Genomic DNA, 551,218 nt, shown 5'->3' on the forward strand with positions numbered 1-551,218 from the left:
TCTTTTTGCTTAAGAAATCCAGAAATGGAATAATTTCCACTGTAAACACCCCTTTCAGGGCTTTGGGAATACTTCCTGCCCAGTCCCCATTGCACTTGACTCATCTCTTTAAATCAGTGTACCAGGTATAGGCTTCCTGTGGGCGAGAATAACTCACAAGATCAGCAAATGCAACATTAATCCCATTCTAGATTAAAAGGAATTTAAGCAGGTGTTCATCTACGCCAAAAAGCAATTTAAAGTAATCTTCCAGCTCTGGCAGGAGAAACAAAAAAGAAGTAGATGAATCTCAGGAAGAAAATAAATACAGCTTAGCAGGCAGTGGTTTACACTGATAGCACATTGATAGCACAAGAAGCCTTTTGCATCTGGGTGAATTGCTAAAACAATGAACCAGCCTTCCTTCCCACGTGTCCTCACCTGAGTCCACTTACAACAGGACTTTCAGTCCCCATGCACACTGCTAATGTCAGCTCCCACTGCATGAGCAACAGCTTCTGTCACTATTGCCTTCCTGATTCTGACAACCTTCACTTTTACATTCACAACTCTTGCCAACATTAGTTGGGTGCATTAAGCTCGCAGTGTAGATTTGCAATTTCTTCTTTTGCTGAACTAGCTTAAAAATACCATTTTCCTCCTATTTTAATTCCTAATAGCTACAGAACATTGCTACAATCTGTTGCATGTCAGTGCAGCATTTGCAAAACGAGCGAGCACAGTCTCAGAAAATTAAGTCCCCTACTTGCTCATAAGGGAGAAAAAGCTGGCAGGAGAGAAAGTTCATGTTGCAAATGAGTACTTCACAGTGCATATCTAAAACTTCTCCCTCTTGAACATAACAAGAGACCTCCCCTTTGGATCACAGGATGCCTTCTCACTGAGTCCCATCCCCACTGGAAAGCTTGAAGTCCAGGGGGTTATATCATAAAACCCCCCGAAATTCTTACACATCACTGAGCATCCATGATCTCAAGAAAACGTTCCTCAGGCAAAACCTTTCGTCTGTCTGAACTCCTGCTTAGGAGAACTACACCTTGGAACAGAGCAGAGACCTACTGCTGTCCCACAAAGGGCTGCACAAAAACCATCAGCATGGACCAGAGCCCAGGCAGCAGTGCTTTAGAGAACATAAAGCATCTTCTATTCCATGCATAACGCTCCCCATCATGCTGGAAACCCCTGAGCTATCCAGCAGTGCTTACACCCCATCTGATGTGACTGTGTCACAAGAGCTGCTGATCTCCATCCAACTGAGACTACAAAGTTATGGGTAACTGCAGCAGAGAAACAAAGACTGAATGACCCACTCTTCAGGACCTTTAACTAATTTTTGTTATCGGTACCTCCAGATAAGAGGTAGAACAGTACAAAGAAGAGAACTCTTTTCCACTGTTCCTGTGTTGGTAAATTTGATTCCTCACAGCTGTCAAATAGATGGATATCTTTCCCCAGGATCAAAATTTATGTGTGCTGGTAAACCAGCCTCTGTCACCACCACGATTCAAGCAAATCCCAAGAAAGGGGAGCAGCATATGCTTTTCCATTTCTCAGATTTCTGAAAGGGCTGTCTTACAATACATAACATTTAATCCTGTCTGAACTAGCTTTTACTCAGAAGTAAAACATACTATGAAAGAGGCAAAAAATTTGATCCAAGGAGCAATTTCATTTAAGGCAGAGCGTGACAGCTTTGCAGTAGTTTACCTGATAGACTGCTGTGGTTCTCAAGCCACAGAAAATCATTTGCCTCCCTCAGACTTAATCTGAGAGAAATAGACTGCTTGCAAAAAGCTCCCATTTCATCTCATCTCATCTCACACTCCTACTAGAAAACATGTCCAAGAATGACCTTAAGGGGGCCAATCCAAGTGTAAAACGAAGGCAATCTCATCTGTCCAAACACTGCCTTAAGTTGTGACATCCTAAAGCCACTAAATCCACTGGGTAATGCATTCCCACTTACCTTTCAGGATTGTTTAATCTTTCAGGCGCCTAAATTTAAAGGTGCTTCATTACATTACAAATTATTTCCCTGTCACATAATTTCAGTTGCCTCCTGCTGCTCATTAGTGCTCCTCTATGAGTAGTAGTATTTCTCTATCACCTGCAGTTCTGCTGTGATTTATTTTAGGCTTTTGAATCCTTCCTATGTCCTTCAGAGTAGCCAGGATGAGAGCACGATGGTAACAGCACTCAGCTTTTAAATTATAGTCTCTGGCAAAATATACTCACTCAGGAAACCAAACACACAGATGCTTGGTTCTACTTTGCATGAAGACTACTAAACCATTAGATGCTTGTCCTCCAAAGAGGGAAAATCAGGAAGGATGCCAAATGGATGAAGATACCTAATTCTCCCTACACATTTCTCCTAAACTTAACCACAGAAACAGATGCTCATCTTAAGCAGACTTGATCATTCCTGGAAGATTGAAGAAACTGCCTCTCCACCAGCTGCAACACAGAACTTGCATAGCTGTGTAAGGAAACTGGACTTTTTGGGTGAGGCTAAAAGTTCTTGAAGGGACAGGGTGTCATCTCAGCCTTGAGCAGCAATTTGCCTGCGTTGGAATAAGGCTGGTACCAAAAGCTATAGGACGAGGATGAAAGAGAAAAATGGATCAGCATGTGGAGACACTGTGTTTGACAATGAGATTCCCCTCAGCAGAAAAGAAGTGGGGGGAGAAAGGAGACTGTATTTTGTGAGGTGTAGGAATAAACTTAGAAAACACAAACATTTTAAGCCAGAAAGCCTTGGGCATTTCCAAGCATGGTAACTGATCTACTGACCCATGGTATGAGAGCTAACTGATCTACTGACCCATGGTATGTCACAAGAGCTAACACATAGAAACTTTGTACTGCCCATACTTACAAAAATTCAATTCCCAGGAGCATCACATAATGCCTGTGATCAGTAATTAGTTCATGTTGGGGAGGATTGCTCAGATCAAAGAATATGATGGAAGTGCACAGATTGCTAAATCAGTAACAAAGTGTTATGTTACACTGCAGGGTAGAAAGTTTCACAGAGAAAGGCGCTGTAAAAGGGGGTAATGAAAAAGAAAAAGAAAAGAAGAAAAGGGAACTTTTCAATAGTATAAGACAGTCTCCATAAGCTCAAATGGGAATAGAGACATTCAAGACTCTTAAAAAAATAATCAGCAGCAAAACAAATGACCAGTGCCACAAGACCACCCCCCGTGACACTGGCAGCTGGTGTTTATAGTGTTCCTGATGTGCTTAAAGCCTTCCTGATGGTTTCTCTAAGTGTGTTTATTTCAATGACAGAAGAGAAATGAAGGGAATAAATACAGGTAGCATAGAATTAATAGAGCAAGGACTTCCTTTTCTTTCTTGTAGATTTTTGTGAGTGAAGATAAATTAAGTTATGCCTCTAAATTTTACAATTTTTGTCCATTCCCACCCAAAAGACTTAATGACAGGGAAGGACAAAAGAAAGACAAAGACAAAGAACATTATTTCAGTGGCAGAAAATTATCAACCACATACAATTCAGAGCAAAGGACTTCCACTGGACAAGCAGTTGGTGTCAGTGGACAAGCAGGGTAGAAATTTATTCTAGTCAGGTTGCTTTCTTTATCTTAGATGATGCAGCTGCCTGACACTACTGATGATTTCAGTAAAGGTTAACATCTTTGTTAACCCATAACAATCACAGGTAAATTCCAGAATCAATCTCTGAATCTCTAGAGATCGTTCTAGACGTGTTTCCAAATCATTTGGACAAATGAAGACTGGCATTAAGCTTAAGTCACATTAATTTGAAACAGCAACCCACAACTGAACTGCAGACAGACCCAAATCCAAAAGCTGTGATGCAATAATCAATAGATTGAGCTCCAGATTTTCATTCATATCTCACATTTCTTGGAAAACTCTGAATGCAGGAAGACAATCTAGGGACTGGGGTATCTGCTCTACTTTCAAGCAAGCATGAATGACTCAGAACCAGGTAAGGGAATGTTTGTGCTTGCAGAATTGCCTTGGGCCTGTCCAGAATGTTTCTCTAGTGCCTGTCCTCTTTCCTCAGCTACCTGGTCATTGTTATGATAAGTACAGATTTTCTTGACTATTTTCCCAGTTCCTCTTTTGGGAGAATTTCCTTACTGTGGATTTTCCCTCTCTGAGCAACACTGCTCACACTGGGTGAATTTAGGGGATGTTACAGAGCCTGGCACAGACACATGGAGCAACATGCAGCAGTCCAAAGCTGTTTGGAGGAAGAACAACTGCATGAACACTGAGCTGAGAAGAGAGAAAACCAGCTATATGCATTAAAACATGAAGGCTCTTGTGACGAGATCCTCGTGTTTCCTAGAAATTACTGCAATTAATTTTGCACAGGCTGTAAGGATGAAGGGATGGTGCTTTAACTGAAGCCTGGAAGGAAGACAGGAGCCAGGGGAACAGATTTGTTCTGGAGTCCTAAACATTTCTTGGTGACCTTGGTATCATCACATGTTTCCAAGACATAGCAGGACATAGCTGTAAATGCCAATATTAAAAGTCTTAAGACTTAAGCTAATAGAAATTTGTGAAAACTAAGATTTCCTGTTGTTTTGACGCTCATGGAACAGATGAGTAATTAATAAATATGAAGCTACTATTGTTCCCAGTGGAATCAATGCAGGATTTCCACCAGATTGGACACAAATAATCCCTTTTTTTTTTAAATCTAGTAGGAAGTCTTGTGTGTACAGGATATACCCATGTACTATGTCAGCAATGAGTGTAGCTCTCATTTGCACCAGGAAAAGCTCACTGAGTCACAAACCCAGCCTCATATGACTGTCTGACATTTGTCAGACAAAAGCAATTTATGAGGTCTCAGTATCACGACAGTTGCAAGACTGCGTTCTGACACGGGCCACAAGTGGCACTTAAATAAGTAATTCCTCTGCACAGAGGAACATTTGTCTCTGTGAGCACACAGGGCTATGCCAGCCCCAATTTCAGCTGGTAAAACAGATTTTCTAATGGCAGACATAACTCTAACCTCCTGCACATGAACAAAATTAATTGATCATTTCTGTTAGCAGAGCTTTGTACTCCTTGAGCCTAACTTTCCAGTCACAGCATGTGGAGCCACACTGGATTTACTCTGGTGTTCTGGAGTGCAGACTGCAGGGCTCCTCCTGTCCCTCAGGGATTGTTAGTGAGCAGCAGCTCTGCTTGGCTCCCTGCTGTCTTTGTTAATAACACTTCTAATGATTTGTGTTTGCATCTATTTTTGTATCTCTTAACACACTTGCAAGATACTCAAGGCTGCTTTGGAAAGAGCCCAAGCTCAGGAATGGGGTGTATTTAAAATAGATGAACCCCTGGTTGCTGTAGATATAGCATTGGTATTCATTCAGTTTGCAGGAGTTTTTTTGTCCCTTTCCAAAGTCAGAGGCAGCCTGTGGTGTGCCCAGTCCTCAGAGCACTCTAATAGAGAAGCTCCATCCCTTCCTTTCGCAGGATCTCCAGTTCTCCATTGAACAACTTGTTCTCCACAAGAGCATCACAAATACTAGAGCATGCAGGGAAAAAAGGAAAGGTCATTCTAGAGCTGCAGGGTAAATTAATACAACTATTTGATCTTAAGTTCCCTTTGGCCTGACAACACTTCCCTCATCACTTAGTGAACAGCTCAAAATGTCCATACCTGGAAGATGTTTGAGATACAGTTTATTTAGACTGTGGAAAACACAGGGAAAAACTCTCATCATAAAATCTCCTCTGACAGCTCCTTGAAAGTCAGCCAGTGACCATAACAAATCCCTTCTCCTGCTCTCAGCTAGGATATTATTCTCCTCTGACTGGGTGCTTGGTGGCTGTGAGCCACATGCTGGGGTCCCTCAGGCCTGATGGATATGAAATTCTCAGGATCGTGATGAAAGCCCCAGCATCTACTTCCCACAGTAGCACCCCCATGCAAAGCAACTCACCTCAAAACCCTGGCAATGAGGCTACCACTATCAGCCAGAAAGCCCAGCTCAAGCCTGGCCAGCACTGAGACAAGGCTCTTTCACACACAGGTTCTCTGGCCTGCATATCAAGGAACAGACAGCTACACAACAACTACACTCTACTCTTTGCAAGACTGGAGGAAGTCAGAGGCCAGATTCCTCTGGTTTTAAGGGCTACAAGAGCGTGGAAGGCCCAGCCGTCTGCAGGATGTCCTTGTTGCCACCTGGGCCAGCACCACCTACTCTTTCACCAGACACCCAGGAGATGCAGCTATCTCAGCTTCCCTGGTGCCTGCCCTTGACACAGCAGGATTATTTGTCTTCAGCCTTACAGTGCATCCTGGAGCACTTTTCCAGAGAGAAGTCTGGGCTAGGATGTGCTCCCAGCCCTGTGTGTCAAAATACTGGTGCTATACTGGTGTGCCAGGGGAGTTCCATGGACTGAAACACCACTTTCAATTCAGGTTGGGTTTGTTTGTTGTTTTTTTTTTTAAAAAACATTTTTTTGTCTCAACTGCAGAAAAATAACTTTATATACATATATACATAGCAGTTCTGTGAGCTGTTTTCACACTGAGAAGCGAAATGAACATTTTAAAAGATCAAATCTGAGCAAATCTGAGTATTCTTAGTACACACAAATATCACTGCTTTTTATAAACGATAACTTTAATTTCATTAAAAAAAAAAATATAATTCAGCTCTGGGCTGTATTTCCTTGCGTAGGTCCCAGCATACCTTTCCATGGATGCCTGCCTTTCCTGGTTGAAGCTCTCCAGCACAGCCTCCTGTCTCCTGAGCCAGAGTGAAGCCTGCAGCAGGCGGGTGCTCAGCATGAGATGATTTGCGCGGCTGTCACGCACCACTTGGGGAGTGAGCCACAGCCTCAGCACAGTGACCTTGCCACCAACTTGCTTGTTTAGAAAAGTTTGGGAATGTCACAACTTCTTACACGGTGGTATCCTTAATCTCCTCGGGAGGCAGTCATAACTTCTGCCTGAGGCGCCCCAGAATTTCCACGAGCACTGGCAGTGCAAAATTAATGATGTGGTTCAGTCTAGGAGGGGTGGCATTCTAATAGTGGGTAGAGGAAGCCTTACATACTGCTAATCTTGGAGGAGTAAATGAACTAGCTCACATTTGTCACAGGTTTTGAGATATTCCAAGGACATGTTCCATAAAAGTCAACCTGTTATCATGCATTCCTGACAAAATATTGTTTTAATTAATCTCTGTCTTTGATTTTCTGTTTGGGCTACTCTCACAATGGCCTTTTGCTTGCTTTTACTGTAGGTAGTGTGGGCTCACCCACACTATTTCCAGAACCTGTAGAGAATTATGTCACTGCAAGTCATTGATTGTGTTCCAACTTGGATTCTGTTTTGTGCAGGGTCTAATTAATCCATATTCATACCATAAGGATTTTTCATCTGACTGTGGTTTGATCAGCCAGCAGAGAAATCTAGAGTCCATAAAAATTACATCAGATCTTTCCACAAGAAAGTGCAGCTCTCCAATAGCTTTGTGTCCAGGCAGTACAGGGTCTAGGCTATCATGAACTATTTTGATGGAAATAAATGTCACCATTTAAAAAAAAACAACAAAAATAAAAATCCAAAGCAAAAACCCCAAACCAAACCAAACCAAAAAAACCCCTTCAAAAAGCCAGATTAGTTCACATATTTCAGAAACATATCTAAACTTTGTGTTTAAACAAAAATAGTCCTACCTGCTTAATCAAAAAAAGTCAGAAGATTTTTTGTATGAAATGCACTCAGAAGACAAACCAAAAGATAAGCAAAGAAAATAAAGGAATAAGAAGATAAGCAAAGAAAACCTGCTATTAAAGATGAGAGAATTTACATGGGTTGTCTAAGTTTTTGTGGTTTCAAACCCAGTTATTAGAAAAATAAAATAATGTAACCTAGGAAGAAGATTCTGCATTTCCCTCATTTAGTTTACCCAACTTTTTTGTTGTGCTAATTTGTATTCTAATCAATTAAACTATTGAATAACGCGTTTGTCAGGTGGTATTCAAATGGCATAAAGTAGTTCAAGGTTTCTCTTGTAATCTAGATTCCTAGCAGGAATTTTTTGGCAAAACCGCAGCTTCAAAATGCACAGTAAGACACAGACTATCCTCTCATGGAAAGGTCCTGTATACGTGTCACACTTACATTTTGTATCAGGATTAATGCCTTTAATATTTTCCCCGTTTTCTCTGCCGAATCCCATCTGCAGGGACAATTACTGTGGGGTTTTTTTTCCACCTAGACACGCTCAAGTTTTGTTCCCATTTCAGCCACTGAATTCTGTGCAGCCCAACAAAGCCACGTTTGGCCTCTCGGCGCCGAGGAACGAAGAGGCATTTTCACACCAAGCTGCGATTAGCTCTCCAGGGACACAGTTTTCGTTGCCTTCCAAGTCTTGTTGGAATTCTTCCAATTCGTTGCCCTCCCTCTTCCTCTTTACCTCAGGGCTTTTCGGACAATAAACGCGTGTGTGTTTAAGCTACACCTTTTCTTACACCTTCTGCTTTTAAGGGCGCACAGGGCATGCATGATCTCCCACCACTTCTGCATTCCCCCATATGGAGTTCTTTCCCCGGTTCCAGCGGGGGAGCGGGACAGCGCTTTGCCCCGTCTCTGGCTGCCCAGGCGGGACGAGGCGAGGGGCGCACGGCCCCGGGCTCCTGCGGCTCGGGCAGCGCTCGGAGGGGCTCGGGAATGAGCCGGGATGCAGGCGGGATCCAGCCCCGCCAGGGGCGGGCGGAGGGCGGGGAGGGGTCGGCGCAGGCGGGGCCGCGCCCGGCGGCGGGAGCGCGCTCGGCGGCGGGAGCTGCGATCCCGCCGGGACACGGCCATGGAGCCCTCGCCCAAAGACGGCGAGAGCGCGGCGGCCGCGGAGCCCGGCCGGGGCGGCACGGCCCCTTCCAGCGGGGTGGTGGTGCAGGTCCGGGAGAAGAAGGGCCCCCTGCGCGCCGCCATCCCCTACATGCCCTTCCCCGTGGCCGTCATCTGCCTCTTCCTCAACACCTTCGTGCCGGGGCTGGGTAAGGATGCTGCGGGAGGGAGCGAGGGAAAGCGGCGGGGCTCGGGGTTCCTCTCCCCACCTGCGGCTGCTTCGCCCCGGCGGGGGCGCCCGGACCCAGCCGCCGCCGAGGCAACTTTCCCCGACGGCACCGCGGGGAGGGATGGAGGAACGGAGGGGGGCGGGAGCCCCTCCGCAAAGTTTGGCGTCGGGGGCCGGGGCAGCGCCCTGCGGGGTCGCCAGGGATCCACAGGGTGCAGCGAGCGAGGGTCGCGTTCCCCTGGGATGGCAGCGGAGACCGGGGCTGGGACACCCGCCTGCCCCGCTCGGCCGGGCACGGCCCGTCCCCAGCCCCGGGGACGGAGCATCCCCCGCTCCTTCCCACCCCTCCGCTCTCTCCGGGCGGGGATCGTGCGGTGTCCAAGGGATTCAGCTGTTCGGGCTCTCCCGAACTGTATTTCAGTCACGGTGCATCACTCGCTAGCTTTCAGAGACGAGCTTTCAGAGCCCATCGTCCCGGGTTTTCTAAGGAGACCCATGGAAAAGGTCAGAACCGTTGTCCAGAGAGACTGGAGATTCACCATCTCTCAGCATAAAGTCTCTAGTGTGCTCAGGTCCCTATGATGTGGCTGCACCCTTTCCTTTTCCTCCACTTGAATTAGGAACCGCTTACTGCAAGAGGAGCTTAGAGTTTGAACACTACAAAAGCCCCTGGAATACCAAGCTAAATACAACGTTCTAGCTGAAAGCAGAATAACCACATAAATAAAAAACCAAACCCAAACAAAATAATCCATATCTCACTAATGCATACCTCAGGTCTCTCATAGTCCCTTTCTGGCTGCTGTTTCTGCTACTGTGGCCACCACACAAGCCTTCCTTGTGATATGGGAGTATCCTTCACCTAGCCCTGCTTTTAATGAGCTACTGCCTGCCTTCAATTGCTTCATATGCTTTAGGTGGCTTAATTCTTTAACAAATCCGAAATTCTTAAAGTTCTGATTAAAGTACTACCCAAGTGTGGGTGGGACAGTGTGTGCAACACGTTGAAGCCATTTCTATTCCAGCATGCTTGCTCTGAACCTCTGAGTTTTCCTGTGGAATGAATGTGTGCTTCCAGATGCAATCTGTTGCGCTCGGGTGTGTTGTTTGCATATCCCTTGTGTGCAGCCACCTGAAGAACCTTGAGTGATGAATCAAACTCCGGAGTTGAGCTCTGTCATGGGGCTTTAGGTTTCCTGAGGCTTAGTTTCCCACTTTGGAGACAGAAGTTCAAAACCAGTTTTCAATGTGAGTGTTTTCTGTTGGTATTGAAGACACCGCATCTTCACTGTAGATATATAAGGATAAAGCTTCTCTTACCACGCCCTTTTCCTTATCCAAATTATCTGACACTTCACAGAGCACACTAGAAAACACCTCAGTGTTCTCCCTTCATCCCAGTAGGAGAGATCCCCATAAGCCATCCTCATGCTGAAATTGGCTTGATGTGTGGTTCTCTGCGCGGAGTTCTTCTCTGGGTGCTGCTGTGGGTCTGTGGGGGTAGCCAGTGCTGTGCCTTCCCTTGTACAGAAGGTGCCTGAGGAAGGACAGCAGACAGCGCTTCCTGAACGCTGGGAGTGTTCAGGGCTCCCAGTCTGTGCTGGTTGAAAGCTCGGGAGTTGAATCCGGACTATGCAGCCGTGTTGGTTGTGCAACCACTGACAGCTGGACCAGCATGGAATGGTTTTTAATTCTATTTTTAATTCTATTTGCTTTTTTTATAACAGGTGAAGGGCTTCTTTTAAATTTTTTGGCCCTTTGATGCACTGGTTTCAGTGGTACGATCCGGCTGGTTGTGCCACTGCTTGTCCTGGTACCCTGTTGCAAAAGTAGCAAACCAAGCAAACTACAAATGTAAAGGAATCCTTCCCTGTGGCATCCCCACAGCCTCGAAAAATGCAGTGTTTTGGAGATGCATCCCAAGCTCAGTATGCAAAGCATGACATTTAGTTTGTATATAAATGAATGATTCTGTTAATGAAGCTGCTAATATCACATGCATTTTGAGAGAAAACTTAGTCTGAGATGACACACCTGACAAGAATACAGCTATTTACAATCTCAGCCATATCCTGTCATGTATCACATAGCCCACACATGAGGGGAAACAGGAGGATTACGAATCCACTGGCAGGAATGTTCAAGGTAAAAAGAGATTTTGTGTCATTTGTGCACTTCAGCCATCTCAATGAGCTGAGCAACGCTTGTAAAATAGAGAAGATTTGCAGTGGTGTGAAGCATTCACATCAAGGATGTTGTTCCCTGCGAAGTAAATGGCAAAATTCCCACCAATTCTTGTAGTCCAGATTGATAACATGTTAAAATGCTCTTTCACAAGCTCACTGTTATATTTCTGCCTGCTTAGTTGGAGAGTGTGACTGCATTTAGGTGTTAATGGAAGTCCTCTATTTCTCAGTCCCTAAATTCATCCTTCATCTCTTTTGCATGTAGTTGTCATTTGTGTGTAGACTCGGCAGTGCAATTGCAAAGAAGGGTCAGAGACCACCAGAGCAGACAAGCAAATGGGCAACATTGAATAAATCAAGTTTTTCCCTGCTTGGAGACTGGTGCATTGTGGTTTTCATTAGTGCCCTGTGCCTCAGAGCAGTGATATCCAAATAGAAATTACACTCTGATGCTAGCTTCCAAATCCTTGGGCATTCTCTCACCATCTGAAAACCTCTATTTTTCAGTTAAATTATCTTTCCTCTGATATGGAAGACGCCTGTAAGGGTGAAATATAAGAATTTTAAATATCTGGTTTATTTTTCCTTGGTGCTTTTTATGTTTTGCAGTAGTACTCTATTTGGACAGGAGAGGTAACACTTTCTTTTTGTTTACAGTCAGTTTATTATTTTCAGTTGGTTAATTTTCAGCGTTTTATGTAATAACCTAGAACTGCAGGTTTTAAGATGCATTGTAAACTGGGTTTTAACTACTCATTCCACGCATGTTACAAAAGATGTAGTTCATAGGAATTTTTTCATACCAGGGGATATGTTAACTTTCGCCTTGCCAAAACTTAAAATCCAGATCAAATGCAGTGTAAAAAAATCTTGATTAGCCCACTACTTTAATCCGTTTTGCCGAACAGCCTTGAAACGACACATTCCTTCCGTTGGCTGTGACAGCCGCGACCACTTGGAAATGTCCTGGATCAGTTTTCCATGGTCCAGTGCCGTCTTTCTCACGTGTGTCTCTCGGGGCTGTAGGGCTGAGCTGGAATGAAGGTGTCCCAAGCTCAAAGAGTGGGCAGGAAGAAGAGGGAGGAGTCCCAGTGCCGTGGCCAGCAGCGCTGCGGCTCCGGAGCTCTGCTCTGCCTGGGGGTTTGTGGAGCATCCCTGGGGCATGAGGGCCGGATGAGCCATGAGCTCCGGGGAGCTCCGGGGAGCTCAGGGGAGCTCAGGGGAGCGGGGACGCGGCTCCAGCGGAGGGAGAGGCTGTGGGGCTGGGCAGGAGCGAGCGGAGCCCCCGGCCCGCAGCGCTGCAGATGGGAGAGCGCTGGCCGAGCCCTTGGGCTGGCAGACTGTGTTCTCCCGGAGCTGCCGTGTGCCAGTCAGCGTGGGAGAGGATCCGGCTCCTTGTCACTCCCGGAGCTGATACATGGGAATCTTGCCCTCCTTCCTCTCTGCTCTTCCTTCTCTCGACATCACGTGTGTGGGAGGGGGTAAACGAAGGAGGGGGGATCTAAGGGAAATGTGAGAAGTGAGTGAAATTATCTGAAAGTCTGAGATACTCTCCGAGATTAATCCCTCCTGTCGGGAAGGGGGTGGACTTTTGGACCACAGCCTGCGTTGTACGTGCATGCTGCTTTTGTGCAGGGAGTAATTGAAATACGTAGCATAAAATGATGTTAGTGCGGGATAGGAGAGCAGCCACCGCTGTGCCACGAAATAGCCCGTGGAGGAAGGAGTTCAGCAGTGACAGCCTCTCCCAGCAGCTGCAGAAAGGAGGGGTGGCTCCCAGCCCACTGAACTTCTCTCTTCCACGGTTCCACAGTGCAGAGCTCCTGTTCCTGGGTGTGTCAGCTCCGGATCACGAGTCTTCTGCCATCTGTTTATTCAGTCTTGAGAGAGTTCAAGCACTGCACCTTCAGCTGTGTGAATGTGGCTTTAATATCTGATTTATAGAAGCCAAGAATCTTCTCATTATAAGGCAAGGCTCTCCTGAGCAGAATGAGCTCTCCAAAGAGCTGAATAGAAGTACAGGACACAACACTCAAGAAAGTTGAAGGGATAAGATCTGCACAAAATTGCCAGTACCTATTTTATTTTTTTTTGGTTGAAATGGTAAATAGATGCCTCAAGCAAACATCCGTTGCCTTTATTATTGAAACAAAGAATTTAAAGGAAAAAACACATTTTCTTACCTATGGTAGAGCAAACAGTGCAAAAAAGAAATTTGGGGTTTCACACATATGTGCTTTAAAATCTCCAGCTCCCTTTGGTATTTATGATCCTTTAATCTCTTTTTATTTTTTATTTTTCCTTTTTAGCATGCAAACCAACGAATCTGTGTGATTTATAAGCTCATTTGTGGAAAACAAAGGGTTTCTAGAGTGTTTGTGGGAATTTGTGTTTGTGAACTTTACTGCTGCAGTTTTTTAGCTAACATTGCCTTTCAGCCTGTGATGCTGGTAGTGTGCAGAAACAAGCTGTTTCTTCATGGGAGCATAATTAAACAAAGCCAACCTATTGCCAGTAGGCTTCACTCTGACAGGGGTTGTATTTTCCACTGAAAAGGTCAAGAAGTTCTTTATGGTGATTTGTGCTTGTGCAGGGTGGGAAATGAGACCTGCAATAAAATGCGTGCATCCCGGTTTTACTGCTCCATTACTGGTACCAGTGCTATCAGCTATAGATTATCCTCACAGTGAGGTAAAGTTGGGCACAAGAACAGCTGAATCTGAGGCTTCTGCACCTGCAGGTCTTTGCTCTTTTCAGTATGTAGAAGGCCATTGAACTCCTCATTTATTTTCTTTTTATAACACAGATTTAAGTGAGAAATCTAATTGTATCATAACTTACCTGGCAGATGGTATTGAACAGTCATTCCACAGTCTTACCACCACTGTGTAGTCTGGAATATTTTTGTTCCATGAAGTGTCTGGACCACTTAGAATGATGATCAATCCTGGAAAACTCACAAGAGGTTCACAGGTAATTAGTGATCTGAATAAATGCTGAAGTGTTTCAACTTTGTAGCTCCTTGATAGAGACAACTCAACCTAGTGCATCTGGTCAGAAATAAAAAGAAATAAAAAGGTGTTTTATCTGCTGAGGGACCTGATGTGGCCCCTCAGTTTAATCCAGTGTTGAATGGCACACTTTGCTGTATTTTAGGCAGAAAGTGCTTTCTGCTTTGCCTGTACTCTCCTGAATACTTCATATATTGCTCTTTCCGTTCCTGAGTTCTTTCCTTGAATTTGTCTGCCCAGCCATGATGGTCACATATGTATGTGCTGTCATACTCATCCTCCTCCCATGCCATTCCTTGCAGTTATGGGCACACATGGCAAAAGCTCTCCGGTGCCTTGTTTGTGACCACAGCTTTAAGTCACAGTCTAAATATTTAGAACTGTTTCTGTCCTTTGGTTAGTTTTTGCTCCTCACTTGCTACAGTTGGTAGAAGTCAGCTGTTGAGCTCTACTTGCATTTAAAATGACTTTTTGGTTCCTTTCACTGTCAAGCTGTGCACTAAGCCATTGCTGCAGCCTTTGAATTGCTGTCCATGCCAGGCCAGCTAAAATGCAAACAAGTTTCTCTGCCTCCCTCATGCCTTCTGTTTTCACCAAAATAGAAGACAAAATAAATGGCCAGGGACGTTTTTGTTCAGTGGTTTTTGTTCAGTGCTGTTGTTGAAGCAGCTCTCTGGAGGTATTCATTACTTAATGAACACACAAGGAGACAGGGTTTGCTCAGCATCTTGTAATCTTGTTTGTCATTTAATGCAGTTTGCACAGACGTACTTGAAGATTAAAAGTGAAGGTGGGAGCAGACAGCAGAGAAGAGGTGTTAAATGGCCAAGTAAACCAGCTGAATTTTAAGGTGGATAGAATAAGCTGTTCCAGATGAAGAGTGTGATGTGGAGAGGAACAGAGAAGGAGTCCAGAAGGAGAAAAGTACAACAAAGTACAGGAGAAAAGAATCTTTGCAAAGGTTCAGTGAGAAGGCAAAAGAACTGAAATTTCTTGCAGCAAGGGAGAAAATGAGCGAAAGGATTTGAAGATAAAAGTAACTTGAATGAGAAGAGTGCTTTTGACAGGTGAATTTTTCCTAGTCTGGATAGCAGGAAGGGAGCGAATTTTCTCCTGCTCTGAATCAGTGGGTGTTGGAGAGATTTACAAAGCCTGATAAAACACCATTGCCTGCAGCACCTCACTGCCATTTAATCTCCCCACCATGAAAAGAACTTTGAGAGTTTCTGAACTGTTCAGGATCATAAAGAGAGGATCAGGAAGCAGAAGCCAGGTTCCTCAGGCTCTTCTTTACCCATGAAACTGTGTGCAGGACCCTGAATACAAATATACCTGCAGCTGGCAGTGTCTGCCACAAAGGTGAATTTTAGTGTGTTCTGTTTTGAATTTTGTGGAGAAACAAATGATTGGAAGATAAGGGATTCTAAAATAGTCCTAAGGTTTGTGATAAGGTAAAATCAGTCTGACATATAACATCCTTTCTTTCAAGTCTTAGGACTTGCCTTCACTGTAGAACTTCACAACTTTAAAGTGACACGGTGGCAGCACCACAGTGGATGAACACAAAGGTGGGTGTAGCCCTCTGCAAAGATGCTGGTCAAAGACAAAACAGAATAGATGATTTCATTTGGAAGGGACCTACAATTATCATCTTGTCCAGCTGCCTGCCCAGTTCAGGGCTGACTAAGTTGGAGCATATTATTACAGCCATTGTTCAAATGGCTTTTAAACACTGACAGGCTTAGGGCCCAGCCTCACACCAGAAAGAAAAGTTTGTGTCATTGACCTTGCTTTAGGGACTGCAGGAACGTGAAACCTGTCTTTTCCTTGTTCTGTTGAAGATAAGGAGTTTTTTCATTAAGGGAAGAAGTTAATCCCTCTTCCCCTTCCCAGGGTTTTTGAGCATTTATGTTATCTAGGGAGGCCCAAAATGAAAATGCTGTAAGAACTTGAGGAAAGAAAATCACATGCCATTCTATCTAGTTATTTTTCACTTGTTGATTTTTGATGTTATAAACTTAGGTTTCATTCTGTGTAGAGTCAAGGAGAAAATAAATGGGCAGAACGCGAATATTTGATTTAAAATGTTAATTTCCACAGTTTGTTCTCTCTCCATCTTACCACTTAGAAGCTGCTCTCAACCCTCCTTCCTTCAGCAATGCAGACTTTGGAATAAAGGCAGTTCAAACTCAGTGTTTCCATTCCAAAGGAGTTACAGACCAAGCAATTTTTCTCTAACTACTTGACAGCTCCTCAAAAGGCCTAGCAATGCCACCCCGAATCACACAATATTTGGTGTTTCTTAAGAACCTTGTCCCCTGAGGCTCTTGATTAGATGAGAATCTTTGCTTGCAGGAAAGGAAAAAATGCAACTCTTATGGCTGTGGAGCAGGACTTGAAGATAATGATCCTGTCTCAAAAGTGAAAAAAAAAAAAAAAAGGAGGTTGTGGGAAGAAAGAATGAATTGCCTTTTTTTTTAATTCTCAGTTTTGGAGAATCTGAGTCATGATTTTTCAGCACTGGGAAATGGTAATATTATACTGAACTTTTAAATTTAAAAAAGAGGATACATTACTAACTAATTTACAATGCTTCCATATTAGACAAAACCATGGACATCCACGTCTTTGAGCATAGCATCATGAAATACAGTAAATATAAATTAGGTAGTTGATGAAAACTGATGGGCAATATACTAACTTAAATTAAAAATCTCAGTATAAACATACCCAAAGGATATGCCTGGAGTGGATCATGGTCAAATCTTGTTAGAGGAAATGATGAATACAATCAATAGAGGAGCTCTTGGAAACATAATCACATTCTCTTCAGGGGTTCATCCTTTACTACCTTTCCAACTTCAGAAATAATGCTTATACAAGGAATTGTGCAGGGGACCAAGGTCATCTTTGGGAACGTGAATTTAAACGTGACAGATCATTATCCAGCCTCTCACCAGGTTGTTGTTTATCTGGGCTGAATTCTCAGCTGGCCACAAGCACTGGTGAATATTCACACAAAACTTAATGCGTTGAGATTGAGGATAATAATTTTGTTTTAGTTAAAACACAAAAAAGTTTGTAAAGAATGCGAAAGGGCTAAATGATCAAATTAATCTTGTGGTTGTGTTGGGGAGAAAAATTCAAGTGGACCAAATAAGAATGCTGTTTTAAAAAAGTGTGTATTTTTACTAAGTGTTAGTGTTAATAAACCTTTGAAGAACTGAGATTTACTGTAGACTAAAAAATAGACTATAATGAGCCACAAGTTCACTACATTTAAAACTTCAGTAATTTCGTGAAGTATGAATCATGATGTTTTTGTGAAAATATTTTACCTGAAATAAGCTTAATGATCACATTAGTATGACACTGTCCAGCTGAAACAGTTTCAAATATGTATTTATTTGCATCCATACCTATTACATATGCCACTATGGTGAAATGAGATCATGGCATTAAAGGAAAGCCTCCTGTAGGCAGAAAACCATTTGTTGTATCTGTTTAAGAGCATTCATAAAAGAATGGATTTTAGATTTCATAAATTTGTTTTGTTAATCTGCTATTTTTAAAATACTTGCAAGACCTCTTCTGTTGCCATGACAATTTGATTTCCATAAACATCATATTTTGGATGTGACTATCCAACATTGTATTTGCTATGCTGTGTGGAGAAAGGAGATGGCAACTTGGCACCACAGAAATGACAATGCAGAGAGGCCCAGAGAGTCAGACCTCTCGCTGGGAGTGGTCAGGACAAGGTCATTATAGTAAGAAAAAATAAAGATCGTGGATCAAGTTATATATATTTATATTCCCTGTAAATTAGATTTTTTTTTTTTCATGGTTTTTTTTCAGTCTTCCTGTGAACACTGTTTTGGAGTGAGAAAACTTCAAGTTTCCACTGAAAATTGGTTCCAAGAACCAATGTTAAGACTAAATTCTGGCTGAAAGTAGAGCTGGACCTTTTTGGGTCTAAACACACAAAGCAGCTGTAAGGACATACAACTCTCATTGCCCTGCAACACACTCTGGAATTGCTGTCTTAGTGGAAGGGCTTCACAAAGGATTTAGGACGGTGAGAAAGCTCAAAGATTGAGACATTTGTGAGGTGTAGCCACAGGAAAACCTCTCCTGGCTGGGGGATCAGCATGACTTCCCCATATTCTCCTTCTGTCTTTTTGAAATGAGTGAAACAAATCAGATCCCTTTCAAAACTTATTTGCACCAGACTAGTTACTGAGTAATCCACTGAAAGACTTGGAACATTTTTTCCAATGTAGTTAGAAAATTTGATGAGTGTGGATTCTCTGGATTGGGCCATTAAATTACCTCTCTTGATCTGTTTGATTGTGAAAGCATTGCCAAATCTTCCTATCTGCAGTACAAATCTGATAATGCTTTTTTTGCTGCATGTCTTTCTGCTTTAGCTCTGCATCTGACAAACTGATCAATGCTGGGGAAGTTTTAGCAAATGTTTTACAAAACAAGAACTAAACTTTTTTAAAAACAATATTTTAGACTCATCATCATGGGATTTTTTTTTTTTTTCCCTCCTACTGAAATTTCATTGTGGCTGCAGAGAGCTGGTGGGATGGTTTCTTGTCTCGTGTAAAAGAGCACTGGGCTTGCAGGCACTGTCTGTTGAGGGTATAAAAACAGTCTCTTGTTTTCTCTTTTAAAAGTCAGAATGCAATTTTATACATTGACTTGCATCTGAGTACTTATTTCACTCAGTCCCCCACACATCCCACAAAAACGTTGTGGAAATGGAGTCTCCTAACACCCCTTTGGAGCTGACTTCCTGAGGTAATCTACCTTGGTTCTTGTTTTCTTGGCCAGCTGTAGGTGGGGAGCTGATTTTTGTGCCTGGAGAGCCAACCCCCTACATCACGCATTGCTGCAAAATGTCTGTCTGTCTTTACACCCACACTGTAGAGGTGTGGACAGCTGCACACATGCAGGGCAGAGCTTGAGCCAAGCCATGGGTGTGGAGAGCAGAATGGAGTGGCTCTGGGCTCAGCCAGTCGGTGGCACCAGCCCATCCTGACCCAAACAACGCCTTACGCACAACAGTGCCAATGAGCAAACGCTCATTTCCATCAGAGCTAAGCCTCAGGATTTCCACTTTGGGTGGCAAATTCAAGGCAGTGCAGTTCAAAGCAGGATTTTTCTCCTTGTGCTGTGTGCAGCTGATGCTTAGAAGAAGCCTGTGGTGGAGCTGGGAATGGATTTTAGACCAAGCAGAAGTTCCTGGGAGCCACTCTTGCTCCGGAGTTACACAGGGAACCCTTCTTTTACTGAGCCTGTGATGATTAAATGGTAACAGTCCACCCTTAGTTGCACTGACACAAAGAATAAAAGATTTTTGTTCTATGTATTAACTAAAACACGGTGTTTTTGGTACAATATGGGTGTGTCTGTGTTCTGGTCTCACATCAGTGCTTTCAATCCACCCGATGTTCTTTCAGTGCTCATTTAGTGCCAAGGCAGAACTGCACAGAGAGGGTGTCCCCTTCCCAGTTGCTCTGTAGTTCCCAGGTCACACTGCTTGGAACACCAACCCATCATATGAACCAGTGCAAAACAGATACAAAATGTTCCCACTGCAAGCTTACCTCCTTTGTCAGAACTGAGAACCCACAACTTAGAGAGCAATGTGGTGTTGAGCCTCTAGAACTATTTTGTCTCATCCCTGCTTGCCTCTTTTGCTCTAGTAACATTGACCTGGCCCCTTGAGGTTGCTTCTGTCAATCAGTATTATTTACTGTAAAGAAGAATTGCAGAGCTGAGCTCTTTGCCCTTCAAACCAGGGAAGGCTTTTCCCAAGTTGAAGTACCAAGCTGGATACTCACTGAGAATTGTATTTCCCAAATTAGCCACAGCCAAAGATAAAAATCTGGTTTATGCTGCATCATAAAACTTAATCTGCTTTCTCCCTTACAAATGTGGGTTTGTTTTAAATATTTATGACACTTCATCACACACTAGTAAATGTTCTTCACTATGTTTTGTAAAAGGAACGATACCTATATGGCATGATTACTTACTCCAGTGACTGTGATTTTTAAGTCTTTCCTGAGAAGTTCACTATTTACTGGTGTGAGAAGTGCCAAGTATGTAGCCAAGCAGTGTTTGCATAGAATCATAGCATCATTTAGGCTGAAAAAGACCTTTAAGATCATCGAGTCCAATCATTAACCCATCACAGCCAGCCCTAAACAACATCCCGAAGTGCCACATAAACACGGCATTATTATTTCAGTAGCACTCTGAGGTGCAGACTACACTCAAGCCCTATTATGATCCAGAAAGGGAAGGTTATGATATGAAGGAGGAGTTATGTCATACACTTAAGACTTTCTGTCTTGGAGAGTGAGTTTCTCTGAGTGGAGAATTCAGGGGAAATATCCAGATTTTCCAGGAAGTCAGTGGCAAAACTGGCGAGAGAATCTACACGGACTTCTTGCAATTCAGCGCCTCAAATAATGCAGCCACACTTTAGTTTCCATTGACCTCTTCCAGGAATACTGTTATTAATGAATACTACTCCCATCACTCTTGGATTCTGTGTTCATTGAGAAGAGAGGTGTTTGTGCCATGCATTAATGAAAACACAGTAAAAAGGTAGGATGGACAAAGCAGTTTTTAGTTTGGATGTGCTGGTTACTCCCTCACATATTTCTGTGATTTGCCTTATGCCTGTGAGAGGCACAAACTCTCTTGCACACATAGGAGGGGCTTCAGCATGTTTTAGTTGGTATATGGCAAAAAAGAAAACCCACACCAAAGCCCGAAGCCAGGCAAGCACAGATGCATCCCGGACTTGCCATTTGCAAGAGCACTGATTTATACTGTGCTTTGTAGCTCAGTATTAACCAATATTTGCAGTAAGCAGGCTCTGTGTTCCTTCTTGGTTGCATGGCAAGGGTGTGCAAAATGGGGCCTTACTGTGACCTTTAAATAATACTGTTTTAAAATATATTATTTATGCAACTATGTGGGTGACCATAGCACTGTATAGACAATGGAAAAAGAAAAGGTCCTCTCCCAGAAGATTGTGATAGAAATGTAACCCCAAGAGTCAGATCCAAGTTAAAAGAAGTCCTAATAAAAACATGCAATACAGTGTAATGAAAAGAAAAACATTTCTTTGTGTTGTATGTTTAAAGACAGAGTTTTAAAGGCACAGTTGGGACTTGTTTCTTAGCAACAGGGCTCATCTGAGCCCTGCAAATGCTGTCATGTTGGAAAAAGATAGCCTCCAGAAGAAAAGCAATATGAAAAGAGCTAGGAACATCAAATTTAGATGTCTTCCTGCTGCTGCAGGAGCATTTCATCAGCCTTGCAAAGCCTCCAGGCAACAACAAGGTCATTTTGATCAACTGTAATGATCAGAACAAAGACCTCCTCTTTATCAACAGGGACGAGCAGTAAAAATATTATTTAAAAATAGGTGCATTGGTATTACCATAAACCACAGTTTAGGTCCTGCCTTCCTCCTATATCCATAGTAACAGGGCTGTTTTCTGCACTGAGGGCACAGGAGTCCTGCAGAACAAGGTCCTGGCTCTGTTGTGCCTCACACTGTCAGTACCAGAAGTTTCAGAGGAGGATCTGTAACCTACAGAGTGAAATCCTACTGGCCTGTAGGAAGAGCTCCTCCTAAAGGAGTTGATGAGCTGGATGATACACCAAAGCAGGAGAGTTTTTATTAGTATTATTTAATCAAAATAAATTAATGGCAAACATATTTATTGGGCAGATTAGATGGGGTTCATGTAACCTGTGCACCTGAGTTGGTTGCCTTTATAATGTGTGGGGAGGAATTAGGTACTACCAGCATGTGACTCATCTCTTTAAATTGGGTTAAGTGAATCACACCCTCTGGGGGCCTCCATCTCTTTTTATTTTTAATTTTTTTTTGCCTCCAAAGCGTAAGTGGCTCAGATCAAGACACCTCCCTTGCAGATATCCAAAGTTAGGTCAGATGAAAGCTACCCATTATCTGGTTCACAGAATAAGGCATTTGCTTCAATAGTTTCAAAACATTTCGGGCATTGCCCACACATCTTTCTGGATCTCATTTTGTCCTTACAAGAACTGAAGTAGTTCTGACCTCCATGCTGTCTCCTCATGCATACACATCTGCTGTGTCTCATGGAATTTGTGCATTTTTGAAGCTCAGACCTGAACTCTCTTTCTTGTGAGTGCTCAACATAAAACCATACAATTTCTATAATTTCCTTCATTACAGAGTGCAGCTCTTTAATAGCTCTTCTCCCAAGTGTGTGATATTGAGAGGGAGGGAGGGAGGGGGAGACATCTGTGAGAACATCCCAGAGAGATGTGCATGGAGAGCCCATGCTGGAACAGGTACTCCTGGCAGGAACTGCAGCCTGTGGAGAGCTCGTGCTAGGGCAGATGTACCCCAGAGGACAGCAGCCTGTGGAACAATTGGCACCAGAACAGGGGAAAAGCATCAAGAGGAAGGAGTGGCAGAGGGAAACTTCTACAAACTGACCATTAATCCTCTATCACTCCCCATCCGTCCTGCACTGTTCACAGTGGGGCAGAGGAAGAGAAATCAGGAATGAAAGAGTGAAGTTGAATCTGGGAGTGGAGTGAAAATTAAGAGGCAAGGGTCATGTTTTATTTATCACTATCCAAACCTATTTTCATTTGCAATAAATTGATTTTCCCCAAGTCCAGCCTGTTTCACATTTGACAATAATTGGCAAGTGATCCTGCTGTTCTTTATCTTGACCCACAAACTTTATTAGACTTGTTTTTCCCTCTGCCCTTTGGAAGGGGAGTGTGAGTGGCTGGGTGAGTGTGTGTCAGCCAGCCATGGGCAGCTCAGCACATCACCAATTTCTGTCCTGCTCTTCCATAGCTTCCCTCCTTAGCACAGCCTGAAAGTCCTGAGGGCTTTGCTGACCGTGGAACACTTCTCTCAGCACTGCTCATGGTGATAATTAGATCTCTTCCTTGAGGGATATGCTGGTTGCTCACAGTATTTCTTTCCTTCATCTCAGGGGTAGAAAACATGAGAGAGGCCCTTGCATGCTCTGTATCAGTAGCATTGAGAGCTCCTAAATTTACCAGTGGGGCTGACAGGTGAGCCCAGAGGACTCTTGAGAACTGGCTGCTGCCTCTCCTCACTTCACCCCAGCCAGCCAGGATGGTGCCTGGTCATAATCCCTAGTTGTGATGACTGATGTAGAAAGGTTTCCCTTCTCACTCTTCTGGAACACTGACATATCCATCTGAGACTTGATTGTGGCAATTCTACAAACAGCATCTGTCCCTTGATCTTGGCTGCAGGTGACAGCACCTCACATCACAAAAAAACAGAGAAAACCATTTACGAAAAACTCAGTGCAAAGCCATGGTTAAAGCCAAGTTCAACTTTAGGAGAGCTCTGGAAAGACTTTGCACTGAACCTGCTGTGACACAGATTATGTGTTCCCTTCTGTTGACTCTGATATAGGTTTATAACCTATACTAAGAAGAGATTAATTGCCTGGCCACTAATCCTCTTCCGTCTATTAAGTTCTAATATAGCTGCACACCATAGACACTCAATGGGACACTATTGGATCAGTTCTGCTTTCCTCAGGTCATAAAAATCCTGATTAAATGTCATTAGCATTGCTTAAGCAGGAAGAAATATGACAGCATAGGAAAGACATTTCAGATGAACATTCTATAATATTCTGTAACACTTATTTTCTCATCCATACTTGTAATCCTAATCTATATATTTTATAGCCAAACCCATGGAGGGCAGCAAGGCTCAACTAGGAAAGCCAGATTTTGATTGAGCAACCCAATGGCTCTTTCACTATGGCCTGAGGCATGCTATAGCCTGGAATTCCTTGATTTCAGTAGGAATTTGGTTCCTACGTGTTTTCAAAGGTCCATGCTCTTTCTCTGCCTTCCTTCTATCATTCTTCAACAGAAGCAAGAGAACATGGCCATGTGTAATTACACAGACATACACTGGGGTATCATTAGTACTTATGAGATGCTAAAATAAAGAGAACTAGATGAAGTGCTGCTCTTGATCTGTATGGACATTATGAGAGAAGAGACAGTATGCTTAAAACACATTAAGTAGAAAAATAGATGCAGTTACTTGTGTATGTTAAAAACGTTTTTTGAAGGATTATAAATAGTTAAGGGCCAGACGTTTGAGAAGGGTAAGAATTATGTTTGTGCTCTCTCCCTGCTGAGCAGTTTGGCTCAGCTGTTAATTTTCACTAACAGGAAAACAAAAAGTACTTTTCCAATAGACTTGCATTGCCTTAATCCCAGATCTAGAAATGGGATGTTTCACATGGATCCCATGGATGGTGCAGACTGTGTCTGCCTTGTATGATTTGTCACTTGTCTGGGAATGATGAGACTGAACTCCCACAGCACCACACAGGTTCTGCTTTGTGCAGCCAGCCAATACATCAGCAAATGCACCTGTACCTTCTCCAGATACCCATTTCTTCCTCCAGGTATTCTAAGATTCAGGGAATTTCCTACACCACAAGTGGTACTTGCACCCCTGTACTGTTCTATTCTTTGACCTTTTTTCTCTATGTATTTTGATCAGTATTAGTTCAATGAGTACTAAGGGGAATTAATCACCATTTTCACTCCATCCAGTCCTCTTCCCACCCCGAATCTGGTCTTGCTTTCTGTCAGATGTGACAGTTCAGAAGAGCACAGAGCAAATTGCAAAGGTGAATGCAAAGATTCCTAAAATGTACTGTGGCTGCCTCTAGTTTCTTGCTGGGAAGCACAGTAGGAACTTCCAGGGGAGCACTGCAGCCTCGAGCTCCCTGTGGTTTGTGACCCTTTAGGAATGACACATGTAGGCTGCTTTGTTCCACCTACACCCCAGGCCCACCCATGACCCCGATTTTGCCCAGTCACAAGCACCCAGTGCTTTTACTGTGTGCTGAAGTTCCTTTTCTACATGAGGAACATTTTTTGTGTGAGAGCTAATGGGGTCTGCATAACATTTAGCAACTTCTCATTCAGGAGTTAGATCTGTGCATTTTGAACTTAAACTTCCCTTCTCCCCTGCTGTCCCATGAACCAACTTGTCATAGATTTCCCGACAAGGAGCTGCTGTAGGACAGTGGTTCCATTTGTAGTGCACAGTGTAAGGATCATTAAGGATGTGAGACCCTACAGCAAACACTTCTGCTTAGAGTATTGCACTGTCTTAACTCCTTCCCTGTGTCTGAGACAGAGAGGTGTGGTTTGCTGTGGATGTCTGATGTCCCAGAGTGGCAGTGGTGCTGCTCCAATCCATCTCCAAGAAAAGAAGTAAGACGTAGCTGCTCTGTGATGTGGTCTTAGTGCATCAGTATTTTTGGATTTTTCATAGAACAGACACTTTTCTCTGAAAAATATTAATTGTAAAATTTAAGATAATTTTTCATGAGTGCATCTGGTTAAACAAATGCTTCTTTGAATGACAATAGCAGGCCTCTGCTATCAGATTGTTCTATGTAGCACAGCTAAAAATACATGCTTATTTTTTTTCCATTGCAGGCACAATAAAAGATGGCAGAATAGCTCTGATGTGTCAAATTGTTGCTTTTGTACAGTACTGTACTAGAAATCTCATTTTGTAAAATGTGAGGGAAGAAAAAGTGCTATGTTTTTAATCACTAAAATTAAAAGAAAAATGAATTATTTTAGCTAGAAACGTGGGGTAATTTAATGCTCAAGTGTAGGAAGTTATAATGACTGTAGAAGTACACTTCAGACACCTGTAGGGATTAGCAGAGTAAGGAATCCCTAAGTAGGAGGGGAACATTGAGGTGCATGGCAGCACATCAATGGTCCATGCTTTCAGAGCACACAGGTGCCCATGCTTTGAGGAGGGGTGTGGGAAGGAGCATTATTACTGCATTTTGGGCAGGAGAAAGTATCACTGCCTGTCTTTTTGGTAGCTAGAACTGCAGGTACCTACATGTGCAAGAAAAGCATTTGACCTATAAATAAAAATCAAAATGGCACAATAATTTAACAATATTTTAACTGTTAACAATAGTTTAACTGATGCAGCCTTTATAGATTCCTAATAGAGATTGGGACATTAGTTAACTGCAGAAATAAATCGTTACAGCAAGTTACCTTGTGTCACACAGGATCTAGAACAAATCCCTAATTCAAGGTAGGGCATTTGTGTTGCAGGATGACTGTAAATGAAAACAGTAATAGGTTTTCACCAGCTCTGAAAGCAAAGTCTTAGGGGGAAGAGCATTTGATGTGGCACGTGAAAGGGAACTCTGGCTGGAGAGTAGGAAGGAAAAAAGATTCAATTTTTTAGAGAGGGGGAAAAGAAATAGAAGTTGGAGTGACCTGAGTGCACAGGAAAAGGAGAGGGAGGAATTAAATACATAATTATCCTTATTTTCTATTTCCTTGCAAGCCAGATTGATGGAAAGGTGGTTGGTAGTGTCACCAGTAAGAAGCATTCACTGTGCAAAGAAATTGAGTTTGACTTTGCCATCTTCATTAAGAGGAGATGATGTCCAAGCAGAGACCAGGAGGACTGGGCAGGATATGGGAGAAGTGTCCTCAAGAAATGCTGAAGTTGAGTCACTGGCAAAGTGGAGACAGCACACGAAGGCTTGTGTGCAGTTGAAGTTGAAAGAGGGCATGGTACGGAGGGAGCAGGAAATGGGGAAGGGAATTGCAGAGCCCGAGTCAGTGCCTCTGTGAAACAGGAAAAGAAGGATGGCAACGAAGAGCGAGAGATGCTGAGGACGTGGTAGGAGACAGAAGTGAGGCAGATGGCAAAGAGCAGAGAGCCCTAGTGCAGGCCTGAGCTAGGAACCAGAAACGTGGAACACAGGTCCTGACACTCATCCAGACTCTTTGCAGACCTTGGTGAGAATTGTTCCAGCAGAGAGGACAGAAACCTCATTTGTGAAAGAGGGGAAACTTAGGTAATGTTGCAACATTAACAAGACAAAGTGAGGGAGGAAGGAAGTTGGTTAGGGGAGCTGGAGCTGTGAACAAGTGAAGCTGCATGACTGACACAACTCTGCTGAGGTAGGAGACTTGCCAAAAACCTTTTTCTGTAGTGGGGTAAAGTGTCAATCTCCCCTTGGTTTCAGCTGTACAGTCCCATAAAATGAATTCATGTTGTGGTGTGAATGCTGATACAGTGAATCCAGGTGGGATAATGAGCTCAAACCACAGCTGGCCATCAGAAGCTGGAGAGTCTCCCAGCTGTACAGCTTCTGGGCACAAGGCAAGCCCAAAGGTCACCAGGCACCTGTTGGGCCCGCTCTGCTGAGGAGCAAGGAGAGTAACACCATCTCCTGAGCAGAGCCTGGTCCTCAGGCAGCTCAACAGACTTGCTAAAAAGTTAGGAAAGTACACATATGAACATAGAATCAAATTTCTACAATTTCTAATTCTGCTTTAGGATGTATCCATGCTATCCATGTTAGCCATGTTTGAATTTTTCAACCTCATACCAAGCAGCAGGCATATCCTGTTTGCCATGGCCTGTGACTTATTTAAAAGTACTGTCTTTCTGCAGTCTGCACTTCAGAATTGCTGCCAAGATCAGGTTAAACGTGGTGAGCCAAATGAGTCCCCGGTGTAACTCAGGCAGTCAGTGGATTTATGTCAGGGATGAATCTGGGTCCAATATAGATGTATTTTTTGGCAGAATACGTGAAACAACAGAGGAATGAATAAAGTTTAGATGGATGGTCCCTCAGTTGTGCCTGGCCTTCTTGATAGAAGTGTTTTTCTACTATGCCCACTCCTTTCCAAGGAAATGCATTCCTCTGCTTTCCCTGCTGCTTGCTCCGGAGTCCTGAACTGGGGGAGCTGTGCAAGGTGCAAAGGGAAGCCTTGGTGAGTGGGAGGTTATGAAACTTTTTGAGCTGCTCCAGGGAGCCATGGGCTCTTGAGAGACACAGTACACAGTTCCCAAGAAAATATGGGAGGAGTAGCAGCTTTGGGGATATTCAAGAACATCAGAAAGAGCTCTTTGGCCCAGGGAGACTCTTGTGGGGTACAAACACTGCCTACCCCTTGAAGCCTGGCCCTGGCTGTCACACAAATGGCAAATGTGAATTCCCTTTCTTTTGCAGGACTTGTACTCTCCAAAAAACATCCTTGCTTAGAAAACACAATGGAAAATTGACCCTAGTGAATTCCATTTAGCCAAACTGGAGGATGTACAGAAGCAGAGAAACAACATTTGTTTAGACTGTGAAGTCTTGCATTGCAATATCAGTGTCAGGTGTTATGGTGGGTCTGCTGCCCCCAGTGTGACTTCTGGGAAGGACGTTTAAAAGTCTGAATCTCAGCTGCACCTTTTGACAGTGAGAGAAGTGCTTCCAGCATGGGAGTGCTTAACCATGTTACCATTGTGCCCAACCTCACTGTAACCTGTTCCACATCAGAATTAAAAAATAAGAAGAGGCAGGATGAAACCATGTCAATTTCAAGTATTGAATTCAATTGTCAATTTCTGTATAACCATTTTTTATGGTACATCTCACTCCATATAAATCTCCTCTAGCCTCTGAAAAATGAGGTCCTTGAGTCATTGTACAGTAGAGGTATTACTTTTTGTATTTTACTCAAAATCATTATGTACTCTATTGTGATGTTGGGAGCTCAGTTCTTTGTGACAGCTACCAAAAAATACACATTAATTTTTATCTAGTGCTGACCAGTAGCTAGCAGGCAGATACTGCAAAGTATTTGGTAAAGGGAAAATCTGTACTTGGACAGAAATACATGTAAACCGAGTGCTATTTCCTGCAAACTGGGAACACAAGAACTCCAAGTGATTTGAGGAAGAGGGAATTCAGATGAGAAGACCGTGTTTATAAAATCTCACAAGCACATTTGTGGGTCTGTGCCTCTGCAGTCCTTGTTGGACACATCCAGATGGCCAAGCAGCATTAACTGTTTGTGGATAACCTGGCATTTGAACACGGATACTCACCTATGTTTGTGACCTCCTCAGCTAAGCTTGGTATTTCCTTTGGCTTTTCTCTCATACAGGACTAGTACCTGCAGAAATAATAATTTTATCCAAGTAGATATTTCTTCTAAAGAAGGACCATACTTCTGCACAAAGCAGTATTTCCCTTCAGTACAAAAACATTTCCCCTCAGAGGCTGCCTGAGCTGTTTGACAGGAGAATGCACAGCTCAGGGGAGATACTTGAAGTTCACCTGTTTTGGTGTGATCAGCAACTCACAATCAAGTTTTCTGATTGCTGTGAGAGTAATTGCACTTGACATTTTTGAACCAGAGCAGCTTTTCAAAAATCAAATGAGAAATCATGAAGAGTCCTGTGTTCAAGGGCTGTCAGACATGTGGTGGCAGAAGGACACAGCTCTGGGAAAAAAAACAGAGAGATCAGCTACGCTTTGTGTGGAATAGTTAAAGTTACTGAAATACCACAGAATAGCTGGGAGTGGAAGAAGCTTCTGGAGGTCACTCAGTCCTTCCTCCAAGCAGGTTAAAGTTGAGCAGGTTACTCAGGTTCTCCTCCACAGCATCACAGGATACCTGCTGATGCTGACACATGCATAATATCCACATTTTCTCCATCCTAATCAGAAATCTTTATTTTAGAAAACTGTTCTGTCTGGGCTGGATTAATTTGTCTTGGCTGGTGCTCATATTCACAGAATCTGTAAAGTCAGGGGTCACTCCAGCCCGCACTATTTATGGAGCCTGCGCTGGGGTGATGTCAGGCACAAGGTACCATAGCTCATTTCTCCACTGCCAGAAGAGACTTGCTTTTGTTGGCCTGCATGGAGCCCTTCCAAGGGGAGCCAAAATGGCTGTGGAAGACTCCAGAGCTTGTCCACAGGAGCAAGACTCATGTGGAGGCTCACTCTGGCTCTGTGCTTCACCTGTAGAATTACAACACCCTCACCAAGGAGGCCGTGGGTTGCTGCAGCTCAGCTCTGTGTGGATCCTTGTCCTCCTCATCCCACACTGCTCTTCTGCAGAATCCATCATGTTCCAATCTCCTGATCAGGGATGGCAATGTGGGAAGTTCCCATCAAAAGGGATGCAAAAGCTGCATGTATTGTTGAAAATGCTCCCTAATGGTTTTGCTGAATAGGATAAAACATCTTGATATTCTCAGTCAAGTAAACTACCATGAAATGAGATTTTTGTTTGTTAAGTGTCTGAATCACCTGAAGGTACCAAAGGCAAACTTGTAGTGTAAAGCACCATCTCCTAAATATATTTGATCCTATGTATGTCTTCAAAACAGCAACGTCTTTAATAGGTAAAATGCTTTACCTTTCATCTAAGAATAGTGGTTTTATGAAAAGTGTCCTTTAAAAGCAAGACCTGGTCGCTATTTGACTAATAGTAGCACAGAACTGAACATCAAGGATATAGCCCCATCAGGCTAGACAGTAAATTTCCTGACAGACTCTCTAAATTAACACCTTAATAATGTTACTTTGGCATTATAAGAATAAAGTTACAGCATCAGAATTACTTAGCAAGCAGCTGTAAATCTAGGATGGAGTTCTGGTCTCACAAATCATATTCCAGACTCCTGAGTACAGCACCACACCACTTAGCTACAGAGTGCAATTCTCTTCTGTCCTGTTTGTCCCTGCTTGAGACACTTCGGCTCATAAAATGTGTGCACTTTTTCTGAATTAAGAAAAAAAAGATGAAAAGGTGTTTTTTTTTAGTCTCCTGCATACTTATCTGCAGATCACTGCAGATCTCTGAACATTTATGTCAGTTTTGTTTTACATTCCTCTAGTCCTTAAAAGATAGCTTGTACTTTGAGATGATTTTGGAGGCTGATGCACTTTATTACACTGCCATTTCTGCTGCCTTGCTCAGTAGAATAACCTCTAATTGCTCTGCATACCCATCTAACTTTCTAATAAGATTAATTCTGTCTTGTGTCTTGGTAGTCCCTAATTAACATAATTTGTCTTCACAGTTAAGGGCTCCAGGGTATTGCAGCAAGCTCAGAGTCGCTGCTCAGTGAATCTTAGAAGTAGTTAATCCGTCCTTCCATGAGCAGAGCAGAATCTCCTAGGGAGCTTCAAAGGGCTAAATTCGTTGCAAATCATTGATGAGAGAGGCAGAGGAGGCAGAGCAGCTGCAGACCTCGCCTGGAGGTCTCGCCTGGAGCTGTGGCTGCCAGGCTGGATCATCCAGGCAGGGCTGGAGGGAGAGAGCCCTGAGCTGCCCCTGGCCTGCTGCTTTCCTTCTGCTCATTTAGAGCTCCCCAAGATGGGTGCTAATGGCACTTAATTAACCTGTGTGAGGGCAGAGGCAGGGAGATGAGTGAGCATTTGATGTGGCTTCACCCAGCAGCCCTTAAACTCATGTGGGAGCTGGAAGGTCATGCATGCACTCCTCCTGCTCTGTGCCTGACAAGAAAAAGCTTTCTGTGGCACAGACAATTAAGAATAAACCTCAGTTTATCACTGTATAATTGACAAGAGCCTGAGTGAATGCTCATAAGAATCTATAGCCTTTTCTTCATTATGCTTCTGCTGTTACACAGCTTTTACTTCCAGCATCCTTTAGAAACTGGACATATCAGGAAGCCAGAAAGCTTTTCTTGCAGGAGGTTTCATGGTCTCTCTGAAATGAGGAGGGCTCTCCCCAGATATTGTGCTGTTGAGGCTTCCAGGTTGGTCAAGTTTGGGTGAAAAGCCAGATTCAAATTATTTCTGTATCAACAGCACAAAACAGAACGGCTTGAGGTTTGTTTCCAGATGTACATCAGGAAAACAGAAAAAATAATTTCTGTCAATAGGATCAGAGTCTTAAAGAGAGCCTTAAAAATAAGAGATGGTTTAGTGGATGATTATTTCTGGCTGCCTGGTTCCTCTCTCATTTAAGTCCCAGGCTCCTGCAGTGGGTGAGTGCAGAGCAGCCTGGGACTAGGAGAGCCATGGCAGAGCATCCACACCTGTGCTCCCAGCTGCTGGCAGGAGGAGAAGGGAGCACAAGGTGGGATAAGCACCTGGTTTAATAACAGACAATATAAATACAGAAAGTTCTGCATGGCAAGAGACAATAGAGAGAAACCAGCAGCAGAGCTGATTCCATAAAAAAAGAGCTTTTAAATTGCTGATAAAATTACAGAGCAGCAGGAATGAATCCACTTAGGTCAGATGAACTCTCAGCAAAGTGCCCTGTGCTGTAAACAGTGCTCATGCCTTTTGTTCTCCCTTATGTTTGTTATAATTGGAAGCCAATTGCATTATTTCTCTGAATGCTGGCATACTTAATAAGGATGCAAATTAATTAAAATTCTCCCTCTATTCCATTAGTAAAGAAAAAAAGCAAGCACCGAGCAGGAGCAAGGCCTCAGTTGTTTTCACAGCAGTGCCCCTGGCTGGCAGCAGAACCAGTGGCAGGTCTTTCAGCCTCCCTGGCTCTTCACTCCCTGTCTGACATGCAGATGGGCTGTCATGCACTTCTGATGTATTTTGATGAGTTTACCTCCAGCAATGCCTGTTCCTTGGCTATAGGTATTACTTGCTACAACTTTCCCATTTCCTATGTCTAGGTGTCCACGTAGCAATGTTTCCCCCCAGGTCTGGGAAGTTACATGTTCTCTGCAGTGGCTCATACTATTGTAAAGCACAGTGCCAAATGCCATTGGTGGTTCTGGGACCACATCATTTATCCAAGGGGAGGGAAAAAAAACCCAAAAACATTCTAGGAATCAAGCAGGTGCAACTTGCAAAGATAATTCAGCAAGTCCTGGCAGAATTCTGAGGTCTGCTCCACCACCGTGGATTATCCAGTGGGACCTTGCATTTACTGCTCAGCAGAAATTCTCCAGTCTCAAATACTTCAAGCACACCCTTATTTTATGCATCAAGTCAACAGAATTAAACCATAGGACTGGACTGGAAAACTTCACCCAAGGATTGTGGAATGTCTGGCAGTGGAACAAGCTGTACTTCAATCTCACTATTTATGGGTGGCTACTTTTAAGCGTTCAAAACATTGCAGTGCTGCAGAGTAAAAATAATTTTGATGGGTCCGTGTATAATTAAAGCTTTAGTAAGTCACTTCACCTCCATGCAGGCCCCCCTTCCATGTAATTTAAGATTTTGCTGTGTATTTTTAACCTTGGAAGTCTGTGAAAGTTTGTTGCAGTCAAGTTTTGAAGTTTTCATTAAAAAACTTGGCATTTTTAGAAGAGTTAACTTTTTCTAGAGCATTAAATACAAGGAAAAATCTCATTTTTGATGCAAAGGCACTGCTGTCGTACTTGCACGTGGGCTGTCTTCTGTAGAAGCTACACAAACACTGTCAAGTGTGTTTTGACCGCATGACACAAACCTCCTAATAACAAACAGATGCAGAGCTCAGTGCTGGAGCTACCCAGGTGCTGAGACAGCTGGGATCAGCCATGGGCACACAGTGCTTTAGGATGTTTTCCACATGTGTTGGGGAACCAGAGAGCTACTCCCATCCACAGCCTGCCTTCTGCAGGCTTAGGAGCTGGAACAAACCCTGTGGAGACGAGGATTGCAGGTGCCAGCTCTCCCTTGTCAAGTGACTGTATATTTTTGTCTACAGCGAGGCCAAGGGAATGGGGGGAGCCAGAATTCCCTCTGGATGTCCTTCAGACATGGGAGGGGAAAATAAAAACAATGTGCTGGCAGAAGCTAAACAAAACATTTTTAATAGCAGGCCATGGAGGAAAAATTCATGAGCTACTCTCCATGGCAACATCTAGGTTCTGTCACGTTTGCTGCCTCCACTCTCTCCTCCTTCCCTTTCTCCTCTCCTTCAGCTCCTGCTGTTCCTGCCCAAGTCCTGCCCACAGGACCTGGCATTTGCAGGCGATGGCTTTGGCACCAAGGTGTCATCCATATCCCCTCCTGGCAGATCTGAATCTGTGGGATTTAGGTTGTTAGTTCTAAGAAGGACCAAGTAAGCCTTCTGTTTCCTAAGCTGTCCACTGCTCCTGCTCTTCTTACCCCTCAAACTGCTAGAACTGCCTACCCACTCCAGCCCCCTTGCACTGTATTTGCAGGGGCAGACTTCAGTCTGTATGGATGCCGGAAAAGGGAAAAAAAGCTTGCCCATGGCTGTTTAATTAAGCTTTATCCTAAAACCTGAACTTTTAAGACATTAGTCTAAAACATGTTTATTTCTAGGAAAAAACCCCAAACCAGGTAATTGCACTCAGTCCTGACTTACTTCCGTGGCTGAAATGAACTACAAGTGGAAAGATGCAGGGGATGCCCTGACAGGTGGCATGTGGGGGACACCTGAGCCTCGCTGGTGCTGCAGCACTGTGTTGCAGTCTTGCCACCTCTACGTGCTTCATATTTCATAGCATCACAGAATTGTTAAGGTTGGAAAAGACCTTTAAGGTCATCAAGTCCAACCACCCACTTGCCATGAGAAACAAGTCCAGCAGCCAAGAACAAGTGAGGAACTGCAGTGTCAGTGACAGCCTCCATACTCTGCACTAAGCTCTGGCCCAGCCCATGGGAGCAGCACCATGAGTTCCTCAGCTCTCCTAAACTGCTCACTGGGAGAAGGCCACAGACTGTCCAGCTGGATGCTGTGCTCCAGGAGTGCAGCTGTAACCCTGTGGACCAATTTTCATCTATTTCTATGAATAGAAAGTGGCTTGGTGTCTTCCATTGCTTGCTTGGAGTGCCTCTGAGGAAACTGGTAGGAATTTGCCCCCTGGCAGAGGAGCACAGCTGGCCACGGAGCCAGGTACTCACAAAAGGTCAGTTCCCTCAAGAGGACACCCTGCAGCCTGCACATCTCTATTTTTGCTGCCAGCCAAAGAGGTTCACTGATTACCCTCTGCAATCACAGCTCTCTGAGGGAGCCATGGGAAGAAGGGCATAGTGGAGACCTTGACAAGAGCCCTGCACTCACAAGCTGCCACAACCACAGAGGATGACACAGGCGTACCTCTAATGTTTTCCTGAACCAGCCTTTTCTGTTCAGAGAGCTTCAATAAGCTTAGAGAGAAAGAGCTCTTATCTCAGGGGGTTTAGGTGACACACCTGCACTGCAGGTTCTCTCTCACGCAGCCCAAGCCCCACTGAAATCCAGCCAGGTGGAGACTGGGGACACTGTTGAGGATTCACACTGTCCAGAATGCTTCTAGGGTATTTTACTTTGCATCTGTTTCCTCAAGCAATAAGACAAACAATTGTCTGCTTTAGGAAGCTTTAGCAGATCATCATCCTGGGCATTAATGTTTTGCAACTCCATTTCATAACCCTGTTAATAGTGTCCTTTCCACAGCCCAGCTCTACCCTCCTAAGCAGAGGAGGAAATGGTGCTGAGCATCAGCAGATAGTGCCTTACCCCTTCCTTAAGAAAGGTTTAGTGGTTTCCCTCATTGTTACCCAAAGGGCTACAGCTGGCATTGGATTGATGCCAAGAGTGAGAGACCTCCATGCCTGAAACGATTCTTTACAGCTCTACCTAGAGTATAAAAACAAGTTCATGACACTGGGGAGCCCAGGATGTCTTGACCAATAGATACCATATTCACTGCTATAGCAAGGCAAGGAGTGCAATCCTTATAACCATTCTTGCACAGCTTTTTCTGACTCACACAAGCAAGAGCCAGCACATCTCATGAGCTTTCAGCACATCCACAACATCTGCCTCACGTACCTGCCACCACTGTTTAATGACAGCTAATAATCATTTTACTTCGGGAAATTGAAAGACACGCACCAGACATGTCCCCACACAGAGAGCTCCCCTGACACAATACATGGGGACAGCTCATCCCCACAAAACACACACTTGTTAATTACATCCCCCCGTGATGATCCAACAGCCCTGCTCCCACAGACACCTCCGATTTTGTTCCCATCTTTGCCTGTACCTGCCCCCAGCTGTGTGCTTCCTGCAGCTTTGCTCCAGCTCCTCAGTTGTGACATGGGCCTGCTTTTCCTCTCTGGAGCAGGAAAGGAGGCACCATAATACTGCCTTATTTACTCCCAGCACCACAGGGGAATGTCTTAAATGATCTCCAGGCTTTCAGGAAGAGGAAAAAATACTCCCCACCCCCCTCCCTGGCTCTCAGGCTTTTGTAGGGTAGGGATCATCATCATCATAGAATCACCATCATCATCCCCACATGTGGTCCCTGATTGCAGTAATTTGGGTTTCTGCTGTTCCTCCACCTGTACCAGTTCATCAGATGTGATTTACTTGCAGCAAAGATGCTTTCTTCTGGGAAGCCTCGGGTACCTGGCAGTCAGTGGGAAGTCCACTCAGCTGTCTGCATGCTCAAGTTACTTGCACTTACACTGTGGTCATCAGTGTCCCGTGTCCCTCTGGCTCCAGCCAGGCTCCTACTTCTGACCTTCCTGGGAAGCTGCCATCACAGCTGGTCCTCCACATGAAACATGCCAAGCTCTGTGTCTGACTAAAGCTCTCGCAGGAGTGCCCAAGATAGACTTTCTTGTAAAAACAGGAGAGGAAAAACTTCTCTCCTACAGCTTAAGGTATTCCATAACAAGTTCCCTTCTGCACTCGGATAACACAGAGCAGACTGTTCAGGACAGGCCATGGTCTTGATTTCATGGCTTTTTCCACCCTGCATGAGTGACTCAAACAATAGAAGACCAGGAGAGATCACTCTAGGGTGTTAGGTTTTGCTTTAAAAGAAAAAACCCCAAGCTATCCCTCTCATAGTATTTTGCTGTACTCTGTGAGGCCAGGAACCAGCAGGTGATGCTCTTGGGAAGGCCGTGGCTGCAGAGGTAACAGCAGACACCAGAGAGGAGACTTTATCCTGCATGACAATGGACCAGAGAGGAGAGAAAGGGCAAACCCCCTTCGTTTTCCCCTTCATTTTATTGTGTTGTTCTGCAGACAACACATCCCCCTCGTGTCCAATGGGTTAAACTCCTGGAAACAAACATCATTCTATATTTACTGGTGTAATCTAAAAATACTCTGATTGTGCTGACAGCCAAAGCGAGCAGAGGCTCCCAGGGGCTCTTTTTCTACCCTGGTACCATGTGGGTGCCCCAGCTGGCTGACACTGCCCCAAGTGAGAAGAGTCTGAAGAGCGAGATCAGTGTCACACCCCTTCACAGCCTCGCTGCACATGATGCCTCCACCCTCTGCCTCCCAGCTGCTCCAGAAGAGCAATCCTCAGCTCCCACCCATCCCTCTGCCCAGCCCCTGGCACTTGCTGGCTTTGGGTGCAGCAGGGGCTGTGCAGTTCAGCCAGGTGATTGCAAGGGGCTGAACAAACAGAGTCATGAAAAAAAGGACAGGACATCTTCATCAACTCCCCTGTGTCCCCAAAGAGGCTGCATCAGTTCATGATTTAGAATAATCCCAGATTTCATTGCAGTTTGAATGTTTTCCATTGGGAAGACAGAGGAAATGCTTACTATAATTTCCTTATGTTATACTGGTATAGCTGCGTGGGTGTTCAGTTTATAGCTGTTTGTGGAGTTGTTGGCTTGCTGGTTGCACTCACAACCTGAGACCTCTTTGGACTGATGATTTATTGGGCCAATATCAACCCAGGAGCTGGCATTCCAGGTTTAGGATTTCTGGGCTGTAGGGATTCAAGTGTCTGAATGCCTGGTCAGGGAGGGAAATGGTTCCATGCCCCAGCTCTGAGGCAGCCAGGTGGTATCAGCAGATTTCTTCTCCTCCTCCTCTCCATCTCTCTGATTCCAGATGCAAATAGTTCCATATTTAGCAGTGTGTAACCACAATGGCTTCCTCAGGGGAAAACATCTACTTTGGCAAAAGTATTTAAGACTCTTACTCCTGCTTCATGTTCTCAAGCATATGTGGAATAGAGGAAAAATGCTTCCATCCTATGCCTGCTGGCATGGCTAAAGTCACGTATTCAAAAATGCCAGCAAGCTCCCAAATCCAAAGGTTGGCTAATAATAAGTAATAAAGAAAATGCACTGACATTGGAAAAATGAATTGGTTCCCTCTGAAGAGGAATCAGAAGCCAAGGTTCATGAGATTTTAATCCCAGTTTCTGTATCGATTCCCAGTCCAGAGGAGGACACTTCAATGCTTTGTTAGCTTTATTCCTTTCTGAATGGGACTAGACTTTAGCTTAGTTACTGTGGTATTCAGGGCATTGTTTAATTCAGCAGCTTGCTCTAATGATGTAAATATTCTAAAAGCTCCAGTGGAAGGATCTGAAGCTGTAGTTTAAGAATTATTGCTCATTTATGACCTATCTTTGTAACACATCTTGGAAGAGTTAAAGGTAAGGTAAGAGGGGAAGATTTTCATTTTAAAAAGAGACAGGCATTTCCATTTGGCAAGATTTTGCATCCTGATGGGAAAACATAAACACCCAGTGCCTGATCTTGCCTCAATCCATATTTAATCTCAGAAAGTGCTGTGGTATAATTTTGAAGACAACACTTTCAGGAAACATGAGGGAAATATTCCAGGCTTCGTTCTGCTTTGAAAAATCTATAAAGGAAAAAAAGGTGGATGAAGCAGGGCAGAGGTGTCACATAATCCCACACAGGGGACACAAGAGACAGAAGTGGAAGACAGTGCCACAGACCTAAAGACAACTATGGGGAGATTTACACAACATCCTTTGGGATTATAATGACTTTCCCTTTCCTCTCTGCAGACCCTTTTGTTTTTGTGCATAAGGGGATGAAACCCTGCCTGTGAAAGCCAGAGGAGGAAGCCCAGGGGTGGCTCTCATGCAGAAGATGCTGCCCTTGTCCCTGGCAGTGATGCTCTGCTGTAGGGCTGTCTTCCCCCTGCCCCAGCAGCCTCTGTGCCTGCTCCGTGCCCAGCTCTGGCAGGTGCCACAGGGAGGGGGTGGGAATAAGAAATCGGATCCAGCCAGTGGCAGGAAGATGAGTGAGGTTTTAGGAGCTGGTGGAATGTTAGGAAGACGCTGGAGTTGTAGCTTGCAGAGGGTGGCAGGATTAAAAATAGGCTGTAGCCAGCCTTCCCCAGCATTTTGGCATCTCAACTGCCTGTTATCCTTGTGACCCACTGAGGAAGAGGCAGCAAAGAAAGAGATTCTCTTTTCCACCACCTCGGCAGTGCAGGACAAAATGATATTTTGCTTCTAACCAGATGGTTCTGCTCTCTTGGTCTGATAAGATTTACTACAAGGGTGTAAACTAAATGTTTAGTCCCTGTCTTCAGTCAAACCAAGGGACTCCCACTTTCCCCTGAGTTCAACAAGGCACTCATGTACTGAAGAATGCTCATTCATTTACATCTTACAGGCTGTTCACAGGCTTCCACCCTTTAAGAGGAAAAAAGGCAGTTTTTGTAAACAACCATCATTTTAATTCAAGATATTGATAAAAGAAGGCATTCCATAGAACTGTGTTATCCAATACAAATAACATTGCACCTCGGTACTTACCTTAGCAAGGCTGTATTTGTTTTAGAAAAACCCAAAGACAATTCATAATGCTAAGAGGCGTTGAAATCCATACTTTGATAAGGTGCCTGAACCTCCTGGCCAACAGATTATATTTTATAGGAGCCAGGAACTGCTTCTTCTGCTCCTTACCCATAGTGTGTATTTCTTCATGATGACTGTGGACAGACAAGGCTTCCCTGAGCTGTGAGTTTCAGCCAGCCATGAGCACCACACATCAGCTAAAAGGAAAAAATCTGCCTTGTCTAAGAGTGTAAGTTTAGGAAGAATCTTTGTGAAAGGCTGCTGAGGTGTAGGTTTTTTCCCCAGCTTTAACTTTCATACATCAACAAGATCCTTCATCTGAAACGTTTTAGGAAGTTTGAAGTGTAGTTGCAAGATTTGTAAGTTGGTCTCAAGCAGAGCCAAGGGCTGCCACACCATGTCCCCTGGCTCCAGCACTTTAAGAAGTTTAGCTACTTCTGCTTGGTTAGAACATGCCCTCAGGAAGCAGCTTGTGACTGAGGAAGGCATCGTGCAAAAATGCAGTGCCACTCCATTTTTTTGGGGTCTGCTTCTTCTAGAGCAGTATTTGTGCATAATAACAACCATTAGAGATTTCTAGAGCCAGTCCTGCCCTTACTCTGGGTTTGGTTTTCCTTTTGAGAGCTGCTGTGTAGCAAGTGTTTGTCCCCAAGAGAGAGTCACCAGGCAGAACAAAGGTATTTCCATAGATACACAGCACTCCCTTGTAGTACAGAAGTGGTTTCTGCTGGGTGGGGAAGGAGCCAAAACCCAAGGAGTGCTTTTCCCACCCTGGTCTTCAAGTGTAGGTGCTATGAGGGGAGCAGGTCAAAAAGGGGTGATCTGGCAGGAGGCCGTGGCTCTCAGTGGGCGTTGTGCTGCTTCTCTGTCCCAGGAACGTTCGTGTCGGCGTTCACCGTGCTCTGCGGGGCCCGCACCGACCTCCCTGACCGGCACATGTGCTGCGTCTTCTGGCTGAACATCGCTGCTGCCCTCATCCAGATCCTGACAGCCATCGTCATGGTGGGCTGGATCATGAGTATATTTTGGGGCATGGACATGGTCATTCTTGCAAGTAAGTACACCGCACGCACCCCTCCTGACTTCTCCTCTCCGTGGCGAGGTTACTGGGTCCCAGATAATGTCCCTGCAGGCCACTGGGCTGCACTGTAGGGAGGAAGAGCCACAGGATGGGCTCTGCAAGTCCATGAGAAACACGGTAGGCAGAGGAATTGGTAGGAGGCAGTAGGAATGGGCCCTGTGGCATATCTGGGAAAGTCTCCCATCCCACCACATGGGTCAGGAACTTCCCGTTATGAAATGAAATGAAATGAAATGAAATGTGCAGTAAGGGGGAACACTGTGCACTCTGCTGTCTGGAGCCCCTTCTGCTCCATCCTCTGCTGGTCACATCCATTTGAACAAGAAAGCCTTTTCTCTCTTGTGACTCCAGCTAACAAATGAGTAAGTGAGACCTTTCTGTTAGGTTGGTTCTGCTCCCAGGGCCAGTTGTCCCCAGAAAATCCCTGGGGACTCTCCTGGACCCTCCCCTTTCTCCCCAGGATACATTTGCCCATTGTTTTGGAGGTTATTTCCATGTTTCAGACCAAGTTCTTAAGCTGAGCCAGAAGCGTTTAGCTGCTCCTAGAATGATGTCCCATACACCCTTTGAGTTGACTAAAACATTAGTCTAAGGAAAGAAGAATCCTTTTTAAAATGTACATAATTTAAGTCACCAGTTAGTAGATACTACCAATCCAGAACACAGGTTCTGTAACTTTCATCTGGTAGAGGCTTTCACTGGTGTAGAAGTTGTGTCATATCTCCTGTGTCCTGGTGCAGAGGATTGAGGTGACAGCCTCATCTCACCTCCAAAGCCAGGAGCAACACAGGCATTTGCAAGACCCCACTCCTTTCCAGACAGCTCCACTTTGTCATTTCTGCTGATGACACCTGTGGCTGCATGACAGAGAGGGAGAGAGGATCTCAGGAAGTTGCCAGGGACCTGCCTAAGGACAAGATGGATGAAACTGGAGGAAAAAAAAAAAAAAGGCAGGAAACCAGTGTACATTTTCAGCTGCCAAACCCAGGGGCTAAACCCTCTCGCCAAACCACCTGCTAATTTCTGAGCCAGCTTCAGTTAAGACATCTCCCATGCAGAGCAAACAATGGATATTAAAAACCTGAACATGTACAAAGCAAAAGCTTTCCTCAGGATGAAGGCAGTACTGCTCTTTGCTTTACCCTGCAAACCACCTACCACGTTTCCTTCCAGATGTACCTGCAGAGCAGGTTCCTTCTGAGGCTAAATTGTGAATTGGTGTACATGTGTGATGTGTCTTTAAGAACCTGCCAGATTTGTGTGTAATGTCAAAAGCGCATGTTCATAACCATAAACCCTTCTGCTCTTCCTCTGCGGGGCAGCCCCTGTGTGCGGGTCGCTGTCTGGCAGGACCCCATTCTGGGTGTGGGGAGAGTCAGGAAAGCATCTGTCCCTATAAAGAACCACCACTGAAACTGTGACTTGCCTTGCTCCAAAGCCCTGCTTTCTAGCTAGAGGGCTTGGTGCTTAGGAGGGTCTTACTGGGAGGGTCTTCTCCAGTTTCGCTGTTAGGGAAAACCATACAGCTTGGAAGTATCTCCTGAACACTCTTTTCCACATCTGGCTGGATTCCACCAGTTTGGGAGGCAGGAGATGAATGAGCAGCATGTGGTGGGAATGCTCAGGTCAAGGGGTGCCCAAGCTCAGCAGCAGTGTTTCATCCCTCTGGTGGTAGTAGAGAATGGTGAGAGGAGTCAACATGTCCTTTGTTTCACCAGAAGCATCTGACAAGCTGCAGCCCTTGGCAGTTTCTTGCCATCTCATTAAATAGCTGCTTTTAAGTTTACTTGCCATGCAGAGAAAGTAGTGGCTAAATGCAGCATCTCTGGGTTGATGGAGATGAAAAGAAAAGAAAAAACTTAATTGAAACAAAGAACAAAGTGATTGGTTGCTCTTACCTGGATCAAATAGCCCTGTCAGACCCAAAGTGGTTGCTCCTTGTTAACATAGTTTTAAAAACCCACAAAACAACTTAAGAAGGAAACCATGTTTCAAATGCAAGAAATAAGACACTTCTTTTAAGAGCACTGCCAGTTTGCTTTGGCTGGGTTTTGTTTGCATGCAAACCATTGGATGCACTGGACAGGAACTGTACACCACTGCAGCTTGAATCTGTGTGCTGATGTGAAATAGTTAAAAAAGTGTAAAACTACTGCCCACCTCTAGTTCCCTTGCCTTGAAATGGTCAATCCCATGTGCCCCTGTGAGGGTGCCAGGCTATTTGGATGGGCTAGAGGCAGGACACAGCAAGTTCTGTCTAAGCTGGTGAGGGCTAGCAATGAGGAGGAGGAAGCAGCTGAGGGTCAGGAACTCCGCTCAGGCTTTCCCTAAGGGATAATCACCTTGCTCCCTGGATCTGCCTCTCTGTTAGCTGGTAGAGACTTGGGAGGGAGTTAGAACCACAGAATCATAATATCACTGATGTTGGGAAAATCCACCAAAATCATTGAGTCCAAGTGTTAAGCCATCACCATTGTGCCCACCACTGAACCCCGTTCCCCAAGTGCCGCATCCACATGTCTTGAACAGGAGGCTCCTTGCAGCTTTTCATCTTCTAGTGCTATTTCCCAGGCATGGAAGCGGGGAGTCTGGTCTGAGGATAATGGCATACTGTCTTTAATGAAGGGAAAAAGAAGAATTATAGGCCAATCAGGTATACTTCAGTTCCTGGAAGAAGTAATCAAGTAAGTGACTCACATGCATTTAGAAAATAAAAAACACCCCCACAAAGTCACCGTGGGTTTGTCCAGAGCGAGCTGTGTCAGACTGGCTTGATTCCCTTTGGTGGCAGAGGAATTAATTTTGTGTGAGGTGGCAGCAGTCAGCCATCCCTCCTAACCTTCAGATGCTGACCCCGTCTCACACAGCGCTCCTACCAGCAAGCCAGGGGAACGTGGCCTGCGTGAAAATGTGCTTGAGAACTTTCCTCTAAATGGATTCTCCTGACCTGGGAAGAGATAAAGAGAGGTATGTTGAAAGGTCCCTCCTGAATCCAGCTCTGCTCAGTAGCTTCATTTGTGGCTTGAGGATGGACTGGAGAAGAGGCTCTCCAGCCGCACACCGGCGCTGGCTGCGGGGGCAGCAGGCACAGGATCCAGGCCAGTCGAAGAAATGGTCTGGAAACAGTAAGTGCTACTCAGTAAGGACAAGCCCAAGACTCTACAGAAGGATTACTCAACTGCATAAATACACTCTAGGGAACAACTTGTTTTTCAGGGAAGGACTGCAGTGAGTCACAAGCTGCACAGGGGGGACATTGTTGCAGAGGGAACAAACACCACACAGGCAGGTGGGAGCAAAGCTTGTAGGGCTTTCGCTGATCCCATAACCTTTCTCTGCATGCATAAAGCTGTGGTGAGGCTTGTGGCCAGCTTTGGAGGCTGTACTTCAAGTGGAAAACCTGGAGAGAGTCCAGAGAACCATAAGACAGTAGGCATGTTGATGATGAAGGTGTTCAGTGGCTAGCAAATGTAAGAGTGCAGCAGTTCAGCCTAAGACAGATTTAAATAACACCAGGAAGGACCTGTGTGGAAATTAGAAGACATTTTTCCTCCAGTAAGGTCAAAATGCTGCAGAAGTGGCATGGCAGGATCTGCTCCCTCTGTCTCTGGAGGACTCCAAGAGTGGGTAGACCCATGTCTGTCAGGGACAAAGTGGGACACAGCAAGAGACAGACTGACCTGGGGGTCCTGTCCAACCCCCCATCTCCTCTAGGGTGCCCTTTAGTGGGATAATGTTCCAGAAGGAAGATAAATGGAATGCAGTTTTGCCATCACACTTAATTAGTTTTGGCAGCACCACAGCACAGGGTGTTTTCTCTGCTAGTTTAAACAAACTTCCAGCTGGCCCCATTGGACACCAGAGATATCTTCTTTAAGCAGCCATACGGTTTTGGGAACTGTCCTCTGCTGTACCTGCTGCCCGAAGGCAAAGGTAGAGTTACAAGGGAGCCCCTAATTCTTCTGTCAGAAAATGTCTGGGCAGCGCTGCTGCACTGTGCTCTCCTCGAACCCCTTGCCAACTCTGCAGGGACAATGTGCAGAGCTGAGGCAAACCAGAGCTAATTAGCTGGCCAAAGCCAACTGGAAAACAAGCCTCCTAAGGCTTTCCAGGCAAAGCTCCCTCAGCTCCAAGCACACCTTGTCCCCAGCCCCCATCTTCATTAGCCCCACTGTGCAGAATGAACACAGCAGAACGGCCTTTTCAGGAAGTCCCTGCCTGCTCAGAGCCAGGTATAAGAGGTTGTGTGCCATTTCTTGACAGAAGCGCCAGAGAAATTACATAGTAATGTCACACTGACATCAGTGTAATGTCAGTAATGTCACACTGACGTGGCACAGGGGATGCAAGTCTGGGACTGTTTGTCCAGGCATTGTTTTGCCTCTGCTAAATGCAGCTAAGAAGTCAAACCTGGTTTCTGAAGGAAGCCATCCCTCAGCTTTTCAGCCTGAATGAACGATGTGCTTGGCTGCACCACTGCTCTTGGGTTCACTGGATGGGGACTCTCGGGGCTAATTGCCAGCCAGTAGTGAGAACTCACCTGCAATCATGCCATCCTTGTCACTGCTTTGCTAATTACTCTGTTCAGACCCTGCCAGAAGCAGCAGCAGATAAGATTGCACAGTCGCTGGATGCTCCAGCTCCGAGGGAAAGCATCACTGAGCCTCTCTGCTCTTCAGGGCCCCTTCTAGGGAAGGTAACACAGCTCTCCTGGGAAGAAAAGGGGAGCAGGAGGCCCAAACCAACCAGTAGCCCTTCATGGGGTGAAGAAAATTCCAAGGACAAATTGCCTGCTTAGACCTATTATACTTGTAAAAAAAAAATCTAAAAAGACCTGTCCCCCAAACTAGGTCTGAGGAAAGTAGTTAAAATACCTTTTTTTGCAGTTTCCTACCAAATGCAGCAAGTTTTTAAAACATTGTAGGAATGTTAAATAGCATCAGTGTTTGCAGCACCCAGACAGGCTGAGGCATGCTATGGCCGTGGGCACAAGCAAACTGAGCAGGAAACCTGCCAAAAACTCTTCAGGTGTAGTTTTCTCAACTCTGGGACTGTGAATGGTATGCCATGAGGCCTTTGGTACAGTGTGATGTCTTGTTTGATGCCTTCCTTCAGTGGCTCCCCTTCAGTCAAACCCATGAAATGCCAATGGCACAGAGGAGAGAGTTTCAGAGTGCATTGCTCAGAGGCGTTAGTCCATCCAGCCTGTCTGGCTTAGGGCTGGAAAAGCAGATGAGGATTCCCCTGTCGGCTTCAAACAAGAGAAATGATGATCCACTTCAGTGGATCATCAAATGAAATAATCCACTTCAAGTACAAGGATTTTAAGTAATGTTTAGCCCTGGTGTGAATGTCTGATGGTAGAGCAGCTGTTCTCTGTTTACTCTGCAGCCTCAATTTGTTCATTCTCTTCTGGTTCTCCGTGTGTTTCAGATATATCATCTACAGTTACATTTCTCCCTCTCTCTTTCTTTCATGTTCCTTTGCCTCCTTTTGTTCACCATCAAAGTCTCACAAGGTAAGTTTGTTTCTGTTCTTCCTCCTCCTCCTCACACTCCGAGGCAGTTTCCCATGGAGAGCAGCGAGCATCAGTCGGGGCAGGACATCTGCAATTTGCTTTGGCCAGTGCTACCCACTCCCAGCCCAAGTCCAGCCATGTGCCTTTACATGTGTGTGTCCAGTTGTCTCCGTGTCTGTCCTGTGGCTGCACAGCCCCAGGGATGCTGAAAATCTTCACACAGCGTTGAAATGCCCCTGGGGATGCCCCAAGGGCACCCTTGGAGCAGAGCAGGAACCTGTTTCAGCATTGAGAGCATCCTGAAGCCACCCTCTGCATGAACTGAGCCCCAGAAGGACAGCCTGTGCACAGACCGGGTTCTTTTTGACTCAGTCTTACATGCAGTGGTTTACAGGAGAAGACAAATTTCAAGTAAGCTGGATTAAATCAGTGACTTTGTGTGCAGGCCCACTTAATCCTGAACCCAGAGCTGTCTGTTCTACAGACTTGCACCTCAATTTTATTGCAGGCATATTAATTTAAAGCTGCTTCATACAGAACAGCTATTCCTAAGCAAGAAATGCATGAACTATTTTCACATATAAACTATTTGATAAGTCTGAAGTATTGTAATAAACAAGTTTAGCATAGTTCAGGTCATTTTTTGGCTTATAGTCATGTAAAGAGACAGGCTTGGCCACTGTAACTTCCTTCCAGCCTGTTTCAACAGTGATAGCCAGACTGAAAGGGTTTCTCAATCTCAATAAAAGGCATGGCTGTACAAGTAAGTTACTCTCACTTTAGCTAAAGATTTAAGGCATGCCCCACCTTTCTGGTCCATAAGGCTGTTTGTGTGTTTTTTAAACTCTGCTCCGTAAACAAATTAAACCAAAGCTGTAGAGAAGCCCAAATTGCAAGTTTCCAGTCATCTCACCTTGCCTTCAGAGCTGACTCACACTTAAAACATAAATGCATGTGAAATCATCATTTTGCCACCTAGAAAAAGCTGTGAAAGAGATGGGAGTCTTTATGTTCAGCTGCACACAACAGGCAAAAATTCAGTGAAGTGTCATTATTCTGTCCCTTGTGCTTGTTTAACAGCAGGAGGTCCAGGCTGCCAAACCTGGGCAAAGGTGTGCATTTTTTCCAAGGTAAAGCAAAGTTAATTTGCTGGACTCAATTCTTAGTTCAGCAAAAAGTCCCTTAAAGATAGGGGTTCTGGCACCTGCTGGTATTTTGTGTTCAGTTTTTGTAAGGGATTTACAAAAGCCTAACATAAGGGTTAGAAAGAAATATTACAAAGCATAAATGGAAAAGTGTTTGAAAAGTTAAGCATTCTTCTGAGATATGAAACTTCAGACTCCTTTGAAATTCAAAATATAAAAATGACAGGCTACTTATATTATTTAAGCTAAGAAAAAAAAACCAATCCTCCAGATTTAAAAAAAGTTTTTTAGTTAAAAGATCTTCACTGTAGCAGTCACTGCAAGTAAGGACAGTTTGCTTCTCTAATAAGGAGATTTTTTGCATTAATACAGTCAGAATAACAAGGCCAGCTTCTCTTGAAAGGAAAGTGGGAAAAGCTTCATGGCACAGTCATTGCAACCACTTAGGAAAGCATTAAAAAAATCCAGTATTTTTCTCATCATCCTGTACTAGCACAGGAGCTGCAGGTGCTCTTCTATTGCCCTTCCCTGCTCTAGCCCCCCAGGGGATGAAGCTGTTTTGTATGGGATTTGCAGCCTGCCCTCAACCACTGTGTGCAGCACAGTAAATAATCTGGGACCGCCAAGGAGCTGTGACAAGCAGCAGGACAAGCTGCTTGAGCCCTTGCAACATCCACGTGGCTGCAACACAGTGGGGACCCCAAGGGCTTTGCTGTCTTGGTTGGGAAGTGCATCAAACCTCATGGCCACAGGAAGAGGAAAGAGCATGAAGGAGCAGGGATCCAGGCAGTTAACTTGGTTTTGCTGCTGAAAAGATCGGTTTTCTCCAGGCCCACTGGATGGCTGCTGTGCCCTAATGAAAGCACCTGTCATTCTCCTGGGCTGGAGCAAAGCAAGTGCAGAACCAGGCAGTGGGAATATCATTAGAGGCATCCCAAGGTCTGTGTTTGACATGTCAGCCTGTGATTCAAGGCATTCCCCTTCTCCTCCAAGAGGCGTTTATTCACCTGTGCAAACTGCAGTGCAAATTGGTTGCTGCTGGGGAGCACTGTCAGCAAAAGCCAGCGTGGGAACAAAAAAGATGGATAGAGGAAAGCAACCTGGCAGTGCTCTGGGAGGATGAGGTTCAAAACACAAGTAGATCCCAAGATGTGTGTCAGATGCGCGACCTACCAGGGCAGCGCTTGGGAACAGCCGTGCCTTTGGAGCGGGATACAAGGGCATCCATTTCCCCTGCACTGCAGAAAAACACACTCCATGAAAACTTTAGGTTATTGGGCTGGAATTGGCGACCACTGGTACCTGCTGTGCCTTTACAATCTCTTCAAGCAGAGGTGCCTGTGCCAGGCTGGGGGCAGGCGGGTGCCGCAGCAGCAGGGCTGGCTGCCAGCATCCACACGGCTCTGCCCAGGAGGGTGGCCAAAGCAGGGCAGGCTGGCTGCCCTGGGCAGCCTGGCCACGAGGGGGAATGCGGCAATCCCCCTGTTTTCCCATGTGGATTTTGCCGCTCCTGGTAAACCAGGTTTGTGGCTTGCTTGAACCTCACCGAGGGTGCTCATTTGGAATTAACTCTAATCATGTTCCCTTCCCCTCCCTCCTCACAGGCTACAAGGAACAGGGGATCCCACAGCAGCTGTAGTAGCTGGGACAAGTATGGTCAGAGAAACACGGCGAGAGATTTCCTTTGGCAGCCGTGGGCCACGGACCTTTTCATTACCCTTTGTCTCTCTTCTTCTCCCTTTTGTTTTGTCTCCTTGTGTCTGCCCGGTTCACCTGCCCGTCCAGCGGAGCGGAGATGCAGAGCGGCCGGCGCAGACTTGCACTGATGCCCCTGAGCAGCGGAGATGAGGCAAGCACGGCTTTGCTTGGGACTGGTCCCGGCCAGCACGCGGTGAGCGGCCGACGAGGAGGATGAGGGTGCCAGGACAAGGAAACACCCTTGGTGAAGGTGGCACCTGGGCAGGCAGCTGAACCAAGGGAGGCAGAGATGCTGCTTTCCCTCTGCTCCCAGGGGGATGTTGCTGAAGATGTTTTGCCTCCTTTTTATGCTCGCTGTTAAAGGACGCTGGCTGTGAACATCAAATGCCAAGGAGCTATTCATAGATATTTGTACAGGATGTAAAAGCAAACCAGTGGTACTCTTTTCCCACCCCGAGATTCCATCCGTGACTGCTTTGCAGTAGTGGAGGGTGCAGCCCAGCCCCTTCTGCTGTCTGTGTATATGTGATGTTCACTGAAGCTGTGTCCCCACAGATGTCTTGAGAAACGTGCTTGCTGTAAATCGTATTGTACCGCTGAAGTGACTGGGGCCACTCCCTGCTTCCATCCGCTGCCACCATGCAAAGACCAGAGCTCCCAGCAGCCCAGGGACACTTTTCCTAGCACAGGACTGGTGTCCTGCAGCACCTCGCCTCTAGGGCAGCGAGTACAGCTTCGTGCTGCCAAAAGCCTCTCATATAAAACAATACTGGGGGAGCCAAAGAACAAGACTTTTCCTGCCCCTGAAAGGGACTTGCTGGCAGTGTCTCCATGCTTTGGAAACAGATCCCCTCAGAGCACAACGAGTGCCCCTGGCTGAAGCAGCGTCCCAGCTCTGCTTCCCCAGGTAAGTATCCAAAACTCCAGGATCGCAACCCAGTACGAGACAGGGAGCTGCTGTGGCTGGAAGGCCTGTGGCCAAATGGGGTGGGGCTGTGATTTCATGGCTTGTACATGATGTGCAGAGTTGCAGTGGCCATCCAGGTGGAGTGATCCCTCTGATTGCAGCAGGGCAAGAGGAGCTTGGCTTGGCATCAGCGCCTGGATGCTTTTCCACTCCAAAAAGATGGCAGGAGGAGCCCTGCTGAAGAAAGGCAAAGCCAGGCTGCTCACACACAGAGAGGGCCCTTCCAGCCAGAGGGGTTTCACACAAACCTGCTGCCAAAACTCGGAGCCACCCAAGTGTGGCAGAGCTGAGACCCGCCCCCAGCTCACTGCTCCTGTCAGGAGGCAGATGCTGAGAAAGGGATGGCAGCAAACCCCACTGCCCTGCAAGTGTCCAGCCTCTCCTGTATGATGGTCTGCTTTTAACAAAGTTTTTTATTTTTCATGCAGAACAGATCGTATCAGCTAAAACACCTCCTGTTGTAAAGAGAGCTGGGGTGTCAAAAAGCAGCGAGTGCCCCTGAGCTGCCCCCCGAGGGTGGAGGAGAGCCCTGTGCTGGGCAGGGCACCTATTGGTGATCCCACAGACAGCTGCTGGGGTAGGAAGCTCCTCTGGTACTTTGATGCAAACCTCTGGCTTAGCCTCCTCACAGCCCCTGCTGTTCTCCTGGTGGTTGGATGCTGTCTGGATTTAATGCAACACCTCTCTTCCCAGAAAGTTTCCTCCCCATCCAATGCCCGCATGGCACTGTGAACCCACAGCCTGTGGAAAGCAGGCATCAGTACCTCCTTGTTCTCACAGTTCAGGAGGTCCTTCTTCAGGGTTAAGGACAAAGCAGCACCCACAGTCCCAACTAACCTGTGGTGGGACAGGACCCCTCCAAACTACATCCATTTATCCAATGCAGGCATCAGAAGGGATGACAAACTTTTTTCACTTCACCTTTCCATGGCTGTGCACTATAAAAAGCTTTGGGCTGCCTGAACAGGAGAAAGGGGCAGAGAGTCAGGAGCCTTGAGAGCACCAGCTTTCATTGTGAATATGCTAGCCTCAAGCATTTCCCCTGATCTCAGCAGTCTTATATCTATATAATATATACATATAAACAAGGAGGGAAATTTATAATACAAACAATTAATTGTATGTTTTACCAAGCTAGACTTCAGGTAGGGCAGTGTATTTGTACAGCTTGCACTGTACAGTAAGGGAAAATGACAGGTCTCCAAAGCAAACCCACGGCAGAAGCGTAGGAATAACTCAGGCTGCATTTCTCTTGCCTCACACCCTAAACTGTTGCTTGTACTGCCATGCTGGACAGACAGAAACAGGTATTTAGTTACTACCCTGTATCCAAACAGGGATGCTGAGCTCCACTTTTTGGGCTACTGCATAGAAAGTGAAGATCATGACATGGTGCAGATGGGAAAACTTTGTCATTTTAGAGGAAAAGGGATGAAAACCCATCAGTTTTTAGAGCACAGGCAGCAGAAGAGCAAAGGTGTCCTTGGAAGACAAGTACCAGCTGGTGCTTCTTGTTAGCCCAGGGCTGGAAGTGCTCAAGAGGAAAAGCAGCAGAGTTACCCTGCCAGAATGCCAGGCTGCAGCAAGCCACAGTTACCTTGCTCTGCCAGGGAGAGGCTTGCAGGACAGCAGCAGCTGGAGAAAACCAATCAGGCAGGTCAGTGGTGAGCCAGGGGATGAGCTCCTCAAGATTACCACTGCTGCAGCGATGGCCAAAAGGATTTCTGCTCACAACATCCAACAGTTTCAAGCGTCTTTGTCCATTTCTACCAAAGGGACTGGTTCAGGGAGTGGCCTGTGCTGTGGCATCTGCAGCTCTGTGGCTTGCTGGGCTGTAGAGGTGTTACAGAACTGAGCTTTAGCATTTCCTGTGAGACAGACCATGTCTGCTCCTCCATTTCCCAACCTGGGAAAATAAGGGGTAAATAGGATCCTAACCAGTAGCAAACAGGAAATCTGTAGCACATCCACAAAACACAAGCTGCTGGCTGCCATCAGTGAGAACTCTTTTTTGAGATCTATAACTAGCCCTGAAGCCACCCAAACCACTTGCCTGCTCAGCTGCAGCAAGTGCAATGACAAAGAGCAATGGTTACCCCTCACCTTTGCCAAAACAGAATGGCTGGGTCGGGTGCAAACACCAAACACTGCCTAAACATCAAGTTGGTTGTGCTGTGGTGTCAGGACAGGTGTGCAGGAGCCCCTGCAGACATGGATAACAGGCCATGGATAAAAGGAACCAGGGAAAACCTCTGGGTACAGAAGCTCTGAAACAGGAGCAGCAAGCATGGCTTAAGAATAACTGGTGCCTGTGAAGTTGGGTTCACCTTTAGAAGGTGGATTTAAACGTGTAGTGGACAGGCAGCACAGGAAGCCTCAGGCTGGGGAGGATAAAATAAGCTGACATTTTCACTGGGCCTAAACTGCCAAAAGTCACATCTCCTGTGGCATCAGATGTCAGATCAGCAGCAGATGCCCCATCCCAGAGACCCAGCATCTGCACAAAAGATCCCGTGGGAACAAAAAAGGACAGAATAAGCTCCTCATCAGCATTACCAGGGCTTTGCTGGTCTTTTTGGACCATATTTGGTGCTGTCTGTCTCTGTGATCTAGTAAGGATGGGAGAATTTGATTGGCTGGGAAAGGATTGAATGGAAATGCTGCTCTCCTTGGGATGGCTGCAGGCCTTTGTTAGCATCACATTGGTTAGGCCTGGGTGCTGTCTGCATTAATTGCATGATGGAGTTTGGTACTGCAGTGCAGCAGGATTTATATTTTACTTTCAGGTTTTCTTCTGTAAATTTTTTTCTTATCTTTGACCTTTTTATTGCATTGGTGAAGCCAAGAGAACACTCAATGCACCACTTCAGAGGCTCTGAAATCTGTCAAATGACACCCAGGACAAAAAGCCTTATTTTTGCCTACTGTGGTAATTTGCTTAATTGATTTTAATTAGAAGCAGACAGTTTCCCACTCTCTGCTTTAGGGAAGGAAGCACTTTATAGATTGGCCTTGCTACCAGGGAGCAAGGAGCAAATTGCATTTTCCCCAAGGCTGTCCCGTGGTAGTAATAACAATGATAAATCCCTCTGATTTTTCCAATAGCCCTGCATAAAACCAGCACTGCCAAGCTCCCCCCGGCCCAGGTGTGAGCAGCAGCCTGCTCTCAGGCAATGGTGAGCCCCTCACCTTGGCTTCAGGTCTCCCCATGGCAAGTAGTGGGCAGTTGTGGGGAGACTGAGCCCAGGGCAGGGCTGTGGTCACCAGGGGGTTCTGCTCATCCATCTTTAGTATCACACCCTCCACTGTGACTTGGTTTTCCTCTTCTCACAAGAGGTCAGAGTTCTGCTGGCAGCATCTGGAGGGGCATGTCTGGTGCCCACAATCCAGGCACTGACAAGAAGAGCCACGCTGTGAAGTAGGAATGAAAATTTGGAGCTTTCCCCTATCAACAATTACTTTCTTTCTCTTTAGGGTAAAATTAACCACCCAGCGCTTTCACACCTCTTTCCGAAGCATTTCAGAGGGGATGACACCTCCATGGGACTGGACAACTCGCTTCCCTCCCGTGGGAGTTGTGCTGTAGCTGCTGCTGTGAACCAGCCCTGCCTCCTCACCAGCACAGCCCAAGGGCACAGCCCGAGCCCTTCCTCTGGTCCAACGTGCATGGCCCCCAGCTATCCCACCACCATCACCTGCTTTGTAAATGTACATGTTTGACATGTGAGTTTTACAGCTAAAGAGTGATAGTGGGTAACGAAGAATAAACGCAGTTGCTTCACCCCCATCTGCCAGCAAAACAGAACTTTCTGCTGCTCCTCTCTGATTGTGAAAACCAGGTTTCTTGAAAAAAAAAAAACAAAACTAAAAGAAAACCAAAAACCAAAACAAAAAAAGGGCTTTAATGAAATAGTTTCTTGGTACTTGAACCCAGCCAGGCTGAACAACTGATTTACTACTCATTGGAAAGCAATTCTAGGTAGGAACCAACCCAAATGTGTAGCCAGTCAAAAACCAGCTTCATTCTGGGTCAGCCCAACCATTGCAGTGCAGGGCACAGTACCATTTTTCCAAGTTCATTGGTGTTGCCAAATCCATATTTACCATGGAGAAGGTGCTTTGGCAGGTGACCCCCACCCCCCCAGCCTTTTGCCTGGTTGTCCATCCTTGCTGCAGGGGCTTGGCATCGCTCTCAGCCATGGCACTCAGCCAGGAAGGTCAGTGGGGCTCTGTACTGGGAGCAGCTCTGGCACATGCACCCATGGGGTCAGAAGTGTTAGATGTGAGAGGGGACTCCCTCTGTGCCACATCCCGTGCTTCCCAAGACACAAAGCTGCATGTTCCTCCCCATGTGCATTGACTGGCACACATTTTATTAAAGTTCTGCTGGAAATTGCCCCTTAAGTCTTGCTATGAGTGTTGTGCTGAGCTCTGTGGACAGGAAGCTGAAGCTCACAGTCCCAGTATTCTTCAGAGGACCATTTTATTCCTTGCCTCCTGCTTGTTCTGGGCTGACCGTGCAGTTCACACACATACAAACACTCCAACCAGGGTGCATTTTATTGCTACCCAGCCCAAACTGCAAGATACTACCAAGAGTTCCTTGACATCTAAACCCCAGGTACAAGCAGAGCCTGGCTAGATCTGACATTCCTCCAGGAAAAAGCAAGGTTTTCTCCCACATGCTTGCTAACCATGGTGTGGAAACACAGCCCTGTATTTTCCAGCTGACTTTGTTTCACGCTCGCACACACGATGAACTTTGAAGCAGTGCTGCAATTTATTTCCCAAACTGGCACTCAGCATTCCCATTCCCCTGTAGGAGCAGCATGGTGCAAAACCCCAGGTCACCATCTGAACCAGGGTTAATTACAGTGAATCCCACCAGAGCTCATGCTACCCACAACCCATCCTTCCTCCTCTTGTCATCTGTATAAATAACTAAGGCTAAAAGTCAAGTCCTGCTTCTCTTGCACCCACCCAACTAGCCAGAGGGAAGCAACAATGCCCTGTCCCCATTGCTGGAATGGTGCAGTGGGAAGTGAAGGTTTTGTTCAGGCTCTAAGAATGGCAAAGGCCAGAGTAGCTCAATCCATTTCCCAGCTCTGAGAATGCTTTCAACAGGCAGGTGAAAAGGAATGGCACATTTTGGCCTGGGATCAAAACAGGGGCTCACCTCTACCAGCATTGCCTGGAGCTGATGGCACTGCTTGCCCAGACACCCAGCAAAAGATCCCACCCTGACCCACACCCCTCCTTCACCCACCACACACTGACACAGGCACTGTTCCCGAGGCTGGGAGGGGAATGGCTGGCTCAAATCTGTGTTCTCCTTGGTTTTGGCCATGCATGGGTACATCAGACTTTCCACCCTAGGAAGGAGGGAGCAGGGGCCTGCCCACCTGTGCCATTTGCACCTTGCTGGTGAGCCCGCCTTTCATTTTTGTACTGGAGCCCAAACTGAGGGGTTGCAGAGGACCATTTGTATGCCTGTTTATATCACTGAGTATTGGATTGTGACTTCTTGTGTTTTGATACTGTGGATGTTTTTTTTTAAAGTTAAATATATTCTATTGCTGGACAGCTGGAGCGAAATGCAGAGTCTCTTTATGTCACCTGGAGAAACCCCATCATCCCTGATTCCAAATGGGTTCTTGTTCATCTCCCACCAGCAAGGTGATGGAGAGCATCCAGCAGACGCCAGCTCACACCCACATCCCCTAAGAAGGCAGGGGCCAGGGCATGGCTTCCATAAAGAATTCATGACCAGAACCTTTCAGAGGAGCAGAAGGCTGGTGAGGAGCCTTACCTGAACCTCTGGAATGGAGACAAGGGAGGGGGAAAAACCATCGTGTGTTCCCTTATGCACACACCTACCAGCAATCCTTCTTGACTGGGTTTCGTTTGCAATTTTAACATTTTAATGTGACTCCAGGTGCATTATCCCTGTTCCCAGTGAGAGAACAGCCCACGTGCTGTCAGGAGCTTGGCCACAGACACCTGAGCAGAGCTGAACAGGTGGCAGAGCCTTCCCATGAAAAGCAGCTCTGCTGCAAGGGCCAGCAGCCTGTCAAAACACCTGCACATTTCAGCCATCCACACTCCGTGCTCTTCCTGTGAAGTATAATGCCACAAAACACCACTGCTCTGCTCCCTCCCCAAGGCCACTGGGGGTAGGAAAATACATGGGAGATCCCAACTGGACCGGGGTGGGGGGGGGGGGGCAAACTCAGAGTTGGTGCAAGACCAGCAAGAAGGGTCTTCTCACACCCCATGGCTTTGAGGGGTCTGGGAGGTGAGGCAGAAGCTCCTTTCACTTGCCCTACATTTCTGTTCAGGCTTCAGCCCTCAGCAGAGGAAGCACTTTGGGATGAAAGCTGATATACAGTAGTATGATACTATTAATACACCCGTGCAGACACACCAGCACGTGGCAAACCCACTGGAGAGATCTGGGATAATTATCTCAAAGAGATTTCTTTAACACCCTGATAATGGAACCATTTCAGAAGGGGAGGAGGAAAATTAGCAATAAACCACACAAAAGCAAAGTCCAAAACTGGAGCTTGGCGAAGACACAAGAGAAACAGGGAAAAACCTCCATGCCACATTTCTGGGCACCCACCTCCTCCATACCATGGCCCAAGGGGAGGCCCACAGCCACCACACACATCTCACCCTGATTTCAGGGGTCAGCTGGCTCACCCCCAGCGCAGGTGCCCTCAGAGCACAGCTTGGCCCTTGCTGTCACTCCTTTGTGCACCTGCTCTGTGCAGCACAGCAGTGGTGGGTCCAGGGAAACTCCCTTTCCAGCAACCACCACACAACAGGGCCAATTCCCACCCTCTCCACCTGCAGCCTCCCCAAACCCACTCACCTCCCTACAGCTGCCATACACCTCTGGCATAGATCCAATCCTACAGCAGCTCTTGCTGGGAGCCCCATAGGGCTGCAGCCACAGCACCAATACCACTCCCAGGGTGATGGGGAGCAGCTGTGACTTCCTGCATGATCCAGAGCAATTGGAGTAACCAGGTGTGTTTTGCATCAGGCCATCCGGGGGAGTTTGGGCTGTTGGCTGCTGTTACAATGGTGGGACAAAAGTGGCTTGTGCAGGAGGGCTGGGGTCAGTCCTGGCTTGCAGCTCACCCCAAAAGGGAGCCAGGCTGTGCCCACCAGCAGTTCTCACTCCTGGCCATGCAAAGGCATTGAAATACACCCCCTGGATATTGGATCATTTAGAAATACACACTTAGAAAAGCATAATTTCAACTGTATTCTGTTCAAACTAGCCTGAACAACCATTAAAAAAAAAAAAAATCCAAGCAGAGGAGGGTTATTTCAAGGTGTGCATGTACTATCTCTAAATCTCAAAGTTATGCAGTCCAAATCCACATTCAGATCCACATGCAACTATGAGAAGGTAGCACCTGATCCTAGGAGATAATATTACAATTCCAGGCTATTTCAGAGCTCATTTCCATGGGAAAACTGCAGCCCTGTGGAAGAGGATGTGAGCTGCAAGACTGGCAGGACTGTATGCTTATGTCTAGGGCACATAAAGCATTGTGCTGCCAGAGATGTGAAGGGAGGTTGCAAGTTTTTAAGAGACAGGTCTTGCTTCCAAGCCAGCCAGATGAATGCCAAATTCCAGGCTTGAATTCTGCTGGCAGACATAAGGCCCACATGCTGCTGAGCAGCCAGGGCAGCAGAGGGATTAGGAGCCACTGTCCCTGTAGAGACAATGTGTGAGTGCCCTGGCATGCTCAGAGTGCTTCAACCTGCCCTGCTGGAACCTCTGCCCACCAAAGCAGCCACTGTCACTGCCTGTCCCACCAAAACAACCACTGTCACTGTCCCACCCCTGACCAAAGGATACAATGGGTTCAAAGGACAGGATGGCACCAACCTGCCCTGGGGATGCTCCCTGGGCAGCAGCACTTTGGGCTGTACCATGCTGGCACACAAGTGCTCAAGAGACATCCTCTGTGATCCTTAATGATCCCCCTGTAAACCACAGGGCCTGTGAGCCTTCCTGCAAAGCCATTTCCCATGGGAAAAGCAGCTGGGCACGTGCAGAATGTGGCAGTCACATCGGGGCACGTTTGAAATGCCTGCTTGGGGCTGATGAATGGTGGGAGGAAGCATGTGGCACCTCGTAGAGCCCACCCACGGGTCCTGCCTTCTCCCCTCACTGTTCTGGAGGCATAAAAACAGATGAAGCATGAATTAGCACCAGAAAAAGATACCACGCTGCCAGTGGGAAATATTTTTTAGCCACAGATGCTTTTCAAAGGGGGAAACATATCTGTAGCATCTCTATCTTGCTACTACAGACTCCTGCTGCTTTTTCTTCTCCCATTCCCTTGTCTGAGCCAAACCCCAGTGCTGCAAGAAAAGCAGATCTGTCTGTGTGTGTGCTGGGGGGTGTGTGGGTGTGTGGGTGTGTGTGTATGTCCCTGCAGAACTTCTGGGGTTCCTGCCACGGAAAGCAGCATGAAAACCATCTTGGAGCAAAAGCCCCTTCTGACACAGAGGTTAGTCACTAGAAATTAAAGTATTTGATTTTGTTTCCTGGCCAAGTGTTTGAGTAAATACTTTTGCGCTTCTATTTCTCTTTGTGCTCCTTTGTCCTGGTAGTTTCAAGTCTTAGATTTCTACATTAGGAAAAGTGTGTTTGAGCACCCTGGCACCAGGCAGTGTGGAGAGGGGGGAGCTAGCCCCAGGTCTTCCAGGTCTGGCATTGCTAATACACACCAAATAAATGGTAGGAGGCACAAAACCCCAGCAAACAGAAAGCACCAGCCCCGAGAAGGCAGTGCAGCAGTGCCAGAAGTGGGATGAGCTGCTGAGGCCCCAGCATTTTCCAGTTTTCTCCAGAGCTGTCCCATATGGGACTCACTCAGCAGCCTCCCCTGTGGGCTTTCTCTTGGATGTGACAGCAGCAGCAGCTCTCCTGAGCTCTCTGGCTGTTCCAGGGTGGAAACACAGTTTCTTAGTTCCTTAGCAGGAACTACTAAGACAGGTGCCCTAAGGGTGGGAAGAGAACGCCTGACTGTCTAAAAGCAACAGCAGCCCCCGGGGCATCCCCCGGAGCAGTGAATTCCCATATAAAGCCTTCTTTGCTGGAGGCATCACTCGTGGTGGGTCAGGCACTGGAGGTGCAGGAATGGCAGAGCTGTGTCCAGTCCCCCACTCTGGCAGGATAAAGTGTGCATGGCAGGTCATCCCTGGGACCCCTGGGACTGCAGGAGCAGCCTGTGACCACTTCCATGGACTTCAAACTACATGGCAAAAGATGAACCAAACCAGCTGACACTACAGCAGGGCCCTGCCCACTTCTCCCATTTCCCAGGGGTTTCTAAATTTTCATTTTTTACACTTCACAATAACAAAGAACAAATTTGTATTTTTTTTTAAGGGCAGGGAGTAAGCGAAACAAACGCTCAAATGAGAGTGTGAGTGGGAAAGCTGAACCCCAGGGGACAGGGGCTGGGGCTGCCGGGAGGGCTCCAACCCTGGAATGGCACAGGGAGGAAAGACGTGTTGCCCCCAGCCTGTCACCCCCAGAACCACCCAGAAAGGAGATGTGGGCAGCATGAATCCTTCACCCCTGCCCTGCTCAGGCTGGCTCCGGGATGGCGCTGGAGAGGGCGTTTATTAAGGACCTCTCCCGGGGGCACATCGCCATCTCCCGGCCCTCGGGGGAAGCGCCGGGAGCCCGCATCCACCCCACGCGGGACACGGCGTGGTCGGCCGGCAGTCGGGTCTGGTTCTTAAGGTACGAGAAAAGGGGAGCAGAAAGGGGAGCACAGAAAGGGGAGCACAGAAAGGGGAGCACAGCCCTTGTGGGGCTGAGACCAAACGCGAGCTCGTGCCACTGAAGCCTGGAGGGTGCCCCTGCAGCATCCCCCCCAAAACATCTCCAGGCAGGACCCTGGAGGTGTCAGGCACACCCACGACAAAGTGGCTGAGGGGAAAGGCCTTCCCAGGCTGATAGCACCCTCCACACCCAGATGCTGCTTGGCCACACTGTCACCGCTGCCATGGTGTCCCCGTGCTCCCCCAGCCATGCATCCCCTGCAGCAGCACACGGGCAGGAGCTTTTCCACCGTGGCAACCTCCTCACTCTTGCTTCCCCCAGCCACACTGGGCAGGAGGACATGGGGACCCTGGGGCTGTTGCCAGGTTTCAGGCTGGGGGCAGCTCTGCATCATCCGTGGCAGGGGTAAAATCCCTCCCAAGGCGCTTCCCAGAGATCCCCAAAACCCCACCAGCTTGTGCTGGGAACAAAGCTGAGCACACTGTTCGACCCCTGTCAACCACCACACCCACACCCTGCACTTTCACACGCTGGAATGCCCAGCTGGCCCCCAGCACCCCCTGATTTATGGGGGGCTCATTCTGTCAAGTAGTGCCTAATCAGACAATGCTGAAGGAAAGGAGCTGCCCCTCCCTACCTACAGCCTGGGCAGACTACCTTACACCCCCTTACACCTTACACCCCCTGGCACTGCTGGAGGTGCTGGGAGGCTCTGTTCTGTGAGAGCAGAGACCTCAGCAAGGTTTAAAGTTTTCTTGGTTGCATTAATACAAGTCCTGGCCTCTCTTCCCTGTATTGACTTTATGAATAATTTAGTTTATTAATGCATAAGGTGGCAGGGAGCTCTGGGCTTTGCTCTGGGGTAAAGCCAGGTGGGGGGGCTAAGCCAGGCTCTTGCTGTGGCTTGTGCCAATGGGGACCTGCCCCTTCCAACCCTCTGCATAAACCTTAGGGTCAGCAGATGCCAGCACTCAGTCACACGGGTTTTCTTCTCCTGATTTACTCCCTTTTCCTCTTGAAAGTAATAGAATGAATGTGTCTTTACAGATCATGTAAATCTGCTTGTAGATAGGGCCAGGGACTTATAGGTAGGTAAGTAATGGGAGAAACTATCAGTTCTAGAAAATGTTAGCAATTGACAAAGACTGCTGTTCAGCCAAGGCTGTGTTAAATTCCTGAACGAAGAGAAGAACAAAGCCTGAATAGAATTATGAATATTGTTTTGTTATATATAAAATTATATATAAAAAAGCGGGGGGGATGTGCATATTACAGACATACAGTAGGCCTATTGGGAAGTCTGTACCTTCCAAGTACTTCAGCCAATGGGAAAGGAAGAGGGAGTTGTGGCCAGGAAATAAAAGATAAAAAGGAGGCTGCATCCTCCAACAATTTGAAAGACCTCAGGGGAAATGCCCCATTGCCTTTCCCTTTAGTCAAATAAAGTTACAGGACTCCTCTCTCTCCTTTCTGGACTAAACCTCTGGCACTGTGAATTTTACTGCACACTCTCCACCACAATGTCATGGTGTTTCCTCAGCTCTCAAGAGAGGTTCTCACAGAACATAGTTCTTCACCCTCTATTTTTGCATTTCAGGGTGCAGCTGGGTAAGTTTTGGAGGCTTTTGTTTTACTCTGAAGGTAGGAAGAAGAGTCACATACCAGAGAGACCCCAAAAACTGGACCTATAAGTAAAACAAGGCCTGTCAGTTCTGCTGGAGTGAGCTCAGCAGTCAGTCAGGAAATGTGTTTGCTTTCCCACAGCCCAGGAGAGACCGCTGGTGCACAGGCAGCAGCCCCACATCCAGTGTCCTGCCAGCACTGCCTCTGACCAAGAGGCTTCTGGTCTTCAAATTCCACACTGCAGGGTTTTTCCTGCAGTTTGTTTTAGAGGAGCCATGGTGAGCCAGGTCTGGTCCCCGGGCCGGGCTGCTCCTGAGGGTCTGGGCACTAAATTTGTCTTTCCTATGGGGCAGCCCACCACCTCTGTGCCAGAACAGCTCCTGCTGTCCTGTGCTTGCACAACCAACCAGGAGGGAATGGAGCTGCCTCCAGACAGCTTCACAACCTGATTTGCAGAATCCTTCACTGCAGAAACAGTCTGGGGGTTTTTGTGGCCTTTGCTCCAAAGCACTCCCTCTGGCCCTGCCCATAGTGCAGCTGAGAGGGAGAGGAGCAGGGGGAGTGTTTGGCTGTGCCAAGCAGCTCTGATTCTCCTGGGTGCTTTGGTATTCTCCAGTGCAGAAATCACAGGGTGGCACTAAGAAACGGCTCAGTGGGAGCCAAAAACATTCCAAAAAAATTGGAGCTGCCATCAGTGGCCTTCCCTGCAGAAGGGGGATGGAGGAATTCAGACCTCTCTGAAGGGTAGCTCCCACTGAGCCTGGGCCTCTCACAGCCCAAGTTCTGCTCTCCCCCTGCCCTGCTCCCTGCAGAGCCACTTCCTGTTTGTTGGGATCTGCTCCCAGCGCAGGGCCCTTCCCTACTCTTGCTTTTATGCAGCACTGCTGGAGGCTGATTCCCCCCAGTCATGGAAGTGAAAAGCTGTTCCAAGGCTGCCACAAGCTGCACAGGGCAGACACTGACAGCACACCAGGGGAATGCTTCCCATATGCCTTTATTTGCAATGTTACAGGACTTTTTTACAGGCACTGTGCGTTGGTGTTCCAGACTGGTTTGGATTTTTTTCTGTATTACCCAATGACCGAGAGGTGTGGTGGGAGCAGGGAAAATCCCTCACAGCAACCGTTCCAGCTTCCAGGAAAGCATAAGACATCTGAGAGCAACAATCTGCTTCTTCTGAAGCCACAAAGCAAGGAATCTGGTTTATAAACAGGCTTAAAAAATAACGTACATGTATAAGAGCAGCTCAAAGCTAAAGTACAGCGGTAAGTGGTACATAGCTACGCATATCTGTTCATACCCTTTCTCCAAAGATGGAAAAGGCATGGCTTAAAAACTAAAAACACAGTTTAAAAAAAAAAAAAAAGATTCCATGCATTAAATTTTAGTGTTTTGTGCAATTAAAATGGGATGAAAATAAATATAACTTAAAAAAAACCCCAACCTTTTCCATGACACTAATGGAACAGAGGCAAAGTCTATAAGGCACTTCTACATGGGCTATTCTAGAAAGCCTGGCAAGGAGCTAAAACAGTGCAACCGTTTACAATGGCATCTGATGAGCAAAAGACACCTGTCTGGTGAGATATGAACTGAGTGAAACCTTAGGAAACTTCAGTCCTTGGGAAAGAGGCTTGGCTGCAGATGGCTTGGTGGCCACCTCCTCCTCCTCATTGCTGCAAGGGAGGTCTCCCCCATCAAGGGTGCCAGGGTACCCATCAAACTATGGCAGAGGGGCTCTGGAGCCCTGCTCCTGGGGAGTGAGACAGGACAGTGGGTTTGGGGATGGATGGAGCAGGTGAGGGATGCGTGGCTGCCAAGCTCCTGCAGCATCTCCTGCACTGCACGTTCCTCGACGTGAGGGCTCTCGGTCTGCCACAGCCTGCCCTCCCCGGCAGCCTCTCCACGGATGACCTTTAGCGCACCAGCCCTGCCGCCACTCGGTTCAAATGTTCCAGGAAGTTCAAAACCAGCCTCCACCCTAAACAGGGAACTGGGTGTTTTCGCAGGAGCGGGAGCCCAGGGGCCGTCACACAGCTCCCGCAGGCTGGGCAGCAGCACAGCCACAGGCAGCTCTGTGGAAAAAGGGAAAGGCACGGGAATGCCTGACCCCAGCCCTGTTTGCCAAAGGTGTCTAACCCGGGAGCTGCCTTGCTGCTGTAGCCCTTCACCTCATGCAGATGGAAGTTACGGAGATGCTCCAGGCGGGAGGGTCACCCTGGGCTAGGTGTGAGCGTTGGTGGCACTACACATGTGCTCAGCTGCTGACAAAAAAGGCTGATCAACCTGGATGGCTACTTCAGGCTTCACAGTAGTCCTTTATAAGCTGTTTTTCCCAGCTAGGGAGGATTGGAGACCCCAGCTAAGGTAGGCTGGAAGCAGTTCCTAGCAGAGGAGCTGGGGCTCTAGAGAGGAGCCCAAAGTTTTGCTCAGCAGGGCACCCAAGCATGGGGGACATGGGTGGGAAGCACCTGGCCATGGCAAATACCTGTGCCTGACTACATGGCTCTGCAGCAGGAGGGAAACCCTTGCCCTGCAGTGCCACTCAAAAATTACTGAGCAACCTCTACAAGATGTCTTGAGCACAAATTAAACCCCAAATCTGCCCTTCTAGCAGCTCTGAAGGACTTGGCACAGCCAGCTCTCTGGGCTGAAAGGTGCTGGCAGAGACAATAAGGGGCTCCCACTGCAGTGTCCTTCACCATCTCCACACCTTGCTCACACTCTCTGACTTCCAGAGGGTACCGGGCACAGTCATGGAGTGTTTTCAGGACAACCCTGATGCAGGAAGAGGCTCCTTCCTCCACCAGCCCTCTTAACATCAGGCTGAGCGAGAGACAAAAGCACGACAGGCGAAGCATGCACTTGCCTAAGCAACCCCTCTGGGCTGCCAGCTCCCACTGACTCTGCAAAGCCAAGGTTTCAAGTTCAGCTTTGTTCTGGCAGGTTAGCTCTCTATTTACAAGGGGAGGTGGGGGGGGGGGGGGCAGGGAACAACCAAGACAACCTAAAAAACCCTCACAACAAAAACACATTAAATAGGGAGAGTATAGCTTTCAAACGGGGAGGGCGAGGGCTGGAAAGTGTCTTGTAGTGCAGTTCAGAAGAGTCAGTCGGGGGCAGGTTGGGGGTAGTGGCAGAATCGGATGCGCGGCTTTAATGCAAGTCTTCGCTCTGAGACAACTCTGTCAGGATCTGAATGAGGTTGTCCAGCCCCCAGAGGTAGCCATCCTCTCTGTTCCCTTCCACCCAGGGCACGTTGTGCTGGAGAACTTGTCCCTCTGGCAGTGGGGTGGTTTTCCCAAAGTCAATCATCCAGACTTTGGCTTGCTCCTGCTTGTCGTGAATGAAGAGGAGAGAGCTCCCAATTACCTGTGGAGAGGTGAGACCTATTAGTGGTGCTCCTGTTGCTCATTTTCAGCCCTCTTTGGGGCTCTTAGAGACCTTATCTCAGGCTGCATTTCCAGGAGATGCTGCAGCAATTTTGCATGAGGAAAAGCAAGCTCTGGGTACTGCTGGTTGTGTTTGCACATGCAAATGGGGTATTTGGACAAGCTGATTTACTCATACAAATCCCAGGTCTTGACACAAGGAGAGAATCAGAAAAACACAGGCGTGAAAGATAAAGATGTCATTTTGGAAAATGAGCCAAGGTCCCTTAGCAACGAATGAGATGAACTGTCTCAGCCTTCAGATGGAGATTTTTTCAAGGCTGGTTCTTTGTGATCTGCCTGTGCTCTTCACACTCACCAATCCTGCAGACACCACCAGAGGGATGGGGACACTCCAAGTAAAAGTAACCTGCTGTCTCCTACCTCAAACACTATCCCATTACACCCAGACTGCCTCTAGAATATCCTCCTGGCATGCACAGCACTCTGGGGGTGCAAGGTACAGAGCTGCATGTTCATGAAATTCCTTTTCCCTGAGTTCACTTGACTGCATCTGCTTTGAAGGGCTCTTTCATATCCTTTGAGATATGATGGGCATTTGGGAAAATCCTGCAGAAAGTAGTAGCCTGGGCAAGCCCGGGGAAGCCAACAGGTGCATTTGGGCTCTGACAGAAGTCTCAAGGCCCGCTGCAGTGGGATGAGACCCCACAAGCCCGATGGTCACCACACACAAAGCAGAGAGATGCTCAGCAGCTCAGCATCCTGACCCATCCTGGCTCACAGTCTCAGCCAGCCTGACAACAAACAGCAGCTCTGCTGTGGCTTCTCAGTGCTTAGGAAATGTGCAGCAGTATCAAGCCAGTCATCATTGTGCTCTTCTGCTTAATCTCCTCCTCCAGTCAGATTTTAGCAGGGGCTTCTATAGAAAAGCACCAATGGGTGTGTTTCAGAGCTGTCCCAAAAGAAAACTGCTTTCCAAATTCTCTCTGATGTGCCTGAATTGGTGAATTATGAACTCTCTTGCCCCTGTGTGACAAATAGGCACCTTGGTGACCAGAGTGCAAGAGCTGTAGCAGAGGTGATGCAGAGCACTGAGAGCCATGAGTGCCCTTTAGCATGTGTAGGTACATGGAAGAGAATCCAGCTGGTGTCAGCCCTCCAAAACAGCAGCACTAAATGTTAGTGGGGACGCCCACATCTGTGCTATCAGCAGGGCTTAGCCTGAGGTTTGCCTTTAGACAGGGGTTTTGAACAGGATGCATGTTTGCAAAAGCTGTTAAGAATTTACATTTTTCAGGAGATTTTTTCCTTCAGTGTGTTGGGAAAACATCCAAGGTCCAGAGATGCGTATTATTTCTGAGAAATGCTTATCTTCAGCTCTCCTCCTGCTAACCTCTTATGGTCCTCTCTTGGCCAGGACAGAGCATTCTAATTTTAAGGAAAAACCTTTTGCTGACATTCTTCATTTGTGTGTCCTGGACTGCCCAATTCCCCTGCAGCTCCTTGGAGGAGCCCTGCTCAGCAAGGGCCCCATGGAGGGACACAGAGCTTGGCAGACCTTCTGCTGTGCTTCATTTCAAAGCAGGATGGAAAGTCAAAGCTGCTGCTTTTTAATTTTTAAGAAGTGGAAACTCCTTTCAAACCCTCTTTGAAAGGCTGCCTTGTTTCTACGTTTTCAAATGAAACCCTGGCACTTGGTTTCAGGGAGAATTTTGTTTCCTGTGTTGAACTGCCCTGAAACCCTGAGTTTTGACATTTCCTTTCCAACTGCCTTCCAGGCACTGCCACCAGGAGGCATGGCCCCATCTGCCTTTCGCTCCTGGCAGGACCCGTGTGTGGCTGGGGCTGAGGTGGCTCATGTGGCTCTGGATGAGGGGCAGTGGACTCTTGGAGCTGTGGCTCCTGAATCCTGGGAGTCAAAGGTTCCTATCAGGCTCTTTTTTTCCTACACCACACATGACAAGGGCATGCACTCTCATGTTTTGTTAAGTAGATGCAATAGCAAAATTATTGCATTAAATTGTGGAGCATTTCAGTTCCTGAAATGGCCAAAAAAGATAGTGTTCCCTCCTTGTTTTCCTATCAGTACTAAATCTTCACTATAGAAAATGCTGGTATTGTGGACACATATTTCTGTATGAAATTCCTTCAAAGGGAAGAGTTTGTACTGGGGTACCCCAACCAGCTCAGGAAAGGCATGTTTGGGGTATCTGCAGTTTATGGCTGTGTTGAAGCCTTGGTTTGATCATGTGGAGCACCTGTCAGCCAAATGATACCTGACATACATTCAAACAGACATTTCTCCTGAGAAAACCCCTGTGCTTTTACACTAGGGAATTTTCCCTGTCATGAACAGCCTGAGTTCCTTCTAGGTCACTTGTAATCTGTTTGAACATTGGCTTCCAGTAGATTGGAGCACATGTCAGATGCATAAACATTGTATGTTATCATCTATATTTGCACATTAAGTATTAAATACACATATGAATATACAGATATAAGAATAAAACAGCCCCTGACTTTGACTTCTCTCCCTGGACAAGCTGAGATTGAACAGTTTGTCTCTCCAGGCAGATCTATCTAAACAGCAGTATTACCTCATGGCACTTGAAGAACGGGGATGTCTCCAGGGTAGCGCGGATACCCTTCAACCGGTTAAGGTAACTGTTCTGGAATTACAAAAAAAACCACAAATCCAAGCCATCAGTGTTGCAGGAAACCTACATAAAAACCACTGCATTGGGGCAGACAGGAAAGTCACCCCTGCACCCAGTATCCTCCCACAGACCTTTCCCTTTGGAGAGTGTCCCCTGCATCCTTTTTATGATCCACTTAACCTTTTGGCTTCTGTAGCACCCTGTGAGCTCCTGTGTCTTTCAAAACTCAGCAGAAACATTTGCTTTTGCTGAACTGGTGCTTTCTGCAGAGTCTCCCTGCTGCATCCATGGTGGGAACACCTAATTCAGCAGCTGCTACTTTTTCCTCTCCCCTGCACTCTCTTAATAGATCAACTCTTCACTTCATCTGTCTTTTTAGCACTCAGTCACACATCACAAGACACTTCTGCAACTCTGTTATCAGCATTTTTGCAAAGCTGGTCCTGTAGGTGGAAGGGCTTTCACAATGGCCAGCACACAGGTCGAGACCCACAAGCCTGTTCAAGGATCCCTGCAAATTGCTGGAAGGCACTGAAGATTCCCGGGGAGCTCCACTGATTTTGGGGTTTATATAGAAGAATTAAGCACAGGAACACACACAGAGCAAGTATCTGGGCACTGTACACACTTGCAAGGGGAGAGGTGGGGATTGCTATATAAAAATGCACTGACCAAGGAGCCCCATCCAGAGCTGTGGCATGATGTGTGCTCCACGTTCTTAGGGGGTAAAATGCACCAAGGCAAGTTCATCTTCAGATCCAGGAATAATCCCTGGGTAACTCTTGTGAAAGCAAGTGTGCCAGTTTGAAGGAGACAGTGCCAAGGGTGACTCCAGCTGGAGTCTTGCATTTGGAGACTTTATACAGTGCAGCTTATTATGGGAGTGCTTTGTCAAATAGATTATTTGACACAGTTGGTGTAAATTGTTTACAGCTAGATCTCTTATTCTCCTGGCAACTTAGGGAAGCTTGGGGAATGCTGAGTGTGGCTTGTCCATGTGAAGTGTGCCTGGCACACTTCACCCTTCTGTGAGACTGGGCACAGGCAGCCTGCCCTGCCAGGATGGGAGCCCCCATCACTCATACTGGGGTACAGAGAGGCCTCGGGGTGACCACCAGCCCAGGGAGGAGGGACAGAGAGCATGGCTGCGACTCCTCAGTGGGTTTTGGGGCCTAATCCTGGAGATCCTCAGCAGACTCAGACTCATGTCAAGCAGTGCTGCTGCAGCCAAGTCCCCTCCCAGCTCTCCACTGCTTTCCCCTCACCCTGTACCAGGATGGTGTTTCTCTTCATCATTTCTCATGCTTTTTAACAGATTGCTCAGGCTTCAGCCCTGCAGGCCAGGGACCTGATGAGGTGAGACCAGGCTCCCCAGGAAATGCCCTCTCCAGGCAGTGTCCCCAGCATCTCCCACTCACCAAAACGTTCCTGTTTCCTCTGGTGAACTCGCTGAAGGCCTCCATGACCTGTTCCTTTGTCCGTGTCTTCTTGAAGTCCCGGTTCACAGTGCCGTCCTCTTTCTTGAAAAGAAGGGACAAGAGTGAGTTGGATGGGGAGGAAGGGAGCTGGGGCAGGAGTAGTGTTTCTGCAGCCATGCGTGTTGCCAAGTAGGATGTAGCATTTTTGGCAGCTGAAGGATCTGTTTGTGGAGCAGGGGTGAGCAGAGGCAGCAGGTCTCTGCTTGCACATCCCAAGTTATCCCACAGCCCCGATCCATTGTTCTCTACTGCAAATGGAACTCTCCATCATCAAATACTTGCCAAGGTCACCGGCAATGTGGACAAACTCTCCTCACAGACCTGGTGTTTGCTGCTAACAGGGGCTGGAGACTACCTGTTTCTGGTGTTTCTGTGCCCAAATGGCTTCCTATGGCTGCTGTGGCTGAGAATGGCACTGACACCAGCCCTGGACCGTCTCCCTGGCTTGGGGACAGCAGAGCATGATCATGATGGGGAAAAAATTGAGTATGGATGGAAACAACATCTCAGGAGCAGGAACGAAACCGCTCTGTGAGAAATCCTCCATGGACCATTGCAGCAAGGAGCAAGCCCCATGGCTCTCTGGCCTCACTGGTCCTTTGATAGTCCATGGATCACAAGCCCTTCAAGGCAGCAGCCTGGCACCGAGATGCAGCCTTGTGCTCTCCTCCTCCTTTCCCCCATCCTTGGCCTGCCATGGGGATGGCATGGCTTGTCCACTGCAGCGATGACACTCAGCCCTGGCCCAGAGGCTCCTGTCTGAACTTCTGGAAAGCTTTGTAGGTCTCTCCCCATTTCCCTGGACCTTCTGGGGCTCTGATTTTTACATCAACTCGTTTCACTGTCCAGAGGGGCTGTAACACAGGCAGGCAGATCTCACTTCCTGGATACGGGGACTATTTTAAACCACACTTGCTTGTGCCCACAGCTCCATTGCAGGGCTCCATCCCACTGCTCCAGACAGCTCGTTTGCACACAATAGAGCAAAAGGACAGGGGCCAAAAGACATCCTGTGGGCTGGGGAAGATGAAGGATGAAGGGGCAGAGCAGAGGCTGCAGGGGAAAGAAGGAACAATGACATCACCTGCCCTGGAGGTTAGAGACCCATCAGGGAAGTGCCCCAGCACAGGGCAATGTGCATCCTCCTGGAGAGGGGGCCTGCTGTGGGCATGGTGGCCAGTCCAGTTTGGGGGAAGACTGAATGCCCAAGGTGAGCCTGCCATCAAACCAACATCTGAAGTGCAGTTTGGGATGCATCACACAGCACATTTCAGCTTCCAGCTTGTGTTTTGTGTAAACATTAACAAAGGTGGTAACAAAAGCAATGTACAAAAGAAAACTCCAGGAAAAACTTCGTTTGTGTCAATTGCAATGACTGCACCCAGCTTCAAATCACCCTGGACTCAGCCTGACCATTGTTCCACAGGGTGCAAAAGCGATGCTCAGGCCTGGCAGAGTGTGCATTGGCAGAGGACAGGGACAACCTTTTCACTGGAGACTCCATGCTGCTGATAGACCGTGCAGAGCTGGGATCTCTGCTTTCAGCTGTGACCTTGCTGGGGATGCTCTGGGGGCACATGTGTGATGTATAGGGGAAGAGCACTTTGCTGCCATATGCCCCTCATCTGAGCCCTGACGTGGCAGCTCAGAAATGAACCCACCCTCTCCCAGGGGGACGATCGATATCAATCTGGAGAAGGGCCACAGCACTAATTTCACATGTAAAGAGCACAACCTTCCACAAAGTATCCAAGAAAGGACATGGACTTCTAAGCACTCCTAAAAATAAACAAAATTCACAGATGGCCTTTCAGATAAGGCAATCTCAGCTTCAGGAAAGCCAAGCAGCCTATCCATAGTGCTGCTCCCAGCATTACCCGACTCCTGCAGTTTCCTTGCCCAGCCAGAGGTTGCTGCCATGAGGCTGACAGCTGCCATGACATTCACAGGTGTCCGAGCCCCGAGGGGGCTGCCTTCCACAAAGCAGAAATGTGAGGGGGGCTGATAAGGTCTATCACAGCCTCCGCCCCACCAGCGATTCCAGCTTGCGCTGGCGTCACTGGGGCAGGGCTCGGGTCAGCCAGCACTCCAGCACTGCCTCTGGCCTTGGATGGGGCTTGTGAGCTGCCTGGCTTGGCAAAGTTAGGTGGAGGCTTTCCAGTTTTGGGACCCTGCAAACATTCCAGCCCTGGGAAATGCCATCCCACCGTGGCCTTGCTGCAGGCAATGGTGAGTAACACTCGGACCAGAGCAGCAGCTCAGGGGTGTCACTTCTTACAATGAGCCCCAGCAAGTTTCAACTGGGCCACCAGGGATCACTTGTGTTACTTTCAGCATGGAAATTTTATTAATAGCTACTGTTTCCAACAGGTTCAAGCTATTCCAGAAAGTCAGATGAATGTCATTATCTCCTTTTGCGAAGGAAAATTTCCATTTTAAAAAGGAAGAACTGGATCCTCAAGGCCACCTGGGAAACGGAGAGCCCAGTCAGGAAAGGGCTGTTATCCTCATGGCCAACCCTGAGCTGCCAGGCTGTGCTATCCAAAAGTCTTCCACCGTTCCTCTCCTTCCTATGACTCCTTTCCATATGTCCAGGGTCAAATCCTGTCCTTCCCTTGCACTTCTCAGTACTCTCCTCTAGCAGCCCCCATCCATGGGCAAGGGGCAGGGCAGATTCACTGCTGCTCTTCACAGGGAAACATCCACAGCAAGAAATAAAACATGGGAAGACAGCCAGGGCACCGAAGGCACTTTCCCTAACACAGAAACTCAATCCCAGAAACAGGGAGAACAACAGGGATACAGCACAGCATGACCAGCCCTGTTGGAAAAAATGCCAGCCATGAAACAGCATGAGCTGCTAATGCTTTAGCTTAAGGGAAAATAACACAGAAGCTGAGGGATTTAAGGAGAATTACAGTAATTAGAGCCTTGATCAAATTAGTCAGCCCCCTAGCAGCAGCAACAGCAGGAATACTGCTGGAGGCCAGCACTTCTCAACATTTTTCAATTAAAGGGCTGCTTCACCTCTTTGAAAAAAAAATCCACTGCTCAGATCAGGCAGCTACTCATTTATGGTTGGCTACACAGAGGTGAAAATCTCATAACTCCTTTATGGCTTTTATTTCCCTCCATGGTGTTTTCTGCCTCCCTAGGGATATGATTTCTTTGGGTTTTTTTTTTACATTTTTAATTTCAAGCGCTTCACATATGACCTGCCCCTTAAACATGCCCAGACTGAGAAGCACCACTGGAGGCCAAGGATATATCATTTTGGATATAAATAGACAGACATTTCTAATCACATCAAGAAAGCAGGAAGAAGAAGCAGTGCATGGGAGCTTTAGTCCCAACTGGTCCCCCTTTTTTACACAGCCTCAGTTTTATACAAAGCAGAACATCAGCAACGGGATCTAGGCATGGGCTTGTTCAGAGCTGGAGCAGCTCACAGTGTGCTTATGGGCATGTACAGCAGGAAAGGGTCTTTGGGAGACCTGAAGAGATCAGGGAAGTGCCCTGACCCAATGTAGGCACTGCAGAAAGCTGTTGTGGGGAGCACAACCATCAGCATCCTAGGCAAAGACACGGGATGGTCAGGGCCACCTCGTATTGCTTGCCAGGAATCTTTTGAAAGGTCTCAGCCCAAGAGCTGCTCCTGAGGTTTCTGAGAGCATTTGAATTAGAGGTAAATGCACTGTGTCCTGTTGAATGAAGAAGGTGCAACATGCACAGAGCAAGAGACAACTCCCTTCTGTGGGTGGTTAGAAGGGTGTTAGAAGTAGCAGCTCAGAGTGACCCACTCCCGGTGACCTTTTAAACCCATCATCCAACTCCTGCATTTGTTTGCTGGTGAGGTGAAGGGAAACACTGACACGGAAATCTACAAAATCTGTATGAGGGCTTTATCAGGGAACAGCTTAACTTGTTTTAATTCTATCATTTTGACACCTCTATCTTCAGGCAGGACATTAGGCTACAGAGACCTAGATAGGCACTCTGGGAGAATTCTGCTCTTCTCTTCAGAGAAGAGAAAAATAATCTGTGATCAAGGAAAGAAACTCTTCCAAACAAGACACATGCAGATACTGAGCCATTGTTTCCACTAAGAGCAAGTGACTGATCTGAGCTACTGTCTGGGCCCTCAGCAGGAACCCAAGCCTGAATTACTAAAAACACAACTTGACAGAGTTCCCCATGGCTGCCAAGCCAACACCATGCCCAGGCATGCAATGAAACCCTTGGCTCAAGTGTGATATTACCTTTAATTCACACTGGCTGCTATCAAAAGGCATAGGCCATTGCTAATGTTCGTGCAAGCTGTATCACTAATATTCTGTGGTTGCAGACCTAACTCTGTTCAAGGGCCATCCCAGACAGCTTTCTTGCTGCAAAGTCTCCTTGGAGAAAATCTCCTGGGCTGGCTCATCTACTGGGGACACAGAAGCATCCCAGCTGGTGTCTCCAGAAATGTGAGCACTGCTCTGAGCAACAGCAGTCAGCAGGTTACATGTGCATGCTGATGCTGACAGAAAGTGCACCTGTGTGTCCCATTGTCCCATTTCATAGGGCTCAGTTGCTGAATCTTCCTGGACAGGCTTGTAAGCACATCCTCCTTACAGGCTAAGCTCACAGCTCCGACCGCAGATCGGCACACGTTCAAGCTGGGATTTGGATTAGTGGCTCAGCCCAGTGGCAGAGCAGAACTGAAAGCAAACAACTAATTTGAGTATTCAAGTTGGAGGATGGCACTTTGTATTTTGCAGGGAGGGAGAAATCAACCAAGCAGCTGATGTAATGAGATTATGTCTAAAACTGTCCTTTTGCATGGATGCCCTGAGCTCAGCTGCATTCTCAGAAGAGCAGCAGTGCCCTGGGTGAAGTGCCTGTGTGGTGGTTTGGCCGCAGGGGCTGGGGATGTGCAGATGTGACCCACTCTCACCACCAGCCTGCTGCTTGTGTACCTCTGTGAGTTTGGCTAGTGAGCACTCCCAGCAGATGATCCCCTGCTCAGCACAGGTGGCCAGACTCACCTTTATCCCCTCGATCCTGAAGCCCAGCGTGGCGGTGGAGCTGATGGTCTCCCTCCACTGCATGTAGCGGGGCTTGGTCACTGCCCGCAGCACATTCTCCTCCTCAGTGGGGGCATCGGGGTCCACCTCAATCATCTTCTGGTACATGTCCTTCCTCAGGCTCGGCTTCTTCCGGGCCTTTATCAACTCCTCCTCCAAGTACGTTCTGCAGAGAGTGAGAGTGGATGAGCAGGGCTACCACATGAGGTCCCTTATACACACACACAGCCCTTGCCCCAGAAATCAGGCTGATCCAGGACAGCTGACCCCTAAGGAGTAGTGCAGCACAGGAAATAATGGAGCAAGCCTCTTTGTGGCTGAATTGATCCTGATTTAATTATCACTCCATCATCAACACCCAGTATTTTTTCAGTTCATCAAGGAACCACAACCAGTCTGGCAATAACATGGGAAGTAATTTCTCACAGGTGCTCATGGCCTTGCTGCTGCCACCCTGGCAGCCTCCTCGTGCCATCCCTTGTCCTGAGGGGCCCATACCCCAATGTTCAGGAAACCTAAGCTCTCACCTGAGCTAAGCATGGCTTTCAAGATATGCCCATGAAACTGTGCACATGCTCTGGGAACCAGAATTCAAGGCAAGAGGGACATTACTGTGTCCCATCCTTCAGCATTAGCTGCTGCTCCCTTTGTGGGTCAGCCAAAGCTGCTCCCATGCCTCTCCTGTGCTTTTCCATCCCTTCTGGGGATGCACCATGAGGGCTCTGCCTCACCAGATGCTAAACGGGGTGTTTTCACACAGGGCTGTTCCACTGATGGTGATTTTGCCCAGCAGAAGTCTGCTTCAAGTGGACTTCTTAGCAAAAGCTTTTCCTACAAGATGAAGCACAGGAAGGGATACAACCTTGGCCAGGTGCTGACCACCACCCCAGGTCCACAGGGTGCAGCCAGGATGGGGAAATGGGAGAAGGAAGATGGAAGGTGCAGAGAGTGTGCAAAGACCTTGGTATTATCCATACTTCAGAGAAGCATCCCTCTGTGCCAGAGCACAGTGGTGGAAAAGTTCTGCACTCTGGCACGCATAAAACCATCATCCACAAAGTAATACTTCCTGCAGCAATAATAAACCACCACAGAATTCCTCTTGCAGCTCCCAAATCAACCCTGGCTCAGCCTGGAAAGTGTCCAGGCCCTCCTCAAACAACCTACCAAGTCGGGTGAGATGTCCCAGCAAAACAACACAGGAATGACCTTATCTGTCCCTGTTCTACACCTCCCACTAGCCATGCCCAGGTCTGCAGGGGGACAGTGCCCTCTGCCCTTGTCCCCTGTGCCAAAATCCCAGCAGCAAACGTGTGGTTCGCCTCCAGAACCAAGCAAAACAAACTGGGAGGATGCTGAGTGGTCTATGTGAACAGTGTTCCTGTGTCCCACAAGGCAAACCTTTGCTTAGGGCAGACATCCCCAGGCCATCAGCGCCTTTGAAAAATACTGTGGGTAAAATGAAAGTCTTTGGCTGAGATCACCAAACCCATGATTTTGATGGAGATGGAACAAAACAGCAGAATAAAGCAGCAGCGTGCTCAAAATGCTGGTCACAGTGCTCAGAAAGCTAGAATTTCTTCTTATGAATGACAGCTCACCAACGTCTGTGGCTTGGTCCTCCTCATTGCCTCAGGCTTGTGCCAAGGCTTAAGAAAGACAAACTTTTGTTTAGGAGTGATTGGAGTAGGCTGCCACATCCCAAAGCCAGGTTGGCATGAAAAAACCAAACCTGTATCTGCCTGACAGCAAGCTGCTGGCTCAGGTTTAACAGCCCCGAGGTTTAGATTATTTGCTCAGCCATGGGGATGCCCCATTCCACAGCATTAATTCCATTCATCCTCTCACCAGCTCCTCCCACAGCACCATCTTATTCCAGGATGACAATGCTCAGCACGTTTTCCCCTTGCCTGAGCTCCAAAACCCCAGGTACATAAATCACTTGACATGTGATCTGTGCACGGGAGGCTTTCTTCCTCCCAGAGGCAGCCACAGGAGCACCTGGGCAGCGTGTCCAGCAGCTTTTCTTCTGGTGGCTGCTGTCAGGGTCCAGAGGGAGTCCTGTCTCCTTCCCACAGCAGCATGTGTGTGCCAGCCAGGGCCACACAGCTGTGCCGGGCCCTCTGCCCTTCTCTCCACCCCTCCGGTGGAAAGTATTCCCCGCCTCTTCCCTGCCGACAGCCCGGCACGCCAGTTCGAGTTTCACATCGGGATTCAGGAGGGGAAAAAAAGATTCCTCCCTCCCACAGAAACCATCAGCTTTTCCAGCAGCGCAAGCGTCTCCACCATGTCTGGGCTGCGCCTTTGCCAGCGAGGGGGATCTCAACCCTTCGTGCCACCAGCCTGCTGCACACCCAGGGCAGAGGGGTGGCCTGAGGCTGCTCCAAAAGTGGCAGTCACCTGGGGTCACCAGCCCTGCTCACATCTGCTCTGGGACACCTTTGTCAGCTGTGGCACAGCTCACTCAAAAACTGCTGCTGGCCAAGTGGCTGTAGCCTGGGATCCTGATGGATCTGGAGAGATGGTTCTCAAGGAGGACACGGGCAATATTGCTCATCTGTTAGGAAATATTTCAAGGGCTTTGCATGAAAGGCACTGAACTACTTAGCATACGCATTTTATCCCTCCAGTGCGCATCGGAGGAAAGGCTGAGCAGAGGGAAAATTTCTTGCTCACTGAAGTTGTGCCTTTCAAGCGTCTTTATTTCACCCCTCTGGCACCCTGGGCAGGATCTCCTACCCCCCATCCTTTGGCTGTGTCGTCCCATGGCAGAGAGAACCTTTGAGTAGCTACTGTGCCATTCCCACGTACCCAAACCCAAGCAGAGTGCTCTCCCCTCCGCCACACCAAACCTTTCCCAGCATGCAGGACAAACAACAAGCAGAGAAGGAAGGAGCCTGGTGTATCCTTTCCATATCCAGGTTTGCCTATGGCTCTCTCATGGTATTTGCTGAGCTTTACCTGAAGACAGGTGAGCCTGGTATTCTTAATTGTGTGTTTCAGGCAGTTTTACCTAGGAGATGTATTTACTTTTGAGTATCCCATCTTAAACTCAGAAAACACTCACCCCAGTGCCACTCACCTGACCCCCATTTTGCAGTCCATAACACAGGGGGAGTCAAACTCAGCCAGCAGATCTTCCATCTGGTTGTATCGCTCCCCATCCTTGACTACATCTCCGTGGTAGGCAGGGACATAGGGCTTCAGGACATCGTTCATGAGGCGGTCGAGGCACCGCTGCTCCGATTCACAGTGCTTCTTCAGTATCCTGCCATTGGCTGCTGCCTTGAAACTACCTGAGGGTGACAAGGGACAATGTGGCTTTGCATGGAGGGGGGATGATGCTGTGCCTTCAAAAACAGGAAGGGAAGCACCTCCATTTACACCTGCACCCAAAGGAGTCCCTGCAGCCAGGGACTGAAAAGCTCAGGTTGCCAGAGGTTTATGACCAGCACTGTCACACCCCAAAGAGGGCAGAGACCTGTCCTGCAGCACCCAACACATTTGCTTCACGCCCTCTGTGCACTTCTTGGTAAGTTCACATCTTTGTGTCTGTGTCATGTGTGGGGCAACTTTGTGCTGGGCAGCATCACCTGCTTTGCAGTGGCTCAGGAGGTGGGCCTGGCTCTCACCCAGAGCACCCAGCTCTCTTCTGCCTGAGGAAAAAGCAGCAATAATACCTGCTGGCCCAGGGAGATTGAAAGCCCAGAGCCCAGACCTCCACACTACCCTCACTAACATTTAGGTAAGTCACTCTGCTGGGCTAGAGACTGAGAGCTGCAAGCTGTGACATTCATGCAGCAGCCTAAAGAAATTCAGGCCAACAAAGCTCATTAACCTGCGATAACCAAGGGCCCTGCCACCACTCTGTCCCTCCCCATGCTCCGTACCTGCGTGTCCCGCTAGCTGGATCCAAGGGTATTTCTTCTTGAAAGACATCACAAACGGGGACCAGTGCACCATATTCTTGATCTTCCTCCATGACTTGCTCTAAAGGAAAAAAAAATCATGAAGGTAAATGCGGTGTTTTAAGCCTTTACTGTCTGTAAAGTCACTTCAGGCAGCATGCAGCTGTTTTGGACAGGGAAAGAGGCACCACAGCCAGCGCAGGATGGAAGCAAACAGAAAATCTGCTCTTTTCCCATTGTGCTGTGCCAAGCTGGAGCCGCTGGGCCTCAACTCTACATTCAAAAATCACGAGTAACTTCACTAAAGTGGATGGTGTTACAGCATTGTTCCAGTTGGCTGCTCCTGCTGCAGAGCGCCCAGCCAGCCGCACTGCCTCGTCCCCGCTCCCTGCATCCCTCTGCGGGAGCAGCAGGGACATTAACCCATCCCTAAGCACCGCATTAGATCACAGCAGATGGAGTGGGAAGGCAACCCAGGACTGCCATCCAGCCACAAAACCGAGCTGCAGGTCCTGAGGGGAACAAGAGCACAGGCACACAGCGGCTCCCTGCCTGGCTTTTGTTCCCCCTGAAAGGCAGCTGCTGTGTCCATTAAGCTGGCAACCCTCGTGCACTGATCCGCTCGCTCTGGCCCATCTGTAACTACAGTTCAGAGAACAATTCCCTTCTGACATGTTGTGTTTCTCACCAGATAGATTGCACAAAATTATTTACATGACTCTAACGAAGGCTTCACTGGACGTACGAAAGCCTCCCTCAATGGCTCCTTCCTGTGAGTTTTTCCCTGGATTGTTCTAGCTAACACACCACCAGTAAAAGGCAGGGGATGACCTCTTATCTTGGCCCCAGAAGGTGACGGCACAAACATATTATGTGAACGATATACAACGGCAACAATGGAAAAATGCCTTCTTGTGGGAGCTGGGACAAACAGTGTAGTCCTTGGCTGCTCCAAGCTTCTGGGTTCAGCTGGAAGCCAGCAGATAAATTATCCTCATTTGCTCCGCTCTGAAGGCATGGGAGGGAGCCTTCCAGAAAGCCCAAGTAATCTCTTCCTCATGTTTGGAGAACTGGCCCCTGTTCCAGTAATGCTTCACAGACAGGCAGGGAAGAGCCAGCAGCCCCAACTTGCAGTTTGGATGCTTGCTGGGGGTGAACTCAGAGCACAGGAATCCGTGCTGGGAACTGCTGACATGTTTAAATGGCGAACAAGAAGGCAGACAAAGATGTTAGTGTGTAAAGCGTGGAAATCACACTGGGTTATCCCTGTGCCATGCACCAGCCCACTGGGGAGCAGGGAGATGCAGGGGCTGCCCAAGTGGTGGGCAGGACAGGGGTGGAAGAGAGGAAGAAAAAAGGTCCTTCCCCACCTCTCAGCCTGGGAGGAGCAGGGCAGCCCTTCCCTGGAAGGCTGCCCGTGGCCGTGGCCAGGAGCATCCTGGTGCAGCCTGGCACTGGTACAGTCTTGCAGAAGTTTGGCAGGAGCTGCCCAAGCGTGGGGTGACACCGGGCATCCCCTTCTCCCAGGCTCCTCCACTCTGTGGGCTCGCTCTGCCGCCCGCCTTGCTTGCTTTGGCAGGGGGTTGGGCAGTTCCCTACCTGACAGGAGGATGAATGTTTTTATTTCCACACAGAGTGCCAGAACTTGTGTGTTTTAGCTGTTCTTTGTTCTCCTTTTGGCAGAGAGTGAAGGGGAAGCGGGGGGGTGTCCCCTCCTTTTGTTTTTAAAATAGTAACATCAAGTCCCGGCTGATGTCATGAAAAAAGGGGGAAAAAAAGTCTCTGGGGGAGTTTGGACTCTCAATGAGTGTGACCCACCTCCTCTAAAAGAAGGAGTCCTCCCCTCACTTGCAGCACAGCATAGTAAGTCACTCGGTCCCAGGAAACATGCCAAGGCAATGTGTCTTCCCAAGCCAAGATTTTGTTTTTTGGTGGTTAGAGCTTTATAGTTAAAACCCTGAGGTACTTCAAGGTACAGGCAGAATGAAGGCAAACACTCCCTAAAGCAGGGCAGGCCACTCTGGCTTCCCCCTGCCAGGGCTTTCCCAGGAGTGATGCTCTCCATTCCAGCACTGCTCCCAGTGCAGGGTAATGACCCTGAGTCCCCTGGAGACACAAAACACAGCAACAACAACAACAACCCTTCTGCTGATCTGAACGGAACACAGAGCCAGTCACTCAGCACAGCCACCCACTCAGCACAGCCACCCGAGGAACAGGTAGCACATCCTCACCCTCTTTATGCCAGAGGGAAACATTTTCATCCAGGCCTCACCTGGTTTCAGGCACACCTTTAGCCAGGTATTTCCAACCCAAGTTTTAAAGACATGTGTAATGGCTTTTTTTTTATTGTGAAGCTTGAGGCAGCTTCATCCATTTCCAGCCACTCCCAGCCTGCTGGAAATTGACTGCAAGGTCAGCTGTCACTGCCGCAGGGGTGACCCACAATTCTGATTCACAGAGCCCCTTTCCCCCAGCTTCACAGGGCCAACCACTGGACACTAACAGGGGAGAAGAGGGATTGTTGTCTCTCTGATTCCTTCAGGAGTCTGGATTGTTGTTTTACACCTGAGCCCCCTCCCAGTGTAATAAGGAAAAGTTTGCTTCATCAAAAGGATGTTGCTCTGTCGTGGGAGTGCTCAAAAGGTTGAGTTTTGCAAGGCACAGCTCCCCTGCTAAACCAGCAGCTGCATGACTACATCTGATCTCTGGGACAGGCTGCAGAAGGGGACCATGGATTAACAACACTGGTCAATGCCCCCAGGGATCCTGCCACTCCCTTTGACTGAAGATAGCAAAATTCTCCCTAGGTAGAGTGTTGCTCCAAAAAGTCAGTCTTTGTACTTTCCATTGAGCCCCAAGAGAGATGGGAGGTGGCTTTTAACCATCAGCAGGGTCCTTCACCCTGACAAGAGGTCTCTGTTTATTCAGACACTGATGGGCATTCAGAGATCTCAAAGGCCATGGTTTGGGATCCCGGTCATGCCAACCCTCATGTCAGGCTCTTCAGCCAGCCACGGAAAACCATGAGGTTCACACCACTCCAGTCTCACTCCACAACCACACTCAAGAAACAGCCCCTCTGCTGCCTCCTGCCTGGTGCTATTAATAGACAAAGGGAGTATTAAGGCTATTTACAGTAAAGAAATCTTCTTTCACACTGCCTGTTGGGAACTGTAAGGTCATCACCTCCAGGCTTGTCTGTAGCTTTTGGTTTACATGTCAAGGAGTTATTTGCTCACACATCCAGGAGCACAGTCACAGCTGTAGGTGCATGCAGGTGTTACCTGTGGTAACTCCTCCGACTCAGACCAAAAGGATTTTTCACCATACTGGAAGAAATCGTTCTGCGGTTGGCATTACCAAATGATGCAGGTGAAGGGCAGATATCTGCTCTTCTTATTTGCCTGCAAGGAGGTGAGCTCACAGGTGGTAATTTCAAAAGGTGAGCACATTTCCAAGCCTTTTGCATGATCAAAGCCTGCACCTGATGTGGCACCCTGGCACCCAGCTCTCCCCCAGATCCAGCCCTGTGGTTGCTCTGCCTCCCAGAAAACTCAGGAAGCTGTGTGGACTGACTGCACTCTTGCATAGGCAGCAAGAGCACAGAGCCTGAATAAGTAGGGAATATGCACGAGGCGTCTGATGCAATTCGACACTTTTTATTTAAAACCTGGTTCAGCATCAGCAAATGCCAACTGATTAGCTGTTAAGTAAATTATTTAGTGACTCTGGAAATATATTTAGCAAGGAATGGCACTGTTTTCCTTAATAGTCTGCCACATGGAAAAGAGGCTCAGCAACTGCAGAACCAACTCTAAAAAAGAACTTTTCAGGGTTTCTGCAGGACTCTGCTTCTGCCCTCTTACAGCTTTTGCTTACTGCACAGAGCAGTGCCCCAAGACAGGGGTGGGATACAGGCCAGAGGAGTTAATCCCTCCCAGTGAGCACCCACAATTGGTCAAGGGGAGAGAGTGCTGGGAAAACAATTTTATCTGCTGTATGTTTAACTTTACTTATCTGAAGCTTAAAGCAAACTCTAGGCTTTCCCCATCTGTCAATAGATCTTCGTATGGAAAGAACAACACAGGAGGATTTAGTGCCAGTGCAGAAGGTCAGAGGATATATTGTGTTTAATTAGATTAAACAAAAAGTGACTGATGAGCTCAGTGCTCGCTGTACATTTTCTCTATTGCATATTTATTCCTTTAATGTCTGCTCAAAGGAGATGTGCCTTTCTCAGTCTGCCTGTTGCCTCCCTTTCCCAGCACAGACACTGGTGGAATTTGCCTGGTGTTATTCCCCATGCATGGAGCCAGCAGGGTGCTCTTCCCTTTCCATACATTCTGCCAGAGATAGGCAGTAACTGCTTTAATTTGCTGAAATTATGCTTTCCTATGGTTTTATGGGACCAAACATTCCTGAGGCTTTGGGTCAACAGGAGAACCCCAGGTGTGTTGGACCCAGGTCATGTGTGATCACAGACCTAATATGGTTGGTACCATCACGATGCCTCAGGCGAGCCCCTCGCAGATAAAGGTCAGTGGGAGATTGACACAGGGGAAGATGTCACCATCATCTTTGCCAATATTTGGCCTCCATCAGGGCCCACCACAGCTGTGGAATCTGCCATTGCTGGCCTCAGGGGGAACACACAGAGCTGTTTGAGTAGCAGACCTCTGTTAGTCAAAAATCCTGAGGGTCGGACAGCCATGATTCGGCCATACATCTCTGCTGCACCACTTAACCTGTGTGGGAGGGGTGTTCTGTTTGCACAGGGACTCTGTGGGGATGGATTTTTAATGGGGGCCACTGTGTTAAAGGGTGTAAAATATCCCACACTTGCCCTAAAATTCTTACTACTTGACCTGTGTGGGTACCACAGCGATCCCTAGAGAAAGAGAAACTTCACGCCCTTAAATCCCTAGTAAAAGAACAACTAGCTCAAGGGCACAGAGAACCATCCATGAGCCCTTGGGACACCCCTCTATTTGTTATAAAAGAGAAGTCTCGTAAATGGAGGTTGCTCCATGACCTGAGAAAAATCAATTCACTCGTGGAAAGCATGGGTGCTTTGCAACCTGGTATGACATCTCTTACAATGATTCCTGCCACCTGGGATATTCTGGTTGTGAACCTAAAAGATTGGGGTTTTACTATTCCTTTACACCCAGATGATACCCCGAAGCTAGGTTTCACAGTGCCATCCATTAATAATTCTGCACCAGTTGAACATTATCAATGGAAAGTTTTACCACAAGGAATGAAAACCAGCTTCACAATTTGCCAATGGTACATTGCTCAGGCCTTATCATCAGTAAGAGAACAATTTCCAGGGGTGTACTGTTACCACTACATGTATGATTTCTTAATTGCAACCCCAACTAAAAAAGACCTTTCACAGATCTGGCCAAGACTGATGCAAGCATTAAAAACATTTGGGCTGCAAGCAGCACTGGAAAAAGTGCAGCAGTAACCACCCTGAAAGTACCTTGGACTCAAAATGATGGATCAGACCATACAGCCACAAACAATTTGACTTTCAAAAATTCAAACTTTAAACAATGCACAAAAACTTTTGGTTACCATAAACTCAGACCCTATCTAGGACTGGCCACCTCACAATTGGTACCCTTATTTAACATCCTAAGAGGTGATCTAAATTCTCACAGAAAAATTAACCCCAGAGACAAAAGCCACTCTTGAAATAGTAGAGCAGGCTATCACAAACAGACAAGTCCACCAGATATGCCAAGAGGTGTGCATTACTGTATTTATTTTTGTAATTGCTTTTCATCCTACCAGAATTAGTGGACAGTGGGATACTCAGTGGCCTGACCCATTGCAGATTTTAGAACGGGTATCCTACCTCACCAACCTAAAAAGACAGCCCCTACCATCTTTGAGTAATTGCAGAATTAATCATCAAATGCCATCAGAGATGCTTACAATTAAGTGCAAGAGATCCTTATAAAATTATTATAACTGTGCCACAGAAACAATTAGTTACCATCTATCAAGCCACGGATTACTGCAATTGGGTGGGACCACTGCACTATTCCTAAAACCACTGAATAGCTGCACATCCCTAAAAGGTGATGCAGTGTTTAGTGATGGTTCTGGCAAAACAGGAAAAGCCACTGTAACGTGGAGAGAGGAAAATGAATGGCAAACATTGGAAAGTTTTTAGAGTGTATCACCACAGCTGGTGGAGCTACATGCTGTAGCTATGGCTTTTCAACGTTTTCCCCATATTCCTTTAAATATTGTAACTGACTCTGCCTACGTTGCTGACATGACACAGAGATTAGACCTAGCCCTGGTTAAAAGAAATTGACAATGCACCATTATTTGACCTTCTAAGAATGTTGTGACATACCATCCACGCCAGAACTTACCCTTATTTCATCTTACATCTTAGAAGTCACACAAATTTACCAGGTTTCATCACAGAGGGTAATGCTCGTGCAGATTGCCTAGCTAGCCCTGCTTGGACAGCACCACAGCCAGATATGCTCGCATGAGCAAAAGCATCACATGCCTTCTTCCATCAAGGTGCTCAAGCCCTACAGAGGCTATTTCTGCTGTCAAACACAGAGGCTTGTAATATAGTTTACAGCTGTGCTGACTGCCAGGGTCACACTGCAAATGGGAGTTAATCCCCATGGTCTGAGAGCTTTACAAATTTGGCAAACTGATGTCACACACATCCCTGAATTTGGACGTCTAAAATATGTGCATGTCTCAATTGACACCTTCCCCTCAGCCATGTGGGCTACAGTACACACAGGGGAAAGGAGTGGGGATACCATCACATTGGCAATCAACCTTTGCTGCTTTAGGTATCCCCCATACCATCAGAACAGACAATGGCCCTGCATACATTTCACACAGCACAAGACAATTCCTACAGCTCTGGGGCTTGTCACACCACACTGGTGTTCCCCACTCAGCAACATGACAGGCTAGCGTGGAACATACACATGGCACTTTAAAATGGATACGTGATAAACAGAGAGGGGGAATGTCTGGTGAGATCCCACAGAGTAGAGTGGCTAAAGCTATATATATCCTGAATCATTTAACAATACTAGAAAATTCCCAGAATCCAGTAGTTTTAAATCATTTTTTATCACTGCAATCATCCAGTGATGTCCAATCTCCTAAATCCAAGGTAATGGTACAAGATATTATCACCAATAAATGGGAATGTCTGTGGGATCTCATTACTCGGGGATGTGGGTACATTTGCGTGTCCATGGACACTGGAATGTGATGGGTACCTGTCAGGTGTGTTCACCCTGCTCCACGTCCTGCTCGGGACCAGAAGCAACACCTTCCTGATGGCCCCCAGCAGATGTCATGGAGCAGTGGTTTAAACAACCTGCTACATGGGGATCTGGGACAATTTATTCAAGGATTTTTTTTCTATTTAAGGACATGAATCACAAACCTGAACTAAGACAAATTGTTTCTCCTGTTAGTTGGTTTTCTCACTGTTCTAAAGCTGAAGTGTTTCTTGTTCATAGAGTTAAGTTGTAAAATGGTAACTTTTAAGTAATGACCTTGTGTTGTGCTATTTTGAGGATTTGTATTGCTGGTAATCCTGTTTGACAGCTCCTGGGTATGACTGTTATATCTCCAATGATACAACAGATACAACATTGGCTGGGAGGGGCTGTGCTTGCCAAGTTGGGTGGAAAGCCTCATTTGAGCTTTTTAAAGCCTAGGTCGAGGTTTTTTATTTGTTTCATCATGACTGTTCCATATATTGTGCCATATTTGTCATCCTCTCTGCAACAGCCCTGAATGACAGACACTGCTTTTGTATTTAAAAACAAAAAGGGGGAACTGTGGCGGCTAACAGTTACATAACTCGGCCGGTCGGGCTGTTGGGGAGCAGGTAAAGCCGTTGGGGACACGGGCAGCCATGGCCAGGGGGACAACTAATCCAGCCAACCGGGACTGACCGCGCGGAATTCCAAACCTGTGCAAGGAGAGCAGCACTCAACAAGAGCTGGCTGTTGTCACATGAACCTCGGTGTGTTCAATCATGTGAGCGTCTCCAATATCAGCAATAGAGCTGGACCTGTATTTTAGTGCTTTTTATTAACTAGAGCATGCATGGTTAGAGGCAAGATTACACAGCTGGGCCAGGGGATGGAAAAGAGCTGGAGCAGCATTAAAGTAATGACATTCCCAATTGTGAAAAGAACTTCAGCTCCTTTCTCCCAGGAAAATTATGAAACATCCTAGGATCAGAACAGGTGTAGGAAAACTATGAGGAGACAGCAGTGTCACCAATGCCCACTGCTTCCCCAGGCTTCATTGGAGTTGCTGCAGCCCAGGGACTCACATAAGTGACACCCTAGCTTTCCCCTCCCTCTGGAGAAAGCCCTGTTCCTTGGGGCTTCACTTCCAGCTCTTCCAAGAAGTGATATGAAGGTGTGACATTGCAGGCCTCAAGATGTTTCACTCACAAGTAGAAGGATCGCGTGGCCAGAGCCTTTCTGGTTTAAAAAACCTAGGCAACTAAAGCTGAGAAGGGCAGACTTTGCACCACAGAGCCCTCCTCTTCAATAACTAAATGAGTGGGGGGAGCTTTTGCCTGCAGAGTTGACTGCATGCCAGCCTGCTCCACAGCCATGCATTTACAGCCAAGGAAAAAGAGGCCATTTCGTTTTCCATGTTTAAAAGAATGAATGTGTTTTCTTTTGCTCTTTAAAAAGTCGTTAAGGTTTCCCTAGTGATGATTGTTTCCCTTGACTGGGAAAAACCTTGTCACTCCAGCCGTGGCAGGGAAGCCAGCTTTGTTCATTGTGCTGGACGCTGGGCGCAGAGGGCAGTGGGGCAGAGCTGGCAGGTACCACAGAATGCCTCCTCCTCCTCCTGGTGTGTCCTGGCATGGCAGTGACCAAAATGCAGGATGCTGGGTGAAAAACCTGTGATGTGATGATGCAGAGCTGGGGTTATGCTCTGCTTGGCTTTGCCATCTCTCAGCTCCTGGCTGCCTCTGTCCTGGCAACAAGAGAAGGATCCCAGTGACTGCTTCAGCATGCACCAGGCTGTGACCACTGACCCTGATGCTGGCAGCAAGGGACTGTCCATATTTTGAATCATCTTCCTCCTACAAACTCCTCTCATCCTTGCTGATGCTTCTGTACTGCACAGCAGCTGAATAGCCTTGTTTTGGCCAGAGGAGCAGCTGGAAATGGGATAGGGGAGCTTTGGATCAGTGGGCATTTTTTGATTTAGTCACAAAAGGCATAATACAAAAATTTCAGCAGCTCCCCAAAACCTGGCAGAAGCAATGCCAGTTCCACATCCCGCAGATGTCACTGAGCAAAGATAGGGAGGCCCAACATCAGACTTCACTGAAGTTAATAAAAGGAAATACGGTGTGATGACTGACAGGCATTTCTGGGTGCCTAGAAATTCTAGTGCAAAACCCCAAGCCTCATTAGATAAATTATTTTGATGGCTGCAGTATAGATGCTCCAGTTGGGGTGTAGTTGCTTCTGTTGGGATGCAGCAGCTTCTGCTACTTTCCAAGTATTCCATCTCATTTAGAGTGAGAAAAAAAATCCTAATATGTGCACTCTTTCACTTCAAACATTTTGTTTTTTCAGAATAGCCTCATTTTAGCCAGGAAGGATTTTGCCTTTGACAAGAGAGAAACCACTCCCCTCTGGTTTTGTAAGGAATACCCTTTTCACCAGTGGGATCAGGGAGTTGTCCCACCAAGACCAAGGATCTGGGGTAGAGGATCATAGAGATAAAGCTACTTCTTCTCTGCTGTCTGCAGAGATCAGCATGCATGATAGAGGAGCCTCAGTAAAAACGCATGAAAGGCAGGAACATCTGCTTGGATCATGGAAAAAATATTCCAGTGTATTGGAAAAATCCAGGAGCTTGTTGCAGGCTCCCTCTTCCTGCTTGTGATGAAGGCAAAGAGAATTAGAAACAGCAAAGGCAGATGAGTGAGCAGCAGTCCTTCAGCTTGACCTCCCCTATGACAATGGAAGGAAACAGAGCGGCTGTGGGAGCCAGGAGCACAGGAGTCACCCATCGCCTGGAAGGACACTTGGAACCTCCTCACCCACAAAGCATGAGCAGAGTAGGAGTCACATCAACACCACGCTCAGGGGAAACAGCTACAGAGAGGACAGGTGGTGTTAGACCTCTCTGTCCAGTCTGGCAAAGAAGGAAAGAAGACAAAAAAGCCTAAGTGAGAGCAAAGGTGAAGCCTGCATTGGAGCTCAGAGTAGCTGAGCCTCAGAGCTACTGTTGTCTCCACAAGGCATTTCTTCTGGTGGAGAGCCTTTACTGAAGCAAAGCTGAACACCTCCTAATGCAGATCAGCCACAACTGACCCTCCCATAAAGCCAGTGGAATTATTAATTGCCAGCATCAGATATGTTCAGCCTACTTTCCTGAGTGGGAACTGATCCAGATCTCTGCAAATGTATTTGTTACTCATTATGTACACACCAGTAAGGTTTGTTAAGCAATTTTCATCTTGGAAAAGGTAAGTGAGTAATTCTGAAATAGCTAATCACTTTTGGTGGAGTGCTACTTAGGCTGTACCATGCTTCTTCCTCAGAAAGCAGTTAGCCTTTAAAAGTTATCAGACTATAAAAATCCTTACTGGTAGTCAAAGTGGGCCTTGGTGAACTGATTTGTGAGAAGAGACCCAGAGCACTGCAGCTCATTGGTGCAACATGCTGGATCACAGAGCTGCAGGCAGCCAGATCAGGCGTCCAGCTGAGAAATGGGATGTGCTGCCCAAAGATCTGACCCTGTATCCCTCTATCAGGGAACTTGTCATCGGCTTTGATGGAAACTGCTCCCTTTCCATCTGGAGATTGTGTCTGATCCTCTTCCCAGTTCCAGTGTATTCACCATCATCTTTCTGGTTCCAAACATTATTTCAGCTCATCGGCTGCTGCAGCAGCACAACACATGCTGGGGACATGGGCTCCTGTGCCTGTGCTGGCTCTAGCACTTCTCACTGTCATGCTGCCAGCAGGGAAGGATCCCTGCAGCCTTCCCAACCCTGGCACTGTGAATCCTGAACTGCTTTTAGTTTCCACATGCTGAGACCAGGAGGTGTGCCCTTCTTGACAGCAAACAACTGCATCAGTCCCTGGTTCCTTGATTTGAAGACCAGCTCAGCTCCCTACAGGCTGCAACTTAGGATACGGAGGAGACTCGGCTCCTAAAAGTGACAACAGAGTGTCCTGGAGCGCAGTGGTTTGGAAAGGCACAGCCTTCCTGCAAGAAACAACCTGAATATAAAACCTGTGCTTGTACATGTCAGGGATCCGGGATGGGAGCTATAGGCTTTGCTATATCCTCCCAAGGGATGAGCCAAACCCCAGAGTCCTTTGGGAAAGAGGGGTGTCAGCACAGGGCATGTTGGGAACACAGGTAGTCAGACCAGCAGGAGATCGTAAAGGTCACAGTCATTTCCAATCTGGCTGATTTAAACTGGTAGATGGAGTTAATCATAGGACAGGGGCTGTCAAACACTCTCTTCTACAATTCGAAGGTAAGTTTTTAGAGATTTAAACCAGGATGACATATTTACAGTTTGCCTGGAAGCACTTGGGTCAGAAACACCAAATGCAGGTGTAACCTCAATGACTGGAACAAAGCATTACTTTGTTCTTAATATTTGATTTTTTGAGTTTGATTGCTTTCTGTCATATCCAGGAGGCGACCCAGAAATCTTGGTACTGGACTAGTCTGCTTTCTGACAAGGGCCATGACATGAGCTGAAATGCCCAGAGCTCATGTCCCCAAAGAAGGGGGGTGGACAGGGATCTGCTCCCGCCACAAGGCTCAGAGCAGGCACACACTGTGGTGTGATGATACCACATCACTCATCCTTTCAATCTGGTGTTACCAGGCAGGGTGGACACAGGCCAGACAGGGCTGCCACTGACTCCCAGTGCTGCTGTAACTATGTGAAGCATTTCCTCTGGCACAGCACAGAGGGCATTGATATAGATTCTGTACATGTAACACTCCAGGAGCATAATGCCCATATGCACGCATGATATACAAGCAAGGTTAACAATGCCAAGTCACGCGGTGTCAGTGAAGCCATCTGCATGAGAAGCTGGATGAGAAAGGCCTGGCCTTCTCAACTCAGCCATACATCATTTGCTGCTGCTGAAACCTCCAGAACTTCACAGTGGTTTTGGACACAAAAACTTTCCATTGCTGTTCCCTTGCTGTGCCCACTCATGGAGTTAGATCCCTGTTCTTCTGCTGTTTGACCATAACTGCACTTCACTTTGTGGGGTGTGTGCATGAGAAATGCATCTCTTTCCCATAAGCATTTCCAAGTGAAATGTTCAGATGCTTTTAAAGTGCCTTCCATGAAGTGGGAAGGCACAGCTGGAAGGGGGGAAAAGAAAGGGCCAAGCTCTGGCTGCAGAAATTTGTTTAGAACAGAAATTTTTTAAAATTAGTCATTAGCTCTGAACATCCTCACATTTACTGGATATAGGAAGTGTAAAAAGATGATTTAGAAGAGCAGTTATAAGTTTCATAAACATGACTAAACTCTAAAACTAAATGTTCAACAGGCGTGACCTTTTAATTCCCCTTTAAATCAGTTTAGCACTTTCATTTGTGTTTGGAGTCTTTCATGTTTGGATAGCACTTTGGTGATTTAAAGCACTATTTAGGAGTTTTATTGTCTCTCCTGCTTTGGAGCTGGGACCGCAAATCCTCTGCTAAGTGGCTGGAGGAGTTTCTGCTTGCACAGGAGCTGCTGGGAGCACCAGCCTGCCTCAGCTGTGGCTCCCCAGCACTACCAACACATCACCACGGGATGGTCACCTTGTCCTAGACAGCTCCTAAATATAATCAGAAACCAGCAGAAGCTCCTCCAGGAATAGAAGTGCAGTTTGAGCCTCCTTGGTCTTGGATCCTTACAGAAGGAGCACAGTAGAAAGACATTGGCTTTGGGAAACCTCTTTGCCCAGACAGAGGCGTTGCAAGCAGCCAGAAAGCCACAGGCATACGCAACACAGCACCTTCCTTGCAGCTGCAGACCTGATGTATATGCACCACGCAGTGCCCAAAGCACCTTCCCAGGAGACTTAGCACAGCATCTCGGAGCGTTTGGTCTTTAAAGAGCACTAAGAGCTATTAAAAAAGTGGCCTAAACTTGGAGGCAAAGAGAGATTTGCTACAGGCACTGTGCACCCACGCACAGTCTCTCCGTGTGCTGCAGGTAAGGGCAGGGCAGCTCAGCTTTTCAGCTCTGCACTAGTCCTGGCACCAGAGCTGGTGGGCACACACAAGACTTCTCTCCATCAGAATGAGAGAGACACAAGCTCATTCATCATTGCCTGCTTCCAAGCCCACCTTGTGGGTGCCCTGAGACTTCCTCCTCCACCAGCTTTTCAGTCACACTGATCTGAATGGATATGGGAAGCACAAACCATGCACTTTAGAAGCAGCTGCTTGTGGGGACTCCTTCCTCACTGGACACATCAGCCACAGGCTGTACTGGAGCCAGGGTCTTCCAGGAGCATGGCAAGACCAGCTAATTCCAGGGCTTCAAACATGAACCATCTCACATGCTCAGCTGCTCATTCCTAGTTCTCTGCACAGCAGCCACAGGCTGAGAACAGGGACTATATCTGCATTTACTTCAGCTAGATTATCCCACTCCCTATGCATACAGATCCAAACCCAGCTGCACTCATGCTCTGCCAGGCAGGGTGCTCCTCACTGCCATACCCAGGAGCGGGCCCACCCAGCCTGGCGAGGACTGAGGGTGGCACCAGCTCAGCAGAGACAGAGCACCGGCTGTGAGCAGCCAGTACGCAGTGTAGGACCTTGGAGTCCAGGATGGAGGGAGGAATTCATATTAACAGCAGACCTCAGCTGCCCACTGGCCCACTGCAAGAAGGGCTGGCAGTGAGCAGACCTCACACAGAACCAGCAGTAATTTTGTCCTCGGCTTCATTTTTGGAGTTAGAGCCCTACGTGCACCCCTTCACCATTTTAGTTATGAGTCATCGAAAAGTGTCAGCTGCAGCTCCACAGCTTGACTCCTGCAGGGCCAGGTACATACCTCTGCTCCCAAAGCCAACGTCCTGCCACGCCTGCCTGCTGGGAGAGCATCTGAGGAGCCGGCTGGGCAGCCCTGTGCTGCGGGAAGGCCAGCGCGGCGCTGGGGGAAGAAGCTGTCACGGCAGCAGGCAAGGAGGTTTCTTCCTACACCGCTTCTTCCACGCTGCCTCTGAAGCTTCTGTGCAGAGCTGGCAAGCCCTGCTGCACCCCGGCACTCCCCTGAGCCCTTAGGGAAAGGAACGGGATCCTCAGAGACACGGAGAGAGTTACCCAACCCTACATCCTGGTGCGGCACGCGGGGTTGGATTTTCCAACCCAACCATGCGCTGACACGCAGAGGTGGGGCGGGGGAAGAAAAAGAGGATTTCACTGTTAACTCCTAAGAAATTGAGGAAAAAGCTTATCACTCCTGTATAACTGGCCACAATCTCCTGGGAGCTGGTACGTGCCATGCGGCTGAGGGAACACCAGGGTTTTGGTGGAAAGAGAAATGCAGGGGCCAGCAGAGAAATTTGCTGCTTTGGTGCATGTTCACAGCCTTACACAGGGTGCTGGGGAGGAAAAGGTTTCTCTAATTCAAAAGGGAAATGCTCATCTGAAACAGGAAAATGGAACTTTCTTTTGAGCATTAATAGCACAAAAACCCCTCTGCAATGGCTGTGTGTTGAATCCCTGGGTGTGCAGCAGGGAGAAAATGCTTGGGGAAAAACACCCTGCCCCTGCCAGGCAGGCTCACTCAGGACACCAGGGAAGCCCTGGGGGCTGATGCTGGCACAGGCACAAACGGGGACATGCTGAGGTTTTGGGGGGAAACCCTGCTCAGTCAGGGCAATAGCAGAGTTGTCGAGAGCCCTACGTGGGAGTCCCGGATGTGGGAAGAAAGGGTCTAGGTTCTGCAGCAATGCCGACAACATGCTGACCATAAACAGCATCACCCAAGGATCACCCAGGCAATTCGGGTTCATAAAGACAGATCCAAAGATCTGATGGCTTTTTTGCAGAAAAAAAAAGTGAAATTGTTTCTAAACTAAATATTTCTCTTGAAAGACGCTGTTTTAAGGTGAGTGGAATGACACAGTGTGACATCCTTTAAAGAAGTAGAGATCATAGGTTTCATATTAAAACTCAGATAGTCTTTCTTGGAACAGCACTGTTATGGTTGAAGAGAATTCTCGTGAATTTTCTGGTCCAAAAAAGGAGACAAAGATGAAAGGTAGTTATCTCTAGCCCTATAATAGTGAGGGCACTTGCAGAGGCAATACAATGAATGCATTATAAACATGGGTGTAGCACAGGCAGAGTTTAGCTCATTGTGTCCTAGCGTTTCTAAATATATTTTGTCTTGAGGGAAGAGCAAGGGAGAAGAGAAATGAATATAGGGAAGACGCCCAGTCTTCTGAACTACTGGGTTTTCCATCAAGGCACAAGCCCACGATCTCTGAGGCTGCATCTGTGGGTAGCAGCCGGTTGCTGAAGTCCTCCTGCTGCAGGCAACTATGTTTAGCTTCTCTTAGAAGGTGAAGGAAGCAGAAGAGAAGGAAAAAAATCTTAGTCATCTTCTCCCCTCAGACATTTTGCTGTTCATTTACTTCAGCAGCACATGAAGCACTTAGTCATTCTGTCTCTGACAGGCTTTTTCTATTTTTATTTCTCAAATCAAAATAAAAAGAGAAAAAGTAGGTTCCTTCCCAAATATACAGCTAGTGGAGGAGGCTGGGGGTGTGAGCAGAGAGTGACCAGGACTTCACCCCACAGCTCAGTGGCTTCTGCAGACACCTAGACGAGTGTTTGCAGAGTGGAGGAGGAGAGAGGGCAGGCACTGCTGCTTCCTCTCACTCAGTGACAGCTCGATAAGCTGCTTCAGCAAGCCAAGGTGCCAAGCATCCTCTGCAGCTATCTGCTTTGTGCCCCTACAAGCAGTTCACACCAGCCCTCACAGTAAAATCAGTCTTCTAACCCACTACTCACGCTCCAGGTGTTTTCCTGCAGCAAGGATACCTTGCAAACTAAACCACACATCCAGCTTGGATGTCCTCCATTGTCCAACTCAGAAATAGTGTCAGAGCAGCACAGCCTTTGGGGTTGATTTTAGTAAGCCAGCTGCCACAGCTCCTGCATTAAAGTCCTTAAGGATATAAACTTTTGTCAAAACTGGCTTTGTCCAACAGTGTTGTAGAACACAGGAAAACTGGTGCCCTTCCTGACTCCTCTCATCCTCAGGAGCACAGAGGGTCCTTGACACTGTCCCTTCCTCCAGTGAGCCTTTCGCCTGTGAAATGAAGGCACCAACACCAAGGTGCACACTGGTGCTGAGATGCAGCCTCAAAAGGGAAAGCTAGAACAGAAGCAAGAAACAAAGTATCTCTGAATGCAAGTGCAATCTAGAGCTGGGCATTTGGTTTCTCTCCTGTGCACAGCATCCTGAAGGGTCAGAGGACAGGGAGGCAATCCCCAAAACTCCCATCATTTCTTCCCCCATCAGAAGCAAACCCGCTGGTATGGCAGTGACCCAGTGCACTTTACAACTGACTCAGGATGGGGTTTTTGGAGGGCTCAGAAGGCACACAGATGGCTCACAGCTTCCTGTTGCTTCAGCTTTACAATAAAGCAACATAAATAGATCTTCATTCTTTGTTGACATTTGATGCTGTACAGCAAAACAGGCATTGTTAGCCTAAAAATAGGAAACGCTGTGGCAGCTTTGAAGAAATTCAGCGTTTTTCCTGTACTGATGCAAACACAGTGGCCGAGTGCCAGATGCCTCTGTCCTGCTTTGAAGAACGATGAAATTCTTCACAGCACTCATAAATCACCGCTTTGTTAGTACCCGGCAAGCTCCAGTGACACCAGCAAACCCTGGTATTTCCTTCTCCCTCGCAAGGGAGGGGGGGGATGCTTAATGCTACATTTCATCCCCGGTGGAGATGGACAGCCTCGTGCGCCTATTGCCGAGTGGAGCGCAGGCGGAGGTTGCCAAGGCAGCTGCTGACGCACAGCCGGGCCCCACTTCTACATTTTTCCATTACATGGTGTTGAAGCTTGCAGAGCAGGAGGTAGCTTTCCTGAGTGAGCAACTGAGAGATCAGTGAGATGGCAGGGCTCTGCACACAACCGTGTGCTACTTACACCACGGTTAAAAGAAGGAGTGCGCGATGCAGCCAGAAACTGCCTCGTTCGGAACAAATGAGTGCACGTTTTCAGATCTGGCTTGAAAAAAGGGCACACCTACTACTACACCTCTCAGTGTGAGTATAGAAAAGTCAAGGCTCCAAGCAGAGTGAGGTGTGGTGGAGAAGCAAAAATTCCTGGTGGCTTTCCCTGTGGAGCACAGGGGTGACTCCTAGGGGAGGATGGGCTGACACAGTCCTCACTCCAGCATGTTACACAGGTACCTGGGCATGCTGGGACCAGGACAATGTGGCTGTACTAGCACAGGCACTGCTGCCAGTCTCTTCACTGGGTCCCACTCACAGGGATGCCCATTTCACTGTGCCATGATCCCCAGAGTGATTTAATGGGGCTGAGCCAGCCCTACTAATGCTTGGGATGGGCCTCTGCCTTCCAGCACGGGGAGCAGCAGCACAGCCTAACCAGCCACAAGAGCAGCTGCTTGCCACACACACGGTCTCTCTCAGCTCCACAGTTTGGTGGCTCTCAGGGTCAGGTCTCTCTAGATGTTCATCTTAGTTCACGTGCTGATTTTAACCCTCCTCTCCCACTGCTGGGTGTCAACAACCACAGGGATGGTCCTTCAATCAACAGCTTGGGGCAGCAGCCTGCCCAGCTTCTGCACAAAGCCAGAGCTATGTGACACCTCTGGTCACAGCTTATCTACCTCCCACACAGCTGGAAGCTGCAGGCCAGGCTTGTGAAATATTAAATGCCACCAAACACAACAACTTATGCAGTTTTTAACCACCTCAGAGCCTCAGAGATGGGGAAAATCAAGCCATTTTTGGGCATACCTATTTCAAGTAGAACTCAAAGATTTTGGGGGATGGAGTATGCTTGCTAGAAGTTCAGCTGTTAAAAAGTTTTATACATGGTGTAAATTCATCATGACAATTCAGGATCAATATTTTAGGGTCAGTGTTGCCTCATTGGTTCAGTTATTTTCCTGTGTTCACAAATCTGTTTGTGCTTCCCTGGTGTGGGCAGAAGTAGCAATCTCCGCATTCCTTGCAGGGATCTCCTGCCCTGTGCAAGTACTGGGAGGCTGCAGCTGCCTCACAAAGCCACCCCTCTCAGCAGTGTGCTGGCTCACAGTGTGACAATCCCATCTGTGAAGTCAGGGACAAGCGCTAAGGTGTAAAACTAAAGTATCCATTCAGTGGTACTGAATCATGGCTTGGGAAACATCCCTTATCTGAAGGAAAAAAAAAAAGGAAAAAAGCCCTATGTGTTTCCAAGCTCTTAAATTGTTCCTGCTGTTGATTAGGGATAGAAGGAAGCTACAGAAAGGCAGTCTCAACCACAAGGGTGACCACTAGAAGTTCCCCATATCTCCCCTGTAGATTTTTCATATGAAAAACAAGTCCAGCTCTCTACAGAGAAGCACTGAGACCTTCACAGTCTCAGAACAAAGGGCACCATGATCAAATTGAAATCAAAAGTTACTTTTTGGAGCTTGTTGCTTTTTGGTGACCTTGCTGAGCTCCACTGCTTGGCTCCACTGTTTGGAGCCACTGTTTGGCCTATGGAGAACAAAACCTTATTTTTTACTGCTAAGTCACAACTGTGCAACAGTGTACAGCTGCCAGGGCTTCTCAGGGAGGTAACTGGCCTTACAGGATCCCTGGCCTTACATGGAATGACAAGAAGAGATTTGCAGAAAATGAGCTGTACTGCTTTGCAAATGTACTATCCCTGGCACATGGCAATCTACTAATAAAAGCAGTATTTGCATTTTTTTCATAAAACCAATTTGGATTCCCTACTCCTTCACCTGTGCAAACACCAAGACTCTCTGCGTGAAAAACATGTTGGAAAGCTACTGATGAAAAAGTGGCATTCGTGATGCTACTGCTTCAGGAACTACTGAAAATGTTCCATGTGCTCCCTCTTAGAGCAGACAAAGTGTTTCAAACCATGGTCACCACAAGCCATTTGAGTCCCAGTTACAGCCTTGCCACTGGGGGAGGCTCACACCTCCAGTGCACACTGGTACTACATGCCTAGGATGGCACAGCTACCTAGGGACACATCCCAGGACACCACCAGGGAGAAGGATCCATTTCTCCTGAGCTGGCATCTCCAAAATATCCAAGAAAACTGCTGCCAGCACTCTTCCTGCACATGGGCCCTGGGCAAGGGGCGTGATTGCCACCCCGGGGCTCAGTATTGACTGTATGTCAGCACTTGCGCAGCTCTGCACAGGAGCTATGCAAATGTTGTGGCTAAATCTTCTCCATTCCTAATCACAGATGCAATTGTCTATGCAAAGCTGGTGTGCCCAGGTAGTGACTGCCTGGGCCCTTTGCCTCAGCCTGCTCACCCCTGCACGAGGGGAAGGCAGGGACCCCCAATACTCATGATCCAGCTTATGAGGGTGGATGTAAAAATCTCACAAGACCTAAATCTGTTAGTGGTGTTGTCCAGACAGTGGTACTGTGGATGCAGAGGAAGAATAAAAAATCCATAAATAAAAGTATTTAATCTTGGCTAACACATGCCTATTGGAACAGCAGCACAGGTCTATCCCTCTTACATAGTCACCAGCACAAGTAGGCATGGCACAAGTAGAGGGAAGGTGTCCTATTTTACTTAGATTATAAACAACTGTAAGCTGTAAGGGCATTACAGTTTGTGGTTCTGTAATGGAAAAGTTTATATGCTGGAAACAGTGTCTTGTTAATGAGCTAAGGTATTTTTAGTATTTTTAATAGCCACAGGGTGTTTGAGATATTAACAAAAAACGTGTTGATGAGGTGACTATTTGTGTCACCTGCTGATGTGCCAGACAAGAACAAAGTGTTCTTAAGTCAATGACTGGCACATCCCAGAGTGGCTAGATGAGGGGAGGGTAGAAGAAGAGATTTTTGTCTTCTGTATAGAGAGGTAGTTTAAAAAAGGATCATTGAAAGCATTTGGAAAGTTTTAGCTGTGGCAAGCAACTAACAGAGACTCTTTTGGAAGATGCAGGTCCCATTAAGAGGTTATTAGTTTGAGTTTTGAGCAGCTCCAAAGGAAAGGAGCAAAAACACTCACAGAAGTGAGGATCTGGACAAAATCAGTCGTGTTTCAGCTGCACAGTAATCAGTGCTGGGACTGGCAGCAGAGCTCACTGTAAGGGCTCTTGGTTTCAAGAGGAAAGTTTCAGATGCAGGGGGATGGGTAATGCTCATGTGGGGCACCATCCTTTGCTCCTCAGCACTGTTGCTTCCTTGGATGAGGAAGAGGACAATATAAAAAATTATCCACTCCAAGAGTCTGGTGTCAAGAGCTGGATTTTGTGAGTCAGTCCCGGTCTTGTTGAGTCTCCCAGTCCCATTGGAAATTATGAAAAAAACCCACCCTCTCTTCAGACAAGCCTGCCCTTTGTGCACTGGAGATCCTGTTCCGGTGGCGTGGGGCCCTTCACCACTCCTGTGCTGCTCTGGGCCATGACGGGAAGGCTGTGATTTGGGAGAACCACCCTGACCCAGCTGGGCACAGGAGAGCAGCTCATGAATTGAAGGCATATGGTAAATTCACCCTGGATGAGTTTCCCTTTACAGAGCCCTGTTTGAGCAACTTTCTGGAGCCAGCTTTTAAAGCCTGCAACTTTTAAAGCACCCAGGAGCATTGCCTGACTGTAATTTAACCTTGTGATAAGTTCAACCCATGTAAATGAAAGCCATAGGGGCAACTTGTGCCTTTCAGCCTTGCGAGAGAGCAGCCACACCAGCCAAGCGTCCCATGTCAGCTGAGCATCCCATGCTGAGGAGCCATCATTAACACCTGAGTCAGGGGAAGGAGGACAGAAAGAAATGGAATATAAAGCCCAAATTCAGGGTTGGACCTTTGCCCCTTGGGTAGCTGTGTGCTTTGAGAAAGCTGAGAGCTGCACACATTGATTGAGAGTTGATACCAGAGCTGTGATTACTCAAATTAAGATGGCACTTCAAACCCCAGGATTGGTCCCACCATGCACTATGCTATATCATCTAGACATATGTGACCAAAGGCATTTTCCTTCCTGACCCATTCCCACTCCACATACACAGTGCTTGCTGTCCCCCCCCTCCCCATTTTCTGCTGGACAGACAAAAGAAACTTGGCCAGTACCTTACTGTGGCCATCTCTTGCAATGGAGAGAGCCAAGGAAGAGCCAGATGCTCACTATATCCTGGAGCCCCATGCCCCAGGGCAGCCCTACACAGACAGGGTGTGATGCTGATGGTGTGCCTGGAAGCCAGCTCTGTCCCTGGTCCAGTGCTGTACTATCACTTTGCCACACTCCTTCCTTCCTTGGCAAGACAGTCCAGAACTAAACTTTTCCATTGAGACGGGTAAACAAAGACTTTGCTTTTTCCCCCGTAACAAAGTTTAGCCCAGGAAGTCACATGAACACAGCTGCATCCAGCATGTATATCCAAAATGTCTCAAGCTGCTGGCAGAGTATGGATGTACAAAACCTGACACAGGACAAAGCCCTGCCCTGGAAATGCACTTCCACCAATGCGTGGAATTGCACCAGAAACATCCTGTCCTTCCACACAAAGGTCAAATCTGACCCCTGGCCAGAGTGGATTCCCCTGCCACATGCCATGTATCAGGGAGGACACATTGTCGCTAAGACTCTTGGAGCCAGCTCTATGTCCTGGCTTTCCCACAACTTCCCCACAGCCCTCAAAGCCTCCCCCTGAATTGCTGTGATGTGTTGTCCCAGTGCACAAAAGGCACCCTTGACAGGACACTGAAATTCGGGTACAGGAATTTTGCTGCTGGAGGAGCCCGGCTGCCCCAGCCAGCCTGGGGACAGAGGCTGGAAAACTACCCCACAAAATATCTGTGCTCTGGAGTATGGAGAAACTATGAGCAATTTGCCTTAGGAGCAGCAAAAACACAGGGATTTGCTGATAGTAATTTACTGCTATTAGAGCAATAAATCCATTCAACTGTCAGCCAAAATGCCAGAGAAAAAGAATGTGAGTTTAGGGAAAACAGGGGGAAAAAAAGTGTGATCAGTTGAAAATATTTTCCAGCAATTTTAAGAGGCAGTTCTGAGCCCAGCAACAATCAGTCAGAAAACCTACTACATCTGAACCCTTGCCAGGCTACCCCTGTGGCTATTGTGCTTCACCTGGATTTCCTCACCCTGCACAGAGGCTTACAAACTCCAAAACACTGGGAATTTCATCTGAAGCCCTTGAAGGAGACAGCAAATGCAGACTGTGCCCTTTCCCCTTCCCAAGGAGGAAGGCAGGCTAGGAGGTTCAAGGGCAGCACGAGGTGTTTACAGTCTGCCGAACTGGAGTTGTCCCAAGCCTGCATTTTGCTCACTGAAAAATCATTTCCATTGATGCTATTTTACTGCATCCCCACTTGTGCCACTTCTCTTACCTCTCTTCCTTCTTTGGTGAGCTTTTCTGGATGTTTTCCGATGGAGGACATTGTCCTAGTAACCTCAAACTGAGTTGTGGGGAAAATGCAAGGGAAATCGGCCAGGTGAGTAGATATGTGGTGGCTCAGCTCCTCTTAAAGCTGAATCCCTGCTGCTGCCTCCAAAGGTGCCTTCAGCACAGGCTGCTGACAGCAGACAGGATCCAACATGTTATGATCCTTTTGCTGCTCAGCAGGACACTTCCAGTCCCTATACTGGGGCTGCCCATCTGCAGGCAAGGAACTCTGCTTGTTCACCGTAAAAGCATAAACACGGAGGTGTTTGACTGGAAAACTGCTAGTAATCCCATTTCCCAGGAATCTGGGGGCCGTTGCCTCAGCTGGAGTCCCCCACCTCATATTTCAATATGCCATGGCAGCCTGGTGGGAGCCACTGACAGCCAATTCCAGCATTCCCACTCAATGGTTCGCTCCCTACGGAAATGAGCTGTCGGGTCTGCACAACTGGGATGACAGCTTCCAGTTGTACTGTGCTCTCAGCTTGCAGCCCATTCCCAGTGGATGGGCAGGATCCTCAGCCCAGGTACTTTCCCCAGGTCCAGCAGGCAAGCTGTTCTGTTCTGATCCCTCCAGCTGATTTTGGCAGCTGTGAATGGAGCAGGTCGCTCAGTGGGTCAGTGCTTGCTCTCTTGACTGGGGAAGATGGATCACCACAGTGCAGGGCTATCAAACTGCTCCTTCATGCCAAGTACTCCCAGCTCACGCTCAGAGACACAGAGATCCCATGTTGACATCTGCCAGACCAGCAGAGTAATCATATCACTAGAAGGGCAGTGGCCCCTCTCCCTGTGGAAGAGAGCAACTTTCCAGGGCCAGCAGGATGTCCTTGATTGGGGCTGAGCAGAAACTCAGTTGCAGCAATGAGGCTGCGAGGCAGGAGGAGGGCAGGAGCCCAGGGCCCTGGCACTGGTGCCCAGAACACAGGGTTGCTGTGGGACAGACAGTCTTGCTGGAGCACAGGGCTCACTCTGGGACTCATCTTCAAGATGATGTAGAGCCAAATGTTTTGTGGGACAGACTCATGATGAGTTTCTTGGTATGGGACTGAGTTGGACTACCATGATCTATCACCACTTTCTGAATTCAAGGCCAGGCTGTGCTATCTGACCACAGTCATACTGGGGCAGGGTGGAAACTGAAAGCCATGATGATGACCCAGCTGAGGGGAAAGGAGGAATCAGCTCGATGTGTTGTGATTTCCGCTCAGCCCTGTTGATTCCTGCAGTTACTGAAGTGGCATTGTTTGTTGATGTAACAGGGACTGACTCAGTGGGAACAAACCCCGAGGGAAAGGTCCTTCTGAAATATTTGTCCCTATTATTTACTCTATGGCTTAATCAGACATCTCTACAGAAAAATCAGCAATAACCTCACCTTGTAATTTACTGAAAATGAGGTCACTGGCACTGATTCACTTACAAGGGGCTTTGTAAGAAACAAAATGCTACAAGAAGAAAATGAGCCCACATCTTCCACATCCCAGGACTGCCACCACCTAAAGCACACGTTTTGAATGCCTGAGTCTGAAAACACATTTGTTTTCTTGTCCTGGGGCACACCTTCCCCAGTTGCGTATGGCAAACGGAGATATGAGAACATGCATTTTTGATACAGCTGCATGAAAAGCCAGGTGGTGATGAATTGCATATCCACGCCACACATCATCAAGATGTTCTATCAAACACAAAGCCCTTACAAGGAAATGACAAAATTTGGCTTAATTCTTCCACTCTGGTGCAAAGCTTCATTTGAACTTTAAGCTTATCTTTGCAATGTTGAGCATGAACATCTGCAATTTCTATGGGATCTAGAGGAAACCTCACAAGAGCAATTTAGCAGACAGCCATTTAGCATAACCACATTTCTAAACTACAAAGCGACCATATTAAATCAGGTTCCTTTCAACACACACACAGAGAAGAAGAACAGGAAAGGCAGAGGCCCAACAGCTCTAGTTTGAGACTCGTGTTTCATGCAAGTGACGTTTTTCCAAAACATAAGCAGTAGGTAAAAAGCCTACCCCTAGATTGATTCAACTCTACCATTACTTTAAAATAGCAGTGCAAAACAACCCACCCTTAAATCAGTCATGAGCAAGTAGAAGGTCACTGGCTTGCTTGGAAAGTCCTTGTCTCTCCAGTCCCAGTCCCTCAATGCCACTCAGCCAGTTACCAAATGCAGGCTTGTAGAGCCCTGGGTCTGGCAATAAAGAATGTTCTCAAGGAAAGTGGTTGGGCTGGCAGCTGAGATATCAGCAGATAAATGCACAGAAAAGAAAGCTACAGTTTCCCAGAGGAGCAGCTCTTTAATGCCTTTTCCACCTGACAAGTTTCCCCTATTGTGCAGTTTCCTTGTGGTTTGTCTTAGATTTTTTGAAAAGATACTGGGAGTTTACATACTGAGGAATTGTCATCCCCGAGAAGAGTAACACACGAGCATGAAAGCCTTTGAATCAGGTTTTTCAGATTCACTCAAGTACTTCTCTCCACAGTTCATTACACACAGTGAGTAGCTTCAAAAGTTTAGGCACCTACACAGTGCCCTCATGCTGCTACAATGGCACTGTGTAGATTCCTAAACTCATCGAGTGTCCACTGATCCTCTCCGGGCTGTAGGACGCAAACAAGGCTGCAGGGACCTATAGGAACCCAAACCTCCACCCCTGCCCCTAAGTGAAGAGGAGGGCACGTGGACAGGACTGTGAGCCAGCCACAGCTGCTGCAGCCCATGTGGAAGGAGGCAATCCTGATTTGCCAGGTGCCTGCTGATCCCTGCCACCTCCCTCTGCCCCATTTTGCTCTGGCAGAGCAGCCCACGCGCAGGATTCCTTCGCAGCTGAGACAGCTGCTACAGCTGGCACAGAGACCCTGGACCTAAGGGGTGGGGATGTGCAGGGCCACTCATTCAACAAAACCCAGAGGCGGATTTTTGATCTGTGTTTCTGGGTGGTGCCCCACAAGAAACAGGGAAGGCGTTGCAAAGTTATTTTAATCTGGTAAACCTTGTCCCTAACCTGATCTCATTAATCAATTCCTCTCAGAGAGAGGCAGTAATTTCAATGGTATGCTGCCCAACTCCCTCCTCCTCCACTCCTGAGTGATCCAAAGGTGCTTTACATACCACAGCACCTGTGCCCAGATCAACAGGCAGAGCATCTGCCTTCTGCTCTCCACTCTCCTCCTCCACCACTAAATCTGGTATTTCACACCCTATACCCTCACACTTGTAGGTCCAAGCAGCAAACTCTTCAGTTTTAGCCTGATTCATCCTTTTTGCATCATTTCTCCCCAGACTTGCCCATTAAAGCTGAGGCCCCTTGTGCAACAGGACACAGAGCTACATCACCAGCAACAGCCCCTCCATTTCAGAGGCTATGGCAGCCGTTCCTCCCAGCAAGTTACTCGTGTTTTCCTAGGAAATGTGGCAAGCACTAATCCCTTTGTTTTCCTATTACTTCTGAAGAAAAGATTGCACTCAGCATGTCACCCCCAGATCTCCCTGATGATGTGGGACTTTCATTTCTTCACCCCCATGGGACGCAGATCCATGGACTCTGTCATGCCAGAGTGGAGTGGAGGGGTGGGCAGGGAGAACACAGCCCTTCCCAGCGAGCAGTGGCATCAGCTTGTGAAACATGCCAGGGTGTTTCTGATGGGCTGCCCTGCACAGCACACACTGAGTGCTCGGGAATTGAGCGGTGACTGAGATGAGGCAAATTCCCCTTGTCACTGCCAGCACTTGTGGGGGTGGCCATGGCAAGCCAAACAAGCAGCGCCAGGTACCAGGACAGCACAAGCAACAAAGGGCCTGTGTGCTCCAGCACAGTGTGGTGAGGGATGAGGGAAAAGGGTGGGATGTGAGGAAGAGGAAGAGGGAAGGCAGAGTAGCCCTTGCCTGCTGGGCTGCAGAGCTGAGCACTGCTCTGCTTCTTCCCTACCACTTAACCCCAAAAATCCCCATACTGCCAAAACAGCTTCTTACATCAGTTCATTAGCTCTCAGTTGTCCTTGAGAGCAAAAAATCTCTCTGCAGCTCAAGCCAGTAAAATCTAAGTTGCGGGGTGACGGGGCTGTGGGACACTGTTCTGAGAATGCAAGGGGGCTAGGCAAAAAGAACCTCAAATCTAAAGTCTAATAGTATTTGATAGAGACACCACAGCTTGCATTCAGAGACTGCTCAAATATTCCGTTGTGATGGAAGGCCTTTTATCATATGTCAAATCAAGTAAATTACTTTCCTCCTTATTCATTAAAACATTCTCTGCACTTGCCTATAGCCAGTGGCCCACAATTTGCCTGATACAAAACACTGCCCTGACACAGGAATAAGCATCCACAAGTCCCTCATTTCCAGAGACTGAAGGCACTTGACACCCCTGAAACCAGACCTCTGTCCTCCCCCATCACTCTGCTATGCACCCACTTCATCCATGACTGTTCCCGTCTCTCTGCCACAGAAAATCAGCCGTGCCTCGAACTTTCCAAGCACCTGTCACTCCTCCCTGTCTGTCCCCACAATCCTACCTGTGACAGGAATTCCCACAACAGTCCATCATCGTTGGCTTGCCGTGGGCACCCCTGCATCGCAATCCTGCGGGAAAGGCTCTTCCGTGCACACGCTGGCAGCCCGAGACTCAGAGAGCTCCGGGAGAGGCAGTGCCCAAAACACTAAGTGCTCTCCTGCCTCATGTTTCACTCCTCAGGCTCTGACGACAGGTCTCTGCTGTGCCCAGGAGCCTTTATAATTCGCACGTGGTGATTCCTTAAGCTAGAGGCAGTTTTCCCAGAGGTTTCCCGGATCTCCTGTGCAAGGCTATTGCCATAAATCAATTAGATTGCTTAGTCACCTCTGTTTGTCCAGTCAGTGCCAAGGCAGACCTGCTATTTCACAGCATGTACTGTACTGTAAGGAGCCAGTTCCTGTAAATTAGATGCACCACTGCAAACTGAATCGCATATTGTTTTCTACATCGTCTTGTTTTCTGTTGGCCTGGAAGAAACATACTTTACAGCCATAAATAAGACAGAGAACAAAAAAGAGTTAGAGAGCCATGTTAAAGGCTGCATGACAGAGGGCCATGTGTGCCTGGGAGACTGCGGTGTTACTGCAAGGGCTGAGGAGTGAGGAAACAAGAGGTCTGAAAAGCGCTCAGTGCTCCAGCAGGCACTGGATATGCTCACTGAAGCCAGAGTTTTTCCCTGAGGGCCACTGAAGTGTGGAGGGCCAAGACCCTTTATGCTGTGTTTACGAGCATGAAGCACTGTCTGAACCAAAAGCTGCACTTCAGCCTTGCCAGCCTCAAAATGGGATACAAACTAGGGGTATCCAAGTAAGTGGGTGCTTAAGGTAAGGCTGACCTCTCTGCCAAGCCTTCCTCATTTCTAAAATGGAGCACTCAAGGATGTCTGTGACATGATTATTCCCACATAGATGTGAACCCTGGAAGCAAGGCAGCATTTGCTGTCCCCAGCCAGGGGGCTGCACCCCATAGCTCCTAACAAAGAGCTCCCATGCCTGCCCATGGCACAGCCACAAATGTGCTCACAAAACCCTGTGAGGAGACCCTGGTGGGTGTCATTTCAACAAAAGTACAGAGAGGTCCAAATCAACTAGCAGAAATTGCTGGAAAGCTCTATTTTCATTGTCACTCGCTCTGCTCCTCCACAGGGGCTCCCAGAAAGGAGAGGAGCTTCTCCATTGCTTGCAGTCACCCTGGGGCCATACCCACCTCTTCACTTATCTGGACAAAAAAATTGTGTTCAGCTCTTTTCTGTTGGAAAGATTTGTATTTCAGCTCTCCTTACCATATTGATTATACAATCCAACTTTTGACTTGTGTGATGTATTAAATACAAAATATTTAAAAATCTGGAAAGCCTGTGGCAGAGGAGGAGAAATAATCAGGAAAGCCTGTGTACTAATGGTGAGATAATGTTTAAAGTAAACAGGAATTGGGGCCTATTTGTGGTACATCCTGTGGTACAATAAAAGAGATGAAAAGATGATGTCTATTACCACCAAGACCTTATAGTATAATGTGCAACTCCTAATAAAACTTTCTGCATTTCAGAAGCAGATTGTCTAAATATTGAGAGAGGCAAGTCACTGATGATGGCTGCAGGCAGAAGTGACTGACAAAAGCAGCCAAATTGCTTCCACCAAAGGAGTTTCATAAGAAGGTTGTAGAGCCCTCAGAAGCCTGCCCAGAAAGTCAATGCTGCCAGTCTCTCTCTGGATTTGGTGCCTGGATTTAATGCCATTGGCTTGCCAGGAAAAGAAGGCAATGAGAGTAATTAAGGAAAAATAGAGAAAGGAAAAGCACAACAAGAATTAGTACAATGCTCAGGAAAAAAATCCAAATCCAGGGAGGAAATGTTAGGTCCCTGGTAGCAGCAACCACAGTCAGCAGCCAAAACCCAACACATCTGTCCCTGGGTCAATTTCTTTTTTTTTGGCATCATGATGGAATAGGGGCATTGGGAGGCTGGAATGCCCATCCCTTCTGGTGACAGTGCAGCAGGTGAAGCTGGGCCAGATCAGATTCACACTGTGGCTCTTCTTAGCAGAGCCCCAGTTCCACCACAGGTGCTGCCTGGCTGCTCCCGTCCCCAGCTCCCAAGGCAGGGTTGTGTCCCAGCTGTGTCCCTTGCTCCCCCAGCAGGGCCCAAAGGTCATAGCCAGGCTGCCACAACAACTACTGAAGCTGCCACAGGAACAGGGACCACAGCACAGGGAGAAGGCTACAGAAGCTCAGTCATATCCTCCAAAGGATGAAGCTGTTCCCACCCCAGGCTGCCTTCAATGCACTGCACATTTGTAGACACCTGACTTCCCCTACCCAGATGTTTGATGAAAACTTGATGAAAATGTCATCAGGCTGTAATGCCAGCTTTGGGAACAAAGTGTCCAGAAAACCTTGGCAGAGACTTCTTGCTGATAACAGAGAAACCCGAGGGCAGATGCTCACGGTGCAGGACGTCCCTTGCTAAGGGAGGTACTGTAGGTCCAGCCTAGCAGCCTGAACTTCCCCGGACAGGTGCCTGCAACAGAGCATCCCTGTGGCCCCAGCATGCCATCCTTCCCCAGGCTGTGGTGAGACATGAAGCAGAAGTGGGCACTGGTCTGAAATGAAGTGACAGTGCAGGACACACTGCCTCGCTCCAGGGTTTGTAACAAATGCCACTCACGCCTCTGCTCTTGACCACCCCTCTTAATGAGCAGGCTCTTTGTGACAGGTTTTATTGTGAGAGTCACAGAGCTGCCGTGGGTTTAAAGATTCACCAATTCTTTCTCATTCCCCACACCGCATAAACAGCATGTTTCTATTCTGACTTCAACTATTACAGCAACTAGAGATGTTTGTGATTCCTGTGAAACTAAAATAAAAGCAACCTTTATACTGGACAAAATTATGAAGGACTTCTTTTTAACAGTCCTTTTTATTGAAAAAACTCCACTTAAATTTCAGTGAGAGCATTGCTTTCCAGTAAGAATGGAGGCAGAATTGAAAGAAGTTTTGGAGTTGGGTCCAACTCCTGTATTTACAGGGTGTAAGTACAACCGAGGCACTTGTCATAGCATGAGTGGATGCACTCACATCCCAGAGCAGGAGCTGAGAGGGGAGGATGTCACTTCTGGTCGCTCAGATCCAAGACCTCCTGTCCCCATCCACACCCTGCACCACAGCACAAAGGACATGTAAACCCCTCCTCAAATCCTGTCCTTCACCCCACACAAAAAACCCACATCTTTAGCTCTGAAGGTCCAAGCCCTGGCAGTGGCCACTGCATGTGCAGATGTGCTGCCTGTGTGTGCATGTGTGCTGTGGCATATGTGTCAGCAAGTTATTCCTGCCATCCCTGTGGCTGAAGCACACTGAGCAGGTGTGTGGCAAAAGCAACACCATGTCAAGGAACCCCATAACAGAACGTGAGGTCTCTGGGTTCTGGGTGTGTATCCCTGGGTGTGCACACTTGTGCTCCTGCTCCTGCTCAAGCCACTTGCAATTAACCTCCCAAGGTCTCTTCCACCTGCATGTTACTGCACCTCAGGACAGATGAAAGGGGTTGCAAGAGAAGTTCCTGAAGAGGAAACGCGTAGGCCCTTGTTTGAGGGTAGAAAAAAGAGATGTTTTTATCAGTGCTAACCTGCTCACCTTGGCAACCCGCCACTAGAAGAAGGAAACATACTGCTTCTCTCTTCTTTTATGATAGGTTAAGGACTCCCCTCAGCATGAGGCCGTGTATGTCTCTGTGGTCATGCACCCCTGTAGCATCTGTTTTTATGTCTGACCTCACCTGTCTGCCCCTTCAGCAGGTACTTTGGGAGGTGGGCCTTGAAAAAGAAGACCAAGCACTAACCAAATTATGGATTATTAACATTCACAGAGCTAATCATTGAAAGGAGTTGTACAGACCCCTGACTGTAAGGGATGAAACTCCCACAGGATTAGCTATGCTGCTTCTTTGCAGAGCAGAGCCTGGGGGTGCCTAACCCAGCAGCAAACAGCCAGGCATCGGAGACAATCTCTATTGTCCTGTGGTGGCTGTGTGCAGGCAGTGGAGCCTGGCTGGGAGTTGGCAGAGCTCCCAGCCTGATGGGATGGTAAAAAGAGCCATTCCTATCACTTAGAGGAAAAAAACCCAGCGCAGGAGGAGCGAGGAATTTCTCTGGAAATTCTGCCACAGACCAAAACTCCAAGACTCTCAGCTGGCAGAGTCAGGGGTCTCACCTGTAAGAACATGTTCTGCTGGACCAAGGAGGAAAAAGTCAACCACTTGCCTGAACAGAGAAGAGGCAGAGCCCAAGAACAGGAAGAGCATCCCTTCCCATGGGGCCATGTAGCCTAACGTCACACAACACACAGCAGCATCCAACAGGGACTGCCTGGACTACCCAAATCCACAAAACATGCTAAGGAACAACAGTGAACACACAAGTCTCAGAAGGCAGGTGGTGCAGTCCCAGTAAAGCCTTCCCCAGTAAATAATGATGCATATTGGTCCCCAAGATGCCTTGGGACTGCAAGCTGGCTGTTCTCTCCAGCCCATCAGCTCCCTGTTGTGGTGCTGGTGCATCAGTTTCTCCCTTCAAAGTGTCTCATGCACCAACACATGCCAACCACCCAGCTGTACCTGTAAATCCTGCTTTTTCCAGGCCCACCACATCAACCACACAGGCTGTGGATGGGAAGCCGGGGAACAGGTACAGCACTTCAGCTGCACAGCTCCTGTGTGAAGAAATATGATGGACCAGCCTGAAAGCCCTGATGATGTTCCTCAGGCCTATCCCAAACAACATCCTTCTCTCGGTCCTGAGACCTTCCTGGCAGCCAGGTCCAGCTGAATTTCATAAAGACTCCACAGCAGTCCCTGGGTCTGCTGGTGATGCTCCAGGACAGTTTCCCTCCTGACACAGAGCAGGATTGAAGCCCCTGTGCTGAAAGGGCAACATGCAGACATACACAAACCACCTGTGCACCAGAGCTGCTCACTCTCTGAGCAAGGCTCATGTAGTCTGCAGAAACCTGGGCAAGCCCTATGGTCCTAAACACTTCACTCCTTGCTTAAACAAATAGAATCTAAAACCACCTACTCCGGAAAGGGTACCTTCTTCCCCTCCCTAGATAAAAAATTCAGCTGCGTACCTTAAACCAAGTATCCTATTGCCTTGTTTTTCCACATTTCTCTTCATTTTCTGTTACAATAAAGCATCTCAAGCAGCACTACCCCTCAGACTAAAACTGCAGGAAAAGGGTGGGGCTTAGAGCTCAAACTGTGTAACCTTTCTACTTGTGTAACCTTTTGAGGTGGCAGCCAGATCCTCAGCTGGTGTGAGAGCTGGGCTGAAGCTAAGACAGCTTGGAGACTTCGCAGCAGGAGATGTTGCCTACCAAGTCCATCAGCGCAAGATGCTCAGGGACACCTTCCAAGGAACAGCCACTTGGGATCACTGCAAGCTTTGTATGGTGTGTGCTGGGAGTTTGCACCAACTCTGGGGAAAAAACCGCACCCTTTTGGGTCCCGCTCCTGCGGTGCCCAAGACTGACATTGGGCTAGTGCAATTCCATGTGATGGACCTGGGGCTCATAATTTGTGATGTGAGGTCTAAGGAGCTACAAAACCTAAGGCTTTCACTGTCTCAGGTGCTGCATTTAATAGGAAACTGGGAAAATGCTGTTACTTGGAGTTCCAGCTATGAGGGCAGCAGAGCCTGCACAGCCCAGATCACAGCAAGTGTATTCCAGGTGCTTGCTTTCAGCTGTGCCGCTGTTTCACAGGAAGAGGAACCCACGTGAGGAGCTGCCCTCTCATTTGGAGCACACCTCAGAAAGCTGTGGGCCTTTGCCATGGACCAGGGAGTGACTCTGCAGCCCCCTCTCCATTGCAGACAGCCCCAGCCCATTGGCCATGGAGGCTGCACTGCAAAAATCCATCCTGTTCCTTCCAATGCCCAGCTTATGGTCACTGCTGGAATCCCACATGTGGCTGCTTATCCCAGCCTACAAAGCTGCAAACAGGTGCTGGGGTGGCAGGGCTGCAGGTGGCCCTTTCTCCCCTTGGCACAGGTGGGCTCAGAGTCCCACAGCAGGGAGTTCACTAGAGTGGCTCTGCATGGAGCCCACTAATTTCTTCTCCAAGTCTGTGTGAATATCCTCACAATTTCATCTCACAAAGTGCATGGCAATTTACCAGACAGGGTAGAGTAGAAAGGAATGAATGAAAGAGGTTTCGCAATGATGTTAGAAATTTCACTTGAAACCCATTTGTTTTCAGGCTACATAATTCCATATATAAACTTTGTCAATCTCCTTACTCAGTTTTCTTCAACAAGGCTTTTTCACTTTCAGCCTGAGGGGCAACAGAAGAAGGCAAGAAGTAATGTTTCACACTGGCTTCTAAACAAAATAATCTGGAAACTATTGCAATAATGTGAAACTGACTTACTTGGTTTCTCCTGATCCCCTCTGAACAGGTTTAAAGAATTATTGGAGTGATTATTGGGGTGAGACAACATGTTTCAATAGCTAACATGAATGTGGAAATAGAAATGTGCTGCTGCTCTGGGCATGGCGAGCAAGTTGTCTCAAGGCACACACCTACCCTTAGAAACCTTTTCGTTCTGAGACCCCAGGCCACAGAAGAAAATGAAAGCAGAGAGAAGGGGGAGGGAGCTTTTACAAAATTAATAGCACAAAAATAAGACTTTGTAACCCACCTGCTGCTAAGAATGAACTCTGCACCTTGCTAGTAGTGGTTCTAACAAATACGTGTATTTTCTTGACTTGTAAGATTAAGAGCCTCCCTGGAAAACCACTCAGGGGGCATAAATGTTGAGAATATGTGACTTGGGGATCCAAGCTGCTCTAAGTGCTTTTGCAGGCAGAGGAAATGCGCAGCACAAGAATGAGCAGCCTCCAGTAAAGGACTAAGTGAAAGAAGAGTTCAATTACGACTAATCAGACCCAAGAGCTAAAAGCATTTGCCCAACATCACCCTCATTACATTAAAACTCTGTTCTCTTCTACAGTGAAGACTGTTAAATTAGCTCAGGTCATACCAGAGACTCACGGCTTCCATGACCCTGCTGCTACTTCTTGGTGCAGAGAGAGACATTCCCAGCTTTTCCTACAAATAACCTTGAGCTACTCAGTCAAACTGTGTCATCCTCTTGTTGCCCATCCTTTGGGGACATTTTCTGCCAAGGATGTGCCTGTGCATGTTAATTGCACAGAGAGTTTTAAAGATGAGGCAGGGGACCTGCAGACCTAGTTTTGGAGATAAGGACATTGCAGGGACTGGAACAAGGAAGAAGAACAGGGCTGCAGGGAAGTGGCTGGGGCAGCCAGAGGACATCTCCAATACTGACAGGCTCCAGATCAATCCCTGAGGGATCCCATTAAATAACTGCATCTGCCTGGGCTTCTCTTGGCACATCTCATGAGTGTCCCCACAGAGATGTGGTTATTCTTTTCCAACCAGTCCTCTCACCAGGGGAAAGAAATTGTCTGTCCTTCAGAACAGCTGGCAAGGTGTCATGGGGCAAATTGGCACCACTGGGGACTGGGGCATCTCTTCCCTGTCACACTGGTGCCTCCCGGTGTGAGTTAAAGCAAAGTAACCCCCATACCTACGGCAGAGGCAGCCAGGAAAGCTGAGATAAAACGAGAAAGCCCCTTCCACAGCAAAGTGGAGAGTGATGGGGTCAGCAGCAGCACTCCCTGAAAATGCAACACATCCCCCTGCTCTTCCTTGAGGCTCTTAGGAATGATTTATAATAAAAACTGCAGACACCTGAGGAACTACAGCCTGCTCCAGCATCACAGCTCAATTTTTCAGTGTTTGAAGTGCAGAAGACATTTGCAAAGAAGATGTGAGACATCAACATCGCAGCCAGGTTTGTACTGGTGTCCACAAGTGCAGCTTATGCGCACAAGCCCTGAAACTGGGCACACACCTCCTGCGTGCACATATGCATGGAGGAGACATGAACAAACCCAGCTAGATACCATGAGATTATTTGTATTCATTTACTGTAACATTTTGTCCTCTGGACTGAAATTCATTTCACCTATTTTTAGACATGTTCAATGTAGAGGACTACATCTATCCTAGTTAACTCCTTTTACAGTCACAGGGCTGCTCAGCCTCTGCTCCTCTCATGCTGTGCAGGCAGGTCACATACAGTGTGTTCTGCAGGGGCCTGTTTCTCCACACAAAGGGAGGCTGGCTCAGATCTAGCTATTTGCCACAAATCCCACCCCAGCCATCCATCATTAAGTACTTTTAAAGTCTTGTTATCCAAGATCTCCTCTCTCCCCCACCGGCTTTCCATGTCAGCCTTGCATGAAGCTTTCTTCCACTACTTTTTCACAATGCAACTTTTCACATTATTTTTCCCCCCACTTTTCTCCTTTTCCATCTCCTGATCAGATTTTGCACTCAGTTTCTCCCAAACCTCCCATTCTGCCTTCACCCCATAGCACCCATAGCACCCATAGCACCCACCTCTCCTACTCTTCAGCCACCACCCAGAACCCAACAAAGTTGGACACAACTCCAAGTAAAAGCGGCACCATCAACCTCTGCCCTCATCCTCATGGACACTGCTCCACCACAGCTCTGCCACCCCTGCACCCCACCTTGGAGCACCCACGCACTTCCCCTCACCCCCATGCCCACCACCAGTGTGCCCCTGGGGCTGTCCCCACGTGCCCCCACTCACCCCATGGGCTCACCCCACACAGCTCCACGCTGCCATCCCCGCTCTGCCCGGCCTCCCCCAGGCGCCGCTTCACTCTGTGCACAGTGGGACGCCGCAAGGACGCGTATGATTCACACGTGGCTAGAGCAGATTCCCAGATGGCTTCATCGCTTCCCTTGTATTCTCTTTAGTCTTCCTGGCCCCCGTGGTCATTTCCCTTTTCCACCTGCCTTTCCCCTTCCTGCGTGCCTTATCTCTCTCTCCTGGCCCTGCTCTCCCACGTCGCGCCGCTCCCGCCCCACCACTGCCCCATCCCACTGGCCGTGGGCACCCCCACGCGCCCCTCGCTCCCTGCACTCACGGCATGGTCTCCACTCTGCAGCTCGCACCAGCCTTTGCCTGGCTGCAACCTGAGTGTCGCAAGAGGAGGACAGCTGAAAAGACAATCAGCGAAAAACCAGGGAGAGTCTGCAGCTCAACTTGACAGAATCCTGGAGGAAAATAGTGTCAGAAAGGAGTCGTGCTCTAGTTCCAACTGGAGCACGTGACAGGACCGAAAACCCTTTGTATGCCTCTGTGAGATCAACTAAAGGCAAAAAAAAAGGTGATGCGATGGCAGAGGAGAGAGGTGAAATGCAGGACCAAGGGGAGGAAAGAGAAAAAGGAGAAAAGTAAACAGGAAAAACCAGGTAGATTCTTAGAGCCATTTCACATGTTTTTTTGAAAGTTGCACTTCCTTTGAAATATCTGCGCTGGAGATATTTTCAACCCAGCTCCACTTCCCTTGAAAGATTCATTTGGCATGCATTCAGTTTCAGATGAACTTGCAAAACATGAAAGAAGCTGCAAGTGTCACTAAAATGTAGGATCAGCCTCAATTTTGAGATTGACAGCTGTACATCTTCCTGCTTGATAGCAAAATGTTGTCTCTTATCCTCTCCCTTGCTCCTCACCTACTCTGACCTCTCCATGCCCAGCTCCCAATAAAAGCAAGTTTACTTTTCCTCCAAATAGCATGGTAGGCATCTCAAAATTACGTAGGATCCTGATCAAATTATCTCTTAACTCATCTGGAATCTGATCCAAGGACACCAAGGGAAAGCTTTCTGCTTCACCCTGGGTGCACATCATGTACATCATCAAAAAGAAATGTTCTGTTTGCTTACAGAAAGAGCAGTAGTAGACTTAAGTCCCCTTGGCATGAGCAACAGCCCTGACCTAGGAAGAGAAACTGCAGTAATTTCAAAATTGTTGACTGCAGTTTCACAGAGTGTACTCAAACCGCTTTTTCCATTGATCTGATGACCCTGGTTACTCAAACAGCTCCTCAGCCTACTTCCTGTTCTGCTGGAGAGCTCAGCAGCCTTGCTAAGAATCAGAGGGAAAAAAATACCAAAATCTAACTTTATTCTAAGGTCATCAGAAATAGCTGTGGTGGATGGTTCCTATTTTTGCTCCAAAAATGTATTTATAACTTTACTGCCATCAGCGGGCACAGCAATGTGACCTGTCCTGCTCCCTGAGATACCAGTTCAGCATAGTTGGTGAGCTGAGCCAAACAGGTCCACATCTCTGAGCACAGGGGAAACTCGGTCCTTGTGCCACATTTTGTGGCTGGTCTCCCCTTGCTGTGATTTCAGATCCCTTGAAGGAGGCAGATGGGAGGGGGATTTTGCAATGTGGACAGCTCTCCATGATCAAGACATTAATACAAACAATACACTTAACCCAGCCATCTGTGGTTCGTGTTATTCTTACTCTGGATCAAATTTATCCATTGTGCAAGCCCATCAGACTCAACAGAAATACAACAGAGTTGATTTGGCCCAATCTGATTCCATTCTTGCAGCTAAAATGAAGCGACATTTTAGAGTGCTGAATCTTCTCCATAAAGGTGACAGGGAAATGTAGTTCAAGTTTGATGACCCTGGTTCCTGCAGTAGCAAAAGAAGACAGCAAGGGACCAGCAGACAGCAGCAAATAAGCTCTTTCCAGTGAGATCAGCTGGAGCTGCCACTGCAAAATCTGCCACTGAACCTGCACCTGGAGTTTCCCGTGCTTTTCCAAAAACCACAGGGTATTTTTTAGATTTGTGGTGAAATCTGTGGCTTATCATCACCCAATATGAAAATTGAAGTGTTTTAGGGGTTTAAAGGGATTAGCAGGTATTTTCCAAAGTATTCTGTCTTTGGAGAATTTATTCCCCAAAGTTTGTACACTCGCTGAGACATTAAGTACCATCATATTGTTAGTGTTTCCTGTGCCAGAGCTTGTTTCTCAAACTCCCACTAGCTTCAATAAACACTGACACCAAGAAATAACATTCAGTATGTGTGTTGCAATGTGTGCTGTGTTGTAGCTAGCTGTCTAAAACTGACTTGCAATTTAATTGCCAAGCAAGTAACTTCATTGTACAGTATATGGAAAATGTTGCTGCTATGCAAGCCTCCGTTTTCTGACAATAGCCAGTAAAGCTGCTTTCCTCCCTCAATTTTATATCCTGGAAATATTCTGTTTGCTATGCCATCAGTAGTTCTAGCTAGCTCTCCAAAAGCGACTGCTCTCCAGAAGACCATCTGCATGTTGTATGCAACCTTCAGCACTGTCCTCCCGGTGTGATTTCACTGAAGTCAGATGGAGCACCTGCAGATGGAGCACCTGGGAGCAGCCCACCAGCTGGAATGTGATACACACAACGTCCAGGCTTTGCTCTGAGGATTAATTCCCTTTAAACATGGGAAGCTCTAAGAGCATGCTAAAAAGAATATACTTGCTTTCTTCCCTGTGGGGGAGCAAAGACACATACCCATCAGCTGGAAAGGGGAAAAATGCAGCATCTTAATCCAAGAGGCAAACTGGGGAACATGTCAGTGTATCTGATGAAAGTAAATTGAAATCCAAATACCATTAGAGCTGCTCAAGAATGCTTGGCATCACTTCACACAGTGCCCCTGCACCATTCAATGACAACGTGGTTTGGGATGGTTCAACAAACCTGCCTGGTATTTTCTGAGACCTGTCACAGCCTAAGGTTCCTTGTTGAAAGATGTATACAGCCTTCCACAGATCGTCCAAATGCAGCTGCTCAGTTTGAAAGTTGCTGCCTCCTCACTTTACCGTAATCAAAGCTGTACTCCCATCTCCTGGCAGCTGCTTATGTCAAAGACCTGTGAATCACTTCTACGAGTAGAAAAAGTAATTAGTTTTCAAATTGTATTTTATATAAACTATCAACAGGGAAGGAGCGTGGGCCCTCTTGTGCAGTTTGTACGGTCCTTGCTTTTCAGTGACCGTCTGTATCTCTTCCTGAACCCGTGCCTCTGGATTCAGCTGGGAGAGAGAGAACTTTGAGTTTTGGTGGGGATGCAAGAGTCAAACGCCACCTGCTCTCCCAGGCCCCATGACATGCATACAAACAGGAAGGCAGATTTTGCTTTAGTTGTGTATAGGCTTTTTGTTTCAGCTGGGGCGGGGAGGGAGTACTGGCGTTCCCCGATTGTTCCAGGAAAGCCGAATCGGCTTACACACTCTGCCCTCCTGGCCTTTCTTTCCATTCAGCCCCATTCTCTACCCAGAGAAACAGCTCTTTCAACAGTCCCTTTGCCCACTCCTGTCGTTTTAATGTGAGCTCTGCCTTGTTCTCACGGCACCAAGCTCTTGCAGTCATCAGGTGGCTGAGACTCTGAGTTTTCATTTTTTTTAGGAAATGTACATTTCTAGGCTTCTGCCTTGCAGAGAAGAGATTGAAAAATTGTCCTGAATGTGACTTCTAGGCATAGAAACCAGCAAAACAATCAAATAAGCCCAGGACTTCCGAAACACCTGAAACTTTTGGTAGTTTTTAAGGCAATCCTCATGGTTTTCTGTAAGAGCTTGAGCTGGCAGTGTTTGAACAGTAAATGCATGACTGAGAGAACTGCATCACTGGTGCATGCATTGGCCTTGATTCCTCATCCTGCTACAGGCATTGATATCTGCCCTCCCCACTGCTGGGGCACCCTGAGCCACCACAGAAAGTATCAGAGCCATCCCAGCAAGGAGCACAACCTGCTCTGATGCTCAGCCACTGCCAGCCCTTCTCCCCTATCATAAAAACATCTGTATCCTGTCCACACTATGAGATCCATTTTCCAGTAACACTCAAATTATAGTGGGCCAGAAAAATGCTTACAAATCTGCCTGTTTCAAGTGAAACCCAGGATTTCCCCATGAATGGAAAAGGTCTTTCCTATGGCCCCTGCCCTAAAGGAGCTGATGTTAAGAAGTTCGCCATCCCACGCTGTAGCATCTATTCTCTCCCTCTTTTGTGCCTGAACCCTCCCAACATACGAAGAAGAGAGGCTCAGGAGACAATGAAGGGACATCTCAGCAAAGGAGGCTCCACTCAGTCACCAAGGGATGAGGAAATGGTACAGTGTGTCTCAACCAGGCAGAAAACACAGCAGGAAACAGTAAACTCAACTATGGCTCATCATACAGAAAACACATGCGTTCCTTCCCCTCTGCTCAGGGAAACTCTGCGGCACGTTTTGGCGACAGCAAAGTGATTACCAGCTATTTGCTCATTTTCCTTTAATGAATCAGTTGAATGAGACCAGTGTGAGTGTCGGGGGAGTGAAAGTCTGTCATTCAGCTGTCTGTGAACTCCAGCTTCTCTGAAGATTTTTAGATCAGATTTCAGGGCCTCAGGAGTTCAGGTTATTTTTCTAAATGACACTGCATCTTCCGGGGAAGATGCCAGTTATCTACAAAACCTACAGCTCTTATTAATTTGATACCACAGGTTTCGGTCTGAATCACAGCAATGTGTGGTTGACCTCAGAATAAACAAAAGTACTTGCTCCATGGCATTAGTATTAAGGGTTGGCCAGCATGGGAGCTGGATTTATTTTTTAACACCAGAGCTCAATCAAAAAACTAGGGGAGAGATGTTCACATTGGGCTGGACGCAGCTAAGATCATGGGGCTGTGAAAGGAAAACTCCATAACGTCTCATCTGGAGCCAAAGCAAAAGGAGGTGTTTCATTTTGGGTTACAAAAGTCCTAAAAAACCTTTTCTCTTCTCTTCTTTCAATGTGTTTTAGTGGTGAGGTCAACTTTTAAGTGAAAAATGCCACTTTGCATCAAATCTACATTTCAAATACTTGCAAAACATAAACAAACCATCCCCAAAATGAAACAGTTCATTCTGGAAGTGTCAGAATGACACGCACTGCTATTTTTAACATCCCTCCTTCTTCCCCCACCTCTGTATTTTTTTTTCTAGGCCAGAACTATTCAGAAAATGTGTTTGAATTTGTGAATCATTTTGACTCCCCCTCTCCCCTGACATTTGCTGGAAAATCTATTCTCTGCCAAAAAACTGTTCTTCCAGATCCAGCCAGTTCCTAAAATCTCCTGTCCTGCCAGAGCTTGTCTGGACGGGTCTGAGGCTCTGACTGCCCTGGGAACACAGCACAGATGGTCCAGAGGAAGAGCAGGCCAGGAGGGCAAACCTCAGCCTCTGTCCATGCAGTGATGGGCTCTGAAAAAGCTCTGAGCCACCCTCTCTTGAGACTGAACAGGGAGCTGGGCTCCAACAGAGGCCACCACACAGAAGGAATTCCTCATCAGGCTGTGGCTTCCAGATATGAGGGGAGTGCTTAGTTTTGGTTCTCTTGGAAAAATCTTGCATTCAAAGACAGGCCACTGAAGGTTAAGTGTATGTACCATAGTGGCTTGGAGCTGTCTCCTATCAAGGTTACAGAAGATTTCACTTTGGATTCAGTCAAGACATGAAAGCTCTGAGGCATGCAAGACAATGTAGAGGTTTGATTCTTCGTAGCCTGGCGATTCATAGAACAATTTCTGCCTTTGCAGTGCAAGTGTAAATGTTACCTTTCCCGTTTCTGAGTGTTTTGCTCCTACCCTGGAAGTTTTAGCAAGTGGAAAACTTGGATCTCTGTCAGTCCTCACATCCAACTTATCTGTAAGTCTTGCAGAGCTTTTCAGGATAGCATCTCTAACAGAGTCTCTCCAGCCTACCCACCCAACTGAAGTTCACCTTCTGGTCTCCCCATTTCTCATCTCAATAGCCTTTGCTCTGCAAAGATCCATCAAACGCATTGTGGAAAGATTGCTTTTTGAATCTGTCATTTGGCCCTTCTGTGGCTCTCAGCCTCCCTACCTTGATTCCTTCTCCTGAGGTGCATCTCTAAGCTCCTTGGCTTTTCTTCCAAGACTGTGATTTATTCTATTCCCATCATTTCTTATTTCAGCGCTGAAAGGTCAACTCCTGCGTATGCTCAAGCATGAGATCAGCCTATATTAAACAGGCTCCTCTGAGCTTTCTGCCTTCTGGGAAGGTTTCCCATCCACAAGAACAAACCTGAAATCTGGAACTGCTTCCTGAGCCACCCAAATGCTCCAAAACCAAATACCAGTATTGGTTGGGATGTACGATACAAGGAAGACAATAACAGACTAGGTGGCATCGTGCTACCTCTGCATTTCCCTCTCATTACCAGCCCAGCATCTGGTCAATATTTTGGTCACTTGTGACCACCTGGACTCCTCTGCTGCTTTCCTTGGCTCAGAAAAGCCATTCCAGCAACACAGGGTAACATGAGAAAACAGAGACCTGAGGAGAGAGGCCAAGTCTTTTCTCTTCAAGATGAGACATAGATGAGGGGCTGCTAATGGAGGAGCTGAGCTACAGTCCTGGCTTCAGACCATTTGTTTTAATCTGCTGAGCAAGGTGACTTCCATGAGAGCCAGACAACATCAGTTGTTCCCTCCCCTCAGACAGTATGGTTCAGTTTGGAGCTGCTTTTCTAGAAGCTCATCTTGAATGTATGAACTTTACACAATTTTTTTGTCAGCGATTGTACAACTTGCTCAAAAGCTGTGACACGCACTGTTTGTGTGTGAAGGTGGGAATGTGACATCCAGCACTGCGATTCTGTTTGCTTTGCAAAAAGATCAAGGTTAGTTCCCACTCCACTAAAAGCAGGAAGGGAAGCACAGGATTTGTCAAGCAGAGATAAACTGAATTGAGAACATTTTATACACAAATTCCTAGGAGAAGGTTAAAACAATGGAGCTGGGAGAGTACACTTGTCAAGGTTTTTTCAAACAATCCTTTTTCACATATTCTTTTAAAATACAACAGTAATTCAGGTGGATAGAGATAAGCCACCATTCTAAAATCCTTTTCCTTTGTTTCCTTTCTGGCAGCCCTGGTCTCCACCCCAGCAAGACATTCCTCCCACAAACCCCAGGGTGGAGGGCTGTCAGCTCTAGGTAAATATGGCTCCAAGGAGAGAGATAATAATTAACGCCCTCTTTCTGAAGCTGCTTTGGCAATTACAATTCCAAGGGCCTCCTACTCCTGTGACCAGATGCCTCACTTCCAAGGTGTATCTATTAATGGCAGACCAAGAGTACTCGGGGCTGCTGCCCAGGAGTGCAGCTGTGTGCCAGTCCCTGGCAAGGGCACCATGACATGCTGGGACTCAAAGGCCAAAGCAGCAACGCCCATCTCTTCTCCTCCCACTTGGAGGCACTGCCCATCCCTTCTTCTGCCATAACAAGCACCTACCTGGGCTGTGCACACTTGCTGTTATCCCACACTCCATCTACAACAGCCCCCAGAGGTGGGAATACCACCCCAGGGCTACTCATGGTCATTTTGTGCGGGTACCCAGAGCAGTACAAGGTACGAGGTGATGCTGGACCGGCCTCAGTGCAGCTAAGATGATTCTGTACAGGCATGGATAAAAGAAGAAGAATTTGGCTCCTTTTCAGAGTTCAAAGAAATATTTGAGCCTATGGGCACTGATTCAGGCTCATCTCTAATTATATCCCAAGTTCAGCCTTTTAAACCAGTTCTTTAGTCCTCAGTAAGGGTCACTTTGCAGTTGTTATTACAGTTTCTTGCCAATCTGTTGTTGGATTTTCCACTTGACATTATTAAGGGATTAAGTTGTTTGTCTCATAATCTTTTTATCTGTCCTGTTCATTTTCCTAAAAACAGACTTTAGCCAGACCAGAAAAGATAGGAGTTAAAGAAAGAAGCCCAACATTTTCAAGATATAATCATGGTTTTGGATTTGCCATTGTTACTGTTTAAATTTATTACTTTGGATATGTAAACTTTGCTGACTCCTTTAATCTGGAATGTATTAAAGAAAGCATTAGGCATTACAACAAATCATTGGATTACACTGCCCCGATTCAGCTACAGCTGTGGAAGAAATATATAACAGGAGATCCCGTGGAGTTATACATTTCAGACTGAGTTCATCAATTGCCATAGAGAAGACAAAAACAAATGTAGCTGAGCCTGGAAAGAATGTTGCTAAAATTGGAGAAACATTTAATGTGAGTAGCCTAGGGGTGCAATAACTTTGCCTGTAACTTAACAAAACCCACCCACATAAAACATACCAAGAGAGATTACAGATTGGATTCTCTGATCTGTAGTCTGCCAAGAAAGCAAACCTGACTTTTTTCCCTTTCCTGCAGATGCAGGTTTAAACAGTCCCTGCAGAGTGTTAAATATATATTACCAACAATAGCAATAATATTACATTTGGACACATTTCTAATTCTCTGACTGGCTGCTCTGTACCTTGCTCGCAGTGGGAGGAGACCCCTGGATAACTAATGGAGCTTGCAGCTGCCAGCAGAGCAATTCCTATGGTCCACATGGTGAGAAGGAGCCTGCTCACCTCCCCCTCACTCCCACCCCTTCTTGGAGCCCCGGTCTTCTCTCTTTTGAGGGGTACGCCTGGGCTTGTACTTAAGTACCCCTTTAATGAAAATGCTTTGAATGCCTTTAGCTCAATGGGATAAAAGCTATTCCTACGCCATCCTAAAATGCAGGACTGCACCCAACAAGGCTCAGTGGTGAGCTGAAGGCCAGCCTTGGCTCCTGCCCTTCTCCTGAGTGGCAGGGAGCAGAGATTGTTTAGCAAGAAACGAGAGAAAAACACCCAACCCTAAAACGCAGTTTCCAAAAAGCCTCCCTGCAGAACTTTCCATTTATAAACCTCCTGTCTCCAAAGGCTCTGAGGCACTGTACCTGTGAACGGGCAAACCCCCCAGAGGGACTGCATCCCTGGTTCATTAATTAAACTTAAGGTTGGATTTACCACAGGATGTAACTGGATACATGCAGGAGTGAGCACGGCAAAAAACGATCAAGGACCAAACCTGCAGCATGCTCCTGCTGGCTTCAGCGGAGCTACAACTGCTTTTATCAGCGTTTTATCTGACCCTATCAAAAGGAGCAAATTGTTTAGCAAAGGAAGAGGGCTCTTTGATTCTATCTTGCTGCAGATAAATTGCCCAAGCAAGGGCAAAGGGACAGGAAGCGAAGGGGGAGGAGAAGGAGCTGATGCTGAAGGTAGGTGCTGCCATTGCTTAGCCTTTGCTAAACAGCCCCTTCTGCAAATACTGATGGGGTGGGAGGAAAGAGTTGTGCCATCTCCCTGCCACAGCCACTCGACCAAAATGTTGTGCGGCTTACCCCTGGTGTTGATATACTGGTCCTCATTCCAGCTGAAGGGAGTTTTGTGACAGTGAAGACTGCAAGACCCATGAAACCTCCTTCTGCTTTGGAGTACAGGATAGAGTACAGGAACTCTATTGTCCAAAATCCCAAGTACAAGACTTAGAGTCAAGGATGGAAACCCTGGGAAAAACATCAATTCAGAGAGGTCCACACGCAGCAACCCCAGATGCCAACATCTCTGCAAATCAAGTGTGTGAAGCAAACAGTGAAGAGACAACCTGATTCTGTCCTTTGAATCTAACTTTTTTAAATGTCTGTTGGCATGTCCCTACAGAGCACATCTATGTCTTTCACAGAGACAAGGGATGCTTTACTATTACTTAAAACCACAGCACTGCAGAATGCTAATGAAGTTCCCGTTGTGTAGGACTGATCAGATAATACACTGTATTGCTTACAAGAAGTAGTTGTAAGTGCTAAGCACTTGTTGTTTTACCTCCTAGTTCTCCTTCCAAAAGCAATCCTTGTGTTTTGGAGCAGCAATAAATCCTGTATCTGAAACAGAAAGAATTAAATTCCTTCTACTCGCTGTCCCTTTTCCCATGTCATTAATGAAAAGAACATTCTTTACTATAAAACAAAGAAATATCACTTCTTTCTTTTCATGGCTGAAATGCATGAAAAGACTGAAGTAAATATTGAGAGAGGGAAGAGTCTAACGTGGGTCTTAGCAGCTTGCAGCAGCTCCTGACTCCAATATTACCTGTCTCTGAGAGATTAAGGTCAGAAACCACTCTGTAAATGCAGCCCGTGGCTGACAGCAGCGATGGGGATCTCTACAGGCACACAGCTGTGACAGCAGCTCTGGGCTGAACTCCCACTGTGCCTGGGAAAGAAGGAGCTGCAGCCTACATTTTCCAAAGGCTTTTCCGAGTGCATTCACAGTGCACGTACCCAGACTAAAACTTGCAGCTGGAGACCCCAAACTTCTGAACGTACCTGCACCAATTCATGCTGAAAGACACTGCTGGATGATAATCCTGTTACAGAGAATGCTGAATTTTGCTGCCTAAACACTGATTTTAAAGACAATCACAGGCACTTGCTTTTGAGGCTGGTAGACCTCAGACTGAATCAGTTTTCTGAACTCCTTGGAGCCATTGTGCAGGTTATGGATGATCTGGGTTTTTATGTGTAGGAATAAAAATGAAATTCCAATAAATTTTATAGAAGACATTCAGAAACAGATTCCTCTGTCTTAAAGCAAACTCTTGGGCTAGTTGTGAGCGTCCCACTAGAGTAAGAGAGAAGAAAGCTACGTTAGGAAAACCTTAGGAAGACTGAGGAGACTCCTCAGTAAGGCTAAGCAAGATGAATGCCATAAAAGGGCCACTTCAAGTGACACAGCAAGTGTGGAAGCCAGCATTCCCCAAAAAGTCACATTTAAGAAAAGGGATTAGGCTGCAAAGTTACTCAGTGATTTGAAAATGTTAACATTTAGTTTTCACTGTCTGTTAAACATTAACATATCTTTCTTAGAAAGCTTGGCTGGAAGAAAGCAGGTCAAATTTACTGCAGAAATTTACCTACTGGTATAAACAAAATAATCTCTAACCATTACAGAAGACTAATCTTAGCTGAAGTGATATTTAATATCACACATAGATGTCATTATTTCTGTAGTGAGCTGGAACAGAATTACATGTAAAGAAAACATTAGCTCAGCAGTGGCTTTTAGCCATCGTATGGCATGTGAGAGCTCAGTGCTGCACTAATATTTTCTTCACATGCAAATCTGTCCTAACACATTATAGAAATAAGATGGAAAACATGAGACAGGTGTTGACTGCACTTGGGGTTTTGTCATTGAAACTCTCTAAAAAGGGGAAGACAAAACTCTGAAGTTTCCACTTCCAAGAAATTCACCCAGTTTTCCATCCAAAGGATGGAAAAGCTCCTGATATCCTCCAATCCCCACCAGAAGAGGTGGAAATCTGGCCCTTCCCAGTGCTGGGGACCCTAAAGATAATGGGTCTAATGTTTGTTCTTCCTGCACCTCAGAAATATAGGGGCGGGGTTATTTTACTACTTTCATGGATGCTTTCAGCATGAATTTTTTTTTGAGAAACAAAATATGCAAGAGACAGCAGCTGTGCTAGCAAGCAAGTCCCTTTATGAAAAGGATCTGCTATGTGCCATGTAATTCCTGCCCTGTCAATCATGGAGAATGTGTGCAGAGAAGAAACCCTTCCCAATGAGCTTAAAAGTGCTGATGAAAACAGACTTGAAGTAGCACCATATGTCTCTCATTGGGTTATGGCAGAATCTTCACTTAGCCTCTGTGGGTGGAAGCCCATAGAAAAGCTGCTTATTCCCTGAGAGGGTCACATGAGTAGGTAGAGGATAAGCTATGGAATAGGGAGTGATGCTTTGTGAAGTCCCTGAAGTGCAAAGCCTCCATTCACAAAGAGCCTGAAGCTCTGCCCAGTCCACCGAGCACTGGGATGTCCTTATCTCATCCCAGCAGGTAGAACACACCATGCTGTCAGGTCTGCTTAGCTTGGTGTTCTGAAATGGGAAACACAGAGCTGTCGACCTTATTCCCCTCTCCCCCCTAATCTTCCCACAGCAGGGAGACTCCATCCTTTGGCAGTTTACCAGGTGTGCTAAGCATCTTCCCTTTCAGAAAATGAAAGAACAGTCTCTCTTCTGAGTAAGCAGGAAGGGCCCTAATACACCAGACTATATTGATACTAAATCAGAGATACCACTCACAAGCTCGTAAGATTAGGAGCTTATAAGACAAACACAGTGGGAGTAAGGAGTAAAACACATAAACACAGTTGGCATAAAGATATATATTCACAGGGCTTGCATGTATCACCATAGCCATGTGGTCATGGTTTCTGTTACACAAAGACTTCCTGATCACAGCGACAGCTTGGAAAGGGAACGAAAGCATATTTAATTTGATTGATTTTTATAGGAACAAATCAGGACTCCTGTTGTCAGCTTATGCCTTGGAACATCTCAAAGAGAAATAAGCAAAGGTCCCAGAGGCCCTTGGCTGACACTAACTGTATCTAAACTTGGCTCCTTTCAGGACTGTATTAACAGCCATTGTGAGTCAAACAAATAAATCAATTAAAGGAATGCCTGTCATCAGCGCTGCCATTAGCTTTTCCCAAAAGTTCTTTCCATTTCGAACAGGTTAATGTAAGTCTCTTAGTCTGAGAAATCTACTTGGCCTGCTGAAAGGAGCAGAAGTTTCACAGTGTACCAAGTCCCTTGATTTACTATTCTACTGTACATCCTTGCATTTCCACAGCGGCTGTGGGAAAGCCAGGAAGAGGAACACTGCAATGTCTTGCACTGTTTTTCCAGGAAGGGGTTCTTTTCCCCCCTGACATGTCATTTTTCTATAGTACGTGCTTGCTTGCACAATTTCTGCCTTTCCCCACACTTGTCTGTTGCTTTGTCTCCAGTTGTGGAGAAGTTGACACACTAGGGAATCTAAGTCAATGACAAGGACTCACTAATGACCAGCTTAGGAATATCTTTTGCTTAAGGGGTACAGCCAGTTTCCAAGAGTTGGACAAGTCTCCTGCAGAGTACATCCTGGTTATCAGCAATCCCTTGGGAAGACCCAATAGAGCCCCCAGAATAGCAAAACTAATACACTGCTGTTTTTCCAGTCAATAAGTCAGTGGGAGTCACAGCTAGAATGTATCTTATTTTAGGTGTCTCCTCAGGAGACTGGGCGGCCATTTCAGGCTGCCTGTGCCACTCAGAACCTGGGGCAAAGGTTCTGGGGCAAACCTTCTCACTTCACTACACACCCAACCTGTGTGATCAGCCATGAGGGGAGAAATGCTCCCCCTCAGCATGAGACAGTGATGGAGGCAGGTGCCTTCCAACAGTCACTGCATTCTCCTGACTCAGGTGGTTGGTGAGCAGAGGCATCAGTTCCTTCCCCAAACTGCCCATGTTGGTCACAGGAGGTGTGCAGAGAGGGCTCCCCTGTGGCATTTCCAAACCACAGCGTCCCCATCCCAACACGCTTTCTGGACAGCCCGTCCCTCCCACACAGCCCGAGAAGTGCAGTCGCTCAAGTGTCTCTGAAACCTTGCAAGCATCAATAAACAAGCATGGGGTTTCTCCAGCAGCAGCCCACAGCCTGGGGAAAGCCACAGCTGCAGAAGCCCTTACGTAGAAGTTTACTCAGACCTTAAGTGGATTTGCAATTAAACAGCAAAACATCACGTTGCTTACTGTCACTGCACTTCACAAGTCTGCAACCACCATGTCAGGGCCACTGTTCCCCAGTGCTGTGAGCCCACTGAGCACCAGGGCACTCCAGGGACAGGGAAAACTCTGAGCAAACTGTTTCATAAACAGAGGCAAAGCCTGTCTCAGTCACAGAGCTGCTCCAGGTCACGGTGTTCAAAAATGTGGCCACAATAACTCCCTCCCTTTCACTTGGCAACATCATATTCTTACTGGCCAATTTTCAGGTCTGAACACAAACGAAGTTTCCTACCTGGAGTACAAATGGAGGACGAGTCCATGCCAGCCGGAGGGATCTGCCTGTTTCCCCGGGATGTCAGGAGGAACGACAATGGACAGCCGGACATCCCTAACAGATTTGCTAAGCCACACAGCCTCCAAAAAGGAAGGGCAGGAGCAGGCCTGCTGTTTATCAAATCTGTAAACATGGTATGTGAGATGTGCAGCACAGACTGTATCTGCGGCAAGAACTGCTTTCCTGCCACTCGTCATTACCTCTCCTCCAGGTACAACAGCCTCTCCTGTGCCAGCAGCACCCACTGCAGACAGGCAGGGCTCTCTGCCTGCCCTGCGTTTATCTAAACCCAGAGGAACCTTGTTGGTTTCTCTTGGCCAAGGTCTCCCAGGATTTGACTAAAAGCAGGAGTTGTAGAGAGAGCTTCTCACACATTCTCCCTCATTACACAACTCATTTTCAGACCATGTGCTCTGTTGAAAGGAAATAGTAAGTTCATGAAAACAAATGAGTGTGCAACCTGACACTGCTTCAGTAGCTGCCTTCTGCTGTCATTATGAATTTACAAGACATTGCCAACCAGTACACAAAGCTGGGTATTATATATACAAAATCAATTTTGAATTACTGGGCATCCGCACATAATCCTGCTGAGAAGTTGACCATAACCTGCCAAAGTCAGTGATCAGCCCTGCATGGGACCTGTGGAGCCCTGTGGAAAGTATCATTGTAAATTAGCCTCGCTGCTCCTGCTGAGACTCCAGCGCTGAAACACAAAATCAAGTGCACCTCCTTAGGCTGCCTGACACATTTTGGATCAGATCTTCATCTCTTTTAGCCTGAGTAGTCCCATGAAGCCCAGCAGTTACTCTGATCTTAGACCTGATCTGAGTTTGCTCTCATACAGACCTTTTAGCAATACAAATGAGCCTTGCCTGTTCACTGCTGAGCCACCAGCCTAGCTGAGCTCACTGGAGACCACGGGAGGTTGTGCAGAGTCAGCTTGAGGCTCCAGGAAGCTTTCTACAGGAGCATCAGGCATGCTTTTGCCCATCAATGAACTGTTTTCTGCAGCAAATCAGCGGGATCTGGCACTAGGAACGGTCATTAGCACAGAGAATGAAGCAGAGATTACTACAGCTCATGCACATAAAACCAGCAGAATTTAATCAGCAGAGGGATTGTAGCAGCTCCCAAAGGGAACAAGCTGATTCATCAGTTGAGAGCCCCAAAATACAAAACTGTCTGCAAACACGATGAACTACAGATTCATAACTGCATTAACTGATTTTACTCAGCTGCTGCTCCATCCTGGACAGAACAGAGCCTGGATTCTTGGAATAAGACAAAAGGAGTACAAAAGAAAAGATACTTATTTCAGCCTGCTGAGTATTTTACAAACCACAGTCTCATTCTTCCAAGTTTGATGCCTTCACTTAGATGTTTCCCTGCAGTAGTTTTCCTCATGTCATTGAGTTTAGCAGGAGTTTCACTACCATGTGTCTATAGGAAGTTGAACGTAGTGCAACACATCATTGAAAGCTGATGGGCCTTTATTAAACTCTTTAAATTGATGAGCCACTGGGTTGTCCTGCATGTTTCAAGGTTTGTCAGTGTGAGGCTACGGTGTTGGGCTCAAATCAATCTAATGTTTCAGAGATGGATGACAGCAAAGACCATGTGCTGGTTGGAGAACCTCGTGATGGGTGCCCTGCACTGGGTTAAAGTGGTTCAAAGCCCTCTGGATAACTGGTGTGACAGCTCAGGGAAAAGCACGCCCTGTGTGATGCACTCAGACATGCAATGAACTCCCCTAGTGACACAACAAAACCCATGACTGTCTCATGCCTTTGGAGAATGCCTCAGAGCTCTCCTCTCTGAGATCTTTCTTCTCTAAGGATAACAAAACACTTGATTTCTCTTGCCTAAAGCCTCACAACCAGCTCCACAGCACAGATCCTGAAACAAATGAACTTAATATAAATACCTAATAAAAATACGCTTACCTAAAATATAAGATACCCCACAAGCAAGAAGTTTTATTCAAAAGGGGAATTACCAGAAATTCTGGAGCATTTTGCTTCTGTGTGAAAGACACAGAGACATTGTGGTGATGGGCATCACTGTAAACCTGAACAGACAGTTAGCCCACACAGTTTCAACTCCAGGGAGGAAATAAATTCTCCCTCAGGCTCACGTAAACCATGGGAAACCTCCAGCACCCAGGGAAGCTGTGCTGAGGAAAAACTGAAGCTCGTAACCACATGTCAGCAGAAGACTGCAGTCCATGGATGTATTTTAAGCATGCTGGCAGGCAGCTTTGCAGCACCAAGGAAGCTCTGCAAGGACTGTGCACAGTGAATCAGGTACCACTACTCTCTCATGTGAGGATTTTTCAACTAAGAACCTCCCTTCTAAGTCTGAAAGCTTTTCAGTGAGGGAAAGCAAGCACCACTGAGCAAGTGTAAAGTTTCTCTGCAGAACTCTGCTGCACCAGACCTCTGCTCTCCTGCTGCAGCTCTGCCTTGGAGCAGGGATGCTGCTACCCTTCACCCCACCTCCCCAGGGCTGGCACACAGGACTCACCACTCGGGGCTTCTGCTGGTCCAGGGTCTGCAGGAAGGCCGGGGTCTGGTCCAGGGTGCGCTCGGGGTCACTGGAGATGTCCTCCTCAGACTCCTCCCAGGATGAGGAGAAGCCAGTGGAAGATGCTGAGGATGATGAGAGCTTCCGGACAGGCAGGCTGCCAGGGGGCAGGGTGCCCACCTCCTCCTCCGGGCCCCCCAGGTCTGTGACAATGACGGCAGGGATGCTTCCACCGATGGCTGGGCGCTGGCCCTTAAGTCCTGTGGGGGCCACCACCACCTCCTCTTGCCGTGGTGCAAGCCCTGACTGCTCCAGGGGGCTGCTGCTCTCTGCCAGCTCCACCATCATCACTGGCCTCCTGGAGGGCTCTGCAGTGCTCACACAAACCTGCACCCCACCAGCATCGGGGGCCTCGCTTTCCCCGTAGGCTCGCGGCCGGGGTCCAGTTCCAAGTCCTGCCACAGGCGCCGTGGGGCTGGCCGGACGGGGCCGGGCTAGCCGGGGGCTCCGGGGTGGCTGGGCAGCAGAGCTGTGTGCCTGGATGTGCGCCTCGAAGAGCCCCACTTTCTGGTTCACCTGCACGTTGTGCAGCTCCCGTTGAAGCTGCCGTGCCATGGGGGGCCCTGGCTGTCCCTCTTCGCCTCGGCTGCCCCGCCGCCCCCCGGGGCTGGCTGGCTGCCGCAGGGGCTCCTCAGGTGGTGGGAAAAGGAAAGCGGGGCCACAGCGTGGGGAGCGGGGCGGCACCGGGGCCGCGCTGAAAACAGGGAGCGAGCGGCAGCTGCCGGGCGTCTCCGGACCCCTGGGCAGCACTTGTCCGGGAGGAGGCGGCGTCTTGCTCCTGCCGCTTGTCACCTCGCTGTTGCTATTCATCATCACCAAGCTATTGAGCGCATAGCAGTACACGGCCATAGTAGTCAGCCGGGGAGCACAGGGAGGCCGTCGCCACTGCCGCCTCGGCACTCAGGTTCTGCGGGGCTGCCCAGGGTCTCTCCACGACGGGACCAGCAGCATCGCCAGCAGGAAAAACGGGAGCTGGGCTGGCCCTGGCCCGCACCTCCATAAAATGGGACAGCTGGGGAGAGAGAAGCAGTGAGAGTAGTTCTGTGCCCTCCCTTAGCTCACCATCCAGCTGGGCACACAGCGTGCCAGACTCTTCCCACCTGCATGCATCCCCAGTGCGCCGCTCTTGGGGACACCGTCCAGCCTGGTCATCAGAAGGATCTGAGTGAAGGGGAAGTCAGGTTTGGGGCTGTTTTCCCTCTCCCCTGCCTTCCCTGCCCCCTCTCCAGGTTGCCTGTCGACACACTGCAGCAGCAGTGTTTGAGAGGACACACAGCCAGCAGCCATTCCCGCAACAGAGTAAGAGAATTGCAGTCAACTGGTGTGAACTGAAAGTTGGCAACTTTCAAGTGTTTGCCCCAAAACCTGACATTTTCTAAAGGAAAATAAAAACTCCAAACAACTTACAGTTGTTACACTCAAGTCTGTCACCTAGAGCAAGACCAAGTCTCAGGAATGGATTTCTGTTGTATGATACACAGGGAGACTCTCTGCTTGCACAGCTGTGTATGGCATAGGGCCACATCTCAAGTTAGCCCTCTAACTTACCATGTGCAACAAAACGGATTTGCAGATCTTCATGAATGCCCTGGCTAAATGTGCCACTCCTGTGCACATCTGCTGTCTGGGATGTCGAACACTGCAACCGCCTCCAAGTCACAGCCCGGACCCCACATGCAGAGAAGTGCAGTGCTGTTTGTTTTGGCGAGTGTGTAGCTGTGTACGTGTGTGAGAGAGGCTCTGCAGCTTGTAGGTGGCTCTCTGTGACACTGTGCACTTCAGCTTGCCTTCCATCATCTTCTGTTTGCTCCATGTGCACTGGAGTTGCAGTCCCCATCCCATGCCAGGGCATGGGAGCTCCTGAGAACTGTGTCTGCACAAACACACTGCCCACATGAGAGTACAAACTTGTTTACACACAGTGCGCTAACTCTGGCTATGGGTGTACATGCCTCTGGAAGCACTCGCGTGTGATGCTATCAGCGGTATCCCTGTGCGTCCCCCTGTGAGGCTCCTGGCAGGTAAATGCCCACAAGTCTAAGCGCAGTCCCAACTCACGGTGCGACCAAAGAGCTTCCCATCCCTCCAGGCATTGCTTGGAGGCAGTGTGAGGCTCAACGGAGCCCAGGCAGCGCGGGCAGCCACTCTTTGCAGGCATCCTAGCCACAGCAATGCTCCCAGCACCGCGGCTCGAGTACGAAAGCGAGCATCGGCACAAGGTGCTCGGCCAGACTTCGGGCGTGGGACAGCCCGCCCGGCCCCGGCGCAGCACCCTGCCCCTCTGCCCGCCCCCGGCTCGCCCCTTCCTCCCCGCGGGGCCGGGCTGGCCCCGCACCGCCGCCGGCGCGGCTGCCGGGGATCCCCCACGGAGGGGCGGCCGCGACCCCCCCGCACCGCCGCTTACCTGGGCTTGGGATCCGCGCCCGTCCTCAGTGCGCGCCGCCCGGCTGCGCCCGCCGGCGGCCGCGGGGCGCTGCCGAAACCATCGCCCCGGGGCTGCCGGGACTCCCGCTCCCTCCGCGGCTCCGAGCGCCTCTCCTGCCCCGGGGCGGACCGGCCGAGCCGGGCTCTGCCCCTCCTCTGCCCGGGCGGCCAAGGCTGCGCGGGAGGTTCCGCGCTCCGGGAGGCTCCGCGCTCCGGGCAGCTCCGCGCCGCGGCCCCGGCGCCCGCTCCCGGTGCGGCTGGAAAGGCGGAGAGAGCAGGAGGAGGAGGAGAGGGAGAGGAGCGGCGAGGAGGAGGAGGAGAGCGGAGGGAGGGGGTAGGAGAGCAGGAAGGAAGTTGTGAGCCTGTCTGGGGTTGAACTCAGCGGAACAAGTTTTTTTTTTTTTCTCTTCTCGCTCGGCTCGGGCTGGAGGGAAACACTGAAAAAAAAAAAGTTTCCATTGTTAACTAAAAAAAAAACCAACTAACAAAACAAAAAAAAACCAAAACACCGTCGCCGTGCTTTGGTTGCTGAGCTGTGGGTTCAAGACACACGAGGCATTTTCCACCCGCGGTAGCGGCGTGCGGTGCGGGGCCCGGCAGAGCCCCCGGTCAGCCCGGGCACCGCCCGCTCGGGGGGGGCATCCCCCGCCTCGCCTCCGCATCCCGGCCTCCCAGCGCCGCCGGCCGCTCCAGCCCTCCCCGCGGCACAGCGCTCAAGGCAAAGGGTGGTGCCGGCAGCGCCAGCAACGCGGAGTTAAAGGCCACCCAGCTCCCCACGCACCCGGCTCGAAGGCACCGACTAACCCAGCGATTTCCCCCGGTATCCCCCTTCCCCTGGCACCACGGCTCAGTCCTGCTGCTTCTCAGCGTGTTGGTCGTTCACATGAGCCCAAGGCTGGCTCAAAGCCCTCCCTGCCAGGTTGGGTGGCTTTGGGTCAGCACATCCCAAGGGAGGTCGGATGACCCCCACACCTCTCTAGAGGGTCGATGGCATTTTGACTTGCTGTGATGATGCTCCAGGTTTAGGCAGGGCTGCTGCCAACTCGTTCAGGACACTCTATCCTTTTTGATTCATGGAGGGACACAGCACTTTCTCAGCACCTGCAGCCCCCAGGCTTGGATCCTGCTTGGCAGGAGAAGCAGGCTCTTGGCTGTGATACAGCCTGCCTTCTGTATCAAGGTAACTCATTGGAAATAGTTGTCTGTACGTCAGCACTTTAGGAGAGCAGGCTCTCCAATTCACTCTCAAAGCAGTAGTCAAGGTCAAACCCAGATGACAGTTTTGGGGTTGGTCTGGACTGGCCAAAGGAAAAAAAAGAAAAAAAAGAAAAAAAAGAAAAAGAAAAAAGAACAGCAATTTGCCTCTGCTAGGATTTCACAGCTAGGAATTTCCCCCAGAGAGGGAAATTGATGTCACAGCAGATCAGCTTTTCTGTAATTAAGACATAACCTCTAGAGCATAAATGGGGGCAGAGAGGTCTCCGAATTGGCAGAAGGTGTGGGCTACCAATCCCACAGAGGACAGACAGAAACACCCAAACTGAGCTTATGTTTGTTTTTCCAGTAAGAGAAACGCTATTTTGAATTCAGTGCAGGAAAAGAAATTTATAGACTCTTTCCACTCCAATTTGTTTCCTCACAGTCTGTGCTTAGTTGGGAACTAGTCTTCGTGAAATAAAGTATGAGATCAATCTCCCTGAGAAAAGTGACCCTGCTTAGTATAATGGCACTATTCATGGCATGAGCTTACCCCTGTGTGCAAATATCTGCAGATTCTGGTCATCTGTTGCTCACATTCTCTCATGTCTGCATACATGTTGAAAAGTAGGAACATTTGAAGGAAAGAATAAATCCAAGAATACAGGCAGATAAACAGGTATGTTCTTTTTTAGAACAGCTGTACTATGCTATGCTGGTAGCATCTGCAAATACTTGGAAGCATTACTGCACATCTGTGTGTGGATGTTTTGACCATTCTTTGGGCTTGTTGAAGAATATTTACACTACTGTAACCACAATGTGTGCTTAAAGTCCCACCCTTTCTTAAAGTCCCACAGATTCAAACACCATCAAAAATTCATCCTATCAGAACAGGATAAAGGAGTGGTGAATTCACTATGGCATATTTACAGATACAAAACTCCCTCAAGGGAGACCTGGCTTTAAAATGTGGCAGTAACTTTATCAAACAACAGAGCTGGAGCTGTTCTGTGGGCATTATATACAATGACAAGTTCTATTTATAAAGCAAGGGGCTAATAAAAGTGAAAAGAGGAAAAGAAAGTCTAGGGATAAGTCTTTGACTGTTCAGAACCGGTAGGTACATGAGGGAAATAATTGCTTCCAGACCAGAGCCAGGCAGCAGTCCACATTGTGTAGTGAGGAAAGAGCAGACAGCTTTCAGCACACTTGTTTCTAATCAAGTGGAAACCAAGTGTTTGAGGTTAGCCTAAATGGAAAACACAAACCATACAGGTTGCTAGTCCAATCCAGGGACAAGGATGGAAGCAGGAAAAGAGAAAAGTTGCTTTCACAGACACAGACCCTGGGCATGACTACTGCTGTAGTTACTTGATGTTGCTGAGGAACCTTCTCCATGGCTTTGGCAGTGTTGCCTTAGGTGCTCCACAAAGAGAACAAAAAGATCGTTCCACTCTGACTCTCAGTGTACGTTCTTCAAGTAAAACTGCAGTGTTGGGTGTTAAAAGATCTTGCTTCTCCTTAAGCTACGTTCTTCATTTAAATTTATGTTTCCTGCTTCCAAAGAAAATCATTACAGTGCTTAAGGATACTGAAACAAGCTGGGTTAGGGCAAACAGTTGATCCAGCCAACTTTTGTCTTGTCCTTATCCAGGGGAGTGGAGCCATTAAAATGAACAGGATCTTCCACTTAGGAAGGGCGCATATCTACTGTAAAATAAACTGAAATAAAGTGAGGACAGACACTTAGAGAAGGGCATGGAGCTGTCCTAACTGTGTGACATCTCCCACTGACAGAGTGGCTACAGGTGTTTAGGGAAAGAAATACCACAGCTGTCAAAGTTAATGGTCTCCCAACACCTCTGTGAATGTGAAGGGAGACACGTTAATTATCATGTTTTATGGAGAATTAGCTGTCCCAAATGTGCTCACTGTGCCCCATGAGCAGCATGGGTGGCTCAGCTGGGCTATGGCTGCTGATCACTGCAGGGAGGTGGCTTTTTATCAGAGTGATGGGACAGCCCTGCCATGTGGGATCCTGTGGAAGGAAGAGGAGGTTTGGCTACCAGTGGGAGAAGGAGCCCCTGTGCCCCACTGGAGCCAGATGAGAGGGCTTTTGGGCAGGAGGGGGGGATGAGCTGCACAGGAAGCAATTGCTGGATAGCAAACACGGACAATACAGCCAAGGTTGTTTTACTTCTTTCAGCCTTTAGCTAATGTTTTGCTTTGAGTGTTGTCCAAAGCTGCTCCCAGGCACAGCCCTTCAAGGCCTGAGGAGCCCTGGCAGATCAGTACTGTGCTGGTGACCCTCTCAAGCAAAGGTGGAACTGTGCTTTGCTATTTTATACACCCTCTCCCCATGGAGTTGAGGTCCTGGTCCACATGTACTGAAATGAAGAACTTCTTCTCCAATCCAAACCACAGAAATAGACAAAAAAGCCAAATCCAAAACACCTACTGAATTAGAATCCTGTACTGCAGAAATACCTTCTTCTGTGGAGAGGGGAGAATACTTGTATAGTAGATAATGGTCATTGTAATCATTTGAATCCTTGAAGACACAAAATGAATATGGTGTAGGCTGCATTATAAAGCTAGAACAGGACAGAATGGACCACAAACTACTTAGCATCAATCCAGTTGTAAAAACAAAACAGAAAAAATCATAATAATTTAATCAAAAAACAACTACAATCCTCAAGTACCCTCCTCCTTCCATTCTTCCTTTATTATAAGATTCATTTTTTAAATTATTACTCCCTTTCATGTTTTGGACCAGTTGGGCAAGGCAGCCTTCCCTGTGTTTCAAAGATGAGTTGTCTAAACTGTCACTGTTCGTCCCATCCAACATCAGAAGAACCATCAGCACCCTTGCAGTGGAAGTCAGTATCTGACAGCATTTCCTCACCAGTGAGTTGAATCTTAGACTTATGTAAAATACAGAAATAAATAGATAAATGCAGACTAATTCTACAGTCAACAGATTGGCTTTGTGTTCATGCCAGCATGACAGAGAATAAATCTGGCTAATATTTTACAAGAAAAGAGCCACAGAAGACACAAGTGAAAACACACCGCTGAATTATGTCCTGAGAATTGTCTCTGTTCAGGCAGGTGGCTGACACAGGCACAGCACACATCTGCCCTGTCTGGGCTGGCAGAGGAAACAGAGGCCTGAGAAAAGGCCTCTGGATGCTTATCTTGCACCAGCCCTTTTGCCTTCCTTCAGTGGTAAAACAGGTCAGAAAGAAGCTGGTTTTCCCAGCTCAGTGACCTCTGAGCTGGGTTATCCAGTCATTATCTCCCTTCCCGCTATCCCACGAAAATACACATAATGGCAGAATTAAGCAGTCACTGGTTAATATTCTTTGTGTTAGCTCCTGTTCAGGGAGCAAGAACACAGGGCTCTGCAAAGACACCTGTAGCAAGTCACTGTGATTTAGGGCAGTCTGTGTACTGCACCAACATCTGCCTGAGCATGTAAGTCCTCCCAGAGCACAAAGGAACCAGTTTTGTTCCCTGGGAGCCTCCTCCACGCATTCCTGGCTGCACCTCGCCCTGTGCTGCACCAAGACCTACAGCTCGGCACAGCCAGGAAACGCAGCCAAAGATCTCGGTGATCCGTTCTGGGCTCTGTCCCTGCTGTGCTGTGGGGCCTGAGCAACGAGCTGCAGAACAGGCAGGATGGACTGAGACATCCTGTGTCTTCTGGGGACCTTGTGTCTGTGACCTGCCTGAAGACTAATACACACCTGGGGGTCTTGAAGGAAGGGATACGTAAGTTGCACGCAGCCATGCCCAGCACACATATGCAGAGCTTCAGTGCTGAGCTAAGAACATCAGTTTGCCTCACAGGCTTCAGCATTTGCAGCTAGACTTTGGAGAACTGTTACAGAGTTCAAGAGATTGAGATGTATGCATGGAAAATATTATGCATAGTGCATTACTCTAAGAAGGAGTTATGTGCACAAAGTATAGGCAAGAATGTTTAGGAACTCTTGAACAAGCACAGGATATGACATTTCCTCTTGATGCAGTGCATATATAGCCGTGGTACCTTTTCTTCAGCTGTTAAACTCCCCAGGGTGAAGATGTGAAGGTCTGATGTGAAAACCTGGTTTTATGTCTGGGTATGGCCAGCAGTTTCCGTGCCACCCTTCCTGTTTTTCTGGATTCCAGGGAAGAGCCCAGCTTTGCAGTTGGTGTGTGCCACAGCTGTGGTCCTCTGTGCTGCAGCAGGGCTTTACATAGGCACTTTGGCTCACAGTTGCTATTTGCAGGTAATAGGAATATAAACATGTGCATGTTTGGGAACTAAACCATGATTCAGCATAAATGTTTCCTTTTTTTTGCACAGACCAAACTACAGGCAGTAGAAGCACATCCAATAAGTATTGTCAAGTTCTACTGATATTCAGTAAAACTAAAACCATAAAGGGAAATTATTCCTCACTGGGGCTTGAGGCTTCTGAAAGTTGTACCCAGGTGTGTTGCTGAGGAAATAAAACAATTAGAGCTCAAATGGTACTTCATTATCTGAAGAAGTTTTTCCTATTCATGGGCCACAGTTATTCCACTAGACTGTGACCACACAGCCATAATTGAGCAGCTTTGCATTTATCTGAGATAGCTATGATCACAGCAGGAAAAAGACAAGCTGTTTTCCAAGTGAGCAGTGTGTGTCACATAGACTTTTTTGGAATCAGCAGTATATGAAGGGATTGTGAGATTCCTCTTTTAGGGATGAGATGAGCATGGAGTCACAAGAACTGCTGTCCAAGTTTCCACTCTGCAATGAGTGATATCTGTGTTTTGAAGAACTGCAAGAGAGAGGGCATGAAGACATGATCAATAATTTTAAAGTTTGTGCTGAGCTGTAGCCATTTCATTTAAAATAAAGCATTTTTGTTTTCTCCAGGAATCTATTTTTGCTTGCAGTACAATTATTTTAAGGATTTACCATAATATTGTTATGAGGGACAGATGTTTATCTTTGTTCCTATGCCTTTGAAAGGAAAAAAAGCTGAACTTTGAATGAGTGCAGCACCGTTAAATAAACTAGCAGGTCTAGGTTGATTCTTTAATATCTTAATATATATTTGATTCTTTAAATATCTAAAACAATAGAGTTAGGAAAATATTCCTAAATGATGTTGCCAGACAGAAGAGTATTATCTGTGCTGTTTTCTGTATGCAGCACTGTTCATTGCTATGCAACAAATCACAAAGGTCAGCAGACCCTGACCCTGAAAAGCAGCTGTGTTATAGCAGTCACTGGAAAACACCAGTCCTTGCACATAAAATTGCTTCAAGCAAGAACATCTTTCCCAGAAAGACTGAGATCTGCATGCTGGCTCATGTTTTTCTTCTGAACAGCAGGAGGTAAGTAAAGCCCTTACGGAAAGAACAGCATACATGTCCATCTAGGATATTATCAGAACTGTCACAAGTTTCTATACATACATCCATACACACAAATATGCCCAGGCATAATATGGGGGCATTAATAGCACCAAGAGCATCTCCAGCTGCAACTAACATTAGTCAGAGCCTTATCTCTTTGCTGCCCCTTGCCCCAGCTCTGGAGATAACCACTCTTGGAGCACTCTGGAGACAACAGACTCCTGGAGCTGTGAACTGCTCCCTGAGCTGCCTCCCCAGCTCTGGATTTGAGCAGCAAATTGAGCAATGCAGCATAGTCTCCCATGCTGTGCTCCTACCTCCTCTGGCTGGTGTGCCCAGGACAAGCCTCTCTCTTGTGCTGTCCTTCCTCCTTCCTCAGGTATTTCCAGGCTGCTACTGGATCAGCAGAATTATTTATCGCTGAGAGGAGCCTTGTCTAAGGTTAAGTCACTACTGCAGAGTTCCAGGTCATTGGCATTTCCCACTCCACTGTCATGAGCTCTCTAATACCAGGCAACACTACAGCTTGATTTTTCACCTCTGTGTAAAATTTACCTCTGTTTAAATTGAGACATTTAAACACATGTTTAGATGCCTGAGTAAGAAGACAGGTGTCTAGAGCTGAGATGCTCCCTCATACCACCATGAAGTTTGCCACTCTTCACAACTCTCTGTGCTCCAAGGGAGGGGTTCCCAATCCTTCTTTTCCTTTGCAAAGCCTGAAAGATAGTTCATGGTCTGGCTGCTTGAAATTAGGACACTAAGACACACTACAGCTGAGGAAGATGAAGAACTGGCCCAGAGTGGGGATATTGACCATCCACTTCCTATCTTGCTGAATGGGGGTCGATGAGTTAGACCACAGCATTAATGGTTCCTAAATGTTACCAAAATGTATTTTCTCCCCACTTCCTGCTGGATGGGGGCTGATACCACAGAGTTCCAGCTGGCTGTTCTTTTCTTCCCAGGAGAATTCACATATTTGCTTAAGTAACTTAATGAGATGCAAAAGCGAGTAGAGAAGTGGAGAGATGTGGGGCCTGCAGGTCCTCAGCAGAAATGCTGTTTACTTCCCGCTTGTCCACTCCTTTTCCATCCTTTGCTTTCCTCCTTTCTGGGCACAGCTATAGGGCCTGTAGCCCTTGATGTCTGAACCAGATTCTCCCATAATCCTTGACAGCAGCATTCCAGGCATTAGGTAGGACTTCAGGCTGTCCTGAGGCAGGCAGAGCCAGCAGAAGATGGAGCTGCCGAGGGGTATGGCAGAGAGGCTCAACTCCTCCCTGGTGGGGGGCTCCCATGGCTCCTTACAGTTGGGCCTGCACCCACACTTTGGCCACTCTGCCCATGGGCTTCTGCTGTTGGAGAAGCGCCAAAACTTGTCCGGTGAGTGGGACAGAACGACACCCAACTGGACAGAAAGATTATGGAAATGGGAGAACCAGGAAAGCTGGTGAGGCTCTGCTGGCTCCAGTGGCAGCTTTACCCTCAGAGACAGTGGCTTCTTTGATGTCTCTTCACCCTTTATGGACACAGCCTGTACCCCCAGCTGGAGGCACCGAAAAAGCTGGCAGCTGTCATGGTCTTCTCTCCACTGGGAACAGACTGAAACTGTTTTTCTTCACGGCTGTTTTATGAGGAGCGGGAAGAGAGCACCCAGACACAGCACTAGGATTAACTTTACAAATGTGTCTCCCTTTGACAAAATGTTTGAGCTTTGCCAGTTCCTTTACATTCTCTCCCACTGGCTGAGGACAGCCTTGTCCTGAATAGGAAAACAGGAACAGTGCAAGAGCACAGATGTCTGACATCTTCCTGTCTTCTGGCTCAGAGAGAGGGAGATTAATAAAAGCTGCCAGAGAAATGCCTTGGAATAACCCTTTTTGCTAGGAGACACAGTATCCTGGAAACACCCATCATTTGGCAGAGATACTCAATTCCTTGGCTACACAAGCAAATTTCTCTAACTCTTCTCAAGATAATTTTTGGACTGGATTGCAAGTGTTTTATGTTAAAACAAAAACAAACAAACAAACAAAACTGTGACAAAAAAGCCCCAACCACTTTGTTTCTTTCTGTTTTACATATGTGGCATTTCTTAAAAGGAACAAAATGTTGAAACAATGAAATATTTTCCTTTTTTACAGCCCTATCTTTCATTAAGAGACAGTTTGCTTAACATCTCTTCTTCCCTGCTAAGATGATGGATGGGGCTGAACAAGACTTACAGGATCCAGTGAGGTGCCATTTGCGTCACCAGCAGTAGTGGTCATCAGGGAATGAGCTACCATTTCAATTGTTTCAAAGAGAGACGAAGAGGAAAATGGAGCAGGCTGAGATTTATTACAGTGGATGGAACAGACTTTGAAGTTAGACAAATGGAAATCTGGATTATTTGCAGGAACAGATCCTGTGTGAAGCTGTTAGGCAGGGCCCCGGTTTTGGAGGAAACATCTCATGAGTGTACTCAGACTTAAACCTCCAAGAACGACAGCTGGAGGCTGAAGGCTGCCTTCGCAATCTAGAAAGTGGTGCATCAGTGATGAAGCAGAGAATGGAGTTCATCATCAGTGCCATGTTCAACAAGCTGGGCCCAGTTCTCCCCTGGATGTTATTCCATTACAGTTGCTGGAGGAATACTGGAAGGGACTTCAGAATAACAGATGAAACTCTGGTCTTCTACAAATCAGCTTCCATTTTGCTGCAGAAGGCTTTCCTTTGTACACTCGAGACCACCAGAGAGGAGGACATGAACTCTAACAACTAACAAAAGGCCAGCCATCAGATTTATTGCCTAAACAGTGATCTCAGCCGCAGAGATTTTTACATGGCCTCTTACACTTCCCAATTCCTAACCTGAAAGCCCTGAAGTATCTGCACTGTCACATTCCCATCTTCTCTCAGGGTAATCAACCTGGATGGAAAGTGACAAGTATACACAAGTTCTGTGAACTCTTAGGAACACTTCTGAAAGCTGAGCTAAGGAGAATGAGAGACAAGATGCCCATGTTATTGGAAGCAGTAAGTGCCCTAGGAAGCCTCCCTGAAATTCTTGAGACACACACCAGCAACTCCTCTGCTCATCCTCACTGAAACTTCTAAATGGTCAGTGTTTTAATGTTCCCTCCATGCAATTTTCTCAACTTCAGTCCATCAAGCTCATGAACAGTTCTGCTCATGGAGAAGCCTGTAGTAATTCCCTGGAAGCAAAAAGACTGAATCTGATAGGAGTGCAATCAGACCATGAGGATTTAGTAGCAAATTTTACAGGGAAAGAGAGAATTGTGGGTTGAAGCTGTTCTAAAAGTGTTTGACCAAACACTTGGTAAATTCTCTCCTTCTGTTGCTTTTTGAACACTGTTATTTGTCTCAGTAGTTAGCTTCACACTCTTTCATCAGTCCATCTTTCACTCCAAGCTAATTTCTTCACAAGATTAACCGGCAGCTGGAGGCACGTGATATCATGGACTTTGGCATTAGATTGTCAACAAATATTACATTTCTCTCTCTCTCTCTGTTTTTTTGGTTTTTTTGGGGTTTTTTTGGGTTTTTTTTTTGTTTTTTTTGTTTTTTTGTTTTTTTTTTTTAACTAAACAGCTGCAGTGATGGCTTTGCTGGTTGGTGGCCAGCTGAGTCTCTCCACAGAAATGTAACACTCCTTGCTTCAGTTTTCCCATATTTCCATATTTTCCCATATTCCCAACTTGTTTGCTCTCTGACGGAAAACTTGACTTCCATGGCAAGACACTTAGTAGCGCCTACAGTGGCAATGCAAGAAAAATATATTGCAAGGACCAGGGGAGTCCTTATAGCCCCGACAAAACAAGGGTTCATCCCTTTTCCTTTAGAGGGGAAGTAGTGCTGGGACAGCTTCCCTGTCCTAAGGTAATTGAACACATAGATTTTACTTTCAAATGGAAGATGGATGGAAGGAGGTTGGAGTCCTTCAGATGTAAACTGTCAATATGAACACACATTTCAATTGCATTTACAAGGAAATAAAATGTATCTTAGGTTTTGGAAATCCAGAAAAAGGATGATGATCCTTGCAGGAAGAGTGCAGGGCAATTTTCTGTTGATGAAATTTGCCTGGCAGTTGTTAAGAAATGTCATTCACCAGGTTTACCAGAGATAGATAATGCCTGAAGTCAGTACTGCACTTCATTCTCTGTTAAAAATCTGATTCATGATACTCATCTTTTTCTCCCTCAAAACGATACTCTCCCACTCTTAATGCTGAAATGATTCCCAGAGGGGTCTTTTTTTTCCTCAGGCTTGGGGTGAATGGTACCATTTGCCTGGTACAGTAAGTTGTAAAAAGGGAAGGTTGGGCCTTAAATTACCTAAAAACTTCAGGGGTTTTGTCAAGTTCTGTCTCAAAGTACTGGTTCAAAAAGCCCACACCTGGTCTAGCCTCTCAGTGATATATTCTGTCTTTGGGAAGGTAGTCTTGATGCATCAGTTTTGGAGTAGTTTACATTTTTATTTTCAAAGTGTGCATAACACACTTGTGAGCATAAATGTTGATGAGTTTTGGTTAATTTAGTTTAATTGAGACACTAGCTATATTGCAGGCAAATGGATCTGGAATAGCTGCTAGAGCACACAGTTTTGCAAATCATTACAGAAGGGTGAGATTACAGTCAAATATTTTATGTTAATATGCTTAAGCACTTAAAATTATGGAATCTTTTTCATCAATAAGTGCAAAATTATTGCAGCAATTCTGAATATCAGCAGGGTTTGAAAGCTTTTAATTAATTTTGTATACATTTGAAATAATCAGAATAATTTCAGAATAATAAACCAGATCAATCTCTGGGAAGACTCACATAAAGTGGATTACATCCCACCTGAAATAAGTTTTGGTTCTTTCTCTGTCACATAGATAATCTATTAAAAATCCCCAAAGGGCTAACAATTATAGCTGGAAACACAAATTATACTCTGCATACATTACCCTGTTGTGTTCAAAGAAAAATACCTACTGATTTGAATAGGCTACAGATCAGGTCTTATACTGTACACCTAAATTAGAAATTCATCTGTCTCTGGGACAGAAACTTATTGAGTTCTCTCTTACAGAATTCAGTTCAAAATCCCTTCTGTTTCTGAGGAAGTATTTTTTTCCACATTTCCTATTTTCACTTGTACTATTCAAAGATCAAAAGCAAGGATTTACATACAAGGTGCTAAATAATCGGCTGAATTCAAATCAGTTTCCACTGGGTAGATATAATTTTTTCCATCCACATTTAAGGTAAGCACACTGGACCAGCCTTTCTTTCAACAAGCTCATGCAATGTAAACAGGATGAAAAAATAGGTAACTCTGCAGATGGAAGTGATCTGAGCATTTGGCAGCGAGGAGGCCAGTCCTGCCCATGGCACAGTCAGAAAATGGAGGGCAAGAGCAGTGACAGTGATGTCCAACACAGTGCAGGGAAGCAGCAGCAGAGAAAGCAATAAGGGTTTTCTTGCCCACAAGCCCAAGCCAGAACCACCCTGGGGTCTTGGGACTGTATTGATGGCCTTGGCTCTTGTATTTAGAGAGAAGGGATAAATATAAATATATATAATACATATATATATAATACATAAATAGCTAAAAATAGGTAAAGCCTTCTTCCTCATTCCTGTTTTCTCATGTTTTCATTTGCATTATGAACTTCAGTGAAGTCAACACACTGGGTAGCTTACTTGTACTTGTTGTATGAGTGGCTGTTCTTTGGCACAGTTACTGTATGAGCTCTTGTAGTAATTTATCTGCAGCTGTCTTGGCTCAGCTTGGCCCGGCCACAGTGTCTCAGCCTGCATGGAGAACCCTTGTTTTTCATATCCTCTCTCTGCAGGTGAACAGCAAAGTTCAGACAATTTGCTCTGTGTGTCTATCTGGACCAGGCTTCCATAGTGCTCAGGCAGCTCAAGGAGACCCTTCTTGCTCTGCCCATAATATTCCAGTACTTCTTGGGCTCACATTCATTGTCCTCACACTGCTGTTAGTGTTTCATAAAACTCATGGAGTCAGACCCAAATGCTGAAGGGAAGAGAATTACTGACTCCTACAGGCATTGAATCAAATTTTTGCTTGACTGAAAGACATGCAGTTTTTCAGAGAAGGTTGAATTGAAAAGCTCAGTGGAGCATAACTGGTTTTGCTGTTTGGGTTCTTGAAGAGTAAATATCAAATAAAAGCATATGAAACCAACCCAAGAAAGGGCTGGAATGAGTAGCTCCTGTCTATTTAATTTTGAAAATGTATTTAGGCAACCCTTTCTTTACAGTTAAACCTGTGGAGCATCCACTGAGACACTGATGAAAGTTAAGAGCATCACCTCAGTACCTGAACCAGTGCTAATGAAACCACAGAGCTGGGTTACTCTATAGAAGAAATGGAGAGATGTAGAAAACAGATTTCTGTTTTCCTTTAGCATTATTTCTTTTAGCTGGAGAACCCACAGGTAAATAGAGAAGGCCAGGAGGTGCCAGTCAGGGTGCCACATGGAGAAGGAGAAGCCATGCCTAGAGGAGAAGCAGCCCCACAAACACAGCAATGCTGCTCAAAGCTCTGTGCCCAGGCAGTGAAGCAGGAGTTTCACCTCAAGGACAACACATCTACAAACATTTCTGCATGGGTGAAAGGTGCCCAGCTGAAAAAGTTCAAGTTTGGGGCACTGCTGCTCTTAACACTTTCCCTCTTCTCCCTGGGGGACCAACTCCCAAAGGCAATTGGATGCAGCACTGACCTTTAAGGACTTATGAAATGCAAACACAGCTTTATTTACTTCCTGACCCTTGGCTCGAAACATCTGCAGCTTTATAAATTAAAAGCAACCACTGTGATTTAGCAACTTCTTCTGCCTCTGCTTCATTTTTCCAAAAGACAGAGGCCATGCTGTGATATGACCACGGGTGTTGTGGTGACATTTAAGAACTATCAGTTGGGCTCCCCAGGCAGCTGGCACCATTGCTTTTTATCTTGCATCTTGTCTAGCAGGACAAAGCCTGGCTGCTCAGGTAAAGTGCCACAGCTGGAGATTCTAGTCAAACAGAGAAAACAGATTGAAAATGGAGCTTTCTTCCTCAGAAACATCTTGTGTTTCTCCTTCAGACAAAACAGTTGAGTTGGCAGTCTCAGCTTCTCTTGTCCCTCCAGTATGTGATAGAAAAGCTGCTGCTGCTGCTCCCTTTGAATCTCTACTAGAAGAAAAAGCTGATCAACTTTTGCCAGATCAACTGCAGGCCATGAGCATAGGTGCTAATTTTTTTGAGGAGAGCTCTTGGAAGAGTTTTTTTTCAAATCCCTCTTCTTCATGAAGAAACTCTGGAAATTGTTGGAAGCAATTGGTTCCAGTCAATTTGGTGGGGTGATGCTGGGAAACTGCATAGTGGTTGCTGAAGGATTCTTCAAAAATAAAGTGCTGGGAAGGGGAGGACTTCTGCAAATATTTGAAACTGAGTCCATGCAAATGTTCATTTGTCAACCTAATAATGGATTCAGCAAAATAGAAAGGGATTCTCCAGTATCTGCCTCATCTGACAAACTTCAAGCACTAGCAGCAGCAGGTTGTGCTTTTGGCAAGGTAAATCAGTTCCTTTGCACATGGAAGAACTCTCAGGATGTCTGGTAGGACAGATGTAGGTACATATACAATAAGCCTTTACAAGGTAGGAGATGAGGATGGTAGGGAATGTCCTGATTTTGTTTCTCAGGTTATTTTCAGCAAATCTTGACACAGTATTTCTTAGCAGGAGAAATACTGAAAAAATAGGTTTTGGTTATTTCTGATTACTTTAAGCCCAGGAAGTGGAAAGATTGTGTCATCATATTGTACATATCGTATTGTGCTTTTTTTGTATTTGATCCATATCTTGCTGTACCAAAAATTTATATTTTCTTGTGGCATCTGCTGAATGCTGACAAGATAGATACTACCATCATGTTGGTACCTACAAATTCATTCCTCATTGAAGTGGCTGAAAACAACTAATATTTGTGTTTCTAACATAATTTTTCATGCTTTGGAAAATTCAACACTTCTCTGCTCCCAGATTACAAAAGCACAAGGAGGGTTATGACTTAACAGAACTGTGTTGTAACATTTTATTCAGCCTCAACTTTAGATTTAAAATGCCCCTATGAGGCCTTTTTAATCTCTGCCTTTGTCTTCTTTTGAATCAAATTTTTAGTTATCATAGCTTTGTCTTTCTTGGTTTGGAAATGATGACAACTAACTTGTCTCCTCTTCATTTTTTTGGTACTTTTCTATTATGACCCCTATTTCAAGAGAGATGACATCACCTGCCATGAACCTGTAAGTTGTGTAAAAAACAGCACCTGATGCTCTCTCACCAGACCCAGGTTTGAAGGAAGGCTGCCTGAAGAGAAGTCCAGACATGCAGCCTGTGGTAGGAGCAGGTTCTGTGGAGGAGAATGATCCCTTATCACCATGACTCCACAGACAGACTCTGGTTGGTGTCCAACTCCATCTGATACTTCACCACACAATAACTCCTTACTAGTTTGCTTGTCCTGTTTCTCCAGTTTCTACACCCCGAGGGGCTGCTTTCAGGGAGATGAGCTGGTTTGTCCCAGCCCAGGATAGCCAAAGGCCCCAGGTACCAGCAGTGTGCTCAGCAAAACCCAGAAAACGGGCAGCAAGTGGATAATCAAGGAGCTGCACCAGCAGCAAAGGCCATTCCCATAGAACACATCACTCATATTTCCTGGTGAGTCAACCCTCCTTCCTCCCATCAGGTCAGACTAAGGGAGAGTGCAAGGAACAGGTTTGGGGTTTTCCTGTCTATCCTACATTACATGGGGATGTAATGACATCATTGCAGCTGGCAAAGCTGCACAGTCGTCCAACAGGAGTCACACACCGTCCTTCCTGTCTCATGGTGAGTGGATATGCTTTTATGGCACACTGGATATGACGCAGTCCAGCGCTCAGTGACTGCTGAATGCTCAACAATGGCACCAATCAGAGACTCCGGGATTTGCCAGAACAAGTGCTGTTCAGGAAGGAATTCCCTTTCCACTCCTTCCCTCCCTTTGTTCCCCTTAACGCTTCTTCTTGCTTTTCTCCCCATCTTTCCTTCTTCCCTTCTCTCCCTCCTCTTTCTCTCCCTCCTGGAGAACAGCTCCTACCATTGTTGAGTACCATGTAATATTGCTGGCCATCAGGAAACTTTGGAAACCAAGGGAAACAGAGACCTTGTGACAAAACTCAAGTGAACAATTGCATCAAGGGTACTCAGCTCTTGGCAGCATGAGCACCATGGTGAGTTCAGCATCCAGCAGGACAGACCATGAATTAAGGTAACAAGAGGACAAGGAAGCACAGAAGAACATTAGGAAAAGATGAAGAAAGATACATTGCTTTCTGGAATGAGATGGGCAAGGCAACCCTGCAGGTATTTGTTTAGAATTCTATGTTGCACCATGATCCATATTCAAAAGTTTGATGTGTTTTCTCAGAACATCTGACATAAATTGCACTGCAGACTTCTGAAAACATCTTAGTTTTTAAGGCAGCAGAGTTAAAAGTTTCTGTATTATCAATTCTTTGTCCTATCTGCCTTTCTTTCTCTTTTTAGCTCTTCCTTCTCCAGCGGTAAGGACTGGTCAGCTCATATGGTGGTTAGAGTCAATTTGACAATTTGCAGACACTAATGAAGGTGTTTGGGTTCATTGCTGTTTATGTTTGAGTAGCTATTCTTTATGATTTAGTTTTTCTTCCATGAGTCAACATATGCTTGTTTCAGACTTCACAAGAACTGTTTTACAGCAAAAGGCCTCCCATCACTGTAAGTCCTTCTATAAAGGTACACAGGAGGCTGGTATCATTTATGTGCTGTTTCCACACTTTATAGATTTCAATGGGAGACTATATCCTGTTTATAGAAATCAATCGAATAGTTCAAATAAACCACAAACAGTAATAAGAGATGCTGACAAATGACTTCTTTTGGCACATGTTTAAAATGATTTGCTGTCTGTCAACTTTGCAGTATAGCTTGGCTGAACCAAAAATTATGTTAACATAGAAAGGAACTATTTCAGCAAAGTTCCTTCAGAAAGGAACTATGTCAGAAATGTATTGACTTTACAACAAGATCAAAATAGATCACAACATTAGACAGAGTTCCTCCCTTTGACTAAATCTGGTGGATGTAAAACAGCTTTGAGAAGATGGTTCTGTGAGAAATGAGAGATGTGGGTCACATCCTTTCAGATGTGGGTTTTACACTGCCTACATGACTGCTTTGTTTGCAGAAGAGGTGGCCACTACCATCAGCTATTTTATAATGTTAATCTACTATGTAAGTTTGTTTTTTTTTTATTATTCACTATAAGAAGGAAGGATTTCATTTTGGGTTGAGTAAAGTATGTTCCACAAACCAGAGCAACATTTTACAGTTTTCCTTGTGAATGCAAATACAACCCATATATCTCTACTATGGATCAGTTCAAACCAATTTCAGTCCAATTCTGATTTATTTGGCTCCAAACTCAAAATTTATTCAAATTAGCCTATGAGTCAGAACCTCATAAACATAAGTGAAAAGCATGTGTATATAAAATGCAGGCGTCTCTCTCCCCAAGAGTTTATTCTCCAAGTCAGGTGTCAGAAAAGTTCTTATCTCTATGAATATTTAGTAAATCTGTGCAGCAATTGGGAAGCCAGCCTGGACTATGAGTGTTCTAAATCAGTGCCCAAGCCAGAAGCTCTTCTTTCCCTGCTGCTCAAATTTCCAAATTCCACTACCTTTCTGCAGCGAAGCTACTCTGGTTCTGGTGGTTCAAGGCTCTCAGAAAGCCCTGGAATGCACAAGGTAGCTCTTCAGAAGCCATTAGATAGATTAACTCAGCACTGGGATTAGAGTCAAACAGAGGTCCTGTGTTCAGACAGAACCTCTACAGTAGGAACAAGTTCATCTTTTCAAGGTCTAGGAGCACCCCTCTGCCATCACCTACTGCGTACATCTGCTGTGGCACTGGTTGTTTTAACTGCAGCTTGGGATCTGAGGGCTAGACTTGATTCAGCACTCAGAAGGAATCTTCCCTGAATAAGCAGAGTAGGCGTTGAATTTATAGGAAGTGTCACAGTGGCTGTCTGAGACAAGAAATTACTTTAAGAGGTGAAACGTTTTAACGGGTTTCTAATATAGCTGTGCTGGGAGGAAGAAGTAAATGAATCTCAAGTTGTTATGGAACCTCCTGTATACGTGTTGCAATAAACAGGGGTGTGAAAAGCTCTGAGAAAGACACAGGAGACAGAAATTCAGATTAGGGAGAAAAGCAGAGGTGGGTGAGAAATGATCTAAGTGTTGGCATTGTGTGCAGTACAGTGGGCATTGCTCATCTCCATGAACAGCATAGTACTTTGCTACCCCCCTCCCTCCCTGGAGGGGCTGCCGCGAGACACTTCTCACTCGAGTGGATTATTATCTTTCCCGTGCAGATGGGAAAACCAAGGCAGAGAAAGGTCAAGACCAACATTTTATAAACTGATTTTTGATGGCTTGATCTCTTCATGTCTAAAAGGAAAACTATCTTGTTTCCTTAGTGAAAGCCATGACTTTCATGAACCTCATGACCTTCATGAACCTCATGACTTGCACAAGTGTAGAATATTGCCTGCTCAGCACATATAAAAACAAGGTCCAAGGTGTCTCAGATTCAGTATTTGAGATGACTACATGGGACATGTTGGTCTCTTAAATGCTAATTATAGCTCATACAGAAAGATACCACATTAATGTTTCCTTTTCTAATACAGTGAAGGAATCCTTTGTTTGTTTGTTTGTTTTAAAATAATATATCTGATTTGGATGTTATTCATCACAGCTTTTGTATTCACATTGGAATACAAGCTGTCCACAAATAACATGTAGGTATCTATGGAGTTGCACTTGCTTTTTTCTGACATTTGTCTGAGTAAACTCATCTGACTTCATGGGGTAGATGAGGAAACTGCATCTTCTCTACATACCATGAAGAACTGTAATTTTTTCTTTTGGACAGGGGTATTGCAGCTCCCCTGACAGCACTACACCCACCCTCTGTCTTGCTGAGTTTTACACTGCCTTCAGTGACAGCACAGATGCTGGAGTTGAGCTGCTTGGTGACTGTCAGGCAATGTGTCCACAGAATGGTAGCATTCTTTTAGCAAGGATTTCAAGCACAGAAAAGCTCCTGACTGAATCAAGAGGAAACCAAGCTGACTGCCTGACACAGGTCTAGATTTTCTCAGGGCCACTTTGCAGTTGGAAATGTCAGGGAATTCAGACTGCATCAGTGAGCACCAATCCAAATTCTGGTGCCACACCTCCCTTTGCTCAGGTGATCACTTTGGCTCTACCACAGTACATTCTCTTTTCTGCTGTGTTCCCAGCTTCCATATATTAGGCCCACACTGTTTCTATTTGTGCAAATATCCAGTTCCTCATATGGCTTTAGGAAAAAAACAATACACCTCCACACATACCACAGACACTTTGGAAAACCTGTAGCTTGCATTCAAATGAATGAATTTGTTACTTTTCAATAATAACAATTGCTATAATAACAATTATATTGTTATTTGTTATTTTTGTTATTTTTATTTATTTTCAATGTCCTCTCCTCTGTAACTATTTATTGAATAATGACTTTTGGACAGGCTAACTTCACCTTGACAACATCAGATCTCTGTGACGTTCTTTCATTTCTCTATCCTTGACTATTCAATGTCATTTTGTGAGCTGTTAAATAGCAGCTATACATATATATAAATATAATGATCTCCAGGATCTTCACAGGCTTTAGGAGACAAACACAGACAGGAGTAGATAATAGAGTTTATCCTGCCCCAACAACCAACTCTGGCTGTTTGTGAAAGCTGCAGCATGACTGTGTTTCATGAAGACAGTTTTTGACCAAGGATGAGTGTTTCCCATACTGCCTGCAAAGTTTTGTTGCCCTGGAAACATGTATTATTGTTATGTGGAAACATCTGTGAGATGCATGGGAACACCAAGGTGATTTGGATGAAATACGACAATGGAATGGCAATAAAGGTGTGCTTAACTGTGCTTACAAAAAGTTACAGATGAGAAGTATTATTCATCAGCAAAGTGCAATAGTGTGCAGAATTTTAAAATAATTCACTTCTGAAGTTTTTCTTTAAGCAATTGATTTCTTTAAGCTTGTCAGTTGTGGAAAAAAGGAGGGAAGTTATAAAGAAGAAGATAAGGAGGTACTAGTTACTGTTATTTCCTTAATTTGAGTTCTATGCTCGAATGCCTTTGATATATAAAATAAATACTTTGTTTTGTCCTTCAACTTACAGTTCCATTGTACAAGAGGAAAAAAAAAGCTTGAAGGTTTTGAAAAGCCACAGTTTAACTGTGGTTTAACTGTAGGTTTGCCTTTAACATGCTTTATTTGATCAGTAGAAAATCCCTGTATAAACTCTCTTATTTAATTTATCTTAGTATGTAACAAACTCTTCAGTTACTGCATAATTGAGAATCAAACTAGCTTGATCCAGTTTAACTAGGTCCATTCAAAACCTAATTTAGGGCTTGATTAAATGGTGCTAATGTAAAGTTAAATAAACTAAATGCCAGTAAAAGCTATTTTAGGAATTGCCACTCTTGCTGAAGGGTAAGGAGTTTAAAACAAACTCATTTAATTTACTTTAAAAGTTACTAAGATAAACTATTCTAAGTGCTTCTGTGTAGAAAAACTTGCAGAGCTATAACAATGGACTCTAGAAAACTGCTGCTTAACATGAGCACGATTGAAGCACAGAAGCAAAATTCAACTAAACCTTGCACCTTTTATAAACAAAAATCAAAATATAACACTTTTCCCCTTGCCCCTTAGGGGAGTGAAAAAACAATTTTGCCTACATTTTCTCAGTTTTCTTGCCATTGCTGCTACAGTTGTAGCTCTAGCAGTGGGAACACTGGTCGTGATACAACTGTGGCAGCAGAAACAAGCTGGGCTCAGAGTCCTGATGAGTGATGTGGAATCCAGCAAATAATGTGGCTTCAAATGAGTCGTTCTTGTAAGTGCCAGGAGTTTCACAGCACCAGTCATCTCACAGATACATTCTCCATAGAGGACTATATGAGCAGAGAATGTATTTTGCAGGGATCTGATTACACTAAAGTTTCCCATATTCCATCTCTGGTTTATCCCAGAGAATCCCGGGACTGGAGCTGCAGATGTCGGAGCTCATCCCACTCCCGAGGAGAGGGATGTATGCGGCAGAGCTCTGTCCCCTAGTGGGCACAGCGAGACGCTCCTTCACAGCTTGTGTAAGGGGAATTTCCTTCCAGTGAAACTGGGAAGGATTTACTTGAATATGAATGTATAATTCACATTTCTTACTCGTGTCCCACTCACCATGGCCACCAACAGCCCCAAATCAATTATCCAGTTCATCTGAGTAGTTACAGGGAACTTAATGAGGAGCTTTTGTTCTCTTTTCAGTTTTTTTCTTTTCCATGTGCTTTTTTAAAAGATGTTAGACATTTGCTTTCCTTTTTCCCAGGACAGACCTCATTTCAGTTGAAGTCATTGTCTTCAAAGAGAGCAGAGCAATGTGAGCTCACAGTTTTCCAAGCCACATGAAGAGGTCTGCTGATTGCTCAGAGCTTGGGATTGTCTGAAGGATTTGTCTCAAGATCTGAAAAGCCAAAGAGATACCAACAACTTTAAAGGCATAATGCTGCTTGTCAGACTGGTGCATTTGTCTCCTAAAGGGAAATTTCATCCTTTAGTAAAACTGTACATGACTTGTACAGTACTCTACTTGTAGGAGGCAGGAGAAGCTGTCTGAGAAAAACAGTGGTCCGAAGGACACCGTGGCAGCAGGAGCTCTGCTCCCAAGCAGGCACTGGACACTCCCACTGGGGCTTCTGCTCGATGGACCTGTGTTACCGCTGAAGATGAATAGATCACGCGGACACAGGTCGAGGTGTGGTGAAAGAAGGAGCAGAGTTTATTTTTCCTCACAGGATTTATAGGCTTCTTACCATGGCCAGGGATTGGATGGTCAGGATAACACTTTCTCACTGCACTGGCCACGAGAGATGCCTATCACAAGACATGTAACAGAAGGAATGTACACATATCTATGTTTACAGTTACTGTCCTGGGAAAGTCTTTAGAAAACAATGTCAGCAAGCTCAGAAGCTGAGTTTTCAGGGCGACAGACCTGTGCCTGTGCCTTGGTGGACCAAGGACCTGTGCCTGAAAGCAAGATTTGGTGGCATTCCATCGACTTGGATGCATCACTGACTGCTTTGTGACTGCACACTTCACCAGATTTAAATCCTGTTCCCTTCCCACCACTTTGGCCTTCCCTGTTTTGAGAGACTCTCATATTTAGCTCAACTCTATATCTTTTAGGAAGAAGCCATCTACACAGTTCCTGTGCTGCTGCGGACCTGGAAAGAATGGACTACAAGGTGATCTCAGGTCTGTGCAACACCATGGGGAATTTGTATTGAGTGAACATTCAGAACAAATCTTATGAGTGTCCCCTAAGCATGAAGTTGAGTTTCCAAGGGTTAGACCAATAGCCCTACAGTCTAGGGTACTTTGGATCTGTACTTAGCTCTGTTTTAGACAGAAGGATATACCATACTCTTCAGTACTGGGGCTTAAATCTGAACTGTCTGGTTACATCTGAGGCATCAGTGATACACCAATGTGGGAGCACTCTTAAGAATCCACACAGGAGTGTGACACCAATACACAATTCCTGCCCACAGGTGGCACCCCATCATGAACCCTGGCTGCTCGCTAAACCCTCTCATGAATGAGATCTCCTACAGCTATGGGGAAAATATTTGCTTTGGTATTCAGTAATGACCTTTCCTTGAGGGACTACAGATCTACAGAGTGGAATAAACTGAGCAAGACTGCTGGGAAGTACTGTCTATTCCAGAACAAAACTCCAGTGTGCTGGGCCTGACCCTATTCATATCTTCTGTGCAAGCACAAGAGGTTTTAATGTTATTTTGACAGATGGTGTCATGTCTGTTTCCATTCAAAAGCCAAGGGAGCATCTCTGTTTGGATTTGTGTCAGTAGTCCTATTTCCGGGTATTATTTACATGTCCTGAAATAAAACAGTCACAATTCCTTGGATATATTTGGAGGACTGCAAGAGTTTATGACCAAAACCTCTGTGAGATTTCCTACTGTAAACATCTCAGTAGCAAAATGTGATACATTGGGGCAATCCCAGAGAATGTGCCCGTGTACTTCAGAACAACCACCACCCTGGCGAGAGACACTGACCTCCCAAGTCATGAAGCTGTGAAGCAGCTGAGCATGCGATTTCCCTGGCAATGAGCACTCTCTGCATTATCTGTGGGAGATCCTTTAAGGAAACGATCTGTTAAAAAAAAGAAAAAAAGAAAAAAAAAGAAAAAAGCAGAAATACTTTTGATGTCCATATGATACAGAGCAAGGCTTTGCTCAAAGAGCCTGTTAACTTGCTCTCAGGTCAGATGCTTCTCATGTGATGCAGCTAGGAAAAAACATGTGAAAAGGCATTCTGACTGAAAGCTGCATGGAAGTAACACTCCTGGATGGAGTGTATTTGTCTTTCTATTGCCCACTTTAGGTTACAGAAGAGGAGCACTGAGCTAAGATAGATTTTTGCCTCATGCTATGAAGGAGGCAGGCAGGATACACATTCTAAGAAAGACGGCTGAGTTTCACATACCCATGCTCTTGTGCTTCCATGAAGGTTGAAGTACATGAATTCTTTTCCTAAAACCCTTTGCTAGGTTGCACAAGACCTACACCTCTTTGCATTTGTCCATGAGGGGGAGAGCAAAAAGGGAGGATCTAGTGAGAATGGGGAAAGAAGCAAGGAATTTGTTTATCTCTAAATTTAGTCCCGAGTAGGTACCTGTGAGCCCTTCATGCAGCAGAGCAGCACTTTTGAGAGACACAAAAAGCTGCAAGTTTAGCTTCTAAAGCTGATAATAAAGGGCAACTGGGCTTGTAAAACCAGTTCCCATCCCTCCAACCCCTAGAAGAGGGAGCCTAAGAACAATTTCCCTATCTCCTGCTGCCAGTGAGGCGAAGAGCAGCACAGTTCAGACTGTCAATGCTTTGGCTTTGAAGTCATAAAAATGTTTTAAAACAGATAAATATATTTACTATTATCCCAAATTTTTGTCAAATACTTATGCTCCATGTAAAAATGAAGGGGAGTAAAATGACTATCAGGAAAACAGTTGCCTGAGTGCAGCCAAAATTATTCCTTCCCCTAATGCTAAAATTAACAAAGCAGCAGATCATAAAATGTATGAAGGATTCAATTAATCAGAAAAATTCCCATAAAAAAAAATCTCCAGCTGGATAAAGTATCTCGTGAAAAGAACTCAAGAGTTCAGCACAAAGACCAAAGGTAGACACAGCCTTTGAGGGAAACCTGTTAGAAAGAACTCTGATAGTGAAGAGCTCTTGGCTAGTGAAGAACACAGCCAAGCACAGAGTTTATCAGTTTTTTCAGACTGACTTTACCTTGGCAAAGCCCAGCTGGCCATGCTGGGATAGGCAGCTCTCCGGGGCTCTGAAGAATTTTCCATTTAACTTAGTTCTGTGTGCAGTGCTCAAAATAAGAATTATGGTACAAGGAAGGTGTATCACTTGTCACTGATGTTGTGCAGGAAATTTGAGGAAAAGAATGTGATGGCAAATTTAAGATTTGGAATCTGCAAAAGACTCCATTTTGTCCAATGATTTATAGTGGGGCAGTTCACATATTTGTACCTTGTGTCTCCTTCATTACCATCTTACTCTTCATTCCTTTTGTATAGCAAATCATCATGGGTGGCATGGAGCAAAGAGGAATGTGAATCTCTGCTGTAAATACTCCCTGTGTCTGTGCCTGAGGTGCTTCCTGAAATGACAACAGCAGCAGAGGGAAATTGCTGTGACTCCAGTTCATGTCTCTGCCCCCACAGATGATGAGCAAGTGCTACAGAGCTGCCAGAATCTTAATTTCACTTGACTGCTGCTTGAAAAAGCAATGGGAACAGAGGCAGGAGTGGTTTGTGTGCATATTGAAGAGCAATTTAATCTCTCTACTGAATTATCTTACTGTCATGCTTTAAAAAAAAATATTATTTGTTAGGGGTTTTTTTTGTGGTTTTTTTTTGTGTTTGTTTGTTTTTTAAACAAAACCGCTTACAGTCTGAAAATACATACTCCCCATACCCATTGCAAATAGGGTGAAATTGTAATTTTCCTTATTCAGTCCTCTGATCTATAAACTAAGCAGGGGTCAGACAATTCCAGCAGAACTATTACTTGGCCATTTCCTCTGTTTTTTCGGTTTGCTCCTTTATATTTTTCTCCTTTTATTTATTATCCTTTTATTTCCATCAGGATCTGCATGTTTGCATATAATTTTATTTACTGAAGGGATAAGTTGATAAACATTTAAGCCTTCCAATACTTGAAAGGAGTCTACAAGAAAGACAGAAATGGGCTTTTTACAAGAGCATTTAGCGACAAGGGGGAACGGATTCAGACTGTAATAGAGTACGTTTCTATTATTATAAGGAGGATTATTAGGAGGAAGTTCCGTACCGTGAGGGTGGCGAGGCGCTAGCACAGGTTGCCCAGAGAAGCTGTGGATGCCCCATCCCTGGAAGTGTTTAAGGACATGTTGGGCGGGGTTTTGAGCAACCTGGTTTAGTGAAAGGCTCCAAGCCATGCAAGGGGTAGCTACTGGATGACCTTCACGGCCACTTCCAACTCCAGCCATTCCGGGACTCCGCGTGACTCGAAGCTCGGGCACCGCCCGCCCCCGCCCCACCATGGCGGCCCCGCCGCCTCACAGGCAGCCACCAGCCACCGGGCCACAGCCGCCTTCCTATTGGCCGAGCCTCTTCCCATTCTTCTCTTCTATTGGATGAGAGTGGTCCGTAGGCGGGGACACCCGCTGAACGACGGCTGCGGTGGCGAATGGGCGGGCGCGGCCGTCCCTCCCGGCCGGCGCTGGGGCTGGAGCCAATGGGAGCGGCGGGGGGCGCGTGCGGTGCCGGGAGCAGGTAAACAGCGGGGCGGCCGGGGCGCGGCACCGGCATGCGGGACGGGGATCCGGGACTGGCACCCGGGACTGGCACCTTCTGCCGCCGGGATGCTGCGGGCTCTGGATGGGACGGGAGGGGCCTGGCCAGCCGCCGGCGTTCGCGCGGGGTCTCGGGGTCGCCGCGCTCCCAGAGCTGTGTCTCTATGTGTGTATATACCTACATATGTATGTTCTTACATAGGTGCATATTATATGTAAAAACCCCCACGTATTTCCATGGGTGTTCGTGTATGTACCTGTGTTAAAATATCTGTATACCTATTTCTCCTGGGCGGTGGCGGCGTATCCCGGCTTTGGTTTGGAAGCGCCTCCGGCACACCTTCAGAGGCAGACGGATTTTTTAAGCGTTCAAAAGGGCAAATGGAGAGCAAGAACATCTGCATGGGAGCAAGGTCTCCTCTGGCCTCCTGCAAAACCTCTGCCTGGCGGGGTGGGGCTTGTCTTGGTGTTTTTTCCCCCTTTTGTTTAATGTTTGTTGTCTCCGGGCGGGCTGGCCGTGCAGTTGGATGCTCAGGGAAGCAGACCCAGCCCTGCTGTGTCCCCTGCGGGGCCCAGGGGAAAGCAGCCACTCGGCCAGGACACAGGAACTCAGCCCCAGCACAGGTGTCCTTGGGTGTCCCCGAAGTGTCACCTCCCGCGCCTGCTGGCTCGGATGTCCTCAGCAGTATTGGGACCGATGCGTGCTGCTGCTCCCGCATGTGAAGTGTGAGCCGAGCTTTGAGGTTTTACTTGTGAGTAGTTCTGCAGGGCTGTGATGCCTTTGTGCTGTGACAAGGAGTTGGCTGATAAGAGTACTTGGGCTCGGTACTGGCAAAATAATCCTTCTGACCCTTTGAGGGAGGATTTGATTTCAGCTCTGCCAGCAGAATCGCCCTTTGGGTCTACATCTTATGCCTTTCTTGTGGGACAAGAGAAAGCACTGGTAGTTCAGCCAAAATGTAGAAAGAAAGCTACAAATCTTTACAACTTCCCATAGCATCTTGTGTTTTGTTATTTTTGTGTTCTGGGGCTGAAAGTGAGTGGTATGTGCACACTGAGATGGTGTGTTCCAAGTCCCCTGTCATTTTAGCAGCATGCCCATTCTGACTTTATTTATTGACAAGAACCTGGGAATCTTTCCTACTAATTTTGGCCTCAACACTTCTGATTTCTTAAAAGTTTATTTCCTTCTCTTCATATTTACCAACAGCAGTGGTTGCTGCAGCCAAAACTTAGGAGAACATCAGGGTCTCAGTATCGTCCCAAAGCTTTCTCTTCATCTAAATATAGCAAAGAAAATTCATTTATCTTCATCTGATTGCTATCAAAGAGAACAAATATGGATAAGAATGAATTTTAACTCTCAAGTGGGTAATTAAGTATTTTGCCAGGCTACAGCAGCTATTCTGTGCTGTATATTGTAGTGGTATGATTTGTGATGGATGAAATGCAAAGCAAAGGATTTAGATTGTTTGCAGCATGAAAATAAAAGGCAAACTGAGGCTAGATCTTAATGGTAGTGAACTGGCCCAGTTTAATCAAAATCCATAAAGCTGGTTTTTCGCAGTTGGGGAAAGAGGGCTCTTGCATGAAGGACATCTAGAAAGAGAATTGGTGACCCCTGCTTCCCTTCAGCATTCACAAGACTGCTGTAAAGCAGGAATAATTGTATTCCCACCTCAGCTCCTCTAAGAAGCACTTGCTACTGGCCTAGTTTTTGTCCCCTTTCATTTTTGCCGTACAGTTTTGAGGGTGGGGTCATTTTGCTCTTAAGCATTGTATGATTTTTTTAAATGGGATCTGATGGTTTGAGAGGTAGAGAGGAGAACCTTGTCTGAAGTAACTTAGCGCTTCAGTTTGATAATGGATTAGCATGCTGTTTAATGTACTTGATCACACTCTAAAGCTTTCCGTGAATACAGATACAGCTTACATTTATCTCAGTGCTCCATGTTTCCCATTCCTGAGCTGTCCTTCCCCCTTTTTCAGCTTAGCCTAGTCAATATGCATAGATGTATTTGCTGTCATGAGCATGAGTAGGAAAGAAAGCTCCCTTGCTTTCCATTATGGTGTATGCAGCATCCTTTTGGCAGGCCCTTCTCCTTAGTTTGAGTAGTGAAACGAGACCAGAAAACAGCGTGGCTTTGTAACACCCCTGTCGTAGGTGCCTGGTGCTCTGTGGCTCCCTTTTTGTTTGTCAAGCAAGTTCCTGGCTTTCTGTTCTTTCCCTCTGCTCAGCCCAAAGGGTGCTGAGCAGAGCTGTCATGGTGGGCACGTGTGTGAGAGTGACCAGGCTGGTCCTTCCTCCCCTGGAGGACAGATTGCTCAAACCACAGCTCTCTCTGGCAGCCAGCAGAGCCTTGGTGCCAGTTCAAAGTGCACCTCTGATGATTAAATAGGGGCATTAGACAAAATCCCTGCTGGATGGGAGTAGAGGTGGTGGGGCAGAGGGAGAGAGCCAGTGTTCCTGCCCCTGTAAACCATATGTTCAAGGCTCCTGCTTAGGTAAGAGCCATAAAGCCACACAGCCAAGGGTTTTGCAGACCTGAGGTGAGGGTGGGCTGCTTGTCTGGCAGCGAGCAGAGGGCTTGTCACCTTAGGACTCAATCCTACTGGAAGGGGGATGCACAGTGCTCTGAATTCCTGGTGTGGGCACTGCCACTGGGGCTGCTCCCATACCCACTCTCTGGGCCAGCCCTGCTGGGACATGGCTCTGTGACAGCAAAGGGAAGCTGGTACCTCATTGTCTTGTCAAAAGCAGGACACAGCTGATGAGCACCTGGTGTTGGCACCAGAGAGTTGGAGGGTGTTGAGACAACCCCTTGCGCAGGACAGTTTAGATGAATCTAAGGCAGCTGTGTCTTCGATGTCTGCCATAGGAGCTCCTGTAAAGTCTTGGATTCGTTGGGACATGTTTGTGTCAGCCCTCACTGAACCATGGCTGTGTAAACAAGGGACAGTGAAGCTGTGTTCAGGTCTGAATCTGCTTGCTGGCCAGAAGTATCATGGCACCTTTGTATGTCCATATACTTGTTGGGGGAGCATAGGAGAAAATGTCCTTAAAATTGGCTGTATTTCAACACGAGTCTATTTCTTCCCATGTAACTGTGAAGGTTAGTAATTGGCACAGTGGTTTTTCTGTTGGTTTAACTCCTCCCGTGGGCATAACTAGGGTATTGAAAGTAGGCTAACTGGCTGTCCCTTCAAAGTCCTCTGTAGAATTTCTCTCTTTATGTAGCAAAAATGATTTCTTGAATGATGTGAGAAAAAGTTCTTCAGTATTTTCAATGGGTTGTTGAAACCTAAATATTGGTCCGAAACCATCAGTGAATAAAGCTTTATTTAATTCCTCCCTGGTCTCTCACATGAGCAGAAGTTTTTGAGAGTTATTTTGCCACAGGTCCTGTGGAACGCATAACTTACCCTGTTCCTTATCCAGAAGTATGTCATGATAGAATGACTTTATGTATCTGACTTCCTTAAAGACCTAAATCCTATAACTGGAGCAGAGTCTAGTGTCCCAGCTGTAAATTGGGAGCCCTCATGTGCTCAATCAAAAGAGTGTGTTAAGCATCCAGAGAGGAGACCTTGGTCTCTGTAAGAAATAAGCACACAAGTGTTAAGCAGCTCACCCAGTAAGAACATGGGATTACTATGAAGCTGACAGGCCTGAAGTGAGGGTTAGCCCTGCTTCTGTTTCCCGGAACTGTACCACTTTTATCACCAAAGGAGGAACAAAATTATATGAAAAAGCAAGAGAAGCCAGGGGAGAAGCAAATGTCTGAAAAATGTTTCACTTGGGTGGATTGAGTTGATGTTCTAAAATTTCTTGAAGGTGCAGATGTGTTGAGGAGGCTGTGAAAGAAAGGGGGGGGGTCTCCTACTCCTCCCTTTTTCCTTCCTTCAAAGTGAATTTCAGTTTCTTTAGTGAGAAGCAAGAATATCTCACAGATCTTCAAAGTATCCACTCTGACGTCAGGGTGTGCTGGTTGGGCTGTGAATATATGATTCAGATTTAAGTGACTGTGTCCAAATCACGTGGCTTCTTCAGCTTCCTCTTCTATTTCCTGAGACATAGGAGCTTGGGTAAGATTGTAGAGGAGAGTTGTTCTGGTAGATATAACTGCTTACAATGCATTAGAGGTATTCTTTTGCTTGTGGACAAGTGGCTGAGTATCAGAAAGTGGTTATTTACTTGCCTTGTTAAGCTGACTTAATAATGCTAAAAAGAATTTTCCTATTAGTTGCATTTATAACTTCCTGAAATACTGATTTTAAAGCTGTTCTGCAGTACTCAGGGCAGTGCACCTTCTCCCTCTGGTGTCTAGAAAGAAGAGTTGTTCCTTTCCTTTCTGAACTCTGTCACTGCTTTGCCTGCTTTTCTGCATAGCAGTAGGTGAAAAGAGGCCAAGCATTTCTAACCCCCACATTTATTCTCCATGTATTTTCCCATCCGAGTAGCTTTGCTTTTAATCACAAGACAACATAAGGAAGAACCCACAAGTGGCTCTCCTAAGGAGACAGGTCTTTCTCTTGCTATGCAAACCTCTTCATCGGCAAAGAGAAGCACTGCTAATAAAATTCATCTGGTTAATAAACAGTTATAAGACAGCGTGTAGCTCCTGATTAGTGGCTTATGTAAAGCTGAGGCTCCAGGTTACTAAGAAACTTCTGCTCCTTGCTGATGCTTGCGGGAGTGTTGTGTAAGAGCTGAGCTCTCTGAGCTTTCTGACAGGCAGCCAGTGTGTGAGGTGAAACTGTGTCTGGCCCTTGCCAAACAAACACTGAGCGCTGAGAAACCTCCTTTGTGGAAGGTAAGGTGTACTGATGGGAGAGGGGAAATACAGGCAGCAAGTGAATGCTGTGGTAAAGAAAAATTAAGTTTCTTTAGTGCTGCATTTTGTTGATATCTGTGCCTGCAGCAGTCCCAGTGACTTCAACTGAGCAGATTGTCATGCCTGGGTGAGGGCAGGATAAATCTGCTGTTGGGAGAAGATGGAGCTACATGGTGTGCTCGAGCCTCCCTGCTAAAATCTGCTGAATCCTCTTCAGACTTTCAGTTATTTGCAGTGTGGTGTTGACTGTTTTCTTCCCCTCTGCTCTGCTTGTCCCCACAGCCTTGAGTAGTGCTTGGCTGTGTCCTCCTGAGTGCTCTCTTGGAAAGCAACGATGATCACGTTCATGAACAATTCGGACAGCGAGGAGGAGCCCTGCAATGAGAGAACATCCCTGATGTCTGCAGAGAGCCCTCCAGTACCCTCCTACCAGGATGGCCTGCAAGCTTCGGAAGCAGGGGAAGCACAGGCACATAGGGTAGGTGTGTGGCCCTCATGGGGAGCAAGGATATGGGGTGTGGTGGCAGAAGTAGTCCTGCTACCCCTCAGTCCCACCTACCAGACTGGATTCTAGGATTGGCTTTGGTTAGTGTTGTTTTCCTGGTGTCACTCTCAGTCAGCAGCAGTACTGCCTGTTACCACTTCCTCCACTCTGACTTTTTCCCCATTTTTATCTCCATGTATACTCCTCCCTTTTCCTTCCTTTTGGTAAAGATACAGGCTTTTAGTCAGGGCCTTATGCTTTTAGTCAGGACTGTTACAGGATATCCTTTTTAGCCTTCTTGTTTTGCCAGATACCCTTTGTCTGCTCTGGTCAGATGCAGCTAATGTTAGAACAGAATCTAGTCCAGCTGCCAGAAAAGCAGCAGGATAAAGCAAGCAGTGTTTTTGGGAGAGGAGGAACATGTCAAGCGTATGTCAACGCAGATAAATTTTTTTTCTATCTAGTTCTGGGCATCTTGCCCTTCATGTGTCTATCTATATATTTGCATTTAAAGAGGTCCTTAGATACTCATGGAATTGGTTTAAAAACTCTATTGCAGCATGTTTGCAATGGAATTTAATGGAATTTCTAATTGTATTGTTCAGTTGGTACCTTTCTATTAGAACTCACTTGCTATGCTGTGGTGACTTACAGCAGCCTCGTGAGGTATGATGAAGAAAAGAAGCATCTTACACATTTGCTTTATTTTCAGAAGAGGCGAGCAGGCAACAGCCGTGGCCCGAACAATATCGCTGGTGGAGAAGTGTATGGCTCGGGTATTCCAGTGAGGGAAAGCGCCCTGGAAAATGAAGAGGAGGAACTGACTCTGAAATATGGAGCAAAGCATGTAATCATGCTCTTTGTGCCTGTCACCCTTTGTATGATTGTTGTCGTCGCCACCATAAAGTCAGTGCGCTTCTATACGGAGAAAAACGGGCAGCTGTAAGTGGGGTCTGCAAACAGCCTGAGTATGTGGGACCCCTGCTCCACACACACGCTCTGTGCATGCAGAGTGCTTCCTTAGCAGGCTGGGAGAACCTTTACACCAGTAAAGGTGGCTGTAGAGACATACAGAGAGCTTGCTAAAGTAGGCTATGTTCACCTGTGAAAGTTTTTCCCATACCTGCATTGGACTGGTCTGTTAGCACTGTCATTTAGGGTTCCCTGAGTGAGGCCTGTGAGCAGCATAATAACGAAGCTGCTTCATTCTGCAGCATAAAAGGCCCAGGCTGAACTCCTAGGCTGTTCACTCATTAGCTGGCAGCAATCAGGGAATAGCATGTTCATTTGGATGAGTGTCTCATTTCCTGGTGATATTTCTGGTTCCTAAAGACTCATGGTGTGGATACCCAATTCCATCCAGCTCCTGCTGACAGGGCTTGGCTCCTGGGGCCTGGCTCCTGGGGCTCTAACTGTGCTTCACATATGGGGTGGAGAAAGGGGGACTGTGGTCCCTTGAACTGAATCAAAGGAAACAAAACTGGGGGAAGGGCTGTAGGGTGGCAAGAAGGGATAAGAGTCCAAGACTCTCCTACCAAGTGTGGAAAGAAAGGGTGTCCCCCATTTCAGAACAGCACCTGGGAAGCATCCTTGTAATTATCATGGAGAGGTTCCAGAACATGCAATAAAAATTCATGGCTTGCAGAGCACTTACTAAAATAAAGTGATTTATACTCTAGGTCTTTTTGCTTAGAGCTCTGCCAGCCACAGCTGCTCTGTAAGAATGTGCTTTTGATAGAGACCACTAATCTTTAGTTGATAATTAACTTGAGCCTAGCCCCTTCAGAGGCTACATCTCATGTTTGCTGTCCTTGGCAGTCCTACCTCCTTTTCTTTCCCACACACAGAGAGGTCTGGTTTTATCTGGGACAGATGGTTAGATAATATCTATGCTTTATATGGCTTTTGCTTTATCCTGCAGGATCTACACCCCTTTCAGTGAGGACACCCCTTCTGTGGGCCAGCGTCTCTTGAACTCGGTGTTGAACACCATCGTAATGATCAGTGTCATCATTGTAATGACTGTGTTCCTAGTGCTGCTCTATAAATATCGCTGCTACAAGGTAAAGTATTCATGCCAGAGCCTTTTCCACCTCTGTGCTGTGAGCCTGGGATCAAATGGGCCTTGCATGGAAGTGAGAAACACAGGCACTGCACTGGCTTATCCTCATCTTGGGAACAGCAGAAGTCTTTGTCAGTAATGATGGAGCTGTGGCTCTGAATAGGCTTTGCCATTATTTTGTCACTAATGGCAGGCCCTTAAAAACAAGGACTGCTACTTTGTGTTAGTCAGGTCTGAGTTTTCGGCATCTGATCCAAATGTTTTGCCATTTGTACTTATAGACTAAGTTGTATCATTAATTGTGAATGCCTTCTATTAAGACATTTCAGATGAGCTTTGTGGAAACTGGTATTATTCCTGCCTGTGGAAGCTCTGGTAGAAGAGCACAAGGCTTGAAGAGAAAGGCACATTCAGGTTCTAAGGTGCTCAGGGAGTTCTTATATGTGCATTTGAGCTCTGTCCATTCCTGCTTTTTAATCTTGTCCCAAAGACAGAGTTTATTTTACAGCCTTGGGCAAACCCCTCCTCCTTCCTAGCAAACAAAGAATGTGCTCACCTGTATGAGCTAGCAGCCAATACGGATACCCATGAAAATGCTCAGGCCAAAAAAACTAACTAAAATCCTAAGAGACAGAATACAACATGAAAGTGGGAGAACTGAGGGGAAGTGGCTGTCCTTCCTCCTTCCCTGACCTGATAGGGAAAGCAGGGTCTTTGGACCCTGGAAGAAGAGTGCAGAAGGAGACTACTGGGCTGCAGTTCTGTGACCTGTGCAGGGGTTACAGCCCCTATCATCATTTTTTCTTCTTGTCCTTGATAGTTCATCCATGGCTGGCTGATCCTATCCTCCTTGATGCTGCTCTTCCTCTTTACCTACATCTACCTCGGGTAAGTGTGAATGGTGCAAGTAACCTGGCAGCTCAGGGCTCCTTCACCTCTTTGCTGAGAATTCCCACTTTGAACAAGAAAAGGAATGTCTTCCCTTCTCCAAATGGACATTTAAGTGTTGTTAGAAGAAGATAGTTTTCTTTTTTAAAAAGTGGAAAAGAAGATCTTTAATAGTCAAAGCTCAATTTTATAAAAATTGTTGGGAAGTGATAATGGTGAGCATGAAATGAACAGGCTGAATCGTATGGTACAGAGGCCCTGGATTGAGAAGCAGGTGAAAAGGCACTTTATGTGCTGAGTTACTTCTCTGACTATTTTTTTTTTTCTTAGACAACATTATTTCAAGCTCATTCCCTTAGCTCCCAGCTCAGGTGAAAGGAAACTTCTAACTTGTGGGTGACATTTGTTAAGACATTTTCATTTTTAACTGTGAGCATATTGTACCTGGTGGGATGACACTGACAGGATTTCTTTGCTGTAGACAGTCATGTAGCCACAGGCCTATGCTCATTTAAGACTTGAAATCCTGCCTGCTCAAATCCTTGGAACTGCTGTTGAACTGAGGACTAAGGCAGCGTGGTGCAGATCTGTAAAAGAGCACATCCATCTCGGGCAGGAGGAACAGAGCACAGAGCAGCAAGTAGCCAAAGGGCAGGTTCCCCTTTCATGATGAGAGTTGCTCTTTTCTGCTTCCTTCTGGTGTATTTGGGGGCTTTCTTGTTTAACTACAGCCAGTGGGATGCTTTGCATGTCACTTGCTTTCACTGCTTTAATAAATTTTCTTGTGGTATTCCAGTGAAGTATTGAAGACGTACAACGTGGCCATGGATTATCCCACTCTGTTCATAGTCATCTGGAATTTTGGAGCTGTTGGAATGATTTGCATCCACTGGAAAGGTCCCTTACAGCTCCAGCAAGCTTATCTCATTATGATCAGTGCTCTAATGGCTTTGGTGTTCATTAAGTATCTACCTGAGTGGTCAGCATGGGTGATTCTAGGTGCAATCTCCATCTATGGTAAGTCTGGGTTGTGGCTCTACAAGGTGTGGTTCCTGGAGAGGTTACTCTGAGGCAATCTCAGGACTCTGTATGTCCTTCAAAAAAACAACTTTATGGTGCTAAAAGCTTTAGAAAGTGCCAGATGGGCAATTAATTTGACTCCCTGCCTTGTCTCTTGCTAATTGTGTAGGTAGTGTACCTCAACTAGGTCGTTCAAAGTGGATCACCAAGTCAGGGAAGGACTGAATCTCACCTAACTACATGGTAGGGGTGGTTGGATTTTTATCAGTAGCAAACCTGACAGTCTTGCAGGTTTTGTTTATTGTTATCAAGAGATCATGGATTTTGGTATAAATTTCAAGTGAACCTGCAGAACACGAGGGAAGAGATCTGATGGAGGAGAGAGGGTAGGCAAAGAGGTACTGGACTAAAGGCCTTCATTCATGTGAAACACAGAGCCAGCCTATGTAGTGATGGATTGTGGAATGTGAACAAAGCACCCCCACTCCTCCTCTGATTAAATTTAACATCTCAGTGAAATGCTGCCATCTACTTTCTAAGAACTTACGTGGTATTCTCAAGGGGCTTTTTATAGGATTAGCACAGTGAAAACTCTTATTATTACATTAAGGCTTGGAGATGATATTTTTAGTGAGCAACACTTTAAGGGACTAGAACAGCTAGAGTTATGCAAAGTGGTGAAAAGTGTCATTCAGGAAATCATCTGGTTTATATGGATAATGTAAATTTGAGGGGAGAATATTTTCTTCAAGGAAAAGAATGTAAAATATGCATGGCAATTCAAGATGAGATTGGTCCTTTTCTTTCTGCAGATCTGATGGCTGTTCTCTGTCCCAAGGGGCCACTGAGAATGCTGGTAGAAACTGCTCAGGAGAGAAATGAGCCCATTTTTCCTGCATTAATATATTCCTGTGAGTAAGATTATAATGTTGATGTTTTTAGCCAGATGAAACTCTAGTAACCTATTTCTGTGTCAAAGCAAAGAACACTATGTTAGCTACTTTCTTGCCTTAAGAATGGTGCACAGTTGTGTTCTGGAACAGACCATTTGTAGATGGCCTTGGTTATCAGTTACAATGTTGCTAACTCTGATTAGCCAAAGGGAGCTCACATTTGTCTTGTGAAGCTGAATTGTTGAGAAACAGATTTATCCTTTCATGAATATAGTGCATAATATGCCTCTTTTTTCTGCACACAAAATGCTCTGTGAGGTGAGCAGCAGAGTTTGCCAAGTTTTGTGATGAGGTGGTGCTCACTCAATACATTTATTTATTATGTGTATGCTTTACAGACACACTTTAAACATATGGTGAGGTTCCATGCCTCCTGCAGCTCCCTCTTACCCTCTGTACTGTACAGATGGCAGTGCTTAGAATATATTTGCTTTATTGTTCATTGTTTGGCTCCTCACTTTGTAAAGGGCTCCATTCAAGTACTGCTCTGCAAACAGAAACAGTCATCTCCTCCCTGGCTTTCTTGGGCTGTTTAACTACCACGGTGTCTGGTGTCCTCGTCCAGGGGTATCGATGTGCTTAAGATTATTGGAAGGCAGGAGACTCAATACTCATGGGACCTGAACTCAAGTGCTTCATGGACCTCACTGACTCTTTCATTACATCACTTGGAAGATGAAGGGTTATTCCCAAATGTTTGGTGCTAAGCTGAGGATGCCCACAACCTGACTGATTTTTTTTTCTTCAAGCATTTAATGTTACATAAATGCTTTTATGTGTTAAGCAGAGCCTCAGTTGTCCTCAGGTGCCTTCCCTTTTACTGGAGATTCTGTTAGACTGACCTGAGACAATCTAGATGAAGTCTCTCATGTGCTTTAGTTAACAAACAAGAGTTTCCCTAAAGGAGAATGCAGTTCAGCAAATAATACTGGACAAAAAGTTCTTGTGAAGAATGTCAGTGTCTCCATTGCAAGACCACATTCTGTGGCTCCCTCTAGATGCAAAAGCATCACCTTGGCTGAGCTCATAGTGGAAAAGCAGGCACTGTGTTTGGCTTATTTTGTTTAGTTTGTAAACTTCTGTAAAATCAGGAGACTGATGCAGACTTAAATGAAAAGCTGATTTGAGTTCCTGTCTGCTGATTTTTGAATGGTTTGTATTACTTTTTAATTTGGGGATCCCAAGAATAAACCCCCAAACATCAGTTGCTGTTGGAATCAAAACAGAAATATGCAATATTTTGACAGGATGGAACCACAACAGGCAGAGAGAAAACCTTGCATTCTGCCAGCTCCTGTGATCCCTTACCTTTAGCAGAACATGAGTATGCAGTGTTAGTTAGCTTGTATTTCCATCATTCCTTGGGAAATTGTTTTCTTCGAGAAGAGCCAGAAATCAGGAAGAAAACAAAGGAGTTGAGGACCCTATTCCTGAAATTTTGCTTTCTTTAATCCACAGAGAAGATTATATTGACTCTTAGCTGCTTGTGCTCTGGGACTTTCTTAAAAATGGAATGGATGCATTGGTTGGCTTTCTCCCACCTTGCTGTCTCAGTGCCTAGGGAAGCCAACTGAGTATTTTAGAAGTATTTACAGGGGTAAGGGTTTGTATTTCTAGGGACAGCTGAATACTTATTTCCTCTAAGCTATCGTGGCCAATGTTTTATGCAGCCGATTACTTTTTTTCTTCCAGCTGCTATGATGTGGACAGTTGGAATGGCAAAGCCAGACACAGCAGCAAGAGGACCAAGTCAGCAGACATGGGATGCAGGTTTGTTTGCATGTCCCTCTCCCATACAGAGCACTGTCCCACAGAAATAATGAATTTGTGTGAGACTGAACATAAACATAAACCCCCAAATCCTGATGGATGACTTTTATTTTTTCAGTGTTGTTACTTGCAGAACTCAGTGATGTTCATAAACCTCCTGTTAGGACTGGCAGCAAAAATGAACAGACAGTGTAGGAGGCTCCAGTATTCAGGCCACTTTTATTTTAAAAAGACCCTAACAAACAACACATCAAACAGAAGTGTTGTTCAACTCACATCTTTGGTGTATTGAAGTCAAAGCTGAAAGGGGGCTACTGGGGGATTATATTTTTCCATACTGGGGATGGTAAATTACAACATAGGCTCCTAAATATATTTGTGTTCAGACCAGTGCCATGGAGTACCCCTCTGTTAGTGCAATATGGCTCACCCTGCTAAAGAAAATAAATGTCTTTACCTTGGGTAAATCCTAACCTACCAGTAGCTTTTGTGATTCAAGTTTACATTGTAGCTGGTTCTGCAGTAATTAGTGTGCCTTCGCTTTTGTCTTCTTGAGATGCAAATTAAACTGCAGTTTTAAGGTGATTGAATAAAATCTTACTTGTGGTTTTGGGAGGATTTCCTGTCTAGTCCTGTTGCACTTCAAGACGACAGTACCTTTGAATGTTAAAGCAGCAAATGTGTGCAAAGGTTTGAACATGCTGCCTATTCCAGGATGATGCAGCTGACATACCAAGAAACGACAGGGACACAATCTTGCTGTGAAATGGGGCACAGAGCAGGCACAGACTATGTGCTGAGGGGTACAGAATGCTCTGTGTCCCAGAACACAGTCTGCTTGCACCTGCAGCAGCAGCAACCTGTCAAACTGACATGGACTGAAGAGTTTGTAGGAGCTTCTGAAAAATAGGAACTGTCAGATGGAGGCATATATCACAGACTGGCTGCTTCTGAAAGTACTGCCAAAGGTTCTGTCAGATGTGCTTTAACAGAGGGTGGAAAAGAGTCAAATTTGTGGACAATGAAATGTGTCTGCTTTCTACATGTCAACAGTCAGCTCCAATGTCAGTTTGACTCAGGACTTCTCTCATAAACGGCAGTCCTCTTAGTCATCCATTTTTGTTATATGGCTGGTTAGGGAATACCTGAGCAGCTCCACCCCAAATGTATAACACTGTGGGAATGCGTATTAACTTCAGTGGCTTTTCCTTGTCATTCTGGCCTGTGTAAAGCAACATTAGGTCTGTGTACGTGCTCACTTGTTAAAGCCACTGAGCTCCTGAGTGGCTGCCAGAGAAGCTGTGAACATTTACCCTTCTGACTCTTCCAAACAATAACACACGTTTCCTTCAAGGCCACTAAATGTCTGCTTCAACTGGTCCTGATGGTTGCACCTCCATGAGACAAAGGGCTTACCCACAGCAGGGCAGCTTTACAGGACTGTGGATTTCATGGGCCAAAACATGTTATAAACATAGCTGTCTCTTGTTTATTTGTTAATAAACATAGCTGTTTATTTATTTATGTTTATTTGTTAATAAACATAGCTGTTTCTTGTTCATTTGTTTCTTGTTTTTTTGTAATCCACTCTTGGCCTGTTTTTGTGGAACCAAGCTGAGGATGGGAGAGAACACCTCAGGAGCCCTTCACATGCAGAGTCTCAGATGTCAGAGACAAGAAGTCCTGTTCCAGCCCGCCCTGTCACTTCTTCAGAGGAGCTTGAGGAGGAGGAAAGTAAGGGAAGCTTTATACCTTGTTTTCAATGTAGTCAGAGCCTGACATTTTTGCTCTTTTTGGTTAACACTCTGTTACCCAGTTTGGTGTAATCACAGTTAATTTGAATAGTTGTGCTCACTGAGCAATGAAGATCGTGAGTCTGACTGTGTATTACCTCTTGCTGCTGCAGAATCTGTTCTGGGATTGTGGTTCCAGTGACACCTGTTGGCTACATGTACAATTTAAACAGTCCCTTCTTCCCCTTGGCTCCTGTTCCTTTCTGTCCTTGTGCTTCCTCAGCTGGTTCATTTGTAAAGCAGCCCAGGGAAGCACCTCAGAGAATGAGGGAGAACAAAAGCAATTAGTGGGAAGAGGGGCTGGAAATCTCAGCCTCCTCAGAAATGTGTGGGTCCAGGTTAGTAGCCAGGACTAGGTACCTTTACCTGCTCCCCAGGGGACAAGAATTTGTTTAAGAGGAAGCAAAACAGGAGGCTGAGAATTAACATGTCTTCTTTTTCCACTTCTTTCAGGGGGTGTGAAGCTGGGCCTTGGAGACTTCATATTTTACAGTGTGCTTGTTGGGAAAGCAGCTGCCACAGCTAGTGGAGACTGGAATACCACACTGGCCTGCTTTGTAGCCATTCTCATAGTAAGTGAGCAGCTTTTAGAAGTCCTGTCACACCCTGTTCAGCCCAGAAGTGTTGTCAGAAGTACCAGCAGCTGAGCACTACTAAATTAGTCCAAGTAACCTGCTAGGTATTTAGGAATACGCTGCCTCTAGGCTTTAAACAGCCACTGCAGCAGAATGATCCAGACTAATCAGAGCAGAGCCAAGCATGGATCTGGTGGGGGTGAAACAGCCCCAGGGAACTGCTGGTATGTTTGTTTCAGACACAAGAGTCAATATTAGGAACTCCACACTGATTAGCAAGTGTAGTTGAAACGGCTAACTCTGTTATGCTAGAGAGCTGATAGATAAGAAGATGAAGACCTATCTTATTCTACTATTTGAGCTGGAAAAAATGAGAAGGAAGGAGATTTAAATCCATGGAAATTATCAATAAATTTGCAGTCTAGAAACACTGATTAAAAAAAGAGAATTTAAAAAATCCTATCTGTTGATCTTTAGCTACTGCATATTTTTGGAGCCCAGTGTCTTTGAAGAAAGAATGGCTCTGATGAGAGAAGGAATTAATATTTAAAGACACTTAACCATACTATCTATCCAGAATATACAACAGCTTCTTCCCATGCTACAAAAAGCAGGTCTTGGCCTGCTATCCAGATAAAACCAGAACTCACCCATTGTTATAAGGAATCCAGCCAAAAGAACAGCAGTGGATATTTGGTTTCAGTTTGGTTTTTTTTTCCTTCTTTTTTTTTTTCTTTCTTTTTTTACCCTAACGGACCTTGTAAACTGGGAGTATAAGTATTAGATTATGTGGAACTCCTATCTGTGCAGTTCACCAGGATTTAAGTGCTTTTGTCTGTTGGATCAGTACTTCATTCATAATGGCACAGAACAAGGAGTAAAATATTGTGTAAAGAAGTTTACCTCTCAGCGTCAGCTGTACCTCTGCATTTGCTGTTTATACCAGTTTCTCAGCAGACAGCTGTGCTCAAGACTGCTGAGGAAAATCTTAGCCAACTTGTGTGAAAGATGAAGCTGAGGGCAAATGCATATTCAGCTGCTGGTAATTCAGGCAGTCTGCAGCGCTCTACAGTGCATTTAGACAATTATCTGTATGTTGGCTCATTGATGACAGATGTATTTCTGGTTGTCTTATTATTATGTCCTTGTGTTTTTTATTCTCTTCTCTCTGACAGGGTTTATGCCTAACACTTTTACTACTGGCTGTTTTTAAGAAAGCACTGCCTGCTCTTCCTATTTCCATCACCTTTGGCTTGATCTTCTACTTCTCGACAGACAACCTTGTGCGACCGTTCATGGACACCCTGGCCTCCCACCAGCTGTATATTTAGAAGAAGTGGGAGTTAGAGGATTCTTTTTCAAGCTTTTCTGTGAAGTATGGTACAATGTTTGGAATAGGTCATAAAGTTTTTACACTTAGTGCCATATATTTGTAAGGAAAACACTAATTCTGTGACGTGCTGTGTACTAAAAATCTAATAGTTACACGTTAAACTGAGATTTTTCACAGGACTCTTGGCGAAAAGCCTGGCTCCTTGCTGATGTCAGAGTGTTACTTTTATTTTATTTGATGTGCACAGTGGCTGTTGTGAGCACAGAAACCTGTATGTGGCATGGAACACTGGAGAGGTGAGGGGTCTGATCTTCCGGGAGCTACATAAGGTGTTTTAGTCCTGGAACTGCAGTCAACTTTAACCATATTCTAGAATTTTTAAGTCTTCACACGTTTGAAGTGTTGTGCAAACATGAGGTGCAAGTGATTGGAAAAGCACAGCTGGCAGCAGGCACAGAGCAGTGTGTGAGCATTAGAGAAGTGAGGCTGAACTTCCTGTGTTGGCTGCTGTGCACACACCACCTGTTGAAATTGCCCCATAGGCCTTTTTATTCTGACCTGAGCTGCAGATAGTGAGCCATGAGGGATCGAGACAGGATGTCAGTGGTGGGATGTCTGAACATCAGGCTCCTGGCTCTGAGCACATCCCCCACTGCAGCCAGCAGCTGATGAAGGCAGGACTGCCCCTTCCAGCGCATCAGATCCTCAGTGTGTGGAAACAGATACTGCTCTCTCCTCCCAGTGTTTTACTTTTTAGGAAATATTTTTCTGGGTTCATACTGCAATCCTGAAATGACCCTAAGGTGGAAATGACTGAACAACTCCAGTAAATCAGACCTGTAACTTACTGTGTGTGTTTCTGGTCTCATTTCTGTGCATTATTGTAACTACTCCAAAGGAGGATTTACCTTCCCTTTATTAAGAGGTCCTCTCTTACACTGACTGAGACTTGGTTTACCTAGGTTTTTGTACTGTTTAAAGATTATTTTTTTAATTACAAATTTTAAAATAGCTATTTAGTGTCAAAGGGACTCTTTTGGAAATATCCAGTCATAGTTTGTATCAAAATATTGGGGTGCAAACTTTAATCTGTTGTTACATTACTTTTAGGAATAGCTGTACACCCTCAAGTGAGTTCATTAAGAAATCACAGTGCTTGACATCAGTAAAAAAATACATAGGACAGACTGAACCTTTATGTTTTGTCCACCATTGAAAATAATTTTATTTCTACTCTGAGTCAGTTTTTCAATAGTTGCCAAAGTTATGTGATTTTTTTTTCTTTTCTTTTTACTTGTGTCTGTTACTCAAACAAGTTCAGTTTTCTTTAACAGCTGATCAGTGTCAGTAAATGTAACATTATGTGAGATTTCATGACTAATGCAATGTCATTGAGAGACACAGAATTTAATTTCTGGAAATAGTTTTTAGCTAAGGCTTTGAATGACACAATTTTTATGTAGTGCTTTTTCCAGTAGACCTGTTCAAGCTTCTCTGCTTTGATATTTAACAAGGACATCACACAGGTGATTCAGACTAATTTTTAAAAAGTGCATAAGGATTTTTACAAGGGGTGTATGTGGGTGTGTGTGTGTCTCAGTCTGGACAAGTCAATAACTCTTGCTCTTTGTTAGTTTTCCGTCCTCATTTCTCACATTTGCAATGTTTGGACTTAACAACTGCAGACAGAGTTAACTATTACTAAAAGTATTTCCTTTGGAAATGTAAATCAGTAGAGCTTTGTTTGCTGATTTTTAAGGTTTATGTGAGAGTTGCTTTTTCTATTTGTTTGTTTGTGTTTGTTCTTTTTAATGAAAACAGTTAGTGGGCCAAATTGGACGAGAATCCCTGGGAAACATGCTTTTACTTTTTGCATTGCATGGTGTAGAGAGGATGTGAATTATTTGTATATACTGAAAGAAAAATCCTGCTTGGCTTATCAGGGTTGTAGCATATTGTTAGAAACTATTTCTATGAAAGCAGAGTTGATACTTGAAGGAAACTGAGAGGGGTACCTTCACATATTGAAGGATCACCACTGGTTTTCTGCAGATACCTGCTCGCCAAAGACTGGCCTTCCACTGACCTATTCTGCAGAACTTACAAGAACTGTAATTTAAAAGGTAACTGAGCAACAGATTCTGGCAGTGCAACAGAATGTATTATCCTGGTGAGTGACAGGAGTATATAATGGATATACTGGAGTGGTTATAATTGTGTAAAAGTTCGTATGTATTTACTACAAATATATATTTGTGTTTGTGTGTGCATATACACACAGACAAAGAAATTTTAAAGTTACGTTGAGTGATTTCTCATCTCTTTGAATGTTTTCACTTGTGCATAAAGTGAACTTTTGTTTGTGATGTTAACATTGTGCAGCATGGCTTAAGATGTGAAATGCAGAGGGCAGGATTTATCCTACTCATAGCTGGCTGCTACATGAGATACTGTCTCAGTGACCTGGCAACTTAAATCAGCAAAGCATTTGTCTGCCTAATGTGCTCATTCACCGGTGTCAACTTGCTGCATGCTCCGAAGAAATCCTGCTGTTCCCCCTGATGTGCATCCCTGAAACAGCACAGCTGCCAAGTACACTGAGGTGACACCTTTCTTGATGCTGCTGTCACTCAGTATCTGAAGTCCTAGGAGGTGCAATGTGTTGGTATTTTCCTGTGTGATCCCAGTCACACTCACCCTCCTCTCCAGTCTGAAATGAGAGTTTCACTGCATCTAGTCTCAGATGTAGCTTGGGCATACATCAGCCTTTAAGATCTAAGACTGAAGCCAAGTCCATGAACAAAAACGTAGTGGTGAGCCTGCCTAATGCAACCCCCCAATGAAACTTGTGGTGGGAAGTCTGGGGTTGTTTCAAGTGTCTGCTTAAAGGTTGTTTTAAGTGTTGCTTGTGTGTTAAAGACTGGAGATGAGCCCTGTCCTCATAGGATGCACAAGAAGCATCACAGTCATAATGAAAAAAAACAGAAACAGGATAGTCCTTGCAGAAGCACACAGCTTTCATTTCATTTTCATTCATAAAACCTGACATCACGCTCTTTGTTCTTGCCTTTATAGGTACTTTAGTTAATCCCACTGTGTTTGCTTTCCTCTTCCTCGTAACTCGGACTGGGTTTGGTTTAAACTGAATATATAGTTATTTTTCTTTATTGTTTCCCTCAGTCCCTGAGCTCTGTTTCTGCTTTAGAGATGCTCCTTGGCAGCCACGGGAGGGCAGTAGGTCTATGTGGAGAAGTACCAGCCATTTTAAAGTACTCTGCCATGTGCCCCTTGTTTTTCAGAGAGGCTGAAGGCCCTGCAATCTCCTTCGTGGCAGGAAAAAAAATAAAGGCAGGCACCCCACACCGCAGCACAGCTGTGGTTTCGGCCCAGCATAGGAAAGACTTCCAGTGAGAACAAGCTCATGCTGAACCAAAATTCATTTAATACCAGCTGTTTTCAGTGTGATGCCATGTTCAGCACTGCAGTCCTGGGTGAGATGCTGCTGTTACGTTGCACACTCAATTTTGTTTGGGTTCTCTCTCCCTTTTTTTTAATGAATCATCCAGACCTAGTGTGATTCCTCAAAGCCTCAAGCATAAGTAAGGAGCTCCTCCAGCATTGCTAAATTAAATTTATTACAGAAATAAAGATTTCTTCTGAGCATCTTCAAGAAGGAAAAGAATAATTATACTTACTGATTTGTCATTCCTCCTCTCACTTCCAGTCTCCTATCCCAGTAGGTCTTGCTAATCTGGGGGGAAAAAAGAGCACACAGCTGTCATTCCAGCTCTTGGAACTGAAAAATCTAGGGACAAGCTAGATAATATTGGGTGGGACTTTGAGCAACATGGTCTAATGGAAGGTGTCCCTGCCCATCGCAGTGGGGTTGGTACTAGATGGTTTTTAAGGTCCCCTCCAACCCAAACCATTCTATGATTCTCTGTTGTTTGGGTCCTCAGGAGGACCAGAAGATATCTTACTTTCTTGAACTCAGTTGTTTTGTAAGAAAGCAATCTGGAGAGATGTGGTATCTTTGCCAGAAATTCTTCTACAACACTGTTTGTATGCCCCCAACACACATTGTATTTCTCAATGAATTTATCCTTTCTTCCTTTGTCCTCAGGTAAAGTGATGTGAGCTGTTCCCATTCTACAAGTGGGAAACAAAGCAAAAGAGAAAATCATGGAATCATAGAATGGTTTGGGTGAAAGGGACCTTAAAATCATCTAGTTCCAACCCCCTCATACGGGTAGGGACACCTTCTACTAGACCAGGTTGCTTTATCCAGCCTGGCCTTGAACACTTCGAGGGATGGATATCCGCAACTTCTCTGGGCAACCTGTGCCAGTGTCTCACCAACCTCACAGTAAAGAATTTCTTCCTAGTACCTGATCTAAACTTACCCTCTTTCAGTTGGAAGTCATTCCCCCTTGTCCTATCACTATATGCCCTGTTAAAAAGTGCCTCTCCCTGTTTCTTTCGTGCTCCTCTCGGGTACCGGAAGGCCACGTGACCATGTTGAGTTTGAGCTTGGATACATAAGGAAGACCTGTCCCCATCAGCTCATAGCATCAAACACCATCACACAAGTTACTGTTACTTCTTGTTTACAAATTGCTTTGCTGCAGGTTAGCTGTTACCCACCTTTTGCCACTCTAAATGCAAGATGCCTGTCCTGAGCACTGAAGGAGTTAGGCAAGTACGAACTGTTATCTTCATTGTGCAACACATTTGATGGGTGCCCGAGAGCACAATTTGGGAGGTGTCAGTGCTCAGCACTATTTGTGGCTCAGTATCGAAAAGATATAAATAAACAAAGACTATGAAGTGGAACTAGCTAAATTTCTTGATATAGAAACCTGAGACAGGTACAGGGCCAAGTCGATGGAGTGGAAGTTTTCCAAAACTGGGAACTGTTTGAGCCCTATCAATGCAGCCTGAGGTAAGCTCCCACAGCCAACTCGGGATTAGATCTGTGCAGAAATAAATGCCAGGAAGCCTGGCACTCCTGAACTTGCCTTGCAGAAGGGGGTGGAGTAGGAAAAGCATTAGGCTATTTTCTCCTGGGTCATTGGTTTCTATGGTTTCAAGAAGACCTTGCTCATGCAGATATAAAATATGAGTTAACTCCACAGCTAACTTGAATTTAAGCAGATCAGGAACAATGTATAAAGTGAAAATGTGGAAAACTGATCCAGCCTATTTAACTTATGCCATGCCACCTTCAACCTTAATAGAAGCTTAATACAAGCATTTAAAATTCTCCCTGACTTCACAGAGCTGCATCTGTGTATGAAAGAATATGAGCCTTCCTTGACAACCAGTGTGAGATGAGCAAGATCCCTAGAACTAAAGGTAGGATTCAGGATTATTTTAAAAGCTACCTATCCTGTGTACCAACAGTTAGTAGCAATACAATGCCAGTAGCATTAACAGAACTGTTCTAAACAGGAAAGTCATCCCTTCATCAAGCCAGAAAACACATGCTCTCTCTTTAAGCCCCTACCAAATACAGTCTTTGTGATATTCTGGAAAGTTCAGATTTGAGCTATTTTTGTTCTCCAGCTATTATACTAATACTCTTCCTGAGTAGTGTTCTGTTAAAATTTCAAGACGCATGAAAACTTTAACTTCTTTAATATGGAAAAGAATCCCCCTGATTTCTGCCCCTGTGATTTGGGTGGGCAAGCAAGAATGAAATGGCAAATGCACTAAACGAGGACTTAAACAGGATAGGAAAATGAGGGCATTCAACATGAAAAGGGTTAAGGCACCTTCTCTGCTACTCTCGTGTGCACATGTTGCCTAACACTGTCATGAAATAGGAGCACTGCTGCAGAACAGTAGGAACATCTGTATTTCAGGGAAGGAGTAACATTTCCTATGCTGGGAAAGCAGACCACCAGCTAAACTGAAGCCACAGTTGCTACAGTGCTTTGAGCGGATGGTGCAGAGTGTAGTCACTGTCCAGGCTGTATCCTTAGATACTGTATGTGGTGGGACTGCTGAAGGAAAGGGTCATCTTTGTGCTCACACCTTGGGCTCCTCCAGGCTAGAAATCTCACAACTGTCTGGGAGTTGATGGGGGAATGAACCTGCAGTGCTGGTTGTCAGCACTGCTGTGCCTGAAGGCAAACTCTTCTCACTGCACAAACTCACACTAGCACAGAGCAGGTTGAAGTGACTCTGCTGTGCTTCCACTGAGGCTTTCCAAACACTTCTTTAGGCATCAGGAGCACAACAGAGCAGAATAATGCCATTAACCTTTCATTACAGATAGGAGTTGAATAATTTGCTCAGGGTCAAAGGAAGGGCTTAACCTGGATGTCTGAAGCGTCTCTCAATCAGTCACTCCTACCAGAGGCTTGTTAATTGCTGGTGTCTCCCTCTTAGTTGCACTCTGGTACGTGTCAGTCAGGATGTTCTGCCACCAGTCAGTTGGTCGCTCTCTGTCCAGGTATGCAGACACAGATGTAGATAGCAGAGGTTAGATTATGCAGTCCTGCTCAAATGGCCTCTGGAATTGGACTGATAGCCACAGCAAAGCAGGAAAAGGGTCAGTCAGCACCCACAGGTAGCAATGATCCTGCCTTCCCATACTGGTTTTGGTTTTTGAAGCCACATCCCTGCAGACTAACTGCTAGAAGTAAATTGTCATGACAATCTGTGAATCATCATCTGGCAAGTGGATGGAGTGTATGAGTTTGTCCATTTGCCACACAGGCATTCAGAAACACCCTGCAGCTTTCCACGTCTCTGTCCCACACCTTGCTGTGTTTAGAACAGTGAGGCAGGAAGCCAGGAAGCCAGAACAAGTACTGGCTTTCAGGGCAGTGAAAAAAAACAGTGTCTTGGGGATGATTCCAGGCTAGGGCAAGGTGGCTCACTGCTCTCTAGCTCTGTGAGACATGGCAATGCCGTGCCAAAAGCCAGGGCAATGGCTGAGTTTGGCAGCACACTTTGCCATTAACCAGCAGAACTATGATGACTAGTGTTGATTCTTAGTTCCAGTAAAGTGTTCAGAAATAACCCTGTTTCTCTCATGTTCACTGGCTCCAGCCTGCCTTCCCATTTAGAACAACTCTGCCCAAACTGTTCAGATAACCCTTCTGTCCTTGGCAAAAGGCTTTTCAGAGCGGCTAAATGCAGGCAAAGGACTTGTTTCTGTTTGCCTAGCTTCAAAATTAATTTGCTGTGTTTGCCCAGGGGGTGAATGGCTTTGCCAGTTATCATCTGTAAAGTGAATCCTGGCTGGAAGCTACAAAGAACTGAGCCTTTCTACCTTGTCCATGAAGGATCGATTGAGGTACATGTAAATAATCAGGTGCCAAGGGAAGAGAGCAAAACAACCAAACTATGCAAGCAAATGTAATTTACAATAAGCAGAAACAACTGATCTGTTTAGTCCAGACAAAGAAGAATTACAGACTAAATAATGTTTAGCTGAGTCCAACAGAGAAACAGAAATGCCATATTCTTGAGGCACACAGACGCTAATCAGGCTACTGCACTCTTCATCTCATTCAAAATGGCTTTGCTCAACACCCATAAAAAAACCACTGTTGTGCAACACAATTTGAACTGGCAAGTATAATATTGTATATGTTTTACTATATAAATTGTTAATGTGGCAGGGGCAATGGTGCCTGTCCCTGCCCCGCACTGTTCCACACACTACCCAAAGACAAGGACCCTCTCTTTCATTTAGTGCTTGTATCTGCACCTCTTCACCTGGAACTGTCCTTCTCTTAACATACTCCACCCCCACAGGCTCGTCTCCAATTTCCAAAGCACCCAGGATCCACTGGACACCCACATGGTGAAGTTTGGAGGTGTGGGTGGTGTGAGGCACAGCCACACCTGGTGTGGTGGTGTTTCCATGGTGTGCTGCACAGCCCTTTCTGACAGCCTCCTGTCACTGAGGAAAATGGAGTAGCTTAGGCTTGTTGTGGCTTGTTACCACCTCACCCTGACAGTAGCACCTAGTTTTGTTTTCTTTCATCATCCTTCCCCAAAGCAGTCCCTTTCTGGGTGATATGGAAAGGAAGGAGGTGTGAGCAGGGGCACACAGAGGCAAGGCAAAACATAGGGGGCAAAGGGAAGGTTTTTGTGTCTTTACCCTTCTTTTTTTTTTTCAATTAGGGGCCAATACAGCCCTTCAGCAGTCCCCTCTCCTCCACAGAACCTGACAGCCACCTCTGCTCATCTCCACCCAGCCATGGGTCTCAGAGCCCTCCAGCAGCCCCACTGGCATTCTCTGCCCTCTCCAGCTGTGCAGAGCAAGGGTGCTCACTGAAAGCTCCAGAAGGAAAACAGGGGTGGGAATAATGAAATTTCTCTGTGGTGACCAGTAACATGACCTGAGGGAATGACATAAAGTTGTGTCAGGGGGGCTTTAGGTTAGATACTAGGAAAAGGTTCTTCAGCCAGAGGGTGGTTGGGCACTGAAACAGGCTCCCCAGCAAAGTGATCACAGCACCAAGCCTGACAAAATCCAAGAGCTGTTTGTCAATGCTCTCAGGCACATGGTGTAATTCCTGTGGTGTGCTGTGCAGGCCCAGAAGTTGGACTCAGTAATTCTTGTGGGTCCCTTCCAACTCAGCATGTTCTGTGATTCTAGGAAATATCGGTCCTGCTCCCTGCACTGTATCTTCCTCTTGGACATAAAATATTCACTTGAGGTCTGCCACACCACCCACACTTCTGACAGCACTAAATCATCTTAAAATTAAAGTGACAACTGAAATGGCATCTTGTCTCTGTCCCTTTGCAGTAAGTGGAAAGACAAAAAGGAAGGACAAGTGCAATGAATGGCAGAATGCTTTGGGATGAAAAGACACAGTTCAGAAACCGCAGTTCAGAGCAGTACTAAGCTTAACAAAAATAGCTCATCATTTGTATCCTAAGATGATACTGGATGTGCATCTACCATTGACTGAGTCAGCGAGATCCCATTTCTCTAAAAGCTCTTGCTCTCATTCTTGGCCATAAAGCCACATAAATAACATATGGTACATACAGCATCATTGACACCTGCCAAAGCTTTGAAATACTTACAAGCTAACTACTAAAGCCAAGCCACCTGTCCAGTGACTTCCACTTGAGTTGTTCCATTTCATAATCCCTATATTATTATGTTGATGGAACACCATAAATCTACATAGTCAGAGAAGACATTCCATCTGCCCTGAAGAAATTACCCTCTGGAGAAGATGAGTGAACTCACAGCAAAACCCCTCAATAGGTAGCTCATCTGAGCCTCAGAAGTTGCTTGGAGAAGGAGGACTGAGGGAAACACTACCAGAGCAGCTTTTGCTTTGTGGTTAGCTGTATGAACATGAGAGAAGGATGGTGACATATATTAGGGATTCCTAGAATCATCAAGGTTGGAAAAGACCTCCAAGTTCATCGAGTTCAACCATACGTGTTTCGGTTAGAGAAACAGCTTGGGCCTGTCCTATGCAAGAGAAATTCTCAGTGTTCTCTGAGCAGCCTAGATACTTGTAAAACTAATTACATGACCAATCACAGCTTAATTGAGGCTCCATTAACTTTTTTTTCTGCAGGTCAGTAGTCTGCCTACTAATTTTCTGTTGCAATGGAGCCCTTCTTACTGCAGGGCCCAAAGATCCTTCCAGGCACTGGTTCTCTAATGTTTTCTGTTTGTAAAAGTTTAGCCCTTCTGGCTCATTCCTCTCTGTGTTCCTCTCCGGGGACATTGTGTTGGGTCCCACTTTGTACCAGGCTTTGAGGAAGTCAGCTTTCACCAGGTGCTTCAGTCAGCATCAGCACTGGCAGAGGTTTATTTGGGTGTTCCCTGGCTCACAGTAAGTGGTGAGCTGATTTCTGGTGAGAAAACAGACTCCTCTCAGAACTAACAATTAACAGGGAAAGGAAGAAAATCCCACCCAAGGGATTTTCCTGCTGGAAGTCACAGCCAGGGAGCCTTGGGCTCACCCTTCCCAGCACCCTTCTTGCTGCTCCTACCCCAGGCCTGCAGCAGAGCTGCACCATTAAGACCTTTATTACATAAATATCAACAAGCAGTATCAGATGGGGATAGGATGGCACAGCTAAAGCATCTGCTGTGGAGTCAGGACTTCCAGCTGCTACGTGAGGCTCTCCCACTGACCTGCAAAATTAGGATATTTTGAGAATTAAATAATCTTGAACAAACCATTTTAACATTATTAGGAAGAAGCTTCTGGGGGACTCCCACACTAGTTAAATTGTAACTATTTGTTATAATTTAAATTTATTATAATTTTTGTTATATATGAGGATAGATCACTGTAGTATTTATAGCTTTATAATAATATTACTATAATCAAGCTTATAATGATTTTATTTTAATAAAAGACTGATTTATATAGCCCTCATAGTTTTAAGTTTCTTGCTCTAAATGCTCACAGAAATGTTTCTAGATAAGGCAGTGTTTATGTTGAGATTTGACTAATTAGAACACTACCAAACAAGCTACAAGAAGTAAATGATAGCTGTATTGCCAAAAATGGGTTTTAGCTGATTTATTAATAACATTCACTTCTTGCTCTTATAGCTAATCAAGAGACTCCTCGAAGTCTATGAACTTAGTTTTTCACAGGACTGATTTGGCTTGCTCTGAAAATTCAGCCCGGCACTGCACAAACCTCCAAAAGAGTGCAGGTATATAGCTCAAAAATTATGTGAGATTTAGACAGTTGATGCAAAACCTTTTAACATCTAACAACCTCATTCTGCTGTCACATCCCACTGGAGGCACAAAAGCATGAATGGATATCAATGTTTAGGTATTTACAAAGAAGTTTCATAGAATCATAGAATGGTTTGGGTCGGAAGGGACATCAAAATTTGACTAGTTCCAACCCTCTGCCGTGGGCAGGGACACCTTCCACTAGACCAGGTTGCTCAGAGGCCCATCCAACCTGGCCTTAAACACTGCCAGGGATGGGGCAGCCACAGCTTCTCTGGGCAACCTGTGCTAGTGCCTCCCCACCTTCACAGTGAAGAATTTATTTTTAATATCTATCCTAAGTCTGCTCTCTTTTAGTTTGAATCCATCCCCCATTCTCCTGTCCCTAATGGCCCTTGTAAAAAGGGCCTCTCTTATAGGGACTGGATTTCTTCCCTCTACCCTGCTTGGAAGGGCTTTATATGATAATGTTTGCACAGCACATTCAGCAGATCAGTTTCTACACAAACCTTGCACAGATTCAGTGCCTGGATGAAGTTGCTGTTTCACCTACACTGCTTTGATGAAGTGCACAAAACCAGAATGGGACAGCCTGGGCTGCCAATCCCCAAAGGATTCCTGTCCACGTCTCCTGCCACTGGACAAGGCATAGTTAGCACAAAGCCTGATTGCATATTTGCCTGGGATTTGGATGGGATTGGAGGAGGACTCCATTCTCATTTCCTCTTGCTGAACTTCCCCATTAAATAATATGAGTAAGGCTGAAGAGAGAAGACAAGAGTATGCATAATGATTAGGGTCTCAGTGTGCAGGTTGGGTGCTGTTAAGTCTTCACAAGCAGAGAAGGGAACCTGAATTTGAACACCCCAAAGCCCAGAGGAACAGTCAACAAGGCTGTTAACTAAACACTGATACCCTTCCTGAAGAAAAGGAATGATGCCTTTTCTATTTTCCAAATGCAACACCCTGCCCCCTCCTTTTTTCACTATTGCCATTTTTCTTCAGTTTACAGGGAGATCTGCTATGAAACAGCTCTCCCAGCACTTCACATACATCATGTTTAACTTTTTATTCAGGATTGTAAACAAAGTAGGCAACCATCCCCACAAAAAATTAGGCTCTGGATTCTGAATTGAGTCCTGGGTGTCCTGTCCCTATTCCCCCTAAGAACTGAAAAGTAACAAAGAGGGACATACACTATTTTTTCCCAGCAGCTTCAGTCCACCTTTTAGTCCTACCTCTTTGCACTCCAAATTAGGTGGGAATACAGACACTTCTCTCTTCTTTAAGTACAGAAAGAGCTATCCATGAGCTCAACTTCAATGGGTCTTTTAAGGCTGCAGAAAGTCTGGCAGGAGAAGGTGTGATGCAAATTGAAGAGCAGTGGCAGAAATATCCAATGGTTTACCACCTGTGAATAAAGGGAACGAGTCAGGCCTGTCTTTGAGAGATGGGGAGAGCCTCCCCCTGTGCTTCTTCTGCCTCCATCTTAAACTATGGCAGCCTGCTCATGCAGAAACCTCCAGTTCTCCGTGCTCAGCACAGTGAGTAAGATGTTTCACAATTAATGCCAAGCTGATGCAAGCAAAGTGATGTTACACAGAAACTGAGCACTGACATCCAAATTCAATACAGGAACAGATAAAAGGGTGTCGTTAGAAAAGACATCCAAAACTTACCTTTTTCCAGATGAGGGCATATATGATCTTTCCTTTATTAGAAATAGTATGAACCTAACCACAAATAGAACAATTAATTTGTGTGCATTTCCACAGGTATGGGTATTGAAATGAAGAAAACTAGGCATTTTTTTGATGTAACTTTTCAAGGCTAGTAACTTATTGCAGTCATGTTTTTGCTTCATCTACATATTGAGTCTCTGTCCCCTTATCAAACATCAAAAGATCATGTTTGCCCTTTCAATTTCAGATATATTTTGTCTACACACAGCCTGTGTGTTAAGCATTTTATTCAATAATGCGCCTTTCCCAGGGAACTGTTTCTTTTTTCACCTTTCAAATTCAGCCTTTCTAGTCCTGACTGGGGCTGGCTTCTTATTTGATAATGTTTGGGTGATGAGTTTTCCTAAATTGATTTGTAGCTGTCTGTTCAGTGCCTTACAGAGACCTCCTCATGGCTTACATGGGAAGCTGAGAGGGGCTTGGGGGAGATGCAAATATTTTAATTTAAAAAAAAAAAACCAAGAAAAAATATGTGTAATACTTGAACAATATTTGGTATGATCATATACACCAGCCAAACAATCTTTGGTCTGAGCAGCTGGAGATAATAATTGTCTCTCTCTGCAGAGGAGGGCAACAATAGCAGGTTGGCAGTAATATTCACAGGTTTTGTACAGTTAAACCCCTCTACACACTTACAGTAGACCATTTATCCATTTTCCTTCTTCACAAATCAACAGCATCTGCATCTCCTACTGACTTAGATATAGGTCCTCTGGTATGGATTTAAGTGCTCAATTCAAGTTACTAGTTAGCTGAAAAAGTTGGCCAAAGCAAGCAATTGACAACAGTGAAATTAAAGCTCAGGGCTGTTTGTTGGTCACTCCTGCAAGTTATATTACAACTAGAGAAGGATTAAGATTCCTGTTTGGTTTAGGAAGGATTGAATGATTTAATCTCCAAACCTCATCTGAATGTACTCCTGCACTGATGCAGCCATGTGGCAAATGCACCATAACGATTGTATTGTTATTTTTCAGACGGGAAAGTTGCTGACAGAGGCGGGCTCTTACCAGAGCATCCAGACAAGCAGGGAGCTGGCTGTTGCTGTGAGCCCCTTGCAGACGCCACATCCCTGAGATGGACCTGTAGGGAGCAAGGCACTGTATTTATTTCCAACGTGCATACGAGCATTTCCCAACAAAGTGAATAATTCCCCATGCCTGCGTGAGACGATGCTTTGAAAAAACCACACAGGCAGCCACAAACAAAGGATTCCCGGACACGGAGCTCCTCGAATTGGGAGTCGGTCCCTTCGCCTGGCATTTCCCTGGAGTCTGCCAGGCGCGGGGCTCCAGCCCATCTCCTCACGCACATTAATGGGGACGGTGGGACAGCCTGAGCAGCGACACCCCAGCCTCCCCGAGCCCACCTCAGCTGTGGGATGCGAGCGTTTCCCACCGCAGGACCACGCTCCCCCGCCCCACCAGCCGGGACGGCGGTGAGACGCCGCCACCTCCGACTGACACCGCGACCGGGTCAGTCCTCGTTGGCTGCAGAAGCCCAGCCCGGGGGGAGCCAGCCCAGCGCCGACAGACGGCGGCCACCGCCGCCGCCCCGCTCGCAGCACACGCTCCTCACGCCTCGCCCCGCTCCCCGCGGCCCCCCCCGCCCGCCGCCGCACGGACCTCACGGGCCTCACGTCCCCCTGCAGCCGCCGCGCGCGCCGCGCCGGGCCCGCCCCGCATTGGCCGGAGCCCCGCCCGAGCCCGCCGCCCATTGGCGGAGGCGCGGGGCGCACGGGCTACGCCAATGGGAGCGCGGCGGGGGCGGGGCGCGCGGCCGGGCCGCGGCCGGGGGCGGCGGCGGTAAACAGGCGTGCGGGCCCGGGCCGCGGCCGCTGAGCGGAGCGAAACGGAGCCGAGCCGGTGCCCGCTGGGCTGTGCCGGGCCAGGGTATGGGGAGCGACCGCGGCGGCGGGGAGGGCGGGCCGGCCGGCGGCGGGGTGGAGGCAGCGGAGCACCCGGCAGTGGTCGTGCCCCCGGCAGTGGTCGTGCCCCCGGCAGTGGTGGTGCCCCTGGCTGTGGTAGTACCCCTGGCTGTGGTAGTACCCCTGGCTGTGGGAGTGCCCCGGCGGTGGGAGTTCGTCCGTTGCGATGCGGGGGAGCGGTGCGGGAAGGGATGCGGGTGATGGCGGCGGAGGCGCTGCCGCAGGGAGGACGCCCATGCCCGGCGCGGCGCCTCGGGCCGGGGGTCGCTCCCCCGGGGCGCGTTCTCCGTGGGGGGGACGTGTGCGGGGTCCGGCGGTCGATGGCGGCTGCGGGGCAGCGGGGCTGCACTCGGGCAGGAGGCGCCCGGGGCTGCGGCCTTCCCGTGCCCTTGGCCGCGTCCCGTCGGGGTGAGAGCGGGGCCAGCCGGGTCCCGCCTCCTGCCCGAGCGCAGCCCCGCGCTCGGCAGCGCCGGGCTGGGAGCGGGACTGGCGCCTCAGCGCACCCGGGCAGGTGCGCGGGCTGAGCGAGGAGTGCAGCCGAAGGGTGACCAGGGAAAAGGGTGGAATCCGCCGTTCGCCTTGCCCAAGGACACCACGGCAACCTGGTGCTGTGCTGCTTTTCAGGCTGCTCCCGCTTGGGACCTCGCTCCTCTCTGTGGCTGGCTCCGTGCGTCTGGCTTGGAGATGGATGTAAAATAAAGCTGTTGGGTGGTTCTTAAGCTTTGCTTGTGGCTTAAATGGGGGTAAAAAAACCCCACCCTGTGAGTCCCCTGCCTCTGGTAAAATGCCTGAGGAAATAATCTTTCTTTTTATAGGCAAAGAGCCTTGTACAGTCTTTGTAACAATGTGAATAGGAACTGATGGGGAGATACTTAGTTTTAAACAGACAAGGAACAAGCTACCTATAAACACTATAAATATGAAAGTTTGGTTTGTATAATGTTGTTTTCATGGTTACTGACCATTTTGATTTCTGTAGGACTGTGTCATAAGAAATAACACTATTTCCAGTAGCCCAATAAGGTTGTGTTCCATGCAGCAGGAATGTAGGTGGGGAGTTTCTCTGTATTCCCCTCCATGCAATGAAAATCCAAACTTTGTTGTCGGTGTTACAAAAGGAAATTAAAGCTTTTCTTACAGTAACTGAAAGTTTCGTTTTCCTAAAAAGAATTAATTTAACGATTTCTGATGTTTTTCAGAGTTGCTTGTCTGTAAATTAGATTGTTTTACTAGACTTGGGTGTATTAATTGAGAACATACAAAATAAGTCTTAGCTCTGGGTGCTGAAGGATAGTGGCCAAAGTCAATAGTAGCTCAACAAAATATTTCAGAAGGGACCAAGAAATTGTTCTTTATACAGAGTGAATGCTAATTGGTGTCTAAGGGTGTATTGGTAGTTTAGCATTTCTCTGTCATGGGATGAGAACATTCATATGTTATCAGAAGGAGTTTAGCTGCAGCTCACAGGAACTGCAGCTAGCAAGAGCTAGCAAGAACCTTATTGCTCTTAGACCAGGAGAGTTCTTTTTGTATTTTGTAGAGTTTTTGTTTCATTGCTGTTAATTAGCAGTGACCTTGGTAACCTTGAATAAGATACACTTAGAAGAAGCAATGTTATGTTGTGCAGGCTTATTGGAGATGGGGAAGAAAATGGGTGGCCTGCTGTGCTTTGACAGTGTCTCCCTTTTAATGATGAATTAGTGAGATCAGTAGAAGAAAAGGCCAGATGTGGAGAATTGCCTCACACCTTTACTGTCCGAGAGCTGATCACCTTGTCTCGTTCCTGCCAAGGGGAATTCTGTGCTGTGCAGTGCAGGTCTGGTTAATTCATTTGTGATAGTTAACACAAGTTAATAATAGCTCAGTGCATCCATGCAGCAAGAACAGAACTTCTTTTGGCTTCTAGTCTTCCAGTAGGCCTTTTAAAGGCAAGTGGTGGTCTGTTCTTTTACACCGTTTGTCAGGCTGTATTATTGTTCTGGAAACTGAGAGGGAGCAAGGGACAGGAGCTGAATTCCTGCTTCTTGATTTTTAATGTTAAGGCAAGTTGATTGCTTATGGAGTTGAGGTTTTATTTTGTTAGGTAGAGCTTGGTGTTTTTTTCCTGCCTGCATGTGTTTTTTCTTCACTGTTTTAACCAGGGTGCAAGGCATGGCGTGTCTTATGATCTGTCATCTTGTGTGTCAGTGTGCGTGGTATAAAGTGTTTGATCCAGGTGGCTTGCCAAATGCATCTCAGGACTTAGCTTGGTGCATGAATAAGCATTTTTCTTTTTCCTTAAATCTGTCCCGCTGGGTGAACAGTCCAGCCTCTAGGATGGAGGTAGTGAGTCGGAAGCAGTATTTAGGAATCATATCTCCAGTGTGATGTAGGTCTTCTTATCTTCTTCCTCTAAAACTGCTAAAGAAAGAAGTCTGGAAGAGGAGGTTTTTTGCCCTAAGGAGCTGTATATTCTGCAACAGAGCAGCTTTAGGAGAGGAGTAGCTTCTCTTTCAGCTTGTTTTATGAAAGTGCTGAAAGTGCTGCCTTGTGCTATGAGTACCTGCTTTCCTTCAGGACATGAGGAAGAAAATTAGTTATTTGCAGGTGGAGCTAAAATGCAAGCTGGCAGTGAAGCACAGTAGTTGCAGGGCGTGGGTTCAATCTCTGTCTGCTTTCTCATCCAGCAGTGAAAGCTCGTTTTATAGGCATGGTCCTATCTTCACATTCAATTTTTTATCTTTAGCTACTCAGTTTTTTTAGATGCCACTTGTTTTGCTCCTCTCACCTCTCTTTCCCCCTTACAATAGATGGCAAAATTAAATCAATCTGAGCTGGTGACAGAGACCCAAGAAACAACAGGATAAATGAGTTTTGCCTTTTCTTTGCACAGTTGTGTTTCTGCACTGCATTTTAATGGCATTTTAATGGCTTTTGTGTTTTGTCAGTTAGTAGAGGTGTAGAGCTAAATAAAGCATGTTCAGTTCCCAGCTATCCAGTCTCTGAAATATTTTGTGTGCTTCTCGCAGCATAGAAAATGACATTACTTGCTCTGAAAACCCTAGCTGTCAGTCTGTGGAGCTGGCTTTTAGAAATTTCAAATTTTAATGTCTGCTTAAGCAGGTCTGCATGCTTGTCCACAGTTTAAAAACAGGTGTTTTTTTCTGGAAGCTGCATGAGATTTTCTCTTTTTTCTTAAATAAAGCCTCTGTAGATTCTGTATGTGGAGACGCTGGGAAGGATGATCTGTTCATGGTCTGTATGGTCCTAGAGCTGTTTTGTGATGTCCAGGTGATAAGTTCCACTTACAAAGTTCTCCTACTGTGTTTGTTTTGCCTCGGTAGATTGTCCTGGTTTTTGGTGTAGATTAGATCTTTATGTGGCCCCTTTCATTGCTATTCATGCCTCCTTTTTAACTAGTTGCGTGCCTTGTTTTATTTCTGGGTCTGCTGAACAAGTGAACTACAGAAGGGCTTGGAGTATTCTGAAATGTCACAGCTCTCCTGCTGTCTGGATTGTGCCATTTGGAAGGATAAATTCCTCATCATATTTTGATATTCATCAACAGAGTAGTTTGGATTAGGGAAGATATGGAAGGGAGAATGACTGGGCAGGAAACTGCAGGTGGATTGAGTGTTTTCTTTAGAGAACTGTTCTGAAATCAGTAAGCCTGATAAAATTTTACATTGCACAGCAAAGCTTTGTGGAGCATGGCCTTTCAGAATTTACTCTGGGAGTCTGGGGTTTTTAAAAGGCAGCTGTATAAACTGCAAAAAACTTTGTTTTTTCTGGTTTGGAAAGGCAATGTATTTATATTGTGCAGAATGTGATGTCATAAAGTCTATACATAGAGAGCATAAAGAGTTGTAGATTACAGATTCTGTATCAGGTCTGAGAGCTTGCAGGTTAGGCTTAGCTGTATATAGAAATATAGAGCTCCTTGCTCTCTCTTGCCCTAGTGTCCAAAGTACCTTCGTGTGGGGAGCAAGAGCTGACAGAAATAACTTGTCTGTGGCAGGGCTGCCATGCAGGAGCTGTAGGTTCTGATAGACCATGTTCCTCTGCAGCACAGAAATCAGTTTGTCTTCTAGAAGTAGTCTTTTTTTTTTTGCCCTGGTCTTCTTTTTCAGGGAGGATTTGGCACAGCCAGAAAAATGAAAGCTCCCACAGCCAGGGCACTGGTATGTCAGGGGGTTATGAATAGACTAGGATGTGTTATAAGTTGCTAAATTGGGACCTAAGCCCAGCTTCCAGGGCAAGGTTGGATGCCATGAGGTCTATACAGACATGAATGCCTCCAGGATCAATAGTGGGATCAGTGGCTGTGCTGTTTGCCTGCTGCTCACAGTGGTGACAGAGGGATTGTTCTCGGCACAGGGGGGTGTGTTTGCCATCCAGGCAGACCTGTGGGGGTACCATTTACAGACTTGATAACAGCGACTTGGGGTGTGGTGTGCAAGGGTCTGTCCTGGTGTACACAAAGGGTGATAAGCAAAATACCCTCTTACACCTGAGGAAGAACAGGTGTACAGCACGATTACAGGTTGTGTCTAGTTCTTAGAAAGGTTCTGTCTAGAAGCCACTGCCAGTGTGGCAGTTAATGGTGACTGTTGGCAAGATATTGTTTAGGTGGTCAGAAAACCAGCTCTAAATCCTTGTCTTTGATTTATAGAGGTAGGTGTATAGAGGACTCTTAGTGTGTGCTGTAAGGATCAGTGTACTATGGAGAACATTGGGATTCTGGTCCCAGCCCCATGCCAGACAGGCAGTGTAAATTTGGGTAGATCACCTATTCTCTTCCCGCTAAAGTAGACAACTGTGCTATCAGTCCCCTTTCCTGAGCTTTTTGAGAGTTATGAGTGAAGAGGGGTGTGTGTTTAAATACAAGAGGAAGAACTACTACTTTTCTCAAGACTTTTGCTTTAAGTAGTGGTGTATCTGAGTATAAAGGAATCTGCACTTGTTTATGAGGCATAGTACTTTATTGGTTTCCAGTTCCTAAACTGGACTTGGTATGCTTTTGGAAAGTCAAAACTTCTAATAAAAACAATTGTAGCATAACAGCGTATGCAAAAAGAAAAATTAGCTGCAAGTTGATAACCTCCTTCATTTATACTTTATATTCAAATTCAGAGTACAAGACCAGTGGGGAGTTCTGTTGATTCCTGAGCAGAACTGTGCATCAGAGGGAGCTGAGCTTTGGTGGTCTCTTCTGCTCTAACTGCTGAAGTGACTGAGAGAATAGAGCTGCTCTGCAGACTTGGGAAAGGTGTTTGTAGTGTTCAGAGTCTATTTGAAGCTCAGTGTTTGGGTTTGATCAGTGAAGGGCTTTAGTGTAACCTTTTTATAAATACTGCTAGGTAGAGTTATTCCATATGGATGTGGGGGATTTTTCTTCTCAAGTAATGCTGTGTTACCATTGATGGGGTGACTTGGCACTAGTGAACTGTGCTTTTGTGTAAACTTTTCATAAACCTAAATAAAGGTTTAATTTTGTAGTAGTTCTTTTTCTTAAGTACATGCTTCAAATATTGTATCTGCCAGAATCTCATATTAATCTGTGTGCTTGGAGGTCATGCTTTGTTTTGGTTTTAGTATACTGTTGTCCTTGTTGCTGAGTGAATGATCTACATGCATGGGAAGTGACATTAATCCAGAGTTTATCAGAATTATTCATGTGATTGAAGTTACACTTAAGGCTTTTGAGCAATGCAGAGGATGCAGTGCAATGCACTTATAAGCATAGCCCACTGTATAAACAGAAGCGAAAACCTTTTTTTTTTTTCTTGTCCTCTTATTCCTTCTCCCATTCCTCTTGGTAACAGAGGTAATACAAAGATTGTGTATTGAGTATAGATTGAAATCCATCCCCATGGCCAAAAACATTTTGCCTTGCAAATGAGAGAAATGTTTTTTGGTTTTGTTTCGTTTTTTTTTTTAATTTTTTTTTTTATTATGGGCCCTCAGCTGCAGACTTAATTCTCAGGAGCAGACACAGATCACATTCCTGGGGAAAAGTGAGCGAGCAGAGACCATTAAGTCACAGCAAGTGAGCTGGATCTACCTCAGTGTAACAGCAAACAGCATGTGCCCAGGACAGGATTTATTAGTGTATTGTGTCAAGGCATATCAGAAGTGACCTGTAATGAGACCTGCGCTCTCTTAATTGTGGGAAATCTTAATCGTGGCTAAATTATTTCTAGATCTTTGTAGATTATTTCCATCTGTGGGTATAAGGATACTGTGTTAACTCCAGGCATGTGGGCTGTGGCTGTGCTATTGCATGTCCCCAGACATTGTCCAGAAAGAAGTAAACAGGACTGTTGGTCCAGAGCATTCACTTTGCACAGATGTATCTGTGCCTAAAATAAAGCAGGCTGTGCTTACTTTTAAAGTGTCCAGGCATTCTTTTCGCTCTTATGTGTGTCAAGCCATTTATGGGGAAAATTGGGTTTTGAACTAGCTGTCATTTGCCAAAAATGAGTTCTAAGCCTTCTGAATTTCGGTGGAAAGGGGCATTTGTCTGCCAAGTGGCCCATTTTTATCAGTGTGTGTACTGCTATTGTAGTGATTAGGGAGCAAACCAGTTCCGCTTGCCCTTCAAAGGTGTTTGTTTTAAATGGCATTGGCAAACTGCTTTGTGGAAGGGTGGATGTAAAGCAGCTTTCAGAGACTTGATGAATTCAGCTTAAGGGGGGCTTGAGTGCAAGCCACGGGGCAGGGTCAAATGTAGGGGTCCTTACTTCTGTTACAGGTCACATCTTTAAAGACATTTCTTTTGGAGATGCGATGTATAGGAGTTACAGGGAAGGGAAGAATGAAGGATAGGCAAAGTGGTTTTTCAGTTTGATATAAATGATGATGACAACTTCTTCCTTTTAAAATGCTGGTTTTGTGCCCTGCATGGTTAAAATTTGGGTCAGCTGCAACCCAAGGAATACAGCTAATGAAAATACATCTAGGCAGGGACCTGGCAATCTGCTATCAAAGGAACTGGTGGGGAGGTGTGTGATGGAACTGAAAAAGGCCATGAATGAAAGGATCACATGAAAGGGTTGGTATGGCAACAAACATAAAAAGAAATGGAAAAAGTCTGTAAAAGAACAGTTACAGAGCAGCTTAATGAATAATAGTTATATTGAACTTAGTCTACTGTTGGCTCATGGCCATGGAACAATGTCCTGAGTATCTGGCCTTCTGCATCTTGCTTGTGGTGTTTATTATTTTTATTTCAGTATACTCTTGCCACACTTGCTCTGATGGTGTGGGTGGTTATAACACTGAAACCAGGGCTTTAGTCCTTGTTTAGATACCACTAAGATAACAGTGATTGTAATAAAGGATAATGGAGAGAGGGAAGATGTAGAGGCCACTTTCTCTTCCTGATATGTGATATCTAATTATCTGCCTTACTACCTGTCCAAGTGAATATTATTTTATTTTCATTTATTTAGAATAGAAGTTGAAGATAAAGAAGGCAGTTAAAACTGCAGACCTGAGAGGGGGAATATGGGCTGCTGTAAAACTGCTTTGGTTTTGTGTGGGGGATTTTCTGATTTTTTTCCTTTGGCTAGTTATTTTGTGTTATGTTGTTTTATTTTTTAAATTATTCAGCAGTTTTTGGGTGTATAACAAAGTGTTGATAATAGAGGTAGTTCCCGTAAACTGAAAGAGGCTGTGTTGTCATGCACAGAAAACTTTCAGATATGTTTCTGCTGTTTGTATGATTAGAAATCTTGTATTTATCTTGGTCCATGCTATATACATGTGTTTGTATAGATGCATGTGCATATGTATATCTGAGTAAGGCTTTTCACTGTACAAGTATCTGGAACAAAGTTCATGGAGTATGAAGCTGGTTTGTGTGTCTGTAGGAACACATGGAAAAGAAAGGGAATGAATGGAAGAATGTGTTTTTAAAGCAGGACAAATATGTGATTTCTTCATTTGCTTGTAGTGAGGCTCTTGTTTTCTGTTATTGGCCTCTGATGAGTGTCTCACTACTCTTGCTTAAACCTTCAGTCCAATAATCTGGAATGTTGAAAAGGGGAGGAAACTTGGCAGTCAGTGACTCTAGAGAGTGGTGGGTTGTGAGGCTGAGGATTGTTGCACACAGGAGGATCCCAGGAATTGGTTTAGTTTTGCTGTTGCAAGAGGACTCTGAATCAGGTGGCATCTAACCCGTAGAAGCTCCTCTGCCCACCGTGTGGACCTTGCCTGGTGTCTGAGGATGGCTTGGCTCCAGCTTCCTCATTCTGGAAGGTGTGGGGGTTTTCCAAGGGTTCATTCAACTGTGAGAAGCTTACTAAGCCGAATCTCTGACCCTGCCTATTTTTGGAAAAGGGCTCATGATCAACACTTGTCAGCCCTCTTTAGTCCAGGTTAGAGGCACTCTGACAGCTTCTGTAGAACACCACTGACTTGTCCATGCTCTGTGCTAGCAGCGCCCCACTTTGCCAGTGCTAGATAAAGGATCCTCAGGGAGAAAGTCGAGTGTGATACAGACTTTGTACACTTGGGATAACTCCATTTGGAACCACTCCCTAAATCTCCTCCTGATAGAACTTTCTTATACTGTATTTATTGATTTAGTAGGGTATGAATAGAACTTATCTTGGGGGGAAAAAGTATTTTACCTCCTGTCTGTGCTGGGTATTAACACAAGTGTAGTTGTTGGGTACAGTACCAGCCTTCTCAGAAGAGTTTGCTTCCCATGTCAGTTTTTCTCTTGTCCTTGCTTGTGCTTATTGCTTTTTCATTGAAGAAGAGGCAATTTTCCTAATGCTTGGCTAATTTTTTTTTTTTATGTAGTCTTTTACCTTCTTGATTTTCTAGCATATATTTATTTAGAATAGCTTGTCCTTTGGCAGCACTGCATAGGAGCATGTTGCTGATGCTTCTGGGCTAACAAATCACTTACCTGGTACCAAGGTGGTTATAGCTGCTGTGCAGAGCAAGTGGGGCTGATAACATAGAAGTCAGAGAGATATTGGTAAGAATTCACCCTGTGCAGTGTCTTGTAGCCAAATCTGTGCAGGGCAATAGATCCTCTTTGCTTGTGGATATATTTAGCAGTGGAAGGTTGAATGAGTGTTGTGCGATGTGTGTTTTCTACTTGTGGTTGCATTAGCTTCCCTGATATTTTGTTTGGAGATTTATTACTTTTAAAAAAAACATATTTAGCATATCATAACTGCCACTTTGTGACAAGGTCTTCGGCTGTTTTTGGGTGAAAGGAGTGTATAGATTTATTACTGTTGATTGGTAAGAATACGTGTTAAAAGTGGATTTTGGTTTTTTTTTTTGTGTGTGTGTGTTGTCCAAATCTGTATTGGCTTACCTTTTGTTGCCCTTCTTGGGATGGAGGAAATGAACTTTTTGAACTCAAACTTTCCTTGCTGCTAATACTTGTGATCACAAAAACACTTATTTCTTAATAGTGGCAACCTTTGAATGGTTTCATTTCAGCTGGGACAGTACTGGGTTGTTGGCTGCTTTCTTTGCCTGGCTCTGAACTGCAGGGATAGCCTGCAAATAAATGCTTTGAGTGAGGTCCATGTGGAAATTTCCAGTGTGAAGATGTAGGGGTAGGAAAACACTTCCTGTTGACAGTGTAGATTTCCTACCTGACAGGCAACTTTTGAGTTTAGAAGTGCATTATGCGATGTTAAAACAGATCATAGTGGTTAAATTCAGAGAGGTACAGGAGTAACATTTTTTAGAGGTCTGGAACATATGGATAGGTCTTCTAATGAGAACCACAGAATAAATCACCCAGGTGTGCTTGGTTTTTATTTTTACAGCTAACCTGTTAAGGCCAGATTCATTTTAAGCACTTGACTCTTGACTGTCCTGTTAACAGTGTACGTAGAACTTGTAAGTGTAACACTTTCTGGCTGCAGTGCTTGTTCCTGATTTTGTTCACTGATAAAGCAGTGGTTGAACAAATATCTCAGTAAACGGGCTTTATCCTCCATTTGCATAATAATGTCTCTCCGAAGTTCAGCTGTAGTAATCTGTGCATTTCCTGTGTGATTGCAGCAAAATTGTGTGCTCAGACAGAAATATAGCTTTAGCAGTCAATTTTTCTCTTTCACAGTCTGTTCTTCTTCATGACTAGTACAGCGGACAAGGCTTGTGCTTCCTGAGAAGGTAACTGGATCCAGTTGCTTGTGGGCTGCAGCTGGGTGTAATGCCATGTGTGCTCTTGACTCAGGACCACTTGTACCACACCAGTGTATTAACATTTAGTTCAGTATATGTGCATGTTGACAGGTTATCTTCTAAGAATGGGTTAATACCTGTGTAGCTACCTAGGAAATAACTTAAATTTGTGGCCTTTGACTAGTGCTCTGTGCCTATTGAAGCCAGAACATTTTTTTTTCTCCAAATCATTACAGACACTGCTGTATGGACAAGGTTGGACCTTAGTCGACATCTTGTTCCAACTGCATGCCTCTTTGTCGGTAAAGATGGGAACATGTGCAACTGAGGCAGTCCTGGAACTGTGACTCTATGCTTTAAAGGGTGTAGCAGATGAGTGAAATAAGCAGGTGAAAATCTCCCCTGCAAAATGGTTTTGCACCCCAGCCACTGGATTTCTATTACATGGACCACAGTGATGTAGGAGCGCCAGTATCCTGAGTCTGAGCCTGGTTCTAGGCTGAGCCAAAGGAGTTAATGGAAATTACTCATCGTAATCAACGTCTTTGTCAACAAAGACACACTTTGTTCTGCATCCTGCAGTGCCCAGTTTGTATTTGAAGATATTGAAATGGCACAGGCTGTTGCAAATCTGAGATGGACCCCCTTGAAAAGGAAGGGGGGCTGAGTCAAATATTCACTGTAGTGCAGCATGTTGCAAATGCTGTGGTAGGTAGATGTTGTGAGCATGCTTAAATTTCCAACTAAAAGTAGCAGAATGAGTTACAAGCTGGGGATGGAACAGACGATGGAGCAGACTAAGGAGAGGGGACAAAACTTAATCATTGGTGTGGGAGTGAAGAAATTCGGCTGTCAAATGAGCAGGCACAGCTCCAGGGCAGGAATGGAATATGACAGTGAACTTGATCAGTGCTATCAGGACCTGAGAACATATTCCAAGGCCCCATAATAATTAAAGGTCAAATGCTAATGTTTTTAATCTATTTCTAACATCTGGGATGAATCAAGACAGTCTTTGCTGTGTTTACTGACATTTACCTGTCTTTGCTTGCCCTGGTCAATTTGGTAACTTGGATATTTGTATGGAGTCCTGGAAAGTTATCCTAGTTGTGAGAACAGGGAGAGTTCTCTTTTCCTGCTAAGATCAGCTAACTAGGCCCTCAGGCTGGCCTGGGTGCTATCTGTGCTGCAGTCAAGTTACCATGGTGGCTGCTTGCCAAAGCAGGAAGAGATGTGCTGGGAATATGCTGTCAGCTCTTAGGGGATGTGAAACCTGTTGCAAACTTGTTCTTGACATATTTTCTCCCTGTTCCCTCTCCCTTATTATCTTTCAGCGCAGAAAGACATCAGACATGGCGGGTGATGCCATCATGGTCATGAGGGGCTTGACCAAGCTCAGTAAAGCCATCCTGGAAACCCAAGCAGGACAGCTTCGGCAGGTGCTCCTCGGGGGAGATGCAGTCACCATTGCAAAGACTCTCCAGGCCACTGCTGAGGAGCAGTTCAGTTCTGCTTTGGGGAAGGTGCAGGTAAGCAAAGCTCTTTGTGCATGGTCTAGTCTGAGGTTTTGCTTTTTCTACAGGTACTCTTTTGGTTTTGTTGTGTGAGTGTCTGGGAACTCGCATCTTGAATGAGAGCCCAGTTCTGAAGTGCGGGATTGATAATAATAGTAACGTCGAAATGCTCTGGAATTCTTTGCAATCTGTGGTGTGTGGAAGGTGCTTGGACAGGAATGGGAGTGGAATGTTAATGTTTCCATTACTGTGTGTTTAAGACATGCTGAATAAGAAGAGTGCTCTGTTCATTTCATCTTGTCAAAGATCAAGCTCTTGTTAAGATTGGTCAGCAGCTTTGTTATTTAGAGTCTCCTTTAAACTTCAGGCATTGATTTACCTCTTTTAGAGTGCGTTGGATTTATCTCAGTGCTGCTTCCTTCCTTGGCAGAATTGGTGCACAAGATATTTTTTCAGTGTCTCAGGATCAGGTGTTTGCATGTTCATTACTTAGAGCCCAGGCTGGATTTTCAGAACTGGCTTTCAAATGAGGAACATAAGGAAAGCCAGACAGCAGCTTCTCTCATCAGAGATGGGGATAGATTTATAAGAGCTTCGTGTTTGCTGTGCTGCCATCTTTTGAAAGCAAGGGGCTTATCTGTGGCAGTTCTCTCTCACGATCCTTTAGAAAGAGTGTGTAGCTAAGATTGTTTTTGAAGCAGAAACTAATGAATGAGATTTTGATGATTTTTATGCAGTGAGCTTCGACTATCGTGGCACTAGTCTGTCACTTCAGTCCTAGAATCTGGGCCTGTGTTTTCTGGTTTTATTTAAGCTTGCAGTAGAACTAACTTGTGTGTTTATGGGAATTGTGCTTTGTCTTGTCATTGCACCCAAGAGGAGAGAGACGATATTCTTCTGTTTCTGTACATGTTTCTTTGCACAAGAGAAGCCCAGTGAGCACAACAGCAGAACATTTGTCCTGCAATCTGTAAGTGGGTTGCAAGAGAAGTTGCTGCCAAAGCAGGACTCAGTAAGAAATCTAAACACAACATTTTCTGTCTTGAAGAGAGGAAGATCTTTTACATTAAGTGTCAGGATTTTAGCTGTCTGGCATGTTTCTAAAAATTTAAGTATGGAAGTAAGGAGGCCTTCTTGCTTGGTCAGTACTGTGGGCCACAGTCCCCATCTGTAAACATTTCTCCTCTCCTCCCCTGCTGTGATGTTGAGGTTCAGAATAGCATGAGACCTGCTGAATAACAGGAAAGACCATGTTCTGTTTTTTTCTCTAAGGAAGGGAAATTTAATTAGTGTTTAGGAAAGAGCCTGAAATATGCTGCCTTCTTGCCTGACCACAGCAGGATTTAAAATCCTGTTGATAGCCTGTAATAATCATCAGTTATTTTATGGTATTGCCACTGCTGAGATAGGTAACTAGAATATGTCAGGGAATAAATGAACAGGAGATAATGCTCTGCTGTTGATTTTTATTTATGTATTTATTTTTGACTGAAAAGTGTTAAGAAATATCTGGACTTTGTGGGGCAGCTTTTGCAAGGTTAGGACCAAAAAGAGAAAAGTGTCAGGAGAAGCTTGCCTGGAGTGTTGCTGTGCCCAATGCTGTTATCCTTGCTCCAGGCACAGAATTTTATTTATTTTGGGATGACAACACATAGTTTAGCGGTTGAATAATGGAATGTGTTTTTCAGTTGGTAGTGTCATGGCTGTGAAAGGCTGAGCTTACTCTGCCTGTAAGTAGGTATGTGGTATTGCTTCAGGTGACTATGGGCTTGGAAGTACTCACGTTGTGTGACTGAAAACAGGAGGGGAGGAGGGAAAACAATCTTATTCTTATGTGATAGTGCAGCTCCCATCACCTGTTGTTTCTGAGCAGTGCATTGCTTCTAGTGAACTCCATATTTAGTGACCCTTTCCGGCAGTGTATGTAAAAACAAGGTGTTTCCAGTTATGGATATTGGAGAAACTTAAAGAATTTGTCCTATCATTGGAGTTAAAAGGTGATTAAAAGGTGCCAGGGATTCCAGGCATCCTCAGCATCTCTTTCTTTCTTGTCTCTTACTATGAATGTCTGCAGTGCCAGAATCTCTAAGTCTCTATAATTCCTTACTGTGGAGACATGACACCTAGCTGCATGCTCGTCTCTGAGGACCACAGGTGGGTAGGGAGCAAGATTTAAGATCTTTAACTAAAATATTTCAATTATTGTTTGCAGGAACTAGGCAAACAGCAGGAGAACTTTACTGACTTTGCTGAGGATTTTGGGAAAGACTATGACTTCTCAGCCCGAGAACCATCAGATGCTCCAATGGACTTCTCCACTGCCCCTGGCAAGCCTCAGGAACACAGCGCTGAAGGCCCTGCTTACTCCTACACAACAAATGGACCTTTTAGAAATGTTGATGAGACTGGAGATTCTGGCATGGGTCAGAAGCCTTTCCCTCCCAAAATGGATGCAAGGTTGTTTGGAGGCATTAGGGACCCTGGAAATCCTTTTGCTACTGCCTTTGGACAAAACAGAGCTTTTCACCAAGACCATTCCTCTGTTGGTGGATTGACAGCTGAAGATATTGATAAAGCCAGACAGGCCAAAACAGGTTCAGGGCAGAAACCCTACAAACAGATGGTATGTTGTTTTAATTAAGGATTCTCAGTGCTGTGGTTTCTATTCTGGATTGTCCTTACTCACCTTGTTCTGTTCCTCTCATTTCTTCCTCTTCTGCTATTCCCATTTTGGGAGGCAAAACAGGGAAGTGTCAGTGCTCATTAACCCTGTGATATTTGTTCTGTCAACAGCTTTTCAGTCTCTCTTTCCACACTTGCTCCTTCTTGGTCAGGTAATCTGATGTGAAAGGATGTTAAAAAGGTATACACAGGCTTAGAATTGGACTAAAGCTTCTCACAGTGGAGACTGTGGCTTCCTGTGTGGCATTTTGCAGTTGTAGAGGTGGAGGCAGTGTTGCTCTGAGCATAAGTAGATTGGAAACTAACATGGCTCACAATTGCTGCTTTACTGCTTCATGCACTTGAGTGAGAGTGCAGAACCCACAGCAGAACTCACAAGTGCAGATACTTGTCATCTGCTCTGACCTTGTGCGTCTTTCCCCACATCCAGTATCAGATGCCACTGTGGGCTCACTCGCTCAGGATATTTGATGAAACTGTATACTTGGCTACTCCCACTGTTGTGCGTGGAGGAACTGTCTGCAGTCCTGTGACTCTGATGACCCTCCATGAGTTCTATTTCCATGCATAGAAGGGAGTTTGGGTTAGCATTGTACAGCTTCTCCAAGTTCAAAATACGAGGGCTTCTGTGTTGAAAGTGAAAATGGGGTTTCCAGATGTGGTTATCAGCTCTTCTGTCTTTCCTACCCTCTTGTCCTCTCCTCTGCTCAGTGTGTTTCAGTTTATGATGTGTCCATTCTGCACAGTATTCCCTTGAAAAATCTCCCAATAGATACAAGGCTTGGGTTCGAGGGAAGCTTTCTGCAGTATGGACTTGTTCAGGTGCTCTAGCTTGTGCTCTGATTTTGCAGGTGTCTGACCATGTGCCCAGTTAATTTGTGGATTTCTTGTTTTGTTTTTCCCCTCTCTCCCCACCGCAGCTCAGTGAGCGGGCCCGGGAGAGGAAGGTTCCTGTCACCAGGATTGGCCGACTCGCCAACTTCGGAGGTCAGTTTGCACTCCCATGTTTGCCATGGCGCTTGGTTAATGGCTGGCTGTGACAGGGCTCCTGCTCTGCAGCATTGGGTGGTTCCATCTGCCAGTTCAGCTGGCTAATAGGAAAGTGCTTTCCCACAGACAGCTTGGTTAGCTCAGAGCTTGATTTGGGCTTTTTCATCTCTCTTAAGAGTTTGAGGCAGACAATTTGGGGGTGCATAGTAGAGCTGCCCATCTTCATGGTGACACACACCATGTGGGCTGTGCTGTTTTCATGGGAGACTGAGGTACAGGTTGTTCCCTAGCTTATTCTCCTGTCCTGCACATGTGATTGGACTTTGAGGAAACTCTCCCGGTCCTTACAGTTTGCTGTTAATGTCAGGCAGAGACAGCTGGAGCAGCTGTTATTTTAAGTAATCTTTTCCCAACCTTACCTGTGCTACTTCTCTGAACACTATTTAAATATAAAACATATCCTTCTGGTATCCCTTTTTGAGCATGGAGAGATAATAGTCAAGGTTTGATTTACTTGGTCTACAAGCAGTGGCTGTTTTCTCCCAGAAAGGATGGAAATTCTGAGCTTGTAAAATCAAGCTAGCTGAAACGTAAATTAATTTTACATGCAGAATGGGACTTACTATATCAAAAAGCAGCTAAATAGCTTAAGTAATATTGACAGATGATGCATATTAAATGTCTTGTATCTAAAGTCATCAAATAATTTAACATATTCCTGAGGAAAAAGGGATCACAGTATTGCAGGTGGGGAGATGAACACAGCTAGTGCTATGTAGGTAATCATTGGATGAGGGCTCTCTCTTGCTGTGGTTGGGTTTTTTTGAGACTATTTTGAGATGATAGTGGCCTGTCTAAGTTGAGAACAGTCTCTTGTGTGGCTCTTGTGATTCTCTTCCACAAAATTTGATAGAGAAGCACATGTACAAAGTCGACATCCTTGTGTTACAGATCCCAGAAGAAAAATAACCTCTCAAATGTAATTCAGATCAACTATTATATAAAAAAATTCTTTCTCTGTGTGTCCTTTTGTCAGACTAATATGCACACTAGGAGGAGGTGGGGCAGGGGCTCATCCTATGCAGTGCAGGAATAAACAGCATGTGAATTTTGTGATAAGTTTTTCATGCTTGTTAGATCTCTTTAACACTGTAGTCTATTGCAGGCACTCTGACTTCACAGCATGCTTAGTATTCCTTTAGGGGAAGCAGGGTTCATGATCTGTTTTTTGGAGTAACAAGACATTACTTTAAAACTCACTTGACTATGTTCTTAAGCTCTAGTAGCACACAGGTCTCCATTCTAATCTAGCCTTGAACGTTATGAGAAGTATCACAGCACTTTTGGCTGTCACCTTTTGAGTTCATCTGCTGCTGCCTGCTGACAGCTGGTGGATGTGGAGTGGCAGATGACCAAATTTTCTGTGAACTTTGGGTTCCGGTGCTGTTGCTTTATGCTCCAGCTTTTGGCACCCAAGGCTGTTGTGTGAGGGAAGGCTAACTCATGCTTCCAGGGGAAGTATAACCTGTCTTCTCCTAACCTCAAGGTAAAAACCAAAACAAACAGTGCCATTAGACCAAAACCACAAAGGGAGAGTAGGAAAGAAAGAGATAGTTTATAAGCAGCATCTCCAGACATCTGTGTGTCATTTATTTTTTTTTGGTCTTGATCCTCTCCTCTAGTTGTCTACTTTATATTATTAAAATGGCTGGCAAGACAGAGTGCTTGCTTTTAGAGGGCTTCTGGGGGAAAATTCTTCAGCAGAAATTGCTCAGATTTTCTGGTCTCTGCAATCTCTTGTTAGCATTCTTTGCTTATCTTTCCCTCTGAATTTTAATTTGCAACAGCAAAGATAAGCAGTACTGTCAGTGCAGTGGCTTAGCAAACAACAGATGTGGTCTATAGGTAGTTTATTTCAGTTAAAGATATCTACTGGTAATATTTTGGGACTTCTTACAAGGGCCTGTGGTAACAGGATGAGACATAATGGCTTTAAACTGACAGAGGATAGGCTCAGATTAGTAGTTAGGAAGAAATCCTTTATCCAGAGGGTGGCAAGGCACTGGCACAGCCTGCCCGGAGAAGCTGGGGATGCCTCATTTCTGGAAGTGTTCAAGGCAAGGTTGAATAGGGGAGGATGAAGAAATATTGCAGAAGAAATTATTTCCTGCTCTACTGCCCGGCTTTTTACATTGCCTCAAAAATAATTAAGGGCAGGAGGCTGCTCTGTATCTATGAGGGAATATAGCTTAAAGCAAGTAAACTTTTGGTGCAGGAATTTTCTTGTGTATTTTGGGATGCCATCTCCATTTGAAGACCCCAAGAAATCATTCTGGGAAATAAAATGGTTGAGGTAGATTCTTCTCCTACAATCTCCACACCAGTCAAACTAGCATTTGATTCTTTCTTATTTTAACTCTTTTTTGGGGTTTGTTTGGGTTTTTTTTGTTTTTTTTTTTTTTTAATAAAACCCACTTTCCCCCTTTATTTCTGTATTAGAACAGATTGGATAAGATGGAGTGATGTTGAGTAGGTCAAAAACAGAGTTCGTATAACTATTCCTGGGGTCCAGACAGCTGAATCCCCATGCTATTGGCATGATCCCATTCCTCCTTCTGTCTTTGCATGTTTTCTTTTGTCCCCTCCAGTGTTATAGGGAGTGTTCAGCTGTGTCTCAGCTGTGATGTCAGGACACGCTGGTGGGTGATGGACAAATTAGTAACAGGAGGCAAAAATACTTGGACTGCTGAGTTTGCCTGGCTTCTGTGGCCAAAGAACATTTTACTGGAAAGATTGATGTTTTCCAACACTTGCATGTAATGCTGAGCTAATATTGCTCTGTGATCAGCACAAGATCCTCTATTCAACTTCTTAGTCATCTTTATGTATTTTTGTATGCTTCTTGAAGCAGCCGGAGTCACTGCTAGTAGAGGTATTTATAATACTAAGTAGCATCCTTGATTTTTATTTATTTGTTCTTCCCAGGATTGTAATTGGCAAAACAGATTTTTTCCTGCAGTTTTTTTGTTCCATGCTTGTTTTGTAGCTGATAGTTCATCAGTTCCATCTACTCAGTTCTTGTTCTTTTTTTTATTTCCATTCTCCCTTCCTTGCCTTATTTGACTTTTCTAAGCTGTTTCTGTCTCCCTTAATCATATTCCTGGTTTCTAAGTTTATTATTTCAATGATTTAATAAGGTTTTTGTGCAATAAAGAAAATTCAGGAAGCTTGTGAAGCCTAGATTTAATGTGATTTTAACAATTTTGAAAGCAAAAAAAGCAAAAACCTAGTGTGTTGAGGTATGTTAGTAAAGTACATACAGGCCTGACGGCTGCAGGACTCAGATTGTCATGTGAGTGGCAAGTGAGTGTATTGGGTTTGCTTTTCAAGGGTTTGGTGGTAGCTTCTGTGACAATCTGCCAAAAACTTCCCCCATATCCATCTCCAAGATGGCTCCAAGCCAAGGCCGTCAGTGACGGTGGCTGCACCTCTGGGATAAGAGTTAATGGGAAAAAGCCTGCACAATTGCAGCTGGAGAGGGGAGTGAGAGAAACAGCCCTGCAGACACCAAGGTGAGGGAAGAAGGAGGTGGAGAAGGTGCTCCAGATGCTGGAGCTGAGGTTCTCTGGCAGCCTGTGGTAAAGGCCATGGTGAGGCAGCTGTGCCCCTGCAGCTCACAGAGGGCCACAATGGAGCAGAGTTCCACCTGCAGGCCTTGGAGGAGCCCACAGTAGAAGAGATGGATGCTTGAAGAAAGCTGTGTGAAGTCCATACTGGAACAGGTTTGCTGGCAGGACCTGTGACCCGGCTGTGGGCCCGTGCTGGAGCAGCTTGTTCCTGAAGGGTTGCACCTTGTGGGAGGGACTGTGCTGGGGAAGTGTGTGAAGAACTGCAGTCCATGGAAAGGACTCATATTGGAGAAGTTTATGGAGAACTGCTGTGGGAGCAACCCCACACTGGAGCAGGGGAAGAGTGCTCCTTCCTCTCCCTCAGGAGGAAGGAGCAGCAGAAACAATGTGTGGTGGACTGACTGTTACAACAATCCCCATCCCCCTGTGTTGCTGGGGAAGGGAAAGAGGGAGAGAATTCAGGAGTAAAGTTAAACTCAGGAAAAAGGGAGGAGTAGGAGGATTGTCTTACATGGTTTAGTATTAATTTCTCATTATCCTACTCTGATTTGATTGGTAATAAATTGAACTAATTTCCCAAGGTCGAATCTGTTTTGCCTGTGATGGTGATTGCTGAGTGATCTCCCTGTTCTTATGTTGACCCATGAGCCTTTCATTATATTTTTCACTGCCCTGTTCAGCTGAGGAGCCTTCAGGGTGTGCTGTGTGGCAATTGTGGTGTTTTACGTGACCAAAACCAGGGCACAGGCTGCTCCAGGGGAGGGTCCTGCTTGTGCTTGTCCTTTCCCTGTGCTTGGCAGGCTGATCAGAGTGATAACAGCCCATTCAGCTCCTGTTTGTTCTGTTATGTCAGTGCTGAGCAAGAGGTTTCTTCCTGAACAAAACTGGTTCCAGATCATCTCGATAGGCTTGGCTTGAAGTGTACCAGATGCTGCAGATGCCTGGAAAATATTCTAAGAGCCACTCTGCTGGTATAGAACCAAGTGGCATTTTCCAGGGCTGAAATAATCTGCATGAAGTGCAAAATGCAGGAGAATGACTTTATATAGGTACTTAAGGATATTAGTTTTTCAAGGTGCTGAACAATGACTGAGAACTGTCCCAAAATGATTGATCTTGGAGGAAATACACATCTTGCAGACAAGGAAAGTGAAGAACATCAGGAGTGACCTGTGCAAGTAGATTAGGGGCTCAGAGGAGGACAGTGCTTTTGTAGCGCTGCAGGTTCTTTGGAAGGGTGACTTGTTCCTTGTAACAGATGAGCAGCAGCAGCTAAGACCCATATAGCTGCTTACTCATTTCCTCTCACTGCAGGAAGGAATAGGAAAGAGCAAAAAGGAGAAAACTTGGGAGCTGAGATAAAGAGTTTGAGAGGAAGCAAAGAAAGCTCCATGTTCAAGCAAAGCAGCTAGAAGAGTTCATTCACGACTCCCTACTGGCAGACAGATGTCCAGGTATTTCCTGGGAAGCAGGACCTCAGCATCTGTAGTGGTTACTTGGGAGGGCAAACACTTTAACCCCAAACATCCACCCTTACATTCTCTTTTTTTGCAAGCTTGACTAGCAGGAAACATTGTGATTATAGTTTGAAGATGCTTGAAGCCTTTGCTTAAACTTCAGATGTTTAAAGCTTAGCAGCTGTTTAACCATGGACTTGTTTTTGCCCTACTTTAGTTTATTTGAAACCGTTGTTGACTGGCAATTGGAATTTATTTTTTTGGAAACTGGATAGTGGAGCAGTGAGGAAACTGTAAGAGCACCTATTGAAAAAGCAGCTCTTTCTCTGGTGCAGTCTACCGTGTTAGTGCAGATGCTCAGCTGTGCACATCCATGAAAGGGAAGGTGCAAAACACATTTATTTGTAGTCTGATCTTGCCCACACTGATGAAAACCCAAGCTGCTTTTAAACAAGCTGTAACCTCCCCAGCTTTATTCTGGAAGACAGAGTAGAATCTGGTTCCTAGTCTTTCATTTACCTTAGAAGTGGTTTGTGTCTTAATGATGAAGAGATTAGAAACTTCAGATATACTTTATTTTATGTCCAGGCTGTAGGTCTGGTAGTTTTTAATTTTAGACATTGAACATAGAGCCTTTAGAAGACAATGCGATGTTTTTAATTTGAAACCAATTACTGCCAGTCAGTTAAGTCTAGCTCTGGTAATAACCAAGCTGATTTATGGTGGGGAGCATTGTTTGGTGAAAGTGGGATCAAGGCCAACAGAAATGTTCTGTGTGTGGTGTTTAGTCTAGAAAATCACATCTTGTTGAGATACGTCTTTATTGGCTTCCTGTGTGACTCTTGGTACTGCCTTGCTCCAAGTTACTGTCTTGCATGTGGGATCTGATTGGAAATGATCGTGTATCAGCATTTTAGTAGGTGTTTATGCTGTGTTTGAAAAGCTTTTTTGCTTGTTTTCTGCTAAGCCTAGGGGTATTTTTCTCACTTTGTTTAGCTAATAATATCTCTGGATTTCTGGTGCCAAACTCTTGCTCCTTGGTGGTGCATGGTTTGGCACAATTGAAGGGTCTGCGCAAGTTAGTAACTAACATCAGACTTCAGTGCTACAACTCCATAGAAAAGCTTGCAGAAAATATAGAAAAACTAAAAAAATCCAAAACCAAACTAAACCCCAAACAAAAGCCATCCCACAAAACCCCCTGTAAAACCAACCAAAAACCCAAACCCCAGCCACCTTGTAATGTCACAGATGCCTCCTGTGCTTCACCTTCTGCAGGATTTTCTGGTCCCAGTGCATGTAGTCTGTAAGACTGAAAGTGGAGCTATTTGTGAAGCAGGAAAACTTTACAAGACTGAAATTGTACTGGGAGAGGGGAGCTTGTAATTGACTGATGGGAGAGAGGAAGAAGTTCAGTGCAGGTTGAGGATCACCTAGTTTGTGGCCAGGCTTTCTCACTTGAGTCTACAAAACTTGTGTATGTGGTTCTTCCTGCACACGTGCAAAATGCCATGTGCTGGACAGCTCTGCTTCCTTCATTGTGCTGACTTTGTTCCCTGGTTGTTTTACCTGGGAAGCTTTCCAGTAGTGCCTTGGGGAGGGCTTAGGGTGCTTGGAAGGCAGGTGCACCCAGTACTGTCAGCAGTGTGAGAGTACGGCACAGCAGGATGCACCACTGTTGAGGAGATGTGGGGCAGCACCATCTGTTCTGCCTGCCATATCATTTATTATCCAGAAAAATAAATATTTGGATATTGGGAAGGCAGTGAGACCTTTGGTAGTATGGATTGCTGCATGATTAGATCTGTGCCTCATTTAATCTTCGGTGCCTTTGCTCTGGTTAGCGGAGGCAGATAACACTGCTTTTGTAGTTGTAGCTTAACCTGTGGCTGTGAAATAGCACCCTGGAATTACTGCTTGCTAGAGTGATAATGAATGTGGAGTGCTGAGGTTTTGTCTCCTCGTCTTGCTGTTGCTGTATGGGATTACTCCCCAGCTCCTTGGGACTGCAGGTTGCAACACTGCTGGTGTAAGGTGAGCCTCAGGGAAAAACGTGTTTCTGTTCATCACAGTAAATGAGCACATGGAAGGAAGAGGCAGCTAATGACCACAATTAAACCTAATGCTTAGGCAGCAGGGTTGCAAAACTTTACATTCTGTTGGCAGTGGCTTCATCCTAAATACGGTTTTTCCTCCTGCTGTTGTGGCATGGTGGGGAGTGAGAGGGATTCTGTTCCTTCTTGAGAATTGTACTTTGAGAACCATATTTGTGAGAGTTTTGGCTTCTTTTTTTACTTTTTTTTTTTTTTTTTTTTTTAAACTCCATGATTTCAGTATACAGCAGGAGATTAGCCAGAGTACAAAGCTCTGAGTAACACTTGTGACATGTTTTATAAAAGCCAGATGTCCCAGACTGGCCTAGTCTGTGATTCCTGGCTGGCATGCTGGGCTGAAGAAGTACAGGAGAAAACTCTTCAGTGTTGAGTGAAGATGACTCCATTGCAAAAGCCAGGATGTTCTGATAGAGTGGTTGTGCATTTGGATCTATGGCTTAAAGTGAAGTACCAAAAATGCTTCTGTATGTGGCTTGGAAGGTTTTTTTCATTCTGACTTGAGTATTTTTCTTCTTATTTTAAAGGGCTAGCTGTTGGTCTTGGCATCGGGGCGCTGGCTGAAGTGGCGAAGAAGAGCCTTAGACCTGAGGAACGTGGTGGTAAGCCCTTTCAATGTCTTTCCATTTTCTTTTTTCCTCCTCTGTATTTCATCCCCAGACACAGTTCAGCTGCATTTGCAAGATTTGTATTCTTTTTGAAGGCTGGGTAGTGAGACCGAATAACAGGGGATATAGGTAGTTCTTTTATTTTCAATATTATTCTTCGTTTCTTGGCTCTTCTCCTATCTCAGTGCACCACACCCTCACTACATAGACAGAGGCCAGAGGAATATACCAGAAAATGTGTTTGTGCCAGTACAATTTGTACAGCTTTATTTGCCCATAGCCAACCCTGAGGTTGAATACTACCCCTATGCCCATTCTTGGACTGTCTTGACTTAACAATTCTTTTTAAACTCTTCAGTGAAACCATGCAGTTCTGTCAGTACAGAAACTTTAGATGAGCCTGTGCGTCTGAAAGTTTTGTTAGTGGTTGCAATTAAAGGATGTTGTGTTTGAAATTAAAGGATGTTCTGCCTAGAAGGAACTTGGAGGATGGCTGCTCCCTTATAAGAGAGACAAAGCGCTTTATGCTCCTATTAAATGGGAATTATTTATTTCCAATATCTGTCTTTTGTTGACTTCTAAAGGACTCTCACAACATGCAGAAGGCTGTGCTGTCCAAATTGGCCTGATCCTCTTTCCAGCTTATTTGAAGTTGGTGGTAAAATGTTCCTAAGTTGTACTTGATCATGTCATGGTGGCTTTCTTCTAAGCATATGTGTTGGTAAAATATTGTGGAGGGTGTGTGGGTGAATGGTTTAGGGCATAGAAAATTCAGGTGTTCTTCTCCACAAAACATGAGATTACTCTAAAGTTTATGGTTCCATTCACTTGTTTGTTATCCAGGAAAAGCTTTGGTGTGAAATACTGCAAAATGTCAAGGTCTGTTACAGTTCCTGCAGGCTGTTTTGTCTCAGCTGGTCTCTCTGGTTTGACTGGTATGATTGTGTGTTTAGGTTACTTCCAGTGACTGGAGGGAGCTGATGAAAGGTTGAAGTACTTGTACCTGGAAGTAAAAATGGAAGTCAAATTGTTCCTGGTTCAGAAGCATTACTTTCAGATAATACTTGTAATTCTACTCTGGCTTGTAGTCTGCTACAAAGCCAGTTTCTGTGTTCACCTTGGTCATCTTTGGGTGTGGAAGAAGGATGGAAATTGAACCTCTGTTTCAGGAGGTACTGGAGTGGATGAAAAATGAAGAAATTTGGAGTGGGGAAAACCACTAAAAAAACAAAGCAACTGAACAAAAAAATCCCAACTGAAAGAATTTCCCAAACCATAAAACAACACTTCAGGATATGAAACACATTCAATTTAGTGGGAGGAAGGGGTTGTGGAGGACCCAGGACTCTGCTTGTATTTAGAATACCAAGATGCAAATATTAACAGCTGGGTAATACAGAGCAGTCCAGCAGAGAAAAAGCATCCTTGGCAAAGAGTTCTTGTTTCTCTCTAAGACCTGAGATGTTTGAGGATGGATGGGTTTCCTTTGCTTTGATTTAAAAACATGCACTCAGGCAAACACAGCTCTTCCTGTAGAGTCCTTAAAGGCTTTTTGCTTTCAGCACTTGGGATGTTTGACAGGCTGTTGATACCTGTTGGAAGCTGATGATTTGTGTTGCTTTTAAGAGAGACAGAATTGCACAACTGTTGGTATTTTTCTGCCTGCCAGAGTATTTTCTAGTTGGGCACACCCCAAGTGAAAACATGAGCTTGCAGAGCTATGAAGTTTGAGGGAATAACATGAGCTTTGTTCCTCTCTCTTAGAGCATGAAAAGGATTGCTTTTATTTTTTTTTTTTTATTTATTTAGAGGGCAGAAGACACTTTCTCTTTGCAATAAAGCGTTTGCACCTCTAGACTTTAATCTTCTTGATGGGGAAACTACTATCTTGCTCTGTCAGAAGCCTGCTTTAGAGTCTTGAATCCTGCTTTGGGAAGAGTGATTTTCTTGAACAAACCTTGGTTAAAAAATAAGGCAGTGAGAACAGTCAACTTCAGTTCTAGGCAGGGAATTAGAAAATGACCTGGCTTTTATTTTTAGGTGTTTGTTTGTCTTTCCTTGTTGCTTCCCCTCTTGCTGTCAAGTGTGCTTAGATAAGATCTTGGAGCAGTGGTTGTGCTGTAAAGGAGAGTAATATTTATAGTGGAACTGAGAATGCCAAGAGCAGTAAGTGTGGAGGTGAGGCAAAAGTGAAAAACTTGCAGCTTTTGTACTCTTCTGGAGCTTCTCAGGCCAAAGACACAGGAAGACTTGCAGGTGACTCAGCTACAGCCTCTAGCTAGTGTCCTTGCATATGTTTTCCACAGTATTTTAGAGTGGTGGGGTAAGGCTCCAGGAATGAGAGCTCTGTCCATGGGCTCTGCTCCTGCAGAGGACAGGTACACAGTGGGAGTCCAAGATTCCATTTTCTTACTGTTTTTCTGACATTACCAGCCTGAGCTGTTCCTGGGGGAAATCTCATTACAGAAGTACCTCTACATTTCTTTTAAAAATACCTCTGCATCCCTTTCCTGATTTCAGCTTGAGGCATTTATTCCCAAGTTTTATGGCTGCCAGCATCATGAGTTTGAGCTGAGACCTGTCTCTTGAGAATTACATATTGTCCTGTTCCTGGGAAGTTGCTGGAGGATGTAGTTTCTCTCCCTATTGCTGCAATATTAATAGTAACTTCTTGGCACTTGAGACTTAAACAAGTGGGATGTGTGTGTATGCCCAAAGGCATGCCGAAGAATTTCACTCTCTTGCTGGCATCCAGGAGTAATGAGGAAGGGCTTTCTCTTGGTTGCCCTCCTCTTACCTAGTTAGTACAAACTAAAGTGTCTTCACACCTTTAAAATGGAATTGGAAACATGGGTCCTTTAGTCCCAACCCCTTAGCCAGATACTTCTGAGCTACACATGATCCTGATAGCATAGCTTGTGCTTCTTCTTTCCATTGCTGTTATCAGAGGCACTGCAAATTCCTACTCTCCTGCATGTTCTGATCTGTTTTTTCCTGCTTGGCTTCCCCTTCCTTGTTTAGTAGCCACAGGACCTGTCTCTCCCTACTTTGGATTCTCTCTGTTTCCATAAACAATTCACTTCTTCAGGGACTTAGCCTAGAACAAATATGTCTGGTGCAAGAGTTGGTGAATTTCTTCCTTTTCCATCCAAGCCTGATGTCCTGGACATAAATTCATTCTGCTGCCAAATTCTTGTAAGTGGGTGCAGGGTGTTGGGGTTTTTTTTGTTTTGGTTTGGTTTTTTTTGTGGTTTTTGTGTTGGTTTTTTTTTGTGTTTTTTAAGTGCTTAAGACCCTAATGCTTCCACCTTTAAGTGGTTTGGCTTATCTTATTTTGTTAAAAAGAGGATGACTGACTTGATTTCCAGTTTGAATTTTCCTGGTAGACTGATAACCTCCTCTGTCACTGGTGACCTTGATGGCAGCCTCAGTATTTAAAGTGTGTATGTAAATACAGAATAAGGCCCACACAGGGTGGGAATGGGAAAATAGAATAAGTTCCCAGGAATTAAAATGTGAGTGCCCAAATAAACAGCTGCTGATACAAGTATAGATACTCTGGGTTCAAGGACAACTTTGTCACTTATTAATGGTCTGTCCTGGCCAGTTCTTCAGGCACTGCACAAATGCCAGGCTGGACAGAGCCCTGACAGGCTGGCACTTGGCCTGGATTTGAACAGAGGGATTTTCTTATGAAGGGCAATAATGCAATATCCTTGGGTTGTCCGTCTCAAGTGCTTAGGCCATGTTCTTGAGTATTCCCATGGCCCAAAGTTTTTGTGGCAGATGGTCCTACAACAGATACAAATTCCAGTCACTAGTTCTCCATTTGCGACTGGCAAAGAAGGTGGAAAAGGAGTGATGCAGCAGTGAGTTGCACACAGGTTTGGAAATGAAAAAAAATACAAGTGGGTCAAGCACTAGTGAGAGTGTCTGCCTGCTGCCTGTTCTGTGGAAGAACTCACAGGCCCAGGCACTGTAGCTTCAGGAGCCTTAATTTCTGAGGTATCCATGTTGCCATGGCTCATATGTGACTTCTATTTGCCTATTTTACTTTCTCTGGTGAAATAGGTGAAATCTATTTGTGAACTGAAGATGGGGAGGAAATAATGTGAGGCACCAAAAGGTGCCAGCCATCTTTGGGTAAAATGTTAACTCACTGAAAATTGGTTTATTTTTTTCATGAACTTGTGGTGGGTTTTATCCCCACTCCCTTTTCACCCAGCCTTGGAAGCCTGTGTCTGTTTTCTCTCTGTTTGCCATTGACACAGTACTGCTTTTCACTCTTGCTTCCAGGTCACCTTCTTGTTCATGCATACTTGTAGCAAAGTACATAAGCAAGAGCTGCTCCCGTGCTGTTGGGCTGTCTGGTGATCAGGTATTGCCCCTGGAGGCTTGACTTCAGTGAGAAGCTGGCCAGAAGAGGATTTGGGACTGCCTGTGTTTGACTCTTTTTCTAATAAGAGTTAAAATTGTCGGAGCTCACTGGCTTCTGGATGTGGCTTTAATCATTAACTAACCCCTTTATTCTGCTGCTGACTCAAAGGAGGATGTTTTTGTGTGCAGCGGTGTGAAGGAATATACAGCTTTGATTCAGTATTTTCACTAGGTCTTGTGTGTCATCTCATACAGGGATTTGCCTCATCATTGCTAAGGACACAACTTTCCTGATAGGACACTTGAGAGACAGCATTTCAGTTGTGGAAAGCCAGATCTTTCTTCCCTGGGTAGCTCTATCTGTTCAGTCTCTAAGTCTCCTTACTACATCCATTATCCAGAGAAAAATGTGCTCTAAGGATTGCAATGTGCTGGAAATAGTGAATTCTCAACCTGTCCTGCTTTTCCATATCTTGCTCTGAAGAGCAGGATGGCTTCATGTGTACTCCTGGTGTTTTTATCCCTGTTTTCATGTACATTCTTCACTTAGGACACTTAGAGAGAGATGTCCCAGATGCAGTGCCATCTTGCTGCTATCCCACAGAACAAATGAAAGAGTGGGGATGAAGGGCAGCAGAGCAGCCTGTACCTGACACATCTGTGCTCTGCCTGTGGGGAGTTCTGTGGAATCATTTCTGCAGGGAAGGTCTGTAAGCAATCCAGCTGCTTGCAGGAACTGAAGGGTATCTGTCAGATCAGTAACATGCTTGGCACCTCAAGAAAATGGTACCTAATTGTGGGAGCAACCAGAGTTTAGACAGCGGCTACTTCAGTCTGTCTCTGTTATTTCTTCTGTTCCCTAGGTAGTCTGAGTCCCTCTGTGTACCTTCCTGAGAGCTACCAGGAGATGGAGAGGATCTCTGGCTATTCTAGTCAGCACACGACACACCAGTAATTTTCATCTGCTGGCTGAGATCTCCTGGGCTGTTTTCATCTGCTGTGGCCTTTTTGGGCGCTGCCTATTGTTTATAGGGGCTTTAGCTGTTCTGTCCTCTGTTCCTCTAAAGTAGTCAAAAAAAGATGTAGCTGCAAGATCAACATATTAGCTGTGAGCTCTGCAGCCTGGCTGCAAGGCCTGACCTTCTTCCTCCTTGGCTCTCTGTCAGCAGGAGCTGATCTACAGCCCCAGCAGAGAGGTGGGTGGGTGTCTGCCTGCCCCCTCTGTCCCTGCTCTACTGGGCATTGCCCTGGAAGGTAGTTCTGGCTTGCTTCTCCCAAAGGGACCACAAACTAGAATCAGGGCCTGCTTCCCCTCTCCCTTAATAAAAAAAAAAAAATATATATATATATATATAAAGTGGAGGGGAAGTGCTTCTTATGCCATACAATCCCTCTGTTGCAAACTTGGAACTGGCACTGGTGTGTACATGGCTGCATGACCTCTCTGAGCCTGTCAGACATGAGGCTTTACACATGCTTGGGGACAGGAACGTTTGTTTGAATGTGTATAGTTTAGTCTTGTTCTGTGCAAGTTTCCACATTAAGAGGTTGGAAGAGTTGTTGGTCTGTGCCAGTGTGCTTCCAAGGCTTTTGAGGATTCCCCCTTGCTGTGGCTCACTCCCCCTGCCCTTCTGAGGGTATGGCTATGCTGCAGCCCATGGTGTGGGACTCAAGACACCTTTGCACAGTGTATTAGGCTGTGCTGGCTGGCACAGTGAGTTCAAGCACCACCATCTACCCAGGATCCCAGACAGTTTGCAGAGCAGTACAGACATTCTTGGAGGCTGTGACTTGCTGCTCCTGGCCCTCAAGCCAACAATGTCAAAGTTGTCTCAAGGCACATGTACAACTTCAGTCCATGCCCCTGGGTTGCAGTGAAGGCACTTGGTGTAGTCATAGTTTGATTTCCCGTAGGGAAGGGCAAATCTCCTGTTGAATGTGGGCTAATACAGTGGAGTGGGCTTGCCAAGATCAAGGTGTTCTTCATTCATTACTCTCTCTCGTTGCCCTCAGGGAAGAAAGCAGTGATGGATTCTAGTCCGTTCCTGTCAGAGGCCAATGCAGAAAGGATTGTGAGGACCTTGTGCAAGGTCCGGGGAGCAGCACTGAAGCTGGGACAGATGCTAAGCATCCAAGGTAAGTGGTAGCACAGGTCCTCAGCTGTCCTTTGTACTGCCAGGTGTGACAGAGGGTCAGCTGTCTGCAATCAGGCAGTGTCAAGTGAATGTGGAGACTCAGAACAAATGGCTTTCTCCTGTGAGAGCAGTCATGGAAGTGTTTGAGTTCCATCTAAGCCCAGCATGAAAGAAATAGATGCATGCACTTATACACCACCACACTCTCAATGTCCTTATCATGTATAACTGAAATTGGTTGACAGTAGGGTGACACTGTGAATTTTAGTGTCTGTGTTACAAGCAATTGTTAAGAAGCAGAGCTGTATTACACTCTGATTGCAGGTGTCCTGCTAGAAAGAAGAAGGGTGACAGCAAGAACGTGATCCTGTTCTTTGTTCACCAAAAATGGTCAAGGTTATATCCACAATATTCTCCCATTATAGAAACCTGTTTGTGGTTTATGTGCTCTGTGGGCACTGAAGCTTTACTGGAAAGGCCAGTAGAGTTGATAATCTTAACAGGTACAAAACACTTGTTTCCATCCTGAGATGACTTCAAACTGCTATTTAACCCATTGAGCTCTGAGGCCAATGACCACAGATGAAGGCAATGAGTGACATCAGTTTCTGCACTGTCTGAACTGTTAGGTTACCCCTGGGAGATGGCAGGTGTGCTCAGTTCAAACCTTATCTGGATCTTTCCACTTTGCCTTCCTGCCCAGCCAGATAGAGACGGAAAGAACCTGCCAAAAACAGCTGTAAGACTTGTCTGGAAATAGCTTTCAATATGTTTCTGAAACTGAGTAAGTGTCTGAGTGTTTGAAGTACTCACTTTACTTGGCTTGTGCTTCTGCTTGAATTTTTGTAGGTATTAGCTGATGAGACTGGATCTAGTAGAGTATTAAATGCTTTGGGCTCACCAACAAAACAAGATCAGTTCACTGTCCCAGACAGCCCTGATTGGCATTTCATTTGCTAATTAATTGGTTTAGCTAGGTGCCAGGCTGATGGCCACCTGGCAGAGCTTAGTGGGAGGCATTGGCTGCTGTGTTAAAGGCTTCCACCCACATGCTGTTTTCTCACCCTCTAGAAACTGCCAGGTGCCACTGATGGCTCACAGTGCAGATCCAGGAGGAGCTCCTGTGCTCCTTGCCTTCCAGTACCTCTGGTATGTGGGCTGAGTGAGCCATGCCTGGAAATCCTCTCTGCAGTTAACCTCATCTACTATAGGTGGGATTAATTTCAGATTCTTGGGACACCACTGAGTTGTGCCTCCTGTGTGCCCAAGCCTGGTCACAGCTGCCATAGGCCTGGATATGAGTGCAGTGGAGGGAGCTGTGAAAGGCTGGCTCTGAGGAGCAGAAATGCTCTGGATTTTTATAACTTGCCTGCTGTCTTCTAATGTTACGGGTGCTCTGGCAGGAGTGTCAAATACTTGAGATTGACTTCACTCTGCTGTCAGGAGCAGGCCTTCAGCAACTTTGGTGGTTGTACCCAGCCCTCATTTGAACTCTTGCTATAAGTGTGTGGACTCTGCTGTGCCTGCAAGAATGCAGGCCCATGGTGACCTTGCTGGGGGACAGCTGTGGTGAAATAAATCACACCATCAACAATGCAGAGTCTGTTTCTTGGGGTGGCCGTTTGGACAGGAGGGTTTCATGCAGGTCCTGCCACTTTGTGGGCTTCTCTATGGCCTGGAGAGTTTGAATTCACTGCTTCTGTCAGGAGGTCTGGGTGCTAACCAGGGGCAGGGGCTCCCTGTACCTGAGCACAAGTCACAAAGCAGTGTCCTTAAAATCCCTGATGTCTGTTGTGTTCCCCTGATGTGGGAGTCAGTGCATTTGTTAGGGATGCACACTCCTAAAGGTCATGCACAGAAAAGATGCCAAAGGCCCCCAGTCATCCTCTGTTCTGGGAGATGTTGGAGAGGCAGCTGCATTTGCCAGCTCAGAGTGCCCTACCTTGGCTCCTGCTTAATTTTGTTCCAGTAAGGCCTCACCAGTTGACCACAAAGACGTAAAACCTTATTCATCAGCATGTGGTAAACATGGCTTTGGCAGAGTTGCTTCCATGGCAAGACTGATTTTTGACATTGCTGCTGAGTTTCTGTACAGTCAGCCTGGACTTGCAGGTTTCTTGGCTATTTGACGTCGTGCTCATGAACAAAGAGTGGGGGTAGTCAAGCACCTCAGCTTAGGATGGATGCCCTCTCAGACTAGGGGCTGAAACCCATTGAGAGGTTTATGGATGTCAGCAGTAAGCAGAATAAAGGAAGTAAAATAAGAATAAAGTAAGCAGAATAAATAATCCCAAATGCCTGTTGCAGATGCTGATGCTTTGACAGAAACAGCTTCCAGGAGCAGGAGTCACTCTTAGTGAGATCCATTCTCCTTCTGCCCAGTCACCTTTGGCAGTGCAGGTGACACATTGCAGCATGATGGTTAATACCTTCCCATAACCCTGAGAATATTTTTTAGAGTGTTCAGAGGCTTGGCAGTGATACACCATCAGTGACAGAGCAGGTGTTTCTTTCAGTGTTTGCAGTGCATACGCAAATGCAATGTCTCACCTTCTTGCGGGTTTGTAACGTCACAGCAGGAGTTCTACTCACTGGGCCTGCAAAGCCTGCTCCTCTCAGCTTCCAGTGATGGAATGGGAGCTTCTCTTAAAAACTCCTGTTGGTTCTGCAGTGGGGTTTTGTTAGTACTTTTAAATGCTGCTGTGGCTTCAGTGGGAATTTTTAAACAATGCTGAGTGTTAATGTCACATCTCTGCATTATTTATCTTTTTCTATCCATTTCATTCCACCCTTCTTCCCAGAACAGTCCTCTTAAGGTCACTGTTTTTCTTTTTTCCTGAGATAGACATAAGGTGGTTCATGCATATGTATTTGGAGAGGAACAATAAATATTTGCTTGAATATCACAATTGCAGGTGCAGGTTCAGTTCTCAGGATCAAGGCCTGTAGCGTCGGCTTTTCCAGCATTGGGAGAGCAGGAGATAAATCTGATTCCTTTATAATAATTTATGAAATGAAAAGTTGGCCAGCAGTAGTAGTTTTTCTGAGTTGTTGTACAAGCCTTTGCTCAAGAAGAGGACTAATCTTTCAAGATGCCCCAGCCCCTCCTCTTATGAGTATAAATATTTGCTTGCTAAATCCTTATGACATAAAAGTTTTGGCTCAGCTGTGTTCACTTCTGCCCACTTGTAGTTGCTCTGCCTTTGGGCAGTTGTTTACTGTAGCAGATGCTGAATCCTGATTTCTTCAAGAGTTCAGTAGTTGTGTAAGTGGTGCTTTACCATTGCACAGTGTCCTAGAGGAGCTGCTGCCCCTTACAATGAACTGGATAAAACCATATTGGGAACCTTGGAGCACTGGGATGGCTCTCCAGGGGACCCTTCTGTGACCTGTGTTTCCACAGGGCAGTGGCCTTTTCTAAACTGGATGTTGTACTGCTGCCAGCCAGAAGATGGGCTGGTGTGTGACAGAGGCAGAGCACTCTGCTCCTAGGTCTGTGCAGCCTGTCACCACACCTAAAGAACTAAAGAATTACTTCTAAAACCTTCACTGGGGTGTGCCTGGAGCAGGACAGTCTGACTTGCCGGGATGCAGGAGCATGTTTCTTTGTGTGTTGAAGAATGACACTGACTGCTGTGTGCTTTCCCTTGGCAGATGATGCCTTCATCAACCCCCATCTCCAGAGGATTTTTGAGCGTGTACGTCAAAGTGCTGACTTCATGCCAATAAAGCAGATGATGGTGAGGAATGTTCCTGAGTGGTTATCAGAGAAAGGGACAATGGACAGAAAAAATGTCACCTGTGACATGCCCTAGTAAGGGAGGTGGATGGGGATTTTAAAGAATATTTCAGTGATGTTACATCTTTTCAGCTGTGGGTAACATGTGATTCCTTCTCTCAATTATGTGCTGTCTTTTCTCTAAAAAAAAAAATAGAAGAGGGGGAAAAAAATGAGGGAGTTTTTCATGTCCTGAGATTAATGTTGATGGAGCAGGATGCTGCTGCACACAAATTTGGTTATAGGGTGTTGGTGAGCATAGCCACCTCTTGTGTTTTCTCTTTCTCGTGGGTCTTAAGCTGGTGTCTAGATATGTCTACATCCCATTTTAGAAACAGACTTACAAGCCTTACTCTGCTGGAAAATTAACAGCAGCTTTGTCCTTACCATTTTGGTTAACTTGCCATCAAGAAGACTCAGAATGAAGTGAACTAAGTTTGCTTTCCCCAGTGTTCTCTGTAAATTAACGTGTAAAGGATGATGCAAAAGGAACAGCCAGCATTACTTCTTCTGAAAGACACTAAGCAGAGCTAGAACTTAAATGCAGCAGTCTGGCAGGGTAGCAAAAAAGATGCTAAAGCAGGCTGTGATGTTTAATTATCAATATTGCCTTTAAGAGAGTTATGCCTGGATTGCTTCTGTTCAGCTTGGCAGCATGATGAAAGAGAAGAAATAGCTAATTCATTTTCTTGCTCATTTTCTGGAAAATAGCAAGTGGCACCCAAAAGGGGATATTTGTATTGCCAAGGCAGTGGTGTTTGTGTTCAAGATTTCTGTCTTTTAAGGCAGAGCCCCACAGAGATCTGACCAGCACCTGTTCTGTACTGGGGCAGCATTGCTGGCTGGACCACTCCTTGCCTCGGTGTGTAATCACAAGGCACAAAGGATGATCTAGAAAGCAGGTTTTAGTCCCTTAGAGGATCATGATTTCCAAGACTGAAAGTCTTAAATCTTTGCTTCCCATACGCCAATCCTTTCTATTTATTTGTAGAAAACTCTGAGCAATGATCTTGGCCCCAACTGGAGGGATAAACTGGAGTCGTTTGAAGAACGTCCCTTTGCTGCTGCTTCAATTGGTCAGGTTCATCTGGCACGCTTGAAAAATGGGAAAGAAGTTGCCATGAAAATCCAGGTGGGCTTTACAGACCAACTATGTCTTGTTTGTGCTCATAGAAGGGTGGGGGAGCTACATGTGTACTGCTAAACAAATAAGAAATATTTTAATGCAAGTGAAGATATGATATATTACCTAGTGCAAACTGAGTGGAAAAGACAGGAAAGGTTTTGCAGCTGGGGCCAGTCTGAGTCCAGATGAGCAGGATACATCCCACAGATATTTCACTGCAGTATGGGATAATGGTGCTGAGAGACTGCATGTACATTTAGGGCTGTATGGGAGGGTCCCATCTGCTCCATAGGTCAGTCTGCTTTCTGGCATGTGCACAAGCCCCAGGCCCCTTTCTGGGTGTCAGCAACCTCAGATGGCTGTTTCCAACAAAACTAACCTCTGGAGCTAAAGGTCCTTGTACACCATGGTTTATAACCCCAGGGAGTGAGGTCGCTTGCTGTGTGAGCAGTATCCCAGGCAAAGCTGCTCAACTCATTGGTGGGTTTTTGTAGGATGGGGAGACTTTAGAAATAGTATCAATGGTGTCGATGTCTTCTCAAGCCATTAGTGTCTCAAGTGCTCTCTGAAGTCAGGCCAAGGTAACAGCAGCAGAAACTCAACCCTCTGGCATCAGCACACATTCTCCTCAGTAGTGCAGGTTCCTTCCCTTCCTGACAGACGAGGTGAGAACAGGAGGAGATGCCTTTGCCCGGACTGGGCTGGGGCCTCGCCCCTTGCCCTACTGCTGAGAATGACACACTGGGGCTTCCAGGGGTGTGTGCTCTCAGCTGTGGGAGAGAAATGACTGACTGCTGTGGCTGTTGTGAGATTTGTGTGTCTGAGAACCCATCATGTGTTGGAAGAATTCCCATCAGAGGATCTGAACAAGCCATTCTGATTTCAAGGAGCTGCATCTTAGCCTTTCTTTCTGTCCCCTGGTTTAGATGCTGGGCTTTGAATAAGCTTTTAGAGGAGGGATGTGTGGCTCAGGAATGCCCTGGCTCATTGCCAGGCCATAGGTAGCTGTGATGTGGGGGCAGTGGATGCTGAGCAGGGTGTTTTTATCATGCCCTATACAACCAGGTCAGGTAATCTCAACACTGCCCTCTCCCATTCTGTCCCACAGTACCCCGGAGTCGCCCAGAGCATCAACAGTGATGTCAACAACCTGATGGCTGTCCTCAGCATGAGCAATATTCTCCCTGAAGGTAAAAAGACAGAGACGCTGACAGAGCCTGGTGCAGGTTGAGTTCTGCCAACCCCTTTCAAGCAGTGCATTTCATGTGTCCCTCCAAAGACCAGGGAAAGGGACTTAAGGATACTAAGTCTGCCCAGGAGAAGATTTCCTGCAGAAAGCAGGAGAGGGAGCAGATGTGGGCAGAGGGTGCAGGGCCAGCTTGGGGAACCATGCTGTGTTCCCCTGTTCTGCTGCAGAGCTGCTGCAGCCTCTGCTGGGCATGTGCCTGCTCCGGTGCCCACTTGGTGGGGTAGGAAGTGCATCTGTGTGTTTTCTGCCCAGATGTATTCCCCAATCTGCCAGAGTAACCTGTGCTTCTCTCTGTGTGCTCTCTATATAGAGACAGACCCACAGGGATTCTTAGCAAAGTATAAACTGCCTGGGAATGCTCACTTTTGATAGCTTTCTAGGCTTGGAGTGTGAGCAGTATTCAGGTGAGGTAGTCTTGCTTTGTTCTGCTACTTTCTGGTACATTTGGCAGAACTCATTCTTCTCCATGTTTCCTTGTAGCCCTCCATGCCTGCCATTCTGTGCTCTTCCCAGACGTTCTCTTTTCTTTCCAATCAGAGTCAGTGGAGAACTGTCAGAACTTGCTCAGTGTCCCAGCACATGGACAAGTCCCTTTTTCCACAGGGAATGCAGGACTTAAAAGTCCTGTTTTGAAATACCTGCCTGCAGCAGCTGTAAATATTAGTGGGACTTTACAAATGCTGCTCTAAAATCATGCTGGGTGCTGACAAAATCTGGGACTGTTCTCTCTGGTGGCTGGGCAGGGCCCTGCAGAGGTTGCTACAGTCCCAGCTGTGTCTGGCCCAAGAAGTAGATTGGTTTTCCAGCTTCAAGACTTAAGACAACTGGGCTTGGCATCTCAGGCCCTGGCTACGTGCTGCTGCTGCAGTGCACTGTATTAGTCATGCTGACTGTTTCTACTTGGCAGTGCCTGCTGCCACTTGGAGGCAGATAAGGTTTGGAGCCTGGTTTTGCTGCTTTTGTGCAGTGTTTGGGTGCTTGTCTTTGGTGTGTGTCCCTGCACAGCCATGCCAATAGCAGAAATGGACAGCTTGGGCTGTGGGGTGGGAGATGGGAGAGGACAGAGCTCTGCTGCATAGAGCAGTGGTGTGGATATACCTTGACTTAGGAGCAGCTGTGTAGCTTGGGCTTGGGATTACTGCATAACCTGCATGGCTCTCTGAGGCCTCCTGGACTCCTCAGCTCAGAGTTGGCTGGAGAGCAGACTGCTCCTCAGCTGCAGCTCTGGGAAGCTTAGCCTGAGGAGATCCCTTTTTCTAAGCCTGCTCTCTCCTGTGGTATTTGACTTTCAGGTTTGTTCCCGGAGCACTTGATTGAAGTCGTGAGCAGAGAGCTGGCCCTGGAGTGTGACTATCTGAGAGAAGCTGCCTGTGCAAGGAAATTCCAGTATGTTTCCACCGTTGCCTTCAGCCCCTTTTCTCTGTTTGTGTGAGAGGCAGGAGAGGTTGCTTAACTTCAGGAATGGTGTGGAGCCGACTGCTGTGCCATGCCATGTGGCACAGGGGAAGCCTGCATGGTTATGGCCTGAGCTGTCCCCCAGAATCACTGCCTTGTCTCAGCTGGGCATGGCTTCAGCCAGCTGAAATGTGATCACCTAAACTCCCTCCTCCTGTGCAAGTCCTCTGTCTGTTCTGCTACACATGAAAGTGCTGCAGTAACTCCTGAGGCTGGGTTGCAGTGCTCTTCTGTGTGGTCTTATCTCAGCCTGTTGTTAATTTCTCCAATCCTTCAGCTCAGGAGGTTTTCAGTTCAGCTCTCTTAAAGGAGTTGCCTGCTCCCTTGGCTTGCCATAGCATCCAGATTATTTTTAAATGATGGCTGGATGCTTTTCCTGTCCTGCAGAACTGCCCCTGTGGCACTGCTCCCATTGGCAAAGTAATTCTTCTATCTGTGTGTAATCTGACTCTAAAGCCAGGTGGAGTGAGCAGAAGACCCAGTGCCCCTTGATGCACTGGCCTGGAGCTTTCTTAGTATCACTGCTCTGGCAGGAGATGTGACTTCAGGAGCTGGCAGCAGCTGTAAGTCACTGGCAGGGTTTCTGCTGACTTAATCCCTACTGTAATTCCTGAGGAAAACATATCCTGGCAGCCTCAGCCAGGGTGTGGGTAGAGGCTGGTGAAGGGCTGTGTGAAGTGTTGCTGATGGGTCCGTCTGCTCTCAGGGCTCCTAAACCTTTTCCTCTCCTTCCTCCGTCCTTAGGGAGCTGCTGAAAGACCACCCCTTCTTTTATGTCCCAAGAGTAATAGATGAGCTGTGCAGCAAGCACGTGCTGACCACAGAGCTGGTGTCTGGCTTTCCCTTGGATCAAGCTGAAGGGCTGAGCCAGGAGATTCGAAATGAGGTAAAACTTGGGAGTTTGTGCTTCTGCCGTTGCACAGAGCCCTGTGCTCAGCCTGCCCATGACTGCCAGACTGGGGCATGCTTTGTGGCACAGCAAACCTTGAGCAGGGCTGGAGTCAGGGACTGTCTGGAGCCTCTAGGAAGACCCCTTTAGGGAAGGTAGCAGTGACACTGGAGTCTCTCCTGGCTTGTTTGGGCCTTGCAGGTACCAGCATATCTGCAGAGAGGGGTTGGAGGGGGTGAATGGCAAGGGCAGCTGAAAGGGAGGTAGTCTTGCTGGTTGATGCCATTTCTGAGGACCTTACATTTGGGAGGGACTGTCAGCAAGGGAAAAGGGGTCTTAAGCAGCTGCTCCTCTGGGCAGGACTGCAGAATTATCCCAGTGCAAGCAGTTGGGTATCATTCTTGTGGGACTGACCTGTGCTGCACAGGGCTGCTGGAAAAGTACCTGTCAGTAAACAAGAGCAGGGATGTGGGGATAGGTGGGTGTTGGTCCTGAATATAGCCATGGATTGGAGTGCTGTGGTGGGACAAGCATCTGTTCTAGTAGCAGAAATAACTGTCCTGGTATCCTGGTATTTGGATGTGTGTGTGTTTCTTGGTGTGAGCTGTCAGCTGTTAGCAGGTCACTGGGGAAGAGAGCAGAGTCTGTTCCTCTAGATAAACACAGTGAGGTGTCACATTAGATTTGAAGCTGTGCCAGAGCTGTCAGCCTATTCTTAGGGACTGTCCCCAGCAGTGAGATGCTCTATCACCAGGACTCATTTTAAAAGGCTGTGAGCTGGAGTGTTGCTGCAGGACCAGCCCTTCTTTCCTGTAAGCCACTGGCCTGCCTAACCCTCTGCCTTCTGACCCAAATGGCAATGACCTGTAGTAGGGTCAAGCTTGCATTTGGTGCCCTCTTCCTTCTACCTTGGATATGATGTTTCACTCAGCTTTGCAGAAGCTGGAGAGGGGCAGAGTGAGGCTGGCAGTTCTGCTGACCAGGCTCCAGCTTAGCAATTCTCACAGAAAAGCTCTGCTGGAGTATGTAATTCAGCGGGGGGGTCTTGAAGGACTACTGCTCTTGCTTCTCTGTGCCTGTTGGTCCCCAGGTGTGGCTCTGCTGCTTCTCCCTCAAGCTGGGTCTGTTCTGAGTCCACAGAAGGAGTACATGGTGGGTCTGTGTATCATGCAAGATTCCCATTCTTGCAGCCACCCAGTATGTAGTCAATTGTGGAAAGTTAAAAGGCAGGACCAGAATGCAGTTGAATGAGCACTGGAGCATCTGTGCCATCTGCTAAGGATGCCCCATGGCAGGTGTGGGCTGGGAGTTGCTTCAGCTCTGCAGGAGTTTGGCAGCTTAGAGCAGATGATTCCTGCTGATATGGTGATCTGTTCCCTGTTTGCTGATGCCTGCTCTAAGTTACAGGTGTGAGTAGGGCTTGCTGCCCTCCTGACTTGTTTCTTGTCTCTCCATGTTTTTCAAGATCTGTCACAACATCCTGGTGCTGTGTCTGCGGGAGCTGTTTGAGTTCCGGTACATGCAGACTGACCCCAACTGGTCAAACTTCTTCTATGACCCACAGCTGCACAAGGTAAGCCCAAGCAGCCAGTGTTCTACCTATACAAACATTGGTTTTCACCAGCTTTTGATTATTCCCCACTCAGAGAGTTTAATGAGCCCTTACTGAGAGTCTCTCAGATCCGTGTCCTCGAGGCATGGACAGATAGCACAGGGAAACACCTCTCTTTGCCACTTGCCCTCACTAGGGCTTGGTAGGAAAGCAGGGCTGCTGTAACCCTGGCCCTTGATCAGTCACAGCTACCTCCTTACCTATGTCAGGATCTATTTTGAAGGTGGTCAGTGGGAAGCTGCAGCTGGGAGTGCTCTACCAGGACACACCTGAGCCCAGGACTCCTCAGTTAGACACTCTTGTGCTGTGCTTAAGATAAGGGTAGCAATTCCTGATTATTGGTTTGGCTACTTGTTTGTACTCTGTAGGGAAGATGAAACTGCTTTTTATTCCTGTGGTTTGTACTGCAAAGTGCTGGGAAAAGGTTCAGTGCTGCTCTGTCCCTGCACGTGAAGCCTGAGTGGAGCTGTCTGCAGAGCATGTGTGGCAGTGTGGGCACTGGGCATGGGCCATTCCTCCTCAGCCCTGTACTGGTGCAGCTGTTGGGGCTGTGGACTGGGAATAAAGGATTCAGGGGCAGTTGAGATGCAGAGGAGAGCTGTGAAAGCCAGCTGAGGTTCCTGAAGAAATCAGGAGCATTCTTAAGATCAGGTTCTACCAGAATGGTTGACTCTGTAATGGACAACTTTGTCCATTTCCAGGTGGCCCTGCTGGACTTTGGAGCAACGCGAGGGTTTGATGAGAAGTTCACAGATGTCTACATAGAGGTGAGGACTTGCACTGTGTCCTAGAGAGCTGCAGTTGATTTTGCAAATACTCTTAGCTGTTAACACTTTGTACTCGAATACACTTCGGGTGTGGAGGGAAGCAGGGTTGGAGGCAAGAGAGTGACCTCGTTTCCTGTTGCATCCCTTGCCATGGCTGTCTGCACACGTGCTGCAAGCTGCTGGCTCTCTGAGTTGGGATGTTCACAAAGGTGAACTGCAGTGATGCTTGCTGGGGGGCTTGGACAACAGGGTGTATCAGAGCACTCACAAGTCTGTGATTTTTATAGGAGGATATGCAGGAATTGCTTGTTCCCCACCTCTTCCTGAGATTTTTAGCTTTTCCACAGATAGATAAATTGATGTGAAGTCAGACGTGCTTCCTTTGTGATCACCATGTTCCGCACGTGGTAACTGAGCTGCCAGGGCCAGCAGCTGCCACCTAAAGCTGCTCACAGTCAGCTCTATTTCTTTGGGGGAGGGGCTAACTATTTGTGAAGGTTTTTTTTTGCTGTCCCTTACATTCTCTGGGCCATGTGTAGCCCTGTTGGAAGAGCTGGATCTTCTAGCCAGTAGCTTTTAACCTGCCCAGCATGCAGAGAGGGCAGAGGCCAAGGGAGTGAGCAGATGGGTGGTGTTGTGTGCTCCTGTGGCCTGTGCAGCAGTCCTGTGCTCAAAATGTTGTTCAGTTATCTCTTGGATTTCCTGAAAGTATTCCTCCTACTCAGGTAATCAAGGCAGCTGCTGACATGGACAGAGAGAGAGTACTGAAGAAGTCCATTGAAATGAAATTCCTCACTGGCTATGAAATCAAGGTATGGAGCAGAAGGGTCTGATTTTGGTGTTGGCTGCAGATAAGGTGGTTGCAGGTCTGTGAACCTCCCCAGATTTCCTGATATGGTGAAAGTGTCAGTCCAAAAGCCCTTTTGATAAGCATGAGGGAGGAGAGTAAAAAAGGTTTTCGCTTTTGTTCTCACTTCCTTTTGGGAGCAGGAAAAGTACCACTGTCCTTCTTTTACTCCCTCTACAAGACCCTGCAGGTGATAACAATTCCTGAAGTTTCATCATGAAGATGGTTTTCTGGAAGGTTTAGTTGCTCAAAACTGCATGAACTAAATGTTCCTCAGTCTTGCTGAGGTTCCCTTTGTCATGGACAGGGCTGTTTCTCCTAAGCTGCTTCTGTTAGCACTAGCATTTCTTTTTCTCCTTGGTGATTGCCATAGCTAGTGGTGTTACTTATCCTTCTTTCCTTTTGGGCAGGAAATGGAAGACGCCCACTTAAATGCTGTGCTCATCCTGGGAGAGGCTTTTGCATCTGAGGAGCCTTTTGATTTTGGCAACCAAAGCACCACTGAAAAGATCCATGGTTTAATCCCAATCATGCTGAAACATCGGCTCGTCCCCCCGCCAGAGGAGACTTACTCTCTTCATCGGAAGATGGGCGGCTCTTTCCTCATCTGCACCAAGCTGAAGGCCAAAATTCCCTGCAAAAACATGTTCCAAGAGGCATATAGCAAATACTGGAGCAGTAGGGGCAAGAAGCCAGAGGAGTAGTAAGAATGAACTTGTCATCTTCTGAGGGCCCGGTTCAGCTGAGCCTTGCAGCGAGCGTTCTAAGCCACCCCTGCGTTGCTCCCCAGCTCTCCATCCTCTTGAGATGCAGCAGCCCCATGCCCTGGAAACCAGGTGTGCATTCCACGAGGACAAAGCTGCTCTTTCCTGCTGTGTCTATCCTGCATCGACTGCCAGCACAGCCCGCAGCTTGCAGGAAACTGAGTTCTGTGCTGCTTCAAGGCACCAGCTGACTACCTTAAATACATTTGTAACATTCTGAGAGGGTTTTATAACAAGCAGGGGAAGGAGGACGACAGCAGAATTTAATATTGAAGCCTATTTGTAATTGTCCACAAAGTGTTTTTTAAAAACCTTCCCTCTTTCAAGCTGAGGTGGAATTCAAGTAGTTTTCATACTGTGAATTTATAGATTGAAATACCAAGGTGTTCCCTACCACAGACACATCCAGCACCTCCCCCACGTTTTAGTAAGTCAAGTGGTAGCAGTCTGAGAACCCTCCTGGATTCTGCTGACGTTGATTTAATGCAAGGGGCGTGTGTGCAAGTAGAAGTTTTATGCTTTCTGCCTCTTTTTGGCTTGCAAGCTAAACATAGGAAATATTTTTAAAGTCTGAGAATTGAGTACCAGTTTCTTTTAAACACACACATACACACTCTCACAACTCAGTTCTGGGAGTCAAACGTGTAATCAGCAGAGCTATATCTGAGCACAAATAGTGGGATTCTGCACTGTCTCGTAGGTATCAGCTTTCCTGAGGGTAAGTTAGATAAGCTACAGCTCTGACACCAACTGCTTGATGCACTCCTGACTAAGACCCTCTTCTGTGTGTTTCCCTGTAAGGCAGAACTTGCAGCAAGGCAATCAAATGTCCTGCCTCTGGTGAGCAGCTCCAGCCCCAGCTGAAATGTCACACAAAACCAGACGCACAGTTTTTATCTCTTGGAGTCGAGCTAGGAAATTGACTTTTGTAGGTTTTTGTACAAAGCCTGTACCTGTACGACTTCCTGATGTTAATAAACAAGTGCTTGTGCGGTGGGCCTGCTGCCTGTGGCTGTGTCATCTTCTGGTGTGGGAATGGATGCTAAAAGGAGCAGTGTCCTGTTCTGGGGGATAAACAGCAGCTGAGCAGAAGCAGCAGCTCCCAGGTCTCTTGTTGCAGTTGTTTGCTCAAGGAATTGTTACTAGCCTTGCCTGGCCATCCACCTGTGGCCTGTTCATGCCACGAAAATCCCCGGTAATCTTCTTGCTTTTTAATCTTCCTTTGTTTTAATCACTCTGTTAGCAGTCTCCTGAACACAGGTCTCTTTGCCTTCCCTCCACCTGTGAAGGAGAGGCTGTTGGTGTTCAGGCTGACCTGGTGCTCATAAGGCAGGAGTCCTGGTCTGGCAAGTGCTAGATATTTATTTACCTGCAGGCTCAGCTGGTCCTACTCAGTTAAGAGGAATGCCCAGGTTGTCTGATCTTACACTGCAGCATGTGTGAAATCCTGGCAGCTGACACTTTGGAGGGAAAGAACAGGTAAGTGAATAAATCTCTCCCCCTCTCTCAGGAGGGACCTCTGAGAAATAGGAAAACAGGTTATGGTATTATCTTTATTCCAAAGCCAGGAACGTATAAGCCACTTCATTTAATACTTTGTTGAGTAAGATGCAGTGCAGTTTAATTCAAAATACTGGTCAGATTATCCTTAATCTCTGGAGAAGAGTTAACTGCTGTTCAGTGAAGTAATAGTTTTGCATCAAACCGTACAAATTTACAGTAACTTTCCTTGTTTTGAGTTCTGATAGATGTTGTTTAGTTTTTCTCCTTTGGATCTAGACCTTGCAGCTGTAAAAACAGCAGAGCTGTTTGAGCTGTTAAATGCTTTATGTTAAAGTTGAAAAAGCAAAGTATAAAAAGCTGACAAGGAAATTAGATTATGTGTGCTTCAGAGCAGATTTTCTGAAACTGAAGATTCAAGGCCAACATGTTCAGAGAACTTGCAAAGGCAGCAGAGTAAGCTGGAGCATTACAGTTCACTTTTCCAGTAAGCACTTGTTCATGTGAGCCCTGATCTTGTGTATACTATGCTGGGGTAAGAGTGTTCGACTCCTGGCAAACATTCCCCTTCCTGAGAGAGTTTAGGAATGACGTCCAGCTGAACAGTGCAGTTGTTTTGCAATTGCAGGAGGGTAGCAACTTGCAGAAGCTGAGATGTTGCTTTATTAGGAGAGCTAATTAGAGCTCTCAGTCCATAATTCTCCTGGCCTTTTGTGTAGGCTGTGAAAGCATTAATAATGGCTGTAGCTTTGTCCAGGGAGTTTTGTGACAGGAGGAATTGCATGTCAGAGGAACAGCCGTGTAGAAAACGTGAGCTAGAAACTCTGGCTTCAAGTCAGAAGTTGTGACATTGTACAGTGAGCAGAAACACTTGGTCTGTGCCAGCCACTGCATTTGCTTGAATTACACTTACAGGGTTGAGGATGTGACTGTCTCTATGCTGCAGGAAGCTTCTGTGGTCTAGAAAAACCTCTTGTGAAAACATTTCTTCTTTGTACAGGGCAAGCTGGACATTAAAGCTGCCTCTCTAATGACAGTGATTTTCCATTCTAAAGGATCAAGATTCAGGCTTGGTAGCAGTGGTTTTCCTACCTTCTTTCTTTAGTCAGCCTGGCTGCTGCATCAAAATGGCAAATGAATGCTGAGGAGCTGAACAGGAGGTGAACATGCTGTTCAGATTCTGTTTTTCTAATGCCCAAGTCTCAGACACTACAGGGCCCATTTCCCAAGACCTTCACAGCTGTGATGTACAACTGGACCCCTGGGAAATCAGAAATAAAGCCCTGATTGAAAAGGCAGAGCACAGGAACCAGGGTATGTCCCAAAGCTACAGCAGCTGCCTCAATGGGATGAGCCATGGGCTTAAATCCACATGAACTGAAGGGCTGAGAAAGTAAACATTTTGACTGAAGGAGAGGGACAGGAGTAAGGCAGCCTAAAGCCGTGCAGGAAGTGGGAATCACGGTGCCTGTTCCTGGAGGAGATTGCTGGTAACCTTTGGTGATGGAAGATGCCCTGGCTGACACTGTGGGGTGAGTAACAGTCCAGTCCTGTATTCCTGCTGCAGGGCATTGACTGAAGCAGGTACCAAAGCCAGAATTTACCCCAGAGTCACTAAGGTTGGAAAAGACCTCTAAGATCATCAAAACCGACCCTGACCCCAGCATCACCTTGTTCACCATTAAATCATGCCCTTAAGGCATATCCACACATGCTTTGACCACTTCCAGGGATGGTGATTCCACCACTTCCCTGGGCAGCCTGTTCCCATATTTCCCATGCCTTCCTGTGAAGAAATTTTTCTTAATATCTAATCTAAACTTCCCCAGGTCCAGTGAGGCCATTTACAACATTACACCAACAGGGGAATGAATGAAGAACATGTACCAACAGTCTCTGGTAGGGGAAAAATTCCAGGCTGACTTTTGTGGAATGGGTGGATGACAGGAAAGGGTCAGGGCACATGCAAAACTTCACAGGTATTCTGTGAGGTGCATGAAGATCAATGTGATGTTGGTAGCTCAGAACTAACTAACTAACAATCCAGCCTCCAACACTAGGACAGCTGAAAAATTTGATGTATAACTACAAATGAAGGAGGAACATGAAAAACACTGACTAGAACCACATAACTACCTCTTTCTTTGGTCATCATAGTACAGCTGACCTAAGAAAAAGGTCAGGGACACTGTAGTTCAATACAGCAAAGCATCCAGTGACTTTGACTGTACTTTCAAAAGGATCTGGTTATTTTTTAAAAGCTCTTAAAGGGAAATCGATTTTATCACGTACTCCTTTTCTTCCCCCTGTGCACTTGTGCAGGTGTGTTAGAACCAGCATGTTGTATCTTCAAGAGTACCATCATTCCCCTTTCCATTTCCTCCTCAATGCTTAATGTGGGGAGGTGGGAAAAAAAGACAGAACAGCTGCATTTCTAACAGTTCCCTGTTTTATTGCAGTACATCAAAGTAGGTTAATATTAAGTGTGTTACCAACATAAAATATTGGTGGTAAGTCATTTTTACATTGTTGACTGTTCCACCTTAAATATTTCTGTGCAAAAGAATCTACATCATTGTTCTGTAGCAGAGAATCTCTTACAATGTCCCCTACAACATTGAGGGCATTAAACAAAAGAGTGAGAAGAGGCAAAAAGCAGAATCTTTCCCCCACACGCACACTTGTCAGCTTTTATACTCTAAAACAAAAAAGTGATTACATCTATGCCATGCAAAACTGTACAATAATATTACAATGAAAAACCTAAAAAACATATTTTAAAAATAAATGATATGAAACTGTCATACATAAAAAGGCAGGTATAGCAACACTGGTTTGTTTGTGGATTTCTTCCCTGTAGATGTGACTGTCTTAAATGGAGAATGAAAATAGGTTGTACTGAGCTGTGGCTGGAATGAGAGGAGTTGGAATTCAGACTGGAAAGCCTGCAGCAGAGCGGCCTCTGGGGGTGTTTATCAAATAAACTGCGAACACCAAGTGCACAGAATGGTGCACTTTGTGTTAGTGCAGAAAAGCTGTCCCATTTCCTCCATGGAACAGACTTGTATTAACAAAAGATCCCACAGCAGGAACTGCTATGTGCCACTTTGATTCTCAGACTAAGGCTCAGGAGCTGTGGGTACCTGCACTGCAGTAAGTTTTACCCTTAATGCATTCATTTAGAATTGAACAGCATTCATAAAATAGAAAAGAAACCCTTTTTCCACCCAAGAGCGTGTTTGTCCTGTCATTCAGGGTCTGGCCATGCAATACGACACAGGGCCAGAATCTACTTCTGTGTTAATAATCCAACTGTTCTGTTTGGAGAGACTGACACACTGTGAACCAGTTAAACTACATTTCTATAAATCAACTATGCTTTTTGGACTTTTTTGTTATGGCAAGACCCTTAAATTCCCTCTGCCATATACCTGAGAATAACACACCAGGGTTGTAACTTACCAGAATCAAATCAAAGAGAGAACATTCCTGACTGAGTTTTGAAACTCATTTAAGTGGGCAAAATGCACATTCATAACAAGCCACAGCAATTAATGGAGGGGAAAAGAATCAACTGCTTCACCACAGTCTCAGGAATGTTTTTTTGAAACCACCAGCTGTCTTCTACAGGCCAAAGGCAAGAGAGAAGAGAGTACTGTAACCCTGCTTTTGGGTTTATGAAATGTGGGAGGAAGCCACATACCTGTGTGTGCACACGTGCAGGGGAAAGCTATTTACCCAACTTATTCCATCCTATAACCTGGAATCCTTAGTAGCTGCCTGAATCTGTTCAGATCCTTGTTGCCATCAAAAGAGAGAGAGAAAAAAAAAAGGCAAAACCCCAACAAACCCATCTGTTCAAGCACTGTCAAAAATGCAAACAAACACCTTCAGTCTCAGCCAAAAGGAAAAAAACCAGCTAGATACACATCCTGTGTACAGAGAACATGTGCCACAGTCAGGAAGTCAGGGGGAGATTTTAAGCTCCCAGAACAAAATGCAGCCCTCGACCTGTGAAGTTGAAGCAGTGCTACAGTGCAAAGGAGCAAACATCAAACCTCAGGAGACAACTGCTTTGGAGATACCAGTCAAGAGTCTTACAGTTCAAATGACCAAGTTAATTTTCCTATCCCAATGAGTCTTTAGAAAACTCAGCTGCAGTATGCATACCAACAAAAAGAGATGAGTGTGGTTTCAAATTGAGTCTATAACCAAATGGTCCCCAAATACATGAAACTATTTAAGTCCTAGGACAATTTTTCTCTTTTCAAATAAATGATGTGGTCATTTGCTTTTCAACTGAGAGAACAGTTGCTGTTTCTCTTCTGAACAGACACATATAAAAATGCACAGGACCAAACTAATGATTAAATAAATCCTAGAGAAGACTGCTGAGCCTTGGACATTGTAGTGTACAAACAGCGTGGGCCTGTGGAGCTCTTCATCCTCTGAGCTTAGTGTTGTAACACAGCTGACCTATGCTCTGCCTGAAAATGTCAGGGGTTGGTTTCAATAGATTGCAGGCACTGGAACGGAGTAAACACAGGGGTTTACTCAATTTAATTGTTTGCTGTGAGGTGGCTCTTTGGGTTCCATTTTCAGATAGAGCTTTAGCACAACTGCGGAAAAAAAAAGTCCATGAAAAATGATCCTGTGACCCTCTCTCAGGGGACTGCCATGCAGGCTGCTCTGTCTTTAATGACTACTGTTTAAATGCCTTCTCTCAACATCAAAATAAGATTATTATTTAAATACAACATACAGTAAATACAAAACTAGTCTGCAAAGGCTTTGAAAAGTGTGTGGACATGCTTCACCAAAACAAGGGAATTATGGGGAAAAAGCAGTGGCTATACTTGAAGCAATATGCAGCCTTTGAAAAGAAGCTGATGTGAAATTTCCATAATGCCAATAACACCCTGCCTATCTGTCCCTCAGAAATACAGAAACTTTTCTGGGAGGAATTACTTTCCGATGCTTTGCTATTTGCTAAAGCTTTTAATTTCAAATGCCAGGCTTGCAAAAGTAGTAGGTTTGAAGTGAAAACAAACAACACAACCAGCTTGCTACTCTGAAAAACAGGAGAGAGACAGGCTTTTGATATGATGGTTTCTACAACAATTTCTTGAATTCCTGTCCCAAAATAACACTGACTGAGCTTAAACTTGGATAAGCCTCTTGATTCAGAGTGAAAGAGAAATCTTACCTAGGAGACCCAGCATGATTAAATGGATTAGATGGTCTATGTGTTGTTCCCTATGTCACATTTAGATCATACCTGGAAATTACTGTACATGGTTTGAACTTACCTACAACTTCTGTTAGGGAAGACAGAAACTGCAAAACTCCAAACAGCCCTGTGTGGGTGAAACTCTACATAACTGCTGACTGCAAGAATACAGAATGGTTTAATGAGAGCCATAACAAGTTTCTGCAACCCACAGACCCCGATATTCTAAATACAAAAAGCCCTTATGTGTTTGAGTATGGTCACAGAATGAAGTAAGCAACTATACTACTGGGAAGAGAGGCTCATCCCAGATGAAAAGCACAATCTGCCTTGCTAACTAAAGAGAAGAGACATCTTCCTCTCACCATACATCTATGTATCAGTTTTTCATTCATTCTGTTAACTGGGTGACCACTTCAGCTTTTTATTTATTTTTCCAACTTCAGCAGGCTCTGCCTTCCACTGCAATACATCCTGCCCTCCAACCTGCCCTGCTTTGGGAACCAAACAGCAGGTAGCACATAGAAATAACTGCAAATTGCACAACCCACAGCACAGGTAGGGGGCAGAGGAAAACCAACCTTGCCAGTGCAGCAGTTGTGGGTCACCAGGCATCTTTGACTACCACAGTGTGAACAGTGTGAGGTCAGTCTTCAAGGTTCTGTGTTGCTACAGTGACAGCAAAGCCAGCCAGGGCCAGCTTTGGGCTAAGGGCACTCGTTTGGCTGATGAGTATTAGCAACCAGTATTTGGTAATGACAGTAAGAGTTTGCTGCTTAGGGATGGTCAAGGTGATGTCGAAGACTGCTCCCTTCTGAGTTAAACCTGCTCAAAGGCTGACCCAGGGAAACAGTTTTCCTGCTGAATCCAGCTGCACTGAACATCCTTGCTGCCTGAAGGACCTCTCCTGTAGCTGCCTCAAGGCTCCAGCTCACAGGTGGCACGCACGGAACCAGGGCAGCCGCCGTGGCTGCTGGGACAGGGCCTTGCTGCCAATTGTTGTTATTCAAAAGGATGGGGACTATGAGGAAAGTAGGAATTACAGCTTCAGTTCTGCTACGGCCAGAAGGAGAGAAGTGTTGTGAGAGCACTGCAGGGGCTGTCCCGGCAGTGCAGCGAGTGCTGCGCACACGGAATCTCTGTCCTGTGGGAGGTTTTAGCCAGCCCTCCGAGTCTGTAAATCACCGAGCATGAAAACAGGGACAACACAAATCTTAAATTAAAGGCTCTCTTAAATAAGCATCCATCTTCTGCTGCATACACAATGCTTTTTTTCTTTGAATATATACATACGTATTTTACTCTAACATCTGCGTATTTATTTAAACTCTGTACTGTAGTAAAATATGCATCATTTTAATCAATAAGGATTTGCTGGCGACAATCAGATTGACATTCAAACGTGGTGGCTGAAAGCTTTTATGTGCCTCTGACATACTGATCATTCCCCACGGAGGGGAAGGGGTCTCTGTGCTACTTTTGTACAGTACAATGAGCTATTGTATGAAAACAAAATCCCTCTGAATTTTCTCTTGTTGATACTGGTCTGGTCTACTTACGCTACCTTTTGGGAAGTGGGATAAATATGTCTTTAAAAATGAAGCAGCTGTAACCACAAAAATGAAACCAATACTAGTACAAATCTACAGCATCTGATATTTACCAACACCCTAGCTTTGCTCATTTGCTGCTGTCAGATCTGGGGAGGTGAGGCAATGCTGAACGGTGCTGAAGGTGACCAGCTTTTACCTTCCTCTGTACCCCACTCCCAGATCCTTTTCAGACAAGGAATGGGGAGGGTTAGGAGGATGAAGGTGAGAACTGGAGCAAGTGAAGGGGACAGCCATGGGGACAGCAAGCTGATGTGATGCCAAATCTGAATGCTGAAGCAGTTCATGAGTCCCAACTCACGTGGTCAGAGCTCTCCAGGGAGAGGCTCTTGGTCTTGTGAGGAGAAACCGGGCTGGGAGGGCTGCTGAGGTTGGAGCTGTTTGATGCCGTCGAGTGTCTTGGAGAGTCAGAGTCCTGCAGCTCCGAGACACACAAGAACACCAGTAAGTAACAGGATAGCAAGTTTGGGGGTGACTGAGGGTATCTCAGCAACCATGGCTGGATTCAAAGGCCTCTGAGGATTTTGCTCGAGTCTAAAATACTTAGGGATCTTTCTTGCTCGCAATTTGCAAGGAGACCTGAGATTAAGTGGTCAGATCACTCTACTTTCAGCAAGCGTAAGTGATACTGACATAAGGACATTAGGACACAGCACCAGTGGGATTCTGGCAGTCTGTGTGTTGCCAAGGGCTGCTTGGCCAGCAGAGTGTGCAGCTTCACTATGAAGCCTGTAAAACTACAACGGCTCCTGCCTTTACACATACTGTGATTGACATGCTCTTGCACTAAAATGAGAAATCTTTGTGGCTTTGTCACAGCTCCCTCTTCTATGTCAGCCCCAGGGTATCAATTCAAATATCCTATTGAGTTACTTGGATCTTCCAGAGTACAGGAGAATGCAACTCTGAGCCTGAATTTGGGCAGACAGCTACCCTTTCAGCTTCCACTGGCAGGATATATTCAGTACCATGAAAAGCCTGTGTGAGCTCTCATTTTCACACTCCTTGGTAAGAAAAAGGGTTGGGGAAGTTTTGCAGGCCAGCTTCAGACTGAACCCTTCCACATAAAACATTCTTAGCTGGAGGGACTGAGTTTAGCACTGGGCAGGATTTCAGTCCTATCATAACAACAGTCTAGACTGCACAGAATAGAAATTATTAAATCCAGTTCTTGCACTAAATGAAATTATAGAGGTAAACTAAATTACCTTGTTAACTTCTGACTACAAAGTGTCTCCTGTGAAATGGCTGCTAAGATAGCTTATGAGTTTTTGCACATAAAGGTCAAAAGGAATATCAGCACTTCAAGCTGTGATATGTCACTATCAAGCTGCTACTTTACTGGGCTGGTATTTGGGAGAGCCTTGCTACCCACACATCTCCAGGCAAGGAATGCAGAGAGCTTTTTCTGTATCTTGAATACCCGGACCAGAGCTGACACTTCGACCAAAGTCTTTTGTAGCTTGAAATACAGGAAATCTATCTCGACTGTCAACAACTCCCAAACTTGCAGCCAACCCCACGACAGGACTGAACTGCCTTATCTTTATCATCACCCTTAATGTTTCTCCTCCTCCTGCAGTCACTCACCTCTCGCTCGTAGTCCCTTGTGGGTGCATCACTGCCTTGGTCCAGGCCCCCGGAGGACAGGGACCCGTCTGAGGGCGATGCCATGGGCTGGCGCTTTGCTCCGTAGCTCCCTCCCGAGAATTCCCTCCGCAAAGCGCTGCCGTTCTGTGCAGAAGATCCTACAACAGAGGAATTAAACTGTGTTAGGGACCCCACTCAACACACTAGGAACTTGTTTAGCTGTTTCTCTGGCCAGTTCTGCTTTCCTGCAGCGTGTCCCAAGCTCATGGCTTGCAGCTATGAAGGCTTTCCTATTGTCTGTCCAGTCCCTCCCTTGGCATGTCTGTGTAAGAACACTTTACTGTCACCGTGTTCCTGACAAAGGTGGCTGCTGTAGAAACAGCTGTGGTGGCTGCCTGATTCCAGTGGCCTCTTTCAATGCAATGCCACTCTTCCATTCCAGCAGCCAGTTCTCTACTGCTTTACCTTTACACTAGTGGCAAGAGAGGCATCAAAAGCTACACACAGCTCAGCAACCAAATTAATAACCAGGGAGCTTGTGAACAACTGATTTGAAACACTTGAGCAGGAGCAAAGCAGCCCCAGGGCTAATAATGTAATCTGGATGCTAACATAAATTTTAAAAAACTGACAAATTACAAATGTGGGACTCTCAAAAGCACCATCTGCTTATTCACTTGCTCCTTTGAAAGCAAGACTAAAATACTCTGCTGGCCTTCAGCAGCAACACAGTCAGCCATCACTTCAGAAAATCCTTATCCAGCATGGACAGAAGCCACTGCAGGCAGCCCTTTCCCTAAAACACTTGTGCCCAGCCCCCAAGCAACACAGCTGTTTCCTTACGTGCTGCTAGCCCACTGCTTGCGCTCATGGATCGTCCTGGCTCCGTGCGGGATTTCGTGATCGACGGGATGCTGACGGAGCCACTGAACACTGTCCGGCTCTCCTGGGGCCGAAGGTTCTGAAATGCACACACACACGACATGTTCACTTATCCACCGCTGGCTCAACCTTGCAATTCTGTGTTGTAAGGCCCCAAAACACATTAAACTCCTGACCTTACCAGAGCTGAGTATCTGGGCAGCAAGTCAGCAAAAATTGCAAAATAATATTCCGCAGTTTAGTGCAGAGACTGGCAGCACACGCAACGCGGCAGTGAAGTGCTGAATTACATGGACATATGCAGGCAACTGAAAGAATTCATGGAATAATTCCAGAATTTCCCTGAAAGGATGGTTTGCAAGCCTAATTAAGCTGTATATATATCCAAGTTACACTGCATAATGCCTTCTTCCTGAACACAAGTTTCCAAGAATCTCATTAAAATTTCTCTTTAATGCCATCTTTTGTGACGTGATTGTATAAATTAATACAATATCCAGGTTAATCGCTAATGCTTGCAGAGTTATGAATAGAGAGTAGATCAATCTCTATCAAATTCCAGACGTTCTAACAGCATCCCTCCAAACCTACACTAGCTGAGCCGAAGTGAGAAGCAGCCTCCTGTTTCCAGCCTGCACAAAGAGGAGGATCAGAGCACATGCCACTGTATTTTCTGCATATTTTGATTATTGCTCCTGTTTTTAATCCTGAGAGTTCCAGTGTGATTTTCTAAATTAATCAGTTACTGGACTGAAGTGGTCCTTTACTGAGAGGATAAACCACAATTTCTCTACTTGGATATGGAAGCTCCTCAAACATTGTCTTTAAAAGAAAGTAAAAGAGTATTTTGAAGTGAGCTCTGGGAGATTTTATTTCTGCTTCTGTTAACCTACAGCTGACCTTAGGGGAGAAGACTTCTCAGATTATTTAGTCCCTCTCTCTGTGTATGACCTGGCTTCCTAGCCCAGAGGGACTCACCCATGTCTGTCATTTCAGCTCTGGCTAAATATGAGACCTCGTCCTGCTCATCAACAGTGTGACTTGCACTATTAAGTCAGTACCATTAACTGGAATTAAGTTCAGGGAACCTTCATCGATGTGCAATGTGAAAGAACTGCAGGTAGCTCTAAGAATTTCTTCCTTTACCTTTACAGCCCCCCCCCCTGCAATAACTCTTTGTTTCTTCTTATTTATGTTTAATTATTTCCCCATCCTCACACTGAGATGAAGTAGCCCATATATAAAACAATAGTTGCAATCACAGTGCATCTTTAAACTAGGGTGTTAAAAAAATTTCAGACCAGAACAAAGATTCCACCACCACAAGGATATTCTCAGAGAACCTTGGTACAACCCATGTCTCCATCTGTATTTTAAAATGGCTAATTTAACTGAGGCTTTGTAAGGAACAGATTTTATACAGGTCAGACTTCATTAGATAAATTTTACCATCCTGCTGCCAAATCCAGTCTTACAATGATCCTTGGAATCATTGCTCTAACTGACCCCTTTGATCTTACAGTCAACCCTTGGCTTTTCATTCTCCCAGGGTGCCAGAAATGGCTGATTTTTAATGTGCAGCAAATAAGAATTGAAATCTCTCATCTGTTCCTACATCTCTCACAAACACCAGCAAAACAGAATCAGAGACCTTACCAATGAAAAAGCTCTTTTTACTTCTCCCTTCTTCCACTGCTGCACCGAGGATTTACACCTAAAGGCTTAAAACAGTCTCTTAAATTATTTGTGGGATTATATTGCTGTCTTTCTTAGCTTCCCCTATTCTTTTTGTTGTTTTTAAATGTGAATAACCAACCTACTTTGTAGTTCAAAACACTGAGCTCCTGCTTTTTCCCCATGCAATAAACTGAGATGCAGAGTTTGAGCATCCTGGCTGTACCTAAACCCTGGAGGGCTGCTCCCCTGACGATGCACAAAGGAACTGAGGGGCTGAGGGATGAGTTACTGCTGTGTTTGAAGGAAGAAAGGAAAGCCAAGTGCAGCACCACGTGTGCACTGGGGTTAGTACACTGGAGTTCCAAGGCTGGCATAAACCTACAGTGGTTCCTTTTGCAAAGAGAACAATTATGTTTAATGATAAGGTGATTAACCTCCTTCACAGTGACTGAGCAGACAACATACAGGCATCAGGGGAAGGAGGGAATGGTTGGGTGCACAAAAAAAGACTCATTTGTTTTAACAGTGTGTTCTAAAGATGATTATTTTTCATGATCTCAGTTTGCAACGTCCATGTAATTCCTCGTAGAAAGTCTCTCCACAAAGCAAATCTTTCATTGTTCTTTGTTCTAAAAATAAAATAAGCACATGCCAGGGATGCTGGCATTTTGGACCAAACCTCCTGGAAGTGTGTGCACATGATGCAGGGAGGGGATTCAAAGGAAAATAAACGGCACTTATTAGCGGTAGTTACAAAGCAGCACAATGCAGCAGGTTAAAAACACAGGAAACAAAAGGAAACCTGAGCTTGCTTTACTTAGAGAGACAAAACCCCCTCATTTCGAGCAACAATTCAAATCTTAGCAGGAAAATTCATCCCCACTGCTGGACCAAATGGAGAAAGATGAAAGAAGTGGGGGCAAAAGCAGCAGCAGAGAAGCTGCTGCTGAGCAAAGTGAATCACTGTGAAATAGAATGAGTCCCAGATTAGTTTGGTGCATCCCATTCCAGCTGGAGAGTGGAGCTGTGGGTTATGTAGGTGCAATCACTACCAGTGTTACAGAGCCTCAGCTCCTGCTCCAGTTGCTCCCTGGGCACCTTCTCCAGCACTGAGATGAGGGACAGGGTCTGACTGGACAGGTACAGCACCCACAGGAACTGCTCAGCCTCTGTTCCTCTGTCCATTGTGCTGCTTGTTCTTGTTTTGGGGTTTGTTTTTGTTTTAAAGTAATGCTCTGTTCATCACACTATAAAACTCAGTTTTCAACTCTTCCATGAAATAACACGACACACTCTAAAAGCCTACTTTAACAGGTCATTTTTCATCTCCCCTATGGATTCCACACTGTCCTGGTTCCAATAGCCAATCCTACCTGGGACCATAGCACCCTTCTTACACTAAAATCTCCAAACACATAGGGAGGATGCACAGACACGAAACCAAACTCACAGCCTGGCTTTCCATACAACTTCCAGCACCGCTACCCTCAAGCCACAAAGCAGACACACACTGTTCCTCACACAAGACTAAACCTATAGTGCTCTAAGGAGATAATGGGACAGGATCTTGACACTCCAGATTCTCCACTTCACTTTTTTGCCTTCCAATTTATGCTAGGATGAAGGATGCTCCTAAAGAAAAAGTTGAGTTATTGTCTGAAGCACCAGGGGTCGTTCCTTACTGATCCCAGGGAGACTACTCACATGAGAAAGGGAAAGTAGAGGGAGGGTCACAGTCCGGTGATACATCACTGCATATTAAACACAGACAATTTTATAGTACAGTTGGATTAAAATAACCCTGTTAAAACCAGAACTGAAATACAGCTTCAGTGACCCTACAATGACCCTCTAGGAGAAAAACAGCTTTCAATTTAACTTAACAGTATTTTCTTTTTCTTTTTTTTGCATTTCAGCAGAGCATTCCTCTTGTGTATTAAATGGCTGTGACAACTGGGACCTCATGGGCGGTGACACATGACCATGCATGTAACAAGTCAAAGCTCAGCAAATAGGTTTTGGAGCGATATGGAGGAGATTTCTTTTTCTCCTGCATGTTTAAATTCTGTCTAGTGTTGGATGCAGGTATGTTTCCAAAACCTTCCCAGTGACAGGGCTCCAGCACAGCAGCCCAGAGGCACTTGAAGCAGCCTGGCAGTGAAGGTTTGCCAGAAACCAAGAGCAATGTTCCCATGATGGCAATGGGCATGGCCTGGACCCACACAAATCTTGAGCAAACAACAGCATCACACACATCTACCTACAGGTTATTCCTGACTTATCTGTGCCAGGCAGAGCTGCAGGCCCCACCTGTGCACCTGCTTCACTTTGGTTTGTATATCTGTAGCACACAACAACCCCCAGGGAGGCAGACCTGGATGCACAAGGCAAGAAAAAAAGGGAAGACCACTTCCATCCCTCCAATTTACATTGCAACTGGAAGGATGCCTACAGAACAGTATCCTACCTCAGCCTCTCCTAAAGCTACCAGGGTTAAGAGGATCTATATCAGCAAGTTGCCATCATCTTTAATTTTTATCCTGTTTCTACATGTTCTAACTCCAGTTATTTACTTTAACCTAGAAACTGAGGCACTACCTGTGTCTGTGTCTCTCCATCTGTGTACAGTACTGTGCACAAAGTCTCACATTCCACAGGAATTCATCATAAACAAACAGCTTGAAAGCTTGGGCTAACACAGACAGATCCAGAACCTCTTCCTAATTCAACCTGGTATGCAGCACTCTGCTGGAGGATGAACACTGTGGAACAGAGAACTTACTCAAAATTACCTCATCTTTCCTGGTTATTAAAAATATTATTCCCACAGCAAAAGGTTCAGCCCAAACTTTTCTTTTTTTCCAAGGCCATGAAGTGTCTTTTGGCATGTCAGAGCTGTGGGAAGACCCCAGCTGACAGCAGAAAGTAAATTGTGTGGGACAAAGGAAAGTGGAGGGGTGAAGGAACAGCTTACAAGGGGTTTTCTCCCACGTTAATAGCCAGGCAAAAGGAAAACCACACAGTGTTAGTAGAGTGAACACCTGACTCAGCCGTTCATACCCTGAGTGTGACAAAGTCTGGAGTACCGAGGACAGAGCGTGGAGGCGGGGAAAATGCAGGGTTTATGGAATCGTAAGAGAGGAATTTTTCAGCTGAATTAACAGTCATGTGGTAGATGTGCTCAAAGTTGCTCGGAGAGGAGATCAGACGGGAGTGATGATGAGGGAACTGATAAGGGGAACGCTGCTATCAAAGACAACAGAGAGAGAAAGCAATGAAGGATGGTTGTACAGGTTACACCGGCACCAGCAGTTCCACAAGAGCAGCGAAACACGGAGCAGGGACAGCAGACAGCAAACCCTGCTGGCTGTCAGCACACAGCGTCTGACACTGCCACCCCCAATCCTCTGAGCACCTTCCTGACACAGAGTCTGATGGGCCTGCTGCCCTTGCTGCTGCTAAAACATTAGAAACAAATAAAACTTTTAACTCATTGGGAATCGATTCTAATATTTATTATTTTTTTGATATTTCAAAGAGCACCACAGTTGTAAAAGGTGCTTTACAGACAGTTGAGAAGCATCAGTTCCCTGCCTTGAGGAGCTTACAATCTAAAATAGACATAACACAAACAAAGGAAGGTGAACACAGGTGAGGTGGTGTGGGGAGAAGAAAAGATGAGCATACACAGCAGTTAGAGATCGTTAAGATATTTCCTTCTGTTATTCATGCATTTTAGCAGTTCCATTAAAATCATCACCCGTACAACAAACACAGAGCATTTCCAACAGGAGGGAACAGTGTTTCGACAGGGTGGGGTCACAGGCTGTGTGGGAAGGTGAAGGGGTTAGTGTCAGACCACTGGGACAAGTCTCTCTCTGCAGACAGGTGACCAAGGCCCACGTCCTGCTCCACACTGGCTTAATCCCGACAGTGCTGAGGGGACCGGGCACTGCCATCCCTGCACTGCAGAGGATTAGGCCCTTCCTCAGCACATAAAGTGTGAAAGCATTGGGAAATTCAAATGTTTTTAATAGGTGAGCTGAGCAGCGTGCTCCCAAAAGTGTGACATAAAGAAGGAGAGGAGAGAAATAACCCTGCAAATTAAACAGGAACGGTTTCTAACTCATCTCTATGGAAAGTGCTGACACAAGCGCTCGTATAATTTAAAGTCATCTAAATCCAGATTTAATGGAAGAGATTTTCAAGGCTCGGTTTCCCTCCCTGTGCCATCTGTATACGCTCAGTCAGCCTGCAGCAGGCTGGTTTCCTATGGACACCAGCAAATCTTTCCTCCTTTCTAAGTTCCTCTTTCCCTCATGCAATTGATTTCATCTCCTTAAAACAGGTATTTCTGAGTAGCATTAGAAATGTTAGGACTTAAAATATAAAATATGGTAAAAATATAGCTTACCCCTCCACTAAACCTAAGGCACTACTTTTTGTATGTGGAACATATTAAAGTCTGGAAGAACATTAAGTCACATCCCAATACATATTATATCAAACATTATTGTTACTGTTCTCTTCATTTCAGCTGGTAAAATCCAACTTTTTTTTTTTTTAAACACACGGTTATTATGAGGCTTTGCCTGTTAACCAAAACATCAATTACCACATTATGGCATATAAGACATAATATCCATTAAATCGTTCTTAGTAACTTTAGCAGCATCTAAATATCAGTACAAGAAGCCACCATTATAAAATGGTCCAGGACAGCAGACTTTGCTGAGTTCTCTGCTCACAGCAGAGAACTGCCAGCAAAGCCAGCTACATTCCTAAAAGCCAATAAGGGAGATATGTCAGTGTCTAAAACCACAAGCTAAAAAGCAGAGAGTAGGCCAGCTGCAGCTCATGAAAATATTTAGCCAGCATTCATGAATGTGAGAAAGCCACGATATGGCAACATTTTAAAAATGATACTCCATGGAACTTTCTCCATAGACTCCATCATTAGATGCATGCATGGGGTTCCCATTTTCTTTAAAGAATACCAAATATAGATAAGTATTCATTTACTCTAAAAGTTTCTCAATTGAAACAAGCAAAGCTTCACACATCATCATCTAGAATGGAAGTAGAATGGCTCATGTAAATGAGGTCAAACTGAAGCATAATGTTCAAATATAATGGCAGTCAAGACCAGCTTTTGTATATAAAAATACTTAAGCATGCAAAATATGAAAGCAAAATCAATCCTGTACATCTGATGTACACAGAGAGGTGGTCTGTGCTGCAGTAAGTGCAGTTCCAGATTTCAGATCTTCACTACAAAGGAGCATCCACGATAAAGTGGCTTCAAGGGACAAGAGGGCAGAAGGGAGGCCAGACTGTACGGCCAGGTTAATTGGTGACAGGCTGCTAGGGAAGAAAAACATGTAAACAAATAAGTTTGGGGATACACTAACAGGAACGATTCTAAATTGTACAAAACAAGACAATGACCCAGATCCACAGCAATAAAACACAAATTTGTACTGATTACTGCTCTGCTAATAGGAAACAACAGCTTCTGATTCCTGTTGTGTTGCAGCCCACAGAGTTGTGTGCCAAAGCCAGACTGCAAGTGCCCACCACGAAGAAAAGAAGGATGCAAATTTACAGTTCCCTGAAACCCCCTAAATCTGATCTCTCTCGAAGCCTTGGGCATGGTCCTGCCCAAACACCAGGGCTCTACTGAAGTCAAGGGTGTCTGTTCATGGAGAGAACAACGTGGGACTAGGCCATGAGACTGCAGCTTCCCACAAACAGATCAGTGTCTGGTGCACATCAAGAAAACACTGGATAACAACACAGAGAAATCATCTTTCCCCTTCATGTGGCTGCACCAGCAAGGGCAAAAAACCAGCTAGATATCTTCTACACAAACAGGCGCCTGATTTGACACATCCAATAATGCAAAAGAGTTTAAAACGCTCCCTTTCTTCTGGGTACAACACAAACTAAACTCTCTACAGCTGTTCTTTTAAAAGACATCATCTGGTGGGCAGAGACCAAGCAGGCTCTGCACCCACCAGGCCAGGCTTAGGGCAACACAAGTGCAGGGTCCCCTCCTGCCCACAGACACAGCCCAGCCCACCCATCAAGGGCCATCACTACCAATTCTAACTCTGCTTCTCTCAGTTCTTGGCATTTCCCCTAAAAAAGGCAGTGGGGCTGAAGAGGTTAGTTTTATTCTGATTCACATTGCATCTATGAAGTGAATACGTGTATATTAATGAATAAATATAAATACGAACATATACATGAAATTCTTATAGTTGTTTTATAAAGCTCATCCATCTGTGCTAGATAAAAGCTGGGCTGAGATGGCTGTTTAGCTTGTGACAATCTAATTTAAAACAGAGATTAAAATATCTATTCTCTATTAAAACCTATTTATACCTAAAGACCCTTTTGTCCATATAGCACTATACTGACTTCAGTGAAAGCTCATGCTGGGTGAAAAATTTTCTGTTCATAGGTCCAGCCAAATTTGAAGGTGCTCAATTAAACCAGAAGAACTCCAAATTAAAAGCCCCACTCCACTCTTTCATAAACTTTCTGCATTCCATTACCCCATAAAAAAAGAAGCTGTATTACCTAAAATAGCTGGTGCAAGAGAATTTGAGAAGACTATTAGCCTTGCACTGCTTTCTAACCCCAGTTTGAGCCCCAGAAATGTATTTTACCATTCACTTCCACAAACAAGAACAGGCATTCCCAAAGTAAAATGCTGCAATCTTTCCCAAAGTTTGTTAAAAATTAATACTTTCTCTTCTGAACCATACTAATCCATTAAAAAATACAAAGAAGATGTTCCAGCTGCAGAATCAGGACACACACTTAGCAGCACAGAAATACCCCAGCTTTTCACCTGTTGGGAATAAGGTATGTAACTGGTGAAATAATTCCATGTCCTGGAAAAGGAACCACCATACAGATAAACTGTACACAGGCTTGGATGATTATTCTTTACCTTGTGTACTGATTCCTCAGGAAACATCCTGTTTCCATGCCCTCTTCTGATTCTAAATTTCTTTCAATAAAACATTAGACTCTATACATAACCTCAAATAAGAGCCCACACAACTCCTTTTCTTCTATTTTTGTGCCTGAGAAACAAAGTTCTTACTCTGGAATGGATTAAATGAAAATTCAGTCCAGGCAAATACCTTACAGGAAGCTGTTGGAAAAGAAAAAGCTGCCTGGACTGAAGTAGCTCTTGACAGAACATTTATTTCCTAATTTCAAGTTACATTTTCAAATTCACACACTTTCAAGTCCCGTGCTTGATGCAATTCTGTACCAATTAAGTTAAGAATACCAGTACAACATGACATTGCGAGGAAGTGATGGAAACAAGCACAACAAATTTGCTTTGTCTTGCAGTGACATCTCCCAGCATTAAATTGATACTTACTTGCAAAAAGGAGGTTTTAATAATAACTTTTTATAAAGAAGCTGCAGCAGTGGAACAAGTGCAGGAATCAACTGTGTATTTTACACATTTTCTAATTCCTCTCATCACTTTTAAGTGTGGAAAGTGACTCATGAATTTTTTTCAAAGCATCACATAGATTGGTAATAGCACAGTACCAGTCCTAAGTTGAAACAGGACCTGTGAGCTAATACAAGGTAAATGCATTTAGAGTGGATTCAAAGCTGAAAGACAGTGAGAGATGACATAAAAAAAATCCCCTTCTATAGATAGAATCATTCTTTGTTTTACACTTGTCAGATGTGGGGCTTGATTAAGAGTCCGTGCAGCTTCTGATAGCCATGAACTTTCAACTCTTGATGGTGTGATACAGGATGACTCCTGCTCTACCCACAGAGGTGGCAGATTATGTTCTCTGCTTGAGGAGAGCCACAAATATTTTAAAGAACTTACCAGAAATGGAGAAATTAAGAAAGGCTCTGATCTACACCCTGCCCTGAAGCAAAAGATCATTCTCTGTCTAACATGAGACACGTGCAATCTTGTATCCAGGTAAGAGACACATACCTACCAACATCTCTTGGATTTGTCATGTGTTTTCTAGAAACAGTTCCTTCATTATGTGTTCATTTATAAAAATGATTCACACATACAGTAATGTTTTTTTCTCATTACACCAAATATATTTGTTATTGAGAGGCTTCTCAGTGTGTGTCTAATACGAGCTTTAAAGTAAATCAAAGTACAGACTTTACAGCCAAGTGTAACATAAAAGTACCATTTGCTTCAAAAGTGAGGTAAAACAAGTATCCTATGACCAGAGATTAGGCTCCTAAACCAGTGCAACTACATGCTGCACTTTATTTTCCGGTCTTATTTTTGTTTCCTTTGCACTTTCCAGCATCAGAAAATCCCAATTTCAGCATCTACTTCCCGCTTTCTGCACAAACTCCTAGCAATAACAATGATCATTTTAGACAGCAGTTCTGTGCTAATGCCTGAGTCCTATGCTGGAACAAACTTCATCTATTTTTATCATAACAGCTCATCTTTCTTACAGTGCTAATTTGCATCATCTGAATCACATTTGTGCCACTGTGAATGTGCTTAGAAAACAATACAGAACACAAACACACAAAAGATGCTCAAGGTAGCTTGAAGCAGGCAGTATGGTACTTCCTTATGAGCAAAGAATTAATTAGTCTTTAGCTCATCACCGATTTCAGTAACTTCCAAGTGATTATTTCCTACGTGAGGTTTTACGGAAATGAACACGTGCTATTACACATTTTCTTTTTCCATTTTTCAACTTAAAAGGTTTGTTTTTATGCAAGAAGTTCTCTTTCATTGAGAGTACTTAATTTGGAGAGAACAGGAAAAATAACATGTTTGGCTTGGAAAGAAATTTGAGCAATACACATTATTGAATAGCTACAGGAAAACAGGCTGTAAAGAAATAGGCTAAGTTGGTGCTAAAGATGGGAGGAGAAAAAAGGAATTGAACTACAGTTCACAGAGAAGGGAATTTCTCTTTCCATACCCACAAAGAGCACAGGCTCAAATCATGTAAATTTTTGCCCTTCATAGGGGTCACAAAAATTATCAACACTGCAAGGTCAACCTGTCTTAAAACTCCAGAGGCATATTAGGCACTCCTCCTCCTCCACTCAATGCCTGCCATACTCCTTGCTTAATTTTCATTACATACAGTACAGCAGTTTTAGTTTTAGTCTTTAGCTTGTCACACTGTTCCTGATAGGAAATATGTCACTGATTATACATTAAAACTGCACTTGTTTTTCTCCCACTTATCTGCAGCCTCTGCAGCAGTCAGTCACTCTCACATGTCCTTTTGTACTTACCATTGGGAGGTCTTTGAGAATCTGTATGCCATCTCCTGGACCCATATGTGCTATGTGGTTAAAATTAGTTGGGTTAGAAATTAACTTATTTCTCATTTCTGGATCGCGTAGCATCTCCCTGGAAGAGAAGATACTTTGTTTAGGTATTTCCTTCGAGGTGAGGATGGGCATTTATAAAACATGTACAACTTTGATTATCAGCGATTTTAAAATGGAAATTAACCAGTCTTTTGCAACCTAAACAATTCCATGAGTCCATGACTCTATTTAACCATGTTAACAGTGATAAGCCCCTACTGTCAGTACTGGTGTGGAGAAGGTTCCAGCTTGGAGAGGGCAAGGGGCCAGGATAAAAGAATGCTGTTCACAGCCTAACAGCCCATGGCCAGTATTTACTAATATTCACAGAATGAGCTGATAAAATGCTCTGTAAGATGAGTAAAAGCCAAACTTATTGTGATATATTACTAAGTGGAGATGAAAATGAAGTATAAAATATGAAAATAGAATTAAAATAATACTGCAGTACCTTTCTCAGTCTGTAGTCAGAATTAAAAGCTCTTCAAAATGGCAAGGATGCATTTCAGAACTCAGAATAAATAGAATTTTAGAGACCAAATGTCAATCAACTCAGAAAAGGCAAGAACAAGAAATGGAATTTTATCTCCACTGCATACAGTTGTTACTTTCCTTAGAGCCAAAAAGAAAGACAAACTGGGAGCCAAACAGTGGTGCAAGATCTTTGAAATATGAAATACTCAGCTCTTGGGGTGTGGCTTAGTACAGTAGCAGGTCACTTCTAGTGAGTGTCAGCAAATGGTCAATAACATCCTCTGCGAACACTGCGAGTAGTGCAGACCTGTTTTTGCTGCCATTTAGGAAAATATTTGTAACCTGTTAAACACTCCCATTACAAATGTATCCTGAAGTCCTATGTCCCCTGAAGAGGTGAGTTTTGTGAGCTTTAGAGAAACTTTATGTAGTTAAATCTATAAATCAAAGAAACAGATGTCCTGAAATACTGCTGAGAGGAGAATCTCCTTCAGAAAGAAAAGCAGAACCAGAGTCTGAGAGTAATTAATTCATATGCATAGTTAGCAAAGTAATCTCCTTTTGCAAAGTGTTTATTGGAGAACTTTATATATACACAGTGTATGTGCACACCTATGCACCTGCATACAGTATGTGGAGGCATGCATTCCAAATTACAGCTGTTTGACATCATTAAACTGAACTAATTGTGCATCCGGTGCATATCCATATCCAAACCGGTGTTAACACAAGTTGAACATTGAGGATTAACAGGGTAGAGAAGAGACAGGAACACCGGAATGGGCATTCCAGAAAGCCACACGTGAAGCACCGCCCTGGCATCAGTCAGTGTCCGTCAGGGCCTACAGGCATGGACAGAAGACAAGTACAGGTGGAATACCGACCTCCTCTGCTGCATCCTCTCCTCCTCGGGCACGCGGAAGGAGTAGCGCCGCTTGTTGTTGATGTTCCGAACCATCTGCTTCCGGCTGTTGTCTGATGTCTCGGGCACCACCAGTTCATCCCCTTCTGAAATCAGCACAAAGATGGGGATGCAGTGGGGCACTTCCTTAGGTGTTCATGGAATTTGTGTTTCAATGCTCTTTCTACCTCTGCTCTGCCAGTGTTGGACACCACCCCTTTCCCATCAAACCTGAACAGACATTTGTTGGTTATGAGTTTCCTTGGCCAATATCTACTACTCTGTTATGTAGCAACAGACTTAACCGCACTTCGCACACACAAGCTGTCACACCTGTGTGCTCAAAACACCAGTGATGCATTCTTTGAAATAAACATTTCGGTGGGCAGGAAGGGAATCTGAGTCTTGTCTCAAAATTCCCTTGGCAGTTCTCACTGAAAATCACTGGAACAGTTTTGTTCTGCCAACTGTCTGGAAACTGAATGCAAGATTCTCATTCATTCATTCCCTTCTCCAAAGAGAATACTGCTTTTGAAATGTTTGAAGATTGCTGTATTTTGATGCAACTGTGGGAAAAGGGAAGATTTTTTTCCACGTGTGTACATCTGGAAAGAGATCTTAAATAAAGACATGAAAAGGAAAACAGTGATAATCACACTACAGCTGTGTGACTTTGAATGAATGTTGCAACTGCTTTGTCTTGTTTTCTATATATGGAGACTAAAGTGACACTTAATAAGCTACTGCCCACTGACAAAACAGCTTTTGTATGGCACTCAAATCTCTTCTTTCCTTAAGATCAACTCTAATGTTCAGTATTACACTTGAAAATTCTCTAAACATACTTCTGGTGTATTTCTCCTCTCTACCACTGTCACTCCTTTTGTACTAATTTGCTGGCAATTTAAATAAGCACTGAAACAGTGCCAGCAGCAATACATTTTTCTAGTGTTTATTTCCACTGCTTTCAGAAAGTTGTTAACAGAAATTTATAGCTTTTTGTTAGAGCATCTCCCCTCTCCACCTAGGAGGTTAAACCAAAGTTTAAGGAAATTCCTCAGGAGTCTGCTTATGAAATGGGCTTGAAAAAGTAAAAAAAGTCAGAAAGACTCATAACAAAAATAGATTTTTGAAGCTAAAATTGTGGCACACAGTCATAGCTGGCCCTAATAGTAAGTTATGAATACACCATATTACTTTAAAATGCTTGGGAATAATTTGTTTGGGTTAAAGTATTAATAGTATAATTTTTTATAAATTTATACTAAAATATTTATAAATAAATAATTTATAGTATTGATTTTAATCTAGGGCTGCCAAAATTACTATTTAAGTCTTCAATTGTGCAGGCTTTTTTTAGTTTAGCATTCTGGCAGGCAGTCCCACATTTGGTGGGAGCATCCAGTTGTTCTAGTTTCTAGTTCCAGTCTTCATTCATGTCTTCATTGAATATTCAAAAGGAAAAAAAAAGGTTCAGAGAGGAGACACCACTGCAATCACTGTGGAATCCATAAGCTTTGGCTTTTTCCCAGGTTAACAAGCACACAGACATTTAAGAGATCCCTTTCTGCAATGCACAGATGCAGACAAAGAAAAATGCTCCTTCTAAACAAAAATGTGCATGATGGAAATTGGCTTCTCTTTGCTTACCTGCCATTTTGTTTTTGAAATATATTAATCTGACTGTCTCCAGGCCTAAAAGGTTTAGTGATCCTTCTGTATTCAAGGGTCGTACCTGAAACAAGGAAAAACAGTCCTTGTAATACTCTGAAGAATAAGAATTCCAAGTCATTAAAGCCACAGAGAAGAGTTCAAAATAATTTTAAACTATTTTTTTTTTGAGGATGAGTACTGAGGAGGCTGCCTAAAATTCCACTTCAAGACACACGCTTGTGTGTTGAGGCTGGCATTCCTCCCAGCATTTGAATGAATACTTGTGTTAGAAGTCTACTTCATATATCAACTCAATTTTTTCTATTAGATGTACAAAGCAATAAGCTGAGCCTTTACTTTGTGTTAGTACCATGTCACAAAAATGCTCTGCAGCTTGATATGAGCACACACAGACTGCTAAAACCTACTGGTATTTGTGATCTCCAATATAAAAATGAAAGAAGCATTCCACACTCTGTAAATTGTGTTAGAAACAGACTCTTCATAATAAATGGCAACTTTTGAGACTCCCAAGTGTAGTAATTTTGTTTGCTGAAAGTAGCTTCATCCATTAAAAGGGAAGTCTTGAGCCAACTATTAATCTAAGTACTAAATCACATTCTACTGCGTAGGAAAAAAAATATGCTCCAACTGCTTAATAACTCAAAGTTTGGACACCCAAAAGAACTTTCCCATAAAAGTCCAGATTGGTCTCTCCTTAAGATGGTTAATAGCTGAGCACCTTGATCTTTGCATTAAGTATCCTCACAGCACTGCCAGAGAATATCCTGGTCTGCATCTGATGTGTGGGAAATTCCAGAGACTGAATGATCAACACAAGACCACAGGGGCATTGTCCTGCAGCTCTGTGTCCTTGGAATACCAGTAAAGGAATTGTGCTGACCCTGACACAAAGCTGAAGTCAGCCTAAACCACAGGGGGAAAAAAATTGACTTTCCTCTTTTCTTTGCAAATGCATGTGAGCAAACACCTTTTAAATACCAAGGAAGTGTCAGTTTTCAGAAACATCTTCCTTTTGATAAGAGATCCAAACCTGACATCATCCTGATTTCGGTCTTTCTACTGGTTGAAACAAAATGTTCTAACCCTGTCTACAATATGCTTGAGCAGCAAGATATAGATTTTTGAAGGCCTGTTTAATTATCTTAACATCCACCATCCTCTGGTAATAACACTGACACAATCAGTCCCAATGAAGCCATACGTAATTAATACCAATTAATTCCTCTCATTTCTACAATAGTATCAGTAAATCTAACACAGTCATATGCTCCAGACTGACCATTCATCTAAAACAGTGCAACCACATGAAAAGCACATTTTGTATCTTCTATTTCCAACAAAAATGCAGGAGTTTCTTTGCAGTAGCTCTTCTTTTAATTCAATTATGTTTCTACAAGCAGTTTTAATGATGGCTCCTAAAGCAGTATTGAGTCTGGACATATTCCTTGGCCCATACTGAAACGGGAAGTTACCTTTTTGAGAGGAATAGTTTGAATCCACTCCATGGAGTTCACATCGAAGATATCAATTGCATTTTCACTGTACACAGAGAGGTATGGTGCATTGTAACCTGGGAGGGAATGATGAGGTATTGTGTCATGCGCTTTTAGACTCGGCCCAGAAGAGACAATTTCTTACACTTTAACCATATTTATTTAAGAAAACAAAACCAGTGCTCCACAATCCAACAACAAGCTTTGAAAAATGTGATTTAACTCAAAAATTATCAAGAAATTTATGCTGAAGGCAAACCAGCACCACCCAAAAACTTAGAGACTCAACGACTTTTCTTTAAACTTTGTTGAAAACCTAACTACTTTCTGAATTGTAGGACATTAAGGTTTACTCTGCCAAATACTGATGCATTTCAAAGGTCTCCCCCTAAAAGCCCTATTTTTAATAAGAGCTCACATATTGTAAATGATGTGGCAGGAAAATACACTCCTCTATTTAATAACTGTCGCTTTGAATGAACTGAGCTCTGAGGTTTTGGACTACACAAGATCACTTGGAACTAAGCACCATGACACAGTCATAAAAGTCATGCTTCCTTAACTTGAATTCTCTCTTCTCATTTTCTGGATCGTAAAGCAAAATCTTCTGCTACTTATCTGGCACATTTCCCCAGGATGAAATTTGTTTCACTGGGACCACTTCTAAAGAGAATTCAGTATTTCCATGTCGGCAACAAGACTACCATAGACTGCCAAGACTAACAACAGCATCCAAGTTGTGTTTAAATGTAAAAGCTTTTGCTATAAAATACACCTCCATTCTGAATTGGAGTCACATCAAATAACTTCATTTCAGGCAACCAAAAAAGTGTCACAAATAACAAGTATAGAGGAACTATGGGTGAAAAATACACATTTTTTTCAATCTATCACATAACCTTCTGTTTTGATTAATCCACTGTCTGAGTCCACTGTAATAATCAATTGTGTAAAAGTGCTTGAAATCCAGAAGTGGCAAACACCCTGTAAATGTTGCTCCCTCCATATTCAGCAGGGCCTTCACTGAAACAAGGTGAAATACTCCATCCCCTCTACAGTGTAACTGGACTGCTGCCAGAGTGAGGTAAGAAGGCAGACTATTCTAAAAATCAACACAGAACTGGGCTCATTCACTACTCTGAGTGAAGATTTGGCTACACTTTATCTGCATTCAGAAAGACTTTAAAAAGAAGACAGACATTCAGGTTTGGTTTTTTTTCCCCTTGAACCTGTCACAGAGATAAAGCCCCAGCTTTGAAATAAGGCACAATAAATGCTTAACAGACCATGGTGGAAATGAAAATTACAGTATCCTTAAGCTTTTGAAATATATTTTTTATATTGCCTGCTATGCACTGTATTTTGGAAGGGAAGAGAGACAGAAGGGAAACTCAGAAACTTATTTTTTTAAAAAGCAGAGAGGATATGTATAAGAAGGTTGTTGACAAAAACTGCAGAGGAAGTAAGAATGAACAAATAAATAAAGAAGAGACAAAGACAGGGTTTTTTTTGACAGTTCCTAGCAAGTAGGAACAAATACCCTTAGAGAAAAGCAAGCCAAACTACCAGATCCTGATGACTCTCAGCATGAAGAAAGCTGGAACTACAATGCTGAGCCAAAGTACAGTAACATTCCAACATTTAAATAACAACAGTCCAGTGCTGGTGGTAGCAAATACATAAAGTTCCCCATAGCGTCTGTTGAACCTGAAGCTTTTGGCTGTTTTAGAGCTAGAAATCCTGACTCATGATTCCTCTTTGTGTTCCAGCAAGCATAGGTCAGTGCCAGAGCTATTGAAACTAGCATAAATGAGGATTAAACCCTCTGACTAGATTAAAAACGGAGACAGGGGCCGAGAGCATTCACTAACCCGTCAGGTAATCAGCCCTGAACTTCACCTCCTGAGGATATCAATACAAGCAGAGATCACTTTATAGACAGCACCACAGACACAGACACACATGCACACACACAGAGAGCACAACTCACAGCAAGAAGATGGAGTTGCGGGCCACATCAACTCTTGTTGCCTGGATCTTCGGCCCTGGCAGTCGACGTAAACCCCGACGCTGCTAAAACACAGCAGGTATTCTTTATTTGAGATCTCGACTGCACAGATGGCATCAGTTGGCTGCTGTGAGATAAATGAGAGCGTGTGGTCGTCTGGATGGAGCAGGCTGTACGGGCTGCCCTCTCCATGAAGGGGGTATTTTAAGAAACCTGACTGGTAGCCTACACAGAGACGGTCACTGAAGATCGACATCCACTGGACATTCCCCTGCACCTGGATCTCCTTGATCTTTTTGTGGCGAGTCTTACTCTGATTTAGTTCATAACAGAGCACCTGTCTTTTCATGGCTACGCACAGGCAGGTGAGAGCTCCGTGGCGCACGTGTCCAGAAACTATTGACTGGCAGCCTTTGGTCTCTGCCAGCTTATAGAAGTCAGTCTCCCTTCCATCCAGGGCAGCCATGGGGAAGAGCCGCACGTGACGGTTCCGTCCTGAGATTACTGCAATGAGCTGCTCGCTCGGGATAAGCTCAATCTGATGAACCTTCTTATTGTCACCAACACGGATAATCTCTGCAGCAAAAATCAAAACAACCCCCCCACAAATTCAAGTCAGTTACAGCGAAGTGTGAATCGATTATAACGTATAGCTGTAAAGATGAACTAGGAAGAAACCAAATAAATCCCCTTTATTGCTTCCCTGCAATATTAAAAAATACAGCATTAAAACTAGTATTTTAATAACACCAGATGTGGCAATTGTGCATAAACCATTGGCTTTTCATCAGAAATGGGAGGAGCAGATCTGATGCAGTAAGAACAACTGTACTATTCCCAGTGCTCATTTCAAAACCAGTTTATAGCAAAAAACTAATGAATAAAGGAAAAGCCTCAGAGCTGAAACATACAATTAAACATGTCATTTGTTGAATTAACTTGGACAATCTGTTATTACATTTTGCAGTAATGCACAGAAGTTTTCATTTCCAGTACCAAGGAGGAGATTACACAAAGGATTTAGTCACGATTCTTGCTGAGGTGCACAGCAGGAAATGCAAATGAGGAAGGTTCCTACTGAATACACAAAGGAAGTGTTTCACTGTGAGAGTAATTTGCAACAGGCAGTCCATAGAGATCATGGAACCTGTGTCCTTGGGGATTTTCAACACCCAACTGGATAAAGCCCTGAACAACCTGGTCTGAAATCACTATCGAGCCAGTTTCCAATGGGGAAAAAACTTCAGCTGCATTTCAAAGGCTGTATTTCTGTTATTGGAAAGGATACCCAAACCAGAAAGCACACACAACACCTTCCAGTCTCTCACGAAATTGTCCAGCTCAAAATGTAGTAAATCATGAAAAATTAAACCAGAAGATATTGAATAAGAAAAAGATGTTTTAGTATCAGGGAAATTATTACCAGTTCCTAGTTTCTTACCGTCTTTGGTGACATGCACAACAAACAACCCTTCTTCATTCCCCAGAGCTATTCTTTCATGGTCTATGACATTAAGGAAAAAAAATAAGAAGGTTAGTTTTCTTTGGAAGTACTTTATGAATTACTTAAACAATAGTGATAATTCTCATTAACAGAGACAGTTTTTATAATATATTGACATAATTGTATATAAAGACAAACCTAACATATTCATGTATTAAAAAAAAAGGCAACCTCCCAATCTTCCAAATTTCTGAAAAAAGAAGTCTTTTCCCATTTCTCATGTTAGTTAAAGTACCAGCTAGAAATGTAATTTTTAACAAATTGTTTGGAGAACTTAAGTCTAACACCAGCTTTGAAGTAAGTATATTATTATATTGAAATAATTTAAATAATCAGAGTTTAACATATTTTATGCAGTAGTATTTAAAATTACTAAATTCAATCTCTCATCTTACATTTTCTCTGCAGTCACATCAGCAGATTTTAAAGTGAGTGATTTTCACCTACTCTATAGTGCTAATTTTGCCCAATTATGGAATTATGTTTACACAGAAAAAAAAGAGAAATGTCCAACTCTCAGTCAAAATTATTCATGATTATAAATATTGGTGAATAATTACGAATATGGGTGAATAGAGGGTATACTCTTAAAAGATCTGACAGAAGTGCTGGGTACTAACTTGCACTTTTCTCTTAGGCTCATACCCATTTCCATATGGGATAAAACCATTACTATTCAGTAGATACCATCTAACACATTTTTTTCCTAATAAATCATGCTTTTACCATACCCATTTTTCTTAGAGTTTTCTTCTTAATAACTTCATACCTATGATTGCTGCTGACTGTGTTGTTTTGATGAGGGGCAAGGTGCTGTCATAAGCTTCTTTGGGAACATAGACTGAGCGGTCTTTGAGTTTATTCTTCTTCAAGATCCTATGCAACTCATTCAGCACACCCACCCACTTGCTTTTTTCATTCTCACCGTCTGCTAGAATCAGGATTGAACACTTGTTACTGGATGCAGAGAGCTGGGAGGCTGTAACCTGCAGAAAAATTAAGTAATAAGTAATTTTAAGCAATAAGTGATAAATAATTTCCTCATGATCATTTTTGCAAGGGAATCAGATGCCTGTAAGTGCCCTTTTAATTAGCTGTCTGAATTAAGGAACTAAAAAATTCTCTACAGTTAACAGAAAACATTCTTATCTTAATCAAGAACCCACAGCAGAACAACTGATGCATCTCAAAGAACAGGGAGAATGTCGGCTTTATTTTAAATGCATTTGTGTTTATTTTATACTTCACGAATGTCTGCTCTAAATAAAGTAGTCGATTGTTTCTCACAGCAATTTTATAATAAAAAAACATTTTTTATAAAGCTTTCTGTATTTTTAAAAGCTATAGATTTCATTAATAATTTGATGCAACAGGAATGCTTTTTATTGAAAGAATGCTCTGTGAACCTTTTCATGCATTTGATACAGCTATTATAGATAAAATGGAAAGCCCCTTTTGTGGGTTTTATCTCCTCTCAGCACACTGAGTGATGAACAGTCTAAAAACTGGAAAAACAAGGACTGAAATACAAAGGCACAGTAAAGAAATGATAGCAGAATTAGTAAGGCATCAAGGAGATTTCACTGAGGTCAAAGCTTTAATAGAATATCTAATAAAAATAAGAGCATTAGAATAAGCCAACAATGGCAAAATCCTGATTCTAGATACTAGACATAAACTTTGATGAGCATTTTGCACTAAATTTCTATACTGACTAGCTGGTGAATGAGTTTCCAGATATCCAATGCATTTGTAAAAACAAAAAGTAAATAAAAAAAAAGACTTCAGGAATAAACTGAGAAGCAGAGAGCAACTTGAGGAAATGAAAATGTACAAAGACATGATGAACAGAAGAACTTCAAATGACTAAGAGGAAGTAAATACAACTTATTGTGAAGATTAAAAAATACAACCCACACGGAGTTGAACGCTTGTCTGGTTGTACCAGTGCTATTGTTAGCACAGAAATGATATATGTACAGATCCCTATGCACTGCTGCCATGGATACCACATGGACAAGAACTTGCCAAGGAAATAAAATACTGGCAAGCTCTCACTGAATGCACACCACACATCATCTGTGAAACCCTGCACGACTGGGTTAGTGGGGTCAGGATGTAATACTTACCCTAAAGATACAGGGGATATCTTTCCGATTTGCATGGATGACATCTGAGGCCAAGACAGAACTCACTGAGAATTCTTCATCCCTTATGGAGACCATAAACATAATTGGAAAAGAGTTAATGAACAAAATCTGTATGTTTGGATTTTGCTTTTCCAATAACCTTGCTTAGTGAAGGACATAACAAGTCAGCACTGAGATTTGATTTTTAATATTATCCTTTTATCTGTATCTGCAGATAAAATGCACAAATGCAATGTTGCATAATTAATTCCTGGTTAATGTTGATGGAGATAAATCTATTCAGATATTCTGTAACTGTTTTTAATCTGTATAAATTAAACCCTTTAAAGAAAAATGTCCAACTTAAAACTAAGTGGAACAAAGAACACCTCTCCAACTTTCATAAAAATCCAAACTCACCTAGAAACTATAATCTACAGCAATTTGGGACTTCCTGGATGAACTAACTTGGATCAGAGATGAGCTTTACTTAGTTGCTATGTTAGATATTCTCAGCCTTCAGTGAGGCTGGCAATAGTTCAGTAATACTGAAGACAGTGGGAACAAACTATTCAGCCCTTCTCAAGCAAAAATTGTAACACATTTACCCTATAATGAAGTCTTATGTCTTTCAAAACTCTATTCAACCCCAAAATGATGTTATTTTTAATTCTTTATTCATCCCAGATCTTCCACACAGCTGAATAGATGCTCTCTGCACATGATGTCATAATGGAAGTTTAAATATCCACATAGGAACAAACAAGTGTAGTTCAGGCTAACTCCAAATAACTGCTAACTGCTGTTTTATTTTATCCCAGAAAATTAGTGGCTTTCAACATGGATTACAGGGTTTCATAAAAGCGCTGGAGATTGCTTACTGATTTGACAAAAAGGAAAAGAAGAACAAAACCTCCCAGTGCCTCTGCAAAGCTCCCACCAGCAGCAAACAGCTTACCTCATGTCTATGACCTGACTCACTACCACGCTGGGCTGAGATGCTTTTCCTTCTGCTACATCATACAGGAAGAGTTTAAAATCACAGATCACTGCCAGCGCTCTCTGCCAACCTTTCTTTACTCCAGCTGGCTTCGGGACCTTTAGAAAGATAAATTCTGATCAACTCTTTGTAAATTTAGATGCAATGAAAAAGTCAAACAGCACAAAAATCAGTTTACTCATCTAGGCTGAAAAGTTTTAATAAAGTGATGATGCTAAGCAACATAAGCAAAAGCCCAGGAGCAGTAAGACCAACAAACACAGACACACAGACAATATATTATTTAATAAATTAATAGCATCACAAATTCTTTTTTCTCATTTCACAAATTCATTCTGTATTTATGTATACATCATTCAGAGCTGTATTAACAAATACAGAGAAAGAAACCCATCTCTAGTTAGTCACAGAATTATGGCCAAAACTGTGTTGAGTAAATATTTTAATATTTCTGTGCAAATATCCACACCAGTGACCATACTTTCTGCATAGTACTAGTAGAAAGACTCAAAAACTCCCAGGGCCTGGAAGATGATCTGATCTCTAAACTATTCAAGACCAACCCAAAGCACATTGACCAACAGAGATGGATAGAGGATTGCTGCTGACAATACTAAGAGTTGCTCTGTGAAAATTTAAGTCTTAGTTTCCAAACTGCTACCCTAAGATGTAACTGAATCTATCCCCCTGATATTCAAAGTGATATCAGCTCTGGAAAACAACGAATTTAATGTAAAGGCCCCAAATGCAGCTACTTCATACTTACTCGGACATGTCCTTCATAAGCTGTTCCTATGCCTTTCTGTGGATCTATCCCCAAAGGTCCCTTTGTCTGCTCAGGAGGGATTGGACATACTGCAGGAGCCTTGTCTGCACAGGTGACGTGGCAAGAGAATCCACACACTTGTGAGAAGGAGAAGAAACAAAAAGATTTGATGGTTATTTCTTGTGCAATGAAAAAGTTTTGATAATGATGATGAGATTTACAAAGAAATCCCTTTTCTTTTTTTGACCAGCATCTCAGTAATCTCACTGAATTTTGCTACAGACAGAAATAAAAGTCTGCACACAGCAATAGTTAATATTTTTATCTGCTCTAAATCCCGAATTTCTGTTTTTCAGATAGTTTATGGATACACCTGGTTTCATCTACATAAGAAAGAGCCTAAGATAATCTCTATGATGTCCTCTAGGCCCAACTCTACTAGTAAGCAAAAAGCTGAAACATCCTTTTAATAGCAAGCATCATCCTGTGTACATACAAACAAGAGTAATTGCCATGCAGTACCAGTTTTGCTTTTTTAAGTTTTGCCCTGCAACAAAAAGCAAAGCTGCTGTCAGTATACTTGACCACTCATATGGCCCCCTATTGCCACTTTGAGTAAACTGAACTAAGCTCTTCTACCACCAACTGGAATAAAAGTGTCCCCAGATAACTGGGCAATCTGTTACGTATGTTCAAAGTGCTTGGCTTCTACAGTTACAAGACTGAAGCATGAGAATATTCAAAATATAAGCAGAAGACTCCTGCATCACCACGCTAAATTTCCTGTGCCATTTGCATCTGTAAGAACTTCACCTTTGTTTGTGCTCTCCCAAGTGCTTACCTTCACAAGTACAGCCTTGTCGTATCAGACCAATCATCAGGGATGTGCACTGATTGCATTTTGTTGGTGTGTTAAACGATTTCACTACAAACTGGTGAGCTTTAGGCTGTGAAATGAGCAGACAAGGATGTTACCACCTCTAACACTTCTCAAGTTCAGTTACTTCTTCCACAGACAACAGTGTATAAGTGTATTTAATAAGGCAACTTGTTTGTGTTTGCTGAAATGAGACCTGAGTGAAAAACAATTCCCTATCACAGTGCTCATTGTTGATAATTTAAAGCATCCTCTGTAAACAAAGCCAAAGTCATGAAACCCTGTCTCAGAACATGAGTTTGCTTCCACTGCAGATAGGAAAGCTGAAAAAATTATTCTGTTACATTTTACAAGTTAAATGTGTAGGCCACGTGTGCTCAGTGGGCACCTGACTGTCAGCCCAGGTCAACCCACAACAGTATTTTCTAAGCTGCAAATTCAGTGCTCCTCTGTCAGGAGTATTGCCTTAGTTAAAAGAAAAATAACAGACTTTTTCAAAATTTTAAATTTTATGCCAGAAAACCTTGACAGAGCGCCCTTTTATGGTGCTCAGCAGAGGCAATTCAGAACACCCAATCTAAAGGCGAGGCTGAAATTGACAGATGAAGTTGATTTTTAAAGGTTTCTCTTCCTGTTATTCCTTGGGAACACAAAGTAGATGAGTAAGTGGTTTCATTCTCTCCCTCTCCTCAAAGATGGCTGATTCTGCTATATAAAGGCTAAATGCCTACAGAATGTGGCAGGATGAGTCACTGATGGCCTTATATAAAATCCAGGAAGCTGCTTTGCTTTTTTATAAAAACTCCCAGTGAATTAACTACTGGGTAGAAAGGCCAGAGCATAGGGTGAGTGCAGAGACTGTCCAAAAAAACCCTGATCATGTACGTGATCTCAAACAAGACAATTTTACAGACTACTCTGGAGAGTAGGTATGTTAACATTTTACTCACTTTCCTGTTTTTCAGAGTGTCAGATATCACAGCTAAGGGCTCAAACTTATCCATATTTAATGACAGCTTTACTGTTACAACGGCAGCTTTCTGTCTACAGAATGTTCTGTTTTGAGACTTGCAAGGAAACAACACCCAGCTTTAAACACTGATGAAATCAAAAAGTAAGAAGGTTCTTTAGGGGACATAATAAATTATAAAGCAAGCCATTACTTACTGAGAAAAATGTTTGCAAAAATTAAATTATGTGCACAGTAAAATCTGTTTCACGTGATTCCAAGTGCACTTACACTATTTAAAAAATTAATCTACTAAGATGCTGCCAACAGAACACTGTCTGATCAAACTTTTTAGCCTTCCTTCAAACAAATGAGTCTTCTGCTAATTTACAATCTATCAAAGCAGAGAAACACATTTATTAGAATGGTTTACTTCTTTCATTATCAGTTGCAGGAAAACTGTCCTTTTAAATTATACAGCAGATTCCTAAACTATCAAGTCACTTTCAAAACTTTCACAAGAAAATTTTTCTTCATTAGCTTGTATTTATTCTTTATTTGCTTGAACAGACATAATCCACTGGGAATTAGCATACACTGACTTACTCAGCAACAGCAAAATTATTTCAAGAACTGATGGAAAATCAGTGTTTCCACAGGTAAAAGCCAAAAGACAGAAAAATTGGAAATCTCTTTCTGTAGTGCTCACTCTACATGGCTTAAAAACAGGCAAATCTGTGGTTTCATTTTTAGAGTTACTCATTGTCTTTTCTCAAGAATATGCATCTAATTAGCATACAGACATGCTAATCTGAGACTTTCTTGTATGCAAAGTACAGAGACACAGACACATGTTGGTCAGACACAGGTCAGAAAACACTCTCTTCCTAGGATGGCACCTTCCTTTCCTCACATTCTGTCTCATTTACCTCTTTTTAATGTCCAAAATACTGTTTTTCCTACAATCAAATGCCTGTGAAATTCCTAGTGCAGCTTGTCACACCCCATAATGTAAGAACAAAGGGTTTTAAATTTTAGAGAGCAACCAGCTTGCACATAAACATCCCTTCTACGCAGTTCTGGTAAGATCAGTGTGATAACCAGCTCTCCTGAAGCTGTAGATGAGGAGTGACATGTTCCTCTCACTACACAAAAAGTGTGAATGCTTGACAAGGTACCTTTGGTGCAGAGAGTCCCGAGCCAATATATGCTGTCCTCATGGTTGGTGTGTGAATTGAACGGGGAGGATGATCTGCAACCTGAACAGAGTCCCCAGAGGATCAATCAGACATCAAGAACACACTTTCAAAGAAAGACTGGATAAAGGAAGGAGAATATGTTGTCCCACACACCCCATTCCCCAGCATCCATGAAGCCAAACTGATTGATGCAGGATTCAGAAAAACAAATCTTATCTCTCAGCAAGATTCATCTCCTAAATGTCAAAACCAACTTCACATCAAACATTTGATTAGATATTTTCTAATATAAAATAACCACAAAATTATTTCTTTTAACAGGGAAAGAGGATAAATTATTATAGTTGCAGTCTGGCTAGCATTTTGTAATAACAAGACTTCCAGCAGAGCTTCAAAGTGTGTTTTTACAAACTACACTATAACATAATCTTTGTGATGACTTTGCTTAAATATTTATGGCTGAGGATACGTTATCAAGAGACTATAACTAATAATTGATTCATAGTTCCCATCCCTATTCAATTAGCCATATGTGAAAATAAATACAATGCTCCCCAAGACACAGTTCACCACTAGTGCAGAAGGGTATTACAAAGCCCTAAACAGTCTTGTTGAAGAAGAATGAGCTTCACCCTAAACAAAAGATGTGAAGTAGTCATCTTTTTACAAGCAAAACTGTTCCTCCTAAAAAAAAAAAAAGAAAAAAAAAAGACAAATATCTTTCAACACTGAAGTACCTCAATTGGTTCAATTTCACTGGCTGTAGAAGGAGACCTTGATCTTGAATGGATGTGAGACTTGCTATCTTCATCCCGTGATGGAGTATTAGACAATGTAAAATTCTCAACTGAATCAATCTAGAAGAACAATTCAAGAGGAAAAAAACAAACAAAAAAAACAAAACAAAACAAAAAAAAACAACCAAAGAAATAAATCAAAGACATCATTAAAAAAGAATTCTCAACTCTTACCAAAATAGAGATATGGGAGCAGTAAAATTCCTAAGAGAGAACTGAGAGAATAAAAATTCAGTTTTAAGCAACTTCCTAATTAAATGCAGCAAAATGGAATGAAATTGTTGCATGTAAACACGCCAAGGCTTCTGCTGAGAGGTGAGCACATGCATAAGAGCTGCTAGTTCAGGGCACTAGTAACCACTCAAAGGCACTTGTAATTCAGCATTTTTCAAGGGTGGATATTTTCTAAATCCTGCTGGGTTTTGTTCACTGGTAACAGGGATTTGTTAGAAGTGAATTTCCACATAGGCCATGTAATTCCTGGAAACATATTCAGGAGAAAACCAAGAGAAGTGGCAGAGTAGTGTATATCCTGATAACTGTATTCACAGAGAACTGAGGGGGTACTGCATCCCATCTGAACTACAGAAACATCCTTACCAGGAACACAGTTTCTTCTGGGGAATATTTTCCTAGTCCTTGATATACAGAATGAAACTTAAGCCCACCACAGAGCTACACTGAGCAAGACACATAGGTACAAACAGGTATCTTAAGTAACAAATCATCTTTTGTTAGTACAGCTGAAAAAATCAGAGAAGGTAGGTTTCTTCCTTGAAAACAAGACTCCTCCACAAAGTTTTCTAAGTAAAATTATATCAGAAAGGGGGGAAAAAAAAAAAAGTGAAAATGCTTTTCCCACTAATAATAAAAGCTGCAGGCCTGCAGAAGGCTCCATGGCATGCTTTGATTTTCTGGAGCAAAGCTATCATCAGTTCTCCATTGCCAAGGATTTGCCTAGCTTGCAGACAAACTAAAATATGCAGCCATGTTTACAGAAAGCATTTGAACATTCCAGTGTTTCTCATCTCATTTGCCACTGACAATACTAAGAACTCCACAAAGTTTACTGCTTTTTGGGAATCAATTATATTGCCAAGCCAATTTTATACATGCACATACAGTCCTGTTCTTCCAGGAGCCCAGTCACAGTAGCGAACAGGTGCAGTTGCTAGTTTTATACATATTTTTTTTTTTTAAATAGTGAATTAAGTTTGATGGCTTCTAGTTTTACCATCCCTTCCAAAAAAATTATCTGGTGGGGAATGGTCATTAGTTTAATCATCTTAGGCATATTAACATGCCTGCAAGCATTTCTGAAATGAAAATGGGAAATTCTCACACTGGGATACACCTGTTTACCACACAAAGACCATGTGTTTCAAGCATTGAGGCAAAAAGTAGCAGTAAAGCAAACATTTTGTGCTCAGATTCATCAGAAGCAAATAATAATTGAGAGCTTTACCCAGTAGTAGAAACACTGATGCCTGAAGTAGTGAATCCTCAAAAGCAACATGTTTCAATTATTTTAAACTTCTTTTTAATCCAGTCTAAACATGTGATAACTTGGAGTCCACCCAAAGACTGTTTAACCTTGAACAATTCTACCTCCTCCTTAAAAATGTTACTAAAAAATAAGCCCAACAAGTAACTAGAGGCAATTTTTTTCATAGCAAGAAACAGACACTCCTTTTCTCCTACAAGTTAAACTCAGAGATCTAATCTACCATTTCATAAATGTTTCCAGACACTCCAAGGGCTTTCCCTTTCAAAGCAGCATCTGCATACCAAAGAATATTCATGGTGTCTATGAAAAAATGTAGTACAAGCCTGATATCAGTGATGGAACCTTTCTGGAATGTGCTACAAAGCCCTTGTGGTTGAAGACAGCTGCTGAAACAGTAACAAATGCACTTTCACTTTACTTACAAACATAAAAAGCCCACAAAACACACAGAACCTGATCCACCATTGCAGAAGGGAATGTAATCACCACCTTCAGTGCAGAAACAAGGGCCTTAACCTGTACTGCTGCAGTGATCTTGGCTTCCTGGCTTTAATAAGAACTAAGTACAAAAACAACCTGACTCTACTACAGCCAACAGTTTATGAAGACCAAGTTAGCACCTTTCAAACCGGTTTTAAACTAATCCACTGGACTACCCAAAGCAGATATTATTATTTCCTACTGAACTGTAACAGCTTTGCTGTCTTCCACAGGGCTGTGCAGGTCTGAGCCAAAGCTGGCCAGTGCACAAACACATCTGGAGCAGAGAGAACTTCTGAACTGGAGGCACCACCAACAAAAGCAACCAGGAACTCAGCAGTGTGCATTGAACTGCATGGGTAAGGACATCATTAGAGCTGTTGGGCATTACTGCTTATTTACTGAACATTCAACATAAATGCTTTGTATTCTTACTTATCCCTTCCATCATATCTATATAAAAGAAACGAAAGTGGCAGTATGAGATTAAAATGGTCATAGCGTAACTGGCAGGAATTCATCTTCACCAAGTCTGCTTTGATAACACGTGCAAACACGATTTTAAAAACCCACCTTGATTTTTTGAAACACCATAGACTTTTCCAGCTTAACCAGCTACAACACAACCATCTCTGTTTTCTTTGTATGATTTTTTTCTATCTTCCTTGACGCTCCATTTACTCAATTCCCCACTTCATGTCTATTTATCTTTGTACTGTGGTATTTTCTATAATTTGCTGTGATGTGCCTCCCAAATGCCAAACTTTGACCTTCTAATGGGCAATTCCCATGACTTAATACATGCCCTCTGCTTAGGGCAAGGAAACAAACAGGCCCTCATTTGATGTTTGCTCATCTTCCCAACCTGCATCTGCCTGATCAGCTTCCACATAGAACTTTCACATTAAAATGAGAAAGTACCCAAAACATCTTCTCCAGTTTCAGAGATATTCTGCTCACAGTGTTAACTGAAATGAGAAAGCACCCAAAGCATCTTCTCCAGTTGCTGTGATATTCTGCTCGTAGGATTGCCAAATGAAATAGTCCCAAAGCTTTGAGCCCATGGCTGTAAAACAACAAAAAGCACAGCAGCAGCAGCAGCAAACAGCAGCAGCGGCAGCACAAGACATGCAGTGAGGTAGATACACAATCCATACATTAAACATAGGCATGGACACAACAGGCAAAAAATAAAGGGCTACATAGAGTAAGACAGCCTCTTACACGTCTGCCTTTGTTAGCTGGAATACAGGAAGGAGAGCGCTTTAACAAAGAAAGGAGGAGAATATGTTACAAAACCAAACAGTGACACATACATCACCTCAGAATTCCTCACTGTATCTCCAGAGGTAGTGTTTAGACACACACAAACATGTTCACTGTTACAAGTATTTTAAAAACCAGATCCTCTGGGCCACCAAGAAGGAAGAAACATTAAAAAAAAAGGAACAGCTATTCCAGGTCCGTAGTCTTACACTGGACAATAGCAGTGAAACTACAGACTACACTGCGTCATTAATTTGCAGTTGGCATCTCTGTGCTTTGAACAAGATAAATGAAGTCATCTATTGGAGGCACAGTATGTCCAATTTAAAGAATCATTATGAACCAGATTTACTCAATTATGAACGTGCAGGTAAAGTCAAGGCTCTCACCACACACTACTATGACTTATTCTGTTCAATAATAAGAATTCAGAACACTATTTATTCTGTGGCTACTTACAGAGCTCAGATTTGTTTAGTCTAGCCAAAGCCCATGGGGACTGCTTGTGAGGACAGACTGCAGAAGGACTTAAGAAATCTATTTCTAATTTCTAATGTGCTAGCAACAGGGCAAAAAATAGTATTTCTGAGCATGTGGGAAACATAATTTTGTCAAGGGAAAATGGGATTCCATTTTATTATCAAATAATCACAAATGCATCCTGAAATAAAATTAATTAATTGCTTCTCGCAGCTAGGGAGATACACAAAGATCCACCTGGCAAAGAAACAAAACCCAACACTTCCACTGTCAGACACTTGTAGTGAACACAGGAGACTTAACACCTAAACAGTGTTACTGAGACAGCCTGCGACACACAGGAGAAACAGCAGCAAGGGTTTAGTCTCTTAGAGTCACTGGGGGTGACTTCCCTCCCCACCAAGACTGGAGTTCAGGGACTGCAAACACATTCCCACTCCCCTGTGTCAGAGGACATACAAGGATTGTTTCTGAACTGTGGGCTGCCACAGCTATGAGGATTCAGGCACCAGTTCTGCCAACCTGACCCAGCATGTTTTTGAGGCAGGAACCAACAGCGAGTGCTACTCATCTGAGTAGTGAGTTACCACTTTCTCCTCAGCATCTGCAGGCTACAGAGGCAGCAGGACATCTATTTTTATTTCTCTCCAGCAGAAATTGCAAAACTACTGTTTTCCTCATCGGAAAAATTAGAATAAACTCCAGTCATTCAGACAGTGCTAAAAATAGTTACGTTATTTGGATGACAGACACACAAGACATACCCACCCTAGTGCTGTGTGCACGTCTGTGTGCCAAACAGACTTCAGAGATTCTGCAAGGAATGCTTTACAAATGCATCTGCACATTATTTTACATGCTCTCTGTCCTCCCTTAATGAAGCAGAGTCTGAAGAAACAATCCAGACCATAAGAAATATTTACTTGGGGTTCCTGATTACAAAAGAGGCTTTCCTGAACCCCATGCAATATTGCAGCACTGCATGAGCCCGAGGACTTCCAGTTCTTCCTTGGTCTTAATACAACGAACACAATGAACCCTCACACTTCCCAGGTTTGACTGAGAAGTTAATTCTTCTGGAGATGCTGCAAGAAACACTGCCCTTCAAGGTAACTGCTGCCAATGAGAGTCATTGGGAAGGGAATGGAGGTCACATCCAGTGGGCAGGGAGTTTTAATACCTGTATTTTAATTTAAGTTCATTTAATATATTGATACTAAACCAACTGAATGAGCTAAATCATAAATAACCATTCGTTTAGATAATTCAGACGATAAATTATGCTATGAATGAATCAAGTGATTGTCCAATAAATCAGAGATGCAGAACTGACTTTCACAGCACAACTAAATGATATTACTTTTCATCTACTAACACAGATAACAGCTTTATCTCTCTTTCTAACAGAGACAGAATGTGTTGTATTTCTCTGCAAGTTGCTCTTTCATTTGAGCAGTCAACTCTTCCTTTTCTGCAGTTTTGTCAGCTGAGAGAGAATTCTGCTTTGGTGTTAGAGACATAAGCCCCTGGCTGGCCCAGCCCAGAGATGTACTTTTGCCCAGTGCAACTCAGAAAAAAACATTCCTGTTGGACTCAAACTGAAGATGGAACAGGGGAATTTTAAATCCATGTGCAGGAAGTGAACTACATGCAACAATATAAATATTAATATCTGAAATTTTACCCAAGACTAAAAGGTCTTGGTATCTGCAAAGATCTGATCTGGGTGGACCAATCAAGAAGAATTGCTATTAAAGGATGTATGCCAGCAGTTGAAAATTACTCACTTGCATAAAGAAAAAAAAAATTTTGTCAAAGTGCTTGTGGAAAAAAATGCTGCCTTCTTAAAAAAGCAAACAAACAAACAAACAAAAAACCAAGAAAAAATAAGCAACAATAACTATAGAATAAAGCACTGAAGTCCTTCAAAATTAACTAGACAGCAACTAGACAGGAAAATATCCATGTCCTAAGCTTTGCCTTGCAAAATAGAACATTATCAGTAACTGCCACATATGTCCTTTATTTCTCTTTGAATATGTTTTAGGCAGGGGAGTGTCTTAGATAGTTTAAAAGACAAATTTCTGTTCAAGAACCAGCTGATACAAACTGAATGTTCTTAATACTCAGGTAACATAGAACATGTTATCTTTACTCCAGATAAAGAATATAAATATTATTCTATTTTTTTGTGGATTTACATGACAGGAAACTACCTTTTTTTTTTTTCCTTCTTTTTTTTTTTTTTTTTGGTTGTTTTTTTTGTTGGTTTTTTTTGTTGGTTTTTTTTTTTTGTTGGTGTGTGCGTAAGAAAATTCCAACAGCTCCATCAAGCCAGAAACTTTCTATATGCTATACAAAAAGCAGGTAAATGTCTTCTACTATAACATCACAGATTAAGCTTCACATTTTGTCTGGGGTATAAACCTGATTTACAGAGAAAAAGCATACAGAAGAAATGCATTTTTTCAGAGTATGCAAAAGGAAATGAAAGCAGCTGAAAAAGCCCATATAACTCATCCTCCTTGCTACACCCTTCACAGCAGACAATTCTCAAACAATATTAATTTTATCTAATTTCAATGCCAATAGGATTACACTATGTTAAACACATGTACAGATATGTGTGAATGTATGTATAATATGTATAAACACATCTACGAGCACAGACAGACACACACACAGAATTATTCCTACAGAGCTGTAATGGATGGAGCTCTATACACTTGGATTTTGAAAATTTTATTAATAATTACTTTCACGGGCCTACTACTTCAGTTTGGAAAAAATATAATGCAGTCAATTTTCAGCTTTTAACTCAATTCCCTTAGTATGCAATTAGCTAGTGGGAATATTTAAACAAGTCCTGACAGAAAACCTGCATCTCAAATGGCAATAAAAAGTAGTAAGTTCACTTCAGTCATAATGAAAATGACTTCTCACAATGAAGGCTACAAAAGAGAAAACATTTTATTTGAGCAAACAGAAATGAACTGTATGCAAGGGAAATATTTTAAGAGAAGTGATTAGAAAACTTATGTAAACAACTCAAGATAAAGGAATAAGACGAAGCAAAAGAATTAAATACATAAATGTGCTGATGATTTTTGAACTGTTTTTCACAGGCCATATCAATAGAAAAGGCCTAAAAGCAGCTTTTCCCCTTTAAAAAAACTGTTTGCAATTAAGAATTCTTTACCTGCATCCAAAGAAAAGCATTTATTTCAAAACAAAACACCTATCTATAAAAATAGGTGTAAGTGTGCTATTACAGAAATACTTTGTTCTCCACTGCACTTGTAAATTTTTTAAGTTGACTGCATTAATGTTTGAATATTCCAAATCAATCAACTGATCTGTTATTGAGGGATTTACTGGGTTGAAAGTCAGACTTACGTCATCCATAAAATCAATCAATGAGGATGAAGAGGAAGAAAAGGAATCCTATTTTAATGAAAACAGCAGTAAAAAAAGAGAGAGAGAGAAAGAAAAGGATGAAGAAAACTGTTCAATATAAATAAAAGTTCAAAAATAAAGAACTGTAAATAACGAATGGCAGTAATAGTTACCTCAGTAAGTTTTCATTAATTGCCTTTCATGGACAGTTAATTAATGTACTATCTGTAAAGAAACCAGTGTTTTTCCAGTATTTGCTCAATAAAGTATTATTGCTATACTCTCAACAGGATTCTTATACTGAAAGTAATTTATAAGGTAAATTATTACATAGGAAATTTAAAAATTATGTTAATTGTGAGGACTTCAAGAGGGAACAATGAATTAGTGAATACATAATGAAAAGAAGAGAATTTTGGGACATCACTAACAGCAGGGATTATGCTCCTTCAATGTGATGGTCCTGTATTTGCATCAGGAAAAAAATGGGCAAACTTTAGATTAACGTCTAACTGTAAAGGTGGTGCCTTGTATCCTATTAATTCAGTTTGACCAATATTTCAACTCAGCTGTTCTTTTAAAAGAAAGATGATGATTTGCTTACTGTTGATTAGAAAAGAAGATAATAAATGTATAGCATTTTTAAAATTCTTTCCTGCCAGGCTTTATACCTATTCTGGTTTTTTGTCTAGAAGTGACAAAGGTATTAAACACATTAATTTTTAAAATAAAAGGATCTGTGGAATGGAGATGAATAGCAATTATCTGGATTTTACAGATTTTTGTAAAATGAACAGATGATGAAAACAACCTAAGAAACAGTACCAATGACTTCATGGGATACAATCAAGGATGATTTAGTATTTTCTTGTTTTTACCAAACCACTACCTGCATTACTTAGCACTTTTCTGAATACAAAGAAAAGCCATTTGAACAACTATGCTTTTCATATTCACTGCAAAATCAGGCAAATTTCTTCATTCAAAGTTTGAGAGAGAATTCACTGTGATTACAAGCATTCAAGAGAAGACAGCCAGCACAGTAAATGATAATTCTCAGGTATTATTATACACAAATATCATTGGTGCAATACAATTAAAATACAGGAGCAAACTCTCAACAAATATGCACAGAACCTGCACACAATAGCAGTTCCATTGAACAGAATTAGAATAGCTGTGCACTTACTTCAAATTGATCCAGAGCAGAGGTAGGCGCATTCAAAAATGCCAAGAAAGAATTCTGTGAGTCTTGGTGCTTTACACCTAGAAAACAGCAGCAGGTTTTTAAGCTACAGAAAAAAATGACCTTCTCATGGAGGACCTTTGCCTTGCTGAATCACAGTTTTGAGTGTCCACCTGAAACACCTACATGTTTTGAAATAAGCTGCACATTTGTTTTCCAGAGTAAAAGACTTTTTAATGGACAAGCACATGTTTAATCAACCTTTCCCAAGTTAGGATGTGTGTGGTGTGAGCTCCATGTGGAAACACACTCTGAGTCTGTGTCTGTTATGCAGAGGGCACTGGTTTCTAAGGTGCTCCTGTCCATTTGCACCACATACTAATGCAGCAGGTGCCACCCCTGCTCTGGTGACATGTGGGACCCCCACTGTGGCAGTACAGCTGGAGCCAACAAAAACAGGGCATTTCCAAACAAGGTGGGTTCCTTGAGCCATGCTCTGTGCCTGCCTGCCACCTCTCCCTGCTGAGTGCCTGGCAGTAACACAATCCTGGGTGAAGCTTCAGATGTTCCTGTCACACCACACCACTTAAGTGATTCTCAGCAGTGAGCAGAGAGGGAACACTGCATCCTCCGGAGTTGCAGAGGCTGGCACACATTGGCTCTAACTTGCTCCACCTGGTATGGTTTTATTTCTTCTTCTTTTCTAATTCAAGTTGCTGTGGGTGTCTATACTTCACAGATGTGTACGAACTCTGTTCTTCTCCATGCTATAAACACATTATATGGACATACACATATGTATCTATTATGACCAGAGTCTGCAGGACTGTGTGCATCTCAAAACAATAATGCTATCAGAAGTTACCTATTTCTTTTCAAAAATGTCAGTCTTGCTCTAATTAGCCGTATCACTCTATATGTTCTAGATATAACCCAGAGTGAATGAAGTTACAAAGAACCCTTTCCTCTTTAAAATATAAATACACTGAAATCACAGTAAAATGCTAAAACCAGTTTTCAAATTACCGACAACTTTATGAAATACTCTCAGCAGTCTTTTCCCCAGCTGTCTAAATTTCTGGAATATATTTATAAACAGGAAAGGATTAGGTGCTAAGCCAAACAATCCCTTCCTAGAAATCAATTTCCACACACTGGAAGTTACTCTGTCACTGTACCTTGACTACATTTGAATATTCTATACAGTTCGTAATTCAAACAGCAAAATATTTTTTCTTTTAAGAGAAAACCAAATCAAAGAGATAACGATTTAGATTAAGGTCTATTTCTATCAAACTATTTGAATAATTGCAGTAGAATATTAGTAATACAATTCTGTTAAGATACATGACTAATGTTTCCTTGAACAGTAGTTTTTTTTGCTTGCTTGTTTTCAGCAAAGAGTAAATGTTTATTTCACCAAAACAATAAAGTTTTAAACGCTGGAAAAAATATTGTGAAGTATGAATTATAAGTTCATAACATTATTTAACACAAAGGAAAATTTCAGAAGTAACCATACATAATATTTAAGTAAGTTCAAGAACATATAAATGAAAGCTAAACATGACAAAGTATTTTTGTCTCCAGGGAGATGTTATCAAGAGCTTCTCTCCAAGCACTTGGGGGAAGCACAATCCTGGTATCAGTGCTAAGCATTAAAATGAGGGAGTATCAAGTCCCTAAGTCTTATTTGCTAACTGGCAGCGTTTTTTGTTCTGTATAAGTTTGTTCTGTATAAGTTTGAATTATTGTTACCAGTCAATCAGCACTGGGAGGCCTATACACAGGAGATTAATGTAAACTATAACATTTATTGACTGACCGGCCATTAAATTGGAAAAGCTGAACAATATTTGACATTTCAATGCAGAAATTGTTGCCAGGGTATTCAAATTCTGGAGTTCACATAGTTCCCTACAGAAAATTAGGTAATTCCATTTGGCCTGAAAAACATTTCTTCCCACGTGACTCATAAGATACAAATATTAGAGCTACTACAAAAACTGCAAAGAATCAGCCAAAACTTTAATCAATGCTTAATTAATTTCTTTTCATTGCAGAGTTACCAAAAAAGCCTCTTCTCCCAGCAACAATGCAAAACAGTGTTGGACAGAAGCAAAAGTAATCCCAGAACATACTCCTAATACCACAGCAAAGCGCTCATGACCACTCTGCTCGCTATGTGGCTGCAAAGCCTATCAGTGAAGTTATCCCAGAAACAAACATATGCTATGAATTCCTCTGCAGCTGTTTACTCTCTGTGTACACAGGCCCAAAACACTCAGAGATGAACAACACTGTGATCAGTACTGATGTCTAAATACCTTCACCCATCATAAAGGAGAAAAGGTTAGAAATACATCTATACTCTCTGGCAGTAAATCAGCATACACAGGCTAAATAAAAACAATGCAGTCTCAGCTCAAACAATACCTCATTGGTTCAAAGGGACCAACAAAACTGAGGCATATTACAAGTATTAGAAGTGCAAATGCAACTACTGTGGGTACATCTTGACACCCAAGTGTTGTGCTCACATGTTGGTATCATATTTTAATTTCAAGGTGACACTTGATTGATAAGATGCACCCACCAATGTGACACACTATTTACTTGGATATCAGTTGCCATACCCTTTTCGGATCTAAGCTCTTCTGTCTCCTTTTTCAGCCTTTCGATGTCTGCCAAAAGCTCCATGTTCTTCTTCTCAGATTCTTGCAATTTACTTCAAAAGAACACAAAAAATATATGTAAGCATTGAGAACCCAAGATACAAGTCACTCTTGTTCCTGATGTCTTCAAATACCAGAATAAATCTACTAGGACCTGTTTAGTTTACATAAGAAAAACCATTTATCTATTAAATAGGTTCATGCTTTTCATGTTTCTAATTTCTAAGTAATTGCGTGAGCTTGCATCCTGTGAATGAAATAAAAGACTGCATTAACAGTACTTTAAAAGTACTTTAAAAAGTACTGTTTTTCATTAAAATTTATTTGTTGATTAAGTACCTGTGATACTAATAGATTCAGTTGAACTACTTTTTTCTCAGTTCCTTTACAGTTGGTTGTTTCAGTGCTTTCTGACTCACAGCTCAGAAGTAACTCCTCTGCAATTTGAGCACATTTCTCATTCCTGCCTGTCAAAGTAAACACTGGTTCTCCTGTTCTTATAGGATTTCCAATGCTGCCTGTCATCACATTACCTGGCCTGAAAGACATTCAGGGTAGGTGAACCAGATGTTCCCATTTTACAGGTAACATACTTAAATCTCAGCTCTGTCCTACTGCTTTCGTAAAGCTACAAAACACACCAGTGCTCTGAGCTGGACACCTGGAAATGGAATGACTTCCTACCAACCCCTGTTTCAGGCATTCACACAACTCAGAATAAATTCTGTTGTGGGGGTGGTGAGGCAGAAGTGAGAAAGAGAGAGATCTGAGGAAGGAATAGAAGAATTCATGGTAGTCCATTAACCATGATTACTTCTTACTGTGCAAATCAGTACACAATAATTGATTTTAGTCAGCTAACCCAGTCTCTATCAGCAGAAAAGAATATATTCTAAGACACAAATCCAAACTATGGATTTGGATTTGTTGTCACAACTAGAAGAGATCATATTATTAAAGAGAATGTGTCCCCTCTGAAAGTCTTCAAGATTTCAACTTTCCCCAGTAAGTGTTCAAACAATGAAGAGATGTCGTGTTTTTTTCTCATCTCGGTGTATGAAACTGGCATATCATTCGTGATCAGATTTCCACAGACAAGGTAGATAAAACAAGGATTTGATGACATTTCCTGGGAGGTATCAAAGTAAATTTGCATTAGAACAATTGAGTCTTACCACTCTGTAGAGATACAGGAAGCTTTGACTTTGTTCAGCTCATCTTGAATAGCCTGTTTGGCTCGGATTTCAGCATCAAGAGCAGACTGGAGCTCCAGCCTTGCAGACATATCCAGCTTTGCAAAGCGTCGCATCTTCCAAGGCATGTCCTAGGAAAGGATCAAAAAAGGGAATAGAAAGAGGAAAGGAAGCTCAACATGAGGAATGCAACTGACTTTAACAACTACATCTCTCAGTCTATTATATCCTTATTGTAAGACTTCATTATTTCCAAAATAATCTAAAATTAAAGAGTAGTGTTAGTAGTAGTATACAAATTTTATGCTTTATGCTGATCTCAATAGCAAAGCAATTTTGTGAAATCTGGTTTTGATATGCCTCAATTCAGATGACAGCTATGAAGGACATCCACACTTCACAAGTGAAAGACTTGGTTTTCATAAAAGCATGATTTCCTTCAACAAATTCATATATGACTACAAAGTAGCTACTTCAACTATAACATAGATAAAATCACATTATAAAGATACCGGTGTTTAATTATTTGATAAACAGTAAATTTGGTATTCAGTTATTCAGAAGATCTAGGAAAGTTTAACTTTCAATTAACACAGACTCTGCAGATGGGTTATTGGTGCAGCTGAAACTGTCAAATCAGTGGTTTTTTCTTAAAAAAACCCCTTCTGACGTATGGAAGTAAAGTCTTACTGTAGCTCTTGCACCCAAACTGGAGTTCCTCAGGGCTTCCAGCTCTTCTGTCATTTTAGAGGCCAAGGCTTGAAGATAACCTCGAGCGTCTTTTTCATCGCTTACCCTACGTGATTACATAAGAAAAAATAAAGTGTTTTAATCAAAGAACCTAAAGAAAAAACAGAAGTCCCTTCAACAAGCCAACAACCAGAAACAGCTAAATACAGAATACAAAAAGAGTCATAAAACATAAGGATAAAAACAACACAACAAAAGCCCAAACAGAAAACCACACAGAAGTGTTTTCACACTATCAGCTACCTGAAATTGAGACTGTGAGAAAGAAATCTTTCAACGTATTTTTAGGGAGCAAATTAAGACAAAATTGACAACCAATAATTAACAATTCAATTGTCCAGATAATACTGGAACTCATGGTTAACTTTACTGTACCAATTGACTATGAGAACTAGTAGTTAAACAGTGATGTTACTTCAAGAAGTGCTAATTAAAAAGGGAGAGTCTACTTTTAATGTTATTAAACAGCATAAGCCAGAAGAGGCTCTCTCATCCACCAAGCTTGTTTTCTATCCAGACATGTTTTCTGGGTGAAAAGACAACAAGGAGACATGCCTGTTTTTCACATTCTTTGATCATCAGTTACAAAGAAAGAACAACAACTTTCTGTGATTAATCAGAACAGAAGGTTCTTTCTTTACTTTGCCTCAGGTGTTAACATAGAAAAGAAAGTTGCTAAAAAAATTAACTCACTGAAACTAAGTAACTCATGAAAACCCTAAAACAAACAAACAGAAAAATACCCCAACACCATCCCTCCCACATCATTTCCTGACATGTCTGGCTCTAAACATGTTCATTTTGCCCACAGAAGAGCAATCTAAGTTCTGCAACACCAGGCCTTATGCAAGTTCCTAAGCTGCCTCAGAGAGCAGCAGGGTAATGCCACAGTCTGATCACAGTTAAGACTATCAACTCCAAACACTGAAATGTTTAGGATGTGCTCTAAGTACTGAATCTCAAATAGCTGTAAATAAAATATAGGAAAGTGGGAAAATATCTTTTCTAATTCATGAGAATTAACTTATCCTTGCTTCCCCATCTTTAAAAGTAACTCTAAACCTGAGTCTGTTGCTCTGGAGATGAGAGCTCTCCAGATGGTTGATTTTGTTTCGCAGTGACCTTCCAGCAGGAAGTGATTCCCCCTTCGTACCTGTAAGGCAATGTAAGTTTTTCTGGTTGATACTACGGGGTTCATAGACAAACAGAACATTGCTGCAAATTTACCATTAATTATAAAACTTTCAAGACAGATTTATAGATAGTTGCCAGGAGGCAAGGAAGACGGGGAGCACATACTCTGAACTGTCATGGGCAAGGGAGGAACTGAAGACCTTTCCAACAGTGGCCTCAGGGCAAGATCACACCCTGAAAGCCACGGGCTAAATATCTGCAGATTGTGGTGACTTTTGGCTGTGCAGTTTAAGGTTTATTTAAGGAAGACAGACTACTGTAATACAGAGGACCCAAAAGCAAAATTAGCAACCATTTTCCACAAATCTCACACCCAACATGAAAATGCAAATGATTATTGGGCTTTCTCATCTTTGTCTGCTGTTTATAATTTAGTTCAAGAGGTGGGGAGGAATCCAGGGAAACCCTGCACGTCCTGACTATTAAAGTCACTGAGAGTTTTTACGCTAATGAGTCACTGTTTTTCCCAAGGTACATCAGAACTCAATGGAAGCAGCATACCAACTTTTTTTGCTGTAACATGCTGGATGACACATTTTGACAACAGGATAATCTGAGCCTACACAAACCACTTAGGCTGTAACAGTGAGCAAAAGATATAAAAAGTAGCTAAAGATGCTTTTTAGAGATGGTGGGTGCATAATTAAATACACTGTAGAGGGAAAAAAAGCTTAAGCAGGAATAAAAAGAATGTGAGGCTCTCTAGGTGAGAGCAAGTTCTCCTGATGTATGAGGAGGAAAAGAGATTTAGGAATCAGCTTTTAATTTTCTCTATTTTTAATGACACATAAAATCTTTGCAGAAAAAAATGGGCCGAATTTCTATGTCCAACTTTATGATGCCACACAGATTCTTCACGATGGAAGGTGAGGAAACACTTCAGTTCATGGTTCATGGTGAACAGAACCCTCAGGTTCCAAATGCTGAAAAGCTGCACATGCAAAAACCTCAGAGAGATGTTCCACAGACAAGCAGAAATCTACAAAATTAAAATATAAAGTAAATATTTACAAATAACTGTACTGAGGTCAAGGGTACTGCTCAAGCTCTGGAAGACAGCAAATAAAAGCAGTACAATTTGGAACTGAGGTGGTTTTATTGTCCACTAGATGGCAAAATTCTCTCAATAATGACATATGTTATTAAACATTATGTGGACCCAAGAGCCCTTGGTGCTTTTTTGTTACTGTTTTGCTGGGGTTGTTCCATTTGGTTGGCTTTAAAAATCTAAAATTGAACAAAAAAAGAGCAGGAACGGCAAATTAACTCTTGCTAATGTTGCTCTCCTTGTCCTCATTTTGACAGAGAGCCCTGACAAGCACACCAAGAGACCTAAGAAAGTTCTTCAGGTTCCACCTACTCACTTCTTTCTTTATTGAAAATTTGAATTAACTGTTCTGTTTTCAATATAATTGCCCTTCAAAGCTTAGCTCCTTAATGCAAAGAATCCAGAAGAGCAATATGGTACAAATTCCTGTAAAATTAAATTTAACTTTTTGGTTGGAGACATCCAACATCATGACAACCTCCACATAACCACAGGCTGCTATCTGTATCGTGTTGTCAGGATGCTCAGGAAGTCAGACTGTGCCTTCCAGCTGGACCCAAAGGACTAAATACAAAATGGACCCAAAGGACTAAAGAATTTTGCTCAACAGAAGTGGTCAGCAGTGGGGTCTTACACCAAGCTTTGTTTAACCTGATTTAAAAACCCCAAGGAAGTCTGAGAGTCATGATTCCCCTAGTCTCTCAATGCTTTTAAATTTCTGTTGTTAAACGAGTATGCTCAAAGTTTTCAACTTCATTTTTAATTTTTCCCCTGGTATCTCAAATAAAATCTGTTTTTAAAAAATATTTCTCTAAAAATTTTTAACACTTCCCTCTGCTCCCAAGCCCTGAAATTTCACCCTGTCCTCCAGAATTTCTATTTTAGAGATAATTAACTTTTGACTATTCTTACCTCAAACACAGCACATCTCAGAATTTTACATGTTTTGAGTTTCTTACCAGTTGAGCATGCATAGAATTTCTGCTGTATTTTGTTCAGAATTTGTATGTGCTTTTTTTTTCTGAGGGCAAACAGATTTTAAAAGAACCAAAAAAACCCCTACCCAAATTTCAGTGCTTTTTCAGGTTTGATTTAGTTTGGGAGTGTTGGGAGGGGGTAGCTGGTACTTGTTTTTTTTTTTTCTTTTGGTGGCGGTTTTGTGTTGGTGGTTTGTGTTTTCAATGAACTTAATTAAGGTAAAACCAACAATAGTACAAAAAAATCTAACTGATAAGGAAAAAATGAACTAAATTTTGTGGCAAACAACCACGACAGCTTCTGGGCAGCTGAATCTATGCTTAACATCCAGTCTATAGGTAGAACAGGTAGGATTCAGCCCATCCACATAAACATACTCAACAACACAGAATTATCCATTTGACATGAGTTGTGCAGGCTTCCATTTCAACCTGTGGTGAGAAAAACAGACTTCTAGAGTACTAATCATGGGATTTATTGAGTTGTAGGACTTCCACAACTAGGTTAGATTAATCTCTCCCAAGTCAAGATTCTTGCCAAGTACGCTGGGAATCACCACCAAGATTTCCAGTGACCTCCTTTCTGCACAGCACAGAAATACGGTACCACAGCTATTTAAAATATTCCTTTTTAAAGTGACTGCATTAACCTCCAATGCAATTAATCTCTTTCCCATCTCCCAGAGGAAAATTTATAGCTGACTATAAAAGCCTCAATATTTCTTACTCTTGTCAAGGAATGATGAGTGACTTGGCTAATATAAACTCGTCAATATAATAACTCCATTAAGGCTGAATGATCCGTGAGGGTCTGCTGAGTCCACAATAGAATCTGCAGTGAAAGTTTGATTTGATTGTTTATATTAAAGTATTGCCTTGTTTATGGTGTCTTGAGATAACAACAGCAAGATTAAAAGGTTTTCATACATTATCCCTAAAGATGCAATAAAACAGAGTAAGAAAGCAGGTAAAGGCTAAAGAGAACGTGGTAAGATGTCAAAATTACTCACAGGTTGTAAAACCTGGGAGAAACAGAAATTTAAAAGGGCCCCTGGAACCATGAAGAAAGGGACAAATTTTAACTATTCAAAGTGTGAATTCAAAGTAATTTCTTGAGAGGCATCCTTTAGATGGCAAAGCACTTAAAAGAATTTAGGGACCTCTTGGGCTTGTGTTACTCCAAACAGGGCTAAAACAAGTCCCTTGAACTACTACAGGGCACTGAGCAAACTGTTTACAAAACCAGTAACTAATTCCATCTACTGTCTCCTGTCCTTCCTGGCTCATGATACAAAAATGTCATTTTTTAGGAGGTGGAAATAATGCACCCAAAATACATATCTCACTGTAATATTGTGTGAGAAATCTGTTAAATTTTCAAGAAGGAGCCCACAAATTCTCCCCTACTTTCCTAGCTCCAAGGCATTCCATTGTCACACTGAAGATGTGGACAGATACAGACTTCAATTGCATGTTCTTCTGAGTAAAACACAGGCTTGTGACTGATTAAATAAGACCAGTTTTCCTCAAAATTATTGTGGTTTTTTATTTTAAAATATTTATCATTATAATAGATACTTAAACACTTTATATAGCACCCATGTTCCCCAGAGAAGAGCCTAGTTTCAGTATGCAGTGCTGAATTCTAAGAACAGCAAATGGACATGACCAGATTATCTGGGTAACACATGGAAAAATCTAAACATAAGGAAAAAATGTGACCTAAGATAAGGCCTCACATAGCTGAAAGAAATTTAACATAAGCAGAGAAAAGGATGGAGGGAAAATTGAGATGTGTTTATTGGTGAAAAACTGGAACCAAGCCAGACTTTTTAAATTCCATTAATGTTTGCCCTCAGTACTTCTATTTTTCCCTTTACACATAATTCTTTAATTTTTAGTTCTGTACTATTTAGAAGACACTATATTACCATAAGAGACCAGAAAATGGTGACTGTTATTCAGAAAGTTCAGTCTTGCCTGTTCCTGATCTTTTTTCACTAAGTATCTTCAGAGATAAAAAGAAACTCAAGCCCAAACTCTTTTATCCTTTACGGTGACATCCCTATCAGGAAAAATGCTTTATCATTTGTCTGAACCACATCAGTAATACATCTTAAAATATTAAACACTCTCATGAAAGGAGAAGGTACATTCTTAATGGCTGTTGGTACATTTTTACGTTGTGTTGAGTGCAACAATCCACAATTAATTCTGATTTGTCTTTTCCTATAACTGCCAAGTCACATAAGAGTTTTCATACATAAATCTGAAAAATTGTGTTTGATTACCTTGGTGCAATATGACAGATAAGCACTACCTTAAAGCAATAAGGAATGTGAAATTATAGACTTGACTCACTTGTTACCTTGGTTTTTTTTTTCTGAATAAACATTTCTAAGTTGGCTAGAAATTAAAAGTTGTTTAAATTACCAGTTAAATATATATCTTTTTTAACTTTTGTGACTCAGGTTGTCCACTACTATCACCATTATGAGAGACAAAATTTAAAAGGAACACACAGAAAGTGGACCCTTTAAATTTTTTAGCTTCTGCTTCACATACAATGCCCTGAGACAAACTGGACTTCATAACAAAGATCAGCATTACATACATTTATGCAACAAACATTGTTTAAAGTACATTGGAAACCCAGAGGATAGCCCTTATGCCTTGTTATGTATTCACATGGCACTCTTCAAAAGCCATAATTCTCTATATCTGGACAACAAAATTGAACTAACACTACAGCAATACCAAAATAGGTTTCTCTAAAACAATGTTTCCCATTTTTTGCCTGGACACAACAAATTAGATTTTTTCACTAACACGAGATCGGAAAAACAGGGGGTGGGAATAATCAACCAGTAACAGAAAAATACTAGTATATCATGATGAAGTCTTCCTGGAAGAGGATGATCTGTAAAATAAAATGTCTGAATGCCAATTCATTTTGTGGATGTGAAACACTTCAATGGAGCATTAAAGGTAAGTGGAGATAAACAGCAATGAAGTGGAAAAATAAGCACAGAAAAACTTAGAATGCACAATCTTTTTCTCTTAATAGTTTCAACCTTTTTTCTTCTCTTTAATTTACTAGAATTGGACAGAAGACTAGAAAGATAACATCACTATTTAGCAAAAGTACCATTACAAACATCACTTGACTGGCTTTGTGGTAGTCTCAAATACTCTCCTTGTAAAAAAAATCACATAAAAGTTGCACTGTATTTATTTCATTCTGCCACATGCCAAGCAGATGAAGGAAATGAATGCCGGGACACAAACACTCAGCCACTACTTTTCCCAGGCTTGTTCCCTCTTGGAGGTGTGAGCTCAGCACATGATTCCTTTCAGCATTCTTCCACAGCCACGAGCCACACCCAATGGCCATGATTCTTCTGCACTTTGAAAAGCTCTATTTAGTGAGACACTTTCACTCTTAAAGAGGAACACAATTTTCTGGATTTGTATATTATTAAAATCTCAGCCAAAACCCCAGCAGAATCCCAGACGGGTGTGAGGTTTCACCTCAGCACTTCAAGTGCAATGTGCAAAGACAAAAACTCAGCACCAGCCCCACCACACACTGAGGGGTTTCCATCATGCCATGAGAGCAGAGCACTCACCACTGGATGATCTCAGTGATCTGGGCCTCCCAGTGAGCCACGGACTCCTTCTTATCAGCCAGGTCTCTCATCTCTTCCTCCAGCTGCCGATTATTCATACTCAGCCTCTCAAACATGGTGGTGAGCTGAAGGAGAATTTAAACAACTCATTAGAAGTATAAACTGCTGTGATTCCATCACTGTGCAGACTCAAAACCACATGTTCCCCTCTCCCACACCTTGCATCTGCTTTAGAAATTGGTACTGGCCATCACAATGAACACCATGTAATGATAAAAGCCAGAATCGCTTCTTACATATAACCTTAGCTGTACTGAAAATTCACTTTTAAGGACTTGAACAACATTTTTACTCTATCAATTTAATGTGCTTTCTGAGAATTAGTCTCCAAATACCTCTAAAACTCCTAGAGGGTTTCTGCTTTGCCCCATATAGGCGTGGAATATTCTGTATAGAAAAATCTACACCAGAAGAGCAAAGCAAAGGCATAAAAATTGTTATGGCTCAGATAAGACTGCTGAACCTCTCCCTTGTTTAGTAACCATGGAGAAAGAGAGAGACTGAACAGATACAGGCATGAGACAGTCCTGAGATTCTCCAGGTGTCTCACATTCCTTTATTTTTCATTTGACTGACTTGTAGACAGGGAAATTGAAATTAAATGCACATCTCTAAGTACATTATGTTATACCTAGCAATTAACCTCTCTCATTCAAATTGCTGCCATTCATAGAGGCACATTCTGCAAGACAAAAGCCACAGCTAACCCAAGCTGGTAATGGGAACTAAACCTTCATTATGTTAAGTAATTATTCAGAAAATCAAATTGGAATCAGAGACCTGACAGACTTTATAGGAAGGACTGCTTAGGAGAATGAAATCTCAGGTGAAAGCTTATTTTAGTATGAAATATATTAACAATTCAAAATGATAAAAGAATGGCCAATTTAAAATCTGTTTTTCTTTTTACTCCAAATATGAATAACTCCACACCCTATTTATCATTTAAATGGGCTTATACTTTAAATATGCCTACTTATTATATGTCATTTGACAAGAAAAATACAAAGGTAATGGGTGAAGAGAAAGAGAGCAGAAAAACTATCAAAGTGACTAGGCTCTTTCTTATTTTTCTTGGACTAAGCCTACCTATAGGCATATATATTGTCTGTCTTATACCGGTATGAAAATACACTGTAATTTGAGCAAAGACATGCAAACATGCTTACTTTGAAGAACATTGTACTTTCATCATATTTTTAGAAAATCTAATGCATTACAAAAGGAATAGACAAGTTTAGCAAGGCTTGGATAATGCACAACGAACTTGAGTAACCTGTCAAAATGAACAATAAAGAGACAATCCAAATGCACGAATCAGAATAATTTCTTGCTCAACACACTTCAGTTAATATGCCTTATCATTTGTATTTTTTTAGTATCTCAAAGTAACACTTAATCTCAAAGGGTAGGAGGGGCCCTGGTATTTCAAACAATTGACATGTAAATGTACTCTAAGTAATCACATCATTAACTATGTATTTTCATATTTGGGTCATACAATGAAATAATCCTTTTTTGTTGGCCTACTGTGCTGTCTAGAATTAATCTTACCAAAATATAAAACCATCTAATTCCATTCCCTCACATAATATGCATATATATATATACACACACATACATTCTCAATTTCTTCTTTCAGTTAAGAGTTAGTAATAACCAGTGCAGCTCCATATTGTCCAATCTGTACATAGAATACAACAGTTGTAAACTCAAGGCTCAACTAATCACCACTTACCTTATCAAGTTCATTTGTAAGTTTTTTGTTTTCCTCTGTCAGCAGAATCTTTTCTCGTTCATACTTTTGTTTGAACTCTGTTTCAAATTCCTCTCTTTCACTTTGGCTGAGAAATAAAGTGAAGCAGAATTAGAAAGTTTTCTATTCTAACCCACCCCGTTATTCATTTAAACACAAAGAGATCAATGCACACACATGTTGAAGGCAAGTACTACACTGATAATAGCACAGCCTATTAAAATTAAGCAGTTTAATTATACCACCATCTTAGGGCTGCAAGCCAGCCTGTTGAATTTTACAGTTATTACAGAATCCATCAATACAAAATTAACAGAGCTCCACCAAGCCAATGTTTATCAACCCACTTATTCTTCAGATGTATCCTTTAAACAATGAGCAGCTGTAATCCTGCAGACCAAAGTATGTTTCGACATTGTAAAATGCTCAGGGCACATTCTCAGCTCACATGAACATTATTTTAACATTATTCCCAGTTTCACACAGAATGACAGGCAAAAAATGACCACATATGAAACCAGAGCATACAGAAGCTAAATTAGACCACCTGGGGCTGGGTCTCTGATGAGAGAAGCTTATATGGGCTAGTCTTTGGGCAATTTAGAACAGCCCAGAAGTCATATCTGAACTGCTAATTCAGGTGTCATATACTCACTATGAGCAAAAAGTGGATGGATGACTTACACATTCCTAATATCACCAGATTCTACAGCAAGTTTGGACCTTTCTTTCTGAGAAAGTCTCACAGTAGCTGTTTCCCCCAAACCTTCCCTTCTCCCATGGATGTCATTCAGTAAATGAGAACCCCTGTCTGATTCTGCTTAATATCAACTCTGATGTTGCACAATAAATGTGAGGACCTGAAAACAAATAAAGCTGCAGGCCCTCTGCCAAAAAACCCATGGAATTTCCTTCAAGTGGTGCACAGCAATGTTTTAGATGTGTAACTCCCACCTTGTATCTGCTGTTTTCAGATTCACTAGCCTTGCATCTTGTATCACCCTTTTACCAATTATTCAGGTCACTGGCACAAAGTTCATCCATAGGTTGATAGAACTATACTATAAATGCCACAGATACAGAAAATAATCACTCAGCAAATACCACTGTCCAGTCTAAAAAGACTTGAAAAAGTCCCCAGCATTAAAGGTTAACTCTGTAAAAATAATATCCAGGGGAAACCTTGTCTTGAGTACTGAATTTTTTTTTCTAGATACTGACCAGAATTTCACACAATGCAAATATAAATTACATTCTTGCCACTTTTTCTGAGATGCAGAACTATTGCAGCTCTGCCTAACTGAGAGAACATCCTCCAAAGATGAGAAATGTCAGTGGTTACAGTGAACCCAGTTAAGAGCAATGCTGGTTTGAATTTCCTACTCTTAATTTGAAATTAAGTGCTTCAAACACTCTTTGAAATCTAGTACAACATGTTAGACTCATGGTGGAAGTCTATGTTGCCAAGCGTCCTTTGAAACATAACACCTCATCCTAGTAAAGTTACATACTATCGCACTGTTTAAATGCCAAGTTTGAAATTCACCACCACTCCTTTTCTATATCAACAGATTCCATGCACATGATGAAGAGCGCAGGGAAAAGGCAGGAAGAGATTAAAGCATTGGCTGTCATAGGAATTAATAACAGGTCCTGCTTCTGCTTTCAAGGTGTAGATACAAAGCTAATTTTGGAGGCAGAAGACCAAACTAACTTTTAATAAGTTTCTTTTATGCAGCTTTCATGATTTTGTTTAGGATTTTTTTCCTGTAGTTGTCTTAAATTTACTCCTTTAATGCTTTAGGGCTCAAAGCAGCCATAAATGGCGGTGGATTAAGGACACTATGGATTAGTGAAAGAGCCCGACATATTTGTAATTTTCTATATTTTACATTCTTAACTCGGCTGGTGATTGTCATTATCCCAGTAAGTCAGACTGCTACAGTATAATAGAGAAACGAAGATAAATTTGAAACAGAGGAGAACGTGGGTATAATCCATCACACCCAAACAGCGACTCAGCAAACAACAGAAATGTGACAGACACCATAGGTGTACCTTGGACAGGCAGCAAGATCAAAATAATGCTTTTGCTTTGAAGCCTGGCATACTCCTCTCCCATCAAACTTCTTCTCTCATCTAACATTTAGTTATGTGTCTCCTCCTCAACTTAAGAAAATATACAGGACCCAGCTTTCTTTTTATCAGTAAAACTGCAGCAAACCACATGCAAGCAATGTGAAATACTGCTTTATGGTATCACTTTGTCACTCCAGCTCTTCACTGCATCTGTACAAAGTGGCCAAATATTTTATCTTACTGCTTTGAAACCAAGAAAAATAGATTTGAAACAAACACCAGTCCCCAAGCTTCTTTATATCACACAATTTAAAACCAGCAAATGCTGTTCTATAACACTCTCTGCTTTATAAATCCATCATGAAATGATGGGCCTAAAAAAAGTTTCTACAAGTGTGATTTATTTTACACAGTTTCTTATATCTTCTTCTGAAATATTTCCTAATGACAATTCAAAGAAATGGAATCTCGTGCTACACGGATCACTGGCCTGATACTGTGTTCCTCTGCTTCCAACTTTAATAGCATGCAGTTTATGAGACTTCAGCAAAGCATAATCATTTTGCACAGGTAAGTAATCTCTCCCTTAAAGACTTATGCTTTTGAAACTTGCAAAAGTTGCAAAGCTTAAAATTGAAAGAAACAAAAATATCTATTTAAAAAATACAAAACAGAAACTACAAATGCGCAAGCTACACAAAAATCTACACAGAGATTTTGTCAAAGCTCTTACTGATCCTTGCTTAGAATAACCTATGGAATTCACTCATCTTACACAGTAATACAACCACATCCTCTTACCAAGATCTTTTTTAATATGCACTGAAGATTATTTTTAGACTACTAAAATATTTTTGCCAAACTGTATAAGCACACTTCAACTCCACGCCCACCCCAAGCCTATTGTTGAAATAATTCCACTTATTTCAACACAAAGCCTCCAGGTGCTTCCTTTTCAGTGCTTACATTCAACACCTCTCTACTGGAAGACTCACAAAAAGCTTTTCATGCCAGACTACAAAAGCTACAAAACCAATATGGATAGGCAGAAACACAAAAATCTATGTTCTTTTAAGGAAAACTACCAAATATTGAATGGCAACAGCAATTCCTCCATTCCTTATGCTTAAGCTTCCCTTCTAAATTGGAGAAGTCAAACCATAGCGTAACTGGAACAGTGAACTTGTGCCTTTCTGTAGAGTCCTAATGCTTGCATGAGATTTTGCAGATTTATTTAACAAAAGACAGATAAAATTAGGCCTTCATCACTAATCATGTGTTTGGACAACTGACTTAGCATGATGCTGCAGCCCTCGCCATGAGGAGCCAAGCACTGGATACTGATCATGTGACACACTTCTGCTCACGCTTTAAAATGCTCTTACACAACTCTCACACACTTTAAACATATGGTTATGACAGCACCCACTGTAGATTTGTACTTAGTTATTTTTTTATTTATAGAGACCAGTCTGAAAGAGAGTTTATGAACTAGCTGGAATGGACATCTAGTTAGAATGCCTGCAGCTGGTACAATATTAGAATTGGGAAAGGAGTTGTTGATCTGGTCGCTGCTTGGAGGTATGATCCTTACAAACAGTTTAACTCTGCAGAAAGAGGCATTCATGATTCTTTACTGAATATTCCTCCTGAGACACTGCTGGTCTCAAAGGAGTGTCACACCATCACCTTTATATTTTACAAGGCAGAATGGCCTTTTGTGCATTTGAAAGTCAGTAAAGTCAGTAAGTCAAGACCATTTAGTTGTGTCACAATGAAAACATGCTGTGGAGGCAAGTTTTACCTCTCCACCTAGAACAAAGCAGCAGACTCCTGTGCTGTTAGTAGGTCCAGCCTATGAATAGCTGCATGCTAGGAGGAAACAGCTCATGTACTGCATTCTAGGCTGTATGATCTATGTCCCCTTCTGAATACAATTTACCAGACAAACAGCATTTCCACCTCTATTTGCATAAACTTTTTTGAAAAAATTGTATTTAATTTGCTACTTATATTTAAAGGTCTTGCTATAATTTGGCTAAGCTCTCAGCAGGGACTTCTCCATGGTTTCTCTCATCTCCCATCTCGCTACAGTGAAAAGACTCATCTATATTAGTGTCTGTGAAGAATTCTGAACTTTTTATGAATGAACACAAGCATGTTTAGTTTATAACTTATTCCCACTACTACACCATCCAACAGAAAAACTTGATTTTATTGATGAATGCCTCAAGGAGCAAGCTCAAGGCCAGTTATAAACTCCACCATGCGGCAGAGAAAAAAGCAGGTCTGACAAATTACCATGTCAGAAGAGATAAAGCAGCTTACGCCCACAGTAGTCTGCTGACTGATGTTAACACTGGATGGAACCCAGCATGGATTTGCTTCAGATCACATTAAGTGACTGTTCCTGTGCTGGCAGAAATGTAAACAATACTTGATCTCTAACACATTAGTTTTGCATCAAAAGATGAAAATACCAAATAAAAGAAAAATGTCAGAAAACTGTTTTAAAGTGCAACGTAAGTTTCAAAGGTCAACTTACCCCAAGCTGCAAGTCTGTAACTCAAGTTACATACCTTGGAATGATCACCCAATAAAACAGTTCTGGTGCAAAATTAACTGTTTCAGTACAAGCACGTGGAGTTTTTTATTCTGATCTGTTTCTAATGGTGACTGTTTTCAACCCTGGTATCAGATCAGCCAAAATGCAGCAGTCTGCATTACACTTAAGGAAGTGACAGTGTGCTTGGAACAATACTAGGAGACTTCAAAGAGTTAAAAAAAAAGGTAAATTTCATACAATACTCACTTTTCTCTTCTGGTTTTCTCTAACTTGTCTTTCAAAACCATGATCTCCTTCTTGAGGGCAAGCTGCTGGCTCTCTGCATCCCGCAGTTCTTTCTTCAGACTTTTTATTTCATTTGCATGCATCATTTCACGTTTAGATAGCTCCTCTTCATAGAAAACACTCTTCTTTTCCAGGTCTGCCTTTAATTTAGTGATCTCTTGCTGGTGTTCTATACTGCTTACCCCAGGTGAACGACCAACCTGTTTTTGCTAAAATAAACAGCCCCAAATTAACACTCAAGAATGCTGAAGATGATGCTTAATAACAACTCAATATTCCAAAGTCTTTGTTTAGAAATACCCATTAGAGCCTTGAGTTAAACAAATCTATCTCTTTTTTTTCAAAATTTGTTAAGAGCATAAATCTGAATGACATTATTATTTTGTTATTTAAGCACAGTAGTAGTTTTGAAGCCACTGAAAATTTGGTCATCACTTTAAATGCCTCTGGTCACATTCTGACTCTCCTTAAATGCAGTCAGAAAGCAACCACAGAATTAAAGACTTTGATGCTTCCACTCACACAGCTGACAGCAACAAGTTCAAGTGACTTTCAGAAATGCAGAATAAGGACTAGAATATACAGTTAATATATTCTGAAGGACAAATAATTTCTGGAAAAGCTATACTAAGATAAGCAGAGGCTTAACTGAAGGCTAAAGTCTAGCTACAGAAACACTATATGGATTGTGTGAGTCAGGAGGGAAACCTGACCTATTTTACTTAAACTGACCATTTATAGCACAGTGGATTAATAGGAAAAACAAGCTTTAAACAATAAGAGTAATTACTTCACTTTTCGCAGTTTCATAGCTCTCTTAGTGAGGTCTTCTGGCATTTCAATAGTCTTTACACACTGCTTCAGGATACATACACATTTGCACCAAATGCTGCACTCACTAAACTCAATGTCCTGCCATAACATAGAGGAGGAGCAAGATCAGGTTCAAAATGAGATAGTGGCATGACATGCACTGAAATCCAAGTATGGAAATAACTTTTTAATGTCAACATATGGACAACTGGGTTTGGAATTTCTTCTGGTTTTTAAAATATGTAATTAAAGGTATTCTAAGGAAAGGAAATCCATACAAACACTGTATTGAGAAAGTGCAGGTAACTGGAAAACCTATTTCGTTATGGTGACTGTGTCACACCTTCCAAAGGATTGAAGGTATTTTGTTAATTACAACTCAAATCTTACCATGAGATGTTAAAAACCTCTCAGTCACCCTTAATTTGGCATGGCTTTGGGTAATTTTCTTTTGCTGATGTATGAAGAGGCTTTAAGAGCTAAATGTCATTGTAGAACATTCCAACGAGCTGAATTTGTACCATGACAAATTCTCTGAGAAAGCTGGGCCTTGCTGTTTGTGTCAGCAAAAAACTGCAAAACCCCCTACATGTACGAGCCAGAGATGTGCTGCTACTGCACTGTTTTCTCTAACTCATCAAAACAACCATCTGTTTTGATCTAAGAGTAAAATCCTGCCCTTAGGATGCAGAATGATAAACTGGAGAAGGAAGATGCCATCCTAACAGAAGATGTTTTAGAGAAAGATTTTTTTTAAAAAAGCAAGTATAGGAATTTTCTTTCATGCACAGGCACTTAACTATGGAACTTGTTTGTTACTGCCCAACATCCTGAATTGTTCACACATACAGGGTCACGTAGCACAGATAAAGTTTAGGCTTTGCAACATCCTCTATCAGGTACATAAAATGTTTTAGTGGAATTGCACGTTTTTCACCACAATGAAAAGATACTATTGCAACCACAAGAGAGATGGTGCAGTAGAAGAGAAAGCCAAATGGTATTGAACAATGGCTTAGAGAACAAGAGAGATATAGTAAACAGAGAATACATTTTTAATTGATGTAAGCACATATTCCATATAGATGTTTTCATACATGCCTATTTCAAATGGACAAATGGTGCAACTGAGACATAATGCATCTCCTGGCACACTGACAGCTGCTGTTTAATGCACCCCTCTTGGCTAACAGGGCACGCTGCTGACTAACACTGAGTCTGATTTTACTGAAAATCTGAGTACACAATATCCACAGGATCCCTCTGTCCAAACACTTCACTGACAAGTGTGCAGAGCTCCAGCAGGTCAGTGCTGCAGCACTTGGCTGGACAGAAGGCACACTGCTTTCTTCCCAACAGGCTCTGCCTCATCCATGAACTCTCTGACCTTATCCTTTACCACAACCTCTACTCCTTTCCTGAGGAAGCTGCACCCACTCCTCTGTACATCCCCAGATGATCTGAATGAGAGTGACAGTGACACAGTGGGCTGCCTGTAATAAGGGGGTTCACATCTTGGCCAGCAGCTCTCTTCTCATTTAAGTTCCTTCAGATCTCCCTCAGGTGACTTCACGTCTGACTCACCTGCCAGCTGTCCTGCTTCCTGCAACCATCCCAGACACATCCAGCTCATCTGCTCAGCCTGCTGCAAAGAACACACTGTGTGGCAATCTCCCCTCCTTCAGCAGTGAAGTCTGACACACCGAGGACTTGTGGAGCATTTTTTGCCACAGCTCTATTAGCTCAGAGATTGCCTTTTTCATTTCCAAGCAGCCTCATGAGTTTCCTGTGGTTTTCTACTTTGGATTTAAAGAATTCTCCACAATCACACTGGGCATCCTCTGCAGAATGCTTCCTAAATTCTCTTTATTTAGCTCTCAACATGCTGTTTACACTTAACCTTCCATCTTTTATGGTCCTTCCTATTCTTCTCATTAGGAGAAACCTTCCTTTCTTCTTTAAATATTTACTTTTGTGTAGGAGAGCTCCCTGAATTTAACTAAGGAGCCATGGAGAGCTTTTACTGAATGGACAGCACAGTATCACAACAACCACATGTGATCCAAAGTGTGCTTACTGAATTGTAAAATATTACCAGGAAAGCTAAAATTCCCTTTTCCTCTTCTGACAAACTTGCCCTGCTGTTATAAATCAGTGTATCGTTTATTTTCAACAGATCTCCCATAAATTCTTCTCGCCTTTTAAAGTGTCATACAAACTCTTTGCTGATGGGGAAGATTCATGGAAGCAGAAGAAACACATGTTAATTTTCAGATAACAATCTGAATTCACAGCAGTAGAAACTTTATTAATCCAAACTTCATATTGAATGGATTTCCTTATTTTCTTTCAGCAAAGGAAGGACAAACAGAAGAATGTTTGTGAAAAACCACCAAGTTTTCTGTGCCATAACTTAATGTTGATGAACATCCCAGTGAGTTCTAATGAAAAAAGACTTGGCTGTTCATTTAAATTAAGGCCAGATTAGGACTAATCTCACATTTTGTCCAAAAAGTTTAGAATGACCCTACTGCATGAAACATTTGGAACAGGATTTTGCTGTAAATGAACAGCAATCCGCATAAGTAAATTTAAAACTTTCTATTCAATTTTTGAGAAAGCCTAACTTCTCTAGAGCACTGTATAAAAAAAATCACAGAATAAAATAGCAGTTAGCATTCTTGGCTGCCTTAAATTTCTTCTTTTAAAATCACATGCACATGTGAGCAATCTCATCAAGGTAAACAAAGCCTTCATGCTCAATACTGTTCTTGGGCAAAAGTGCCTCATCTTGTGGCTGAGAGGCAGAATGTGCTAAAACTGTTCTTTTATGGGTACATCAGTTGACATCTATTGTGCAGGAAACATGAGGAACAACACAGCAGACAGAACACCTAAACCTTCACCTATATCTTCAAATATTCAACCATCCTATGCTAAGGAAAAAAAAAACCTTTTAACAGGTGAAGTTAAACAAGGTATTAATGGAAGCAATGCGGTAAGACATGGTTGATTATTAAGAAATAGCACATCAGGCAAACGTTCATTTTTCTGGGCAATAACGCAATGCATGCCTGCGTTAACATTCAGCACCAACTGAAGTGACAGACTGACAAAACCCTTTTGTCCTACATCTGAAAGCAATCAAACAGATCCAAGTCCTAGTTGACTAGTAAGTTTGCAGGTGTTAATATCAAAACAGACTAACCTTTAGCCCTTCTACTTCACTTTCCAACTGTTTAGAGTACTGTTCACTCCTCTCTCGCAATTTCCTGTCTTTGGATGCCTCAGCAGCTGCAGCTTCAGCTTGGACTTCCAGCTACAAAAGTACATACGTTTTTAATAGATAGGATTCGGTATTTTTTTTTTTCCAAAATCTATTGATGGTTTTCAATAAGAGAGAAATCTCCAGCACCAAACAGAACACTTCAAAGTCTTAGAAAAAAAAATTGGTACTGCTTGAAACAACAGACAAAAGGTTAAAGATTTACACATTTAAAAATATTACTCAGAAAACCTTACATATAACTTATTTCATAGAGTCTAAACAGTCTTCTCACCACTTACTTCTTTTTTAAGTCTCTCTGTTCTGCGTAACTCTTGCCTTAAACTTTCTACTTTTTGCATCACCACTTCCATTTCTTCCTCCTTATCTCGGAGCTGGCGGGCAAGCTTTTGTTTTTGAGAGTGCAAGTCTGTCAGCCGCTCGTTCATCTCTGAGAATTCCTGCATTGCCAATTTCCGCTGGCTGTGTGCATCTTTCAGCTCTTTGGCTTGGGATTTTAATCTGTCACTAGACTCTGCCAGTTCCTACAGTTTGAAAAAAGAATTAAGTAATAAACCTAGAAAGCTACAAGGCCAATTCTATTTTTGGATGTGCATCTAACACCTTCTCCAGAGTGAACAGAAACTACATATTCTTTTTTATTTCATGAATGCATCTACAATACAGATTGTATGCCTCTAAAAATAAGGAAAGAGGCCTGTTTTACACTACTAGAGTTAGTAAAACTCCATAAATGCAAACCAAGCAGGAATCTACTCCATTATTACAGGTAAACACAATAGTTTTCAAGCACTTGCATTACAGTATAAAAATACCTTGCTTTCTTAATGCAAAAATGTCATTAATGTTTTTTAAAAGTTACTTAAATAAATTACAAGAATCTCAAGTGCTAAATGATTAAAATTTAACTCTGCTCTACAAAAATTTTTACTCAAGAAGCTTTTGAAAACTGGTCCGCAATGGCAAATATGATTTCCATACACTGTATCTTAATATCAAATATCAGAGAAAGTTTCAGGCAACAAAACACTGCAGTGAATAAAAGCAATATATGACAACTATTTTTTTCAAAAAAACAGCATGAAATAACACTGCTAGTGCAGAGATAACTCCACACGACAATACCTTCACAAAGCTTGCTGTGCCCTAGATTTGTGCCACCACACTACCAATTAGGGACCACAACAGTTTAAATAGTTCAATAATGTTCAATCAAAACAGAGCAATAAAAACAAGCAAGGAAAAGCAAATTTCAGGATAAAAAAAAGACCAACAGGAAGATTAAATATTTGGCAGTGCTGACATCCATGTAAATCTAAAAACATTTCTAAGGTTCTTAAAAAAGAGGTCCTAATTTCTATGAGTTGGCTTATAAAAGAGATGGTCTTTCTGGGACAAACTGGCAGCTTTCAAAATTTTAAGAACCTTAAGGGTCAGAAGAAACAGTGTTAAACATGGCTAGCACATCAATTTTAGCGTGGACTCTAAAATACCGGGCCAATATAATCACGATGAAAAACAGGTTATATGTATTTCACACCTGATTGCAGGTTGATTTAATAATGAATACAAAAAAGAGCCATGAAAGGCACTATGTTATAAATAAGAAAACAAAGGATAGGGGAGATAGAGAAGAAGAAATAAAACCCAGTATTCTTTAACTGTAGTTGTTTTGAATTACTTTTCAATCTTCATACTTGGGCAATTTTTCACATCTCCTTTCTGGAAACACTTCTGTGACACAGCCTTAATACCATATTCTTCACATTTTTTCACTGTTAAAAGTCTCACTCATACTTCAGATCAAATTGTCTGGAATAGTTCTTCTCTACTCCGTCTTCTAACCCCTATCATTATCACCTAAATGTGAAGCTATAAAACCTTTTTTGCAGCCACCATGCAATTTGGATTATGGAGCTGTTCACTATCTGGAAGCAATCACTTAGGGACCACCCAGCAGTCATACAGACAACGTGTTAAATAATGTCCTTTTCTTCAACAAAAAAAAAAGGCAGAAAGCTAAGTAGGTCATGCTACACACTTGTTATCTGCTCATTAGTTTTACACTTGAAAGTTATTACAAGCAAAATGAACAAAAAATAAAACAGTCTTGAGGGTTTAGAACAGCTGCTGACAAAACAATTTTACCTTATTAAGATCTTCTCTCTCCTGCTTCAGCGTTCTGACTTGCTTCTCAAAAGCCTTTATTTGTCTGGAGGCATCATCCAATTCCCGCCTTGCAGTGCTGGCCTCCTCGAGTTGCTGTTCTAGCTGACCAGATTCTAGAAAAAGCAGGAGAACTCTAAATAGTCTAAGGGAAAAAATCATAATTCCAGAATACCATAGCCTAGCTGCTTGAAGCCCCTTCAATATTTTTTCTGGTTTCCATTTAATCACAAAATAAGGCAATTCTTATCTGGTTTAGAATAGGGAACAGGTTCTTTCAGCTGCCATTATCTGCTTTTAAGGGAACAGGATGAAAGGTCACAGCTTTCTGGAACACAATACAAAAATGCTAACAACTTGTCTTTTCACATTATAACAACCATGCTCTATACATAATTTTGTAATGTATGCTTTAACATGACTTACACATTTGACTTTTATGTGCTGTGATGTAATATATAATACACCTTTTATTACACTGTAATTATAAACAGTCTCCCTCCTCCTCCTAATTTCCCCCCAAAAGAAACAGTAAAAATAATGGGTCACTCAAGAGCTGGCAAGTGTTCTCCTGTCAATACTCTTAAAATTATCTTCAGCTGATTTTACTTATTTTTAGTGTGAAAACCACTTGTTTTTATGTGATCTACTTTATTACTACTATAAATAAAGGAGAACTATTGCAGCCAGCTTTTTACCAAGTCAGTTATACAGAAACAGTATATTTCTATGGCACACTTAAATAAATACCCTGAAATTCTACAAGAAAAGCTGAAATTCATAAAATACGGCAACTGAAATTTTCTAGCTAGTGAGTGGAGTTTTTTTTTGCCTCATAGTCTTTACTTAAAAACAAGACTTTAAAGCAAGATATATAGGGAGTCAAGTTAATTCCAGGTTCTATGAAATCACTGGACACATTGTCTTTTATTTCAGTTGTGGGCAGGTCTTCAGACCACTTGTATTTACTCAAAGAACAGGAACCCATCTATACTCTTAATAATAGCCTTTAACGACATTTTCATAAATGTAAGCCTAAGAGACTGGCTCTTGGAGAAATCAAATATAAAAACACATACATTTTTAAAAGGTTTAATTTCTGAAACGCAAGAATTTTATAAGGAAATTAATACCATTAGCTTATACCCAGAAAAATATTCACTACTGTTTTAATTCACTGACTCTTGTTTAAAATTTAAAAGAATGCACTTAAATAAGAGATGTAGCTCAAAGCCAGAAATTATTAACTGCCTTCCTTATGTAGTCTACTCTGAAGTCACCAGTGAAAAGAAAGCTTATATATGGCTCTGCTGAGCCAAGATAAATCTCTCTTCTGTGCATGAACTACTTTGTTCCATGGCTCTGTTTTCTTCTTGCATTGCTGCCCTTTACATATTTGGCAATATTAAAGATTCCTCAAAGTTTTCTCCTATGTAACTTAGCGAAAAAAATTATAACTTTGACCTCAAAAATTGAAAGCATATGCTAGCTTGTCATTTCCTGGAAAACCAGATAGACAAGAAAAATGCATTTCTCTAAGCCTTCCCAGTGACACTCCTGAATTTGACACAATTTTGAGTTCATTCTTTATTACATGTTAAAGCAGGTGTTTACTCTTACAGCTTCAACTTCAAAACAGGTTGAAGAATGTAACAAAGAGCTAGGTGTGACATATGTGTTGTAAATGGTAATTTTCCATTTAATTACCCTAGTTTTAACTAACATTTTGGATAATATATGCAAACACTCACTGTAATATATTATTACACTACCTTTAGTTGCCCAAGAGATGAGCCCAAAGCATAAAAAGTTCAGCTCTGCACCTGAACTGAACCTTCTTAAAGTTCATCAGATCTAGTAGGAAAATACTTCTTTCAAAGGCTATCCAGAAAACCTGGAACTAGCTCCCCTAAGTTTGGAAGCATTCAGATGTAGCCATCACTTGGTTTTGTTTCTGTATTCTGTCATTAATATAGTTCTAAAATCTGTTTCAAAACCCCCATAAAACCAAGTGAAATAGAACATTCTCATTTTATTTTATCAAATTTGCTTGTATTAGCTACAGCTTAAGGCACAAATGAGTGTTTTCTAATAAATGGCTGGATTCAAGTATATACTGGCAAGGTTGTGTGGTGACTGGGTTAGACAACTCTACATCTTCCTCATTTGATCCCATTACTCACTTCCAAAAGAAACTCCAGAAGTACACATTCTGTCTAGGAATAAATACACAAATATGTATGTGGTGTGAAGCATAAAATTACTATAGGAAAAACCTCTCAGTATTGACCACTTTCACCAGATTTCTGACTTATTTTCAATTTGAAAAGGCATAGCAGATGTGTTGAGGAATGTTTTCACACATTTACTATTTTTTTTTCATTACCAAAGGAAGCAACACTTTCAGCAATCAACTTACTTCCAGCTCAATAGTAAAGAATAAAATATAATTTAAAGCTGATTCTGATGTTTTTCTGTGAATGACTGGTCTCATTCAAAAGCTGTTCTTGCAAATTCTGTTTTTCAGTGGTCCCAAAGACTCAAAACCTGATCAAAGGATTGTTGCAGAGAAGGGGTTTCTGATCATGTTGTCTTTATCCTCATTACAGCAGCAAGAGGAGGAACATTTGGCTGGAGCAACAATTTCACAAAACCCTTTGTCCTGATATAGTACCAACATGGCATCACTCAAACCAGAGTGATCCTCCCTGAGCTAGCTAAGCCATGTTCCTATCCAAAAATAATGCCTATGGTACAATACAAAACTGCTGCATCACACCAGAGCAGCTGTCCAACTGTGTATCTGTAAGAGGCTTTTTTCAGACTACACAATTTTAACAGGCTGTAATCTATGTGCTGCACTCTGCAGTTCACACATAGCTGTTCCTGCCCCGTGAGGCAGCTGCAGAGTCTAAACACATCAACTCAAGTGTCTGCAAGTTAAGTTCAGGTTACTCTTTCAGTGCATGTTGCTGCTGGCATTCCTGACACTTTCAGGAACTGAATGAAGTCTTGTCACAAATACAAACCAGAACAAATGTTTTTTGTAGTTTCCTCCAACTTTTCTGGCTGTTTATTTTTCCCTTTCCTCCAGCAAGATATGGACATGTAATAAAGATGTATCTACCACTACTTGTGACTGATTTTTTCACACAAAATGCAGATATTTTCCTATTTCTCTAAGATTAATTAGGTTTTTCTCCCTGTTTCTTTGGTTCTAGAACTGATACCTAACAGTCTCTTGTTAATTTTCCTGAATAAAAAAAATCTTGCTGTGCTTTCTTTCTTCCTTTTTTTGAGATGTCTCTGCTCTCAAGATCAGAGTATTTTAAAGACAGCATTATGGAGATGGATAGCAGCAGTCCTGTGCTATGAACCACCGTGACAGAAAATTCCCTTTAACTTAATTCAAAATATCAAATCAAGAATACTGAATACTAGGCTTTAAAGCAGGCTAAAAAGGTATTAGCTAAACAGACAGCAAATCAGCTCACTCATAGCTATATTCAATATAGTGATGCAATATAAGTCCACCCTCTCAAAGTTCTTAAAACATGAATTGCCCAGAATCTGAGAAAGTAAGACTTGAAAAAGAAGGATCTTTCCCTAAATGTCTCCACCTTCCTCTGTAAAACACAGGTAAGTAGATCTTTGTTTTTGACAAGTTTTAGAGTCCTGATGAAGGGCAGCATAACATCAATTAAAAAAATTAACCTTTTTAGCGGCACAGATTTCAAAAGCACTTTTCAAACTTGAAGTACTGAGGCACTTGACAGCCATAACTTTATTTTTCATAAAATCTTCAAGATCTCTCAGACACAAAGAAAATAAATGTTCAGGTTTGAAAGGAATGACAGCTCATTGACAGCAGAGCTGAAAGGTGATTCTTCCTCTCATCTCCCTTTCCTCATATGCTTCTACTGCCGACCTTGTGCTGATTTATCTGATCACAGGTTGATTAAATTCTCTCTATCTAACTGCATTTTCCTTGTTTAATTGAATTAATTAAAGTCACGAGAGAGTGCAGGGAATGCACAGATTGAGAATGGGTCATTCAGCTGTAGGCAGGACTTTTTTTGGTGGCAGTTTTCTCTGGTGACTTCTGCTGCTGGAAGTGCAGCCTCATGGCCCATTGTATCCTCTCTCATGCACTACTACTTGCCACTTGGAAAACTCGAATTTGGAGAAAATGTTCAGGTACAGTGGAAGCATGAGGGGTAAAATGAAATTTAAAAATTGACTGGAAAACTCTTTTACAAAACCAAGGAAAACTAGAAATTGGAGAGAGAAAAAACCAAACTTGACAAAATACAGTTTCCTGTTACAGTTTTTACATTAGTATTTGTAACATACCTGTTACCTGTTTCTTCAACTTTTCAATTTCTTCTTTCAAACTTTTAATTTCTAAATCTTTGCTTGCTGTTATTGGGCCATCCACTGTTGAATACTGCAGAGCCTGCACTGTCTGGGTGGACTCTAGAAAAAGATGGAAGAGAGAGGAAAGAAAAACATGTCTGACATCTGAGAAAATCAAAGAGATACTACTGATAAATTAAGACATGCCAAAAGATTCTGCATAGGGCATTCTACAATTTATAAGTTCAAACTATTAAGTGCCAGTTTTTCTGTAACTGTCTGTTGCACTGTATTAGGAATGGCAAAGTGATGACACACAGACTCTCTAGCTTGGTTGCACAAGAGAGCAAGTTTTATTCCTCCAGATCTTCTTTTATAGACAGTTCCGAGAAGGTCCAGAAAGGTAAAACTCTCGTTGGTCATGAAACCAACACATCACCATCACTGGACAGTTAGTAACATCCCTTGACTGTTTCTTGCAAGTAAACAACAAAGATCCAAACAACACCTGCAAAGGTTGTTTTCCCTCTGCAAGGACTGTTTGGATTCCTCCTTATGATTTCTCAGGCCAGAGTGAGAAAGTTGTGTGACCTAGTTTCACACAGGCTCAAGCTAATGCCTGAAGCCTAAAAATCTCTTATTTGACCATTGTCAGTTCCCACAATTGTCAGCTGGACAAACTAAGTTCTTGTACATTTTAAGAATGAAATGTTTATGCCATAGTGACTAAGATACAGTGAGAACAGAGTCAGCGTAAGAAGTTGCATACATGGTGTATTTCAGGCATAAAGAGTAACAAAAATTTAATTTGTCAACAGAAATAATGAAGAGAATTCTTTTTGGCTAGAAGGCATTCCAGGAGGTAAATATAATTTTTTTTTTTTCCCACAATATAAACAGTGCCTTACAAAACTGCAGGCTAACCTAAGTTTTAGAAGTGATGGAATGATTTTTTTTAATGACAATACCTTGCAGTTTTCTGCTAAGTTCAAGCTTTTCCTGTTCTAGACGTCTTATTCTCCTCTCATAAGCTTCTGTTGCTAAACTATCCTCCAAAGTTCTTTGAATGCTGGCATCGAGGTCCATGGAGGGTGGTCCAGCTGTCAGTCTTAGACAGCTGCGGTCTGAAAGCACACTGGGGGGAAAAAATAAATAGTATTGGATTTTACAACAGCCTGGTTTAAAATACTGCTATAAAAACATCAGTCAATAAACAGTTTGTTTAAGTTGTTAATTACTATGCCCTTTATTATAACATTAAAGAATACCTTGTTAGTATGTGCTCACTGGAAATTGAAATAATTTTTGCCTAGCATGCCTGATCTCCTGAATGCATTTTTTGTTACACAGGAGTGCATGAACTCCTGATTAAAAATCATTATGGACAGTCTATGTTAGCCAGATAGCAAAAAGCACCAGCCTAGACAGTAAGATTACAGTAATAGTTCATTTGAGAATAGTTAATCAAGTATTACAAATGCTTTCAAGACAACAATCACTAAAAATGGTGTGAAATTATCCCATAACAACTAGAGTATGGACATGCCAGAAATGCTGTGGCTACTCATGTACACATGCTACTACTTATGCAAATAATTCTTTTGAAGTCTAGGACATTCTAGGACATAGTCACATTCCCAACAGAAACATAGGTCTAGTTTTTCAATGGTTGAAAACATCCTTTCTTTCCTTATTTTCATGAATAAGGAGCATATAAGGGATTTCCCTGTTTAGTTTAGCAATGGAAATGAGTGAAATAAATTCTACATTAACACCAGATATCAATTAAAGTAATTTTAAAAAAAAATCTATTCAGACTTAGAGAAGTGTCAAAGGGCTAGAAATAAAACTGGTATTAATGTCTAATAAACTAAGTTCTGCCAGGTTCCACACATCTAGTCTTAACTTTGTCATGTGCAGTTAATTTTATACATTCTCTAATAACAACCTTTCTCATCAAAACTCCCCTGAGTACACGTTCTGACCTTTACATGTATGTAAATTTTACCTGCAGATAGCTCATTCTTTTGAACAGACAGCATTTTAGATTATGGTAATTTCCTCGATAAACCACATTCTTTGATATCTGTTCAATATATTTCAAAGACAGAAAGTTAGGATACTGTGTAACTAGCCTACAGACAATTTTGGAACTCTTAACTTACCAGCTACTTGTATATGTGAAACCCACAAATGGTAAATGATGGCCAGAAAATGCAGTGTGGGATGGTGGAGGCATTGTTTCCTAGAAAAATAATAGGACAGTTGAGTAAGCAGTATCCTACTGGATTTAAAAAAAACAGATTTTCCAGTTTAACCATATGAGAAGTGTTAGTGACAGTATCATATGAACTATATTCACTGTCATCCTTATTTACAGCCCAAATATGAAACAGCATCAACTGAATCTACTTATAATAGCATTTAACATATACAAAAACAGAGCATGCTGTCATAAAAATGCTTTTCTAATTAAATAGGCTATTGTTGGACGAAAGCAGAATATTACACATAGGAGATGCCAATTTACTCCTTTTTTCCAATAAGCTCTTAGCACAAAGAGCAACACCATTTATTCCCTGCTATACTCCTCTCTGCTATTCAGTCAGTAGGGCTTCCTGCCTGTAGAATAACCAGCCCACTTCTGAGTGGGCCATCTCTATTTGAAGAGAACAATCAGCAGGCATTTACTAGAAAGAAGTAATAAAACAGAGTGTTCTAATCCCATTAGTGCTTTGACCATTCCTTCACTCTTTGCTCCTCCTTCTTGCCAGACAAAGAACTACAAACCAAGACAAATCTTTGAGTTTCTCTTGAGGCTAAAGTAACCCTGTTGTTATTTTACTTGGTCTATTTGAAGATCTAATATTCTTAAATGTTCTGTTAAATGCTTCCTGTTTAACCCCAAGATGAAAGGTTTATGTTGCTCTACTAGAAATGGACACAACAGTCACCAAAAGAAAACCCTCAAGAAGATGATTATTGCGCTGCAAGTGATAAAAGATTCCAAATTGTCAGAAAAGGTATGTAAGGATTTCTTTCTAAACCCAAACAAAAATGAGGAAAGGAACCAATTGCACATTTCTTTCATGTGAAACTCAGCATGAAAGGACGAGGAGCAAAACTACATTCAAAAGAAATCCAAAATTAGCTTTCCAGTGGTGGTGTCAGCTATATTACATCATAACCTTGTCCTCTTAGCTGACAAAAACCTTCATGTTATAAAAGAGTTCCAAAATAACACTAATGATATTGCTAGATTGTGTAAATTCATGAAGTTGAGCATTTTGGAAACTAAGGACAAAACCAAATTACTAAACCTGCACTAAATCATACTAAAAATATCAATTATTACAAATTACTAAGTAAAATTTTCCTTCTCCTTTACATTTTGCTTTCATCTTTCATAGATTCAAATTTCAAAACTGTCTTTAAAGATAACTTAAAAAATATCAAATCCTTAATTGCATGATTTTAACAGCCCACATGACAATTCTCAGGTATCACACAGGTTACTTTTCTAAAATATTGTATCTGTTGCTAATAAGGTAAGATTCTGTAAAACAATTTGTTTTGAAGAGATCAAGATATGTATCTCCTGCTGCTTGTGTGAATTTAACTGTACAACCATGCTGAGAAAATGATAACTGAATCTATCAACAAGGCTACTAAACCAAACAGTTAAAAGCTAAACCCCAGCACAACTTAGGCTGCCTGAACACCATAGTTTTACCCTTTATGCTTGTGTGTACGGTCAACATACTTTTTAAATTGCATTGTTATGCATATAATTTTTCCATGGGACTATGGTCTCATTCAAAGTTCAGGAAGAATAACAATCATGGCCTTTCAACACTGTCTTTTATCTTCAGCATTGGGTTTTCCTCATTTGCTCTATGCAATTCAAATCTTGCCAAGAATTTAAAAAAAAAAAAAAAAATGTCTCATGGGCTTATCTGTAGTGCTGACTTCTATAAAAGCAGTGTGAGTATGTGTAACTTTGTCAAAAGATATGTATGAAATATGGAGGACAAAAATACCTCCACATTATATAGAAGGAATTTGAGGCAAAGCAATATGAAATACAATGTCCACTGGTCAGAGCAAAAATGTAAAATATTCTCAGTCATGCAATGCCTTAGGCTAGTTTTTTCAGCAGTTCTGAGATACTAGGTGTGAAAAGAAATGGCATGAAAATAACATCCTTAAATTCAAACAGAACAAAACCTTCAGATGTTTCAAATTAGGAAACTGAAAAAGAAGCTCTAGAAACCAGCATTCATCTCTAACAGTTCAGGGGCATTGCTTTTCACTCCCAAATGTCTAAAGCAAATTAAGAATTGGACTCGGTTTTCTCAGCTGAGAGTCCAGTAACTCAGCAGAGAAGCATTCTTTCTTCACCTGCAGGTCCCTGTTTCTTCACAACGGTAAAGCATTCACACTGCCCAGGCATAGTTTGAGAGCCTCAGGTGGGAGACTGGGCTCTAAAAAGTGGGAGTGGTGGAATGGACAACACTAAAATGTGTGAACAACCTCCAAAAGGTATTTCAGCTTCACAAACAAAGACCTGCCACATACAGCATCCACTCCAGCTATTCCATCCTTATAGCTGTTGCTGGACAAAATAATATGCAAACAGGTATCTGAAGACTGTATAAGCAAGTTTAAAGATAAAAATACTTCAGTTGTGAAGGAAGGTGGACATATCAGATGTAAGCGAGGAAACAAAACTTTAAAAATGCAAGTCATTCTATGCAGCTACACTGATTTGCTTAATTTGCCCATAAAGAAAAGGGCTCTGATATTTAATCAGAGATCACAGAATCATTTAGATTGGAAAAAAACCTTCAAAATCATTGAGTCATCAATCAAGTCCATCACTAAATGACTTTCCTAAGGACCATGTCTACATGTGTTTTAAAAACCTTCAGTGACATCTGACTCCACCACTTTCCTGGACAACACTTTTGGTAAAGAAATTCTTCTCAGTACCCAAACTAAAGCTCCCCTGGCTCAACTTGAGGCCATTTCCTCTTGTCCTGTGGCTTATTACTTGGGAGAAGAGACTGACACCCATAAAGTGTTTTAGCCCAAGTGTTTTCCATGTTTTAATGTGCAGCTGGAGAAAAGGGAATGCACATAGTGATCATCCTGTCATTCATATATATGTCATATATCAATTCATGTTGCCTCTTATCTGCAGGTCCAGAAAACTTAGGAAACTGAGATGCACATGCAGTTCAGAAAACAAAAGCAAAAATGGTCAAAATGCTTTACCTCACATGTAAACAGCAGATTTCTGCATCTTTCAACAGACACACACAACAAACACACCCAAGGATATTATTTCCAAGGAGAGAAACAAGGCAGTCCTCCAATGCTAAGACACCTATTATCTGTTAAAGCTCCTTTTCAAAAGCATAGAAACAGAAAGTCTGGTAAAATCAATACTTGCAGAGCATTTTAAGCAAAAATTAAAAAAAAAAATCAGGCTCCTTAAGAAATTACTGTAATATTTCTCATATGTTTCCCAAAACTCAAGTGGGAGAAAAGGCTAGAAAAACTTTAGTGGAAATGAATTGAATGGAATCCAACACCAGTATAAGCAATTAGAGTAGAGAAATAAAATACAATTAAATGCAAAATGCAATCTTATCCTAAGTCTTAACAATGCTCTGCTAGAAACAGTCATGCAGACTATCTGTATGGAAATGTATTATTCTTTATAAGACATGGACACTAAACTTTTTATTGCAACAGATGTATATTAGCTAAAAACATGTAAAACATGTAAAGCTACAATGAATTTACGAAAGTTATCTTTACTCAAGTATGATTTTTAGGACCAGCCTACAAACTATGAAAGTATTCCCCCATTCAGTTCTTCAAAGCAGCACCTAAATGATATTTATGCAGAACACAGTGAAATAAACCTGCATTTGCCATACATTTAGTTACAAAGTATACTACAAAGGCTGATTCATCAAAATGTTAATTGTATACTTACAGAGTTTTTTAAGCAGTCATCATCCACATCAAAGTTTGATGTATCAGTAGGGCTGCTGACTTCTGGGATGTAAGGTGCCTCACAGTTCCTAATATTATCCCAATCAATCCCAGCAAAAAATGGATGGTTCTTAAAGTCTTCTATTCCATTTTGTCCAAGTCGATGCTCTCTGCTACAAATGAGCCTTCGGATAAGGTCCTTTGCACTTTCAGAGACATCTGTCACTTGAGCAGGAAACTGAAATCTCTCCTTAAAGATTAAAAAAAGAGGAAATAGTTTATTACCAAGAAAAAGTTGGAAAAATTACCTTCTTAGTGAAAATCATTATGTAGAATAAGAAAGTGCAAATACTCCAGCTCTGAAATACATGCAGTAAGGTTTCAAGGACAAGACTTCTGCTAAGGACAGAAACTATTAAGATTTTCTGTCTTCTAGTTTTTCTTCTTTATTTAAATTTCTCTTATACTACAGCTGTTGAATTCTACAGCTAGCTCCATGTGGAGGAACATTTTACAATCTTCTGCATAAGCCAAGGAATGGGTTCACCAGAAGAAAGAAACAATAGGATCAATGCCATGTAGCCAAGACAGACTCCACAGAGTGAATTAGCATTCATGTTTCCAAACCCAGATTTTAAGTTTTAGCCTTATCCCAAAGCAAAGCCATCTGCAATCCATAACCATTAACTTGTTACATGGAAACATATTTTTTGTTCCACATTTATGAACACTTAATATAATTAGTACATAAAAACTTATTCTTAAATACAGTTCAAGTTACCCCATTATTAAAAATTAGCTTAGAGACAGACAGAAAGTGCACTAACTTTGTGGTTCATTATTTTCCCATAGGTCTCCACCAAGGACTCAGCATAAAAGGGCGTTTCTCCATAAAGCATTTCATACATGCAAACGCCCAGGGACCACCAGTCACACTCGGGCCCATACTTCCCTTTTCCATCTTCCATGGCCTGCAAGATTTCTGGAGAGATATAGTCGGGCGTTCCAACTGCCACTGAAGATTGGACCTGGAGAAATCACATTTTCAAGGTTAAAATCCACTTCCATCATGACAGATGCTGTGGCACTGTGGCCATTCAGCCCAGCATTCTTGTCATAACAAAAAACAACTAAACACACGCAAAAGCTTCTAAATTAATAACGAAATGCTTAAGCATCCAAGGCACTGCATTAATAGGCATCTCACTAATATACTTTAGTTAAACTATTATCAATACTTAAAAACAGTTAAAAGACAAAACTGTCAATTGTCAGGATTAGAGCCAGTAAGCAATTATAGATTTGGTAATCACATATATTAGGTCAAGTAATTTGTAAGCCCCTGGGACATGATTAAACATACTGGAATTACATTCTAGTCACACTTACTATATATTGTGCAAATTTAAATGTACTAGAAGATCATCATCACATTTCAGTATCTCATACTCCTTAGTATGCTCATACTGAAGCCTACATTTTCAATAAAGATTAGAGCTCAGACCTTAAAACTGAGAGATTCATAGCTCATAAACACCTACTTGGCATTGACAGCACAGCTTCTCTTTATTTATTCATGAGTTGACTGTATTCTAACAAGTTTTTAAAACACTGCAAATCCAAGCAGTCTGCAGCTGTATTTTCAAGGAAGTTATATACTAATACCATTTGCAGTTCCATTTCATTTGCCATAAGGCACCTTTTCCCTTTATTAGCACACATTTTGTGGCTATCAATGGACTGAAGAAAAAATATTTAGGAATGTATAATTTGTTCTAATTTACCGTTCCATCTTCCATCAGTTTCAGACAAGAACCAAAATCTGCTAATCGAATATGTCCATTCATATCCATCAAGATGTTGTCTGGTTTTATATCCCTGCAATTAAACAAATTCCAGGGTTAGTACAAAATGTATTGCATAAGATGCATTACAAGCATTAACTGTGAAACAGTATTTTCTTTCAAAACCAGCAACCCATCAGTACAGAGAGGACAATCACTCATGGTACAGTGAAACTGCACTAGAGACATTTCATGACAGGGGCTGTAGATCACTCAAATCCTACAGTGCTTCTTAATTTTAGTAAAACTTGTGTAGTCAAATTCCTCTCATGTCTTTAGGGTAGACAGGTAGACATCTTACTTGCTCTGACCTTTTGTATATAAAACTTTTAAATCATCTGAAGAATCTTAGTGAAATGCTCTCAATTGGAAGATGCAAGCTTATATTGGAACTGGAAAACAATCCCTAGATTTTACAACAGAACAAAGGCCAATGAAATATTGAAATAGTTAACATATTTTCAGATTTACTGTCTTTGATTGACATTCTTCTCTCACATGCATCTCAGTTCACTAAGCACATCTGTCATACTTCCGCTGACATGACCATTGTGAGCGCTACTGCAGCTCTGCCTGGCCAAACTCTGACTGCCTCATCCAGATCATGATGCAGATGGAACTACCCTTCTAAGCAGGTAACATAATAAATACTCTTTATATTGTAAACTTGACCTTTCTTTGTCTCAGGCTTTTTCTAAATGTACTCAAGTACAGGTAAAGTGTATGCTCCCAGTGTGCAGCTGAGGAGGACTCAGTAGCTCTCAGTTACCAGACAGACATTTGGTTTCAACTTGTAAATCAGGTTCAAATGTTGAAATTTCTTTTCAATTAAGTATAGATATTAAAAATACACATCAAGCTACATTTTAAAAATATGTGGCATTATTAGATTCTTACACTACCTTTATCTATTATATTTAAAACATAAGTTATGACTGTATGAATACAAGTCTACAAACATTTTCTGAGTGAACATTTTTAAGATATAAAAACAAATCCCCTAAAATAAACAAAAAACAAGTGAAGCCCTCACTTGCTTTGATTCTCCAAACAACTTATAAAGTGAATGTCACTGATTGCTTTGCAGACAAATCTCAAAATATTCCTAAGTTAAAATGTTCACATTGCACCTGAGAGAACATTTTGTTGTTTGAGTTTTGGTTGTTTGTTTCTGTTGGGATTTTTTTTTTCCCAACTAGAAATCAAGTTATAGACAAGGCTTACTGATAATTTACAATGGAAAAAAAAAATTAGAACCACACCTTGAAGAACATTATAGAAGCTATGGCATAAAGGTGTCACAGTGTCACACACTTGGTGACAATTGGTAACAATTTGTTGTTTGGAAGAAAAATACTTCCTGAATTTGTGCTACTCGAAGAGGAGTAAGGCAGCAGCCCAGGTAGAAAACAAAATTTAGGCACCTTTCAAATACACAGAAATATTTACAAAGTAGAAAGCAAACACTGCAAGAAATCATACTTTCACAACTTGTAACTGAGCATAAAGACAATTCTTAACAAAGCAAATCAGAAAAAAATAACTGAGTCTATTCTCATAAGACCATTCTTCCACTTGATTTTTGCTGACATTGAATATGCCAAAGAATTGCAGCCTCCAGATTGAGATAGTTTTGTTTGTTTTGCATTCACCCACCAAAAACATTCCTTAAACATGCTCCTAAATAAAAACAAACACATGCCATTGAGACTGCTGGAATTATAACTTCAGTTTAAAACACTTTGCAAAAACATGCACCTAAAATCCAGTTCCTCCTAGAAGCTGGACCTAGTTCAAGCTAAACAAAAACATGAGTCACCCTTGAGGCTCCATTTATCCATGTTCTATCTTTTAATATATTCCCAAGAGAAAGAATAATAACATTAATAATCATCATCATCATCCCAACTTCTCCCATTCAATCTCACAAAACAGCAAGAAAATATGAAAAATCTCACTGTGTTGTCAACACTGTGCAAAACCAAACCTGCAAACAACACTGAATGCACTAGAAGGAACAACGATTTCTTGCAGAGTGGCATTTGTAATGCTCAGTAATAACTTCATATGAACAATTTTTACAATTAAGGAAAAAAGAAAAGACCAACTTAATAAATACAAATTCTTTTCAGCTCTTGGAACAGAAGCTACAGGCTATGAACAACTGTTCCGAATTCTGAACTACATTAATAAAAGACATTTTGAAAGACACGAATTGCTGGTACCTGCAGAGCAGAGCAGGCTATAAGAAAAAAGAAAGAAAATTATGAGCCCAGGAGGGGAACAAGAAACGGGAGTAATTATTGCCACTGTAACTGAAGAGTGTGAAGGTGGTGATTTTGGGAAAAAAATAATGTCTTAAAACCTGCATCTCTACTGAGCCTGCAGCAGTTAGATGACACTAGAATGATGAGCTTTGTTCCAGGTTTTGTTTTGAATGACATTTGTTTATTCTCTTTAGTGATCAGAACCGGTCTATGACCTGTACTAAAGAGAATATGGTATTCTCTCTTCACATTCACTCCACCTTCCTTATCCCAGTTTCTTTGCTGTATAGACTGGTTCCTTCTACTTCCATCTCAACTGTGTTTTTATTCCTATCTCTCCTAGACTCACCTCAAAAGCTGAGAGGTCCAATCCTCCACAGCATATCAACCGCACATTTCCTCCCCTTGTATTTCCTTCTTTCTCTCTCAGCTTCTTCATTCCCAAGTCCTCATCTCCCAGCTTATTCAAATTTAACTACTCTTTTTTTTTTTTTTTTTTTTTAATTCTGTTTCAGTTCTCAGCAGTCACTATTTACTCACAGTCCTGTTCCCACTGGATTCCTATTCCTGTGATACAGGGCAACTATCCACTTTCCTCATGTCCAGTTCCTGTCCAATTTGCATAGAAATCTTTGGCACCAAAAGGAAGAGACGTATCAGTGATAGAAACACTCCACACATCTCTAATGTCTATTCATCAGCATCTCCTCAAATTCCTTCAATATTACAGCTCTGAAGTAGTGCAAAGCTACAGCAGAAGAAAACTGAAAAGTATTTAGGGATCAAACTCTGCACACAGTTGTTTGGAGCCCATAATAACTGAAATATCAGCATCTCCTCAAATTCCTTCAATATTACAGCTCTGAAGTAGTGCAAAGCTACAGCAGAAGAAAACTGAAAAGTATTTAGGGATCAAACTCTGCACACAGTTGTTTGGAACCCATAATAACTGAAATATTAAGGGAAAAATTATAACCTGAAAATAACTAGGTGAGAGGCAGGGGAATGAAAATATATCCATGACTCATGGAGGATTCTCTCCTGAATTTCAAGTCTCCACATACCACAGCAGAAGATTTTTCTCACTGGTTTTGTAATAATTATTTTATTAATTGAAAATCTATATAGGAAAAGCAATCCATGTTTCTTGATCTTGTTTCTGGAAAGAGGAACACTTATTCCTTCAGGCAAATATTAAGGAAGGAAAATTCCAGACCAAGTAGCTAAAATCTGGCAAAATTAATGAGCAAATAATGAAAAGTTATACGGTTTAGTGAACAGACCACTGGGCTGAAGCTCTGGAGGTAAGAGTTACCAGGTGACTGTGGGCAGACCATTTAAACATCACTCAACAAGAACCATGGTGCTCAGTCAAGCAGCTAATAATATCTGGCTAGAAGGCTATGGAGCCCAAATACCCTACTAACTCTGTAATTAGTTCACTGCAATAAAAGAAAAAGGCCAGCTCACTTGAAATATGAAATACTAATTCCCTTTCAAGAAATATAAGCAAAGGTAATTTATAAGTCAGATTCATAGAGGGAACAAGTATTGAATGGGGGCCATTGCTCTGACACCATGCCCTCTGGAGACCCTGAGCATGAACAAGTCCCAGACAGTTCAGCCCTACTCCGATAGAAGCTTCTGGAGGGAGCTCAATGTGCAAGGGGTGCAGGTTGCCAGAGCTGGACCTGGCACAAGCCAAGCTAGTACAAACTCTTCAAATATGCTCCACATTGAATTAAAGGGAACACAGGAACTCAACATACACAAAGAAACTTTTTGTTTTTTCCCCCCCAATGAGTGATTTAACAGCGCCAAAGGAACTAGAAATCTGGACCAAATAAACTTCTCTAGAAACACGTATGTCCATTTAAACTTTGACTCCAACAGTGTCCAGGAGCAACTTCTACTTTTCTGAGCTTTGTTGGCCTTGACGGCAGGAGAAAATCAGCACTGCACAGCAGCTTTGCTGCTGTTTTCTGGAGAATGCAATAGGAATAAACAGTGTGTAACGCTGAACACTTCACGTGCACTGAAAATGAGTGCGAAGACTAATGAAAAAAAGAAAAGAAAAATCTCTAATGAATCCATCCTTATAATGCTTCTTAGTTTAATTTTGGAAGCTGTTCTTCAGATTGGCATGTTTACCCAGATGACTTCACTCACCTCTCTTTAAATCTGTTTACTTTCTTAAGCTGTAATTAAAACCCAAACATTTTACATAGTAACTGTGCTAATATAAACAGCATTCTGAAACAGGACTACAGCAGATACCTGGATTATTGCCATTTATTTTGATTTCTCTGTTAATGAGCCAGAGTAGAATTTCATTTGTTCAGTAAGACTCAAGAAAAAGTATTCCCTCTGAGACATGCTAAATCCATAGCACATTCCAGCTGTAAAATAAACTAAAAAAGAATTTTTAATACATGTGAATGTATTTTTTTCCCTGGATTCATTTCTGATCCTAAAGCAAACTTAAGGAATCGTGAGGTCTGCATATTGAAATCTGGACTAGAAAACTCCCTAAGTTCATTACAACTTGAATTATCTGATCACTTACAGTTTTAAAGCATAAGGGTTCCTAAGGTTCATCTATGTCATTCCATTAATCGCTGGATCAATGCAATTCTGTTATTTACAAAGACCACATGAAGTTCCTCAGGTCTACAGAATAAGCAGCAGCAGAATTAGCAGAATCTTGTTTTGAGGGCATCTTCATGGAGGAAGGGACCAGAGAAACAGAATGGAAGATGCATCAAAAACCGAGGGACAAATATTTCAAGAACTGTATCAGAATGACTGAGCAGCAGTTGTGTCAAACACTAACACAGACTATGCCAGTGGGTCATCCCACAGGTTTGTATCTTCTAAATGTATGTGATAAAAACCCTAGTGGAATTAAAGATTTTATGACCAGGGATCCCTCTTCTTCGTAGCTGTACAGTTATGATGCAGAATTTACTTGGCTTAGTTATTCTTCTGCATTATTATTTTTTCTTTCAAAACATAAAATGACCAGACAGAAATGGAGGAAAAAGCAAGTCCTCCTCAAGATCAACAAAAGTGGCCAGGTGGTACAAGTGGAAACCTCTTAATATGTCCACCATATCCTCCTTGTAATAAACCTTTCAAATGCTGATGGACTGTCCTTTCATACACAGCTGAGCTAAAAAAGCAGCAGAACTGAAATGACAATAAAAGGACTCACTCTGTTCTAAATGCAACAACCACGATGTGAGCTGAGCCTGAATAAAGAAATGGACCTGTCTGAAATCAAAGGAGCAATTTGACAGCTGAGCTACTAGTTTATTTAAGCCCAGTAGATAACAAAGAGATAATCTGGAGAAAAAAATTTTATTCCTGATGCTAACATCAGAAAAGCATGGCAATAAATTAATTTTCCTCAACAGGTCACATGCCTCAAGACATGATATTCTTGAATAGCAAGGAACAAAGTGAATAGCTTACATTAAATTATTTTTCTGTGAAAAATTCACATGAACAGCATTTTTAATGCTACCAATGCAAATTAAAACACCAGCATTTCAAAAGAATAAATTAGTTTCAGGTGTATCTGCTGGCACAGAGAAACTGATCCAAAAAGCTTATTACCAATTAAAGATTTCACAGCACATTATTTGCTCATTGTACATGCAAGAGCATTCCCCAAAAGTATAAATCAAAAGGTTACAAGCAGACATCAGTGACTATAATTATTCACTCTTACAACAAGAAATGCCATCCTTTGCCAAGTTACCTACTATACGAAAAATCACAACCAAGACTTCACTGCCAGAATGCCTGGACTTTTTATCCAAAATTCCTTCAAAACACAGGATTATCCTTAGTCAGGACAGAAGTTTGGCATACTGCTTATTTCACTCCCTTATGTTGTTTCAGGCAGACTTTCCCTCCATATACCTCTCTCACAAAGAAATGCTACATCCATGATTAGAAACTAAGACATTTGGTTTTGGCAGCACTCCAATGAAATGAGAAAATTTGGTGCCTGTGAAGTTTTTATTAAGGTATTCAGCGATGCTCTACTGACAGTTTGCTTTAGATATGCTTAGTGAAACAACTGGTGAACTTCCCTCAGGAATGCTGGTCAAATAACGCCTTTTTTCACAGTCAAATGTATGGACATCGATGTCCAGCAGGTTATTTCTATTTTCCATTACAGGGGACTGGGTTATATCAAAGTCAGCACTGCCATATTCTGCCAGCTACGGTTTATCTGAATTCTGATGAGCAAAAGTAGAAATAGGCTCCATCTGGCAGAAAGACCAACGTGCCCTGAGCCAAATTAGATTTGGACAGTTGGCAGTTATTCTTTAGCCATCCCAACAAGATAGGCTGCAGAAGATAGCAGCATGAGAAAACTGGAATACGCTGTACCTCATTAACCGTGCCTCTTATCAAGACTCTACTGTGCCTTCTCCTAAACAGACACTCCTTCATTTTTGGGTGAAATCCAAAAAGGGCGTATTTCGACTGAAACCAAAATAATTTAAATAACTTTGATCCTAGCCTTATTATTTATATAGCACCCAAACCATTGCAGCATGTTTGTATACTAAACAAAACCTGCTTCATGTAAAGCTGACAAAATAAAGCTTACAAGCAAATAGGATGCATTAGTCTTACACATAGCCCTGAAGTCAACAGGAATAGTCAAAGACTGAACACTTCAGAATTTAAGCCTTAATAAGAAGACTACAGGGAAAAAATAAATGCTATAATCAATCTTATTTTATAATTATTTTTTCTTAAACAGTATCTTAACGGTGTAAAACTCCCTTGTTTTCTCTTTAACTCTTGGTAATAAATTATTATGTGTGTGTTGTTCTGGGAACATCCAGTAATTCACCTCTCTACTCTAAGCAGCAGAAGATTCCTCTAAATCTCATTACAGTCAATGGGCAGACTCTCATCAATTAGTTGGAAACATCAACCAACCACAAAAATAAAGGTTCTAGATCTGTGTAATTATTTATTGATCAGTGTGGACAATTTTGTATTCATATTGTCACACATCCTAACCAAGTTTTACTTTTAGTAATATCACAAAACTAAATGAAAAACACTACAAAATTCAAGGTTCCATGTACTGCATACAGTACATTTAGTGCAGCACCTACAGAATCAGATACTTCCAAACTAAGTTACAGACCACACTTTCTGCCAAAGTGTACTTATTTTAATCCCTAATCCAGACTGAGAGAAATTATTTCAGTTCTCACTAAAAATAAGGTAATTACATTACATTCCGCTTTTAATATGAAGAATCTGCACCACAGAGTTGACGTATATAATGCAAAACAGATTAAACTCACCCACACTGAGTGTGGTAACACAGAAAGTCATGAATTTAAGTACCAATGAAAGATATTCAGATGAAACATTGGAAAACACTTCCATAATAATTACAATAGGACACTGGAACAAATTGCTTCAGGAAATGTCACCATCTCCATCACTTTTCTTTTAAAACCAGTCCGACAAATGTCTGTCAAGACTGGTTTAGCTAGAGTTCGATCCTGCCTTGCCGCCCAAGGAAAGTACTAGCTGACCTCTCCAAGTTCTCTCCCAGTCCTCTGCTCTACAATCTTTAATTTCTGCCACTCAGACAAGTATTCTGGACACAACACAGTGTTTACCTTATGGTATCCAATGTTCTTGATGAATTTCAAATGCTAATAAACGAAATAATAACAAGCAACAGGGAACAAGTACATCAGCCAACACATATATATCTTGAGTTTATTCAGGCACTCATATTCATTCCTGAACACTTGAACAGAGTGTAGTTACTGGCTTATAAATATATGCTCCACCACATCATATTATAATATCCTAGAATTAATTTACCTCAGAAAAATGTCTCCCCTGTGGCTTTGTGCATATGTATTTGTTTTCAAGTAGTAGATATCTCAAACACAATAACAGTTGCAACCAAGAATAATTATTTTTAAAATCTGCTTATGTCCATTTTTTTCCTCCTTTTAAAAAAATAGGTAAAAAGGTGATTTGAAAAATTATTTTGCATAAATGCTTGGCAGTTATATACTCCCCATAGCTACTGTCTTAATCTAAAATGCTAATCAGCTGACAGAACCAGATATCTATGGAAAAATCCCTCACATGCAGGTTAGGCCCCTCATGCAGCATTTTAAAGAGATGTCAGGGCAAAGTCACTTGTGATTGCCTAGGAATTATTCTATTGTCTTGTCAGCTTTACAGAATAAAACCAGGAACACACTGTGTTTTTTGATAACCATTGTAAATTTGGTACTTTACAAGGCTGATTTACAGATGTGATTTTAAACACCAAAGAAATAAGAAGCAAAGAGTGGTAGACATTATCAGAAAGAGAATTCCTTGTGTCAAACAATCAAGCATGTAAGAGAAAGTCCAATGTATTCTCAAACTTGTAAAAGTTCAAATTTTTAAAAATGGAAGTTAATTGAAATAGCTTGACATACAAATTGTTTGACATAAAAACAAATCTAACAACTCAAACCCGAGTTAACTGGCTTCTCAGAGTGGATCAAGAATATACAATTTTGCAACTTTCATCGGGGTTGACTTACAGCTGAGTTACTGATATTGGACATAAAAAACTTGTAAGGACTCAAACATAAAATTGAGCACACAAAGTATTGAACATTTGAATATTTAATAATGCATTGATCTTGAACAGAATAGTATTATTGAGTAAAATTTCATGCATGAAAATATGACAACCTTGTACCCTATTTCTTTTGGGGTAATTTAAACAGTTTTTAATAGCTTTTTATGATGGTCTCTCCTGCTGCAAAAGATTGAGGTACAATCATAAAAGTTTTGAAAGAGATGCAAACATAAGATGGGAGAAACAAAACAGGAATGCTTTTAACTATTTCTTTTTCAGAAACAAAAACTGTTTTGGAAAACAAATAGTTTGAAAGTCCAAAAATCAACACAGGAAATTAGCAGAACTTGCTACTAACAGAATACAATTTGTAAAAATCAAGGAGACAACACTTGGGAAATTAGGTAAATATTCTTACATGAAACAAGTTGTAACATAACCACAGCACAATACTGTAAAGCTCTGGAGGTATTGTGCCATTCAGTGATCAAAGCCAATCCAGAATTATGGTTAATTTGAATGGACGACTCAAAAAATCCAATGGACAATGTGTCTTGGGAATCTGCTCTCAGTGACCTTGCTTTGAGCAGGAGGGTTAGATCAGCTGACCTAAAGAGGTGTCCCTTTCAACCCCACCCATCCTGTGACTTGGAAATTATGACTAAAGCTGCATTTTCAATTTTATTTCATTAATAACCTTCTGGTTATGTTGTACTAAAGCTCTTCAAACCCAATTCTGAAATGCAGTAACACCAAAGTACTACAGGTTCAGATCTAGCAGCCTACACACTTCTGACTTCTTGTGGCTCAAGACAAAGTATCTTTATCCCCAGCATTAAGAACATGCCTATTTTTGCACTGGAAATTGCAGTTCATAAAAAATTGGCAAAGTGTGTTTCTCTCTCTCTCAACTCTGCAGGAACATGACAGGTAAAACCACAAAACTGTGTTGATTGTATCTTGACATTTAGTAACATTCAGGCATACAAAATTTGTTAAAATTAAAAGCTTCCTTTCCCTGATCTAGAGCCTGACTTACAGAAAGCTGCTATTTATCCCCAAATGCACAGCAATCAAGGTTAGTCTCTGACATTGCTTACACTGTTAAGATAATCAGTGCTGGCAAGATTGGCCTAAAGCCATCAGACACCACTCCATGAGCAGCCCTCCACACCACTGCTCTGTCACACAAGTTTTCTCTGTGTAAAAAGCCTTGGCTATCAGAGAAGATTCTCATAAGAATGGTTACAGCACACGCATATCTGTGCATATATATATTTAAAATAGCCAGGAGCAAAGCAAGGCTTATAGGAAGACTTTTAGTTTGCAAGATATAGAAGAAATTTGCTGAATATGTAAACTAGGCACTATCCTGTCCTGGACTACTTATTCCAGTGCATGGATTACTTTTCTCACCATGCTTTCTAAACTGTTTTGCAAATTTGCAGTAACTACATGCATGGTTTTTTATTATTATGAAAGACTACTCTCAGGAATACACATTCCCTAGAACAGAACACTTAAAACACATGCAGAACAAAGTAATTTATATTAGTGCTGTTTACTTACAGAGGGTTCTTCAGAACCCAACTACTTGCAGGCAGGAAGACTCAAAAGAGGTGTTTAAATTATATCCTTGTGTGACTAACTGTGCCTACACTGAAAATACTGAAGCAACCTGAAATGAAGAAAATGGAAAAATGGGATGGCAGGGAGTGGACTGCTCGCCTAGCAAGGGACCCTAAAGTAAAAGAACACAATTAAAACTAGGTCCTAAACCAGAAGTTGTGCCACGGTAGGCTATGGACTATTTGTAAAGGAAGAGTTGGGTACCTTGAATTTATACAGCGCTTAGAAAACAAGACAAAAAAACAGAGTTCATGTTTCTATCTCCATCTGGTGTTCTTCTACTTTTCTAATAAGTTACAAATACACACAGCAGAGGACCTGGCTGAGGGCACCCACTATTTTTGCCTTTCTAACCTGCCCAGCTGTCACAACGCTTTTTTTGGACCTGATCACTCTGCTTATAGTTTCACATTCCTCAACAGAAACTCCACACCAACAACATTCATTAGGGAAAACTGCCGTTTAAGTCAACATTGGAAAGAATAATGGCCTTCAAGCCCAAAGCTGCAAGAATATTAAGTACATGACAAACAAGTAACTACCACAGGAGTGCATTCAAGTATCTTGAGCACAATTTGCTCTTTTTTTGAGGCATCCTATTAGACGATACTTTGAAATACTAAAAACCAAACTAATTTAAGCCGATGGTGGTAGAAACAAGCTTCATTGAGCAGCCAACTTTAAATACTAGGTTTATTCACTTCAGATTTCAATGTAGTTATAATGAAATACCAAGCAAATTGGTTGAACTCTGCAAACTTCAGTTGACAGAGCTGTTTCTGGGTTGTCAAACTGTACTCTTTCGTATCATTCTAAATTTTTCATCCAGAAGGTAAGAATAAAAAATATTGTCATGAAAATTTTAAAAAGCAATAAAATTACATACTTGCCATGTTTTGCCATGTCAAATTTATTGGAATTCCATTTTGGCTTCTAAGAACTTAAGTACACAGATTAAGAACTCCACAGGCACTACTACCCTGCAGCATATTCTAAAGATTAAAAAATTAAAGTCTGCTAAGTAAGGCTAATTCATGTCAAAGCTTTTAGATTTCTAATAGTATCATGAGTTACTGGCGGGTAAGGGAGTAGAAAGAGTAAGCTCCTTAAGAATGTTAGGTCCATCTGTGAGTGCCATCTGTCAAAGAAATCCTGAAAGAAGAGGCTAACGAGGAATCCAGAATATGCCCAGCTGCTGCACTGTAAATTACTAAATGCTAAAAAACCTTAACACGTAGTTCTAGGCAGATAAATGTTTTCTTTCCTTTTGATTCTCATTTTAGATATGAGCAGTCTCTGCTCTTTGTTTTTCAGTACAACCACACACAGTCCCTGAAACAGCTCATAGCACTGAAAAATTCTGAGAGTAAACCAGACAACATAAACTGAGGACTTGCACTGGTTTTGATAACAGTAAAAAATCATTTTACATATCCTTTTTTTAAAATCCACTGATGATACAAAGAAGAGTGTTTACTCAGAAGCTGTCTGGACAATCTAACAAATTTTTAATATATACTCTTATATATGTCTTTGTACGTATATCTGTATAAGGCACACCTACATGTATTTTAATTATCAGGGACACTTATAAGTGCCCTGAGCTTAAGCACTCTATTAGTTGCAAATCACTAGAAAATTTCTGGGAGTGATCAAGAAACAAACTAACCAGCTGGGTCCACACTGCACCCCAGAGCAACTCTTCCTTAGCCCTTTTTTATCCTCCTCCAGGAATAAATACACAGATATAAATATACCGAGAATTATGGGAGGTAAGGGAAAAGGAGGTCTGTGCAGAAATGAGTTCTGAGATCACTTAATGTTTTTTGGTTTTCCGAAAGAAGGATATACAGTCTTAATATGAGGTTGATCTTATCTCTCCCCCATCCATTTATTTGATCAGCAATAAAAAACTATTAAAAATTGATTAAAGGGAGTGGGAGAAACACAAAAGAAAATAGAATATATTTTAAGGACACATAAAATATTCAGGAATAGGGAGCACATTACAAAAATTTAAATGAATTCTTTGTTGTTCCTGTGTTATGTGGGAAACAAAGACAAGATACAAAGCTGCAAGTAAACACCGGAGACTAAAAGAAAACAGCTTACAAGGAGAAGAAAACCAACGCCATCCGAAGCGATCAAATATATACATCAAATACCTGTCATAGCCCACAGCTCTTGCAATATGTGAAGAAGCACTGCAATATTCTATATGTTTTACTGCTCTTCTCCCAGGCTAGTAGGGCTTTAGATTTCATAAATTTTTTGAAAGACTGCCCAGCAGAAGAAGAATGTTTCCGAAAACAACACTGCTATACAGCCATTTTAATGTGCTGCACGGAACCTTTGCTTTCTTCGTCCTTCACATAATAAAGGTTTATTCAGCAGTTACACAGATACTTGGGATTCCTCTTTTTTTTATGGAAGTCAGTGTTAAGAATATCAACCCCTCTCCAAGAAAAAAAGGGAGATGGAGGGAAAAGAAGAAAAACAACAGAAAAAAGTAAAGCTTTTCCAAATCTGCTTTCTACTTAACTGTGCCCTAAATTAACAGAATAGAGGTTAAATGCTAATAGGAAAGAAGACCACTTCCGAGTGAGTAAGTAAAAAGTAGAACAGTGAGGAGCAAAGAACCTACCACTCCTTAAATAAAACTAGATTTAGGATAATCTCTCTTGGTTCCCCTCAGCTTGAACATGTTCTTTTTACTGTATTGCAAATAAGGCATCATATTTATTACCTCTTGGTTATCTGAAAAACAAAACAAAACAAACAACAACAACACCAAAAAAAACTATTCACAAGTTATTAAATGCAGCAGAAGATACTGCTATTGAACACAATAAATGGAAAGTGACTTTTTAGGGAGAAAGAAAAGGAGAGTAAAAGCACCTATATATATATACAATGGAAGGAAGAAAATTTGTATTCCACTGGAAATTTAGATTTTTTCATGTTATTATTCATTTCAAGTCAACCACCACCCTGACCAATGTTGGTATACGCTGCATCAAAGCCTTTCTGAAGGCAGCAAGAAAAAGAGTGAGTTCCCTACAGGAATGTACACAGGCAAGGCTGTATACTGACAAGAAACAAGCAACAGGACTGCATCATTTCCTGTGTGCTATTCCCCTACCAGCTGAGAAATCATGCCCTCATGAAATCCCCAACCAAGTCCTCCCAAGGGAGGACTGCCCACAGGGTGGAAGAACCCTACAGTGGAAGGAGCTGAAGAGGGACATAAATGTCTCCAAATCCACGAGGAAAGCAGAAATGAAGAAACATAAAAATCCTCTCACCACTGTCATGATGTGATTTTTTTTGTTTGCTGTATCACTCAGGACTCCAAAATACTTTTTTTAAAGGGTGGAAAGTATACACTGTGCCTTGTTTCTCAGTTCGCAGTTGTGGTGGGAAAGCAGTCCCAAAGCACTGCACCGCAGTGGCCACGCTGGACTCATCGAAACACATTTGGCCTTCCCAAAATCTCAATAAAGAGGAGCAGGACAAAGAGTCACTTCTGTCAGAAACCCTACCCTGACTGCTAAAAGATGATACATTGTACACTATTATTTGGCATTAACTTTTCATTTGTGTTAAGCTAATTCCATGTGAAATTGTAGAGGTTTGTTTCTGACCATGTCCAAGGGACCACAAGGTGAATTAGGAGACTCTCCAGAAGTCTCTGGTGCCCAATACCTCTTAAAAGAGGTTTTTTTCTTTTATTTTGCTGTTTTGAGACAGGAAAGGGTGCTTCCCTTTTTGACACTAAAATTACACTCAAAATAACAGATTTCTGGCCTGTATAATGAGGGTCTGGATTTTCATTTTAACATCCTATTCCCAGAGTTTCTTCTACCTTGTCTGTTTTTCAGACTGAGAGAATATGAATGAGAATTCTTTAAGAGACTGAGGCTCTGATCCTTCATCTGGCCATGGGATACCAAGCAACATGCTACACCGTCTGGAAATTTTTTTCTCCTCAGAAAGACCAGCTCCTTGACCCCTCTGCTGTAGAGTATAAATATGAACAGAAGTAGAATGGAAAGGCCAGAAAACAGTGAACAGCAGGATGTGAAGATGTGCTTCAAATTCCTAGCCTGCCTGCGGATTATTTAGCAACAACCAATTATTTTCTTTTCTATTGTGCCCTTCCACATTTCATGTTCATAAAAAAGCCTTTAAGTGCAGAAAGGAGGAGTTTGTCAGACAGAGGTTTTGAGTCTTAGAAATGCTGCAAAGCAGCACCTTGCGCAGCCAGCTGAAGGGGAGGGTGGTAAGAGTCAGCTGGTGCTCAGGCAAGAGTCACATTTGCTGAAGCACCCAGGCAAACCACAAGCCTGCATCTCAGAGAAAGCTATGGAAAGTGATTCCAGCTTTTTCATTTCTAGGCCTATCACTGAATGCAACAAGAGAATTCATATCAAGAAGTTACAATGAGAGAACATATAGTAGGAAACTACACACTTCACAGCACTGATTTTTTTATTAGAGATTAAGGATATGACTGATGTGCCTCGATTACATATGTTGTATTAAAGAGAGATTCAAATGGAGAACTGCAACTACTGAATGAAAGCTGTGGCTGAATTCACAATTTTAAAAGAAAGTCAGAGAATACTATCGTAGAACAAACAATTATTTAGGAATATTCAAAAGTACAACACACACCATCCCTCAAGCTCTCAGAAGTCACTTCTATCTTCCTTGTTTCCCTCACCCCCATGCTTATTTTCCGTCTGGTCTCCTCAACATTTAAATTGCTTGTCACTTGAAGGATCAAAGCTGCTATTTTGAGTCACTTAACCTACAGTTAATCTCATTGTTGCTTGCCTGTTTAAATAGAATTAGTTGGCTCTAGTGCACCTAATGGTTAACAAGGAGTCTGACTGTAAGTCTTCAGCTGTATGTAATGTTACAGAAGGTGCACTTCAGAACTTGCATAATGAGCAGTTTTAGCTAGTTTGGACACTAACTCCTAGAGAATTGAGAGATAAGTGACTTGAAGAATGATGAATTAATCATTTTTGTCTGGCGCTGAGACTCAAGCATTGCTTTTCTTTCTGGAAACCAAATGGAAAGCAAAATTTTTAAAGCAAGGATGAGCAATTTCCAGCTTAAACTATCAAGTAGGCCTGTTGCATCTATAAATGACTTATAACATGATACATAGACAGAGTTAATAAAAAACTTCCTTTGGGCATGTGTTATAGTTGATCTGTATCAGGAAAAGTCTGAATAAAGAAAACAAACTAGTTTTACTTGTTTGAAATTTATTCAGAAGTGTGAAATCAAAGATCTTGGTGCCTGTGCCTCATCTCCAACCAGGAGACACTTTTCTGAACTCTCCACCAGCAAAGTGGCTTTCAGCAGAATGTTTATTTTTAAAAATAGAGATATTTTTTCCACTGTTCTTGACATTATCAACATCATTATCCAAGCATTATGAGAAAACAATGCCTTCTAAGTAAGCAAAGTTACACACATGCCTAACACTATTCTTTTTCACAGATTCAAAGACAGGTTCCTATTCTGTGTTGAAATATCAGAAAGCAATGGTCGCTACGTAAATATCAAATTTTTAGTTCTCAATTTGAGATTACCTGTTCTAAACAGATCATAAAATACCAGGCTGGAAAGGACCACAAGATCATCTGCTCCGACCCTCCTTGGCAAAAGCACAGTGAAGGTAAGACAGCCCAACACCCTGAAAAACTGACAGCCAGCTCAATACTGCTTCTTTTAATAAACAAAACACTGCTTAAAATGTTATGTTTTAACATATCTTGTTATTATGTTTATCTTATTTCTTCTTATGGTTCTGGAACCAAGGAGTATATAAAATTATATAACAGTGGTTAAGTACTGCCTGCCCAGAGCTGAGATCTGAATGTAATAAATGCTCACTGAAATAAAATCATGGTTCAAGAAGATCTATTAAACTAGAAATGTACCAAAAAAGTAACATATAGGAGATAAGGAATTCAGAGTTCTTCTACTTAATCTATTATGCTAATGTAATTATCAATTTCAGTAAGATTATTACTGATGCTATTTCAATGTTGTACAAACTAGTATCTCACCATCAGGTATTTTCAGCCAAGAATTCTCATTAGCATAAAACACAAATTAAGCAAAGCCTGTACTGTGAATCCCACACTAGCATGTGTATCTCAACCATTTCACACATGAGCTGCATTTTTACCTTAAATGTACATTTGCTTTTCAGTGACTGCTGCAATGTGTTCAAGCAGACCAGCTACAGAGAATTTCAATCATAACAGAACCCAAGAACTACATCAGGACTGTGTCAAACAATCTAACAGGATACCAGAGACTACTTCAATCCAGTTCAAGATGTTCGGTTTTCATGTGGGAACAGGAATTTCCTGATATTCTCACAACAATTCTATTATTTCATCACTCTAGAACAGAGGGATTAGAAGATTCTTTTGATGCTGCCAATAATATTCCATACACGTTACACTGCACTGATGTGGTACTAGGGAACTGAGAGGCAACAATAAAGACAAAACAAGTTTCCGAAATACTTATTGATCTGAATCACACAAGCACAGCCAAAACATTACGCAACATTTCCTAACCCCAGAAATCAGCACCTGCAATGGGAAGACGCACATTTGATGCTGAAGTCAAAATCTGGATTTTTATTTTTTTCTACATGATAGCCTCCAAAAAGCTCCAGTGTGTTAGGTGCTTCGTGTTAGTTTTGTCAAGACACTTTAAGATACATTCAGGTTAGTGCACACTGGGTGGAAAGAAGACAAAAACATTGAGACAGGCAGAATTTGGCAGGCACAAACATAGAGAGGTTCTGGCAACATGTTCATAAGCTAAGCAGGGAAATCAGCAATCTGTTTTGCAATCATGTAGTGTAGTTATTGGCAGAGTACAGAAGTTACTATTTAATTTAAAAAATTATGGGACAGAAATTTTATAATTTTGGTACATTCACAGAAAAAGCAGGAAAATGATGGAACAACAGAATGGGATAAGAGAACTACCTCTCCAGGGAAATTGCACTGAGCAGCTTCTGTGTTTGTGTTTCTAATGAAGCTGGCATAATTCTCGATTACAGTCTTTTTTTTTAAATTTATCACAGACTGTTACGGTCAAACATCCTCATTTATTATGAATCAGTTTTCTTTAATTTGAATTAAATCTGTGAGAAGGCATGCAAAGGTCTGGTTTCGAATCAGATACCACAACACAAAAATATTGCATTACTTTCCATGACACCCTCAGAACCCAGATTCTGATTTTTTTGGCAAGAGACAAGTTAATCCCTCTTAGAATAGTCAACTGGCAAACATGATGTTTTACATTTTAGCATTCACAACTCTCCTAAGCATTTGACTGTCAAAAGCAACCATGACTTTACTAATACAGACTCTCAGACAAATATTTTCCGGAAACTAGGGTTTTAAAGAAACAAGGTGAGCAAAGGCTGACTCAATTTTTAAGTAGAAGCTGTGATTTAACAGTAATTTCTTTTTGTGTCCATTCACAAGTGCTGTTACTGTAAATCATACTCTTCCTTAAATTTTTACCATTTTTTTTTAAACTTTCTTAAAAGAAACACCAGCTTTGTGACACAGATGAGTAGGAAGAGAATGTTATTTGGAGCTGTTGCAATTAATCAGGCAGAAAACATATGGACTATACTGACACTAAACAACTTTCACTTCCTTAAACATAATGTGTAATACTTAGAATGATTACTTAGAATGAATACCACTTTCTGCCATGCAAACACTGGGAACAAAATCTGAATTCCTTTTTCTGTACAACTCACCAGAATCAGGTAATTTTCGTCACAGTATTATGGATTGAGACACAATTACATATTAAAATATTTTTAATTTTTCTCACATGAGAGAAAGTGTCACTGAAAGAAAAAATGACTACTAGGAAAGGTATTGATAATAAACCGGGTAAAGGAGATATGACTGCATAGTGCTGAAAGAAGTATTAAGATGAGGGAGATTATTACTTCTGATCTTCTGGGATCTGTTTTGAAACTGATTTAACATTTTAGCTTTAAAACATGGCACAAATAAAAATGCACACTCATAAAATGTATAGATACCACAAAGCTGAAAAGCAGCAGTAACAGCAGGGAAGACTGGAATATCACACATGCAGAAATGACTAAACTGAAGACTATAATAACAGAAATCAGATTACACTTAACAGTGTAAAATGTAAATATGTTCCTGGCGAGTGTAACAGCAGAAACTTCTCTTACACACCAAGAGCTTATCAATTGTAAGTGACAAAGAAGAAACTGAATGCACCAAATCATTATTTCACATCTGTACCTTTACAGTGTGATAGAAACATGGCTCTTGGATTCTCTGGGAGAAATATTCTAGCAGAGTGAGAAATACTGCATCTAGAACACAAGCTCTTTCCAAAATGTCATCTCATATTTACAATCCTTGTCATTAAAATTTTATCAAGTTTTCTGACAACTCTAAGATTAAGCAACAACTTGAAGAATGACCATATGCAAGATTGTCATGAAACACTATTTCAGAAGTTATTATCTATAAAAGAAAACCCTAAAATTTTTACTTACATATAAAGAAACTCCAACCAGGCTACAAAATATGCCAAAACATAACTGTTTCTCCAATAGTATGAAATAAACCAAAACCAAATAGTCATGGTATTAGAGAAATTTAGCTCTTTCATCACTATTAAACCCTTTAAAGTAAATTGTACATATAAAGAAATGTTATATTCTCCAGTTCTTCTTTCTATTTTGCAACAATGTCACCTGATCAAAACGAGTCATTGAAATACAGCATATGTGGATTTCTTATTTTACCTTATTTACTGTAGTCTCCACACCTACTTGCCTTTTTGGAAGTATTCATAATCTTAGAGTTCTACTTAGTCTCAGCTGTAACTTGGCTGTTACTATACCTTCAGTGTCAGAGACAAAACTAACCTGAACTCAAACTCCACAGCTCTACTGCTCTGCCATAAGATTGAAAATATGCCCACCACATGAAATTACACCCTGTGTTTATTTATCACTATGCCTGCGCTCCACTTTCTTCATATATTAAATGAGGATATGATACCTTCTAATTCCCAGAGTGTGTAACACTCCAATATACCTAAATAGGATGCCCAGTTGACCCTATTCACCACCTCATCATCAAGAATTACTGTAAGATAACTTTCAGCTCTTGCTTGTTTGGTTTTCCCAAGTTCTGTAAAGTTCTCATGGCTTCTGCTCATCACTGTGTCTGTGTGGCCCTCTGTAAAGTCACCTCTTTTCAGTCACTGAAAATGCAGCTGTACAAAGATGTTGGTGCACCAGATTAATCAGTATGGAAGCAGTTCTGGCAACAATTTATCTTTGGCTAATTAAAAATACTTTAGCATATAGAGAAGGAGGTATAGTAAAAATTAAGCATGTTTACATAAATATAACATAACAAAATATTTATATGCAAAATTAGCTTTAAATCAGCTTATGGTATCTGCGGCATTTGAGGAAGATTGTGAACATATGCTTTTTTCAGAAGATCAACACTGCACTTTCATCCTTTAACACAGGAATATTTTAGGTTTTTTTTTAAAGGAAATCTTACGAAAAAACAATAGTTCTGTTAATAGATGAGCTCCTATCATGTTTAAATCACAACAAAAAGATTATAATTTGAGTGAAATATTATTAAAGCAATACATTAATTCTTACAAAACCCTAATATATCTTAAAATCTCTCACCCCATAAGACATTCAGAATGTGTTTGGGCAGGTTCAACCTGTAATATAATCTTTATTCCAGGGAAAAGGCAAGGAAACGTGAGGGAATAACCAGACCAGGCTTGAAGTATATATCTACAGTTTCTCTACCATGTCATACAGCAACAGACATATGACATAAATAGTTCAGTATGTGGTTTTTTCTTTTGTTGTTGTTAGAAAACAAGTAAACCATATTGACAGACATGATCCAAATATAATAAGCTCTGTGATGTTGGCATAAAACTCCCGACAGCAACAGACTAAGGAAGGAACTGTAGCCAGAGGCTACAAAGGAAAAAATGCATTTGGCCTAAATGTATCCGAGTATATCCAGTACTTGCAGTAGCTTGGCAGAAAAACATCTTAGAAATTTAAAAATAATTAGAAAAATACAGAGTGTATACTGTTTGCTCAAACACACTAAAATTACACTTACTAATAACAAACTGTTATTGGAAAAGCTTTTGTATTCAAATTGCATACATAAAAAATAATTTCCTTTTCACATAAAGCACAAGGCACAATGCTTGATTAAAAAAAAGCAAATGCATATTTCAAAAAGTCTCTTGAAAAGGAACTTAAGGCCTGAATTTTCAGCTCTTAAACTTCAGCAGAACTCTAAAGGAGCTGTACTTACATAAAAGTAAATTCCTCTGTGTTAGTTTAATTTCCTATATGAAGAAGATATAATTTTGCTTCTACTGTATTAGATCAGATTTTAGCCCCTCCTCCCTTTTCTTCCCTTCTCCTCTGTTTTCTCTTTGTACCTTTCTAATGCCCTTTTCCAGGACTTCACATACTGCATCTGATTAAGAATTACTGAGTTACAGTGGCAGCAACATCACTGCTTCCTGCTGCATGAGGAAATGCTAAAGGCTGCCCCCCAATAGCTAATAAAGAAAAACTGAACAGCACAAACATCACGGCACCTGAGTCAATAAAGATTTTAATACAACTTTTCAGATAAAGCTCCACAAGGTCTCGCTTCCCTGACCCCAACCACAGAACCTTCCACAACTGAACCAAGCCTGACCTCATGCAAGCATCTGCTTGGTAAGCAGTATTCTAATTTGCAGGATGTTAAGTGACCTATTTTTTTCTCATTTGAGAAGTTAAAAGACAGCAGTATTCTGCTGTTATCAAAAGGGAACACAAGGTAGGCTCCTCTATCAATGCAACAGCTCTTCTGGAAATGAAAGAGGGAAATGCCTATTGAAGAACAGCTTCAATGCAGACAAGGTTGTTTGGACTAATACTTCCTTAACTTACTTCCAGGAATCAGATTCTTGCCCTGATATTTTATTATAATAAGATATCTTGCAAAGTTAGCTTAATTTACTATGAAAAAAAAAAGGGAAGTACTACATTTAGTGGCTGAGGCAAGAGCCATTCAACTCAGAAATTCAAACATCAAATTTCTACTTGTCAGATCTGGAAGTTCAGCTACTTAAAGTTTTCACTCTGAATCCACCAAATATTCACTGGGAAGAATGCTCTGGCAAGAAAACACTTCTTAAAATACATTCAAGCATTTAAATGTTACAGTTTTATATGAACACTGCAGGAGTATCTGACTCTAAAGCCAAGTTTTTATTGCTTATTTATGCAATGATAAATCTACACAACATTTTAAGTCAGATAATGAATTTGTTCAGTCCAGCTTCTAATCTTATGTAATTAAATAATATAAACTCAATTGTATTTCAAATACTATAAAGGAAGCAAAGGGCACATCAAATAAAGGCATTTCAGGAAGGAACCTGAGGAACACACAAGACATTAATAAATAAAAATTGGAGACCCTATGAAAGGAGGTGATTATGAAATAAATACAGTGTTCACAAAGAGATAATTAAATGGAAGATCTGTAGAAGACAAAACGAGGCAGATAGTTTCCTTTGCATACAACAAAAAACTTGAGATGTTTTAATAATGGAGTTGTAATAAGGAAGACTATCACACAACTGTGTCATTCTCATTTTCGCCTGCATTATTCTAAACTTAACAACAAAACCACTGAAAGTTAATTACCAACTCTATCTTGGCACCAAACAGACAGCTAATTATACCCTCAGAACCACAGTAACTGAGACAAAAAATTCAGAAATAAGGAAAATGCTTTTGTCCTACTTTCCTGATGTTGATTTTGGATACCAAAGAAAGTACTAGGAAAAAGTATTTCCAGGTCTGAAATGATCAGAAGAGGATGAGTGTAAAATTATAGCCTAACTTAGATAAAACCAGCTTGCAAATGGGAATGTTTTGTCCACAAAAAAAGTTATTAAATTCTGTGAATACCTTCAACTTCATTAAACATTGAAACAGCTCTCATGTCAGAGCTATGACTGCTCCTATGTGGACCTTTCTTCTGCGAACACCAAAAGAAGTCAAATCAATCTTTATGCCAGAGGCAGCAGCAGTTCTTGGAAAGTTCTATCACATTTAGCATCCTCTGAGTGTTGCTTTAAACATTATTACTTGGAAGGGAAGACCACAGTTTTTTTCTACAGAATACTTCAGGCAGCAATAATTTTCCCCTTAAGAGTTAAAAAGGACCTTTTCCTATCAAACTCTATTTCTTGTCTCTCTCTTTCATTTTCACTTTTAGGAGGGTTTAAACACTTCTGTTTTATAACAACCACAACCAATTCCTACCTAAGGGAGAATCACATACCATCTGTCAGACTGCTCACATCCATCTGCCTTTCAAGCAATCGCACCCAGAAGGTGCACAAATCAATGTGAAAAAGAAGAAACTCTTCATGTACGCGCTCCTCCTTTTCCTGAGTCTCCTTTCTAGCAAAGAACTAGTACCAGCTAAAGGACAGGTAGGGACTCAGAAAGAAAGGAGGGCTGCGGTCCTTGTGTTGCTGGCCTTCCTCAGCTGACAATAATCAACATCCTCCTTTGGTAGGAGGTCAAACAGTCAAGGGAAAGGTTTAACTTAAGCTGAGGATATCATACATTTATGACACTACAACTCTTTCTCATACCCCTTCTTTAAAATCACATCACCAGATATCCCAAGTACCATTCAAGGGATGTAGGGGAGAAACAGGCACAATGTAACGAACAATGCTTTTATTGGAAAGACTGGCTTAAGGTGATTTCCTGCTATTCTCTGTAAGATTGAATAATTGACCCAGGTTAGTTAAAATGTAAAATTACTTCTCACTTGGCCTAGTGTCCCTGTTCAGTTCCCTGCATAGTGCCACAAGCCTTTGTTTCGGCAGAGAAGAAAATTCCTGGAGCTTGGGGAGAGAGGAACAATGGGAGAAAAAAGGCCCAAAGATTCACTTGTAAAGGCACTTCTGCTGAAAGGACTTTTCAAGGCTACTATCGCTTTAGGGGCTGGACTTGGGGTTTTTAAACTCCTTCTGCTCGAGTAACACAGAATATACATATAGGTCTATACCAGCTCAGTCACCCACCGCACAGCTTTCACTCAAATTAACACTCTCATGAGACACTCCAAGAAACCATTTGCCTTCTCCGTGATGTACAGCCAGCGTGATCCACTAGCTCTTGGCACTCCAAGCATTTCTAGGCCTTTTATTTCAAAATACTTCTAGGTCATGGCAGGCTCCTTTGGAAATCCTACAGATGAATTGCAGTCAAGCAGCATTAAGCTCATCCAGCCCTCAGTGCAGGTCAGGTGCCACCCCGAGGGCACACTTTGAGAGCAGCTGCCAGCGTTTGTACCATGGGAGGTCACAGGGCAGAATGAAGGCCCAGATAACCTTTGTATCCAGCCCCTCCACAGTGGAAAAATGGAGCGGAAAAAACTCACAGCGCTCTCCTACCTTTGTCACAAAATACCTTGTAAGGAAGCACTGGCTTACTAAACACTCACTAAAATAACTTTCTGTCCTGCAGTTTTTCATGTAAAACTAAACCATGCCTGCATTCAAAACAATACATTTTCAGTAACTATCAAAATAATCTGATGTTATTTTTCCCTTATTCTTCTAGCCCTGTTTCCTTCACTCTCAGCACTTTGTAAGGACATCTTCATGTGTATATTCCACATGATGTCTGCTGCAAAGTTTGGTAAACACTTAAAATAAGATGTTGCTTTCTTTCAAACCCACAATGAGGGCTCACTTTACCAAAGGCCAGAGCACTTGGTTCATCCTTGTGCCAACTCAACTCAGACACACTGTGCAATGCAGCTAACTCCCAAGATGGGCCTTCCACCCCTAAATTTTCCACTTAAGCAAATTAATGATCAGTAAAGATGGGATACACCCAGAAGACAGAAAACCACTTATTCAGCAAGTCAAAAATGGATACACTGGCACTGAAACTTATAGTTGAAAGTGAAATGCATCCTACAAAGGATACCAGATTTCAGCTGCCTGCTGACAGTAAATATTTCAGGGATGTCCCTAAGATGATTTCTACTGAGGACAAATAGTACCTTCTTGTTAAAAGCAAAAGTCTGGCTTGATAGGGAATAGATAGTTATTTTATGCCTCTAATGGATTTATTCCCTTACGTTTAGTATTTCTCAGAAAGGATGTCACTTCCTCAGAGAATTCTGCTGCTCTACATTTTAAGAACTGAAATGTTCCAGTGAAGCTCAGCTTAAATTTCAGAAGCTGATAGAGAAAATCAAAAGAGAAGAATAAGAAAAGGTATCTGGTGGTTTAGAATGCTAAAATCCTTCCAACTAAAAGACAGCAGCAACCAGAAATCCAGAACCACCCTGATGGAGCTAACTAATCTCACATACTTTGTGGAAGTGGGTGTGTTTATGCTTTGCATGCCTATCTTTTCACATGCAAAAGACAATACCTGACATGTATGTAACTTAAAGAGTTTGCCCTGTAGTCTTAACTACCCTGCCATAAACTTAACCAACAAAAATAGTAATTAACACAGGCGTTTCATAATCTTCCCAAAATATTTTATTAGTAAGAAGGTAACTAAGGACTGTTTTACTATTCAATATAAAAAGATGACTGTTTAGTGTGGGTGTGTGCCAATATATGGAAACTATTTTAAATGAATATTTTTGCAGTGGTCTGGAGGATCATGAGTCTAAATGTTGAACACTCCCTAGTTGCAAATGGGCTCTGCTCTGAATCACTGTGCAACCCTGCACAGAATAAATAGGTGGAGGAAAGATGAAAATTACTTAAGCACATAAACACTTATAATTCTGTACTGTTCAAGAAGATGTAATGCTCCAAATTAAATTTAGGACAGAGACAGACTTAGATGCATTCTTATTAAGGGGCTACCTCAGAAGACAGCACAAAAGGCAGCAGCAGCACAGCGTAGGGCTGTGCAAAGTCACCAGCGGCACACTGAGTGTGCCCAGGACAAGTTCCTATCCAGAGGGCATCTTCTGCAACTCTCAGGGAAAAATTCCTCCTGTGGCAGCCAGGCTTTCTCCAGTCTTTTTTTACTATAAAGGATTTAGATAAAACCAAAAATTTCTATTTTAGATAAAACTGAGGGAAAACCTGGCTCACCAATAAAATCATAAAGGTGCTGTAGAAAAACAATTTTTATGTGTTTGAGGTAACACAACATGCATAAAGAAAGTATAGCTAACTACCTTAAACTGAGAAGAGTTTTACTGCAGTCCACACTTGGATATTTGACAGTGCATGCAAATATGAGCTTTTAACATATGCCATGAGCAATTAAATTTAACAACATAACCTTGAAACTAAAATTAGTATTAATGCAGGTAGAGACTTTTCTCAGAGGGAAAAAAAAAACAAAAACAAAAGAAAGGTGCTAAAAATATATAAAAATATAAGACAAATTGATGTTGATTCCTAATAAATGAGAAATCTTAACCTATAAATACTCCAATTTGCAGAAGACTGGCATAAGACACTATTTAACCTTGGCCTAAAAGCAAGCACCACTTCATTAGTACAAATTGTAATTGAAGATATCAGGGTTAGGTATAAGCTTCCCAATGAAGTTGTGAATTTGTGAGAAATACAAATAAACGCTTTCTCATTTTGAACAGCTGCACATATTTTTAACTTAGGTGAAGTTTCCTTTCTAAAGCTAGCCTTGGACCTGTCAATATCACTTGGTAGTGCCAGTGCTAGTGAATTCATACAAATGGCAAAAGCTAAGATCCTGAAGAAAAAGCCATTTTGTTTACATTCTGAGCCATCATTTAGCTATCTGGTAAAATACCATAAGATTTGTTCATAGCAAGTAATTAGTCAGAAACAAAAAATTATCCAATATTTCTTTTCTGACTGATGTTATCTCAAAAATATTGGATCACATATTTTTCAAAACTAAAAAGAGGATACAATCTGAGAAAACATTAAGAATACCCTAAAAATGGTAGTATTGATGTTATTTTTAGCTAGCAACTTTTCTTTTTCTTAATTTCATTAGGTATCAGGAGACAGCTTCAAAAACACCATGCAATTTATCTGCACAATTTTATTAATACCTAGATTTTGATCTCCTTCCCATTACAAATTCATCCTGCAATGCCACAACACTAGTGCAGAAATAGCATTCAAATTTAGAACTGAAAACCTGAAATACAGTAATTTAAGTAATGCTGAGGTTGTTTGTATTTGACATTTCAGAATCTTGGCCTGTGTACTTGAGGAAAGTAAAGTGTCTTGTATTTGACTTGAGAGTGGTTGGCACACAAACAGCTGCTGCAATCGGCATCACTCCCAAGCAAAACTAATTGACAACTAAAAAGTGATTGACGCTAGAAAGGCACAAGAGAAGTGACACACTCAGAAGAAAAACAGAAATACCATTTTTAAAAAGTACAAAAACATTCACAGAAAACCAGAAAATTATCATCTAAGTATACCACTATGAATGGTTAATGTGAAAATCTATCCTGAAAGAACTGGGGCACTAAAAGGAAACAAAACAAAGCAATCTGCTATCTTACTGTGTGAATAGAACCTTGACCAAAACACGCCTAAAGCACGGTTTCTAGTTCAGTAGCAACAACCCAGATCAAATCCTGATGCTCACTGGCTATTCATCTGAAATACCATTACTGCAGCTGCTACATTAATCCAGCTTTTAGCGTTATTTCCTCTTTCTTCTCCTACATCCTTTGCACTCCCAAAAAAGGATGTGGCCACCATGGTTTAGCCTTCAGGAAAAGAGCATTAGTGGCATTTAGATGATATGTTTTCTTTTCCTTTCTTTTGCTTTACTAGTTGCAAACATCTTAATAAAACTAACAGTGAAACAGGTCTCATTTCAAAGGCTGATCATTTAACATATACTCAAGTGCTCTTTACATTTTTAATCTTGCCAAACATGCCTTTATAAACAGGCATTGTATTACAGCAGCACTAGTGATAAAATGCCAAAGTGGCATTTAGAACTTTATGAATGTGAAGCTCACTGGCAACGCCACAAATCAAACAACAAAGGACCGAGAATGCATAGGGGCCTTTTTTTTTTTTTTTTGTTAAAAATTCATATGAATAAATATACAAGAATAATGATTAGAATATTGTTTTCAACTGCAGTGCTACTGTTTTCATCCCAAATTTTACACCAGCACCTATTTCATCTCAGGGACACTATTGTCTAAGGATGGAAACATCACATCTGTTGCACATTACATACTAACAGTACTGAATTACAAAGATTTTGATCTGTTTGGAGGAAAAGGTGGGAGGAATCTGTTCTTCTGGAAAGAGTTACTACTCCATAGGCAGATTTACTGAGTACAAGACCTGGCAACAGCAGATAGCATCCCACCAATTTACCCACAAACATATTTTAAGAATTAGATCCAAATTAAATTGAATGCAAAAACCTTTACATCAGGTCCTAAGCAAAAAACAAAACAAAAGGCAGAAATTACACAGTTGAAATCTTCAGTACTCAAGGAAACTCCGGGTTTTTCCATGAGACATTATCACACAAAGCTGTCTTTAGCAGGTAGACACAGTTCTTCAGCAAAACTTCAAACTATTCCAGAAGAGTGATTTGCAGTTTAGCACCACCCCACCTACAGCTCTCTTGTGAGAAGCCAGAATCCCAAAGGAAATAAAACACAAGCCAGTAATACACCAAAACCAACCACAGTACACCTTTTGGAGAAAAAAACCCACCCTAAAACCACCCCCACTCCCCCCCACACCATTTTCACAGTGAAGCAGCCAAGTAGGAACAGTAAAAGAAGGCCTGGTTAGTACAGACTCTAATTAAGGGCGATAGATGAATGTATCAAACAAGCTCATTCTGCCAACTTAATGATTCAGCTTCAAGAACTGGAAGTTTTCCTCCTGACTTCTGTCAGAGTGCATTTGAAGATTCGGCCTCTTGTAAGATAACCTTTTCCTCTGCACACAGGAATTACAATGGAGTTCAGCAGATACATCAAGGAAAAGATTATGCTAGTTTTGTGGAAAAATCAATCATGGTCTCCAAAAAATCTAGTATTTTTCTGTGAACACAGTATTTACATATATATATATATGCACACACACCCCAAGGTAAAGTACTACAATTTAAGTACTTCCATTAATCTAGCTGCCCTCACTTTATTTTAAAGACAATATCCTAAAGTCCAAATGAAAATGCTGAAGAAAAATTCAAAGCAGACAGTGGTGTGTTTTCAGCTTCAGTATAAAAGTCAAACAGATTAATGAAGAAACAGAATTTGACCTTTCAATAAACCTGTTCAAAGTTGATTGCATTCCACAAACAGGTTTCCAGCTTTGCTTTTATAAATTATGGATCATTAATTCTCAAACACACCAGTGTGCAAGGTTCATGAGATGCATCTGGAGATTCATTCATGCCTCTGACCATATATACAAGTTTAGCAACAGCTCCAATAACCACAACATACAGAGAGATTGGTTCTCAGCGAAGTATCAAAGTGAGCACTTGTTACCAACTTAAAATCTTCTAACAGGAACTAGTTTCACTCCATCAAGTAACTCTCCATAACAGGAATTTGGAGCTCTAATCACTTACCTGTGAACATAATGCAACTGATGAACAGAATCGATGGCTATCACCATTTCAGCCAAATAAAAACGAGCCATATCTTCCGGGAGTCTGTCCTCAAACTTGCTGAGCAATGTAAGCAGGTCTCCTCCAACATAGTAATCCATTACCAGGTACTATGGCGTGGGAACAATAAGAGAACAGTGAGGGGGAAAAAAAACCCACAATTTGAGTGAATAAAAGACTAAATACTTATTGAAGCAAAAAAAAATAATTCACTGCAAAAATTATTATGGACATAAAAAAAGCTAACCAAGATGCTTAGGTGCTCTGAAAACAGTAGTCAGTTCAACTGCAGTTTAACATTCAGCCTACTAGAATATTTTTCATATTTACACCTCCCCAGATACAGTGAGCCTCATGACAAAATAGTATCAATTTCATCAACAGTCCCATCACCAAACATGGAATACTCAGATCCTCTGGTTTCCCTTATAAAAACAATGCCCTTTGTCAGAATGCTATAGGAGTAAAGGATTAAAACACAGACCTATAAAAATGAAACAAGGGTGTTAATTTGTAATCTCATTTACTTTGCCCTAATTTCCAAGGCCTTCCCTTCCCTTTTTTCCTACCATCTTCTTTTGCCATTAAATGAATTACTTTGGAGAGTAAAGTTTTTAGACTATTAAGATTAAGGCAAAGTCTCAGAGACTTCCAGTGACCTACAGCATAATTCCAGAAACTGTTGACATTACACATGATACAGGACCTGGCAACATAAAATACAACATGTCACCTTCTCTAATTGAAAGCATGGAGAAAAACATTGATTTCTTATGTATTAATGAAACATAAAACTTGCCAGCCATAAAAGTGGATGCAAAGACTTGAAAGAAATCAGAATCTTTCTACATTTTACTGTATTTACAGAATAAAATGCCACTTCTTTTAGCAACATAGTTAAAATTACTGGAAAATGTGAAACTTAAGTGTGAAACTCAGGATTAATATATTTTAGCTTAGTTTAGTTTGTTTTTAACTATGAACAGTGTCTGAAAGGGCAAATGCGGGAAAGAAAAAAAAGTCAAACTAATTATAGCTAACAAACTAATTATAAACATTCTAATTTAACATGCACTGCTAAGACATCACTTTCAAACATCATTGCGGACAGGTCAATTAGAATCACAGAATATCCAGAGCTGGAAGGGACCCACAAGGATCACCGAAGTCCAGCTCCTGGCCTTCCCAGGACAGCCTCAAGAATCAAACCACCTCCCTCAGAACTACCTGAAATTTTTTGTTTAGAGCTCCAGTCTGTTCCCAGGAAGGCAGCCTATCTGCATTTGAAGCAGTGAATCCTAAGAAGACTATAAATAATAAAAAATATTGAAAAATGTAATAATGTGTACCCTGATTTGTTTCTTTAAAATTCTGAAAACACAGGCAAAAGAGACTATTTATTTTAGTTCCCCTAACATATTTGCCTTTCCCATTTTCAGAAAAAGACACTAAAATATGAAGAAAAAAATCTGCAAAATTATGCCAGCTCTAGGGAAGATGAGGGGCAGGCAGAAATATTACACCTGTTTCTTTTCCCTCATATTTTCCATAACAATAAAGGTGATGAACAAAGATTTTAACAGCTTGATACAGGGTAACATGGGCATCCTCATTGATTCCAGGTGCATAAGAAAGCACAAAAGGCATTTCCACAAGATTTTAAATGTGTTGGTAGTCAGATTTTCATCTGTTGCTTTATGACAGGAATAATAAACTTCTTAAATTATGCTCACAATCCTTACAGAAGATAAATATCTTCTACTCAGTGGTGCTCCTACGCTCCTTCTGGAACAAGATTGACTGTACTAGTTTCTTATGTTTTACAGTTCTAGAAAATGCATTAAGCCTTTGGAACTTCAGAAACTGATTATTAAGTGATGCATTGTACAGACATCTCCAAGAGCTGAACTTCATGCTTTGAAAGTATATTGAAAAAAAAAAAAAAAAAAAAAAGAGTCTTCAGATTCTCCTAAATGATCTGTACTCATTCTCAATCACTTTTAAAACCTCTGCAACTCAGCTACTGGATATAGAAAAATAATGGAATTTTGGCTCTTAAAGCACAGGATTTTGTACCTCCTCCTATATTTTCAAGAGCAACACAGTAGCCTAACAACACAGAAATCTTCAACCTCAGGGCACTAAGCTGTGAAAATGAAGTTAAATACATGCGTAGGAATGACAATCAAATCTGAAAACTAAATTTTACATTAAAAAATTCTGTCAAATATCCAATGTCAAATATCCATGTCCTTATAAAAAAGAGGGGTTTTTCAAAGCTTAAAAATACTTTTCTAAATGTACACAGTCATCTAGATCTATTCAAGTCTCAAATACTTCTCAAAATACAAGTATGACAGCACCATCTTTCCAAGAGAAAGAAAAAGCATGGATTTAAGAACTCTGAACTCTAGTAACTAGTGGAAGCTTAACACAGGCATTTAATCCTAAATCGCAGATTCATTTCATGGAAGTGACCTCTTCAGATCTCATCAGCTCAAGTAGGGTCAGCTAGAAAAGGCTGACAATGACTGTCTCCAGCTGGGGTTTGAGTATCTCCCAATAAAGCAGGGTTTTCTTGTTTTCTGATGAAACTATATTTATTTCAGGTTGTATCTGCTGGCTCCTGTCCTCACCCCAGGCACAACTGAGAGGAATCCAGCTCCCTTGTCTCGATTTCCTCTATCAGGTGTTTATACACATTGATGATAACCCCCCCTCCATCCTACATTTCTTTGAGCTGAAGAATCCCAGCTCTCCATACAGGAAGGATGCCCCAGTCTCTCAGTCATTTTCTGGCCTCACAATGGACTTGCTCCAGCAGTTTCATGTCTCTTTTGCCCTGGGGAGCTCAGACCTGGACACAGCAATTCAGGTGCAGCTGGGACAGGGCTGAGCAGAGAGGAAGGACCTCCCCTGACCTGCTGGCAACACTTTTCCTTACATTCCCAGAATACTCCTGGCCTATTTTACTGTGAGAATGTATTGCTGGCTCATGGTTAAGCTTGTTATCCACCAGGACCTCAAGTAAAGCTGCTTTCCAATCACCTGGCTCCCAGCATGTACTGGGTTTCTTTTACTCCACCCCAGGTGCAGGGCACTGCCTTTCTCCTTGTTGAACTCCATGAGTTTTCACTCTGTCCCGTTCTCCAAGGTCCATCTCAAGGCAAGCAACAGTCACTGCTCAAGCACATCTACTGCTCAATCTACACAGATCTTTTGTAAAGGCCACTAGTGTTACACGTGATTTTAATAAAAAGCATATGGAGAACTGGTGATGATACAAACTCCCAGTATTCCTGATATTTTGCTTAGCAGGCTGCAGAACTAGCTCCTGTCAGCAGACTATCAAAGATGAAGAACAGAACCTGCTCTGTGCTTAGTGAAAACAAGGAAACTGGCAAGAATAAAACAAATTCTAGCAGGCTGCTCTGGAATATATAATATTTTCCTTGAAATGTTGTTAATGATAAGATCAGAATTACACAATACATGAGATTATTTTTACTGTCCACATTAACAAAGCAGGAAGCCGGCTGGAAGGTATTTATGCCAACAGTTAGACTTAGAAATGCAGAGACCAGTTTCTGTACAAATCTACCAAAATACTTGGACCCCAGGCATCTGAATTGACAGAAGAAAGTGAAATATAATGGCAAAAAACACTGCAATTCTGCAAGAGTTCCATGTACAGCACTTCTTGTATTAGACAGACTGGGAAGAAAAGATTATTGTGGCTGTATAGTAGATTTAAAAAAAAATCGAAGAATTGCTGACGATAAAGAATCCAAAGCACAGGGCAATAAAACCCAAATAATCAAAATCTATTAATGTGTAGTTGTTTAGTTTTTCAGGCATAAATATTACCAAAATTGTATCACAATCAAAGTATTTTTTAAATGGGAAAGGTTTTATGGAAAATTGGCCAATTTTCCTCATATTAGTTTCTTTATGCAAGTCATTCAAAATACTCAAAAATTAAATAACAGAAAAGAGACATTTTAATCTACAACTACAGCTTCCAACTCTAACTTATGAGCATTTAGTGGCATTCTTCCATGATGCAATAACATTTTATTGTTTTGTGACAGCTTACTGAGTTTAAGTCCTCAAAATAGTAAGTTGTTTCAAAACAGGGCTACTCCCATTTTCTCTCTGTAGAACAGTAATCAGCATGGTTAATCATAAAAAAATTAAAGTACAATAGAAAATTTACATTAGTAAGTGCACTTTTAATTTTATAAATCCAATTAAATTGGAATGACAGATCCAATTATAAAAGAGAATGTGCAGATAGACCAAGGTTTATCAACAAATGCAAAGTGGTTTAGAAAACAAACCTGCCTTCCTGAGGTATTTTTATCAAAACTTTCCAAGTTTCTGACCAGTCTCCACCCTTCAGAATTTTATGGAAAAATCACAGATCCTCATATGATCTGCATGGTCCAGAACACAAAATTAACAAAAAACTATTTTTCTGTTTCAAACCACGATCAAGTCTCTGCATTTGCACACAGCTATACATGTTATATAAAAGCAATACTCACTAAATAGTTTTCATCCTGGAATGCATAATGTAATGTTGTGATCCACTGGTTATCTCCATTCACTAACACGTCTCTCTCTTCTCGAAAACAGGCTGTCTGAAGGGGAGAAAATAATTACAGGCTTTAAGTAAAATATATAAAAAAAACATTTAGCAAGTTGATTGTGTTTTGACATTATATTTGGGGGAAAAAATCAAAACTGCCTCTCAGTTAAAATGTCATTTATTACACTATCCAAACATGACCAAATCTAGAAAAAAATAGATATGAGAAGAGCCCATCTTCAAATTTAAACAGTTGTACTTCTCTGTACTGTTAAGTGAGGCAAAGGGATAAAATAGCTGCTGCTTCCCATCATCTAAAATGTCAAAATCTTGAGGCATCAATAATGATGGAATAGCAATGTATGATTAAGAAAAACAATCAATAATGGCATTAGATAGTTGCTGCTGCTCTAGGAGTCAGAGAGCTGAAATCTGGAGTATTCTGTTGTTGTTGTTTTATCTCATCATGCTGTTAGTCTAGTTTTACACTTGAGTTTTCACATGAAGTTGTTTTCATTTGAAAGTAGCTGCCAATAAGTCCATGTAGTCATCACTTGATAATCATTAACCATTTTCTCCACATGCCTTGGTCAGGAAAAGCAGGGAGAAATTAATATTGCTCTTGCCAGATATAAGCTGTTGATCAGACATCCCAAGAGGTTTCCCTTCAATACACTGGAAAGAAAAACAGGAGGCAGGAGGTGCCCTCATATCAAGTGGAACAGAGGAGGAACAAGAACTGCCAACAAATGTTTTAATTGTGGAACACATTTGTACAAAACAAAAGAAGATAAAATGTGAAGAAAATAACCAAGTGCAAAGCAGCAAGGCATTAAATCCAATGAAGGTCTTGCAACCTGCCCTGAGTAATGGAAAAAAAAAAACCTCAGCAGAAACAACTTTGCAGAATGACAGACAAAAATGACCAAAGAGATGAAAAGCCAAAAAGAAACTACTGCAAAGAAATCCCATAAACATTTTGAAGGGATTTAGTTCTGAAGTGAATATCACAATAAAACAAAAGGTACCAAATAACAAAGCCAACACACAATTTTGTTCAGAAAAAAAGATCTAAAAGATAGTACAAAGAAAAGAAAAATATTGTATGGACTCTATTTAGAAGGCAGATGGAGAGTTTGAGAAAAACATAGACCATATTTTATTCCAGCACACTCTGCTCTTCACAAAGATGTTTCATCATTTTGAACCCTGCTTTGTCTCTTCCATCTTCAAAACAGTTAAATTTACAGGAAATTCAAGCCTTTGCTTTTTATTTTTTCAGTTCAGTTTCCAAATCCAATAGGAAGATAGAAGAACTCTTGCACAGCTTTTGCTGGCTGTGAAATTTGGAAAGTGAAGAAAAAGTGAGAAAAGAAAATAGCATTTGAGATTGAGATATGCACAAGAATACAGGCAGCAAAAACAGAGCAGCACGTAACTCCCTCCTCCAAGCAAATAAACCATCACAAGTCCTTCTTTTTTTGTGAATAGTGAGATATGCAGACCAGGAAAAATTAAGATGGCATACTTTAATCACTGCATAATGCAGGAGATAAATCAGTGAAATTTGAAAAAACAGCAAGACATACTTAAAACAAATACATTCAAAGGTTATTGAATGAAAAATAGTCTTGGGGTAGGAGAATGAGCATGGATCATCTTCAGAAGGAAGAAATGCTGTTTGATGCTTCAGCATGATTTTTTCCCTTCCTTCTTTGTAAACTCTTGACAGATTTTGGAGAGAAATAACTATGAACTCTTGTTTTCACAGGGATAAATAACAGGTAGTTTCTCTACTTATTATGACAGAATTCATAGGATTAGTTACTAGTGAGTTTATATAATTCTACTTGTTTTTGCCATGATTTGACAAAAGACTGCATTCCTTGAGCACTCCAGGCACCCACCTCTGGGCAACATGCCTAGAGCTGAAGCAACAGCTACTATCACAGTAGATCACAGCTGAGACAGCAACAGCCAGAACTGAAGTAGTAAAAAAAACAAGAAAAAGAGACAGCAGCAGTGGTTCTTTTAATTACTGTAACATCGCTCAATCAGGCTTTTTTAAAAATGAAGCCTTTTTTTCTGCCTTCAATTATTCCAGCATTACATTTCATCTTCCCTAGGCAGTGTCCTTGAACTGTTGGCAGAGAACTCCAGAGGTCATCTGATCCAACTCTCTGTCACAGCAAAGCCAACCCAGTGTTGTGGTTGTACCTCTCCCGTTATCGTCGCCTTCAAGCAGCAAAGAATTTGACCTGCTCTGCTGTTTGGTGCTCATGTCCTCACAGCTCAGAGTCAGCACCTCCTGGGGATGCTGACTGCTTCCATGCTGCCTAACATTTGTCCTGGGCTCTCCTGAGCCTCATCTGGCACCAGGGTAGCACACGTGTAACTCTAAGTGACTGTCAACGCTCAGGGTAACAGGTCTGGGAGTGTAACAGCAAGATGTCACACACTTCCAGGTATTCCTCGTATCAGTAACGTTCCCAGTTCTACATCCCATCTCAACAGTGGCAAGTATTTGGAAAATTTATGCTCTGTATTATACAAAAAAGAACTTTGCAGCCCGTATAATTTTATTGTAACAAAGTTTTTGCACTCAGCTTGCAGTCCTCGACCTTAATCTGGCATGCTCAAGCCTCTTTTGAGTACATACACCCTTTTTGCTTTTACAAATGACTCCTACTTCCCACACTGTTGATACAGAGGTACAGGAACATACAGATCTATCTATATGCTTGTGGTTTTGGACTGCACAATTTTCCTGTGTATCTCAGTGCTAGTGAAGTATACTGCTAACAGAGCCAAAATGGGTCACTTTCCCCATCAGAAGTAAGAAGTGCATTCATGAACGTTTAAAAATGACAGGTTACAGTTGCTAAAGGTCATGCTTTATAATGCATTTTCACTCCAGATGGTTCTCTTTCCACTATATACCCATGGGTTACAAATACATGGAAAAACATAGCTGTAATTCTTTTTAGGCTAACGGTTCAGACTTTCAGAGATTCAGCTGGACCCATGGGAAGAGTATTTTTAATACCTTGCATAGAGAAAAATTTTGGAAACCTATTTATAACTGTATGTTAATGAAAAGAAACAGTTTTCAAACTCACTTTAAAAGGGTACATTTAAAAATAGAGTGGAGCTTTATTCCTGGTCTTTTTCTTTTTCACTGAAATAATAAAACTTACAGTAATGACATTTGTCTTGGAGAGAAATCTCTTTGTATCAAGACTACTGCCAGATTGCTCAGTATCTGAATAATTTCTGAACAAAAAGGAAACACATTGTGCACATCTAACCCCAATCTGCAAGCCATTTATACTTCTTAATGTGATAACATTTTCATTAAAAGAGACAGGATGTGCACACATCAGAAATTGGCTTTAATTTGTCTGAATACATGATTTTTTTCAAGTGTGATGGTTTCCCATTGATCTCACTTCCTACCAAGATGTAATTAAAACATAAATGCGGAAATTAGAATAAACCTGGAAGCAGTTGAACAGCAAGGCAGTCTGAGAGCAGCAAAGTTGAGGTCTCAAATCAAAACCATATATTTATGAGTGTATTTTTAGTATGAATAGATGAAGAATTTCAAAGCAACTTAGAGAGTTAGATACATGTTCCATCCAAAATTAACACACAAGTATTCAGGTGCAGGCTGCATTTTATAAGTTTCCTTTCAAAGGAGTCCAGGGGAATTATATCAAGGACTTTATGAAGAGCAGAGCTGTATAATGAAAGTAGGCAGCTATGGTAAAAAGCTGATGAAAGAGCTGTTCCACCTTTTTCAGACACAAAATGGACTCCAGCTATAATGAGGAACTTTTTATCACATATTTTGCAGATGAACATTTTTAGGTAACATGCACTCTCATTAATTTGCAACTTTTATCTTTCTGATTTTTCAGTCTACTCATTTTACTTTACTAAGTAAAATGAGCCTTTACTAAGTTGTAACTACTGATAAACTAATAGGCTTAATGAGCTATAGCTCAGCAATTACCTTCTTACAGCTCAGTAACTGCCTTCCACCATGGAAAATATTTGCTAAAGACTACATTCCTGACTGAAACAAATGCATTAAAAGATCACTTATGTAGTTGGTAATTCTTGGGCAATTACAGAAAAGGCATAAATGTCAAAACATTCAGCCTGACAGAAATCAAGATTCCAGGGTATTTAAATCCTTCTGATCAATTGCTTTAAGCTTATTTAATATTAATCTTTATACTGCCAGTAAATAGTGAAGCACTTCCTCCATCCCTCTAATAAACACGGAGACTTGTGGACACAGAAATGACAATTCAGCAGAGTAAGAGGGGACATAATCATGAATAACATTACTAAAATCTTACTTCAGCTCTCTTCAGCATCTCCCACTTATTAAGTATCTTCATGGCAAAAACTTTATCTGCATTTTTCAGTTTTACTACTGCAACCTGGAAAAGAGAAATGAAAGATAAGTAAGTTATGACAAGAAAATGCATATTGTTTTCATTTTTATGTAACCTTGCAGTTTTGGAGGTTTCTTCCTGAAACACAGAACACATTTTTACTATGCACACAATACCACACCATGAAGACAGAAACACCTCAATAGTACAGGAAAATTTCAAGTTTATTGTAAGCTTTCATTATGTATCACACTTTCCCGATGTATAATTTTTTCTAGGTGATTGTCAATGAAAACTGGCATTTCTGACCATCGCACTTCTTGCTCTATCATACTGTCATGCAGCTCTCTCTGGCTCTATGCTTTTTTTATTCCTGGACTTCAGTCCTACCCTCTAATTTAAATTTTAGACCCCTCAAGTAAAGGTAATGGCACAGCAGATTCTAATTTAGATTTTGGTTTTAGACACATATAAAACTGTAGGTTTGCCATAAAACAACTTCCACTCTCGTTTCAAATAATGCACTAGATTTTCTTCTGACAAAATGACTTCACATTTTCCACCTGAAGTTCAACGAGCTCTTTATCATGTGTGCTGTAAGCAGGAGGGAAACAGTGAAATACACAATTTCTAGAAAAGTAAAACTTAACAAAACAAGCCTGCCCAGCTGCCCCTCCTTTCCTCATAGTTTCTCAAACATTAGATGCCACAGGCCTCTGTAATAATAAATTAACAAAGTTCACTGACACCATCCTTTTCTGAGAATATTAGTTTTGTTTAGCTATAATATAAGCTAACATAGAACATTTTTAGGAAAGAGGGAGGGAAGAAGTTTACACAAACCTCTTTTCACAGTTCAGGCTTCTCTGGGTATGGAAAGCTCGGCATCTTAACCAAAATGGGTATGAAAGTGCCAAAAACTCAAAGCTGCTGATCAGAACTAGAGCAGCATTATCATCCCAACTACAGAAAAGTTCAACAATCCCTACATTTCAACAACCATTCTCCAACTATCCTGTTCTGCCTCTTCCCTTTCAAAGGAATCTTACAACTAAATCAGATAAAAGTTTACTTCTGTGTGCATCTGGTTACAAACCAACATGCTGTCACACAGATTATCATCATCTTCATCCTGCAGGCCAGTGACAAAAAAAAAAATATGAAGGTTGAACCCAACATTCCTTTCACCTCTTTCATAATCAGTAAACCAGCAATGTGTGAAGACAGTGATAACAGAAAAGAAATTACAGGATCAGACACTTTGAAGAAAGTGTCATGCAAACCTCTTTCAACCATCTTCAAATGTGTCATCAGCTACAACAGCCTCACAAACGAGGCAAAAGCACAGGTTGAAGGATTGCAATACTCTGATGTCTAAACCAACGTGTATCTCAGTGTAGCTCTTGCCTAGCTACAGATTCACAGACCAAGCAGCTGTCACTTCCCAGATGTGCATTACTGGCCCTGCTCCTGACACTGCTGCCTTCTGGGGTTGCAGGGGGAGGAAATGGCACTGAGATAAAACGAGGAGATAAGACAGAAAGGTACTACATTTATTTGTTTTGTTTATGGACCGGAATTTTTAAAGGTTACCTCACACAAGGCTCAAGTTCAGGTTTAGAATCCATCAAGGAATTTTCAAATTTGAAAAACAAAAAGGGATTATTACTTTAGCCCATAATATAATAATTTTAATTCATAAAGAATGTTTGCTCTGCTGTACATGGTAACCCAAGATTGAGAATCACAATTTTTTTTTTGAGGGAAAGATGAATCCTCTGCAATGATACATAGCCCAGAGCATGGATTTGATCTTGATTATCCTTTTGCTTTACTAACTCAATCTCAGTTAGAAGCTCTGCTAAGCCATTATCTGCATCAATTTCTAATGAGAAATGGCAGGAGGAGAAAGCCTTAACACTGCACCTAGTCAGTATTCAAACTACACCCTACGTAACTTGCATGACAGGGACACCCCCAGTGATGCAGCCTGTGGTATGAAGCTACAATGTAGCTGTGCCCCAAAGACATTTAAGGGTTTTGGGACTCTTTCAGGGAAAAATTAAGATGCTGCTGCTCCTAAAGCTGAGTAGCTCCCACTGCCCAGCATGGAATGTAAGTTTTTCCCCACCATTAACCATTGGAGTAGAGGCAGCCAGAGGCATAAGACAATACACATATTTCAAGGCCAGTTTCAGGATTTAATTTCTTGCCTGTAGCATGCTCAGGTCAAGGCTGTGTAATTCTGCAAAGGACTTGGTTATTGGAAGACACACAGTAAGACTGCACAGCTGCCTAAATTTCCAGTCTCCTGCTCAGCATTCACTTGGACACAAATGCAGGAGCTACAGCACTGCCTTTGGTGAAGATTTAGAACAAAGGCCTTCTCTGGCATGAACAAGGGCTTGGTACCTTCTTCAAATGTGTAACAGCATTGAAGAGTAACTAAAGAACAAAAACAGACTCATGTTTACCAGCTGTGTTTACAATCAGTCTGAAGCTTCTAGTCTGTGAAAGCCATTAATGTTATTCCCTATCAATAACCACCACACACAAAAGATCACAGACATCATCATCATCTTTCTGCAACAACAGCATGTTTTTGGGGGTGTCTCAGTACTTTATGAAAGTAAATTCTAAAACGCTTATTCCAAGACTGTGAAAATAAAACCTGACAGTTCAGCAATGAGCAGATTGATGTAGTTTCTAATTGTAACAAAAAATATTCTGAATCATGATTACAAACCCAGGCAGTGTTTACACATACACAGAGTATTTACTACCTACACAAAGGCACAAATAGACACATAGTTTTGTTTTGATCTTTTCCCTTCCCCAGTGAAGCTGTCAAGCCTGAAGAAAGAATAATCATTCCTCTTCTAGTGATCCTGAAGTGTCTTGCTACAGGTACTTAGACTTTTTAAAGGTTGGGGCTTTTTTTAAATTTTATTTTCCTGTGAACAGCCTAAAAAAAATTATTGGTATGTGCTGATGTAAACATCTTTGGTTTAGTCAGATACGAAGTTTTTTCCCAGTCTTCCAACCGTTTTCCATATTTCCCACAAACAGCATTCTAGTTTGGCATGCTGTCAGACACCTTCTGCCCCATGCTTGGCTACTTGTCTCTATGGTATTTTATACCATATGATATTTTATACACTTCCCCTTTGCTTAAAAAGCAATTGCCTTATTCAGAAAAAATCTAGGATAGAACCTACTAAAGTTGAAATAAAAAGAAAAAGAAGAACAATACAGGTAGAGAAGAAGATTCAGCATTAGTGTTCTTGTCCAGCAAGAACAAGCAGACAAGAAAGAATGTTACTGTTCATAACTATATGACAAAAATTAGGAGTAACTAACTCATTCTCAAACTACAAAATTCATCATCTTCAAAATATCAACAATATAACCTAGTATCTGCTAGCATAACCATACACTGATTTTTTTTTTTTTCAAAGCTGTAATAGAATCAACTGAAAATTTTGGTATTCGACAAAGCTTTCACTAAGCTGCACTTTTATACTGCTGAGGGACACCACTAAGAGCTGTTGCCCAGTTGCTTCACCTTTCCTAGCAGGATTTTTCAGCTCCCAAGTTTAAAGCCTTTTTGTTTTGAGTCAGGTTTTTCAAACCTTGCTGCTCAAAGCCAGCACAATGAAACACTAGAAGCCCACATTATTAATTTTACCATGATGATTCTGCTCCTCCCCCAAGCAAAACATCTGTGTTTTCTAAAGACAGCATTCTCACATATAATTGTAAATAAGTAAATGTATGCATGCAGAGGGAATGGGCATGTGAATAATTTGACAAAAAGGAAGCCTTCTCAGAAGGCAGAAAAAATGGTAAGGGAAAAACAAAACTAGGAACAATGAACTCTTACAGTTATAAGCAGTAACTAGTTTAAACTACTTTTTGTCTGCATTAAACTTGTAAAAACAAAAAAAGGGAAATATTTCTTGACTATGCAAATTGAAGAAATTGAGTAGTGTAAAATCAAAATAAGAACAAGTCTGAGACTGTGCCAAAGAAAACCTGCACTAACTTTGTAGTCTACAGAATTTCAGAATTATGTTGATTCAGGAGACAAAAATTACCCCTCCCAGTAACCTAGAGCAACCTTGGTCTCATTTATAGTTTGCTGGAAAGAAAATACATTCTTTCAGATTTCTTAATCTGTCTCAGTAAATACAAGTATTGTGCAATTTAATATTAATATAGTTTTTTTGTGGTTTAAGTAGCAGTAAAATTTGGTGGTCCTTTTTTCAATCTTGCTCAGATATTTACCGGTTATTTTACAGGAAAATTAGCAATTTCATATAGAACTTCTTTTCTTAGACAAATGTCTGTGTAGAACTTGTCTTTGCTAAGCTAAGTACTGCTAAGTATTTCCAAATTTTTATTAAGTTCTACTTTAACAACATAAAAACCCAAACATCTTCATTGAAAGAACTTCAGATTTCCCCTTACTGATGATTTTGACAATTAATAGAGTCATGCTGTCATCCTCAGATAAGGAATTAGAAAGAAACACTGTTCCTAGAAGAGAAGAACTAACCGATTACACAGACTGTCCCCAGAAGAGGACGGGGAAAGTTACATTCTCACTGTTCATGGGATGATTCACCACAAAGAACTTCCTGAGAAAGAACTACGGTTTCTTTGTGGTTTAGCTGCTGTGGAGTTCGATGCTGATATAGCAGACAAAAATTACTTCTCTTAAAAACACAATATAAAGCAGGTTTCATGTATGACCCTTCTGACAAGAAGGCACCAACATCAGCGATTTTTTTCTTATATTTAATGCAATCTGTACATGAACTCAGCTGCAACTCCTATGGTAGAGCACTGACCAGGACTAATCTTTCAAGCAGAAGTGTTTACATCAAAATGGAGATTGCAACATTCTCTGTGGCAGAGGTTTAGACTAAAGATAAATTAACCATGAGTAACTTCAGCCATCAGTCTCCTTTATAAAGAAGCTTTACTCCAAACAGAGCAAAACCAGGAGTGATAAAACAGCTAAATAAATACTACGGTTTTTTGTTATTTTTACAGCTGCCCAATGATTATATTTGCACATAGGGATCAGAGGATGTAGTGGCACACACTACAGTAAAAATTCCTCTTCCTTACATATTACCTACAAGAGTCTGCTCTTCTGTAATCACAGACTAACAAAGACTGATTTTCACTCAAGATGAAAACATGTAAGTGAACCTGAGAACAACTTTTCTCGGTCACATGCCAGAGCCTCCAGAAATCTTCTCCTGTCAAAGAGAACTTCTATTTCCAAAGGCAATGAAGACTTTGATCAGAAAATCTTTTTCTTATTCTTTGGATTTAAGTTCATGTGAATTTTCAGGCAGTATGAAGCACCTCCTTCAGAAGCTTTACACACTATCCACATCTGCAGTATACTTGCCTACGAAAAACTCAAGGCACTGCTGTACATTAGATTGTTCTTCATATAGTGTACTGCATAAAAAAAAAACTCATGTTCCCAAAAGATATAAAGTAAATGGGGCAGAAACATTTAACATTTTAAAGTTTCCTCGACTTAGTGATCAACAGACTTGTCTGGCAACTTCAAATAAGAGATAGCTTATTCAAAAGCAGCAAAAAATTGTATGGTTTGCCAGCAGAAGGTGACTACTGAAAAAAAATAATGTCTGCTGAAGTTCTTAAAAGAAATACAGGGAAAACATTCAAACATTCACTAAAATAGGAAACTAAATGACAGGAAAAGAGAGATTTCTCTATGTTGCTGAAATGTCAGTGCCAATATTTGGCTATTTAAGCTGCTGAAAACTACTTTCAGACTATATAGCTATTAGGAAAATTAGCAATTATTAGTAATGTTCTATATCATTAATTACACACTGGCCTCCTCCTCCTGAATGGAAAGAATTAGGCAAGCAAATTATTCACCCTCAGACAGTTGAAACATGGTCTCTTAATCCATGTGAGACTGCCTGCTCTCAAAATTCACAAGATTTAAAATGAGCTGTCAAAGAATGTATAAAACAAGATGCGCTGGCAGCAAACATTATGTGGGCCTATAATATCCATTATGGCTAAATACTGTAAAAACCTGTATATCAGTGTATTGTTATTAACTGTCTCTCCTCAATGCTGCAGGTTTGCAAGAGAATTATCCAAACCCTTCCACCTCCTTGTCATACATACCTCCCCAAAGGCTCCTCGACCAATCACCTTCAGAATCTCAAAATCTTCTTTATGCAGTCGCATCTGTTTCACTTTAGATGTAAAAGGTTTGGCTGAAACAAAGGGGAAAAAACAATAATTGGAAAAAAAAACCCAAAAAACAAACCCATGCAAACATCAAAAAACAAGGTAACAGTAACACAGAAAAGATGCAATCAGAGGCCTAGAAAACAAGGGATCATTTTGCTTATATACCTGTATATACTAAAGGAATATAATTAAATTTAAAGCTATAAATAATGAAGAACTAAGTCAAAACTGCTGTGAGAAAAAGGTTTACAAAGTATGCTTGCTTTTGCCTTCTCTTAATTAAAAAAAATGGAGTCAAAAAGTCTATTTTTCCACAGACTTTTGAGTTCACAGACATCTACTGCATCTGTGCTATATAACTCTGATTGCAAAAGCAAAGTATAATATAATGAGTTCACTTTGGATAATATTGATTTATTTGCCAATCAGCCAAATAATACTGTATTCAATGAAAAAATAAAATGATGATGAATTGTAAGTGGAAGGGCAATATTGGCCTACATAATGTATACTGCAATGTTTTTGAAAACTACTTCTTCAACATAGGGAACACTTCTAAGTCAATTCCTGGATCTTGGAATGAAGAACAGTTGCACTCATTATTAACACATTCAGTGAAAAATCAATGTATTTTCAAGTTAAGCTTCATTTCCCCCTTTTTTTCCCCCCTTTTTTAAAATATATTTGAAAGCAGTAAGCAAAATAATGTATTGTATTCCAAACAGGTAAAACCCCAGCATTGTTTGCAGTAAAACAGTCTCAGGAGCACCATTCCTCTCTTTCAGCCCCATTTAGCACAACAATTAGCCAGTCCTGGTTCATTAATACATGCTCTCTGCATGCATGCAAAATATCCAAGCTACTTATAACTCTACATCAAAACACACATAGCACAACCCTTGGTCAAAAAAACCCAAAAAAAACCCCTCAAAGTAATTTAATAGGAAAAGGTGTTCTTTATAAAATTATTGTTTAAAGGCATGTTCAATACTTCACACAAATTAAATCCTATTACTAAAACAGATACTTCAGTAGATATGGGTCATACAAAAGGTTGCATAATCAGGACTCAGATGGGTCTCAGAAACATATATTCAATTTCTGGCTTGAAGGCAGTCTAGTTCAATGATCTCAAACAAGCAACTTGAGATACTTCAAGTTTCACATCTATGAAAAGGGGACAGTATTTTTGTAACTAGGCACTGACCATCACATTCCTGAATCACAAAAACCCCAAAAAAGCACATTGTAAAGTCACCATTTTACAAGGAGGCCCATAAAAAACTTACTAGCTTTCAGGGTACAGGGGCCCATCTCTCTCTACAGACACTGATGGAATCAGTGCAGCTTTATTTGCGGGGAAGAGTTGTAATAGGCACCCTATTGCAGAACAATTTGTTCAGAATAACATTTCTAAACAGAAATGGGGAACTGTGTCCAAAAGCTCCAAAGAGCAAATTACCCTAAGTAAGAACCAAGTAAAACAGACCTAGACACATGTAAGAAACCAAATCTGGGTTCTCCTAAAATTCAGTACTTTCTATTTCTAATGTTATTAAATAATTCTGCTAAAACCATATAATTAGATTTAGAACTTTAGTATTAATCATGCAGCCCTTCAAGGCGCTACAGCATCCTTGCCAAAAAGCCTAATGCCTTCTATTCAGCAAATGAATCTTAGAAACTGAGTCAAGACACAAGCTACCTGTAGTTTTGATACCTAAAAACCCCCAGAAAATGTTTTCATCCTAGTCCTTAAAGTAGCTTTCTAAATCACATCTGAACAACAATGATGCAAAAACGCAGGGATTTATGTTAATGGCACAGCTCTACTAACATTCGTGGTACAATAGATGAAACCCTTTAAAAATCTCAGTGGTTCCCAAGTCTGAACCTGGCCTCCTTTTTACTGAAATTTCTCAGATACCAGGAATCAATTCTCTCCCAGGAATTACATCTGTTCCAACTACAGGAACATCAGCTTATAATTAAAAAAAACACCCAGTGTTAGGTCCAAATAGTAAAGATGCAGCCATATAACACTGAGATTTTTCACTGTAGTGCTACTGTTCCTTTACATTTATAATAACTTTATTATAATTATTGAATTACAAAATTAAAATACAGATTTTGTATTACGTTTTAAGTGTTGCTAAAATGCAGTTTAAACAAAAGTATATTACTCAAGTTCGCAGAGATTCCCCAAACTTTCAATAATATTTTATTCCTTGAAAGAAAGGTCTTGCAGTAGAAAAGGTAGTAAGGAAATGTACTGCTTTACTTGGACAGCCTGACCTGTGCTACACTAAGAGACTGAATATAAATATTAATACTACTGACAAATACTACTGAACAAATTAAAACAAGCCATTAGAGCCTTTTAACTTGAAAAACAACTGATTGAAAACAAACATGTAGTTCTCAACTTCAGCATTTTTTGACCATTATATGCCTGGCTAGAGTACAAGGCAAAATATCTTGCTAACAAGCAACAGCATAGCTGTTTAAACCACAAAGCTCTTCTTCACTTTATATTGCAATGAAAAGCCTGTCATTCTTTAATTATTACATTCTGAAATCTTCCAGGGTTCCCATAGGGACTCTGGAAAAATAAACATCACTATAACTACTTCAGTAAAATAAAGACGACAAAAATAGGTTTGGAGTAGGTTAAATGATTTATAGTATCAGCATTAGTGGAAAGGTTTGTAAAACCTCCCTCCTCTAACTTTTTTATCACCTCTAGCAGAGATGTCAATGTAGAGCCAAGCAGCTTTTGGAAGATAGAGACACAGGAGAAAAAAAAAAAAAAAGGAAAGGAAAAGGAAAAAAAAATAAAGAATTGCTCTAGGAATGTGCTCCAAATAGCTTGTTCCAAAAAAGGTCTATTTGCTTTATCATCAATGTTGTTTGTCTACTGTGCAAACATCTGCTGCTCTTGTGGCAACAGCAATGTTAAGTATAGAAAACTTGGCATGGCCTGGGGTATTGGAAGGCCTCTCTTCAGACAGCGCTTCAGCCATGGAGCTTTCCAGACCAGGAGGTTAACAGGCAGACCTTTTGCAACCAGTTTGGCAGTGTCCTACAAGCCTTATGGAGAGAGCAAACTGTCAGGCCAGGGAATGCTTTTCAAAATAGTGTGCTCCAAGGGGTCCCTGAAAAGGAGATTTGCAGGAACATAGCCCTCATTTACATCCCCATCTCCCTAAACCGAATCAGTACTAAGTTAACAGAAAACAACATCCTCTTTTTCTGCAGGAGCTGTGGTTTCCTTCATGGTTGATATGAGAGTGACACACTTTCTTTGCAGATTTTTGAGAGCAAGAGGCAGTATGGACATTTCCTTTGGTGCTTCATTCAGCCTACAGAAATACACAGGGGCATAGCTGATTTTTTCCACACACACACATCCCTTTTCAAAGTTGCTAGCCACGTGTGATACGGATTAGGGAGCAGCAGTTTGCTGTGCCGAAGAGAACTCTTCCTCCTCCAAATGAGGGGTAAGTGTGGGCAGCCTGACCACTGCCTCTGCCTGCTGGTTTTCAACTCAGCAAGAACTGGAAGTTCATTATATCAAGCTTTCCAGTATGTTCTCTATGGCCACATACATACACAATGTCATGCACAATGTTCACGGAGACGGCTCCTCTGAAAGATATTCTATGTTATCAATCTCTATGGAGGAGATGGAGAGATAAGGCTTGACCTATAAAATCTGTTCTGTGGAAATACTTGGCCACTCCACCTGGCCAGTACTTCCGATCTCACCATGCCTGGGAAAACTGTGCCACCACCCTCTTGGCAAGATTCCTCACACTTATTCAATCAATTACGCATGGCAAGGAAAAACAATCTCCCAATTCGCCCTCAGGGTTACCAATGTACTGATGAAGCTAAGCTGAGTTTCCAAACAAGGTGAACCTGCCCTGACTATTCTTTCAATTGATTTAAGTGTCTATGGGTCTTTCCCCTAGCCTTAATTCCATTTACGCTTATAATCCATACAAAAAATAAAATTAAAATAAAATTCAATAAAATTCAAATCCTCAATAAAAGGAGAATACTACAAGTGTTAGAAATATAGATTTTTTTTCCGGTTGAAATTTAAGCAGAACTCCATCAGAAGTAACATGTTAAACACATAGAAAAAACACTCAGGAAGAGTCTAGTTGCCAAGCCAGGCATGCAGAGGAACATATGTTCTACCCCCTGGCCCTGGAAAGGCAGGATTTTATTATAATTACAACAACCATCCAGCAGAAGAGAGGCAAAACAATGGGATCTGCAGTAGTGACATTGAGCTTCAACAGTCTGTTTATCATATTTACAGTGGGGAAGCAGTTATTAGCATTACTTACAGCCTATTTAATTCTAAGGGGTGATCTTGGAGATACAAGTCCACTGAAGTCCTTCTGAAGAGCTGACACAGTTGACAGCGACACGGTTGCCAGCCCAATGCAGTTTAGTATTAGGATTATACCAAATTACATCAAAATAGTAAAACAGCTGTATTGGATGCTTTATTAGTAAAGTTAGTCTCATGCCCTGCCTTGCTCCGCTCTCCTTCCAGCTCTAAGTTTCTGTCTGCAGAGCTTGGGCAGGGCTAGCACTGGAATTCAGATTTTCCCAGGCTAACCTGCTGGCAGGTTCCTGCTTCTCCCTCACCTGCCAAAGCCCCTTTCCCTCCCCAGCACAGCACTGAAGGGAACCAGGGGTGCTGCAGGCATGGGTTGAAACTGAACCCAAGTGAGATGAAGATCATGTTTATTGTTAAATAAAGTGCAGCAGATCTGGAGCAGAAATTGGGAATGTGTCCCCACAACTGATTTAAATAGAAAACAAAACATAACAGGACAATGTTAAGGAATTCCTCTTGGTGTCTTGCTGATGCTGTATTTGCTTTTGGATAAACAAGCTGGCTAACTCTGCTAAGACTGAAGACTGTACCTTCGACTGACAGGTTGCAGTAAGAAAACCATATCTTACTTCCCAAATTACAAAACACACTTCCTTAGTGATCCAGGCATCCTTCAGCAAACCTAGCCTTCTGCCCACTGCACTGTTCAATGTAAAATGACATGTCAAGCCACAGGTACAGAAATTAAGAACTGTACCCACCAGAATTGTCAACAGTGGTGAAAGTTCATTCTGAAGGAAATAGGTTGGGAAAGAAAAGAGCATGGGAAACTAGTCACTTGCCATTTCAAGACAAAACCCCCTTTGCTCTGCTAGCTAAAAGTATTTATTAAAATACATACAGAGCTTCCCCATGCAAAGGAGAAAAAAACCACATAATCTAAGAGATTGTCATTAAACTGAATTCCAGAAGGCTCTCTAATTCTTTCTACTTCAGTCTTTGGGGGAAAAAAAATCCCAAAATTCATCCACCCCAACAAAAAACCCCACCACAAACCCAGCGCAGAATAATATATTGACATCTCTGTTTTTGAAAAGAGTTCAGCGGTTTTGAAATTTCAGCTAAATTCCTGAAAGGAACTTAACAAGTGTTTCTACTTTACAGGCTTGATCCAAACCTAAAGTATTTATTTCCACTGGCTTCTATCAGCTGTGAGTATGAAACATGTAAATAGCATTTTTGAGTTAAGACAGACCATAACAAAGTTTCAAAAAACTCCAGAAAGGAGGTGTGAGAGAAAACCACTTCGAAAATAAACAATATTTCTTGAAACAAAGGGGAAGTAATTGACAATCAGCAAGGCAGAGCTGCTTAAAGCATAATTTGAGGAGATGGAAAAGAAATCTCTCCACCCACCTAAGGTTGGCAGAACAGCCAAGAAAGCTTTCTTGCAGTTTCTGCCAACTCTCCAGAGGAAATCAGGGTGAAACACTGTAGTCAACAGAGATAGCAGCTGAACCACAGAACATTAGTCAAGACAATGTAAAAAATAAAAGCCACAAATACCCTTCTCAGTTTTAACAGTTGGGATTCAGTTTTCACTCCTTCAGAACATTTTTAACGTGTTTTCCCTGATGAACAGTTAAGTGCCAGCATCTCTAAGTACAAGTTAAGAATTTGGCATTTTCCAGGAATGAGAAGCATGCCCACAAATTCCTGTACTATGGTATAGACAGACACAATATTCTGGATCCTACTATGTTTGCATCAAGGTCAAAGAGAGACCATCCAGACATCTTTGGCTGCAGCTACCACAAAATATTCTTCAACGGGAACTTTAAAATCAGGGAGAAAAATAAAATACCTTTCGCAAACATACCAGAGTAGTTCTGGTTTTTCCTTCCCCAGACTCGGATGAAAAATAATCCCTGTGTTCAAGAAACACCCACTGCAGATCTGGACAACACTTCCATACCACATCAAGATATAGCCATTATTTTTTTTATATTACCATTCTTTCTCGTCCCAAGAATTTCAGTAAACCACCCCATGTTAAAATATTATTATACAAGCAGCAAAGTGAAATATTGAACTTTGCTTCATCCTGCTGTGCATTGGAATTCTACAGCAAGGCTTAAACTGGTTGTGCTACAAGACTTCTGTTCCACCTATTAAGGAGGGTGGAAATGGCCTGGGAGCAAATCAAGAACAGCCAGGAAGTAAGTGTTGTGATATTTAAAAACCCTGAAAGGCTAAAACAAAGAAGAGGGAAGAAGGTGGCCTTACACTTTATAAAGCAGAATGCTGCCTTAACTCCATCCCTCATGCTGCTGTCCCAGAGCTGGAAACAAGTCAATTAAAATCACACTTCCAACAGTCAAGCTTAAACTTCACATTCCCCAATGTCTGACAAATAATTCAGTACGTTGAGTTAGTATGTAAGAATACCATACTCAGTATGGTATTTGATTGCCAAAAAATGCTGGACATTTCAGCTGTAAATTAAATCAATAATAAGACCTGTCTTTTGAATTACTAAATGATCTGAAAAACCAAAATAAATCAGGCATCAAAAATGAATACTTTAGGAAGAATTCTTAGTTCTTCAAAGCATTACTTTTTATTATGTAAAGCAGGTATAACACCTTCTAGTCTGACTAGACTCTGGAAAAAGAGCTGTTTGTGGAACATTGTGTGCTGATCAATATCAGAGAAAAAAATCAAACATTGTGCAATAAGCAGAGCATGCAGCCACACTTCAGTGAGGGAGGGGGAATAAAAGAAAATAAAAGAGGAGGAAGAATGTGTAGAGTAACAGCTCTTTACTCTGAGGACCAGCTACTGTTACAACCACAACTAAGACCTGAAATATGTACTCTCTCAAAGCAGTGTTGGAGGTATCAGTAATTTCATTGTTTCCTTTATTCTGCATTTATGTTTTTGCACCCCTTATGAAAGAACTGATCAGTATGTATTTGATTTATAATTCAAATAATCCTCTCAATTAAAATATAGAAATGAACCCTCTAGAAATTCTGGTGCATACTGTACTAACATAGAAATGTTTTACCAGAAGAAAGCCAGGGACTTTAGTCCACTGAGTTCCCTGCTCAGCTTCCCATGTATTTCACAGCACTGCAGAAGTCTCCATTTCTGACGCTACAGAAAGAAGTATTTTAAGGGATACTGCCTTACCCTCCCTTCTTTTACCTCCCTTTCACCTCAGAATTTTAATTAAAAGAAAATAGTTATATAAAGCAAATACACTGAGGTCAGACATTTGATTTTTTTTTGCTGATACTGAGAGTCTCATTACATCTCACATGAACAACTAACATTACAAATTTTTGCTTTTGAGGAGAAAAAAAAGGCTGTAAAAGCTCTGTAAAACTTAAAGCACTTTTAATCGTTTTTAATTAGTTAAATGATACACTCTAATCCTTGTGAGAAGGTGAGTGAGCAGACTCTCCACAAACTTTCCTTCTCTAAAATGACTCATTTGTGTAGCCATATATTCTCTGCCAACACTTACACTTAGGACTTGTCAAAATGCATACCTGTCAAGTCTCACGCAGCACACAAATCATTTGAGTCCTGTCTCTCACTCCTCCACTACAGTGCTTTTCCTCTCAAATTCCCTGCAGACACTTCCCACTGAGCTGCAAGGGCCTCAGAAGAAGGACAGTAATGCAGCCAAACCCAAAACAGCAGGTAAATTCTTCTTCAGGATGTCTCCGGCAGGTGCCCATTGTATGAACATGAACATGTACCAACATACCTTGTTTCCTCTTTAAGAGCATGGCATAAACCTGCCCATAAAGCACTTCAGCTACTGCAGGTTTCACTGACGCTTGTTTGTATTTGCATTGCAACACAGCTCAAAGGCCCCAAGCAGAGCCAGAGAACTTGAACAAATGCATATAATTACACTCCTATTTCAGCCCTTATAGACAATATTATATGAAGTCCTGAATTAATGACATTAAACAGCATTTCAAATATTAAAATAAAGTTAAAATTCAGAAAAGAAAAACCAACTTCAATTTAATGTATGTCAAATGGAAATATTAAAAGCTATATTGAGCAGGAACTTGGTGTTGTGAGAAGGAATTTTGCCTAGATTGAAATAAGATTCATCTCCACAACTGCTTTTTAGTGAAATCCCCAGTTCCTAGTCACAAAAAAAGAGGAAACAGCTTCCCTGTCTCCACAGAAATTGTTCCACCGGGACAGTTTAAGCTCCTCTTCTACTCATACCTTTTAAATGCCCTCACGCTGTACTATTTGTACCGTAAGGACTGCAAATTACTCATTTGCTTGTTCCTTGTAATTCAAGCTGGGTAATCCAACTGAACAGGTACATTATTGCCTGGTTCTTTTGCACTGACACAAGGATAAAACTACTGTAACTCAAAATAAAGTCATGTTTCAATAACTGTTCTTAGTTTCGTGACATTTCAGGGAGTTATGACATCAACAGCAGCCCTTTATTAAAGAAACCACACTCTCTAAAAGTCTCCAAAGATCCTAGAACTTCAGCGCTCTTCCAGAGTTACCTTAAAATTAATGCACTTAAAATAAAAAATAAAAAAAAAAATAAATTGAAAGTTCAGTACCATTAAGATGTAAATTGCCTGTAATAAACTTGATTTGGCCCACTTGAGAATAAAGACCACATCATAAAGCTAAAGTACCTAGCTGTGCACCAGATCCGGCACTCTATTTCTCAACTACAATCATCTTCACTTTCTTCCTGATTGAGTGATCACTGTAAAATAATGCTGATTAAGATATTTTTATTTTGACCGCACTTCACCTCATGGCAATTTTAATAATTTTCTCTTCAATGCAGCTGAATCACTAAAACCTGTTGCTATTGCAAACCATTCCCATTAACATAAACCAAACTTTTTAAGAGAATCTTCACTTTGAAGAAGACAAATACATTTCCCAACACCTGTAAGCAACCTACAATAAACATTTTCTGTAAGCAGTAAGTTCCTACATAAACCATATTTTTCTGTGAGCACACATGCAGGTGTCAAGACATTCTTTTTTGCTTTGATTCACACCTTCTTTGTATCACCAACGCTACAGTAAAGAATGATTCTGGAACCCAGAGGATGGATTTCATTATTTATGAAACCAAAGAGAAACTTGCACTCATTGTTTAGTAAGTATCTTGGTTCTGTTTTTTTGCATCCTTAATGCTTATGTTACCTATACATAAAATGTCTCCAAACAACTCTTTCAGGGCATATTGTTTCAAATTGTCCCTTTAGAATTCCTGATGAATAAAGTGAAGAGATTCACTAATGGCATACCTGAACTGACTTTTGGACTACTGAGCACCTCACTTATTTCAGTATTCCTGCCAATGACAAATCAGAAATAAGAGACCTCAAACCTATGAACTCCTACATCCACATATTTGCAATTATCTCTGAATAATTTTGTAAGAAGATATAATTGTTTGGTTTTATTTATCAACTTTAGATCAAAAGAGGAGGCCACAAGTGAAATTAACAATGTTTCTATAAAAGATTGATTGGTTCAGTTTCAAACTATAAACTAACTGAAAATAACAATTAGGCTCAATACAAACTGTTATTCATCTTCAAGTTCTAGACACATTTTCAAAATTTCGTAAGCTTTTTCTCCTAAATATAGACAGGAAAGATGGTCTTATATGAATCTGATATACTGGAGAAGAAATGTTTTGCAAGTTGTGATCCTAAACACATAAAATATCCACTGAGTTCTGAAAATTCTTTGAATGCTTCTACCCAAGTTTTATCTCAAAAGTCTTGTTTACTAGAAACTTAAAAGGAAAAGTCATGGCAAGACATAGCACACACAAACAAGTTTGAGATAAGTAATGGGATAGTACATTTTCAGAAGAGTGCAGAACATAAATTCTTTAATTTCTAAAAAATAGCAGCAGTTTTAAGGAGAGAGTCATTTAGTTACCTCAATAAATCAACCCCACTTCAGAAGAAGGTAACATTCAAAAATTTTAGTTAGTGCTTATCATTTTTAAAAATTATCAATGTGGATACTTCATAAAAACACTCAAATGGAAATTGCACCCTAATAAAAATAGATTCCTGGGAATAAGATATTTTGCAAATATAAATCATAATTAAGTCATGCTAGAAATACATCACTCTTTGGAAATTAGTTTACAGAAGGTTTGGTCTATGAAAAAAGTACTTGCAGGGATGTTAATTCATAGCTCATATTTTTACAAATTTCTTGTTCCACAGACCACAGAGGAACAAGTTAAGAAGAAACTTACAGTAAAATGTAAGCAAACAAACGTATATTTCTGTTATGGATAATTTATGTTCCACACAATATGACAAAAACCATTTTGTTAATTATTTCATCATCTTTCCTTGCTCAGCAAGAGCCCTCAGTTCCAATACCTGGTCATGACACCTCTTCTAGAATTGAGCAACATATTAAAGTACTGACAGCTTAACAACAGTGTGAAAGATGGTTAAAACCTTTCTCCAAATTCTGTGAATTTTTAAATACTCTTCTGTATGAAAACAGTACTTTTAAACCATTTTTGGCAATTGGGTCTAGTCCCAGGTCAAAGCTCAATTACTTGCATTATAATCCAGTACACTCCCTACTTATTAAAAAACACAAGAAGTGCAACATTTCCCCTTCCACAGTCTGAACACTGGTTTTCTTCTGATCTCAAATCCTTAGAAAAGTGTGGCAACTCCTGCCCTCATTAACACCTACTTTTAGATTGTTAGTCTGCGTTTATTCAGAATTTACCACAAAATATTCCTATTAGTTTTAGCTTGGTTTCACAACATTGCTCATCACAAAAAAATAAAAAAAAAATTAAAAAGTTAAGTTTCTCGTTTTGAAATTCTCTAATCATGTCTTAGTAAATAAAACTGATTTCTGAAACTAATGTCAAACATTAGTGGAAAATGAGCATTCAAATGCAATACATGCAAGAATTCCAAATGCATTTCCCCCAACAGCTCTGCCTGAACTCATGCACAATTGATGCCTTTTCTTTCCTATCCATACACTGCCAACTTTCTACTCTATATTAATATTTCCTTCCACCCAAATTTTTCTCTATCATAAAAATGTAATATGCAACTGATTGTTTGAACATTCTCAGTTTATCTCGAAGTGCATTCAAAAACCATCTGTACAGTAAAAAACACACACCTGGAAAACCCGAATTCAGTCCGGATGTGGTAACTACTGTAAACGACTTTAACAATATTCATTCAGAGGAAACGGGATGCTTATCTAGCTGCTGAAATGGAAAGGACTCTTTCATACAATAAGGTATTTTGGGATTATTTTATTGTTATTTTTCAAATAATGATGGCATATAAATTAAAAATTTTATATCCAGCAGCAAATGGAAGGCTGGTGTTTACAATAGCCATTGTGTACACAGCCCATAAAAGGCAAACAAACCAGAAGGGCAGAATGCAGTCCTTACCAAGGCCTGTAACAGAGGGGGTATTCAGGAACATTTGGGTTTCATCCTCTAGACTTACAACTGCTCTTAGGGAGATGTGGGTTTATAATTAAACAAATAATTTTGACTAAGCATCATCACCACCAACAAAATCTGTTAAACATAAATATATACGACTTGTTGTCAGGAAGGTGACACAGATTGGAAAGAAGCATCACTGCTGCATGTGTGTCTGCATCCAGGTGTCCTCATACCTTCTACCCTTCACCTGACTTGAATCAGATGTGACCCAGTGGAAGACGTTTCAAAGACAATTCACTTTTTGCACACTCTGCAAAGGTAGGTGGGTGGCAGGAGACACTCCTAAACCCACACAGCCTACAACAGCACCCCCCCTTTACTCCCTAATCCCAAGGGAACACCCTGGGAACCAGCCACAGCGGTGGGAGAAGACATCAGCCCACACAGGGTGCTGGAATTGCGACAAAATCTTTAACTCAGGGACTCCAGTCAAGCACAAAGCACCATTAACAAAAAATCACATTTTTTTTACTCACTTCTGCTCACAGAATTACTTCTGAAGGTTTGTTCTTCTCCTGTTTTCTGGGGTTTTTTTAAGCAAGAGTCTGTGCCCAGACTCTTTGTGGAACCAGCAGATACAACTGCATGAATACTAAGTATTCCCTCCGCATCACTTAGCTAACAAATAAATATACAAATATTTTGCATAAAGTTTGGGCAATTTAGGTTGCCCAAGGGTCACAACTTTTCTGATTTACTATTTCTTCTGACATACATATATAGAAAAGATGATTCACAGGAAAGTGAGATCCCACTCTGTAAAACGGAGAAATCTTTTTCTAGAAACCTGACATCCACAGAGTATTTCTGGAAACAGGAAAATAATTTAATACACATTAATTTTAGAAATAACAACAGTGGATTTTCAACATGTCTTGGGCCAAAATCCTCAGAAAAATGCAAACATTTACCTTCTATTAAAATCAACTGAACATGTGTGAATGCATAACTGTGAACTTCCATGCAAACTGCCAACTTCAGACACAAGAGAATTACAGAGTTGTAACATTTACTTGTGTACAAGGCTCATTACAAAAGAAAGGAAAAGAAAGGACACTTCAGAGAATGAGAATCGAGTATTCCCTTGTACACTAGAAAGATGTCCAAGTCCATAAAAAGGGAGTTACGAATATATACAATACCCTCAACCTCCTCACTTCTCTTTTGGTTGGTACTCCATTTCAATTTTTAATTTACACAGAGGAATACACAAACAGGGAGCATCTTAATATGATATATCATAAGAAATGTTCAATACATTAATTTTATTGCTTTTAATTGTGATTGTTTCCTGATATAATAAAATAGGTATTTAAATACATTTAACTACTAAGGTCTCACCTTCAAAAGATAACATAATTTGAACTTTCTATATGAAAAGATTACATATTAGACTGAATTTAGTTGTGTATGTTAACAGTTACTATTTCTTCATGTCACGGTTATGTAAAGTTACCCGGAGCTAAGTTTAAAATGAAATTACTTTCCTATACTTTCTGAGTATTTCCAAGTACATCTCTCATACCTTTCCATCAAATATCAACTTACCCACCTAACTTACAATGAAGTTGTTGGGATCTTCAATATCAAAACTGATCCAAAATCAAGCTTTCTCAGATGACTTCCAAAAGCCTTGCACAAGTTCTTTCTACTGGGGTCAGGTACTTCATGTTCTAGTCATTATGAGTTTTCCTCAGCTGGGATTTTTTGTCCCCTCCCTGTGATTTCTGCATCAGTCATGGTACAGTGCTTCCCCTCTAAGTGTTAATCCACAGAGGACCAATATTCACCACAGAGATAAATCTTACTGCTTGCTCCCTTACAAATTTCAAATAATGAACCTCCCAGTACTATTCCAAATGTCAACAGAATCTCTGGCTCAACACAACAGCTAATTTAAATCTACTTCTGTGTGAGAAAGAATGGAAAATGCTTTTGTTTTAACCCAGTACTAGCACTTGATTTGACTCATGCTCAAAGATGGTAGCATCAATATAATCACAGTAAGTATAAAACCTACAGAGATTATCTTTTCATCTATACTGTGTTAAAGTAGTTCTTTACCAACCTCAAGACAAATGGATGTCTTCTCCTTAAAATTCTTCTGGATCTCAAGAAGAATCCAGCTTGAGCTGGAGAAACTGTGACTGTCAGTAACTTGGGCTGCTAGTCACTGAAACAGACAACACTTGCTTTAGCTTCTCCTCACTCATACCAACTGGCAGTACAACTTGCCCAGGCTCCATCTGTTAAGATAAGAGCTACTCATGCTGCAGTGTTTTCCCCAGTTACAATTACTTAAGTACATTTGAGAACAAATGTGAATTCAATATCTGAGAAAGTTACTGGACTGACAAGTACTTGCTGACTGAAATAAGGACAGAGCAGGTTTCCCACAAGGCACTGACCAACGTGTCTGATCTGAGCAACATTCCTACAGATAAAGGCATTTCAGTTTTTTGGGCTCAACCAAATCACACATATCTCTGCTGATGCTAGTAAGAATATTAAATAAACAAGAAAATGCATTAGATACACTTCAGTCAGCAAAGCCTAATAAAACTTATTCCCAAGGGCTTGAAGAAGTGAAGAAAGTAATTTCTGACTCATTACATATTCTAGTCAAGAACACAGAGAATGAACACAGCTCCAGAAGATGTAAAATGAACCAGAAAAAAAAAAAAAAAAGGACCTTTCTTTTTTGTAAAATCTAAACTCCACATCCAAATCTACCTCCTGAATATATCTGCCTCGCTGCCTGAAAGCACAGTGGTCGAATTCAAGCCTGACAGATGAGTGCCACTGCAGGATGTCAACAGGTTACTGAAATTAGCAGTCTAATCACCAGGGGACTAAAAAATGTACACTCTCCAGCTGAAAGTCTACCTATTAACTTCCAACCGTGTGCAGTCAAAAATAGTGGGTGGGCTGAAATTTCCTTACAGTGACATGAATCCCAGTAAACAAACAGGCTCCTGCACTGAAAAGGAATAGTGACAAGGAAATGATGATATAGGTAAGTGAAGGAGTTACAATCAAGCCTGCTCCTCCATCTATCCCCTTTCCATGACTGTCCATAAGTAATAGGGAACAGTCTGTGTTAACTGAGCTATCAAAAATCTTATTTTTATACATACATAGATATATACATATATATATATATATATACACACATCTAGAGATGGATGGATGGATGGATGGATGGATGGATGAGTGTGTGCACCCATACATACATATATATAACGACATTCCATACAAATATGTATATTCTGCTAAATGGAAACTTTCACAGGTAGGACATGCCTATAGGTAACACCAAGTCTTTACCTCCAAACAAATCTCAACAAAAAGGATCACGAAGGGAGTTAAAAAATATTCAAATTTAGATGCTCTGTTAAGTGGCACCATCTGTTTTCTATGGGAGATGAAGGGAATAGCTTGAAACCACCATGATATTTGTTGGGAGGTTCAGCACTGCAGAGCATAAGCAATCCAGGAGGATGCCGGAATGAGCTGATAATAACTTCCTTCTCCAAGTGATAAAAGAGCCAAGAAGTGCTATTAATGGTGTTGTGGCTCAACCCCAGCAAGCAGCCAAGATCTTTTTCTCATCAAGAAGGAGGGGTTAGTGGGGAATGTGAAATCCAAGGGCATCCTTGGCTGCAGGGATCATGAAACAGTGGTGCTCGAGAGCCCTTAAACAGTATATAGATTTTTTTTAATAGGAAAAAACTCTAAAATGCCTTCTTCTGAAATGTTCCATTCTCTCATAGAAGCACCTAAATTCCTATGAATATATACAATTACATAGCCAGATGAAAATATTTATACATAAGTTACAGAATCCACTGCTAGGAAAGTAATAAGGAAATTAAAAAAACCCACAACAAAAACAAGATGTCTCAGCAAACCTAAGGATGAGGGCAGCAGTCAAGGAAGTCCTTTTTTTAAGGCCCCAGCTGAACACAAGCACAAAGATGGCAATTTTGAAGCACTCTAAATAGACTTCACCCCCCTCAGCCTGTACTGTGGTCTGTGGAGTGAAGTAAGTATAAGTTTACCCCAATCATATCCAAATTCTTGTGGCCCAGCCTCTGCAGATAGGAGAGCACCATCAGAAGAAATCAAAGAAAACCAACACTGAACCAGTGTATTTCAACACCTGGCCCCAAACCCAGCAGACAATAGCAGCCCTCATGTGCTGACAAAACAAGAAAAAATTCTTCTGTGCCCGTGTTACAAAGGCTTGATCTCTTCAGCTGATGCCATCCCCGTGTTTCCACACCAGGTGGGAAGTATGCCTCACCTGCCGCAGAGTTACAGCAGAGATGAACAGAAAGAAAAATATCAGATTTTAGGCTCTGGCAGGGTTTCTTTAAATACAGGTTCAGCTGCAAGTTGGAAATGTTAGCAGAAAGTAACAAAGACAACAGGATCACAACTAACAATCAAGATCCCGAGTTTTCAACCAAATTCTGAAGGAAGCAGGAAATGGAGGTACAACAAGGCCTCTTCTCTTGTAATGAAACACGATGTTTTTTTTCTGGACACCACAACTACAGTTCAATGTCACCACAAATGACTTGTATCTGTTCTTAGAGGACCTGAAGTGCTGCAAGAGCCTGTGGTGGTTCGAAAACACAGCATCAGTGGAGAACCTAAGAAGATATGGTGAAAGTGGACACAAAAGAGCATTATAATGCCACTATGCTGACAGGATCAAACAAAACTACATTGTATTAGTTGTATACAATGTTTACAGGGAAATCCATAGCTGAGGCCCTTATGCTATGTCCACCTTTTAGAAGAATGTAAGGCAAATAACTCAGACTACTTCCTTTGGGCTGTAAAACAATGGACATTGCCAAGTTTGAATGTCTGTACAACTGCAAACAAGTTTACTGTATCTGAACAAAAGAATTTCACTATCTACTTAGTATTATCTTTTTTAGATTAAAAACGAGTCTGTAAGTTATATATTTTCTTGAAAGATTATGAACTATTTCTGAAAATATGACTGGTTTAAATACCAAAGATTACAAATTTAAAGAAAATGTAAATATAACTACCCAGACATCACATACAAGAATTTCCTAATTAATAGCAGTAAGTTTTATTTCATTCAAAAAACTGATGAGTACATTAGAGAATACTAACTAGTAAATTAACCTAAATAAACTTAGTGTACAAAAAGAAAATATCCCTCCATGTGATGGCTAGCATCTATGAAGCTGTGTACATAAAAGCCATCAAAGGAAAAAGCACCACCTTCCTTGTGCCTCAAGTCTAATATGCTGAATTCACTATCTGTACTTAAAGAAAAAGTACATCATGGAAGGAATACTATGAACATATCCTTATGCAGTTTCTTCTCAGAGACAGCAAAATGTCTTCTGGGTTTGTTTTTTGGGGGCTCTTTTGTTGTTTTTTTTGACTTTTTTTTTTGTTTGTTTTGTTTTAATTTATTTTAAGGACCTAAACTCTAACTTCCCTCTTTGAAACACTGTGGCCATTGAAGCTTTGATAAAGTGCAAAAGAGATTTAAGGAAGCACTCATGACTGATGCCACCAGGTTGCCTTCGAGGGCATTTCCACGTATAATCTGCATAATTTGCATTTTTCCCACTACCTAAAGCCAGGTAGAGAGAAGGAACCATTACCATGACTTACTGGAGTTATGCAAGTTTTTATGGTGATTTGTTTCCCAATCCTTTCCTTATCTAATATAGGCAGTAGATAAAAATCTCCCCTGAATCCTGCTTCTGTGCCCCCAGGAAAAGGAAGTCATGCTTTGTTCCCCATCCCACAAGTACTGAAGTACATGTGACAGAGAAAACAAGTTTTTGCCCCATGAATAGTAATTCCTCTCACTGATCCAAGAAACAAACATTTTGTGCTTACTCAAAACTTCAATCAGCCATTTATCAACTTGCCCATGGGGAAAATAATTACTTCCTGGCCAATTTTATTTGAGAAATACTTCAAATGCTATATATACACAGGCACACAATTTTTTTGTCAAGATAACAGGCCTGAATTTTTCAGAAGCTGAGAGCAGAGTGACAGCCAACATTCAGTTCTCACCTGATATTCTCAACAGAACCCCATGCACACAGTTAAGCACAGCCTGTACACAAATTTTGAACTGTCATTTCAAGATGACATTTTGACTTATGAAAATAACATATTGGAATATGTGGATGGTTAAAAACTTTCAAGTAAATAGATAACGGAGCAATTTTAATTGAAAAAATCCAGATGTTTTGAATTTTTAAATGACTTCATGACACCAAACAGCAAACTTATGTTGTAAGGGAAATCTTACATATTTCTGCCTCATTTGGGAGAGATTTTAGCATACATACGTGTGTTGAGTAACAATGTAATTATATTATTTTCCTGAAATCAAGAGTATATTCACCCAACTGAATTATCCATTGGTACAAAATCACAAGATAAAAAAAAAAAAAAAACCACAAAAAACCAGATACAATAAATAGGAAGAAAAAAATTTTTCTGTTGAAAAAAAATGATCCATCTCTGACAAGATGCATGAGGTCCTGCTGAGCTCATTATGTAAAAAACAGGATTTCTTCTTAAATTTCTCATGTAACATGTACAGCAGTATAAATATGTCCTTTCATCCATGACATAAGAACATTTGACTCTATTTTTCAAAGTTAAATAGTTAAAGACACCATAGAAACAAGCCAGCTGTTATTTAATCAATAATAATAGGGGATTGTTATTGACATGATTGATCTTATTTCCTCCCAGAGGAAATAGGAAAGCCATCTAAAAGAAGATTGAGTTTCTTAATTTGCTTGCCATCTTCTTCCTTTTTAGGTAGTGGCTTCTGCTACTTTCTCCTTTTCAAAGTCACCTTATTTTATATTTAAAAGTGCAAAAGGACCTGACAGTAAACATAACTAGGCTGGATAGCAACCAAGGTGGCAAATCTGTGACCGCCCTGCTCTCCTGCCCTCCAGCCCCACACCAGGCTGCTACTGCTATTTATATCATTGTGTGCACACACAGCAAACACAGCTTTCAAATTCTGTTATGTTTAAAAAGGTGATAACCATTTCCTTGCTTCCAGCTCAACTTCTAAAATAGTAGTATCTTCTTTACAACACAAATAATTAAAAATAGCTACTTGCCACATCCCCACTTACTCCAATGATATGCATTTAAAAAGCCACTAGTCTAAAATCAGTCTGAAATATATACTGTTTTATGTCTCTCTAAGCATATTACCAAACATTCAGGATAGTCAATCCATCAATTAGGATTTTATTTACTTAAACCTTGATTAATTTCTTAATCCATAACTCATTGCAGAGATTGTACAAGACAGAATCAAAAGAAATAACTGACTATCAATTTAACCCTTAAAGATATAAAAGAGAATTAGATATTCATTTATTTTTATGAAATGTTGTCATGAAGAGACATAATATGCAGTTATGTACAAATATAAATCAAGTGCTAACACTCCTGTTAGTACATTAGAGCAATATAAATGCTTTTAGTACTGGCTATAAACAAAAGTTACCAAAAATGAAGATGAAACGCTGTCTTTTCAATCGCCTTTTTTTAATTAACCTCCTCTAATTGCAAACAAATATATAGCTAAGATACCCAAATTCACATTCTGTAGACCTTTTTACCTCAAAAAAAATTCTCCCAGGGTGCTTTCCCCAGCTACAACCTTGACACTATGGAGCTCCTCTGCTACAAAGGATGAAATAAAGCAAGTGTCACCTCCAATGTAAAATACTCTGGAAAAAATTGCCTTCACAGCAGTAGCTTCCCTTTTCTCTTTGAAAGTTTCAAACCAAACTTGACAACAGTGAGATTGCCCCTAAAAGAACACTTAGACATAATCTAAACCATCTTTTCCCAGTACTGCCTGCAAGCAACACTCCAGAACTTGGGTCCATTAAAAAAAGAAAGAAAGCCTCCACTAAGGAGTTAACCATTCTTCTATGGTAATGTGAAAAACTGTAGCTTTTTCTGTCTACTAAATTCTGCTATTCTGTCATAGGAAAAACTTAAATATAATACAAATAATATACTTTTCTTGATCTGGAGGCAGCAAAAAGAACATCAGAATTGTCACTCTTAAATAAAGATGGCAGAATTTCATATCTCTTCAGAAGAAGCTCATACCCTTTTTTTTTTTAACTTCCTTTTATAGAATTAGCTGCCATCAAGTGAAATTTTATTTGGAAAAAATGTTGCATACTCTACATTTCTCTAGAATAACCTTGTTTGGCCTAAGGAAAGTTAATGACAACAAATTCACACTTCATAACAGTGGCAATACCCACACAAAATAATCGCTAGTGAGCATATTAAGTATTAGATGAGACAACAATTGAAAAACACTCCTTAGTTAATAGGTTATTTTGAATCTGAGACAGCTTACAAATCATACCTGCAGGAACACAACTACTTATGGGAGAGTCAGAACTCTACACATTCAAATAACCAAAAGAGAACACATCACTGATACACATGGAGATACCATCAGATTTGGTAAATAAGTAAAGTTACTATTTAATGAAAAGCATCAAAATCAGCTGGCTATTAAGATGTGCTATATTGATGAGCTAGAATATCTATTTTTGCCCCACGTAAATTTGGAGGATATCTGCCATGAAATCACTACAGCAGTGAACATACCAGAGCCCTCTGTACTTGGATTTCTGATCTACAGCATCAGACCAGCCCTAGCCATGAAGGCACACAATCACACAAGAAAAGCCAAGAGCTGCTAGCAATTCAGTCTGATAGTCTACATTCAGCTGTCGGTAGATACCAGGTACTCAAGTCAGCATATAAATAAAACAGAATTTTGCTTTCTAAGTCTGTTGTATCTAAACTCAGGGTCTGAGTACACTGCACACAGTGATGCAATGATACTCACAGAAATGCAGTAGCAGAAGCCACCACAGCACAGAGCTTATAACAACATTCCTCCCACTAACACTAGTGAAGATGCTCTGCTAGGATGGATCTGGCAGCACAGGATCCTCTGCTTGATAATGCAGCACACTATTTTCTCCTGACACTCAGGTTGGATGGGGCTCTGAGCAACCTGATCTAGTCCAGGGTAGTTTCCACGCTCTGGGCTTTGGAATAAGGTTATCTTTAAGGTCCCTTATAACCCAAACTATTCTAAGACTCTATGGTCTATTCCATCTTTGTAGCCTTTTTTCAAAAAAAGGCAGGTCCTTCAAACATCTGTGTACACTTCTCACTTTTACTTAATGTACGGTTGACTGCTGTGCAAATATAGCTTCTTTTTATCCCACTCCTACCCTCACAATATTTTCATTTGACAAGCATTTTAGCTAGATTTGAACAAACTAATTTAAACATCCATTTGTTAAAATAGCCTCATTCAGTCAGGAGAAATAGCTATTTACTGTTGTCAACAACAGGTCAACCTGAGGCAAATAAAAAGTTTAACTAAACAGTTAATGTTTGCAATGTAAACTGCAAAAAAATTGATTTAGTGTTCTCCCTAAAAACAGCAACTTGACCTTCCTATAGTGATCAGAAGTACATGTTCAGAATTGAGCAACATTTAAAAGAAATATTTAAAAGCTCCTGTTACATCTGAAGACTGCAGAAAACTTATTTTAAATACAGATACATCAAGGACTTAAACTGCTCAAAAAGTTGCTTTAACTACTTGTTTCCTGGGGTTTCTTAATTATAATCTGAATGACCCCATGAAAGAACACTTCCAATAGGATGTTATTCCATGGTTATTGTGAGGACTTCTCAGCTTCCTTCCTGCACTCTACAAGATCTCATGATTAAAGTTGGGTGGTTGACCTGGAAAATTCTGCCTCATGTGATAAGACATTAAATTTCAAAAAAGACACAATAGCTAAGCACACAAGCCTTCTTTCAAAAAAACACAAAGAACACAGAACTCTTTTTGAATAGGCTTTATTGCTGTATTAATAGTTGAAATGCAGAGCAGTCGAGGGAGCAAAGCTCTCTTTTCCTCATTTGAACTCACTCAACTGGCACAGGATTTCTTTCCCACTCTCCCAATCCCTTGGGTCCCTACAAATCAAGACCAAAACAGGACCCAGCTGTCTCAGCTTGTTGTTCAAGCCCATTCAATTACAGCTGCAAGGCGGAATATTTCCTGGCACAGCTTTCCTCTGGGATACTTACCCATGTGAACAAAACCTACAGCCTGATCAGGTACATTCACCCACTGCTGGGTACTGGGCTTGTTAAATGTACTTCCTACCCTCTGAAGAAAGTGCTTAAGTAGTTACTGCTTTAATTAAGCGCTAGCAAATGAATTAACATAAAAAACGAGAACAGCAAAGGAACCACAATGATGTAGTTGTCCTGACCACCAATGAGCATGAGGATCTTTCTGCCACTCAAAGTCCTGCAATCAGATTCTGTAATCAAAATACAGATATTCCATTTAACTGTGCCAAGCTGGTGCTAAGCATGCACAAGATGAGCGGCTATCAGAGAATATACACACAAAACAGTTGTGTTAAACTTGGGGATTCAGTGGGGAATATTTCTTTGAACTTCAAAAATGCTGTAACTTCTGTGTTTGCTAGCGTTCTGTCGAAGGATTTAAAAATATACAAATGAAAAATATCCAGTCACACGTGCTCCGGAGTAGTCATAAGAATGTCATCCCTGTCTGTGAAAATACAACAGAATACTAGCCAAGACCTCAAGCTAAGCAACAGCAATATGTGAAAAATATTTCCAAATACAGAGTAATTCCAGTTATTTGAGTCAAAACAGAGGATGAAAATTCCATCCTTAGCGCCTCACTCCTATTTAGACTGCTCTGAGTAGTCGCAAACAGGGCTGGAGATTGCTCTTACAAACATTCTTCGATTTATTTTTATTTCAGTCGTGAACAAAAATTTTTGAAGGAGAAAAAAGATACACAAATTCTGTTTCCTTCTTGCTTCCCTCAGCTGGCCAGACAAGTCTTCTAAGGCACTACTCTTTGACCTCTAGATTGTGAGCACTGCAAAAGTTCACAAGTAACTGAAAGAAACTCATGAATATCACAGATTTAAATGTTCTGTACTAAAGTCCACAGCTCCAGCAGAAATTATTTTTAAGTCCAAAAGGTAGAAAGCTACTACTAAAGGATATCAAATACTGTTTACATTATCCCCATAAATAAGTCTTTTTGAAAACTCTAATGAGACATTCAATTTACTGTCATTACTTTAACAGTCATTAAATGCAAAGCCCCTGTTCAAATGTCTGGCTTTGCAAAACACCAAAGCTTTCCCCCACACACATTCAATATTTTAACCTCAAAATGCTTTGTTAATGAATATTGATAACAATGGTAGCACAGCAGAAAAACAATGCTACTCCTGACAACAGTGTTAAGTATTTGGTGCAATGTCTCCAGAGCTGATTCTCCTATGGAAGTTAATAACAGACATTCCCCAGCTATCTTTCTAAGTTCTCAAAATCAACAAAAAAAAAACCCACCAAAATCCAAACAGGTCAGGAAACTAAAATAACGAAGCCACAACATTGTTTAAACTGTCTACAGCCTACCCACAGTAACTGATACCAGACAAATACTATAATTGTATTGTAATAAACTACTACATACAATATTTTTGTCCTAAAACTCAAACCAAGAACATTTGAAATAAGTATGTTCAGAAATACATCCTTTCCAGATACATGCTGACATTAATGCTCAATTACATTTTAAACATCATCTGTATTAACCAAAATATCCCGTGATTTCTTTGTGTCTAGTATCCACTTTCCATTACAATTTCCTCTTTGAATACTGATTAGCTTTGTTAGCTTCTATGCTAATGAGGATATGTGAACAAATAAAAGCTGCACAACACCAGGAATCCAGCTCAGGAGATTCAGCTTTGCACTGATCTGTCAGTATCATTTTTATAGGACTAGTAAAGCTCTACCTACGAGTTTTACTAATTTTGTTGAGAGCTAACAATCCAGGCTCCAGCTACCACAGAGGATCACTGATACAGAATCCCATAACTCAGGATAAAATTGATTCCCAAGCTAAAACCTCTCCTACTACAATTTGCTCTGTAACACAACTCTCAATGTTGCTGTTAGGATGCCTAAATGACCTTCAAGCAATAGGAGCTGTGCACGGTGGCCATACCATTTGCTTGGTTTACAAATATGATTTTAACAAACTGAGACTAAATATGATTATTACTAAAGGAAATCAGCATTAAGCAAATTACATTTGGTATCTCATTTCAATTATACTTAGTACCTCAGCAACATACCCCTTTAAAAAGGCTCAAGTAACATAACATTTGAAATTGTAATTTATGTACGTATAGCACCCAGTAAGAAGCAAAAATGATTCATTAGCTCTGCAGCAGACAAAAAGAAAATCAAATTAGCTACACAGCTCTGAGTAAATAACAGCTGCAGTCTTTTAAAAATGGTCAGCTGGTGTTAAAATTAGAGATGAACACTGCTCCTGCAGACCATAATGGGCATTACTCGTCAATGGCTCCAAACACCAGCCACTGGATCAACAGTGAAATAGATCCATTTCTTCAACAAGGACACCTAACAGTCACAAAAACAGCTCACTTTAGAAACCCAACTAATACCAGTACTGTATGGACAAGAAAGAAATGAAGTTCAGCGACTATATAATTTTGTCAGTATTGTATGTTCAGTGCACTCATTCTTCAGCCAGTGTAAAGTACATATCCACGTTCCAAACATGTATCTAATTATGAAATCAAGTTATCACTGAATGGGCTACATAAGTTCACATAGTGCTGAAGATTTTATAGCTATAGCAGAAGTCTAGAGATTTTACATTTTAAAAAGTCCTGTATGTTCTTAGTCATATATCAAAGAAGACCACACAACTTTAAACAAAATTTGAGATAAGCCTAAGAAAGTCATGCTTTACCTGAACACTGCTTACTTGCAATTACTATGTATACATAACTAAATAGCCCCAGTATCTGCAAACAAATGAATTTCTCGTAGATAAAGCACAAATTAAGTAACACTAATATAGTACAAAACAATATTAATGTCAAATAAAAGGCCAAAGTGCAAAAGTGACAAGTTAATAGTTTCCCAAACGCAGTACCTTTCCCACAAAGCAGAGAATCAAGGTGGGGGAGGAAAAAAACTGATGTCAAACGGCACAAGGCTATTAAATACAAAGGAACCATCCCCTGGCTCAGTCACTGCCAGAGCGGCAGTGCTATGCAAGATCTAAAAGAGAAACTTTTGCCTGCCTCTTGCCACTCTTCCCAAGGCTGCTCTCCTGACCTCTACATTTCATACCTCAGCAATACCAGTGGGACAAATGACCTCCCAGCTGAGCCAGCAGGATAACTCACCTGGTAGCTATCACAGTACTTTAATAGGAGCCCACATATAAATGTAGTTTCACTGGCAGAATCAAGGATTGAAACAGCACATTATATTTTCAGAAGCACTGGGTAGCCATCACATAACTACTAAGTGCTACAGCCTACAGCTTCTCCCAGGAAACAAAACATTTACAACCTCCAACCACTTTCACCTTGTATTTTAAACTCTGATTGAACTGATGACTGCAAACAACAGAAAACAATCCTTCCCTTCCTTTACAAACATCAAACTCATCTCATCTTGGACTGGGACATCTATAAGGAGAGCTGACAAGTTGCATCAGAGCAAAACCAAGTATAAAGTCTGTGTGATAGCAGACTTATTTGCATAATAGACTGACATGTGCAAACAAAACCAAGTATTTCTGGAGGAAAGAGGTTTGTTTTCCTGAGTATCTCCCTATACAATGACTTGGAAGTGAATTATTTTTATGGACCAAAAAATGTTCAAACATTTAACAGCTGCAGAGCCTCAAAATAGTGTTATTTCAAACAGACTTGAATACTTGAGACAAAAGAAGGGACCATTAGGTAGATATGCCAACAGTTCATGAATACTGCTCTCTTAACCTTCAAAGTAGTTAATATCTATGATAACTTGGTAGAGAAAAATGCCACGCAGAATTCTATATCTTAAAAATTTTAAATGGCAAAAAACTCAGTATAAAATATTATAAAATAACACATTCTGAACAGTGTAGGTATTTATATCAATATATTATTTCAGGCAGTGACACTTCTTTTAAATGAAAACTTTCTCAGCAGTTCTCAGTAAGAAAATATTATATGTACACTACACATGTTTCTCTCTCATGCCTCCCCCTTCCCTCTGACAGCTTGTTCATCTTACTTGATGCACAGTGTTGAACACGAAAATACAAATTCCATTTTATGCTGCTATTAAAATAAGTTGATACAATTTCCGTCAAGCATGTGCACGTGAAGCATGTCAAGCATGTGTAAGACCTTCCTTAATATTCACCTGTTCCTACCATATATCAATTTTATGGTTTCATTTCTAGAATTCAGGCATTAAAATATGTATATATTACAATATTGATGTTGTATACCAAAAAGAACTGTCTTCACAATTAAAATGCTCAATCAAATATTTTTATATGTATGCAAAACAGAAGAAAACAAAATAAGCATCTGGAACATTACAGTTTGATCTGATAACTTTTTTTTCCAAAAAATTCCTCTAAGTTTAGTAACAGCCTAATCTTAAAAGCTTTCTGAAGCTTTTCCAGTGGCCTTCATATCAAAACATCAAAAACATAACAAAAAAAATTTTAAAATGTAACATGCACAGCATATCTAGTATAAATCACAGACAGAATTATTGGATTTTTCCATGTAGTGAGCAAGGAAAAATCTTAATTCTTGCTGGGAACTAAGAGTTTAAAACATTTTTGGATGGTACCAGAAATTAGTGGAACTGTGTCATAAAATTTTAACCAAGATCAAGTACTAAAGCATGTAGATGGCTTTTTTAATATATAAATACATATAGTCATATATTTATCCATGTGTATATATGCATTTATATACACACCTACACACATACATATATGTATGAATAGAGTATAGATGTATTTACATTGAATTAGATGAATAATTGAATTTAATGAATTAAAATAAATACAACCTACAGATTCTGCAGGAGCTTAGTTGTGTGATTTCATTAAGAGCTGTGTGTTGCATAATTAGGTACTACTTTCCTGCACAAGTCCTGGCACTACCTACAGATTTACACCAGTTACAAGGAATGTTTCCACCATGAACAAGTCCTTCACCTAGTTGATTTTTAGTATTTACTTTTCAGTATTCACTTCTCAAGACACTTAATTTGGAAAAATTAAAAATAAAAAAAAAGTTTAAAAAATATCAAAACATTAACTTCACTAAATATTGCTTACTATTGGAAACATGCTTGATTCCACAAAATCTCTCATATTCTACTCCTTAAGGTAATATAAACAGAAAATGTTTCCGTCTGGAAATTAAAATCCTGAAGCCTTAGTTGATGCTGGTAAAACAGCTGAAGCCATGCTTTCAACAGAACAGATTCCATTTCTCTGAAGAAACTAAGTTGCTTTCTCATTAACAAGAAATATACAAATTCCTCACTAATAACACAGAGTTTATTATGTATTCTATATACTAGTGATTTACTAATTATTTGCATTGCTGCATCCCATACCACCAACAAGCTTACACTCAATGCTAGGCCTAGAAGAAAAATTAGCTGCTTGCTTAAAAAACAACAGTTCTTGCTGAATGCTTTAAAGAAAACTATCTCCACAAAATTACTGAACGTTTTTGATCACCTTATTTTTAGACTAATCACACACACACAAAAAAAAATCAGCATCTTTGAACAGAATGCCAAGGGACACATAGTATTTACAGCAGCTTGAAACAAATTTTTATCAAATCTTACACTTCTAGAAATTGCCACTGTGAAAATATGTTATGAGGAAAACTGTTCACACTGCCATAGTTTCATATTTTCTATAGCTTCACTTTTTCCATGTGTAAGCACTATGTAGAGGTACTTTTAAACCAGCATTATTTTCACACTGAGGTGCTTCTACCACTTTAACCTGATCGGGTGAGTTAAGGTTCTGTAGTACGTGTATGAACAATCAAAGCCAAAGGCAATTTTTCAAACTGTGTTTGAAAAAGAAATTTTCTTTCATCTTTCACTACTGCACAAATGCAACACTCAATTCATTACACACACTCACTAAATTTAGCTTAAAAACAAAGATGAAAAGCTCTCTTTAAATCTGCAGTGGTACTGCAGATCTTCAGCGCACTTATGAAGATCACACTATGAACTGAAAAGCAAAAAGGTACATTTTACAACTTTATTAATATATGAAGTCAACATGACCTCAATCTCTGGATCCAAAATATTCTGCTGCACTAAATACTCTCAAAATACTTTACCCTAAAGAGTGCTGAATAAAGTTTCTCATGATTTTAAACCTCCTGTTTATGCTCTTTTCCTCACAACTCCTCCAAATTTGGAGCATACATGTGAATAACCTTATTTTCAGATCATTTGGATACAATCTTCAAAGCACTCACTCATGTAGTATATTGGAAGAGATAGTAAATCTGGTTTAGAAGTTTAGCTCAAGTCTTATCCCATGTATAGTCAAGAACTGCTAACTGTTTGCTCTGCCTGCTCTCCACGCCCACATCTATGGTTTACGAACATCTTCTGCAGATTTGCTACAGACAGACACTCTGTCCTGCCAAGGGATGATTTCTCTTCCTTCCACCAGAGCTTTACTTCTACTCCTTTCATCCACTTCCACCCAACCTGCAACTGCTATGAGAAAAAAGGCATTTCCTCTTTGAATACAAATTAAATGTTTAGACCTAATCCAGTTTTAGTAATATATTTGTTTCTGATATACATGGGAGGAAAAGAATTGCACAACTTTGTATTTTCTCATGCTGCTATGGGTTTTTAATGCTGTAAAATTTTGGGCTGGGTCACAGCAATTAAAAGGCATGAGAAATACAGTGCAGATATTAATTCTTGCTGTTCTAACAAGGTGACAAAACAGCTAATGAGGCCATTTCAAAAGGATGATATAGATTGGATGAAAGTGTTCTTATTCAACATTTTTTCTCATTAACTAGTAAATCCCTAAATAACCCTGAAGTACAGGGGAAAGGAGACTGGGAGAAGAGGTACTGTTCTGGAGTTTGGGTGTTTCCACCCTCCTACACTTGTACAGTGTTATTGCTTCTATGTGCATTAGAAGAAACAGAACAAAAAATTGCTTCAGTTTAAATACTGAGCCAGATCTCCAGCTGACATAAACCAGCTCAGTTTCATCCATTTCCAAGTCTCACAAGGTTCATGCTCAGTCATCTCCTTTAAAGGTCACTATGGTAGAGGTGGTTTTTGCTTGTTTTGGTTTTTTTTGCTAGGTTACATTTAACTCCTTGTATGACCACACAATATATTTTATAATTAAACCAGAATAGTCATGAAATTTCTCTGAAGTACTTTACACAAAGAGTGGATAATTGTCCAAAGCTTTAAGCTATGCTGGATAACAGGAATTCCTTTAGCTTTTTTGTTACCTAGAACTGCATAAAATCAGACATCAATTTTTGCACTTTCTCTCTTCCAACCTTTGGATTTTCCACAGAAGACTGTATAAAAACATAGATGAAGTGTAATGTCAAAAAATACCCCTACTCATTGCTGTGAAGCGAGTTCAAAGAAGAAATTCACCCCAAAACCCAAATCTAGACTACTTCTTCTAGGTAAATTTCATGGACACTCTCTGATGACCCAAGCAGGTTAGCACAGCCACCCACATTCCCACCTCATGCTCAGACTTTTGAACCAGATAATTGTTCATCAGAAATCCCTTTGCAAACAGCAGGCTTCTTCCCCAAATTTATTACTAATGACAACAAAAATTAGTACATCACAAAATGCTCTTGATGCTTCAAACAGGGAAGGAAATGAAGTGAATTCAGTCCAGATTCTGCAAAGTCATTTTCAATCATCTTTTCAACTACTACTTCTTTTTCAATTCTACTGCTACTCATTCCAAGAGACACTGTACGTACTGGTCTCTAAGAGGGATAGAAAGAATTACAGGAGCAGAATTTAAATAAAAAGGAAACTGAAACTCTTATTAAATCAACTTCCCACAAACTTTTATGCCTGCTATTGCTATCCCAATTTGTTTCTGCTGGTGCTGGTGTTTCTGCTGGTCCACTCCTTTCTTTGTTCAAATCCCCACACATCTTCCCAGGAGACGCAGGTCCTGATGAGGCTTTGGAGGTACATTCTAACAACCAATACTGAGGAACACTGCTGCACCTATCCACATCTCAAGCAACAGTGAGGGAGCAGCACCTGCACCAGGTCCAGACCTAGGACACTAACATAAAAGCAGAGGTTCCCAGGCAGGCTGGGTAAGCCCAGCTCCACGGCCATACACATCCAGTGAGCACACAAACACAAGCTGTACTGGATGGATACTTGTTGCCCAGAACACAGGAGTTAAGGACTTCAAGGATATCAATACTTTGGGGGTGGACACCTCACCATTTCCTGTCCCTTCTTCCTCATCCTGGCTGGTCTTCCAGCCATCTTTCCCTTCTGCCAGTCAGGCACGCCTCAGTCTGGAAATACCAACAGCTTGCCTCCTGTTTGCCACCGTAATCCCCTTTCATAGAGCCTGCCAGGTCAGGATAACACCCTGCATGCTCCTCACTAGGAAGGAGAGACGTTTTTAAAACATTTTATCCTTCCCTTGACCTTTTATCTCAGGGATACATTTATTTCAAATATTTATAAATTAACCAAGGCCTAACAGTAACTGCATGTGCAAGCAAGAAAGCAAATGCATTCTGATGAAATCTGTCTTTCCCTAGTTTTACTTAACATGCTAATAAAGTTCTTTGAAGAACTTTCAAATGAAAAGGGGGATAGAGGGGGGAAATAATATGCATCATATCTGAAGACCCACCTTCCCATTACTTCCAATTTTTTTTTTTTTTTCAAGAGACTGACATCCAACAATGTTATTATTGTGCCTAAATGTCACAGAAGAGCAGGTCACAACCAAAAATGAATGAGGAACCTACATATTGCTACATCTTGGAAGTAAGGGCTTGAAAACAAGGTATAAACTACTCCTGGCCAAGCATTAAAGAGCAGACTTGTTTAAATCAACTTAAATGTGCTGTATTCTTAGGATGATTACACTTTCCTGACACATCCTTACTTCATACAAGCACGAGGGGCTTGTGCAGCTGAACCATCTCACTGCTCCAGCTTGTGGAACGCCAAGCAAGAAGTCCTACATGCCTTCATGCACCTCTTACCTTTTAAAGCCTCCAAATGTCGCACACAGATCCTGTATTTCTTTTTCCTTCCTGGGTGTTTGCGTTTGACATTTAACTTTCATTTTGTCTGAAGTGACCTACGCTGCCAAATTTTCACCCACAAATTCTCATCAACAGTATTATTTACTCTTAATATTTTTTTCAAAAGATGCCTCAGCTCAAAAAAAAGTTAGCCAGTTTCTTTTCATACATTGCGAAGAGCATCACCTTTTTAAAGTCAAAGTCCAATGCAGTCCTTAATCGAAGACAGTATTCTGCAAATACAAAGTTATTACCAAAACCAAGCAGAGAACAAAACTGGTTTCAGCCACAGGATTTCCTGCGGTTGTATTGTTACTCTTCAGTCACATAATCAATTTAATGTGACTTCCTATGACAAAGAAAGAGGAAACCAAGAGGAACTTACTCATTTGTCAACCAGTACTAAAAAAATTCAGCAAGTCTCAGTGATATCATAGGCCACAAATAATCCACAAGTTTCTACAAAGAACACTTAGGTTTAGTGAAAGCGGAAAACCACAGAGATTAGAAGAACAATTGCAGATTAGCAATGACTATGTGTTAACACAGCAGCTGTGCTTTATTTCTGCCAGAAGTGACTTTTGCAGGCCATGAGGTGTAACATCAGGTGCCTTTCAGTTTACGTGATTTGATGAATTCACTCAGAATAAACAGAAATTACGTAATCTGTACGCTTGCAACCTGAAGATCTGATTTGATCTACCCAAATAGTAAAGTACTACTAATTTGGTGGTACCAAATTAGCAGTATACATAAATCAGCCATAAAAACATGCCCTTTATGGGGTCACTCAATAACTATGAAAACAGATTTCAAACTAAAGACAAATCAAGACTGATACACCACAGATATCTTTGCCCTGTTCTCAATTATCACACAAGGTATACTGGAAGAATACAAGAGGCTGGAGGGAGAAGAAAACAGAAATATGGAAATATTTTCTAGTAATCTCATGTATTAGTATACAACCTACACAATAGGTATCTGAAAAGACCAAGTCAAAGACATTTTGAGTAGCTACAAGTATCTAAAACATAGCATAAGAGTAGCATTTACACACTGGGATACAAAAATTGTTGTGTTACCAAAACCTAATTGTAACAAAAATCAGAGGCTTTTTTAAAAAGCCTCTAGTAGAAATGTCCTTGAATTAACTCCTTCCACCTCTGCATAAAACACAGACTATTCGTCGTTCAAATAAACATCAGCACTGCAGTTTTTGCAACAATATTCTTACTATTGAACTCATGCTATTTAGTGCCTTTCAGAAACAAGACCCCTGAAATAAGCAGCAAATATGCAATTTTGCTTACAGTAAATGAAGAGTTAAAAATAGTTCTGCCTCTGCAACTCACCCAGTAAATCAGCCTAAACAGTCCCATTCAATTTCACAGCTCATTACCTGGAATAGACAGTTAAAGCCCATACCAGATGCATTCTGTACAAGACAACACTTCCAAGTGTACTTAAAAATCCCCACTCAATTTCAACATGACATATGTGGTGTTTATGTACTTTCTTTTTTTTCTTAGTATGGAAACCACCTTTAGATTTGTTTACATTTTGTTGTATTAGTTATCACCCACAGAAAACCCATTAGTACACATAGGTGGGGTTTTCAAATGACAGGTACTGTCTACAGGTAAAGGGTTAAGCAAAGATAACACATGAACATAATTTCTGCTCAGAAATTTATGTATGTTAACTATGTAAAGACAATACTTGCACCTGATCTGTAGCACTGCCTTCAACAACATTCTTTTAAGAGAACATGAGATGTCACAATGTATTTGTGTAAAATACACAATGTATTTTATCTAAACCCAGACTAGATGACATTGATCGGGTATGATGTTACAGTGCTCCGATTCACGAAAATCCTTTACCAGGCTCCAAAAGAAGCCCTTATCCAGCTTCCTTTTGGCAATAACTTTAATTAGGTTAGGATACAATAAGGAACTTCAGAAAACAAAAGGCAGAAAAAAACCCACCAAAAATCCCTGACTGGCAAGGAAATGTGCTGGATAACCTAATCCTAATAGACTTTTGCCATTTCTAATTTCTACAATTCAAGGAAAGTGAAAAGGATGAGTGAAATCCTCATAACAACCAGAATTAAATGTAATTTACTTACTGGTAAAAATTCTTTTGTATCGTTTAAGTAAGGAACACATGCAAGGCTTCACATCCTCTACTGGGGTATTCTGTAACCACCCTGCTAAACTCAAGTAAGTCCCTGAGAGCAGCCCTTATCTAAACTGGTGTTCTCTTATCAATTCAGGTCTCAGCAGGATGTCATCCAGCTACCATGAAAAATCAGTTTTGCACATTAAGTTCTGCTAAATGGAATATAGATTTCAGTTTGGACAAGACTGCGTGTATGTAGAGAGACATGTCAGTGCCCTGAAACAACTTCACTTCCTGCTGCCCTTGAAACTCTCCCTGAATTCTCTACTACAGCTGTTTTCCTATTTCCAACAAACCTCAGATTTACTGCTGTTTACCTTGTCCTTTTGGATCATTAAAAAAGAGAAAGCACCTAAATTTCTTTATTTTTAATATACTTTCTGGGTAATAGCTATAAACTTTGCCAACTGAAGAGCTTATCTTAGCCCAAATTCAAAGTGCCAGATTCACAAAAGCATGTGGTTAAGTACATCCTTACACTTAGGAAAGCACTTCATGATGTTAATAAAGACAGCCACAGACTGATGCTCATTTACACCTTTCTTGAACCAATTTCTTTTAATATATGACTTGGGACCTTTTCTTCCTTTTCCCTCTGACCACAAATCCAATGCAGAAGAAAACAGTCTCTTCATTTTCTATGTTAACAGGATACAAGAATATCTGAAGATGGCTCTGTGCCAGAAACTACACTTGACAGCTGTTTCAGAGCACGGCATAGCTCTCACATTTTTGATGTCTGATGTTGACAGGGATTACTTAAAAACAACTGTACCAGAAGAAACTGTTCTGCAAGCTATTCCTCAGCAGGGTTTTCATGAACACAGTAGTTGTCACAGCAAGTGCTAATTTGTATTTCAAAACAATGAATCCAGTAAATACAGAAAACTCTTTTTTATAATTAACAATTCCAGAATATTTCTCTATCTCTTAAGACTAGTGGTGGAAAGGTAAGTTTGACTTTCTGAGCATAAAAATTTTGCATCCATCATAAAGTGAGGATCACTAACTAGTGTACAAGTCTAAAGCTTGTACACATTCATTTTCAGCATTTCCTCATTTAAAATAGATAGTTTAAAAGTCAATTACTGAGCAGAAGGAGGGAAGAAGGATTTAGTGGTTGTTGTTGTTTTATAGTTTATGTACTTTGCTCCCAATGAAAAAATACTAACTTTTACCACAGCCACTGCAAGCCAATTTTGACTAATTTGTGGGCAAACCAGTAACAGAGTTCACATGCCAAAAATCGTCCCTGAAGGGATTTAAATACAGCTGACATACTTCACAGAAAAACAGGAAATGGTCTGGTAGTTACTTAACACCTATCAGAACTATTCTTTGGTCTCAAATTGGTCACATGAAAAACTCTCTCATAGGCCTGAAAAATAGAAAGCTAATGAAACCCACACATATCACCCTACGTTTTAAGTTTTAAGTTATTTCTGTACCATAAATACCAGGTGAGAAAAACTATTTATGTCTGGGTAACAGTCAGGAAAAAAGTCGGACAAACATGTAAATGGTCCTAGAGGTAGTATGGTTGGCTTAGTATTTCCTCTGTTGTTGCAGGTTAGGACAGCAGGACACCCATAAAGTGACACAGAGGATGAAAATGGCTCTGTACTTAATGACTGTTCAGATTCACAATAATCAGGTGCTGCTTGGGCCAGACAGAAGACAGCCTCTGAAGATTACCAGTTGTATTGCTTGACACAAGTCCAGTGCATAGCAAAGCAGCCCTCCAGACGCCAGCTCTGCCAGCAGCAGGGACCAGACAGGTGCATTTGAGAGCGTAACTGGATATAACAAACCGATCCAAGCATCAGGAGCTGGGGAAGCCTCGTCTCCAGGACTGCCCTGTGCCAGCAGGAATGGAGGTGACAGTGGCAGATTGATTGAACATGCAGGTGAAGAAGGGACAGTGTTTGGTGCCTACCAGCACTGGGTGAATGCCCCCTGCAGAAAGGCTGTTTACCTCCTCCAAGGAAAGAACAGCAAAGCAAGCAGAAGGGCACCAGGGCCTGACTCAACACCAAACCTTTGTACTGGACAGATTTCAGCTCAGTGTGTCAAAGTGAAGCCCATTCATTGTCCTAAAAATTAACTTCCAAACTCTCACTCTGCCAGGCTGGAAAGGAACGATGATAAACTTTAATCTTAATATGTAATGACCTAAAGACTAAAGGTTCAAAGTTGGTTCCAAAACAGATAAACGATTTTCAACTAGAACTGCAATGCATCATAAGGAGAGAGAGGAAGAAAATCTTTCAGTTGCTTTAATTAGTAAGATAAATTTTTGTGACAATTCTACAATCAATTACAATTCTAGTTTTGCTGTACTGTGGGCCAAGAAACAGGGCTGTGGGGAATGCAGATAATTTAACACCAGGTAATTTCAGTGCTAGTCGTCATGACCTACACTCTTCTACCTGCCTAATTATAAATTTACGAAGGGATCGTTAATCCAATGTAACAAAACCAACTTTAACCCGGATTCTTGACCACTCCTTCCCATTTTCACCTATTAAGGAGCACTGGGTGCCTATGTGGAGGGGTCAGCAGTGGGGGCACTGCCCAGCCCCTCAGCCACAATGGCTGTGGCACCTGAGGGGAAGTGTGCAACAGAAGGGCAAAACACAAATTCAGAGAGACATGAGGAAAATAAAAGAGAAACAGCCTTCCAGCACCTGGGTCAGGGAGGAAAGAAGGGAGAAGGTGCTGGGATTGCCCTGTACCATGGGAAGCAGACCACCATGAGCCCTTTCTAATAATACAATAAATAGAAGAGAATTTAAATAAAGGCTTTGCCATACTGCAGTGTAAAAACATGCATCCATCAGAATATGCAAACAGGATTTGTGAAAGAAAGCCCAACCATTTGGTGTATTTATTGACCTTACATTAGCATTAGCTTTGATTTAGAAAATAAGGTCAGTGGGCAGGCACTTCAGTTTCCTTTACATTAGGCTCATCAAACATCACACCACCACAAAAAAACCCCACTCTTTTCTCTCTTTGGAAATAGCCATTCATTCAATATTATCTATAGATGCTGTGAGTCAGGCTTCCAAAACATGCATTAAAATGAACCCAAGTGAGTGAAACCTGAAGCATTTAATTACTTCCTATCTGGACCCCCACCATCAAATTCCACTTGGCTGCAATCTGTTTATAGAAAGTCGTGCCTCCAGCATCCCATTCACAATGCAAGAATAACTCCAGAAACCAAATTAAGCGTGGCCATGCCTTCCTGAAAAGGAAACTGCTCAGGAACATGGGGCACTTGGAGTTAAATTTCACCACTATGAAACAGCTTTTCTGAACTAAAAATAATGTATCTTTTTTATCATTCCAACATATTCCTCCAGTTTTTTATCCACAATTCAATTTCCAACACAAAAATATACTAATAAATGATCCAGATTTTAATTCACAAAAATTCTTTGCAGAATTTTTGATTGTAATCCTTCAGAAATAATGACAAGAAAACATATAAGAAAATGCAGCTGACAGTCTGTATTAAATGTTTATCTGTATTTTAAAAGAGTGAAAATCCTATTTTACCTGAATGAACAGCAGATCAGCAGCAGTAATTACTATATAAAGTCTTACTTAATAAAATCTATTTTTCACATTTAAGCACTTTATACTGGACCATGCTTTGTTCTCACAGAACTATCCATCTATCTGTTCAAGCCCAAAAGATTTCTAAATAAAAACTATTAAAAAATCAATCTCTTCAGCTGTTTCATTAGGAAGTGGCTACACGTAACAGAAAAGCCATCTGTCTTTTGTTACAGCAGCCAGGAAGCAGCAATTTATCTTAGAAACAATTTTAAAATGTTCCATTTAGTTAACAAACTTTGCATGATACTGCAGTCATATCTGAGCATGCAGAGTGACTTGTAAATATTATGAATTAGGCAATAACTCAGTACTTGTTAAACCTGGAAGTTCTATATAAGTCTAGTGAAGTAACTGCCTTTTGCATGAAGACAGGAGTTAGAATAAATTCCATCCAAAAAACCACACATCACCTCTTCTCTACCACGTGGTAATTGGAATTTACATTATTTTTCAAAAACTTGGTATCTTTAGAATTTGAAATAACCAAATTTCATAGGTTCTCCTTAAAACAATATTTTGTTTATAAAATATCAACATGGACACAATTACTGCATCTCACTGTTATAACTTCATGAGATCAACAGTGACGATAACACAGAAGAAAGGCTGCAATTTGCCCTTACTTCAAGAGAAGTCAAAAATAAGGTGTATACCTCAGACAGCTCTTTGATAAAAGCAAAGTATGATCAGGACGATTTTCCTTTTGTTCTTAAGAACAGAAATTTTCAACTTGAAGGATTCTCTTCAGTACAAGCTTTACTGTTTCCCCACAAATAGAAATCAGTTAGGAAGTTCACAATAGTTACAAACATTGACTTCATCTGCATACAGCAGAACATCCTCTAAAAGACGTGCCAAGACATTTGAACCATTTCAGACTCCTTTTGGATTCTGTCCCACTTCTCGTATTTTCACCAGAAATGAGCTCATAGCCAGAAAAAAAACCCCAAACCCCATAACCAAAATATAGATGGTCTAAATACCTTCATTCAGGGTGGTAAGCATGGGTGTATCTGTAGATTAGAACCTTCTCACAGAACTAAGGAGGCAGCAACCATGCACAACATTTCTTATAAACCCCTAATTGGAAGGTGACTTTTGTGCAGGCTAAAATTAATTAAACAGCTCTGATGCACAATACAGACCTAGTCCTTCCATGTGCATCTTGTTGAGATCCCCCATGGACATGGGGTACACAGGCCATGACCTGGCCTCTCAGTGTTTTCTCTGAGCATCACTCACTGATAACTCCACAAATTCACTGGTTCTAAAGATCCTTTGTGCCCCCAAGGCTATCAACAGAGAAGGGTAAGACAGAGATCCAAATTAAATTGTTCAATTTACAGCTTTCAACACTGCACATTATATTTTATGTAAATTCTCTAAAGTCCATCACATACTAACTACAGTTCCGAGATTAAGGAAGTCTCGGAACTCCTGAGATGCACATTTCAACTGCCACCCACATTCTGCAGCTAAAGAGCAGAGATATTAACTAGCAGGAATATAATTAGAACCAAACATGGGGACTGATACTGCCACAAAACATTGCAGTAATAAAATGTAAGGCCATGCCAATTCCTTTCCATATTAGATATCCTTGATATGGAAAAAATTAACCCCTCAAAATTCAAAGACCACCATTAAGAAGGTCCTGTAGACAATTTCCCTATTACCCAGCAAATCTAATGTCTGACTGAATGGAAGTACTGCTTTTCCAGGTTCCAGACTACTTCTAGGAAAGCAGTCAGAAAATATGATCAGAAAAATCATATTAATTTGCCCATAAAATCTGTCTTGAGTTTTCTTACCTGCATCTGCTACATGATTTGCATCATTCTGCACAAATTAGCCAAGTCCAGTCACCTTTTTGCCCTCTCTGTAATTACATCATAACTACCTGTATCTCCCCAGGGACAGCACTACCTCCACACTGAATACAAAGAGACTGCCAGGAACTCTATGGATAGAGTATCCAGCATTAAGGTTCTATCCTTTTTTAATGTGCTCAAAAGTAAGATTTTACTCAAAGAGATCGCAAAACTAGTGCAAGGTGCAGGATGTACAAGCTTCCAAGCTTAGGGTCTGAAAAAGACAACACTAATTACTCATCAGGGGCAAAAACACTCTTCAAATAAGACACAGTGCTGATGAAGAGTGACATGGGAACACAGTTCAAAGCATAACCTGTATCCTGCTTGTTTCTTTTCTCCAAAGAGCATGGAGGTAAGGATTAAGGATTTGGACATTATTGAAGGTATTCTCTCTGTTACCTCTGTTGAAGGGTTTCTTTCTCTATTCTGCACTCTATGAATCTGAGCAAGTGTACCAGGGCTAGAAGCGTATTTACCAAGACACAGAACAAAAAGCTCAAAATGCCCACATCTCTGTCTAAAGGAAAGATTTTCCTATAGCACATACGAAACACAATGACAGTGGTGCACCTTTAAATACATGATAAACTGAAAAGCAGCTTGCTTTGTTTTTGTTCAGTGGCAGCTAAGTTTTAAAAGAAGAAAGAATAAAAAGCAAAACTTTTGATTTTGGAAAGACAATTGGTGTTATGCTGCTTCTTAATTTAACATTTAGAAAAGTATGTTCCTACTACAAAGCTGACCACAGGAGAAAGAAAACATAGTGCTCTTTTCCCAAAAATGGTGAAGCAGAAGCAATACAGAATGTCCTTTATCTTGGAGCCTGGATGCTGTGGTCTAGCCACAAGTGACTGGAGCTGGAATTGAAACACTGCCTCCCTCCCCTACTGGCTGAGGTACATCTAAACACTGAAACATGGTGCAGCTGTAGCTTCCCTGCAATAACCCCTCCCCTCAAGTGAACAAGAAAAAAATATACTTTGAACTATGGCATTAGAGTCACCTTTGGGTGTTCAACAGCATCAGCCCCAAACCTTAGATGAGGCAAACTGACAGGTGCACCACGCAAAAGCTGAACTGTGCTCCCCTAAAGGCTGAGAAAGCACATGCCAAAAAGCCTGTAATTCAGGCAGACAGGATCCCTCTCTGGATGCCTTTAAATACATTTACACACTCTCACTGAATCTACAGGAATCCTGAACATGTGCTCTAAAGTGCTCTTACTTCTTTAACACACAGACGATCTTATTTTAAGCACAGCACGCCCCCTCCTTAGCTTTCTACAAACCATAGTGACACTGAGAAGAAGCCAAATACAACTTGTCACCACTTCTTTTATATAGATTTTTCCCTTTCCACATCTACCAGTAGCTCATTTTAATTCAGAAAAATTCTACTCATCTCTTCCAAAACAGAAGTTGTCTCCCAAAACAGTATCAGCTATGTTCAGATAAACTACAGCTGCAACAATAAATGACGTAAATACACATGCCTTGTAAAGTGCAATTAACAGAATATTCTGTTTAACAACAGAAATAAACGATAATTCATTGGAATGAAACTGGCACTGGACAAATATGTATCAAAGAAAAAAACAAAACAACAAAAATGGGCTAAGACATCAATGGTGAAGGAGATTAAAATCTGGGCTGGTGACAAACTGGAGAGCACAGACAGACAAATGATGACAGTCTGCAGCTCTTCCAATATTCAGATAAGATATATTCAGGTGGTTCCTGAAAACAATCCATCTTATTTATTGTGCAAAAAGACTTGTGACTTCTCACAAAAACTGTTAAATGTATTCGATGGCAAGTTCCTAAATATACTGCCTTTTAAAACAATCCTTGAAAAGCAGTGATCTTATGGCCTTCACGAGAACAGGAATTGGCACATGATAAATTAAGGGAAAGTAAGTCATCATTACCATCATTAGCTGGTAATTTTAAAAATCCATATATGAACTTTATAGAGCACATAGCATTATATAGAGCTTTAGAGTTTAAAACAGAGCTCCAACTGATTTCAGTGACAGCTGAGAGTTCTCAGTATCTCCTCATATCAAACCACAGGAAGTCAACTAACTGATCCATATGGTGATGAATGCACAACTACATACAAAATATGTGGTTAATATCCAGCACTACATGAAAAAATAAAGATCCTGTAGAAGTCAGCAAGAGCATAAAATTCTCCATAGCATCATTCAATTCCCTTGTAAAGAAAACCCAAACATTTTCCTTTCCAGCAAACCACAAATTCATCTACTAAGTAACTGCTTACTTTGACAGCTTAGTCCCCAGCAAAATAAGAATTAATCTCCAGAGCCCTACTGTCCTATGGGATATGCAAAACAGGTCATGGCGGGGAAAAAGCAGGGAGAATATCATAATACCGCTAAAGCTGTTTTGGCTAAAACTATAAATGATACTCACATATCCTTTGTTTCAGACTAGGAGGAACTCTCTCAGCTTTCAAGCAAACCCAGAATTAGCTCAAGCATTACGCAGCCAAATTACTTCATAGATACACAAAGAACATACTGTAAATTTCTTCATAACACCAACACTGTCATTCCTTGCTCGTTCTTTACACCAATAAAATCTGGTGTCACATTTCTAGGAAAGAGATAAATAAAAATCTCCTGTCCACTCAACAAGGTACAGTTACACAATACGTCTTCTTCACCTCTTAAGTCAGTTTTGCTGCAACTGCAGACATACTTCACCCAACAATCAGTTCACACCCTGCAGGCGTGCAGATGTCAAACTGTGGAGCTGCACGGTAAATCTTTATCACTGAAATAGCACAAAAAATGCTCAACATCCAGTGAGTGTGGAAGGATTCAAAACCTCAGCAGATACAAAATAAAAAAGCAGAGCATAGTCATTACTTAGGCCTTGCATTTCCAAATGACCAGCAGGACTGGCCTCTGATCTTAACAGAGACGCCTGATATCAAGATATCCACTGGGCAAGGGGGACACTCCCATGCACAATACAAACTCCTTAAATTCAGGAGAAACAGTATCCCAGGCTAAACAGCATGAAGTTAATCCTTGTACATTGCTCAACTCATATTGGATGTACAACACACTTGGAATAAATCTGAGAATTAGATAAGCAAGATTTGGTAGCACCTGTCCTATCATCAAGTTGAAACCACTCAAAAGCAAGATATGTATCTCAGGAGAGCAGAGGCTTTAGAGTTCATGGTTAGTTCAGGACAAAAAGCTAAGTTTTAGGGGTGAGTCAGAACACTCAGCAAATGTGGGAAGGCAGCTCTGAACCACCATTTATTTGTTCTGTGCTTGTGCAGGAGCTAAGCAGAGGCCAGTGCCCTCAACACGACCAGAAGGTCAGTGCTCCACAGAACCACTACAATGGCAACACATCAACATCTCTTTTCATGGTAAAGCTTCCTTCCTGAAGCTACCAGGCTTGAAAAAAAAAGGAAAGAAAAATAATCACATTGACTTTTCTTGTGTTTGCCTTTCTCCCAACACTGTAAGCAACATTAAAAAATTCTAACTACTCTTCGCAGCTAATAAGCTCCAAAATTATGCACCATATAGTTAACAAAACCTCAAGAAAGAAACATGCCTCTTCTTTTCCAGTACAACCATCTGCAGTAACATTTTTGAAGAATTAAACCAACCCACAGGAAAATTATTATCATGCTTGGTGCCGAAAAGCACCTTAAAACAAAGATGTTGACTGTGCTAACAAAGTCTTAGAGATTTTTGTGTGTGGCCATTCAGTCACAGTCACCAGCTATAGGCACAAGCAAGAGGGGAAAAGCATTCAAAGGGATGAGTAAAGGAATTACTCTCCATTTAATCTGCAGCTTGCCTACTATGGTACTGAGATCACAAAATGGGAGTGACTTACTATACTAACCTATATAAAAGAAAGCTTCCTCTGTTACATGGAATTGAGAAGGGGAAAAAGACTTACGAACCTGCAGGAGAACAATAAATTCTTCTTTGCAGTTTGGGAATTAACTCAAGAAATCACCAAGTAACTTGCTGTATATTCTTCCTTAATATAGTTCAGAGAAGCAGAGGCATTCATCAGCAGAATCATATAAAGAATAAAAACATTCAGCAGGAGGTGGGATAACTACATTATTTACAAGCAGGAAAACCACAAATGAGCTATTGCAGCTTTCCAGAACAAATACTGATGTAGGATCTGGTTTTGCACTAGCCTGCACTTCATTCAGATGTCACTGTTCCATACAAATAAACAAAACAAACTGAATTTTAAAACCCACTACTGTTCTGTCTTTGATTTTACTCAGGTATGAATGACCTCATATTATTTCAAATGTCATGTGGTCAGGCTGAAGTCTAATATTTTGTTTATGATTTTTTTAAAGACAACTCCCTTTAAACAATCGAAGAACTCATTAGAAGTTACTCTTCTCTATCCATGTGCTAATCAAGCCAAAACTGGACTAAAACCCCAAATTCCAGTTCCCACAGACTAGTAAGAAAATAAATTCATTTTAGTAAGCCTACCACGTTAGAGCACCAATTCACTGGTGACCTTCCACACCTGTAAAAGAAAGGAGGCAAGTTTCTCAAGTCCTGCTGTACCACATCAAGAATAAGAACCCTAAATCACTGTCATTTTAGGAATATTAAATGTGCAACAGCAGAGCAGACTAATAGTTATTCCTTCCCTTCGTCCAGAAAGCATGCACAAGAGCTGGCTATGGCAGAAAGTCATGGAAGTCAAACTCCAACCCTTGCCATAGTTTCTCTGAAGAACTCTGAGAGACTCAATTCCAGCTCCAATTCCTCTGTTCCTGGTATATCATAAATAACTACCTTGGGACACTTGAAGAACTTTAACCATTTGAACTTGACAGAGCAAAAAGACAAATTACACCAATTTGCACAAAATGTTTCTGCTCAAATGAAACACAAAGTTAATGCAAATTATAATGAGGCAGCAAAATCATTCAAAAAATCCTTATTAAACAAACTGCCCCATAAATAAGTTCTGATGCAAAGCACTACATAAATTACACTGTGCCTCAGAAATAGTTGCTATCTGCAAAGTAGTAGCTTATGAATAGTTTGTGAATTTTTCTTTTGCAGTATTATATAAAAACGAAAAATTCCACATTTCTCCTCTGGTATGTCATGACTAAGTTGCTGTAAAAACAGACTGACCACTAACCAACCTCCAGGCACCTTACAGAATGTACTCAGAAGTTCTTAAGCAGCAAACACCAAAACGAAGTTAACAAAAAATGCAGAGTATCTGTTCTTGATGGAAAGTTGACCTTTACTTAGCACAGTTGCTTTAAAATCAATTCCTCACAGGCCAGTTCTGAGTGCCAGTGGAAACAGGCAGGAAGCAGATACTCAGAAGCACCAGGCAGAAAAAAAGGAGGGGTAGGAAGGGGGAATTTCCTGATCCACAGAAGTGACAGTATTATGAAACTGCCTACCTATACTGTCTTTTTCACCTTAACTGATGACTAAGTACAAGGTTTTAAGAGAACCTGCGTCAACCTTCAATTAAAACCTTTTTGAGCAATACCTATGCAGATACAGCTTTCCAGGAGGTAATTCCCAACATTAGTTGGAGATAATAATCAAAGAGTTTCTGATTATCTCTGCTGATGTCATATTTGACTTCCAGAAAGCATACAAAGTTTTATGGACTAAGTTTCTAGTGTAGCAATGATCTGAATTTTGCAGCCTGACAGTTACTTGCTCCAACACCACAACCATCCTCAAAGTCCACTAAAGTTAAACCCTAACACACAGCAGGAGACAATGCAAACCTATTCCATAAATAGGAAATATGAGACAAGATTTAAATGTATGCATTTCAATTTATGTAAGACATTAAGACACTCCAGGAAAACTGTTCTGAAATGCCAATGGCATGCATATCACGGGGCTGCAGGAAAGATTTTGAAAAGGTGAGGTACAAACAAAGCACCGTACGAGTTACAAGAAGATTAATTTTTATGGAGGTCCAAGTTCAACACACAAACAGTTGCTCAAAACACAGTTCTGGCAAGCATCCACCTGACCACTGCAGAAAGAGCACTTCCCGTCTGCGAAATAAAACAATTGCCATTGCTTCAAGTTGTACAATGCTGAAGGTACAGGAGAGGGAGGAAAGAGGACATCACAGCAACAAGATCACAGAAATAAGATTAGAAAGGGTACCTAAACAGTATGCTGGAAATTCAAGCAAATAAATAAAGCCCTTAAACACACAGAAGTTACAAGACACCCACACTTTCAGGAATTTCCACAACAAACATTTCAAAAAACTTTGAAGGAAAAAAAAATTAAATTGGAAGGAACACAAACAAACCTGGATCATAGAAACTGCTTTTCCACTGAATTTTTAAAACACCTTCACAAATCACAGCTGTGCCTCCATTTCTTTGCAGAGATATTTCCTATGCTAATGACCACATACTTTTCTTAAACAGGTTTTCAAGGCAATATACACAAGCACCCAATATTCCCATGAATTATTTTCTTACCAGGAAAGCCATTGTAAGAAAAAGAAAGTATATTTACAACCCTCACAACCAGGAAATAAACACACATTTTAAAAGCATACCATAAAAAAGTGAAGCATACTATAAAAAAGTGAAGCAAAATAAAGAAAATATTCTCTCTTGACATCTAGAAAAAGCTACAGTAATTGAAGTCTAGTTTTAAATACTTAACCAGTTAATGCCCTCCAATAGTTTGGCTTTCTTTAGAAATTCAGCAGCAAATATGAACTGCTTTAATATCATCAGGGTATCAGTGGATTAACAAATGCTTATCTCCATTAACTGAGAGCAGAATTAGACATAGAAATCCCTTTTTCTTCCTACCAGACAGACATGACAATTTTGGCTCATAGCTATTTAAAGTCAATGCCTCCCACACGATGAATTCATCCCTATTCAGATGTGTAAACTTTCTCAAATCTTGACACACCACCTGGGAAACAGCCTTTCAGTGAAGAGCTGTTTTTCTCTCAAAGAGAAAAAAGTAGCACGGAAAACAGCACCTAGGTCTTTAAGTGCCTGGCATAGAAAAATATGGTATGAGACAGACATTAAAGCAAAGAGAGAGAAGAGAATCTGGGCTTATTTGTCAAGGCTTATGTTTAAATTGTGAGTCTGAAAATGTCACCAAGCAGCACATTTACAGACTTCAGATATTCCTGATGGGAATACTCTGAGAAGGGACATCACGTAGGAGCGATGCAGGTCTTCTGCACTGTGTTTTACAAACACACACACACAAAAGACCCCAAGCCCCTGTGATAAGTTATTATTGTTTAATTCAAACATGTAGTTTGACCCTGCTTCTCTTGAAGGTAATGAAAATTCTGCCACAAGTTTCAGGAAGGTTGCGGGGAGGGGTGGGGGGGTGGGATGGGCAGGGGGAGTGTTATTAATAACAATGATCAGCATACTAAGAAGAAATCCTTGTAGCTTTGCCAAAATTACTTAACTTACCATCTTCCATGCCCTGCAAATTTCCTCTGACGCTTCCCATAGGAAATGGATTTGTACCCCTGATGCTGGAACCATGCTAAGACTGACCTTTGCACCCTTTGTAAGAGTGTGTGATTTCACATGCCAGGGACAGGGAACACAGAGAGAGCTGGAGAAGGTGTGTCTGAGAGAAACTGAAAATCTAAAGTAAAAGCAGTAACAAATGCTAGCATTAGCAAAAGTGCCATGCAAATCTAGCAGTCAAAGTTTTCTTTACTGCTTTAAGAATCAGTGGGATAACATCAAAACTACTAAAGAAAATACTTGCCCCAAACATGTGAATTAATTATTAATTTGATCCAACCTCATCTGACAGATCTATTAGAAAAAGTTGTCTCCTTAAACTGGAAAAGAAAAAAAAAAAAAAATCCCCAAAAGATGGAAACCCTCTCTGAAGTGAAAGAAACAAGACAAGAAACCTTCTTTTAGAGACAGTATTATATATACTTAATGCCTCAGTTTTAAAGTGTAAAATTTCATTTTGCAGATCATGACCTGTCATTAGTAAGAATTATCACTAAACATTCTACTTCCTAATTAAGGTAGATGGAGGAAAAACAAAATCACAAGATCACATGGAATAAAATTATTCAAGTTTTGAATAATCATATGACACTTTGATGTGAACAAAATATTTTAGTGCCACAAATTCAGCCTGGTTAAGATCTGAATGCATTGAGGCCTTAGAACATATCAAGGGCCAGCAACAATATCAGGTAGAAACTTTTCTAATTATAACTATGATCATACACATGGTTAAATAGCTTTACTGAAAACATGAACTACGTGACCAAGATAAAGCAAAAACTCTTTAGACTGGTTTGTTTCCTTATGAAGAAAACTTAATGGTGAAATTAAAACAAATTTTTAAGTACTAATTTAAAGACTTTATTAGATGAGATTCCCTCCTATTGGTAGTGCCAAGGACCACAAAGTGAATGTAATATTGTCAGTAAGTAATACAAATTCCATTGAACGATCTTGGCTTCAGAGAAGAAGAATGTAAAAAATTCAAGAAGAATATAGCTAGACAGCAAATCATCAGCTCCTTGCCCCTGCTGCACACTTTTCTCCCCCAGAAAGTTTAAGCACTAGACTACTACTGATAAGATCAGATAACATCTCTGCTAAATCAGCCAGGAAGAGACTTTTCAGACATTGCCATGAGCTTCTGCAGCATATACACAGCAGTGTAACAGCACAGACACTCACTGAAGTAGCTACACCACCAAAAGCAAGTGATTCCCAGATCATCTTCTCTAAAGTCAATATTACTCAAGAATAAAGTTAACCAAAAAATAACAAGCTAATTAAATACACACCAGCTGTGGTAATAAACACTATATACCATTTTTTCTTGGTAACCTTGACTCTAAATGGTGTTTACATTTTCAGAGTGTGAATTATCATCAATGGAGATATTAAGTCATCCCTCATTTTCAGAAAAAACAGTAACATAAAAGGACATAGATAGTAGATTTTTTTACTCAGCCTACTTAGATCCAGAAAAACCCACACAACTAATATAATTTCAAGAATTATCTTATGACTTTTATAAAGATGCAGAAATTTAGAAGTACATATTTTGTTACCCAGAAGTGGCTGCTAGCTGTGAAGGTGAAAATAGTCAATACTGGAGGTGGAATGACACAACAGCAAAATAATAGTGGTTCTCTCTGCAAACTTTTGTTTGCATAAGAAGCAGATTCTATAATTTCCTCTAACATATCAGTTCAGAGAGAAAACAAGTGTCTTTTGTGTCAGCCCCTATCAAAATTATAAAAGGATCTTTTTAAATAATCACAAAATAGTACATCATGTGTTTTTGAAAAGTTGGGAGAAATAGAACGAAACTATTCCAAGTGTGTTAACATAAGAATCCTTGTCTTTCAGTTACAAAGTATACAATGAAAACAGTGTAAAGACACTGAGTGATACTATGCCAAATACCACAGAACACACAAGACCAACACTTTCTTTTTTCAAGGAATTACCATCATCAGAATCAGACAGTTATTTTGAAAATCCCTCTTCATGATTAGAAACTTTCTCACTGCAAAAAGAAAAGTTCTGGAAACTGTTACAGAAAAAAATGAGGCTCACTGAATTTCTACACCAAACACCTATCAGAAGAAGCTCGCAGCCTCAAAATTTGTTTCAAAATTGTAGCTCTCTTGTATGCTAGAGGGAATCTGAGAGACAACCAGCCTGGAGCACAGGAGCTGCAGCAGGTGAAGCCACAAAAGTCTGGGCTGTCACAATCCTAGCCTCTTTCTTTTATACAAACACCACCACAATATCTTCACAGAACCATACTGACAGATCTCAGTGTGCTTTTGCAGGTTGGTTGTTAACTGGATTGTGTCCCTCTGCCCACGCAAGCATCAGCAAAACAAAGATCAGTGCATTTAGCCAGCCTTAAGACACCCTCAAGTCAGCCCGCACCCAAGATAAAACCAGTGAGTTGCAATCAAAATGTGACTTCTATTTCCCCCTCCTCCTCTTGTTACTATGTGTCCTACAAAACATTCAGACAACACAGTGCTTTATTTACCAAAGGTAGCGTGGTAAAGGTGAAAGAACTTTAATGAGCAAGAGCAGGAAATACCTTGGGGCTATGGTGTCCCCACAGCACAAATGACATTTTCTTAAACCACTGGCCAGACAATAGTAATTGCCACCCTTCCTATCACTTTTTTAGTTTACTTTCAGGTATTAGAATGATAAAGCTATACTCTCACTTCAGTCTCATCCTTTTGAGACTACAGGAGTAAAACAGGTCACAACTTCTTACAGCCACAACAAACAGCCCAAGGCTCCAGTTCGACAAAAGCTAATAAGGCACAAAGATAAATGATAATAAATTAATTGATCTAATAAGAAATGTACAGGTCCTTACAGGACACACTGTATAGATGCACTGTATAGACTGTGGGTAAGGCCTGTGTGTATTTTCATAGATGTGACAACTTTTTGCTACATTCTTCCCACACAGCCTCTATATTATGAATCAGGCCAAGAAAATCATGAACGGTTGGGGATGACTAGGAAAAAACAAAAAAAACCCAAAAAACAATCCAAATCTAGAAACCAAGATTCTGGCCATGGGAAGATCAGACACACAGATATCCACACCATATTAGAAACACAAACTGAGATTTATACGGGATGAACACATGGAAGAAATGCACGAGGCCTCAGTTGAGAAGGTAATTTGCTTTGGAATAACACTATGGAAAACCACAGAGAAAGGGAAAGAGGAAGGACTCAGAAATGAAGACCTGCAAGCCTTCCACCACATCCTCCTCCAAGCCTCAAACTGAGACCAAAAGGAAACTGAACAAAAGACCAATGAAGCACTGCTTTTCTAATCCCACAACATTTGAAAGAAATGCAATTTTATTAACATCTACAACTGCTTTTTCCTCTCCCACTTGGAATGGCACACTAAACTCACTTCTTATTTCTACAAAAAAATTACTGTACATTTCCACTAAATTGCTGAACAAAATGTATTTTTCCCCTCAAAGTGGCCTACAAAAATACCAGTTCACAACATCTACAAGATCCCCACAAAAAGTATTTCAAAAAGTTGCCAAGAGAAGGTGCACTAAGGAGCTGATCCCTAAGAATAAAAGAATTCTGCAATATTGCGTAACAAAACTAATTTAAATCAAACTGCAAGTCTGGATACGGATAAGGAAGAATTATGAAACACAAAGTCATAGGAGTCTGGATATACCTCATGTGGATTTTATCCATGGTGACCACTAGTAAACCTAATTATGCTGTATTACTAGAAATAAAGCAAACTGACCTGTCTGAATAGAAGATTTTTGCAGTTATTATTAAGCCCAATGTCATGTTTAAACTACTTGAAATAAAAATCTTGCAGTTAACAAAAGATTGCACATGACTGACCTAAATCACTTGCATTTTTTAAAGATTTTGGTCCACATTAGTGGCATTCCCAAGCTTAATGAGGATTTTAGAAAAATAACGTGTTGAGGTAAGTTTGACCAGAGTAGAACAAAATATTCCAGTTGTTCAGCCAGAAAAAGAAAATCAAATTAAACAAGTACAAATGCTCATGGAAGGAATGCCTGCTTTGCCAAAAGATAAAACCTAAAGAGTCTAGAAACTGGCCTTTTCTTTCAATCCTGCCTCAGCTATCCCCTGTAGCTTTATTAGTCAGGTTTTAGAGCTTGGCAGCAGGACCCAATTGCTTCTGGAAGTTTTCTGCACAAATTGAGATTGTAAATTTTTTACAGGATAAAAGCAATTAGGGATGCTAAGAATAGGTTAATATTTTTCAAAGACATATCCAGGATAATTTATTACAGTTCACTTTCAGAAAATAATATGGGGAAAATTATTTTCAGGATAGTAGCCTACACCCACTTTGTATCTCAAAATCCTGTATTTGCAATTTATTAATAAGAAAATTTCAAAACAACGCTGGTCTCTCCAGCCGCAAGTATGACTCAGTAGTGAAATTACTGTTATTTTCTGCTGCTATTCAGGATACAAACACTGATCTATGGGTGTAAGGTAGAGCTTCAAAAAGAAAAGTAGCTTCTACCTGTCTTTGTAAAAAAAGAATATATATATATTCTAAGAATTGAACAATATTGGACCAATTAAGCTAATTGCTTTTGGAGCACAATATGCATAGTCAACTGTGATATAATAATATGCTGCAAGTTATAAAAAAATGTCAGTAAAGTCGAGAAGAGAAGGGCCAGAAGACAAGGAAGGAGTTTAATCAGGTAGATACACACAGAGCCTCATCCTACACAGAGGTTAAAAATTCAAACACCTTCAGCAGTACATTTTACAGTTATGATCATACCATAAAGAAAAACCCTACTGGATTAACCCTTAAATATGAAATGTCCTCGTAACAGGGAATTTACTGTGTTGTCATGAGGTTTATAATGCCCACTGAGCAGACTAACTCATATAATTGTATTTCTCCATTTGTCCCCATTAGACCAAAGCATGCAAGGAATTTCTGTACAGAATAAAGGCATTTCTAAAATTCCTGGAAACTAAGTATTAGTTAGCTTTCTATCTAAGCAAGCTGTGCTTCTTTGCAACAAACAGGACATTACTGACAGAAGTCAGTCAGCCTTAAGACACATACCCCAAATATGCCCCAAAATAGGCAGCCTTGGAGTACTTCCAAACTTCCTCTGCCCAATAGAACAAGAAATAACCAAAAAGAACACCCTTTAAACTTATTTCTACTTAAAATTAAGGGCTTAAAAAGAACAAAAAACACTTAGTGTAATGAAAATGTGCAAGGAAACAAACACATTACAATGGATTAATGCCTTACTCTACAGGAAGCTAATAAAAAACAAGTAGAATTAACTGGACGGTCTCAGCTCATTTGATCACATCAGAACTGTTGATAAACCTATAGTAATTAGTTTACTGTGTTCAAGGAAAGAATCAAAACTGAAGTACATGTGGGGGAAAAAAAATCCCAATTTAAAAGGTATAGACCTTAAACACAGAGCTATCTAACACTAAAGCCTGTATGGGCAACCATTCTTTTGCACATTTTCCTGCAAATACTGCTTCCTTGTTTTTCAAGTAATTCGGTGTAGAACTGCATCTGTAAAAAATATGTTTACACAATATTCTGAAACATAGAGATATGAAAGTTGTTTCTATTTGAGAGCACTGAAGAACCTTCTTCTTTCACCCTAATCAATAAAAAGCATTTAATTGTTGGTTGCAGCTGTGTAACAAACAACAGATTAAATAAAATAAGCAGTAAAGTGTTATTGTACACAATGTCAGAAATTCATGTGTCAAGAACGGCACAATGTCTTCTACATTGATGGAACCCCATCAGTTCATATGGCTCAGCTGCAAGGAATGAAACAGCTCACATTCAAAATTAGGAATATGCCTATGCACATTAAGTGGCCTTGACAAGCAAGATGCTCGCTCTTTCCCAGAATGAATTGAGTAAATGGTTTTGCTTATGTCAGACCAAGAGGTATTCCCATTTGTATGACTAGAATAAAAAGTTGGTATCTTTTAGAATGTAATTAGGAAAAGAAGTATTTCTAATGGGTTAGACGGCACTAAGGTTGGAAAGTACTGAGCACCAAAGTCTACTTTAAAAACTTTTTAAAAAACAAAAACAACAAAACTTGAAAAAGTCAATTATTAAGTCTTTTACTGTCTGCTAAGAATAGAACCTAAATGAATGATTGTTTTTTAACAGTCTGTTTTAAAAACAAAATGTAAGCAACTCACAGCTGAAAATGACTGTGACTTTGTTCAGGACCTATACAGAGATAAGTGACAAAGAGGAGATGCAGAAACATAGAGACAGGATTTAATTTTCTTTTCTAACTAATATGCAAAAACAAACCTAGCTCAAAAAGGGGCTTGCCATTTTTTCTGAAGAAAAACCATGAGAGAGATCACCAGCAGGATAATACAACCTCTCCCCAACTCAGTCTTGAAAAATTGGTTGTACAGTGACAGAACCATTTTCAATACCCAGAACAGATGCTGCACAACTGAGTAACAGAAGTATGAGACCAATGATGACAGTCTAGTGTATGACCATATCAGCACTGAATAAACACCATGCCTTTCTGTTCTACTAGAGATTAAATGAGAACAATGTAATCCATCTCCCAAAGCTTTCTTTGGTAGGAAAAAATAAGAAACCAAACAAAAGCCAAACAACAACAAACTGAACAAAACCAACCAAACAAAAATTTTAGTTAAGGCCAGTTTACATTTTTCCAATGAGAGCACAGATTTAATCAAGTCACTGACCTCACCACAGTATTGGTGGTGCCCTCCATCTTCCCTCACTTTCATCACCACACATTTTGAGGTTTATTCCACTATTCTTTCAATACATCCTAAATAACATTGTTCTAGTTTCTTTTTAAAAGCAATTCAAACTGGAGCCATTAGAAATAAAGTTTTCCCACAACCAAAACATTTCCAAAAGATCTCCAAAAGCTTCTTTTTATTACTGTAGCTCTCTTTCAAGTTCACCTTAGCAGCCTTCATTACCTCCCTTACACTCTTGTGTCAGTGTGCCAACTCACACACAAGTAGAAAAGAAAAAGTAAAGTGCTTGGAATTCTCAACAGCTTTTTCTGGTAAGCTCCAGTTGCTATAATTAGACAAGCCCTTTTCTAAATCATAAATACAACTATCAATGGAGATAAAAATGAAAACTAGCATTGAATACATAGAACAAGCCAAATCTAAATGTTCCAGCTTCTTCCTGTTATCTCAAAACGTGCCCTGATTTAACCCTCAGAACACAAACACAACGGCTGTTTCCATGGCTGTGTTAGCATATAAGATACCTATGTAATATGAACAACAAAATCAAATCATCTTATTAACCAGTCACATAACTAATACTGTATAACAACAGGGAATGCAATTATGTTTTCACTTAAAGCCAAAGACAGGATTTTAGAAGCAAAGCAGCTCCTAAACCACAAAATAATTACCCTGACAGTTCTAACCAGTCTAACGTCATTTCAAGCACCAAGAGACTGAAATCCTACAAAAATTTAAAATTCAACTTCACATTCTAGAGACCTAACTTCCTCCACTTGCTGAGTTAAACTTGCAGTATCAAACCAAAATAAGAACAATTAGTTCAGATCTCAATTCTTTGATCCTGATCCATTTTTTAAATAAGTTCTAGATTACAAGTTCATAAAGTAGTCCAAAAAGATCTAAGTACTAGAACATGAAGCTTCTTAGCTCCCCTAAATATAGCAGCAGTCACATGGCTGTCATTAAGACATTAGCTTTTCCATGGCAGAATACCTCCTAAACCTTTCCCCCAAAAAATCATATTGTGGTTCAATCTTACATGAAATACAGCAGATAACATCTCAGACCCTGAACAGTCTGTATAAAAATACACATCCACAAATGTAAGCTCAGCTCAAACCCTCCACAAAACCAAACAGTAACACCTCAAAACTACACTGCTGAAAAGCAAGAAAAAATTATTTGCTGCTCAACAGGAGTCTGTGATCACTGAACAGCTGTTTCTTAGCCTTTTCTTAAAATTAACAGACTATATAAATAAATCTTATTTACTTCTAGAAAGAATAACTTATTTTTTAAAAAGGCAGTTTAAGATGATAATCAGTTCTCAGGAGTAAATTTGTACTCTACATTTTGTAAACACACAAACATACCAGTTCCCTGACCAGTTCACTACATTCAGATTGCACTCTTCGTAGCAATCGAGAAAATCTGTGGATGTTTGGCAGAAACCCACAAAATGCCAGCAACCAACTGACATCCACCAGTAGGTATACCAGGCCCGAAGTTTTATTCCACTGATGGGAAAAATAAATTAATACACACTATTTTATATGGTACATTCAAAACCAAGAGCGCTTCACATGCAGCAGCTTTCAGAACTCCCTGGTGGAAAATTTGTGCTATTTTTCCTGCTGTTCAAATAGAGAAGCTGAAAAAAACTGAGCTGAAAGCACTTCAACACCGAGTCCTTTAGAGAGGTGTGGGCAGAGTCCATGATTTCTGGCTGCCAGCCTTCCACTTCCACTCAGCACATCTCTGACTTTAAAACCACATATAATCTCTTTCTAATCAACCACTTGCTTTGTTTCTCCTTCTGGGGAGAGAGATACGAGAGGTCATGACCATATCAAAGCACAGGGTACCCTCAGCAACTCCACTGCACCACAGCACTGCAGGGTACCCGACCTCTCTAAGAGCCTGATTTTGCCAACTCCCTGATCCCAAGAGGAATGCCAGCTTCACTAGGAGGGCTGGCCCTCAGAGGAGACACTCCTGGGAGTGTTTGCAGGATAAAGACATCATTAACACAGACACTTCCACCAGCAGGCACTAGCAACCACTGGCTCTTCCATGTCACCTCACAAACCCTCCTGAAAAAGCTCCCAGGGCAGAAGCCTGGAGAGCAGAGCAGGGAGCAGACAGAGGACCATAGCAACTCAGCCCTGGAAACGGGAGCAACTGGTCTTTGAAGCCTAAGAGTCTTGCTAAGGCACAGTTGGAGCATGAGAGTGGAAAAATAGCAAGAAAAATAGGCCAGCAAGAAACCTTATTCCAGTCCAGCCTTTCCAAAACAGTGTATTATTTCCATCAGCAGACGGGAAAGCTTATTACAAAAACCTTCAGGTACTGTCAGAGCCTTGAAATGATGCATTTACCCATCAAACAACCACCACTGAATGCACCAGCACCCAATACAATGGGTCCTAAACACACTGTTGATCTGATCATCTAGATATGGTTAACTTAGTTATTATTATTTAGAGGATATCAGCTGGCTAGATCCACTGCAGACTACACTAAGTTCCTGCATAGAAAATACCCTTGGAGCCATCATATTTTCCCAGTCTTTCACAGCTTCTGTATGCCAGTGACAGTTTTAGAGGGAAGATTCTTCAGAAGTACTTTTAATTACTATTTCCTCCTTAGCTAGAATGCATTAATTATAGCCTGTTCCTCCAGATAATAAGAAAACAAAAAGCAGTGCAATATGAACACTACAAGAAACTTAATTACTGAGTCAGATGTCCTTTAGATGTCAGTATGACTACAGAGAGGAGTAGGAAAATAAAACACACACATATCAGCCTCAAGTTGTTAGATCAGTTATCAAAACAATGTCTTTCCTCAGCAACTTCATTTTGAAGAGCTCAACCACCTAATTAATCAAATGCCAGTTACGAGTTTCAAAAATATGCTTTTTTTTAATAAAGGAGGCCTACTGATGTATTTATTACAAAGCAAATGTGGTAAATGGTTCTGTATGCAAAAGCAGAAGTGCAGTATGACTTTGAAGTCTGAAGGTCAGATACAGTAAACATTCTCATCAAGGTTCTTATGTCAGACTGCATCTTCTGGTTTACATCTGAGTTTAGGAGGAGGAAGAAAGAATGAAAAAGAAAAAAAATAGTCAACCAGTTCTGTGACAACTTAAGAAGAACTGGCACAATATCATTCACCTGCTTTCCTTTAAAAAATCTACTAATACCCTATCTCCCACAAAACGAAAAGTCTGCCAGGGACACACAGAGTTTCATTCTGCTTTTCAACTTTGATTTTCCTGATGAAAAAACCTATCTACCTAAATAAGCAACAATTTTATATTAAAGAAGATAACGTCATCTTCTCCATCATCACAGATGTTTCAAAGCTTTATAATTTCAGAAAGCTGAAGGATTTTCTTGTTGATCAACATGTTTTATTTTAAAGCAGTATAGGTTCAACTGCAGAAGCAAATCAGAGGATTGTGCACTGATATTTTTCTAGGCATAAAAGAATTCAACCCTCACCATTTCATATTCCCAGCAACTTTAGGATACAAAACTCAACAGCTGGGCCTGAAGGCAAACAAATATGCTTCGAATACAAGAGCCTGATTCATGTCAAAAAAGAAAAATAAAAAATATGATACATGTTTTACATGCACACCTCAAAGACAAAAAAAGCAATACAGATTTCTTTTTAGCACCATCACGTTTAAATACAGTGAAACTGATAACACCTCCCAGTAAAACACTGGGTTATAAACAATCCCCTCTCACACATAACAGAGACATTATACAAAACAGACAGGAACATGGACACATGTACACAAAATAAACACATTAAAACTCACCCCACTCCAGATACTCGAGGATGTTCTTCTCTCTTCTCAGAGGGGAATTATTACATTCATCATAAAGGCAGATGAGTATATCCAGCAAGGTTTCCACACTGAAGCATTGCCCATTAGTCTGTGTTGGCCCATCCAAAATAAACTGCTCCAACTGCTTCAAACGCACTTCTCCAGACATGGTTGTTTCAGTTTGCATTGGGGTTTCTTTTTTAATGATTATTATTACTTTGTCAGAAAAACAACAACAAAAAAAAAAACTTTTGAGGGTTTTGTTGTTTAAAAAGAAGTTAACAGTATTTTTAACAAGTGTCAAACTGTGGCGGTCCTTAATTGCCAGCCCACCTCGGTGTTCCCAGCCTGAAACTAAACCCTTGGAGTTTCAGACACACACATACAGTGTGGGTATCTGTGTATGCATGACATTTAAAAGAAGAAAATAGTTATCCTAAAAAAAAATTAACAGGCTTAGTAAGAAGTGGTGCAAAAACATATATGGGCATTCCTGATGCTTTAACAATAGTAATTGCACTCAAATTCAACCGAGACTGCCTGACACCGATTTCACCGTGCGTGCACAGGCACACGCACTTATATATTTAAGAAGGTCTTCTCCTTCATTCCCAATGCAGATCATGCAGCGCGATCCTGCGAGGAGCCCCGCCGCAGCACCACGGGCTAGCAGCCCCTCCGGTTCCGCTTCCCAGGACGGATGGGAAGGGTAAAACAGATGTATTTACGTATTTATATAAGCGAAAGGCAGCAGAAACGAGGGCGCACACCAGCGGGGAGGGAGGGAGGGATGAGGGGCCGCGCAGCCCCGCCGCCCCCCGCCGCCTCCCCCGGCCCCGGCAGCGCCTCCGCGGCCACCGCGGGGTGGGGCGCAGCCCCCCCTCCTCAGGGCGCAGCCACGTCCTGCCCCGGGCAGCCTTGCCTTTCCCTTCCTCCTCTCCTCCTTACCGAGTCTCCTTTTAAGGCTTTTCAGTGATTCAAAAAAACTAAAGTCTTCATTGTCGCCCCCTTCTCCTCCGCTGCGCCAAGGGGCGGCGGGCGGGACGCGCGCCCCGACACACCGGCAAAAGCGTTCCGAGCCCTGTCAAATCCTTCCCATGGCTGCGGCGGCTGCTGCTGCTGCGGAGACGGCGCCCTCCTCCTCCTCCTCCACCCGGTGCGCGTCCTGGGGCGGAGGGAAAGCGCCGGCGTCTCCGCTCCGGCCGCACGCTGCGGGCCGGGAGGCCCCGACGACGACGGCGGCGGCGGCGGCGGCGGCTTCACTCCCGGCGGCGCGATGGTGTCCCGGCTTCGCCCCCCCGGGCAAAGGGCATCCTCGGGCGGTGCGTGTGCGGGGTGTGTGTGTGTGCGTGCGCGGAGCGGCGGGGAGGGGTAGCGGCGGCGCCCTCCCTCCCCGGCTCGCTCCCTCCCTCCCTCCGCTTCCGCGCCCTCCTCTCCCCCGCCGCTCCCTCCCTCTTTCCTTCCCTCCCTCCTTCCCTCCCGCGGTCACACGCGGCAGCCGCCGCCGCCGAACGCGCAGCAGCCCAACATGGCGGCCGCGGCGGGGGGGAGCCGCCGCCGAGCGCCGCCGCAGCGCGGGGAGCCGAGCCCGGGGCCGCCGCTACTGATGGGATTGAGGGGAGGAGGGGATGCTGCAGCAGGGAATGCAGGGATACGGGCGGACCCAGGGATACGGGAGGGAGAGAGGGCGGGAGCGGGGAGGCCGCAGCGCAGCTCCCCGCAGCCTGTGGCCGCCCGGGCTGGGCTATCCCGGGCGGACCCGCCCGTCCGGCCGAGGATCCCTCCGGGCTTCGCCCCGAGCCGAGGGGAGCAGCTGCCGCCGTTGCCCGGCCCGGTTCCGCTCAGCCGCCTCCCCGGCAATAAGGCCTTTGATTAAAAATCCCGGCCTGGTTATGGAGGGCAGGAGGAGCAGCGCCTGCCTGCTCTTCCAAGGGGATCTGCCGAGCTCCAGGTGCGAGCAGGGACATCGGCTCCCTCACATTTCGGGGCCTTAAAAACGTGACCGAAAATGCGTCGGCTCTTGGCGGTTCTGTCCCCGCTGGCGAAGTGCCTCCCCTCATTGAGGAGCCCGCCGTGCCACCAGAGTACACGCCGGGGAAACAAGCTCCTTTCGCGGGCATTTCAAACCCATATCCTTTAAGAGAGCTGGAGGATATTCTTGTTGATCAACGTGTTTTATTTTAAGGCGGTATAGGCTCAACAGCAGAAGCACATCAGAGGATTTTGCGCTGACCTCTTTGCAGGGCCGCCTGTGGGGTGGAACATGGCAGCTGCCCACCAGCACACCGTGGCAGTTCTCCTGGCCAAAGGTGTCAGGGATGGGCTGTGGTGCTCGGGAGGTGGAATGTCATCTCTGAGACAACGTGTAACTTCAATTCGTCCTTCCTCAGAAAGACTTCCTCAGAAGTCAGATGAAAGGGGAGGAAGGCCATACAGCCCCCAGAGGTCACTGGCTGTAGGTGAACTTTATCATTCTGAAGCCCACCAAGTCTTGCATCTTGTGGAGTTCAAGGGAAGGAAAAAGCTCAGGCATCTGCTTCCTCAGTTCAATTAACCAACAGACCCTCAACTGGGTTTTGCCATTCCAAGCATCTATATAACACGTTTTTTGTTGTTTTTTTTTTAACTGGCCTTTTTACCAGCTGACATAAAACATCAACAGTCTTACATACTCAGTAAGATGTAATGCACAATATGATTAAAGTCCCATATGTTTGTTCAGAATCACTCTGCTATATGTAAAGTCACTGGTGTGAAGCTAGAGAGGACAGTGACTCCCACCCTGTGCATGCAGAATGGCAGAGCAGACTCTTGGTGAATGAAGAAATGTGCAGAGGATTTAATTCTAAAAGCTTTTTGTGCAAAACCCCTCCAAGGAGTGTTAGAAACCACTACAACTGTAAGTGAGCTTGTGATGGGTAGAAGACAGGATTAAATTGAGGATTAAGCTAATAAGGAACAGGTTTCCTTCCTGTGCTGGGGTACACCCTTGGTATGACAAGAGCCCTGTGCCAGTGTCTGGGGTGCTGCTGGTCCTTGACTGCTACAGTCACAGCTGTGCCTCTGTGGTAGGAGCCTGCTCCAAAGCTGTGGCACACAGGCAGTTTTACAGTGAGACTAAGGCATTTCCTGCTGGCTCTCCGCTGAACTTGTGGAAATTGGGATTGAAGCTGGGGGTGGGGGATGCCTGATGACAGCAATAAAAATAAATTGCTATTGCAGGGGTAGGTGGCCCAGATCAGCTAGCTCTTCCTATAGGGGTTGGAGACACGTCATCCAAGTTCATCCCGAGCATAATTAACCATTAATAGGGTTGCAGAGGGAAAATGGAGGAGACTAAGAGTTAAAAGGATGTTAGCTCCTTGGACTTTGGCACTGCTTGGTAGGGAAGTGAACTGAAGAACCAATGCCAGAGATATGATGGGTGTGGATATTTCACTTATTTACTTAGGTTACTGTGTTTTCCTTAGCCAATTATAAAGTCTTTCCTTGTTTTAATTGCAGACCAAGTGTTTGCAAACAAGGATGGATACCCAGCAAAAGCAGTCACTTTCCCTGTATTTCTAGTTTTAAAACGGAACCCTCATTCCTGCCAGCATCGCTTGACAGGAGTTGCACATCAAGCCAGTTCTTTTCAGCGTTCTTTTCAGCCTGAGTGAGGCTACAAGTAAAACCATGTAAGCTGCAACTGAACACAAAACCCAGGAATTTTTTGTTCTTTCTTTGTTTAATAGCCTGTCCAAAAAATATAAAAAAGGCATCCACATAACAACTGGTGATACACCCACTGGGCTGTAGTCAGCTGTTGTGCCATAGAAACTATGAGGAACAGGTAACAGCAACAATGACTGGTGGCACTTTTATTTGTTGGGAATTATCTAAGTACTAGATGAGCAATTCTCACATTACACCCATGGGATGGAAAAATATTTTCTTTGCCTTATAAGAAAGACTTTAGTCCAGAAGATTTAGAAAGCCAACAAAATTAGTGTAACATGCAGAAATTCCTCCTCTCTCGTACATTCTGTCACTAAGACACCCTGTCCTAAAAATATACCCAAGTTGTGCAAATACACCCCAGTATCTTTCATAATTATCATGTGTTTGTTTCACCCTGTTCTTGTTTTAATAATATCACAATAATATTTTCGTCTTATTGCTTAGCTTTACAAATGTTTACAGTACCTAAAACATAAGTAATGATAATAACGAATTTATATCATACAATAAATTAAGCAAGCTGATAGTAGCAGAGGGAATAATGTGGAACGAGTAGGATACAGTTGAAATAATGTAGTTTATATATTAGCAATATATATGCTGAGTGTTTCAATAGTTATTGTTGGTATAATAGAGTAAACCTTTTCCCTTCAGGGACAAAGGTTTGTTGGTTTTGGTGAAGTATTGTGGATATCTGTTTTTGGTGTGCAAACCATATCTAAAATTGAGAGAGACCCCACATGCTTCCCAGCAGGTGAATAATGCTTATGACAGATAGATGTACTACATGCCTAGGGGTAAGTACACAAGAATGGCATTTGTATGTTGATGAAATTTTGCATCCAGGCTTTTCTGTTCTCTGAAACTTCACTTTGTAGATACATGTTGTTTGTACTGATACAGTATTTCATCTCCCAAGCAAAATTTTGTAGTAATCTGCAAAAACAGTGCTGGCACCCAATTTAGAGGGTGTGTTTATAGACATGGGATGGTACTATTTGAAAAGGGGTCCTACAGCTGTTTCCTGAACTCTAGTAATGACTTAGTTATGACTTAGTAATGACTTAGGTTATTGGAAGAGATTGCAGGTAGCTGCAGATGGAACACACAGTGGTTGCACTCTAGGAGGACACTGCAAACCAGCATGTGTGAATTGAGCAATGCTTGTTCTATAATCTGTTACACTGTAGTTTCACATAAATCTTGCTGCTGGAGCAAACTTAATCCTAGTGAACAGAGAGATCTCTTCATTGAAACGGATGGCTGTTGCAGAACTTTAATTAGTCTCACTACCTATAATAATGCATTTAGTAACACTCTTTAGTGTTTTTAAAGACTTGTAAATCTACTACTTTTTCCCTTCCTAACTGTCTTGCCAAGACCTATTTCTCCTGTGAGGTCTATAGAAAAGTCCAACTGCAAGCGCTAAAAGGTACCTGGCAAAATTGATGCTTAATATTTACTTAATCCCAAAACAATGATCATAAATGTGTATGTATATATAGACATTGTAAATATAGAATTATCTTTCTCTTTCCTCATGCTTCTTTTATTGGTCTTTGGAGTCTTATTTATAGTCTTAATGTGAATAGCTGAATGGAATAATTTTACCTCAGAGGGAAATTGCATCATGCTGATCTCACTACACTGGATCTGCACTGGCCTCATCCCCCTGGTTTTAGTCTTCATTTAAAACTAATGAGAATGTGGCCACCACCAGCATACAATTTTCCGCGAAGAATGAGGCAGGCTCGACCCTGCTAAAGTGTCTGGGGTGCTGTGATCTGATCAGAAACAAGGTAGCCTCTGTGATTAAGGAACAGTAGGGGAAGTAATGGAATTACATTTATAACTGTGTGAAATTGCTATAATTTGAATCCTGCTTTCATGATGCAGACTAGGAACTGACCAAAGTCACGTCTCATTCTGACCTCCAAATAGGACCCTGTGTTTGCACTCTAACAATGCTGTTTCATCTCTCAATATGTTGTTTTCTTCCTGAGAAAATAGGGCCAAGGCTGCCAAAGCTCTTAAGGCTGCTGCAGTCTGAGATTATTTTTTTATTTTCCTTTCTTCAGTAACATAAATCTAAGACTGTTATTTTATTTTCTGTCTTGTTTTTGTAGTCTGTAATTGTCTGCAACTTTTCAAGCCTCCAGTCCTTCCATAATCAGGTTATTTCCTGTGGATTTCTCTATCTTTGCTGATGTTTTATTCCACTGTATCCAGAATCTGTTACCTGTGTCATGCCATTTTCAAAAGTTGAATTCTCAAGATAATTAATTTCCTTAAATGAGGATATTTAATGACATACAACTCTTTGTCAGGTCAAGTGGCTTCTTAAACTGAAGAGTTCTGAGGAAGACCACAGATTTACTTGTGAAACTGGGTGGATGTAAATTTCTGGTACTACCACACGAAGTACAGATAACCCATTGATTCAAAAGGAAAGTGGATGCATTTACATTATCTGGCTGATGCTTGTACAAAGCTAGTGTTGCTCAACTTACAACAGCAGTAACTCAGCACAAGAGCTCCTTCTAAACCTACTGTATTTGCAGTGGCTCACAGTTTCTATTGATCATAATAAAGGCTTTCAATGTCCATTGAGTGGACACTGAAAGGTACAGAACGAGTACCTCTTCTGCTCGTGAACACTCAGTGCTGTATTATGGACTATTTTTTTATTCAAAGAGTGTACTTAGAGATTAATTCAGTGAGGATCTCATTGTGAAAGTGATTTTTAAAAAAGAGCTGCTACTGTCATGTAAGTAACATTGATGGAAGGGATGAGGAATGAGGAAGCTCGTGACTAAGAGATCTTTGATTGGGTGAGGAAACAGGATGAAGTGAGGAAGAATGGGATAGATGAAAGAGGGAGGGAACACGACTAATTTGGAAATCGTATGGGAAGGAAGAGTGATTTAGAAAGGAGAAGTTAAGGGCAGGGGGTTTGGCAAGAAAGAGAGAAGCTTGTGAAGAGGGAGGGGGGAAAATACTGTAAAACCCAGCAAATTCTTAGATGAAAACACTTAGATGAAAACAGGACCAGAAAGAGCCTAATTTGGTATGTGAACCCAGGGTGGATGGAGCTGGATTAACTTTATGTCAGAGAAAGGCTCAGACTGCCTAGCTCATTACAAAGAGAGTGCAAGAGATCACACACTGATCTTAATTTCCCCAAGGTTGTGAAATTTTCAGATTAGAGGTCTGACCAATTCAGTTGTTTAAAGTGCTGTTTTGTTTTATTTGAATCTTAATGAAAGAATATTGCTATATTGAAACATATTTTATATTGCTTATTTTTAACTTAAGAATTGCAAAAATAGTGTCATAGGTTTAAAATACATATTTCACTGGGAGAATAGACACAGACAATGACAACAGATGCAATTCAGACAATTATTTTTTAATCAGAGGTGGGACATTTAATGTAAAGAGACACTTTCATCATGGTCTGCAGATTCAAATCACAATATTGTGGCTTATCAACAGTTAACATTTTGAATTTGTTTGCTAAATTTTATTTTGTAGGAGAGGTAGCAAGCCCCACCTCTCCCTTCATGGATTAAATTTGCAATCAGTCATCACATTTTAAGTAAGTGATGGCAGTAGCACAGGTAACAATGACTAGAAACCAGCACTTCTGTTTGCCAGTACTACATTTTGCAGATTGATTCCTTCTGCAGTGAAGAATAACAGAAAAAATGAAGTGCTCTGTAAAATTTGAGATGCTTGTGGAAAACATTTTTTGTTGCCTCTTGCCACTCAGCAGGAAACTTGAGGTTACCTCCCAAAGAGAAGAAAATCTTGAAATCATGGAACCATGGAACGGTTGGGGTGGAAGGGGCCTGAAAGATCATCCAGTTCCAACCCCTCTGCCATGGGCAGGGACACCTTCCACCACATTGTTCAAAGCCCCATCCATCTGATCTCGAACACTTCCAGGGATGAGGCATCCACAGCTCTGTGAAACCTGTGCCAGTGCCTCACCATTTTCATAGTGAAGAATTTCTTCTTAACATCTAATCTAAGCAGTTTAAAATGTTACGTAGTGTTCAGTAATGATCCCACTCAAGCCAATGCCAAAAAAAGCCTCCTTGATCTCAGCAAGAGCATAAGTGAACTCATAATTCCTTCTGAAACAAACAAAACTGCTTTAACTTAGTTTTATGAAAAATAAGAGTGGTTTATATCTTTGCACGATGTCAACCGTTTTTCTTTGTATACTGTCACTGCACAAATTAAGATATTTAATTATATGGAAAGGTTAGAAGTGTGATTACAAGTGGTTTTTGAGGTAAAGGCAAATATTTGTACTAGTTTAATCAAAAAGTGTGAACATAACACTGGCTCATATCCTCATGTGTGGATAGCACTGGGAATAATTGTCCTCATGGGAGGAGGTGCTGGCCAGTGGTACAGCGTTGTTTTGTTGATAGTGCTCCTTCAGTGAATGGAACCTCCCTGAGAGAGGTGAGAGCAGATCTGCTGGCAGGAGTGCTCCCTACCTGCATCAATGTAGGAGGGCGAGGTTAGCCATGCATCACTTTGTCACTGTGTCAAGTAACCCAGCTCACCTCAGCTGAAGTAAGCTGGGCCTTGCTTAGGCTTCCCTAGACATCAGAAGGAGAGGCAGCCTCCAGCATATGGGCAAAGACAAGCACCAGAGGTTGTGTCATGGACAATAACCTCTCCCGGTAGGGCATACACAGATCAGGAAAAGGATCTTGCTCTACAGCCACAGTCATTCAGGGGACAAGTTTATGTGACTATGAATTTTTCTTAAGGCAGGAATATTGCTATGGATTAATTCAACTCAATCAATCAATCAATCAATCAAAGTGAAGACAAGGACTAAAAGTACTAATTAAAAGTAAATATTTCCAATCAGAGTAAGTTTTAGCAACTCGTAACTTGAAAGTAATTTGGCTGGTTTTCCTCAGTTTTCGCAAAAGTGACTAAATTAGACCTGGCAAGCCTCAGACTCAAGCAGCTTTCCAAGCCAAAGTTATGATGAAGGGATGGAAACAGGGTGCTATAACAGAAGCTAGCTTCAGCCCTAACCGCAGAGATGTTGCTGCTTCCCCTTAACATCCCAAACTATGCCAAAACACACTGTAGGTGAATTAAAGTCATTACATGAAATGGAATGTTTCTGGAACTTCAGTCAAGTAATGTCACAGAAACATGAATCATAATACAGGTATATCTCAAAGCCATTTCTTCCCCAGTTTGCTCAGAACACCAACAATTTCCCTGTGTGGTGCATCAGGCGGAAGCAAGGTCCAGCGACATTCATCACCTGGAGTCCAGCATTTGTTGCCATCACTTTCTTGGCTTCCTCCTGAAACACAGGATTTCATTTTGGAGGCCATGAAAATTTGGTTTCCAATTTTCCAATGGAAATTTGAATGAAAAAAGATGTTTGAAGATGCTATAAAGATTTGTATTTTTACAATGAAGAGCGATAGCCATAATTGTGTGTTCTTAAAAAAGATATCAGCAGTTAGCAGCCGTTCTTTTGGCTTTTTCAGCAGAGTGAAGATTTTCTTCCTTGACTGAAGAATGAGGGAAGTGGCGAGTGGATGTGTAATGAGCTTCCAGCTATGGCTAGCACAGCTCTACACAGCAGCAATCCTACAGTCACTAATCTCACTGCTGTCTCCTGCAGGAGGAGAAAATGAGCTGGGCCCAGGTCTCTGAACCTCATCCTCCCTCTGGTCATGGACACTGACAGACCCGGGGTGCTGAGCTGCAGGATATTCAATTTATTGCTCCACTTTGCTTCAAGGCCTTTCCTAAGACTTAATTCCCTCGCCCTGCAGTAAAAGTGATAATAATAAAAAGGTCTATGATTCACAGTTGAAGCACTGTATCTTGCTTAAGTTAAACAAGTACCTAAGTGCTCTGCTGAACTGGGGCCAAGGGTGGATTACTGAGAGAACTGGGCAGTCTTCCCATCTCCAGCCAGTTCACCAAGTAGTCTTAGGATAATCATGGAGTTTTCTGGGGCTTAGTTTCCTACCCATGTTTATCATAGGATATCTATTCTGACTGGTAAAGATAAGGAGATAATAAGGGAACATCAAAAAACTTCAGAACATGGAAGAGGGAAAGTGCTTTAAAGAAAACGGGCTTCTGCATATTGGATATACATTGGATGTTAAATTCTCCTTATGACTTTTCTTTAGTTTCTGGACTCTATTCAATATTTGTGAAAAAAAAAATCAGGCAGCTTATTAACAGAGAACCCACTTCCACTTTAAATGGCAAGAGAGTAGTCTGAATCCCACCAGCACCAGTGGAAGAAGATCCAGCACTGCATGCAACCGGCATTCCAGAGCAGCTCAAGCTGTGTTGCCTTCAAACAGCCTCATCATCCTGGCAGCACTGGCATTCGTGCCATACAGCAGCCTGAAAAATTAACTCAGCCCTCTTTGGAATGGCTTATTAAAAGGGAAATGGAACAACATCTTTGTCAGTTGGTGCCTGACCTGCACTGGGAGAGTTTCTTCTGATCAGATATGGAGCTTTTAAGGCTGTTTTGCATTTCTCTGATTCCTACCTGGCAGAAAATGGCTAGAGAAAGGGCAAGAGTGTCACTGTGGAGAGCTTTTTATTGATATGGGAGAGGCCTGGTTACCACATAATAGTTTGCAAGAACAGACTTCCCTTTTAACACTTTTTTCTACTTGGAAATTTATATTTAGTTTTGCAAAGTTAGAGCAAAATAGCTTTGTGTATTGAATTGCAAGAGAACTATCCTGAGTACATATGTTAACTGTACCTTTTGATACAAAGGAAATCAGCATTAAAAAAATCTTTACTAAGAATGGATTGTGCCAGAATATTAGTTTTGTAGCATAAAAAACAGGCAGGAAAATATGAACATCCTGATCCATCCTGTGTAAGTCAAGAGCTGAGGTAGGGTACTCTCCATTGACATCTGTTACCTGATATTATAAACAGAATTGTGGAGATTTTAGTACTGTATTACAGCATCGAGTATGAAACCAGAAAACACCGATTCTACTTTTTGTGGATTTTGACCTACAGTTCTGAAAGAGATTAAGCTCTTTTTTCATTATAGTAACTGGCCATATTTTGTTTATCTGTAGATAAAGCAGCACTGCAGCATACTTTTGCTTCTGTGACCTCCTCAAAACCTTTTTGCAGGCATTTCCTGATTCCCGAGTTCTGCAGATTTAGAACCAAAAAAGAGAGAAGAGCAGTGAGTATCAGCAATATTTCCTTTTTCTGTTATACACTCACAGGTCAGTCCAGAAGGAATTAGCACAGACCAAAATAACTATTTTTGCTCAGGTCCCCTTTCTGCAATGACAGAATTCCCAAATTCTAATCTCACCCCTGATTTTGACTCACTTTCTGTGCATATAAGGTGTGAGGTGGCTGGGGCCAACATGCAGACAAAGAGTACCCAGGGGGAATGAGCTGTTTTCAACTCCCTGTGAATTCAATTGTGGATCAAATCACTGTGGATTTGAAGGCTAAATTTTTTACCTCTTTTGTGGAAAGTGAGGGGGAAAATCCAGTCAACCAATATAAGAAATGGGAATACATTGGGAATGGGGAGGGACTGTGGAAAGGGAGTTGTAACTAGGATGTATCCCATGTGAGTGGCTTTTGAAGCCCACCTTCTCATCTTTACTGGGAATCCACAGGAGAACAAGCAATACAAGCCCATTCTGGTGATTTCCAACCATGGAAAAGGTCTCCTGAGCTGTTTTCCAGCTGATAGAGCAGGCCATCTCTACCTGACCCAAGGCTGCAGGTGAGGAATTGGTTAACTAAAAACTGTTCCTTGTTATCTCCTCCAGGGTAGGATGTGTGGGAAAATCTTAATCCTGACAGACAGCAAATCCAGGGTTTGCCAGTCCTTAGCTGAAAACAAACTGTTTAGAGAAGACTTAATTCAAGGGCAAATACTATGGCAGAAAGAGCAAATCCAAAAGATAAGTATGATATTTAAGACATAGCTCAGTTGCAGGAAAAATTCACAACACTACAAATGCAGGCAGTGCCCACTAAAGGCATTGTTCAGCTAGGATGGAGGTTTGTCCTGTAGCTAATGAAAATGGATATAATTCATCCCTTTCAGAAACAACACTAAATTTTTTCATCAAATGGTAAAAAACTTTAATGCATGAATTGCATCAAAGTGGACACTCCATCAAGAGCATTAAGTCTGTTGCTTAGAGAGAGAGAGAATATGTAGTGTGTAATTACAATATCACTGAAGACTACAGCTTATGTGTTTAGGTATGTCAGCTGTCCAGCTGCACTTAAGTATCTTTCAGTATATCCATTACATTTGCATACGATATATGTAAATTAATATGTCCTTAACTCATACCTATTTCTGTATGCATAGATGCAGTATGCATGTATATGCATGTATACAGACGTAGGTATGATATAAGCACATACTCATTCAGAGCATTTTAATGTACTTAAAAAACACTGTGCCAAAAATGTACACCATCTGTTTTCAATCAAAATAGCCTATTTCAGAGGAAGGGAGTGTTGTCTGGTGATCAGAGCGGGGGAACTAAAGAGTCAGGACTCACGGATTCCATTCCTGAATCTGCCAGGGCTTGGCTGCATGGTTTTGACAAGATCTGTGACTCCTGTGTACTCTGGTTTCCCCATTTGCAAAATGGAGCAGTATCTACTCCTAGAATGTTACAGTGGAAAATACAATTAATATATGCTTGGAAAAATACAGAAGTTCTTGTTATGTCATCATGGTATGTTTGAAGAGTGAAATTAAATTGAAAAATACAGTAGAGGATTTGTTTTAGAGACATACATGGCAGCTGAGTGTATAATTACAACTATTTGTACACACTTAGATTGCCTAATTTTTGAATGATAGTACCTGTAATAAAATTAATGGGGGGAAAATGGTGCTCAACACTTTATGAACCCAGCCAGTCCTGTAAAAGTTTTCACACTCTATTGAACAGGGTTTCCATGGTGATAGCTGTACACCAGTGAGTGAAATATGTGCTGTACCTAATTTTCATCCTGAAATAGGGAAATACAAGTGGGTATTGGGATTTTCTGTCAGGTTCCACGCAGAGAAAGCCTAGCTCCACTGAAGACAATTACAATACTCCTATTAACATCATTAGGACAAGATTTCACCCCATCCATTTCCTTAGCCTCAGTGCATCCCATTCAGGAGTACAGCAGGGATTGAAATGCCCATCCCACAGTGCTTCCTCTTGGGCATGCTGGGACTGGAGCACAGAACATTGTCCTTCCTATGCTCAGTGGGCAGCACAGGGTTGGCCCCAGGTGGGTTTGGTGGGAGTGTGCCAAGAGTCACAGTGGGCAGAACACTGAGGGTGCTCCGTGCTCCTGTTCTCCCAGAATTCTCACCTGTCAACTCTCACACTCCTTTGCTTTCCCCATAGTGTGCACATCTGTGGGGTGTTAAGGCCCTGCCTTGCATCTGGAGAGATCAGAGGCATTGCCATTGGGATGAGAAACACCATAGAGCAAATTCAACAAATGCAGCAGCTGCATAGTGTTGGAGAGGACAAGGAATGGTGTTTGTATGTCAGGGTTTGCCTGGCTGCCAGTGAGAGTAATCATGTGTGCTGAATGCTGCTTATGTGTGCTGCAAGCTGAGGCATTCGAGTATGTGAAAAGTATTTGATGTAAATATGAATGTATTTCAACATCTGTGTCTTTGTCATGAAGAAAAATGGGCTGAGCTTGTTTGGTTTGGATGTTTTTGACAGCTGCTGTTCCCCAGGTTGCCCCTCATATCTCAATAGTGCTGTTGCTTAAGCACAGCTTCAAAAGTACATTTAGGATCTTACCATGCACACACCTAAAATGAGCTGGTTGCTCATCCAAGTGAGCTAGTACAGTGACATACATGATAAAGCACGAAAAAGACAAGGCAATATGAATCCCACAGTTATTAAGTGGATTTACACGTTGGTCACTCAAAGAAATACTTCTACCCAAATGAATGAGAACAATGTGGAATGTAAGGTTACATTGGAACATGAAACATTTGATTCAAACACCAGTTGTGGAGAATTCTATCTCCATGTCTGAGATCTTAAAAGCTCTCATCATTCTGTCTGTATCTGTAAACATATCTGATCTTTGGATCCCACCTGTTACATTTTAAAGAAAAGGTGTATTTATGTAGTGTCCAGGAAATGCTTTGTAAATCCAACTTTCAAGCCTCTTTCAAGCCTATGGAGAGTTTCCATCATGTATATGAGAGTTTCCCTCATAGGTATATACAACCTTCATTTTCAGCTGTCTTTAGTCAGAGCATTGTAGATAACAAACTTGCTAACCAGGATAAACTCTTCAGTTCTTGAACTTTTGTAAAATGAGATTCCTCTCTAAAGGAGGTACAATTACCAGCCAAATGAGACAGCAGCTTCTAATTTCAGACTACCAATGACACAAAGAAACAACCAGGGAGAATGGTGCAGGGAAGGAGGGTAGGGCATGGTGGGAGACGACTAAGGATCTAAATTCTGCCTTCTCTTTATGATAGTCTGTACCTGGAGGGGAGAGGGAGAGATAAATCTCTCATGTACAATAAATAAGAGCAGTTCATTCCATCAATTCATCAAAATGCAGTAGGCTCATACAAATGCTCCAGAGGCTCTTATGCACAAACTTAACATTTTGGGAAGAGAGAGATTTTGCTCTTATGGCCCATTTGTTTTTCTGTCTGTCTGCTGTGACTTCTAGCAGGGAGGCATGAAATAAGGGGGTATTGCCAAATGAGTATCAGCCAGTTCTGGGGCCAGGGCCAAGAGGCAGTGATAGGAAGCTCATGAAGAGTGCTGCCTCTTGGCATGCCCCACCAAGAGGGCACTGGGTTCCTGGGTCTGACCTTGAGCAGTCAGGAAGAGAATGAGGAGGCTGAGCCAGGCAGCCCAGCTCCCTGCAGAGGCCACAGCTCTGGTGCAGATCAGGGCTTGCTGGAGGTTAGCAGTCACTCCACCAAACCAGGGCAAACAGAGTCTGGCACAGCCTGGCTTGGAAGGCCTGCTGGGTTGCCTTGTTTTTGAGGACACTTGTCTGACCCAAATAACAAGGATTTTGCACATTGACAAATGCACTGGACATATCAACAAATGCATAAAAGTGGTTTACCACCAGACTAAAAAAATATTTAGAATCTGAAAGACAATAAACTGCGGGTTTTTTCCCCTGTCATGCCAAAGAGTATGACTTTTAAATTATGTATCACTTCTTAAACAAAAAAATTGTTCTGCAGTCTGTTGGCAATGGTGTTCTCAGGAATTTATAACTGAAAAAAAATGTTATTTTTTTTGTAATACCTTTTCACTATATTCAGGGATTATTATTCAGAATTCCTGACAGTGCCAAAAAGAGCCTTATGACTTCAGTTCATGCAGACTTCTCCTTAGAGGAGGAAAAGTGACAAGGATAATTTAGTTAAATTCTTTATCCATGTAAGATAGATGCAGTTTGTCAATGACTTTTTGACTGTGGAATTCTGCAGGCATTCCAAGCTGTAAGGCAACATTACCAGCATGTGAGTTGAGATGGATCATAGAACAGGAGATACTCTTTAATGTTTTACATGTAAGTACTACACACTGCCATTGCCATTCATAGGTGGATGCTACACAGTGCAATGGTCTGACATAACTAACAGCTGATGTGTCATTGTTTGGAATGTGAGGTCATCACAATACACCACAATATTTTCTTCTCAGGGATTGAATTGAACTAGTCTACATTGATCTTTTTTTTCAGTTTCTGCTGCCTTCTGTGTCAGGTTCTTTCTCACACATGAAGTGCTAAAGCAGGCCTTGAGGTGAGCAATGCCTGGTGCTACAGCAAAAAATAGCATATGTGATTTGAGTCTCGTGGGAGTCAATATCCAGCTCCTGCTTTTTTGTCTGGACTGTGGCAAAATACATCTCAGGTGAGACAGAGGAAGACAGGGGCTTATCTATGTCAGACATGAAACTTCTGCTGTTATTACAAAGAAAGTGGAACAATGTGCAATGAGTGCCGGCGCACTCCAAACCACAGCCCTTGTAGACTTCTTCTTCCAAGCCTGATGGGGATCCAGATGCAAAGGAACTTTTCCAAAAAAACAGACCTTGGCTCTCAATGCTTCATGCTGCAGAGAATTATGCGCTTTCTGAAATTTTTTCTTTGAGAACATTTGTTTTCCCGATGGTGTTACTTCATGGACTGTATTTACTTTTTCCATTTTGTTCATAGTTACCAGTGTGTCTATTTTCATAGTCATGCTCTAGAAACAGAAGTTCCTTTCCCTCTCTCCACTAATCCTTGTAACCCTCACCAAAGGTAGGGGCAGAAGCCAAAGCTTAACACCTAATTTGGATAATGATTCCTGCCCACCGTGTCCCTCCTCCCACATCACTCTCCCGTTATTACATTACTTATACAGAGTGAAGTGCTAACGGGTACTTTCTAAATGCTTTGAAAAACACCATCATGAAAGAAGCCAAGTAAGAAAACAGAATGTTTGGCGCCAGTAATGGAACACAAAACCTTTTACCTTCGCTAGTGGGTTTGAATCTAACCCAGCTCAGTAACAGCCCAAGTTGTTAACATGTCAGGGTCATGTGGTAGCCTGAAATAGTTCAAGTTCTTAGTCCATGTTATCAGGTTTGGGACAGAGAACCCTGGACTCCATGCATAGTCTTGAATGTAATCCAGCCCTGCTCTTACTGATGGGGTAATGTGGTTGGCTGGATAGAAACAGTCCATGCTTTTAGCCTATTTTCCAGCAGAAAAGCTTCCCCATCAAAGAAACAATCAGGACAAGTAGCTGCCCCATCACATTTGCCATCTGGGTGGCAGGGAATGATGAAGGGTCGGCATAGTTTAAGAAGACAGTTCCATCTTTTAGAGGCACAGGAATTATGCTGCACGTGGCACTAGGAAGTACAGCAGCACCCCTGGAGGTATTAAGGAGATTGGGACAAATGGACAACACTTCCAGGAGATCCTGGCATTTGAAAACTGTGCCACTTAATGCTTTCTCTGTTGAAAAAGGAGGAAATTTTTTAAGACTCCCATCTTCTCTAAAGAGGCTGACTTCTAGAGTCTATATTAGAGTTGTTACCCAACAAGCTACTGCCTTCATCTATGACTAAAGCTGCTGTGCAGCACAAGTGTACCCTTTGGACGAGGCTGCTCTGGAGTATCTTTGCATCTGGATTGCTGGTAACTCCCACAGAGGAGTCCCAGGGGAGAGAGGCAAACCCTGTCCTCCACAGTGCTTTGGGCTCATCAAAGTAGTCTGGGAACCTCCTGGCCCAAACAACACCAGTGCTGAGGATGCTCAAGGTCTCACAAGAAGGGCTTCAAACCAATGTGAAACAATCTCAAGCTTGGCTCTCAGAGTGTTAGATTCACTTTATTTTGTGCTTCCAGCAAGAACTAGCTGTTAATAATAGATCTTTCTAGTCTAAGAATGTTCCAGTTGTATGTCAGCTTTACACAGCTTTTCTTTTTCATACCCGTATTCTTTGCTAACGTAACACAGACCTTCCCTGAAGAGTTTTATTGGAGCAAGAGCTCATTCCAGCATTTTTTCATTTGCAGTTTTTTTGCAGCTACTTTGCCATTGTCTAGAGCCAGAGCCAAAGCAGTGCAAGGGAAATAAAGGTTAATATGACCTGCATTTTAGCAGCTTTGGATAATGTCATTCTCTTTCAAGGAGCAGCTTGAAAGCAGCACAAAGGTGTCCCTGAATGTCCTGCCTCCTCCATTAAGAGGCCTTGTCCCTTACAGACCAATTCTCAGTCTCCTGTAGATTCTGTGGTATTCCCATGAGTTGTCTCTTTTCATGATGGGAGAGCCCTAGTGAAGTCTTTATTTTGACCAGCTTTGCCACGGCTTACTCTCTGTGAATGCTATGTCCACTTTGGTTGAAATTGTCTGCTGGGTTAAAAATGGACATCCCAGCAAGGCACCTAGTCTGATTTCCCTTGTTCCATTTACAGTAGACACTAAACCCACGATGGGACTGTAGTATTTTTCTTCAAAAGAACAGAACTTGATTTCAGCTTCATGCCCCATATAATGTATATAAAGCAGCTCAGGGAGCAACTCAAATTAAACTAAATGTTTCCTCTACATAATGATCCATTTGCAACAGTAATTCATCAGTATTAACATTTCGAATTTATTTCCAGAACCCATGTTTTAAAGTATGATTAATCTTCAACATGATTAAAATAATTGCTTGTAACACTTTAACTGACTTTGTGAGGTGACAAGAAATTTGTGAATGTCCAATTCCCATCAGAGTTTCAAAATGCACTCACTGTTTCTACAAGTTGAAAACAATCTTAAATAATAAATGGAAAACGTCAGCACTAACATCTATCAGCACAGAAATCATCTTTAACTAATAACTAATGTCATTAGTTATGCCTGTAAACATTTTCAGGAGATCTGGAAGCAGGGCTATTTATCACATGTGGAATCCACATTTGCAAGATCTCTCAATATTAGAACCCTAGGAAGTAGTTTCTCTGCTGCATTTGAGGCTATGGCTCTGAGAGTTCAATCTTCCTTTATTTTGTGAACTCTTTGGACTTTATATGTTCCTTTCCACCTCTCCTTGTGCACTGCATCCCTGAGCAATTTGTTATTCAAGTCTCCCAAAGCAGGATGTTCACATGGGACTGATTTGGAAACCATATTTAGAGCATATTATCCTAATTCTTTATCAGCTTTCATGGGCAAGAACTTGAAACATTTTTCTGTACTAGTTCTTTGAAAGCACAAATCTAGCTAGTCCTGAATTCTTATTATCTTTAGTGCAATTTTAGCCTTCAACTGTTATGCTATCAGTGAAGTGAGATTTTCCTCCTACCCTCTAGAGCTTCACAGAAGATAAAATCCCAGTCCTTTTTTATGTTAAACCCTTGTACTGTTGTATTCTGCAACACTGGGGGCAGAGGATCTAGGCTTGTGGATCCTCTATGGTCACCTCTGACTTCACTGAATTGACATAATCCATAGTGCCTGCTGCTTTATCTTGGGCAGAACTTTGATCAGCAGAGATAGCTGAATTTTGGTTTGACATCTTGCTGATCTCTGCTGGACTTTCAAAACAGTGCATGAGTCCTAAACGATTCCCTGTAAGGTAAGCCTCGCTGGTTTGGGAGCTATAAAAGAATACTGTCATTTTTAAAGGACAGAATTTCCCTTTCATTCTTTCTTCCTCTCCAGATACTCTCTCTGTTTATTTTTCATTCTGTCCCAAACCTTCTTTGTTTATATCCCACATTTTGGAAATTTCTTTCTTCTCCATCTAACTGCTCTTTTATTCCACACCATTTCTCTGGACAAGGCAAGCAAGATCTGGAAAAAATCAGACATTTACACTGATAATGTTCCAGCCGGATTAGCAAATGTTTGGAAAAGACCTCATGCTTTGGGCACCAACTTCTGTCTGATTGGGGTAAAACACTCTAATCACTGGGGTTGTTGCTGGATAGAGGCTTTTTTCCTTAATGGTATCTGGTCTAGTTATTATCAAAGACAGATTGTTGGACTATGTGGACTGACACTGGGCTAGTCCAGTCTGGCAATTCTCATCTCTGTGTGAATGTGAATCCAGACACATTTCAGTCTAGGATGGGTGTTCTTTTTGATGCATATAGGATAAATAATGAGGTATACTCAGTAAAACTAATAGCCTGCAAGCAGAAACTGGTGATCTCTGTATCCATTGCCCTGTATGCTTGCTGAACTGAATCCCCAGTTCCACTGGAAAAGAACGAGCCACAGAGCTTTCCACATATTTTAAAATATATGTAATCACAAGCAATAAAGACTTAGCAGAATGCTTCAGTCATCTGGGTTGAGATGCAAGGCAGGGTTAAATTTAAAGCCCAGACAATGCACTTGCAGCTAACTTTTTGACCTCATTCTATATGTGGGTTTTCTCCATTGCAGAATCCGTGCCATGAGGCTGAGAATGCCAATGCACTTTTTAGACGGGGAGTTGATCCCTTAGGCACTTGTCTAGCTGAACTGGAATAATTGCTTCCTTTCCTCTTGTATTGCTTCAAGGCATTCTTATATGTTGTATCTTAGTGTTTCTGTTGACCAGAGCAGGAAGCCATACAGCAAGTTGCAGCCAGATTTCAGGGACTAAGCTGATTAACTCTGGTGAAGCTCTAATGCAAATCCCATCCCATTTAATTCCTCGGCTCGCCTCCACACTGCATGGTATTCCCTCCACAGACACAGTCCTACATTACCAAGTGACACAACACCACCTCACATAAATCTTGCAGAGCTTGGGGCTGCCAGTCACACTGCACGGTTTTGAGGCGAAATTTCTATCTTAGCACAAGGGCCAAATGACACATGATTTTCGAGTCACTCAGAGCTTTGCAGAGCAAAAAGGGCTCATGTTTTGCTAAAGGGAACTTACAGTGGATGGTTTCATGGTCTGCTGAAGTGTGCTAACGCATTGTATTGTCTGGATAATGAATTAGTAAGTGTTGTAATATCAAATGCGTGCCTGTTTATTTATGTTTATAGGTACACACCTGTAGCTACAGAAGTGTGCTCCAATGTAAAAGCCGGTCTGATGATACTGGTCAGAATAATATTGAACTGCTAGAGAAATAGAAATTATGGGATTTCTACTGTTTACAGGGATGATAATCCTTTTCCTGAAAAGACCTTCTAAGATGGCAGTTAGCTACTAGCACATTAAAGAGGAAAACGTGGCAGAAAAAAACCCCTTCTGCTGACATATCTATGTCCACATCAATATAAATTAAATGAAAATTTAGCTTAAAACTGTTAAAAGGTTGTTAGGGCCATGTTTAATAGAAAGATTGATGTTATAGTCTGATTTTGACAAGGTTCAGGTTAATACCAGCCAGCTGAATCCCACAGCCACTGGCACACCTCTGGCAGCTGCATATTCACAGACAGAGACAGTTTGACCTCATCCAATTTATACATTTGATCTAATGCACTGGAGGCCATCTAAAAATAGAGTTCTGGAGGGGAGGATGGATAATTCTCCTGAGCCACAGACTAACAAAAGCAGCTCTCCTTCCTCCAGTCTCTTTTCTCTCTCTGTATGAAGCTGCAGCTCAAACTTTCTTACAGTAAAAAAATTGCTTTTATCACAGATCCCCTCAGAAGAGATAACTTTGCTCTTAAGAAGTCCAAAAGAAAATTTGTCAGGCCTTTATGAATTACCAGATGTTGGGAAAATGATGGTGTATCATTTCCCTGAACAAACATTCTTGGCATTTATGCATTTCCTCCCATATCTCTTTAAAAAATGATTCTGTGTAAATTTAGTGCTGACAAAACTGAGGGCCTGGGAGAAAATGGATTACTCACTCATTTGGTAATTTTACTTGGTCAAGGCATGGAATTTTTATTTTCTGGGAAATCTGAAACAGAGATATTCGTTTTCATTCCAATTCAGAATATTAAAGTATAAGTACTACCACTAAGCAGAAAATTCAAAATGGCAGTTAGACACCCCTTTATTTGAAAATTTCAAGGTGTAGTGTTTCTTTCACAATATTTTTAGTTCTTATTACATGATGTGACCACTGATGGAAACTTGCTTTTAGTTCAAGTGCCACTCCTATATGCTGGTCTAGGAAAGTTCAGGCACTTCATTCAGTACTGAAGATCAGTAGGCACTTTAGTATTGAAAATGTGTGGTTTTTTAAAAAAAAGGTGTTAAAGTAGCATACTTCATTTATTCACAATCATATGCAATCCTTAGGTTGCGTGCTAAGGTGCCAGTGATAATGAGTCATTTATACTAGCACAGCTATTGAAATGAAATAATTTTATAAACCCTTATTTTTAATATAAAATTTTTAAAATGTCAAAATAAACACACTTCCTTTACTGCATTTCCCGAAAAAGCCTAAGTGTAATCAATTGAACTTCCCATGTAACGATATAGTGGCTCAGAAAATACTTGTACAATTAGAAAAAGTTTCTTGAAATGTCTGTTTCAATAAAAAGGTCAGGTAGCTGTTATCCCTGTATTTCTAGAATTCTGTCCATGTCCAAACAGATGGTTGGTGGCTATGAAGGTTTATGTGTGTTTGGTGTTTCCATTCATATCATTCCCACACAGTTATCTGTAAGATTACTTCTCTCAGTATTGGTATTTTATTGATAATTCCCACAGCAAGATGAAACAATTAATTTACATGGATGATGGATTTCAGTAAATGAAACCTCGGTTGTCTCATTCCATTCCTTGTGTGTAGAACAGAGATATTGAAACATTGTCTATGAAATGAAAACTATACCTGTGATTCACCTCTATTGCGAAATGATTGAACAAAATAACTCCCTGGAACCAATGTACCGTTACCCTCTTTTGGAATGTCAGTCATTTTCCTCACTGGGTTGTGAGCCTGATTTGAAGAGGGGACAGAGCAGCAAAACCTGTGTGGTTCTGCTGATTCAGTAATGTACTGGCAGAACCATCACTTGTACAGAGAATTACTCTCTCTTCACTGAAGGAGGCATAAGATAGGGCAGAAAGGAAGTAGAGCCAAGAGGGCAACTGATAGGCATGGCTGCTTTTCATGTGTGCAGGAATTCCTCTGCCATGTGATTTTGCATGCTGCGTAACTTCAAAAACTCATATGTCAGAGAGAGCCCCAGCTCATGAATCCACAACTGCCTCTAGAAAGTACTGTCATAGAAGAAAAGTGGAAGTTAATGGACCACATTTTATCCTCTGTTAAAAGTCACTACACTGGAGTTTCCACAGGTAAAATCAAGGCGACTGTACCTTTGCTAGGGCTTAAAATGTTCTCATATATTTATGGTATCAATTTGGATTTATTTTCATTTATGAAATTGATTTGAAAGAATACATTAGAGTAAAACATTTATCCTTCATCTGGAGCTGAATCAGCAATTCTGGTGTGCTGATTACTTCTCAGAAATATTTGTGCCATCCTAACAGTGCCCTGTACTCATGCAATGGATGTGCTTGATGTGGGTCAATGGTTGGCAGGGGAGCGTGGCCATCCAGGTGCTGTCCTGATGCCATGTGGCATGTTTGGCAAGGGACTTACCACCTTTGGTGTACCATTTGTGCATCTTTGAAATAGGTTTTCTTATCTTGTATAAGGGTATAATGATGTGTGGATGAGAGAGAATGTAACTAAACCAACTGCCAGAGGTCTCCGTGCTCTAACGCTGTACTTCACATCCTGAACTCTGCAGGTGGACTGAGTGCAGCTGAAAGCTCTGCTGAAATACCACATTCACATCACTTTCTACTCTGCACTTAAAACATCTTTCTCTTCCATCTCTCCCCATGCAGGCATTTCTTCCAGGGAGGTACCTGCGAGCAAACTCTCTTCATCAGTCTGTTGCCTGGTGACCTACAAGGATCCGTTTGTCCACCGCAGTTTCCCAGACACTTCTTCCATAGTGGTCCTTACCGTAAGTCTAAAGCGATGCTGCCCTCTCCTGTTCACTCTTGACCCGAACGATCCAGGCAAAGGCTGCAGATGTCTGTCACCACCTCGAGCTAAGGGAAAAGGTCCACAGTTTACTTTTATCAGTCTTTTAAGATCTGCATGGATAACACACACGTTGAAATGTTCTTGGAAATTCTATTCCTTGAAAATTCTATTCCTTGAAAATTTTCTCTTTTTAACATACTTCCTCTCTCCCATCCCCATTTATATTCTTTGTCTACAACTAGTTTTTTTGTTTTTTTTTTTAATCCACCTGCTCCTTAACAATCTCTTCTTCCCCCTGAGCACTCTCAAAATACACTCTTCCTCTAGACCCAGTTAAAATAATGCAGGTTCTAATTGCAACAAACAGTTTATTAAAAATCAGAGACTGTCAAAGCCTAGTTCCATTATTTGTTCCTGAGATAAGAGTTTGACACAATAATTGTGCTAGCTCCCCAGAAGATCCCGTCAGGGAGCTAAACCCCTCTTCAGGAGAAAGGGCAAACACGTGACAGCACTGAGGTCTAAAGAGACAAAATAACAATAATTCCATTTTTCTATTGTTCTTGTTACCACCCCTCCTGCTCAATAACTTAAAATATTCACACAGCTTCTTTTAGGAACAATGCCTTTAACATTCATTCAGACCATTATTGAATGCATGTATAGTTCACTCATTCTGAAACCAGATTTTCCAAACCATGGGCTGTGGGGGAAATTCAAAAGGACCAGTGGAGGGCTAGGGAAAAAAAAATCTTATTGTTAATGTAATTGTTTGAATTACGATTGATTTAATATCAAAAGAAAACATAATTTTATTTCTATTGTTCTTTTTTGTAAGTTTTATGCTGACAGCATCTCATTTTTCCCAGGGTAAGGGCAATTGAAAAGTGCCTGTAAATACTGACTGCAAGCAGTTATACTAATCAGCCTTTAAATGCTGGCTGCAACTCAGTCCCTCCACTACCAGGGAGAGTTCTGTGTGCTCCTCCTGTAATTACGTCCAATTCTCTCTCCTCTGCCCTGGAGCAGCTGAACTGCTCCTGCCATGGAAAGGTAATTAGCTGTTTCCTGCCTAGGGACAATCAAATGGAGATGGATGAGCTCAGAAGCCAAAGCTCAGCAGCAAACACTGCTGTTTGACTCCTTGAACATCCAAAGTCTTAATGCCACTGGATTAATGGTTCTTGGGGCCTGCTTGTCGCCGCCTCTCTGGCACCAAGTGTGTCTAGGGACAGGTTCTCCACCAGGCAGGCTCTTGTGTCCTCAGCTGGTGTACTTGATGCTGCCAAGTGTTGAACATCTCTGCACAAGAGCTGAGGTGTGTCAGTTCACTGGGCTGAGAGTGTCAGTGCTTTTGCAAACACTGGATTCATGTGTCCTGACGTCTGTACTCATGTCTCACCCTGGGACCACAAACCTATTTGAACGAGGGAGTTAGCTGTTGTCTCTCATCAAGCTCTGTTGAGGAACAGTCCTCCATGTATTGTTCCACCCCAGTAGCTACTGGGTTTTGTTCCTTTAAAACTAGTGTGTGTTTTTATAAAATTTTTTCAGAGTATCCCTTTTTCCCTTTCCTCTGTATTCACAAGTACTCCCAAAATCCCACACACTTCTGTCTGTTAAACAAAGAACTCAGATTTGCTTCCTGAGCTATGCACAGACACATCTTAAAATATCTTGCCAACTCATCTTTCATTCACCTGGAAGCCATATAACAAGGCAGACTGCCTTGAGTACTCACTGTCATCTGTCAGCTCTCAAGGTGTTCATCAGGCTCACAGCACCCACGTCATTTGCAATCTTCATTTCGAGGCACGCCTGCAGGTCCTGTGATGTGCTGCGATGGAAAACTTTTTGCTTACATCTGGAATCATTGTTCTTGATGTCTCAGATGGGGCTGAGGGGAAACCTTTAAAAGGGGAAAAGGACAATGAAGCAAGATGTTAAGGCAGCTAGTTGGTCAATGAGTCACAGCTACTAAAAATTTGGCAGCAGCCACAAAGCAGCAAAATGTAACCAGCTCTAAAAGGCCCACGGGATGTCTCTTGCTCATTCACTCACACATGCAAACACACAGAGTTTAGACAAGCAATTCCCTGCTCCTCATGCTCTTGAGATGAACTTGTAAGCAGCTTGGGCATAGGGTTTAATTTCTACAGGAAGTACTTACTTTGCTTTCCTTAGCTGATTTTTAATCACCATCACTCTGATGGAGGTTTCTGATGGTGTCTCAGGGTCTGACTTGCAGCCTACTGAACACAGTGTGAGTCTCTCCTTGATGTTCAGTGGAGAGACCACAGATCAAGCCCTTAGCAAATCAGTTTGGACCACATGTCCTGATGACTAAGAAGGTAGATGCTGACAGTGTAGAACAATAGCAGAGGAGGCATAAAAGGGGACTGACTGTCTGATGCTGTATGATGGCTGCAAATGTTTTTTGTGGCCTCTTGGTTTATCATATAGCTACTGCTGATGTGGCAATCACTTTGAAGAGAAAGTAAGAACTTGAACTCCTTAGAGAAAGAAGAGGAGAGAGACAACAGGGTGTTGAAAAAAAAGGGTCAGGAAGACCAAAGATGAGCAGTTGTGAAGTGAAAAGGGATGTGAGGAAACTGAAAAGGAAAAAAATTGCTTGAAACAGAAAGCAAGTTTTCACACCCACTCCCATGGGTAAAATGCCAATAACAGGAACTAACAACAAAAACAATATACTACAAAAAAGAGCAACACAACCCATAAGTAAAAAAAAAAGACTTCTAAAAATTCCTGTGGTGGTACTGTAATAATGATATAGTTTTGGTAGACAATTGTAACCAGAGAAAAAAAAAGTGTTTTTATGAGTCTCAGATCACCTACTCAAACTGGGAGGTGCCCACTTGTGCCAGCTGTGAATTTGGTCTCTGATTTTTGTAATATTTCAGATCCTTTGAAGGCTGTTTTAAAGAGGAAGTTCTTCAGTCCCCTTTCTGCAAAATAAGAAGGTATAATCAAGGAATTATTTATTTCAAAACTGGATGAATAATATACTATCAAATTCAAGTGTTCTTTATTGTGAGCCTGAAAACATTTTGTTCAAAATGTGTTACAGGTTGGAGAACAGGTTTTAAAAGCCTAAATCCATTCCAAAACCATTGTGAATGGTTTTCTGGGAAGGAGAGATTATATATTACACTTGGTTCCTCTCCAAGATTTGTATGTCTTACATGAATACCCCTCTGTCTCCTTCTGTGGTGACATATCTGAGATCAATTATGCCAACAGTAAAGTCTGGAATTTTTATAGTCCAGCTCTTTACGAGCATTTTCATAGAAAAAACTTATGAAGACTGAGGCATAGGAAAAGTCCAATAATCCTGGCCTGCTATCTTCATCATCTCCAGCCCTCTGTCTTTTCTCTTTACGCTCTCCAAGTGAAAACACTGGCTCACATAATACACATACGGCATTGAGGTGATTTAAATGGCCATCTGTATGTTTATCTGAGGCCTCTGTGAATGGGCAGCCTCATTAGTGCTTGTGTCATGGACGGATGGGCCAACACAAATTCTGTTTGTATAAGATAAATTCTCCTCTCCTGGCTTTATCTCTTTTGTTCATTCCTTTTGCACTCTCTCATTTTTATTTTCTTTCCTCTTTGGGAGTTTATTCCTGCTAGAACTCCCTTTTCTTATTTCTGAGGTTGGATCCTAATGCCTTTCCTTTTTCCTCTGCACATGCTCTGGAGAAATCTATCTGAAAAGCAATGCATTTTTAACCTGATTGTGGCTCTTCCTATAGGAGTGATATTACTGACATTAGTGGGACTAATTGGAGAAAATAGTGTTATTCAGAGCAAGGGGGTACCAGGAGTAGTTCCTTAGTAATAACCTTTTAAGCTATGACTAGAGACCTGGAAGTTTTGAAGGCTGCCTTTAGGTTTATTTACTTTTTGCAATGATAAGAAGCAATGAATCTGTATTATTTGTCGATAATTAATATCTACTTTGTGTCATCTCCCAGAAAAATGAAGGAAGGCTTATGAATTACAAGCAAAATGTTTTCATTGTATTGATATGCTTACCTTTGGCTTTAGATTTTGAAAATCATGTTTACGGGGAGGATGCTAAATCTGTCATGCTTAGTTGCACTGAGTAGCACTTGACTGCTCAAATGCTCCTGCTGGGTGAACTAAGTATTTAATAAATTCTGAGGAGCAGCTTTGTGCTTCACTGGCGGGGAAATTAAGAAGCAGAGATGCAACTGTATTAGTCAGTATGAAGGGAGGTCATTGTCAGGGTTTTAAATCAAGGCTTAAAGAAAGCAAATGTTAATTCAGACAAGCAATGGCTCAAACACAGGTAGGGTTTTGTCCCTGTAAGGAAATCACAAGAATGATATGTTGGGTATCCAATATAATGTTGAATTTCCCATAGAGTTTCTGCTGCATTTAGTTTACTGTCTATCCCCAACACTATCTGCAACCTGAGTGCCCTACTGGACCCTTTCTGGTTTATTCCTCAACATTAGGATCAGCTTCAGTGGGAATTTTGAATGTGGGTGAGGACATTAAAGAGATACATGAGTGATGGTTGAAAATCACCAAGAGTCAAACTATTACTCATTCCTAAGTACTTTTGGAAACCATCTGTAGAAATTGAGATAACAGAATCCAGTTTTCTCTTTTATCAAAGAGCATGTTCAGGAAGGGTAAGGGCTAAGGAAGGATACATTTGCTTTCAACAATAAGTTATTATCTCTGACTAAAATACACATGCAGCACACATGTGGAAGGAGGAGCAAGTGTAACAGTCTTTTACTTGGTAAAAAAAATGCATCTGTAGAACTTAAAAAGGATTCCCCAGACTCACAGAAGGCATTGTACCCTACTGATAGCTTTTTACAACTGAACTTTAGCTCCAGTCTTCAGATTACTTCAGCACAGCTATGGGAAAATATAGCCCTGGTCCTAGGAATAGGAAGGAATGTCTATTTTTCATCCTCACATAATTGAAAACTGACTGCAAACAATTGGCAGGAATCTAAATATTCACATTTGGGCAGACACCAAACATGGGAAATTTCAGGCCAAGGGAATTTTTTAGGGAAGATTATGAGGAAGTGCATAAGAATAGGGTTTTTTCTTCCTTTTTTCTTATTCTTTTTTGTTGTTGTTGTTGTTTTCTTCTTTTTAATGGTAATGGTTAAGTGTGCCCTTAGAGGTGACTCAACATATAAACTGTCCAACCATTTTTTCCTGGTGCTTGTTCTTCAAATCTTGCATTTATTACTTAGTATAAAAGTAACAGACAGTGGATCTTTAAATAGAAATTACATTCCTGTCAGCTTACCCAAAGCCCAAATATGGGACAGAGTGTCAGAGAAAAACAGTAACATGAGGGATTCAGGGACTTGACAAGGTTACAGACTCTGGTTCTGCCTGATAAACAACTTAGACTGAGTTGAGCTTCCTGAACTTGTATCTCAGGACATAAAAGTAAGGGGGAAGTAACCCCTTTCTTGAGCAACATCAGAGAGAAAGATCTAATGTAGGGTGAAGTGTGGGGTATCTGGAAAGCATAGGGTAATAATGTATTAATATCCCATTTATTTTGGTTTACTGCCACCTTGGGCTGAGGTTGATAGAGGCACATGGCTTCACTGGCAGAAAGATTTGGCTGTGTGCTGTAAACTATTATAAATATTACATGGTGTAGTTGAGGAGCCTACACTCCAAACGTAATCTAGTATGGCTCAAACACTGAAGAACCACTCCATAAAAATGGCACTTCTCTGTTCTACACATCTGTTTCTTGCATGTATTTTAAGAGTCAGAGCTGCTTAAATAACATTTAAATGAGGGTTTTACTGTGGGGTTTTTTTTAAGAAAAAAACATCTGCAGAGCTCTGTAGAGCCAAGTCTACTTGGAAAGAGAGCTTGCTCTTCTTCAGCATGACTTTTAACTGCAAGATCATTGCTGCTCTCCTTTATTTCTGCGTGTGTGTGCAGTGAAGAAGTGAGGTCAGAAGGAAATGCCTTGCGTTGGTGCAGGACTGGAGAGAAGGACAAAAGTTGCATCTGAGATCCTGCAAGCTGATGTGAGCTGGTTCGGGCACAGATTATTTCAGAGTATTTCCAAAGGAACTTCCTTCCCAACTAAAATCCTGCCATCTTCTTCTGCTCAGCAGCCCTGGAGACCAGAGGCCAGCTATACCCTACATACACTGTCCCTCTGAGCTTGTGCTGCTGGCTGGGAGAGCTGGTGTTACTCCAGTGCCACCCTTATGTTAACAGTACCCTCGGGAAAGCAGCAGCAGCCCAGCTTGTGCAATGCTGGGGTCCTCCTGCAGGGATAAAGGTTAAATGAAAAGCCTCCAAGGAGGTATATCCATGCACCAATGGTGTACTATCAGGACTCTGTGCTGACCTTCTCCTTGTTAGCAGTCCCAGCTGGGCCTACCTACATCTTTTCTCCCCCACTCCTGGGGAATTCCTTCCTCATCTTCCTCATTCTTTGTTTCTCAGCCTCTGGGACTGGGATGCTTCCTGGCTAGCTCTGTACTTGTTGAGGGCAACCTTGGCTACTCCCACTGGTGGGAGATAGTCACACCCTTCAGAGTCTGGTAGCCAGAGAGCAGCTGTTTGTTTGACTTCCAGTGACCTTCCTTTCCCTTCCCTCCCTGTGGCCTGGCTGTTTTCACCGTGAGGCTCACACCACGAGCAGCTTCCAATGTGCTGCTGTGATTTGAACTCAGGCAGCAGGAAGAAAACTGACCATCCTGCGCCTGGTGGCTCACTGTGCTGAGCCACCACATCAGCTGGAGTCTAGCTCCTTATTACATCCAGATGCACAAACAGTTTGCCTGCCAAGAGCATGCTCGGTGCTTTGTGAAACCCTATCACTGCGACGGATTAGTGGCGGGACTGCCAGGAGCGGCTTTCGGGAAAGGCATCAGGAGGGAGGGAAGCCTTGGTACATGTGGTACATCCACCTCCTGTGATGGGCTTGCTTCTGGAAACTGTCTTTCTACTCAGAGGTAATTATAAGCACAGAAGGGGGAAAACAAAGGAAGAGAGAAAGGTTTGCTAAGTGGTTCCAGGTTATAAATCAAAGCTTTACAAATCTGTTCCCCCTCCATAATTTCACATCCATTACCCTTCATTTCTGTTCCTGGTGTTCTACTGTGCAACTCATTTCACTTAGCCCTCACAGCTCTGGGCAGTTCCTTTTCTTCTAGAGCAGCACAAGTTTTCTCATAGGTCCTGTTTTGTAGTCCACTGTGCCTCCCACCCGTGCATCTTTCTGTACTTCTCACTTTGCTGAGGAGGGACTCCATCTGTTACTACAGTGGCAGCTCAACTTAAAATTTAGGAAATGTTAATTGATTTTATGGTGTTAACTACCTGAAGAAAGGACTTAATTACATCTGTCTGAGAAAAACTGATCAGCATTTTGGCACAAGGCTTAAAAGGCTTTGGGAAGGAATCAAATGTTGTTTTCTGTTCTCTGCATAAAAGGATAGTGGCTGTCATTTGTGCAAAGCTTTGCACACATGTAGCCCATGTTGTGTGAGTTTAACCATGGATGAGAATCTGTGAAACAGCATTATTATTTCTGAATTTACTCATGCATCTCTAGTGATTCAATCACCACACCAAAGCTGTTGGAAGCTCAGGCCTGGATCCCCAATTTGCTTACAAATGGACAATAGCAGAAGCCAGAGTTCAGATATGAATGCGACCAGTTTTCAGAATATTCAAAATGGGAATCTGAGTTCTGCAGACTAAAATTACTTCCATGATAGTTAAATCTTAGGCTATCTAAGGACCATTATCTGTGCAAGAGCTTCCTTCTTCAGCAAAATAAGTTCCTTCTTACTCAAGGCAACTGATCTGTTAAGTCTGTAGGCTGGGTTTTCTGTCTGGTTTCTGGCCACAAGGGGACAGACAGTAACTGTCACATAAATACAGCACTGTGTGCTTGGTGCATTAAGTACATCAAAGATGGCCAATGTCTCGGTGTTAACTGTTTCTGAAAAGTCAGAGAAAAAATATTCTAAGCAGTACAAATCAGATACAAAAATATATCTGCTGAATTAGCACAGCAGAGATCAGAGAAATAAAATACGTATCTATTTCAGATGCAGCATAGGAAAAATGCTATAAATGTATAAGTATTTATAGTTTAAAAATATACTTGATATTAGTAGGAGATTAAGAGGTTGAAGCAACATATGAATTGGCATACAGTGGCTGCCAGAGGCTTTAGGCCTGTAAAACTACTTGGAGGAGAAGGCATGAATTCTTGATAGATCAGGGATAAAAAAATGTAATTTTAGGACCTCTTGCCCCATGTTCATAGATGCAAGTCCATAGAGCACTTAATGGCAGTGAGATACTGCCCTCTGAGCACAACCTTTTTATTTTTAACCTCTTGTAGCACCATTGCTTGCAGCTCTGAGTCATGAGAGATGATGGACCTCTGCCTCAGCACTGCAGGACCTGTCCCCATCCAGCCTGTCTGGGTACCCTGCAGTCAAAGAGTTTCATCCACCCTCAAACACATCAGCTGAGGGCTCTGTCTCCTTCATCATTCAAACTGGGCTGTTTTGATCTCTGAAGGGTTACTCTCTGCAGTCACAAGAAAACTTATGGAGATAGCTGGTTTCAGAGTGATTGAATTAATTTGGGTATTTCCTCATTCTTCCTTCTGAAGCTGATCAAACAAAGATTATCCCCAGTGCTTCCTGCATCAGAAATACCACTACAGACACTTTATTCCATTTTCAGTGACCTTTTGTTTGTATTTATTTCATAAAGTACCAGACTCATTCACAGGGCTATTAATTAGCATTGAATTTAGTAATTTTGGATATGTTTTGATGATTACTATCCTAAGAGGGGAAAATGATCTGGTGCAGGAACTTGCTTTTATTTAGTCCTTGGGCGGGGAAAAAAGTGCTTAACCGAGAGAAGTCAGCAGTAAACTGAAGGGAATAAAAATTGACCTTTCTTGACAAAATGTCTGAGTTTTCATGGCTTTCTCATGTCTTCATGCTGTGAGTAATGTAAGGAATGCTGGAGGCAGAGTGTCTGCAATCTCTGAAATTAAAAATAAAAACTTTATGTAAGCCAGTTGCATTTTCCTCTGTCCACTTTTAGTTTGCTCATTTTCTCTTTCTCTCTCCCTCTCTCTCTCTCTCTCTCTCTCTCTCTCTCTTTCTCTCTCTTTTTTTCTTTTTTACTCATTATAAGAAAGCAAATTCTGGAGATTATTTCCACATGAAACACTTCGCCACGTGGGTCCGTCAGTACTGCCAAGTCACTGATATAACATCCCACTGCTCCTAAGAGATCCATGAACATTCACCAATACAAGTTTGTCAAGCTTCTCCAGCCTTATTAAAAATAAGTTTCCATTTAACTTCTCACAGAAGTTGTTAGACAGCTACAAAAGTGAGAAAAGCCTTTCCAGCTGACCGATGGGGGATTTTTGAGCATCTCCTGCCATCTTGTGGGGTTGAGGAGAACATTCACTTTGCTTAATAATGATCTGAGATGTCAAAGTTTTCCTTGTGGCCCCCAGTGACTAGCAGGCAAATGAGACACAGCCCATGGCAGTGCACCCTCTTCTGCAGAAACAGATTTGGGGGAACCTGCTGACCTTAATGGAAGTGCCCTAAGCCTCTCCCAGTATATCTGTGGCCAGGATGCTCAGTCATAGATTTGTTATCTAGTCATTGTAAGTGGAAAGGATCAAAGTATATGGGGGCTTCTCTTGCTGTCATTTCATCTTGGAGAATGCCCACGGTGCCATCTGGGGAAAATCTGCACCAGTTTCACCTCTGTATTCAGCAGAGTTGCCAGAGAGCTTGAGAAACTGAGTGTGGGGTTGGAAACCAAAGTCTCCTGCCTGCAACCCTAGCTCACCCCAGCTATGGCTGTGTGGGTGGCCTCAGGCACGGCTCTGAGCACATAGAAAGAAGCCAGTAATTTATGAGTGATGATCCCTTGTTTGTCCTTTCTTAAAAGTTCCCACTGCAACCGGCAGCAGAGTTGCTCTGTGTAAATAAAGCGACTGGCAGTACATGAACCACGCAGTCCTACAGAGCTGCTTGGTTGTGCAACAGCTAAAGCACAGCAAGGTTTGGACACCAGAGGCTGACCCAGGTAAATGCTCCTACGTTTTAACAGTGGGAGGCTGCAAAAACACCACTGTGACTTACTGTGACTCCTGAGTGAGTGACAACAATATCTTCAGTGTGAGCAATTTGTTTTCAAACCCGTGTGCACCAGCAGCCTTTTGGTCTCACTAGCTAAAGACAGCTGAAATAGAGTGTGCCTATGTTTACTTCAGGCTGCTTTGGTTATGCTCTTCTGCAGGTTTTGCAATTGCTTTGGGGTGATTGATTCTGCCATGTGAAAAATGTTCCTTTCGTATTTTTGGCTTGTTTTTAAATTTGCTGTTTGAAGCAGATGTCAGGCTGAATAGAGAGAGTGGGTCCTCACCAGGAAGAGGCTATAATGGCTTGGGCAATTCAGGGGTCAGGACTCATTTCAAGTAGGTTTCATTGGTAGTCTCTGACACTGGGGAAGTCATGAAGTGTTGCTTGACATCCCAGGCTTTGGAGGGGAATAGTCTTGCGGATGTAGATTTATCTATTAATTTTCCTGTCTATTACCTACCATCTCTGTGGTTCCTAGACATAATAACCATAATATCAGTTAGTTCCTCTATCTCTTTCTCTCTTTAATGTACCTTCCTTCATACCCTTTGTCCTTTGCTACCTCTCCAATTCCCATTATTCTCCATGGACCTCAAAGAATCTTTGCCATCTCCATCCCAGACTATCTTACCCAGGCTCTTTTTCCCAGTTTACATCCCAGATTTTATTTCCCATGTTCTCAATTCAGGCCCTGCTGCAGAATAAGATACAATCCTTCTCCACACTGACTATCAGCTGGAGGGACAGACAAACTGCCACCTTTGTTTTCCCTTGCCCTTGCACCACTCAGGCCCAGAGATGCTGCAAACAGGGACATAGCACATGGAAAAGAGAAAACCTATTTCTGCCACACAGAGGCCTGGACTATGAGTTTGTGAGGATGGTATACAAATATAGAGGACAGTAACACAAAGGATCTGTGAGATTTAGGCATGAGCAGTTGCTCTGTGGGGTGGCACAACCTCAGCAGGCAGAGGAATTGTGTGAATGCATGATCAGGAGGAAATTCCAGCCATTAGATGAAGCCATTAAACAACTGTACTGAAGATGAACAGATTGCTGCTTTTCAAAGGCTTTGTATTTTGTGCAAACATGGGCAGATTTTCTGGGGATCTCCAGGTCCAGGTCAAATTTAGACTCTCCTCTTCATAGAAAATGCTTCTTTAGCTTTCCTCTAGTAAAAAGTCAAAACCAGCTACCCCCAACCCCCCTGAAGGAAACAACTATCAACACTGACATTTTTTAACAACCAAGCCACCCCTTAGACTTATTTTAGAAATGAATATATAGTTTTGATTGAACATTTCAAAATATTGTGGTACTGAAGCTAATTATTTTTAACCTAGTATGGATATTTGCAGCCCAGTAGGTTTGGTTGACAAATGCACAAGCAACTGAGATAGATGCTCTGCAAAAGTTTAAAAATAAAGAGCTCTGTTATCATTGGTTATTAAAAAAAAAAAAAAAAGGTCTAGCTCTCTCAGAGCATGCATTATTACCTTAGTGAAATAACTGTGTAAATCCTTGCCACTTAACCTAAGGAAATCTCCTGTCACACAGAATTGCCAAGTAGGAAGGCCTGCCTGTTGATTACCTTATTTACAAGTAGTCTGCATTAGATGGTGATATTATTATGAAGTTTAAGAAAAATATACTGAGGAACTAGTGCCACAGTTCCTGCCAGAGTAGCCAGATTAGATGTTTGTCCCTTATTGGAGTATCTCTCTGTGGCATATGTTGCCATGTTTTCACTCATGGAGCCTGACAGGAACTGGAAATAGTTATGAGGCTGAGTGGCGCATATGCAGTTTCTTTCTCTGAGCCTGATGTAATTTTAATCCTCCCTTTTGTCACATTGCATATTGTTGCTTGATTATGCCATCACTTTGTATCTTGGAACAACACAAGTCTCTGGAATCAGCTTGGTGGCATCTGTCATTCTAACTACTTACCTGTCCTCTGCACACACATGTTGGAGAAGACAAAAGGGACACAAGTAATACTGAAAAAAGTCCTAGAAGTTACCATATTTTTGAATGCAGCATAGAAGATAATTGAAGTAAAAGAGAATCTAATTCCAAGGCTGCATGAATTCTCTGAATTTAATTACACTTTCATGACATAGCTTGTTATATGTTGAGAAATTAAAAGGTGTTCCAGGAAAAAAAAAAAAAAACCCACATAGTATTTTAACAGATCAGGATAATTAATGGATCTAGATGTATGCAGAATTCTTTCCTGTCACCTCATGATAAGCAGAGTCTCATATTTTCTCTTCTTTTAGGGGAAGCAGCCAATATGACATATTAAACTATTGTAGATTTGCAGAAGCATGAGCAGAGGAAATTTGAGCCTGAAATATTTGCTTAAAATAATGAAGATTTATGACTCTGCTGATAGTATTGAATCTTTCACATATAGATGCTAAGAGGGTCAGTTATTTTTCTGTCAAGTCTTGAGAAAGAATGTATTATAAACTTAATGACTTAATTTTGCTTTATATGCCAGTAATGTAGGTGCTTTCTGGACAATTTGATCTCAAATGCATAGTTTAGAGACAAAGAGGCTTTGAACCAAAATGCACACTCTTAGGGAGAGTCCTAGTTTTAACTGTTATTTATTAAAAATATATGTTGTCTCCCTTCTTTGGTTAGTTAGAAATTACCAAGGCTATCTCTGGTATCAGTAAGAAATATGTCAGTCTTGATGAGAGAGATAAGAGACAGAAAGGAACTTAATCTGTCAAGGTCCCTCACATATTAACTAATACTCTGTATGTGTATAAGGAAAAGATTCAAAATATTCAAAAGATTCAGATGTGTCGAGGAAAATGTGTTTTGAGAATTTAACCTTGGTGCAAATACATTACCTTTTTTTTTTTTTTCTTTAATTTCCTCACCTTTTGTAAGTATTTGTCTCTGGATGTTTTATTGGGTTTTTTGTTTTGTTTTGTTTGTATATTACAAATGAATTTGTTTGCAGTTTAACCTGATTTGAACCTCAAGGTGGCTGCCTACTGGCAAAACATTTCCTTGTCCCAGAGTATGGTGAAGCTATAAAATAGGTTACTGAAGCCTCAGTGTTAATTCTGTCCTCAAAGAGGCTCTGTGGGTGCCTTGTGGGCTGCTGTCCTCAGCTCACTCAGGGATCAGAGAGAATCCCTGAATCTGAGAGTTCCCCTGGAATTTTCATGAGCTGGATGTGAAGAAACTGCCCTCTTATTCAGAAGGACCCATCCAATGATGTTTGATAGCGAGGAAAAAAAATATTATGGTTTTGTAAATAGGAATGTTTTTCATTCAGGAGCTTTGTAATAGCTGCACTGAAGAAAATAAAAGATATTTCATTGAACACAATCAAATATGTTAATTACTTAACTTCTTAGTAGCATTTTAGCAGTGGGGTACAGCAACTAATAAAAACTGCACTGTCATAAAGAGTGTTTCAAGGTTACCCCAAGGCTGGACAGGACACAGTAATTTTTCTTCCCCATTATACACCTCATTCTGTTATTACTGCCTAGTAAAGTACTCCTACAGTTTCACAAGCAGTAGGTCTCTAGGAAACTCTGACATCAGTTACTTTACAGGCTATTTGAGGAGACTTTTTTGTGTGGTGGCAGATGAAGTCACATCTGTGATGCAGCACTGTTGTTCTTACTTCATCCAAATCCCAGTAAATCATGCCCTGGGTTTGAACAGGGTTGCAGCCTGTAAAAACAATTCAAAAACACCAGGTGGAGAACATGACAAGCCAAAACAGGGAATACAGAGACAAAAACCCTTATTGAAATGGACAACTACAATAACATAATACCTCCTAGGGCTGTGATGTGTGGACACAGTCTGCCAAATGTGGTGTGGGACAGGAATTAAAACTCAGAAAAGGAACACTAAGGAGGAAGAGGGCAGGAGGCAAACAACATCTCAGACTGCAGATGAGGGAATGAGGTCACTGTGTTTAATGACTAGGTGCAGGCTCAGGTTTTGTTCTTCAGCTTGCCACAGGCCTCTTGAGGGATCTTGGGAAAATAATTTAATTTCTTATACCTCATTTTCACACATTTCTTCTGTCCTGCCTACTTAAATTTCATGCATTTAGGGCTGGGTCTATTTACCTAGAGAATGGAGGGGCTTATGGTGAATTTATTGGAACATGTTGATGTGACATGAATAATGCATTGGAATGATGCACCATCCTAATGACAGTTTACACAGATTCCCTTCTTTCTGCAGGGAAGGTTAAATAACCTCTGTGGCAGTGATGGCTCTTTGAATTGCTGTGCTTTGCCTAAAGCTGCTCACCCAGTTTATGACAGCAGTGCAGTGTCTACTCAGTTTGTAGGGTCAGACCAGTGCTCCTCAAATTAAATGAGCTGTCAGGTTTGAAAGAGTAAATAATTCCCTGGAAACATGTGTCTTTAAATGCAAGGCATAGCTGTGTGATCCTTTGTATGGGAAAACAGAGGAATGATAAATTTCTGCTATAGGAAAGGCTTTTTCTTTGGCTACGACTTCCATCAGGATTCAGTGCCTCTTGGGGGCTTATGGGGCAGTTCAGGTTTAATGTCTGCCCCTTCCCTACCTCCCAACATACACCAGGACTGTCTTCACAAGTCTTAGCATAAACATTTATTTTCACGGATCCTTTGATATGGGGCTGTGGAGCAATGTCAGGAACAGCAGATGAAATGAGCACTTTAGTGTGCTCCTGACTGACAAAGTGCTGGAATCAGAGCTCAGGCAAAGCATTCATATTAAAAATAAAAAGAATAGTAGCTTTTTATCTTCGGTGATACTCTGAGGGCCTTGCCACAGATGGGCTGTGTTAGTAATAAACTGAGTAGTTAATAAATGCAGAGGAAAGAGAGGAAAAGGAGGAGGGCTGGCTGGTGGCTTCACCTGTAGCTGTTCTGGTATCTCCAGTATATGGTGGGAAGAGCTGTGGCATCTCTGGATGGGGGAGAGCTGTATTACCTCAGTTGGGATGGCTCTGCTGGTGATCTGAGCAGCCCGGCAGCCCCTGAAGCTCCTTGGCTACTGGAGTGCTGTGGCCACTGCAAGAGCTGTGTGCTTGCCGACAGCCTCCTGCTGGTGGTAGGCAGAGCAGCTGCGTGCTGGCAGCAGGGTGGAGTCCTCTGCCTCCTTCTGGGGAGGCTTCTGATGTCTGTGCATGTCCTTCTCTTCCCCCACTTAAAAGCAAGCAAAAATCTCTGGTATGTTCTGAGCGGTGTGTCAGTAGCTCAGTGCTTGCTCCAGCCCTGGGCTGGGCTCCTCTGTTTCAGTGGAGGCCTGGCTGTAGCACTTTGGGCACTGTGGCCCACCTGCAATGGGTCCAAGGTCTCTGGCTGGCCCTGTTGGGAGCAGGGTGAGGGTGAGAGCCCTGCAGTCAGGGTGTATTGTCACCTGGAGCTCTGCAGCCCTCTGTCACCTCTGCTCTGGAATGTCCCAGGAGCAGGGATCCAGAGGGGCTGCTGGAGGCAGTGCTTGCTTGAAGAGTCAGCCCAGTGGTTCTCACTGGCTTCCTCCCAGTGTGGGCTGCCTCCCTGCTGCAGGGATGAGGTGTGTCCATGGGCTCCTTCTTGGGAATCCTGCCAGGTTGGGCTCCTGCTAATGTTGAGCTGGCCCTGTCAGAGGGATCTGTTTTTTTCCCTGCATGGAACAGCCCTGTGTGTAAAGAGACAGGTGCCTTATGTCCTGGCCTTTCAGAGGGATGGGGCAGAGCAGTAGGAGGTGGTACATCCCCTGCCTGTGCTCAGGGTGCAGGTCCTGGGGACTCTGTCTTGCTGGCAGCCTGCTTGATGTGACCTTACCATAAATGAGGTTCAAGTGCTTGAGTGTACACAAAGAGGTCTTAAGACAAATGAGGGGAGACTGATGTGCTCTGTAACTCCCTGGCTTGGCCTCAGCAACAGTCCTGGGCTGCTGCACCTGTGCCTTAATCCCCTGTAAGCAGGAGCACAGCCTCCTCCTCTGTGGCTGGTCATCCCTGGCCCTGGATGCTTGGAGTCCCTGCCTGAGCACTGCCAGGAGCCCTGGCTTTGGTCAGAGCTGCTGGTCCCCTCCTGCCTGTTGGGCAACTCTGGCAGCTACCGGTGAATACAGGAAATTTGAAACTACATACCACATAGATACTGAAGTAGGATAGATTTGCTAATAGTTAATATTTGCTGTCTTCAAAGCCCACTCCTGGTTTCATTGTATTAATCTGCCTATGATGTAACTTTTTCTCTCTTATTCAGCACGTCCTTTTCCCTGCTATCAAAGGGCATTTAGCGACGAGGAATCTCCTTTAGGAACTAGAGTAAGAAAGTCTATTAGTTTCCCTTGAGAATGAGAGCAACTGCAGTTGTATTGTCTGAATCACAAAGCTTCCAGGGAAAGTAAAAGCCCCAGCCTGCAACCTCCGAAGATCATTAGTGAAGTTTTTCTTTATTTCTGTGGAAATAGAAGAGTGTCTGGGGCAATTAGCAGTATTGTAATGCAACAGATTGCTCGGTGAGTACAGAGGAGCCTTGATAGCTGTGCTCCTTTGTAATAGCAGATGAACTTTTTTTGCCTTTGCTTGCCAAGTTCAGCTGAGGAAAAGCTGTCTGATATATTGCCCAGGTATAACTTCTGTGGATACCCTGCAAAGCTCATTAAAATATGAGTTAGTGACTTTACTATTAATGTCATACTCCATCTGCTTACAGAAATGCAGTTGTGAGATATGCCCTTATGATAAGCTGGTGTAAATGACATAGTGCAAACTCATCCCCAAGGTTCCTTATGTGTGTGCATTTAGGAAATGCAACTGTGAAGTTATAAAAATCTCCTATGCATAATTGCTTCAAACTACATCCCACTGATAGACTAGTCCTGGAGGAAGTTAATTAGGAAGTCTTTTGGCAATCTGCTCAGTTCTGGTTCTACATCCTGCTAGGTCAAAGTGTCTGGCTGCTATTACTAATTGTCTTCTGAAAATGCTGGCATGTCTGAGGAGCTGCATGTAGGTATTTTACATATTATCTGATCAGATTTCATAGTTAGAGATGCAGCTGCGTTTACCTGCCTGGAAAAGTAGTGAGTGGGCTGAACTAATGTTGGGAAATAGGAGGAATGATCTTTCTTGATTGGTTTAATTAAAAAACAGAACAAACAAAACCACCCCCCCCCCCCCCCCCAAAAAAAAAAAAAAAGTCTTAAGCTCACAATTTTGTTAGCAATTATATTGTCTGGCTTGCTGGAGCTTCTTAAACTGAAGGGGGAAGAGGTGCCTGAAACAGCAGAGTATCCAAGAACTATGGGACATTCCTAAGATCTTTGATCTTAGATATAAGGGGCAAAAGTGCTGCCTCAACAAGTTGGAAAGCAAACCTTTCAGGGTGAGTGGGTAGTGTAGTCTGTACTTTCTACATATGCATTCTTTAGGATATTTAGCAAGAGAATCTGAAAGAGATGTGATCAGTGTAGAATAAATCCAAGATATGATCTGTTTTTCTGGTATAGTCTGAAACTGGGCATGCTATCCCTTGGCTCTACTGATGCAGCAACATGTGTGGTGGAAACCAGGCCTCTTGTACTAGCTGCACAGAACAGTTATTGTCAGGAAAGTTTTTCATGGGTGTGAGCTGCTGATTTCCACCACCTAAAAAGCATTAGCATGGCCTCTGCAGTGAATATGGGCCAGATGTTCACTGAATCCCATAGATGACCATCAGAGAGACGTCCTTGCCTTGGGCTTAGCTGAATTTCCTGGGGCAAGTAACTTGGAATTTAGGGAAACTTGGGTTTGGGAAGAAAATTCCAGGGTACTGCAAATAGGTGCCTTTGCAGAGAGCACAACCTGCATCATCAGCATGGATGGGTGACAGACTGCAGGGATGTGCTTCTCTGACATTTCCAGCAAGGCTGCAGGAGCTAAGTACCTTAGTGAAGAAAATCTGTAATGTGGCAATGACAAAGATATGCTTGCACATGTTTTGGTGTTGCAAAGTTAATGAAATGGGAAGCAAATAATAGAACAAACAAGTTGTATAAACAGCTTTTAGAAGGTAGTCAAATTGTCTGAATTCTCTGTCTAAAAAAGACAGTGTTTAGCCAGGGTAAATACTTACACTTGCTACTTCCCACAGCTTCCATCATATTATAGATATTCACTTTAGAAATATATAAGAACCAATTTTTCAGGGAGTGCTTGTCTCAAAAATAGATTACTGTGTCCAGGAAATTGTAGGTGTGACACTGGAATTTGCAAGAAGGTGTGACTAGAAGGTTTGACAAACTCTGCATGGTGGAATACACGTCCATCATGAAACAATCCAAGACTATGTGAAGTAGGAAATATTCAGTATCAGTTTAATTTTCTTTTGAAGGGCATTGCATGCTTTTCCCCTTTCCTTTATCACTGATGTAAGAAACACATATAATGATTTCCAAAAAAGGAGAGCATATGCATATGTCCCCAGAGATGACTAAATTAAGTATTGTAAGGAATACTAAACTACGTGATATTGCTTTTCCTAGCAAGCTCTGCCCTGAAGGCATAACATAAGGCAACTGTGATGCTGCTCTTTCATCAGAATGTGCTTTGTAGGCTCTCACTGCCTTTGAACAAAAACTTGGCTTTTGAGAGCACTCTTTAAAAACTCTAATTTCAACATTTTCTTTTTCTGTCACTTTCGAAGAGGATTAGTGACATGGGTGTGCCTGTCATGAATAATCCTTAAACCAGTTATGTGCTGTGGGAATAGTGAAATCCTTGGTGAATGTTCCAAAGTGCATGGGCTCTGCTCAGGTTGTGCCATTCATCTGAAGTGGGAAAGAGGCTGGAAAGGTGTTGCAAGCTGCAGCTGATACACCATCAAGGTGTTTGCTACAAAAGGCTGGATCAAAGTCATGATAATTCTTCACATACTCATCTCAAGACAACAGGTTGCTTAAATCAGACTGTGTCTGCTGCTCTGTGATTGTGAAGGGAAAGCATATACACATCTGTAAAAATGCCTTCCTCATAGCTGGGCTTTGAGGTGTCAGCTGGAGGCCACAGGAGTAATTTTCTGCTATTGTGGTGAAGAACAAGAGGAAGCTGGTCAGGTAGTGATGAGTGCTTCCATGTGACTTATTAAAGTGTAGCATTGATTATTTAATGCAAATGATGGATTTGTAATCTAAAAAGAGCTCATGATAATGGACATCTCATGACATTATTATTGGAAGAGGTGAAAAAAGCAGAACTTTTAAAATTTTTTATTTTAAAACAGTTTAAACTAATTGCTTTTGTCTACTGTGGTCTCAACAAGTGAGTAAACACACCTTTGTAGGGTATTTCATTATCTGAGCTGAATATTGAATTGACACCATTACCTGTAAAATCATCGTTACTGGCTTGATGCCACTAATAATTGTCTTCATTATAACTAGGGAATCAAGTGTCATCTGTAGGCTGTACTTCAGTACAGTGAATACCAAATTCTTATGGTACTCAGTCCAGAATAAACACAAGTGTGTTATTGATTACATCATTACCAGGATAGGCAAACTTAAGGGTGTCAAACTTGTTATCGCTAGAGAGAGAATAAATTTTCAGCCTAACCACAAAAAGCAAGGTTGTATTAATTGTCCAATCGAGAACCACAAAGCTATATGTAGAACTTCTGGGTGTTAAAATGCAATCAAAATCTCAGCAAGTATCTTTTACTAGTAGCTATTATGCTAATTGCATAATCCTGATGATTTTTATCAGCATTAAACTGAATAAACAGAAAAAGTCCATCACTGGTATAAATCTGGAAGGAGTAGCAAGAATAGGTACACATCTCTTTCCAGCAGCAGCAAGTATTTGCAAATTCTTAATTGGTGTAAATCAATGAAAGATCACTTTGGGTTGGACATGTTCCCTGTTTAAAAGAAACCTCAAGGGGCAGAATTGCCAAAGACTGGAGAAATGAAAGGTAATTTTTAACTGCAGTACAGCAGGTTTAACTTTGAGTAAGGGCTCTAGTTATCTAAGATAATAGGTAAAATACCAAAATTTAAAGTGAAACATTAGCAGCCTAATTAGTACAAGATAGTGATTTTTACAAATGATTTAGTTTTCACTTTATTCTATGTTTTGTCTTTGAACCAGAGGCAAGCTAGCACTGGCCCATCAAACTGTTGGAGAAATTTAATCAGCACCACTATTATGTAAATAATTTGGCAAGATAAAATTACAAATAATACCCTACAAAGCTTGTGCAATTGGTAGTTCCTGGAGCAATCTGCATAACTGCTCACTTCTTGGAAAAGGACACTAAGCTTTTGCTGTTTTTGATTGAATGGACTTTTAATAGTCCAAAATTAAACCTTCAAAAGGAGTGCAAGCACATGTGATGGAAGTGTTTGATTTGATATATGAGCTGGATTTGTTCTGCAGGACAATTCTTCCTGGATGGAAGTGTTTGTTTTGGGAGGGTGTTCATTGTGTCTCGAGCACATGTGTGGGTAGGATGAGACTGGGGACTCACTTTTCCCTGATTTTGTGCATGCCAGGTGCTCCTCTGAGGAGGGCTCTAAAGGTAATAGTTAAGTTCTGTTCAAAAACTTCCAGAGCAAGTGGACATACTGATATGTGGGAAGGTAGAGCTATAACCAAAAATACTAGATGATCTTGGGTAACACCTTAATAAGGTAATTATTGAGAAAGAGGAGGAATTTGCAGGCAAAAGGAGAGTAAAAAGCTCTAGATAAAATCAGCGATTTCTCCTGTGGTCTGTTGCTGGATCAGCTGAGAGAGTCTGGTAGAAAACTCTTCTTCCCTGCCCACCATGCCCCAGAAGCAGGTGGAAACATTCTTAATTTTTCTCTGAAGTATTGGATTTGCTGTTTTCTAATAATTTAAGAAGGAACCTGGATTTTTCTTGTGAGAATCAATCTTGAAAATCAAGGTCAAGCCCCTCATTACTGGGTAAAAAGCTGTAACATCAATTCCAGCAAATTATTTTGAAGAAATATTTTGAAGCAACAAAATTAGTTGGATAGTTTAGTCACTTAAAAGGGGCTTTTCCAAGACATTGTAGGAATGGGTTTGTAGATTTATTGTCTTTTTTTCCTGTGCACTTTTGATTCACTCTATGATCTAAGTATTTCTTTTCGTGTCTCTGCTTCTTCTGTGCGTAAAACTCCATGTAGCCATATTGCAGGGTGTTGTGCCAATGCTTCTTAATGTTCATAGATTATTTTAGCTCTTTGTAACATAGAAACATGAAGCTACTATGCAGAAAAATGTGGCCCAGCACTAGTAATGTGCAAAAATGAATTAATGTATTTGTTGATGTTTGTAAAGCATAGATCCTCTCAAATCAACCTTTAACTTTGGGTAAAGTAGACTTAAAGGAATTCTGCGATTTCCTACAGGCTCTTCTCAAATAGTTAATATTGCACATTGAAGATTTAAAATTTCTGATTTGAATTATAACTTTAATAATTGACTTTGGAAGCCTAATTGGAAAGATATGGGATACATAAGGCCAACTTCATAATACTCTTGGGGAGGTATACCCTACAAAGACCCAATTGAAAGCAGTAATTGGTGGTTTGAAGAAAAGGGTTTCTGTATGTGGAGTTTTAGGATTTGTTTTCAGGAAGCAGTGCAGTTGACCAAAACTACCCTTGGTAGTGTTCTGATGGTTCCTCTGTGATGATCCTGTTCTAACAGCTGTGTACTGGTATAGCTTTGAAGTCTCTGCTGTAGTTGGCTTATATGTGTCAGCTACTTCTGGGGTGTACCAGTGTGAATAAATGCACAGAAGCCTTTTTACTCCAGTAATTCTGCAATTCTTTTTGGCAGAGAATAATTTATTGCAATATTTTCTTTGGCAAAATGTCAGTATTCTTGTATGCACTCTTTCATCTGTAAGGTACATCTTTTGGCCTGTACCTGATAGGTAAATTCCACTGAGGTGGCTTTAAGTTTACTGTTCATATCCTATTAATTTCAAATGCACACTAGGAGGATGCAAAAGGATTACGCTGTGAATGGGATGTCTCCTTTGGTTTGCCAATTTATAATCAGTTCCTGGGTAATTATGAGTATTTGTACAAACTTTCCGGAATGACACATTTGACAGTATACCATTGAGTCATTTGAGGCATCCTATTATATGAGTGAGTCAGAGCAGAAATCTTATTTGCTTTGTTTCTTGTATACACTTTGAAGGATTGGTCAGTGACGTGTAGGATCCCACATCTGACTTTACAGTCCTCTGCCATGTCTGTTTCCCAGATAGGTTTTGTCATTGTGGGATTGCATAATTTACTTCGAAAGAGGGATGTGCCATTTTCAAATTCCCCTTCCATCTCCAGTTAAGCTTCGTGGCATCTTTCACTCTGTTCCTGTGGATGTTGAGGTGACACTCCAGACTGGCTTTCCAGCAGCCAGGTAGCCAGCGTGGTTCATTGAGACTCAATCTGCCCATCAGTACTGGACCATGCTGGCAATCCACAAACCTCACACACATTCCTTGCAGTGGTAGTTGTGGAGGGTTGGAGGTGCTACCTCACTCCTCAACAGCATGGGGCCCCTGTTTGGAGGAGAGGGAAAGAGGTGTGGCAGAAAAACTTATGGCCAGCCAGAGACACACAGAAGGAAGGTATCCAAGCATTCTTTCAAGAAGAGATTCCTGTGCCCTTCGGATTCCCACTGCACTGATTTAACTGAAGCATTTCATGGTGTGGGCTGGAATAGAAGGGGAAGCTGTAACTGGCAGAGGTGTGCTTTATTAGAAGAGATTGTGTGGGGCAAGGGAAATCACAGCTAGCTCTGAATTTCTCCTCTCTAATGGTACATACATAGTGGAAAAGTTACAGAGGCTGGGCAAAACAGGTATGGATGCTTCATTTCAGGATTACCTGTCTAGCAGAGCAGTGACCTCAGGCATAGAGTTCACAAAAATAAATATGTTTAAAAATCAAGAAGCTAATTTAGGGTCTGTTTTAGGCCTGAAAAGCTTGTTGCCATCAAGCTGCTTGCTCTAACAAATAGAAAAATAGTAAGCTATTTTGGATTGTAGACTTTTTTTCTTTAGACTACTAAGAGGATCTAGGGTGGCAAGGAAACCAAAGTTAACCATAATTTGTTTGGCAGAGACCATCTCTCTTCTTCAGGTGAGAGAGGACAGCAGGAGCCTCTCTGTTTTCTACCTCCCCAGGGGGAAACAAGGAACTCTCTCTCCACTGCTGTTTCTGCTTCTGTCTATGTCTCTGGAGTTCTTCCCCTTGTTTTTGGTCCTGACTTGTTGGGAATGTAGTTCTGATACCTTTGTTAAAGGGTGCCAGATAAGAGGTACCACACAAGGTGAAACATGCTGGTTGCTACACCTTCTGTGGGTGGTGACTGAATTGCAAAAGTGGCCACACATGGTTTCCACCTGCAGGACACTCAGGAAGGAATGAGGAGCACTGGAGGAAGCCAGCTGGCTTGATCCTGGAATGCAGGAACACAGCTGCAAGGAGAACCCATACATCCACACCAAAGAGCCACTGACCATCCCACAAGGCAGATGATGCTCTTTTCTGCAACCAAGTCTCCTCTACACTGAGGTCAGAAATAGGAGGTGCAGAGGAGCACTACACAGCCTAGGATGGAGGTCTGCTGCCTTCACTCTCAAGGAAGTCAAGAAGGGGCCTGGGGTGATACTCTGCCTGGTGGACATACCTGTGGATTCTTTGTCCTGATGATCATGTTCTTGGCTGGTTTCCTTGGTTCCTAAGCTGCTTAGAAAATACTACAGGGCTCAGATATTAAGGTTGGTCAGGTAAATCCTTTAACCTGAGCATAGAAGCCTAGGTGAACAATGCTTAGTTGAGTCAGAAAAGCTGACTGAGTAACTTGTTTTATTATGGGAAAAAGTACTGACAACAGAAAGACTTTAACTGGGGTCAAAAGCACAGATATAAGGGAGGGCTTAAAATTTTTTTCTGGATGCTGAAGATTAAGAACCACAAGAGGAAAACAATAGACTAATCAGAGTACAGGCAATGGAAAAGTGTTGAATAGATGGCATGGTACAGGTTCACTTTGCACCAAATGAAAGAAGCTGGTTGTACTTGGAATGAGGAAACTAAAGTTACCAGCTGAGGGAAAAAAGTGCAGAGAATCTGTCAAAATCCTGTGTGTATTAGGAACACTTCTTATTTCAAGAATTGTTTGATTTTCTTCATGGAAGAGGAACTAGCTGACAATAAAATAATTCCAGTGAATGCAGTCATGAAACATTTCCTGAGAAGAACCCATTGTCATAGGAGCAGGAGGAAAACCAGCAGAGTCAGATGTCTGAATAAGATATATATATATATATATATATATATATATATATATGCATGTAAGTATTTGGTTACTCAGGTACTTAGGTTTCTCAATTCTTGCTGCTTAAACATGCTGATCAAAGAGCTGCTTCTGCAATCAGTCTTTTTTTAAAACAGTGTATGCTTACAACAGACTTGAATACATGTATTTGTGCCATGTTTTTAGCCTATCTGGTCAGGTTTTGGCTGCTGTTACACTGCCTTAAGAATGCCCAGCAGTAATCAAAAGGGAAAGGAAATTTTTTGTTGATAAAATGTGAACGGTGAGATGCACCAGCAAAAAAAAAACAAGCCACAGCACCTTATTGAACACAAGTTTGAAAAAGTCAAATAGAAGACACTGTTCTGTTTAGCATGGTCCTTGGGAAGCACAGCCCAGGAGAAGGAAATTAAATGAGGGGAAGACATTCAAGCAATGTCAGGGAGACTTTATGAAGGGAGCAGTAAGCCAGTGTTCTTCAGAGCAGAAGTAGGCAACTGAATAGGGGACAAATATAAGGAAGGGAAATATGTCATCACCTTTCCAGACAAACAACCTCTATCAGAGGGGTCATCACCCTTCTGGTGGCAGCATGGTCAGTAGTTGAGGCAGCAGTGATCCACTCTGGAGTGTGATTCTGCAGTACAGTATTGCTTCTGCACTCAGACATGGGCTGAAGAGTCTGAAACATATGGCATGAGTCCTGAGTCAATTTGGGTTTTCAGTGGAGATACACAAAATTTTGGCATAAATATTGTAGTCAGATCAATTAAAGAAATTCCTTCAGGGGAGTCATTGTCAAAACCTATTTATTATTTTTCTGTTTACATATATCAAAGGAGCTTTTGAAGTCGCAGTTCTGTATGAATCAAAGACAAAGTGGATTCTGAGTAAAAGCTCAACTGAAGGCAGTAAGAGTCATGGTCTTAAGGTAATTATTATGGAGGAGATAGATTAAAAACTGAAGGAATCGGAAAAAAAAGAAATATTAAGATTTATTTATCTCTGCCTTTCCTTTCTTGTACCTGGAAGTTCTGTGGTGCTAAATGGGAATCTCAAAATGCCTGGTCATAATCACAGACGAGATGTCTGACTGTGTGAACACTGTAACCCCTGCTTGGCTTAGTCTGTGGACATATTTATACAGAAAGTCTCCTGTTGAACTTAGGTGCATTCAACTCAGTGTAGCACTGCCTCCAAGAGTGCTGTAAAATCAGTTTGCCTCTTGTGTAATTACTGGCCCAGGCTGCATGCCATGCTACCTAAGAGAAGGCTTAAAATACAGAATATGGCATCAAATAAATGTCCCCTGACATCTTAGTGGAAAAAAAAATCTAGGCCTCTTTTAACTTCATAAGTCATTTGATACCTCTTCATCAGAGCATTGTCATCTTTTCAGAGAATGTTGCCTGCCTGTGCTTTTCCAAGTATGGGGCTTGTCCCATAAAGTAGGTGTCATCTGGAGTGAGTTCTCATTTTCCTTGAGGAAAGGGAGTTCCAATACATTGCCATAACTTGGCAACCAGATTGTCGTTCTAACTCTCACTTCTGTACCTCAAAGGTGCTTATTTAAAATGCTGTGTGAGATGTAGGATAAACAGATCAAAGGTTTAATATGTTGTGTGCAGTGATCTTTATGCATACTTAACATGGAAAGGCTAAAGAAAAGAGAAATGTTAAATTTGGTCTTGAATTTTTAATTGGGAGTTGGTGAAGAGGGTTATAAAATCTCACCAAGCAAGAATGGCAAGAGCTTGCTTTCTCCAGGCAAGAAAATAAATACTTCTCAGTTGTATGATGATATTCAAGTGATTCAATAGCATATATAGTCTGAGTCTTCTGAGTCTTTGTGGATGAAAGAAAGGCTGTGGATGGGTAAAAAAACTGTCAGGATGGCTGGGCCCAGTGTGGTGGTGGAAGGAGTTAAATCCGGCTGATACCCAGTCACAAGTGGTGTTTCCCAGGGCTCAGCCCTGGGGCCAGTCATGTTTCATATCTTTATCAATGATCTGGAAGAGGGCAACCTCAGCCAATTTGCAGGTGACACCAAGCTGGGTGGGACTCTTGATCTTCTGGAGGGTAGGAAGTCTCCACAAAGGGATACAGACAGGTTGGATTCCTGGGCTGAGGCCGGCTCTATAGATTCAATAACTTGAAGTGCCAGTCCTGCATCCTCACAACAACCCCAGGCATCACCACAGACTGGGGCAAAATAGCTGGAGAGCTGCCTGGTTAAAAAGGACCTGTGGGTGCTGGTCAATAGTGGGTGAATGTGAGCCGGCAGCGTGCCCAGGTGGCCAAGAAGGCCAATGGCATCCTGGCCTGCATCAGAAAATGTGGCAAACAGGACCAAGGCAGTGATTGTCCCTCTGTACTCGGCACTGGTGAGGCCACACCTCAAATCCTGAGTTCAGTTCTGGGCCTCTCACTACAGGAAACACATTGAGGGGCTGGAGAGACTCCAGAGAAGGGCAGTGGAGCTGGGGAAGGGTCTGGAGCACAAGCCTGATGGGGAGCAGCTGAGGGGGGACTCAGCTAGGAGAAAAGGAGACTCAGGAGAAACCTTACTGTTCTCTACAATTACCTCAAAAAGAGGCTGTAGCCAGGCGGGGATCAGTCTCGTTTCCTGGGGGAAACAGGAGGAAACAGCCTCAAGTTGCACCAGGAAGGTTTAGATTGGATAAATTTCTTTCATGGAAAGGGTTGTCAAGCCATGTAGCAGATTTCACAGGGAGGTGGTTGAGTCACTATCCCCGGAGGTATTTAAAACATCTGTTGGTGTGGCACTCAGAGCCATGGTTTAGATTGACAGTGCTGGGTTAACAGTTGGACTTGATCTCAGAAATCTTTTCCAACCTAAACAATTCTATGATTTTGTAGTTGTAATTAGTCAGTCATAATTGTTTGGAAACTTCTTGTGTTGTGGGGAGCACTTGTAGAGGCTTGCATTATCAATACATCAGGAACAACTTGCTAAAATAATTTGTGAGGAATTTCTTTAAATAGGAAGCTTACAGGAAACCTGTCATCTTCTTACCAGAACATAAATCAGAGGAAAAAAGGTTATATTGTTGATTTATCCTAGTTTATGTAGATTCTCAAATTTTGGATCCTTTTTGGTTTTTACAATGGAGTAAATAGAATAAACAGCTGTTGTTGGGTTGTCTTTTTGTTGAAGTTCAATATTAGTAATGTTGTGTGGCAGAATGTCAATGAGTAATTTGCAAAATGTTTTTCTTTTTTTCCAGTGTAGGATTTCCCCATTTTAAATCAAATTTACCTTATGTGTGTCTGTTTTTCCCGTGTTTTCCATTTCATGTATAAAAAGTAGAAGAGGTCCATCACCTTGTTGAGGTATAGTCTGGGTGTCCCAATGTAGCATGTCTCAATTGCATAAATGGATTTTGTAATCTTTTGCTCTGTTGTTTGCACAATGTGGATTAAGTTAATAATTTATAGCTTGTCAAGGCAGCTTTTGAACTGTCCTGTGTAGTGCAGGAGAAGTTGTATTGCGTAGAAAACCATCCTACTCTGCCTTGTCAGTCAGGGCAGGGCCAGAAGACTTTTTAATTGATAGCTAAATTAATTTAGTGATCTTTTTCTCTTCCCCAAAGAATCTATTGTATTTGTCCCATCAAATATTTTTTCTTTGCTCACTTTTTTTTCCTGAAATTTAATTTTTTTTTTGTTAATTTTCCCTTTTAAAGTGTCTCAGGTCTTCCCTAGCCATTTCTCTCTCTAGCCCCTGGTTGGTTCAGCTTTTGGTGGTTATGTTACCTACATGTCTCTCCCATGACTCTTCTTGGAAGAGCAGGTGCTCCTAGGCTGGTCATTTGAGCCCATGTCAAACTGGAAAAAGCAGCCACTATGGGGCTCACTGGGGTTCTATTGAGTGTTGGTCCTTGCTCACCATTATCCTTTATACCAGCAGTTGCATGTCTGGGCTTTTTGCAGGTCCTCTCTTCTTTTAATATCTGCTTGTGAGAACATTCACTGCATTTAAGCTGGTCTGCACCAAGTCTTAGCCTGGAGCAGTGGTGGTAATCCCTGTCCCAGTGCTGGTGTCCCGCTGGAGGCTGTGGAGTGAGCAGAGCAGGGCAGGCAAGAGCAATACCCTGCTGCTGCTGCCCTGTTAGCCATCCCTGCCTACCCTCACTGGGAGCAGTGCCCAGGCACTGCTGGCCAGGCCCTTGACCTGCCCTCCAGTCCTGCCGCTGACCTCTCCAGCTGACCAGCCCTGGGATCCTCTCCCTCTCCTCGCCCAATAGGGGCCTGCTTTTTGTTAAATCACTGCTGAGTCAGGCTTTTCACAAATAAGCAGACCCTGACCATGAAAGCTCTAAAATTGTTTTTCCCTTTCATTTATCCTGAACATTGTGTCACCTTTCTGCATCCAAATCTCCCCTGACGTCAATGTAGGGAAGGGATCAGGGACAATTATGTTTTTTTCTTACAAGGAATGCTGACATGAAACTGGTCAGGTTAGGAGACCTGAGAAACTCAAAGCATGGGAAAATATAAAAACAAAGAGGTCATCGACAGTGCCCCAAAACTGGTGGGTACTTAATTTTATCTGTGTGTCTTTTTTTGAGTTATTTTGAGTTGTTGGTTTTATTGAACCATTCCATTTATATCTTAGAAGACTGAAGCATTAATTGAGAGTCTGTACTCACTAGAATTTTTTAACCAAATATGATATAACAGACATATTGGAGTTGTGATAAGAGAATATGCTTTGAACTCTCTAAACTCTCCTGCCCTTGGAAATCCACTGGATTATGCATTGTGGAATAAAATTCTTTATAGTTGTTTCTTTTTCCAGAAAACAAAACAAAACACTTCCAGGAAAAATAGTAATACTTTCGTTATTCTTGTGCTGTTATTGTGCCTCTCAGGTCAGTGTGGAAAAACAGTCTAATATGTTTACTTCTGCTTAATTGATCTTACTTTGGCTTTGCATCATTTTTTCTGGGGCATCAGTCCTGAGAACTGTAAACAAAGTGAAGATATGTACATGTTATGCTTCAGTCAACAGGGTATGGGTTCTGAGTCCAGATTCTAGTCTCAGTGAAAACAGTGGGTGATTTCTCACTAGGTGGAATTATTCAGAAAGCATTTGATGTTTATTTAGCTTTTCTCCCACTGAGTTTAGTGAGAAAAGAGCTCAGCGCTGAGTACTCTTGAACATTTCACCCTTGGTGTCATTACTGCTTGTTCTGCTGTTTGGGCAGGTTGTCCAGCTTTTGTACTGTGGTAGTTTCTTTCCTAAGGTGAAATTAGGTTTTTTATCCACATAGAACTGAGAAGTGTAATGAATATAACAGGATGGTTTTCTAAGCGTCTTCCTTTTATAAGGATGGCTTTGTACACTTTAAACAATGTAAAAGGTAGATATTAAATAAAAATGTCTCTTTTTTTTTTTTCTAAGTATTTGTTTTATTCATAGAAAAGTTGAGACTAGTCAATACATAACTCCAGTAGATGGATCAAAGTGGGGGTTTTAAGGCCATCTTGGTTAAGGTCTTCATTTTGTAAAGGAAGAGGCCAGTATAAGAAATGGCAGGAGCCTTTGAAGAATTAAATACAGGTTCTGAAGCAGCGTCTAGTGAAAACCTGTCTACCATCACATTTAGCTGTTTCTAAAGTAGTAATCACCACATCTCTAACTGGCTGCCACTCCTTGATGTTATGGGTCTTCTGCTAGTTTGTGGTTCTTCCCCTATTCTGTAGCTGCTCTGTCTAAAGGAGAAGTGGCAGAGCAGGGAATAACAGGCTGGGGCCTTGTTCCTCATCTTTGTTCACCATCACTGTAAATGTGGCTGACAGCAATAACCTTCTGAATTAAGATTAAATCAGAACAAGTAAATACTAAGGACAAATATTTGCTGACCAGTACAACAGATCAATTCACTAAAATAAAGATCTGACTTTCTTCCATGCACAGCTGTGATATGGGATGATGTGATGATGAAAAAAAGAGGGTATTTCAGATGACCATTGAAGTTCCTCAGGATGTGGGTACTTGGTATCAATAGCTTGGTGTCAATGGTATTGGAATCCTGTCAGTTTACTTGTGATATTTCAGCTCTCAGTGCTGGCTACTGTTTGCATCTTTGTGCTTAACATTCTGTAAGACACAGAGTATGCAGGAGGCTGACTGTTACAGGCTCCACACTAAAAACAGGCTCCCTTCTAAAAGCTATTATCTGCTGCAGTAATTACCACCATAAGAATAGTAACAAGAGAACTAGGTCTTTCCTCTGGGCTATTTTAGCTCTTTTTTTTATTTGTTTTCCCCTGAAGCTTTTGTTGTAGATCACAAGCTTTATGACACAGAAATTAAATTATCTCCTTTGTATCTCAAATATTCTATTGTGGTGATAAACCAAATGATATTTTAGGACCACTATGCAACTTTTCTGGGACAGAAATGCTTTTATGTACGTAATCCAATTAGGATTGGAACCATTATGGTCTTCAAGGGGAGATGGATTTGGAGTTCTGAATTCTACTCCACTGTGTTTTTGTTTATATGGAATAGCTTATACTTTGTTCAAGGGAGTAAAACCTTTTTTGTGTGTTGTCTTTAACAAAGTGAGTGGTGTTGGCTCCTTTAAGCACTTAACTTGAGTTGCTCTTCTAGAGCTGATTTATCTCCTGGAAGGATCACTGAAAAACCATTGCAAAGAAATCCCAGGTTTACTCAGCAGAAGCCAGATAGGTGTGATTGGACACCTGTATTGCTATCAATAGAGATAACAGAGCAGGAAACAACTAGCAGTCAGTTATCAATTTCTGCAGTCCCAACCTTGTTAACCCTTAGGATGCAACTTCCCTTGTCTCGGGAAAATTTGAGAATGTCCATATACACACATGTTTATCTTATTCTTTCACCATTTTTCTCAAGTATTTTTCTAAGCTATTTGGGTAAAGCTGATCTTGTAATCTTAATTTAAGAAGGTAGTTAATCATGTTTACATCAAGATACATCATCAGCATTCTCCTGAAACTACAGGTATATCTGTACTCTAGTGAGGTGTCTTCATTAGTCATGCTGGGTATTCTATTGCAACAGCCTGTAATTATTTTGTCAGTAAATATCAAAACCTCACAGTGCCTACTTGAATGATGCAAAGTAGCCTCCTGCCAACCCAAGAAAACTATCAGCTCTACCTTTTGTTCTCATATATAATAGTATTGCATATATAATGACAGTGGGGGAAGCCTTTTTTTATTAGGAAAGGAAGCCACTCCAATTCAGAAGGTAGATGAAAACTTTGTGATATCTGTCATCAGGTGGTATAAAGGGCAATCATCCTGAGGGATCAGAAATATTTGTGATCTGCAAGTTTGTCATGCAAATATTTGAAGAAGCACAATCAAAGTAATATATATTAATGTCTCTTTTAACTGGTTTCCAGTGGAATTCATGAGATATTCTTTATGGATTAGAAAGCTTCAGGAATGATGATATGGGACTTCAGTGCCCTTAAATGTTCATACTTGGGCATATCACTGAAAATGAGTCTCACTAACCCAGGCAATTAAAAATATATCTTCTGAGTAGTCAGGGATTCAATGACACATTTTAGATGTACATCATTACAGGCTTTCTACATACAGTCAGCTTTCTTCCCTGTCCCTTCTTAAGAAACTAAATTTCACACTGTGAAACTAAATACGACACTTTTTTGCTTCAAGTTGAGACTGCAGGAAATCAGGAGCATGGCTTGAGAAAATCTGTCTTGTGGACAGTAGGTAGGATTGGAGGGGAAACACAGGACTTGAAGTCATTTAAGTTTCAAGTTCTGCAATATGTGCTTAAGATATTATCCTGTTTGTAGGCTGTTCAATTTTCAGTTTTTAAGCAGTTCATCTTTTTTTCATGCACTGCTGCTCTTGGAAGGGCATTCCTCAATGTTACTGCTATAATGTGTATGGCTTTTCTAATTTTCACCTTAAATGATGCATGCTGGATTTATAGCAACTGCTCTTGAGCCAGAACTGTCTTTTTCTTTCCTGCCTGATGTTTATTGTCTGTTACTATTGCTTAGTGGAAAATTCTTTGGAATGAATTTGTTTTGAAGAGAAATCAAGAGAGTCTGGGGGGATATGAGCTGACCATGATGGCTGCAGTTTGAGACAACTGGCCTGTTTCAGTGATGATGATGGCATTGTTCTCCTGTGCTATGGTAATAACAAAACTCTTCTGAAAGTCTCTGTGGGACTGACTTGCCATGTTTGTCCGGTCTAGATAGGCCATCTTAATGGCAGGAACTAGAAGGAACTCACAGTACAAGGTATTGAGATGTGCAGGTCTCTGTTCAGGCAGGGTCTGTGGAGAGGCAGCCTTTTTCTCAGGCAGAAAATATAGTTGGGGGATTCTCACAAGCTTTTGGCATACAAATCTCTTACATAGAACGGTCAAATATTTGGTTGATTAAGGAAAACCTTTTTGGTTCTTTGTTAGCAGAAGCAGCTGTGGAGGATTTCTTATCTTTTGAATGAGCTGCCCATCAAAATACTGCATTCTGAAATGAGAGAAGAATTGCCAGTGAGATACACAGAGCAGCCAGAGGATTTGTGCAGATGTCCAGGCAGGTTCATGACAGTATATGAAATAGAAATTTACTTCATATAGCTGGTATCAGAGTTTAGACAAGGAAATACATGCTAGACTGCATCCAGTGTATAGACAAGAGAAAACTAGCTATTACCATCTCCCAAACAAAATCAATTCATACCTTGACAGGGGCAGAACAAAACAAGCAAGGCCGACTCCTGTGTGAAGAAAAGCAGTGGAAAGTTAGCCATGCATGGGTATGGTGTGGGAACTAGTTTTCACTTGGTTAATCTGGCCCAGAAGCTCCTACTTGCAGGGATCTTGTAGTATCATGGGATTATTAGATCCCAGAGAGGCAGTGCTTTAGCAGCTGTTCAGAAGAATGAAAAGCCTCGTGTGTTTTTTTTGCAGCTGCTTCCTTCCCCTTTCGTCCTTGGATCAGCCACTGGAGACAATGCTTCCACCTGTGACAGGGGCAACAGCCAGCCTCTGCAAGTGAACTCTGCCTCCTTCTGGGACACAGATAAAATGTTTAAATACAAAAGATGCTCCTAAAATGTCAACAGATGAAAAGAAAGAAAGAAGAAGGTATTATTTTATTGAGTTAGATTATCAGGACAGATATAGGAAGTTTCTCTCACGTGGTACCTGGGAGCAGGTAAAAGACAACCAATAGATGTCAAGTTTGGTGGTGCTGAAGACAAGAAACACACATTAACAAGCCTGCTTGAAAAGAAGGCTTTTCAGGTCAGATATCTGAAATATCCTTTGATATTTATATCCTCTATCTATATCCAGATATCTATATCCTTTGTTTGGCCTGCTGGAAGTAGGCAATGGAAAAAACACTGAATGAATTGAAACAAATCATGCTTTGTTAATTGTTGTGAAGAATAGTGACTACCAGGACTCCTGAACAGAAGGGTGAATTGACTAACCTTGTTCATTTCTTGCTCTCATAGGAAGACAGGTGGTAGGACAAAGAAAAGAGCTATCATTAAACTCCACCCATCTTCAAAAGCAGGTGAAGAGATCATAATTCATGCAATAAATCTGGACAATTAGACAATATTTGTACAATTAGAAGCTGAACACTGAGTGATTAGTGACTCATGAATAATGAGCTAGTATCCACTCACAAACCTCAATGAGGAGATCAAATATAGGTTTGTGACGATGATCCTTCTCAAATCTCTGTCTGTAACCAGAAAGGAATTTAAACATAAATTCATAGATGCATAGGAAAGTGCATGAACATAATTTCTTCTTTTAATTTCTGAGAAATGCCTTTGAAAATATGTGCAGTACCTTACTTTCATAATCATACGGCAATTTTTTGTGGAGATTTTTTTGGGTTTTGGTGTTTGGTTGGGTTTTTTTGTAGTGTTTTGTTATTTCAGAGTATTAAGTTTACTGTCTGTATTAGGATCCCCAATGATTTTGTTTCTTTGAGCACTTTTTGGAGACTTTGGCAATAAAGTATGAATGTCCCTATTTAATAAGATAAAAGGCTCACTTCTTTCAGGAACCTGTCTTCACCAGTGGCTGATAGGTGATGCCAAAGAGAAGAACAAACATCCTCAGGCAACACACTCTTTCTTTACACTCAATCTATAATCACTACTCTATGATGTTTTGTTTTTTTAAAAACCCATACAGAGAACACTCATAACAGAAACAACCACCAATAGCTGAGGCTTAAAATTAATGTTTAAGAAGAGATGGCGTGTACAGCTCTAATTAACCTTGTATCCCCCTCATGGCTGACCCTGATAATCGCAGGTGGAGATCTCTTGAGATCCCTGAAGAGTGTCGAATGTGTGCTCCCACAAAGGATACATGAGCCAACAGAAGAGGGATCACCAGAACTAAAGCAAACAGGTTGTTTCCACTTCAGGGGAAAGATGCTGTCCACAATGGTTTAGCAACAGTGGGCACACAGAGTGGGTGTGCAAGACACTGGAAGCTTGATACAGGGGGTACTGTATTAAAGCACTGAGTTGGGACTCTGTTTTCTTTTATATTTGCTTTAAAAATTGCTCTTCATAGATCCCTTCATAGAATTCTCTTCAGAGCCACCTGTACTTTCCTGTTTGCTGGAAGAGGAACAAGTCTTCTCACTTCTGTTTAAATCTTCTCCTTTATTACCCCTGGCATTGTTTCCTTGTTGTACTTTCATCCATTTACCTAATTCTGGCAGTAAATTCCTGGCAGGAATGGTGTTTCCATAAATTTCACTGTATTTATTGAGCTACACGTGATCATCTGCAGAACAGATTATTTTTATTATTATTATGATTGCAACATCCAGGTCTGCAGGATTAACCAGTCAGAATGAGGAAGGTCATCTGTTTTTAAAAAAAAAAAATATGTTCTTGACTAATATTAGCTGCTTTCTGAGCTCTTAAGTGAGTAAATGAGACTGCAAGTAATTTTGAGCTTCTAAAACATTCCCATCTCAGAGTTATGAATGGGCAAAGGGATGATTTCTAAAATGGGAAACCTGCTAGACTTTATCTGACTGTAAGTCAGAATACTTTGTCTTATAACAAATTTTTGTTTGATTGAGGTAAGTTTTCCATTTTAATTCACTTACAGGAGTTCTGTGTTGAGGGTTTTGTGAGTTCACTTTTTTTAGCTTTCACTTTCTTTTCTCTTATTTCTGGTAATCTTCTGTTCTGTTTCAAAGTAGGCGGGATTTCAAAAAATGGACAAGAGATGTCAATAGTGCATTCTCACATTCTCCAGAATTACTTATAGTAATTACTTATACTTATATTCCTGTTCTGTATGTCTTCGTCCTCTGCTTTTGAAATGGGTATAGTAATAGACTATCCCATCAGGGTGGTGAGAGAATGAGTGAATTTGGTGTTGTGTGACCAGTTGAGATGAGGTCTGAAGTTTTAAAATACCATCTAATCTACATATAGGATCATGATCATGGTTGTATTTATCTTGATATAGTGGGTTGATGGATTATAAATCAATAGGTTGATGGACCAAATTCCTGTGATGGAATGTCATAAGGTGCTGTTTACTGATTTAGCAGAAAAGGATAGTTTACCTATAATATTATCACTAAGGCTAGGCAAAAATTTGAGTATTGGCCTTCATCACTTCAAAAAAGTGATGACAAGACTGCGCATATTCTTTAAACCTAAGAACTGCATCATGCATTATGGAAAACACAGATTAGGAAACTAAACAAGTTTGATTTTGGTGTTAATGCTGTAATGGCTAGTTGCTTTTTAAGATTGCTGTAATAACACGTTACTTGTGGTTATAAGTAATAATTGGTTTTTGAAATATTACAAAACTATTAATGAGTAGTAACCTTGTGTACACTAATTTTGAGATTGAAGCTTGTTACGTGAGGGTAGTGCTTGTGTAAATTTTGCACATAAATAAAAAGCAACAGATTTAAGATTACTTGGAGAAAAGTGTTTTTTCTAGTACTGTGATATTGCAAAGTGGGAGGTGCCAGACAATAGGTGTCAGCACTAGTTCAGCTATGCACAACTTCACTGAAAATGTAGATTAAGGCAGCTGGCGTTAAGCACAAGCTTGCTGTGAACTCTACTTTCAGCAGACTGAAATGCCTTTAAAGAAGGCTGAAACAGTGTTTGACACTTGTTATAATATAGCTTTTCTAGGGTATATACTGTGCAGCAGAATAAATGAGGCAGAAGATAAAAGCTGGTAAAATAATATATGTATTGTATTCACTGTGAAATGTTACTGTAATACTGAAGAAAAGACTGTTTCTGAAAATTGTAATTTAATTAGGTTTTCTTATCTCATGAATTATTCAGAGAGGTTCCTGAGAAGACAACTTTGCTATAGTGCTTTAAAATCCCAGGGATTTTAAACAAATAATAATAAAAGAACTATTCAAAACTAATTGAAACTGAAGAAGGAAAGCAAAATCACAAGAATCAGAACGAAGTAGACAGGATAAGGAACCGTGCTAGGAAACTTCCATGAGGCTTTGGAACTTGGCTGTTTTTTGGTGGAATTTTAAACTGGAACTAGTAGTTTAGATATCTTGTTCATTAAACCAATGCATGTCATATGCAGGGGCCTGTGGGTGATTCTGCCAACACCTTTGGAAGAAAAAGCCAGGAAGTCTTCATGCAAAATGTATGGTTGTGTAATGGAGAAGCCAGAAGCAACCACCACCAGGGAAATGGAAGACAAAAGATCCTTGGTTTTCCTCTGTGTTTCAGTGGCAACGTGCACCTAGGAGCCAGGAAGTGAGGATTAAGCCAAAACAGGTAAGACTAAATGCTTTAAGAGCCCAGTGTAAACATTATGGTCTTAGCCCAGCACCTCAAAAGAAGTGCTGGATCAGAGTTCTCTAGAATTACTTTTAAGTGGACAAACATATACTTGTTTAAATTATGTCCTCCCAGGTAGAGGGTACTGTAGCTTTAAAACTGCGAGGAAAAATAGTGAAATAGTCTTGCAGTCAGTCTACCAGCAGATGAGCACATATCAAGGAGTTTTTGAAATAAGCAGGTGCTGTCATTAGAGACCTCTGTGTGGTGAATGCCAGGTGGATGGCTGTGCACAGAACAGGGCAAACAGCTTTTTCCTGTCAATATTTGGTGAGGGATAGCTGGGAGAAACCCCCTCCCCCTCCAAGTTTGCATTGCATTGCATAATCCTGTGAATTCCTTACAAGCAGCGTGTGTCAGTGGCACACGGTGAGTGCCCCAAGCCTGGCAGGATAATCTAAAGGGAATGCAGCTGAATTGTGACCCTCTGCTATATAAAAGGGGGCGGGTCACTCAGCTTGTTCCAGCTCCTTTTCTGTCATTAGAGCTGCAGAAGCACCAACCAAACGCAGCTGGCACGCCTCTTCATTGCCTCTTATATAATATGGGGTTTCACAGGGCACTGATGTAGAAATAAAGTCACTCTTGAGGCAGACTCGTATTACTTGTGGTGTGGCTGGTGCTCACTTTGCTGTGGGGAGTAGGGCTGCTCTCACCAGGGTGGTCTGTGGCCCTGTTAGAGTGAAGTTTGGAAGGTGTTCAGGATGGCTCCAAACAAGGCAGGGGATGAACTTGTTTTCTTTGTGAATGGTAAAAAGGTAAGGATGATTACAGCTTTCTGTCCAGCTTGCTCCTGGATTGTGGCTTGATTACTTACTTTTCTAGTAATCTTTTTCCTCCTCTGAAGTTTTCTGATAAAAACACATATTCCATGGCTTTTAAATATTAAATTGTGAAGACTACATATTGTTTTGCTAAATGTTTTTTTCTCTTCTTGTCTTTACCTTGTCAGTTATTCGAAGAGTAACACAATTACATAATATTCCTCTTACATTTTAGATTTGTTGGCAATAATTTTTACTACAATTCTTTTAAATAAGTGTGCACTGCTTAATACAGGCATTTCTATGAGAAATAATTTCAGTACTTTCAACAAATCTGGAAAATTTAACTCAAATGAAAGCATCAGTATATAATTCATATGCTCAATAAGTAATTCTAACACCTGGATTTTGAAAGTGATTTAGAAAAAAGTTTATTCCATTTCCATTTAAGAAGCTAGAAAATTCTTCAGAATGAAAGCCCACTAACTGTACTGATTCCTGACAATAAACTTAGAAGTGACTGTGTCTCACAGGGGGCTGTGGTGCTCCTTGCAAAGGATGGACACATTTGAACAGTTTGTCCCAGAGCCCCCTTTCCCCAGTTTGGACTTTGCCTGGCCTCTTCAAAAGCTTGTAACAAGTCAAAGCTGACTCTTTGACCAACTACCAAGTTAATTCTGTTTCTAATTCTGTTACAGCTCATTGGTGCTTTCCCCACCTTCCCCTTGCCTAGGTACTTGGGCAGAGGAACTTGTGCCAAAGCAGCTTCCTGCTGAGAAACCTCAGGAGGGGACAGGGTTGCATATCCACTTGTGTCGAGCCAAGAGTTTGCAAACCTGCCCTGTGCACTGCTTAGGGGTATATTGTGTGGTATACTAAGTTTGGGCTAGACAATTTTTTAATCCCTTGAGGGATCACACAATTCTCTCGGTTAAAAAGCTCTGTACCCTGCCTTACAGACTGGTTCAGGATTACTAACCATTTTGCTTTTGTTGGTCTTTCATGGTCGTTTGATCAAGTGTAAATGTGGATGAGAGTGTAGCTACAATTAGGGGTTTTAGTTATGAATTTGTATCCCAAACTGGATTGGGATTAGAATTTTCCAAGGTACCGGTGGATTTGATATGAATGTTTTATTTTATTGATATATTAAGAGTTTACTGAAGAATGAGGTCTATCTAGTATGCAGTAAAAGTTAGTCATAGAGCTGTTGAATGTAATGCTGATGTGGTGCCTGGGCTTGGTTCTGAGGTTTTATAGAGAAGGATGACAACTAAAGCTTTGCTCATGCAGATTAGTAGTGGTTCACATGTGTTAATTGACATATCAGCCCTTCATTGTTTCTAGAAAGAGATCAAAATTTGAAGCTCCAAGTTAATTGTAACTAGCTAATTGAGTCTGCTAATTGAAATTGTGGCACAAGATAATCTGTGAATCTTATCTGCTGAATTTTCTGCTATGGTTGGCACAGGTGGCACAGCATTAACTTGTTGTCTTCTTGCTCTGTGAAGTTTTAATGAGATGCCTCCTTTGTGAACCTGAATTTGTGGAGGGTGAACTTGGGTCTCTTTAGATCTTGCATTAGGAGGTTGCCAGAAATGTGTTGGGCAATCCAGACACTGATACAGGCCAAGTGTCCTGTCTTGTTTGATTTTTTTTTTTTCTGGTATGCCCTAATGAAAGAGAATTGTACTTCTGGTGCCAGATCAGCTGAGGTTCAAAACCAATAGGCCTGTCATGGTAGGTATGAAGAGTTTATAAACACATTCCTACATGCAGTTGCAAGTGGTGCTTCAGCACTGGCTGGTGCTCAATTATTTCAAGAGCACTGCTCTGTTAGAAAAGTCCTTCTTCCTGGAGAACACTTTTGGCTAACACATGAAAATGTCTATTAGTCAAAGCCCAGGGCTGGCCCTGTGGTAGTCTTTTATCACTGGGGTAAGTCAGAGAAGGGGAGAAATGGCAGCCTAGGCCCTGAAGGCCATCAGCAGAAAACAACCTGCTCATTTTGGATCATCTGTCTGTCATTTCTGTGTCCTGCACATAATAAACCTGCTGTGAGTGACACTGACCTTGCTGCATTTCAGCAATTTTTACGGAACTGCTGTTCCTGTTTACAAAAGCCATCTCTCAGAGCTGTGTGCATGTGTAAAGGGGTTTATCATAGCATGATCCTGGCTACCTGGGTAAAAAAAAAAATAGAGGATGATTAATATTACCAATGATACCAACTAATTTTAATGTCAAAAGTATCTCAGTGTCCTTTCCCACTGCCTCATGGAACAAGCAGTTCTAGTAAAGGAGAAGGTTTCGCTTGCTCTGCCTAGAGCCTCCAGCCTTTGTGTGTATTGCTAAAGTGGCTCAAGTTACAACCCCACCAAAGGCAAGTTTAAGAGACAGAATTGGACTCATGCGGCACTCTGATGTGTGGCAGTGCATGTGGAGTTTGTTGGGATGTTGCTGCATGAGAAAGGTTATGTGACAGAAGGAGTGGTTGGAAGTGCAGTTTGCTGGAACAGCAGGTAGCAAGAGGGGAAGCGCAGAGACAGGAATTAGTATCTTCTCTTTGGTGACCAGTGGCAGGACCTGAGGAAACAGCATCCATCAGGGGAGATTAGGAAAAGGTTTTTCACTGGAACAGGCTCCCCAGGGCAGTGGTCACAGCACCAAGTCTTGACAGACTTCAGAAGTCTTTGGACCATGGTCTAAGGCACCTGGTATGATTCTTGGGGTGTCCTGTGCAGGCCCAGAAGTTGAGCTTCGGTGGTTTTAGAGGGTCCCTTCCAAGTCAGTATATTCCATGATTCTAAGTTAGGATATGGCTCTATCCATCTGGGGCCCTGACTAAGTATTTCAGTTGATACACTACAAAGAATGTGGAAACATGGCCAGTGGGAAAGGTTACTGCTGTGTCGATTCATGACAGCTTGACGTTGCAAATGGGATGCTGACGTTCTGTCACTGTACAAAACCATGTGATAAGAGGTGGTTTGTAAGATAGGGACATGGATTGCAGCAAATTCTTCTCTCTTGCATTAGCCCAGTCTGCTCCATTATCAAGGAAAAGTCTCCTTGGAACAGCTGAGCATACTTTACTTTACATTCAGGACTTTATTTTAAGCACCTGTTTACTTCACTGGGCATAAAGCTTGGCACACTACTAACTCAGTTATCTTAATAGTCTGCCTAGACTAGAATGCAAATCAGCATGCTCATTTTAAAGCTAATAGGGGCAGGTTTTTTTTCCCTTGGCTGACAAGTCTGTTTCATGCATATGTAGCATGTAATTTTAGTTTAAACAGGTAGAGTCAATATTTCTGTTTCTATTCTGAGTGCTAAGGGAGGATCTATCCTGGAAGCCACATTAGACCTCTTACCACTTCCAAAGTCTGGGTATTTGGTTGTCGATGGGACCAGCTAAAATACAGGATTTTTCTGAGCTTTGTAAACCTCTGGGTTCTACATAAACAGTGACTTACAAGGTTTCAGTGTGCTGGTTGAAAGCAGAACAAAATGTTCTCATGACCAATAGAAAATTTACATTGTGTGGTTATATTCAGTTTGTTCATCTATGTTCTATTTCTTTTTCCTAATAAATGAATTTGAAATCTCTCACTGACCTCAGGAATAACACATTCACAGATTTTAAGGACCTAGGAGACCTTTACATGTCACTGGTCTGGCTTGCTTTGTGGCAGTCTGATTAAAACCTTTCACTTTTTCTTCTTGCAATTTGAGTGACCAGGGATTAATGACTGAATAGGAACTTGTCCTTCACGAAAGTATCTCCTTCTCATTTATAGACCCCAACTGATGGAAAACTTAGCATGTTGCTTGGTAAACTAGGAATATTTATTTTCTCTTTCTTTCTGTTCCTCTATTTACCTTGTTCAACTACTATTCTCTTAAACTGAAAAAATTCGAACCTTCTGAGTATAATAATTTAAACATGATGCTTTATGTTGTAAAGGAAAAGTTATCTGAATTAATGAGAGTCAGGTAGAGAAGCCAGAAAACAAAATATTTATTGAAATTGAAATTTTGTGCATAAAATCATGGGGAAGTGAGCTCAGCATCTCTCTGGACTAGTGCTTTAAAGGTGTAAAGAACTGTTTCAGAACCTTTTCTTTCTGGTATTTAAAAGCACAAAGAACTGCAGGGCCAAGCTAGGCTCTCTGCTGAGGTGGATCTGAGTATTTAAAATTCCTAGAATCAGTACGCAAACAGATTTGTAGTACAAACACAGCAGTACAGAGTAAATTTGTTGAGAGTCATTTGACTGTCTGTGCCATCCTCACATTTTCTACAATGTTTCTTTCTGCATTTGATTAATAATTAAGCTGGAAAATGCAGTAAAATGCAGTTTTAAATTCTCAAAGTGTGGCTACAAGCTGATATACCTGCAATATGACATTTGATTTAAAAAACTGAAATAAAACAAATTGCAAACACTAAAAACCAGTAGCTTACCACAAGGGAAATACTTCTTTAACTGCAGTATCTAAGTTGTCTGATCCTACGACCACAGAAGGCAATGGATGGAATTCAGTTCCTTGCTGTATAAGGACACTGGGGGAGGTGAGCAGGAGCTGTGATATTGAGCTGTGAATCATATTGTACTGGGCATCCAACAAGATATGTTATCCCCACCTACAGGGTTTTATAATATTTTAAGAACAAATCACAGCAGGTGTTTGCAACAAACCACTGGAGGAATGGTATGTTGGAGGACAAACTAGCATCAACAATAATGAACAAAGGGCAAGAACAGCAAAAAATTCTTACCCTGTGCCTAGCAAGAAAGACTCACCAGCAAGCATCCTCCCACCAGGAATCTGAAGTGAAGAGAAATGACTCCTTGATCTCTGATGTGTGAGATTTGTTTTAATCCAGAATGTTCTCCAAACTCTTACTCATTATCTCTCTCAGATCCCTATTCTCTGCCAAAGTTGCAGAGATACAGCTCCAGTGGAGTAGTTTAAAGTGATTGAAGTAGCAATCCAGGGCTGTTGGCTAGAACAGGGTAAGGGTGTGGATTATCTGAGACATGGTGGGAGACACTTTCTGATAAAGTTGAGCAAAGCTTTGACTTTGGGACTTCACACATTCTTGCATCACTAAAAGTACATGGTGATAAGTGGTAAAATGAAGGACTAGGCTTGTTTTTTATTTCCTGCTTCCTGAAAAGAAGCCAGTGGGCTGTACTTTTAATTGCTTGGTTTGAGTACATAACTGAGTGCTTGGACTCTTTCAAGAAAACCTCTTGAGGATTTTTTTTTTTTTATAAAAGCACAGAACAGTCTTTAACCATTCTGAAGTTTCTTTTCTGTATCTGGCTATCTTGGAAGCTGCTTTGGAAGGGTTTGCAATGGCCATTGGCACAGACATGAGGAAGAAACTCAGTGTGACAGTGGGAGTTGTTGGGGCAGGCTCTTTGCCTGTGGAATGGCTCTGAAAGGCCATTTGTCCACTCACAGTCACAGGGGTGTTTGGAATTTCCTACTCATGTCTGTCTGTTTGCCAAGCTGCTGCAGAGGCATTTATGGGCTTACTCTGAACCGGATGGTCATGGAAGAGCTGCTGCAAGCTTTTATTTGATTCTACACATCCAGGAGGTGAGGGAACAGGGGCACTCTGCTGTGAATAGCAGCAATGTGTGCTGCATGATCTACAATATGACATTCCCAAACTAGAATGGACTCTTTTTTCCTGTAGACCATCCCCAGTGCAGGAATAAGATGTGCAAAAAGTGACCAGTTGTGTTTTGTAGCAGCAATTTTATTGGTTAATTCTAAAATGGTGAACTCAAACACAAAGTATGAACCTTGTCTCTTTAGGATAACCCTGTCACATGTCAAAGGCATAAAACTGAAACAGGACAGAGGCTGTGAAGGTTTCTTATCAGTGGAAAAAAATAAGTAAAAAAAATACTTGCACAACTGACCCCTGTTTGAATTTGCCCTTCAAACTAGGACTGATTAATTTAAATAAACTGTAACTATTGTACTTAGGACTTGCATAAAATAAGAGCCAAGAACATGATTATATGCTGGCACACAGTGAATTTGGAAACATTTCTTGACACTTTATTAATAACAGAAAAAGGGGAAGACAAGCCCTGTGGCCATTTGCAGGCAAGGGCAGAACTTTGGTTTCTGACCACTGGGCAGAGGTTAAGTAAAATGTTTAATGGTTATTTTATGTTTAATGGATAACTTGTAAGAGTATGGTTTGTTAATATGATGGAGGTGGCTCAAAATATGCAGAAAAAAATTCTCCCTTCTTGGAATTTTGTATTTCCACATTTAGGATGGGGAGTACTGTAATACTGTTTGATTTAATGTTACAAGGGAAGGAGGAGAAACTTCAGAGGATTGGTACTTGCTGTTCATCTTGCTGCACCTGTGTTGTCACATTACAGATTCCACTGTTGGGGTTTTTCTCTTCAAAACCTATTACTGATGCTCCTTCTGTCATTCTGTTTATCTGCTCATTTTCTCTGTCTCTTCTAATAGCAAAAGAAAGGACAGAGTTCAGTTATTCAGGGTCAGTAAAGATGAGACACCATTTAGGACATGTCAGGAACCCAAGATTTGAGTACAAAATACAGTTCTCTCTCTTCTCACTACTAAGTTTATTTGCCATTTTTGGTGAAGAGTTTTTTTAGATTTGCCTCACTGTGCCATGACTGAAAACCTCAAATATATGTAATGCATATACTTCTCTCTGATACAGTAAATTCAAGGAAACATTGTGTCTAGATACATGACCAACCTTGTTGAAATAATCAGTGATTTTGCTCCCTGCTTTGGAAAAGAAGTTGCAGAAAGACCAAACTTTCCTCTTGCAAATAACTTATCTGTGTTGTAAAACATTTTGTGTTTATCATATCTTTCCCTTCTTGCAGGTGGTGGAAAAAGATGTGGACCCAGAAACAACCCTGCTAACTTATCTACGAAGAAAATGTATCCAGTGTCAGAAAAAACTGCAGGCTTCAAATGCCTACAGCATTTCATAATTGTTTACTGTTCTGTCACTTCAGTACTGGGCAGAGCTTTTGCACAGAGTATAAGAGGGAGTGCTTTGCATTGTGTGGTATTTCTTGCTAGCAAAGATTAGAGCTGCTCTTCCAGGCTTAAATATTAACAATTTTAAAATTATATACTTTAAATTATTTTTTAATACTTTAAAGGAAAAACTTGTAATTTCACAGAATTATAGTATGATGGAAAGGAAGCAATAATGAGATGGCAATGAAATTGAAGGAAATTTAAATTGATTCCATACAAATCATAAAGAATTTTTTGGCCAAAACATCATATTGGGTAGCTAATATCCCATAACTTGATAATTTTGTTCTGTTTATCAGATGGTCCAGGGAGGCAGGCTCAGGGGCAGGGGTTCTCCCAGGTACCATGGGCATGTTTACATGAGCAGATGCAAGCGGTCACGTTTCACCCTGTTTGAAACTGGTCAACATGTGAGTCAGAACAGCTTCAGGAGCACAGTAGCTATTACTGTGATGACCAGGCTGGCTGTACCAGGTCTGGCTCCATAAGTAGTGTCATTCCATGTTTTCTGAGTTTTTGTCTGGGCAGCTGGATGTGTACATCTGCCAAACTGTTCACAGCTATGTCGATGTATCTGTGCCATGCTGCTGTGTTCCATTTGTCTGGGAGCTGAAGGAAGTACAGGGACATGAATCACTCACTCCTCTTTGAGGTTTCCAGCAGAACTATCAGCATCTCTATTTATCTGAATGTACCATAGATGGATAAAGGTCAAGAGGAAATGTAAGTGGCGTGACTCTTGTGCCTAGGTGTGCCTGTCTTACCTCTAGAACTTTTATGTCTAAGCTTGTTGATAACTAATGCAAATAGCTTTATAAAGAGAGAATCTGAGCTCTTCAAAGCCTGTGGATCTTCTACATGAGTACTCTGGTTAACTTACTTTGTAGATATCTGGTTAGGGTCAGACAAATACTTTGAGAAACGTTTTTTATTAAGGCAGGTTAGCACTGTTGTCGAGAGAAATATCAGATGGCATAGGAAAGCTGTATTTCTGCTCAAGCAGGCACGTGATTGTATGAAAAGCAGTGGTGGCTTTAAGGACATGATTTAATTGTGGACTTGGCAGTGTTAGGTTTGCATTAAAGACATGGTTTAGTGGTGGACTTGGCAGCATTATGTTTAGGGCTGGACTTGGTGAATTTAAAGATATTTTCCAACCTAAATGATTCTATGATTCTCTAGAAATGATCAGTGCCATACTGTTTGTAGTGAGGTTGAGTTCCCTCTATCACAGTTTTGTGATAGAGCTTTTCCAAAGGCTTTGTGATATAGGGAAAGGCACTGATGATCTCAACTTGATGTGTCTATTGCCAGTGAAATCAGCTGATCTTTACCCCACCAAAAGTCTCTCAACATTGGCCAATCCTCTTTGCAATAAATAATAGTATCTAATTACCTTCTAAAGAGTGAAAGAACTTAAGCAGAAGTGACTCAAGGAGTTCTCTCCTGAACTCCCTTTGTAGAATAGTTGATGTAATTCCTGATTTTAAAGCATGGCCATGAGCTCAGCAGTCTGTGGAGGAATCTGCTTAAGCTGGGCCATACACTCTGTGAGCTCCCAGGTGTCTGTGCAGGGGTTCTGTGCATCTCCATGAGTTCTGGCTCTCAGTGTCTCCCTCTCATGATTTTATGGGACCCAGGCTCCTGGGGAGTGTGCTTGGCTGGTTTTGTCGCTATCAATTGACAAGCCATCAGAAATGGGGTAGCCAGACCTTGACTTTTGAGATGCAGGTAGTTTGTGAGCAGTTCAAATGCAGCTCCCAACCAGTGCTAAACCGTGTAATTGGTAGCCCTGGGTGACTGCCTTGCCTGAGAGCCTTCTGGTTGGTAGGAGTTACCAGGTGTAGGAAGAAGTCAAGCCCCTCCAGTGAGAGATGCTGAAGGAGGATGTCACTGTGTGGCTCAGGGATGTGGCTGCATGCCTGAACTGCTCAGCAATTACCGGTGCTTTATCTCGCTTATGTATTTCTGAGTAATGGAAAGTGGGAACTGTTGCAGTTGAAGATATTTTTTTGATTATTTTAAGAGTCTGTTAGAGTGTGGGCTGTGTCCTTATGAGGGGTTTGGGTGTTGATCTCAATACACACATGCCAGTTTTTGAACTTTGCTTATGTTAAATTCCTAAGTAGAAGAAATAAGTGCTTTGTTTTCAGCAAGAACTTGTTGCTCAGCCTAGATTGATGACTTGAGAAGGTTTCTGCCAACACTTCTTGTGTTTTCCTTAATTTCTGTTCTTTCAGTGGGCCTGTGTGGAACCAAACTAGGCTGCGGAGAAGGTGGATGTGGTGCTTGCACTGTTATGATATCCAAGTATGATCCTTTTCGGAAGAAAATCCTGTATCCTTTGCAATCTGAACTCTGCAATAGAGAAATAAAATGGGGACAGATCCAGGTTCCTGACATACCAGACATGATACAATTTTTAAAAAAAAAAAGTTATATAATGGATGTTTCTGCCAAACATAATTTTTCACTTTCAGAACATAAACTCAGAAGGCTAAGATAAGAAAGTATTTTTCTTAAAGCATTGCACAGTGCTGATAGGGAACTATTTTTCTGAGGCCTGCAATATCTGCACTGACTCTACTGTAACTTTTTGCTATGAGAATCCATATAATGATTATTGTGATAAAATCTTTATTGTTATTGTGTTATGACAGTAATCTCATTTCTGTATGCCAGCAGATATTAACTTTTTTCTCTACTTGTATTGTAACCTTCCGAATTATTTCCTGAGACAAAATTTCCTCCTGTTCTCACTTTAATTAATTGAAAGGGGAAACAATGGAATCAAACAAAAAGGGGAATGCAGAGGATGAGACAGAGAGACAAGCCTCAGTTTAGTCTTACTGTAGGGAACAGAAAGTACTGAAATCTTTAATATATTTGGAATAATGCTTGGGGATACTATAACTTGGATCCTCTGTGTGGTTCTGCTTAGTAGCATGGCCATGAGTAAGATATCTTTAGGGTCATTATTCTGTCTTGATAGAAATGATAAAATGGCTAGTTCTTATATGAGTTTTGGCAACATTATTCTCTTTTACCTTCAGTCTAGATTTCCCCCCATGTTTAACATCTAGAAACAGCTTTCTAGCTAAAAGACTGAGAACTCCAGGCTCTTACATAACTTTGCAAGTGTCCATCTAAACAACATCTTGGTATTTGTAGTTTGCCCCTATAAATTACTTGTATGAGTTCTGTATCTTAATGTGCAACAAAGATGTTTAGTGTTGCTATATCTAAGTGAAATCCTATGGTGTATGCCCAGATCAAACTGCAAGGGAAATTAATTAGAACTTTGGATGACTGGGTGCTGTAGGATTTGGCTTGTAATTAATTCTTGTATCATATCTATTTAAGTGCTCCTATTGTGTCCACTGCTGTACCTTCCGAGTACTCTTCACTGCTCCTGTTCCCTTTTTCCTTTGCTGAGCAGCACTGTCAAATGAAATTCCCTTAATGTACTGTTTTAGTCACCATACTGCCAATGCTTGTCTCTTCCCCATCTGTGCCCTGCATCATGTGGCTGTAACTACTGTTGAAGGCATAGGAAACACAAAATCCAGGCTGCACCCAGCCCAGGTAAGCTATTAATACTGGTAAATTTAAAACCCTCTATGCATGTTTTCTTATGCTAATTACACCTGTTCCAGGACACTGGGACCTCCACCATAATGCTAAAGCCACGAGGCTGACTCTCTTCATGAGCAATCCATACTTGCAGGAATGGTTAAGTGACAGAATTAAACTCCTGAGACAATGCTACAGCTCTGTTCTGCCCCTAGCAGGTTAACTGGTGCTGTCCTGGCTGAATTGCTTTTGTCCTTGGGCTGCATGGCTGTTTTTGGTCCACACCCTGGTCTGGGAAGGCTGATGTTGTGGGGAAAGCCAATATAATGACCTGGAGCTAGGAAATTGAGATTGGTTTGGGCTTTTCTATGGCCTTCCACGAATTACTTTGGTTTCTGATCTTGCATAGTTGGGAACCTTCCCTGCAGTAGTGAAGCAAGGTTTGGTTCAGCAATATTTCTGGAGTCTCAAAATATTCTTGGTGAAAAAGAGTGACAGGAATGTGTATCCTTGCTCTTCTAGCAAGGTATTACAATGCAGACTTGCCTCTCTTTGTCAGAGACCTGCTCCCTTAAGGTAAACTGTGATTCATCTCAGTTTGCACAGTGGATAGGACTTGTGCCAGTATCTGAGGGAGTAAACAACAAAGTGAAAAATAAGTTTGATGTACATGAATGGATGGCAGCCAGTCTGCCCTTTGTTTGTCTTCTTTTCTCTCCTCCCACCTGAAGATTCTGACAGCTAAGTTTTGAAATTCAAACTCAGGTCTGGGCAGGTAGTCCAAACCTTCCTAGCATGGTAAATCTGAAGAACTCCTGATCTCCTTAGAATCTTCTAGTGGCCTTCAGTCACATTTTGAGTTCAAAGCCTAGGTGCAAGTGTTTCAGGCTGCCCTTTTCTTTGAAGGCTGTCTCACAGATTAATTGACCAGGAAACAGCTGATGATAATCTTAGCGTCTCTGTGATACTGGGTTTTGCTTTTAACAGAAGAGTAATAGAAACAGGCACAAACAGTGAACTCACCTTGCTATTATGGGCTAATCGTGGTTTTTACTTTCTCTCAGGAGAGAATAGCAAAAAGTCATGGGTCCCAGTGTGGCTTTTGCACTCCAGGCATTGTCATGTCCATGTACACGTTGCTCCGAAACAACCCCGAGCCCCATATGGAGGACATCGAAGATGCTTTCCAAGGTAATATTCACAGCCCTGCAGGGGTGCAACCTGTTCTGCTTTTATTACATCTGCTTCACCCAGTGGGATGGAGGTGCACCTTTATTTAATGTATTTTGTTAAAAATAGCTGATGGTTGTGAGGTTAGGAAGTAGCTTTTCCACTCAGACACCAGCAAGGTGCTATGAAGTGAACATTATAGTTCATAAGCAGGGGTAAGTGGCCTCAGGCTGGGATTAGGTACCCACTTATCTTAACAACAGACCAAAAGGTGGCCTGTCCTTGAGGGGCTCAAAAGTGTCCTTGTTGATTCATTGATGTCACAAGAGCCTGCAGAGGTGACAGAAAACATGTCCTCAAGTCAAGGACCAAGACAGCAACATGCAATGATGGAGTGGGGCAGAATCCAACTATATAAATCCTGTGACAGACTGTTGTTGTTGCTGAGGTTAGAGTCATTACTGAGCTTCCAGCAGTGATCCAGGAGGAATGATGATGCAGGAGAAAGCAATCTCTGTGTAATTCAGGAGACACACTAGTTGGTATACTGATAAGACTCACACAATTGAGATAAATGAATAGTGAATAAAACAGATTGCATTTGTTCTAAATGAATTTCAGTTTAAATTTCAACAAGAAAAGATGGTAGGGTTGTTGCAAGGTTCCTAATGAAATTTTCCTCCTCCCAGTTTTTTCATTAGCTGTATGAAGATTTGACAAGCTTTTGTGAGAAACAATAGAATGTTCTAAAAGAAGAGAAGTTTTTAGCCAAATGACACTAAATCCTTATCCTTTTGCTCTGGCAATGCAGGAAACTTGTGCCGGTGTACAGGCTACAGACCCATTCTGGAAGGATACAGGACATTTGCTAAAGTAAGTGGCTTCAGATGATGTTTTAAAAAAACCTGGAAAGTTGGCTTCTTTCTCTCTGTTACTGAAACATGCCATGAACTCAGATGGGGAGGAAGAAATATGTATGCTCCAACAACCCAGCTCCAACTCTTGACCTCTTTGTATGTGATTCATGCATTAATAATTCAACTAGAGCAAACCCTTTACTCTTTCCACTTGCTGGGACACTTGAATAAGATCCATGATGGTCCCTTTTTGGATCACAGGTAACTAGACTCTGTAACTCTTTTTTGTAAGTCTCAGAAAAATTCACCCTCTCTGCATAATATAACTTGCAGCTGATCCTGGTGTGGACAAAGTGTTAAGGTATGGTACGCTGGAGGAATCTGGTGAGGAATTTGCTTTTTTGAAAGATCAGCTGCAGAGCAGGAATAGCTCTGGAAAGAAGTTTGAAGTTGCTATTTTATAGCTCTTTCCCAGAATTCTTCTGCTGGTTTGGGTGAGGTATGAAGCTTTGCCATAAATTTTCTCTAGTCCCTTTGTACCTGAATGAGTGCTGGAGGCTGTGAAGAAGAGTAGATCATTATGTACTTCAGTGATTACCAGCCACTCATGGGTCTACACTGGTATTAAATGTCAAAAGAAAAGAATTTACAGTGGTGCCCATTAATTTCATCTTATTATCCAGAATTGCAATCAACAAAGGAGAATACAAGCAGGAGTGAGATCCATTACAAATGGTTGATAAACCCAGTTGATAAAAGCCTTACTTGGATTTCCAACAGGCTTTCCACAATGTCTCACCAAAGGCTTTTAAAGACAATAGGGTCTCTGTATGGATGAAAGCACGAAATGGCAAGAAGAGTAAAAATGGTATGTTTTTACAGTGGAGGGAGGTCACTGTTGTGGAGTTGTGCTGGGACCTGTGGTGGAAAGCAGGGCTGTTGCACCTATCCCTAAATGTGGTTTAAAAGAGTGTGAGTAAGGAGATGAGAAAAGCTAACAGATATCAAGTTAGTTCTGGGTAGTGAAGGCAGGAATTGGCTTTGAGGAATTTCTGAAGGCTTTTATAAACTTGAGAGAGACACAGAAGAAGAAAACACTTCCATGGCTCTTCCTACACCTGAGCACTCTGTAGTTCTGCTCCTCTCATCTCTAACAGGGTATAGCAGAATAGAAGAAGGTTCAGAGAACTGGAACAAGGATCACATCTGTGGCAATCTGACTTCCATACAGGAAAGCACTGAGTCCATGTCGGCCTGAAAAAGAGATGCAAGGGAGAGGAAGGGACTCTACATAGTACATACAGTGGTTTCTATTGATCTCTAATAGAGGTCAAAAGAGTTGTGATTAGCAGATGGAATGTGAACAGGCATCTGCTATTTCCTGCATCTCCCAGTAAACGAGCATTTCAAGAAATGAAACCGATAGGAGTCAGATTGGAAACAAAGGCAGATGGTCTGCCTGGTACTAGAGTACTGCTATTGTATTGTATGTGTTGTCCCTTTCAGTCTTCTCTGGGCATAATGTCACAGCTCCAGAGATAACAGTTCAATGGTCAGAATAGTTCCAAACCAGAACAAGAAGTTCACCAGTACAGTGGGCATGACACTGCAGTATATTGCCTTACATTGGTAAGAGAAACACCTACTTGGTTGGCACCTTCTTTCTGCTTTGGACATTTCTCTCAAAAGGAGATCAAACCTACTACATTTCCTTGGAATGTGCAATTTTTTTCTCAGAACAGTTTTTGTTCCCACAGGACATGAATTCCTGTGGCAGAGTTGCCAATGGCACTGGATGCTGTCGTAGTGGGAGGGAAAATACCATGGTAAGCTGAATGTTAAAACCCATAACCTCAATTTTCAATATGGCATTGGAGCTTTGATGTGTTAGTCACCTCTCTGGCTCTGCTGTGGTGCAGATACTGAGAGCTCTCTGAGTTGTTTTTGTTGTCTGTCTCTTGGAAAATGCTGGGACTGTGTATGTCCTGATTAGCATGTATGGGTTTTAAAACCGTGATGTTCCTTCGGAGTCTGCAAGGTGCAACCCTTCTGTGAAATAGCACAGTGACAACTGCAAGCAATGTGTTACCAGCTTCTGGTGCATTGAAGTGATACATCTTTCTGTGAAAACAGGTCTAAATTCCCCACTGTGATCTTTCCCAAACTTTGCCGTCCACTGATGAAGTAATTTCCCCTTTGTTCCAAACCTGTACAATTGGAATCTTCTGGAATATCTGGAGGGAAAAAAGTTAATCAAATTGTATGTACCAGTCTAGGTATAAAACAAATGAAGGAAGGGAAAGAAGAAATTGGTACATAAGGTAATGTGAGTATAAAATGAATTTAGGAAGCAGAGAATATAATGAAATTCATTACCAGAAATCTCCAGAGAATTTCTGTGGATTGTTTTTTAGGAAGCATGCAGTGTTGCATGGAATACTCCAACAATTAAGACTGCTTGGAATTCTTTCTTTCAAGCAGTTTATTAATGAAAAATGTTACTGCAAATTTCTGAAATCTGGGGATTGATGAAAGGGGAGGACTGTATTCTGTACAAGTTGCAATGTTCTGACGTTGTTTAGAATAGCTGAAGTGTGCTTGTTTCCTCTTCAGAATGGAGGCTGTTGTGGAGGAAAAGCCAATGGTCTGGGCTGCTGTGGAGGAAAAGCCAATGGTCCTGGCTGCTGCATGAATGGAAAAGAAGGCAGTGTGGTAAGGTGTCTCCCAACTAGTAGTTTTTACTTTATTTCTGATGTTTTAATATCTTAGATCTGTCTCATTGTATGCCCAAGCCCAGTTTTTTAAAAAAGCCCAAGCTTTTATTTTAGCAATATTTATGCAAAGCAATTTAGACTAATTTATATTTTATGGTCTGAAGAGCATACCTCAGAAAAGGTATATTTGACATGATTTAACATGCCAGTGTGAAAGGAATGTCACTTTTGATTGACAAAAACCTAGTGTGTTCTGGTTGAGAGTTCTGACAAGACATGCAGGGGAATCAGAAAAATAAAAGTGAAGAACCTTAAATGCTGAATTAAATGCTGAATCACATGGCATCATTTTGCTGTGTTTGCTATATTTTGCTCTATGAAATAGTAACAGGGATTTGAGTAGAAAGAGGAATGAGTTATGGTTGAATGTGGAGAGCTTTTTCCTCAGTCACTACCCATTTGCATTTTCTCTGTAACAGAAAATGACATCCTCCAGCCTGTTCAATTCTTCTGAGTTCCAGCCATTGGATCCCACACAGGAGCCAATCTTCCCACCAGAGTTAATGGTAAGTTTGTTCAGAAAGAAACAGCAGTGATTTGTTGGTTTAGTTGGTCTGTACAAGGTTTGAGTGACTCTGTCCTGAGGAAATGGCAGGGCAAAATGGCTGCTAATGAAAGAAAATGCATGGGCATGAAACATTCCCTGTTTTATAAAACAGAAGGTATTTCAGCCAGAGTGGTTGAAAAGAAATATGCAGGCCAGGTGCCTGCTCCACTTGTCTGTCTTTCTTTCTGGTTCTCACCATATGTGTCTCTGCTTTTGGGTTGCCTTCCTTTTCCAGTCACTGCCTGTCTGGGGGTGGAACAGTAGCTAAAATCCAAATGTCAATTTACTAGGTCAGATGTGAACTTCTGCATCAAATATTAGATATATCTGAGCTTGTCTCCCTGTGTTCCCATTATAGTGTAGGAAGAGAAGTAGGAACTACAGGATGTAGCTGAATACATATCTCAAATAGTTGTCTTTTCAAAAAACTTCCCTCACCATAGCAGCAGTAAAAGTTGAATGTCTCACAATGACATTAAAAGTTAGGAGAGATTAGTTTCTCTTCATGTTTCATTCCTGTCTTTTTGGGGGATCCTCCTCCCTAAACAATGTGTCCCAGCCAGGAGTCTAATCCAGCACATGACACATTTACAGCTTCCTTCACATTTAACAACTGAAATTCAATCATTAATTACATCTGCTGCTGTACCTAGCTTAAATGTGTAATGAGCTACAGCATGAGTAAATTCTCTTAGACCATAGTATAAGATATATTCAGCTTGGGATAGGGCTCCTCTGTTTCTTCTCCAAGATGTTCTCCTACCCAAGGGTTGATCTCATGTTTTCTTCAGTCACTGGATGAAGTAGTTAAAAAGAGAAATCGGAACCTGGCCTAGCAGGTAATTACAATTCATCAGTACTAAAGACTGACATTTTTGGTTTGAGATAAGAATGGAAAACCCATTGAAACAACTGAAGCTACAGTCATTTGCCAGAACCTTGGTCAGATGGAGCTTGCTGGCACAGATCTTGCACCTAGAAGTATCAGGAAGGGAGAACTTTTGTCAGCATGAGAAAGGCTTTAATCACTGCTAGCAGAAGGAAGGGGGGTGGCAAACTACCAACAACAGTGTGGATATCCCAGCCCCCTGTCAGTAACTTGGCTGAGATGGAGCCCAGTGTGGCACAGGCATGGGCAGCATGTGAGCAGGGATTCTTGGCTCGATGTAGGGGCTGAGCTCTATCTGAATTCCCTTCTGCAGACCCAGAGTAACAAACAGCAGAAGCAGATGTGTTTCAAAGGCGAGCGTGTGATGTGGATCCAGCCCACAACTCTCAATGAACTGGTGGCTCTCAAATCCCAGTACCCCAATGCCAAACTCGTTGTGGGGAACACAGAAGTGGGTAAGAGAAAGAGATGATGCTTATTATGAACAGTTGGAAACCTGTGAAGTATTTTGTGACAACAGTGCAAATGGAAACTTCTTTCATGTCATTGCTTTTAAAAAGCTATTTTCAGGTTGTATGTAGGAACAGGTTTTCTTCTCAGGTAGATCCAATCTCACAGTGAATGTTTTTCTCCATTCTTTGCTGTGTCAGCTGAAAAAAATGCTAATCCAGATCTCTGGGTCTTTGTGCTGTTTTGTGGAATTCTGAGAAGAGGGAAGTGACGCAGCATAAAATATCCTCATAATCAAATTAATGCAGTTGTGAAAGCTGAGTTTTGAAGGACTTTTCAGTGAGAAAACTCTCAAGACGTGAAATCTTACTGCCTTCTCACACCAAATAGATACCTTTGCAAACATACGTGCTGAGGAGGAGAGTTCAGACATATTTGGTAATTCTGTTGTCTTGAGCAATTGGTTCATGAAATATTTACTAAATGTTGTAGGGTTTATTGTATTTTTCTTTCCTGAAGGATTATGTGCAACAGTAGCTGTGTCACACAAGTACCAAAACAGTGTCTTTTCCTTAAGGTATTGAGATGAGGTTAAAGAACCTGCTATATCCAGTGATAATAGCACCAGCATGGATCCCTGAAATGAATGCTGTTCAGCACACTGAAACAGGTGAGCAAGAAAAGAGGCAGAACACCTGCAAGGTGAATGGGGACTCCATGGAATAATAAAGAGGGTGTGAAGGAAAATCCCCAGATTAAAGATTATTTTCTGTATGTGTTATACATTACCTATGCAGAAAGTCAAGTGAGTAATATGTAAAAGAGCTGGAGATGTTTAGCCTGGAGAAAAGGAGGTTCAGGGGTGACCTTATCACTTTCTACAACTCCCAGAAAGGAGTGTGTAGCAAGGTGGGGGTCAGTGACTTCTCCCAGGTAACGAGTAACAAGCCTCAAGCTTGGCCAGGAGATGTTCAGATTGACATCAGGAAGAATTTCTTCACTTGAAAGCATGGTCTACCACTGGGCTGCCCATGGAGGTAGTGGAGTCACCACCCCTGGAAGTGTTCAAGACATGACTGGACGTGACTTTTAGTGCTGTGGTTTAGCTGACGTGGTGGTGTTCAGTCAGAGGCTGGACTCAGTGATCTTTGGAGGTCTTTTCCAGCCTTAACGATTTTATAATTCCATTGCCTTTAGCTTTATTTTGGAAATGGGCCAACCTTACAAATAGAAACGCCTGGGACAATTTAGTGCATGTGGCCCAATATCTGATATTTAAGGTGTGGAAATGTGAAAAGAGTTGGAGTTCACTTCTCAAAGGACAAACTAAGGCCTATAGGAGGCCAATATTGTTAATAATACAGTGATGCAAAAGGGTGGTGTGTTACTGTCATGTGGGAGACAACACCAGCATGAGCTATGATTTAAAGGTGAATTTTGTTCTGAGGATGTGATGTACATGCAGTGTATTATAAATAGTCTGGTGTAACTCAAGGTCTATTTGAACCCTTCTAGTTTTGCAGAGCCAATAACTTTCCTTCTGTACCTCAGAATTTTGGAGAACAACAATTCTTTTCCTTTGTTTGTTTACAGGGGTTACCATTGGTGCTGCCTGTACCCTGAAGTCAGTAGAGGAGGTGATGAGAAAAGCGGTGTCAGACCTTCCTCCATACAAAACAGAGATCTTCCAGGCTGTACTGGAACAGCTACGGTGGTTTGCAGGGCCACAGATCAGGAATGTTGCTGTAAGTGACTTCGGAGCACCAGAGCCTGTAGTTGAAAGCTCAGTCTGAGGAGCTGCCCTGCCTCATGCAGTGTTGGTGTGCCCTGTGCATCTCACAAGAGAACACTTGCAAACCTTGGGAAAGAAACCAGCACACAAAAATCAACCCCAGAAAGTGGTGGGGTCTCAGCTGGTGTCTATGCTGCACTGATTCACACATCTAGCAGGCAAGGGAAACTTGGCAGTTGTCCATGTCTTCCATTGCTGTTATCACCAAATGGGGGGAACTCTAGTGAGATTTGACTAATTTAATGACATTTTTTAATAAAAAAATTAATAATTTAGAGTGCTGGACAAACTTGAGAGAAGTAGGTGTGTGTATTATTGCCATGACAACTAGGGCAGTCATAGTGTAAATGTATCAGATCTGGCAAATTTTCCTCTAGTTTTAAAGGGGAAGATATGTTCAAACTCCATGTGCTCTAAGAAAAAAATATCAAGCAAGCAGTTAAACCAACCTTCCAAACAAGAACTTTTGTTCCATGAGACACTGTGCCTTACATTTGTTTTGGAGCCAAAAACTTTGGTTCCTGATTCATGCTGAAAATACCCTTTTCAGTTTGATGAATCCTCCCTTAATAGCAGCTACAGTGATTGAATTTTGGCATGGTTGTGCATATGAGGTTTGAGCATAAGGTAGTCTTGATGCATTAACAAAACACTGTTATAAATCTGTTTCAGACAAATGTTAATATTGTCTGAGACAGCATCTGATTTTGTGAGGTTTCAGTTTTCCCAATTAATTAAAGGCAAAAAATTGCTTAGACTTTTAATGTTTATCTGATGCATTATTTTCACTCTAGGCCATTGGTGGGAACATAATGACAGCAAGCCCAATTTCTGACTTAAATCCCGTGTTAATGGCAAGTGGAAGCAAATTGACTTTGGTATCAAAAGGTAAGTTACATTTCCCTGTGACACTGAGGGGAGTGGGATAGTCAGCACTCAGTCAGTTCTCTGCCATGGATTGTTAGGTCAGGACAAACTTGAAGGTGGAAATTAACATTATTAGTTTAAGTCTTCAGTGTTTTCACACATTTTGAGGCTAAAGTCCTAAAGCTAGATCTAAGTTTGTCTTCCTAAAGAATTTTGAACTTCTGTGCCAGATGGAATATCTGGTTCTGTGTGTATACTTACAGACATGTCCTTGGGAAGAGCTGGTTGAAGATGTGTACTAATCAAAAATAATAGGCATGAAATAGTTTCTGTCACTGTCATATTTTAATCCTTCTGATTTATTCAGATGAAGACTGAAACTTGCTTCTTTTTTTCTAAGAAGAAACCTAAGCATCTCAGTTTTTATTTGTTCTTATGAATTTTCTTTTAAAATAAGATCCTTCAAATAAATGGACTGTCTGATCAGTGGACTGAGTGCAGGCTATGGAAAGGAGAAAGAGGGAGATTTCATTAGTGTTGGAAACTGGCTCACCTGGAAGCTAAGCTTTAATTTGATAAAGAGGGAAGGAGGTCTTTTTGATCAATTCCTGTGCGAAGAAAATTTAGTATGTAGGCAGAAGCTGTCATAGATTTCATAAATATCAAAGTAAATCTGAGAAAGATTTTCCTGATTTGGTGAAATAGAGTGAAAAAATAAAATCAGATGTCACATCAAGAGTGATTTGTGTGGCTTGAAGGCTTTTCCCCACACACTACTGCCATTCTTCATCTATTTACCACTGATGTCCCTTTGCTCTACAGAGGGCAAAAGGACCGTCACGATGGATGAGAAGTTTTTCACTGGCTACAGAAAGACAATAGTTAAGCCTGAAGAAATACTTCTCTCTGTTGAAATACCCTACAGCAAAAAGGTAAGCTTGTAAGAGGAAACTTTGCTCTCTGTGGAGCCAAAATGCTGTTATTTGAGTGTTGTTTTCAAAGTTAGCCACCTTTTCCTGACTGACCCGCAAATGCTTATGTAGTCCTAAGAGGACCAGGAAGCAAGTGAATTATTTGGAGAAAACCCATCAGCACACTATTTTCACAAGCAAGGGGAGCAGGGCTCTATGATAAAGTATGGTATGCCCAAGATTTTTTCTAGTGCAAGGAAGAGAAATTTCACCTTATTATCTGAAGCTTTTTGAGTGCATTTGGTAATGATTAAAAGTGTCAAAGTGATGTTCCTAGAGGTAGAAATTCTGCTTGAAAAGTAGAACAGAAAAGATTTTAGCAATTTCTAATGTAGAGTGAAGTTAATGTGCCAAAGATTCCTGCTTAATTTCTGTGAACTGAATCAGGAAAAGATATGGGTAAAAGCCTGTATGGATAAAAGGAAAGTTCAATTTCTACATTGTTGTCTTGCAAGATCTAAACCATAAGGACTGTTAGAGCATTTTGGCCATGTGGACTTGCAACTTCAAATGGGGCTGCACAACTTGCTTTGAACAGAACAATGAGCTCTTCTCTGCTGTGGCAGCATAAACAACTGATTCAGTGTCTAAGAAGTAAAACTCTGCTTTTTCCTTGAGGGCTGAAAACATCAGACTGTAATTTTTGCTTGTGAAGCAAATGCCTTCTTAGGGCTTGTGGCTCCAAGTCAGAAGATGCAAGGATTTGCAGTATGGTGATGCGTTTTCTTTATAAATGGAAGAACACTGATTTACTTGAAATGCCATTGTATTATGGGAGAGAACTAATAAATCCCTTGTCTATCCTCTCAAATTTTTCTATTTAACTACTAAAGGAACAAAATTATTTCATTTATGGTGCTTTTTCCATCTGAGCAATTCTTCTTTGGTCTTGTGATAAAACCATCACGTTTTGTCAAAATGAAAAACATGCTTGAGGTTGCCAATAGAAAACACCATACTCCTCCATCTATATGACAGTCTCATGACAATTTCACAAAACAAACAAATGTTTACAAGCAGCTACGGTGGCTTCAGGCCTAAGTTATATTCAGCTCACTGATCTGAAAAAACTAAAACAACTTTTGAACTATTAGCTTCATGGTTTCTTGGCTGATCTTTGCTCACATATAATGAGGCTGAAGGTCTTCAGGGAATGTCTAAAGGTACTGGCATGTAGCAGGCAAAGTTTTCTGCAATTGTGATTTCCTAATGAATGAAAGCAGGGCTGTTTCAGCACACAGCTAGATAATTTTTTTGTTTGTTTGTTTATCTTTGTTTGAAACTGATGTTATGCCTTGCATTCATGTAACTTTTCACACCAAGGGTAAGACTGGCCAAACAGCAGAAAGAATTAACATGCTCTGTTGTTTGCCAAGAGACTCAGGCAGGCATGTGATGTGATGGTTCACTTACCTACATTCCAAATGAGGAAAGGTCATGAGTACCTTTCTTCCCACAGGACTCTGAATGAAGAAAATTAAGGTGTCTTATGAGGAGTGAAGGCAATATTGACCTCTTGTTGGAATTATGTTATTTGAAATCTCTTGATTTCTCCAGTAAGAGAGGAGGCGGCTTTTTCTCCTCTCTGAAAGTGAATTGTTTTAACAAGCAGAGTGGCAGAATGTCCTCACTGGAAGGGTGCTATTGATGCTCCTCTGCTATTATCTGCTGGTTGCTGAGTAATTATTTGAATTCAGGAAATGAAGCACACCCTTCAGATATATCTCCAGTAACAAGTCCTTGATGCACAAAAGGGGCCTCTTGTGAAACTGTTGTCATTGTCAACAGGAGAGAAACTGTTCTATCTGATAATGAAAGAATTGCTGTCCACTTCAGATTAGAAGTAATTAATGAAGCAGACTGCTGTGCTTTGTGGAGTCACTTGGCTGAGCTATTAGAGAAGAAACTTGTCAGAAAACTCTCCAGAAGGACAGTGCTAAGACATCAGATCTGATTCCTCTCTTAGTCTGCAAGATACCTGAACAGCAATTTGTCCTCACCTGCAGTGTAGGTGAGAGGATTGACCATGCTGTGACTCCAGGGTGTCACCGTTACATGGTGCATCCTGGCACAGTGTTAATCTCACATTTACAGCCACTTTTCATAAGAGAGCTGCTGAATTCTGTGTGCTGTAGTTGTTGGTGCATTTACAAGAATTTCCTTGCTCTGTGGAGACCAGGATAATATCTGAGAATTCTATTTCCAGTAACAGATTAAATTTTCTTCTATTAGTTAGTCTGGTCTGCTTTAGAACTGAGAGGCATTTGTAATTACTGATCAGCTCTTGAAAATTTCAAACACTTCTGAAAGGAAGAGGTTTAGGATATGGGTTTTAGTGATTAGACTTCCAACTTAGCAGCCTGGGAGAAAGAAAAAGTTGCTGAGAAACTGTAATTTTGTTTATGCACAAACAATCTGTCATGGTTCTTCCTCTTGAGATATGGAAAAATGTGACAGGTATGAGCAGATCTCTGTCAAAGCTTGTTTCCCCCACAGTCCTAGGCTTGGTAACAACCACTGAACTGATACATTAGAATTAATCATTGAATTATGTGAAAATAAACAGTGCTGCCTGAACAGACATGTCCTGCTTGGCCCTACACTATGAATCAACCAGATACTGTTCCCTGGAATAGTTCATGCACATAGAGATGGGCTAACAGCTTGTACACATTTACACTCCAAAGCATGCCAAGGTAGAGAATAAAGAAATAATTTCCTGTCTTCCAGGGTGAATATTTCTCAGCTTTCAAGCAGGCTTCCCGTCGTGAGGATGACATTGCTATTGTGACCTGTGGGATGAGAGTCCTGTTCAAAGATGGCACAAGCCAAGTGGAGGAGATAAAACTAAGCTATGGAGGAATGGCTCCTACCACTATCCTGGCACTAAAAACTTGCAAGGAACTCACTGGCAGGTAGGAATTTTTCTGTGATAAAAGAACAGTCTAATGGAATTGTGCTGACTTTTACAGGAGCAGTTTAAATATCTGAAACATCCTAAATCCTCTCTAAAAGTACATCAAAGTAGAAGGGGGAAGTTATGCTTCTGCAGCAGTGTGTTTTGTGTAATGCCTTGCTTCTTCCAGTGTGCCTTACCCTTAAAGATCCATGTCATTCTCTCATTCAGAGAGCCATTTTCCTGACAAATTCACTCATCAGTTGAAGTGGACAGAAGCTGGATGTGTTCATGATTTACAAAACTGGGTTCATTTCAAATTGGACAGAAAAATCAGTGCTTTTGTCCTGTAATAGCTTTGCCATATCTTCAGGGAAGGTAACATGAGCCCAGGATGACAGCAAAGCACACGCATGTGCTATGAACAGACAGAACTGATGGCTATTGCTTGACAGCTTATAGGAATAGCATGAAGCTGTGTTAGGGGAGGTTTAGGTTGGATATCAGGAAAAGGTTTTTCACCCAGAGGGTGGCTGGGCACTGGAACAGGCTCCTCAGGGCAGTGTCACAGCACCAAGGCTGACAGAGCTCAAAAAATATTTGGACAATGCTCTCAGGCACGTGGTGTGACCCTTGGTGTGTTCTGTGCAAGGCCAGGAGCTGGACTTGATTATCCTGATGGGCCTCTTCCAGCTCAGCACATTCTGTGATTCAGTGTCAGAAGAGTTAGTCTGTCCTGGTGAATTTAGGTCTGAACAAGGTCTCTGTGTCACTTTTGTTCCCTTGCAGAGACTGGAATGATAAACTGCTGCAGGATGCCTGCCGTTTACTGTCGGGTGAGATGGATCTGTCTCCTTCTGCTCCTGGGGGGATGGTGGATTTCCGACGCACGCTCACCCTCAGCTTCTTCTTCAAGTTCTACCTGACAGTCCTCCAAAAACTGAGCAAGAGTGGCACTGTGAGTGCTCCTTGGGAAGGCAGATTTGGGGAAGGAGAACCTCTTTGTGCTGCCTTGGTGGGGAAGGCACGGGGAGGGTTCAGATTTGAGCAAGTGCCACCTGATAACAAAATTCACGCTGCAATAGCTGCCAGAGCTACTCTACTGCTTGCATAACACTGACTTGTGTATCTTCTCACTTGCTTCCTTGTAGCGGAAGGGTGTAGCTCTGTGGGGTCACAGGATGATTCCTGGACTTCTCCCATTTGCTGCATTACAAGTGGTCTTGTGCCTTTGTGGTTGTTCTTGGCACAGAGCCTGAGCCTCATTTACTTTTAACTCAGTAGATTATGAATTACCTTAAGTGGGAGATGGAGAATGGAAAATATCCTGAGCTACTAGGTAAAGTGGGAAAAGAATTGGAAGAGAAAGTGATTTTTTTTAATATGTCTCTGGCAGAAAACTGTGTGTGAGCCTGTCCCTTCAAACTACATCAGTGCTACAGAGCTGTTTCACAAAGATCCCATTGCAAATGCCCAGCTCTTCCAAGTAAGTAGCAGTGTCAGCATGACATAGATGCAGGCTTTTCTGAAGCTCAAACTGTGCTGCTTACCTTCTTGTCTCCCTGAGTATGGTCATCACATAAACTTTTACAATGTCAAGCATGAAGCTTGTATTTGGGTCTCAATCCTTTCCTCACTCTAGAATACTATTCTTTCTTATCATTGCCCAAGACTTGCTGAGAGCTTTATAAAAGTTACTTTTCCTCCTGTAGCCAGCTCTGTATCCAAACTGAAATTCCACTTCTGCTTTCCCCAGTTATAGTCTGCCTCTCTTGGCATCTCTCAGGCTTCACACTTGGGATATATCTTCTTTCTTATTTGTCTGTAAGTAACCTATTCTCTTCAGCTTTGAGAGTAGAGTCCAGTTTCAGAATTTGAACCTTCTTATGTGAGATGTGAAATCAAACCCTTCCCTTCCATAGCAATTTCAAAACCCAAACTCCTTTCACCTCTTTCCCTACAGGTCCTCTCTGTGTAGCCACATCTTGTGGCATCTTATTTACTTTCCTTTCACACAGGATTGAACCTCCATTCACTAGAATGTATCACAGTGCCTTTTGTTCTCCCATCAATGTTTCCATCCCCTCCCACCCAAGGCAGTAGTAGTCAGCCATGTGTTTTACTCCAGGAAGTGCCCAAGGGGCAGGCTGTGGAAGATATGGTGGGCAGGCCTCTGGTGCATGTTTCAGCATCCAAACAAGCCAGTGGAGAAGCTGTGTACTGTGATGACATCCCTCACTACGAGAACGAGCTGTACCTAACGCTGGTGACCAGCACTAAGGCCCACGCTAAGATCCTGTAAGTGATGCTTCTGAGTTCCAAATGTTGGAAGCATCTGGTGGCTTAGAAAACATCAATCTGTCAGGGTGTGGGTAAGGGAAAGGGTTTTGCTTAGGTGGGAACTCCAGTTCCCTGCACATTGTTACATGGAGGCGAGCTGTGTGTGACAGCTGCCTTGTAAGTTTGCGTCAGTGGGAATGTGAGGGAACCAGCACCAAACTTTGGGCTTTGCTGAAGTACAAAAGCCCTCAGCCTAGGCCAAGCTTTTTGCATTTCCCATCTCTTATACTAAGGCATGCAGGATTAAAAAGAAGCAGGGTAGGAGAGCACCACAGAGGCTGAGGTGTCATTTTAATCACTAACTGGAGGATGCAGCTTGACGATTCTCCTTCCTGCCTGAAAAACTAGGCTGTAAGATGCAGTTCTATCAGCTTTCCTGCTGGTGATTCAGCTGTGTGCGCTGGGTTTTGCCTTGCACAGTGCTTGCCTGCACTGGCTGTGATCAAGCCCTCTGCACAAAATTCATTTGTAAATTGGCTTCAGCTGTGAGGTGTAGCCCTCTGTGCTTGGCTGTAGCAAGATGGACGGATCAGTATTTGGAAGTGCGGCTGTCCCAGAAAACATCTTGTCCATCCAGGGCATGACTGGTACCTAATTTATAACAAGAGTGAATAACCAACTCCTAAAGGCCACTCCTGGAAGGTAATGCCATCTACATTCTCATATGAATTTTAATGCTGTCATATTGCAGGACTGGCTGCTCCCACAAACCGTAATTTTGTTTATATGGTGATGGCTCTGCAGACTGTCATCTGCCCTCAGCTGCTTTGATGTGCTCTGTGTTACACTGGCTTGTGTCATCCTCAACAGCCTTGCAGTGTGCTGTTCATTCCTTAGGCAATACTTCCTGCCTAGTTAGGCTTCCTGTCCAGAGCTTTTCCATTGTGGCCTGGGCAGCATGGTGGTCACGGATGCACAGATATAGTAGTTGACTCCCAGGTTATGAAAGAAACTGCTCTGTCATCACAGTTAATTTTCAGGTGTTGCAACGTGCAATGCAGACACTTAAGTGTTGTTACTACCACCAGGGCAGATGGGGAGATAGAGAAGGCATCACATCCATGCTTGTGACCACAACGTGCAGTGTTTGCTAGAAGTTGCTGTACACTCTTGCTGTATTCTCTTGCATTTATGTTGTGTACACATATTTCAGGCTGGTAACCTGTAACATTCTGTGGAGGAAGTAGTAGGATATTTAATCAGGGACAGAAGTATCTCAACCTATGATTTTGGCAGTCAAAATATTGACTCTGAAAACTTCTACTTCAACCAAGTCAGATTTTGAGCACCAAGTGTAAATCAGACACCATCTGCCTCTGCGTTTGTAACTAAGGGAAAGTGTTAGGGGGTGGTTTCTGAGCTGCTGCTGCAGAAACACAGCAAAGAGAACTTTCCAAAGAAAAATAGCATTTTGAGTTCCTGCTGTCTAAGGGTTCATGTGGGAAAGTTCATTCATACATTTAATGTCTTTTTTAAAAAGTCTGTGGCTCACTGGGATGTATTAACAGCTGCTTTCAGGCACAGTTTATGTCAAAGTTTCAGGAATCTAAACAAGTTGCTGAAAAAATTGCAGCAATTTACAGAAGGCAATAAATCATTCAGTCAGCAAAATCAAAGCCACAGCTCTTCTATTCACAACTGTTTCTCTGTAAAGCCAATGTAGAGAATATTGCAAAAGGAAGCTGAAAGTATTTTGTGATATATTTTTACTAATTTCTCTCCATATGAAAATTAAATTACATTGTCCTTTTTTAGTTATTTTGTCACTGAGTTTTAAATCTATATATTATTGAAGCAGATAAGAATTTTGATTAGATCCCTTTTTTGATGATTACCAAAGAAAACCTTTCATAAAGGTTTTTGTCTTTTTGAGCATTGCTTCTTTTGCATCTTCTTAAAAACCCTGAAGCTTCCTTTTGATTGATCCTCAATAATTTCTCCCTGACTCACCCATGGCAGATGATACATGTCTGCACTAAAATTTCATATTTATCCATAGACAGGGAATTCTTGCCTTCATGGCAAGAATCATGGCAGCTAAGAAGACAGTGGAGGCACAGCATCACTAAGACCAACTTGTCATCAAAGAATCTTTAGTACATGTGGCAATTGGATCAAGTTCAGAGATGTCTTAGGGAAAATATGTATGACATAGTCCAAAGAAGCAGGCTGGTGATCAGTTTCACAGTCAGGATTAACATTTTCATATAGATACCAAATTATTTTAGTCTCATATGTTATGCCTTCTGTCACAGTCTCACATGATATTCACATGGCATAGCCAAACTTGAGGAAATCAGGCCTGAAATTGTATTGGACTCTCATAATCGATTACACACAGAAAAAATGAGAAATAACACTGTCTCTCCTTCTTTCCTTAGTTCTGTAGATACATCTGAAGCTCAGAGTGTTCCTGGGTTTGTGTGTTTTGTCTCTGCCAAGGATGTTCCCGGCAGCAACGTCACTGGCATCGCTAATGATGAGACTGTCTTTGCTAAGGATGTGGTACGTAGCTAAAAATAGCCTTTTTCAGTCATGCAACTCAGGAGATAACATTTTCATACTGTCCAGTCAAGTCATCTACCTTATACAGAGATAATTCTAACTGCACTGGGGTCCATAGAAATCTTGGTGCCAAATTCAATAAGGCCCAAGTCCTTCTGCCCTGCGCCGCTCTCCTCAGTGTTATCTCCATGATTCTTCTCTATGCTGCAGCCACTGGGGACAGGCTTACTCACTCAGTTGCTGTCCAAATTTGCTTGTGATTATTTTCCCTGGGCTGATTTTTAATGGACTGCTCTGAACAAACTGCATAAAAAGAATAGATAAAGAGAACTATCATGAGTCTCTCGTCACTGCAAACACACCCCAAATGATGGTGGGTTCCATTCTTGCCTGTAGGTCACCTGTGTGGGTCATATCATCGGTGCAGTCCTTGCAGACACACAGGAACATTCCAGGAGAGCAGCTAAAGCTGTGAAGATTAAGTATGAAGAACTTAAACCTATTGTCACAATTCAGGTAAGATGGCTCAGTTCTGCATATACAGATGGCTTGGGACCCCCGATGTCTCGTTCTGTTCTCACAAGTGTGGTTACTTAACCCCACATTTTGTTTGTGTTTGTGGGTGCAACAGGATATGGATAGAAGGAATAATTTATGAATTTAAATATAAAGAAGGTACATCTATGGTGCCCTACTGATTTAGAGTATGTTAACTTTTTCTCTGCTATTTAAAGCTGAAACAAATAAACCAAGCTCAGGGAGACAATATTGTGCTCAACAGAAATTTGTTTAAATAAACAAGGTTACTGTGACTTACATTCTTAGCCACAGGGGCTTGCTTTTAATATTCTCTGGTGTGACCCTGCTGCCTTCATTGGTATCTATTCCCTGTTCATTCTCTCATTTATAACAAGCAATAATAAGGTGTGAAAATGTCTTTTCTAGCTCTGTCAATGCACTGCTTCTCTGAGATTTCTGCAGACCATTTGTCTAGTTTTTAAGCTGATGAAATTAATTTTTGGGAGTTCATTCCCTGCTGTGAACTGTATGGACACAGTCTTCAAGTAGCTTTTCTCAAAGCTGAAGAAATTCATGTCAACAATGCATGATCATTTCATGCTTTTTAATTTTTTTAACTAGAAAATCTGTTGACAAGATTTCCTTATGAGACAGTAAAAGCAAATGGTAATATCTACACAGCATTTATTCCTAGAAATGAGAAAGAAAAATGTATGAAGCCTTTTTTAGTGGAGAAATTAGAAACATAGGAGCCTAATGAAATGTTATTAATAGTCAGTATTTCATACCATGTAGTTCATAATGTGAATTGTATTCAGGCAAATAGAGTCTGTGCACTATCTTGTACAAACATTGGTACTGCCATCTGAGGACAGAGATTTTGGGTTGTTTGTGTGATTTGTGGATTAACAAACAATGTGTGAGACCTTTGCCTTTTCTGAGGCTTCTGGTTCTTTATTCAACCAGGGAACATGAGAGTGGAGCCAAAAACGTGCTGGTTTTTTTTGGTTTTGTTGTTTGATATTCAGTGGAGTTTTTTCTTTATGGAAAGCTTCAGTTTTGTCAAAAGGAAAATGCCTTTGTTAAACTTCCTTTAGAAAGATGATTGTATATTAGATCAGAAGTGAACTACTTCTGTACTTCTTATCTGAGAGATTTTGTTTTCTCTTTCTCACTCTATATTTTTTTTTAAAATATTTCAAATTTTTTTTCCACCTTCTGGGCTACAGACAAGAGTTAATATAAGTTGTAAATTATAGCTGTGGTGGTTACAGGCCTTGAGGTTCTGGGTCCACAAAATAAAATTAGTCACAAGAAGTACCTTAAGATTGTCCAATTATGGTGTTGGTTGTGAAATTGCTTTGTTGCCAAAAATTATTTTGTACTGCTTTTAGTCAAATATTTTGGCCACTACCATAGAAAGTGTCTGATAAGTTCTTGTGCTTTTCATCTTGGATATTTCTTCTTCAGTTAGAGGAAGGTTTGATTTCATTCCACTTACACAAAAATGTCATTGTGTCATTCTGTTTCCTAGGAAGCTATTGAGAAACAATCTTTCTTTAAGGATATAAAGAGGATTAATAAGGGAGATGTGAAGAAAGGATTTGAAGAATCTGATCACATTTTGGAAGGTGAGGATAACCATTAATAAGTCTTTTAAAATAGTATAGTTTGTGTCAAAAGAAGTCAAGCTGTCAGCCTCCTTTTTATGCATATGATACTGAGAGTAAGGCTTGCAGGACTAAATTAATTTAATATAAAGTTTCAGACTGGTATACAAATTTTATTGTTTCAAACAGACCTGGATGCTCCCAGCTGTGCCCCCATAAAACACTCTTTTTTCAATGAAAGGACACATTTTTCTTGAGGAAATATTCTACAGTGGTTTTTTTCTTTCCTGAAATTTTTCCCTGTCCAGACATATTCTGGTCTAAATCTTATAGACAGTCTATTTCCTTTAAACTGATTATGGCTGTATCTTAGGCAAGTGGGACACAAAGAACAGATCAGGGCCATGACTGAGAAAGGAGGTTGTTTCTGACATTTGTGTGTAGCATGACTGGAAATTGTACCCTCAGCACTGCCAGGTAAGATGTCCTGGGAAAAAGCCACATGCAGTGATAGAGAGTTGATTACCAGTTGATCATCTTGAGGCATTTTGGGTTTTTATTTTTATTCTCCTGCTTCAAAGTTTGTAACCTTGTGTTTTATCTACTCAGCTTGACTATACTTGATGTATTTTTATTATTTTCTCAGTGGTGTTATTTGGTGCTCTTAAAAGGCACCAAATACTGCATCTTAAGAGATGCTGGATCAATGGCATGGTATGCAGGCTTACTTGTGAAATGCCAGCCACTTGTGTTTTATAATTAAGATTTCTAGAAAAGTGGAAAGGAAACATGTCTGGATTTTTTCATTGTGTTTTGTTGTTTTGTTTTATTTTTTGTTTTTTAAACATTGAACTAGAAGTGTCAATTTTAGAACTAGTGATAGCCAGTGCTGGGCTAAGCAAAGGGTTGTCACTTAAAACACACACAAAAGGCAGTAGATTTAAGTCTACATGTGATGGGAGACACCTTATAACACCAGGGACATCCTTCTTATGGGACATTTCTTTACATTTCCTAGGGGAGATGTACCTTGGTGGTCAGGAGCATTTCTACTTGGAAACTCACTGTACTTTGGCTGTGCCAAAGGGAGAAGATGGTGAGATGGAACTCTTTGTGTCGACCCAAAACCCAATGAAGACACAGGTACTTCTCATTAACCTGGTGCCTAAAAGGCATTTGTTTCTCAGTCTCAGATTAGATGAATGGTTGTTATGTAGTTGCTCTTATTTTATTCTTCAGTTAAAAAAACACAAAGGCTTAGAGTTGGGCATGTGATCTAAAGTCCTTATCCATCTTGCTGGAGTCCTGACTCTCCTTCCAGGTGACAGAGGTATTTCTGTTGGCAATGCATCTTGGTTTAGAAAGATCACATGCTTAGCCCTTTCTGGAGAGGGTCCCAGCTGCTCAGGAGACATGATGCTTGAAGGACACATCAGGAAGGGAGGTGGTGAAACCACTGGCTGTGCACCAACTGTCCCATTCCATGAGATAGGTTACTGGAACCATGGGGTGTCCTTGGCCTGTTTACTGGCTCACCAAGACTGTCCAAAAGTCTCTGAACGCAGTGAGGGTGGTATGGATGTCAAACCCTGTGCTGAATGAGACCTGTGTCTTGGTGACCTCATCTCATGTCAGTCTTTTCCTGAATCTGGCCCTTTTTGCTACAGCACTTTTGTGTCTTTTCCCTTCAGAGATCAAATGCTGGGCTTATTGGCTCCCATTGCATCAAATCAAATTGCATCAAATCCAATATTTGCATTGTTGAAATGGTTTCAGGGAGCCAATGTGTTGGCATCTAGTTCTTAACACCAGCTAAGCTCCCTACATGTCCTGCTGTTTTGTTTTTCTTCAGGAGTTTGCTGCTAATGCTCTGGGAGTGCCTTCAAATCGGGTTGTGGTTCGAGTGAAAAGAATGGGAGGAGGATTTGGAGGAAAAGAGACTAGGAGTACTATTTTGACATCTGTAGTGGCTGTTGCAGCCTTCAAGTAAGTTTGGGTGTGGGGAAAGGAATTTTTTCCATCACACTGTCCCAGCCTGCCTCTATCTGGGGCACCATTTGCAGTGGAGCACTTTCAATATTCTACATGTCTTCTTACTGTACAAGCAAGTTCAGGATTTTCCAAGGGAGGTGTCTGATGGATTCTTAGCTGATAGGAGGGATTTAACCTGCCCAGAGGGGCTAAGTTTGTGCTGGAATGACAACTTTTAATAAGGGGGGAAAACCTCCTTATTCTTTACTCCTTTGGTGCTCTCTGAAAACTCTTGTATCTCAAATTATTTGCCTCTCCCCCTCACTTCACCCCAAACATTTTCAAAATCCAGCACCAGCCATGTTTATTTTTTTTGTTTAACAGAGGTATGAGAGTCTCTTCCTTCTTCAACACTCTACTATACCAGTCTTGCATCATTATTTGTCTGCTCTTCTGCAAACTCCCTCTTTGGATTTTTCCCTCGGAATGGTGGCAGGCCTTGGAACCCACACTTTTCAAACCCCTAAAAGCTTACAGAATGAAGCTAGGTTGTAACCATTGGTGAAGAGTAGATTGGAAATGTGCTCCTGGTTTCTGGAGTTTTGCTGTGGCCTCATGTTTAACTGTGCAGGTTTTGGATGAACGTGGCCTCTGAACATGTTCCATGCCCCTCCCAGTACTGCCCTTGCTGGCAGAGGGATCTTGCAACACAGCAGCAGCTTGCTACAATACCTTTGGACAAGAACAGCCAAAATGAAACTCTGTTTTTAAATTGACTTTATTTTTTTTCTCTTCTGAGCAAACAACCTGCTCTCTCTATTTAATCAGTAATACATTTGCATTCTTTTCTTCTCTTTATCTCTGCCAGCCAAACCACTGTTTGACATCCTGGAGGTTACAAAATACTTCTATGACATTCACTAGATACTTGTACAACCTGAAGACAGGCACTTGAAAGGCAAAAATTGTTACAAAATTAAGAGCAACTCCTACTCTCCCCCTTGTTTTCCTCCTTGCTAATAAGCAAATAAAAAACAAGTTCAAATTGAAGGCTAGTTAGTACTTTACTTTGCATTATTATCTAATTCCTGTGGCATTGTCTCTTTCAAAGCCAAAAGAGTGCCTTGAGAGACAGTCTGGAAAACAGTGATTGCTCAGTTATTAGCATCTATATCTATAAGAAATTATCATTTTTTAATACAAGAGTGTTTGCAAGAGTTTTCACAAACAGGTCCCAACTGGAGATGTTTATTTATTTTTTTTTACTCTGTCTTGCCATTTTATTAAGAGTAATATATATAAACCAAGCAGTTTACCCTTAACTGTCCACTGCTACTCTGGAAAGAGAAAAAGAGTCTTGTTCTGCAGGAACATTTTGTTTTGTATTGTATTGTGCATTTCAGGCTTTGCCTAAAAAGCTGTGTTCTTTAACAGAACTGGCCGTGCAGTGAGGTGCATGCTGGATCGAGATGAGGACATGCTGATAAGTGGTGGGAGGCATCCCTTCCTGGGGAGGTACAAGGTATGCACACACGAGAAGAATCCATGTGGTCTCAGTGCTGTCCCCTGAGACACCAGAGAGCAAGCAGTAAGATATTGTGAAAAAACACTGCTATGGTTATTTCACTGCTGATCTCCCCCACTGCAAATGGGCCAGGTCAGATGGGCTGTAGCCCATTTTTCCTGTTAAAGTGCTGCAGAAGTTATTTTGGCTTGGATGGTTCCCTTCTTGTGACCTCAGCATAAATCTGTCTTCCTTGCAACCAAGACTTTGCCCCTGCTGACAATCACATTGCTTTTAGAGGTTCACCCATTCCTTTAAAGCATCCTTTACGCAGCAATGTGTTTTGTTAACTTCCTTTCTGCTTCAATCCCCCTCCAACTGCTGCTGCTTTTGAAAGCAAAAACCTGTTAAGGAAACTGTGGCTGTGATAAGCAGCCAGCACTTAATTTAGATGAGTTGTCAGGAGCAAGACTGACACATGCACAAACCCTTCACTGGGAAAATCCCTCAGCTGCTGGCTGTGCCTGCCCTATGCTGCGCTGGGGACAGTCAGCCCTCTCTGCCTCTGTGAAATCTATTCAGGTTTTGGAGGCAAGCACATACCAGAACATTCTGTAGAAAACTATTTACTGAGGAGACACTCTCTTGACAGGTTGGTTTCATGAAGAATGGAAAAGTCAAGAGTCTGGAGGTGTCATACTACAGCAATGGGGGCAACTCTGTAGACCTCTCTCATGGTGTAAGTAAAATTTTCTGATGGCTCATTAAGCGGAAGGTGTATTCCTGTGCAACCTGCTCTGCCTTCAGAGAGCTGTTGCCTACAGTATTGCTTGCACATGCAGCTCTTTGACGTGACTGAGAACAGATTTTGAAGGGCTTTTGGAGCTTCTACAAATGCTCTGTGAGCCAATTGACCTTGCCTTGCCACATAATTCTTATGGTTGCTGTAATAACTCAGATTGAGTGAAGGAGTCAAGAATGTTTGCTTTGCATTACAGAGGGCTGTGATGGAAAAGTTGTTGCACAATGCAAGATGACTGACAGATCCCCAGTGCTGGGGAAAGATAGTTCCTTGGAAAAAGAAGCATCCCAGTCAATAGGTTGATCAGGACAGGGTACCTTAATCAACAAACTCGTAAAGGACTGGCTAAAGCCTACTGCTGTGTTCACAAGCAGCAAGGACAAAAAATGGGCCCAAGTTCTGTGTTTGTCTCCAAGAAGTTTTGCACTGATGAGTAAAAAACTCTCCTTTTCTGTCATGTGAATGACCAACTCAATAGCCTAGTGTCACTCAGGTTTATTCTAGCTCAATTTCTCCAGTCCACTGAGTCTCTGATAGTTTTCTGCAAAAATGGATCCTTTTCAATAGGAAAGAACTGCAAGAGCTCTCTACCAGAACCACATTTGATGCTGGCAATGTGGCTGGTGCTGGGCAGAGCAGAATGACAGGCAAGTGTCTTTGCATAAGCTGAGGGCCTGGTTGAGGACACATCTATATAATTGTCTTTTTGACTGTGTCTGAATTGGGGGACTGGAAAATGCTCTGTGTATAGATAAGGTTGGGTTGTGTGTAATGTCCTCTCTGTGCTGCTGCTGGAAGAGAAGTCTGGAAGCACAAGCCAGAAAGAAACTCTGGCCCTTTCTCGATGTAGACAATAAGAGGACAAAGATCTCAAATCTTGCAGTTCAGTAGTTACTGAAAATCTTTATTTCTTACATTTGCCCTTATTGCCATAGCATTGCATGCTGAGTCACTTGGTATCAGCAAGATCCTTTCCCAGTAACAGATTAGTCAGTATAATGAGAATGCTGTTTCTTCCAGACAGGTAATGGCATTTACTAACAGTTTGACTCAGCATGAGCCCAGGGCCAAACATTGGAGCTAAATCTGTCCCAGAGCCATAAGCGTCAACAGAGAAGTGTGGTTATTGTCTTGTCCTTCAGGAGGACACCGCTTGAGATTCCACTGCACGTGGGAGGCAGTTCTGGCTGCACTTCAGTGCTCATCCAGCTGTGTTGACTGCAGCACTGCAGGGTGCAAGAGAAAGTGCTGATTGTTGTAAATTAGCTTCAGAGCTTCCAGGCTAGTTTTGGCACTGGTGAGAAGTCTGATATCCTGTTCATGTAAAATGTGCCCACTTCCATTCCTTTTCTTCACCAGGTAATGGACAGAGCCCTGTTACACTTGGATAACTCCTACAACATCCCCAATGTCAGCAGCGTGGGCATTGTTTGCAAGACGAACTTGCCTTCCAACACAGCCTTCCGTGGTTTTGGAGGGCCCCAGGGAATGATGATTGCTGAGTGCTGGATGAGTGACCTTGCTCGGAAGTGTGGCCTTCCACCTGAGGAGGTACAGACCTGCTGACACCTTCCAGGGTGGTGCTGCCTTTGAACAAGCTCTGAGAACTGCATCAGCCACACAAGATTTTTAAGCATAAAAACTTTTGCTTCATTTTTGTGGAGTTCCTAGCAGGATCTCAAACTTGTGTGACAGATACATTCTGCACTGGATTATCTTCTGTTTAGTTAAATTTCTTGGCAGCCTCAATTTTGTAACATCTGTTTTAAGGATAGATAATGAAGTCACTAGGTATCTTAATCTTACTGACAACGTGGTTTAAGTCCCAATCTCTGAAAATTTCCAGACTTAATGTCTTAGTTCATGTTTTAACATAAACAGATATATAGTTGTTAATTGTTTTGTTCCTTGGCTCTTTATAGAAAGAGCAAAAGAGTAAAATCAGTAACCAATACTCTTTAGATCTCATTCCTCCTTGTCCAAAGCATTTAACTTGGCCTGTCCTTTCTATGTCTCTTTGGGAAGGTACGGAAGCTCAATCTCTACCAGGAAGGAGACACAACTCATTTTAACCAAAAGCTGGAGGGATTTACTCTGCGAAGATGCTGGGATGAATGTTTGTCCAGCTCCAGCTATCATGCCAGGAAGAAACTGATTGAAGAATTCAACAAGTAGGTGCTCTGGTGCTGTCTTGTGCACTGGGTGCACCTGTTGCCTACTAACTTCTGGAGTTCTCTTAGCAACTCAAGTGATGTGAAGTCACACCTTATATTTGCAGACTGACTTCTAAATATTTCTCTTTTTGAAATTCCTTTATGCTCATTGTCAGAGGAAAAGTCTGTCAGTGAGCTGGTAGCATAAATAAGGCCAGAATCATATCTAGCATGATGTGATTTTGTAAGTGAAATAACAAAGAAGAGAGAGTCTGTTAAGTCCAGCTAAGATTTTCACATGACTATCAAAGCAATCTGTTTATGCTTTCCTCTGACTTACATACTTTTTTGAGTTGGCTTGTATATACAACTGAATAGTTAATAATATGGACAACTGACTGCTTCTATAATGCTTGTGGAAAGCATCTTCAGTTGGAATTTCTTCATGTTGGAACACACAAATAAAGCCTTTCTTTAATACAAATTAGTGATTAACTTTGTCTATATCATAGTGAGGTATTTAATTTCTATTTGATGCACAGTCAGAGGGAAGCACAGTATTGATTTATGATAAAAAGCTTATGGGTATATGAATAATGTTCTTTCTTTGCAGGCAGAACCGCTGGAAAAAGAGAGGGATGAGCATCATTCCTACCAAATTTGGCATCAGTTTCACTGTCCCGTTTCTGAACCAGGTCTGTAAATGTCACTTGCCCTTTCACTAGAGAAGTAGGATTTATGCTGCCTCCCCCAGGCCCTTCTCCATTTGTACCCAACTGGAGCTTCTTGAAGAAATAGTAAATTAATTAAGAAAGAACACACGTTTTTCAAGCCAAAATGCGCACCACAACAGTTACCAGTACATACCGTCCAAAAGATACCACAGTATAGCTACATTTTGATGGCATTGTGTAAGGTGGATTTCCCTGCCTTTCTCAATAGTAGAAACACTGCTGCTGTGTTTGAGCTGATTTGATGGACTGTCAGTGGTGTAGGAAAGCTGAGGTAAAGGGTGCATCTGTTTCACAGGGGCAGGATTGGATTATTTCACCTGCTTTCTGAGCTGAAAATACTGACTGGGGTTTATGGCATTGGAACTTCTAGTGAGTTGGTGAGACTAAACCAAACTCACCTCAAGCATAAACAAGTGGCTTTAGTTGCACCGAAGAACTACCTTAGTCTAGTTCTGAATGAATTCTCTCTCTGTAGTCTAAGTACTGCACTGGTTAATTTATGATGATTAATGTTCCCTGTTGTAGGCTGGAGCTCTGGTCCATGTGTATACAGATGGCTCTGTGTTACTTACACATGGGGGGACTGAGATGGGTCAAGGACTTCACACCAAAATGATTCAGGTAATAATGAGTTTGGGCTTAACTGAATGAGACATCTTTTCAGGACAATTACACTCTCCCTACAGTATTGCCTCAGGCACCTTAACACCTCCTCTGTGTGCATGCAGAGAGGAACAAATCAGGACTAATTCCTCTTCATTTTTCTGAGCAGCAGAGCTGTATTTCCAGAGTATTATCACAACTGAATATTAAAATTAGATTCTTCATCATCTTAGATCTCACTATGTAAATAATGCAGGTTATGCTTACAGTTTAACTCCTTTTGCAATTTCAGTTCACCCCATAAAGGTACAATTTAGATCCATTTTATACAAAAATTAGTTGTATTGAAAGCAGATATATCTGCATATGCAAGTGCCTTTGCAGTTAAAAAGGCTTAAGGGAGCAACATTCCTTTGGCAAGAAAATGAAAGGAAAATCTCATAGGACTTTTGATCTTCTGATTTATTTTTTTTACTGTTAAGAGAAGAATGTAGTCTCATACGAGTGAGTGTCTATCATTGTAGCAAATGTGTATGTGCTCACACACATTCAGTTGGTGAAATGCAAATATAACAATGTTCTGGCTAGTTCTCAGTCACTGGAACAACTCAGTCTGCAGGAAAAATGAACTTTATGATGGGAGAGGGTAGAGGTCGCAATGTGGGTTCTGGCAGTGCAAGCAATGATTGACAATGGTCATGTATAAGAATTGCTGCTTACCAGTTGTTTACCTTTGTTCCACAGGTTGCTAGCAGAGCCCTGGGAGTTCCCACCTCCAAAATTTACATTAGTGAGACCAGCACAAACACCGTCCCAAATACCTCCCCGACAGCTGCTTCAGTCAGCGCCGACATCAATGGAATGGCCGTCTATGTATGGAAGCCGAGTTATTTAAATGAGTGGGTTACAAGGGAGGGCTCCAGGGCATGAAAAGTTGTCCTGTATTTATCTGTTGCTTAAGGAAAACAACCATCAAAAGGCAGTTCCAGTCTAAGGATGCCTCATAACTTTACCTGGTATAGCTACCGGTGGCATGAGATTGTGAATGTATATTTTTTCAAGTTTTTCAAAACCGTCCTTCAGTCCTTTGGTAGTTCTAAAAATAGAATATTTGAGATTGCTCAAAATGAGCAGAACAAAGCATCCATTTAAGCAGACAGCTTCTAAGTAATTAATGGAGCCTTATCTATAACAAACGCATTTTGCTGCATGTATTAATAGCAAATGGTTTGAGAACCATGCTCCACAAGCTCTAAGTGTTGATCAGCTCAGAGGAAATGCTCTGCTGTAGCAATGGCATTTTGGTGGCTGTCTGCCATGGTGGAGTTACCAATGCATATATTTGCTGGGTATGTGATTTTTCCATTTTAAAAGAAGAATTCTCAGCTTAAAAGAAAAGGGGAAGTGAAACCTGCAAAGTAAAATCATCAGGCTGTTTTTATTATCTGCACAGCTTATCTGAGTAGATTGAATTTTGGGAAGAATATTTTTGTTCTTTCACTGTTAAAAGGATCATCTTGTAATCTATGCTGAGCTGTCCTGTACAGACAGGGTATAGATAAAATTAATGTATAAATGAGTAGACTTCTTGTATTTTGTGTCATGGTCCAGAAAGTTCTGTGCTGAATTTCGGATTCCTTTCTGCTATTAGCATGGCCAATCTCCTTTAAAATCTTTTTCAGACAACGTTTCCTCCTGTGTAGCAAGACATCCATCAGTGAACTTTGTTCCTTTTTATGATTTGCCAAAGTCCTAAAGTCAGTATTGATTTAAATAGGTTCTTTGAAACTCTTGGAGGTCTCTTAATACCATCAGCTGGCTATTCACATCTTAAAATACTTTCTTCTCTTTCTCTTTGTTTCTAGAATGCGTGTCAGACTATCTTAAAAAGACTTGAGCCAATCAAACAGTCTAATCCCAAAGGATCCTGGGAAGACTGGGTAAGCTGTCTGTCATGAGACAAGTAGAGATTGTCAGAGATTGTTTTAATTGGCAAACCAGTGTGCAGGTGTGTCCTCCAGGCCTTCTGCATCTTGCTAGCATAAATTTGAGCAAAGACAGTGAAACATAAACCTGGCACAGATTTCCAAAGCTTGCAAGAGGTCATCCCCAAGACATCAGTTATTACCTTAATCCTGAGATTTCTCCAAATTTTGGGGCCCACCTATGACAAATTTCATCAGACAAGAGTCTTGAGTGGTCATATATATCTTTGTAATCAGGCTACAGTCTTGCACAGAAGGAAACCTGATTTCTAATGAAGGGATTCTGTGGTACAGACAGCTCTTGAGCTGCCGTTCAGCCCCAGTAGTGCTCCCTGTCTGCAATACCTCTGTCCCCTCAATGAGAAGAGATGGATGGGCTGTAAGGCTCTCTTCAGATTCAAACTCTGCTCTTCATCCAAGCAGTTTTGACTTTGTGATTTGGAAGTCAGGACAGAATTTCCCTCACTGAAGTCAAGATGACCTGCCAATTTAACCTTTGTTTCTGAGGCTAAAAGTCTAACTTGTAGCTGAGTGACAGACAAACAAAAGCAGGTCTCATCCTCTGCCAATGGTTCAAGTTCTGCCCTTGGTAGCTGCTGACAGGGCTATTTGGGGAAGCAGCTGCAATCATGATGTTTGGCAGTGCTGGAGTTGGGCAGTGTGACAGCTGTCTGTCACTGGACATTTTCTACTTGAGGAAATGTTTTTGTGCAGTTATTTTGAAGGGCCTGATTGTACATTTTACTGTTTTCAAACTCTTGTTCTTGTTGCCAGATTAAAACTGCCTACGAGAGCTGTGTCAGCCTGTCAGCCACGGGGTTTTACAGGTGAGTGAAAATTCACACTGCAGAGGCACTGACTTTGTTGCATGGATTGCACCCATGGAAATTCTGGGAGGATTTACAGCCCCCAGCCCCCTGTCACTGCTCTAAATTAAAGCTGTATTCCCTTTCCTACCTACAAGTGGTAAACTGAGGTTAAAAGTCTCCTGGCTGGGGAGAATCAATTCCTGATGGAGCACAGCTCTGAGGACAAGTAAATCTGGAGTAGATCTGAGTTCATTCCAGCTGACTTTGGTCTGAAGAGGCATAAATGAAATCAGAGCTTTGCCTGGGGCTCTGCTCTGTGTCAGCCTTGTGACCTAGTTTTGCACTAGAACTGCCATGTGGCATAAGAGGGGACAAGGATTGTCCTTGAGGAAAATCCTGTCTCTTGTGACATGAGCAGATACCAGTGTTTCCAGCATTGTTCTCCCACTTCAGACTCTTGCTGGACCCTGCGTCACTCTGAAATGGGGCACTTCTCTTAGTCAGCTTTAATGCTGGAGGAAAGCAGAGATCTATCATCTTTAAGGCAGAGAGGTTGACATTAATAAATAAACAAGTGTTGAGAAGAACCTATTTAGGACTAAAATATACTATGTGTTAATTTCTTTTGCATCTCTGAAATGTATTTTTTCTCTTAACCAAGTGACTTATCAGTATTTTAATAAACCAGTGTTCAGATAAAGAATAAGCAGTCAGACACAAAACTTGCCATGAGCTGTGCTTAAAATTAGTTCTAAGCTTAATAGAATTTCTGCTTCAGCTTGAATATGTTCTGAAATTTAATGGTCTTAAAGAAACATTCACCTGCACTCTAAAAGGAAAGAATTTTCTACTGGATTGGTAGATAATAGTCATCACAAGCCCTAAGATTTATGGGCAAATAATGATAGCTAAAACACTTTGATAGTTTCAATCAAGTTTTGGAATACAGAGCAGATGTAGCAGATTTTTATTTATAGTTCTTTACACTTTTAATTTCTGCATGGGCTTGACAGAAGGCAGGAAACAAAAGTGAATTAGGATTTTAATAAGTAGCAATAGAGTCGTATTTGTTTTTGTTTTTTTCATGGAATGAAATGTGGTTTTGTTTCTCTATCAAGAATTCCTGATGTTGGCTACAACTTCGAAAAGAACGAAGGGAAACCATTCTCCTACTTCAGTTATGGAGTTGCCTGCTCTGAGGTTGAGATAGATTGCCTGACAGGTGACCACAAGGTGAGGGGTCAGCAGTGAAACAGCTCTCTGTGTTTTGGTGAAGGGAACATTCATGGGGAGTTAGAACAAATACTGGGTGTCAGCCCATTCCTGGCTCTGTCATTGGTCTGGTGTGTGTGACCTTCAGCAAATTTCTTAACTCCTCTGTTCCACAGTGCAGCAATCTGTAAAGTGTAATAAAACAATAATTATCTACCCTGTGGGGATTTGAGCTTAATGAATGATTGCAAAAGTTATTGGATTTGCTTGAGTAAGAGATAGCAGCACTGTGTTGGCATGAAAGTACAGAAACATCCTGGAATTGAGTTAATCATTAAAAATAACACTGAAGACTTCTGGAAAGAAAGAAAAAAAAGAAAAAAAAAAAAAAGAAAAAATTTAATCAGGATCTGACCTAGTTGGTTATGCTCAGCTATAGACCACTGATACCAGCATCTTGGAATTAATATTAATTGAGTCCATTGAACCTCTGGGGAAAACTGCAGTGAGTTCCTTTGAATTACTTTTGGGGAGAGTTCAGATTAAAAGTCAGTATGAGAAGTTCAGCTGAGATAAGATTATATGGGATAATGTTTGGATACTGCTCACACAAGACCATGGTGGACCAGATCTGTGCTGATTTACCCTTTATTTCTGTTTTTTAGAACATTCGTACAGACATCGTTATGGATGTTGGTACCAGTCTGAACCCAGCCATAGATATAGGACAGGTAAGTGAAAAAGTATTGCTATTTCCATCACATTAAAGCAATCACACTGCTCTCAGGCTTTTCTATTTATTATCCCTCTCCGTGTTCTGCCTTTGCAAACACAACCTTTTTAACTTGGCACAGAATTACATAGAATTACATAGGGAAATATTCTGTTAGGTTTTGGGATTTTTGGCTTGGATAGTAAGACTACAGGATATTGTCTCGTTATCATCCCATTTATGTTTTTCAGGCTAAATCCCACACTTGATATTTATGCTCCAATCTGTCAATATTAAGTTTATTTAATTTAGTGAAAATTCTCCTGTGACTAAAGTGTTAGGGTGGCAGATTCTGTCCTCCAGCTGCTGCTGTGTAGAATTCTCAATAGGAAGCTGGACCAGTCACTTATCTTGCAAAGTCCTTGGGCAGGCACAAGATTACTTCAAAATTTTGTGCTGTAATAATCACAGTATCTCCTAGCAGATAAAGGTAATAAACACAGGATTGTTTGACAGACCAAGAGATGAATTGTTAGCTATATGCTTATCTAGCCATCTTAGCTCACTGGCTAACTCTAGATGTTGATAGGGTGTAACTCCAATGAAACTGCTGCAGGATTTGGGATGACAGGCAAAGCTCTGCTATAGCTAAAATGAAATTGCCTTGAAAGTGACATTTTTTTCTGAAAGAGATTTTTTTTTTGGAAGTGTCTAAGAGAAGAAAGATATTTTCTATCTTTGTGGCCTGTCACTTTAGCTTTGGGAGTTGAGAGATGGACTAAATGGAGCCTGTATAAGGGGTCTTCAATTCCTGTGTCCTTCCATGAATTGCTGCAGAGGATCTGGGGGAACAGGAGAGAAAGGATGTGGCATGAGTGCAGGAACACAAGTACACACAGATGGGTCAATGAATGCTTGTGCAAAATCTTTAGACTGCTCTGGCCATCAGATATCTCAGTGGACAGAGAGAGCAGAGCTGCTTTGTGCAGGGTTGTTCTAGCACATCCTCCTCTCATAATCTTTTTTCTCCTAAAATTTACAGTAGAAAAAATAAGCAAAGAAGTTTTTTAGTACTTAAATGGATATAGGAGTGTTTTTGCAGGTGTCTGTGCTGCTGACCTGATAATACGCAGCACTTAGGAAAGCATTTATACTGAAATAGAAAGCATAAAATCGTTTGTCTTTAGATGTTTCATCCTTAGTCATTTTAGTCTACTTCTCCTTTGATATATCAGCAAATTCAACTCATTCAGTGTTCACCTGCCTGGGAAAAAAACAATATTTTATCATTGATTTTACTTTTTTTCCTGTTGCTTCATCAGAAAATTCCTGTCTAGCACTTACAGAAAATCTGTTTGCGTGTGTTTGTAAATTGCTTCACCTGCCAGGGAAATGCAGCCACATTTATGTGGGAACACAGGAATTGTGCAAAGATTGTACCCAGCAGAAGGAACAAGGGTTTAGAGATAAAAAGCAGGATCTGAGTCAGGTGGGGAGGGTTGAAAATCCTGGTGGATGTCATCACTGTTCGTCCTTGTGCAGGGAAGAACAACAACAACAAAGAGAACGTAACCTTGTTTGGATGTGTTTGTAGATAGAAGGAGCTTTCGTCCAGGGCATTGGGCTCTTCACCATGGAGGAGCTGCGCTACTCTCCTGAAGGGAACTTGTACACTCGAGGGCCTGGCATGTACAAAATCCCAGCATTTGGAGACATCCCAACAGAATTCTACGTGTCCCTTCTCCGTGACTGCCCCAATAGCAAAGCAGTTTACTCATCCAAGGTACGCCTGTGAGGCCTTACTGCCCCACAACACTGTGAAGCTGAGTGGGATAAATCATGAACCTGTGTATCTGAACAGTTCCTCTCATTATGCTGTGGTTACTCTGAGGTCAGGATGTTTTTCTGCTTCTTATCAGAAATATGTGTACTATCCTTTCCAGTTAGGAAGAACTGAAATAACCTGCACATTGCTGTCCTGATTGTCCATTAGACTGAATTGAAGTGGCTTTTCTGTGTGAGAAAGCTTGTGTTTTCTTCCTCTTTCCTCTTTAAATGGACTGAGGGTTGATTTAGCTCAGTCTTTCCTCACTGATCACACCTGGAACACTGGAGGCTGTTTTAGCATCATGTTTCTTCACTGAGCACATCTGGTAGACTGAGGTTCCCATCTGTAAGGCAAAGCCTTACTCTTGCTTGTGCTCTTCCTAGGCTGTGGGAGAGCCACCTCTGTTCCTGTCTGCCTCAGTATTTTATGCCATTAAAGATGCCATCTACTCAGCAAGGAAGGACTCTGGCCTGACGGAGGCGTTCAGGCTGGACAGCCCTGCCACCCCAGAGAGGATCCGCAATGCTTGTGTGGACATCTTCACCAAAATGGTAACAGCCCCTGGTCTCACAGTCTGCTCCCTGGCCAGCCTGCCCCATGGGGAGTGTGCCTGGAAGTCACAGGGGCCCAGGGCTGGGATTAGGGCAGGATGGGGAGGCTGTGTCCCTGCTCCAGTAGATGGATTTTGTTTCATGGGTGTTATCCTTCATTTAATGTGCTATCAGCTGAGAGCCAAATCCACAGCCCAGCACTGCTAGGAAGGGCTGCTGTACAGTATCTCTGACATTCAATCCATTCCATTCTCTAAGTGTTGTGCATGGAACAAAGGCACTGACTGCTTGTCCTGATGCTCCTGACTATCATCTCTCAGAGAATCATTACATATGGTGAGGGCCACAGTGTGATTTAGTGGTGTCCCTCAGCAAGGGAGAGGGTGAAAAGTGTTCCTTGAAATACTCCCTCCTTCTGAATGTTATGACCACAGGAGTCTCCTTAGAGCTGTGGACATGGAAGGAGTGCAGGAGTTATCCCTGTCATTGTCTTCTCATGGGCTGCTCTGCCCTAGTGCTGTCACAGGGCTCTGTAGTAGTCAACCATCAGGCCTTTAACAGAAGTGCCATGAGACAGACATCTCTGCATTTGGAAAAACTAGGATAGGAGCTCCTATTTTCACATGTACAAAGTCCCCCACATGAAAAGCAGAAGGGTGGGACATGATGAACCCTGGACACAACCCTCATTTGTTGCTAATTCAAATATTTTTTTTCTCTTTATAGTGCCCTTCTGCTGAGCCAGGGACCTTTAAGCCATGGTGTGTGCGTGTGTAGGAAGAAAGTTTGAGGAGCAAACTCTGCTGAAACTGAGCTTACACCAGAGGAACCACAAGGCAGTAGGACTATAAAAGAGAAAAAAAACAAACAACTTGTGTTCATGTGGCTCACCCACTGATTTGCGGAGCTTTCACATTTAATTGTCCAATCATTGTTTTCTCTGTGAGAGGAAATTGCTGCCAGATTATAGCTGTGATGTAAATTCAAATGAAGAGTAAGTTGAAGGTGATGTTATCTAGGTGTAAATGAAAAAGTTTACAGGTTTCATATAAATTTGTTGCAAGGATGCTTCTTACGAGCCAATGTGAAATAGCAGGGTGGCTGTTTCTTCTTTTTCCTGCTATGGGGAAAAGATATATCACCTTGTGATGCTATGCAAGAAGGACTTAAATGTGTTGAGCCCAGACATAAGAGTCCTTTAGCTGAGATGGGGGAGGGTGTAAGAGGTGCTGAGGGCTGGACCCTGCTGTGTCCCCTTTGCACACAAAGCCAGCTATATCCTAGAGGGAGATGAGCAGGACTTTTGATGTTGGCTAATGAAGATGGTCTTACCTGTGTAACAAAAGTATTGCTACAATTACCTGTGTTTCAGAGGAAAAAGCTAAAATGTGACTAAAAACTCATTTACCCCAAGTCCAATGAGTGTTGCTTTGTCCGCACCGGGGCTTTAATGAGATTTCAGTTCAAGTGCTATCTTGTCTTCTCTGATTAAAGATAAAAACTAAATACACCAAGAGTACTTCCAGCAAGATGCTGCTTTGTTTGACACAGACTTTTCCCATCCCACACCTCCACATCTCTCCCTGTCCATTAAATAGGAAAGGACATCAGAGACCTTGGAGTAACAGAGAAATTTGCTCGTCGATGTTCCCAAGGCAATTTTTACTAGCCTAAGCAAGGGGCATGAGGAGGCTGGGCACAGCTGGGGATTAGCTGGCTCTGGGTCAATCCCTTGCTGTCATGGCCTTGCCTTCTTTTCAAGAGAATTCTAGTTTTGCTGAATGTAAGAGCATGGGTACATTTAGCTACAGGGACTGCTTGTCTAAAAAATGTGCTGACTATGTGATGACCTGGTGTCATCTGGATTGAATATATTTTTCATGTTGGATTTAGTGCTGGGCATCCCTCCTGACAGGTTTTGTCACTGTCAGATTCAACACTGGAGCACTATGTTATCTCTAGATAGTGTCAGCCACATACCATGCCTGCTTATCATTTGCAAACTGTTATCTGTTTTTCTGGCCTACTGCTTTGTGAAAATGTCCTTTTGCTCATTTTGCACTCCCAGGGCCATCAAAAACATACGGTGCAAGAGGATGTAACTCCTTATATAAAATTTTGCTCATATACCAACTTCTTTAAATCGGCCTTCATCTTAGGACTGGAAAATGTATGCTCAGTGTGAAATATTTTTTTAAACACTCCAGGGTATATTGCTTGGGAAGGTGTAGATTTATTTCTCAACTTGAAATACTATGGATCTACCATCTAGAAGGGAATTTGTATATGTGAGTTGCAGGAAGTATTTTGTGCCTGTTGGGCTTGCTATGTAATTGTTTTATTAATTGAAACATGATACTGGTGGTTCTTAAGCTCTGAGGTACTGGGCAAGAACACATTTTTGTTTTCTCAGGAAAACAAAATAATGTAATATGTAGAAAACCTCTTAGAGAAGAAGACGTGATAATTCATGTTCAAGAACAGCTATTAGAGCCTGTGTGTCCACATTCTTGGGTGTCCAGGGAGGGGTGCAAAATACAAAGTCTGTAAGGTAGATTGGTATCAGCTGTTCATATGAATTCCACCTCGTGGGCTTGCTGGACGTGCTCATTCAGATGAGGATGGGAAGAAATACAAAGGTAATGTGTTAAAGCAGAGCATGGATACAGACACAGGCAGAGTGGGATATCAAGGAGCTCCCAGTGTCATCCCAGGAAAACTTGCCAGTGCTCATGATAGGTCTGCTGCCTGTGATGGTCCTGGGAGACGCTGGATGTCACCAATAGGATAAATGTTCTTTCTCTCCCTGGTTTTGGAATTGTCATCATTTCAGGATGGGTTTGTGAGTGTCTCACGCAGCTGCAGTGACTGCCTGGTCAGGTGAAATTTTTTTTAATTAGATGTATCAAATCTCTGTTTTGCTATTTGCTTTGTGAGTTAATTTGAAGCGCATTTGCCAAGTTCTGCGTACATGCAGTGCTCAGATCAGGCTGTTCAGAGCAGACCTGTGGAGCCAGTTTTGCTGCAGCATCAGTGAGCCACTTGTTCCCAGGCAGCAGCCCTGGCCCTCATGCCCATCCCAGCTTGAGGCCCTCTTGATACCCTTGCCCAGCTGATGGAGAGAGGAAACACTTCCCTTTTGGGGTTCACTGGAATTTAATGTAAATTATATCAAACACCTGGGGAGGGCAATGGTATAAAAATCAGGGTTGCAAAGTAACGACAGCAACTGATTGTGAGGGTATAGGGAAAAGGGAAGCTTGAAGGCTAATAGGAATTTACAGAAAGATCACTGTACTACCTGCCTGTGCTGTGGGACTCAAAGGAACATGAAACTGAGGTTTTCATATCACCTCTCAATGTCTGAACATTTCATACATTGCTTTCCCATGGAACTAAGTGCCAGGCACCTTAGGAGAGGACTGGGACCCACTGGAGAGGGCTGGCAGGAAGAAAAGATCCCTGACTTGAGGCATGGCCTGCACTGCAAAGCTGGAGGGAGCAGCTCTCCTGCCCTGAGTGCACAGCACTGTCCCCTGCCAGGTGCTGTGTCCCATCTCCTCACACCACATCTTGCTGTGTGGGGTCTCAGCTCACTATCACTGGAGGGAAAGCTACTCATCAAGTACTTTTCTAGTATTTTCCAGTGAAATAGAGCATGGATGCAAGACTCTAATTTAATGGCATATAATTGGAAATTTGCTGCTTTTCTTCTTCCAGAAGTTTATCCTCAGAAGAGGAACTATGCCATCTTGCTAGACTGTAAAGTACTGCGCACAATAATAGCACTTACATAGTAATTACTGCAGCTGGAGAGTTTGCAGGAGTGTGAAAGGAGCCCAGCTGATCTGATGTTTTGATGATATTAATTGCATGGTCTTCTGGGAGAGAGGGAGGCCAAGATTTTGGTAATTGTTTTAGGTCAGTTCTATCAACAGTTTTCACTAACATTCTTTAATGAGTGCTGTCAAATTGGTACCATGAATGTATGTGGAATTCTCTGTGAATGTCACAACACTGCAAAATAAAGCTGCTAAATACTCTGGAAACAAGTATGCCATGGTCAGAATCTGTCAGGATTTGAAATCTAGACAACTTCAGCTCATCCTTGGTGCTTGTTTGACAAAGATGGACCCTTCCCAGGGGCTGTGAGTCAGATCAGCTCAGTGACCAAAGCAGGGAGAGGACGGGTGATTGCTCTGGGCTGCTCAGCTGGATGAAGCCGTGAGCCAGCTGGAGAGACTGGGCCTCTGTCTGGCCATGCTGGCAGCCAAGTCCGAAAGAAAGGAGTGTCAGTCCTTGGGCTTCTCTGCCAGCAGGAGCTTGTAGTTGCCACATCCTGTTTTCCACAGCAGCACAGTGATGCATTCTGATGCTTCTAGCCACCTCCACAGGGTCCACCAGTTGCTGACACAAGGTGGGACAGACACAGTCTGTCTGGTGCTGTGGCTGGTACCTGGTCCACTCTGACACTTCCTTGTCTCAGGGCTAGTGCACTGAGCTGAACAGTGGCCTTGGTCTATTGGAGTCAGCCCTGGAAGGAGGGGAGCCAAACTCAAAACCTGTGAATGGAGCAAGGATTGGGTCCCATCCCCAGGGCCCACTTGAGCCCACACACATAGGAGATGAGGTTGTAAAACAGGAACAGTTCACACAGAACAGAAAAGAGCAAATAATGGGCCAGGCTTGAGCCTCCCTGAGCATGAAAAGATTGGGGACATTGCCAGTGGTTGCCCAGCAGGCTGTGCCACCCTGTGCCCTATCTCAGTCTCCAGGTGATATGCTCCTTTGGGAGCACTTCTTGTATCTGCATGGGAAGATCTGTCATGAAGAAGCCACTGCCAAACCTCTTGGCCCAACAAAAGCCCAGAAAATGAAATGTCAGTGTGGGCACAGCATGTGTGATGCTGCTGTAGTTTGCAGCAGCTCCAACCCACCCCACCCCAAACTGCTTTATCTCATCACAGTTCAGTTCAGGTAGTTTTCTGACTTTTCTGACTTGTGCCACAAGTTTCCCTAGTGCCTGCAGGTGTTGTGTTTAAACAGTACACAGCGGTGTTGATCCCCCGTCCCTGGCAGTGGTGTGTCTTAGCTCTCTGACAAGTCCTTTGGACTGTGACATGGAAAACCTCCCTGCAAGTAAAGGCTTGTCAGAACCTTGAAGCCTTTGGATTAACGCTCCCTGAAACAGTTCCTCCGTGGGGCTATTTCTCCCAGGTCTTCACGGTGCTGGGGCGGTCTGACAGGAAACTGCTAGAAAATGGGAAAGCAGCAAGGTCCCAGCGGTAGAAATGAGACAGCTGCTTCTTCTGCTGGGCAGACAGCTCACTGAACATCTGCTCTGACAACCACCTGTAGGTCCACTGCACCTGGCTGTCAGTGAGCTCGGGGGGGAGGCTGCCTGCAGGCAGCCCAGCCTGGCGCAGCAGGTGGCCCAGCTCCTCCCTGAGGAAGCCAAACATCACCACGTAGTCATACTGGATGAGGCAGGGCCGGCACAGGCTGACCAGTGGTTTCCAAGCCACGCTGCCATTGTGCATTCCACTGTCTAGAACTTCCTGGACGAAGCTGCTGAAGGATGAGCTGATGCCCATGCCTTGCAGGAACGTGGTGATCAGCCTGTGGAAAGGGTCCCTGACAAACAGCACTTTGGTGTAAGACCCCAGCATGGCCTTTACCTCCGTCTGGTTGAACGCGCTCAGCCGTGTCTCCTTAGCGTGCAGCCGGCGGTAGGGGAGTGGCACTGGCAGCGTCACATTTTCCTCCTCTAGCTTTTCCAAAAGCTGATGCCATTCCTCCACCCCTGTTGATGGCACTTGGCAGTACAGGAAGTCCAGCTTGGTGTTCACCCTCAGACTCGGGAGCAGGGAGGCTTTCTCGTCCCGGCTGCTTGCCAGTGTGGCAACTTTGCCTGCTTGGCTACAGAAAGCTCTCAGTCTCCTCTTCCTGAGCTGCTGGACGTGAAGGAAGGTGTCCAGTGTCAAAGTGAAGCCCTCCTCTGCCTTGGGGGCCAGGTCACCTGGGAAACGGCATTTGGAGACAGGGATGAGGAAAGAACACAGTGCCCTGAGTCAGACCCTGAGCACACAGTGCTGTTGCAGGCTCCTCTCCAGTTATTCCAGTGTGGAACGGATTCAGCGTGGACAAAGATGGGTAGGAGAAGGGACACCAGTCCTGTCTGGCAAAGAGCTTGGCTTTGCTGGGAAATGGGTTTCTGTCCCCATGAACATGTGAGATTATGAACACCCAGACCTCCCTTTCCCCAAATCACCATGCCCAAGGACTGATCTCAACCTCAGATTTATTCTAGAGACCCAGTTCTCTACTAACATAATTTTTGTTTTTAACTCCTTTCTTGCAACTCAACATTACACAGGTGAGTTTACCAAAGAGTAAAAAATATTCTGAGAGACCAGGCAATAGTAAATTGGTTTGTAGCTACAAATACATGATGTCCTGCAAACCCTATTGCATCTGTTGATAGGTTAACATCAGCTAACAAATGAACATAAGGGATTATTCTTAATGGCTTAGGGTGATTTAGGAACCCAAAAGACATAATTTCTTGCATCACTCCCATATGTAAATTTTTTTCTATTGTAGACAAAAAGGCAAAAGCAAATAACAAGCAAAAACAAAAGAGAAGTAAGACAACAAAGCAAATATACAGAGCAAAAGCAAATACAAAGACACTATGAGAGTGAGTTTAAGTTTTCAAATTTCAGCTTTGCTTTTTTCTTTTTTGTCTTATATTTGTTGTGAAAGGGCCAGAGTGGGTTTGAACGTAGATTAATGCCTGCCTTGCTAGTTTATTTTCTTTAGCAGCAGCACATCTGCCTCCTCTGCTCAGTGCAGGCATCTGGCAGCTTCAAGGAGATAGTTTGATGGTTTCTTCTAAGTCCTTGGGAAGTTAAATATTTAGGGAGGCTCTTGTACAGAGCTGCACAGTTAAAAGCAGAGAAGCACAGTTAAAATTAGGCAAAGGACATCAGGAACACAGGAAGAAACACGGTGGTGCCTGAAGCTATCCCGAGCTGCTCTTTGACTCACCCAGCCCCAGAACGACAATGTCTGCAAAAACTGGGACAACTTTGCTCTGGAGTGATGGGAACAGGAGGGGAAGGATGCAATTTTTAGGCAAGAAATGCAATAATTTCCAATGCCCGTGCTCCCTCCTGCCTTCCCAACAGCATTTCACAACAAAACAACAAGCGTTTTTCTAACAAAAGTTTTGGGGGTTACCTCCAGCAGCCTGACACTTGTTTTCCCCACCACACCTGAGATCAATGACCCCACTAAGGACATAAAGCTGCAGGGCCCCAGAGCAAGGGCTTTCTCCACAACCACCGTGCCAAGGGTGTTTTCTGTCCTGCGGGCATTTGCCCACCTAGAGCCTCTGGAAGAAGCTCCAGGTCGCGTCCCCCATGGCGCAGAGCGGCTGCCGGGCGTGCAGGGCCGCCGTGCTGGCCAGGCCTTACCTCCGCGCCTGTGGGCCGGGGTCTGGAGCAGCAGCCTCCAGCTGAGGAAGGCGGCGATGGCCAGGGCGGCCGAGAGGCCGAGGCGGGGAAGGAAGCGCATTTCTGGGGTGTGCTGGGTGCCGAGTGCTGGTGAGCAGCTCGGGGCCCGAGGGAAGGCTGTTGGGGAACCTCCTGTGTTTATTTAAACACACCCAGCCAGAGCTGGGTTAAAGTACTGTTTGGGCAGCAGCTCGGCTCGGGGCAGGGAAACGGCCTGAGGCACAGCAGGTGCCTCCTGCCTGCGTTTACAGCGTGAGATTTTGAGGCAGAATCTGCCATTTTTATTCAGTGTCTGTGCCGTGCCAGCCAATAGTGCTGAGGAGCAGGCCCTGCATACCCACTTCCGTGCGGGGTCCTGCAGAGCCACACGGGCAAAGATGTTCCCGGTCCCCCGATACTCTCTCCCTATTGCCCGCGGCTTTTGGCGTGAGGCACGGCTCGGGAGCGGCGCTGTGGGGAGCGGCTGGGGCTGAGCAGCGCTGGGCCACGGCTCCTGCCTCTGTGCTGCCGGGCGTCCCCTGAGCTGGAAGCGGTGGCAGGGGAGGTGACAGGACACAGCCGGTATCATGTGGCGGGCCGACCGTGAGGCACAGACTGGAAGTGCTGAACTGCTGTCTGTGCCCTTTTACTGTTTAAAATCTGTGACCAGGCAGTGCGGGGGCCTCATTACACAAAAAAAGGGGGTGAGCTCAAATCAGGCAGACGGACGTGCCGCTCCAATGAGCCACCCCGCGGGATGGAAACCCCCAGGAGCCGTGAGGGCTGTGCCACGCTTTGGCTCTCCCAGCAGAGGGTGCTCTGGGCCCGGGGAAGCCCTGCCCGCCGCTGGCGGGGACTGCTGCTTAGGGGATCGGCTTCACAGCTGCCCTGGCCGCGCTTGTGCCTTTTAAAGCCTTTCTGCGGCAAGCAGATGTTTCCTCCGGGTCTTGTGGCTAGACCCTGCTGCATGTGTCCCTGCAACCTGCCCTAGAGATCTGGGAGAATCCCTTTACAGCCAGAGCTGGTGGGAATGGCCATGATTTGCTTGTGCGTTTCAGCAGGGACTGTCCCAACCACAACCCCAGCGAGCTGAAGCGCAGCTGCAATGGGTAGGGAGAAATGCAGCTGATTTTTATTTTACAGTCATAAAGTGAAAGCAAAGAGACATTATTTGTCTGAGGGGCAGAAAGAAATAGTGGAAAACCCCCTTTGCTTTGCACTGCAAGGAAACTGAACTTCCCGAGTTTCCATCAGGGTTTTGTCTCTCCTCCCTCTGACTTGTATCTGCCATTTAAATGGTGATTTTTAATTTTTTTTTTACTTGACCCCTGGGATTACCTTTTATTTTTTTTATTTTATATATATTTATATATATATATATATATTTGTGCCAAAAAGTTTTCTCAAGTGTCTGTAGACATTTACTGAAACTCACTGTTGGGCTTCCCCTGTTTGCCTTCCATTCACCACTTAGCAACAGCCAGCAAGGCTGAGACTGCAGTTCTTGGACTGAAAGGCTTCCTGCTATACACCTTTAGGGAGCCGGCAGCCTTTTTGGGCACAGAGGCTGAGTCAGGTGTGGAAATGCATTCACATCCTACTATTTAATGCAATTGCACAGGGGAATTAGTTGGGGAATTCATATGAAGCTTCCCGTAATATAGGAAAACCCTCACTGCCATGAATGTGAGAGGAAGCCATCCTCTTTTTCTTTACACCAGCAATAGGATTGCCTGAGTAAGGATTTCCACATTTTTTTTCCCACCAATATCTTGAACAACATTGCCTTGGGCTCCCTTTTTCTCTCCTCACAGGACGCAAACCCTTTGGAGATATTCTTATAGGTTAATAAACATCCTCCTCTTCAGCTTTCCCACATTCCTCCCACGTCCAAATCTTGCAAAGTATTGTCTTGTGTGACCATGACCTGTGGGCACTGATGTGATGGTTCCCCCCCTTGTTCCTCCTCATGCCTGCCTTGTGGGAATGTGAACTTTGCAAAGTGATGGCAAACACTGCCTCATTTGGTGAGGGATGTTTTTACACTGCAAGGAAAGGAAGAGCGGAGAGGAAACCACCTTATTCTTCTTCTTGTTTGGAAACTTGCATATGACATCTGTGTTTTGCAAGCAAATTTCGGCCCATCTCTCTCAGCAAAAATGTGGGAGCAGTTGTAGGAGGAACAAAGTTCCCTTCTCCTGGAGCATCATGTAACATGGAAAGTCTCTGGTCTTTGGGAAGGATGGTCCTGAGAGCAGGGCTGCCAGGCTGCTGGATGGGGATGCATTGCACTGAGTGGATGAGGATTCCTTGAAATCAACCCAAAAAGTCAAGGGTGGGAGTAGGTATTTGTGAATAAACTGGTGGTTCTGAAAGTGGCCTCTTTTCCATCACATCTCTGGGTTCCCAGAGCTCCTCTCTGTGCCTGTGGAGAACCTTGGCTGCTCAGCTTGCTTTGAGAGTGGGGCATACACCCCATCAACCCACAGGGCTATCTTACTCTCAGGGATGAGGTTTAGCACTTTAGTGCATGAGCTGGAGCCTATGTGTGAGCATCAACTCCTTCAGTCTTACTGGCATTTCCAAATTTGGCCAACTCAACTGCTTTCTGGTGGGATTTGGGATTTTCTTCACTCTAGCTCCTGCCAGATGTGGGTGAGCCAATCTACCCAGCACCCTGAGTCCATCTCCATCTCCTCCAGTGCTGGCATTCAGCGCTAGCACTGTTAGCAATGGATCTGGAAGGTGGACATTTGTCCTTGTGCATTGGACAGGGAGCACCAGGATGGCTTTGGGCAAGCAGGGAGAAGCCAAAGGCCGCAGGGGGACTGTCCCATGCAGCAGCATCCTGGGACTGAGCAGCACTGGACAAGAAATAGTTATGCAATGTGGAAAGGAAGAGAAAGCAAGTTCCCATTGCACCCAAGGAGTAGAGCAGGTAGGACAATGTTTGGAGTGGTTGTACAACTCTGGCGCTTCCTGTTTTCCTGCAGGCAGGAGCTGTGATTGTCACTTCTTATTCAGCTCCTCATCCTGGGAGGAAGACAGTATCGGGCTGTCCAGGGGCAGCAGGATGTTTATATGGCAGGCTGAGTCAAGGTGCTGCTTTTAATACACCCCAGAGCAGAGTCATTGGGGGAAATGTACATTTTAGATTTCTTTTCTTTTTTTTTTTTTTTTTTTTGTTTAAAGGCTCATGAACATCCAAGTGCTTTGCAATTGCCATTGAGCTGTGTGGCTGAATGCCAGCACTGAGTGTCATTGTTTCTAAGGCTATTACACAAGGATTTTACAGGGTGCCATGAACTACTAGTAATTTAGGGAGGATTCATCTAATTAGTGATGCTGTATTGAGAGGCTTTGCTTAATTACTCCATAAGCTGTTAAACTTTGCATTGTCTCAGCCAGGCCCACATCAACCACAGCACCTAACAGAGGTGGGGAGAGGCCATGTGGCCTCTGTCATGTGCCCACCCAGAGGATCCCTCTCTCCCAGCTTTATTAAGGATAAGGGCATTTTTCTGGAAGGAAAGGACTCAACAAGACTCAACATTTAAAAAAATATGGAGATTGCAGCCATCATCTCTCTGCAGTAGCAGATGGGAATCCCACAGGAAAAAATAGCCTATGTCTGGATCTATTTATGCAGGGGAAGGATGCTCATGGGACTAGTGGCCATCACATCCATCCCATCACTTGCCATGGGACCAGCAGCCATCCATCCATCCATCCATCCATCCATCCATCCATCCATCCATCCATCCATCCCATTGCCTCCATCCCATCACCTGCCATGGGATCAGCAGCCACTGCCTCTGTCCCAGAATCTCCTCATGGAGCTTTGTGGTGCCACCTGAACAGCATAGAATCTTTTACCACTGAGTGTTTCTCCTACAAGATCTCAGTCTTGCTTTGTGTCCCAGGCTCCTCCTGGCCTTCCTCTCTCTTTAGCACTGCATGGGAGAAACCCAAAGTGCTCCCAGACAAACCAGGCAGTGCATGTGTGGTAATTTGGAAAATCAGTCCTTCAGCTTTTCTTTCTCATTTATTTTTTAGTGTGAATTTTATTTCATGCAGACAGCTCTGCTCTTCCCTTTGGGACCCGAGTAAAAGAACGATCCTGAAAGAGCCCTCAGGAGCCACTTATCCACCCCACCAACATGGGGTCAAAGCCTATGCTCAGCCCCCAGTTTCACAGAGGTGGGCGAGTTTTTACTTGGGTGGCCACAATAGCATTGCTGAGGGCAGCACAGAAGAGATTGGGGTCTGAAACATCTCAAAATCTCCTGAAAAAGAGCTGGTGAAAAACAGGATGGTGGGAAGAAAACCTCTATTGTGAAACATCACTCGCTGGACCCTGCTGCGGTCCCTGATGGGAAGGGGAGGTGTGGGCTGGGAGGAGATGGGCAAAGGAAGAGGGGATCTCCTGGGATCTGGGGTTGTGTCTCCCATGGATCTTCTTTTCCTGAGCCACAACTCTCTCACTGAAAAATGGCTTCCCCAGGCTTCACACCCCATGCCTGCTGTGCTTTTTTGGGGGGAGAGGAGTATTTTTGCTCTATTTACAGCAGCATTTTCCCCTTTTTGTGTCACTTTTTGTGCTGCTGCCTGATCAAGTGAGGAAAGCTCTCACTCATGTCTGTTGCTGGACATGGGGGAATGGATTCTCAGGCAGCTTTTGACCCAGGAACTGGCTTTTGCTGATGCTCCTGAAAGCTGAATTTGTCTGAGGGTGCGCCCAGATATCTGCCCACTGTTTCTGGCCTCTCCCAAGGGAGTGCTGCCCCATGACACTGCAGGCTATCACGTTTTCTTGGCTGCTGGTTGTTTCCATTATTCATACCGCAACTCTTTAAATATTCAGAGATCTCTTGACTGGTTTTTCAGTGACTTGTGGAGGAGGAGGTGGTGGCACGGCTCGCTGAAGCCACCTCCACACCTGGTTTAGTAGGATGCTATTTCTGATAAGCTATGTTTTTGGGAACTCTGGAGCTTACAGCCCTGACTCCAGACCAGAAGTGTCAGGGGGAAAAGGGTTTAAGGTCTGTTTGTTTTACTTTTTTGTGCAGACAATAAGTGGGCAAATACTCCCAGGCTGTTTATATTTGGATAAGGCTGCTCGTGTCCTGTGAAAGGAAAATGACACATCTACTACTTCTCCTGGGGAGAGATGGTGTGGGACAAATGGATTCCTGATGTGGCTGCCAGAAGCCTCTTGATGCCACTTCTGGGATGTGTGGGATGGCATTGGCACTGTGGCCCAGATGGGGAGGGCAGGGCAGGGGCACAAATGCCTGGTTTGGCTCTGTCGGTGACATTCGTTTGGGGCCAGATGCACAGGAAGGGCAGGGCTTGGTCCCCAGTGCCAGCCCCATGTTACTGCCTCCTTCTTTCCCACTGGGATGTGGGGCTATGGACACTGGGAGGTAGCCTCATGAGACTTCTCATTCAACAAGTTGTCTTTGGAGTCTGTGGGATGTGAACCACAAACTGAAGTTCTTTCCTGCGTTTTTCCCAGAAGCTCAGCTTTTCTTGGGACGGCACTACATGGGAGACAGACACGAGGCATCGAGGTTTGGCTGCAGGGCTTTGGGCTGGCTCTGCTCAGCTCCCGCCACCCCTACCCAGGGCATCAGGTGCCTGACCCCCCCAGGAACACCCAGCTGGTCGTGCCTGTGTCCCCCCCATCTGTTCTGGCTCTCTGACACCTTCCTGCAATGAATGGGATTTAGCAGCTGCAAACAGGAATGACAGCAACTCCTGGACAGGGCCAGTGAGGAGCCTTGTCCAGCCCCATTCTGGGACTGGCAGAGCCCCCTGCCTCAACACGAGCCTTGTCTGAGCACAAGTGATCACAGGATTCATTTGGGGTACACCACACACAGTGTCCCCCTTGTCCTGAAGCCGGGTCTAACAGATTTTGGAGCCTCCTGCCATTGTCCAGCTGCACAGAGCTGAGGGATGCTCTGCCCTCATCTCCCCTATTCCAACCCTCTCCCGCAAACCTAACAAATACCTGAGGTGTTTTCACAGAAGCTGAGCAGCCCATCATGGCAAGTCACAACATGAAGGTTCCAAAAAACTACCCCAAAACAGTTTTTTTTCTATTTTTTTATTTTTTTATTATATATCACTCACTTGCAGAAATCACCACCTGCTTGTCCCACAGGGAGAGGTCAGACAGTGGGAAGAGCAAGTGAACTTGAGGCACTATGGCCCTGAACAGGTCAAGGAAGAGGAATTCTCTTGGCTCACAGAGCCTTGGCAGCTCCTGGGGTGGCTCTGTGGGCTTCACCCTGGGGCAGGTGCTGTGAGAAAGTGCCAGGAACTCACAGCTCCACTGCAGTCTGTAACTCCAGCTGGGTCCAACACCCCTTTCTTGATGTCTAAATTGGTCAGGTTTGTTTTTTTTTTTTCCTCAGGGTTATTTTTACCTAAAAGTGAAGAGAAACTTCTCTTCCTATTGTTTGTTTTTTGTTGGTTTTTTTTTTTCCCCAGAGCTTTTGGAAGAAGTAAGAGGGGATGTAGCTTTCCTCCTTCATTCAAAGTTGGCAAATCCAGCCAAAACTTGCCTCCTCCTCCTCCAAGTATTTTACTCTTATTCGTAAATCTTGCCTGTCTGTAAATTGGGCATTTCTGCATTTATTTTCATTCTGTGGAAATAACTGGTCCCCAGCCTCTCCTCTCTGATGTTTGTCTCCCCATACATGCTGAGGTTCATTTGATTTAAATATTTCCAAACAGGCTGGAGACAAGAGAAGCGGCTTCTTGTTACCAGCAGCACCACATTTCACAGAACAAAAACATGATGTAATGAATGAAAAGGCCTGGCAACACTGAAAAACCACTTGAGAAGAAAAAATTTTCAAATGAGCACATCACCATCATTTCACACACGGCCACAATTAAGGAAGCAGCAGATCTGAGAGTCAAGGCAGTTTTGGTGTGAAAAAGCCCAAAGGATTTCAGCTCTGCTTCCTAGTTCAGGGCTTAAAATGCAGCAGCTGTTATAAGTCATGGTCTGGTGCTCCACCTGTCCTGAGTGTTGAATTCAAAAGCAGGCCATGAAACTCTGAGCTGAAAGGCCAGGAAAGCCATGAAATGGAGGACCAGGGACCTCTGTGCCTGAAGGAAAGACCCAGGAGGGGTGAACACCTCTTTCACTGCAGTAGCCTTCTGATTTTATGAGTCTTCATCTTCCCCTACACGTATTTCCTGTGAATCCAAGGTGTGGGAACAAATTGGATTTTGGGAGCTCTTTGGAAATAGATTTCAGATGCAATAACTCTTACCTAAAACCTGGCAGCAGGTTTTGCCTTTGGGAGCTTCTGACCCCAATTGGTTGTTGCACCCTGGATGAGCATCCTTGGTTCATTCTCCCCATGAAGAAGGAGATAAAAATGAAGGATGGAGAGGTGGCTCCCTTGAGTAAAACACCCTCAGGCAGGCATCCACCACTTGCTTCAGCCTCTGAGGGAGGGCAAGCCAGCAGTGAAGAGGTGGGAAGGTTCTGCAGAATCCATGTCATGTGGATGTGACCCTTAGGGACATGGTTTAGTGGTGGCCTTGGCAGTGGCAGATTACTCACGTTGGACTCCATGATCTTAAAGGTCTTTTTCAACACAGATGCTTCAACAATACTTTCACCAGCTAATTGCTGGCATCAGTGTGGGAGTGATGCCCAGCCCATGGGGTTTAACTGGAGCAGAGCACTGAAATGCCCCTGAGACCTGGCTCTTGGGTACTCCTGAGGCTTTTTTTGAATCTTGGCTGGTGGTTTGGTGTTGCTCCAGCACATTCCCACTCTCTTACTGCATCTCCAGCAGCCCCTTTGCAAAAGACCATGCTGGTGTCCCTGGAGAGCTGCCAGTGCCAGCTGCCTCTATAAATACCCCTGGTATAAATTCAGAGAGCTCTGTCCCTGGCAGGCTTGGTCCTGTCTCTGATCACAGCGTTGTAGGGTGCCGGGCTGGAAACTCACAGGCTGTAGAGCACTGCCACAAGAGAAACAGCTCTTAATGCCTTGTTAGGAAGGTTACATTTCTCTTTTCCATTGATTAATAAAAATGATACAGTGGTGGTTCTCTGGTACTTCAACATTTGCTCTTGTGTAAGTCAAATATTTTAACTTTTGTACCAGGACAAATCATTTTTAGAAAGAGAACTAAAGCCTGTGTGCATGCCAGTGTGCTGCAGCTCTGTGGCAATGAGCCTGGGAACTGGGCTGAGATGTCCTTGCGTGGGTCAGACCAGTGGTTGCACTTTCTCTGTTTCATGGAGGAGTTAGCATGAAGCTTCCCATGGTTGCAGAACACATCCTTCCATTCTGAAGACTGGAGTTGCCCCAGCACAGACAGCTCTTGCCCCCTGCCCTGGGCAGTAGAGCAGTGCTATTTCTCAGGCTGACCTAGAGGGACATTTCTTTACTGGGCTGTCCTTGCCCAGATTGATTTTCTAAATTTTTTACATGGTGCGGTCAGGTCCCTGGGAACAGCCCCATTGGATCCAAAGGGAGGAGGAAGGAAGCCTCTCTGGCCTGTGCCTCTCTGACAGCTCCCTGCAATGTTAAAGGGTGTCTTGGGGACGGGCTGCAGCCAGAGCTGCTTTCAGTCCTGACAGCCACATTTTTGATATCCACTGCCCCATGAGAGAATCAAGATTTATTCTTAAAAGGAAAAAAACATGCACTTTTCCTCTTCGCAAGGAAAACTCTCACTCCCTTTTGCTCGCTTGCCAAGAAGAATGGCTTGCTGGGGGTTGAGGGAAACTTCTGCTCAGCACCAGGCAGATGCTTGAATTCCTTTTCATGTTCCACTTGGCACATCTCCTTTTAGCACTTGAGGACTTTTTCCCTGGTCACAGAGAAAAGCTGGCAAGGAGAAAATAAGAGCCAGTGGGCAGCAGAGCCCTTGCCAGTGCTCTTGCTTTCCTAGTCACCCTGGTGGCTTTGGAGTAAGTTTTCTGGTGTGTGAGTTTCCCCCCAGGGCAGATGTAACTGAGAAGAGCGATGCCTTTGCGTTACAGGAGACTGACAATTATTGGCATTCGGGCTTGAAACAGCCTGTCTTGAGATTGTGACACTCCCGTGTCCAGCAGAGCGCAGGCAGAGGTGGGGAGCAGCCCCTCGGGGCAGGTCCACACGTGCTGCTCCTCCCTGCAGCTCCAGGGGCTGCTGGGGAGCGTGGGTGTGCTGGGGAATGTGGGAGCTGTGTCACGGGGGAGTGGGAAGGGTGGGAGGAATGACTGTTCTGTGCTTATATTTATCTCCCGGTTGATGACCAGGCTCGCAAAGCAGGATACGCCTCCCTGGAGCCCGGCAAACTGGTAAAAATCTACCTGGGAAGGATGCAAACCCAAACTCCCCCTACTAAAAATATGTAGGCAAATAGAGATTTTCCAAAACAGAGTTCCGGAATGCTAAACTTGGTGGTGATTCATCGAAGGAGGGGGGCACAGCTGCTTTATTTTTTTCCCTGAAGGCAAGCAGGAACAATGTAAATCCCAAATGTTACCCAAGCTACCCCCTCAGCTGGGCTGCTGTGCTTTGAAGCGCCCATCCATAACCCCATAGGCACCGGCTTCCCAAGAAGGCAGACCTGCCGCAAAAACAGGAATCCCTTATCGGGTAGCAGGAAATCCTATTTTTACATGAAGTTCAGAATAAAAATAAAAGGGAAATATATGCTCTGTGGCTAAAATTAAACCTAGAGCTTCTCCTCTGATGGCTGGCTCCTGCCACTCCCTGGATTGAGAATCTGACGGTGAACAAGAAGGATCCTGCTGTCCCTGACTGCTCTCAGTGGGATCTGTTCTGCTGTGGGGCTTTTCTCCTCTCAGTGAGCTCTCTGAGTGTGGCTTAAATAAATCACCTTGGATCAGTGCAGTGGCCAAGGTCTATGCCCTGGGCAAGCGAGCCAAATCCTTCAATTTCTCACTGCCCTGTCAGCTTCACTGCCCTGTGCCCAGCCCAGGCCTTTCTCTGACCAAAATTTCTGCATCCAGGTGGTACCACAAGATATACTGATGCATCATGAGGATCTGTCTTGACTGAGTTTCCAGCTTTGGGTCTGCTTCCCCACAGGGGATGAACTGGTACGTCTGGTCTGGATATGAGCATTGCTTTACAAAGTTCTCTGGGATCTGTAGTAATGAAACAAGCCCTAAGCCACAGTCCCCAAACCTCTTCCTTTCCTGCAGTCCAACACTGAAAAGTGACTGCCAAAAACAGCACTGTGGCTGTGTGTTTTCATTACCACTGTGATTTGTACAACAAATGCAGCCCATTTGCAGACATGCTTTTGTTCTTCGACATCTCAGGCCTTTGCCAGCTGAAGCCACGCTTGCAGCTCTCCTTTGGGCTGCACCAGCTTCAGCAGCTCTGTGGCACAGGGTGGCACTGAGACAAATCCCACAGGGACAGTAAAGGTGGCCCTGGTGACAATTGGTCAGCATTTCTGTAAGGCAGCTCATTTCAGACTTTTCTGTGTTGGACCTCAGACCAAAAGGCATTTTGCTTGGCTTCCAAAAAGCAATTAAACTGGATCCAGAAAAATCACTGGGTAAAATGAATCATGAGGTGCAGATCTCTTGGCTGATCACACTGACATTTTACGTGTGTGTGTGTGTTCAACCTAGTTCCTATCTGCTTATTTTTCTGCAACAAAGGTTCATTCTGAGCCTTTGGCTGCAAAATATGTTGTAAAAGATTGTTTGCTTGGAATAAGTATTTGAGGGCATTTTCAACCTCCATCAGGAAAGCAAATCCCAGCAAATATTGAGCAGAACAGCCTGAGTTAGTCAGACCGCTGCAGGTGCTTTAGCTGGGTGTTGGCTTCTTAGGTGCATATGAGTTTGAGAGCAGAATTTCTTTCACCTGAGCTGGTCTCCTCCAACTTAGTGAAATTACAGGAAGATTTAAAAGGATGAATAGAGAATGGTGGTATTGGGTCTCTGCTGAGAGCCAGGCTGTCTAGAGGGAACAGCCCCTGGAGAACAGGTAGGGAAATTGGAGACGGAGAAGGAGGGTGAATGAAGAGAAAGCATTTGGTGATGGTTTTGGATACTCTTGAGTATCTGGGGCTAGAGGGAGCTGCCTCGGTTGTCTCAGCTGTGGTGTCATTTTTAGAAGATGGCTTTTTGGTTTTGGGAGAAGGTCGAGTTGCAGCATTCACCACTGCTACTGTTTGTGGCTGTCCTGGACAGTTGCATGTCTTGAAATTGAATGTTGCAGCATTGCTTGCTTTTCCTCTCGTGTGCTGGAAGGGATATATGTGGGGAGCCCCTCTCAGCCTTGCCAGGTAATGTGGGCAAGCAGTTAAATTTTCTTGGGCAGCCCTGTTGTGAATGAAGGCAGTTGGCTTGCATGCAGTGGAAAGTGAATGTCTGAAAGGCCCCCAGAAATGCAGGTCTGTGATCTCTGCTCCATTGTGTAAGTGCTTCCCACTTCTGCCATTTATCGTAAGATGAAGTGATGAAATTTGGCTTAAAGGAGAAGTGATGTGAAATGATGCCCCGTCTGATTTGGAAGAAAACACTGGCTGTTCTTCCTCCACAGGGTGCAATCTAATTTGAACTTCACCATGTAAAATTATCTTGCTTAGTCTTACAAGGTTTTGTGCTGTAAAACATCACCTTGCTGTTTTGCCCCTTCACAATCGCTGTAAAAACTGTCCAGGCTGCTCCTGTTATGGAGAAGCTGGGGGGCTCTAGCCTGGTCCTTGTCCTTCCTGCTGGTAGGGGATACATACTAGAGGACAAATAGAGCATTTAAAGTTATTTTTATTTCATTTTCTGCAGTGAACTGTATTTTCTGGCTGTTCCTCTTTCAATGAGATGATTTTGGGGGATTAAATGTTAAAATCCTGTGTGGTACTGTGGTGCTCCTGGGGAATATTGTGTATGCCTTTTGATGTTGTATCAAGCCTGTGCAATGATTTTTCTCTTATCTCTGAAAAAGAGAGGCATGTGGGGCCAGCAAAAAGAAAGGTACCCATGAACACCTTTGGGTTGGGATGGGGAGTGGTATGTGAGCGAATCCTCTGCCAAAACCCATCGGGTGAGAGGCTTCCTGAGCAAGGACAGCACCCACAGGGAAGGGGTATAAGAGAGTATTCCTATATTTTATACAGTCTGTTTGTCCCAGATACTGAACTTATGGTCTGACCCCAGAAATTGGGAACAGCAGGTGCAGGAGGTGCCCTGGGATGAGGAAAGGAGTGGGCTTCCCATGGAGGCCTCCAGGACCCCTGGGCTGCTGCAAACACGGGCTGCTATCAACACAGCGTGTCAGGAGAGCTCACTGGGGTCTTTGGGGTGTCAGATGCAAACCTGTGTCTGAGGTCTCTCACATGACACAGGGCAGGTTGGCCCTAAGCAGAACAACCTGCCCATCTGGTCACTCTCCTCAGGCATGCACAGGTGCCCAGGGGTGACAGGGGTAATGCCACCATGAGGCAAGAGGGGCAAATGCAGAGATTGTGTCCCTGGAGATTTTGGGGGGTTTTGCCTGTGATGGAAACTCTGAGTGTTGCCAGAGTGCAAAATGCAGAACTTGAGAGGTGAGAGCGCAGGACAGGACTAAAGGTGAGCTCCAAGGCCAGTCCATCGTCCTGAGGCGGGGAAAGACTCCATGTGCTTCTCTCACCTGCTGTCTCAGCTGGTGCACTTGAGTTTCTTGAACCTGGTCCTCATTTCACATTCAGCAAAAGAGAACAGATTTTGCAACACAACATGTTTAGTGGAGGAGGGGGGAAAAAAATTCTGTCAGTCCTTCCTTTCTGAGATGTTTTGAGAGTCAAATTTTTATCAGAGGGAAAAAAACCCAACCCAAGACTCAAAACAGGAAACTCTTATCAGCTTGCCAGGAAGCTCTATTGCTTTGTGGAAGTGTTACCCTACGGTCATTGCTACTTTCAGTAGCTGTTTGTGAGTAATTTATGGCTTTAAGATGGGCGTCAATCTTCCATGCAAGCAGGGGAGAGGCCCTAAAGCTGGAAGGAGTAGTGGTAGGAATAGAGGGTGGAGGGGAAATACCAAGGAACAGGATTTGTATTATCTCACTACATATATTTACAACGATAAGATTTTCATTGTCTTCTATGGTAAATTATGATCCTGTTTTTGTTCTGTATTTGGATCAGGAAAAAGCAAACCCGTGTCTTCAAAAAATGCACAGTGTTCAGTGACTGTTATTCAGCAGAAGTAATCGAGGGACTTGGGATAATACGTAACGTCTTGGCAGGGGAATTTCTAAATTATTGCCTTATGGAGCTCTGTGTGCTTGAATTCTAAATGTGTGCAGGTGCCTTTGTGTAAATCCTATAAAAAATTATCCAAAACCTGTCAGAGGGGGTTGTCTGGTTCTCTTTTGTGTCCCAGTTTCGGTGTGCCCATCTCCAACACAGAGCACTTGTTAATGTCCAGAATAATTTCTTTAAAAACAGTGTTCCTGCAAAGTGTCTTTGGATTTAAAAATAGAGAAAACAGTGCTATGCAATGTATTAAGATGTATCTGAAAACTCTGTGTGTATGCACTTTATGCAGAGAGAGCAGGAGCTCATATCCCAAACCTGCCAGGTGGTTGTGTTGGCTCCTGGCCCAGCGTTTCATTTTATTTTGCCTTTTGTGCTCTGGCGTGTCTATTCTAGTGCATTAAGGATTGCTGTCACTCCTGTAGTCACCCAGCACAATGGGGATCTTTCCACCAGAGGCATTTTGTGTCCCCCAAGCTGTATGGAGCACGCATGAGGTGGAGAAGGAAGTGCAATGCTGCTGCCAGGTTATCGTGTTTGTCACGTTGACTGCTGACTAAAGTGCTTGTTTATCTCTTAGTTTGTGCTGGCAAATCTCTTTTGCTTAAAAATAAGCATTAAACTTTTGTCTGGAAAGCTGGGTTTCTGGGCCATGAAGAGAAAAGATTATTTCTGAGTGCATAACCCATGACCAAGTTCTTAAAGGCATTTTGGCAACAGGGCTGTGCAGAGGAGCTGCGATAGGTCCTGGGTAAGTTCACTGTGCACCACCAGTGATGCAGAGCTCATTCCCATGGGCTCTGGCCTTGCATTTAGAAGCACATCATGGTGGGATCAGGCTTTGGGAGTATGGAGACTGATGCTTTTTTGGGGGACCAATGCATTTCCTGGGCTGCCTTGTGGCTGGAAGAGTCCCCATGAAACCAACATCAGGGAGGTGAATCATCTCCATGCTTCCATCTCATCACAGACAGTGAGTGCACTTTGAAACCTGGCTATGCCTCTTGGCTTTTGGGCTGACATTCCTCTCTTAAACAGATCTTTTAAATTCAAAGATTCACCCTCTTTGTTTTTTCACCCTCCAGTTTTTAAATAGCAGTTTTAAACGCAGAGCACTCTGTGTCCCACTCTTCTGGGAAATGAGGTTGTTCCATGATCGCTTGAAGTCTTTGGCCAACCATTGTTGATACACAAAAGTACAGCATCCTGACTGCAGTGGTGTGTGAACCACTGTGTGATTTTTCTCCTTCAATATGCACTTATCTTTCTAACAGGGCATTGGAAAACATTTCTCTGAAACCCAGTAACCAGTGGCCTTTCTTACTCATTGGACTACATTCAGTGTTTGCACTAGCACTTCATTAGGAAGTCAATAGCTATTTTCTAGGGCTGTAAAAAATCACTCTTCCTCTCCTTGTACCTTATCTCCTCTTCCTGGACAAAAGTCAAGAGCCCCTTTCTCCCCGCCCCTTCCCTCTTGGATATACAATTGAATACAAATGATCCAAGGAGTATGATATGCCAGGTATTTTGCACACTCATCTCTGGGGAGCTGATAACAGCAGCCCATCTCTCTGGAAACAGCCTCTTGGCTGCTCACTCCTGCTGGAGTCAGCAGCTTCTTGTAGGGCCAGGAGGTGCTCGCCTCCCTTGTTCTCCCAGCGAAGGACTTTGGAGCAGGTGATGAGGTTGCATCTGATGTCTTGAGGTGCCTCAAGAATAATTAATGCTGTAAGCTCATTGACACGTTTGGTGGCAGAATTGCAAACCTCCAACCAGGGTATTAGGGTCCTTGAAAGGCATTTCTTTGCTAAAGGGGGAAATATGGGCTGCCTCTGACCAGCTCTGGAGATGGTGGGAAGACACTCTGAACTTCCTCTTTTCCCAGGGGGTCTCCCAGTGGCCAAGGTGAGCCCACCAGCCCTGTATTGTCCCAACTTTGACAGCCTTTCCATGTAAATCACAGTTCTGACATTCACAAGGCAGTGAGAAGCTGGCTGAGTAAATTCCCTTCAGGGACCACAGAAAGGGCTGGAGCCGGCGCCTGCCTCTCAGGCTGTAACGGTGGCCCGTGGCTCTCGGCAGGACTGTGCTGGCTTTTGTTCCCCTCTGTCCTCCTGAAAGGAAGTGGTGAAAGGCAGCCAGGCTGCCTTTATTTCTGTGAAATGGAGTGAAATGAGTGAGGCGACCCATCGGAAGCAGATCGTTAGAAATATTAGTGACCTTAAGTGATCTCTCCAGGGCTGGGAGAGGAGCAGGCGGAAAGGACATCGTGTCCTCGTTTGTCACGTTAGCAATTTATCATCCATGCTCTGCAGGGCTTTTCTGTCTCCCTTGTGAAGGAGACATCCATGTTTCCTGCTGTGGGAGAGCAGCTTCTCCAGGAGGGTTGGGCAGGCCCTCCACTAAGGCACAGGTCTAGTTGCACCAGCCTGCCTTGGCCACGTAGACACGGCACCTTGGCCAACTTCTAGCAGGTTTCCCATGTTTTCCAGTCCCACCTCTCAACCCTTGGGACCCTCTTTGCACCTTTGTCAGCTTCTGTCAAGGGCTGTGCTGGGAAGCCACCTCTGCTGTGTTTCTGGGACCTTGCATGGTCTGGCTTTTTCCAGAGGCTACAGAACAAGCAACCACACTCTTGCCTGTCTAGAAAGGCTTCTGGGGTGTCATCATAAGCACTTTTCTTCCTCCCTCCCACGGTGCAGGTTGGATGAAGATTTGTACTTCCCCAAAGCCCTTGTGGGAGAGGAAGGACAAAGAGTGACCTTGAGAAGCAGAATGTCTGAGAAAAGACACAACCAATGCCCAAGACTGTTCCTTCCAGGTTCTCAAGAGAGATGTGAAACTCTGCCCTTGGGTCTGTACTGAAATGCTACCAAGCCTGAGATGACGTGGTGCTTCTGGGGTTTGACTCAGCTGTGTACAGGATGGAGGGGGAGGAAAAAGCTGTTCAAACCTAAGCTTTGCCACTTCATAGGCAGCATGTGGTCCCTTTTCTGTGCTGCTCTGCTGAAGAGCTGTGCTTGAAGCTTGGCAGAGTCCTCTGTCCTCACAGATATGGGGAACAGAGCTTCTGAGGCTGGGAAAATACTGCAGGGAAAGGGCTGGAGCAATTTGATCAGCAGAGCTCAAAGGAAAGTATTGCTGCCATACCTCACTGCCTCATCAGTCTCCATTCCTGTGAAGTGCTTACAGGGGGGGAAAAAACCCAAAATCCCTGCAAAAACCCCACCACCCACCATAAAGATCACATTGTTGCACAGACAGGTGTGGGAGTGTGGGATCCATGGACTAGGGTTTGGTTGCTGTGGGCCTGGGTGTTTGAGGCGTTCAGTCCCTTGTGTTGCATGGCATTGCTGTACGTGATGGCTACAGCTGGTAAGGCAGAATGCTCGTCTGGAGAGCTGATTGCTGGGGATGCCATGTACTGCATGCCTTGGGCTGAAGCAGGTTTGAACTAGGCCTTAAAAACCAGGTCCCAGTGTGTCATCAGTACTTGAACCACATGGGTTTTTTTGATTAACGCTTCCTGTGAGACTTGGGGTTGACGTTCACTGCTTGCATGACTTTTTTTGTAAAGACCTCTGTTCCTGTACCTGCAAGACATCTCTGGGCAGTAAAACTTCTTTCTTGATTGTTCTTCCAGTCACTGGATTTTCTATTGCCCCTCAGCAGCCTATAAAGCTCTAGACGAGCATTAAATGATAACCAGTAGATCACCTCCTTTCCCCTTCCAAGGCTGCTTAATTTCAGGAGGAAGACTGAAAACTTGCTTAGGTGAGAAGGAAGAAGAGCTCTAGGTGTGCTTTGCTATTTTATGTTCATGGCTGCTGGTGGGACCTGGGAAAAATGCCACCAGTTCTTTTTATAGTTTAGTTTGCAAGCTGTAATTTCTTGGCAGAGATGATCATTGGTCTGTTTTTATTCCTTTGGCATGATGAGTCATCAAAGATGATATTAATTAGAGAACTAATCTCCCTTGGTGGTAAATGGTGCAAGTTCTCTAGTTTGCGAAGAGTTTGTTCCAGGATAGAACCGGATTGAGGGGTGCTAGTTAGTTGGTATGAAAGCTTAAGCTGCTTATCACCTTTCTGTGCATGCAGAACAATTGAAATTCCTTACTGGGCTTTTGAAGGAACTCTTTACTGAGGGATTGGATATTGAAATCCTAACTGGGGACCAATACTGCTTCTGAAAACTTAACATACCTGTGAGCTGCCACCTTGGACTGCAGCTACACTGCATTTCTGATACAACTGGATAAGCCTGTGCTGTGGGACATGGAGGCTTTAAAGATGGTAGGATGCAGGGAATTCCTCCTAGTCTATTTTGTGAATGGTATAAACATGGTAGGCAGACAGGCAGCAAATGCTTCATTTTGATACCTTATCACTAACTTGAGGAAAAATGCTGCTGAAACTCTGCCTTGAAAACTCATGGTTGAAGGAGGTCAGAAAATGGCCAGAGAGCTTTCCTTGGGAGCTGTGCTTCCTACTGGCCTCTGTGCTGCCATCACCTTATAAGGAGTTTCTGTGATCCTCATCTTGCTAATAAATGTGTAGGGTGGTGGGTGAAAGCTGTTCAGAGAGAGCTGGCATTTGCTTGCAGTGAACTTGTGTGGTGTAAGGAGAGGAATTCCACACACACACCCTTTGTTTGCGCAATGCCCAGGCAAGGAGGGCGAGCTAATCCAAGGCCTATAAATATCTCCCACGTTCACGTCTTCTGCAGACATTAATGGAGGCCTCGCTGACGGCTGTTTACAGGACACGTAAGCAGCTGGAGAGGAGCCCGTTTTAAACCTAGCAACTTGTGCACTGTTTGACAGCGAAGGGCTCAGTGGAACAGGCACGCCGTGGACGACGTGTGCTGTACTCAGCAGGGATTTCTCTCCCTTCAGGCACTGAGGAATTGTTTTAAAGGCCTGCTGTAAATACTGGATTTGTTACTCCATCAGCAGTGCCTAGAGGAGCTGGAAAGCCACACAGCAATTGACTTGCCTGCACTAGCCTTGAACTTCTTAGCATGTTGAGATTCCAAACTAAGCCTTGTTTTTCCCCCACCCTTGGACAGGCTAGGAAGAGGAGGGAAAGGCTCATAAGCACAAGGAAGGAAAGGGAAAGACCAGAAAATAATAGATGCTATGCTGTGTTTTGAAAAACTCCGCAAAAATAACTTGGATGATACCAAGCTGCTCCTCTGGAGTAATTCAGTGCTGTTCTTCGTGAGTGTTCCCACCCATCTGTCAGGCTTTGAAGGACTTGAGGACTTGTGCATCTAGGAAGGGCTTAAATAGTCTATTGTGTCTCCTCACTTACCAAAGCCTGAATGTGGAGCCACTTCTATAGCTTCTCTCTATAATAAAAGAAACACGAGATAAACAATGGCAGAAGTGGAAACTATCAATGATGTAAGAGGTGTAGCGTGATCTGAGGTGATCTTCTAGAGGAGCTTGCCCATGGTTCCAGCTGTGGTTGTAGGAACACTGTCCCTCTCTGTAAGGTCAAACAACCCATAACTTTTGCTCACTAACCAAAGGCTGCTGTCATATGGACAAAGCATTGAGGCATAATAAAGGAGAGCAACTTAAAAGAACAATTTCCAGACTTAAATCTGAATTTCATTGTTGTATGAAGTTTGTGTTGGAACTTAAGGTGATGGAAAAACTGATTCTGACCTTTTCTGTTTGATTAAAAATCCCTTTGAACTTCAGCATGCTGGCTAAATTCCAGCTCCCAGAAGTAATTGCCTTTTGCTAAGCTACATGCCTCCTGTGAAGGCTTATTCAGGGAACTCAGTGTAATTATTATCCTTCCCTTCAAATAAATGGTTGTATAGCACTGTTGATCTAATCTGCCTGTCATGTTCCACAGTAGAGAGAATTTAATTTTCAAAAAACTCATATATTAGCCCATATAGCATGTAGGTACAGATGTTTCTGCTCTAGATCCTTCCCAGAGAGAAGACCAAATGCAGTTCCTACTTAGAAGGGTAAAAAAAAAAAAAAAAAAAAAAAAAAAGACCTTTTTGTTCTTCTGACCTTGTAAAAGCTCTTCTGTGTGAGGATGGGTAGAGAAGGACACGAGAAGATCAGAGGAGTGGTAGTGGTATGTTCACATGATAAAATCCCCCACCCACAGACAGAGCAAATGAATCGGTTCCTCTGTATAACCTCCTGGGGAAATCTTGTTCGGTAATTGAGAACTGCTCTTGGAAAAAGGAAGCACTGTTGGACACAGATAACTGCCTTTGGAGTGTGGCTCTGTGAACTGGCAGGAACATGCACTGGCTGGAGGCCTGCGTGCAGTGCCCGGAGTCCTGGTGGGCTTGGGAAATCACATCCTTCCACAGATGTGGGAAACAATACAGGTGGCTGGGATTGCCCAGGAGTCTTAACTTGGAAAAGGAAAAAAAAAACCAAAACAAAAGTGGTGTGTGCATTTTCAGCTGCTATCTGGGAAGGGGATGGAGGAATACATGCATGGCCATAGTAGAGACAGGACTCCATTTATTTTTATATAGAGAATGTCAGGCTGTTTAAGGTTTAATGTTGGTTTTTGGTGTTTTAATGGGATTCTGTTTGGTTGTTTATTTTTAATTTCCTGAAGAGCTTAGCAAAAGTGAAATGTGCTGGATAAAGTTATCTGACTAAAGTGGCCCGTTCATAACCTGCCCTCTCTGGAAACACAGCCTCCCTAGCAGCTGTCCTGTTCCCTCTGTAGCAGGGCTGCTGTCTCCTGCCCTGCTGGCATACCCCGGTGCAATGCCGTTCAGTAACAGTGCCTTTGTCAGTGGAGTGCTGGTGGTGTTTTTCCCTCTGTCCCCAGCACGAGTGGGGAAGCTGTGCCCTGACAGTGCCAGTGGTTCCGAGGGGTGTTGAGAGCAAACCCCCACGTGGCAGCGCTGCCGTGGCGCCTCGCGCGCTTGACCTGTGCGGGCAGAGCTCTCTGTGCCGCTGTCTTGCTGGCCCTTCTGGGTGAATCCTGTGGGAACATCCTGGAGATGCTGGCACAGGCACGAGAGGAGCATGGTGCAGAGAGCAGGCAGGAGCTGTGGAATGTGCTGGCATACCCCAGCCATGGTGTGGGGGTAACTGCTGCTACCAGCAACACAGGAAATCTGTTTCCTGTGTAACAGTGAGCCCTTCTTTGAGATTAGTCTAAAGCAAAACTACAGACAGGCACTGATAACTAACCTACTACCTACAACAGGCCAGTGGTTTGGCTTGTGAACTTGTATGCAGTCAGGCACAAAGGTCCCTGAAAGCTGTTTAATTGCTGTTACAATGAATTTTTGTCTACCTGAGCACCTTGCTAGAGTGTACAGGGAAGATGAGACTAGGCCTCACCTTCTCCCATCCCCTTTTAGAGAACCAGTAATGTTCTGCTTTTCAAGGAGTTAAATTTCAGCATGATGAGACTGTCAGAAGCAATGTGCTGTATGAGTGGCCATCAGACAGTTGTGCCCACACAGACATAAGGTTGATTCACGGTGCTCTACTCAGCCTTAGCTGGAGTCCAATGGATACAAATTCCTCAGGATGACCTGGACAACCTTAGCAGATGTGTATTGTGATGACAATTAAACTTGGGGGTATTGGGCAGCTGAACTGCAATGACACAGTCTGCTGCCTTTTCCCTCAATTTGCATTTATTGCTTTTGCTCTCCACCCTATGATTTCCTCTCACCCCTCTCTCATCCTGTACAGATGCTAAATGGAAACTGCCAACTACTACAGCTCACACCCTCTCTCCGAGTGCTTCCCCAGGACTATCCTAACTGCTCTCCCTGTCTTACTCCATGCCTTTCTCTGTCCCACTCTGGGGATAACTATCACTGTCATGAACATCTACAGAAAAGAAAGAATGAAGAAAGAAGTAGAATTAGTAAAATTTAAGTAAAATTTAACTTTTTGCATCCTTTCCAGATTTTGATAAATTTGTAGCATTCTCATCTGTGACTGACAGGAAGAAACTCCTTGAATATATTATTTTTTCTACTGAAATACGGTTGTTACCTCTCCCCTACATTGAACAAGGTGAA

At 42.4% G+C, this 551,218-nt stretch overlaps 7 protein-coding genes and 2 long non-coding RNA genes across 22 annotated transcripts; 4 read left to right on the top strand and 5 right to left on the bottom strand.

Moving 5' to 3' along the window:
* Window positions 1–8,782: 8,782 nt before the first annotated feature.
* STUM (stum, mechanosensory transduction mediator homolog) lies at window positions 8,783–64,536 on the top strand. Of its 2 annotated transcripts, none has more exons than XM_058834130.1 (4): window positions 8,783–9,030; window positions 40,569–40,748; window positions 49,043–50,043; window positions 53,578–64,536. In XM_058834130.1, exons 1-3 carry the CDS (start codon window positions 8,841–8,843, stop codon window positions 49,075–49,077), a joined length of 405 nt encoding a protein of 134 aa, XP_058690113.1. In that variant the 5' UTR covers window positions 8,783–8,840; the 3' UTR covers window positions 49,078–50,043; window positions 53,578–64,536. The 2 variants fall into 2 exon arrangements, with proteins under 2 accessions (XP_058690113.1, XP_058690112.1); XM_058834129.1 differs by having other exon boundaries at window positions 49,224–50,043.
* On the bottom strand, window positions 62,526–133,377 carry ITPKB (inositol-trisphosphate 3-kinase B). Its single transcript, XM_058834127.1, has 8 exons — window positions 133,026–133,377; window positions 130,562–131,633; window positions 78,036–78,135; window positions 77,228–77,441; window positions 74,107–74,311; window positions 69,017–69,118; window positions 67,539–67,610; window positions 62,526–64,921 (listed from the first exon to the last, which is right to left on the bottom strand). Exons 2-8 carry the CDS (start codon window positions 131,468–131,470, stop codon window positions 64,706–64,708), a joined length of 1,818 nt encoding a protein of 605 aa, XP_058690110.1. The 5' UTR covers window positions 131,471–131,633; window positions 133,026–133,377; the 3' UTR covers window positions 62,526–64,705.
* Window positions 133,378–158,635: 25,258 nt separating this feature from the next.
* PSEN2 (presenilin 2) lies at window positions 158,636–176,948 on the top strand. 4 transcript variants are annotated; one of them, XM_058835499.1, is made up of 12 exons: window positions 159,256–159,498; window positions 163,864–164,059; window positions 164,778–165,007; window positions 165,987–166,128; window positions 166,948–167,015; window positions 167,812–168,032; window positions 168,848–168,946; window positions 170,681–170,758; window positions 172,373–172,492; window positions 173,005–173,123; window positions 174,302–174,501; window positions 176,512–176,948. In XM_058835499.1, the coding sequence occupies exons 2-11, from the start codon at window positions 163,916–163,918 to the stop codon at window positions 174,455–174,457; spliced, it is 1,377 nt and encodes a 458-aa protein (XP_058691482.1). In that variant the 5' UTR covers window positions 159,256–159,498; window positions 163,864–163,915; the 3' UTR covers window positions 174,458–174,501; window positions 176,512–176,948. The 4 variants fall into 4 exon arrangements, with proteins under 4 accessions (XP_058691481.1, XP_058691483.1, XP_058691482.1 ...); XM_058835498.1 differs by lacking the exons at window positions 159,256–159,498; window positions 176,512–176,948 and adding an exon at window positions 158,636–158,726 and having other exon boundaries at window positions 174,302–175,306; XM_058835500.1 differs by lacking the exon at window positions 176,512–176,948 and having other exon boundaries at window positions 159,242–159,498; window positions 164,781–165,007; window positions 174,302–175,306.
* Window positions 176,949–184,612: 7,664 nt separating this feature from the next.
* LOC131577537 (uncharacterized) lies at window positions 184,613–188,576 on the bottom strand. Its single transcript, XR_009277232.1, has 4 exons — window positions 188,523–188,576; window positions 187,908–187,980; window positions 186,391–186,563; window positions 184,613–185,913 (listed from the first exon to the last, which is right to left on the bottom strand). It is a non-coding gene; the product is annotated as an uncharacterized LOC131577537 (long non-coding RNA).
* A 60-nt stretch (window positions 188,577–188,636) lies between these two features.
* COQ8A (coenzyme Q8A) lies at window positions 188,637–231,961 on the top strand. The gene is made up of 15 exons (XM_058835495.1): window positions 188,637–188,789; window positions 200,302–200,496; window positions 202,694–203,104; window positions 204,084–204,150; window positions 211,878–211,952; window positions 218,349–218,471; window positions 222,125–222,210; window positions 223,240–223,380; window positions 224,483–224,564; window positions 225,916–226,009; window positions 226,823–226,964; window positions 228,433–228,540; window positions 229,281–229,346; window positions 230,072–230,158; window positions 230,604–231,961. The coding sequence occupies exons 2-15, from the start codon at window positions 200,320–200,322 to the stop codon at window positions 230,895–230,897; spliced, it is 1,953 nt and encodes a 650-aa protein (XP_058691478.1). The 5' UTR covers window positions 188,637–188,789; window positions 200,302–200,319; the 3' UTR covers window positions 230,898–231,961.
* A 2,927-nt stretch (window positions 231,962–234,888) lies between these two features.
* Window positions 234,889–416,682, bottom strand: CDC42BPA (CDC42 binding protein kinase alpha). Of its 7 annotated transcripts, XM_058835488.1 has the most exons (41): window positions 416,271–416,675; window positions 415,314–415,538; window positions 358,094–358,185; window positions 351,866–351,949; window positions 347,455–347,550; window positions 342,869–343,017; window positions 313,522–313,615; window positions 312,565–312,765; window positions 311,739–311,987; window positions 307,897–307,976; window positions 306,700–306,866; window positions 305,729–305,851; window positions 301,358–301,491; window positions 299,491–299,733; window positions 299,132–299,242; window positions 295,072–295,319; window positions 290,163–290,268; window positions 288,365–288,489; window positions 281,457–281,562; window positions 280,749–280,897; window positions 279,535–279,626; window positions 276,902–276,978; window positions 275,713–275,760; window positions 271,795–271,833; window positions 268,524–268,643; window positions 267,766–267,846; window positions 265,603–265,708; window positions 264,762–264,898; window positions 263,954–264,093; window positions 262,996–263,077; window positions 261,636–261,852; window positions 260,804–260,866; window positions 259,345–259,938; window positions 257,334–257,431; window positions 255,835–255,919; window positions 254,168–254,291; window positions 252,732–252,849; window positions 246,507–246,692; window positions 241,731–241,848; window positions 240,888–241,045; window positions 234,889–239,712 (listed from the first exon to the last, which is right to left on the bottom strand). In XM_058835488.1, the coding sequence occupies exons 2-41, from the start codon at window positions 415,507–415,509 to the stop codon at window positions 239,581–239,583; spliced, it is 5,568 nt and encodes a 1,855-aa protein (XP_058691471.1). In that variant the 5' UTR covers window positions 415,510–415,538; window positions 416,271–416,675; the 3' UTR covers window positions 234,889–239,580. The 7 variants fall into 7 exon arrangements, with proteins under 7 accessions (XP_058691471.1, XP_058691472.1, XP_058691474.1 ...); XM_058835489.1 differs by lacking the exon at window positions 271,795–271,833 and having other exon boundaries at window positions 416,271–416,674; XM_058835491.1 differs by lacking the exon at window positions 246,507–246,692 and having other exon boundaries at window positions 416,271–416,670.
* Window positions 416,683–452,353: 35,671 nt separating this feature from the next.
* LOC131578320 (uncharacterized) lies at window positions 452,354–464,177 on the bottom strand. 2 transcript variants are annotated; one of them, XR_009277442.1, is made up of 3 exons: window positions 464,097–464,177; window positions 463,611–463,753; window positions 452,354–452,474 (listed from the first exon to the last, which is right to left on the bottom strand). It is a non-coding gene; the product is annotated as an uncharacterized LOC131578320 (long non-coding RNA). The 2 variants fall into 2 exon arrangements; XR_009277443.1 differs by lacking the exon at window positions 452,354–452,474 and adding an exon at window positions 460,601–461,308.
* A 12,308-nt stretch (window positions 464,178–476,485) lies between these two features.
* XDH (xanthine dehydrogenase) lies at window positions 476,486–523,898 on the top strand. 3 transcript variants are annotated; one of them, XM_058836923.1, is made up of 37 exons: window positions 476,486–476,729; window positions 483,643–483,700; window positions 486,046–486,142; window positions 487,282–487,390; window positions 488,443–488,569; window positions 489,360–489,421; window positions 491,163–491,231; window positions 492,019–492,117; window positions 492,599–492,685; window positions 493,929–494,070; window positions 494,643–494,735; window positions 495,659–495,810; window positions 496,652–496,745; window positions 497,547–497,656; window positions 500,426–500,610; window positions 501,381–501,549; window positions 501,988–502,077; window positions 502,720–502,889; window positions 505,313–505,436; window positions 505,833–505,952; window positions 507,490–507,586; window positions 508,584–508,708; window positions 509,418–509,551; window positions 510,971–511,058; window positions 511,693–511,779; window positions 513,202–513,393; window positions 513,868–514,013; window positions 514,609–514,690; window positions 515,255–515,350; window positions 516,077–516,205; window positions 517,198–517,272; window positions 518,092–518,144; window positions 519,245–519,359; window positions 520,004–520,069; window positions 521,645–521,833; window positions 522,262–522,429; window positions 523,156–523,898. In XM_058836923.1, exons 1-37 carry the CDS (start codon window positions 476,676–476,678, stop codon window positions 523,204–523,206), a joined length of 4,104 nt encoding a protein of 1,367 aa, XP_058692906.1. In that variant the 5' UTR covers window positions 476,486–476,675; the 3' UTR covers window positions 523,207–523,898. The 3 variants fall into 3 exon arrangements, with proteins under 3 accessions (XP_058692906.1, XP_058692908.1, XP_058692907.1); XM_058836925.1 differs by lacking the exon at window positions 483,643–483,700; XM_058836924.1 differs by lacking the exons at window positions 476,486–476,729; window positions 483,643–483,700 and adding an exon at window positions 484,136–484,528.
* LOC131578319 (carbohydrate sulfotransferase 8-like) lies at window positions 523,875–530,214 on the bottom strand. The gene is made up of 2 exons (XM_058836929.1): window positions 529,908–530,214; window positions 523,875–528,448 (listed from the first exon to the last, which is right to left on the bottom strand). The coding sequence occupies exons 1-2, from the start codon at window positions 530,005–530,007 to the stop codon at window positions 527,634–527,636; spliced, it is 915 nt and encodes a 304-aa protein (XP_058692912.1). The 5' UTR covers window positions 530,008–530,214; the 3' UTR covers window positions 523,875–527,633.
* Window positions 530,215–551,218: the final 21,004 nt, after the last annotated feature.

The sequence above is a fragment of the Poecile atricapillus genome, chromosome 3, assembly GCF_030490865.1.
Source record: "Poecile atricapillus isolate bPoeAtr1 chromosome 3, bPoeAtr1.hap1, whole genome shotgun sequence".
Classification (NCBI taxonomy): Eukaryota; Metazoa; Chordata; class Aves; order Passeriformes; family Paridae; genus Poecile; species Poecile atricapillus.

What these genes read in the sequence shown, in the direction of transcription:
- CDC42BPA (XM_058835488.1), bottom strand. Translation starts at nt 415,509, where the DNA reads ATGCAAACTGAAACAACCATGTCTGGAGAAGTGCGTTTGAAGCAGTTG. An exon ending in AGATGCTGAAGAGAGCTGAA is followed by an intron (nt 347,551 to 351,865) that starts GTAAGATTTTAG and finishes TCTCCCCTTCAG; the next exon opens with ACAGCCTGTTTTCGAGAAGA. An exon ending in CTTATGAAGGACATGTCCGA is followed by an intron (nt 264,094 to 264,761) that starts GTAAGTATGAAG and finishes ATCTTTCTAAAG; the next exon opens with GTCCCGAAGCCAGCTGGAGT.
- STUM (XM_058834129.1), top strand. Translation starts at nt 8,841, where the DNA reads ATGGAGCCCTCGCCCAAAGACGGCGAGAGCGCGGCGGCCGCGGAGCCC. An exon ending in CACCTTCGTGCCGGGGCTGG is followed by an intron (nt 9,031 to 40,568) that starts GTAAGGATGCTG and finishes TCTCTGTCCCAG; the next exon opens with GAACGTTCGTGTCGGCGTTC. An exon ending in GGACATGGTCATTCTTGCAA is followed by an intron (nt 40,749 to 49,223) that starts GTAAGTACACCG and finishes CTGCCCGTCCAG; the next exon opens with CGGAGCGGAGATGCAGAGCG.
- ITPKB (XM_058834127.1), bottom strand. Translation starts at nt 131,470, where the DNA reads ATGGCCGTGTACTGCTATGCGCTCAATAGCTTGGTGATGATGAATAGC. An exon ending in TCAGGATCGAGGGGATAAAG is followed by an intron (nt 69,119 to 74,106) that starts GTGAGTCTGGCC and finishes CTTCTTTTCAAG; the next exon opens with AAAGAGGACGGCACTGTGAA. An exon ending in CGTTCTTCAAGTGCCATGAG is followed by an intron (nt 64,922 to 67,538) that starts GTAATACTGCTG and finishes ACCTCTCCACAG; the next exon opens with GTAATTGGGAGCTCTCTCCT.
- XDH (XM_058836923.1), top strand. Translation starts at nt 476,676, where the DNA reads ATGGCTCCAAACAAGGCAGGGGATGAACTTGTTTTCTTTGTGAATGGT. An exon ending in TCAGCCACGGGGTTTTACAG is followed by an intron (nt 518,145 to 519,244) that starts GTGAGTGAAAAT and finishes TTCTCTATCAAG; the next exon opens with AATTCCTGATGTTGGCTACA. An exon ending in CAGCCATAGATATAGGACAG is followed by an intron (nt 520,070 to 521,644) that starts GTAAGTGAAAAA and finishes ATGTGTTTGTAG; the next exon opens with ATAGAAGGAGCTTTCGTCCA.
- PSEN2 (XM_058835498.1), top strand. Translation starts at nt 163,916, where the DNA reads ATGATCACGTTCATGAACAATTCGGACAGCGAGGAGGAGCCCTGCAAT. An exon ending in AGGTGCAATCTCCATCTATG is followed by an intron (nt 168,033 to 168,847) that starts GTAAGTCTGGGT and finishes TTCTTTCTGCAG; the next exon opens with ATCTGATGGCTGTTCTCTGT. An exon ending in TCCTGCATTAATATATTCCT is followed by an intron (nt 168,947 to 170,680) that starts GTGAGTAAGATT and finishes TTTTTCTTCCAG; the next exon opens with CTGCTATGATGTGGACAGTT.
- COQ8A (XM_058835495.1), top strand. Translation starts at nt 200,320, where the DNA reads ATGGCGGGTGATGCCATCATGGTCATGAGGGGCTTGACCAAGCTCAGT. An exon ending in TGCCAATAAAGCAGATGATG is followed by an intron (nt 222,211 to 223,239) that starts GTGAGGAATGTT and finishes ATTTATTTGTAG; the next exon opens with AAAACTCTGAGCAATGATCT. An exon ending in GCCAGGAGATTCGAAATGAG is followed by an intron (nt 226,965 to 228,432) that starts GTAAAACTTGGG and finishes ATGTTTTTCAAG; the next exon opens with ATCTGTCACAACATCCTGGT.
- LOC131578319 (XM_058836929.1), bottom strand. Translation starts at nt 530,007, where the DNA reads ATGCGCTTCCTTCCCCGCCTCGGCCTCTCGGCCGCCCTGGCCATCGCC. An exon ending in CCCGGCCCACAGGCGCGGAG is followed by an intron (nt 528,449 to 529,907) that starts GTAAGGCCTGGC and finishes GCCGTTTCCCAG; the next exon opens with GTGACCTGGCCCCCAAGGCA.